The 540,228-nt window shown below is 39.1% G+C and overlaps 2 protein-coding genes and 1 long non-coding RNA gene across 11 annotated transcripts; 2 read left to right on the top strand and 1 right to left on the bottom strand.

The window, feature by feature from the left end:
• Positions 1-137,450: 137,450 nt before the first annotated feature.
• DLK1 (delta like non-canonical Notch ligand 1) lies at positions 137,451-149,953 on the top strand. Its single transcript, XM_071426451.1, has 5 exons — positions 137,451-137,915; positions 138,752-138,815; positions 139,248-139,378; positions 143,775-143,916; positions 148,834-149,953. The coding sequence occupies exons 1-5, from the start codon at positions 137,843-137,845 to the stop codon at positions 149,573-149,575; spliced, it is 1,152 nt and encodes a 383-aa protein (XP_071282552.1). The 5' UTR covers positions 137,451-137,842; the 3' UTR covers positions 149,576-149,953.
• Positions 149,954-232,758: 82,805 nt separating this feature from the next.
• Positions 232,759-416,997, bottom strand: LOC139589767 (uncharacterized). Its single transcript, XR_011679125.1, has 11 exons — positions 416,602-416,997; positions 387,205-387,324; positions 377,229-377,336; positions 345,224-345,367; positions 321,994-322,099; positions 321,722-321,748; positions 321,235-321,338; positions 301,510-301,584; positions 263,547-263,651; positions 246,447-246,512; positions 232,759-237,877 (listed from the first exon to the last, which is right to left on the bottom strand). It is a non-coding gene; the product is annotated as an uncharacterized lncRNA (long non-coding RNA).
• Positions 416,936-531,713, top strand: DIO3 (iodothyronine deiodinase 3). Of its 9 annotated transcripts, XR_011679124.1 has the most exons (6): positions 416,936-417,137; positions 426,362-426,447; positions 511,641-511,749; positions 528,472-528,692; positions 529,488-529,701; positions 530,340-531,713. XR_011679124.1 is itself a non-coding variant. In XM_071426448.1 (3 exons), exon 3 carries the CDS (start codon positions 488,047-488,049, stop codon positions 488,737-488,739), a length of 693 nt encoding a protein of 230 aa, XP_071282549.1. In that variant the 5' UTR covers positions 417,019-417,137; positions 426,362-426,447; positions 488,040-488,046; the 3' UTR covers positions 488,740-489,342. The 9 variants fall into 9 exon arrangements, 4 of the variants coding, with proteins under 4 accessions (XP_071282549.1, XP_071282551.1, XP_071282550.1 ...); XR_011679123.1 differs by lacking the exon at positions 416,936-417,137 and having other exon boundaries at positions 425,666-426,447; XR_011679121.1 differs by lacking the exons at positions 511,641-511,749; positions 528,472-528,692; positions 529,488-529,701; positions 530,340-531,713 and adding an exon at positions 430,854-431,479 and having other exon boundaries at positions 416,941-417,137.
• The last annotated feature ends 8,515 nt before the right edge of the window (positions 531,714-540,228 follow it).

The raw sequence follows: 540,228 nt of genomic DNA, 5'->3' as shown, positions 1-540,228 counted from the left end.
ATCTTTAATTGGTTTTGCTCATCCTCCCTCCATTGAATGATGTAAGCAGGAAGTTTGGAGAAATAAGCTTACCCAGTCCTTTGGTGAGGACCCACTTCCATGGGGAGTATTTTCAAATGCTAGGACACAAAATGACAGAAGGGGCTTGGCAATGGGCTTCAGAATCCTTCCCTGACAGTCCAACAACAGTTCAAAGTTTTCACAGCCCCTGGGAGAGAGAAAGGGGGCATTGATGTCCCTTTGCTAACTCAAAACCTACAGAGGAAAACTGTAGGGTGCAGCCAGGGCCAGAGGCTCCCAGAGGCACCTCTGAGCCCTTGCTGCCAGAGCCTTGTGTTTGCCCTGTGCTGTCTGTCTGTGTCTCTTGGCCAGACTTGGGGAACCTCATATGTGGTTGGTGACTGGAGTGGATCACTGAAAACAGAAGTCCCAGGAAAGATTGGTCCTGCAATGCTTTATATTGGTGCAGCAGGACTTTTGGATCAATATAAAGTCATCCCTTAAAACTGACAATCTGGGTATTTGCTGGGTTTGACCTCAGTCTACAAATAACCTCAGCTGCTTTGAACCTCCATTTCTAAAGAAAAAATAAAAATGCCCAGCTTGTATCCTGGAGACCTAAGTTGTTCCTTGGCTGGGGGATTGTTCTGTCTTTCAAAGTCCTCTGGGATTGTTCAGCAAAATAAGTGTGTCTCATCTGGCTGCAGCATCACTGTCAAGTGTAATCGAATATGGGGAGAGAGGAGATAACCTTGAAAGAGGGGGTGTGCTGCAAAGTCAGGCAGTGGAAAGCAAGTTCCCTTTCACGAGTGCAGTCCTCTTCCCTCCCCCCCACCACGTTTATCATTCTCCACACATAGCCTGCTATCTGCACATCAGTCACGCTCCACTCCCAGCAGCCTGGCTACTGCACACCTACGCACAGATTCCCACAGTCTTCATTCATTTCACATTTGTGTCAGCATCTAAACACCTCTATGGAAACCATAGCATGCACAGAAAATTAATGTTGGTAATGAGAGCGTTGGTGAAGAGTCCACTCTTCTCCTGGGAGATGGTCATTCTGGACATTAATAGGTTGGATTTTGTGTTCCAGTAAACCTCGTCACTTTTATTATTACAAAATAAAAGGTAAAAAAAAGGCAATTGCAAATGTCATATGTAATGACTTCTGAGAAATACAAACTTTACTTTTGTCAAAAGAAACATAATTTGATGGTGTGAAGCTGAGAACATTATTAAAAGTAGGGAATATAGTATTATCCTGTTGAAGGCATTGACAACAATATAGCTTGGAGCATCTTGGACTTAACCTTGGGTCAGCAATGCTAAGAACATGATCTGTTACAATCTCTACAATCTTCAAATTTCAAGTGTATTTTGTTAACTCTGCAGATAAAGCATTCTGCTAAACTAGAATGCTTTTGGATTTTATAAAGTATTTTTATATCTCTTTCTTTTTTTTATGTTGCTCCAAGGCTTTATAGATTTTCAACAGGATAGCATTCTTTATACCATCTGTAACCATCATTTTTCCAATACGTTGCCAATGTTGCTTTTCTAGTTATTTCTCCTACAATTGCCACAAGAAGATCCAGGGAAGGCAAAATAGCAAAATCAGACCCCAGATGCCAAAATGATTTGTGAAAATGCATATATCTGTTAAACTCTATTTAGACAGCTTTTCGCTAAGTATATTTAAATTATGGCCTTATGTCATGCTAGCTAATGTGAGAAAACACATTAGTCTTCCAAGCTATAAACATGTCTGGTTTCTAGAAAAAAGTTACTTTTTAGAACTGACATTGTAGAATTTTTTCTAATTGGTCTTAATCTCGAGAAAAAAAGAATGCAATTTAAATAGTATGCAGTGTTATAAGGCATTAAAGGCAGGAAATATTACTTGTGATTTAGACATAATGTCACTTCTTGGTATGAAGAAGTTGATTGACTACTTCTAAAATAATTATTCTTGCTTGAATGCCTGAGGAAATATTGATTGCTTTAGAGTTGTGTTTCATCCCATGACTTAATACAGCTAGTGTTTTAGGGCCTTGTTTTGAACAGCCTGCTTTATTAGGAATATGAAGAACAAACAGAACTTTCTAACTCACCAAGATCCCCCTGTAACCCTAACCTCAACCATAATCCAATACCCATCAGCTCTGAAAACTGAAAATTATGTTTCAAGGTAGGTGTCATTAACATGCTGCTAAATGGGACGTGACATCCCATTCTACCATGGAGCATGGCAGTTGCAGGTTGGTAATAGTGTGGGCTGTTTTCTTTGCTGAGATGTAGTGTGTCTCTTCCAGGGATTGATGGATTACTTCTGCCAACAAAGAACACCAGAATTCCTCACTGGCTAAATGCTAACAGCACAGGATCAGAATTCTTAAGGTCATTCTCAAAGGGAAAATAAATTTTCAACTTTTTATGCCACCTATCATATTAATCAGCCCATTTTTAAAATTTCTGAGTCTTATAAAATGTATTATCTTTTAAATACCTAACAATTTGTTTAGATTTCTGATCATGGAGTCATGTGATTCCTGGATTTAATTTATAAGAAGAGGAATCTGTGCTTTAGAAAAAACACCTGCTAATGTTGCAACTGCATAGAAATGAAAGTAGGAAACCCCAAAATAAAGATCCAAAATTTATTTTAAACCAATTAATTAATTTGTACCATGCCTGACTCATAAAACAAGTTTTCATTAGTTGCAAATGACGCTTTGTTCACATTGCAATTTGCAGTTTAAAGACATTTCAGCATGTATGCAGATGTAAACAGCATAACCCCTCAAAAAACATGAACCAGCTCCAAATAGAATTAATGTGTTGGAAAGTGCTGATCTAGACTAACCCAAATTGCTCTTGGACCTATTTGATTCTACTGAGGAAAAATAATAGCATCTCCTGCAGTAATGATTAAACTCAAAAATGCAAGTTCTAGGTGATCCTCTGTAGGTGCATAGATACTAGAGATAAATTTAATAAACTTTTAGTAAGTTTCTGGCAATGAGAAGGCTCAAAATGTCACCATCCAAATGGTTATGTATGGATTGATGTTCAATTTTTAATCATCCCAAAAATTCAAGGATCTTCAGATATTTAGACTGAGTTGTCATTAAACTGGCAGAATCCCATTTAACTGACAGATATCCCATTTAGGATTGTTACATAAGACCACTGCTGGATAGCCCCGATGCCTTATTGCAAATCTGCCCATAGTGCTGTGTTTCAAACTTCCATAATGAATTTGGCAAAGTTGTGTTTTACACAATAGTCTGTATTTCATGTCTTAACTGTTGAAGAATTACTCTGTTGCTGCTCTTGTCCTTGATGAATGTCCCTTCAGAAACATATTGTTTAAAGAAGCTTTCTTCTGCTAAAATAGCTTTTATTTCTGTCAGCTTACTCTGTCAGATCATCTCTTCTGTGCTGTCAAGAGGATTATAATGAGGTAGGTGGCATTAAATGATACAGAATAGAAATTCACAATCAGTCTGGCAAAAGTACTCAGGTAGTGATGAAGGGTTGCAGGGGTAGATAGTGGACCAACAAAGCAGAGACTCTCATTATTGTATTTTCTGGTTATTGTTGCTGTATGTGATATTTTCCTCTTACCTTCCCTCTTGCAAATCATAAGGATTGTATTTGAGTATTCATGTTTATTTTGCTCAATAGACTTGTGAATCAAAGTGTTTCTTAGAGGAGAAAGTTTGTTTATGGGGGAGGTCAGATTTTTACTTTGGTACCGTATATTGCTCCAGGATTTTGAGAGCTAATAACCTCTGCCCACATTCCTACTGGGAAAACAAAAATGATTGTCGGTCGTTATTGTCACAAGGTTGGATAAAATTATATTTTACATGGAATTTGCACCTTTGGGGCCTTTTATTCCTGCATAATATTTTGTGATTCTTGAGCTTTAAAAAGAGAAAAGAAAAACACTGAGGAAGGGAAACAAGCTTACAAAGTTCAGAGCAACCACCCAGAGCTCCCAGGACAAGTATGTTATATGACATATAAAAATCTTATGGTAAACAGTAATTAAGAGGACTAATACTGTATCAAACTCTTGAATGAACAGAAATGGCTGCCTGTTGCAAATGAACTATTTTCAAAAGTGTGAAACTTGCCATAAGTAACACAGTAGACCACAGGTTAAGAGGAGAAATCTAGCAGGTAGCAGGAATTTCTTAGAGAGATTATCATGTGTGGGATAAAAGTTTATATGAAAGAAAGCAGGAAGGATGGATTCATGAAACTATTGAATTAAGAAAATAGATAAATCCTCATCCAGTCTAGCATACTTACAATATAGAAATGCTGATGTTTTCAGGCAATTTTGATGAAGATATTTTGCTGATCTGAATGCAAATTTGAGTATTTCAGACAGTTTTATGATATTAGAAGATGATAATTTTCAGAAGTGCTCAATGTTACTGCTATTTAAAATTCAATCAAATCCCTGATGTTTCAGTGTGGTAGTAACCAAGCCTCCAGCACTGTAATTTTTTTGAGACCCACTAATACACATAACTAGATGACTGTTGTCTCCTGATAGTGTTTGCTGACCTGAGGCACCAATGCTTTTCTCAGGGGACAGTAGCACTCCTTGCTTAACAATGTCTTTGGTCTTTTCCTTTCCACCCTTGGAGGAGGAGTTGCTTATCAGCAAGTTCCTGGGTCACAGTGACCATCCCAGATCCCTCTGGGTGCATATCTGATTTGGCCAGCAGTTTCCTGATGTAATCTGCCACCTTATTTTCCAGATGTCAACAATGTTCCTGGTTTGGAGTGTGTTCAGAGAGAAGAAACAAGCAAAATGCTGCTGAATGCCTGGAGCCTGGTAGATCTGAGTTCTGACCTGTAAGACTCTGAGTGACACAGTCAGCTCTAGCGGGTCATCCTATTCAAAGACACAACACTCACAGGAAAATGTTTGGAAAATTATATTTCCCACATGAATGGAATATATATCTCACATAAAATCCTGCATCACATCAAATTAGGCTGTTTCAGAGGAAGGCAAAGGACCTTACTTCCTGAAGCAATTTTCTCCATAGAAGACATATATATTTTCTCCATAGAAGATATTCAGACCCTATATCCTAGTAAGCAATCAGGCTAATAATTTTACAATAAAATACAAGGTACTTTATCAAGTCAATTGCTACAAACAGGGAGGTGAAATATTTTCCCAAATTCTCCATAATATTTGTTGTGATTGGATTGTGGTAATAATGTATTTACAGTTACCTGTCTACTGCAGGATAAATAAATTCAGAGCAAGCAAAGTCAGAATTTGAAAAGAATACAGGCTATCTAGTTAATGCATTTTTATGTAGGTGAAAGTACAGACAGAAATACACTAGTTATAAAAGCTAAAGCACAATTTCTCAGAGCAATGTAGATTTAATGCACGCAATAGATTATGTCAGTAAAACAGGTTCCTGTTTTGCTCTGACCAAAAATTGTTCAGACTAGACCTACTGACAAACTACAGCTGCAGAAATTTCATTTTCTCTTCATAAGGCCTTCTCTTTAATTGCAGGCTAAGAAGAAGCTTACTTTTGTCTGCTCTTTAGCTAGTACTTCTTATGCAGTACTGTGCTTAGCAGCAGTACTTCCAGACTTTCTCGAGGTGTCTACAGTCAATGATGGATGAAATTATCTCTGGGTAAAAGAAGAGGTGTATTACAGTTTATAAAATGGCATGGATTCTCATTAATTGCTTCCATGTCATCACTGTGCTCAGCATGGTTTTAATATGAACCTTGGCTCAAAGAAAGAAGAGGTGTTACTTTATCTATGAGTAACTTTATCTACCTCCATGAATTAGCATGGCTGTGCATCATGCTTTTTGACATTTATGCTTGTTCCACTGCCTGCCTAAGATGGTTTACCCAGTAGCTTCCCAGAAAGAACATTTAACAGTACAGTGCAGTGTACCTCCACCTCTGTGCTCATAACACCTTTTTATGAGGCAAAGTGTTCTGTTCCTCAGTGTTCTGTTCCTTAGGGAGCACTTTTGAGGCCAAACTTTTTCTCTCCCATGTTGGACATGGCTTAATCACTAATACCTCTATTTTGGAATACCCAATTCACTGAACTAATTGCAGAGCTATTTTTCCAGCTCATAGTAAAAGTACATTATACAATATTCTTAGCATAAAATAGCTTACAACCCTCTTACATAGCCAAAACAGATTGTTCTTTTGAAATTTCTTCAGAACCACTCCAGCTCAACAGCTTTTGGGTCCAAGTTCCATGGAAGTGATGAAAAAAACCAGTCTTGGGATCAGGTATGCAGGCTCTACTCTTGAAAGCAGAACTATATCTTTATACCAATAAACTAATATCTCTAGCACTGAGGCTGACTGTCACAAGATAGCTTTGTCCATATTCTCGATCTCTCTTAGTCTTCAAAACAGAAAAGTTATTTTATACATTATAGCTTGGAATTTTTATTTGTCCATATTGATTCTCAGACTGTGTCCAGGATTTAGGCAAGGGCTAAATATCTTGAGTCAAAGCTGGGTCAGGCTATAATGTCATTGAAATGTGTCACCCTGTTTTTTTAAGATTTTCTAAGTCTTCTGATGTTGACATTCTTGTAGTGAACTTTCTCACACACTTTCTGTAAATAACTCATTGTTTTGCATTCCTTTATGGAGGAGGAGAGAGTTGATAGACTGTTAGTTTGACCAGTGTCATTGGAGAGGTGGCACTGTCACCCTCCAATCCACTGTTACTTTTGGAGAACTATAAATGTTGGAGTCAGAAAATAAACTGCCCTTTTTTCTTCACCTTAAGAACAGTGGTGTGTGCTTGTGTTCTTTCGTGTCATATAGTGACAGAAATGGTTTAGATAATTGTGTTTCATTTCCTAGGAATGTTTCTTCATACTGTTCACTAACCTGGCTCTGTCTGCCAGGACAGTTATATTTCTCATAATTGTTTATCAAAAAGCTGCAGGAGCTCGATTCTGTCACATTTCTGTTTCTTCTCCAATTTTCAGCTGTTTAAACTCAGCTAAGATAACAGCCTTGCTATTACTGCTGTTTTATTTCACCAAAATACGCTGTTGCACCTGTTTCCATTATGTCTGCACCTTGAATAATCTCCAGTGATCTGTCCATCCACTCGAGAGTCACAATCACATTGTGTTTTGGGGCTGTTTCCATTTTGATTTTACCTCTCTGGTTTCACTTAATTTCAACGCAATACAATGGTTCAACTAATTTTTTTTCTTGAGTGCAGTGCAGAAAGTATTCCTCAGTAGCTGCTTCTTTTACCTAACCAGCATCCATCAATTCTATGCTGCTGATTTTCCAGAAATAACACCCCTTTCATTTTTTGTGATTTCTATTCCTCTTTCCCCCACCTCCCCACCTGTATTTTTACACTTATCTGTTCTCCTTATTGCTTAGAACAAGTACAGTCTAAAATCAGTATGTTCTTCTTTTATTCCTTAGTCTATGGATTTGGAATTCTAACTTTAGATACCTAAGCTGGAATATTGTGTCACCACTATAAATACAGTCCATGCCTAGGAATAGGCTTGCACTGGGATTTACAAGTTTGTAATTACTGGCGATAAGTAAATCCCACTAAAACCTCGTATGAATACTTTATTTTAAAAATTGCCATAAAATTTATGAAGTATTTTTAATGCAAATTTCAGGAAGGCCATCTCAACTTTTTGAATGGAAAATGCATTACTTTATCTACAATGTATTTTAAGAGTTAGGAAGCTCTGGAATGTATGCTGTGAACTACACAGTACCATGACAGCAACCTTGCAAATCCTTACATGGCCCATAAAATACCATTTTTTGCACAGCAATTTATTAGGGATTAATTAAGATTAGGGACCAAATTTGATGTTCAGTGTGTATTAATAGTCATTGCATTGTTCATTCAAGAATTTTGGCCATCTCAAATACACGGCATCAAGTATTCCAAATAAAAATGGTTTCAGCTGGAAATCTGACTTCATTACAAGCTTTTGGCACCAGTGAACATTGTATTTTGAGTTCTTCTCCACTTCTCATTTTGACTTCAAAAATACAGGTTTGAGGATTAAAATGGAAGGAATGTTTACTGGAGAAGCTTTGCTTTTGAAAGTGAAGAAGGAAGCAGTGAAGAATTGAGCAGCCAATGTTGGAATGGACCTCAAGAGCTTATCTGGTCCAACCTCTCACAGATGGGGAGCCTAGGTGAGATCATCTATCACCCTATCCTATTACATCTTGAAAACCTCCAATATCACTATGCCTAAAGTAATTTTGCACAACTAAGCTAAAAATTTTACTTTTAAAAATGCAGTGGGTACTGGTCTAAGTTTTCTCTATTTAAAAATTTATTTTTAAAGTGGAAAATGAAATTTTATTTGTAACAAAACAAGCAGATTTTTATGAGTCTTGGATAACATTGACAGAAAAGTCATAATCTACTTCAAGCTTCCATTCCAAAAAAAAAAAAAAGGAAAGAAAAATCATTCAACCGATAGGCATAAGCAAAAATACAATTAAATACTCTGAGTGCATTAGACAAAACAGAATGAAACATAATTAATGGTATTTATAATTGAGGTATAGAACCAGTGACTTTTTAATTAAAGAAAGAGAGGACCTAAATGTATTTGTACATGATAAAATGAACAGAAAGGGTAAAGGAAGGGGAAGGGAACAATGGAATTCTGTCTATTGTGCTTCTAAGGCTGCCTTGTTTAGCTCAGATACACTGGCATTTTCTGTTCTGCCTTCCTTCCTAAAAGATCAAAGTCCTGTAAGTGGTATATCCCTATAGGTTTCAGGAATTTTGTAGAGAAGGGGAAATTCTAGATTTTGCCTGCATCCACTATACAGACATGTGAGAGAGCAGTTTCACCTATTGTGGAAACTCCTGGTTGTTTCAATCTCTTTTACTGCTAGTCATCAATAAACCAGAGGAAGCTGAGAAGATATAGAATATTTTTAATATCCAGATCCTGATGTCAAAATAGAGGGTTTGATTTTGGACCATTTTAGAGAATAGTTCTAATCAATTGTTATGGTTAGTTTGTGCATTATACTGAAACTGAATGTGAGGAACCGAGGTGCTGGCAACAAGTCAAAGTTGAATGTACCTATTTGTTATTTGATAAAATGAATGAATGGTTTCCAGCACAGCTTCTGAACTTCTCTTAAGAAAGGTCACTCACTCACTGCAAGGGAAATTGTCTTTCAATCAAGTCCTCTCCCAGCTGTGGCTTGATTTATGTCTTATTGCAAGTATTAACTGAAAATGAAAAAATAACATAATGCCATAAAAGTGCTATTGGAAAATGGAAAATAACATCACTTCTATTATTGCTGACATGAAGCCAAGCTGATCTGTGAATAAAAGTCTTGCAGAGGATCAAAAGCTCACATTGTGCTCTTGCCACCAAAGACAGGTCTCAAGAGAGCATCTCTCTTTGTGGCTACTTTATTTTCAGTGTTCTTGTAGAAAGTCTTTTGTGGCCCTAGGAAAAATGAAGCCTCATTATTGGCCTAAATAAAAGCTCACAGTTGTGAAGATGCTTTTGGCAATAACATAAGCCCCAAACAGATTTGAAATAGGGAAGAGGTGTTTGCCATGTGGTTAAATGAGAAGCCCTTCCAAGGCCTAGAAGGCAGAATGGGAGAGGGAAATGCAGCTGAGATGGAAATAAAGGATTAAATTCTGTAAACCAGAGGTGGCTTGGTAGGTAAGGTGGCCTTTAGAATTTGTATGTCCTTTCCACTGTTTAATGTGTGAGCCTGGGAAAGCCAGTCTTTGGTTATCCATTTCCAAGTGTGTAATTATCTCACAAAGACAAAGCCTTGCCAGATAATAGAATGCCCAGAATCCACACAGGAGTTGTAGGAGCCCATGGAACACGAGCTGGAAGAGTTATGACACACGGAGAGCAGAGAACCAGGAAGGTGCTGAGAGAGGTTGTTCAGTATGAGAAGAATGAAACCCAAACACAAGTATATACTCTGCTGCAGTCCATACACCACTACATTGCAAAAATGACTGCTATGATGTACCCAAACAGATTTTTTTTTAAATAAGAAAACAGGTATATCAGGGGCTTAAAATGCTGAAATATCATCTCAAATGGCTGATTTTCAGAGTTTGCTTTCTTAATTTCTTTTTTAAAGAGGCCGAATTGGAAAGAAACATCCCTATCAGTTTGAAGAAAATGCACTGTTTTGAGCAGTTTGCCATTTTTTCAGCCTTGTACCTGGGCAGTGTGGTACCTGAAAACAACATGTTCTGTAGAAGAGCAAATGTATTATCAGAACAAGCTGCATCAGACAAACCTTTACTATATTGTTACTAAAACATGCTCAGGCTTCCTTCCCCACAGCACCTCTGTCAGACAGCTGGTGTCATCCAGTGACTCTCAAACACATCGACTGAATAAAATGAATATTCTAATCACTATTTGGAGATATATACTCAGCCACTAATTCTTTATTGTACACTCATGAATTTTATTGAATTTTATTAGTCATAGTCCAAGCCATAGGGTTTGACTGAAGTTTCCTACTTGGAACTCAAAGAGTTTTTCATTCTAAAATGTGGGATATTTTAATTATTCATTACTATTAAGGTAGGACAAAAAGCCTTACCTGTCAACTTTCTGTCCATGGGATCTTTACTAATTCTGTTTTACAGGTGACACAAAATCTCTGGCTCATGTTTATAGACTGCCTTGTAATTGTTATTCCAAGATTCTATTCAGCAATAAACATGATTATCAATGTCAGATCTGTCAGCAAACTGCTGTAAGAGAGTTTGAGTATCCCTAGAATTGCATGATCCTCTCTTTTTTCTCTGAAACACAAGGCAGAACAAAGGTGCAGAATGAAAGGCCAACATGTAGCTTCTTGACTGACAATGAAGTACCATCAGTAGAGTAAAATTCCTTTAATTTTTGGATTTGGAAGAAAAGAAAGGAGCTTACCATGATTAAGATCACTGTGAAATACACAACTTATCTTTCTCCCACAATTTATTCAGAGGAAATTTGCAGTGTGTATGGGAATATGATTAAAACGGATGAGGAAGACTGGGTCTATACTGAAAAATAGATTACTAACACTTAGCTTCAAACATGGATAATTCCTACACCCTGCTTGTACAGATGCTGACAGAGAATCTGACATGGGGCTGATGTCTATGCAGCCACACAAGGAGATAAGAGACCAAAGTTGAGTGAATTTGACTTCCAAACTGGAATTCATCAGAAGTAGTAGCAGCATTTGAAAATTCTACCCGACTAAACTTTTGCTTTACCAATCAAAAGTTGAGGGAAGAGTTCCATGTACATGCTATGTACATGAATGACAAAACTGCTTGTTTTTATTCTCAATGTCTTCCTGGCTAGCAGGAGTAGAGGAGGCAAATGTGGAGATGGAAAGAATATATAATTTTCTGTATCATCTGTCCTTACACTTCATGGGATTTTCTTATTTACTAGTACAGAAAGAATTTGAGAGCAAGGTCTTGTTTGCTAAGATATTAATTTAAACATCAGGGTAATCTAAACTGAAATTGTATGTTTGGATTTCATATATTAAATGATAACATGGGAAGAACTAGTGATAGGTTATTTAGATGGGGACTGGTTTTGCTTGTTCATTGTAAAATTTTCCCAAACATAGCCCAACATGTACCCTGTTTGCATCTAGAATTTGTCAGGCTTTACTTTTACAAATTAAATGGATGCGTGGGTACATTAGCTTTGACATAACACCTAAAATCAGAAGGTACAAGTAATACTTTACACAGAATAAAAGTGGATCTAGCTGCTCAGATATCAAATTCTATGTTGAAACGAAGATATTTGCAGTTCTATCTTGTGGGCCACATATTGTTGACTCAGAGATAAAAGAGAAGTTGTGTCAGTCCTGAGCAAAAAAGCTGAGTCTGTACACGAGTGGAACTATTTCTGTTTTGCACAGATTGACACAGAATGACATTTGTAGTTTCTCTTTGCTGTAGAACTTGAGAGGTTTAAGAAGGAATTTTCCCACTAGAACCTATCCTGGCACTGGGAAAATGACCTCACAGAAACCAAAACACTGTGCTGAAGATTCTTTCTGTGCTGGGCTGGGCTTTGTGTCACTGCAGTGACTGGCTTATATTTAATGTTATCCTTAAAGACATTGCTTTGACTTAACTGGGCCTTAGTTGTACTGGACAAAGGTAATGTAGATTTGTGACATTGACCTCCAGTTCTTTGGTATGCAATCATTAAAGATGCTAAAATCACTCTGTAGGGGTAAGTTTCAAATCCTCATTATTACTAATAAAATTTTAAAAGTACTGTCTGGGGATGTTTTATGACGAGATATATCTGCATAAATTTCAAGCTTTAATTTGTGGGAAAGGCCTTCCATGGGTAAAGCCAATGGCTACAGCCTACAGAAAAACAGACTTTTCCCTTCCCTGCTCCAAACCTCTTCCTTCAAAAAGTACAGAGCGGAAAAGGGATATGAATGAAAAGGATCATAACATAAGCCTGAATTCCAGTTTGGGGTTTTTTTTTGTAAGGTTTGGGAGGCCTTCCTGTTCAAAGAGCAAAGAAAGAATTTCAAGTGGGGAAAGCCTTGTAATTCTAATAATGTTGACATTCTAGCCTATCTAATTAATGCCTCTTTATGCCTGGGCTGAATGGTCAACTTTAAGTTAAGCAAAAGATCAGGAGCTACTGAAAAGCAAACATTTAGTCCTTCAGCAGGGAGCAGGAGGGGTAGGAGACATTTACACACCACAGGAGCCTTGCAAAGAGACATCTATTCAGAGCTCTGGGCTGAGGGACTGCATTAGTGTTCTGTTTGCTGTGCATGGCTCAGAGCTCCAGCAGCAGAGCTGGCTGAAGTGAGGAGGATGCTCTCCTGGGAGCAGGCAGGGTGAAGGCAGAGCACTCAGAAGGGGCTGGGCAGGCAGCAGCACGAAGGCAGCACGAAGGCACATCACCACCACATCAGCAGCAGCCTCAGCTAAGCTCTGTGGGCAGGCCAGAGCTGACAGTCCTCAGCGACGAGGGAGAGTTTACCCAAGACTGAAAGCAAGCAGCTGGCCTTCTTACCTTGGGTGAAGAAAAACCGGGCAGGAGACCTTTCTCCTTTTTAATGCCTTTATTAAAAGTGGTCAGTTCTGGTGGGAGAACCGACGGGTCCTCACTCCCGCCGCTGAATTCCCCAGAGTGACTCAGAGGAGGAGGAGGAGGAAGGGTGCAGCTGTGTCCGCTGGCCTGTGGGCAGAGCTGGGGGTCCATCCTCACAAGAGCATTGGGACATCCCTTGTTCCCTTTTCTGGTTTGACTTTCAGGGTCTTGTCTCTAGCCGAGGTCCTCTGGCTAGGGTGAGGGGCAAAAAAGGGTCTCAGCATCTCTGCAGGCTCTGAACTTTGTTGCTCACGTCCAGACATCACTTTGATCTCTTAATTCTGTGTTGGCTCGTTGTCTTTGGGGTCTCTTTGGTAAGTTTGGTGGGGTGGTTTCCCGTGGCATGCTGGCTCCGAGGTCATTTGCACGCTCTCCGATGTCCCCTCCTTTCACTGTCCAGAAGGGTCATCCACCGGCAGCAGGCAGGGGGGCACTGACAAAAGGGGAATTCTCAACAATAGGGAGTTAACGACCGACTCTTAACAGGTGATTCCAACATGAAGTTAACAAAGAACTCTCCTCTGCCAGCAGCCAGCCCAACTTCTAACTCAGCAACCTTTTATAAAAATGGGTAACCTTTTTTTTACTCCTAACATTAGGTGTCCAGACTTCTCTCAGAGAAGTTCCCTAACAACCAGCTTTTTAGAATTTGGTTGCCCTTGATCTTTACTTTTAATGCTGCTCCTGTGTCCTCTAGGTTGAGGATGAATCCCATCTTTTGGGGTATGTAGGGTGGTGGTTAGTGGTATCACAGTTCTGAGGTGGATTGGCAGTTCTACAGCTGCAAAGTGCAGTGCTGAGATAGTCTCAAGAAAATGAAAATGAGTCTCTAGCCTAGGAAATTGCGTTTTCCTCAGGGGAACAAATGATTTTGGTTTTTGTTGCTGATTACAAAAGCAAGAAAATGTTTTTTAGAAATGGAAAAAGACCAGAAAGAAGGATTGCAGCCATACCTCCAAATAACAACTTATTTTCATCCTACTTAGAGAAACATGGTAGTTGGGAGATATGGGTTCATTTCCCTGTATCACCAAGGGGAACTCTGTGTCCTATACCCCACCCAGAGCTGCAATGGAAGGGGAAAATTGTTCCTCCTTTCTCTAGAGATGCCAGCTCTCTTAGTTGTTTTTAATTTAAACTGAATTGGAATATTTCCAGGGTAACTGCATCATTAGTTGAGGATGCTGTTTTCCATAAACAAATACAGCAAGTGCCTCAGACTGAAAACAGTGCTATTCCCAGTGTAACCAGCTGTCCTCAAGAGTGCATGTTTGACACAAAGATTTCAGCTTGTTCATCTAAGCAATGGGAGAGCTGTGCCAGTGAAAGGAAAAGAATATCTGCTCTTTATCCCCTCCTCAGCAAAGAGGTGAGAGGTGTGGCAGGATGGAAGGTGGAGATGCACCCTGTGGATCAGGCTGTAAGGAGAAGCTGCCATGCAAACACTTGTGAGGAGTTCACTGCTCCATCCAGGCATTCTTGGACGTGCAGGTGAGGAGAGGGGCTGCCAGCCCTTCTACCAGATGAAGAGTCTGGATTTCACTGTTTGCAGCTGGAATGCTCCATGCTGGCTAATCCAGTGCTGTTTTCCCTTGGCTCAGAGCTGAGAGGAGGTAGCTGGTGCTGTAACCTGACCAGTTTGGTGGAATTTTCTTTGAATATTAATTCATACACAATCGATTATGAAACGTGTAAGCGCAAAGTATTATTTTCTGGCTAGCAAAGTAAAAGAACTGTTGCTCTGAATTCTTGTGTTTCCAACAGAGTATCTCTTCAGCTACTAAATTAAAACAACATTGCTGGCACATGAGTGTTATTCTAATCAGCTGTTAAAAGGTTTCTGTTATTCACTGCTTCCCAGTAGAGGGGTCATTAAAACCTGGACACTTTAGTGTCTAATTAATTTCTGCTTCCTTTTTCATTTAAGGCCATGTATTTCAACACCAGCAGCAAGTGATAGGTTTGCCTTTACACAATATCATTAGAGAATAAATTGCACCATGTACTTTCCTTAGTCCTAATAGTCTGGAATCTTTGAGCTAAATTAACTTGCCTGTAATTGCAGTGCTGTGGCAGAAACATTACAAAACCAGAAGTTTTATATAGGCATTTATTTTGAAGAAAAAATCTGGGTGTTTATATGTCATTTTAAGGTAAAAAAATGGTGGTGGCAGAGCACAGATTTTAATCTTATGTACTGTAGCCTAAACAACATCTGCTTAAAGAGTGTTTAGAATTCGTTGGCTGGAAATCTTCATGGGCAAAACTGGTTCATTGGCTCTTCTGAAAGTTAATCAAGCTTTCACCTGTTTGTAATGAGAAGATAAGATTAAGCTTTGGCTAAATGTTAGATGCAAGATTATTAGACTCAATTTCAGGAAGCAAAACACTCCTAAAACAAACTGTCATTTAGAAAGAATTCTGATGAACTGGAAAAATATCAACAGTTCTTGAACAATGATTTTAAATTTAGTATCAGCACCTTTTTTGTCAGAATGTATGCTTTTCAGTGCCTGAAACACTGCAGAAATTTAGCCAAGGCAGAATCTTAAAGTAATTTGTTTGTCCATGCTCAAAAGAGTTTGTACATGCTCAAGCAAGACTTCAGTTTTACTGGCTGATATGTTGAATTGTTCCCTCATCATTGAGCTCATGCTGCACCAAAAATGTGACCTTGGTCTGCAATAACTGTTCTGGACCAGGATAAGCATGGGCATTAAAGCATGGATCAGGGAAGCTATCTGTCTTTTTGCCATCTTCTGCAACATCTGTGCCCACATCTGGTGAAAGGGAAGGAGGAAGAATACCTGATGCAAAAGCTGCATTGCAGAATGGAAAGATGGGGAGAAGAATTCCGATGAAAGTCAGATGGTGAAGAAATTAAGTGAAATGGGAGTAAATTGAAGCTGAAAATTTTAAAATGAAGAAGCAGATAGGGAGTGATTGCATAAAGAATTAAGGTCATGTTTATAGCTAAGAATAACTAAGAAAGTGTAGTTTACACATGGAGCCAGTGGGCCAGGGTTTAACTGCTGATGAGAAGGCTGATGTAGGGAAGAGAATCTTGAAGAAAGAATTTGAAAGGTTTTGTAAATCAAAACAGGAAATATTGGTATATTAAAGTAAAATGTGCTGGCTCATTCTACCATGTCCCATTAGAGCTATCAGAACCTGAAGAGCATTTATAATTTTATAGCCCTCTAGGTTCAGCTTTCATTGATTTCAGCCACATCTGCAGCATTCAAATATATCTGTAAATCCAACCCCGTGGTGTCCATCTGGATACACAGAAAATGAGGAATGTAGAGCTCCTCTGTTTCATGTGTTATGACACAGGCTTTAATTACATGAATATATAAATATATTTATTTATACCAGAAAACATAGTTGTGTAACGACAAACAATTTCTGATAATTTCTACTGGACTTGGTGGTTTTGGTGTTCATGTAGGCATGTACAAATATGTTTATTCCTTGCATCAAAACCTTTTAATAACCAGTGTGGTTAAGTTAATCTGCCTTGCAATATAGCTGCACTGTGAATATAAATTATTAAAAGGTGTTTGCTCCTGAGCTGTTCTTGAATTAACCTCCCCTATTTACTTGTCCATTATATGATCTCCACTACAGCACTGTGCTTCTGCTGTACCTATCCACAGCACATAGTCAAAGAAGTAAATTCTGGATCTCTCACAAGCTGCCTGCTGGAGCAGCCTGCCTTTCCTCCATGGTAATACCCACAGAAGGGGCCAGGTTCTTCCTTCAAAACAAGAATTTCCTCCTGGCATGAGCAGGAATCATGGGATGAGGGAGCTCAGATCCCCAGAGAGAAGGGACTTGTTTTCCCTCTGTCTGAGCAAAAGCCAGGCGTACCTGACAGCCTCTCAGTGGCACAGCAGAGAAGATAAGAGACTTTCTCTAATCAAGCCTTGATGCTAGTGTTTCTATTTTTGAGACAGGCTTATTCCCGTTCTTGAGCTTAAATCAAAACAAAGCTGGGGTTCTGTGAAGCTAAATGGATTATATTGTCACAACCTCCTGTTCTAGCAGCATAACTCCTTGAAAAGGTTTTCATTATTTGATCTGAGATAATGACATCGGCTTATTACTCCAGTGTAGCAGTTCTTCATGTCTATAACTTCAATCTTTAACATTTCCAAAGGGCACTTAAACTACTTGGTTTGCAATAATTTTTTTATCTAGATTTTTATAGATAACATTTTTATTTTTCCCTGAAAACAGTACAGAATCATAATTCAAGAACTAATAATCACTGAAGGCTTTAACCACATTTATCCTTTAGAACATTAGTTATTTCTTTCTCTGTATCTCAGATTTCTCATTGACACTTCCAGGCCACATTAAATGGATTTTTTTTAACCTGCACCTTTTTCCCAAGGTTTCATTTATCATTTTGAAAATCCTATAATTAAAGTAAATCCTGATTCTTTGCCCAGTATTTTCTCCAGTATAATCGTTTGGATTTGTAAAATTGCAGTGGGCAAGTTAAACACTATAATTAGGGCAGTGGAGAAAATGACTTGGTATGTGTCAGTTCTTCTTCCCTATGCTTCTCCTAGAAAAAAAATGATGTGACTTCCACAAAACTATACCATGGTCTGAATTATTTGCACTTTTTTTTGCTAGCTATTAGGCTAGCAAATTTCAATTGATTAACTGTTTTTTATCTGAGCTTTATTTCTCTCTATGCTGAATAAGTTCAAAATGGTTCAGACTTTCTCAGTGTGTTTTTGTCAAAGTGTTAGATTGTATTATTTTTAAAAAGAGAGAGAGAGAAGTTTCTATTTCAATGTCTTCCTTTGCATTTTGAACTGTATAATTATTTTTAGTCTCTGGTTTGGAGTGTCTGAGGTCACTTGGTCTGTTCAGCTTGGGAAGAGGAGATGGAGGGGAGACCCCATTGCAGTCACAACTTCTTCATGAAGGGAAGAGAAGGGCCTGGCACTGATCTCTTCTTCTCTGTGGTGACCAGGGACAGGATTGAGGGAGTGGCCTGAAGCTGTGTCAGGGGAGATTTAGGTTGGATACTAGAAAAAGGTTCTTCTCCCAAAGGGTGGTTGGGCACTGGAACAGGGTGCTCAGAGAAGTGGTCACTGCTCCAAGCCTGAGAGAGTTCAAGAAGCATTTGGACAATGCTCTTGGCACATGGTGTGACTCTTGGGGATGGTGCTGTGCAGGGCCAGGAGCTGGACTCAATGGTCCTTTTGCCTCCCATCCCACTCAGCATATTCAGTCATTCTGTGATCAGAGTTCATTTTTGTTGTGGTCTTTGATTGCACTTGTCAGCAAATCAGCCATGTTCCCTGGGTCCTCCTTTTCTGTGTAGTCCGTGAAGTTGAATGGTCTAGAAATCCTTCCATATCCAGACTGCAATTTTTCCCCCACATACTTTTTCACAGAAATTGTTATGCATGATATAAGATAAGAAAGAAATAAGAGTTACTTTATTTTGGGTGAGGTTTTTTTTTCCACCTCTCTCAATAAACTAACCATACTTCTAGTGACTTTTATTTTGTCTTTTCTACACTAATGACGGGAGCAGTGATTCCCACAAGCAAGATACATCACTTATTTTTGTATTAAACCTTACTGACACAGGAAGATACCTGTATTCTGTTGTCACTAGGGAAGCATCCATAACTTTGTTTCCAACTCTTCTCAGATCAAGTTTGAGATTTTTAAAGGCATTGTGTGTATAAATCATGTCTTAGGGATCATCTGTTTTTCTCATATGTAACCGTGATGCTCTTGCATCCTGTCTAGAGCCTTTATTGCCAGACCATCTCCCTGCAGCCTTTCTTTGCGGTTTTCTCGTGAGAGATAAGTCCTGATCTCCAAATTACCTGCCCATGGTTTTGTTCTATTATATAGGTCTCTTCAGCAACTATATGGTTAAAGATATCTGTAAATAAAGAGAAACACTGTCTGACCATCCTTTAAAAATATTTTATTTCTTTGTATTTTTGTGAAGCTGGCAAATATATCATTATACTGGCTGTTGATATCAGAAAACTGCAACACAAATTGAGTGATATTCTCTGGTTGTATAAGACTGTGGAGGAGATGAGAATTGGGCAACAGAGTCCAAATCCTGTAGCATTTGCCACAAGCTGGATTGTGAGAAGAGAAGTGGGAATGGTGCTGGGGTTTTACATTGCACTTGAACTGTGCTGTAATGAGTTGATGGAATATGTGGCAAGCTGAAAGGCTCTATCTTTATCCAAACAGTACCTATTGCATCCATATGACTTAGACTCTTACTGTTTAAAAAGACTCTTCAAATACAAATCCAGTTGCTTCTTCTACTCTTCCTTCCTCATTTCTTTAGAAGAAAATTCTAAACCTTTAAAGTTCCTTGAAGAGTTCATTGATGGCATGTTGCTATGAGCTTAAATGTCTCCAAAACTGTACAACTTTCTCCCACAGGAGTGAATACAAACTGACTCAAACAGCTACCAGTTGGGTTTTATTTTTAAAACTGAGTGTGATTTCTACCAGATTTATGGTAAAACTGTTCACACACAAATCTGTCTCAGATTAGTAGTGTCTTTAGCATTTCAAAACCTATATACTGTCCTTACAAAATCTTTTGAAGGAAAACCTCATTAATCCCCAAAATGGACAAATTGCGTTTGTCTTTTATTAATATTCATGATGATTTCCAGAAGCAACATGAAATTTTTTTCCTCATGGTATTTAAAGGGAATATGATTATCTCAGGAATGATTCATGAACAAATGAAGTTTTTTTCTTTTGCCAAGAAAAGTTAATACTCCTCTGTCAGAATTTTAATCTTCTTACACTCACTGTTCATTGTAATAAATGATGTTGCATCTTGTACACATTTTGCAAAATGATAGAATCACTGAATAGGAAAATTAGCCTCAATTCCTAGTGCCAAATGACATTCAAATGTTGATATCTGTGGGACAATTAAGGAATTTCAAGCTAGTACTCCAAAGCAAGATGTGAGGAACTCTGACTCAGTTTTGGTTGTGAAGAAATATGTGTCCACTGCTCTCTTCTCCGAAGCTGCATGTTGTGATGTGACATCCCTCCCTGTCCCACTCCTCAGGACGCACTATGATCTCAGAAATGCTCAGCCCCTGGGCTAAGTTCCTCTTGAGCTTATCAGAAACACTGTCTGTTCCCAGGAACCTATACTGGCTAAAAACCTCCTTTTTTTTAATGGAAAGCCCCTTGGAAAATTTTCTTTCCCAAGTTACAACCCAAGTGGAACACTGTTTTTGCTATCAAACTTCCAGAGAAAGCTACCATCTCAAATTTCAGCCAGGGTGGAAGATTAGTATGACCAAAGCCAATTGTCTTGTGAGCCTATAAAGAGAGGTTCTAAATGAGACCCTTTGAGCTCTCCTGGGCTGCAGCAGGCCCTCTCCCTCTGAGAGGGATATCTCACAGGATGCTGACCTCCAGCAATGGAGCCTGGGCTGATCCCAGAACTCCCCAAGGCTCCACTCTTCTCCCATTGAGAAGATGCAAAGGAATACTCACTGAATGTTCTTCACTGTATTCAAGGGGAATTTTTCACAGGTGTACACCTTGTATGTTCTCCTTTAGGTCTCTGTGTGTGCAAGTGGGGATATGCTATAACAAATGAACTATGCATGTTGCTATCTTAGACTCTTAAGTATGTTAGATTTGTGAGTAAGGTAGGGCTGTAAGTTACTGTTGTGCTTATTGTAAATTCTGTAGAATCTTTTGTTATATTGTTTATCCATTTAGTGCTGTTAAATTTAGGTGCTGTTTAAACCTTTAGGCCTAAAACACTGGTCAAGTCCAGGGCTAAGTTTAACAAGGAGCACCACTCTGAACCTTGTAACTCAACAGGAAGGTCTTCCTTAAATCTTTTTATCATTACCCTTTCCCATCCTTACCCTTTTTCCAACCTCAGCCTCCATGTAGGTAATTTTAGGCTGATTTTAGATGGATTGATTCTAGATTGTAGTCTGATTTTGCTCTGTGTGCCTTAGCAGTAGAGTGAACCTTGCCAACAAACTTGTCATGGTTTCACTTTAATATTAAACTTGCTTTTGCAAATACCTTGGCCAGTGTCTCATTTGCTGGCCGTTGCTATCCTTTCATCTCATTAGAAGAGGAAGGATGTTGATTAGGGGCAGGAGAGTCTAACCCCTCATGTCAAATTGAATTCTTGTAGTGACACCTGGAAAGCCTCCATTTTGATGAATGCCAGGAAGCAAATTTGGGTTACTTTGGACTAAAGAAATGCAGAATGTTGCCAAAAAAAGGCAGTGTTTTAAGAACACTCTTGCAGCATCCTTTCCTTCTTATACCAATCAGGGTAAATTTTCAAATGATTGGAGCTGTAGCAGAATGACATAAGCAAGGGATCAGCACAAGGAGCTTGGATTCAGGTTTCATAATCCTGAGTTCTGCACATAGGAGAGATGCTAAGGATTTATTTGAGGGGGGCCTTTAAAATCTCAGTGGGAATTTTGTCTGAATGAGAGCTAGGGAAATCTTCAACAGTGGGATGGGATATAGGAACGTAAATAAAGAATGTAAATAAATCCCCAGACTGAGAAGGAAGCCTGTGCCTGTCAGACACTAAAATAACAGTTGCTTAGAGCCAGCTGAACCTCTGTTTATGACACAAAGATTAATAATGTGAGTGGCAACCACAGGTGAAGTGATTCAGAAATCTAGTTTTCAATTTTTAGAAATATGGAACAGTCTGGATTTTACAGCAGCAGATGTAAGAGGGGAGGAGGAAGGGGCAGGGCTGTGAAGGAGCTACAAGATGCTTTTTAGATTGTATGAAAAGCGTTTGGCTGTGAACAAAAGAATGGCATTTAAATTCTTTTTCCCCTTGAAGATAATCAGGGATCTGTAGAATTAAAACTCATGAAAGGGCAGAACATATGGCATGAGGCCAAAAGCAGCTATGTGAATGTGTTAAATAAGCATCCTTTGTAGCCCATCTGTGAGGACATACGGACTCTGCAGCTTCCCAGCAGTCCTGGCAGGTCCTGTGCAGTGTGAAAGGAGGGAATGAGGCAGCAGGAAGATGAAGTGACACTGGTGAGCTGAAGGTTTTGTTACTTTAAGACTATTTTAGGATGGTTACAGCCAGTGTGATGGAGTCAAATCACTGACAGAGATGTACGTTATTCAGAAAAATAAAGTTTCTTGTGGTGCTTGAAGATCCTACTGGAATTTGCAGTTGCTTAAGCTATCAGTAACCTAAATGTGTTCATGACTAGTCAGGGTTTCTTTTTCATCATGAATTTTCCTTTAACCCCCTTCTTTCTCACCTGTAGAAAGGTGATTCCTTATCCCACAGGAGATCTTATTTAGTGAATTGCTTTGGATCTGATCTTCATGAAGTGTCAATGGCTGTGCTGGATGCCTGAGCATTACCAAAATTTGATCATGTTTTTGGAAACACATTGTCTACCATCATCATGACAGATGTGTTCCCTGCTAGACTAAACACAGAGAAACCTTTATAAATGTATTTTAAAGATTTTAACTTTTCAGTCACAATCTTTAGTTTTTTGTACTCATGTTCACACATACACACCTGTTTTCTGGGGTAAAGGATCCTTTCAACAGACATTTAAAACTTCTCCCTTTGTGTATTATTCTGCGAAACCAATCAAATAGTCAAATAGTGCTGGCTCACTCTGGCTAATGACACCTTGGCACTGGCATTTCAACTCTGGATTTCCAACTCAAATGGAAAGTGCTCATGCAGAATTCACCCTTAAAAAGAAATCTGAGTGCAAGCCAAAACCAGAAGACACAAACTAAGTGAGTTTGAAGCTGCAGCTGATAAATATTTTCCTAAGTTGTCTTTGTGATGGCTCTAGGTAAATTTAAAGAAACCATATTTTTAATGTCTGAATTTTTGGTTTTTAAGCAAGAGCTTTGTATATACTCTATGTTGTTTGTCCCAAAACAGAATTTGAGAAATTCAAGGTTTTGATGTCTTCTAGCACCTTATAGAAATACATCACTGCATGTCAGATTTGTTTCTCAAAAGCAGAGTATAGTTCCTGGGGTTATTTTTTGGGTTTTTTGTTTTGCTTTGGTTTTTGGTTGTTTTTTTTTTTTTTTTTAATGTTTTTTGTTTGTTTGTTTGTTTGTTGAGGAGTTTTTTGTTTGTTTGTTTGGTTCATTTTTCTTGTTTTTTGTGGTTTCTTTCAGAATGCATCAGGAGTCTAATCAAATATTAAGTTATCTTCTTCACAGTGCTCAAGGCTGAAAATTCTGAGGTGGGGGTACCATATACAGAAAGTTCATGTCTGTGGTCAAAGCAATTAGACAATTTGTCTGATTTGTTATGCCACTTTCACATAATTGATCCACAAATTATGGATTGTATCTGGACTTCTGAAAAGGTGACAGGAAGTCAAAGAAATTGCAGGATGTGCAGCATGAAAAAGTTCTTCAACAACTTTAGGTTCCCCCTACATGATAAGATCTGCAGACAGCTGTCAAACCTGACTGGTCACAATTCCCTACCTACTCATTTGAACAGTTTTTCCTATCTTTCCTCTTTCTGCCAGATGCTTCAGATGTGGGTAAGAGTGAGGGAAAGATGAACTCTGAAGGTCATCCAATTCAGAGTAGGCTATTCCCAGGCAAGGTTCTAGGCTCCATTCCAGTAAAGCTGGAGCTCCAAAATGGCACAGGTTCAGGTTCTCAGTGCTCAGCACTCAAAGATGGGGCCAGATGTGGCACACTAAGCATCCTCTGGTTTCCTGCTGCAACATTCGTGGCTGCATCTCTCAAAGGCTTTTCTCAAAGGCTTTTTTTTACTCATTTATTTCTTTTCTGAAAATAATGTCTAGATCTTTAAAACCCGGTTTTTTTTTGGGTTTTGGGGTTTTTTTAAGAGACCTAAAAATATGTTTACCTGTCAGATAATCTGAAAATAACCCATGCAGGTAATACTTATCATCTAAATCCAAGAAAAACATGGCAAGAAGATTTTGCTGTGCGGGAGAAGTGAGGATGAGTCTGTGTTTTCCAGTTGATTGATTATTTGATTAATTTCCATTTTAAACACCATATCATTGTGATTTCTTGGGGGCTTTTCCCACTCTGGTCATTTTATTGCTTTTTCAAACAACCAAATATATAATATTTTTTCTAATATGTCAAGCATGAGCAGCTTCTTGCCACCCTTGGTCAGTGCATTGCTATGCTGCTCTGAAGCAATCAATTCAAATCATTACAAAGAAACCAACTTGGAAGAACTTGTGAGCTTTTTTTAAAAAAAATAAATGAGAAATTTAAGTGAGTAAGTGCTATACATAGTCTCTTGTCCCAAGGGGCATTCAAAGAGAGAGTGAGTGCATAAATTCTACTTAGAAGAAGGTTACTCAGAATCAGATAACATGCAGATTAGAGATTTTAAATGGAAAACTTTACCAAGGGTAAAGTGCTGTGTAGTTCTGCCAATAAAAGCCCTAATTCGTCCTCAGGAAATTCTACCTTCATTCGAGAACAGGTGCACAGAAGGGAGAACAGAGGGTTATTTTAATTTCCTCAGCCATTTTCCTCATTTATTTCCTAAGTCTTTGTATCATTTATTTCTTGCAATCGATTTTTTACATGCAAGCAAAAAATTTTGGGGATGGGGGAAATTGTTCCCTTAATTTTTTCCTTGTCCCAGTTTTGCTGAAAGGTTTTGAGGGTTAGTTTTTCCCTGGTTTGTATGTTTGAAGTTGGTTTGCTTATTTTGGTTGGTGGGGTTTTCTGGGGGGGTTTACTTGTTTGCTTTGGGGTTTTTAGAGGGTTTGTTATGTGTGTGTTTTTTGGGGGAGGGGTTTAAATAAGAAATCAAGTTTCTGTTTTATGGCTATTCAGAAACCTTTCTAGGTTACTTATGCAGGCATCAGCAAGATGTTCTTTGAGGGACTAATTCAGAGAAGGAGCTTCGCCTACAAGCCCAAAAAGGGTTGAATCCAGACCACTTTTCTATCTTTCTTGACCAGAAAACAGAGGTTGCCCTCAGTACAGTAAAGTATACATTTCTGAGTATTCACAGACATAGAACTGGTACTGAGAGCTGGTTGCTTTGTTCCTGTCATTGTTCAGAGGTATTGACTTGCAATTGCACCATTAGAGAAACAAAGAAATTTCATAAATTGCACGAATACAAGAGGAAGAGCAGAAGATTCACCATTGGCTATCCACAGCTGTGGCCTTGCAAATGTTGACTGCATGGGAGTGGGAGTGGCAGCCAGTATTGGCCTGACAAAAAGTACCCATCCTCCTTGATTAACACAGGTCTTTCTGGAGTATGTTCCCTCCATGAAAAACTTAAATCTTTTGAGGTTTTAATAGTGCTCACCTTAGGAAATGGCTTTCAGCTCTAAGGATCCAGTGGCCAGAGGAGAAGGCAGGCCAGCTGAGTTTTTCTTTCCCTCCTCTTCATGGATGGCAGGACACACTTTTTCCTCAGTTCACGTCAAGGTTTTCTCCTTGAAACCACGAGAAAAAAAAAAAATCTACAGTTTTGTTTTTTTTTTTTTCCTTAATGGAATTTAAGGTATCCAAGTTTTCAAAAAGAAAAAACCAAAGCTCTGGGAAGACCAGGACACAGATTAATGAAGAAAGTTTGTCAGATCCAACAGCTCTTAATTCTAAAAATGAGAAAGAAAAAAGTGAGAATGCAGATTGTTCACTGGTATAAAAATGTGGGAGAGAAAAGAGGCAGAGAAGGTACCTAACAGTAATGAAGAAGCAACATTCTGGCCTTCTTTTTCCCCCTGAAGAGAGTAAGAACACTGCCTTGGGACACAGAGAGATAAAAAAAGTTTTTAGAAATCATTTTACACAGCAGCTTAAACCACATTCATACTGATTCTACAAACCAGAAAAACTAGTCAGAGGTAACACTTTCCCCCATTTAAGCTCCAAATTTAGAGATTATGAAGTTTAAATATTTTTATGATCAGAAATGTGTAGTTTAAAACCCAAAATATGTATTTTGGATTTTTGCAAAGGCTCAGGGTTTTTGGTGGTGATTTGGTTTTTGTTTGGTTTTGATTGTTTTGTTTTGTTTTTTTTAACATCCTGAGGAAGATGTTGTCTGTCAGTGTGGCTAGATTTGGCAGATCATCTTAATGATGCATCAAGGGATCATTGAGGTGCATTGTACCAAAGATTCACATTCTCCTTGCCTGCTGTGAATTCTCTGCTATCCACCCTTTGGGCATGAGATAAACAGCATTTACTTCAGATAATTCTTTGCATCAGGATGCTGGTGTGTTTCCCATACAGCAACTGGAAAGTTTCACAATCTTTTACTCTCGCTCTCTCTTTTGTTTGAATTGAAAATTGATCTTCCTATGTTAAGCTGCTGCCTTCTGTAGACCTTAAAATCTTCATGGAGAAAAGGAGAGAAAAATTTACGAGCCCAGAGTATGCACAGAATATTTAATTACCAATTTCTTTGTAGAATTGTCTGCAGATCTGCATTCTGGCACTAAAGTTAAAGGAATGTCTTTACAGCTAGGGTGCCTTCTAATTAAATTACTTATTGAGTGGCATTTCAAATATGGCAAAGGTTTGCCATATGGCTCCTTTAAAGTCTTTAAATTTTGGGTGTCTGAGTCCCATAGACTCTAGCATACAATCAAAGTGATGACCTGCTCTGTCCTTAATAGCTATATGACAGAAAAATAATTGTCTAGAATTATTTCCACTAAATTCATAGAAATAAGAGATGCACAAGTGCATAACGTGTCCAGGTTTTAATAAGAGTAGCCAGTGCTACAGTAAATATAGTGAAAAGCCAGGCAAGAGCATGGCTGCAGTAAGAGAGGTCATGCATGTAGCAGGGAGATACCAGACAGGAGACTTGCTGTAAGTGTTGCAAAACAGTCTAAAGCAGTGTAAATACTTTAGGAAGCTTAAATCAATGGGGGAAAAGGAAAAATACATGAAAAAAGTGTCAGGTCAATTTTTTTTATTTTGGTGGTTTTTTAGTGAGCTCTTGACACCTTCTGAATTCAGACAGGTGTGTGAGATTTTGTATGATCAAGGGGTTTTACTGACATGTGAATAAAATGATTAACTAATTCAGTTTTGTATCATTTTTTAAGTTAGGAAGTTTAAAGGCATATATGGCCTAGATAGCACAGCACTCTCCTCTGGAACAAAATCCCCTTCTGTTGCTCCATTAAAACTAAAAGGATGTTTAGGTTCGCTGGCTTTGCTCAAGCAGAGGATCTGACAGGTAATGACTTTCAACCATCCCTTTCATTGTGACTTTCTGCAATAGTATGCAGTTTTTTCCCTCTCTTTTAGCAGGGAAAATTGTGGGGAGGAGTTTGATGGGACCTGAGAGCTTGTGCTTTTTGTTTGCTCCTGCAGGTCAGTCTGAATCTTGCTGAGAAGGAAGCCTGGGAGCAGGAGCAGGAGCAGTGCCAAGGGCAGGGGGCTCAGCTGAGCTGTGCTGGGGTCAGCTCACTGTGCCCTACTCGCCCTCAGGCCAGAGGTGTGTGATGCCTGCTGACATGTGGGGAGGCTCCTGACTGCTCCCAGAGCTGACCCATGAACTCAGCTTCACACTGACATGGTTCTGAGGCACATTGTCCCTCTGTGCTGGTACGAAGCTGTCACCAGCCACCGCTTGACAAATGAGCACATCTGCTCCGGTGCACACAAAGTGCAGGATCAGGTCAAACAATGCAGACCAGCTATTTTTAACTCCCTCCTGACATGATGTTCAGACTGTGCTTCTTGTTCCTGAGGCCACAAGCTGCTCCTCCTAAAAAGTTTCTTGTCTTGTTTTGTCTCTAATTCAAAAGAATAGTAGGCCTTCATAAATAATAGCTAATATATTTGGATGTCTGTGGTAAAATTTTGGAAAAAACCCCTTAAATAAAGTGCTTTAAACAAAAATTTATTCCCTTTTCCCTAAATTGCCTGAAATGACTATCATCATTGAAGACTTCTAGTCTAGATGACCATCTTGACATTGATGTCTCTAACATAAATGACCTTTTGTGAGGAGATCTTCAGCATTTCTGTGAAACCATTCTCACATTCAGTTCCAAAGCCTCAAAATAAAACCACTCACATGCACATGGGTGGTGTTCTTAGCCTTTAATTGAAGCTGGCATTAATCTTCTCCTTGGCATTGTTGCAGCATACAAGCTGATATATTAGAAAATTGGTTATTTACTGTAGCCTGCTCTTTGCAAGGAGAGATTTAGGGTTCTGCACTGGTGGCTTGTGTGGATGCTAATAGGAGTCCTTTTCTTCCACAGCAAAATGAACTCAGTTACATGTTTGACACAGCAGAGCTCTGTCCTTCATCACAGGTGCAATCTTTCACTTGTGTTTTGCCATCGCAGAATATCTGCATTAGGCACCTAAATTTTTAACTATTAGGAATCTATAGCCTCTAATGGTCTGGAAATAAAACTGGAAAAGAAAGCAAGCAACAACATTACTGCCCTTTCATGAACATGGTCTCAACCTTTGCCAAGACAAATTTGAAAAAAATCCAGGGATTAGCAGGAGTTCTGGGCTCTTGCCACTGCTAATCTGACTCAGAAAAGACAGGTATTCAATAAAGCACAATATGTCCTTGATTTTTCACTCAGAGATCATTTTAAAAAAGATTCTGTTTGATCCCTTTCGCTTCTGGTTGTTTTGATTTGGTTTGTTTTTGGTTTGGTTTTTTTTTTTTTTCCTTAACAGCTCACAGTCTGTTAGTCTCGAGACCAAAAGGAAACCACTGTGATGATATAAATCAGACAGTGAGCTTATTGCAGATCAATTGAACATTTAATTTTTTTTCACATAAGCTACAAAATGTGTGGTCAGCTTCAATATCTTGGTTTGGAGCTAACAGTGGGTTTTAGTCTATAATCAAGGAGAGCAGATCAGTTAACTGGTGGGTACTGATATTGCTCTAAAGAAACTACAGTGAGAACAGTGAATGTCAGAAGAACACTAACATTTTCACCAATGGTATAAAGGCTAAATACAATAAGGAAGATCAGCTTAATAATTTCATTCTTCCAGTGGACTGACAATGGATTTGTGATGCCTTCTGCAAAATACACGTGTGTGTTTATCCTTTGATTTTCTGCTATCTTTTGATTTCTCTATTCCACTCTGGTTTTTACCTCACTGTAGTACTGCACCCATCTCTGGATTCCTCAGCATAGGAAAGACATGGAACTGTTGGAGCAGGTTCAGAGGAGGGCCACAAAAATGATCAGAAGTTTCAAGCACCTCTCCTATGAAGAAAGGCTGAGTTTGCTTTGTTCAGCCTAGAAAAGACTCTAAGGAGACCTTAATGTTGCCTTTTGATACTTAAAGAGGCCTTGTAAGAGAGAGAGAAACAAACTTAGTAAGGCTCATAGTGCCAGGACAAGGGGTAATAGTTTTAAACTAAAAGATAGTAGATTTAGGCTAGATACAAGGGGTTTTTTTTTATGAGTGTAGTGAGATACTGGCATGAGTTGCCCAGAGAGGTGGTGGGTGCCCCACCACTGGAAACTTTGGAGGTCAGGTTGGATGGAGCTCTGAGCAAGCAGATCCAGTTGAAGATAGAATCACAGGATTGTTAAGGTTGGAAAAGACCTTTAAGGTAAATGTCCAGCTGCCAGCCCATCACGACCACCATGTTCACCATTAAACCATGTCCTCAAGTGCCACTCCAACACTCTTTTTGAACACTTCCAGTGATGGTGACTCCACCACTTCCCTGGACAGCCTGTTCCAATGCTTAACCACCATTCCTGTGAAGAAAATTTTCCTAATATGTAATCTGAACCTCCCTTGGTGCCACTTGAGGCCTTTTCGTTTTGTCCTGTCACTTGTCACCCAGGTGAAGAGACCAACCCCCAGCTTGTGACAACCTCCTTTTGGTAGTGGTGGAGAGCAATAAAACCAAGCTTCCTCTTCTCCAGGCTAAACACCCCCAGCTCCCTCAGCTGCTCCTCACAGGACTTGTGCTCCAGACCCTTCCCCAGCTCCATTTCCCTTCTCTGGACACACTCCAGCCCCTCAATGTCCTTCTTGTCATGAAGGGCCCAGAAATTAACACAAGATTTGAGGTATGGTCTCATCAGTGCTGAGTACAGGGGGACAATCCCTGCCCTGGTCCTGCTGGCCACACTCTTGCTCATCCAGGCCAGGATGCCAATGGCCTTTTTGGCTGCCTGGGCACAGCTGGCTCATGCTCAACTGCTGAAAACCAGCACCCCAGTCCTTTCAGCCACTCTGTCCCCAGCCTGCAGCACTGCAGGAGTTGTTGCGCCCCAAGGGCAGGACCCAGAGATTTGCCTTGTTTAATTTCATTGGCCTTGGCCCATCAATCCAGCCTGTCCAGATCCCTCTGCAGAGCCTTCCTGCACTCCCACCTATTCTAGTGTGTCTGTGATGTCCCCCTGGCAGGTGGGTCACTCTGGATGGTATTTGGAGACCTAACTCAGACCACTCTGTGATTCTATGATTTTGGTAGACATGCAGATATATATTAGCAAGGCAGCTGATGAAAGTTTGAAAAATAAACATTTCATCAATCACACATAATTTTAACTTCTGAGTCTCTCAGAACAACTTCTGCAATTGCCTTTTCTGGATTCCTGTGTTTCAGCCTGGCTGTGTAGGAAAACACTGACAAGCAGCACACAGAAGGTGAGGCTACCTGGTGTTTTCCCTGCGTCAGTGCTTACTGTGGTGTGGAACAAGCAGCTTGTCACACCAGCCCACGAGCTGTATTTGCTTGAGCCAGGCAAATCCTAAGCTAGGATTCTTGTGCTATTACTCTGTTATACTCAGATGCTAACATGAATTTAAATGAGGTGAGTCTAACTCAGTCATAATGTAATGAGAGGAAAATAATTATTTCAACAAAGTTATGCCTTCTTCATAGTTACCCTGTAGAGTACAAAAAGTGCAAAGCACCCTTTGCTTAAATTTGATAAATTCTAGTAAGTGTAGACCTTTTCTGAAAGCCCAAACTCACTAATTGTATTATTCATAAGTCAACTCCCATAAGTATAAAACAACACATATTACATCAAATAAAGTGAATCCCAAATAGAGAAGGGAATTTAAAAAAAACTAAGTTGCACCTAACTGTGCATGAACTGTGAAATGTATTTTTAGATAAATTTTTTATTTCCCCTTGTCATTTTTGATCTTGAGTGCATTTGTAACCATCTTGTACCCATCACTTCTGTTCCACACAGCAGGTCAGAGATGCAGACATCAACCTTGTAAAATTTATTTCCAATCTATCCTTTCTCCTGCTTCCCCTGCATATTAGTAAAAACATTTAATGAGGACAATAGCATTTCATTGGGAGAAAGCTGTCCAGAGTTTTCCTTATCATTCTTCTCAGATAATAGCACTTTTGGCTGCTTCTGAGCTCCCCATCCTTCCATTTTTGCACACTGTGGGAAGTAATTGTATCATCTCATCTACTTTTGTGCATGGTCTTGTAGTACAACTGAAGGCATTTCCCAGGTAGCTGCTGCCAAGAGGTGTGATCTTGCTCTCACCCACCTCTTTCTGATGCGATTATCAAAACTGTACTTCCTGATGGCACAGGCATCTGATCCTTGAAGAAGCATGTTAAGAAGGCTAAATCAGAAAAAGATAGCCACTTTTTCCTCTTCTCTCTTTTTTTTTACTGTTTAGGGTTAGTTCAGGTCTGGAAATTCAGGAGACTGATGAGACTGTCCCTGTGCACAGCAGCCAGACATTAAGTTGGCTTTGCTAAGTCACAAGCAGCACATTCAAGTGCCTGAATTATCTTCTTCTACTCTCAACGCTAAAGTGGAATTAAAAAAACAAAACAAAGTGCTCTCAACTCCCATTAAGAACCTTTAAATATTCAAATGTTTAAATATTTAGATGACCTGAACTGTTTCTAACAGGTTCAAAGTGAGGAATAGTAGTCCGTTAATTCATGTACCCATTCCTATTGGCCTGAGCATCTTCTCTGGTCCAAGGTAACATTTTGGTTTGGAGCACTTGTACGGTTTTAGAGTCCATTTCCTAGCAGTTCCCACTTCCAATTGTTGATTCAGTTCAGCATGCCTTTACATCCTATGTTAATGATAATTTTTCCTTTAAAAAATTCAGGTTTGATGTCTGAGACAGATCTGCTATAAAGGACTCCATTAATTGCTTGAATGCTATATCAGAGGTAAGTTTGGCCAAGAGATGTAAAATCCATTAGGCGATATTAAAATGAAGAAAAAATGCTCACACTGGAATAAATTCAACTAAAAGACACACAGAATAAAAGGTAGAGAAAAGAATAGCATAAGTCCTTCTATATCCTTTGTATTTGTCTTCAAATGACACTATTCCACTTCTAAATTTCAGCTATTACTGAGGTAATGGTATTCAGATTGTCAGTGTAGTATGACAATTACAGTAAAGAAAATATCTCTAAATCTTCAGAAAAGAAATTATTCAGTCTAACATGTACAATAGCTCCTGCCAGAATAAGGGGAAATCATTGCTTTTATTCAAGTGACCTACTAAGTGCCATCTACCACATCAACCAATAAAACATTATCTCTTTATAACCCAGCCAGAAACTTGCTGTTATTATCACTAGACCAGCTACTTTGATTTGAAATCTCTTTTTTTTGATGGAAAAGCTAACATCTTAGTGAATGCAGGGACGTGAACATGTCAGATGAAACCCACTCAGAGGCACATTTACTGGGGAAGGATGGAAAGAATACAAACCCTACAACTCCTTTCTGACTTGTGCTCCCCTGCATTAGGGCTTGGAGATCCTAAGCTCCCACTGCCTACTCTGAATTTTCTTTGAGCTCCCTATATTTGATGCACGGCATGAGGAAGACTGAGATACCCTGTAGCACTGTGCAGAATCCTAAACTTCTCCCACATTTCTGCCCCACAGTGCTGCCCAGCCCCAGCAGGTAATGACCCAGTGACATGCCCCTGTCTCAATAAAAGGTTTTATTTAAGCAAAGTCCACAATTTGCCTCCTATAGTGCAGATACAATTTCAGGCAATCAATGCTCTGCTTGAGGTACTCCTCCTAATTATGGCAAAAGATCATAAGTTCTTGTTCCCCCTGCAGCTTGGGATGTAATTCATCATATCCTTTCTGTGCCTCCACAAAAACTGAGAAATGAATGGAAATGTTGAGTATTGGGTGAAGTTTTTTCATCTCTGATTTGTTACAGGAACTTTGTAGGAAAATCTATTTCTATTGTTACAGTATTCATCATTAGGGCTTCCTTGGGGTTTCCTTCTCATCCTTTCCATGGCATATCCAAATTAACTTCCTGGGGGACATTGGATAGACTGTGTAAAAAGAAGTGAGGGCAGAATGAAGCTAGGGTAGAATAGAGTACTCAGTATATATCTCTACATATTCTTCATGTAGAAAACTACCTTCCTGAACAATTTCCTGGATTTCTGAGGGATTTGTCAAAATTTACAACTGTCAAAAAGACTGAAGTAGTTCTAGTATGAACAAAAAAATATTTAGAAAAGTGGTCACCTTTAGAATATGTCTTTGCTCAAACTGCTGATTTTAATATACTCTGGGGATTGATGTGGTAAGATAGTCTGTTAGTACGATGAAATTCAGGATGGCTATATTATTTAGTGTTTCCTGGTGTTCCAGTGCCATTTATTTTAATGCAGCCCAGAATCAAAAGCTTGTTCCAGCCTCAGGTCGTGGTAGGCTGTGTTTCTGTCATTCCTCTTACTCTTGATGACTCATGGTTGTGGAGATTTCAGAATTTTCCCTGACAATATATTACATGCCTGCACTATACTTACTGCTAAAAAGTTCTCTTAATAGCAAGCTTGAATATTCCTTGCAGCAATGCCCACTGCTTCTTGTTCTTCCCACTATGGACATCTGACATTCTCTAGACATGTCTCCGTGGGCGTTTGAATAGAAGTCAGGATTTCAGACAGGGTTTGGATGGAAGGATTGCATCACATGTCTGGTGAGCTATTCCTGTTAATAGAGCCTAATGCAGCTCTCTTTTCATTGAAACAGCATGGCATTGTTGACTCATGTTTGTTTGATGGCCCACAGCATCCCTTTGACATGTTTTTTCCCAAAACTTCTCACAACCACTTGCTTCTTGGTCTTTATTTGTGCTGTTGATTATTTCAGCCTAAATGTTGCTGAAAATTACCCAAAAAATTACCTACCCTGATGTAGATTGCCCAGCACACACTGCTGCAGTTTCAGATTAGCAATGCAAGTGCATTTTTCCTTGCTTCCGCACTCCAGTCCCTAGCTTCACATTTATTCCATGGACAAGTGATGTCTATATCCTGACACTCAAAAGTTTGGGAAGATGAGATACGTTTTGCCACTTGTTGAAGGTAAGTTTGGAAACACAAGTCAGCTGTATCCATGGAAACATCACTTAAACATATGAGTCTGCAGGTTCTCCTCTAGTCCTCTGATTAGAATCTGGGTGTTCTGTAGACCAAGTCCTTCTAGTCCAAAAAAATAAATCATCAGGAACAGTCCTTTTGTCCAGAATGGTCTGTGAACATAAAGAACACTTGTAGAGTTCCTTAATGGATTCCATCAGAGTTTAAAACACATCCCCACTAAACAACATTTTGTTAATTCACCTGGTTTAGAGCTCCCAAGTTGACTGACTTTCATATCCTTTATTGAGCTCAGCTGTCACAAGAATTGGGCTTGGAATTAAAAGTGTTTGCACAATTTAAGAAAGTATTTAGCCAACATGTAGGGCACCTTCTTTGTGACAGTGCTTGCAGAGCAATACTGGAATCAGTGTTCATTTTTATGAACCAATACAGATGATGCTCTTAGTTTCTATTTTACTGATTAACAAACCATTCATTATGATTTCATGAATAGAGGTGAGAGAACACCTGATGGGTTGGCCTGAATTTTACTCCCAGTCCAGACACATATTGGCAACCTTATTCAACATTTTGTCTCTGCTACCCAGTTTTGTAGTCAGGCAATGGTTACTGCACTTTGATGGCAACTAGACTGGCTAATTGTTGTAAGTTTTCATTGCTGTGGTTTTCAGTGAACGAAAAAAAGTGATTTTTTGGTTCCCAAAGAGAGGACAATTGCTTTCAGATTTAACTTTCCAAGGCATTATTGTATTATTTCAAATAAGCTTTCTGTCCACTAAATATTCTGCAACATTAATTGTCACTGAATATATTTAGGAAAGTAAATTCAGAAGAAATTTGAAGGCTGACAAAAGTAATTCACTTTAAAATGTGAATGAAGATGTATATATTATGTGTTGAATATTCAGCTATGAAATTTGCCACAGAACTTCAAAAGTGTTGTACTTTCAAGTAAAAATTTCTGGGAAAGAATTAATCTGCAAACTGTTTTCATAATGCCCTTATGCATTTTCCTCCTTAAGAAGCAAAATTTTTTTTAATATGTCTGAAAAATCTGAATAGAATTCAGGTGGTAAAGCAAAGACAATTCTCAGCCATATGTCAATCCTTCTGCTAAATACCAGATTATGGCAGATAGAAGCAGTATGAGAAACTGTCAGAGGTTCAGAAAAATCCTTAATACAAGAAGGTATTTGGGCTCAAGATTAACTCCAAGCATTCTGAAGACCTTTGATTTTTCTTTCTACTGCCATGAAGCCCTGTGGGGGATCAGCAACTTATTTTAGATTTCAGATTTGCATTTTCATTGCTAAATGTCCTTTCAGCAGGAGCATTGCTAACATTTTTTTCTAAGTACAATGTTTAAACAGTCTTTCTTGCTATAAAAAGGAGAATGAATTTAAATTTTAATAAGAAAAACCCACAGTGTGCACCAGCATAAAATTAAAGCTCCCCTGTGCTGCCTTTTGTCCTCTGGGTTTTTTTAGAGTGACTGGTATCACTCTAATATTAATTACCTTCAGTATTTCTTATGAATGTTATGATTAGGATTTACAGACACAATCTTTTTAGTGGACCAACAGTTTAATATAACTCTATAATTTTGTTATGTGCAAAGCTTATGTGAGGAAATGAATTCTGGAACAACTACAGGCAGGTGTTTCTGTATATTCAACTACAAAACCCAGCACATCATAGATTATTTTATTACAACATTTTTTCTAAATTTACAACAATTATATTTAACTGAGTAAAGATGCTGTTGGGTGTTGGCACAACATTGTTGTCTTACCTTTAATTATTGCACAAAACCCAAAAATGACAATTACATTAAAATAGGCAGCCATAATAAAAATATTATTTAATTTTTATCATCACGGAAAAAAATTGAGCAATTACTATTCCCATCAGCAGGAAAAACAACTTTTTGAGGCCTAATTCTGAAATGTAATGAACAGGAAAAAAGACTTCTTGGGTTTATTATTATTGATGTTATTATTGCTATTATCTGTAGATCTGTGAGCACATCTGTGTTACCTTGTGAAACCCAGAGAAGAAAAGATTGCTTAGAAAAGAAATTACAAGATGTGGCAGAAAAGACACAAAGAGAAAATATTTCTGCACTTATATAACTCTTTACAAAAGTTAACCAAGAATTAAATATGCAGCACTGGTTAAAAGGGAATATCTAAATCTTGATTTCTAATAGATACAGGGATAATTTCAGAGGTAATTTTACTACAGAGTTCAGGCTTCAGTCTGTCTTTTTTTCTCTGTCAGAGAAAAGAATCTCACCCTTCTTAGAATACATGAATAAGATCTGAATAAACTTAAGCAATGTGTTGCTCCTTGGTGATTTCTAGCCAGATTTTCAGTTCTGTTTCTCATTGAATTCACATGAATTTTGAAAATCCTTCAAAATAAGTATACCTGTGTATTCAGGTGTCCAACTACTTCCTGTCTGGCAGGAATAAAAAGTTGTACTATTTAATGCATTTTTTTTCCTTTTTATTTTTCCTTTGTGTGCTGGGATGCTAAATTAAGCTTAATTACCCATGGAGGAATTGCATTCATCGCAAATAATCAGAAACATAGAAACTTTTACACTGAAAAAGACCCCTAAGATCATTGAGTCCAACCATAATGAGTACCAGTGAAAATTCTGATTGAAAAATTATGAAAACTTGGGTTTAGTTTATAACTTCATTCTTTGCACATGTCCTTGTGGAGACTCTAACTCTTACAAAAACAGTCACATTCCATCTTAGACTCCATTAATGCTGCCGAAAGTGAAGGAGGTAGGGGAAAAAAATTCTTTTCTCATTTATGTCTGTGGTCATTCACACAGTTTTCTTCATTCAGAATGTTCTGGTTGGAGATCTGTGGAGTTAGGTTATTAAAAGAAGAGTAGTCTGCATCAGCACAGGACTGAGTTTTGACTAAATTTAGGAGGCCAAATGTGGTAGTTGTAAATCAGTTGGCCTGATGTGTAAGTGAAAGTACAATTTCTATGCTCACTCTGGCACTGCAGTTTAGCAAAGATATTTTTTCTTGTTTGTTGTTGTCTAATATTGAGAGGAATATACTGTGTAAATGCCCTAAAAGTTGGATTATATGCAGTAATTGTGGGGTTCACAACAGCCAATCACAATAGTCTTACATTTTTCTCTAGGAGAAAGTGTTTTCTATTTATTTAATTTTTGAATTCATCATTGTGTTTGTCCTTGGTTGCTTCTCATTCAAACTCTGAAAACTTCTGATTTTGGTAATATGTGGTTAAGAAGAAAACTTTGACATCAGAATCAGTTGGCAATAGTAGTATATTTTTATTAAAAATGAACACTGGAAATATCTATTTCTCAACATTTTCAGTTACCCTAATTAATTCTTAAATCTCACCATAAAGAGAGAGACAGAGAGCTCTGAGCTAAAACTAACCTTACTTCTTGACTGACTTGCTAGCAAAATATGTTATGCCAGACTGTCTATGAAACCAGTGGGCATTAATCACTTGTCTAATTCCACCTCTCCTCTTCTACAAAGGCTATCCAGAACTCTGATACAACTGAGATCAAGTTTCAGCTGCATGAAAGGTTGACATTTTTCCCTTTCTAAAACGCTTTCATGTCAGCTGAACAGGTAAGAAGGCAATAAGCTATAAATTCTCATTAAAAGACTTTGATTGTCTCTTTGTTAGGACTTTCTGATTTTCTGAGACCTCAAGGGGAGTAGGTGTCCAGCTGTCCTCTGAAGCTGCAGTGCCTAGGACAGCTAGCTCCCTTAGGAAGCCCTTGCCTTGGTATTTGAAGTGACAGCGATACACATGCGATCTACAAAGCATGTGCTCACTTCAAATACCTTCTGCAAGCTTCTAAAGAAGTCATGGAGCCTTTAAACATATTCCTGAGGCTTGTTTGAATTTAAGGAATGTAAATCAATATAACCTCAAGTTGGCTTTATTTGCACAATGATCTAAGAGATTTCTTTTGGCAAAGAGAAAGAAATGACTTGTATTTCAAGAGACAATGGGCACATTTAATGGCACTTGGCATTTGCATACTTCTATGTCTGCAGTATGTTGGCAGCTTTTACTGTGCTGGAAAGGTCACTGGACTGGAACGAGTGGGTGATGAGGACAGAAGAGCTGGCTGTGAGCATCCCACATGTTTGACAGCAGGGATTTGGGTGCTCTTGAAAAGGCCGATATTGACTGAAGCTTCCAGGATGTGACTTTTACATGAGAGTGCAGTGGTGCCTGGGAAGCTGCTTCCATCCATAATGAAAGAGAAAGAGTAAATGTTACTTTCTACAGGGTGAAAAAGGGGGTGAAAAAGGTGGTGAAGCCAAGCAGAAAAAACTGAATATGTTGTAATACAGGGTGAGAAAAAGAAGTCCTGATGTAACTACTCTTATTAGAGCTATGAATAAAATTAAGTTAATGAGCAGTTCATTTTTTAATTCATCCAATAACTCTACAGAAAATTTGCCTATGCTATACTGTGGCTGCCTGACAGAGATCTGCCACATTTCAATTACATTTCAATTTGTTGCAGAAATTATATTTGCCTGTAAAACTTCCAGCACTGTGCATGAAATAGGCTCCCCAACAAGGCAGTACTGTGGATCCATGACTGGTCCTGTTTGTTATCAGTAAGGTAACCATTCAGACTTGCCAGCTCAGGCTGGCTTTTTTTAGGCATTTAATATTTAGTCTAAAGAAAGTACAGCTTGGGTTCATATTGATGGAGTTCTTCCGGTCATTCTGCATCTAGATAAAGTGCTTGATCTCATACTCCTTGTTTCAGTTCTCATTCACTTCATTTAATATGTGTGTTCTCATGAGCTCCTCCTCATCATTTACACGTGTAGCATATGTGCACAGGTTCTGTGTTTCTTCTTCAACATAGCAGAATGTCCTTATTTATCTAAAAATTAATGTTAACTTGAACAAGGAAGACAGCTTTACTTGGCCAACATGTGGGATCCTTTCAGATGAAATATTCACATCAAAGCATATAGAGATTTGTTTCCATTTGTTTAGACATCAAAAGTCTCACTGGATTTAAAATGCTTGTAAATTGTCTGAGCTTAAGTTAGGAGCTTACCAGTACTGTCTGATTTGGGGCTAGTTTCTAAATGCTGTTTATTCCCAGTCAAGAACTGCAGATATGTAAAAATTCTTGTTTAGAAGAAATTCTTGTTTAGAAGAAATAATGCACTGATTTTTTATATACATAATCAGTATAAAGGCTTGTGTTTAGTTTGGTTTGTAGTTCAAGTGGTAGCATGCATCCACTCTGGTTTTGTCCAAACATATTTGCTGGTCTCTAATAAAGGCAGTAATTTGTGTGCTCCTGAGAGCACTTGCAAAGAAAGCACATGATTACAGCATTCTTTGGAATGCTCAGCCCTATCAAGCCTCTCTTACTTCAAGGTGATTACTCACAGTAGCCTGATACCATGCTTAATGGGGTGCTTTGATTAGAATTAGGGGCAAACAATTGTGTAGAGGGGAGATGGATCTGCACTGCGCTTCCACCTGGGAGTAAGAGAGGTAAGGCCTGAATAAAGAAGGATGCATTTGGCACAAATGTTTATGTAATAAAGTCACAGGGCAAATAACAGCACTGATATTTTTTATTGATGTCTTAGTGTCAAAATAGTAGTGCCTAATTGAATTCAAGTTCCAGATATTAATGTGCCACTCAAATGCTTGCATGTATTACGGGCTGTATATTCAGTGGCTCTTAGGCACTTGCTCATACCTGCCCTTCATGTTTATTTGCAATGGGAGGATTTGTAGCTATAAATTTCCAGTTCTGAACATCCAGCACTTTGCCCTGGACAATGTGCAAAAAGCATTTCAGATGTGCAGCTTAGTTGTTTCAGACTCTGATTTTCAGATTATAACATAAAAAATGTAGAAGAAAGAAGTAATGCTCAGTATTGCAGTGTCAGATCACCAATTCAGGCAGAAAAGGGGAATTCTTGTCTTGGGTCCAGTAAAGCCAGAAGTTCAAATTTATAGCATTTTGGTAAAGGAGGCGTTATTCTGCCTTGCCCCCTTGTTCCCAGGCAATCCTTCTCTTGGCGACTTTAGCTTTATCCATTTCAGTGGTTATTTTCTAGTTTATAAGGTGCCTGTAGCTTAGTGTACTGAAAAGAAGGAAAAAGAATGAAATTTACTCCCTACTACTCTTGAACTGGCATTCGCAGTATAAACCATTTTTCACTGAAAACAAGGAAGATATTCTTTGGAAAATCTTCAAGATTTTGCAAGGAAGCGCTAAGAAGAGCAACTGTGAGAGGAAGGCTTACCTTGTGAGGATGGATTGTAATTGGGAGGAACAGAAAACAGACTCCTAGTATTCAGCTTTAGGGACCCAGGACATCATTACACCCTATTGCATTGAGTTGCATTATAACACGGGTAAATAACATTCACTTTGCCTTTGTCTTCTTTGGCAAAGAATGTTTTATACTGAGGAAACATTTGTGGTTTTTTATTTTAATGGGGAGAACTTAAACGTTGTTAAAGTCACCCATAATGCTTTCTTCTTGCTATTACTTATGTTTTGCAAATATTTCTTCTAGGTAGGTTTGCTAAACTCAGAAGCTGTATTGTGATGGACTTCATTAAAAGTATTTCGATTTCATTCTTCTTTGAGAGCTACATTTTCCAGGCTGCCACTTCCATGGCCTTTGTTCACTTCAGCAATACAGAGGAGAGCTTTTTTTTTCTGTCCAAAGAATGTAGAAAAGCAGCTTCAGAGTCAGGCATATTTTGTAGTTGATTATGTACATCAAAATGTCTTCTAAAAATGAAAAAAAATACTATTTTCTATGGAAAGATGTTGATTTGCATCAGCTATATTCCTGTCCTTCATTAGCTAGATGAATTTTCCATTTTTCAGGCCTGTCTGACATTATACTAGCTAACTTTATCCTTACCAAGCACTCAGAAGTATTCAGATTCTTCTTGTCTGTTGTATTTCCTACTTATTCCACAATTTATTTTCTACAGTAGGAATGTTAGTGTCCAGGACTTACATGGAGAATTTGCAGAGAATTCTTGGGTGTGAATTCTCCAGAACTACTTGCTTTAATAAAAAAACATGAAACACTGGTGTAGTATCTAACAGCGTCTTTATCTGCTAGTGAACTAAGTATTCTCTCTCTGGGTAAGTTTATCACTTGCTTTTTCCCAAGCATAGGTTGTAAATATTTCCAAATAGTGTTGCCTTTTCAGTATAACTTACAATTTTATCATGTCTATCAAGTAATGTGTGTGTTCTAATGCTACCAAATAATGTATCTTAGAAATTTATATGAAAATTTGGAAGCTACATTTTCCATAAATATTCATAACATTCTTGTCATTGCCAGATGTTGATTTTTCCCTGGTATGCTTAGATTTTCTCATCAGTTTTCTATATTTCAGAAGTTCTAATTTATGCTGAAACCTATTTCTCCTGTTTCCCCTATTGTCATTTTCCATCCACAGTAATTGCTGCCTTCATTCATCCACTGATTTGTAGCTTTTTAACAGTCTCTAACGAAATTTTTTTCATTAAAAATCCCAATTAACTTTAATATTCCTCCCACTAACTTTCATTAACTTTCTTGAGCCTTGATGAACTGTGTTTCTGTCTGTTTGTGTGTGATATTATCCTACTTACCTCAATCAACATCAATGAGTTATTAACGTTGCCTCCAATGCATCTTTCAGCATCGGTCCAGTGATTAAGTCATCAGGAGTTATCTTGTGAACTGAAATTACACTTGAGTTAAGAGATGATAGACTGTTCTACAGAACTGCATAATATTTTACTGTTCAGTGGCAGAGTGCCTCCTGTGTCTGCTTCCATAATTGAAGTCCTTCTTAATAAAATTTCATTTCTTTCCAGATATATAAGGATGGGTTTAAGGACTTGCTTGCCCTGTTTTGAGATATGAATCAGTAATCATTTATGTGTACTCAAGTTTCTATAGAACAGGTTTATGAATAACTCAAAACAATTCAGGGGCATTTTAATACAGAATACAGATATCATCCTCTACATTTCCTCTTTCCCTATCTTATTTTGTATCTGTTCTCTTCTTCTTAGCTTAGCCATAAATGCACAGGATTGAACAGAAAAGTGCTTAGATATTTATGACAGTTTCCTGCTGCTCTTGCCAGCTCATATTGAGATTTTATCCCTGATGGGCTGGCACACAAATTTTTTATACTCTGGTTCTCAAGAAATTAAAGCAAAAAGGTAGAAACAATAAGCTGAGTTTACCCACAAATTGCTCAAGGGGATGAACACAAAATTTGTATTTTGGCACACCTCCTTCCAAAGAGAAGAACCACAGGTTTATATGTCCAAGCAGAGCTAAAGAGGAAATAATGCAAGCAAAAGTTGATTTCTGCAAGATAAACATTTCATTTGATATGACATATAGTGTAGAAGAAGAAAATATAATGAATATATCAGGTCTATGAGGTCTCCTGTATACCTGAATTCCCTTTCCAGTGTCTACTGATGCTTTACTGCCTCTGAAAATGCCAGTGAAGGGAGTCCATCAGTGTATTTAGAAATGTAACCTCTGCTATCTGTTCTGAGCCAGTTGATGGCACCATGCTAGACCTAGGTTTGTGCAGAAGAAAAAGATCTTGTTAAATGCTTATCAGGTTTTTAGTAAGTGCTTTCCAATAAGACTATTTATCATCATTTTAACTGCAATCAAACCAAAAGGGCCCTATAAAATGAATATTTGTAAAAGTAAATTATACCTTTGCTTATCTCCAGAAATTACACATTCCAGCCTTTCTACCTGGATTATCTGATTCTTCTCTTAGTTTTCAATAAAATAAGGACTTTTCTTTTTTTTTCCTTTTTTTTAATGTATTTGGAAATTTGTTCTGCTTTTTCCCTTTGTTTGGTGTCTCTGTAACATGGCATACATCATTGGGTGGATGAATTAAAGGACCTTTGCTGTGAGCTTTATTTTTGTTTAATTAGAAAACTTGTATGGCACACCAGCTTTTACTGTACCTTGTTTTAATGAAAAAGGCTGTTTATCTGTCAGCACTCACTGGAGATTGAATTTTCATTTGGCAGTTTTCATGACACTCTCTGTATTCATTTTTCAATTACAGTTTGAGCCCCTGAGTTTGACTGTTGTTGAGATACACAAAAATTCAAGAGTGGACTGAAAATTAATTTTGGAATTAAAACTTGTTAGTATAATTCAGCTGTGAATAGGTTGAGTCCAAATTCTGGTGCTGAGAGTAGAAAAAAAGCATTTAACACACTGGGCAAGCAATTCATGATGGACTCAGAGCATAGAAACTTTGAAAATCTTATAAATGCAAATAATTATTTGGGCTTGATCACAACAGCAACAAATTTGCCCTTGAAATGTCATGCATTTGTGTATACAAAGAGGATACTGATAGCTTTCATCTTCTTACTTCAGTATTATCAGTCCAACAAGCTTCAGTTACAGGGAGAATTCAATTTTGGTGTAACTTGACTTTTTTTTGTATCCTATACTGAATGCACAAATATTCATGATCTAAAACCTTCAGCTGAGAAGAGATCAATGTCCTATGTTGTCTAGAGAGAATTAAATAATCTATCATTGCTACAGGGACAACTTCTGTGTAATTAAGTTGGTGTCTTCTGCAAACCTCCACGTGAGACTCTCACAGCCTTTAGAACTGCAAGAGGAAAGAAGGAAACCAAAGCAGCTGTGGAGTCCCCACAGTGCAGCACCTGCCAGCTCTGGAAGGGCCATTGTGACAGGGATGGATGTGGCCCTGGATGCAGAGATGCAGTTTAATTCAATCAGTTTTGCTTACTGGGACATTTAAGGACTGTCTGAGGTGTAACTCATCCACTATGGGTCAGTCTGCTTAAGGTAACCACCTCCATGTGAGGGACAATGAACTCCATCTTCAAGCTTCATAAACGTGTCTCTAGCAGGGCTGGTGAGGAAAAAGCCTTCTCTGGCTTCAGGGAGGGAAGGGGGTCATAACTTTCAGCAGGAGATATAGTTCTGGTTTGCATCACCTTTATTGAGGACCAGTGTACCTTCTTGCTCATTTACTTTCACAAACTCCTACTGATTTCTACCTAAAATATAACCTACCAATGAGGTTTTCAGGCTGCTAAGAGGAGGGTGAAAAGAGCATTGCCAAGAATAGTCTACCTGTGAAGGCTGACTAATCTTCCCAGCCTTGAAACTAGCTTAGTACCCACACAGAAGTCCAAAAGCCTACCCCATATTTCTGTAAAGCCCCTGGGGTTTGAGGAAGAGGTTAACAATCTTCTCTCTGACTTCACTGGCTTTTTTATGCCAATCTGCTCAGGGTTTCTCTTCTGAAGGATACAGAACCCAGTGCATAGGTTCTCCTTAACAGAACTCTGGCATTTTTTCTCATGTTTCAAATCCAGACCACTTCATTTCTGGGATAACACAAGGAGAGTAGATGGAGAAAAGTAATATCTGTGGACCCATACACACCTGCTTGCCTTTTCTATGAAAATCAGTATGACTGCCAAAGAGAGACATTGAGATCTGAGCAGGTTTGAATGTGCATTTGAACACCAGAGGAGGTTCAAAACAAGGAAGCAGCATAAAAATAGAACAAGGATGTTCTATCTCTCTTTGCTGTAAAGAGGCACCACAAGGCAGAACCATGACAGTAGGTTATATTCAAACTGATGCATACCAATGATGGCATAAAATCCAACAGTTGTCTCAAAATTAAAACCCATTTCCAGAGGAATAATAGATTTTAAGAAACCATTGTCTTTTACATGTGCATTTCAGAAGGTAGGCAGGGAAAATGGAAGTGATCACAAAGTCTCAATTGATATCCAAATAATGTTTGCAAAATGCCATTTGTGTTGCCACAATACATGGTCCTCCATCAGGCATCCCTTAGAATGACAATGAAGGAGTTCTTATGGGAAGCAATATGTTATTTGTGTTCAGACCTGCCCTGTAGCTGCTGTGAAGGGACCTTCTGCCTTGCCTGTTGAAAGCTGAGCCACTCAGAGCTGTGCAAGGAGGCCAGTTGATTGGCAGAGAAATTATGGCTTTTCTCAGCTGTTCTTCAGAGGCCCATCTGCAGCAAGGAATTGTGGAACAGTTTTACAGAACAGGCACTCAGCAATAATTTCTCCAAATACCCCCTACCAGCTAGTTATTTCTCCTAGTCTGGTTCTAATGTGAAGGGCATGGCTACAGGTCTGGTCCTGGACACAGCAGAGGCAGTTCATCATACTGTCATTCAGAAGTGTAATTTACTCCTTTGGGAGTCTTTTATGCCTTTTCATGGGCTCAGCTAGAACATTGTCCTCCAGATGCAAAGCACTGTATTTTGTTATTTGTTTCTCTGTGTGTGAGTAACAGTTTTGCTTGAAAAAAGGAGAGGGGAGAGAGGAAAACAGTGGATATAATGAGGGGAAATATCTGATAAAGTAGTAGAAATACAAAGAGAGAGAAGGTGCTACCACTTAGCTAGCTGTTCTGGAAAACAGGCTAAGGAATAGCTCAAGGCCTAAAAAATTTTCACAACCTGGGTAAGCAGAAAACACAGGAGCTGTTATATGCCTTCAGAAAAATGTCTCTTGACCTGAAACTCCAAACCCATAATTATGCTGCTCTTTTAATGTAATAGCTAATCTAAGATCTTAATGTTCCACTCTTGATGTGAAAGAATAGATAAAAGATCTTCTAGAAAAGTATCAGCAGTGAGAATTAAGGAGGAAAATACCTGAATTCCTGATACTTTAAAAATTTTCTTTCATACAGTAAAATGTTGTTGCTCTCCAGAGCTGATGAGTATTTTCCTCCTTCATCTGTCACTTGCCAAGAGATATGAAACATTTATTTTCCCAACCTTCCCAGAATTGGTAATAAATTGTCAGAGCCAACCATTCATATCTGGTGGCTTTTTAAATAAAGGATTAAACCTTCAATATTTCATTTTTCTCTAGAATGGCTCTATAAGCTTGCTGAGAACAAGGTAATACGCAAAAGACTGTAAGGGAAAAGCTATTTGTCCAGTGTCAGAGAGAGATGGGCAAGAACTTCAAGAAATATTTTATTTTCCCTCCCTCCTGCTCTGTGTGTCTATATAGATGTATACAGGTGTGTGGGAGAACTGAGGGAGACAGACTGGCTGTCAGAACTGCCAGCTTTTGTTGAAGTTGTTATTGTGGACTTTTGCAAGCCAGCAGATTTCTGACAGAGTTACACTGTTGATAAGAAGCTATCCAGGGGAATATATCTTGCTGCTAATAATATGGGCATGCTCTTAGAAAAAAAGCCTAAATGCTAAGTAATGCACATGGACCTCTCTTGCAGGCTCCTTTGGGGGCAAACAGAAGCTGTGTGAGGATTTACAAGAGCAGTCTTTGCTCTTCTGCAGCATTCCTCAGCTTGGACACCATGTTGAGTTCAGTCTGAAAGTATCGAAGTGAACAAAATGATGATATAAGCATGGGGAAGAGGGAAGTGTTTAGCTACCTGCTGAGTCAAACCATGATGAAGAACATTTCTGAAAAACAGCATGTTGCTTTTGAAAGGTCACTGGAAAATGTGTCCTTGGGGAAGATACACAGTTTCTGCTTTCCAGCCTAGTGTCTGTCCTAAGGCACGAACACAAGTGCAGGTTACTTCTGCATGTTTTTGTGTTCAAACAGCTCTTTGGGAGGTGCTCTCTGGTTCTCATTTGCATTTCAACCTTTCTGGTCAAAACAGAAAAGAAAGAAGTTTACCTGTGTTTTATTTACTCGATTCTCCTGTGCTATTCTCCAGTGATGAATGAGATGCCATAAGTATATTATACAGGGCACAAGAAATGCAAGAAAACCATTTGCATCTCTGCTAAAGTCTGTATCCCAGTTCTGTGGGTTTGCAGTGATGACAAACCTCTAAGGATGTGGAAAATGCTATTTCCAGAGATTCTCTGCTTTGTGTGCAGGTCACATCAAAGAGAGTTCCTGCTTTTTAGCATCAAGGGTGGAATTCCTTCTGTCATCATGAAATGCAATACTGCAGTGAAGCCATAATTTGGAGCTGTAAAGGCTAAGTATGGAGATGAAGTTAGAAAGAGCAAGGATTATATAAACAATTGGTGCATGAGCTGCTCACATCTTACTGAGAGAAAATGATGATAGTTTCTTCTTCCAGATGCTGAGTAGGACTCATTTGCACACCTGCTTAATTCCACAGTAACAAGCATTGCACTGGTGTGTACTCAGCAATGAGTCTTTTGATGGAAGTAATGACTTTTTGTGGCTTAACTGTAGAGGCAACTGAAGCGTAAACTTGCAGTAAAAAATGTGTAGCTATGGTCTGGTAAGGACTGCCAAATGCCTTCCAGTCCTGTTTGGAAACCACAGTTCTCAGTCCTCTTCACCAAGCCTTTGCATTTTTCTAGCTATTTAATTGAACTTTAGATACCTGGAGACATCTGAAGAAAGAAGATTATCATTGCAGGAGCTCACAGAAGATGGGGGCCTAATATGGTTTCTATGGAGATATTAAGATGTCTTGGGCAAAAAGAAATGCATTTCCCTACAACTCGTGTAGCAATGAGGTTGTATTGCAGCAGGCTCAGCAAAAGCTGCCACTCTGGCCTAGTCAAATGAGACCAGAAGTTGATCACATGGAAAGGGAGAGGAAGAGTGGTAGTGAAATATTTACCATGACATGATGAAACCATCAGCAAATCCAACCTGATTTTCTGGAATGAGAAACAAGGTGCTGAAAGCTTCTCAGCTGTGTGGTAGTGGCACTTTGGCTCCTGGCAGTGAAATTGCACAATCTCCCTGAAATGCAGAGTAAGAACATGGAAAAAAGAGGTTTTTCAACCTGAGGAAAAGGGGCTGCATTGAGTGAAATTACTGAAGTTCTGCTCACATCCACTCTCAGCCATGACAGTGGCTGGCCAATCATGAAGTGTATACTAATCACCAAAGCACAGAAGCCATTAGGTTGTGAAAGACCTTTGAGACCATTGGGTCCAGCCTGTCACCAAGCACCACCTTGCCAAACTGACCATGGCACAAAGTGCAACATCCATTCTTTTCTTAAACACCTCCCTGGGCAGCCCATTCCAATGCCCAGTCATTTTTTCTGTGAAGAACTATTTCCTAATGTCCAACCTAAACCTCCCCTGGAGCAGCTAAAGACTTTGTCCTCTTGTCCTATTTCTGGTTGTCTGGGAGAAGAGACTGATCATCACCTGACTACACTCTCCTTTCAGAGAGTTATAGAGAGCAATAAGGTCTCCCCTGAGCCTCCTCTTCTCCAGGCTAAACAGCCCCAGCTCCCTTGTGCTTCTGACCCTTCCTCAGCTCCATTGCCCTTCTCTGGGCACACATCAGCCCCTCAATGTCCTTCCTAAATTGGAGGGCCCAGAACTGGGCACAGCACTCAAGGTGGGGTCTCACCAGAGCCAGGTACAGGAGGATGATCTTTGCCTGCTCCTGCTGCCCACACTCTTGCTGACACAGGCCAGAATGGCTTTGGCCTTCTTGGACATCTGGGCTCACACTGGGTCAGGTTCACCCAGTGTCCCAGGTCCTTTTCTGCTGGGCAGCTTTCCAGCCCCTCTGTCCCCAGCCTGTAGCACTGCAGGAGTTGTTGTGACCCAAGGGCAGGACCTGGCACTTGGCCTTGCTGCCCCTCACACCACTGGCTTTGGCCCATCGATCCAGCCTGTCCAGATCCCTCTGCAGAGCCTTCCTGCACTCAGCAGACCAACATTCCACCTCAACTTGGTGTTGTCTGTAAACCTGCTAATGGCAGACTGGATCTGCACATTCAGATAATCAATAAAGATATTCATCAGGACTTGGGCCAACACTCATCCCTGGAGGACACCACGAGTGCCTGGCCACCAACTGGATGCAACGCCATTCATCACCATGCAAAGAAGCAAAGAAGCAACAGCAAAGACTTCTCCTTCAGTCTTCCACCATACTTGTGTCTGAGCAGGATCTGCATATCTGCCTTTCCTTCCTGGAGAAAGCAAGCAAAGCATTGATGGATTTCAGACCTCTAACAGCAGCAAATTAGGTTTTATATCCATTCCCCTTTCCTCCTTCCAAGTCAGTATAATGCACCTAGCAACCAAATGGTCCTGGCTTACTGCTAACACTCAAGATACAAGAAAGGAAAATGAGAATTGTGTAGTAAGGAATGCCTCGCAGTCACAGCACCTCCTGATGTACAATGGCAAATGAAATTGAAACAGTTGGGATTGTAGCAATTGAGACAGCCTCTGCAGGAAAAGAGGGTTACTCACACCTTGCACTATTTTAAAGAAGGCCTTTCAAGACAGCTGCTACAAGAGCAGTGTTTCTAATGTGTACAAATTATTTCAATAAGTCCAACAGTGCATATTAGAGACCTTCCAACATCTAATGGAAAAACTTTTACTTTTAAAGTCTTTCTCTTAAAAAAATTAACTATAAAAACAGTTACTCCCTTATTCTTCATCATTAGGGACACTAGTGAAGTCCCAGGAGTCTTATTGCTCAGAAGAGCTTTGTTCACAAACACTTCACCTAATCTAAGTCATCTTTCTGTTGCATTTGTTTGCTGTAAAGGTGATTGCAAGATGGTGTGCTGTGGCACAAGGAGACACAAACCAACAGCAGGTCTCATCTGCCTCAAATTCCTCCCTGAGCTCCAACATTTCTGGCAGCTGGAGCTCAGGGTTTGGTCTCCAGAGAAGATGTTTGGCTATTCCTGTAAACACATCTGCCTGCTGCCACACAGTGCTGTCTCATATGAAGATAGGTATTTCAGTCAGACATTCTACCTCCAGATCAACCAGAGAAAACCAGGAGGTTTTGTGCAAGATAACCAGGGATGTATATCTGTTGTTTTGCTGCTGTGATCTGCCTGGAAATGAACACCAGTGAGCTGCTTCCCTCTGTACTCTTACAGAAATAGCAGACAATTTAGAAGATTTTAAAAACTGAAATCTGTAACAGCTTTCATAACAATGTAGAGCTTGTGGAACTGGGAGTTAAATCTCTGGATCCCTTTTTTTATTAAGTTCAAATATAGCAAAATTTTACCAGAATTCCTCTGTTCAGTAAGAAAGAAAAAAAATTCCTTAAATAAGTATTTTTAGGTTCTACCACTCACTAAGATTTGTAATGTGCACCTGCCATGTGATGCAGAACCTTGAAAGTCAAGTAACACATCCATGAAGTGCTTCCTGTCAGATAAAATGGAAGTTAAAAAAATCTGATTTATCTGAAGTTAAAATTTCATCACACAATCCTGTTTAAAGGAGTTGGAAATGAAGTAGGCTGAGGATAATGTTTGCTTATCTTTGATATAGGTACATCATGCCTGTGGCTGATACATGTCTTTATGAATACAGTCTCAATAAAAAAAAAGATATTTCATAGAAATCTGGTTATTTTAAGACTTTAAAAACATCCAAAACTACACAAACAAGAACCACATATGGCTGTACTATGAAATATCTTGACAAATACACGTACACAGAAAGAGGGGATGCCTTATGACTCGTCCCAGTGAGAAACAAAGAACTCTGAAAACCAAAAGACTTAATTCTTCTGAACTATTTTTTTTCCCATTTAAAAAGTGGCTCATGTGCCATTTGTTTGGTTCAGCTTTCAAGGAGCTTTATGCAGTTCTTTACTTTAGACTGAAATGCAAAGAGGTGAAAGGATTATGTTATTGATTTGGCTGGGAGCTCCCTTTCCACCCATTTTGTTGCTTTTCTCATCAACATGAGTTATCACGATCCTGTGGAAGGTGCATTGAATTTTAAACTCATCCTGTTAGGTGAAACATAGTTACTTCCAATGATTAATAGTTATTAATGCTGTAATAAATTTCTAACACTAATGTCGCCTCTGCTGCAGGATGAATTTCTCATGCATACATTGGGCTTGCATCAGATAATTTCCTGTAATTTGAGGACTGAAGGAAATATTAATAAGACTTGGGGAGGGTAGGGGGGGTGGCGAATCCTTTGAACATCTGACTAAGTAAATGGGCATGATAATTTTGTAAAAGCTTAATATTTGGCTCAGTATATTTTTTAAAATATTCCTGCAAGGGAAGTAAAAGTATTTGATGACAAAAGCTGTCAGGTCAGTTGATCAACCATTTTTGATCATACATCCTATCCATTAAAATATTTCTCGTGCATCTGAGCATTGCAGCACCTGTGGCACTTGTTTTCTTTCCTGTGCATTCATAGTCAGCATTTTGCTGACAGCCTGGAAGCAGATGTTTTACTGTATCATGCAAACCCACAATGCCTTTGTCAGCCCATGCTAGTTTCCTGGTACACTTGTGGATTTGCTGAAGAAAGATGAAGGAATAAAGAACTCCCCTTGAGCATCTGGTCCTTTTCCTAACTATGTCTCTGACAATTACCAGTAGCTGATGTTTATAAAACCACAGGATGTATAACTCTTAAATACTGGGTTTCTTTCAAAATGAATGTCAAAGTAATTCTGATGAAGTTGAGGACAGGGATATTCATTAATGTCCATGTTCTTCAGGAGCCCAGGCAATTAAAGGGGTCAGAGATAAGGAGATTTCAAGGGCCAGCAAACAGAGTTTGCAGCAAGCAGCTATTGCACTCATTGATCTCATTCCTCCCATTCCCCAGGGATCCAGACAGGCTCAGCACAGTCTCTGGAGAAGCTAACTTAGCTAACAGACTGCAGCAGCTGCCTTTAAATTCCCATGGAAGTACAACTAGAGCTGTTTTCTCCTTCAGCAGAGGCAAAGGTGAGTTTCTTATCCCTCATTCAGAGCATAGGAAGGTTTTCTGACCCAGGTGGGTATGGGGCAGAGCATACCCCATCCTCCTCTGCTCTGCTAAATTTTGCTCCTTGATTGAGAAAATGAAAAAACCCAAACCAGTGCCATAGCAAAAAGAGACATGAAAACTCCCCCCTTTCCTGCCTTGAGTTTCTCGGGAATGACACTACTGAGAACTGAATCAAATCTGTGGCCATTGATATGCAGATGTTACAGTCTTTCACTGCACTGGGACAAAGATGACTGCATTTCCATGTTGGTTTTGCACATAAATATGTAGATTATCTCAGTGCCCCCGCTTCCACCAAAATGATAGCGGCTGATGTTCGAACAGAACACGCAAAGTCCACAAATAAATGACGCCTCGGGAAACGGGCTCTTCCCTTTCCTTGTTTCTGATTTGTTTTTCCCTCTGGTACACACAAAGCTCAGGCCAAACAGGATCCCTCTGGCTGCATGTGTGGGCGGCCAATCTGGTTCTCTCCCAAGGTGCCAGCTGCTGGGTTTTCATTAAGGGATGTGACTGCCATCACCTGGTGAGAGCAGCGCCTGGAGCCGGGCCATGCCCGTGATGGGAGCGTCCCTGCTGCTCGCCAGAGCCGGGGATGCTGCCAAGGGAAGGGTCACCCACTCCAAGGGAGCACAGCTGTGAAAGAAGACCTTTTAAATAGCTCCTGCCGTCTGACTTTAAATGCAAATGTGGTGTATTTTATATTGTTAGATTAAATGAAAGACTATTCTGGCATTTATGCTATTGTTGCGGATTTGAAAGCATTTAATATCCTTATTTTTAATCCTGTTATGAGTTTCTGTGATAATTCACAGAATCAGAGCGAGGTAGGAAATGTTTCTATCTAGATCTACATAATCTATAATACTTGGTAAGGTATTATTTTGGGAAAAAATGCATTCTCTTGGTGTAGTTTAGGTAAGACAACAAAAAGTATTTGAAGAGTGTAAGAAAAATTTATAAATGTTTATTTTTCATTTTACCTTGCATGATACTGCTGCTTTATGTGATTTTACAATGTTAATAATTTATTTTTTTTAAAAAAAGCAACTTCAGTGAAGCATTTACAATCAACTCAAAAGAAAATTACTTCACTTATATATTTTTTTGGAAAATTTTGGAATGGTGGAATTTCCATTTCAAAACAGATTTCATAAATCTTCAGACCTTTAATTGAAACACGAATTTTGCTCTCCATGCAGGGCTAAGAAATGAATCTGGAACAGGAGCAGAGGTTGAAAGAGCTAAGTGGGGGGGGAAGTTAAATTTTTCATATCCAGAGCATTAATTCTGTCAGAGAAAAAATAAGGGTTGTAGTGTAAGAACCAAATTTTGAATTGTCCTTTGGAATGTGTTTGCAGTTGAGGAGCTTTCTGGGAAAGCCGAAATACAGAGCCCCTGGGATCAAGTTGATTCATAAGACACAAAATGGGCATCAGACACCTCAGCTGGATTCAGGAAACTACCTAGGTCCACATTAGTCTATCCACAAATAATAGAATGCTTCAGGAGTAGGTTTAAAAGTTGATCTTAAATATTTATTAAGATGTGACCATTTTGTAAGTCTGAGCCTTTTCCAGTTCACACCTGGATGCTGGGAGGCAGAGCCTGCCACTGAAGGACACGCACTCCTGCAAATACTGAGGTCACAACAACAACCTGAGTTTCTTTCTCCATATGCATTTCTTGAGACCTCACCCATTAATCTAAAAAGTAATGTTGACTTCTCCACATCAAGGTTGGTTGGGAGAGTTTTGGTGATTTATACAAAAAGACTGTGATGCAACTAAGGATCACATGAATCTACATTCACATAACTAGGAACCAGGATTATTTATCCATTATAGAGAAATTAAATTTCTTGCAGTTATAGTGAATCCATATGTGGTTTGGCAGTCATCCTCAATTCAATTCAGTTTATGCATACCTTTTTCCTAAATGGAGGAGATTTCAAACAGGAGAATGTCCCACATCTGCCTCACCATTATCACCACAAGCCTTTTCTAAGGACCATGTTCCTCAATGTTCCCTTGACAACTTGTCTTTCATCAGTCTTTGGGTGTTTCTCATTTAACTCCTTGCACATACCCCTTATTCAATGTTGTCCTTCATCATGCTTCTGAATGTGTATTTTCTGTGTCACTTGCGAGAGCCTGTGATGTGTTCAGCACAAGAGCATTATTATAACATTCAGATTCCTGTTAATTGTTAACTGTTCATATCTCAGAAGCAGCAGTACCCACCCATCAGCTTTAGTAGGAATTACTCAACTCACTGTATCACTGTATGGCTCAATATCCTGATAGAGGTTTAAATATTGTTACTCTGAGCAACACATCCCAAGTAAAATAGTGTAACAAATACAATCAGTGAATTTCAGCTAAGCAGCAGCATCTGTGTTAAAGGATTTTTACACATTACTATCCCAAAATAACACTAGTCAAGTAACATCAAACAAGTTTCAGAAAGTTAATCACTGCCCATTTCATAGCCTATCAATGTAACAATTCCTTCTGGGCAGAAAATTTTTCATCTTTTCTGAAGAACTAAGCCATTGCTGTCCAAAGCTATCACCACCCTCAGGCTTTCCATTCCCTCCAAACCACAAAGCACTAGCCCTAATCCTTAATGTGAATGAGATGAAATTCAGATGCAGAACTTCAGGCTTCTTTTCAGCCCTTAAAGTATTCCATTACTGTGTGATGTGTGTGTGATGTAAAGTATTCCATTACTCCAGTTGGATCTTTTGCCCTTCTTAACCCAAGACTGACAGAGATTTGGAAACAGTGGTTGTTCCATATGAGAGTCAAGACTTCACCACTAGGTTAGTGTAGCCACTTCTGATGTCTCAACTTCATTTGGGGAAAGGAAATTCGCATGGGGGTCATTAGAAATTCTCTCTATCCCAGGTCATGTGCTCAAGGTAAAATTGTCTTTTTTTCTAAGAAAGAAATCACATTTCTTTGGGCAAGGATCGTGAACTTACAATGAGGGCTGCTTGCAGAAAGGAATTAATCTTTACAAGTTTCAATACTTTCTTTAAAAGTATCTGGGTCTCTGCTGGAGACACTCCACCATCTGACCCAACATGCAAGAGCCAGCCAGACTTTGCAGAAACTCAGTAGTGCATTGTGTCCCCTGGAAAGCAGGGCTTCAACTTGTCAGATGCCTTCTCCTGCTTTGAAAGCAACTTTTTACTTTTCCTCTGGGTCATTCTGTTCTGCTAGAGCTCATCAGGAAGATCCAGCATGGGAAAAGAGACTTCATGTCCCTTCATAGCAGAAGTGCTAAGTAGGGCTGTGACTCATTTTAGTGGCTCAATTATGGCTTGTTCTTAAAAGTTCTAGTGTGGTCAGGATTTCCATAGTCTGTTCTACTTCTGAAGAGCTTGTGTTTATTCTGCCAATCTTTTCTGTCCTTCCTAATTCCTTTTCTGACCTGAGTAGTGTCACCATGATATTTTATGAAAAATCCTTTCACCAGGATTTCTTCTCCTGGGAAGCTGGGAAGCTTCAGCTTCTCCCCATTTTGCTGCTTTGGAATGTGATTTGGAGAATTGTTTACCCAGCATGTGAATTGTTTTAATTTTATGACCAATCCCAGTCCAGCTGTGTCGGGACTCTGGTCAGTCATGGGTTTTTATTATCATTCTTGTCTAGCCTTCTGATGTATCCTTTCTCTTTCTTTAGTACAGTTTAAGTAAAGCATTCTTTTTCAATATAATATAAGATCATAAAATAATAAATCAACCTTCTGAGAACATGGATTCAAATTCTCATCTCTCACCTCATCCTGGGGACCTCACAACACCACAGAGTAGTGCCACTCAGAATGTCATACAGTTCCCCAAGCCCTCCATCTGTGTGGACTTCAGGACTGACCTACAGTTGCAAGTCTCAATTTCTTCAGCCTCTTACACAGACATATTGAGTGTATTTGACTTCCATCAGGACACCCATAACTGCAATGTTAGGGCAAGCAAAGACTGTACTTCTCATTGGCCACTTTCACTCCAAACAATGTTATTTAGGTTCTTATCGAAGGTCAGTCAGTTCTGTATAATTTCTAATTCAATTACTAAGATTCTGCAGCATTATTGTCTTGACCAGCTAAGACAGGAGTGACAAACTCACCTTTGAAGTTGCCTTCCCTGTCAATCAGTAAAGTTATGCTACTAAATTGAATCATGTAAACCACATGATTTTTTTTTCTAGAGAAAATACATTACATAAGACAAACCTGTCTCTCTTCCCTGGACCTCTTCACATTGGAAATGGGGTAGAAAATACAAAAAAATCTTGCCACCTTATCCACATTGATGTTTGCACTGTGATGGTACCAAGAGTTAACAGCATGAGGAACTCACCCCTCCAAAGCCATCTCCCCTGTTGGCAGGAATGAGGAGGGAAGGGCCATGGAGGAAAGTTCCTTGAGTCATATATGAGATTGGAGATCATCTAAGTGCAAGCTAAGAAAAATAGCAGCACCAGATTGGTGTAAACTACAGAAAATTAGAGGAATTAATAAGGTCAAGGTAGCTGTAGATATACCTGGTTTCCAGAGGGGAATTAAAAGGGCACATTGTCAGGTGTAAGTAGAGCCAGAGTAAAAAGACTTTTGTCTCATTTACGAAAACTCCCACCGCAATCTAAAATGATGGATTTCAATTTGCACAAATGACTGTCACATTTAAAAGGTTAATGGAAAGGGTATTTTCTGCAGATCTGTGTTGGAATGCTGATTGCACCTAACAGATACACTGGTGCATGTAAAAGCCCTTGAATACAATGTTCACAAATGGCCTGTGAGTACTTTGGTATTGCTGCAAAGAGAGGAAAAAATAGAAGCCTTGTTTCAGAAGAAGTAGGGTCTTTTGCCAGCAAGAAGAAGTAATTTCAAATACAGGCTGTTAACTTTGTTGGGAAAAAAGTCAGAGATCTTCAAACCTATGGAAATCTCACCTGTTTTTTTTTTTTTTTGTTGTAGCCACATGGGCTGGGGTTGGTGTGGAAAGACCCCTCAAGACATTTCTGTAGCAAGTAGGGCAGCTGAGAAAAATTATTGCCTGTGTAAAGCCAGAGAGAAGCTGAACTGAGGAGTGAAACTGGTCTTGTGGTGCAAGCAAGGAACTTTGGGTGTGCTCCAAAAAAACACCAAATACTATTCCGAGTCATGTGTGAAAGGAATATTGTGCTATAGAATATGCTTCTTAGATTTATACAAAGAAATCAAGCTTTGCAAATAATTGCCTTAAAAAAGTCTGGTTTTGTTTGGGTCTTTTCTTCTCTTTTCTTCTCTTTTTTTTTTGCACCCCATCAGTTTCTGCTCATGAGAGCCACCAGAGAGCTCTGCCTCACTGTTCTCATGCAGGTAGAGAAGAGAGCAGGAGAGGACTGCTTCATTTTTTATGAAGTTTAATACACAGAGCTGCATGTTTGGGAATGATAAGCACTTCCCATTTTACTGTGGCTTCTTTCCAGGTGCAGCATTCTGGGGGAAGGTAATACCAGTTCTGCCAGCCCACTTTGAGATGTCTGACATGCAGTTGCTTTAGCATTTCTGCTGCTTTAGCAAAGAGCACTTTCCACTTTGGCAAAAGGAGAGTTCTCTGCTTTCCCAGAGGGCTTGAAAAACTCAATCTACTTCAGCACAGAAGGCAAAGGAAATATTCCCCTTGACTTCAGTTAGAGTTGGGTCTAAGCCCAAACAAGGGCTGATGAATGAGCTGAATCAGCTGCAAGTGTTCTCTGCTGGTGTGATTGCCATCTTTTATGTAGAGCTGAATAGGAAATGGGATTGTGTTTTTGTCCTCCTTACACTCCCTTCTGTATGCCTGCTCGAGAAAGCTCAAGAACAGGACATGTTTCACCCCAAATCTTAATTCTTTGTTTCACTGCCAATCACTGCCACAGAGCACCAGTCACCCCTGCCTCCTTTTCTTCTGCATTGCAGGCCTCTGTACTGCAGATCATTAATTACCTGTTCAGAGAGCAATTGCTGTGCATGTGCACTGTACCCTGCAAATATGTGCTCTGGCTGATAAAGAGTTTAAAACAGATTTCCAGTCACATAGTCCAAGCCTTTTTTTCAGCAAACCCAACTGCATTGTTCATTTTTCCAACTTTTTTTATGTTGGAATAGAATTCTTTATGCTATTGTTCTGAGGGCAAAGGGATTTGTTGTGCAGTCACTTCTCATATATCTGATATGAAAAAAGGAATCATTCAAAGGAATCATTCAGAGGAATGACCAAGACATTTAAAAATACAAGTAAACTTTTTTGCTAAATGAAAAGAAGTATTTAACAACACATACATATTGGTAACAAAAAACCCCAAACCAAATCACAAGGCTTTTAAAATGAAATTCACAATGTTCTCAAAAATGGCTTTTAAAATAAATTGCTATGCCTTGTTGTCCTTTCTCTTTTATTCAACAAAAAAAATTGTAGGTGACTTAAAAAAAGTAGAAGTAAAGAAACTGGCATTTTTTCCACACAGCTCTAAATGCCCATCCACAATTGGTGGGAAGTGGTTCCATCTCCATTTCCAGAGCATAAACTAATTTTGCTTCCTTAAATGCATATTGTACCAACATCTGAATGGAGATGGAGATCATGAACTAGATTCCATGGTTGTAAATCCAAGTCCCTCACCAGTCCAAGTGGTCATTTGGACAATGCATTCTCTGAAATTCTTTTACTTTAGGAAAGTGGTTTGGCAGATAAGATTTGCCTTTGGCTAAAAGACAACAAGTGTTGGTGCAAAACCTGTCACCAGTCTAAAGCTGGCCAGGTAGGGACAATTCTTTGTCTCCATGGGCCTTTCTGCACGTAGAGAAATTTTGACAATTGAGATAGCACTTCACAAACCTTTGGGAAATGAATCAGACAAGAGTTCATTTAACAAACTCTGGGTTGTCTAACAGTCAGCAAAGAGGGAAGTTTTAAATTATCACCAGTCTGCTAGATGTATGTGTGTGTATATTCTGATATTTGATTGCCTTTTGACAATTTGGGTTGCTTTTTTGGTCTTCCAGGGAACCCATTTTATAAATTACTGTTGAAAATGTAGTTGATCTTGTCTTATATTTAATTTTCTTACATAAGATAGTTATTCACTGCTCTTTCTTCTAGAGGTGTTCCCAGGCACTTGGAAATCTTATGAATTTCTAACCTGGAGATGTGTCTCCCTGACTCTGATAGTTCATTGGGAATCAGTGGAGTATTTTCCCCTTTGCTGGAGGTAAAGACACAGTTAGAGTGTATCTTTACTCTGTGTCACTTAGTCTTCCATCTCTTTTCCAACTCTCACCAGACATTTGATGACTGTGTTATGTCAATGTAACAACAAATTGTCACAGGCACTCAGCTGGCCCTGGAATAAGCAGAGTCATTTGATTCTCCTCCCAGCTGCAAGATGACTCCAAGCCAACCAAAGGCAGTAGCAGGTACTGCCCTTTTTGTACTAGGCCAATGTCAAATCCCCATTAGCTCACTGTAAAATCAATTTAATTATCTGTTAGATGATTTGAGAGCAAGCTTGTGAGCAGGAATTAAGGGCTTTGGGATATGTTTCTCTTTTTTGTCATTTTGAAATCCTAAATTATCAAATGTGTCATTTTTCCTTTAGTTTTCCTTGTTCTTCCTTTTCTCCTGAATTTTGTGAAATACCTGTTAGTAAGGGTTGGGGTCTGGGGGATTGTGCTTTTTCTCCTTTCTTCTCATTTCCCAAATCATCAGTTTACATTTCTTGTTCAAGCACACATGGGCATCTGCACTGTATTGGTGGCACAACAGTGTAATTTCTGTGAGAATAGCTATGATTATGAGAAAGTGTAAAGCACATTTAGAAACCTCTAAGCTGTAGTAAAAATTGGAAGTCCAAAATAAAGACATGCCCTCGTACTGTGTGGGCAATGATGGATCCCAGCCCAAAGAGCCATCCAGCAGATTAACTCCTCTTGAAAAAAATTCCTCCGTACTCTGAGTCACTGCTTCTTTCCAAAAAACCTGTGACAGACAAAACACTTATTTTCAAGCAAACAACTGTGAAAAATAAAACAAAGTAAAATAACTGATGACTAGTTTCTAACATGAAAAGCATTCTTTTAAATGCAAGTTTATTCATAGAATGATAGAGTAGCAGATTGGAAGAGACCACAGTGATCATCTGGTCCATCCTTTCTTGGCAAAAGCATGGTCTGGACAAGATGGCCCAGCACCCTGTCCAGCTGAATCTCAGAAGTGTCCAACACTGTAGAATCCACCTGGGGATTAATCCAATGGCTGATTTTTGTCATTGTAGAAAATTTTCCTGTTGTGTCCAATCAGAATCCTTCCCAGGAGTAGCTTTTACCCATTGCACCTCAGCCTTAGCCATGTGGCTCCTGGTAGAAAGAGAGTTTCAATCTTGGTTTTAGCCCCTCTTTAAATGCTGGAACATGGTGATAAGGTCTCCCTTAAGCCTTCTTTTCTCAAGGGTGAACAAACCTGGTTCTCTCAGCCTTTCCTCATATGGCAGCTTCCCAGTCCTTTCCTTTGAACATCTTTGTGAACCTTCTCTAGACCCTCTCCAGCCTGTCCACATTTTTTTTTTGTATAGCAGAGACCAAAACAGTACCCAGTATTTTAGTTTATTCATCTTAGTGGATTAATTAGCTCTGATATTTTCCGTTTGAAAAAAATTGTTTTTTAAAGTATGTTATTGTCATTTTCAAACTTTTAAAGATAGTGAACTGTCAGGCACATTTGAGGAAGAGTATTTATGATCAGAAAAAAACCACAGCAAAGATGGCTGAGGATCATGACCATAGTTGGCTGCCTGGTCAGGGATGCCTTGGAGCAGGAGAGAAAGAGATGCCACCATGGACACAGAAGTACCAAAGTCAGAAGAGGCTCAAATAGGGTAGGAGAGAGATCTTATTCATATCTCTCTGTATGACTAAGTGACAATTTTTATGTGCATAGTCTAAAAGATGTTGTTGTTCAACTTATGTCCTAAACCAGCCTATGTGACTCCATCCAGCACGGCAGCTTCTCTCCCAGGAGCACCGTGTGGAAATGGCTGTAAGTCACTTGTAGGTACATCATCTGTAATTTGGGAAGATTAGAACAGTCACTGCTATTTGTCATGTATTTGCAGATCCCTTGGAAAGGCTGAAGCTTACACTTAAATATTTGGATGTTGATGACCTAGATGATTAAACATAGAAAAGCATTAGAATTAATTAGATACTGTATACATCCCCTCATATTGGCTGGTGTACTGTCTCCTGCTGGGGTTTCACAGCTTGGCAGTTGATCCATTATTGCAGCAGAGTGTATTTAAAGAGACATTTGTTCTAAAGAGACCTCAGAATGAGAACAATTTACACAAATGTGCTACGTTGCATAATTATAATGGAGCAGATTGAAGTCCTCACTGCTCAGTTTTTCACAGGAGTCATGGTGATGGATTTCATGGCACAGCTCATATGAGTAATTGCTCAGCCCTGTGAGTAAGGGATCTGCAATATGTCATTCTATTATTATTTATCTAATTATAACCTTTGTTAACTTAATGTGCAGATTTGCAGTAGAACATGAGCACACTCAGCTGAAAATTGTACAGGTATAACACAAAGACAGATGCTTTCTGTCCAGGAAAGTGTATGACCTAGAAAGAGGTTGTGTGATAACAAGGGAAAAAGAAGAAAAAAGAGAAAAAAAAATAGAGCAAGAGAGAAATGAGATAGGTTCAATCAAAATCAAACAAACAGGTAGGGCTAGGAGGATGCATGCAGTGCATTTTTCTGAATCTTATAATTCATAGGTATAAACTTGGAGAGAATACTTAGAATATCTTTATATAACTTAATTTCTGTATCACATCATATGATTACTAACTTTTGATAAAAATGGCACAAGTACCATTGGCCTGATCAATATAATTTTAATTTCTTTTTGTAAACTGTCCAAATTCCCTTTTATTTCCAGGGCTATTCTAGGACTTGGGTCTTCATGGGTGAAAGGAAATTGATCCTGGCAAATTTTAAAAATATTTACTTAGAAAGCTCCAGAACTTTCTACATAATTATTTTTGTCTTGGTTTTTTGCATTTGCTGTTAACACAGAAATCAGTGGCAAATTTCAAGAAGCAGTGCTAATTATCCTCTGTAGTAAAAACTCTTTTTTCACTTGCCTCAAGCTTAGCTGCCATTCAGCTGTTAGGACTGATAGTTCTAAATGATGTTTAAATGCTTCTGGAAAGTCTAAGTGGCTTAGAAAAAATTAGGCTGAAATAATTGTAAGGTTAAGAAAAATACCAAGCTTGTACTCTGTAGAGTCAAAAAAAAAGAGTTACTTCTTGTCTGCAAATTACATTAAATTAGATAGGTGTTTGTTTTATGCTTTTTCTTCTGAAATTCTGTTCAAATTTGGCTTGCTTTTAGCACTTTTTAAAAGTGCATTTCAGATGTAATCTGTAGCTGATTTGAACTGCAGTTTACTGAGCAAAGATCAGGACTGAGACCTGAGGAGTGTGAAATGAGGTCCATGAAATAGCTAGGCCAAAAGGCTGCAAGAAAAGATAATTTGAGAAGAGAGGGGAGAAAGGGGAATCAGCAGGGAAAATTGAGTCTTCGAAGCGAGCACGCTTCAATCAAGTGCATGGAAATGAGCTGGGAATCATCATTTCTCTGCTGTCACAAATATCTGTGAAAAAGCCAGTAAAGTGTCTGCTCCTCTCTAGCACTGATTCAGACTGAGAATGACAACCTAAGATTGCTATCCATTATTCCATTAGCTGAAATTACTGTCATCTCCCTAGTGGAAGCAAAGGTTCGAAACCTTCTGGCGAGTCACGCCCCTGTCAGCACAGTGCTGGCTGATGGCATCTGGGAGCCTGGCTTTTAAAGGCCAGGGAGTGAACTGAAAAGATGAACTTGAAATGACTTTGCTGAAGGTAGAAAATGTGTGTATGCTCTTGTTAAGAACTGCAGCATGAAAGTTTCTTTCAGTATCTTTCTTTTGGCACCTTCTCCACCTACACGGAACTCCAGAGGCAGAGGTGTGGGCTGGAAGCAGCCAGCAGAATTGACAGTGCTCAGTTTGGGAGCAGCTGTTCAATATTTCTATTATTTCTCTGCTGTTCAGTGCAGGAACAGACTTTTTTTGATAGCCAGGTTTTTCTGTTCACTCACTCCTATCCCTGCTCCAGGACAGATGGATCGGGACAGTGGAGGGTCTGTGCTTGCCCCATTCAGAGAGCAGCTTGTACTCATTTATTGCATGATGTTCATTTTAGCACCACAATTGATTGATTTCTCATGGATTTATTCTTTTTTCTTTGTCAAGTCATGACCATTTTTATAGTTTCAGAGCACATACAAGTACTATTTATTTTTACTGAGTGTGAAATCAAAAATTGCTGTTTATTTGTGTATCCACAGCGTGGATTTCCAGAAAATGAAACCACTGGTATGCTGAAAGAACAGTTCCCACATTCCAGAAGCAGTGAGAACTATTCATAGGTATGTATGTTAAATATCCATGAATAGAAGCACACAGCTAGTGCCCACTTTTGAGACTCTCAGTGTAAAGGACAAACATTCCACCACAGGATGTCATAAGGACAGATACTTCAAGGCAGTATTCCAATCTCAGAATCTTGAAATGACCCTTACTCTGGCTGGAATCCCCTCTCTTCCAGATGTCCAGCTTAAACCTCCTCTCCAGGTGTCAAAACCAAAACCTAAGAACTCCTCTCCAAAAGGGAAAATCCCAATGAGTCACATGTGTCAATTTTAGATTGCATTTCTATAATATACATAATAAATAAGGTGGTTTAGGGATTGCCTTAACTAAGCATATTATTGTGCTTTAACACTAATAATTAATATACCATGCTTCTGGTCCAAACAGTGGAGCACTCCAGTTGCTTCTGTGTTTAATGACAGAGGGCAAAAGGGTACATTATGTACAATTGCTAATCACATGATTTTCATATTAATGTTTGAGTCTCCTAAAAAATAGAACTAGTGTGAAGATGGTGGAAAATGCACCATAAATTAAAATTGCAAAATGTCACAGCTTATTTAATCTTCCATGTTGAATAGCAGAGTGAGTATTTAATTAGTTCCACGTAAGCAGTGTTTGTTTAGAGAAAATCTTTGACCTTGATAAATTATTGAAGAAATTTCATTAACCCTTTGACATGAATCGGGCAGCTGTCACACTTAAAGTTTCATTGAAAATATTTGCATGCAATGGAAGTATTGGCAGACACTTTCTGCAAGTTATACTTAAATAGTTTTTTCTATATTTAAGAAACTTCTAGATTTCTCTGACACACTGCCCCTGAACTCTGATCAGAATGGTTCACTGGACATTGTTATCTTCCTGTACTGTTCTGTGTAGGTACTTTAGAGAATGCCAGATTTGAAGTGTAGCTGTTCAGACAGCTGAGAAACATGATTCTTGATTACAGTGCACATATTTTCAAACTTAAATAGGTTAGCAGTTATGTTTTGAATAATTTATTAGAAGAGAGATTTTCTCTGCACAAACAAGGTGTTGGAAAACACATATCACTTCTTCATTATTCAGCCACATTATTCAGTTCTCCAGAAGAGTTAAAACCCCTTTTTCTTTTGCTAGGCAGTATGGCTATTGTCATCAGCTTTTGCAGTCACACAGCCCAGATACTGAACATGGGACAGCACAGGAAGGACATGGACCTGGTGGAGTGAGGCCAAAGGAGGCCACCAGGATGATTAGAGGGATGGAGTACTTCTCCCATCAGAAATGTCTATAGAATTGGAATTCTTTGGCTTGGAGAAGAAAGGGTTTGGGGTGACTCAGTTGCAGCCTTCCAGTACCTGAAGGGCACCCACAAGAAAGATGGAAAAGCTTTTGGCAATGGCATGTAGGGACAGGGGGGAATGACTTCAAACTGAAAAAGAGTAGGTTTAGATTAGAGATGAGGAAGAAATTCTTTACTGTGAGGTTGGTGAGACACTGGCACAGGTTGCCCAAAAAAGCTGTGGGTGTCCCATCCCTGGAAATGTTCCAGGCCAGGCTGGATGGGGCTTTGAGCAGCCTGGTCTAGTGGAAGTTGTCCCTGCCCCTGGCTGGGGTGTTGGAAATGGAGGCTCTTTAAGGTCCCTTCCAACCCAAGTTATTCTATTATACTTTGATTTCTTTGAATTCCCATTTGGAACTTTTGGACAGAGATTGGTTAATTCTTGTATCTAAGTTTCCTGTCCTTCACTCAGTTTTCCAGTAAGTGATTCATAATTTGGTGGGGGGTTTTTTTCAGATAAAAATTTACATCTGAAGAATTTGTGAAACATATTGACTTCATATCAAAGTACAATTGCATTTGTTCTCTCACTGAGGAAAATTAAATTACACAACTGATGTTCCAGGAAGTCTACTTTTTGTGTCCTAAAATCTTAGGGTCTTAGTGAAACTCAGAGCTGGATATTCATCTGGGGCAAACTTTGCATTCATTTTCAGTACATGACGATTAGGCACACAAGGTTTTTTTAGATTTAATTAATCATGTGGCTGTGGAGTTTTAATCTATATTTCAAGATGATACAAACCAAACAGGCTCATGGTAAAAATGTAAATGTAGCAGCAGACCCTGAAGCACTGCATAATCATGAATCAGGCTAACTTGCAAAGAATCTATAATTCATATTGTAGGTGATCATCATTCATTATAGTTTGTTTTTTTTTAAGAGACTTACTGTATACTTCAGGGTTTGTCAGCACTTATATATTATAAACATAATTTATGAGGCCTTGCTAATTATTTCCAGAGGCATCAGATCAAAAAAACTATCAGCAGACCTCCTTAAAGACAACTCATGTGGTGGTTGATTACCTGGTCCCAATTGCCATCACACATTGAAAGTTGAGATGTATTTGTCTGCATTCTCTCTGTGCCATTTTCACAAAATCACCTGCTCATTTACAATTGTGTAAGCTGAGAGTGATTTCTGTTGAGGCACTGCAATGACATTTTTGTGAAATTATTCTTTGTACAGTCAAGTAAATAGCTCTCTCTTCTTTTTTTTTATGATACCTTTCCTTTTTGAAAGGTAGAATAGAAAATAGAAATACTTTCTATTTTTCGCAAAGAACTTATCTACTTTGTGTTAGACAAGCAAAAGACACAGGACCAATGTTAAGGGTAAGGTTTGAATTTCTGTTATAATAAAATACCCAACAAAGCCATGAAATCTGAATTCTGGTTTTTGGGGTATTCCAAATCTAGGTCAAAGTACTCCATCTCTAGCCTGATTCAAGTGATTTCTGGAGCATCCTCTCATGCTAAAGCTAATGTCAGTCTCCTGTACATGAGTTTTGTGTATTGGCTCTGCAATCACCTGTGGGCAGCTCAAGGAGGTTACCTCTGTTCTTACTCTAACTGCATAGACATAATCCTCCTGAAACAATTGAAGCTTTTCAGTACTGCAAGCACTCAGCACAGCCCCATTGAAATCAAGGTAACAACTTATAGTGTGGCACGTTCTATTTAAAGAATATACACTGGGACAACATCTGTGATTGATTTCAGTCTGAATCTGGGGAAGAAAAAGACCTCTAAAAATAGCAAAAAAGTTCCCAGGGCACAGAAATTATGCTAATAAACTTAACTGGAACAAAGGCTATTAGCTTGAAAGCAATTTGGAAATAGGTGCTCTACTGAGGCACAATAATTAAGGTAATAATGACACATCTGTTCAAAGTAAGTTCAAAATGTTTTACCCACACCAAGTAAAATTGATCCCTGCTTGTTTTTCTTTTGCATATGTGCAAGGTCGGAAATAATTACAGGAGCCTAATCCAAAACTGGTGTTTCTCTATTGATCTGATCCATAATTATTTTCTGTACTTTTGTTTCTTCACTGTTTATTACCTAAATACGATTGTATTTTAAGCTTAATTAAATGTTAGAGCATAATACAGCTGATGGCCTTGAGGCAGACAAAGGTTCTGAGAGCAGTAAGGAAAAGGAAGGGATGAAGGCATTAGGATCTTTTGCAAACTGGTGGTACTGGGAGAACAGGTCTGAGAGAAGGGGGAAAGGGTCAGCTTAAACTCAGTCCTTCAAAGAGAGGTCTCTGGGCTCTGAAGGAGGCCAACACAGGCAGATGGACAGATAAACCGATAGGTGCAGGGTGCCTTCCTCCCATCTGTCCATACTTGTGTATAGTTCTCCCTATAAAGAAAGTGCCTGGCTCTGTTGTACAAATATTACACATATTTTTTGTGTAGTTTCAATTAGTGTGATATATCTGGGGGAATTTTTCCTCCCAGACAAAAGCTGTACCTCATACCCAAGCAGAATTTCAGAGAAATTTTAGTACTACTTCAAGTCACCATTTTTTTGGTATTCCATCTTCTTGCCTTTTCTGGACATTTCAGTGTAGAAAGAAGAAATTAGTGCAAAACACATGTGCATATACATGTATTCATATGAATATGCATACATATTTAAGATAGCAAATAGTGGAGGCAAACTTCATTCTAAATGAAAAAGCTGATAAGACTGCCTAAGGACTGGAGAAAATAATGAAAAAAAAATTGACAATCTGAAAGAGAAGCTCTTGTCTATGTATTACTTTCCTATGGATTGCAGGAAAATTATGCTTTCTGAGAGAAATCTTGGGGACAAGGTAGGAGGGGGAGTTGCCAATGAGCCCCAGTTGTCAGGATTCAGTAATCATCTGTAATGGTGCTCTGAAAATTCATTTATCAAAAATTATCTTAAACAGTCTCAGAAACTCCTTCCTTTCCTATTATACTTCCTTGCTGACAAGGAGAGGAATAGTTTTGTGCAGTGTCCCAATTATTGAACATGTCTAGTGGTAAGATGCAGTTTCCAGTGTCTTATGGCTTTGTTAGATGTTACCCATTGGGAATAAACATTTTGCATGTTTTGCTCCCACAAAAAAGAGGTCCAGCTTAATGGAACTTGCAGCTCTGCCTAATTTTAGGTACTCACCACCAGTGCTTGCAAGGTAATGCAAGGCATAGATGTTGTTTCCTAAAGGAAAATATCTTCTATTAGCAAAGCAGGATCCTCATCTCTACTGGACAAAGGACAGTGGCTGTCAGTTGGTTACTGTTGGTCAATAGCATGTCAATAGCAGAAATAACTTAAACTGTTATCAGGTGTAAAATAGTTTCTTATTGGCCATCACAATCATATTTCCCTCATCACAGAGGCTTTTAGTAAGGTGTAACCCTAAAAGCCAGCCCACACTGATCAGCACTGCGGGGAGCTCTTCACCCTGTGGCAGGGAATTTGCTGTTTGTGGCTGAGCACAAGAAGTAATGACACCATCCAACCCCAGGAAGGGTCACCCATTGCCCCACAGAGAAAGCTGTACAGCTGCTAAATGAAGATTTTCTGAATCATGAAGTAGTGGCCAAAACTTTCAGGTGAGTTGACCTGTGACTTGAGAGGCAGGTGAAGGGCCACTGGAGTCACAAATGCAGTGCAGAGATAAGGTCTGCTCTGACAAGAGGTATCTTATTGCCACCAGGAAACAATCCTAGTCTTGCTTACTGGCTGGTTTCAGTTTCTTTCTTAGGTCTGGGAGTATACTGGTGTGCTGGTTTTGGCTGGGGTAGAGTTACCTTTCTTCCCAATGGCTGTTATGGGGCTTTGTTTTGTATTTGTGCTGAATACAGGGTTGGTAATAGAGATGTTTTGTTATGGCTGAGTAGGGCTGACACAGAGCCAAGGCCTTTTCTCCTTTCTGTACTGCCATGCAGGGAAGCTGGAGGTGCCTGGAAGGCTGGGAGGGGACACAGCCAGGACAGGTGACCCCAAATGACCAAAGGGATATTCCAGACCTTAAGACATCATTTGCAGTATATAAAGTCAGAGGAAGGGGGGGGACATGTAGAGTGGTGTTTGTCTTCCCAAGTCATCATCCCACGTGATGGAGCTCAGCTCTCCTGGAGGTGGCTGAACACCTGCCTGCCCATGGGAAGCAGTGAATTCATTCTTTGTTGTGTTTGCTCAGAGCTGCAGGGTGTCAGCAGATTTGTCTGGGTGCTTTGGCTGTGTATTTTAAGTAGAGCATGCATGGAAAAGGAAGTGATTGAGATGCAGGGTCGTGGACACGTGTGGTAAGGAGCTGCTGCTTTGAGTAAGAAGTGTTGGCTTTGAGCAGGCAGGAGCCCCAGCTGGATTTAGAGCTTGTATGTGTTGTAAAGGCTCTGGAGGCTTTGTGTGGCATTTGGGGTGGGGAAAACCCCCAAGTGAGAGTGCTGTAGGGAGTACCACACAACCCCTGTGTGTGGCCAGGAAAGGTGGTTTTGAGAGTGCCAGGAGAGTTGCAAAAATGTGACTGTGGGAACCTCCCTAAAATGGGGGATCTCCCAACAGTGAGCAGTGCTTAAGAACCTGTGAGTTAAAAAAATTACTCTGTCAGGAGCAGTTTGAATTGTGTAGCCTTGGGGGCTTATCTGTGGCACATTTTGTATTACAGAAGTTGTACAAAGCTTGTTAATTAAATAATGCCCCTCCTATTGACTGAAGGAGACCGGTGATTACAATGTAATTTTTCTGTACGATACCTGAGTAAGGTTATGTCATAAAGCATGTATTTGAACAGCCCAAATGCATTTTTCAGGCCAGCTTTTGGGTTTTGAGTGTCTGAATTAAGCTGCTGAATGCTTACATAGTATTGATTTTAGCACATATATTTATGCATTTAGCCTTTTGAATTGAGCTGAGATTTTGGTCATCCTCATTGCAAAACACAAGTTTCTTGGGAATAGCTGTCAAAAATAGCTATTCTCAATAATCACTTTTAAGAGTTTTATCAGGAATTTGCTCAGTGCCTTACTGCAGAGTGACTTAGACTCTTAAGATCTGACCAGAATATTAATTTGGACTTGAATATCAAAGCACAGAAAGGACAATATATTCAGATTACTTAGGGCTCTTTTTTTTTTAGTATTTCCATAGCTGTAGAAATGTCGTGTGCCAGTTGTAACAGCAGACTCTTGGCTCCTCCATCTGGTTACTAACTACTATAGTGAAGTGTCTTACTAAAGGCAGCTCCAAAGGCAAAATGTGCTGTCAGGCCGTTTGTTGTGTGTTTTCTTTAAATCTTTCCACCCTGATTGTCTTTATACTTGGCACAGAGCTGTGTCTAGTACATTTCATGCATTTTCATAAGGACTATACTTTGAAATAATGTAATGATCTGAATATATATATATATATATATATATATATATTTATTTATATTTATATATATACATATAATCTTGCCAGGCTGACCTATCATTCAGGAAATACTTGGGTTTTATTCAAAACCATATCAAGAGGAGATGCACTAATTTTTGAAGACTTAGTAATGAAAGCAGTGGGAGAAGCTGACACTGTTTATTATCTTGTGAAGATATTCAAAACCATCTTATATAATCATAAAACAGCCCTCCCAAGAGCACTCTTGAGAGATTAATATGGATGTTATGGTGCCTCGGGATAATAATATGCATTTTCAGTAACTGTCTTTGGAAGACTTCCTGTTAACAAGAAAGACAATTTTTTTTTACTTCATGTTTAAATAATATGAGAGGCATGCATACAGACTTGGCATAAATAAAGGATGCTCATATTTAGGCCATTGCTATGTAACTGAATGCCCACGTGGTCCTGGACCCCCTTAAGAAGAAAGCCTGCAGGCTGTTTTCCAATCCACCATCACCCTTTGTCTTTCTCTGTGATTTTTGTAGGTTTATCAAATCTCTTGGGTCTTATTACTCAACATGCAGGTGCAAACATGCAGTAAACATTCCAGCTGCATATACTTAATCATAACTTATAGTGCTAGTCAATTGCCTTGTAAAAAAAAAAAAAGACAAAAACCAAACTGAAAACACTCCCTCACCCCCAAAAAAGAAATGGCTCATAAAATTTTCTACCATTTGTGCAAACAATATAATAAAGACTTGAAGGATGGGTTATTAATATTCTGTGCTTAGCCACTTCATTGTATGAGGCATTGATTCAATAGGCTTCAGTATATAATTAAACTTGCAAGTTCAGAGGTTGTGGTAAAATCTGGTGTCTGCCAAACTACAGTAAAAATCATAATTACATTTAAGTAGTCTGGAATGACAGCTTTTTTGCCCTGGAAATAGGATCTGTGAGAAATGTTTCTATGCCAAAGGTCTTGCTGTAACAGACTCATAATGGTCTTCCACTGCTCCACGAGTGCTAAAGTAGGACACAGTGATCTGGGGTAGAAGCTTTGTTATAAAGCCACTGTTGTCTGAGATATTAGGGGAGCTGATGGCTCCATGGACCCCAAAGTTTGTCTCTGGGCAGCTGGTCTCATCCTCTCATCCTGACAAGGATGACAGAAAATGCTGCTCCAGATCCAAACCGAAATGCCCCTGCTACCAAGGCTGAAAGGATGAAGTGTGTAAGCTTTCATCAGGATCAGAGCTCTGACAAAGTGACACAGGAGTGCCACATGTACCTGACATCAGCAGAGATCTTTGTTCCTTTTTATGGAGCCTGAGTTGGCTACTGAGCTCATTCCCCACAAAACTGGAGATTAACGTGTAAAGTGTGGCAGAACACATACTGTAACTTACTGACCTGACCTGTCACCTTCTCACATTAAAAAATCTTAATAAAAGGTGTTATTCACTTTTATCTGTAAGAATTCAGGCTTTGTTTAAAAAAAATAGTGCTATGGCAGATGGTACCTCTCATATTTTAGGATCACATACTTTATTAATAGTTTGTTAACTATATGGCTGAGAGTCTGCTGTTCCACAGAATAAATTCAAGTGGATTTACTTATACTCTTTGAATTATTTTGTTCTCAAAATTGACTTTCTGGATGCATATAGCTTTAACCTAGACAGTTCAATTTCACAGTGTTTTTTAGGAGGTGGGATGAGTATAAATCAGGCCATTGAACCAAGGATGCTTATGAGGAATGTAGTTCATGAAAGTGTCACTGGACTGGAAATAAACACTTTTTCAGTGTTTAAGAAAACAAAGCTTTTCCACATATGTTTTCCATTTGTCTTTTCTTTTCTTTTCCCTGTGGACAGACTATGACAGAAAGAGCCTGAGCCCAAATACTGAACCTGCTATTTCCAGGGAAGGATTTTCTCAGATGTTGCAGCTGGTTGCTCTTTTTGGCAGGCCAGGTGATGTGTGAGGGTGGGATGCTCTGCAGTAACGCTGCACACACTGAGAAGCTGACAAGGAGCAGGATGCCTGGTGGGCTTTCAGACCCAGCAGCTGTGTGTTGGACATACTTCATGTCCTTTTCTAACAAGCACAACTGCTGTGCTGCTGAAAGCAGCTGTGCCAAGAAGCCTTTTATTTAGCATAGGCAAGCAGCACCCTCATTTTTATTCATGCCCAAATCAAGCTCCTGCTAACAGTAATTTTCTTTAATAGTAACTGCTCACACCCTTCAGGGTTGTGGCAGCCCATGGCCTTTTTTTCTGGTTCCTTGGGCACACTTTTTGAATACACAGTCATTTACCACTGCAAAGTGTCTTTGGATAAACTTTCATAAACCACCTGTCATCCTCATCTCGTAAGTGGTCTTTTCACCTCAGTGACACTCTACTTCACTTTGTGCTTTCAGTCAACCTTTTTTTTTTATTTTTGGAATCTGTTTTCACCTAGAGGAGTTGATTGGAATCAATTCTTCTTTTTTTAATTAATAATCATGTTAATATACAAAAATCATGTAAGAGAATCTGACTCGTGGAAGATACCCCATAATGTTTAAAGAGATTTTTTTTTTAAGAAAGGAAGAGCAATTTATCTTAAAAGTTTTATGTAGGCATCTGGTCAGAGGCACAGTTTTTGGGAGTGCTTTTTTTGGGATCTGCCTGACATTTCATTCAGCTTGTGCCTTTTTTCCTCTTTTCTCCCCTTTAATATTTCTAGAATACACCCACAGCTCCACCTCCCACTGACTGGCCCCAGGATTTGAGTTCACTGGCCTGATCTGTGTTGTATACTGTTCCTCATGTTCCACTTAACCTTATAAATAAATAAGTATATGAATAAATAAGTATATGAGATTGGTTTTTTGGTATCAAGTGCAACATCAACTATGCAAATCATTGAAGAAATATTCACCCTTAGAAAAATGACATATATGAAGAAACAATGTCAAAACACCATAACAGGATTTCTAACAATTGCATTTTATACCTAAATAGCACAATGAAATGGCATGTGAAAGAAACACAAAATCCCTACCCCCTCCCCAGTTCCAAATCCCCTTCCTCTCAACTCTACAAATTCTTTGAGATTTCTTTACCACCCAGCCTGGGAAAATAACATCTTCCATAGCACCTCTTCTTCCTTTTTTCCTGTTCATCTTGCCTTTTCACTTCCTTTGAGAGTACAATCCAGAGGAATTCCTGTCTTTTTAAAACTTTTCCCTGCTCAAGGTTATGTTTTTCCCTATTTGTTTTAAACCCCAGCTGGGAGAATTAATTCTTAAGAATCATCTTACCCAAGTTAGAATTTGTTAGCACCTTACTGGAATAGATTGTGACTAAGCAGAAAAAAAATTATTTAATTTTAATGCATCTTATCATCTTAATATTGAGCTTACAGTAATAAGACATAGACCTAAAATATTTTATAGTCAAAATAAAAAATAACTGTATAGAGAGATCTGAATATATACAAGTGATATGGTATATGACCCATTGCACTGATACTGACATATTTAATGATTGAATCAGTGAAATTACGCTAAGTGTAATTTTGACATTAGTGTCTACTATTTCGCTGTGGTTTATTTTCTGTAATTGGAATATTAAACTACTTAATTTATATTTAATATAAATTATTAAATTTAAACCTCAAAGTCTTTAAATATATAATATTAAAAGTGAACTGGCTTTGGAGAATTTTGCATTATAATCTGAAATTAATTTTGTGAGTTCTTTTTGGAAAATTCATTATTTAGAAATTATATATCCTTGGTGTTTCCATGGAAACACTTTCACCTTATGCTAATGAAATACAAATTATGGGAAAATAAAATCTTTACTAGAAGAGTATTAGAAAATTATTTCTTTTGCAGCTTGGAAAATTTTAATGCAGATAAATCTCCAGTCTCTCAAAACAGCTGCTAGTCTAGATCCAGAAATGGGTCAGCTTCATCCTGTTCAATGCTGAATTCCAGAAGTTGGGTGGGTTACCATGAGGGTAATGGTGTCTCAAAAGGTTGGGATTTTTTAGTCTGTGTCTAGGCATCTGAGCTCAGCAAGCACTCTGTCTATGCATGTTGCCTACTTAAAATAATATGGTCTGGGTTTTTTTGCCCTATATGACACAATGTAGTGTCATTTAGTCATTTATCCACTGTGATAATTTCATTCTCCGCAGCACTGTGGAGTAGTAGGAGGTAAAAGCTGGTAGGACTGCTCTTGTAATAAACAGATGTTGGGTTTATTCCTGGTTTTACCACAGCAATAAAGCTCCAATCCATTTTCTTGCAATAAATAACAAAATTCCTTCTGCTTTGCGGTCTGGACCCACCGAAGGGCGAGTGTGGGGTGGCTGTGAAGTGGGGTGGCTGTGAAGGGGGTGCCTGGTGGGCAGTCAGTGGGGAGCAGGAAAAGCACTGTCCCACTGTTCTTTAGCCCCTGCAGTGAATGAAGCCCACAGTGCCTTCACCTGTGCTTGCAAGCAGAAGCTGCTGCTTGGGGGCTGTGCTGTGGGTCTGATGCTGGGGGACTCTGCACTGAGGGATGGCAGCTGGGATCCATCTGTCTCTGCTGGGCATAGGCTGCCCAGGCAGTCCTGGCTAAGGAGACAGTCCTGTCACAAATATTTGCAGCCCAGTGGCCCAAGTGTCCTAAAAAAACCTTTCCCAAAATATTCTTGGTCCTGATAGCAAGTGAGGGGGAGTGGGGTGATGTTGACGGCACTTTTTGGAATTGGTGATTGACTTTTGTTGTTTGGTTGGTTGCTTTCTTTTTTTTTTTTTTTTTTTTTTTTTTTTTTTTTTTTTAATTAATGAGGTCTTCTGTGGGTAGGACAGAAAGAAAAAGTTTTCTTTAAAAATTGTTTTTCTTTTGGCAAATTCTTCCTTTTATCACAACACAAAAACCCCACACTGATCAGAAAATATCAAAGAATGTTGTTTTCTTAATCCATTTTTGTAGACATGCTGTCTCTGACTCTCTAATTAGAGTAAGAATTTACTCAGACTTTATTAGCCGTTATTTTGTCCATATGAGTGGTTTTGTCAGGCTTGAGCCCTTTGCAGTCACTTAGGTAAGAAGAAAATATGATCTTTAGCTTGTTTAACTATTGCTCAATTATACCTTTCTTTTTGGTTGCAATGGGGACAAGGAAATTTGCCCTGAAAATAAGAAACAGTAATGGGTAGCCTCAGAGAGTTGCTTTTGTTGATAACAGTATTGAGCCAGAAATTTTCTGCCAATTCAGCCTCCTGCTGCCACCCACAGCCAGCTGTGTTTAGGAGCTCTTCAGCTGACAATAGTCAGAAAGGAGGTGAAGGATTTTTTTGTGTTAGGAGCACAAAGTCTGGAGAAAAATCCAAGTGGTAATGGATTCAGAGAAATACCCAAATTTAAAAAAAAATATAAGAACTCACAAAGCATTGGTTTATGGTGTCTGGGGTTTTTTTCCAGATTTATAGTAGCAGCAGCAGTTGTGTTTCTCCTGATCTTCTCTGTGTCCTGTAGTTTGGTAGCAGAGTATTTAGGCTGAGAGTTTAAATCACTGGAAAATAGAGTTTAGTGATTGCTTGGGGTCTTGGATAAAGCAGCTGCTGGGAGCCAAGTGCTCCTGGTACTGTGTGTGTTCATTGACTTTTCTGGGCCACCAGTGAGGCCTTTCAGTCCCATTCCAGGCTGAAATGGAGCTGTGATGAAGTGCTGCACATCCAAGGGCAAGCTGCTGTCCCTGAAGTGCCTTTTGTGGGGTTCTAAATAGATGGATTAAATTGAAATGGATGTATGTATATATTTATATATATTACATATATTTACAGCTGTGGTACATTACAGCAAATGATTGGTGACACACTGTACCCCAAAACAACTTGATGGGTCGCAAGGTTGAAGCCGACTTGTGTGTAGAGCAGGATCCTTTAACACTTGGGGAGGAGGGGAAGCATTCATCTTCACAATTGCCAAAGTTTTTTCTCTCCTTTTGTAGCATAACATTAAATATTTATTCTGAATCCATCAGAATTAAAACTTGCACAGGTAAGTGTGGCTTGACCTCATCTCACAGGGAAGAGCTCCATGTGGGCTGAACTCTGGTCTGTTTGTGACAAAACTGTGGCACTTCATGGGCAGTTCACAGCTGTCTCCATGGCACAGTTTATGTCTGTTATGAAGCCTCCTGTGACTGAGGAATGCAACAAGAAAATGAACATGGAGGAAGAGAGCTTCAGCAGCCTGTCCAAGGTGGACACATTGTGTTAGAACATGGTTCAGCAGCGTGGTTCCCAGCTTTTAGTCCAATGGTCTGTTCAGTTTTCCTCCCTGGCACCCACTTTGATCATAAGCTGAGGTCTCAGTCTCTCATTTCTGCTCTTGTGAGTGCCACTGTTCTTGTCTCCACTCATGGGTATGCATGCTCGGGATGACACAACAAGGTCATAGTGGAAATTTACTCCAAACACTGACTAGATTTGCTCGTGTGTCAAGGGATGGGGGCAAGGATGGCAAGGAATACCTTGGCAGAACATGTCAATATAATTCCAGCAGGAATGGGTCTCACTTGACCACATTAAACTACTCTGGTTCACCCAATATGATATTCTGCTTTGACCTTTGGCTTTCCCCCATTAGAACTTTAATTGATTGGCTGGCTAATTACAGACATTTCAATCTGTGGCAAAGAGGAAGGGTTATAAATATCTACTCTTGGCCTGAAAATGGTTAGTGTGATGAGAATACATGGGCTCTACAATTACCATATTAACTGAACCACATCAATATGCTTGTACAAAGCTGGAATGACAAAATCTTTGACATGGGTGGTTGTTTGACACCTTTGTCTTCCTGCAAAGGCAACGTGGCATCATTCATTGATACAGTGAGGTTTCGTTCAGTAGTTTTGGGGTTTTTATGGAGAGGTGCTTTTTGGTCTGTTTGGGTTTTTTTCTTTCTTTGTGGGTTTCTGTTTTGTTTTGGTACCCAACTTGATTTGTGAGGGATCTGTCAAGATCACCTGATGAAACCTCCTCCATAAAATAATGAGATCTTGCATATTATTTATGGTCAAAAATGTATTCTGAAAATGTAAGTATCTGCATGTGTGGAGTGTTTGTATGTGATTTGGATTTGAATCTGTGATGCTGCCTGGCCTTCATAAGTCCATTTTTTAGAGGATCTGCTCACATGTTTTCTATCAGTGCAATTCACTGTTCCCTCTGTAGGGCACATATGGGTGTGTACTGGTGAGTCAGGTTGTCAGGTTTCAAGGATTTACTCCAGCTGTGCTAGGACAGGTTTATATTGGATCTTAGGAAAACATTTTCACTGAAATGGTTGTCAAGCATTGGAAGAGGCTGCCCATGGAGGTAAGGGATTGAGTCACCATCCCTAGAGGCATTTAAAAGACATGCAGATAAGGCACTCGGGGACGTGGTTTAGTGCTGGACTTGACAGTGCTGGGTTAACAACTGGACTTGATGATGCTAGAGATATTTTCCAAGCTAAATGATTCAATAATTCTATTATACTAATTAGAGAAAACTGAAAATGCAAAAAATCTATTCACCAAAGGGGCATTTGGAAAAGAAGAGCTACAAATTTCTGAAGAAAGTCAGTCATGGGCATGGAGAGGACGACACAACAGGTACCCAAGGGCTGAGTTAAACAGTTGTGCTTTTTGGTGATTATGTGCACCAGCTCCCAGTGTTGATCCTTTAGAAATCTGTATTTCATCTGATCTCTGTGCTTAAATGTCTGGAGGAAGAATCACCAGTGGCTTGTCATTAGGAGATGAGGCCAGAGGGGAGTTTTAGAAGGGTGTCATTAGCTTTCAGAGACCCACATTGGTACATCATTCCAACTCCATATCCTGGCAATACACTGGGCTACAATTTGGTTTCAGGGGACATGGGAATTATACAAACCTTCACTTACACTCTTTCTGCCCATCAGTTTACAAGCTAGTCTTCATGGCATTTGGGATTGTACATTTCCCTCAGCTCCAGCTACTCACCTGTCCAAACAAAGAATTAATGTGACATGAATACAACAGAATTGTGCATGAAAATAAATTAATGTCCCTCAAGCACTTATTTATTGGTGCTACAGAGTTTCTAGTCATGTACAGCGACTAAAGTAATTTATTCTGCCTGCTTTTTTATATCTAGCATTTAATGACAAACACCACACTTTATTGCCAGCATTGTAATACAAGAATTAATAAATATGCAAAGTGATCTGCTATTGCTCAGAGTCATGAGTAATGAACATCTTGTATATCACAATGCAATGGCTGTTCTTGTTTATCAGTCTTTGGCTGCTGTACTACTGAGATTATTTTCTGTTATCCTTGCTTTGTATTTTACATTTTTGCCTTCTTTTAGGATTTCTTTCCTGTAAGAAAACTGCTGTGATTGTCTCTCTATTTAATAAGATTAAATCATATTAAATCTCCTCATTATTTTAAGATGTTTTGCATAGATGCTTGGTAACAAAAGATATCTTAGGCATTAGTGGAGAGCAAGTTTTTCAATATGGAAAAGCGTGTTCAAACCTGGACAGAAATAAAAATCTAAAAAAACCTGAGTAGAGATGGCTGAAGGTTAACTCAAGAAACATCAAGGTTTTTCCCCAACTATTTTTCTAGGTCCTGTCCAGTTGTAATCAGGTTAATTCTTGAGCTGATTCTTACAAAAACTAGTAAATAACAAACACCTCTTCAGAGCACAATTTTGACTGTTCTCCATGGGATCTTTGATTGATTCTGAAAACCTGATTTTCAGAGTAGGAAGTCTCTTCCTAATAAAGATTCTTTTTATACAACACAAAGGTATTTTCTCAGCATGATTTGAATTTCTTTACCACCCTACTTGAACAATTTTTTCAGGATGTATCAGAAGCTGCACAGAGTTCTCAAGTACTTTGCCAGATTTTTTTCCTCTTAACTGACAAAATAATATTTAGAGTGAAGCCTTGAGATCATGCAGACTGTTCAGTCTGTACAGTCTGTGTTGTCCAGGGACTGACTTAAAACAAAAAATTTTCACTTCCAGTTTAATTGTCATGTGTATAATCTGCTTTTTTTCTGGATCTTTTTATATTTTCTTACTCCTTTCCCCTACTGCTATGTATCTGAAAGCAGTCTTTGGTGTGATGGTTCTTTAAATGCTTAGTAAATTTGGTAAATTGAAAATCTGTGCATAATTTATTTGGTTTTTTTAAAGTCTCTAAGGCACTTGAAAAGAGATCTTTTTATTTACCACTACAGCTGTGCAAACTGAAATATAATATTGGCTTTGCAGCAAACAAGAATTGTTCAGGTATATGTAATACCTTCCTTACCTTAGGAAGGGAATTGGGTCAGGAAAAAATTATCTCTGACAGGATTCCCTTATGACTCCAGGCTGCTGGAGCCTTTGGATACTGGGAAATGAATATCTGGACTCCAGCAGGGAAGGCAGGGTTTGGGAGTGACTGGCTGTAAGGGGAGGGAGAACACAAGCAGGTGGCCTGAGGTAGCATTCCTGTATTATTTTTAATTTCCTTTTCTTTAATTTTACATAACAGAACTGGATGCCAGGAACAGGAATTTTGCCTGAAGGTCTAAACAGCTATTTTACCAACCAGTTGTGGTTTATCCAGTTTTCATCTGTATGGATAATGTCATCTTTAATAGTCAGGAATTTAAGCCTTACCTCTAGAGGAGGTTTGATGCCAAAATTCCCGGGGGATGGGATGGGAAGAAGGCAGTGTGAGGATATTTTACAGTGAGTGTTGGCCTCAGTTAGAGGGTGCCCAGCCATGGATGAGCTGTGCTGCTGGCAGGAGTGCTGCAAGTGGAGGTGCCTGCTCATCCAGAGCTGAAGTTGTTGAGCTTTCCCTCTCTGAAACTCTGAGTTAACAGGACCTGCACTGGCAGAACGAGGGGCAGTGGTGCCTCCACAGCCAGGGAGATGGCACACACAGGCAAACGTGGGCTTGTGGGCTCACCAAACAATGACAGGCAAATGTGGGCCTTCCTCTCCCCAGCTGTTCCCTGCCCCTTCCACACTGAAACCTCTTCCACCTCGCCAGAGGCTTTAGGCAAGAAGAGAAATTCTGGTCGGTGTTAGTGGGGGAAAAGTCCCATGTCAAGTGGCCCAGCTGTGGAACAGGAACCTGGAGGCTGTGGAAACTCCATCCTTGGAGAGATTCAAATGCACCTTGATGCAGCCATGAGCAGCCTGGTTTAACCTTGATGGTGGCTCTGCTTTAGCAAATGCTGGATCAGAGAACTGCTGGACACCCCTTCCATCTTATGTTGTTTTGTGGTTCTGTGACTTGGCAATTCCTGACTGCCAATGGTGGGTCTGTCTCTGATTCCCTGCCTAAGGCTTTCTTTCAGAGGAAAGAGGTTTTTGAATCTGCTCCAGTCAGATGTCCAACCCTTCCTAAGAAAAATGCCAGTATTTGGTCACTTGGCAAAGTGCTGCTTTTGTCTGTTTGCATGTTTTTCTCTATGGAGAATCCTTGAAATTCCCTTCTCTGGGTGTTTTACTTTTTTGTCTAGCATACAGGATCTCTAGAGTTCTGCTCAAGATATCTGTTGCTGACTGCTGGATTAAACCACTTTTTCTATTGATCACTTTCCTGGGATAATCCTGCTGAAGGACAGGAAGGATTTTTGACATTGCTGAGTCCTTCATCACCTGCCATGTGGTGAGGGGGGCAGCATGGACCTCCTACACCACATGCATCTGGTTTGAGACCTTCTGTAGGTAGAAGACAAGTGTCTGTGGGAATGCAAGAAGATAAGAGATGGTCCCCAGTTTTTCAAATGTCTTGGAAGCGGAAAATAAAATTAGTTGTGTTTGGTAAAAAGCAATTTCTGAAACAAGATGATGATGAGTCTTCATTAGAAAGAAAATAATACATAGAAACTAAAAATTACATGAAAATGTAAATATAACAGGATTATCAAAACCATGTAGTGTTTGCCATGAAATACCAGCAGAGTTCAGAGGTGAAGCTGCAGAGTTGCTTATTGTGTTATATACCACAGTCTTTTAGTTGGCATCAATGCAAAGGAATAGTAAGGAGCAAAAGCGACACCACTTAAAAAAAACATTCACATGCCATCTAAGGTTGTAAATTTTCTATTCATACCAGTCAAATTATTGTTTGGGGAAAACAACAACAACAACCAAACCAAACCCAAAAAATAAAAGGAAAAAAAACCACCCCCAACCAACCAAGCAAAAAACCCCCACCTAAAATCAAGATCTAACAAAAACAAAAGCCCTCCTAAAATCTGACCCCAGGAAAAAACTGAAAACATATGGATGCATTGTTAGGCATATAGTTAATTAGGCATATTGAACAGCTGGAATGTCAATTGTAAAATAAGCAGTGTGTTGCAAATCTATTAATTTGGTGAAGAATGTTACTAAGATTCAGTTGATTTATATTTGCATACTCAATTTTTATGTCTGTATCTAGGCCTTCAAAAAGCATTTGACTGCTGTTTCTTTTTGAATATTCTTTTAGAACCCAAAATTTAACATGGGATGAAGGAGAAGGTCCTTTTCTGGATTAGTAGTTATTTAATGGATAGAGCATTAGTGGATGGAAGGTATCAAAGACACCAAACAGGGATCATGTGCTGTTCTGCATGTCTGTTGGTGTCCTGGGAAACAGATGAAAAGTGAGGTGGCAAAACCTGATGATGAGAGAAAATTATTCAGCATAGACAGATGGGGATCCAGCTGTGAAAGAAGAGTGTTACACCGTGACTGGGCAATAAAATAACAGAGGAAATTCAGTGTTGATTAAAGCCATTTGAGCTTTCAGGGAAAAATAGCCCTAAATATACATACACAGCAAATATCTCTAAATTAGTGCTCACTATTACAGGAAGAAGTCTGGGAGAGACTTCAGCTTGTGCTCAGAAAACATCACCATAGAACTCAATTGTGATCAAAAAAGCAAAGTCAGGTGGTATAATGTACTAGGAAAAGAGTAAGGAAGTCAGCAGGAAACATGGTTATGCCACCATTCAAATTCACAGTGCACCTGCACCTTGAACAATATGTGCAACTTCACAGTTGCTCCCTTTCAGGTTTCAGAGGAAATGAAATGTAATAAAGATTGACAGCAAGGGTGATGGGGAGCTTCTGTGTAAGGAAAGCCTAAACAGATTAGAACCCTTTCCCTGAAAAATATAACAGAAAGCAGATATTATATAGAGTATGTCATATAGGAGATGGGTAAGGAATACTTTTCACTGTTTCTCAGAACACAGTAACAAAGGAATAGCAAATAAAACACTCAAATATCAAGCTGAAAACAAAGGCAAAGAATAATTTTTTCCACACAACTCCCATTGCATGTCTATACAGGATGCTACGGATGCCAGTAGCTTAGCTGGGTTCAAAGAGCTGTAAAACATGGCAGTGGAAGGAAAATCCTGGTAGGCTGCAGTAAAGAGTAGAGACAGATGCTGGTTTCCATGTTGGGGGGTATGGAGGGTATTTCACTGCACACTGTCCATGCAAAGACTAGGAAAGAGAACTGTTTTTATTCTGCATTGAAAATGGGTTCTGGGCTTATTCAGTCTGTTGGGGATCACACATTGCTACTGCAAGAAGAACTTTTGTACTATCATAGATCCACCATCAAATTGACATTGAGTCAATGCAACCTTTGCACTGATTTCAGTGTTCTGCATTGGAGCATCAGATGAAGTCTCAGTTCTCTTACAGGTATTGTAAAAACTGATGTGTTTCGTGAGGGGTAGGATTTCACATAGGTTCCTAATATTTCTAAAGAATAAGAGGTGTTTCCACTAAAGTAGCTGAGTGTGAACCATGAGATTTTATGGGTTGTGGATAATAGACTGTATACTGGAAAGGAAATGGAAATGTCTTTCAGAAGCTGAGATCACTGCAGTTGCATTCTTCAGGATAGTTTCATTTCTTTCATCCACTGTCAAGAGCACTGTTTGTCAAGAACATCCTCATAAGGTAATGCTCTTTAAAACAACTTAGACCTCTGATGGAGCAAAGGTAGGACAGCAGTTATTGACTCAGAAGTCTGTAAATCCATCTTTTTCAGCTGATTTCAAACAGACAACCTCTAAAAGCTGATGGGAAAAATATTATGGGCCAAAGAGAGGTTTGTCTTCACTTATGGTATGTGTAATGTGCTATAAGAATAGTTGGACTTATTTAGACTTTAGACCTTATTACGGTCTTCGTGTATGGAGGCAAATGACTGGGACTCCTGGGCTACCATCTCTTGGGCACTAGCTGGATGAGATTCAGGAGGATGTAGGATTATAGTTATCTTTCCTAAGGCCTGCAGACAGCTGGGAAAGCACAGCTGTGAATTCTGCTCCCTGCTGGGTCCTGGAACTGCCCTTGCTGTGCTCCTGTTGAGCACTGGGCAGATTTCAGAGTTAGCTTTGTTTTGTTCTCAGCAGTAGGAAGTGTCTTCAATTCATAATCATGCCTCACACCTAAAGAGGGTGAGCCATGTTGTGAAACTGATCTGTTTGGGAAAATTAACAAATCTTAGTTTGTAATTAAGGGTATTAAAGCCACTTTGACTATAAATAGTTTATCTGGGCTAGAAGCCATCTCCTATTATAGACTTGACAGGAACAGTGCAGGATATTAACACAAAAGAAAGATCATTTACCAAGTTTCATTTGCTTAAATAATATCTTAAAATATTTTTTCTTTATAGAGATAAATGTACATGTTTAGTATAATTAACATAGTAACAACAAGCTAAACCATTCATTTATACTATACCAAAATAGATAATGGAACTTCAAGAAAACACAATACCTGTATTTTTTTGGTGGTGTGTGTAGCTTCTACAGTTCTAGATGAATTTGTCATCCAAGTTAGGCAGCTGGAATCAAGAATTTAGTCAAAGTTAGAATGCCACATTGAACTGAATCGTGAAGACCTAACTTCCACTTCTCCCTAATGTAGAAAACCCAAAGGCTTTACACACAGAACTCCTAAAAGATTTGTAAAAATGACTTTGGATGCTTTAGTATTGTTTTCAAGCCTTTTCGTTCCTCCTTTTCCTTTTCTATTATATAAGAAAACTCAAACTACAATTATTACAAGGCATACTTCCTAATGTTAGGTAACTGATTAAACAAACAATATGGATCAAAGGAAATCCAATAATTATGCATCGAAGTCTGCATCTAAGCTTTAAAACCCCCATGTTTTAAAGCTATGAATTATTCACAACTCAAGATGAAATGGGGAATATTCCAACTCATGCTTTTGAAGTGTCATCGTATTAATCTAGGCCACTTTATGCACATCTATAGTCTTTTCATCTCTGGAGATCTCTGCAAGATGGTGGGCATGTCACTAAATTTCTGTTGGCAGAGAGTCAAGAAACAAGTATTTAAAAACTTACAGTTTATTACTATTGTGATTCAATTAATATTCAGGATTCCTAAGGGAGCTGTATGATCTCTTTTCTTTTTTCATGTTTTGTGACTTCCATTGGTTTTTTCTCCCCTCCAGTTATTTTATTTATGCATATTTGTTAGATGATTTTTTAATTACATATACTTATCCTAAGATATTAATTTTAACCTTTGTTTCCCTGCCCCCATTCTCTACCATCCCAGTCAGGCAGCTTCATTGTAATTCTGTTATTTAGAACATGCATAATTCATCAGCTGTGTCCAAGCTAAAAACTGAACACTTAGAAAAAATAATTGTGAGAAATCTGTTCCAGATGCAACTTTTTCAGTTGGTCCCTATTTTTGTACAATTAAAAAAAAATAGAAAGGGAGCAGACTTGATTCCAGTGTTACAATTTGTGTCCACTTTCAAACTTTGATGGTCCTTTTTTTCAAAAATGAGTTATGTTTTCATTCAAAACACTTTTAAGGATACCCTTTGTGGTTTTGCTAGACTTTTCTCTTACCAGGCAAGTGCAATAATACTGGTAGAAAAATGTCCTTTACATGAGAGTGTCTCATTATAACTTTATCATAAGAAAATCCATGATTGACCTGTGGGCTTGCTGAATTTCAAACTGTAAAGAATACAGAAGAGGAGGCTGGTCTTGATGCACACACTGATGCTGGGTGAGAAGGGCAAGATGGAAGTTGGTCTGTATTGTGACTCACCACTCAAACAGAGATGTGATCTGACTTTAGTGCCCATCTCCTCTGGTCTAAGGAGTGTCTGGCTCATTTCAACCCTTTGACAAGCTTCTTCCTTCATGCCATCACAGACTGCTCCTTCCTGCCCTAGAATTAGCTGCATCCCAAAATTCATCCCAGTTTTTCCTCTTTCTCAGAGCTCCTCTCCCCTCAAGGTCAGCCTTTCTCAGATCCTTTTTCTTGGAACATTTACCCCTACTCCTAGAAATACTAGATTTCTTTTTCTTCTTTTTAAAAGGAAGAGATATACTAGCTAATGGGGTACAATGTGCTAGGTTGGAAAAGGAGGCTGCAGGAAGAGTGCAGTAATTGGTGGCTTTCCCATCTGGACACTTTACCACACTGAGATCTTGATTTTTTGTCACCAGCTTCTCCCTTGCTTCTTTCTAGTGCTGTGTTAGAGATAAAACCTTCAGAGTTCCTTGATTTTTGCACGAGATTAGCACATACTTTAATGATAGCATCTCATCCATAAACATTGCAGTGTGATGTTATGATATGCTAATGATCTGCCTGCACAAATTGGTGTGACCATTCAAAGAAAGTGAAGTACACTGAGCTCAGCAGCTCCTTTCAATATGGTAAGGAAAGGAACCTGCTGTGGCAGACAACTACATCAAGAGTAAAATAAGAGCCTCAGATCTGCTTACAATAAATGAGCTCTGTATAAAGGAACACTTTACAATTCAGATGCTTCCTGTGTACTTATACAAATGAAATGAACCTTTAATAAATCTCAGTCAAAATACTTATTAATGTCCTTCCTCCAAATGCTTCATCAAAGTTTCATAGAGTTCAATGATATGATTTAATTTTCTGGGTAATAGAAATAATCTTTACAATTCTGTACATGAAGAAGTGTTCTTGAGTGAACACTCAAGCAATCCTCTTGCTTGCTCTGATTATTTCTGTGCAACCCAGATGTTTTTTTTCCAGATGAAGTATATATCATTTCTTCTTAGGGAGTGGAATAAATTCTGTTTCCATAATGCAGGTCATACTACAAACTGTGACTGGCCCCAGAAGCACATGAAGCTGCTGAAATTGTTCCTTGTAAATCCCTTTCTATAAGTTTGATGAAAAGAACAAGGAAGGATCCTGTGAAGGAGAAACATCTCCTCCCTTGCCAAAGGCATTGTCATATAAAATAACTTTAAGGTGAGAGAATAACTACTAGGTGCTAAATGTGTTCAGTACAGAGGCTCCTTGGTACACAGCACACACTTTGTCAGGAGACACACAACAGAAAACCAGCCCAAAGCACCTTTTGACTGCCTGAGGTTGCCAGCTGCTGATTGAGCTGCAAGGATGACCACAAGGCCCCGTTCTTGCTTACAGGGCCGTGGGTGAAAGCAGTTATCCAGCCACCAAGATCACTAGATCTTCTCTGATTACTTCAATCTCTGTTTCAATTGTATTGTGTTAATTACTTCTACAATAAGCATTTAATTTTTCTGAAGGAATATATTTAATGTCCTAAGAGCATTGCAAAGAACTCATAGTTGGTTGTTCCATAGTTGGAACTCATGGATGGTTCCAAACACCATCACAGCAACTTTGATGAGAGGAGGCAAATTTTCTTCTTAAATGCATCAGAACTGAAATGCCTGTACTGTACACAGTTTGCCTGGACAGAAAGTTTCAAACCTGCATGGCACAGGCCAGACAGTGCTGGAACAGTACAGTCTGTGTGGTCTCTGGGGAAGTGAGCACATAGGTGGGCTACACCGTCATAACAAAACATTTGCTGGAGTTGTTATGCCAGTTTATGTCAGATTACTTGGACAGTCAAGTTAAGAAATTTTGTTTTGTCAAATGTTCTAGTTCCTGTCTATGCAAGTAGAGTTCAGTGTTACCTGAATTTGTTTTGCTACAAATTGGACTCATCTGTATTTCTGTGCCAAATTATCTCATAACACTCAGCTACTTCCTTATGTGGGATGACTCATTTCATGAATTTAACAGTTTGTGACTACATATATCTTTTGACTACTAGCCAGTCAACAGAATAATCCAAATCTATGCAAAACAACTGAAGCCTAAGAGGTCTAGTCATTAGAGATGATCCATGGGTTTCTATATAACAAAAAATAAGGACACAAATCTGTTTTTTTCTCATATGTCTATCCATCTGAAGTTTTGACAGGGACAGATGTTTCTCTTGCTGTATGAAATTCTTAGAGATGACTTTAAAATATTGTGTATACAACTCCTAGGGCCTGGGAGGATCAATGGCTCAAAAGACAGCACCTTTTTGGAAGACAGAAGTCTTTCTCACACTGGAAGACACACAGAGTGTCTTTCTCTGAGCACTGCCTTTCTCTTGGATAGCACATGTTAAGAAATCTCAGCATTATGTGAATCATAGATATTAATAAATTGAATTGGGATTTTCTGCAGGGAAAAAAAAAAAGGAGTGGTCCTCAAACTTTATACCTTCTCTGCTTCTGCCTGACTCTAAGTTAAATTAAATATCTTCCTACTCACCTTTACTTAGGACAGTGTTTTCATTTGAAATCATGCCGGCAATACAAATACATGTATGCAAACTGGTTATACAATTTTCCTTACTTTTTGACTCACTCCTTTTGCTAATAAAATAATCATTAATACTGTGCCACGTGAGGTATCAGGTGCATTTTCCTGTTACTAATTTCTTGTCTTTTTGCATGTCAAGATTCGGTTGAGCAGAACTCAAAAGCCGCTTCAGATTCTAAAAAAATGCTTTGTGTCCTTGTGGATCTTTTCATCTAAAGATAAAGTAATTTAAAAATGTGAATTCTTTCAAGCTCCAAAGCTTCTTCTAAGTGACATCAGAATCAATGTGCTTATACGGGAAACAGAAAATCCACAGCTGTTGAATAACCTTAATGAGGTACAAGAAAATCTGTAACAGAGCTAGGAATAAATATTGATGATAATTCTTGACTCACCTTGTTTGGGGAGTACCTAAAACCTGCCTTTAATTTTCTCTTTTTTCCCCTCCTGTTACCATGTATGAGTTATTTCTAGCACAGAATTTATTTGCATTTTCTGACTCTTATTGCACATATTTTCATTACTTTCAGCTGAGTAGATCTGGGCAATTCTTCTGTACTTTAGGAGAAAACAACACATACACAAATAGTAGAAAAATAACCTTTGCAACATTGGAGATAAATAACTTCTGTAATAGCAATAGATTGTATAAATTTTCATTTTTAACAACAAAACAATGCCATACCAGAAGAATGGTAATATCTTATTAAGCAATTAAGGCTTTGTGTGATACATGCAGATATGCGTGCAACAAAATCTACCTGAATAGTACCTTGTCTAGTTCTGGTCATTCCACCTTCATGCTCTTGTCTAGTTCTGGTCATTCCACCTTCTTGGTGCCTGGTGAATATTTTGACACTTTGGCTGTTTGTATAACTTTTTTCCTTATGGATGTGTCTGTAGATCCATGAGGTGTGCCATGAGCATTCCCAAGTACTTAAGCCAACTGCCATGGAATGCCTTACACCTGGGCTAGTAAATTAACCCATCCCTACAGAAAGGAGCAGCTGTGTGCTGACTGCCTTTGGAAAGGTCTCTGGTGTATGTGAACTCCTCAGCCATTCCCAGGATCAGCTTTGGGGGCATAAAATGTGCCAAAGGGTGTTTGGGACTAGCAGTTCAATGAATGTTTTAGATGTTACTGGGAATGCTTGAATTTCCTGGTATAGAGATAACCCATCAAGGAATGAGGTGAAATGCAACCTGGCCAACCTGAAAGATAGCTCAGTTTTCCTCAAAATGCACCTCATTGTTTTTTTTTTTTTTTAACAAATCAGCAAGAAGCCTGCAGAGCAATATGATGTAGCTTTGGTAGATCTGAGGGGAAAATATGCATGAAGTAGGAGCAGCATATGTGCAGCATTGAACAAACTATAGAACAGTCACAGGATGTTGGTCTTCACAGACTGGGTTTCCCTAAAAGTGCAATGATGACTCTTGCTCCTATTGAACTCCCATAAAACTTTAAATATTCACTAGTGAGATTTTATGCACAATATGGCAGCAAGATCTTTTAGGAAAGATAAAATATCCAAAGCCATTTGGCAGATGTCATTGATCTGAAATGTCACCATCATGCCATGACTACAAAGAAAGATGATCTGATGGTCCATTCTGCCTTTTGGTTATGATTCCATAAATGGTGCAGATTTTCCAAGGCATGTGGTGCTACACAGCAGGCTATTTTGAATGCAAAGCAATCTATTTCAGGTATCTGTGAGCTCTGAAATAGGACTGAGAAGAATGAGACTTGTCAGTGAGGCTGTGATCTTTATCTGGCTATTTGCCACACTGAGTCATGAGATGTGCTGCTGTGAACTCAGAACCACTCTTATGTGCACAAAATCTATTTCAAATGCTCATCAACTAAGAGAGCACTTGGGAAGCGTGTCTTCCTAGCAGATGCTAGATGGCCTCAGAAAGTCAGATTAGTCCCTGTGCACATACAAAGTTATTGAACTGTGTGCTCACAAGTTTTTTCTCTCCCCTCACACAAGATCTACTTCCTCATGCTTTACATAGCTGATCCCTTCAGCAACTACTTTATTATTTCCTTTGTGTCCCTGCTTTGCAGTATCTGCAGCACAAGCCCCTTTATGAAGAAAAAGAAATTGTTTTCCATATGGAAATCTATGTTTCTAGTGACTTCTCTTCTCATGGAAATGTTTATTTCCCTTGAAAGCAATGGAAAGTTGATGAAGAATCTTGATGAAAGTGTCCAGCAGTGCAAGGGAAATTAACTCCATTTCACAGGGAAGTACAGTGCCTGATTGCCCTCCAGTTTGGGCCACCTGCTTCCTGAAAGACAAGAAACTTGGATGCCCTTGAGGAGTCCTTGACCAGGTCTTCCTAGTTTGGCAGCTGAGGTGGCAGACAAGTTATCAGGAAAACAGTGAGTCATGGATCTGTTAGATCTCAAACAAAAACATACTTTGAACACACTTCTTTTTTTTTTCTTTTTTTTTTTTTTTTTTTTTGACAGAGACCCATCATTTGCTGGGAGTTGTCTGGACACCTCTAAGTGCAAAATACTGCACAAGCAAATTCAAGTACTTGATATATGTGGCTTTGAGGTTCATCCATTTTGTGAAAGAAAAGACAGATTTGAACAATGTTGCTCACCATCTTGTATCTTTTGGTGTGGATAATGAATATTCAGCATGTTGTGTTTCCAGGAACTTTGCTAAAAATAGCACTGTATCCTTGTTTGAAAAAGTGATGAGCATAACTGTGAAGAATGACTTGGATGCTTTTCCTTCCTCTTCTTCTGTCTTCTTTGTTAACTCTTTTTATCATAACACTTCTGCTCACCATCAAACTGCCACCTCCTCAGGAGACAAACCAGAGAAGCATGAGGGCACAGATGTGGAAAAGTAAGGCTGGAGGCAAGAGAATTTCAGGTCTTGTTCCCTCTGCTCTCAGCTTAGTGGTGGGACAAGATATATCTGAGGCATCTTTAGCTGTTTTCATCTAACCTGTTCATTAAACCTTCAGAGACATTGCTGCTCTTCAAGTGCTTAACATTACTTAAATTTTTCATCATATATAAGTGCCTGAAAATAAACAAAATCAGTATCATGTCCTTATAACACTTTTTATTCTCACCTCGGTGAGTCCAGGATCAATGAAATCCTCAGCCCTCTTGTTCCCTTGCACTGGATTCTCTCATTTGTCACCTCTTTTGGTAAATCATTGGGTGTGATTCATTTGGTGCCCAACAGCAGCTTCCCCTAGGCAATTTACCTTACCTGAAATGGTTCCCTTGTCTCTTTTGCAGTGAAGGTGTCCTGTGATCCACCACTAAATTGTGTTCAGTTTATCTCTTAAAGAAAACTCTCCCATCCCAGATCCTCCCTCCCGCTCTAATTTCCCTTGTTACATTCTGCTTTTATTTGCTATAAGTTTATATTTGCTATTACAAGGGCAAGGTTTCATTACTATAATTCTTTTTATTTTTATCCTGTTGACACTTTTTACCAATTTATCAGCAATTGCTGTTCTTCTGATTTCTGTTTATTTACTTAAATTTTTATTTTCCAAAGGGATTCTACAAGTCTCCAGAGTCTCTCTAAGCCTACTTTGGGAGCTTATTGCCCATATTAAGTAATTAGCTCTACTTTTGAGTTTGGAACTGTGCACTCTACTATTTCTTTCTCCCTTTCAGTCCAGTTCCATCTTAAGATTCCAGTTCAATTCCTTTTTATTTTTATGACCAAATATAAAATCAGATAACTGTAATATTGTAATTTCCTTTGACTTCTGAAAAGGAGAGGTTTTCTTAGCATCTTCCAATTCATTGGAAGTGGCCAGAGGGCTTTCTGAGATAGGAATGGCCCAAGTTCAAAATTTCCTCTGCCTCATACTTAGCAAAGAATTGATTCTGGTTAAGAGTCATCAGACTACAGTGTCAGCCTCCCAGGCATAATGGATATTCCACCTAAAGAAACTTAGAGGACAAATCAGGCATTCTAGTATGCTCTGAGATACAATCCTGTTGCAGCTGGGTTTTTGGAGATGAGAGTTTCAGGTCTGTGTGGCTTTCAGGATCTGTTTGAGTTTCATCCTGGAAGTTTCATAGAAACAAACACTTTCTCATTAAAGATTTCAGTTTCAAAACAATAGTATTGGCCTCTGTGGGAAGGAGGAGCAGGCCAGGGAATCTGAGTCAAAACATTCCTAACCAGAATGATTTTTATTTAAACAGTATAAATCTACCTTCCAGCTATGTGCGTCAAAGGTTGGCTTCCACACAAAGAAGAGGAAGTGAAGTTGTTGTTATAATTTCAGATGCAATGTTGGAGAGCTCATAAAACAGTTCCAATTATGTAATGCAACAGCTGTCACGAGACTGTGATGGATTTTTGTTGAGTTCTAAAACTTGAGGTGTCTGACTCTTGTTAAGGATGGTGAGCAGACAGGGTAGATAGGCAGGTAGGAAAAAGAAAGTGTACTCTGAGTTGTACTGCTTCTAAATTCACTCAAATTAATGCACTTCTCTAACCTACTGGGATTAATTTTACACTGAGAAAGAAAATAAGGGTGTGCTTTGCTAGCTTTGGGTAGCATTTATTCTGAACCAGAGGTACATTCTTATGATTCATGCAGAGAAGAAATCTGGTAAACAAAGGCTGCATAAAATAAAGTGTTATCTAGGGCTTAGTGAGGCATCTGGCTCTAATTTTAGATAAGCTCCTTCTCTTGATGTCTCCATCTCCTCAAACAGTTGTTTTTTCTGCTTCCTTAGGATTTTTTTTCAATCACCATCTTTTGTGGGGCAGCAGCTACACTGACACCAGGGCACTCTCTCTGAACCTTACCACATGCCCAGAGCAAGGCAGTTTAAGGACTCAGACTTGGCTTCAGAAGACTGCTGCTGAACATCACAGAATTAGCATTTTACAGATGAAAAGAATTATGAAAAGAAGTGCCTTTAACAAAAAATATAAGCAGGGCAAACCTCTTGAGTTACATTTTACCTTGCTCTAAATGACAAGTTCCCATGAAGCAAACATTTCATATCTCAGTCTGTGTCTGATCTGCATGGACTGACATAAAAATACAGAATGTTAGAAGTTTTTTACTCTATTGATATAATCATGGCTGAAAACATTTTTTTTTTCTGTTAGCTAGTCTTCTGCTCAGAGAAAATAAATTTCACTAGGCAAACTGCATAACTCAAAAATTTGCTATTAATATATGTGTCACTTTTATTCAGTTCACTCCTATACGAAGTTAAAGTTGATTTATAAGCTTTAGTCTCTATTGAATATGAATAAATCAATTACCTTACACTTCATTATCTCTGGATTGTGTTTTTATGAATGATCATCTATGCAGAAGTTTGTGTTTGAACACACAACTGAGCTCAGAGAGAAGTGAGCCAGAACAGTAAGGGAATTCATAATGAGGCTTCACCTTGCAGCTCAGCCCTACTCAACTACAGGAATTGTGGCAATTTAGAAAGGCACCAGCGCTGTTATAGGCTGATGAAGTTTTGGAGGGGAGAAAAAAAAGCAACAAAAACCCCTTTTCCCTTAAAGGAATAATGTTGCAGGAGAAGGTTGAATGACCACCAAAAATATTACAAATGGAAACACCTTATGTTTTCCTGTCTGGCTTTATGAACTTTCAAGACAATGCATTTTCTATAAAAGTGATTTATAGCTTTCATATTATAAACAAAATTGAAGAAGACTCAGGAAATATTTTTGAAAGATCTAGTCAAAGAGTCATTGCATGAAGTCATTGCATTGCATCTAATCAAGGAGTCACTGCATGAAAGAGCTGTCACCACTTCTTGACTAAAACCATGAGAGAATAAAAGATTAGATGCTCCCAATAGAGGATTAAAGCTGATCTGAAACATCATTAAATTAAACATGGGCCCAGTGAAATCAATTTCACTAACTTCAACAAAGAGAAATTATTACCTATTCAGCATAAACATTGTAGAAGTGTGATGGATCTTTTCCCTTCAAATTCCATCCTAGGTTTTAGCACTCAAACTAGACATCACTGATAGTTACTTTCAAACAAATGTTTGGCAGAAAGATCTCTCTGCTCCAACAATCTGCATATTTTTGTAATTATTTTATTATTTTTCTCCCCCAGCCTTTCAGATAAACACTGCAACTGGGTATATGAGTCTGAGAAGAGTTTGCCAAATGGTCAGTGAAATTTGGGGTTTTTTCTATTACATGATCAAGGATATTGGTAAGATCTGTCTTATAGATAGAAGAGTGGCAATAGCAGCTTCCTTGATGACAGCTGCCAGTTCACACATCCTGTGGTACACTGCATGTTGTTCCACTGCTGGAGTCCGAAGGAATTTCTTAACCTTTTCCAAAGTAATCAGGTGACCTTTTCACAGTGTTTCTGTGTATTAGGATACAAAGCATCTTCATAACATGCTCTTTTCTTAATCTTAACTACTGGGGGAACAGCCCTTCTCCAGAGGATTGTATTATCCACAACATGACCTATATGTGGGCAAGTAAAGCCCAAAGGTCAGACACAACTCCTTTGTCAAAGCTGAATTCCCTATCACACCCCTCAATCTCTAGTCACGCCTCATCTCCAAATTTGTCTCTGTGAATCATCTTGAAAAGATATTTTTGATGTCTTACAGTATCCTATTAGTATTAGCAATATTAGTACATCCTACTTTCTATCCTTTTTTTTTTTTTTCTGTTAAGAGTCCTTAAGAGGAACATTGCTTGTCAAAGTTTTGAATTTTCAAAGCCAGGTTGTGACTTTTATCTTTTGCAAGGAATAGATCTGGTCCTGGGACCCACGCATGCACTCTCCTCAGTCAAATAGTCAAGGAATGATTAATTCTTCAGTCTTTACTTTTAATTTCTCACTGATATTGTGAACATAATCAGATACATGCGGAAAATGAAAGACTAGATTATATTTAGCCTGTAAATTGAGTATGAGTTCTCCAGATGTTAAGTCCCTTTTTATAGTAACTGAAGCACCTGTTTATTTTCACAACTGGGATTTTGTAATGTCTTATTGGGCAGAATTCTTTTTCATGGAAATCTCATTGTTTAGGGAAGTTATGCTGTTGTGATTCTTTTGCTTCAAATCAAATATATTCAGAAACTATTTCAGTTCCTATTGTTATGATTCCCATTAAAATGTAAAGTGTTAACAATCATATATATATATATATATATATATATATTTAAAAGCAAACAGTTAATATATTTCTGAGCATACTGAACTGGCAGGCTTTTAATGTACCCTGGAATCTTACTGTTCAGTCTCAGAGAGTTGATTTTGATGTCAGTCATCCCAGACAGGTGAATAGCTATTATCATCTCTATAGATAGGGAAGCAAAGACAAATATAGGGTCTGAAGTGGCACAATGCAGAATAATGACAGCTTCCACTGGCTTCTGGAGCTGTTACTGCTCATCAGTTTTAAAGATCAAGTTATTTGTGTTAACTATTATACAAAAATACACTTGTTTTGTAATAAGCTTTGTCCTAAAGGATCACATGAAAATTACTAAAGTTATTCCAGGAAATACTGTATTTCTCTACATCAGAAAATTCATGGTGTAAATATAACAATTTCATTAATATCAGGTGAGCATCAATAAAGCAAATTCTTTAGTAGCCTTTAGTAGATCATAATCCCAATCTCTCTGGCTCACCATGGATGAGGCAAATGACAGATTTTAGAGCTCTCTTCAGGGATAACCTCTTTCTCTTTAATTTAAATGCCTATATCTATGCTTATTTTTGCTATGTCAAATACTCTTATATCTATGACAAAAACTAACACAGGCTTCAGCCAGCACCTTAAAGATCTATTTCCATCTATGTCTCCTTTATTACTCAAAGGTTCAATAGCAAACAACAAATAGCTTGCAGTGCAGCAAAGCAGTTAACCAGTTGCTTAAATCCCAGAGTGTCTTATGCAGTTACACTTGTACTTAAATGCTCTGCTGAGGAGGGATAGAGTGGTGATCTGAGGCCAGAGCACAATGCCTGGGGCCTCCAAAGTTATTAGCTTCAGCACCAGAGCTCAAGTTCCCCATTCCCCAGCATGGATGCAGGTCACTGCAACTGTGCTTTACCTCTTATTGAAGTTGATTCTAATAATAATACTACCATTTCCACTGGGGTAACAAATCAAACAAAAATAATTGGAGGTGGGGGGGAAACAGTTTCATATTTCAATTTAATGCATCAGCTCTTTTTTCTCCATGAGTAATTTATATTTCATATGAAAGCAGACAGAGACTAGATTTTACAGATTTTTTTTTTCTTTTTTTTTCTTTTTTTTCTTTTTTTTTTTTTCTTTTCTGTTAGTTTTATTGCTGGGAAAGTAGAAAGAGGGTGTAATTGCTTTTGTTTCCACATACCTGTGATAATGATCATTTTTAATTTAATAAAATTAAACTAGGAGTTTTTCTTACCATCTAAGACATTACTTCTCACAGAACTTGATGACAAGTGGGTGAAAATTTGTTCATGTACATCATGATGTAAAGATCACACAATGAATTATTTGATTCTTTAAAGTTATAACCAGTTAAAATCAAGACATTCTGAAAGAAATGTCAAAAGAAAAGGTTATTTGTTCCCAGCTGTTATTTAGTGCGTTAGACTCAGTTCATCTCCATAAAATGCAAAATAGAACAATACTCTGTGTCATTAAGGGATGCCTGAGCAATGTCAGAGGCTCCGGCTCAGCTCCGCGCCGACGCGAGCGTGCGCGCACGGGCAGCAAGGCAGAGATCAACCACTCAAAGCTCGTGTGTCTGATGAAGGATGCTTAAACATCCATCTTCTCATCACCCAGATGGAAGCTGTGTGCTTTCTCCTGGGATGGAGGCAGATTAGGCACCCATTCAGTAAAGCACTTGCAGGTGTGGGCTTGACAGGGCAGGGGGACAAGAAAGAAGAGAGAGGATTTTAAAAAAAATCTGCTAAAGATGAAATAAGGTACCTCATATCACATTCGTAAAGAAATGGCTTTTGGATTTTCCATCCAGACTACAGAATTCTTGTTAATAGCTAGTTGCCAAAACAGATGCCCTGATTAATGAGAACAGATGGATTTCTCCAGAGGGTCTGCAGATTTAGGCATTACTTTCACTAAATGAAATGCTAATGATCTGGCAGCGTGCTTCTCCGTGTGGATTAGATGCCAGTAATATTTTATTTGTATTTGGTGGAGTTAGAATGATCCCTTTTAGGCCTTCTTCAATATAAAATTCTAGTATTAAGCATCACCTCCAGATCCCTAAAAGCTATAAATAAGAGACAAATGCTTTTGCAGGATTTTACTGCTTGCAAACTCTTTTGGTAGATTGTACACTTCTTACAGGTTCTTCTCTTGATTTAGAGGAATGTCTGGTTTTGTATTTTTAATTGCATTTTTCCAAGGCAGATTAATCACTTGATTCATTCTGGTAAGAAAATGAGATTACATGAATTTTTTTGCTGTTATATTCAGCACAAGCTTGTTTGCTTGATTTTTTTTTCATCACAATTTCCAAGTAAAATTAATCTGAAAATTTTGTACCAAACACATTTTTTGTGGAACTAGTCAATTTTGTTTCCCAAATCTGCCATAAATTAGTATTGCTGGTGCTAAAAAAAAAAAATACTTAAAAAAAAAAGGTTAATGAATTCTGCTCTGAAGTAGCTGACTCAAATCCCTCTCTTCTTCTGTCATCTAAAAATCATCTTTGGTGGAATGGAAGGTTTTATTCTGTTATGTTGTTATTTTTCTGATTTGCCAATACGGTTATTTCAAGACAAATCTATCTGCACAATTCACACCTGTCTGACTATTATTCTGTCATCTTTTTTTGTTTCTGGAAAGACTGTGAGGAAAATAATGCAGAACTCAATTATTTATAAGGGGGCTTTAGGACTAATCTGTCTTTACAATAAAGAAAAAAAACCTCATTAATCTCATGAGGATCCCTAGCTGCTACTTGCTTTATAGAACCTGCATCTACAGCCTAGCAGGTACATAAGTGTCAACCAGCTGTTTTTCTGTTTTAAATAGATGTTTTTGCTAAATGTGAATTCCTTTCAGAATCATAAAGTAGCAGCAAACTCCTTTAGGAAAAGTACTCACTGGAGGTGGGTGTAAAAATTAGAGACCAGGACTAGAAAGTTGATAGGACTATAAAGCAGTATAAAAGAAATAAAGGGGCTTGAAATTTACAATCATCATAATGACTGACTGGGAAATTGGCCACTGACATTTCTCCTAAAAAAAATAAATTAACATCTCCTCTGATCAGCTACTAAATACTGGCAGGGAGAAAGAAGAGTCAATAATATCCAGAAGTGGCAGTAGATTTGGGCAGCAGGATCTGGAGGTCTCCAACCAGGCTGTATCAGCACTGCAAACTGTGTCCACAGCTCAAAAGTGCCCATGCAGCAGGGACACCAGAGGAGCTGCTGTGTGGTCTCACAGCACAGCCTGGCAAGGGTCACTGTTCTGCCATCCCTGTGCCATCAGGGATTCGCCCACTCTTTACTTTCTATGCTGTTGTTTCAGGAGTATAAAACTTGTGTCAGACTATTTAATCCTTGAAACAACACTGAGGAAGACAGGACAGCTTAAAATAACTTAAATTTGATGCAGAGTATCTTCAGTTTCCTTGATTTAATTAAAGGAGGATAGGACCCCACTCGGAGCAGAGATCTGATGATGACTTCCCTTTCATAATTAATTTTCCATGCCAGCTGTCTTGCCCCTTGTAAATCCATTTCACAGACTCTCCAGTTTCTGTTCTCCTCTCTTATTCAGAGTTCTGTATGCTGTCTTGTCCATGAACTGTACAGAAATCTCAGTTACATTGTCACCATTGCATTCACCAACTATATTTGTTCTCTCAAAAATGCATCAGATTTGACAGGTTCTGGGTGCTATGAATTCATGGTGATTGACATTAATTATATTTCCTGCCTTTAGTTACTTATTAATCACCTAAATTTCTTATTCACTTTTCTCCTTCTATGGAGTTGTGTAGGACTTCAGATCTGATGGGAAAAAACTCAGAATAAGGCAATGTGGGATGATGTGATTCCAACTTAGTAAATAGGCAGAAATACCAAAATCCTACAGTTAAACAAGTAATATGGCCAAATAGCCAGTGGAACTCCTCTGTTCCCACCCCTCATGGTAAATATACCAGTCAAAATTCATCTTCAGCTCTTCATTGGAACTTCCTGGAGTGCATTAATATACAGAATGAAGGCTGGCTTTAAGCTTTCTGATAGTTTATAGTTGCAGTGCAGCAAGCTTGCCCACCAGAAAAAGGGATGTAGTCTGAGTCCTGTTGTATGTTATTCTCTTCATTAATCCATTGAAATTCAAACTCTTTCTTGCAAAAGTGAAATGTGAGCCCCATTTTCATACTGGTGCTTAAGCCTTGCTAAAGGCAAGTGAGCCCTGTGTGTGACAGTGGGGAATGTAAACCATTTCCTTTATCTGCAGCACTCAAAATAAGTTAGGAAGTAGTATTTGTAGCTGAACTGAATGTTGCCATAAATGCAGCCATCCACACTGCTGGCTTTGCTGTCTGCCTGAAAAAGATAACAATAGATGAGCCTTGTCCACATGATATTTATGCTGCATTAGCTTCCTGATAGATTCCACATATGTTTCAGGCCAGCAGGATGAATACTGCATTTTCTTACCCTCTTTTTCCCTCCCAGAAGGGAATCAAACTCTAGACCTCAAGCCTCTCTGGTGCTGGAGTCAGAGAGCACCATCCCACTGAGACAGCCCTGTCTTCCATGAGAGAGCAGGCTTTGTACAGAGGGAGCTCTCCATTGTACCCCTGCTGAATGATGGAGTAGCCTTGGGGCTCTCTCCCATTTCAAATGCTTTGGGAAGGAATTTAACCCTCCCTGATTTTGTAGAATTTTGTAAGAAACTGGTATCTTATTAAATTTTCTATAAAAGTGCCAAGAGAAAAACATTTATGAATGGAGAAATTAATCCCCTGAAAAGGAAATTTCTGGAAAGGAAGAGGAAGATTAATGTTGCCAACACTCTGTGGATTTTGTTTTTCTTTTTTTTTTTTTTTTTTGGCACCGTTCAGCTCAATCTGTCAAATGGCCACCTTGTAGTAAACAGCTTTTTTGGCAAATTACCATAAGAATTAAAGAAAAACCTTTAAATTCCCACATGAAATTAAAAAGCACTCTACCAGATCTGATTTATTCTAACATAATCAGTGTTGGATTAATTTTATATACAGTTTTCATCAGGTTAAGATAGATGTAGCATTGAGGAAATTCTTACAGTACAGATTACTCAGGTCTCACTGTATATCAGATTGAGGAATGACATCTTTGGTTTTGGGACACACTCTTTTGGGACACATTCTGACACTGGTGGAAGGAATGTTGTGGTTTTTGATGTCTACAAACCCAGCTCAGGTCTTGAAAGAAATGTAGTGAAAGAGAAGTGTTTCTTACAGCCAGATAATAATGAAAGAAAAACTAATTTTTAAACATTTCCATGATCACAGTTCTGTGACAACTGCAAACCCAATTTGTACAGTTTACAAGAAAGAAATTTTTTCGTCTCATTTTGTGAACTCATCCTGGGATTGGAGACCCAGGTGGATTTCTCCAGCTAATGCATTAGCTTGGAAAAAAATTACAAATATACAGGAGTTACAGCTTGGTTAACAAGTCTGCAAGTGATGCAAAAAGCAGAATTTGAGCCTAGCTCTCGTTCTCAAAAGTTTAATTGGCTCCCTTGGGCAAACTGTGAAGAAAAGAAACTGACATAACTCTAGAACTGAGGTGGCCTAAAAGCAGCTTCAGATCATAGAAAATGTCATGCTCGGCTCGGAGTTACTTTATTGGTGCACCTTCAAGGCAGGATTTTACACAATTTTTGAGTGCTCAAAAATATTTATTTCTTAGCAGTCATAGTAGAGTGTTGGGAACAACATGCCACCAGTTCAACATGTGCAGGTTTGCCCCTTCCTCATCACCACAGGCATTATAGACAAGTCTTAGATGGACATGTAAACTTTAAGGAAATATTGGGGAAGAACTATGTTACTCAAAATAGGCTGATAATTATTTTTGCCAAGCTCCTATTTTCACTCAGCTTTTTTTTGGTCTTTTCTTTTCTCCTATCCTCAGGTTCTTATAGCTTTTCATGTCAGCATTCATCTCTAAAGACTTCGAATTACAATTCCCAAATCATTCCTCTTCTTCTAGCTTTTTTAATCTTACATGGTCTTGCTTTACAGACTCTTATTCACAGATTGACAATGTTTTTGACAGCAAAACTGAGCCATTGTTATATAACTGATATAGGGTAGGATTCGCTGCTGAGAAAATGTTGCTGAATCTACTTTGTTTTTCTTGCTCTTATTCTTGCCTACCTTCCAGCTTCTGCTTCCGTAAAGAAAAGATTCAATACACACAGTTAGGCATGATTTCTTGAGTGCAGCTTCAGTTTAGAACTCTGCATTTATGGTGAAGCTGGAGAGAACTTAATTCAGTTGTTTCCATGATGGGGCTAAATTGTTTTTGAGAGGGGGAATGAGTTTCACGATGCCTGGCTGGGAGATTATGCCAAACTCTCACTGAAATTGAGATGACTGATGAAGCAGGAGCTGATGCTGAGTGACAGGGCCGTGCTCTAATTGGAGGAAGCACATGGGCACTCGTGAGCACAGTGCTGCTGCAGGGCAGGTTGGCTGGCACCAGCTCTGCCTACCAGCCAAGGGCTGGCTCACAGTCCTGCCCAGGCTTTGTTCCCTTCCCTGATGGATGGCAGACTGCAGGGTCTGTAAGACTTGGAGGGGAAGCCAGCTTCTGCTTGGAAGCTCTGCCCAGAGCCAACTGGCATGACAAAAGAGCTGAATATAAATATCAGTGGTTTGTTACAGATGAACGATCCTTTTCAGGACAAGGCACCAAGTGCTTTTGTTTTTCCAAATGCTGACACTTTCCCCTTTTTTTTTTTTTTTGCTAGCTGGCATCTGTGGTAGTACCCAAAAGATATCCAGATTTGCTGACTGGCTGGAGTTAAGTTGCTGCTTCTTGAATTGCTGCTCTCTTCAGCCAGTCTTTGTGGAGAAGAACTTTGGGTGTGCTGCTCTACTGGTGTTTATGGAGGTCTGTGATGAGTTGATGCTGGCTAGGTGCCAAATGCCCACCAAGGACCTTCTATCACTCCTGAGATGGGCAGGGGAGAGAAAATACAAGGAAAGGTTTGTGAGTTGAGGTAATGACAGGAACAGATCACTCACGAATTATGGACTCAACTTTGGGGAAAAAAATAAAAATATTAATCAAATCAGAATTAGATACAGATAAATAAAAAAACTAAATCCTAAAACACCTTTCCTCTACCGTTCCCTTCTTCCCGGGTTTAACTTCACTCCTGATTCTCCATCTTCTTGACCCCAGGGACACAGGGGATAGGAAGGGGGGCTGCAGTCAGTTCATCTCATTGTCTCTGCTGCCCTTTCCTCCTCATGGAGAGGATTAGGACTCCTCACACTCTTCCCCTGCTCCAGCATGGGGTCCCTCCCATGGGATACAGTCCTCGATGAACTTCTGCAAGCAAGTCCTTCCTATGGCCTGCTGTCCTTCACAAACTGCTCCAGGGTGAGTCACTCTTCCATGGGATGCAGTTCTTCAGGAACAGGCTGCTGCAGCATGGGTCACCCATGGAGGCACCAGTCCTACCAGCAAACCTGCTCCAGCATGCACTCCTCTCCTCATGGGTTCACAGCCTCCTTTGGGGATCCAGCTGCTCCAGCATGGGGTGCTCCATGGGCTGCTGATGCATCTCTGGACCTCCACAGGCAACAGGGACACAGCTGCCTCACCATGGCCTGCAGGGGAATATCAGCTGAAGCAGGGGAATGTCAGCTGGGCACCTTCTCCACTGCCCCTGGTGTCTGCAGAGCTGTTCATCTCCAACTTGGAGCCTGCTGGTATTGGCTCTATAGGACACAGGGGAAGCTTACAGCACATCCTCACAGAAACCACCCCTGTAGCCACCCTCACTACCAAAACCTGGCCACACAAACCCAATACAAAGTCTAGGGGAGGAAGAGAAGAGTTAATAGAGTCCTTTTAATACTGTTTAGTCAAGTAATGTTCTTTAGAGCTTTGTATTCTGAAGATCCATCCAAATCCCAGCCAAAAAAAAAAATCCCTTTTGTTACTTTCTTTTTTCTCTTTCCTTTATGATGTAAATGATATTGTATTTTCAACTGTACCCAGACTACCATTAATGCAGATACAACTGGATGAGAAGAATGGTACCACGTTGCCATTTTTGAGAATAGTAATATTGCATCTTGCAATGCCTGAAATGTGTTGCATTCTAATTTACATTACCAAAATCCAATAATAATAATTGGTCCATTTCTGAACAACAATCGGTAGCATCATGAGAAGGATAGATAACCAATATATTGAAATTTCCTTTTTGTACTGATTCTGATCACACCAGGTTTGTGTTTGCATGAAGCCTTTCTTCAGGACAGAGGGTTTTAAGCATGGGTGTATACGTGTAAAAGATCTAGAAGACCTCTTCTGAACAGAGTCCCATTGACTTCAACAGGTTAAGGCAGCTCTGGACTGCATGACACTAAATTAAAAAGAATTTAGCATAATGCCTTTACTGCTGTGTTTCTTACTCATAATTTTCCTATTATATCGTCATAAACCCTCCAAATCTCCAGTACAAAATCAAATTCTTTGCTTGTCACAATTTAAACTTGAATTCAATTACTTCTGTTCCCATTTTGCCTGGATATTATAGTCCTATATGGACAATAAAATAAGGAAAAGTATGGTAATTACAATGCCCACAGGCAGTATGTCGGCCTGTGAGACAGGCAGTGGCTTAAAAGGTAGTCTGACTTTTCTTTAAGTGGCTTGTCTTTTTATTTGATGGCATAAGAAACGCAGTAGGCTAGATTTTCTGCTAGGGTAATGGGGTGAAACTGTACCCATTTACAGCACCAGAGTTCCCACAGCAGCATATAATTTATAGTTTTTTCTGTAACAATGTTCACTGTTAGTACATCTGAAACCAAACAAATCTTTGTGAGACAGATGGTTCTTATTTTTGGAACAAACAGATTTCCTAAAACAAAAGATCACATTCCTAGTTTTCCAATAAAGGGTCAGTGTTGTTGTTTTGGGTCTTTTTGGCTAAGGTAATAAAAATGGGGACTTGAAGAATGAGGCAGGTTTGGGCCAAGTTCTCACTCTGTACCCTCCCTTGTACAGCCTTAACCTGGGACATGTATAAACTCTGTCTTCATTTAATGTAAATATTGCCTATATAAAGGCCCCCCTTAGACTTTCAAATTCTTTAAAAACATGTATGTTTTTTTAACTGCTTCTTCCTTGCCTTGCTGTGGAGAAAGTAGGTACTGATCAATATCCTACGGCACATAGGAAAATGTGAGTCTACTGTGTGTGCCTCAGGGTTTGCTGGGTTTTATGCCTGTCTCCCAAACTGCTGAGTTATTCAAGATATTTCAAGGCCTGTTTCCTTTGCTGCTAGCATCTCATAATGGTAACACTAAGCTCAAAATTAAAAATCAGTCTCTAGGTTCTCAGAATAACTTTGTTACCTCAGTGAGGGAAACGTGTTTCCTGTTTTGTGGCATCTCAACAGCCTGACTCCCCTGAGGTAAGCATAATTTGCCTCTCATGACTAGTTTATTTCAAACTGTGAGTTCCACAAAAAGGGAAGGAACTGAAGAAACACCAAGAGAGCTAAAGATCTTTTGGAAGTCAGTTTCTTAAAAAGAGTAGGAAAGGGAATTTCTTCTGGGATATGCAGCTTGTAAGTGGTGAGTCACAGTGGAAGGTGTACTTCTCCTTCTGAGTGGTTGATGGTTAGACACTCCCTTTCTTCTGTACTATGTGGTTTCCATTTGAGAGCTAATTACAACTGTAGCAGGATCACATAATGATCAAGACCACAACTTCGTGCACTTGGCTGAGCTCTTGGGGATTGATGATAGCTGATCTATGCGGAAAACAGTACCCACTTTTGGGCATAGTGCCCACAAAAAAGTGGTGTTGTAAACTGGTAGATACCATCCACTTCTGTGAGCTGGGGTGATACCATACCTTGGGGTTTTGGCTACTTGATTTTTGTAAAAGCGAATCTATTAAATTCAATTCTCACTTCCCCCTCTCACACAGAGAAGATTTATTTCAGGATGTCATTTGGAATAAGACTTTTTTTCTTGTGCATGTTGTATTTTTATCTGTTCTTCCTTTGTTCAGTGTGTCAACAATTTATTACTGGCAGGAAAAAAAAGTCTTATTCTGTATGGCAAAACAGCACAATTAAGAAAGATTTTTATTCATTTTTAGATGAAACCAATTTTTTTTCTTGGTTTTGCATATAAAATTGTCTCCTTTGCTTCTAATATATTATAATGGTACAGCTGGCCTCAAAATTAAAAAGCAGTCTCTATGCAAAAGGCACAGTCCATATACTGAGGAAAATCTGTGAGAAGCATTGGTAATAAGGGTCTCTTTGCAAAGTATTTATTGCTTTAGTCGAGTTCATAACTTTGAATGCCTCATATTTCTGTACACAGGAAGAGTTCTGTGACAGAATTATTATCTTTAGAAATTGTTGGTCACCCGCATTGCCATTCATTTGAGAGACAAAATGATTGTTTTTACACTCTTTGTTCCCATATAGAAAATGAAAATAATTCCAAAGCATATAAAGACCAATTCATCACAAAAGGCAGGTTTGTCTATTGCAAACATAATTTCTGCATGCAGAGGTTATCTGAGTATCTTGCAAATGGAGACCACAGAAGTCAACCATGACAGCAAGCCAAAAGCACTGTTAATTATCAGATTGTACATGCAAATCAGGCAGGTAGGCACACGATGATTCGGATTGGCACCTTGAGGACTCAGATGTTGAGGGTATGAACTGTAGCTGGAATAAAGTGAGCTAATGTATCAAACTTATGAAAATGTACTAGTTAATAATTTACTATCCCTAAATAGACCTTCTCCAGGAGGAAAATAATTTGTACTCTGGGAAATGAGAATCCATTTTTAAATGCTTTTCTTTTACTGAATTATGCAGTCAGGGCAATAACAAAAGCTCAGCTGCAACTAGGCAACTGGGTGTGGATCTTTTCTTTTGAACACCTCTGCAGAATGATGATGGATTCTAGCTGCAGGCCACACTTTCTGTGTCTCCAGAACCTTGTCTGAAAGGGATCAGCTCCAGCTGCTCAGGCAGGTTTCAGGTCACCATTGTGACTTGGTGTTAAGATGATGAGCTTTGTCCCAGAGAGATGATAATCTAATGGAAGGAAAAATGGATGTAAAAATTATCATTTCCTATATCTGTAGGATACCCCACCCAGAGAAATATACTTTTTTTTTTCTTTTCTGTAGTGCCATTTAAGTACTTAAAATTATACTTTAAAGTGGATGAAAAGTAGTTTTTCTGATGTCTAAGTGATTCAGGACTGCAAGTCCAACTGGAGAGTAATTTCATAAGGATATTTCTCATCTCTTTAAGATAATAAACAAAGCTTGATGATGAAAGCTAATACTAGTAGAGCCAGGACATTTAGTAGGACAGATATTCCTAGAGGGTGCAACTTAACAGACAAATTAAAGTTTTTTAAAACCTGTGACTTCTAATCAACACGATGTCTCCTGAAAGCATCATGTGCTTCAAATGCAACTGTAACTACAGAGCTTTCAGAATTTAATATGCAGACATTTGGCCAGGGCAAGAAGGCTTACTTTACTGCTCTTTAGAGAACTGATGCAGTTTCCTGACATGTTCAAGGCTTTGCTTTTATACATGACCTACCTCTGTGATAAAGGATGCAAGAAAGGAGTTGTGCTTCTCCTTCCAAGTGGCAGAACCTCAGGTTGTTTTTAGATTTCTGTGTTTAGAATTCTGGCTTGATTCACTCTATTTTTCCCTCCTTCCACTAAGCCACTTATGTCCTAACAGGCAATCTCAGCTTCCATATCTTGAAATCCCCTAAGACTGTTTTAATTTGGGCATTTGAGTCAGGCTGATTTCATTTATGTCCCTTATGGATGGCAGAGCACTTTAATACAGGCTATTGCTTTAGAACAGTGTGGTGAATAATATAAATAGCTGTTCAGAGAATATACAATAAACACTGTATCATTACTGGATTATTTACTTCAACCAAACATTAGTGCCAGGATACAAGTCAAATCAACGGTGTTCAACAGTGCATAGTGTTCACATAATATCTTAACCATGTAAGCTTAAAAACTGCTCTTGTCTGAGAGAAATACTCCAAGTGAACACCTTTTTATATGCTATAAAACCCACTCTATCTGATTTGTGAAAACCAGACTGTTTCTAATTACCACAAGCATTTTCTGACTCTTTCTTCACATTTCATAAATGAACTGCAGAAGGGCTTCCAACTGAAGACTCAATCAAGCATCTTGATGAGATGAATGAAGAAAAAGTATCCATCAACTCAAAGCTCATATCTATAACTGAACCAACTGAATTTCAAGCACAGCAGACCTCTGCCCATGTTCAGCCAGGGTTTGCAGCTATATTTGGTCCTTTAGGAACTATTCATTCATCACTTTGGTTCTTCTATTCATTACCAAAACACTGTTGAAGAAAAGAAACTCTATAAATAAAGATGTCTGTCTAAAGGATATTTTTCTAGTCTCTAAAATGCTGATTTCTTATTTTGCCACAACAATGAGGTGTTCTGTTTTCCCCAAAAGGGGCAGTTTGCTTTTTGTACCTGCTAATAAATTCCTATGTACCTTGGTAAAGTTGACCTTAGTCTAAGCAGCTGGTTTTGAAAATAGCTTGACCGGGTGGCTACTGCATTTACAAATATACTTCCTATTTATATTCAATTACAAATTTGTAACTAGTCAGTGTAACAAACCAAGTTGTTTCCATGTGACCAGAATTCCCAACACTTTTTGTGCTCTTTTAGGGACAGCAGCCCAAGCCTGAGGAAGGATTCACTGGGGTAGTCTGTGAATAAACAGAGGACACAAAAGAGTCACTCTTTCAAAGACAAAGTATTCATACATATATCTCAGCACACCAACTGTCTCACCTTTCCATCTTGGTAATTATTGCGGTGTTACAGAGCAGAATTGTTTCCTTTAAGAGCACTCACTGACAAATGTGCCTGTCTCATAGTTCTTGCCTTTCATGCTGCCTTTTCTGCTGGACATAGAGAACTCCCACTGCTTGGTGTGATAGTCATGCATCCTCTCCAGAAAAGGCTCAAGCATCAGCTAAACCCTTACTTAATCATACACAAGTTTTCAGCCTGGACAGGTAGCCTTTTGGCATCTCTCTTGGTCTGCTATCAGCCTGCTGAGGTTGGGGTGTGGTTCTACTCACAAAGTCCAGTCTAAAGGTTAGTGCAAGGTTTGGGCACAGCTTAGCCCAGGCCTGGTGATCCATACTGCAAGGTCATCTTGCATTGTCACCAGTCTTGCTCTCAGTGCATCTCTGCTTGGATGTTTCATTGGAATTTCTTTGGTCATGTTCCACAGCTCTTACCCGCTGTACCCATTCTGTAATGTTCTGTAGCAAATGATTGGCAAATTGTGAGGGAAAAATGTATTTTTTCTGAGCACTGTGGGAAAATGAGATTAATCCTTTTCAGGCAATTAAACTTCTCATTGAAGTGTGAATGATCTAAATCCAAGAGAAATGGTGAGACCTGTCTTTTCTCTGTAGGACAGGTGGAAAATGTCACTATAACTGTGTGAGAAAGTTTTGTGATTGGCTGGAAAGGTTCTGCTGACATGGCAATGCCTCCATTCTCAGACATTGCTCCTTTTGTTAGCTTTCACTGCCAAGTAATCAATCCTATGAGCTGCACTTACTATTTAGGATTTGTGAGCTTCCATGTAGATTATCACTTCATGCTGTGGTCTGAACCTGCCTCCAGCAAGGCCCTGCCTTGGCATGACAATAATACTCCATATTTCTTTTGTGGTTGTCTGGCAGAAGAGAATCTTGTTCCACTGCAGTTTTGCAAGCCTATCTGTTGCCAGTGCTGTTCACCAGTGGACAGAGGTGGGCAGTGGCAAACGGGGCATCAGCAGCACAGCAAGCTCAGTTTCCCTGTTTGAACCTGGGTTCCTGCCAGAGTGAAACCTGCAGCTGCAACCACTCACTGTCTCTTACATCTCCTTTCTTGGCTGGAGGAGGGCTCAGTGTTCCCTCATGGGCACTTTCAGCCACACCCAAGCATTAATTGTTAGGTAAATTGTTTTAGTAAAGCTAGAATTATCAGCTTATTACAATTTTAATGACTAGGAGACTGACAGAGGCTGAAGTCATACTACCGGTGATGTATTATTTTTATAATTGTGGATCTGCTTTCTGTTCATCCAGGAAGAAATCTGTATACAAGCATGATATTTGTAAAGTTTTATTCCTGTTCTGGGCAAGATTTATGTGAAGAATCACAAGCTGCTTCTAACATTTACTATGCAGCCAACTTGGATTAAACCTCGCATGAAAGATTTTATCTCTTGGTTTCCAAATTTGCAGAAGGTCTTATCCAAACTTGTTTTTAGTGTATAAATGCTCAGGCAAATCACTGCCTGTAACAGAAAGATAGAAAGGCTTAGAAAATATGACCTTAGAATGGAGAAACCTTTACATGGAATACATTGGTGCAAAGAGAATCAATTTTTGCTTGCATCTTCAATGAACAGGAGAAGTAGTAATGAGGCTAAATTCCATCAACGGAGATTTGGGACAGACATTAGGGAAAACTCTCTAATGGTGGTGATAATTAACCACGAAATAGCTTACCTTGAGGGAACATGGGTTCTTCCCCATGGTTACAGCTTTTTAATATTGAAAAACCATCTATGAGAAGCAGATTAGGTTTCCCTGTTTCTCCCTTGTTGCAGGGTAATGCACTAGATACCTCCCTGCAATCCTGCCTGTAACTTTATCAGCATTAGTTGGTGAGTCAGAATGAGACTATAGATTTATTGATCATTGTGATTTTGTAATCAATTCTATGCAGAATTAGTGATTTAGATGCATTTACATATGACAAACATTTTCACAGAATGGTGTTCAGGCAAAGCAGATACTGCAATTCTGAAATACATACTAGGATCAGAACTGCTGGCTTCTCTTGTTTTCTCCCTGGAAAACAATTTTAATATTTGTTTTATACACATTTAGATATGAGTTTGTAAGTTATTTTGCTGTGAATTGCAGACTTACTTTTTTTTTTTCCCCTCTGTAAACTCTGAGAAATTTTGTGGACTGCTCAGGGCAGTCTGCTAGCAAATAAATGTACATACTGCTCTTTCATAGAGACAGAACTTTTACCCTTTGGAGGTGTTGCACTAAAAAATCTAAAATAAATATAGCGGAGATGGATCCAAGTGTTTGGACAAAAGTTTTGAGTGTGGTCTAATCAGTTACATCAAGAAATGTTCAGATTAGTCAGATCTCAACAGATTATTTTGACTGCTTTTTTATCTGTGAATTGGCTAAATTAGATTCACTCTTGTATAGCTAAAAGGACAAATTTTTCTGTTTTTATTTATAGCTCTGGGGTAGAAACTATTGCACCTGCTCATACTCACAGACAAAATCTTTCACATTTCACAGATAAAATTATGTAGTTTTTTAATGGAAGAAAAAGAGTATTTGCTACATAAAAATGTTGCTCACTTCAGAGGACACTCTGCCAGCAGGGCCTTATGATTTTGCTAAAGCTGTTTGTAGAATCAGCAGTTATTTTACAAGTTGTGCACAAGTGTTCTTCTGTGTCTAAATAATTTACTTGCAGAAAGATTGTGGTAAAGGACAATATGTTTCATGTAAGGGATCTGTGTGAAGTTAAAAATCCCACTGAAGTACAAGGGAGAGAATCCTCAGGGATATGTAAAACTTCAAAAGAAAAGCAAAGACAAGCAGGCAGGCAGAAGAGAGGATTGTTGGCAGAAGGAAAGGGAGTAGATGGACATGAAAGTAGAAATCTAACTGAAATACAAATTCAAAAAACTTTTCAAAAGAGGACCAGATGCTCAATTTTTTTGCCAAGAGTCAGAAAAAAAAAGTCAAGTAAGAATCATGTGATTGAAAATTATAAAATACAATGCTTAATGGCTTCAATAGTCAAGGCTGGAAAATGCAGTTCCTTCTGGATATTTTTAGAGTGTCTCTAGAAATACTCTCTCACCAACAAATATGAGAAACTCAGAGGAATGTGGAATCAGTTAGAAGTGATGTAGGAGCTGAAGTTGCCTGTTGAAAGAGACTGTAGTGATCAGGAGTGGTTGCAACTTTGGCAACTCTTCTTCACAGGACAGGAATGAGAAAATCATCACTGCTGGAAACTGCTGAGGACACAATCAGGCCTGGGCTAGGAATTGCTATTATCAAATAGAATGTTGTTTGTAATTATGAGTTTGTTAAAAAAATAACCAACCAAATAAAAAAAAATTAACCAAGTTAAAACAAAAAAGGCAACCAGACACAAACCACAACAGGTGAAAAAGTCCTACATAGCTCCAGGATTTGTCAATATCCAGGCTTTTTGCAGTAGGTTTTTGCACCCTAAGTATATTAGCAGCCACATTTTACTCCATAACAACCACAGCTCAGGCTATTTGCAAGGGCATAAAGAGAATTACTTACAGTCATGAGAATGGCTCTATTATGGTGATCTGAACCCAAGGGAATCTCTTGTAACAGCAATTTTTTTTTTTTTGTAGCAAGCCTTGAGGAATCTGATTTATTTTTAGGCATCCAAAGAGTTCAATATTGAAATCTAGGAGCTGTTCATTGACTCTACATACATCGTTTCTATCCAGAGGCTGCATAAAATGTTAATGAGCATGTCTCTTATTTTCTCAGTAGAACAGGAACCAGGGATTTAGGCAGCTAATTTATTATCACTTTCACCAGCATGCAAATGAATCTATCACTTATACCAGCATGCAGATGAATCTGCCCTTCTCTAAAAGTAAAGTAAGAAACATCCTTATAAAAAAAATGTGAATTAAAAAAAAAAAAAAAAAAAAAAAAAACAAAACCTAAATCAAAATTCCTGTTACCTCTATGATTCTCCTCCAGAGAGCCTCTTACCTGAGAAGGAGCATGTTTCCTGCCATAGTTTCAGGCACACTTACATGCCTCTTTCTGGCCTTTGGTGCAGATGATAACTGAAAAAGGGAGGAACTGCTGTAGGAACTGAGAAGAAGACATGGAAAGGGCTGGTGAAGAAGGGAATATGAAAGCAAAGGAGACTGGTAATGGAGAAGGGGTAAAGGAAGTGGGAAAGAAGGTTTCATTCACCTAGTTATCATTCAGCCCAAAGGCATGAAACAGAACTGCTGTAAAGTGTTCACAGTAGCAAAGAGTGTAGTAGCACACCAGAAAGTATTATGATTTGGCAGCATGTAATATAGATCATGTGTTAATAATGCTGAGAAGGCATTTGTTAGGAAGGACAGGCTGTGATACCTGCCAGAGCTTCATATACCTATGGAGAAATCTATCCCACAAGTGGTGACCAAGACAGTGATTGCTGAATATTAACAATTTTGCCAGGAATTTGAGACCAAATAAGACATTTCAAGTGATGAAAATATGAGTTCTCCTCTAGACATATTACTCATCTCTACTACAGTGGAAATCTGTTGCTAAAAGTACAGTTTTGCAAGTGAGCATCAAACCCAGTAAACCTCCAGCACTCCCCTTGTATTCTTCTGCACTGTTTCCCACTGCTCCTCTTGCCTACCACAGCCTAGACTTGGTGGCTCCCACGACACACTGGACTCTCAAATCCTGTTTCCAGCCCAGGTTAACAGGAGAGAGAAGGAAGGAGATACTCATAGCACTGGCTTTCTATAGAAGCCCTAAAAGCATCTTGAACTACAGCTAAAACATTATTTTGTCACATCTGTCTCACAGATGGTCTTTATCTATCCAAGCTGTGGGAGTTGACTCTGGGGAAGCTTTGTGTGAATGTTCAAGGTCAGCCAGGCCCTGTATAAACCATGGCCCAGATTTCTCTCAATTCATAACCCAGCTGAGGAATTACGGATGTTCTTTCTTCTCTTAACTGTATGTTAGGTCATAGGCTAAAGGAGGAATGAAATGTGTCCATCAGGTATTCCATTCCCTCCCTTCCTGCCATTAGTTGTCCCCACTAGGACTCTTTTCCTCCCTTAGTCCTTGTATAGCTCAAAGTAGCTCCAGGTCATAGGAGAGGGCAGCAGGAAATCCTGAAATAAGCTGCATACATGCAAAATCCTATGTCTGCATTAAACACAAGACTTTATACACAGAGATATAATAGAAAGTCTGCTAACTCTGTGTGGAACCAATTTCAGCACATCTGGTTTTCTGCAAAGCTAAAAAAATTGTTAAGTATGAGAGAGTAATTCAATTTCACCCTCCTCAGTATCTCCCACTAAGGATATGTGCAAATAATATTTCATTTGTTAATTATCAAAGGTATTTCCAAAGCTTTCTATTTTAAGAACATCACAAAGACGTAATATGAAGCTATGTGACTTCTCTGTCCTAATATACAGTTAATTTAATTTGTCTGTTCAAAAAGTCTTCTAGGAGACAAATTAATATGTACTGACAAAAACATTTCCTAAATTATATAATGAAAAATACAATAAGGCTGTTCATAATTCCTATTTTATATCTACTTTTATTCCTATTTGGGTAGTTCAAAGTGAAATAATTGAGGTATATATTTCAGAAAAGGAATGGCGATAGAGTCATTTGTTTCTTTGATGCCTGCCCACTACTTTAGTAAGCATGTGAAAAGTGATGTTTCTACACCCAGGGGGACCTAAGGGAAAAAATGTTTGCCTTTAATAACTTTTTGACACCTTTCAGTCAGCACTAAGCCTGACATGTGACATTTTTAGTGTCCTGCTCCTGGCCAATCTCAAAGGAAAGGATTAGACTAAAATGTAGATCTTGTAGCAGCCTTCTCTCTGGCTTGGCTGCTCTGGGGTGTTCACATCCTCCAGCCAATGACAGCAAAAATCCTTATGAGTTTTCATGGCAGCCCAAGCAGCTTTGGAGCTGCAGTGCCTTGGCATGGAGCAGCTCTTCCTGCTGTGGTAGTTGGCTTGTCAAGCCTGGCTCTGTGCCTCCCTGTGTGCCATGCCTGGGTCACTGGTGCAGCAAGAGGCACACATTTGTGTGGAAGAAGGTCTTGTGGTTATAGCAGCCTGCACTTTTCAGTGAGATTTCATGAAAAGCTGTAATATTACTTTATATTACCTTAAGGGCTTGGTGTTTTTGCATAAGTGTTCTAGGGAATAGGGTTGAATAAATCCTTGAATAAACCATAACAGGAAATGTAACTAAAGGTATTCTCCCAGCAGCAGGCCAAGCAAGTTGCCTTTTAAAACAACAGGGAATTCCACATGGATCATGTGCATATGGTAAGAAGTCTAAAAATGACTGTTTATAGTAAGGGGTTATAATTTTGTCCTCTCCTAAACTGTTACTTGTTGCAGATGTGAGATGATGATATCCTCTCATACTTGGATGAAACAAACTATTTGTTGGAATATTGAATCAAAATAATTTATTTCTATAGAATGACTGAAATTGTCTTATCACTTTATAAAAAAGTCTTTAGTAAACATGTTGCAGTGTTAGCAAAAGGCAGAAGAATTATCACAGAGCATTCAGATCTTCTGTACACATTTACAAACATGGAAGCAATAAAAAATTTTCAAAACTTGGCAAGAATTTTCTCTAGTTGCGGTCCCTTTTCAGATTTATAATAAAAATAAGACATTTCTGAGAGCAGATATTTCTGCTTGGTAGAAACCCATCTTTTTCACCAAAAACAATTAATTTGAAAATTTCAGCCGTCTTTAAATTATCTGATCTCAAAGGGTTACTTATTTGTACCATCTGCATATATGGAAAGAAGGATATTACTTTTTTAGCCATGTAATTTTGAGGTCTGCCTGGCAAAGTACAGGAATTGTTAAGAGCATGCTGGATTTCCTCAGGAAAGAGAGCCAATATCCTCACTAGCATTGTGTATTTATTAAAGGACAGAAGCAAGAATTAGCTTTCTGCATCTTCCAACCTTTTAGTGTTGCAGAAGGTCCCTCCTTTTCCCTTCTTTTTTTTTTCTTAAGAGTAAGCCATAAGCTATTTGTGGTTTTTGTGGTTTTATTCTTCTTTTCTGGAGTTTCTTGGCAGAAGACAATCTAGTTTTTTTACATGCCCAGTAGGGACATTTATTTCACTGAGGACAATCTTGTTGCAGTACCCCACAAGTCAACTCAGAATATAGGAATGCATTACCAGTACTTGGCAATAAGCCTCCACTTGCCCTAAACCAGTATGCTGAAATTCTCCATAGGTGGAAGAAAATCACGGGAAGCAAAAAAACCCAACACTACTCTGAATCTCACCCTTCCTTGACCACCTCCCTGGATGTGAGGTTTGCTGTTTTGTCCTGTTTCCAACCCAGATAAACTGCCAGAGTCACTTTGGTAAGACTTCTCTCAGGCAGTCTTTAGTCCCTCCTGAGAAAGAAAGGAACAAAGCAACTGGGAACACTAAATGAGAAAATCATGCAGTGCATTTAGCATTTAGAAATGCATGAAGTGCAAAATTGCAGTGTCAATGCCCTTCCAGGAGCTGCTCTCATGAGGCAGGAGCCTTCTTCCTTTTAAAAAACATGCTGCCACATAAAGAAACCCGCCCCTACCCACCCAGCATCTTCAGGGAGGTATCCCCAAAGCAGCCCTGAGCTTCCTTTCCTCTTTCTCCTGTCTGGCTGCACAGACAGGTCTCACAGCAGAGCTCCAGTGGCTCTCTTGAGCCTTCAAAGATCCACCTTGGGGTGATGCTGCTGAGCCTGGATGATGACACTGAGTGAATATGCAGGGTTGGGGCTGAAAAGAACAGGGGTACCATACTGGTCCTGAGGTGAGAAAATGGTGCCTAACCAGGTTTAGGAGCAGACATTTAGTGTGGCATTGTCCTTAGCTTGCATCCTGCTACAGCAGAGCTGAGGCAGAGCCTGCTGCCATCCAGCCTGCAGAGCATTGCAATTACAGCTTTTCCCTTCCTTTGTCCACTTTATCTGTGTGCTCCTCTGTGGGTACCTGGAGAAAGCTGACTGGAATCAAAAGTTCACTATTCCTTCCTCCAGCCCCAGTGCATCAGCTACCCAAATTAAAAGACAGACCTGCTGTGAAATAGAAAGTGTTCCCCAACTTGCAGTGAGTTCTCATAAAGAAACTGTACCAATCAGTTCAATACCTGTGGCTTCCTACTAAAAGAAAATTATATTTCACAGCAGATAGCCAAGCACACAAGGATGTTTAAATTTAGCAAAATGCTCTTTATTAGCCTTCTGCCTTTACGTGACCACATTGTGAGCATGGAAATACAAAGGGATTCCTTCCCTTTTAAAGGCAGCCAATGAAAGTACCTAGGTTTTGGAACATGAATGCTTCCAGTAATAAACCAGAGTTAACTTTCTACTTAAAAGCCAATTTTCTATTTGAATTGAAAATTTTATTTGAACCAGAATATCTTCTTGGTAATTAGCAAAGAAATGTACCCAATATTTAAATTATTAGCCCACTGACATGAACACCAAGACATATCTTTTGGTAAAAGTTGTTTTAATTTTTGCATTAAAGTTGAGTTTTGTATCATTTGTTCTTCAAGAACTCTGTGTGCCCCTAGAAGAATATCAATCCAGGTTTTAAGTTTAGCTCATAATCAGTAATTCTGTGTTCTTTCAAGGATGCCTATTATAACCACAGCTGAAGAAATGTCTTTTCTATGGGGCAGGAACTGTAAGTAGATTGGACTCATCCAGAAACTCCATCCACTAGAAATCCCAGACATATCCACGCCCTTGTCTTCTCTGAAATAGAAGTAGAGCTGGTAAATGACTTGAAAAACTCAGATGGATGACATGAACTGTCCTCATCAACAGAGAAGGCCAACCCCAACGTTACAGACACCAGTCCTGCTGTGCAGTTTGTGGCTAAAACGCCCTGACATTCTGGGACATAAGGCTGGGAGGCTGTTCAGTCCTTCTGCAAACCTTTTGTAAGATACATACGAACCTTTCTCCTGAAATATCACTTCCCACTAGAGTGAGCACACACATCTTTTGCGTATTTCTATTTATAAATCTTACACATTTATCCTTTAATTATGCCTGCTGGAACACATTTCACTCTGATTTCTTATGGCATCTTTCATTAGGACAGAAGGATAATAATATCTTTGATGAGTTCCTATGCTGCAATAGCATAAGTGTTTATTTCTCCTGAACTTTCTCCAAGATTTTAATAAATCACACCTTTGCATTCACCAAGCTCCGTTTCCTTTAGTTTTTCCTGAATGTTTTTCAGATTATTCCTTTTTCAGTGCTGAAGGTTAAGGTTTTCTTTTTTATATTTGATGCTTTCCTGCGGAGCTATCTGTCACTGAATTCCAAAGAGCATGAGCCCATTCCAAAATTTGAAGGAGATCATTTACACAAGCTTAAAACCTATGGTCTCTGTGTCTTAAAAAAAATAATAGAAAGTAGCAGGGTTTTTTTTACATACATATTAAAAAACCCAACCCAAAATCCAATCCTAAAGGTCATAGCACACATTTAAAGACACCTATAGCTAGATTTTTTAGCTCTGGCCAAAATATTCCCAGCACAATGATGAGAACATAGTTATCTTTTATTCCACCAATTTACACCATCTATACTTTTTAGCCATTTTTATCTCTTGTATATCTTAACCCACATCTCTGGCCTTCACACAGCAGACAGGAGATGAAACAGGAGCAACATGGTCCTCTGGCATGTGGGGAGATCTGTACAACTGCATCTCTGGTTGATGATCTCTTTGCCCATATTCTGTTCTGCACAGCTATACCCCTGATGAAATCTGAGGCACACACTGCTGCAAGATGAGGAGGATATGTGTCACCACATGGTAATGCCTACTCTGCTGCTTATACTAACAGATACTATGAATCTCCAGGCTGATTCAGCTGTTTTTAATGGATTGGAACTTTGATCACTGTTCAGCTTAAAACATCTAAATAATATCAACAACTTGTAGACAAAACTAAAACTGTAAAATAAATTTGCAGAACAATGACAGGCACTTGTATTGTCCACCCCATAAAAGTAAGAGCAAAAACTGGTGTGAATTGGAGGGGTAAATGATGAAAATTACTTTTGTGTCTTAGTGTTCCAATGATACTCAGTGGATAGCAAGAGAATAGCTGAAGTAAAGATGACAAAAATTACAGTGCTGAGAAATGACTGTAATACTCATCAATCCAGCTCCTTTCATCTGAAACTGACTACTTTTCAGTTGTCAGAAAGTCATAAATGGGACATAAAATCAGATAGATTTCTGCTAAGGACATAGAGGGATAGATCCCTTGCTACCACAATACCTGCTACACAGAGGGCACCCTGCTGTAGCTGTCAAATTCTCAAGCTGCCAGTCCTTGAATGTAGGTTAGAAAGAATAACAACTTTTTATTTGACCATGGTTACTACAGGACATTCATCTGTCATTGTCCAGTGCTGCATAATCTCCCTCTCTGATCTCCCTGACCAATTGACATTGTCACTTTGCCTGTTTTCTTAAACAACATCTGTTGTGCCAGGATGAAGTTGAGTCCATATCTCAACAGCCTGCCTGACTGAGCCCACTGAGGTTGCTTCCACTGGTGACTTGGTGGCAGGTGTTTCCAAAGCTTTCCTGCTCATCAGGTTGCTTGTCAGCAGAAATGCTCACATTTGCCCATAGCTGTGATGGACAAGCTCTCAGTGGCTGCTTTTTCTTGTTTTAAATCATGTTCCATGAAGGCACTAACTGGATGAGGTTGGCCCCTTTAGAAAGCAGAAGATTCCTGCTTGGCAGGGGATAGGTTTCCTACTGGAAGTGGAGCTTCTGTGACACAAGAGGGAGAGACCTCAGAGCAGTGAGCCCTCAGTTCATGGATAGACTGAGAAACTATTCAGAGTGGAAATCTGAGACTCTCAGATGGTAGTAATAAATACCCCAGGACCAGAAGGGATTGCTTTGTGTTTGTTGCAACTCAGAAATATTCTGTTTTGTTGGAAACCAGCTATAGGAGCAATCATGTACTTGCAAGGATAGACTGGGCAAGAGTCATGCTGGTCACATCAGAAGAACATTATCACAGCCATGGTAAGGCAATGGTTCATTTTGCTCCCTGCTCTGTCTCCTACATCACACATGCACAGTTGTAAGAAAATTGAAAGACTTTCAAAAGCATTCTGAAACTCTAAGGATTTACCAATCACATAATCCTTATTCGTATTTCTATTGAATTCTGGAAAGAACTGTAAAAGATTTGCAATAAGGAGCTTCACTTCACAAAAAAAAAAACCCACAGTGACTTCTTCACAAAAAGAAGCAAGGTTGACTCTTGCCAATTAAATCCAATGTATCACATATCCATTAATTTCACTCTTTATTATAGTTTCTACTAATTTTCTCTTCATTTATCTTCTTTAAAAACAAATGTCATGTCACCCCTGAGTCCTCAGATACAGATGCAATTTAAGTAAAAGGGCATACACCATGATTAGTAATTCAGCTATTTCATCCTTGATTTCTTTTGGATCCCATGAGTGAATACACCCTGATCCCAGGGATGTGTGGCTGTTAATTTTTTCAGTCAGTTCCAGCATCCCTTCAGAATCACCTCACTTGATGAGTCCCCCATAAAGAATGATTTTTCAATAGGAATATCCCTCATTTCTTATGCCATGAACAGTGATGCAGAAAAAGCTTCTACCACCTCTGAAAGTGCTTTGTGTTCTCTGAACATGTTTTTAATATCCTGTTCAGGAGTGGACCTGACAAATTTTCTGGCAGACCCTTTGCTTCTCATGAGTATTAATAAATACTTATCAATAGTTTTGATTACTTTTGCTGGTTGATTACTTCAGTGTCCTTGCTGTTTCTTCTTTGTTTCTAGACATACAAAGGGTGTAAATACCTACATTCTATCCTACCCAGTCATTTCCAGGTTCCTCTATTTTAAATGTGGTTTAGTCCACGTTTCATTAAAATCTCATTTATTTGAGTTTTGAAACATTTCAGTCTTTGAGACATCATTCCAGGATGTAGCCCAGGCAAAGCCTTCTTGGAGAACTGGCCAATGTAAGGTGTCTTCATAATGCTGTTCTTCTACATCCTGTTAAAGAATCTAATTTGATTTTCCACTTCTCCCAGGCAGGAGTCATTGGGGGTCTACCATCTGCACAGATCAGAAGGAAAAAAAAATTTCCTAAGGCACTTCAGGAATGCATTTATTTTCAGCAGTTCCTAGTAAATAAAGAATGCTTCCAGAATGACTCTGACAAAACAATTTATGTTTAATTAATAATCTGATTTTGTTTTCAAATTTGCAAGTAAACATTTATTTGATGCTCTGGAGTACCTGTTCTTTTTCAGATATTGTACCTTTTTTGTCATTGATTCTTACACCCACCAGCCTAAATCTCAAGAGAGAACATCTGTTACTGAGCTGTTTGTGTATAAGCCTGGACTTTCATCTGAAGAAACCACACAGGAAATCAAACTCTACTGTCCAGTTTGTTCTTGATATCCATGCAACATGTAACAGTTTAAGGTCTCACTGTTTTTAAAGAATAAACCAAAAGTACTTCACATCTATGGGAGTGAAAGCCTACTGCATGAAGGAGGCAAATACCAAAGGATGAATTCCATGACTAACAGGAGACAAGTTCCAGACCGCATTCACCTCAGAGACAGTATCTCTGATCTGGATTCCAAGGGGCAAAGGGGGACAAACCCTTTGCAAGAAAAAACTGGAAATCCCATGGTTCATCTCTGTTCTGCAGCGACCTCTCAAGACTGCTGTCCTGTAGAGAGTTTTTTAGATAATTAGTTAGCTGAGAAAAAACATTTTGATGTGATACTGATAGATAAGAGTAAGAGAAACAAGCTGAGAACTGAACAACCAGTGCTTAATTACTAACGAAGGTCACAGTGACTTTCTCTAAAACGGGAAGACGGGGGAGAAAATTGCTTGCCAGTAAATGTAGCTATCCCAAAGTAGAGAAATTAGAAGAATGTACACATAGAAGCAAAATAATTGTTAAGAGATAGAAGTAAGTGTGTTTAATCTAAGTGTGCTTTAACCAATAATGAGCTCAGCTTTTGCAATATGTATAAGCTTCATTAACACTAATATAAATATGTGTAGAGTTTCAATAAACTTCAAGATTTACTATTCATCGCATATAGTGTGTCGCATCTCTCCCGCCGTTACAACACTGTCCCAGGAAACTGTTAAGATGTGGAGGCTTGTGAATGTGTGAGCTCAAATGAGATGACATTTTAGAAGCAGTTCTTGGAAACAAAATTAACCACAAGTCTCAAAATATGTCCAAATGTAGCATTCATTTAAAATTATTTAGTTTCCCTTCAGTCATTTGTTTATACATAAACAAGCCATCCTCACTCATCCTATACATGTAGATATAAACAAATTAATTAATTGTTTTCTACAACAGCCTTAAAAAGGAAAGAGTGAGAGAGATTTTCTACTTCTAAATACTTGGAAACTGCTAGTATAGGCACTTGGTAATTGCCAGAGTAACAAGAAAGAAGCAAGTCTTAAAATGGAACCACATAACATTTCCTTGAATTACAGGATATGCATTAGGAGTCAATCATCCTTCACTTGACAAGGCTAACAGGAGAAAGTGTTATATCTGTAAGACAAATCATATGGTAGCTATAGAGGCCAAAGAGTAACAATTTCAAAACAGTGGTTTTACCCCATTCATGGTATGTATTTTAGTTGCCCTTGATATTCCTTCTAAAAGGCTATTCAATGCTCTTTTGTAAACATTCTTCAAATTTCCAGCCAAATTAAATTAATGACCAGTTCAAACCAATCTGATTTGGTGCTAGCTTTGTCCTCTGTACAGATAACTGCTCTGTCCTCAGTGATACATTAATAGACAGCAGCTGCTCTCAGTCTGAGTTCAGCAGTCTCCTGATCACACTGGTTATTCCCCAGGTGTCGCCATTTCCTTCCCTCTGAACCACACATCAGTCACTTCTCTGGGTCACCATCTGCAAATAAGTGATTGTGTTCAGACTAAGAAGATTTTGCAGTGCCCATTCGTGAATTGCTTTGCTCAGCAACTGTGTGTCTCTGGCAGCAGCAACCAGTGATGGAGCCAGTGATAGAGTGTGGTCTGGTCTTTCCCCCCAGCCACTTCCCATGGATGAGCTCCTGACTTTTAAAATCCAAGTACCCAATTGAACAAACTTACATGCCATTTAATCTAACTCCATCTCATTTCACCTCCTATTAATCTACTAGCTTCCTCTTATGTTATTTTAATGGGATCTGATCTTGTCCAATTGCAACATGAGGGGTTTCCTCATCACATTTCTAATTTTTGTGCCAAGATCATTACTAAAAATATTACACAAGATAACCTGGAAAAATACCCAAGAAGAACTCCAGTAATCTCCCTCTGCCCAGCCAGATACTTTCCCTTTCTACTTTTTCCTATTGCCATCCCTCCTCTAACTGACTTCTCACTAAGGATACCGTTCCTGCACTTTAATTTCCAACTTTTGCACTTTACTAAATCCTCATGTGCCACTGTTCTGGTTTCAGACAGGGACAGGGTTTATTTCTTGCATTGCCATGAGGGTCCAGGCCAGGACCCTGGTGTTATTTGATATCACCTCATAGCACTGCCAGGGGCAGCAGGGAAAGGGACTTTTTCTCCCTTCTGAGGAGCAGGGCTCTCCTTCCAGTGCCATGGAAGAGCTGATTGGAACTACTGGGGGCTTTCTGTGTGAGTTGTTTATTTGACTTATACCTTTTTTTATTACTATTGTTGCTGTTGCTGCTCCTTTTCTTATCTCCTTGCTGTTTCCAGTAAATTGTTCTTACCTCAACCTATGATCTTTGCCTTTTGTGTTTTCAATTGGAGTGAGAGGGGAGGAGCAGCATGGTTTTAATAGGACAATTAAATTGTAGAATACCATTCCTAAGCCAGGACACGCTGCTTGTTTGACATCCAGGTATGTCATTTCATTCCCCTTTCTGTTGGCTAGAAAACAAATTATCATATTAAAGAAAGTAATTCTTTTTTTTTAATTTATTTTTTCACAACATCTATGTTTGGTAAACTGCAGAAATGGGTGAACCCCATTTAAAGGGATATACAAATTAAAAAATTCCTTCTGAACAAATTCCATTAAAAGGGAGAGAAGCTCTTCATTCTTGAAAAATAAGTCAAATTGGTGAGTAAAAACATTCATGTAGACTAAGGAGAAACCCAAATGCAATTCCTCAATGTTTCATCTCCTACGTGTATGTCTATGCAATGCTTTGCTTTGACATTGTTTTTGAGCCAATTTGAACCAAAATTCCAAGCAGAGCCAAACTTGTTAACAGCAAATAAACAGAGGAAGGAGAGATCCAGGAGTGTTTCACAGGGAAATCACCTGTTGCTAAGAGCTGCTTTTGTCAAGGGAATAGAGATTTGCAAAGCATGTCCCTCCCTATGACAGGAATGGATCTATATTCCCAAATCTCCAAATAATAGCAATAAATTACATCTGATCTAAAGGGATACATTTTCTGCTTGCTCACTGACATACATTTTGAAAATAATTACTATAGTTGTTTAAGTAAAAATGTACAGAGCCTGGTACAAGACTCTTGTTTTGAATACCTAAGTTCTACAGCAATAGCAAGAATATTATGCTAATAATTATAGTAATAATAATAATATCATAAGCCCTTCTATAAAAAAGTAGAAAATTAAATGTAAAAGTCATCTTTGTCTTGTAGCAAGCTGCAACATTCAGTAAGGCATATGGAAATGCCTCAAAGGCTCAGTAAAACCCTCAAAGGCATATATCTTATGTGATTTGTGTTTGAGAGACCAGTATTTCTTTAAAGAAAGTTGTCTCTGGGTGATAATAAGCTGGTGGTGAAGTATTTTTCCTTTCTACACCAGATGAGGCAGTTGCTCATGGTAGGGAGAGCAAGAGCTGCTTTTTTCATCTGTGTTAAACACAGAACAGTCTCTATCCACCATTCTAAACCAGATCTCAGGCATATCTATACATGTTTCCAATGTATATCCACTTATAGATCTCAGCAACTTCCACTCCAGAGAAAGTATTCTTTCTGCTGTAGTGTGAATACAGTTCTGTACCTACATCTACAAGAAACTGTTGGTTTCCTTAGGTATTTTATTTGCAGTATTAGAAATTAAATGACCCCCCCTTGGAATTAAAAAAAAAAAATCCCATCTCATTCATACAATCCTCTTCAGAAAAAACCCCATAACCTTCTTTTCAAACAAATGCTGAATTCTGAGAGCAGACCCCTGTCACTTCAGATGAGCTGCACCTTTCATCTTGCAGAGGTCAATGCAGTGCAGTGAAATGATAATGGGCAACTCTCTTATGTTATTTTTTTAGAGTATCATCATCCCACAGCAGCCAAGCAGGAAGGCTGCTCAGAGCAGCACTCTGTACTGGGTAACACATTGTCATGGCAACCAAACAAATGGGTCATCCCACTCCTGCTCACTGCCATTGTTCCACGGTGAGAGAAATCACAGCACGAGCGGGGATGTGACTCTGAGTTTCTGTGAGACTGAGCCAAGTCTCCTTCCCAATCTGCTCTTGGGGAAGCACTGGGCCTTTGTGCCTGCTCAGGAACATGCAAAGCACAGGTCCATGACTTCAGCAGGTAGGCAAGGGCTCAGGAGCAAAAGCAACTTCCAGGAAACAGTAATGATTTCCTCCAAAAATTACTAGATAATAGCAATAAACACAGTACTAAAACAATGGCAGTAAAGTGGGGATGGCCAAGCCAATTTCATGATGGAATTGCCTGGGACAAGTGGATGAGGGAGCTCTATGAGGATTGTGAAGTGGTATGTCTGTTGAACACTGCTTTCTTCCAGCTCTGTCTGTCCTGTGCTTTCCTCACTGCTCCAGTCTTCTTCTTCTTCTTCTTCTTCTTCTTCTTCTTCTTCTTCTTCTTCTTCTTCTTCTTCTTCTTCTTCTTCTTCTTCTTCTTCTTCCTCACAGTTCTCTTCTCATTCCCATTCTTTTCTGTGTTCTGTAATAACTCTTTGCTGAAACTTCATCTTCTGCTCCTGTGGTCCTATAGGCTCACACCCACCCTGCCACTCTCCATAGCAGTTCTGATAGGACTGTGTCTGCATCACCCATATTTCACACTGCAAGATACATTCTCTCACAGGGCTTTGCTTTCAGACAGATGAGAACTTAATCAAGTTTACAGCTATTCCACCTGGAATTGTGTGTGCCAGACATCTGGATGAAGAAATTATTTTCTTGAAGTTTACATAATCACTGTCAGCCAAAATTCATGTTTTGGAAATGTTTCCAAGATTCAGGATAGGGTTGACATGGACATGGGCCAAAATTATTGTAATTATTAAAAAATCTAAACAAATTTCCCACACTTTGCCCTATCCCCATAGTACAGAGCAGAATATGCAGTTTATCAGGACATGCTGCAGTTTTCTTCAGAGCATGATTCCTTTTTACTTATGAATACCTATTCTTTTCCAAATAAGATATAAACCCTGAAAAATTGTCATTTGCACATCTCAACAGAAAATTCTTAGTGTTTGCAACATAAGGCCTCAACAGGTATTGTTTATTCTGTGCATGTTCAGGCCAGAGACTCAAGTGCAGGGTTCCCCAAGGAGGGGATGAGTCTGAGACAGTCTGAAAAGGTAAGCAGAGTCTAGAGATGGGAGCTGGATCAAGAGGAAACCCAGGACCACTAGATGAGAAGAAGAGTTTAAGATGATGAGCAGAATCACCATAAAATGATAAAGGGTTGGGAGAGACCTTAAGTATCATGCAGCTCCAACACCCCTGCCATGGACAGGGACAATTTCCACTAGACTAAGCTGCTCAAAACCCCATCCAATTGACCTTGAACACTCCTAGGGATGCAGCATCCACTTCTCTGGGCAACCTGTGCCAGTGCTTTATCACCCTCACAGTAAAGAATTCTTCCTTATGTCTAATCTGAGTCTACCCTCCTTCATTTTAAGACATTACCCCTATCCCCACACACCCTGATAATGAGTCTCCCATCATCTTTCCTGTAGAAGAAAAAAATGGCTCAAAGCCAGTGAGTAGATATTTTCAGAGGACTGAAGGAGAAGAAGAGCACAAAGTTTAGGAGAGGAGAAAGTGGGGGGTGTTTCTAAAGGAACACTGATGTGAGAAATCCAGGAAAGCATAATGGAGACTGGGCTATAAAATACTCTAATGAAGAAATGCTGGAACCATGGAGCAGAAAGGATTGATCTTAAGGAGAAACAGCAAGAACTATGCCTGGAATGGAATTAAAAATTCATGTCTCACCATTCACATGCTCTCAGTGAATATGTGTAAAACTCCTCAGCAAAGGCTCTCACTGCTTCATCAAGAATGAGGACATGCCATGACTGGGAGTTCCCTCACCAGCTTCAAGCTGCAGAGTTCTGAGAAGTAACTGTAATTGTTGCCAACATGAAGGCAAACCATGAAGACACTAGCCTGATATCACATTATGGGATATTCTGCTCCTGTTTCTGATTTAAAAACAAATAAGCCATCAAAAAAGGCAAAAGTCATAATATTAGCTTCAAGCTACTTTTACAGCATCACGAAGTTCACATAACACTGGCAATGCACTTCTTGCACTTCCCCCTGCAATCTTTTTTCAACCCACTTGTATGGCTTTTTATGGTGGAAGGTTTACATAGATGTCATGCACTTAAACTGCACCAGGAATCAGGGCTCAGTGTCATGGAACAGCATGTTGTGAAAATGAGCCAAGGCTGGGCTGGGAAAGGTGCCCAGTCCACAGGCCCACAGGTCAGAAGAGGGGAGCAGGAGGAGAAAGACTGACCTCACTTTAAAGCTTCTGCAGAATTATGTTCTACCCTGCCTCTCTCCATGATATCGCCAGCAATGCCAGGCAAGTGGCTCGAGCCAAACTGTTCATGTGTGGCAATTACATCTACTCATGTTCTGGTCTCTCACTTGAGCCTGAACTGATAAGGTGTTGTGCACCATGGCCTTTCATGTCTTTGAGAGCTGTGATCTGAGTGTCTAATGTGCTAAATGCACTGAAAAAAGTCTTCCATTGGCAACACAGGACAAGCGGGAGCTGGGCTTTTTTATTTCTTTTGTTTCTCCAGATATAAATTGGATGTACTAGTACTGCCTTATGTTACAGACATGCTCTGAAAATATGTTCATTTATATTTTTGTAGCAGCTGGACTCTAATACAAACAACATGAGAAGTCTCAGAAAAAGTTAAACAACTTTTTAGAACAGGTTTTGAAAAATGCAAGAGGTAAAGGCACAGGAGCCACATGAGTAAACAAAGTACTGAAAAGCTATTTAAAAAGTGAGCACTCAATCAGGCAGATGTGCCAAGAAAAAAAACACAGTATGTAATGATGAGATTGCAGATGGAATTAGAAAGCATAATCATAAAAAGCCAAATTAAGCTTGCCTCATTTCCCATCCGTTGAGGGCTTGACTTTTCAGCCTCAAAAGCAATATAATAATATAACATTATACAGGTTTTGTATGTACTTTGACTTTCTCCAACAGACACAAACAAATGCTGAAGCAATAAGAAAGCCCCATCCCTCAGAGTCATGGGAATAGTGAACTCTTTCCTGGATCATCCTGGTCATGTAATTTTGTTGTGGTCGTGACCTAGTTTGTTGTCCTGCTTTCATTATTGTGTTCTTTCACATTTTTTTCTAAGTAAAAAGTACCTCTCTATCTTCTTATTTAGTCCCCTTTGCAGTCAGATTACAGTCCTGATGGCAGTAGCAAGATCTTTATTGCAACACAAATGTTACATCATCTTAGTATTGTCAAAATTCCTAGGAGCCTATCACAGGCACTGTTATTTTAGAAATGCAATGTAAAAAGACAGCCCTTGAACAAAGACATTTATAATCTCAAAATAAGGCACAGCTATAAAAGCAAGACACAAACGCATACCAAAGACACAAGCAGATGAAAAAGTAATAAAATACATTGCTCATATCAGAAAAAAAAAATCAGTAGTTCTCTGCATTTATGAAAACATAATTAAAAGCACTGTTGTGCCTTTCATATCAGACCTGCTTTACACTGCTTTCCAAAGCTGCAGTTAAAGGAAGAGCTATTTATTCTCTTCCTTGTCACTGGAGGCTTTTACCTATAGTAAGCAAAATGCAAGCCAGCAATCATGTAATGTATTACAGGTTCTTTGTTCTGTTTCCAGTTCCCAAAGCCCTGTTGTGTTCACTGTTTCTCCACCATCTACAAATTAATTTCATGAAGTATAACAGGGAGACTAGAGCAAAATCTATATGGTAGTAATGGTGAACATTACTAAATCAAAACCTAAATGATTCCATGTTATTGTATTATGCAAGAAAACAGGATTCAAAAGATTTATGACACATTTCTGTTTGAAGATTCAAAAGGAATAGCTGGAAAAAATTCACATTTGAACAAAATGCCTAAGGATTATTGCACTTGGAAGAGAAATATCATAATTGTGCATACATTCAAATTCACAAGCAATATGCAGATGAAACATTTAACTAGTTTAGAGAAACAAGAGTGAGCAGTGTATATCTACCATAGTTCATGCTAGCAGTAATAAAGAAGACAAACATAAAAATATCACTGTTCCAAGAACATGAGCACAGAAGATCCATAGTTTATATTAGTTCAGGAAACTGAAACTGTGCCCACTTCTGACAAAAAGGACCAGTATTTCCCTTGCCAACAGCCATCATTGGAAATTCAGAATGTGAGGGAATTCTGCATTTAGTTCCAATTTTTATCATGGCCTGTACCAGAGAGCTCCTTTTCTTTTTATGCCAAATTTCTTTCTTCCTCTTTCCCTGTCTGGAGTTCACTCCAAAGGTGAGCCTTATTATTAAGGTTCTTATTATTAAATATAATAATGAAAAGAAGAAAGAGGGATGCAGAAGATCTGATCATGCCTGACTTAGCCACAAGTGTGAGTTTGAACTAGTTACTTTTTTTCCCTGTGCCTCAGCTTTTCTCTCTGTGAAATGGAACCAACAACAAACCAGTTCAAAAGCACGACCTCAGCAAACTCGTTCTTGCTTACCAAGGTATTTACTTCTATATGATTTGCAAAAAATCCTATTAGTCAGATAAAAAATCCTATTAGTCAGTTTGTTTTGGGAAAAAACAAACTACAGTTAATTCACTCTTGCTTTGGCCACCTCACTTAATTTTCACCACCGAGGACTGGAGGTGTTTCCAGCCCAGCAACAACAACAATTACATTCTTGCTTAATTAATTTCTAACATTAATTTCAAACCATGCTTTATAAATAAATCCTATTACTCAGCATTCTACATTAATATGTACTAAGTACTGGATAAACTTGCTAAAGTAGTGAATTTGTTTCGTCGAAAATTTTTCAGTGAAACTTGCATTCCCAAAGTTATAGATTATCTTAGATCTGACACTGGAATTACAGGGCAAAGTCATTCTTTTTATTATGCAAAAATTTTCAGGCTTCCTGACTGCAAGTGTTTACCACCATTAACAATTTAAAATATATTATTGTGGCACCATTAACAAACATTTGTCCTTCACTTGAAAATTCTTTCAACATAAGGCTAGAAAGAAAAAAATTCCTGGGAAGTGCAGAGCTGACACGTGAACTTAACTAAAGGAAACAGGTTGTATATCTTTGTGAAAATTACTTTCTTGATATTACTTGTGTATAAAGGGTTGACAATTTGCCAGTCTCTATTTTCCATGGCCTTGATGCTAGACTGAGGGAAAGAGCTTCTGGCTATGGCAAAAATGACTGTTTCTGGCCTATTCTGCTTTATTATTCCCCTCAGATATTCCTTCTGGTTTGGGTTCTTTTTAATTCTCAAATAATTATTTTTATGGCACCAATTATTATAAAGTCTTATCCTCACATTTACAAGTGGAATGATACTCTTGAGGCAGTTTCTTCCTGTGTCTCTCATCCAGGAGGAAAAAAATGCATTGATAAAAAACAGTAGAAATTTCATCAAAATTGATCATTTTCAAGCAATGGTTATATAATATCCTGTAACAAATTAAAGACTAAATAGACCTAGAAAAAATGCAAGGTACCCATAATAATGCAAATATAATGTAGTTTAGGTTCCATTTTATAGCTTAATGGTATCATTAGAGAGAGCAATGAAAACCATAATGATAAGACACCACATTAAAAAAAGTAGCAGAAGAAAAACTAATTAGAAACAGTATGGAAAAGGAAAGAACTGTACAGCCTAGAGACATTTATATTATAAGAAGGGAGAACGATGAAAACCCCATGAAATAGGACTACTCCAGAGTTAAGCTCACCTGATTTTTAGAATTAGTGTATGTGTACTAAAAAAACCCCAGAAATTTGAGAAAATAAGCACATATTTTGAAGAAAGCTGAACAAAAACCAACTATCCAAACAACACAGGGTAGAGGAATGATCTGGTCTCTTTGTCAGAAGAAAAACAAAGCAAAAACACCAGAAACATTTTTGTCATGTGACAGAATCAGCAGAACAAACCCATATGTGAGGGTGTATAAATAACAGCAATGGATCTGTTACAACTTGTATATAATGGAAGAAAATGCAGCATCTTTCCCTTAAAATGGCTTAAAATCAGAGAAAGCACTAAGACTGAAAATAACAGCTTGCTTCTGTAGTTTGCAAAAAATCCAGCTGAGATCAAGACAAAATTGAAAACTGAATAGCAACCAGAGTTCTGACAGCAGTAATGAGTCTAGAAAGGCATGTGGATTATTTTTCATTTATTTTTTGTCACCTAAAGCCTCCATCAGGGACAGTTCAAAGCTTTAAAAACAGCAGGCTCCTCTAAGTATTAGAGTTCAGGTTGAAACTGTTAGTATCAGAGCACACTGGAATTTTCAGAGTGTAAAAGTTGTACATTGTCAGAGTACCTCCACTCTGTTTTGATAAATGATGATTTTATAAGGTATTTCTTCCTGCATTTATTTTTCTGTCTTATACTTCCTCTAGATCTGTGTGTTTTCCTGTTCATTCTCCATATATAGTTAGCACAGAGAGAGAGAAAGCTCTTATAAAGACTTCATTTAAATAAATTTTACACACACTCAGATATATATGGCAATGCTTCTTCTTTCTGTATTATTCATATGTGGACAATTTTCCAAAAGACCTGAATAGTGATTCAATGTTGAATTTCATCCTCCCTCAAAAATTTAGTCCTGAATGGCTCTCTATCATTTCAAACTCCATGAAGATAAAACTAAGCTATTTATTTTGATATACATCTGTCTCACAGTGAATTGTCCATTTTTCTTTATAAATGTCCCTTCCAGCCAGAAGACAAAATAATTTATTCTGTCAGTTCAGAAAACCATAAGAACATTGTGCTTTAATAGAGAGATTGTTTTTCCCTCTCTTGCTTTCTCCCCTTTGGAGAAAACACAGTCAGCCCCTGTCCAGAAATGCAGTCTCAGATCTAGTTATGTTTTATGTAGGAAGTAAAATTATTTTTCTAGCCTCAGGCAAATACTTAAAAATATATTTTAAGATGCAATTCAACTAACAAGGCCAGAAAAATTGTTCTGTTTACTGGCTGACCAGTAAGAATCAACACTTGTATTCAGTGCACCAAATCTTTCACAGTGCAGGAAAGTCAAATATAACAAGGTGATGTGATTTACAAATTGAACATTATCTGCATCTCCAGGTTGGTATAGCAGGCTGGATGTATCAGACATGCTATGATAAAAACTTCCTAATTACCATTGACATCTGTCAGGCTGTCAACTACCTTTTAAAAATCCTTAGGATTCAGGCTTTTTTAAATAACAGTTTGCAAGGGAATGTTTGCCTGACCAAAAGATATCACAGGATCATAAATGATGGCTTTGAAAGGGACATCTTGGATAATCTAATCCAAACACCTGCTTCAAGCAATTATGGTTTTATATTACTCTCCTCATAAGTGTACTTTACCTTCCCTTAAAGACAGCTAATTAATTATTTTGCCTCTACTCTGGTGGTAAATTGTTATACTGTCTGATCAACCTCAGTGTTAGAAAAGAATGTCTATATACCCAGGCTAAATTAATTATTCTTCCAAGTACAGTACTGGCCATTCCTTCTGTCTGCTATAAGTTCTTGCATTTTTGTCTTTCCTGGTTTCACACATCATGATGGATCTATCTTTTATAATTTCTCTGGTTTTATACTAAAAAATCTAGTCATGATTCTGACAGTGTCATTTAATGAACACGTTATTCTATAACTCTCCATGTTATTCTATACTTCAAGAACAGGCACCCCACTACTCCTATATAAAATGACAGTGATACTCTTCCAGATCTTTGAAAAATGCCTTTGCTTAGATTTCTTTAAATGCACATGTATTCTTTTTTGTAACAGCTTAAGATAAGATTTCATTTTTGTTTGCATTAGTGACAGAGTCATGTCTTCCTTTAATGTATTTTATTTTATGCTTATGGTCCTCCAGTTTCTCAGCTTTTTATGCTGTGAAATAATAGGATGGAAAAAACTACTAGAAAAAAAAAGTTTTTTGCTGTTGTCTTGCTTTGCTTTTTATGTATTATTTCTTGACCCTGTATTTTAATTGCTAAGTTCATGCATCTGACAGAAGACTCTGAATGTAGAATCTTACTGAAAATTTCTACATTTAGGTCTACTTCCTTAAAATATCAAAGAAGAGCTAGACTATGATCTCAGGGATGGCAACATCTCTGACATTCCTCACACAGAGTAAGGGGAAAATCACATCTATTTTTTGATCAAGTTTGCTACAGACAGTAGAAAGCTGCTCTAGTGATAGAAGTTTTGCCTCAGTCTTCAGAGCAGCCAAGATTTCATATAATATACTTTCCAAAACAGCTGGCAGAATTCTCTGTGCTATAGTAATTGGGTGATAGATAGCACTGAGTTACTGCTTTGACAATAGTTAGAGAGGGAGGCTGTGAGGATTTTGTGTACCAGGCAAGGGAATGAGCTTGGCTTTAGGTCCTGTAAATTATTGCTGTATATTTGAGCTCTACACATTTTGGCTACCAATCCAATGGGGAAAATTTACCATGCTAAAAATAATATATTTTGGCAATCTCTAGCTCACTAGTGATAGCTGCAACTTCTGTGTGCAGTGAAATCTATTCTGTGAAGAAAAACTTTCTGGTTTATACAGCCAGAACTGGACAAGGTGCCTATCTCCCCACTGACGTCTGCAGGCATTCACCTGTTGTCTTCTGTGAGTGCACAAACATCTTTTTGAAAAGGGTATGGTGACAGCAGGAATAATTTCATGTTTTTCTTGTCAGTCACCTGCCAGCACAGTGCTCTGAGTCAGCTCACTGAGGAGCCAGAGGCAGCACAGGTCAAGCTGGCATGGGGGCACAAATGCCACTGTGCATCTGGGACATGGCAGAGGTTACAGGGAAAGGAAAGAGAGGATGTTCTGCTCAAACCCAGCAAGTTTGTAGGCTGGGTCAGCCCATCTGGTCCCAGCACACCTAAGGATAGGACAACCTTACAGAAAGACTGAAAAATAGTTCCTTAGGGCTTCAGCTGCATCTGATGAGCTTTCTTCTAATGGACAGCACTAGTCATTGAGTACAATCTTGTAAAACCAGGTGACAGAGCCTAAAACTTTATAGCTGTGTATATTCATGGCTGATGAGGTCACTTCCAGGGATGAAAGAAAGAACATCTCCACTGACAGTTTCTGATACAGTAATTCACAAAGTGCCAGGCAGGTGGCACTGCCCTGTAATTGATATTTTCGTTTTCCCTTTGCAATATGTATAAGGGTAGTCCAAATTAATCAAACTTATTTCACCCCATCATGTGAGATCTCATTTGGTTTATGCTTTCTTTGTGACACTGCTGATAGCCTCAGATTCAGCTACCAGAGTTTTCAGGGACCCTGAGGAGCTGTAAAACCAATTAATTGCTTTGTGTTTCTTGTCACTGATGCAGATTCTCCATCCTCAGATTCTTGCAACAATGAAATAAAACTGTGATTGTACTTCTCTTCAGTCAAAATATATTAGAGTAGCAGGCAATCAGGATCTTAGGAGTACAAGAGATCCTAGCCAGGACATAGCTTCAAGTATTTCTTGCTGTTTCTGCATTTTCAGACTTTGCAAAGTTCCTTGCACATTGCTGACCACAAGGATGAAGAACTCTGTTTCTATGTTCAGTGTGCAAGAGGAAGTTCTTGCCAAGTTTAATTCTCAATCTCAATCTGCCTTTTCCATTATTTCAGTCCATGAACATGCTTCTTATTCCTGTCTAAGAATGAAGGATAATTGTGTGCCATTTTCTTGGAACAAATGAAGTATTTTATTAGTTTCTGGACAAGGATCCTTAAAGACTTTTTTCTTGATTCAGTTGTTGCTGTCAATTTCTTGGATGATTGATGCCCCTGATTCCTATAATCAGTTCCAAAGGAAATCTCACAGGATTTTCATGAAACTATCTGTTTCCCAATAATCACACTTAGGAGATCACTAGACCAGTGCTTCTCAATCTTACTCACCACTCAAGTATATTTAGGTGAAGAAATAAGTGCAGTCTTTATACCTTGAATGATCTCCCCACCCAGACATCTATTACATGAGATTCTTTCCAATTTCTAATGGAAAGACCCAAAAATGTAAAAAAAAATTAAGGTTATCCTGAGTAGAAATCACTAAGATCTGAAACATAGAACACAGTTACTGTAATTTTCAAGAAGTATTATGGAGACAATGGAGGTTTGGATCAGAGTGCTTTTGGCAGTAAACAAGCCAAGTAAAAATGATTTTCAGCTTGGTTTACTCAGGTGGAAGGAGGGGAGAGAAGAGAATTAGCCTGGATTTACAGAATGCTGGGTTTCTGTCTGAAATTATTTTTGGATTAGTATCTGGGCAGATTCTGTTCCAACAGAGAGACTATACTCTAAAAGAAAAGGATTATGGCCTCTTAGAAATAAAATTAGCAAGTTTTGCTTAGATAACTGTTGAAGAAAGTAGAAGACATGGGAAAATTAAAATTTTTCATATTTTCAGTAATCTGAGGCATCCCTAAGACACAGGAGAGTAAGAAGTAGAGTTGTTCTAAAAATTAGGTAGTTTTTGCTTAACAGTGTATCAATTTAAAAAAGCCTGAAAAGTGAGAAAAATACATAAATTGAAGTTTGCAATGTCTATTACAACATTGTACATAGCATTGTGAGAAACAGATTTTCCTAGTGATCTTTTGTAAGATGTCAATTTTGAACAATACAGCAGGTATTCAGTAGTTATCTCAGAAAATAGAAGATGTGTCATATGTCAGAGCCCCTATTTACAATGCAAATTAGAGAAGATAATTTGACATTGATGAGTATATGAATAAAACCTATGAATTCTACAGATTCTTTACTCTTAAGGTCTGAAGAAAGAATACAAGGAGAAATTTCTAGGATAGAAGGCAGAAGGATTAAAGCCTTCCTTTACCAGTTGGTCATGGTAATACTGGAGTATCACAGAAATGACAGAATCCTTGGAACCCTTTCAAATACCCAGGTTATCTCTTGGTCCAAAATGCAAAAAAAAGGTCTAACCTGGCAGGGCTTCTACATCAGTAAGCAGAGAACTTACCAATTCAGGGAAGAATAAGCAACCTTGGACCTATCACAACCTGAGTGTGAACAAATAGGTAAGAAAAAAAGCAAAGTGAACAGACAAAGAGCTGCTACTATTTACCCTACAGAAGCACAGGCTCACAGAAGGGCAGGGTGAAGGATTAAGCAGTCATCGTTAGCACTCCACATTCTCTAGGGTGCCATTGACAATACCCCAGCAAAGCTTGCTCTGGTGAGCTACAGCAAAAGCTGTGAGGCAAAGTAATCTTTTCAAAACAGTAAATGTTTCAGTAAAAGGAAAGCAAGACAAGCAGAAAAGGCAGGGATGCAATCTGTGCCTATGGAGTCAGACAGGCATAGCTCATCTCACATACCAAAGCTTCTGGAGGACCTAGAAGAAGCAGTGTCTGCCTCTCACACCTCACTCCCTGAGTGGTCTCTTTTAACCCAACCCTCATTTTCTACTCTTCCTTTTTCTGTCCTTCACTTCCTCCACTCTTGGTTAAAACTAAAAGGCAGCATTGCTAGCAGCAAACTTTTTCAACCTACATGACATCACTGTCTTGAAATGCTGCTACATGGACAATCTGAAGCTAATGAGCATTTTCCAGTGTGCATTTTCAAGCAGGTAATCTTGAATTAGCCCATTGTAGTTTTTTCACCATGGTATAAGGATCTCTAGTTGCTTCCCATAAAGGTAGGCAAATTAGTAAATGAGGTCTCAGGGAAGAAAGCACTGCATCAGCAGGCAAAAAACAGGCCCCTCAGGAATCCTAAAAACAAGGCAGAACTTCTTTAAAAGAAAACAATGAACTAGAAGGAACACGAAGAATAAGAAATAGCCAATCTATTTCCTTAAGGGACAGCACAAAGGAGGAATGAAGAGATACGAAAGAGAAATGTACAGTCACAGAATAAAATGCCAAATTTAAAGTGCCTTGTGGTAAAACTAATGCTTTTTCTTGATTTGTTCTGTGACTGCTAAACGTACACTTAGGGGTGTTTTGGTGGGGTCTTTTTTGAATTCTCAAGCCTCAGAACCAGAACAGTACTATACTTTCCCTGCCTTCACTGAGTCTTTCCTGAAAGTATTGGAGCTCTGATGGGAATGACTGAGAATTCTTTAGACTACTGAAGACAAGCCCCAAATTAGGTCTTCGCGGACAGCCAGTCTAAGTTTCAAGGAGACCAGAGGCGTGCTCAACACTCCCCCTCGCCCCAGACCTCCCTTCTCCCGCGCCCCTACAGGATTCCTCCCCTCGCCCGCTGCAGGGGCTGAGCTGCTGGAGCAGCTGGAGCAGCTGGAGCTGCTGGAGGTGCTGGAGCAGCTGAGCTGCTGAAGCTGCTGGAGGTGCTGGAGCAGCTGGAGCAGCTGGAGGTGCTGGAGCAGCTGGAGGTGCTGGAGGTGCTGTTGCTGCTGGAGGTGCTGTTGCCGCTGGAGGTGCCCGGCTCCCCTTCGGCGGCGTTGGCCGGGGTCTGCCGGGCCCGGTGCGCCGCTCCCCGCCCGCGGGTGGAGGCGCGCAGCCCTCCCCGCCCTCCGTCCCTCCCTGCTCCCGCCCCGTCCGCCCGAGCCCGGCGGCGCTGCGGGCGGGGGCTGCCGCCGGCCCGGCCCCGCGTCCGCCGAGCGCCGCGGGGAGCGGAGCGGCCCCGGCCCGGCCATGGGGCTGCGCGCCGCCGGCATCCTCGGCTGCTGCTGCTGCCTGCTGCCCCTCGTGCTCCCCGCAGCCCCAGGTAAGGACGCCGGCACCCCCTGCCCGCCCGGCTCGGGAAGGGAGGCGACTTGGGAAAGTTTCGGGAGTTTGCCGGGGCCGCGGGGCAGCGGCGAGGACGGGAGCCCTCCCGGAGCCCTCCCGGAGTCCCCGGGCGGCGGAGGCGTCGCCAGCCCTCGCTCCAGCCAGAGATGCTCGTGCGGTCGGGAAGATTTTCCTTGGCAGCGGACGGAGCGCGTTTCTCTGGCGCTGGCGGAGGGTGTCAGTGGCTAGAGGGGATCTTTTAGAGGGATGCTTGGTGCAAATGCTTAAGCAAGCAAACAAACAAACAGAACAAAAACTGCGACCGAGGTCTCTTCTCCTTAACTTGCGTTATTTATGCATGATTTAATGAAAATGGTTATTTTCATCCGATGTAGGATTGAAATCAGCACTTTTATTGTAAGTAGTTTTAAATGGATTTTTTTATTCTGACTAAAAGTACTTCTGTGTTTCAAGTAGTTGTGAAACAATGCATTTGGAGTGGCATGTCGTGAAACAACATCCGTGAATCTGCTCTGGCATTATCCCTTTAAAATGGTGTGTAGGAATATTACATACACTTTTGGTGTGCTAAAGTAACTTTGTATTCTTTTGCCATTAATTCTCTATGTCATTTCACTTCCTCTATAGGAACATTCCAGATTAGGTTAATTTAAAATTTTATGATGCAAAAATGTGTCTGAAGAAAAAAGAAAAGGAACATTTTACAGATTGGGATTTTTCAAACCATTGTAATGTGTATAGGATATGATACATGTGTAAAGGGTTTTTTTGTGCTGATTTTTCTGTTTTGATGTTATAAATCTCTTCTTCCAGGCGTGACCTGCAAAGCTGGCTGCCATCCAGAGAATGGATTCTGTGAATTTCCCAGTGAATGCAGGTAAAAAGATCTGTCAGAATGGGGTATTAGCACAGGAGTGGTCAGCTTCAATAATTCGTAGTCCTGGTAAGAGAGATAGAAACTGAAATGGTTTGGTCTCTGAAAATATGGAACTGTAATGAAACAGAACTCTATTAGGATACAGTAACTGGAAAGCATGGATATTTAGATACCTGTTTCGTTTACTTCTTCCAGTATGAAGTATTTACACTGATTAGTTGGGATTTTTTTCTTGCTGAATGAAATTATTTTCTTCACATAAACGGCTTCTAGTATTCCAGAAGCACCGATGGTATGCTTTTGTTCAAATAGTAAAATTTGGTATGCAAAAGTTTATTTGTTGCGCATTTGTGAACCAAAAAGGGAGGTGTCCTTGTAATTATAGTTATTAAAAATAAACTCTGTTTCTGTCTTGTCTTTTATCTCTTTCAGGTGTCAACCTGGCTGGCAGGGTGCACTCTGTAATCAGTGTGTTCCTTTCCCTGGGTGCTTGCACGGCAGCTGTGCCAAGCCCTGGCAGTGCATCTGTGAGGAGGGCTGGGTTGGCAGCCTCTGTGACATAGGTTTGCACATCCTTTTCTCTCCTTGAATAAGTGAGGGGAAGCAGCCCCATCTGGTGTTGGAGACACGCAAAGTCCTTCTGGAGAACTAATTTTAAAATACTGAATGTTAGGTCCAGATAATGAGGAGATTCTGGGCAGCAGCACATAAACCTCGAACTTCCATAATAATATAGGCAGAAGCAATGCAGTATCTTTTGTAATTGGGCATATATGTGAGCCAAGTGTAAATTCATTATATTTTAAACAGTAATTATCAGGGACAAGGCCAACAAACAACTGCTCCCTTCTTGTCATGTAAGCCCTTCTAATCAAAATACAAGTTATCTTGTATATATTAAATAAATTTAAATATTTATGTAGCACATTTTATATATATATATATATATATATATATATATATATATATATATATATATATATATATATAGTTATATATAGTTATATTACTATGACTGAGAAAAAGCTCTTCCTGAACAGGCTGAGGGGAACAGGCTTCCCCTCAGGTCTGAGGGAAAAGCACAGCTCTGGCTGCACTCTCTCACCCTTTGCAGGTCAGAATCAGCCAGCTTAGCATGAGCAAGCTGAAGAATTGGCCTTTGTTGAGATGGTTTATTTTGGCTGACACAGGCAAACGTTCAGTCAGAGAGATCTGACAGGATGGAAACCTCATGAGCATCCAGGAGCATGCACTGCTCAGCCCACACAGCTGCAGCTGGGAGAGGACAAGTGTCCAGGGCCTCATTTCCTCTTCGTGCCTTTAGGCTTTTGTTGTTATATGGGTCATAATTTATAGAGCATGCATGAGATCTCCAGTACACAGCCAAAGGGGTGATTGATGACAGATTGAACAGCATAAGATTTTCAAGATGACTAAAAGAATCAGAAGGTTTTAGGTAGGTCACATCCTTGCAGTGACATGGAATTTAGTGCAAGGTTCTCAGGTATCTATTTACTCATTTACTCACCAGGTTTTGCAGCCTGAACTCACTGACTGCACGCATGAGCAGAGAGAGGCTTCCTAAAGTCACTCCTGGTATGTTTGCAGGAGCTGTGGTAGCAGATATCTCTGGTGCAGATGTGACTCTAAACTCTCAGATGTTGTTCTGGATGCATCTCACAAATGCACTTGTACCTGAGACAGACACCTAGATTCTCTTTACAGTTAATGAGGAGGAATGAGTCCTTCTCTGATCTACAATCAGAGATTTCTAAAGCTGCCCAGAACAATCCCCCCTCTGCCACCTTAGGAGGCTCAGTTCTGTTGCTTATCAGTGAATAAAAGGTAGCATCTTCACATTTTTAAAGGTAGCATCTTCACAGATACTTCTAAAAGCTTTAATTGCATAGCTGAATTTCTTAGTACTAATATATCTTTGCAATTCTGAGCCTTGCAATGTTTCCTTCTTGCAATTGCTACTTAGAATGCAAAAGAATGCATTGAAAATTGAACCCACATCTTTATGAAAAAACATTATTTTAACATACTCATTAAGGTAGTCCTATAATACCAAAAAACTATCCCTTGCTTAAGTGCAGGAACTATTTTTTCTCTCAACACTCAGAGTGATCTCAGAGTCTTCTTTGCAGATCCCCATGAAGAGCTGCTGAGAATTTTCAGCCAAAAGGATAACTATTTTTTCATCTGCAGCAATGTTATGTTGATAGTCTTTCATCTCAGTGGTTTTATCTACTCTAAATGCATTATTTGCCATAAGAGATCAAGAGAAGGGTGTTCCTCCTCATCTTCTTCCTACTGGAAAGTTAATAGAAATTGTTATCCCAACCCAATAAAGCACTGAAACCTCAAATGGGTTATTGCTCAGCCCCTGATCTCATCATCCTCTGCCAAAAGTTGGTGTCAGTTTCCTGCCTGTATAAAATCATTACAGGTAGGTACAGTTAATTTACAGGTATCATTAAATGAAACTTGATCAGGTTAGGAAACAGTAAGGAAAAGCCTAGAGTGGAAAACTGTGGAAGGATCTGAGATCCATTGACCACTACAAAAAACTGAAATACTTCTAAAACAGAGATACAGTCTTAGAACTTTATTTGCTTGCTAAGCATGGGAGGAAAAAAGATGATTTGGACTGGTGATGATACCTCTTCTGTTTTGTAGAAGAGTTAGAATATGTATATGATCTCCTTGGCTTTGATCATGGAACTTTCTGGAGTAGTTGTAGATCACCAATTGGTTTGCTAATGACTCTGATTGTGTAGCTCTTTTTAATACAGGTAGCCTGGTTCTAAGTTTAATCCAAGAATGACCTTCCTAGTAATTTAGAGGCATGCAGGTTATGGGTTGGGCTTGATCCACTGTAAACACATAGAGCAGAATAAGTGGTAGCATTTGTGGCTGTTATTGCAGTCACATGGACAGACAAGTCACTTGAAGGAAAACATCTGTGAGTTGGTCTTGGTGTTAACACTGCTGGTTAACCAGTTTGCAATGGAGCTTGTCCAACTGGCTCCATGATGCCATGGCATCCTCTCATCTTGTGGAAACACAGCCTTGAAATCCGGCGCGTGCACCCCTGGAGCCAGCCTGCACAGCACAGAGTTTCCCTCTGCAGCTGATATACACTGCACAGTACAGGAACCACATCAAACACTGCCCATAACAAAGGGAAAATCAATTGAGTCAATTTGTTTCCAGGAGAAAAATGAGAGCCCAGTCAGAGTGTTTGATCCAGCTTGCTAAATCAGATCTGTCAGCCTGTCACCCCCGGCTGTGCCTACACGGTCCTGTTAGCGGGTCCGTGACCTCCTACTGGAATCCTGGCCTCAACTGGCCTAAAAAGCCAACACACAGTGTGAGCTGGGAGTAAATTGTACTACTTGTCACCAGAGTGCTTGGCCAAGGCCACATGTTGGCAAACTCATCAGAGAGCACAGGTGGAGTCTCTAATGCCTGCATGAGACAGGGGCTAAAAATTGTCCTGTGACAAACTACAACCGAGCATATCTTCCTCATAAAAACACTCAGTGATTGCTTCATGCACTGCAGCATGACAACTTTGTTTGATGGAACTATTAATTATGGGTAATATGATTGAGGCCACTCATAATATATGTATTAGTGTAACATCCTGGTTTTGCATTTTCATCTGTTACCACTTGGTGGTTGTCCTTTTGAGAGGTAAAATAAAATAGAGAAAATGGGCTAATTGAGGATATTTATGTATTATATTTTAAAAGAACCTGGTACAAAAAGCTAAATACCTGACGTTAATTATTGACAGTAATGTGTGTGTGTATATATATATATATATATATATATATACACACACATACCTATTCATATATGTATTTCAGAGAGTTTCCATGCTCCTGCATCAAAGTTCATGTTTTCTTCTCCATCAAAGTACATGCTTTATTGCTGCCTTTAGAGTCTTTGAAAATAGCTGGCAAACAATACTGCTTCAAAAAGATTATTTTGGTCCTTGTGAAAATTGGAGTTTATACTCAAAGTGCATGCTGAGTTGTCTTGCAATGAGAACAGGCTAATGCATTAGGAAATAGAACCTTTTATCCAGGGAAGATTGTATTTGAAAGCTAAGGCTGTTGTTTTCTGTGGTTAAAATTTTGCAATACCTCATGATAGCATCTAAATTTCATGTTATGCTATGGGAAGTAAAATATAAATGCCCTTAAATCCCTTTTCATCTCCTTAGAAAGTGTGCATATGTGTGTGTGAGGCATCAAATACCTTCCAGTCAGCACCTCTCTGCAGCTGCTGCAGTAGCTTGCTAAAATATCCACTTGTTTGTTTATTTAGTTTTAATTATTCTAAAAATTCAGTAATCATTTGAGTGGGAAGTGGCCCAGCAGGGCAGTTGCAAAGAAAATGTGTGACTTTGGGTCCAGACATCATACAGCTCTGTGTTCTGGTGCAGTTATATAAGGGTTGAATGTAGCCCAGCCAGAAAATGAAATTTTAACAGATTTTTGTGTAAATTGATGATTTCTGTTTTTATGAAACATTTGGTCATAAGCACATAATGATATGGGCAGGGAGCAGGGAGAATTCCCCATTCCTGATTGTTTTATCAGAATTCTGCTCATGGAGAAGCCAAGATTGTGAAAGTATGGCTAGGCTATCTAGAAGTTCTTTGTCCCACACTAATATTTTATTTCTGATACTACTTATTTATAGAATGGAGCAATTCAAACACATTTTGCAAGCAGGAGCTAGAAAGAGCTAGAAATAAGCTGAAATTGCTTGCAATAGTTGAACAATCTGAATTCCATTTTAACAAAGGGGGGGGAATAGATCACAATTTATAAAATGCAGGGTGAAGTATTGCTAAAGCTATATTTTATTTGAAGTATTGTATACCATTTACTAACTCTTTCTCATTAGATTAATCAAGGCCTGTTGGGTATTTTTAAACAGATATTCACCCATGTTCAGCAAAGCCCTGCACCAATAATTCAACGTGTATAGAGACTGGTGATGGAGGATATATTTGTCTGTGTGCCCAGGGATTTACAGGAAAAAACTGCCATCTCAAGAAAGGACCCTGCATTATTAATGGGTAAATATTGATTTCTAACATGCATTTAAAATCTACACTTCTATTATTCAGAATTCTTTGCTACGTGGAAGTATATCTGTGTTAAAATACACAATGCTTCTGATAGTTGCTGGTATTATCAAACTTTACAAATCGGATCTATTAATATTTTAAAGATTTAAGAGATTATCAGTGTGGCTTTCTGTGCACAGTCTGAGTACTAAAAGTGCTAATTTGCACATTTTATTGTGGTGAATTTATGCCTGCTCATGATTTTTGTAAAAAACTTGAAGTGACTCCCATCCTGTGCTCTCATCTCTAGTGAGGGATAATTTATACACAGCCCAATAAGAACAGCAGTTAGCACAGAAGCTGTCTGGGTGAAAACACCTAGCCCACCAGTTTGCGTTTTTTCTTAACCAACATATGATAATGTGCCCACAGTTAACTGAAGGAGACAATCTCACTTCCATCAGAGCAGGGAGACCACTGCTCTCTATTCTTTAAAAGAAATGGGACATTAAGGACAGTAGGTTGTAGTAGTGCCAGTAGGTTGAGGGAGGTGATCCCTCCCCCCTGCTCAGTCTTGCTGAGGCACATCTGGAGTGCTCAGTCCAGTTCTGGGCTACCCAATTGTCTTGGTTTGGAAAGCCAGGCATCTACTAAGGAAGGCAGGAGCCTCCCCTGAAATGGAAAAATGTAAATCCCATCCCTCAGAATTGTTATAAATTTGAAATTAAGGGGGACTCTCAGGCAAACATATGGGAGCAGGAATAACAGTTCTTTATTAGGGAAGAAAATAAAAAAATAAAATAAACAATGCAGTAAACTAAAACAACACTGACAGAGCCTGACAGCCTCTTTGTCAGGGTGTTGGTAGCAGTCCAATTGGAATTGTGGCTGCAGCCCTCCTGGAGTGTCAGGTGTGGTTCTGTTGGAGCAGGGATCCTGTAGAAAGGTGTAGTTTTCTGAAGATCCACTGGAGAGGCAGCTGTTTATCTGAGAAATCCAGTGGAGAAAGCCATGCTGGTTTTCCAGAACTCAGGATTATATCTGGGTAAAATGCTTGGCTCCTCCTTCTGGATGGAGCATCTCACAATGGGATGCTATAGATCTTATCAGTCAGGCAGTGACATTCAACAGCCTGTTATCAGCAGATGTCTCCCCAGAGAGAGGAGTGGTTGTGGAAGAGATAAGGAAAACTGCCCACTTAACAGAACACAACTGCCATGCAGATGGCAAATAGAATACAGTTTGCTTGGCAATCCAGGGCACCAATATAAAAAGGACACAGCCATACTGGAGTGAGTCCAGTGAAGGGCCATGGATATGATTAAAGAAAGGGAACATCTCTCCTATAAAGAGATACTGAGAGCTGGGTCATTTAGCCTGGAGAAGAGCAGGCTCTCAGGAACTTGTCCATTGTGTATGAGTACCTGATGGGGGGAAGCAAAGATGACAGAGCCAGACTTGTCATTGAGGTGCCCAATTAAAGCTCAAGAAGCAATGGACACAGGCTAAAGAAATTCCAGCAAAGTCACTAGTAGAACTGCTTGAAAAAAAAGGAAGACCTTTCAGTGCTAGAGAAAATGTGAATTTGGGTTTCTGTTCAAATCTAGAAGCATTTGCTGTCTTCTAGCTCATCAAAGTTCTGATCCCATAAACATACAGAATGCCTTTTTTGGTGGATACAAACTTGGTAAAACTATCACTCTAAAATCAGTTTTCTTTTAGGAGATTGCCTTCTGATCTCTAGCTCTATATGGATACCCTCTGGTTCTCTTTTTGCTCAGTGACAGATAATTATGAGTATTCAGATTTACCTTATGACTGAATCTTCCTGAAGACTTGTAGACTCTTATTTAAGGAACATTAACATCTCTCACTCTCTCTGGCAAGAATTGCCATTCTTTCACAACTTCATGTCAGTAGATTTTTTTTGTCATCACCTTTATTTGGGGGATACTCTCACAGTTTTTTCTGGGTTTACTCTAAGATAGCTACTCTGATTTGCCTATTTTTCTTCATTGACAGCAGGGAAATTTAAGTTCCTTGAAAGAGCCATGACTCAAATCCAAGCTACTTGCCTAGTATAGGAGATGTGAATAAGTTTTTCTGATTTTCACCTGTAGACCAAATATTTCAGTAATTCAGTGTGGACATAGATGCTAGTTATCCCAAAAAACAAGTGAGTTCCAAAAATACAGCATCAACAAAATAATAAAGATTAGTTCCATGTACTTCCTTAAACACCTTAAGGTTTTAAATTGCAGAAACTCCTTTTTTTGTGTTGGCACTCTGTTTTTGGACTGAATGCTGATGAACTAGCCTGGAAATTGTGAAAATTTTTTCTGAAGAAAGCAACATACTTGAAGCAGTGATTCTTTTTCTCTAGGAAGCTGTCTTTTTCAGGAAAATGAGCAGCAGGCTCTAAAAATCTACATTTAGTTCAAAAAGACAACTGTTGTCAGCATAAGCACTCCGTGTCTGCTAATAATTCACAGTCCACCAAAGGGTGCATCCCACATTGTAGAAAGAGACCTCATCAGATGGTGCCATTTCATTCACATCCCACTTCCTCTCAATTCCTCTCTACCTCAGTGGTAATGTTAAAAATGTTGATATTACTGAGCATTACTGCTGGCTTCTTTGTTCATATTCACAGATGGAACCAGGATAATTCACAAATCAAAGTGTTTATTCTAGTCTGTTTACATGTATCTGCAGCAGTGATCTCTGTGTGGTGTTTGGAGGTTTCTGCTTTGAAGCAGAGCAATGAGTGGTACTTTCTAAAAGAAACCAGGCTATCTGGGAAGCAAAGAAGAATGGTATGGAATGCTTCCTACAACTAACCCTTAATGTACAACACCTTGCTGTGTTAAATGCCAAAAATTCAGAGTAGAAGAATTTATTCAAGGGAATTAATATTAAGGCTTTATTTATTGAAACATATTTGACATAGGCAAATGCAACTCTGTTATTAAAAAATAAAGAAAATTTTCATAATTCTGCATTTTTCCCCTCAACTGTTTTTTATTTCAATATTTTACATTTCTGAAAATTTCAGAAAAAGGAAAAAATTCAGAACTTATGTTCTCCAACAATTTCTTCCCATTTCCCTAGAAAGTACTGAGATTCAACCCAGTGATGAAACTTCAAACTACTACACATTTTCCTTGGACAAACCAGCTTGTCCAATTTTCCATGGGACCTGTAAAGCTAAGGGAGGGTGCTAGGTTCTCCAAGACAGCCATAACCACTGAAGGACTGTATAACTCCAATTTCCATATTTTCCTTAAAAAGACATAGTGCCTGGTTAATATGTTGGAATTACTTACCTCAAGTTATCACTAACCATGTCTACGTCAAAGCCCAGTTTTGCTTTCCTAATACTGCTCCCAGACTTCCAATATGTTCTTTTAGTGCATTTTTACCCAGAACAGTACTAGAGAACAGAGTAGTTAATGTGGAAGCTGCAGAAAACAGACAGGTGATTCCTCTGCCAGAAGGTTCAGTCTCTCCTGATGGGTGGCTGCTGAGTGTTTCAGTCCCCAGTGAAGCCAGAGGTGCTTGGAGCAATCTCTACCAAAGGTAGTCCCAGAGCAATGGTGACAAGCCCAGCCTTGTTCTGACCAGTGATCAGGGGCCATTTGCAGTCAGGAGCTTACACCTCTTTCACAGTCATCTCAGCCAGACATCAACAGATCTTCTGAATCTCTGTGTCCCACCATGGAATTCCATAACAGCCTCTTGCTACTGTCTGCTGCATATGTGAAATGTTTCTATCTGAAGCTGTGATCTTCTTTACCCCTGGGACTTTGCCCTGTAAGTGGAAGGCCCTAAATAACAGCTTGGACTTTTCAACTATCAGACAGTACTCTGCTGTATGTCTTCAGGGATGCATAAGTACTCAGAAAAGTTTTGTTGTCAAAGAGGTTTGTCCTAAACTTTTCCAAGTATTTTTCATATTTTACAAAGCGAGTTTTAAAAGCTTTGATGATGTGTGATGAACTGCCATGAAAGTTTGAGGATTTGAGGTTTATTTGTAAACCTGGGACTCAGGGACTCTTGTCAGCCAGCAGGGACAGGTAAAGGAGCAAGAGCACTTTGCATAGATCCCCTGAACTGACACATCTGTGCCAGTCAGTGGTGGCCTCATCTCTTGGCATTACACTCAGTAAGGCACAGTTGCATTGTAAAGATAGAAAAGAGCTCTCAGTTAATTTATGGCACCTAAAACGTATTATCAGGCTCTTAGTTGGGAAGTACTGAAAGAGTTTGTAGAAATACTTGGTTTCCTATTGTCCTACTCTCATTATGCTGTCTTTTCCCAGGCTGAAATTCTCTCACTGATATTTTTTGTTACAATTGTATCTATCAAAATCTTTGGCGAAACAGCAGTTTATAGGAAAGTATCTGTTTGCTTCTAAAGTGTTTATGTCATGGAACACAGACAGGCAGAATAAAAACAATCAGCTTTACGCCTAGCTGCTATGGCACTGTTTTGCTCTGCCAATACAATATATAGATTATTTTAGGAATAATCACGTAGAAAGGAAGCAGCCATGGCTGCTCATATCTTTGTTCTCTCTTGTCTGAATAGTTGCTCAGCTAATTAGATCCAAGCATATGAAAATAGTGAGAAGCTTAATTTGAATAAATGTTTGAAATAATTTTAAATCCCTTCACAGCTCATTGGGTTGAATTTATATACTGGTGTACTAATCCTGCCCAAAGGGTCAGCAGAAGATATTATTATCTGTATTGACAATGCTGTTGAACAAACTCATTTTTTATTCAGCTTCACTGACTTCAGTGGATTTGCATTTGGAATTGGCTCTTCTAAAGAAAAACAGCTCTTTTTATTATATAAAGTGTTTCCTAATAGTTTCTTCCTTTGGACTTCAATTTTGTCTCTGTGTGTGTCATGTATCCTAGTTCTCCCTGCCAGAATGGAGGAACATGCATTGATGACAATGGTTTTGCACCCCATGCTTCCTGTCTGTGCCCTTCTGGTTTTGCTGGCAACTTCTGTGAAATAGATAGAGACGACTGCGAATCCAGCCCGTGTGAGAATGGAGGAACATGCACAGATGTTGGAGTGGGTTTCAGCTGTTCTTGTCCCCATGGCTATACAGGAAAGCTCTGCAGCAGCCATGTCACCTTCTGTGCAAGTGGCCCATGTGAGAATGGAGGCACTTGCAGTGAGCATCCCCAGGGAGGGTTCGAGTGCATCTGCAAACCAGAATTTGTTGGTGTGACCTGCAAACATCCCAGCAAAAACACAAGCCTCTCTGGAACGAATATGGAGACAAAGCATATGCAGAATTACAAGCTACTCTCAAAAGCTCACCATAGATCAGTGCATCAACAACAAGAAATCCTGAAAATAACAGTGAAAGAAACAATTCAGAATGCAGATCCCTTACTGAGTAGAAGCCAGGTGATATGTTTTGTTGTGCTGGGCTTGCTTACGTGTCTTGTTGTCTTGGGTACAACTGGGATTGTCTTCTTTTCAAAATGTGAAATGTGGCTTGCTAATGCCAAATATAGTCATCTCCTGCGCAAGAAAAAGAACTTTTTTCTGAAATCTAACAATGGGGAAAACCTGTCAGTTAATATTATCTTCCCAGAGAAGATCAAATTGACTAATTACACTAAGAACTACACTGCCATCTAGGCCCTTGAAAGCCAAGCAGCATCTTGCAACTTTTCATAGCAATATGTAAAATTTATTGCCTGTGTTTGGCCTCAGTATTTGTGTGTATATTTGCTGTAAATTGTTCTGAGTGACCATGAAGAAATATAATGTATCTGTCTTGCTAAGGATTTTTTCATTCCCCAAAATAAAAGGTTAAAAAAAAAAGGATTAAAAAGCAAGGAATGTTATTTTAATTTCTCTTCAAGGCAGCTACTTTTTGTAAAATAAAAAATAACTTATCACTGCAACTGTATTGCAGCTTTCTTGTCTTGTGCATAGTTCATTTGGCAAGTACAGTACTTGCAAATTACTCAGTAATGCTCTTTTTTCTTTTTAATAAACAGCAGTTAAGGGCTATACTGGTTTATTTATTCATTTCTAAACCTTACTCTACAGCAAGGTCTGCAACAAGTGTCCATGCTGAACTCGTTTGATATCTGATAAAGTCTTTAGAAGTTGCAACCAGCAGGAGCAAATTCACACTGATATCTCACCTATTCAGTCAGTGTTGCTATTTTTACATGCTTATAAGAGAGATTCTGTAGAATCTTAGAGGTCTTTGGGATATTAACTTCAGGTTAAAGGTCTCTCACTTGAAAACCTGCATCTATAAATTGTTCTATTTATCTATTTTAAAATGTTAAAAAGGTGTTCAATGTCTTTCTTTTTAGAGACCTAGTAGAGATTAAAGGATCAGATTCTGATTTTTCTATAAATACTCCTTAAAGACCTCTGCTGAGTGAAGTATCCTTCATGACTGTGTCATGTGGAGAAAGGAAAAGATGTCACGTGTCACCTGAAATAGGACAGCTGCTTTTAATTCTTCACTTCTGCTTTTTCTGCCACATTTCAAGGACAGGACAAGGTTTTCAAGAATCAAAAGCAAGGGGCCATGAAAGCCATAAAATTGTAAGGGGCCTGAGGGCAATGAGAACTCTTGACCTCCCTGAGGAGCCTCCCCTGGGGCTTTCACCCACCTCCTGCCCACGGGACCATTTTGGGTCAGCCCAGTACTGCTGGTTCTGGTCTGAGCTGTGCTGTAACCATGCTGGACTCCACCTCTGCCTGCACTTGGCCCTTGGACTACCCACAGTAGGCAGTCCATCTGCTGAAAGGACCCTTTGGACCTGTGCTCCAGCCCTGTTGGCTTTTGCTGCTGCCAGGAGCCCACGGGAGGCCCCTGGAGCTGGTTCATCACCTGCCGTGTCTGGAGCTGCCCATGGGCCCGGGTACCAGCACCAGCTCCAGCCATGTGTTCAGCTCCTGTGAGCCTCTGGGGCTGCTGAGGCCATGGCTCTGTCTGTCCCACCCTGGGCATGACCCTCCTGGCCCTCCCAGCTTTTTTCCTAAATGGCCAGCCTGACACTGACTGCTCCCTGTAAGAAAAACAATCAAAAGGAAAAAAAAACCACCAAAACAATGAAACCAATCACTGCCAACAGCAGTGCCTAAAGGTGGCTTTAACTGCAGTTTTGTAACAATTTATTTCCCCAGCCACCCGAGATAGGAATGATTAGCAGCTTCTTCTCAGCTCTCATAACTATGCTATTCCCAAATCCATTAACAACTGCTCAATTTAAAAAGAGCCTTAAAGCACATAGATGGCATTAGAGTAGGATTTTTTTTTGTTCATATCTCTCTGAATTGCTGCAGGTATATAGCAAGTTTGCTGTATTGCTGGTAATATTTGCACATATCATAGTATTGTGATGTAGTGCTAAGAGGAAAAATGGTACTCAGATACTACTGTGGAAAGTGTTGAATTCCAGATAACTGGGTGAAAACTTTAAATGAAAAAGATGCTCCTTCTCAAAGCTCTTGTTGGAAAGACAAACATTTATCAAACCTAGCAACTTTTCAGTCAGCTGTAGGGAAATTTGAAGAAGACTTAGAAACCAGATGAATGTCAAACCAGGTAAGCAGAGTTGAATTTCAAGCCATGAAATGAGTCTTAGGAGTTGACACACTTCTTTTAAAACAATATGTTTTAAATATGTAATTCAGTATTGTGCATTTTAGCATTATTAGAAATATATTAGGGTTAATTTTGAGATAACCAGAAACATGCATAACTGGATTGAGTACCTTGCAGCTTTGATTTAAAACCAGTTACAACTTTAGGTATCTGCTAGGAATCAGTGGTTGAATTCTTGAGCTGCCTGTACACCTTCCCCACACCTTTGAGCAGAGGCTTCCTTAACCCTTACAGCTTGGTCTGCTCCAGAACAGAACAAGGCTTTAAGTAACAAAGCTTTGTATTTTAAAAATACAAAGCTTAGGACGTTATAATTCATATTTATAAACTGTCACCATTTTTATTTGACTATGGTGACCCAGTGGGCAGTTCCTCCATCACAGTGCATTTCTTCATATGTAGACAGAAGAGCATTTTTGAGAAAAGATCATTTGCACAGCATGGAAGAAGAATTGATTTCAACTCCTAGTATCCTTCCTATCGTTGGTGGTCTATTGTCCTGCTACCTTCTCCAAAGGGAAAATGTGTTACCTTAAGCATGAAAGTCTGGAGAAAATAGTATCTGTCTTTAGCTTCTTCATTCCAGGAAATAATTAAACATGTATGTTTGTTTCTTATATTTGTGCTGCTCGTGTAGTGAATAGCTCCAAAGCTTTATCACCACACAAGTGACAGACAACTGGGATGATAAAAAAGATTATGGATCAATAGCCTGCAACTGGTCTCCAAAGCAAGAAGTTTCAAATAAGCATTGTGCATAAACACTGACATAAGAGCAAAAAGATAGAACATTGATACCAGTTCAATTATATGTTAACTCCATGTATTTTTTATCAGTGGACAGAGAACAACATATCTGTGATACCCATTGCCATAGGTATCAACCTATGCTGGCATGTTTCGCATTTTGATTTCTGAATGTTCTTCTTTAATCAAGCAACTATGCCTCTGAGATTCAAACTCACCTCCCTGCCTTTTTGCCTGTGTAAACAAAAAAATAAATAAGGGCAACTAGGCTGAGGGATGGGTTAGGACAGTGGGACACTTTGTTAAGGGCATTAGCTCCTTCTTGTCCCCAATGCATGGGGGAATTTTTTTTTTTTTAATTTTAACCACCTCCCTTTGAGCCATCTTAGCCTCTGTGTTAACAATGAAAAAAAAAAAAAACCAAAAAAAAACCCACAAAAAAAAAAAAAAAAAAACAAAAAAAAAACCAAAACAAAACAAAAAAAACCAAAAACAAAAACAAACCCGATATTCCACAAATATCTGGTTTTTTGAGATAGGTCGTGGATGCTTTTTGCTTTTCCAGTTTGGTTTGATTGTTTTGAGCTTGTTTGAGAGAGTTTTGGTTTTGGGGTTTTTTGAGGGGAGGATGTTGGCTTGGTTTTTTACCAGGGAGGGGAAAAAACACCATGGTGGGGGGGAGGTCTGTCTGATACAAAAGTAGAACATATGAAGGGGCAATCACTGAATTCTGGAGAAGAATATCTGAATGGTGAATACATACATGGTTTTTCCTTTTATCACCATTCTTGATGTTGGCCCATAAACCAACAATGCATGCATTGCTTTGGATCAATGAGGATTACATCTGTAAGTGCTAAACCATCTGCTGGTGATACATCCACAGCAGCCCAGCTTAGTTTGCTCTTCTAGGTTGATAGCATGAGGTTCTGTTTTCAAAGAAGTATTTAGATTCAAGTGGACCACAGTACTCCTATTTAAAACAGACCTTCAGCTTTTGAGAGTGAAGCAGTGTTAAGGATCTGGCTGCAGGAATATGTACATCCCTGAAAATAACAGGGCAGTTTGCACTGGCCCAGTACAATACTTTTCACAGCTATGTCATTCCCTCTCCAAGTTCTCAAATTTGCCTTGGCAAATTTATTTACTATCACAGCCTGAAGGGCAAAACAATTTGCTATAGATATGGAATGCTTTTTGTTTTTATAAATACAGAGCCTTCCTGGCAGAACTACACGTGTATGCATCCAGAGAACATGAAATCATTGCACATGTACTATACATACATTGTGAATTTTCCAAAACACATCTCCTTTACTATGCATTTCTTGTGAATGAGGCATGGACAAATCCTGTGTTCCTGGAAGTCACACAGCCTAGGAAAATATCCAGTTATGCCTGGCTTAGGTGGAAGAAATGTCTTGAGAGAAGACTTTTGTAGTTTCTCAACCCATGTTAGAGCCAGCACTTGAGGTCCACACAGACAGGGCAGCTTTGTTGCATCTCCGTGGCCATTAAATGAGAGAAACCCAGAAAAATTTACTGGGATTTTGTCCTTTTTAACATCAAGTAATATTTTGAAGTCTCTCTAAGTTTTCTTGAAGGAGATGAAGGTACATTTTAAAATTATTATGGTGAAGGTTGTCTTAAAACTTTGCAAGAGGAGGAATAAGACTTCATGTAAAGGGGAATATTTCAGTTTCAAATATAAACTGAACTGTTGATCTGGGATTTGAAGAACCATTGAATTAATTAATTTTTGGTTATTAGCTCTAAGACTCAAAATGATCATTTTTCTTGCATTTCAGTCCCCTGTAGGTCCTTGAGATGGGGTGTGCTGAAGTTCCTATCTGAGGGTCTCAGAGAAGTCCATGGGTACACAGTGAAGAATGTGACTGTTGTCCCTAGCAATCGAGACAAATTCTGCAGGCAAAGAGCAGCCTTCTCATATTTTCATGGTCTCTCAAAGTCAACCCTGAGCCACTTCAAAGAGGCTAAAATATGAAAGTGATATAATGTAGAAGAGGGAATTAGCCAGGCTCAGTGAGAAATTTTTATTAGACCAAAAATGGTTTTATAACATGAAGTTTGGAGCAAAAATATTGTTTTATGCTCTGTCTCTCCATCTGCTTTCCTCTTTCAAAACGTCCTTACTATTAGTTCCAGTCTTCTACTGTGTCTGCCCGCTTGATGGCAGCATTTGAACACAGAACCGGTTGAATATCCTCAAACCGCTCCCTTCGCATTTCACATTGGAAAGTTTGTAACCCACTCCGGGTGCTTGGTTATGGGAAAATGGCAAAAACAGAGAACCAGAACATGCCAGTAGTCCTTCACCTCTAGGTGACCACTGCTTCTGACATGGTGAGCCACAGCAAAGCCACATCTGCATCAGCAGAGAAAGACAGCAGTGTTTCCCCAGAGAGAATTAGTGTTCTCTTTTGGAATTAAACTGAAAGTAGAATTTGGCCATCCTTCCAACTTGTCCGTGGCTTTTGGTAGCCCAAACACAGACACTGTGTACTTTTAAAGGGTTCAAGGGCAGTGTTGGCAAGTGCTGGAGGGGGCTTTGAGCAATCTATTTGTGTCCCTGACCACAGTACAGGAGGTAGAACTAGATGATCTTTAACGTCCTCCTCAATCCAAACCATTCTAGGATTCTGTATCTAGGATTCTGATTTATAAAGAACACTACATTAATGAGAGTAGCTTAAATTAAAAGTCACTGAGAGGAAATTAGGAATAATGAAAGAATAACCAAAAAAATATTTTATTTAAATTCAGCTAAATGAAAAGATTTTGATATAGTGGTATGCTCCTAGGCTCTCTCATTTTGCTTGAATATTTTTTTTAACCCAGAAAAGGCATGCACAGCAACTTTGTCAATAATCTAATATCCATTTTTATGCTTCTCACACTGTATGGTGAGATTTTTATTTGCCTGTCTCTGCCTTTTTGGCTTTCTAAGGTGCTCAAATTGGAAAAAGGAAAATATTAAAAAGATTTTTAATTTTTAAAAATATTTTTGTACCAAATTGAAGGACAGAACTTCACTCAGATTTCCAGAGCAGATGCAGGCACATCACAACTTGCTGGGAGCTGTGCATCTACAATATTTCCAGCAAGAAATAGTTAATATTTCAAAAGGCTAAATAAACCTGGAGTTATTCCATTCTACTTTCCAGTGTTTAAATTACTGGAAGAATTACATGAGTCCTGCATTTTATCATGGGCAAATGTAAGCTTTGAAGGGATTAAGGCCTCTACTCTCACCTGTGCCTGTTTTTCTTCCTTAATGGGACTTGGAGGACTAAGGAGATCTGACTGATCTGGTGGCTGGGAGCCTGGATTGCTGGGAGATATGAAAGGCACCCTGTTTTCAGGGAGTGTTGGAGTAGTCCCTGTAGTTTTGAGCCCAAGAAAGTTTTTGATGCCTCCTTGCTGAGAGAGAACAAAGATTGCCTGGAAGCCAGAGATGAAAGCGAAAGGATCACGTGTGGGCTTACTGTTGGGAAAGAGCCATAAAGGGACCAAGTCTGATGTGGAGCCCTGTCTGAGGCAGTTTTTCTTTAGACAACTGCAGGGCTGTTATATTCTAAGAGATTAGCTCAGCAGGGGAGATCTCAGTTTGTGCTTTATAGAGCACGTGTGAGGCTGAGGGAGCTAAGGGGGAGAAGCTGCAGCTTTATCAGGTTTGCTCTGCACAGATGCCTGCAGGCCCAGTCCTGTTCTCCCCTTCAGAAAGATGGAATTGTCCAATAGTTTCAATGAAACTGCTGCTGTTACCTTGGGGTGTCGTCTTCCTTTTGAATATCAGTCCTTTTGATATTTTGCTCATTACTGCACAGATTCTGCATTGATCTTGGCTGGAGATTTTCATTTTTCTATCCTACGGTTATGATCTTCATTAAAAAAAAATAGTACTGATGAGTGAAAAAGGGTGCAAAAAATTCAGGCTGTCCCCCAGCCTCAAGACTTTTCCTCTCCCGAGAAAAGGTTAGAGATTGTTAGCCCTGTTGGCCAAGTTACAAAATTGTGATGTGCAAATGGCTTTCCAGTAGCTCCTTCCAGTTCCTAAGTAGGTAGATCCAGGGTGATCATATCCATTGACATAATTTCCAGAAGTATGGATTTGGGGGAAAGGGAGCTTCTTTAACACTATGCACAGTAGTGTCTCAAATCCATCTGTCTTTGAGAGCAATTACAGTGGCGTGGATAAAAGCAAACAAAACAGAATGGTGGTAGAGCATTTAGAGTGGAAGGTCATGCCCAAATTGATGCAGCCATAATCCACTAACAACTTTAGCAAAGGGCTTCATGTTCTACTTAGCAGAGGCACACAAAAAAGGAGAAGAAAATGGAGAAATAGCCCAGTTTAAAGAGACAATGGAATGGTGAGTCCAAGCATTTGCTTTGAGGATGTGAAGTAAAACAGTGGGATGGTCTCCACAGAATCCCAAGACAGAAGAGGAATGAAGGCCACCCAGTTAACCTGGAAACAATGAAAGTCCTCAAAGTCCTTGTCGTTCTAGCAGGCGCAACTAGCTTCAGGCAGGGGAGGAAATCTAAGTAGGTGGCATAGCTAGAAGAAGCAGGGAATTTAGGCTTTGTTCTTTTCTTTTGTTCCCCCTGAGATGTGCTGTTTAGATTTGCCATACTCTACCCAATTGCTTACAGGCAGCAGGGCATGTGTGACCACTACAAGATGGTGAGGAATAGGACATCCTGGTATGGAGGAGTGTCCACCGTCCCTTGCACAGTTTAAAGAGAGGCAAGTGAGGAGGCTGAAATGGGATTGATGATATTCAGCAAATGGGTTTGATGATATTCAGCCTGCCTGAGGTCCTTGCACAAGAAAAGGGCAAGTTGGAAGGAAATACATTTGCAGTTTAATTCAATGTATATTCAGCAAAGACTATCCTAAATAGCTGAAGAGCTTTCTGTTTGTATCCTGATGGTGCCTGTAGTTGGGCAAAAATAGTGTCATTCCTTTGGGCAGGACCATGATGTAAGTCTTCCAAAAAAGCAATTGTAGCTGAAAAGGACTCCTTGCTGTTCTTTCTTCTCTTTGGTCTTTGGAAGAACTTGATGTAGAGGAGACAAAATGTTATTGAAGCCTGTGGTACAAATGCTGGAGCATTAAACTATCAGCTTAAATAGGTCTTCAGATGTATTCACATAATAAACACTTACATATGTTCTGTCTCTTGTGGGCAATGCTGAGTTTGCAAATGAGTGAGTTTCCACTGAAAAGTTCCAGCTAAGGCTGCCCACAAGCTTCTGCCCAATCAATACTCGTGTTTTTTCTACAGAAATACATTTGTCATAAAGTTCCAGTGAACACAACTGATTGTATATTAAAAAAAAAAAAGGAACACTTTGAACATGGACAGTGTTTGCTTGAATGTTTGCAAGGTGCTTTAGCAGACTATGGCTGTGGCAGTGAGCAATGCTGTGACTAGATGGTGCACTTGCCATATTATACATAGAAACTATGATTAGAGTGGAGATAGCTGCTTCTTGCACAGGTATTTGTGAAAGCTCTGGTAGTGATTACTGTGTGCATATCTGTCTTTGGGGGAGGATAATTACAGCTATGGGAAAAGGGGGAACTCTGGATTTTGAGAACATATATTAATTATATACTGAGTATATATTCAGTATAATAAGTGCAAACAACCTGCAGAAAAAAAAAAAAAAAGAAAAAAAAGAAACAACACAATGACTAACAATGCATTCACACCACACTATCGTATTTCCATCCAGTCATCCAGCAAATCTTATTCACTGCTGTTTATGTTGTCTTGTTGACATTTATACTGTAAATCCTGCCTGCACTGGAACACGTCTGATAATCCTTTCAATGAGCCTGGGCTGGGGCTGAAATAGCAATGCCTGATGAATATCATCAGCATTCAGTTTTCCCATGCTTAGTCTCTGGCTCAGACTAATGTTGTTTTAAGTCTCAGCAAAAAAACAGCTTGGTTTCCAAGGATGAGAAGATATAGTCTCTTCTACTTGTTATTTAAAAATAATAATCTGACAGTCATGTTGAAGCATAACAGCACTGTTCTGAGGGCTGCTCATACAGACTTGATGTCCTTTTGACATGAGTATTGGGCTGTCACAAATTTCTAGTTACTGATACAATAGTTAAAACAACAAGCATGAGGGAAGAAAATACCATCTTTATTGGAAACAACTATTCCATGTAAATGTCAAGCTTTTTAAAAGCGGAAGAACACCTCCTGCAGGTCAGAGATCAACCTTTGCAACATCTTAAGAGTTCTAGCTGAAATACATTCCCTCACAGATAACTTGTTGTGCCTCAATTGCCCTGGTTACAGGCTGCATGAAGATACCCAACCTGGAGCAAATAAAAAAGTAATTGGAGTTGTTTTGTCTTCCACTTTCAGTGAACTCAGAATGCCTTGTGTTGGTTGTGAGCTGCCAGTTTCACATGATTACAGGATGCAGCTGGCTGTAGTGTCCTGTCATCCTGCAGGAGCATGTGGTTCCCTGAGTCTGAGGTGTGATGGACCTTAGAACCTTACTCTGAATTAGTTCCAGTGTCAGAAATGGGGATTGTAAGATTGTTAAAGTGAAAATCTTCATAATGTATATTCAAAGCCTGCCTGGGATCCTTGCTCGTGAAAAGGGCAAGTGGTGAGAAAATACATTTGCAGTTTGATTCAATTTTTGCATGTGTGTGTGTGTGTCTGAATAAAGATTTCAAGATAAAGCTATTCTGAAATTAGAACAGAAACAGGAGCCACAGAGGGCCTAGGGTTGCATTCTCATTTCACTGGCTGCATTCTTCTCAAAGTACAGTGAGGATGTCTTATGGTTGCTGGGATATGAAAGTTTAGTTCTTCCACAAAGCATTGTGCATTACCCATATGGCAAACTTGTTTTGCCTTGGCACACCACTGCTGGTGCAGCTCCAAAGGTTCAGCTGGAGAAGGGTTCCAGAAATTCTTTCATTCTACCCATTCTAATCCAATGGTCAAGGATTTTTCACAGGTCCATTCTGCAGAATCACACTGCACTTTGTGATAGTATTTTGACATGAGGCAATGCCAAAGGAGCTGTGAATTACACTCTTTTATACATGCTAAAAAGTGGGAAAGAAAGAAAGAAAGAAAGAAAGAAAGAAAGAAAGAAAGAAAGAAAGAAAGAAAGAAAGAAAGAAAGAAAGAAAGAAAGAAAGAAAGAAAGAAAGAAAGAAAGAAAGAAAGAAAGAAAGAGAAAGAAAGAAAGAAAGAGAAAGAAAGAAAGAAAGAGAGAGAGAAAGAAAAGAAAGAAAGAAAAAGAAAGAAAGAAAGAAAGAAAGAAAGAAAGAAAGAAAGAAAGAAAGAAAGAAAGAAAAAGAAAGAGAAAGAAAGAAAGAAAGAAAGAAAGAAAGAAAGAAAGAAAGAAAGAAAGAAAGAAAGAAAGAAAGAAAGAAAGAAAGAAGAAAATAAATAAGTACCAACTTTTCTTTGTTGCAGCTTTATGAAAGGTAGGTTGTTCTTGCTGTGTTTCTCTTTTGCACCCTCTTTGGGCCCAGAAGAAGCCAGAGAGGGATTCTTCATCAGGATCTGCAGTGAAAGGACAAGGAGTAATGAGTTCAAACCGAAAGAGAGGAAATTTAGTTTAGATACAAGGAAAAAATTCTTCCCTGTGAGGATAGAGAGGCACTGGAGCAGGTAGCCCAGAGAAGTTGTGGATTCCCCACCCCTGGGAGTGCTCAAGGCCAGGTTGGATGGGACACTGAGCAACCTGGTGTTTGCTCTCGTGGGAGATGTCCCTGCCCATGGCAAACCATTCTATGGATCTTTCCAGAACAACTAAGTTGCTTGACTGGAAGAAGGCTGCAGGTTTGTCACCAGTCACAACAAAGGCTGGATTGTAGCACAGGTTTAGGTTTTGATCTCTTCCTATGAAAAACACAGATATTGTTTTCAGTTGTAGCAATTAGAAACATATATAGTCTAGGCAAAGATTGACATGTAAACCACATTTTAGTGTGCACTCCATTTTGATTCTCATTCTGAATTCAGATCTGAGTTCCTTCTTTCATTAATATCACTGAAATATTTTTAGAATAAAAGCTTCAATTAACAAATTTCACCTCATTCTTTTGGAAGTTCTGTGAGAGGTAATTGTTTTTATTTTCCTCAAAATTAAAAAAAAATATGCCTTGCCAAGGCCCTGACTTCTGGCTCTAATTTCTGCCATCAGGTTCCAGACTTACAGGTCCTTAGCCTTGAGACACATCTTTTCCATGGGCTTGGTTGTGTCCATGAATGATACAGCACTTGCAAGGCAGCTATTAGCTGTCCTCAGTGGAAAAAATGTCATTTTTGACCTCTCTGTGTACTATCTTAAAACTGTTCTTCTCCTTAGTGCTTCCTGACCTATTGAAAGACATTTGTTCCAGAGTGAAGATTTTAAATTTCTAAAGTTTAATTCCTGTTTTTCTCTTTTGTGTACTACTTTGGTGTCTGTGGTCAGATGGTAAAGCACACTGCACAACAAGCAGTGGTATTGCTTACAGCTGAGCAAACCCTCTGAAAGCTTACTAAACCAAATGAAATTTTGCTATGTTTTCCAGCAAAGACATATACTCTGTTAGCATAAAATAGTCAAAGGGTAGTTGATGATATGTATTTACCAGTGCAGGAGTGAGTTTGAGTTGGTAAAGCATATGTGCTGAGGAGGCTGAAGAAACAGAAGGTTTCACAGGAGCAGGGAGGTGACTTTAACTGTCATGTTATGACAGCATGTGTTCATTACTTTTCTGGGCATGGCCCTTTGTTCTAGTGCCTTGCTGGATGTGTTAAATCCTACATAGCACTGAAGCTCTGGAGACTTAGAGTAAAGAAATGAAAAATAAAATAACAAAATAACATAAAATAACATAAAATAAAATAAAATAAAATAAAATAAAATAAAATAAAATAAAATAAAATAAAATAATAAAATATGTAGTGCAGGCTGGATGTTACGCTGTGTCTTCAGAAGAGCATGAGCAGGGAGAGCAGGGTAGCTGTGTCAGCTCAGCACTGCCCCTGTGGCTGTGAACTCATTCCCTAGCTGGGTTTTTAGGTCAGGACAGCAGTGCTTTGATGGAGCTGTGCTATTTCTGCTGCCACAGCCTGTGCAGTCAGCACTGGTGCTGCTCCACTCCTCCAGGTACTGCAGCCTGCCCAGACTGGCTGACTGAGGGCTCCAGTATCATTCAGCTTCCTTGAAAACTTCCTTCCTAAAACTGCCCTACAGAACCCAAAGGACAGGCAGCAAAAGACCAGTGAAATAACTCCGTTCTTTCTCATATTCACATTCAGTTATCCTTTTCTCTTTTCCCACAACTTATCATTTAAAGTAAACTAAGCCAGTAGTAGTTAAATCTGAAAATCTGTGAAGTTTCTGTTCACAGGTATTGGTGTCATGAAAAATGCAAAGTAAGACATGTCTGTTTTGACTGCCAATAGACTGCTTCTACCTACGTGATAAGACTTAAATTGTGCAAGCTGGGAGGAAAGTGTATTTCTCACTGTGTGGAAGCAGAAAATGTTGATGGAACAGAGCACTACTGAAGAAAAAGCACTCTTCATTGCTTAACAGCTCTGTAGAAGGTCAGTGAAAGAACAAAAGAGGTGAGCTCAAGTACAGCATCTATATGAAAACATGTCATGGTACTGAATAGTAAATGGATGAAAATACAGTAGAAATACTTCTGCATCTCTGGCTGTGCACATGAACACTGCACAATCAGAACTCAGTTCTGCACCTGTCTTTTGTCCACTCATTAATTTCAGTTCCTTAAATAGGATCAAGCCCAGATAGTGCTTTCTTTCTTCTAGAATAAGTCTATAAAATTACACAAAATAATAAATTTCTTTTACTAATAGGTAAAGTTTTTAACAATGCTAACAAGAAAGGGAGGTCAGTAACGAGACTGCATTCATTCAGATGAGAGTAGAATATCAACTACCCTCCTTCTCTTGGGACCATGTCTTGCAAACCTTTGTGCTGATGTTATTTATAGAAAAGATTATGAGAGACATCAGTTGCATTTACCACCTGTAGGGAGAGGATGCCAGTTTGGATATCCACAAACTGAACTGAAACTTTCCTTTGAACTCAGACTGATTTTGGTTCTCTTGAATTATTATGTTTTCTTTCAGTGCCAAATGCGAGATATTGCAGGAGAAAATTAAAAACATAACCTGATTTTTTTAGATCTCCATCCTGTTCTTGTGGACCAGAGATTTGGCTGACTATCCAAACATCTGGAAGCTCCATAAAAGTATCTTCAGAGGTTTTAAAGTCAGCTTTTTTACAAGATGGTTTCTAATGGGCTGTGAACCCTTCTATAAATAATAGCATCATCTGTGTGTACATCTGCACACATAACAGTAGCATTGAATCTACCTAGAAACAGGTGTCATTGATCCAAATACAGTGATAATTGTGTAATTTTATTTTCATTTGCAATAAGTCTCTGATTGGCAGTGTTCCCAAAGAATGATTTATTTTGCCTTCTAAAGAGATAAAAATTTTCTTTTGCTATAACTTTGGGCTTGAGTGCCTGATGGTTTTTTAGAAAGGGGCAATAGTACTGGGAATTTTATTTAGAAAATGTACATATGCAATGAACAAAAATACTCTGTGCTAATGACAACCACTCTTATAAGAAGAATTTGAAGTACATGTGGCTGTTTCAGCACTCCCCATCTTTCATTCTATTTAAAAGTCCCTGGCAATATGTTCGTCCCCTGGACAGAGGGAGAGGACAGACATTATTTAGCGAAGGGGCGGTTATCTGATTTCACTGACATTTAGAGAACATCAGAATCACAACAAAGCTGGGGTGAGAAATCTTTTGGCAATTACTGCAGACATACAAATTCAGTGCCTAATACTGATGACACAGAACAGATTTCCCTGTTTGTGTTGTTGAAACTTCAAAACCAACTCAGAGCTGAGATTCTTTTCATATGTGCACATACCTGGAGAAGGAGTGGGACAAATTTAGCCAGAGCAAAAGGGGCATCTTGCACAAGTGTCCAGACTACAGACTTTGTTTAAGGATATCTTGATTTTATATTTGAAGGGAAATTTTCCTGTTCCATCTTATCCGATCTTACTACTAACCAGCATGTAGGGTCTTTTACTTCTGTCCTGTTCTACAAGAAAAGAAATATGACTTACAGCAATAAAATTTTCTCCTCTAGCTAGTTCAGATAAGCAGAATTACATGCAGAAACCCCCAGAAAGGAGGATGCATGCAGATAAACTACATTCCCTGGTTACATTTGTGGATCTTCACTCATAGCTGGTCACAGAAGTCTTCAGCCTTGACTCTCATCTTTTACTTAAGATTAGCTCAGTGTCCCTTGTAAAGGGCCCAGTTTAAATATTCCTCTGGAATCTGCATGAAGTTAGAAATCCCATGAACTGATAGCAAGATTAAAAAACAATATCCTGCGTCTTTTCCTGTGACCCTATCCATTTTACAGGATCTGCAGTTCAGCATTTTTCTTTTCAATGAAAATGCTGGTTTGCCCTGGGTGGTATCAGGAATTCACACATGGCAGTAAAGGATACAAGGAGAAACAGCCACCAAGGTAAGCCCTAAGCAGTTCCAACACCTCCTGAAGAGATGTTGTGAGGACTGCAGGAGCTGGGAGAGGAGACTGAAGGGTAGTAATGTGGCATTCAGAATTCACTGAAGCAAGGGATTGAAGATGATGGCCAGAAATTCCAGAGATAAAGAGAATTCCAGAGGAAGCTGAAAACCTTGTTCAGTCACCCTGATTTATACAATATATGGACTTTTAGGTGTACTTTCTGAAGGCTGAGCTCTTGCAAAACTGCAAGTCTTCTGTCATAAACTTATGTACTTGGTAATGTGGAGCTATTTGTGCCATCTGGCAGCTGTCAGCTTTCTCTATTCACTTCCCCCCTACTAATGCAAAACACAGAAACTGGACCTTTTACATCTTGCTATGTGAAAAAGTTTGGTGTCTAGAGGCTTTTTGAGGCCAAACCATTGCACTGTTCTGGTGCCTGCTATTTGGGCATCCATTGCAAACATTAATAATAATTTATCCTGGCTGGCAACAACCATATATATTCCTTCTTCCTCTAATATTCCTTTACAGCAGTGTGTTTTCCAAGAACTTTGCATATGTCCTCTTAAACACCTGAAATTCACCTCGTACTTTGCTTCAGAAGGATTTAAAAAACAGCTGGTGTTTATCTCATTGCTATCTCCATTTTTAGCTGCAGTTTGCTGACCTCCATCATTTTATCAAGGATTACATTCTTTTTTTTTTTCCTTTTTGCCAGAACACTTACAGCTATTCTCAAATCTTTTTTAGTCAGCACTGACACTTTGCTATAAGACACCTGTGAAATGATTAATTTGCTTGTTTTCCTTTTGTGTTGTGTCCTGTGAGGAGAGGCACTGGGTCAGGGAGGCCCTTCAGGTGAAAGTGGAGAGGTTGTGCCTGGAGGGGACAAGAGGGCAAGGCAAGGCAGCAGACAGGAGTAGCTGCAGCAAGCAGCCAGGAGCTTGCCCTGCAAACAGACTGCTGAGAAGATAGTGAGAGATAGCAGCCAGGCCTCCGTGGGGAAAGAAAGACACAATCAACTGGAGTGGGCACTTTGGATTTGGAGTGGATTGGAACAGCCTGGAAAAAGGGTTGTGCCCCAAAGGAGATGGTGAGCATAGGCCGTTTGGTTTAAAAATGTAGTTAGTCTGTTCTGCAAGTAGATTTCTGTTTGTCAGAGTAATGGAACGTTATAAACCTACATTTTGCAGATTGAAGGTAATATTTTTTCCTTTTATTTGTTTGTTTTGTCATCGTGGAGATGCAGATTATAAGGAAAGAAAATCTAAACACCCTTGTCATAAAAATGTGGTAATTGTGGGGATGGCTGTGCTCTGCAGTGATTTCTCTGGTGACATTGACAACTGCAGGTTGGATGTCAGCTACATAAAATGTTCAAGCACTTTCTTGAGAGTGGTGAGGCACTGGAACAGATTGCCCAGAGGAGCCCAGAATGTTCCACCCCTGGATGTGTCATGGCCAGGTTGAATGGGACTTTGAGCAACCTGGTCTAGCAGAAGGTGTCTGTGCCCCTGGCAAAGGGTTTGGAACACGATGACCTTTAAGGGTAATTCCAACCCAACCAATTCTACCATTCTATTTTTTTCACAATATCAATAAAATAATAAAACAGTATGAGGAGTTGTGCAGAACAGCATGCTCTGAATTGACATTTCAATTGATATTGCTGGGATCATCCCTGCCTAGAAAAGATGCTCTGGCTTTGCTCTCTAGAGGCTGCTGTAAAGTCAAAGGCTTATGATGTTCATAATGTAAATTAAAATCTCATGTATTTCACAGGCTGGCCTTACAGCACCTCTCTTTGCCCTGAGGTGCTCAGCTACCTGGAGAGACCAGCTAAATGCACAACTGAGCTCACTCTAATACCTGGCAGAAAGAAAAGGAATCTCACTGTAATTCTTCTTTGCAGCTACACATTTCAGATGAGAATAGTGTAGGGCAAACAATAGTGAACAAATCCCTGCTGCTTATCAGCAGAAAGGTAAGATAGTGCATGAACCTTACTTTTGGGGAGTTTTGTGCCTTAGATTGGAAGTTGTATTACTGGAGCACTCCAGAGTGGTGAGATTTTCTGTGTCAGGATGTCACAGTGCTGTGAGCATGCATCGTAGGCAATTGGTTGCCAATCCCCAAAACAGTGCCAACTTCAGAAATGAAAGATGTTGGTGGGGGTGCTGCTAACCACACATCTTAGGTTCCAAAAAAATAACATATTACCTGGGTGAAGTCCATCTGCTGAAGCTGTAAAATTCTGAGCTCTCAAAGGCCATAACAAACCTCACTGTGGAAACTTGATTCTCCGCTATTCAAAGAAATTTTCCCTGTTCAGCACCTTGCCAAACGTCTACAAAGTTCTGGCTTTACAAATTTATCCTAAGTTCTTTCTTGGTTCCATTTCACTTTTATCCTACTCCTCCAAGGTCACCTCTGCTTGTAGCATATCCCATTTTTCCATTTTTTAATTGATTTTTGAATAGCTGTTCTGTGACTGTTGCTTTTTAGTTGTAATGTAGCATCATCTGTATTTCTGGACCAAGATCAGGGTCCCATTGTGGCACAATGTAAGCAAACAGGGCAGGAGACAAATCACTGTCCCAAAATCATATCAACAAACCATAGCAGGGTAAAGGATAAGAAGAGGGGAAGATGAACCATGATGAACCATGATAAGGTGGATGAGATTTGGTTAACAGTTATTGTGACTCACAAGTCTGAGCTGGATAATTGGAGCTGCTGTCCTGCACCCTGAGCCTGGTGGCACAACCCCAGCCCTGTCTGCTGACATGGTGTGGCAGGTTTGTAAGCATCCCCAGGGCTGGCTGCAGGCAGCATTATTTGAACCAAGATTGCAAATATGTCAGCTCTGGTTCCAGGGCTCCTCTACAACACTCCTCTGTGATTGTTTCCTCAAAAGCAGAGCTAAGAGAATTGAGCTCGATAGAAACTATTTTATTCCGTTTCATATGTTTGCAGCTCCTACCTCCCAAGAATCTGTTCAGCTTGCTAAAAAATGAAATTACTACAGATGGATATTTCTTTCAATTACTGTAGAAACATGTAACAAAGCCTCTGGCATGCCAAGAACCAAGCATCAAAGCTCAAGAGCTTACATATTCTATTAAGTAGTTTCATATTGTAGAAAAGAACAGAAAAAATACAGTGTTTTGTCCCTCATGGCCTTCTTTAGGAGACCTCAGGGAACCAAAAGGTTGCAGTTTTTCTAGTCTCCCTGCTCTAATATTAAAACACTTAATAGAATATGTAAGCACTTGAGCTTTGATGCCTGGCTCTTGGCATGGCAAGTACAGCTCATACTGGTTTGATGATTTGGGGTGGTCTGTGGGAGATTATTCCCCCCTCTTGTTGAGATTCCACAGGAAACACAAGACTGGTGCACAGACTCTTCCTTGTTGTCCTGGGTGTAGCTGCTACTTGCACTACTACCCATAACCTCAAAAAACTTTTCATACAAAGGGAATAGTTGCAGCAAAGGTGAGTGGATGAGCTCACAGCTCCCATGCTACAACAGAGACTATTGTTGCATAGACCCATTTGGGGCTGCAGACTGAGACACACACAGCACCAGGAATAGGGAAGAAGCTGAGCATTGCCATAGACCTGAGGTGTCCTGCAGCTCAGTAAACACAGATCATCTTATTTGTCTGACCAAGAGGCTGTTTCATCCTGTTCCCATCTACCAGCACTACACTCCTGTGCTAGCTGTGCATGCACTAGAACTGAAACAGCAAAAAAGTCACCCCAAAACCTTATTTTCACTTATTTTTCCAGGCACACATGATCCAAATTAGAAGTGAGTAAGAGTAGGAAGTCCTGTTCCATGGGAAGTTGTTCCAGACTTCTTGGAAAAGATGAGATGCAAAAAAATTAGATTCGTTTAAACAGTAAACTGTGTAAACTGTGTTTTGCAAATGACTTTGTTGGCTTGAAGGTCTGGTACACAGTGCTCAGTGTGCTCAGGACAGATCTCCAGCCATGCACCAGCCATGTGTATCCGGGTTGTGCCACAAGGTTCAGAAGTAACCTGGATATTTCCAACAGAAAAAAAACCTCTAACCTGAAATGGAGAATGAGGAGAAGTCTGTAAAGTAGGGCCAAACTGCACTTCAGCAGAGATAATGATGTTGTGGTAAAGCACTGTTGATTATTACAGCAAAAAGATAAATAGACCTGCAGCCCTTATGGGGGAATTGGCCTGGAGGAAAATGAAATAAAACACCTTATTGGAATTAAGTATTGTGGAGCAGATTGAAGGTACCCAGGATAGGGGTGAGAAACAGGTTAATTTGGGTAAAAGAAATATTTAATTATCAGAATTTTGAAACAGCTTCAAAAATTCCTCTTCAGGTAACTTGAACTATTCTCACAGAAACATCTGTCTTACTGAAATTTCAGATAATTTTGACTGAAAATTGTTTTGCCTGTCTCTTATTTTTTCAACATGGTTTAAGAAGTTTTGATATTATTTCAATAGTGTATCTTTGATCCATCTCTCTTTTTAAAGTTGGACCCTTCTCTTACTGCTTTTGTGTTAGTACAATTTCATGCATTTGGACACCTAACAAAGATACAAATTGGTCTGTGACCTGAAAATATGCCAAGATTTTCTAATTTTAGCAGCAGGAAAAAGGAACAAGTATTTTCTAAATTCTGCACTCCACCTCCATCAGCTCAACACTGGCCCAAATCACTCTCTCTTCAAATGTTTTGTGATTGCTATAATGAAATACTCTGGCTGTGTATTAGATGTGGAAACATGTTCTTAAGCCTTGTTTCTAATTTTAGAATGAGTATTATGAGGGATTTCTATTCCTTGCTCATTTAAAATCTGGTTTAATAGCCACAGAAGAGGCTATTGAAGGAGATCACCAAAATACTCAGCTGAGCTTTGGTACACCTGCATTTCTCCCTTTAACATGAAGGGAATTCATTGTTTCCAAAGTTTCTTTCCTTCTTTCTCCCATCTGCAGTTTAAGCAAGTTCTTAGGTTGAGGTTTCATTGGTTTGAAGGTTTTATTGGTTTAAAGGTTTCAGCTACATTATTGAGTATATCCAACAACAAACATTTAGAACTTCACACACCATCTCTAGAGCTCTTCAAAAACTTATTGACAAATTCTTGTCTGTGCCAGAAAATCTTTATTAAAATCACAGATCAGAGATCACAGAATGGCTGAGGTTTGAAGGACCCTCTGGAGTTCATCTGGCTCAACCTCCCTGCCCAAGAAGAGCTCCTATTAAACTATGTTCAAAGAGACTTTTAATGCCTCCAAGATGGGAGAATCCTTAACTTCCCTGAATCAGTGTTCAGCCATCCCACTGTAAAAAGTGTTTCCTTTTTTCTTATCTTGTCCCTGGGCATCACAGAGAAGAGCCTAGCACTGTCTTCTCTGTACCATCCTTCAAGCATTTATATAGATTGATAAGATCCCCCTCAAACCTCCTCTTCTTCAGCCTGAACAGCCTTTCCTCATAATAGAGATGCTCTAAACCTTTAATCATCTTTGTGAGCCTTTCTTGACCTCTTTCCAGCATGTCCATGTCCTTCTTGTCCTGAGGAACCCAGAACTGGCCACAGCACTCCAAGTGGGGCCACACCAGTACTGAGTAGAGGGAAAGGGTCACCTCCCTCAACCTGCACTGTAATGCAGCTCAGGATATTGTCAGCCTTTTCTGTGGCAAAGGCATGTTCAGTTTAGTGTCCAGCAGGATGCCTGGGTCCTTTTCACCTTATCTGTGGGCGAGAGCTGTAGAAGTAGAGCTTGTATACCCAGGACAGGGAAGCTTTTTGTCCTCTACCTCTAGAGAGGTAGAGGTTGGTTCCACCTGCTGCTGGATAACCAAGTTAGTAGTGGGCTGAATCCATGTGACTTTATCCTGCTCTCTGCAGGGGCTTGTTTTCTCAGGCCTACCAACAGCTGCCATGGCTACAAGGCTGCAGAAACAGGCTTACATGATATGGCAGAGAGGACACAGGGTGAGCTTCTGGGAACATAGGGGTATCTCAGAAGATGTCGTGGCACAGTGGTGCTCAGTACTTGCATGAGGTGGTGGGCAGAAAAAGTCATAATTGTTCAGAAATTGGAAGATGAAGTCAGATGAACGCACAGGAATCTATTTTCATTTTTCTTGTAAATGAAGCAAGTAACCTCTGAAGCAAAGTTCCTAGTGTGGCAATGGATTTTTTTATCCCTGTAATTCTTCACACAAAGGTTAGCTACACAGTTAAAAGGACACTATAGCTTGTTTGCTTGCCACAATATATGTTTATATAAAGAGTCAAAGAAGGGAGTTTTGCAAAACGTGTCAGTTTGGTTTTTCAGCAAACTAGCTAACACACAGCTGATAGGCATAATATACAAGGAATCTGCAATAAGAATTATCTATGCTATAAAAGAGGAACACAAAATAATAAGCTGATATACTTACCCTTTTTTGTAAGTTTTAAATGTTATAAAGTAAATTATATTAATTTTTAAGACACTTCGGTTTTTGTATCTTTCAAGATAACTTAAAGTTCATCAGTGCTAAGTATGATGATACTGTGGTAGAAAAATACTGGAAATGAGACATTAAACAGAAAAGATACTCATTTTACACTGCTGAGTGCATTGTATTTTAATAAACTTTCTAATTACATATTGAATTTCTAAGTTCATATTTTAAAAAAGCAGAAAGTCTAGTATGGTAAAGTCCTACAGACATCCATGTATACTAGTTCATTATAACTACTGCTTCAGAATACTTTCAGCATACTAATGAGCCCTCATAAATGTTTTAAATCATAATTTTGCAGCTTTTATGTTTGCTTTACTTGCTTCTTAGACACGCTAAAACATTTTCATAAAGCCTTTCAATTCCAGATTATAGGACTTTCATGGAGAAGCCCTCAAAGCACTTCACAAATTCCATTCACAAAACCCTGTGGATAAAGATTATCCTCATTGTACAAGATCAGTAAATTAAGAAACAGAGTTTCTGTAATCTGCTTAAAGTAACTGTGGAGTACAACTCTCAGTTCTTAATTTTATCCCTTGTTCTAATAATTTCCTTTTGTATCCTCATGTATTATTCCTAAAAATATGTTTCAAATGTCAAGTAACGTTAATTCATAAATTCTATAGAAGTGGGTTTGAAAGAAGAGCCCTGTGTAATGATATCTCTGTGTTCAGACCTGGCTTTCTACAACTGCAGTTTAGGCTAAGAACAGCAATTCCTTCAGCAGTGCATCTCCCTGGGTACCTGCTCTCCCTGTCTGTGAGGAGGGTCTACATTGGTCAGGCTGTGCTGAGGGAATAAGGTTTTTATTCCAACCTAAATATATATATATTTTGGTTATAAGTCCCTGTCCCTCTTTGTTCTTTACTTGCTGTTCAGGTACAGATCTCAAACTTTTTACCTGCCAGCTGTTGCCAATTTCTCCTGTCTCTCCTCTAAGACTGTTGTTCTTAGTATGGTTTTATTCCATTCACTAGCTTGTGTCCCATTCTTTTCCATATCTCAATAAGATCAAAGCCCAGCAGAGTTTTACTGTCATTAGAAGGGGATTAGAGGATGGAATATCACCTTTTCTTCCCACAGTAGATCTCAGCCTATCATGTCTTTAAACTGACCAGAGCACAGTTATCATTCAGTAATTGCCAGAGTAAAACTTTATGCCTGTGGCTGAATGAGCCATAACATGTTGATCATAACATATTCAAAAGAGGTGCAGTAGTCATGCCTTGTATCAGCTAATATTACACAGATCCCAGGCATAACATTAGAGCTGTGGCCACTGTATCCATCTCTTGGAGCACTGTAACTTTAAGGTGTCCTTAAATAACTTGCAAAATCAGCCTAGAAAGAATAAAGATCAGATAGAGAAAAAATTCTATTATGTAAGACATCAGTATTCTTTTAGTCTAGCCTTTTTTGTGGTTGAGCTGAAACAAAAGAATACATATTTCCAGAGAAAGGAATTAAAAGAGCAGATTTTAATGTAGAAATCCAGCAAGACTAAATAGTACTTTTTTTAATTGCTGAAGTGAAGACTTGTATGTGAGTTTTTGTAGCTAATAATCCACATCCAGGAACTATCATGGGCTAAAATTCTTTAAGACTGTATACTTAAATACTGATGGATTGTTAAACATAGGATGTTACTGAGTAGTCTAAATCTTTATGAAAACCTGATCCTATTATTGTTGTTGTTATTAGACAAGATGCTGGTATTGGAGTTCAAGACATATCTTCTAAGGAATTCTGTTACCTGTGCTCCTGTGTAGTACTCTGGTCTTCAAGTACTCCTCCTAAATCAATTCAGAAGTCATATGGCCCTGCCTTAACAAAATATAAAAGCATTTTGAGAAACCTATTTTGGTTAAGAAACCATCTCCTAGGAAGGAATTTTGGTCACATGATCAGAAGAACAATTCTGTTTGATCTTAAAACACTCATTCATGCAAATTACCTCTGTGCTTGACTTCTCATACCATAACTCCCCCTCTGATAACTCTGGGATTATCACAATCTGCACCAGTCTCATAACTGGATTTTTCCTGGCTTGTTTTTTTTTTTTGGACATAAACCTGTTTAGGGCTGTGATTTGGAAAAAGTGTCTTGTTGATGATTAAAAGTAAAGAACAATGCTTTGTTCTCCATGTACTGTAATTCATTAATTTGCTAATCTGATCTCCTTGACCTTGTACAAACATGTGCAAGGCTGTCCTGAGTAAGGATTCTGACATGCTGAACTGTACAGAATACCAGGCATTTAAATGCTATAAACAAAATTCAGCTTTTTGGTGGTGGTACCATACATGGCAGAAAGATGACATTAGTATTTAGAAGATCTGGGGAGACTGCTTCTCTAGCAGGTGATGAAATTGTTTGCCAGAAAGCAAATAAAGACAGAAAATACCTTCTTTAATATAAGAAAAACTTGAGAGTTGGAAAGGAGCTGAATAAAGAGACTCCCTAAACTACACCAAACTTCTCTATTGTAATTCTTCCATCCTCTAAGATTAGCTGTTTGAAAATCCAATTAGTCCCTCAATAATCATGACTGTTATCTAATGATGAACAAACCATCTGCAGAAAATATTGCAATCACAGGCACAGCTGTTACCATATGCTGAAATTTTCTTCCATGACCTTGGTTGCTACAGTACCTACCAGCTGAAATAAGACATGGAAATATTGCCAGCTTCAATTAGACAAGCAAGCTGTTCCCTTCCCAAGGCTGTTGAGGCACTTCAGCCATTAACATGAAACACAAACCAAAGCATTATTACAAATTTTGATTACTCGTTCCTAAGCTGAAGAGGTGAAATTCTGGAAAGAATTTCAGTTCATCCTTATTAGTGTGGCTAAAAATAGAAAACTCAATACTTGATTTCAAAAGATCCCCAATTATCTGTTGCTTCTAGAAATGGAATCTTAAGCCTGAAGTGGGAGGGGGTGCAGGAAGCAGAGAGGCTCTGGCAATGAGCTGCCTTGGGTTTATTCAGAACAAAGGCACAAAAGGGGATTTTTGGCAAAGAAATCTGGCATGCTTTTCCCTATTCAACAGGTAGGAAGTATGTGACCTTGTTTACTGTTTGTCTACCATGAGGTCTATTTCTAGCAACCTGAGATATTTTAATAAAAGTAATCCTTTAAAACCTATCCAAACCTAAACTTTCAAGCATGCATTTGTAGTAAGGAGTGCCAGCTTGATTATGTATGCCTTTGTCAAGTAGTAAACATTTTAATCTTTTGGAGATTTCATGTTTGCCCTTCTAATCCATGTAACCCCTTCTTTATTTACACTAATACTAAAAAACTGAATTTTTATATAAAACTTAACAAGCCTAATGAAACCAATGTAATTTCTTAGGCCAGGAAAATTATTTTGCCTTTTAATTACTTAAATTATCCATTCAGTTTAATATATGCAATAAAAGAATAAAAGAGATGGAGTGAATGAAGAGTGTGGGTTGCATTACAGTGCCTGCAAGCATTCCCAGACCTATTTTGTTTTATAGATTGCTCATTAATGGTTTAGTGTGTGATATCAGTATTTAAAATCCAGTTTCTCCAGTAATTTTGGTAGGATGACTAAGTCACATGGCCTTTTTTTTCTTTCAGAAAGCTGAAACTAATTCTGTAAGGGGGTCTGTGGTGAAGATAATGACTCTTCTGACTCATTTTCCATGGACATTTTTAATACCTACTAAAAAGAAATGTTTCTGCAAACAGTCCAGTTGCTGAAATTATTCATTGCAATAGGGATACTAAAATTGCTCATGAGATACTTGCTCATTATTTGTAACTTTTAATTCCTTCTTCTATCTGCAAATAGTATCACCTGAAGTTAAAAATACATTAAATGTACAGCTACAATAATTTACATGACACAAATGATTTTTACACAGCTTTGAAGGACAGAAAAGTTGATCTATATTGAGATATGGGCCAGCTTCTCAGTAGGTAGGGAAGAGACAGAAAAACAGAAGTAGCCAGTCATATACATTGCCTGGCTTCTACCTACACCACAGTCTCCTTTCTCATTCACTACATTTGTAATTCTCTGCTTTTTCTCACCTACACAATGAACTCCCATTTTCTATTTCAGTATCCTTTTAAAGCACGCTCCAAGTGTCACATTAAAGAAGCAGAAAATGTCTGTCCTGTTGCCAGACTAAGAGCTCATTCACACAATGTGGTATCTGACCTATACTTTCCAGGTCTGTGCTCCAGGAATACACCAAAAGCATTGAAGGAGCTTTAGTTGTGTTTCCTGTTAAACTAAACAGTCCCACTTAATAGATAGAAAACAATTACTAGCTCGTTGCTAATAATTTTTGTAGTAAGGCAAACTCTAGCTTAGAGATGGCATTGGGAATTTTGCTACTGCCTTTGCAAAAGATGAGACTTTCCTCTCTAAGATTACAATGGAATTATGCTAGCATATGCTTTAGAATGCTTGCAATTATCACTGGTTCTGATGATTAAAAAGCTCAATGCATGAATCAATTCTTTATGGTTAGAAGAGTGCGTGTGTTTGCACATAAATCCATGTATAACCATGTGTACTCACATTGGAGTATTAACTAAACCATATATTAAACTTAAAGCTTTAAGAACTGGTTGCAATCTCTTAGTTATGCAACAAACCCAAACTGCAGCTACTTTGTGATTACAGTTTAAGAATTCTGTATCCCTTTTGCCAAGTCCACTTATACTGCTTGTTAGGCTACTGCAGAAATCAGCCTACATCTTCCTCAATAGATACAAAAAACTTTTGAATCAATTATCACCTGAGGCAACCATGATTTTTAATTAAAAGGGAATATTATTTTGTGTAATTCATACATTTGTCCTAATGCTGTCAAAAAGCAGAAAAAAAGTCCCAAACTATTTTCTAGATGTAGGTAGACCAGATTTTGGCACCATTTAAGATATGGCTCTTGGATTAGCACAGGGACAATATCTAAGACCAGGAAGGCTTTCTCAGTCTTCCATTTCTAAGTGTAATTAGTGAATTTGTGTTTACAGTTGACAAAAATTGTGTTTGCAGTAGTTTTACAGATGAGCACCTTATCATATTTCTTTCACCAGTCTTATGATAGAGGAAGAAAGCAGGATTGATCTATTTAAAATATAGTTTAAAGAGTTAGGAGCCTTCCCATGTCTGGGTATCACTTATTTCAATAGACATAATTGTAACCCTTCAAACAGTCTGTAGTTTTTCAGGGACCATACATATTTTAGGGTGATAAGTGATTTATGTTCTCTCTGTCCTGCTTATGAGAGTATGGTATGCTCACCCCCAGCATTTGTTTGAAACATAACTAGAAATTGAATGCAAGGTTATGCTGAGTGAAGAAAGTAGAGATATGAGCTACAAAACTTCTTTTTATGATATGTTTCTTTAAAACACTTTCATTATCTTTCTTAATAGTGTGCTGCCATCATGATGTCACCCAATTGTTTACTGCCTGAACCTGGCCTCTGTGCTGCTGCCTCAGCAAAGTTTTTGTATTTGGCTGCTTCACAAAATTATTTCTATTTGGGTGAAAAATTGGTTTCAAAGTATGTTCAGGATCTATCTTTTCTTTCTGCATATTCCCTCCAATTCAACCATCTGTGCAAATTAGCAATGCTGAAATGCTTATTAGAGCTTTTTCCCCCTCCTTGATTAACACTTCTTGCATTTAATGAAGTCTCTTATAAATTGTGGATCAAATGTTCAGACTGCTTCTGTCACCTGACACAAGTCTAAGAAGAAACAAGATGATGCATCCCTTCAAATCTGGAGCTCTGAAGCCCCCAAAAGAGTGAGCAAATGGCAGAGGTGCAATGCCAGTTTATGACCTGGCAGAGAGGATAAACCAGCCTTTCTAGAAAAGGTGAAACATCTGCAGCTGTGTCAAATCCTGTCTGTCTCATGGGCTTAGGCTTTTAAATGTAAGCACAGGTTGGATGACTCCATGAAACGTGGATTCACAAACCTGAGGGTTTTAGGAATGCAGGCAGGCATGCAGAGATTTAGCCTCAGGAGAGCTGCAAAGGTACAGAAGCCCCTTTATGTGGTTCCACCTTCATCAGAAGCACCAGCCATCAGGGCTGAGTGTGGAGGGGGACCAGCACTCATAGCACCTGGAAGAGAGCTACAGGATGAAGGTGTCCATCAGGAATGTGCTCTGGAGAAGGAGGACTGAGAGCTCAGAATCAGGGATGCGGGAGCAAGGGTCAGGGTCCAGTACTGTTTGATAGAACAGCCCCCAATATTTTTTCAATCAAGACTGGGACACCTGTTCAGATATGTTCTCACACTTTGAGAAGATTCATTTACCTCCTAAAATTATCTAGTGAAATCAAACTTCTATCAGGTCAAATTGTGAAAATTAAAGTTGAAGGAAAATGTGATCAAATCTCAAGTTACCAGATGCTTGAAATAGCCCTGAATTTTTCTTCCCCTCCTCTCTCTTTGCCAATATTGTGAAGAGAGAAGGAAGGAATGGATTCAGAATTGGGTTTACCTATGAGCTTAGAACATAACCCCAACAAAAAGTTTGGGGGGGAGCCACTGTGAGAAGACAGGAAAGACATGTTTCATGCTTTATATAAAATCTCTTTATCCTCATTTTTCATCTGTGAATTCAACACTGCAGACAGTCTGACCTAGAAACATATATCTTTTATTTCCAGGTGTTGTAATTCCTGCTGACAGTTTGATTTTAAAGATCCACTCTGTAGGCCAGTGTTTCTTAACTTCATTTAATTGAATGACTGTAAGGACGTTTTCAGGAAAAGAAAAACACAGACCATGACTACAGTGTTCCCACAATTGTCTTCATTTACAAGCAACTTAAAATTAGGCTAAAGTTTGAATGTTCATTTATTACGAAATGAAAGTCTGTTTTCTTAGAAGTACAGGGAATATGTGTGGTTTCTTTCAAATTTCACAGACTGATGTATTAAACTCTACCAGTGATGCATAAAGCACAGTTTGAGAAACACAACCCCCAGGAGCTTTGGAGATACTGCAGACTGAGCAATATCTTGGTTCCTAGCATGGTTGTCTAATGTATTAATGTGTTGATGACCACATTTAATCCTTTGATTGCTCTCCCTGATGCATCTGCTAAGAAAGTAACTCAAGTGAATTGTATCAGGTAAGCAGCTTGTTGCTGTTGCATGCATGAAATTTGGCTATCAGCTCTCTTATATCAACAAGCAACTGCAACAAATAGTGGTGCCACTGCCACCTTAGCAGACAGAGGGAGACAGTTTTGCAGCAACCATGTGAGGAATTTCACAGATTAATTTCTCTTTTGCCACACTGCACAATTCTTTGAGGGGAAAAAAAAGGCTCTTCACAGAAAAATGAAATTAAAAAGTGGTGATCCAGTACCAGCATAGACCAAAAATCCAACAGAAAATCTAGAGCTTTCTGAATCCAGAGACCTTTAAAATTTAGTCAGATACACTAGGAAAAGCATTTGACAGATGAAGAAACTCCCATGTTGAGCCTGGCAAAGCTATTGCATTGACATAATTCCTCCTTAAACTTCTACGGTTCAAATGCTTCCCTCTTGGAAGAAAATACCAACCCAGTTCTATCTTCCTTTGCTCCCTTGTTTTACTGGTTTTCTTTTATACTGCTCATTCAGAAACTGATTAGCTTTGCAATTTTCCTTCCCTTGCTCAGGAAATACATAGCCAGAATTGTAACCCTCCACTTTCTGTTTCAGTCTTGTCAATGAATCTCAATCAATTTTATTTTTTAGAAATACTGGTAAGGCACTAAATGTGCATATTATTAGAACCTATTTAAAATCATTGGGACAGCTGTTTTAGAATACATTTCCTTGAAAATAATTTTCAGCCTGAAAAGCAGGATTAATTAGCTTTGCAATGACCTACATAGATTGTTCAAAGTGCCTGATTGCTATCAGCCATCCAAGGAAAAAGCTAAGCAAATTGCACTATGAATTGATCTCATACAGGGGGCATTGAAAGAGAGAGAACATTATTTACAAGGTACAAAAAATAACTTGGTAACAACATCAAACAATATACTATCTGGCAATTCATTTGAATTTATATTCAAAGAAGATCTATGAGAACCTGAGGGACAAGGTAATTGAATAAAATAAGATCACTGCCATTATTATGAACAATTAACTGTCGACAGTCTCTGATGATTTTTCTGTTGTCTGTCTGTCTGCCAAAAGAGGTAAATATGTGCTTAGTACATCTCTTTCTTGCAATACAGCATCTCTTATTTTTTTGTCTGACATTTTGTAACCCTCTAAGTAGTCTAAAATTCAGTCTTTTTTGGTGTGCTTTTATGTTATGTTGTACTCTGCATAGACACTTGACTGGGTTTGGGGCTCTACAATAATATTTCTAAGGGAAGATGAATCAACCCAGTATGTGCAACACCTGTCCATTCTCCTGCAAAAAGAAATGATAATGGTAAAACTGCACAGTGTGGACATGGCAGGGAAATGTGAGAAGATACATTTTTGTGTGGACTGGACTTCAATCTCTTATGCTACAGCATCCCTAGGAGGAAAGCCTAGATGGGGTCCCACTAGAACACTGACTGTCAGGGCAGCCCTGAGAGCAGCTCTCAGTGTTATAGGGCCAGGAGAACTCACCCTCCCATCACTCAGATCAGCAAGGCTGGTAGAGCAGCAGCAGGGAGCAAGGGTTCCATGTGCCTGCTCAAAGCTCAGCATAACGTGGATATGGACTAGACTGCTGTTCCTTTGATGCCTAACCCTATGTTTGCAGCACTGCTGAGTTGAAAACCACCTCCTCCTACCTCCCCTTTCTCTCTGTTTGGTGAGGTCTTTCTGATCTTTCTCACTACCAATGGGGTATCAGATGATCCAAAAAAAAGTTTAACATCAGGTGCAAACATGCAAATTTCCCTGGGCGTGTCCTTGCTCAGATCACTGATAAAGATGTTGTACAAAACTAATATCACTCTTTTAAGGACCCTGTGCTTTTCAAAAACATACATAAAAGTAAGGCCTATGAAGTGGCACATAAGGGGGAAAATTCTAATGCAGCTAAATAATAAACTGGGCATTTTATCTCATTCTTATTGAATCTAGAATGCACACTCCATGTGCAGCACTGAAAAGTGGTACAGTGCAGAAGACCTTTGGGAGCACTGCAAAGAAGTCAAAGGTTCATCTATCCAGACCACAGAGATTTTACAGCACACCTCTCCTCCTCCCTCCTGCAGTCTGCATGACATGCTAGAAGATTTTTCGATGGCTGGAAGGTACTTACAGGGTGAAAGAGATGGGCTTTGTCTAGTGATTAAATCAGCAGAGAGAGTCCAGGTTAAGATGGACTTTGTCAATAAATTCTTTTCACTACTTTATTCTTTACCTTCAATGTTCATAAAATTATGCTGCACCTCTCGGGGAAATAGGAAATATTTGCTCCTTAACATTTGCAGAGTTCAGAGCTGAATATAAAAATGGTATTGAGTTACAAAGTAAAATCATAACAGTAACATTTCCCTGAGAAGCCAAGTCTAAACCAGATCCAAAATATGTCATCTCCCTTGAGCCCTGTGTTACATCTGTAAGACCAGACACAAAAACCTTGGTAAAGTCTCTCTGAGTAACTAAGAGGCTGCAAAAGACAAGGCCAAAGGAGATATAAAAATTATCCAGCCAAATACATAGTCTGCTTTCAATAGCACAGAGACTAGAAGTACTAAGGCTTTTTTTCTGAAACTGTCATAGACATGCAGCTTGGGCAAAATAATTAGGTGTTGGACCCATCTGGGACTTCTGTCCCAGCTGTATCTGTTCCCTTTATGACTAAAGACAACTTCACCTTCCTGAAATAAGGGAGGGGAGTTGCCAAGAGAAAGACATTCTGTAGCACCAGGCTCAGAGCTGTGTCTGAAAGGTGCCGGAACTGGGATTCTGCAGCAAACACCAAGAACCAGTTGGGGCTCAGTGCAGCAAGCTTGTTTTGTAAGGTAAGCAAAAGGAGCACCCAGGGGCTGCACACCAGCTCAGCTGTAGGAGGAAGTAGGTTCTGGACTGCAGACGCTTGATTCAATTACAAAATCGGTGTGGGAGGGGGAAGTAGTAATCGTAACAGCAATTTTTGTTTTTCAGGAAGACTGAACACAGACAATGAATCAAATAAGGGCTGGCAGCAATTTATGCAAGCTGGGATGTCCCTGTTCTTGTAGACAAGATCTGCAGATAAAGAAAAACTTTTAATAAATGGCAATATAAAACTTCCTCCTACTCAGTTTGTTACAATCTTAGGAAAACAACAGCTCAGTCAGGTAGAACTCCTCTTGTCTTAGTGCAGAAGGATGATCCAGGACAAGATTTATTCCAGTTCCATTTTCCACGGTAATAATTTAGAAGAGTTACACAAGATCTTAAAAGTTCGCTCATGAAACCTAAGTGTTTCTGTAGAATGTGATAAATTTCATAATAATTTGAGACACAAGAGGAAACAGCAGCTCTGTGTGGTAGAAGGAAGGCTCACTGAATGTTGTTCATTTGCAAATGTCCTAGAGGGAATGTTATTATGGTATTAATAAGGAGAGAATTCAAAGGATGATTGTTGGCAGAGGAGAATTTAACCTGGCCCAAAACTTTGAAATTACCAAAAGTAATAGGAGCAGTACTGAAAAATTGCAAGATATGTGAGTATAACTCAGAGACAATCAAACTGCTTTAGTAAACAAAATTTGAAGCCAGTTGGAAGGAACTTGTTCTCCTGAGAGTTGTTTCCATGTGGAGGAGCTCATTTTACATCAGGTTGTCAGCATAAAATGGCCCAATATTGTAAGTGCCTGAATTTACAACGCAGACCAGAAAATGCAATGGTGACTGTCAAGCAGCATTTCAAACTCAGGGTACAAACCCCACCAAAGGATGAGGGGTAAGACGAGCAGGGGGGAAAGGTTTAGTGCTGATGGGAAGGTGGACATTCCATCTCCTAGGAGGAGGACTCTCTGCTTCCTCTGTGATTACAGAAGTTTTGGTAGTCTGAGGTCCAAGGCAAAGTCTGTTAGGCAGTGAGCACTCCGAAGAGCTAAAAGATAATCTCTCTCATTTTATGAGCACAAAGCCATGTTTCTTCAGATGCAGAACTGATCCAGCTACATGTGGGTTAACAGTGGAAAACAGGTCTCTGTAAAAGGTCTGTGCTGAGGCAGCAACAGATCAATCAGTATTGGGGATGGCCCTGTGCTCCTGGCTACCTCAGCTAGATTCAAGAGCAAGCCTTCTATGCAGGGAAGCAAACTGAATGAGGTGGGAAACAAACTGAATGATGTAGGAAAAGAAGCTTAAGAGAAAACACACATTTAGATCAAAAACTAAAGAAAAAAAGCAAAGAACAAGTCAAAATCAAGAGGTTAAATGAACAAGAGGGTAAATGAAGGATCATTTTTATTCAAGAAATGAAATCTCTCTTTTTGGCAAAACATGGTTGAAGACAAGTAGAAAGGAAGGGGCAAAAGACAGGAAAGCCATCAGTGTCTAATTCACCATCCAACATTCCAAGCTTGGCAACATCCACAAAAATTCTGCTCAGACACCAAAATTATTACTGATGTGTGTATTGAACAACAAATATACAAGAGAACATAAGTGTTGATCACTAAATGTTCTGCTGTTGTTAAGGATAAAGAAATGGACAATTTGGTAAGAAACATAAAATGTGGTTTTAGAGACTGTTTCAGCTATTAACATACTCTGGTTTTTGTATTTCCCCTGCTATACTTCCCTACTTCTTTAAGTTCATGGGCTTCCTGAACTGATGTTTAATTTGTGGAGATTCTACCCTGTGAATCTGTTTACTTCTTGGCCAATTTTGCTTGCTTGTTTTTAAACTTACATGGAATTGTTGTCTCCTCAGTATGATCTACCAATGAATTCAGTAATGTAAATATTTAAATTTCGGAAAGGTACTTTTAAAACTATTTCTTTTTATTGCTTTGAAACTTCCACCTCTCCACACTTGTATATAGAGAGAAAAGCTCAACAGTTTTCCTTTTTATTTCTTCATTGTTCATACTTTTATAGATCTTTCCTTTCCAAGTTGAAAAGTCCTTTGTTGTTGCTTTACATGGAACAATTGTTTCAAATTTCTGGTTGTCCTTGTTCTTCTCTATACCTTTCCTAGATCTACTTTACCTCCTTTAGTTCCAGTTCTACTGTATAGAAAGACCAGATCTAGACACTGTTCAAAATATATATCATTCAAAGCAGCATGTTGATGTCTTGTCTGCTCTCATCAATTATCCAAAACTTCCTCTATCATGGAAGATAATGCCAAGATTTCAGATTACTTTCCTTCAAGCTGCTTAAATATTCCTTAAGAATTCCTGTTGCATCTTGATAGTTTGTGAACAAAATAAATTCTCTGACAGTTGCCTCTTCACAGCTTCCCAAAAGTCTACAACTTTTTTCCGTCTTTAGTATTCTTTGCTCTTCCTTTGGTAGCTTTTATGCCCTTTTCTCTTTTCCCCAACTATATATGACTTCCATCTATTTGGGAAGATGTATTTTTAAGAGCTACTTTCGTCTCTAATTTGACTGTTTCATGAAGCTGAATCCTTTTCATTTTGTGGTTGGATTTTCATTGAATGGTTCTGTTTTCATTGAATGGTTCTGTTTAATTAGCACTGTTCATTAGCTGCAATCCTCAGATGTGGTGGTTTTAAACTTTCTCCATGTGAGCTATAAAAATTTGTCTTCTAGTTGCTCTTTTTTAACTTCCTGTTAACTAGTTTTCTCATGATAATATGTAGCTCTATTCAAAAAAGAAATGCTATTGTACTTCATCTGCCTTTCCTTCAATTCAGTTCAACATTCTTATATGAAACTCTATCACAGTCAAATTGCAGTGTTCCTTACATAAAATGTATTTGGTAGGGGATTATGTTTGTTTGTGGGTTTTGTTAGGTTTGGGTTGTATTTTTTTTAAATGTAGATAAAAATCAGTTTGCTATAAAAAGAAAAATTTCAAGACCTATTTAGAAGCAAAATCCTTTCTGGATAAAGACAAGGCCTGCCTTTTTATAGAGAAGATGTAGATTTTTCTCCATAGTAAAGATTCAGTTGCTTCTCTGTGCTCTCATTATTTACATTGGGTTGACCTTAAAGGACAAGAAGGTCTACAGATGCCTTTAAAAAGTATAAAGATGTAGAAAAGGTTGAAAGGCAGATGGTGGTTGCAGAGAATCACTGCTGCCCCTAGGCAGTAGCCAGTGAGCAGGAAAAGGCATGGTACCCCAGTGGCTCTGACTGTTAGTCAGGAACCCTGGTGGAATGACCAATGTAAACTGTCTTAGTCAAATGTAACACTTTTGAATTGGAATAGAGGAGTTAGCTATGTTTACAGAAAAGAAGAAAAAAAAAGAATCCCAATTATTTACTATGTGATTGCTATAAAGGGGAAAAAACTGGCTATCTCACACCCCTGAAATCTTTTCTGGATTTTCTGAATCTTTTAGTCTTCCACCATTACCTTTAAATTACATTTAATTGGTACAAAGTAAAATTATGTGGCACACTCCCTGTCCTGGTTTGAGATTTGTCACATAATATTATGTACTTAAATTTTGCTGAAGTGTCCCTGTTTTACAGCCCAAAATAAACCCTCAGGCTGCTCTGAGTACATGCTGTCCCTCACTCATATTTTCTTCTTGAGTTCTGATTTTGCCATTTTGGAAAACACTGGCAGCAAAGACCATAATAAGTGGAAATAATGTCTGAGTCAAAACTGCAGGAGCACAACTTTTCCACAAGTTATATCATATATGCATTGTTCATTGTTTCTCCATATAAAATGTTTCCTGACAACCTATAACATCAGGGCCAAAACTAACTTGTTTTATGGCAGCAACTGATGCATATAATTTAAATTAAAATCAGAACACTTGCAGGGATTGTCTGTTTGGAAGGAGAAATAGACCAGGAGGTATTTGAAGATCTCTTCAAAATCCTACAATGCACATCTGTGATGAAGTAAACACAGCAAGGAGCTTTTGCTAGTGACATAAATAGGATCAGATACGAAAGCTCTGGATTGTAATGTTCTTGGTACTTGAAAACATAAGCCAAGGAAAGACTTACACCATAGCTTGTAATATTTGAATTTAAAACATAGAATTGAAGTAAATTAAAGAATGCACAATTTAAAAAAAAAATCCCACATATACTTTATTTAATAATTACACTGAAAATTTGGTTTATCTATAATCATCTAACAAATTTTTAGCATAAATGTCAGGTATTCATTTCATAAAGTCAACACATGATACATACATTAAAATGAGTTAAGATATGTATTCTAGGTAAGTGGGATGAAAATAACTTAAAGGTGATATCTCTCAGAGCTGGTACTTCTTAGAGCAGAATCAGCAAAACTGGCAAGATTACCAGGGTAAACACCATGCTGATCAGTGTGAACAGCATGCACACTTCTTGACATATTTTGATTTTTTTCACTTGTTCTCTTGTGCACCTGTTATGATAGAGAGTCAAAGATAATCACTCTTTGCTCTGTGCCACAGAATGATTTGCATGGTCTCATTACCTCATCTTCTCTCCAGGCTCCTCACCTGTGTATAAGAAAACAAGATATCAACAACTTGGTCAGCAGGGATTGAAGTTAACTTAGATGCCCAAGTGCAAACCAAAATCCTTCTTTGCTACTAAAAGACCTGATATTTGCCTAGGCTTTGCAGTTCACCCAGCATATAGGATTGTATCTGCAACCATGGTGAATAACTTTTGCACTGTACTTGAGAATTCTAGATCTCAGTCAGGTATTGGTAGAAAAAACAGAAACAAAATCCTCCTAAAGTTTCAGTCCAAGTGGTAAAATCAAAGTATACCTAATACGCTGACTAGCTCCTATTCTTCAGAAAATGTAGTTTGGGCTGCTACTTTTTTGTAAGGATAAGAGAAACATCCTTAAATATTGCTCTTCAGAATATTTGTTCAGGAAATGGGAAATCTAGGAGGAAGAGGAAATAGAAAAGAACATGAAGAACGATCAAATGCAAAAATACAAGATGGGTTAATGAGGACCCATGCAGAAATCCTGTAGAATAAGAACTAAGTCTCTAAGGCTGTTTTTTAATAACATCTGGCAGAGAGAAGAGTGAATGTGATCAAAGTGATTTGTTGTTGCATGTACTTCCTGGATTCTCACAAAATCACTCTGCTTGGATAGCAGCTGGTGGAATGGGACCTGAAATCCTACCTCTGAGAACAATTCAATGGGCAGTTTTCACATTAAGAAACATGTAGTTCACAAGACTAACCAGCAGAGAGCAACACTATTTAAATTTGAACTGAGCATGATATCTTGACAACCTAATTATTACATTACTGTGCATAAAACTGTATAATGCAGCACGTTAAATGTAATGCTCTGTTACATTAGTCACAGCCACTCACTGCCAATGCATTCCAATGGAATGTCTAACCCAGAAAAACATGTATGCAAATCATCTGCATACTTGCTTTTAATTTGCATGATCTTGAGGGGTTCTTCTGAGGTTATGATGTATGGCAAACTTGCAAAATTAAACACAGATGTACTTTTATTTCACACACAAAATTTAACTGCAAAGCTTTAACAAGGAATTTGCACAATGAAATTATTCCCTCTAGCCACCAAAAGGGGTCAGATGGTTCAGAATGAATTCAGTTTGTGCAGGGTATATTGGCCAAATAAAAACCTTCTGGTTTATCTGCAAGTTTTTCTGTACATGTTGGTGGAAAAATTTTACCATCTGCTTTACATGGCAGTCCTTGAAAATTCCTAGTCTGGATATACTCCAATCACTCACTTGTTGCTGCCACTGGACAACAGCTATAAAACTGTCTGCATAGTTCAGGTTGGGGCATTGGTGAGGTGATCTGCTGAGCTCAGTCACCCTGAGAGATGCCCTTCAGTCTAGGCAATAATTTTTTTTTTTTTGCCCTTGTTTCTGTTTCTTTCAACTTCCTAAAGATGTAGGGACCAGCTTAAAATCCAGCTGTCAAGAATGGCAGAGTAACAGGCTTTCCCAGATGGTGGGAAAGCCTCATGTCTATCCCAGTCCACAGATTTATACTGGAAGATGATGTGTCTGCCAAAAAACATAGTTCCTTAATGCTGCCAGTGAGCAGAGCATCTCCACTGTTCTCAGCCTGGGAGATGTCTTGGAACAGTTCTCCAGTTGATAGTAAGAGAAACTGTAAGATGGCAGTGGATTCCTTGGCAAATGTGAAATAGGTTCTGAAGGGAGAAATCCTGAACTGTCTCAGCCATATAGTATCTTTAATGTTCTTTTCCCACCTGCATAATTCTCCACTGAGGCTGAACCAAAAGGTTATCAAAAGTCACAGAATATCCCTTTCAATTATTTTAAGAAGAAATTAAATCTTTTGTCCTTAAACACATTCCTAAAAAGAACAAAAACTAAGGGGAAAGTGTTTAACTGACAGTGTAACATTAAACTTGTTAAGTTGCTTACTGAGCAACTTACAGCAACATAGTGCATACAGTATATTGAAGCAGAGGCAGGCAACCAACTTTCTATGAAAATCTTTCTGTTTTGCCAAATTAAATGATTCGGTCTGTTTTCAGGCAGGTTCACCCACAAAGCATTCTTGTAGACTGTCTTGCAAAAAGGGATATTCAGAGTAAATTTTAATTAAATATTGCTAAATATTTCCAGAAGGTGAATGCAAAATTAACATAGAGATTTCACAGCAGCAGTCTGATCCAAGAAATTGTACTCAGCTAGTTAGGAAAAAGGAATTGTACCCCATGTCAAGGCAAAATACTGGACATGTTACAAATTATGATATTTCAAAACAAATAGTGGACAGAAGATGTAGAGGTCAATCAGAGAAGTCATTTTGATTTTTTAGTAGGATTTACTTCCTAGAGTTTCTGGAAAAGTATGGAGATCTTTACAACACACAACCATGGAAATACCACTGAGTAAATAACCTGCTTCAAAAGATCCTCCAAGCTTGCCTGTACTGCTGAAATCACAGTGGAGATGATGTAACATACAGATTTAAAACAAGAATATGGGACTTTCAATATCAAGAAGTGTAACAGCACTGAGAGGAGGTAAAGAGGTACTTTTTCATTAGTTGGTTCTGTTCCTTTTTGGTTGTTTCCTAGTCTGCTTGTCCTGGCATGGTTGAACAGCGGGAGCCAACTGAATTCTGTTTCCACTCTCAACTAAAGTGTAGCAGACAATGCTTTCAGTACAAAGGGTGAGTGATGTCTCAAACATTTGCATTTATCAAATTTTTTCAAATGTAGCAATTAATTGAAGTTTCATATAATGCCCGGAACCATCCTATCTTGTGTAAGCAAGGTATAGAAGACTATAAAAGCAGCTTTCTCTTAGAGCCCTTAATGTGACATATCTTAAGTCATTCACTTCACTTGGACAGTAGTCAGTATATTGTCAGTATTCTTCCCCTATTACTACATACCACAGGAATTTATGTCACTGATGTCTATGGGGCTGGATACTTATGGGAAAGATGACAAGGCTCCAACTGGAAACTCAAGTCAAAAGGAATACTCCTCCGGGAGAACAGATGCAAGGGGACCCTCAGAAAGGATGGTCTTCTTGCAAGAGAAATTATGAATCCCATCTGAATTGGAAGGATTAGGGCAAAGAGCTAAAAGAATATGAGTTCATGAATAGAGGGACTGCATAAGAGGCAAAATACCCCTTTGTCTTCTGGAAAGGTTGCTCAATTCCATCATAAACTTTCTGGCACTATGACCAGCTAGAGGAAAATGCAAACTGAAGAGCATCTTTGCCATCTTTTGTAATATCTCCTCTTATGTTTTATCTTCTAATTTTTCTCAAGAGCATTATTTAAAGTAAAGAAGCAGAGACAAGGCAGGCCAGAAATTCATTTTTTGCCACATGGTGTGGTGTGCTTAGCACTACCTCCTACTTGTGCCTGAGCACAGCCCTGTCCTGCTTGATAGCTGTGATGTGTTGGCTTAGAAGGTACAAATTGCTACAAGATCCAGTGGACTCAGTCTAGAGTGTATTTATTCCAACACCTTTGGGGCTGTCAAACATTAGGCTTGCATAACCACAAACAGGACAAAGGCATAGCCTCTCCAGCAGCCTACCTGTCTGTGCAGAAACAGCCTGCAAGATACAGGAATTGTGAGCTCTATTCCTCACATATTAACCTGATACTGATACTGATTGGTCCTTTACATGGTTTTTAACACCATCAAGATCTCCAGAACCATTCTGGGGGAAGATATTCTGGTCCCAACAGAGACATATAAGGAAATAATAGATCATGTCTCCCTAGACAATTTGGAAAAACTTCCACTGCATCTGTCATTGTCTTCTTGCAGCCAAGGTCAGCTGTGTCTGGAGTGCTGGCCTGGTGGCTGAGGGTGACAGTGTCTCATGGTATCCTTTTTGCATGCTTTACAATTCAGCCTGCTCTATTTTCTATGTAATTATCTTTTTTTGCCACTGATGCCTCTCTCAGTTGCTAGCTGGGATGAACTGGAGGTCAGCTGAGATAAACAAGGATATCCAGATGCAGAGGGAAGGACTGCTGTAGTACTTTTCTTTCCAGGGGAAGGCATGAACATATCTTCAGTGAATACCTCACTACCTGTCAATCCTGACCAGTCTACAGAAGTTCTGGGTTTTTCTTTCTATTTCTAGGATCTTGCTCCTCCCTTTCAAAGACAGTCACACATTAAACAGAAGGGCCATGACATGAAAATTAGATATGTAAAGAGGACTACAATAGTAAGACAAGCATACAGCAACACTTCCCAGCTTCTAGAAAGCCAGAACCCAAAGGTTTCCTGATCCTGATGCAGTATTGTTGTGTAGCAATAAATGAATTATTCTTCCATGAACCTGTCTGGAAAGATTGCAAATGGATTTTCATGACTTGGAGGAGGCTCAGCTGTGTTTTGTTTTAGCACCACTGATGAGCATGAGAAGAAGACATTCTGTAGTCTAATCTTATCTTCCTTATCATAACGTTTCAAATTTCTGAGTTATAGATGAGTAAATTCTTTGGGAAAATATTCCCGGTTGCACATTAAAGACAATTCTTTAGCTGTGAGCTTTGGTTTGGGAAAATCAATATCTAAGTGTCCATCATATGAACACATGCCCAGCAAGTTGCATGCAGAAGAGATACTAGGCACCACATGAATCCGTAGAAGGGTTAGAGGGCTGGTCTTCTGGAATTATGACTTTCAAGTTAAAAACAAAGGCATCAATTTAAAAAGTGTACTTTTAACTAACTCTTTCAGAGATTGGCTTTAGAAAATATGGGAGTTCTGAAAGCTTTCCTTGGAAGATGGCATAATCTTCAGAATCATCCCAGTGAGCACATTGCCAACAAGTTATTTCAACACAGCTGCTAATCCATCATGTGTATTTTATGGGAAGAGTTTCCTCATATATCAGATCTGTTTGGCTGCAAGCTAGTTATAGTATGTTGTGTCTTCACCTGAATTTTTTGACTGGAATAAAGGATAAAAGCTATCAACCCTGTGTGTGCCAGGTTCTTGAATGACAGAGATAAAAATACAGTTTGGAAGCTGTTTATTGCTACATTATGCAGTCACTTTTGAAATAGTTAAAACTCCAAAACCCCAAATAAATAAGTTGGAATATCATTTGCTGAATAAAAGTTTCTAGATGTCTGCCCACAAGGGCAAGAGAAGCCACTTTTTGTATTTGTTAAACAGAAAATGTGGCATTGCAAAGTCTATGAATTACATAGTGTTCCCCCTGAAAAATAGAATTGCATAATATGTTGTTTTACTACTGCACGTAGTAAAAAATCATTCTTAGGTCCCAAAGCCAGAAAAAACAACACATGAAAGGACAAACTGACTACAAGTTCACTGCTTTGGATATAAAAAGGTATCTGGCATGATGAAGTCTTTTTTAGTCCATGTGGTTTTCATTTGAATTGGTTCATGTAAGGTTCTTTCAAGAGGAGGAAAAAAATGCGATAAATCTCCTAAGGAATAGAGCTGTGCAAGCTTGGGAAACTCGCTGGGCAAGGCAGCTTCTTTTGTTCGCCAAATTCTAGGGGCACAAGAGCCTAATGAGAGCTTAATTAAAATTGATGTGAAAAAATTAAACACTTTAAAGTATTGTTTGGGGGCTTGCAGAACTCATGCCAGTGAAAGTTGATAATTTTGTGGGTTTGGAATTTAATTAAATTATTTTTTTTTCCATCTACAGAGCTCTGTTGCTATCTCTTTCCTTTCCATCTAAGAAACAAACCAGAAAAACATTGGTAGGAAAGATCCCATTTTTCTCTTTTCCTCAGTTTCCCTGGGTCCAGGAGAATGAGTATTTTAGTGTTCACGTCAGAGTTGAGACCTTCTTCTCCTTTCAAGACATTTTTCTACGTGGTCTTTTGCAGGCAAGCATGAAATCATTCTGTTTGAGCTCTGAGCATATGTGCATTCAAGCTACGCATCCTTGGACAGAGCACTCTGCTGAGCACAAATTGCTATTTTCTGTCTTTCAGCAGGGGCTTTAGCTTGGGCTCGGCACTGTAAATGCAGTAACATGGCTTCCAGTTCAAGGCTGTCATACATCCAACTGGCTCAAGTCTTGGGCAGAAAAACTTGTATTCTGCCTGCAAAAGGCTATGTAGACATTCTCTGATACTCATTCACACTGAGCTTGATCTGATGCCTGCTGGAATCAGTGATGGTCTTTATACTTCAATAGGTTTTGCAATAAACTTCCTTCAATGCCTTGCAAGAAGTATTTATCACTCAGAACTTCTAGGGACTTCACTGGGCTCAGGATGCTCAATATCTAGGTGTGTTAGATTTTGCCATTTCGGTTCAGACATCCCTTTCACACAAAAATTGACACTTTTGTTCCAAGCAAATTTCCAGCTTGGTGACAGATTTAATGAGCATGAGCAACATTCACCATTCCTCATCTCCAAGCTCTGCTTGGAGAACTTTGAACTCTGGCAAGTTCGTGGACAAGACTGGAGCTCACTTTGCTTGTAGCATTGCCTGATTAGAGCCTATTGTGCACCAGTGCAAAAAAGGGCTGGGAATCTGTGGTGTTACATCAACCCCATGAACTTGAATAGTAAGACTTTAAAGTTATGGTTTTAAAGGCAATATATAAGTGTATAACACTTTATAAGGTTGCTTGAAAGAGGAGTGGCACCAGAAATGAATGTATTTTTTAATGGAACAGTTTTCTCTAGGCCCTTAGAAGTGACATTCTCCATAGGTATTTTAACAAAGTTTCAATGTCAGGTAATTAATTCTCTGCTTATTTTTGCATCAAAAATATTTACTCAAACCAGAACAGAAAATTTTAGTCTATTGGCAAATATTCTTTGGGGGTTGTTGATTTTTTTTTTTTTTTAATATGGCAAAAGAAGCTAAAATAAACAGGTTCTTTTGGGTTTTTTTTTAAATGTCATCTGGTTTTGGGAGGAAAACACTCACTTCCTGAAGTGGTTAATCTTGAAAACAGAATTTTGGGACCCCTCTCTTATAACTTTGTATTACAAACCAAGTAGAAAAACAACTATCTGAGTGGTGGAGCAACATGGTCAGCTGTTTTTTTTGCTAAATTAAGCCTTTCTGTGAGCTAGGCCAGTGGATATCAGCTATCTCTGGATATGAATGCATTTGTGTCTCAAGGGAATATCATGGGTATTTTGATGAATAATCAAGCCTCTAGACAGCACAACAGAGACTATCTCTTACATATCGTTCCCAGGGAAACCAAACTGAAAGCAGAACTTTCCAAAGAGGAAGCAGGCATCACAAAACACTGACCAGCTGTAGGTGGATGTGCTCCACAGAAATACTTCTGGATTTTTATCTCCTTTTATCTATTTCTTAACAGTAAATAGATCTTTTAATGCCATTTCTCCTGCAGGTTAATTCAATTCACTAATAAAGAGCATCCTTTTCCAGCCACATCAATTTTACATTTGTATAAAGTCCAATGCAGTCTGTTCAGTAAACACAAAATTCTTTCCCTGGGCCTGAGAGGTATCAGGATAATGAACAGAAAACCCAGTAGGAAGAATTTGCCCAACTTAACTTTTGCAATGAAAAATGTCTTCAAATCACCTGTAACTAAGCAATAAACCTCAAGCACTGTAAATTCATGTATAAATTTGTTCTGTAGTACCATCCCTACCTCTATACCAAAGCTAGCTTCTTATATTATATGCACTCTTATCTGTGATATTTTCTTTTAGTAGTCTCATCAATACAGAAAACTTTTAAAGCCAAGTTATGGCACTATCAGAGTCAACCCAGAATCTTTTGATCAAATAATCAAATTAAATATCAAAAGGCAATTAAAATTAAAAATATTTCAGTCTACCTCCAGTTTTCAGTCAAGCATGATGAAAGCATTATTATTATTTTATTACCTTCCATTTTCTTGAATCCTGCCATATGGCTTGGGTGATGTGGATCCACAATTATTGAAGAAGGTTTAAATTAGATCAAAGCATCATTGAATTCAAAATGTTACTACTTTCTTTGAATTTCAGCAATACTATTCCATGGGTTTCTTTCTGACCCACTGCCTTATAGTACAGCAAAGTCTCAGTTTGCACAACAGTTTTTACATCTACAAAGACATCAAGTACATCACAAAGAAATACTATTGCACTTAGATTTTTTCATATGCACTTATTTTTTTTTTTTCATATCCTATCAATTCTTTCCTTCATCTTCAATTAAATGTTCTTATTAGGAAGAGAACAGATCTTCCTTTTTTTGTAACCACAGTACTTGGTATCCTGGGATATAATGTGAACAGTATGCTGCTCTGGCTATAATTATTAATGATAGTTTTTTATTATGTAATTTATACCTTACACAACATTAAAAATCAGCATATTCCTGTGCCCAGAATATTTCTGATTTAGGAGGACATGTGGCACCAGTTGCACCTGGATGAAGTACAATAAAAAATAACAGAAGAGGGGCCTTAGGAGCTCAGTTACTGGTGGGTTGAATATGCCCTCCTCTTTCAGCCAGCCAGCTCAGCTGCCTGCAAAGCAAGCCAGATCCATGAGCTCCCAGAATTGTTAGGATGACAAGAAGATTTCCATCCACTGACCTGAAGCTCATATTGTACATTTAGATCAGCATTAGGAGGCTGAACTCCCCAACCTGTCCCCCACATATGGAGCAAATGGAAAAAAACTGATTCCTTAAGAGGAATTCAAAGCAGGATGTGTCCTGAAACACTGCTTGAAAAGGTATTTTTGTGTCTCCAGTGATTTTAAGAGGAGTGAATGAAGCCTCCTAACTTGGACTTAATAGTTAGATATTTTATGATGTGAGTACTGCAGTGGTACAGGGACAGGGTAGCTCCATTGTTTCTTTGAGGGCTCAGCCCATTTTTCTTCCATTAAACTTCCAAAATTTTTATAGCAAAAGCTGTGGTCTTTCTGCACCCTTTACATTTCCCAAAGCCCAGACATCCATCTGTAGAGCAGTAGAGAGATCAGACACCAAGAGAATACAGAAAAAGAAACCAAAGAGAAGCATGGAGAGACAAGTTGTGATGTTTGTGTGTGTGCCTCTGCCATGATGGTTTAAGTATGTTTTGGTGTTGGCATGTCTGTAGGAAGGAAAGGACAAAATAATTGCAAAAAAGTATAACACCAAGATGATTGTGAGGGAATGTAATTAAAGGGATATGAGGCTGTGAGTGCTGATACAACACAGTGGAAAGGGAAAGGAAATCGGGGCATGGGAACATAATGGCTAATGAAGGATCTTAGAAGCTGAAGCCAAGAATTTAACTTCATAAAAAGTACATCAGGAGCCCAAGGATGTGCTCTCTTCAAGCAGACAAAAGCCAGACACAGTGGGGCTTGCTAGGCAGCTTTGGGTCATTATTACATGTTGGTTCCATTATTTCTGTCTTCATCAAGTGTTATTAACTCATCATCACCACAGGCTGCCTTTTTGTCATGTAAAGCTTTGTACTCTGAGCAAAATGTCATTCATTGCTCATAGCTTCCTCCAAGCAGAGGAGCAATACCTTTGTGACTGGAGGGGTAGTCCTGATATCTGAATTGCTGGAGCATGCTACAAAAGTGTGCCAGATCCTGCCAGGGAGCTGGTGCCTTTGTGGAGGAAAATAGAGCAACAACTCCGTATGTTAAACCTCTAAGATGCCTAAGTGTGTATGGCCAAAATTTTCTTCATTGACAAAAACTGCTAGGGTTTGGGATCCAAATAAAATACAGCTCATCTGAGCCTTAGTTTGGTTTAAAGTAAAAAGCCTATTTCAGCCTTTATTTTTGAACAAAGTTATTACCAGGATTTTTTCAACACTAAAAGGAGGTTTCAGTGTCAGCTATATAGCTATCTAAATATTTAAAAAGTGTTACCAGACTCCATGGGTTGTCCTTCACAACTGATTCTTCAACATTTACAAGAGCTCTAACAGTTATTTTGACTGAGTTTCCATTCAGATGCACATTAGGAATGGTTTTAATCAAATTAACTAGGTGCCACTCATCAAATAAATATTTACAAATAGGTATTTTTTACCTGTGATTGGGGAGAAACATAGCAGACATTCCTAGAAAAATTTCCTGGCTAACTCTTTCTAATGCTTTTGTTTCTGGCCTTCATGATTAAGCAACTATTCAATGCTCGATAAGTCTCTGATGTCAATTCAACCCTTTTATACTTCAAATGGCTCTGGGCTTTGGTTTAGCTTGCAGCAGATTATTCTGTCTCTTGTATTGAGTTTAGCTCTCTGTGACTTCCTTGTAAAAGCAGGTATTTTCTTTGTGAATAAATTTTTCTTCTCTGAGATTCAGCTTTGTGCAAACAGGCACCGCTAAGAGGGGATGGTCTCTGGGTTTCTTCTCTCATCAACCCTGTACCAAACAGAGGCACCTTCTAGGACACTCATTTGTGCCCTGGGAAAGATGTGCAGTCCCTATTTGCTCAGTTTCTTCTCACTTTAACCAAAAGGCAAGGCAAGTTGCCTACTGCTCGTTGTAGTTTCTCTTTTCTTGACTTGTTGCCACACAAGTTTATCAGTAGACTGAGCAGAGCCTACTCTGAGACTCTGAGATGGTGACTTGTGTTCTCTGTCACAGAGGTGTACACCAGTTCACCCTCAGAAGATGTATGGCAGGAGTGTGATGTCCCTGTTCCAATGAGCCAGAGACAAAAATCCGCACAGCACATGACCAGAATCAGCCATTCTGCTCTGTTGTGCACTGCAAGATCTCTCACACTAGCTGGATGGGTGTCACAGCTGCAAACTGAGTGAGAAGTACCTGGGTTTGCCTCTGTCGTGGAGCCATTTACAGAATCTGACACAATCCCACAATCATGCCCAGCTCCCAAATGCATGGCTCCTATTAAAAATCTCCATCCCTTTCCTGAAACCCATTTATTTTAGGGAACATCTGTTATGCTGGTGTAACTGGAGGGCACGTTGTGCTGGTGTAAACAAGCCCAAGGGAAGTTTCATGCTGTCTTCCCACCATGTCCTCTTTGTTCTTCTCCCTTCCCATCCCAGTGACAGCTGTGTCCTGGGCAAAGCTTACCATTTCTGTGGAAAAGTGTGGTATTTTTAGCCTGATTTCCTAATAATATGAGAATTGTGAGATCATATCCTTCATGTGTTTGTGGAAAGGGCAGTTGTAGAAGTACCCTACAGCCCTTGCCTTTCCTGGTAAAATTTTACCCTGTTTATCAGTCTCAAACATGCCAGAAGGTTGATGGTATATCTCCTGAGAAAAAAGAGCCATGAAAAGGAAAGCATGGTAGTAGCAGCACACCAAAGATTAGGCCTCAGGGTTTCTTTTCTCTCTTTGCATCCATTATACAAAAGTATAAGAAACCTAACTCCTTCAATCCTGCTGCTAGTTGAATTACTTTTTTCTTTAAGGCACAGTATAAAAAGGGGCTATCTCACTGGACACTCTTTCCACTGGACACTTTTCCTCCATACTGTGAAGGCCCAAGGCTCACACCCTTGCTTATATTTGGGGTTTGCTTTTTATTGTGTTTGCCTTGCTGTTACCACATCCACTGATGTTTGTGGTAGCAGAGGTGACCTGAGAGCAGTTTCATCTGTAGGTCTCTATGTACAGCAGAACATCTGGCCATACACAGGAAACCCAACTTCCACTGATAGGTTTTGCAGTTTCTATCTAGAAAATATTAGTAAGAAAGAGCATCTAACAGGCCAAACAGTTTTCACTGATACATGCTAAATAAATAATATGTCAAAAAAATATGTCAAATATGTTAATAATGAGTAATGGGCAATTCAGATATAATTAGGACTCCCAGCTCATTGGGTCTGACATCTTAATCTGACACTACCTCTTCAGCCTGTGAAGTTGTGCCCTATTAAGTGCCTAAATTTCAGTAAACTAAGCGTGGCCTGGAAGTTAAATTAAATATTCAATTGTCATGAAAGAAATGGCCTTGCTGCACACTGTAAATTCTGAGAAATTCCATTAATGTGTGTAAACAAAATGCTTAGGCTTCACACTATGAAAAACCCCAAAACCAGACAAGGGCAATGGGCAACTTGATCCCTTTGTAAAACTTTGTAATTTTGTAACCAATGCTTTTGCTTGTTGCAAAACTAAATTGACACAGAATTTAAATTTTAAAAGCATTGTAAAGACAATTTCCTGGGTTTTTTTTCTTTTTGTCCTTAGTCTGAAGTTAACTTTAGGTTTGATCAACTCAGAGACATATTTGCTAGAAGCTACTGGCAAGAGTGATGAAACATTGTCATGAATTTTCATCTTGTTCCATTACATTCCATCAAAAATACTGAAAAGGTTATCCCTTTGTATTATGCTAGGATTCCTCAGACAGGCTATAGCATCTGCAAAAGGTTCTCAGTAAATATTGGTTTTATTTCCAAGTACAGTTTTGGAAGATAACAGTTACACAACTTTCCAAAGAGCAACAGCATCCCAGCAGCACAAATTTACAGCTTTTGGACCAGAGCTATGGCATATGGATCAGAACTGTTTGTGACTCAAACCACAGAGTAAGCTGATGCTTTCCTTAAAAAAAACAAAACAAAGGAGAGTTTTGCTCAGCACTGCTGGTAGAAAGGGGAAAAGCTGGCTATAAAAATGATATTACCTTACTGCCTGACAGTAATGTAGACTCTGGGAATTCAGGTAAGTAGGGAAAAATGCATTTAATAGAACATGAGTAGATCTGTTTTTGAAGCATCAGTTTCAGTTGGGGAGATAAGGGGCTATTGAAAAGCCTCCCTGTGCTGGGCAGTTTAGACCTGCTAGGGAAGACATGATTATACCATCCCTCTCTTAGACATCTGAACATTCTTCCTGAAGCCTTTTCTATTTGTTTCTGACATGAAATTTTACTTTGTTTGCCACAATAGGGTAGTCTATAGTCTACCTCCCATTAAGGTCCATAGGGAGACTTAATAGAAGTGGGGTTGGCAAACATCCCTTGTCCATACGGCATTGTTTGAAATGGTTGCTCAACTTCCCATCTTTGACATTGTTTTTAAACATACAAGCTTTTTTAATGAAAGAAGTAAAGTCAAATGTCAGAACCATTAGATTTTCTTTCATCTTTCACGAGCACAAGTGAAACAGGATATAGCTCTAAAAAGTTGCAAAGACCTGTTAAATAGGAAGACTTCTTTATAAGGAAAGCTACAGAAAGTAGAGAATTGCAAAAAACCGAAGAGTGACAGTACCATATTTGTAGATAAGATGAGCACATGAAAGAAGGAATGCTAAGGAGAAAAGACCAAAAATGTGTGGAGGTTTTATTAGTGAACAATCTCATTAGAATGATTCATAGTTGAGAAATTTTGCCTTAGAGGAGTTCCTTTGATTCATGGCAAGAAACTGGGAGGCTCTGGAACTGAAGAAAACCAAGAATTAGTCATGGAAAACACCAAAAGTTTAGAATTTCAAACGTAGGTGATTATTCCAAATGTTTTGAATCTTTTAGCATTGTAGTGTTTGATGTCAGATTTCAAATTAATAGTAGATGGGGACACTCTGTCCCAAGACCATCAAGATAATTTCTACAGTACTGGACCAGGATGAGTTTTAACTGATTGGTTTCTCAGGGATATTTTGTCTAACTTGTTCTCAAAAATTTGCAAGGAAAAAAATGAAGTGTTATTCCTAATCTGCTCCTGTATTTTATTATTTGTTCCAATCACTGATAAACTGGAGGGATTCTGTTAACCAGCTGTACATCCACCTTAGAAGAAAAGATGCTGGACTAGATTTTCGTAACTTCCTTATGTGTCATTTTCCAAGTTTGCAGTTCTTTACAATCACCCTTTCTGTCCAAAGGTCTTCCTGTTGTCTTTGGGGTAAGATAAGACTAACAAATGACCAATGAAAACTATTATTGCTACTTTAATGGCATTGGCATTACTATTGCTATAATTAATGGCATTACTATTTTACTTTGTTTATATGAGGGATTGCTGACAAAAGGAAATGAAGAATGAATCAAAACTTTGGTAGACTAATATGTATACCTTTGGGAAGTGGGATTCTGTCTGAAATGCAGGCAAACATGAAGAATAAAATGGGAAGTGTAGTCAAAGCCATTTTCCTGCTCCTGAGGGAAATCAGACATCAAAGTACAGCAGGACTGGGCCACATGTCAAGGGAATATTGTGGGACAAAATGAGCATCTACCAGTCCAAAACATCTGCCTCTTCCCAACACATTTCTCATCAATATTCCAGATTCTGCAAAGACCTACCTCCAAGATGCCCTGACAGGTATAGTTAGTGACAAAGTGGAGATTTAGCACTGTGCTGCCACAAATGTGGGCCATGAGAAAATCCCTGCTGAATCGGCGTGGCATGCCCACCAACACCCAGGCCTGCAGATCCGTTTGTCATCTTTCCAGGAAAATGTTTCCAACACTTTAAAGTTTCCTGCACATATTGGAGATTTTGTTTTTTGTGGCATTTATGTCCATTTACGTAACTTCTGTAAATCTGTTGCTAATTGTTGTATTTGCTTCTTTATTTCATTTGTCTGATGCCCTTTGAGTGGTTTTAATAAAATCACATATTATGACTAATGGTCTCTGCCCCCCATCAGAGAGCACTTTTATGTCTCAAATAAAGAAGGTTTGACAACCAGACCCCACGCCTTTACTCTTTACACATTTAAGTCTCCAATCCCACTCTTTGACATAATGGGAGTCCTTCAGGATGGGACAAGGTGACACTCACACTGTGCAGGCTGGGAGGGCATTGAATCCACATGGTAGGCAAGTTTCTCACTCAGCTCAGACAATAATGAAGCACTGAGATGTAGCCTTCAAGATTTGCAAAGGAAATTATAAGGGTGTGCTTCTCCTCTCCATTCCCATAGATATCCATATATATCCCATTTTATATCCCATCATCTGCTCAGGTGGTAATCACCAGCGCTGGTTGCAATGGTTTATTTTGTCATTAGGGTTCTGTCTAACTCAAACTGGCTTTGAGGGAGACAGATAAGAACACAATAGCCAAAGGCAAATTTGAGCAATGCATCCACCTAACCACAGTGCTGGTCATTGTCTCAGTCAAGCCAACTTTGGAAAAAACATTTGCAGTTGATATGCAGATACAACTATGAGTCCATTATCTTACTCCTTAAACTGTGGGATGCCCAGGACCCATTGAGGTCTACTGCACACCAGTGGGTTGCATGGCAGGATCTCCCCTGGAGTAGACAAAATTTGCACTCCTCAAGTCAAAGAGAATCTTAATTGCATCTGTTACTCTGAAAGTGGTTTGGGAAGAAACATGTTGAAAATTTGAAATCTTAGCCAGGTGATATAAAAGGCTGAATGTGCACATATAATCCTTTAGATGTGAACTGTTGACCAAGTCTAGAAGTAAGTTGGATTCAGCTGCACCTATACTTCTTTCTGAGAAGGAGTTTAGAAAGCAAGAGGATAATTTCTAAACTTCCAAAATCAGAGGGAGGGTCTCTCTGAAAGTTTTGTCTGACCCTATCAACTGTACCTTCCCATCAAATCTGTTAAACTACTGTCCTATTTACAATGAAAGTTTGTGAAGTCATGCTGCTTTATATCAGCTGACATAATGCTACTTCTCTTTTATGGAGTGCAACCCTCCACCTGTGACAGAAATGCACTTAGAGCACACTCAGCAGTTACAGTGTATTTGGTATATTCTATATAAATACCCCTGTGGAGAGATTACTGTATAACTCAACTAGGTCCAAAGATCTAACTCTCAAAAAAATTGAATATAAGGACCTATAGTGCTAATTGTTACAAAACCAAAGTTTATGTGCAAGATAACTCTACAGATTCATCTTCAGTGGCCCGTATCCATCTCACTTAACTAATTTTTTAAAAATATCTCCATTCACAAAAGGCATTTATATATAGATATAAAATATTAAAATGTTGAACAAAACCTTACAGTTCATAATATATTGGTGGTTTCTTCCCAAAGTAACACAAATTATAATGTCAAAACACTCATTTTGATAATGTAGAAAAAGCAGGGATTTTCATTTTAGTCTCTCAGTAAAATAATATCTGCTTATCCTGGAATTTGTTTGAAAGTTGGAGGTCTGAAATCCTAATCCTGACGTTTTAAAAATCTAATTTAAAAATAAATGTCTATGCTTCTCCTTTGCAGAGATACAAATTTCAAAACATGAATCAAATAGGGTCAAAAATCAAATAGGAAATTTTTTCTTTTTAAAATGAAAAAAAAAAATGATGATAACCATTTTTTTGGGGCCTGAATCTTTATCTGAATATCTGTCAACTCGGAAGAAGGAGATTCCTTTCAGAAGTAAGTTTGCATGCAGGTGTGTGTCTTTCTTTGAGTTCCTAGGCTCAATTTCATTATAAATTACAGAATGTTTTACTTTAAAACAATGCTTGGAGGCACCGTTTGAAGTAGTTTGAAGTTGATCAAAGGTCTGTGCTTGAGATATTTCAGTTTCAGTATTTACTATAGTATATTCAGAAAAATATAACAGTAAAAATCAGACCAAACTCAGAATGAGATAACTAGGATATAAGAAGAAATGTTAGTGAAAATAATATCATGAGAAAAGACAAAAGACATAGTTTATTCCGCAGAAAAATACCAGTGAGATTTCTCAACACTCTGATAAATGAAGTTTGCTTTGTGCAAATAAGAAAGGAGGAAAAACAGCTTGTGTTGCTGGGATGGATAAGAACAGGTCACCCAGCACAGGCATTCTGCACCAGGGGGAAGAGTTTCTCTTGGTCTTGGCCTGAGGTGAACTGCAGAGGCCATTCAGTTAACCTAAAAACTCATTTAGAAATTAGAGCAGCTACAAAGCATCTGTAGTATGATCCTATTGCTGTATTTTTTTTCATAACTTTATTGCAAATTCTGTATTTTCATTTTTCAAGTAAACCTATTTAAATTCTGTCTTGTATGAAACCAATTTTGCATCATGTGACAGACACAGGTGAAGCTGTCTTTGATATCAAATTGTGCCACTTTCACTCTTGCAGTGTCCTTGAATAGGTGGTGTCCTGCTAAGAGAGCAGGAGCGTGCCTCTGGCAGTGCTGTAAGGGCAGCAGAGACATTTGCAATGTGGGTGTCTTGTGCTGAGGGTGTCAGGGCCACCAGTGAGTGCATGGTGCCCATGAGTGCTCTTCACATCTGTTACCCACTGGCTCTTCAAGGGCTCCTTGTGAACAGGAAATAGAAAAAATAGAGCAGTCACCCCACAAGAAGAAATGAAGGAATGGTGAAGAGATAGGGTCTGTAGTTAACAAAAACTTTACAAGATATCATGAGATGGCAGAGACAAAGAAGAGGAAGGGCAGAAGGAAGGACCAGCCTGCACCCAGGCAGGCTTGCATGAAGACAAAGTGGAGGAAATTTCAGAGGGCAAGGGAAGGGGTCTTGTAGGGCCAAGATGTGAGATGGGAATATGAGGCTCATTGTCATACCATGAAACTGAGCAAGGTATGGAGAGAAATGAAGATCAGTTTATATGCAATGGAACTTTTTTTTTTGCAGAGCAAGATGTCAGCTCTTAGCAACCTCAGGCAGTTTGAGAAGTGACCAAAAGAAAGGTGTCAGTGATGAACTGTGGGATACCTTCTTGGAGAGAACTCTTATCTTACAGGGTAATGCCTATGCAACAAGGTACACAGTTTTCTGTGGTACAGCATTGTAGCTCAGAGGAACTTGTAACAAAAATCAAAAGGAGATAAATTGGACAAGCTCATGTAATTTCTTCACTTGATTTCAATGTACAGGGAAATTATGTAGAGAATACAATGAAATTTTTTTTAAAAAAACTATGAGGCAACAGAATATTTCCAGCAGAAATAAATCACCAATGAGAATTACTGTGCAAGCATGTAGTCTGCCACAGGAGCCATACAATACAAATTAATTTTAAAAAGCCCAACTGAAGCATTCACATGGTAAATGCAACCAGTTTGAACAACAAAATAGAAGAGTTTTAGTAGTACCATGGGTTGAGAAACTGGGTATTATAATAAAAACCGGTGGCCTACACTCATGACTAGAATGCAGGTGGTGGAGAATATACGCAGTTCAGTCACCATATAATCAAATTGGTTAAAACAGTTGTGACCATCTTAAGTTAATTATGTGGTATTCTGCAGAATAAATGGTGAAACAGAATCCTTTTGGGTCTAAATCATCCAAGGGAAGAAGAATGAGCAAAATAATGTTGTTGCAGTCCTGGGAATCAGCCATGGGCCAGTACAGTGAGACTGGGGAACAGAGCTCTTGTTAACATTATTAAAGACACAAATCTGACAGGGAACAGTCTCATTTGAGAAGAACTTAATTTCCAGATAGAGGTTGGAAAGCAACTACAGCTTTCTGCCAGGTGCAGTGAAAAGGTCTGGAGTCAATTTCATGAGGCTGTAAAGAAATAAAACAAAAGAAAACACAACCCAAGCTTTAAATGACCTCAGCTGAGCTCCCTCTCAGAAATTTGTGAAGCTAAATTAGCCACTTGGGCACTTGAAAATGAGCAAGATTTCTTCATTCACATGCCCTGACCTCTGGAAAAAAAATTAAAGAAAATATATATAAAGGGAATAATTTTCTACAGGCAAAGAGCAGGTAAGAGCAGTAATGTTGACCACCAGGGTGAAACTGGGATGTGTGAGAATGGAAGAAGAAGCAAAATTCCGAGTTTAAAATAGTCTAGTTCAATATCACATGTTCTGTACTAAGGAGAGGAGAGGAGAGGAGAGGAGAGGAGAGGAGAGGAGAGGAGAGGAGAGGAGAGGAGAGGAGAGGAGAGGAGAGGAGAGGAGAGGAGAGGAGAGGAGAGGAGAGGAGAGGAGAGGAGAGGAGAGGAGAGGAGAGGAGAGGAGAGGAGAGGAGAGGAGAGGAGAGGAGAGGAGAGGAGAGGAGAGGAGAGGAGAGGAGAGGAGAGGAGAGGAGAGGAGAGGAGAGGAGAGGAGAGGAGAGACCAGTGCCAGGCAATTCAGATATGCCCCTGTTCTTTGATCACTCTCAGTGTTATGATGAGTGTGCAAAAACCTCTGCAGGACACTGCATTACTACAACACAGAAGCTACAAGATCTCCTTAAAGGAGATCACAAAGACCCTTCAGGCATCCTGACATAAAATTATATTTAATTCTTACCATTCACAACAAATACTTCAACACAGTGAAAACATTAAAGAATTAAACTACTCAGTTACTTCCAGTATACTCTTAATGTACCAGGATGGAGGGTTATATTTTAAAATTAAACTCCTAACTTATCATTAAGGGACATCAACCCCTTGAGGTAAAGTTGAAGATAAAAAAAGAATAAATGAGAAGAACTAGAATTAAACCTAAAACAATTCTGGAAGATCATATTTCTTAAGAAAATCTTCACTTCATCACTGTGACTGCCCTTACAAACAATGTCTCCTCTATGGCCAAGAAGCTCAAATTCATGGGTCTCATCTGCAGTGTTCGGTCATTCACAAATTATTTTCAGGTGATTATCCAATTGCATCCATAGATTTTTATCTAGTAGACCTTCCCACACTATTTGTTGAAGTGTTTCTTGATCCTCATCACACGGCAAGTAACCATCCAAAGAAAATACTTTATGTTGTCTTTTGTGCCCACCACATTCTAAAGCTGAAAAATAAGTTTATATAAGCCCAGAGTACGATCAATCATTGCAGAGCCTCAAAGTATCTATGAAACAATTTATCTCAATTTGGGCATTGTTTTTGTTTTTCTAAGAGTCTGTTCTCATAACAAATTAATTTCTAAAGAGTCTCAGGGACCCACAGACTTCTGAGACTGATGTTTAATTGCTATGTAATGAAGTTTGGAAGTAATATTGATATAGACACTAAAAAAAAGTTCTTAAAAAATTTCAGTTTAACTGGATATTTTTCCCACCAGAAAATTTGATCACTGTGCTAATGTATTTGCTAGTCATGCAAAATCAGAATCTATTTTCTTATATGTTTACTGAGATTCTCTCAAGAATTTATCCTTTGGAATTTTCTTGCCTATGACTGAGTGTTTAAACCAGTAAGAGAAGGAAGAAATAGCAGGTTTAATATTTGATATGTGCCAAAAGACATTACCAAAATACAGAACTAAATGAGATTCAGGTAGTGCAATGTGAATATCCAATGGAATTAAAGGCCGAGGACAGCAACTGTACTTGAGCAAATATTGTGGGCAACCCTGTTTTCAGTCCCTGAAGAAAACTGAGATGGGAATTTGTTCTTTTGTTTGAGGAAATTATTGGAAAGTTCCCTACATAGATGTTTCTTTCTGGTTTTAAAATAAGCCTAAAACTTGAACACAAACTGTTTGTATGGAACCAGATCCCTCTTCACACATGCTGAGACATTTCTTAGGGCCAGGGTCTTCACCTCATCCTCATCCTTTAATTAAGATCTTGATTTATTAAGTGTTGCTTTTAAGAAATTCCACTTGATAAATCTGTATGATCTGGACAGGAACTGATGGACACATCTGTGAAATGCAGCTTGTCAGAAAATACACAATTAATACAAAGTCCTTCAGTAGGAGTGCCCTGTTTTCAGTAAATAAAATTTCAAGGTCATGATAGCATTCAGCTTTTCTTTCTACTTTTTGACCTGGTTTCTGTTGACAATGAAAAAACAATAATATGAGAGTTTTCATAAAATTAGGAAATGTGGATGATTGCCAAACTGTAATGAACAAATTTCTATGTTGTCATTGACAAAATTTACAACTTCCTTAATTAGGAAAGCTATTGTGTTACTTACTATTGTGAGGTTCAGGCATGACTACTACAACCAGAGGAAAATCTTGTGTTCTTATCAAAGTTCACATTTCAGAAAGAGATCATCCTCCAATGTACCATCAATTAAGCTTCTCCACAATTATGCTGTTGCAGAACTTTAAGTTAATTCACTTCTCTTGTAATTTCAAATTAAAGTTTATAATGCAAAATTTCTCAACTTTTTTTTTGGTATTCCAAAATAGTTTTTAAATTGTTGTTTACCACTCCATATTCCTTCAGTTCCTTCACTAATAATTTTCGTCATTGTTCCTCTTCATCAGTCTTGAAAAAATTCTCCAGATTAAATAGAGCACTCAAACTAATATTTCCCACAGATGTTCTGTCAATGACTTTGATACTTGTCTAACTTTTTGCAAATTCCCAATACACCACTGTACATTTGTATTTTAGTAACTGTTTTGCATTGACAGCACGTAGTCCTAGTGCACTGGACAAGTGTTTCTAGACTTTTCTCACAAACATTTAACTGCTAAGCCCCTAGTTGCTACCAGATGTTATTATTACTGCTTCTTTAGGTTACATAATGGCATCTAATCTCTACAAGACCTGAAGGTTCTCTTGTGCTTTAACATGATATCATGTTGTGTTAGTGATGCCTCAACTTCGGATAACTGGACTTTTATTTTAGCACAAACTTATTGGGTTTTTTTCCAAATAGGAAGACTGAACTGACATCTTTATATAGGATAAATCCCTAAACAAACATAAGAAAAGTGCAAACTATTGTCAGTAGTAACACTTTGTAACTCTTGCCACTTTTAATGGCCAACCTTTTACAAGTATTTGTTGTTGATCCTCTGCAAACCAACTTCTTGTCTTCCTCACAGTTCCTGCAAAGATGCCTAATCCCAAGGCAAGATAGAAGAGATACAGTTTAGAAAAATATCTGGTAGAAAATGCATGTAAGTATTTGGCTGCTTTAGCATATCTTCCTTGGGTAAATTTTTGCTGTGTTTTATAATTTTTTTCTCTTTTTTCTGTGTTTTTCAGGTAAAAATCCAAATCAAAATACTGAATCTACTTAGGCTGAGAAACAGCAGCTCTGTTACTTTTAAAAACTAGAGAAATTCCTCCAAACTGTGCTGCACTGCACTTGGCACATGGATGCAGTGGTCCATTCAGAACTTTAGGCTCTTTACACATTCAGAGAGGACATAAATATTTAGGCACTCACAGGAGAAAAAGGTGGCAACTGGGCATTTAAGAAAAGAAATGGAGATCGAAAAAGCTTTACTTGGCTGATATATAACCCTGGAATTATATAACTTAAGTTAAACAACAGTTCAATAATATGCCAGAGAGGTTTTGCAGCTGCACCTCTTAACTCAGAACATCCTTTTTCCAAGGGGCTGGGGGAGCTGTCATTGCAATGCAAAGACTAACTGTATCTTGTATCCATTCTCTGATGGAATGAACCAGAACTTGTACTCTGATACCTTCTGTTCTGTGTATTTTGAACAGAAAATTTTCCTAGGTAGCATAATGATATAATTTGCCTTTTCAAAATATGTCTTACAAGGAGCTTTTGTTTGTTTGGAGAGGTAGGGTATGGCTGACGTGAGTTTTCCTCCACTCTGCACATTATGTTGCTAAGTGACATTTGGCAATGAATATTGCATGTTGCTCCTGTTTCTCTGAGCCAGCAGCATTTTGTTGCTATGTTCCAGATGTCAGTGTAGTGAGATGTCATCCCTACAAAGATCTACATTTGAACTGGAGGAGAATGAAGGATTGGCAGTGTCTTCAACAGCTTTATTCGTATCAAAACTGATATTAGTTATGAAACTCATTTTATTGGCAGCTTTCTAAACAGAATTTCTCAAAGCTTTTGAGGTCTTTTATGTTTTGAATAATGGGATAAATATAAATCTACTTTTAAAGATATATATTTCCTGAAATTAAAAAAAAAGGGAAACTTCTCTGTCATTTTTAAAAGTCATGTTTCCAGTATGAGAAAATAGGTTAGAAATTCATAAAAGACATGCACACACTGCAACACAAAAAAGATAGTGAAGACAGCTTACATTTCATAACCATGCTCTGAAAATAAGCATGTGGGTAGATATTTTGATCTCTCTGAAATTTTATATATGATAACTATCTCATACTGTGAATTTGGCTTCTTATCCAGATGCAAAATATTCTACTTTTCCAACTCTTAAGCAGCTTGGAGCATGTATGATAACTTATGCAATGAATATCTCTTTATTTGAAGACATATTCATAAACATGCTCCCAGTCCTGTTGGCCCAATGTGTATGATGGGATTTCTAAAATACTCCCATGCCACCATCATGACATAAACAGTGAATCAAATAGGTGTTTCTCCAACATCAATCTTTGCACTACAGATATGGGGCTATCAGAAAAAAAGACAAGTAAAAGAGTTACCTGAATGTAGAGCAAGGGTTCTTATTTGACTTATTTGACTTATTTGAAGTCTTGACTGAGTCCCTAGTTCCTATCCTTCTAAAGAAAGGGAAAAGAATGTTAAAAAGTGCCATTTTGCTTCATCTTCCTACATACTGGCTACATACTGGCAATTCACTCTCCTTGCTTTCTAAGCCTGTCCTTTCACACCTTCTCAGGAGGCAGTGCAATTTCCCTTAGGCTTTCTCACACCATACTCCCAGTGCATACACTCCATTATTTGACCTGTCATCTCCAGGTCTGTCACAGGTGGCAAAATTTCCACTGAACTTTATATTCAATAATATAAAGAGTCAGGACACTCAGTTAAGTCTCAGTGAAGTTTTCAGGACTTGGAGTATAAAATGTATGCTTAGCTTGGCACCTGGAGAGCAGACCTTTTCATTTCATCTTATTGTTGTTTGTGGTCATGAAGTTGAGTACATGAAAGTGTCACTTCTGCCAGACCAGGGCCCCTTAGCTGTAACCTAGCCAAGAATACATAACTGGGCAGAAATGTCTTCATGTGATTTGGGGAGTCTTCCTTCTATTGCCTCTAGATCTGTAACAGATGACAAATGTATCCGTATCTCTTTGATCACTACAAAAATAAACGTGTTTGTCTAAATTCTACCATAGAGCAATAAAAAAGTATTTTAAATGTGCTCAATGCAAAATCTTATCAGGCAGGAAAGTGGAATGAACCATTTGCTTTGTGCTCTTTTACTATAAAAAGTCTTGTTTCTGGGAAGAAAGTGTGTCTAAGAGAGCAAAAGAGGTACATAAATTGACCAATTTAGCAGCACTGGTCAGATTAGGGATACAGTAACAAATTCCTATTCTCCTGATTTAGAAAGAGATAAAATGTTCTGTTTTCCTGGAAAATAACATAATTTAAGCAAAGATAATCCATATTAATGGTTTTAGAAGAGAAAGAGGGAAAAGGGGATTGCTGAAACTCGACTGTGCTTGCAGACCAAAATACCTCTCTTTAAATAGACGTGGGTGAGAGATTGACATTGTGTGGCTCATGGTAAGGAGTGCTTCCTAATTTGCACAGGTGTTGCAATGCAAAGGGCCAGTCTGTGTGGAGTGAGTTGTTGCTAGACCTGCTATTAGGTGGATGCCCAACACAGTCTTTAAACACACCAGTGAAAGTCATTGGTCAATGTAGACTTGTTCTTACAAGCAGAGGTGTGTAGAGTCTCTCATGAAAAGCCTGTTTCACACCTTCTGCTAAGGGCTTTGTCTGATTAGTTACTGGCACCAACCAAAAGATGATTTAATTCTGAAAGCTGACCTTTCCAAAGGAAATCTGAAATAACTTTTTATCCATTATGGGCAAGAATTGTCAATAATTCACCCTGTCGGAAAATGAGCTTTGTTTCCTTTGATTTTTCTGGTTTAGGGTCTACTTTATTTTTGCTATTTTGTCAAAATTTCTTCTTTCTAACTCCATAATTGCAAGCCACAGTGCAACTGAAGAACAACTCTTGGCCAACCTCTTTGGAAGATTTTGTTCTGCTGTATGAATTACCTTCACCCAGCAGTGAAGCATACCATTAAATGTATGTAAATGCCTTTAGGCAATGAACAAAGTGGTAACTTTAGGCTATAATTGTATTGTACTGCTGTTTTCTCTCCACATTGCTATTTAACAAAGGAAATGTTGAGATCCAAAACCTGACTCTGCTGTACAGTGTCCCCTGGCACCATGGAGCTAATACAGTTCTTAGTGCAGGGATTGGATGGGATAAGCAACCAATGGATGTCCTATTAAATCAAAACATCAAATATTTTGAGAAACATCAAATCTCATGTATATTGAGGTTTAATTCTGTTAAGGCCTCAAAGAGGAAATGGCAGTCAAGAACTGTCTTTTTAAAATAGTCCATGGGTATATTAAAGTGACCTACATATTCAGAAAACTTAATTTATTCACGTTTTGCACCCAGCTAAAGATCACACAAGTGAATGAGTGATTTTGCATCAGTGTTTAAGAACTGCAGTAAACTAAACTCTGGCTAATGGATTTTCTAGGTATAACAATATATTATATTTGAATTTTAATAATTTTATTTAAATAGCTACTGGAATAAAGCACTTATAAATTTTAACTGCTATAAATATTGTTGCATTGTAAATAAATTCCCTGTTCCTAAACAGACAACTAAATCAAGCAAGGCCCATATGAGTCAATGCAATAATAATACCTCCACTAAACTTTAGATGCTCATTATTTTTAGAATTCAAGTTTTCCATCCCTTGAGAACCTTATTCCTACACCCTAAATCAAAATCACCAAACACATCCCAAGTTTATTCTTTAAATATACCCTTCATTCCTTCAATACTGACAAAAAGAACATTGCTTCAAAGCCGAGCCAAAAACCAAAACAGTACTTATTCCAAAAGTGAAGTGAGGGAAATAGATTCTTGTTCAGGAATTTGTCCAAGTAGAATTGAGTGCAGTACAGCTGCAACATAATAAAAAGCAATGCCGGAATCCATGGCTAGCCTTTCCTCTGAGCTGCAGACAACGCCAGAGCTCTTAACTCTTCAGAGACTCCTTGGGAAATGTAACACAAAGGTCACCTGGCCGTTAAAACCTAAAATATTACGTATGTGGCTATATAAGTTCTATGTAAAGTAGCTCTACAATCTACAAGAAATCCAGATTAGATAAAAAAGACTGAAAAATCTGAAATAACTCAAAGAAATTCAAAGATAAGGGGAACAGTCAAAGAGACGGGAGATACTCGGATAGAGTCATAGACATCAGTTCTGTTTGAGTTTAATATTCTGAGAGGTAACTGTTTGACATGTTTGGCCATAGTGCATGTCACCACACAGGATGAAATAACATAGGCACTCTCACTGTGGGTCTTCATAATTTATTCCTTGTTTGGTGAAAATTTCTCTGAATCATTTTAGTGTGTAATGATGGTTATGTTCCAAGGCATTTTGGAGGAGTAAAAGAGCAGAGGGAAGCAAGAGCATTTGAGGTGGAACAGCATGTTACGTTGTTTGTTCTGTCCTTTGATTGTGCCTATTCACTTAGGGCATCAGATGCTTTGGTTTACTTTTCTCTAACATGCAATTATTGTGGGAAAGCAACGTCAAATAAGTGAGTGTTTTCCTTTGATCGAAAAGGCGATGAAATATGTGGTCATTCTGATGTGTTCTGGGGCTAAGCTCCCCAGCACAGCTGCTGATCAAACTCTCATGAGTCCCACAGATAATTCAGATCTCTGGTACAAGGTTGTTTTAAGAAAAATTGATTGATTCAATTGATAGAATTGTCTTAGAATTCATTTCTTCTGAAGGCATGCCATATCCTTAATTTCATTTAGCAGACATTTGCTGGCACCTGTAACAAATTTTAACTGCAATTTCAAGTTCCTGCTTTTGACAGGCTTTGGGAAGTTTTGTAAAGATTTACCACAAAGGGACTTGAATGAAAGAATTTCATCTTTAAGACTAAATGACAGAAAGTGCATATTTCAGCAATATGCACTGAATAAAAGCAAATGAGAGATGTTTTTACTGCAGGTATTTACTACTTAGGTATTCAATATAGACAAGATGGTGTCAAAACACATAGAATTCTTTCAAGTTTAGCATATACATAATCCACATTTCAGTGGCTGGCATCAAGTAGTCTTTAACTGGGAAGTAGCACAACTTTTTGAGAACAGCTTTCAGAAATGAAATGGAAATGAAGGAATATGGGAAAAAATCTTGACTGGAGTTAACGTTTATCTGTTCATGATAAAGACAAGAAAAATCTTTGTCATCTGCTGGTAGAATAGAAGTGTTGATGGTAGGCCAAAGGGATTCCAGGCTTCCTGAGGATATGAACAGATTTCTTTTGGAAACATTATTTGTTTCTTAGTCTTGAACTGGGTTTTGGCACAGAACTCAGACCATCAGGGATGTAACTCTGACATGCAGTGATCCTATAGCTTTGGGCTTCAGAACTGTCCTTGAGTGTTGAACCTCCTACTGCTTAGACTGTAGATTGTTCCACAGAGAAGCCTGGAACCATTGATACTTGACTGGAGATAAAGTACATAGTTCTTGGAATAATGGTGGAAAAAGTACTTGAGGATGAAAAATATTAAAATTAACTTCAACAGAAAATAAAGGAAGGTCCCATGTCTGCCCACAGTAATTACCTATCAGATACACCTCTATTCATGTTGTTCCTGTTATTACCACTATTAATTTTATAACTATGGTTCAAAGGGATCAAAATCACATTATGTTTGAAATAGTACCAATGAGAAACCAAGGCCATCCTTATCCAAGAGAACCTCTAACCTGGACAAAGAATTCAGTAATACATGGACAAATAGACAAAGGTGCCTGTCAGGTGCAATGAAGTCATCAGTCTAGCTGAGGGCAAGGCTGTGCCTGAGTGCACTGTAATTGAATGGTCAGGAGTCCAGGTGATCTGAAGATGCCTACAGACAGAACTCTGGTTCAGGAGTATCATTCCAACAGGTCAAGACTTCTGTCATACACGATTTGATGATACACCAGAGTTTGATACAAGCTATAGGGATGGCAGGCAAAGAAGGAAAGAAAGGGAGAAAAAATAGAACCTTCTTTCTATTCAACTATGCTTCGCCAAAACCTATCTTGCTGTAGTACTTTGAAAGCTGTTTTAAATTAACTGTAACTATTTATGCAGCTACAGTCTACAAAATTTTTAACATATTTAAGACTTTCTGTAAAAGGTGCTATATCATTTATCATTTCCCTTCAGAACACTTGAAACTGATTAAACATTTCACTTGAAAGCTACTTCATTTTATTTTGTATTTTAATTTATTTCACTGCATAATTAATTTGTAATCAAGACTTGTTTTGATTTTCCTAACTGTATTTTAAAACCAACCATGAAGCAATAACTTGCGAATGGCTTGCAAAATAGTAAAAATGTGTTCCATTAAGAAAAAAATGAAGTTAGTATTGTGCAAATTTCATGCACCACAGAATTAACCATTCATTAGTAAGACTTCTGAAAGTATGATCAAAGCATGCCAAAGGTCAGATGTTGTGAGATGGTGGTAAAATTTTAAGGTCTACAAAGTCAAGAAAACATGAATGACTGCATAGGCACAAATGACCATTTTATCTTAGATAATTGCCTTTTTAAAAATTTGACTGGACATTTAATGTAGTTGTGCTCGCCAACTATTTGAATATTTGACAAATTAATCTCCTGCAAGCATGCATGCTCCTTGCATTGTTTTTAACAAAAATATATGTAAATCTCCTTCAATTTAAATTATGCAACAAAATATCATCCTGTTTCTCACAACCCTTGTCCTTATTGAGACTGTGCATATGCAGTGTCTAAAGTTAAAATCCCTTTTGGTTAAAAATAATGTTTAATTCCTTCTCATGTTAAAAAAACCCAAAAACAAAAACAAAACAAAAAAAAATCACAACAACAAAAACAAAATACAGACCAACTTTGCCTCTTAAGATTTATACAGAGCTGATTCTTGCCAGAGATCTTGGCAAGTGCATATCTTCCAAGATCACGTGCTCAGTGCCATTCATCCATTAGGCTTGCTGGAAATGAGCAAATATTGTGGCACTGAGTCAATCGGCCAACAGAACATTTCAAACTGCTCCAAAGAGATAATTGACCAGCTGAAAGTGTAAGGTAACACCAGAACCAACATCACCGAGTAATGTGATCTCATACTGAAAGTGGGTGTTTTATTTGTTTGATTTTGGGGGGTGAGTTGGAATGAGTATAAGCCAAGTTTTGATTACCAAGGGCTAGGAGTGGGGAAAGGGAGTAGGTACAGAGGCCCAAAGGAGAGGGAAAGAGGCCCAAAGTTTAAATAGAGATGAACCAAGCTCAGCCATTTATATGACTTTCCTGTAGAGAAATCAAGAGGTTGGAAGACGAAGAGGGAGTACAGAAAAAGGTCAAGTCCCCCAGTGGATTGTTTAAAACTTGCTCATTTTCTTCCATAGTGCTTGGGAAGCAGAGTGAGTGCTAAGTCTTCACTGCCTTTATTTAGGTTCTCTCTGGCTTCAAAGATTGGCAAGTTCTTACTATATTTCTACAAAGCAGACTGCTTTTCAGGCAGGTTTTCTCAAGTTCTTGCTTTATGAGTTTTGGAGAAAGATTCTGGCTAGAGATGCTCAGAAGAAAAAGTGTTTGCAGTCTTTGGAGGTTGTTAATTCCTGGAAAAACTTCTGGCAAACTCCACCTCACCAAAATTTCACAGAAAATGTTTGTTAGAATTTGACCAGTTTAAATGAGTTTCTTGTGTCAGTGTCTTTACCTAGTGGAAGTTCGAATCGTGCTCGGTTTTACACACAAAGTCATGAAATACTGCCAACATATACAACCCTCTTCTCTCTGAAATATTTTATTTATTTACTCTGGAGTCTGAAGACAGCTTAGAGACGTGTCTCTTGCCAGTGGCATTTGCAGTGGTATTCAGAGAGTTGTCTTCTAATTTTTAGAGTCAGTTTGCACTTATTTCTTAGACTCATGTAGAGATTCAATTTTTAGTAATAACTCTCCTAACCTTGTCTGAGGTTTCCACCATTGTTCTGCTTGGTCATTGAGCTGTCCATCAGCCTCTAATGTTAGAAGGTTTACTAAACTCCCAAGTAAAACTGCCTTAGAAAGTAAAGAGGACATGAACACTCTGAAACCTTTATTTAAAAATAAAGATAAATAAAGTACATCTTCATATGTTGCAACTTATTATAAGGATGGAGGATGGGAAGGGGCACTTTGGGACAGCAAATCCACATGACTGTTACAGAAGCAAGTTGAACATACCTTTTCAGGACTGTAATAGGCCCCGTAATGAAACTAATAGGGCTTGGACATGGGTCGTGATCTTTAGGCTACTAGGACTGTCATCTGAAAGCTCTGACCACTAGCATTTTCTTGTTGATCACAGCAGAAATATCATCAGAACTGGCATGTACTCATCTCCCCATTCATTGAAATAGCCTGAAATGCCCTCTTCCCCGCAAGCACTGAGGGAGAGGTTTTAAATCTCTCATCCTCTGTATCACTAAGATAAACATACCAATCTCATTTTTCCCATAGAAGAGGCTCTCCAGTACTCTTAACAACCTTATAGCCCATTTTCTGTGTTTCTTTCAATTTGGATGGAACTTTCATAACTGTGGCATTTTCCAGCGATGACAGATTTAATTTCTGCTCTTGAAAAGGAAACCGTTGGTGAATTATATCTTGTAACCATTAACTCCATTTAGGATGTGAGGAAAGAGCCTTCCAATTTGTCCATCTGTGCGCAACTTGAGACAGTGCTTTTGGACATAACAGGCAAACAAAAAATGTCATTCAGGTGTGGCAATCTGGAATGACCCTCTATAGCTAAGGTCCCACCCTTGAGTTTAGACCAGACCTTTATATTTTAAAATAGGATTTTCATCGATTTTCATCTGCAAAAAGACAATACAGATGCATTTGTGTATATTTTTTTGTGGGCAGCCTAATATATGTAATATTCTGAAAAGCTTCCTTTAAGGTGTAATTTGATTATAACTGGAATGAGAACTATGTTAATTTCTGCTGGGCATTTGTGAAAATTATTTTTAAAAAATCCTGGTTTTGAAAGCAAAATTATTATTCTCCAAATATTATTTAACAATTTAAATAATAAATTATTCTTGGCTTTTAATTTATATGAAATACATAAGTATCATGAAAAATATCTTCAAATAAGACTCATATTCAAAATAGCTTTGCCAGTTGCTAACATCTGAGGATCTGTCTCTTTCCTGCTCAAACACATATTACTTCTAAAAACTTAAAATCCACAAGACAACAGCTCCCTACCAGGAAAATGAACTATCCACCAAAACGGAAAAAAAGAAAGAAAGAAGGAAAGAAAAACAAATCTGCTTCACAAGAAGAAAACTAGACATTTCTAAGGCATTTCAGGATGACCACACACCAAGTGAAAAAAAAAAAAGGTTCAGAATGCCTGCCCCACACAAAGGATAACTTCACTTGGCAGAATAAAAACACTATCTCCTTTTACTAAGAGCTACTCACTCATCAGTCAACACCACTTTAACTACTTTACATATTTTTTTCCACCTTTCATAGAGTACATCAAAAGTTCAACACATACTACCAGCCAAGTAGAATATTCAGTAGGCTATATATATCCATTTATATATATATATATATTTCTCCACATATGTGTGTATATATATGCATATAGCATCAGGTATTCAATTTTGAGATAAAAACAAAATCTAGACATTGACAGCAGGTATATGAAAATGTCCATTTTATTATTTATTTAAATTTCCCCCTATTTTAAAGCTTTACATAGCAAGATGTGGAATATTTGCCTTTCCCATCTCATGCTGCCAGTGACATATATATACATATACGTACACAAAAAACTTCATGCAGTCATAGAATCTTCAAAATTAACTACTGTACAATTGTGACTTATTTTTTCTGCTTTTTATAGATGTTATAATTAGAATGTAGTGAATATAGATAGAATAAAAAAGATGAAAGTATCTGAAAAAAATTTCACTGGTTGTCTAGGGTAAGCAATGGAATAAAACAAAGGCAAAGAGAGAAAACCTGAGACTTTAGTATCATCACTTTAAGCTGCCTAACTGGGCTTCCCAAAGGAAAGGGATTTAGAGAGGGATTTGAGGCAAAGCAATGAGACAGCTTTACAGATATTTTACAGGAAATTTGGCCATCAAAACCACAAGGATCCTTGTCTGGGAAGTTAACAAGGGGGAGCAGGAGTTCATAATTTATGGCAAATGGAAGTAGGTATAAAGAGCTTTGACTCTGACAGTAGGTAGTGCTCTCATTGATGGAATAAAGAAGAATATAACTGAAGGCTATGAAGCCAGAGATACATGAGAGATACACAAAACACCCCTAAACTTTGAAGTAGGGATATTGCTTTTCTCCTGCTTCCTGAATGAACATTAGGGGACCAATAGGGGTTGAGAAAAATATACCACATAGCTTGTCAGGAAAAAAGAAGAGTAGAAGGAAAAGGCAAACTTTTTAATAGAGGTCACAGTGATAGGACAAGGGGTGATGTCTTCAAACTGAAAGAGCATAGATCAGATATTGGAAAGAAATTCTTAACTGTGAGGGTAGTGAGGCACTGGAGCAGACTTCCCAGAAAGGTGTTGGGTGCCCTATCCCTAGAAATATTCAAAGCCAGGTTGGAGGGTGTTCTGATCAACCTGATCTAATTGGTGTCCCTGGTCATAGTGGGACCATTAAAGATGCCTTCCAACCCAAACTATTCTGTGATTCTCTGATTCTGTGACAGGAGCTACAGCAACCTGCATGGCTAGGAAGCATAATGTCTTGGAGATTACATTTTTGTTAATTGTATACATTGCTTGGCTGTGAGGACCTAGATAACAATCAGAGTAGGAATGTCAACCACACTAAAGTCCATAGTTAGTGAGAAGAACATAGGGAAAAGGTCTGTGGTAGAAAAATCTGTCATTCAGCCAAATTAAGTTTAAATAGTGAATCATTTATAAAGGTGTCAGATTAAAAGTTTATTTAGGACAGAAGGAGACAGGGGAGGAATATATTGGTAGATCTGTGAATCTTCAACAAAGAGATGACAAGGAAGTTTTTGGTTGTGGGTAAAATTACACAAGGCTAAAAACCCTCAATTTCTTTACCAAGAACTGGACGATCCTCCAGAGGATGTATTAAAGAAATTATTAGAGAAGCAGCCAAGGAAAGCCAGACCTGATGAATCCCAGAGAGATTTCAAGGACAGCAGAAGCAGAGAGGCCAAGAGAAGTTACGGTTATAGCAGTGAGTCTGAGATCTGGCAAAGTAGATGCCATTAGATGTTGTGGAAAGAATGGTTTCATTTAAGGGCAGAGGATGGAAGCCAGATTGGAAAAGCTCTAGGAAGAAAAAGTGTAAACAGCATATTCAGAAAGCTTAGAGATGAAAGAACAACTGCAGATGGGCCAGTAGCTAGAGATGGAAGGAGTCAAAAGTGTTTTATTTATGATGTGAGATATTTAACATATGGTATAGCAAGTAGAACAGACTAGAAACCGTGAAAACAACAAATGAGAGGAGACCAAGAGGTCGAGGAAAGGAAGAGAGGGAAGAGAATGGGCACATGGGAGATGAAGAACTGGGAAGAAGGAGGGCAAGAGGATGTAAACAGAAAAGAACACATGAAGTGTGTTTGTGTTCGTGACCACGAAGGATAAATCTGCAAAGCAGGGAAAGGGTACCAAGCTAATAGCAAGAGGAGAAACTGTGTCATATGTTAAAAAAAAAACAGAAAGAGAGTGAAAGAGTGAGTAGACAGAAAGAGGGAAAGAAAGAAAGAAAGAAAGAAAGAAAGAAAGAAAGAAAGAAAGAAAGAAAGAAAGAAAGAAAGAAAGAAAGAAAGAAAGAAAGAAAAAGAAAATATCAAAGGCAGAAATTGCTAAGACCTGTCAAGAGAAAAGGAGAGTTTAAGCAGAGACTTAAAGGTGGTGAGGAGATGGGCAGAACTGCAGGATTGGAGTACCATTAAATTTGAGACAGCACAGCTGTGCAGCAAGACTGATAGCAGAAATGAAAAAGTAAAGTCCAGTGGTGATGAGTATAAAATGGTTTTTTAAATGCAGTAAAAACTATGGTTTTTGTATTCACTATTTTCAGACCTCTCTTCTGAGAATTAGAAAGGGCCACTCTTCAGGACAGGAAGAATGCTTCACAATAGTTTCTGAACAAAATTATAAAGCTTCTTAATTGGCAATGCTATATGAGAATAAGAACATTTATAGTAGTCATGAAATCACAGAAAAGTCTGAAATTAGCACAGGTAGTTTTATGGCATGCATATTTCAGTCACTGAGTTATTTTGTGTAAGCTTAGCCTGAATGATGGCAATAGACACATTTCCAGTAAAACATTTCCAGTTGAATACAGTGTTATTTCCCCACATGGAAGACCCAGCCCTTTCTTTCCATAGCACAGTGTTCCTTAGTGTGGTCTGAGAGTCCTACAGAGCACACGTGCAGCAGCTGCAAGGCTAATGCAAATCACAGAAGGCAGAGAGTGTGGCCGTAAAGCGAGATACAGACACTGTTAGCCATGTTGGCTGCACTATGAACCAGATCAGGAAACCAATTCAGGTTAAAACTAACTCAGCACAAGGTTTATTTTTAAACTGATTCATTTTCCAATCATCTTCACTGACTAGCTGCACAAAGACTTGCAATTGTAGAGGAAAGGCAATGGATGGGATAGTGGCAGAAGGTAAGGGAATGAAGGATGCAGTCTTCTTTCAGGGTTGTCTGGGCATTTTTTGTCTCTCCTCAAGGACTAAACTACCTTGCAGACAGGGGCTGAATAACTACCTGATTTTAGACTGTCCTAAATGAATAAAATAACGTCTTACATAAGTTTTCCAACTTCTCCAAACTACACCAGGTTTTCATCTTGTGACATCTTAGACTTATTCCCTGAAGCAGATGAAACAGTTTGTACCTGGCACAAGCAAAAGTGAACCCAAGTTTCTTAAATAGCCAGCTCATGCTCATAGTCAGCCAATTATTTTTTTTAAATTGCCCTTCATTTCCTTAGCTTGCTTACAGCGTTCTTTCTCATAAGTCCCTAGTTCCTCTCCTTCCTCAAAGTACCGTCCGCCCCTCCCAAACTTGGATTGCAACCATGCCCTCTTGCTCCTAATCTTGTTTAAGTGCCAGTATTGTTTCCCTCCACCAAAGAGTTGACCTTACAACACAAAGGCACTCAGGAGCAAACATAATTTTATCTGGTTTGCTGTACAAAAGCTCTTCTATATCCCATCTCATCTATCATTTCTTCTTTCCAAGTATCTGCTCCCTGCTGAATTATCTGAATTTGTAAGCTATAGGTTAGCCCTTGTTTGTCAGGAAATTGTAGGAATCAAAATGATCATTTAACTCATGCCTTACAGCATTTTTGGGGTCAAAAGTTGTTCTAACTCCTTTCCAGTGAGAACAGGCAGTGGGGGCTGTTAGCACGCACATACTCAGCACCACTGGAGAACATAATCTGAAATGTCCCTTCAAAAGACTCCTTTGGAGAAGCAGTGAATCTGCTAGAGGCAGCAAATTCTGCATAGTCCACAGAAACACGCTGTTTTGAAATCATCTCAGAGCCAGGGTGCAACTGAAGAGGGAGAAAGAACACTTGCCATGTGGTATGCAGGACCTGGTGATGTGAACTTTTTGAACAATGTATCTTCCCAGATGTATCTAGATTAAATGTCTCTCCTTTTTTGTCTTCTTCAATCAGCACTGGATTGTTTACATGAACACTGAGGGCTGAAGAGGAGAGACTGCAGAAAGACCTGTTTGGCAATTCTATGGGCAGGGAAGGTGCTTACCAAGAGCTTCTAGGTCCAAGATCCAACCATTTGTCTGGTGCACCTTCTTAGATAGCACCTTCTCTCTAAATTGTTTCCTCAGAAAACAAAAATGGGATTATGTTATTTTTGCTCTGATTTCAGACTACATAACTGTTGGAACCCCTAAACCTTTAACAAAAAAAAAAAAAAAAAAAAAAAAAAAAAAACCACCAAAAAAACAGGGCACTAATTGTATTTTAGCAAGTTCTCCCTGGACCCTTAGTTTGGAATCTTTGAAAATGCTGACCTGTGCAACTGTGTTTGTTTCATGAACAGGACAATGTCCAATAGATGAACTCTATAGATGTTAATTATTGCTGATCTGAGTTTTTGTCCAAACTGTCCTATAGAGCTTTAAAAATGAGACAAATTTGCAGTTTCAGAAATTTGAAGTGAAATAACTTTCACACGAGAAATGGCTTTAACACTTTCTGCTTCTTCCAGATCTGGTCTCCCTTTTCAGCTGGCTGGTCCATAACGCCCAATGAATCCTCTGTCTTTGCATATACATTGACAAGGGAGGTATAACTCTTTACAGACTATGGAGAGCAGACATGTAGGTCTGGATAGCCCTTTTCTTAAAAAAGACTTCAGGGAAATGTCCCTCTGGTTCATTAAATTAATGAGCAAGGCAGAATGATTTGTGAAAAACAACTGTTTTATAGGACCACCACCTGCAGTATGGGCTGGATCCCACAACGTGGAAGAAATCCAGAACGTTTCAGATTAATTTCTTGACATTTCAACCTTGTCCTGCACCCCATCCACCAACACAGAACATATTCAAAATTAACAGATACTTCTGGCGACACACTGCAGCCATGGGAAATTGGAAAGAAAGTCATGCCATATCTACTGACAGCTAATAAAGTACTCCACAGACTGCAAAAGATGTATTTTCTATGTCTGAAGATCAAGTAGCTTGGTCTGGGTTTTACTAAATAGTGCTGAACTTTTGGCTGTTTATTCCCAACTCTGTGATGTAAGCTGCCCTCCCTGGGAGCCAGACTCCAAGTGCGGCAACCATTCTGTACACACACACTGCATGGAAAGAGTTACCTAGTAATAAAAAACATATGAAGCTGTGAGATCAGTTCCTCTTTCTCCCTCCCCAGGTGTTCCTTCGTGGTTGTGATTTGTGCACAAGTCTATAGAAAATGTTGCATATACAAGCCAAGACATACAAAGATTTCAGGCTCCCAACCCCTACTTAAGCATCTTTGGGATTCTGCAAAAGAAGGGGGAACCTAAATTCCTTTGTAGGTCTGGCCTGCAGGATCCAGTTTGAATGTCAAGAGAGTGAGGTTTCATATGGCTGCTCACTGGCCAACAGGCACCCTTGAACTTTCAGCCCACTGAATTCCATTCTGGAATCTAGGCATTCAACTAGTTCTGGTTTTATTACATAAATGCATTAATGTGTTTCATATATAAGAAATATTTTAACATTGAACATGTATAATTAACACTCACTCACAAACTGACCATTGCTTTGGATCCACTGTGTTTCAGAACTTCACTATCCCAAGACACTTTTTCAAAACTTTCATCCAGTAAGCTTATCAGAGAGTGTCTTTTATTAAACTTTCTGTTATGATTTACATTTTTTCTTTGTAAAACAAAACAAACACAAGCACCAGATCTTTAACTGGTGGTGGACTTTGGCATTATTCCACTGACAACAGTGAAGTTACACTTCAGTTCAGAATTAAAACCACTCAACCTGCAATTACACGTACCTCTCTGAGGTAAGCAGCTTGCTGCATCAGAAACTGATCTGAGAATTAAGACTATTTGCAATATCTTTGAAATTCTGTCCTGAAGTGCTCATACAGAACTCTATTTCCCTAGGAGATTTCTGGAAAGATTTTTCATATTTTTTTCCTTCTGATACCAATTCACTCACTGACACTTGCAACTCCTTCTCCTTTCATGTCACAAGCAACTTTTTCAAGAGTATTATTCAACCCTCCAGAAGGGGTAGCATCATTCATCTTAATACGATTATCATCAAAACCTTTCAGGCTTCTGTGAGAACCACCTCCCTCTTTGTTTGCAAGCAACACATAGTTCCTTTTCTCAGCTCTGTGTACACATAACTTATTTTCTTTCTTTGTGTATGAAAACTCACGAGGCAAAATCCATCACTTCCCAAAATCACAGTTTATCATGTCATCCACTTTTCTTTAATCACTGGAAGAGTTCTGTCATGCAAATAGAACTGCCTTTCTGACATTCTTTTCCTATCAGTCCTGCAAGCCATTTTAATTGTTTTTTTCCCTTATATGGTTCCTTACAGCACCTGTGCATCAGATGCCGAACTCCTTGCTGCGTGATTGTGCTCATGATAAAAGGTTACAGGTGTCCAAGAGGAAACCAGACACAATAAGAAGCTATAAATCCACTGTAGACCACTAAACATGAAAGAATACTTGAGCCACTGGTCACTGAAGATTGGAAGAGTATGCTGGAAAAAAGTTTTTTGGAGTATTTTCCATTTTTATTCTCTTACTGAGTACACATTATTGGCCACTGCAGGGGAAAAGAGAGAAGTCAATGGAGCTTTGGACTAACTCTAAAAAGATCATTCCTCTAATATGCATCGATAATTTAGTACTTTGTGCTGATAATTTCTAGGAGGTAAATTTAAGCAACACAGCCAGTAAGACAGACAATGCCTGTTCCAGTTTCTATACCCCATAAATTCTCAGAACAATCCTGATATTTTGCAGATTGCTTTAGCTAGACATTTGAATGCTTGATATGAAACTTACAGGTCTCTGCTGATTTGAACACAAAAATCATGTATATTATCCTTTGCCTGATCTTTATTTTGGTCTATTTTCTTATGCATTAATAAAAATGTTTTTATCGTCTTTTTAAAATATTCTTATCTACATTTTCGTGATACTATCCAGGTTCTCATTTTTAAAATTATTTTTTCACCTCAGTTATTGTTACTTTTATTCTCAGATAGCATTTTTTACATTCACCCTATTTTGTATTCCTTTCTGAATTTCTGGTCCTCAAACTCCCATTAATTAATTCAGTTTTGTATCATCGTGTATTTCTTATCTCAGTTTTGGAAATAATTTCCTATTTTTTTTTTCTTCAAAACCACAGAAGAAACCATCTTTACTGACTTTTAGGTTAATCAGATTTTTTTCTCATTGTTTTCAGAGAGAAAGAACAGAGATTTGTCCTTCATATTTACACAGGTATGAAGTGTGCCTACCTACAGGGCCTGAGCTCACTTTAAGGGAAGTAAGAGTAGACCTGTGTGTTTTAGGCTGTCACCCATCCTTGGCTAACCCAGGCCAGCAAAGTCACTGACACAACCATCTATCTGCCAGTAACCTCAAAAAATTTTTTCACATGTTGCCTCACAGAAGCCATATGATTCAGCAATGCTGTTTTAGGTGACCAGCAAATAGTTGGGTTCTGTGTTTATTTTAAAACCTTTCTCTCTAGACCCCCATGTTTCAGTACAAATTGTACCTGGCAGATACAAGAGTTAATCAGAAAGGACAAAAGAATTCACAAACTGATTTAAATTCATGACATAGTAGTTTGAGCATCAGCAGATGTTAGCCATTATGTGGCTGCATAAAAGTTTACAAGACAATTGTTCATAAGTACTTTAAAAAGTGTGTCCCTCTTTACCACTTCACTGGCATGCTATGGAAAGATTAGTCTTGAAAAATTGGATTAAATCAGTATCAGTTCTGTGTACTGTGCTCGTATGTATGTATGAGGGATGCAAGATACTTGAAAGAAGTCATTTAGATTCCTCATGAAACTACTGCCTCTAACATGCTTGGCAGATCAAGGCCATCATGAAACAAAAATTTAATTAATTCCTGAGACATCTAAAGAACTTAGGGAAAAAAATGTAACACAGAATTCTGTCATTTTAAATTGCCATATATTACCTCCTATATTTCTTTCTATTTCAATGTAATTAGATGCCATTCATAAAGGAAAGAAATTACTATGGAAAACTATTCAATTGTTTCTTTGGATTATGGTAAGCAGCCCCACTGTTGGCTGATTGGCATCCCATTGTGTTTGGCTCTACACAGAGAAGGAGCCCCCGCCTCAGAAAAATTCCCATATTTAAGCAGGGTTTCTTTATGACTTCATATATACTAGTGCAATGAAATGGATACAAATATCAGGTACCTTAGAGAGAGGTATCATCTGGTCTGATAAGGTAAAGTCAGAGAAAAGATTTGTCTCCTAGAACAGGAAGTTCTGCACTCAGTCACAACAGGAATATTTTAGCAAGTGCCCTGCAACAACTACCAAGGGAGTCAAAATTCCTGCAATTCTGAGTAAAAGGACAGTTATCTTCCTACTGACTACAGCCACTGTTTGCCTCACTTTCTCTCATTGACAGCATGAAAAACTAGCTGAAGAAAGGATGAGAGGCACAACTGCCTTCAACAGCATCTAAAAGAGCTAACTCAAGACTTAGGCAAATTTTCTAGGCTGGTCTTTAAGCTGATGGAAGCTTGGTGCGGTGTCTGGAGTGGATCAGCCAAAGCAAGCATCTTTTCCCTCCTGTGCATGGGTGAGGGGAACCTGGGAAAATCCTCCCCTAGGCTGCCCTGGGCCGGGGCTGAGCAGTGTTGAGAAGCCTGGGTGCTCCTGGTGCCTATCCAGAACAAATCCTGCATTTAGCCAAGATCTGCTGTGCTATTTTCAGGGTAGAAACTCAAGCCAAAAGTTTGAATCAGACATATTCAATTTTCTGTGTTTCTAATTAAAGTTTGCAGTTTTTATGTTTTGTTTCCAGTGTTTATTTTTAGGCAGATGATGGGTCCTTTTATTATTAGAGGAGATAATTTTGATTAATGTTTTTTTAATTCTGAGAACACAAAAGGAGGTTTCTGTAGAGCTTTGTGTTCTTGGTGAGCGTGGGAGACTGTTGGGGCATGCCACTCTTCTTCACAAATAATTTTCAGTGTCACCAAATGTTGGCCGACATGCAGTGAAGAGAGACATTTACAGCAACTAGTGTGAGTTGTCCAAGGTTAAATTGAAGGGTCTATCCCTGGTATTTTAAAGTCAAAAATCTCACATACAGAGAAGTTCAAAGCCTCAACCTGAGGATATTTTTATCTCATGATTCATGAAGCCTGTCAAAGATTTTGTTTGTTTCAGATAAAGCTGGTCAAACCTGTTGAAGTAAATCAGAGTTTTTCCATTGACTTCAGTGAGAGATGAGTCAGTGTACTGTTCCCCACAACTAGTTATTGTATCCTCATGGTTTCCCAAAGCATATTTTCAAATATTGCAGTTAATGAAATTAACAGAATCAAAAAATTCCTTGCTACAAGTAATGTGTCAATTAAAGGTGATTCATAGCTACTACTGCCTTGGAGCTACCTCAATTGCTTTTGCATTCTGCAAATCCCCTTGGTCCATTTTTGTGTTGCTTGACAGTTCAGAAGTTGTTTCTGAATTAACTTACTGGAAGACACATTGGTGATATTTATACCAGCTCATGGTGTCCTGCCGAAGAGCTGATCTCATATTTCTAATGCCCATAGTGCCCTGTTACCCATTGTTCTGCATTAAATATCTTTGCTTTCTGAGCTATTTTTCAATCTCTAAATGCATTAGAGGATGCTAATCACTTCTGTGTACTCTCAATGTTGTTGATTCACTAACAGTGCCTGTTTCAAGTCTTTACTCTTTTGTTAAAATTCTGAAATAAAGGCCCAGTGTTGGAAAGCGTCTTCTGATTATGGAGTGTCTCTGAAACAGCATGGCAGTCCTCCTAGAATGGGAGTATGGAACAATGTGAAAAATGAAAGGCAGTGCTTTAGAGGATGCACCACTTTTGTTAGCACTTAACATTTTTTTCTATCATTTGTTTAAAACACCCTGAAGCATGCAATTAAACCCTCAAGCATGCAATTAAATTATTTGACACTTGAATTTACTTTTTAAATTATGCTTGTCTGTATAATTTCCATACATAATTGTTTTAAATTAATTCATTAAACTCTTTGTTGCACATGGTTTTAATTAATTCTAATCTGTAGCTCAGGCACATCAGAATCAATATCAAATAGCTTCTGCTTGCACGTCTATCTACAGAAGGAGAACATTTTCTTGATTACAGCATTGAGGTAAGAAGAGAGATGAAGATCCCCAGAAGGTTTTAATAATCGAAAGCACTACAACTGTAAGGTAGAGTGTTTAAAAATTTCTGGTATACTCTAGAAGCATCCAAATGTACTATGTAATCTTTCTATGCACAGTCCTTTATGCAAAGAAATGGTGTTCAACCTTTTTTGAGGTGTCAGTGTCTCAGTGGTACTTATGATTTCCAGAATGGATTTTTTTTCCTCACTGGCAGTGGTGAGAACCAAAACACGAAGTCAGATACTTGTGAAGCTGAATATGTTACTGAGTGAAACCCTTTTTAGTTTAACATGATGTATATGTACTTTATATTTCTATTTCTCAGCAAACAATTTGTCATTGACTTAACCTGCAATTATTACACTGTCTTACACTTCATCAGATGCAAGACCATTATCGTGCATTTTTTCAAAAGCTGGTGCATTGTCAAAGTTCTAACTACTGACTGCATCACTCATCCTGTATTGTCATATTACTGCTGCTATTTCTTTCCTATCTTCAAAAATATTGTCCAGAAGACTGATTCTTCCTCTTTCAACTGTGGAATAACAATCACTTGATATTTATTTTTATATATTTTTTGCAGGTTAGGCATTAGTGATCACAAAGAAAAAGCCTTTTTTTGATTAATTATTTATTTAATTAATTAATAATTTCAATTAACTGTCTTTACAGTTGAAAACTATTATAGTGTTGACTATAGAAAGATTTTCTCTTACGAAGATTTATTATTAATACTCTGTGAGAGAACTTCAGAAAACTGAACTGGTTTAAATTGTCATAATGTTCATAATAACATGGACATACATTTTTTTACTTTTAAAACTGCCATAACATATTTTTCTATAATTTTACCTTTGTTTCATAAAAAATTCTCTGTTTATTTCTTAGCTACTATGCTGGAACTACTATTATAATTTCATCATGAAGGATTAAAATATTTTTTGCTTTATCTACAGCAAATCTTGATACAGTTATTGTGCTCTTTCCTGGTACTTAAGAAATAATTTTTGAGCAAATAAAATACAAAAATTCATATTAATTAGTAAATTTTTACTTATTTTAAATAATTTTTCTGCTCTATATTACATGTGTTCTGAGTCTATTCTCCTAGATATTTGCCCATACACACAGGTTGTCTATTCAGTTAAAAAAAAAAAAAAAAAACCAACTAAAAAAATCACAGTCTTTGAAAAATTGAAGCTTGGGCATTTTTACAATTTCCTTCACAATGTCTGCAGCTGTTTTCAAAATGCATTTACCACCTTTTGCATTTTAAAAGTCTTTGAAATCTTTGCTATGCATATTACTAAAAAGTATTGGGAGCTTTTTATTTTGAACGTGCTGCATAAATGCGAATTGGTATTGCTTGAGCTCAGTTACACATGCCTCTCTTTTCAGACAGGGGAAATGAAGACACTTTTGGAAAAGAGGCTTTAGATTCAGCACTCATCAAATCTCCCCCTGAGAAGCAAATCCTGTCAAATTTGCATAAATCACTATCAGTCCTTGGTTCTTTTCTTTTCCTTTACCAAATACAAAAGAAAAAGTGTTCCAGCAGTGATCTCAATGTAGGAGCTGATTGGTGTCCACTTCAATTTTTTGAGGCAGAACTTTCATTTCCCTTCAAAAGACTTCAAAGCTTCGACCTGTCCTGCCTAAAGCCCAAAGAAAACCTCTTTGCAGTACCGCCCGCTTAGCTGGGAAGCTTCCTTTTCTACAGCCCCAAGAGCAGCTCAGAAAATGTTTCCATGTTCCAATCCTGCATGCTGCCCATCAAAACTCAGCAATACACCTAGCAGCATTCATAGGCACCAAGCATTTCCTGTATACAGAAGAGATAATGAAATTTGTCCAGAAATGTTCCTGGGTCACATGTAAAACTAAAGATCTCTGTAAATAAAATTCTGTCCTTTTTTTGCCTTTAAGAGAAAAGATTTAAAATAAACCTAAATGGATTTTTTCTTATTTCAGGTTTGCAAGGCAGTGAGATCTTCAGAAAATCCAAAAGACACTTGTAGGAAGATTTGTGGATAGGTTTACATCAAGAAGGGATTTATTTTGACTGAATTCTACAGTGAAAACAAAGATCAATTAAAAGTTTCATTATTTTGTGTTTTAGTAAAGGACTGGTTTGTTGACTGAGCCTTTCTTTCATTCTGGCAATGAAAGAATGAATTTTGTAATATTACTTTGAAATAAGGAATGGATGGTCTCCCTGTCTGGATGTACCAATATTTTGGCCTTGACACAGCCAACAGTAGCCATAAGAAAGAAAAAGGTCGAGTAAGATATTGCTGTCAACCTATCCAGCTGATTTCAGACACACATCTAAACCCACTAAACACCCCTGCAGCACAATTTTCTGGGCTAAAATGCAGCTACAAATTATCTACAGACCCAGACTCACTCAGATTTCTACAACAGAAGCTTTGTACCTTCACTCAGCTGTAGCTCTTTAATCATGTCTTTTTTTGCAAGCTAAATTTAAAAGCAATAAAACACAAATTAAATAAAACTAAATTTTATACTATGCTGTTTGCCTGGCAAATCTTCTGAAAGAAATATTTGAAAGTTTACCAAATAGATCAAGTAATGATATTTTCCAGACTCTGGTTTTATCATCATGTAGTTTAAGCAATGATAGATGGCTTTCAGCCATTATTGGTCAGATAAGTACCAGTTAAAGGACGGGAGGATTGTGGTGGTGATATTTCTGACATTGGTTTAGTTCTAGTCTAAGCTGATCTGTGTCTCTTGTGATGGTTTTCAGTTGTTGAAACACTGCTTCATTTGTTCTCCTTCTGCTGGTAAAAACAGATGGGTTCAGATCTTCTACACACAAAGGAAAGACTGTGTCTGAGGGCAAAGTGAAGCCCATGTGACCTCACAAATGAGTTTATATGGTCCTTGACATATAAGAATACACATTTTATATTTTCTCATAAAAAACATTTCAAAAACTGCATGAGACATATTAAAGTTGCAGATGTGCCAAAGAAAAGAGACTTGGACTTTGTGTGTGTCCTTTGCACACACAATGTAAGATTTCTTTGAATTTTTCCAAGTCCCACATTAAAAAATAGATTAATCTGTGATGATACCTAATAATTTTAACAGACAACACCAGTATTTGACAGTCTTCCATAGAATACATAGATGCAGCTTTTTTTTTTTTTTTCAGAAATTTTGGTATTTATGCTACAGTTTTTTGAGTTAATATTAAGAACAGGATGATACTAGTACATAAGTTCTCATCCCACTCCAAAAAGAATGAGTGCTCTGGGTGTGATTCCAAATATACCTCTCTCTTGGGTTTCTTTTGTATTTACTTAAATTACAATGAGCCATAATAGTGCATATTTTCCCTAGAACTTGGCTGTGTCTCAGGTCTCTCTGATGGCTCCTTCTCTATTCTGCTTCCCTACCCACTGGCACTACTGAAGTCCCTTAACTCAGACACTGAAATCAAGTGTCAGTGAAAAGTTAATTTCACAAACATGTTGAGATAAGGGTTTTCTTTATCAAGTAAGATCCTCCCAGCAAATAAATGAAGGTATTGTTGAAGTTCTGGCTCCTTCTACAATACATTAAAGCAAGACACAAAAAAAGACTATTGCCTTTTAGGCAAAAGGTGTTACTTATACCTGGTCACAGAGAAAGTTTTCTGCCAGTTGGCTGTTTAAATTCTGGAATTATAACATTATGCTAAATTTTTTAATTCTGAATTCAGATGCAAATTCTAATCCTGATTTGGTTTTATATGAGTCTGAATGTATTCCAGAGTTTGCACACCCATATTCTATGGCTATAAAGAGTGAATATCTATATTAAAAGAAGAAGAAATTATCCTTCCAGGAAGCAACAATGGCATGTATAGGAGTAATTTGTTTTGTTCTAGCATCTTCTGTTATTGTCAGGAACAAGGCTCCAGATCTATGTTTACAACCAACTATTACAGTGTATGTCATAGTATTTCCAAGAACCTCATCCACTTAGAGATTGTTTTGAAGGAGAGATTATTTGGTGCCTTTTGGAGCCAACTATATTAACTGCCTTATTATTCAAACTTTGTTTTCAACCATCTGAGATCATATTTATAAGAGGGAGACATATTAACTAGTATTGAGATGCCACTCCCTGGAAATATTAACTCATCCCTGGAGATTAAATCTTCTAAAATATAAAATCTATTGTAGCAGATCCTGACCTGCACCATCATTCTTTCTTGGGGTGGGAAAAGGCAAAAGTATTAATAGTTTATCTTCTTTAATGAGTGAATTAGGAATGCGTTTTAGAAATTTCTTTATTTTTGTTCAGAAAACAATTCCTTAAAAAAAGAAAAAGAAAATTGAAAAGAGGAAAAAGTAACTAAAAAAAATAAAAAAGCAAAAGAGGAAAAAGGAAAAGTAGAAAGAGACTTTCTTACATTAGAGATTAATAAATTTTCCTGCATTAAATAGACAATGATTAAATATATGGACAAAATTTAGGTTATCTCTAAAAAAATTTTGAAAATCCAGGCAGAAATTTTCTCTAGACTTGTAACACTTCAAAAATTAGATTCTTGCTGAAATTTACTGGTTTATTTCTGTTCTTCATTTGTTGCCACTTAGTGACCTAAGAAAACTGATTTAATATTATATGCAGATCCAAGTCATCCACAATATGGGGCAAATGCAAGTTTTCACTTTTCAAAAGTAAAAAAAAGTTGAATTAAGATTTGGATCCTAATATTGCTCACATTGTAACCCAGATATGATCTGCTCATCTATTTGAAAGTAGTGTTAAATATTAGAATAGGTGGAAACGCTCTCTTCATGGTAGTGAAATTGTCAACAATACTCACAAAGTGTGCTCTTCTATTACAGTTTTAGACATTTTTACATATTCACAGTATCATGAACAGTTACTTCACTGGGGTTCATTTAACTTATGAAACACTCAGGAAGAGCTCAGTGAAGCCATGGCTTCAGCAGTGTGGGAATCCATAAAATCCGAGAGTTTTGGGAAAGCTGAAAAAGGCAGGCCTCAGAGACAGCAGAACTGTGATTAGAGCTAAGCAGTAGCCATGAGATAGGTCAGCAGAAAAATTATGTAAAATGTAGAAAAGCAAGGACAAATAGAACAATGGTCTGCGTATTAACACTTGTCTAGAATAACTCCCTAAGCAAAAAAAAAAATTATCTAGCAATATATTAGGAAGTTTTAAGCTTAATAATGGAGCTCTGTGCATTGTGTTTTAAGGCTTATAAACAGGTATTGTATTTGAAATAAGCAAACATTGTTTTAATCAAAGGTACGTGTGCTTACAGTGGTTGGATGGAACTACTGTCAATAAGCTTTTGCTTTGTGTGATTGGTCAAAGAACTTATAAAGTAAGTTGTAACATTAAGTCCTTGGTCTGCTACCTGGGATGTGAGCTGATGGCATCTTCCCATTGTCATAACCATGTAATGAGACTGATGCTGAAAAATAAAACAGCTCAAGGCACGTTCCTAGCAGTCCTGTCCTGTTCATGACGTGTACACAGCCCCTGGCCAGCAGTAGAGCAGGAGGGCTCCCAGAGTGAATCCTGCCCATCCTGCCTGGGACCCAGCTGGCACAGCCAGCCCGGCTGGGCTGCCAGCGCTCTGCCCAGTACCCAGCTGCAGGATCAAAGCGCGCTGCTCATGCATTCCACCCTCACAAGTCTCGTTCTTCCAGCGCTGGAGATGAGCTCTGCCATCCTTCAGAGCAAGGAAAACCAAGGTTGATTCGTTTATTTGCCCAGGGCCACACAGCAAGCTGGCGATGGAGTGGCGCGGCCGGAGCGCGGCGGCGAGCACGCCGTGCTGCTGCAGTGGTCAGGCCACGCGCCAGTACAAGCCGAGACATTCTAGGATAAATTGGCAGTACGCGCTCTGAGAAGTTTTCCTCCATTTATTTTATTATGTAGTGAGTGATACAGCAAAATCCCCTGTCTTAAAAGGATATAAAATAACCATACGCATTCGCTGAAAATTTATATCGTTGAATGCCAGCCCGAAGAAATTGAAGCTGGAACAAAAAAAAATTAATAAAGTAACAAGATAAATCAACATTCTGACACATTTTTAAGCATTTTAAATGTACACATAAACTTTATAAAAACGGTCAACAAACCATTTAGCTGATAGGTGGCATAGCAAAGAAATTTTATTTTTAAAACTCCTCAATAGAGAAGGAAGAGACTGAAGGAATTTTGACATGGTGATTAGCTTGTAGGATGAAAACAATCCATTGATATCTATTCCACGTGTTAGCCTCTGGCCCTTAGGGAGGCAATATGACTTTTCAACTTGAAGAAAACATTATTTAAAAAAAAACAAAAAAAAGTACTTGAAAATTTTCCCCAGAAAATCTGCTTAATGCTGGCAGTATTAAGTCATGGGCATAGCTCTGTGACTTGGGACTCTTGGAGCATTGAGCAAAAACTTGAAACCAGGCCGCTGTGTCCCTGGTGACAGAATCAGTGTAATGTTACAGGAATGCTCATGTTTTTTGACACAGGGAACACTTCAGCAGTTGATCCCTGCTCATTTTCTCTCCCCATTCTTCTTTCCTTTGGAGAAATATAATTTATTTAATTAGAATAAATGGGCTATGCTAAGTATTTGAACCAAATCTGGGATGTAGCAATATTTGGATGTGCCCTCAACCACAAACTCAGCATGCCCATGCCTCTACAATGTTGACTTTGGACTCTTGAGAGCCCAAGCACAACTGGGGCACTTGGGGCTGGACAACTGGATAAGAAGAAGAAATCTGTAGGCCAAGGAACTTGACCAAATATTGTGTTCCAAAAGGCAGCTCTGTACACAAAGAACAAGGGGAGCAGTAGCTTATTCAAGAGGCTCAACACAAAACAGATGGTTAGATTTCAACAGAGCAAATGACTGATGGGTAGTTACAGCAGACAGACACCCTCAGAAGACTGAGACCCCAAAACTGATATATTTAATACCGTAATATCTTACAAGACTTAACCTTCTGCAGCCAATTTGAGTGTTTCACTATGTTAATTGACAAGCAATGTTTCCTCATGGAAATATGACCTGTTTCTAAAAACAGCTTCTGGGGTTTTTAAACACAGTGTCACAGGTCAGATTTTGCCACTTGTGGTTTAGTTTGTGAGGTTTTGGTTTCCTTTTTATTTTCAAATAAATATAAAAGAATAGAATTAACCTAAAAGTTTTCAGACTCTTCTATGAGATCTTTCCTACTTCCAGGCAAGTTTCCTGCCCTAGGAGGAATCTTTTCCTCTAAAATTTAGACAATTAATGTCTCTTGACTGGATGCACTGTTCTTATTTTCCCATTCCTGAGAATCACCTCACTATGTCCCTTTGGTACAGAGGAAGAAAAGTAAACAAGTGAGCTGTAAAGAATAAAAATTAGAGGTACAACTTTGGCTTCTGATGACAGGAGTGATGAGATTTTTCATTTTGTCAAATTTATAACAAATTCTAGAATCGTGCTTTTTGGAGACAGAATAGAACTCTAAACTATTGAGTCTAAATTTCCTTTTGCTTCCGGTAAAGTGCAAATTCTAGGCTGTAGCAGGTTTTTCTGTTTTGTTTTGCTATAATTTTATTCCCCTGGTAATCCCAGAAGCAGGACAAGAATTAATTTCAAACAAGGATCTTTATTGTTTGCATAGCTCAATACTCTGTTTAATTACAAAAACATGTCAGTTGGTTTTTAAATTTAATTTTCTTTGAGAAAATTATGGTTCAAATTAAGGGGAAAAATGTTTTTTCAAAACTCAACAGTTTGGTAAAACCTTAAACTGCTTTTCTTTATGTTGTCTAAAGTTTTGAAGAAAATGCAAATGACACCAGCTGGGGAGTTTTGGGGCTTTTTTACAGAATCAAAGACCTAAATCAGTCATTGATTATGGTCAATTGAGCCCAGACAAGTAGCAGAGGATGAATTTTCTAATCACATGTTAATATATGTATTTATTTAATCCACTATGTATGAAATTTTTCTGGACATGAAGGTCAACAGTTATTAGTCACCAAAATTTCATTGACAGCTCAGGCTTCCATATTGCAATGAGAAGTGTGTAGATTCTCACCAAAGAAGAGAAACAAATGTAGAGCAAGGAAGAAGGGGTTAGTCAGCTTTCTTTAAGAAATAATAATGAAAATTAAAGTGGAAATAATCTGCAAATTTAGTTCACAGACCTAAAAGTGAGGATGTGTTAAAAAAATACCAAAGATTCAGCCAAACCTTTGGTCTCACAAGAAACAACATTCACTGGAAGAAGGATTTTGCAAGATGGATTTCCACGTGATCTATGTTGCCACTTGTTGCAGATCACTGGAAGGTCTCCTACTGGGAGGAAAAAAAGCTCTGAAACCTCAGAATAATCTTGAACTTTAACAGAAATTATCTGATTTGAAAATTCAGCCTAGAATACTTTATATCTTAGTGGTCTTTCTAAACGTTGTTGTCTTCCAATCCTGAAGAAATAACTTCAATTTGTTACCAGCATTTTAACAGAAGAACCAATGAGATTTTTCATCAGTGCCTATGCTAATTGCAGCTTTTCCAACTGTGATGCACTGACAACAAAGGGAGAGATATCCATAGGCTTAAACTGTCTTTTGCTTTTTGATGATCATAGAAAATATTCTCTTATGATTCAGGAAGAAACAAAAACATTTGAAAATAACTGTTATCTGGGCACACAAAATCTCTGTATTTTTACAAGTCCAATAAAACTCAGCTACATACTGACCTAATATACAGAACTCCATCAAAGCAAAAAATTATCAAATAAGGCAGAAAATAATGTAGCTCTAAGTGTTGCCCTCAGAAAACATCTCTCATTTCATCCAATCACCTCATTTTAGTATTTGATTTTCATATTTTCCAAAATATTTTATATCCCAGAAATAAATTGTCTACAGTGGATGTAATCTACCACAATCCAAAGTCTAAAGTTTCCATTTGACATATTAGAAGGAACAAAAACTTCTGTAAACCATGATGTGTATAATCCATTCATCTGAATATTTTATGGTGTTTTTCAGAAATATAACATTTAATAAATGGAACAAAAATAAATTAAAGCAAATCTTGAAAGATATACAGCACAATTAATTTCATGTAGATTTTGAAAACATGAAATTTACCATATCCAGTGATTCACTAGGCATAAATCTTTTGTACTTGAAAGTCAAGTATTCTAGATTTGAAATCTCAAATCTGCTGGAGAGTGGGAGTTTCCTCTTTGATCTCTAAGGGGCCTGAATTTTACTCTAGGCACATTTTCTCTTTTAAAAGCACAATTCACATGGAATTATTTGAGTGGAAAATTGTATTGAAGCTCATTCATTGTCTGTTTCTGTCTTTAGACACATACCACATATTGTAAACCTGAAATGGTACCAAAGAGACGCTCATTTGAATGAAAGGATTTCTTGACTTCCGAGGGTCTGTGACACAAAATCAAATCTTCTATTCACACATGTTTATGATATTCAGGAAATGAATCACTTAGATATCTTCACCAAATAATGTACTTGAAAATATATAGTTTATTTCAGAAATGAAAATAAGCTGCCTTCTATGAGAGTATTTTATCATAAGGAATACTTAGGGACTTTATTTGAAAAATATCCTAATAGAAATAGAAAATAGAAATCATGGAATAACTACTTTGGTCATATCTGACAATTATTCTCACTGAAATATTTCTGAATTCTGCATTCTAGCTTCTTCAACTAGGGAAATAAATGTGAAGGTGATAATCTTTAAATAATTTACTCATTGTATGTATCCACATTTACTTGATAAGTGTTTAACCAAATAGGCTGGAGGCACAATTTCTGAAGAACCAATATTAGGCCCTGGCTCAGCTGTGGGGCTTAAATACATGCTTTCTGCAAAAAATGTGAGATATGCATGCCTGAAAAATAAGAGTATTGCTGTCAGCATCCTTTCTTGCATCTCAAATTAGATGTATTCCCAAACCTTTGTTAAAACCTGTGTTTTATGGTTAACTGTTCAAAACCCAATTTTTAAAGGATGAAGCCTGACATGAAGAACATCACTTTGTTTCTTTCAACTTCTCTGAGCAATCTGAGAATTCCTTCATGAGCTTTGCTTTCCTTGGTGACCTGAGATGACTTGAATTAACTATGATGCACTATGTGGAAAACATTGTCTCAAATCTGTCCTTCCCCACTTCTCACTTTTAATTTATTGGCCACCCACCCCTCTCTTTTCTTTTTGTTCTTGTCCAAATTTTCCTATTTCCAGCATATGTTTTAAGATTAAAAAACTCTTGTTTGGCAGACAGTATAAGCGCTGTACCTCAACAGATGTTTTTAGTGTCAGTGCAAGAAGCGGCCACACGCTGATGCGGTTCTGCTTGGCACCATTTCTTGTCTGGAGAGACTGACACTGCATGAATATATTCATTTTACTGCTGAGTTCTTTTTTGTCATTTTTTTTCCTCCTTTCCACTCTCATGACACTGTGGTAAATTTGGTGTTTCTGTGACTTGTTCCCTCTTTGCATATGACTTTGTTTTATAAGTCATCCAAGTCTTGTTTTTGAAGATGCCAATGACCTGAATTTACCTTTGAGCACCTCTCCCTTTCCTTTAACTGTGTTACCAGGAATATGCTTTCAGGTTAACTTGTAGCCTTTACCAACTGTTTTCATGTGTCTCAATATCACAATTTCTCTCCAAAGTATTGCTATGCAGGCACATGTATCAAAATAGTTAGGACCTCAGTAAGTACAATCCACAAGTTCAACAGGTTTTTTTATTTACTCAGCTGGTCATGTTCTTGTACGAATGAGGTTTTTTTCAAGCAGTATTTGAAACAGGGGACAGGTTATGTAAGGGCATAATAAAAATATGGCTTTTGTGAAGGCAAAAGCATGATCCAAGAGAGACTCTTTCTAAATCTCCTTCCGTCTCCTAATCCGAATGGATTTTTCTGGCTTTCAGATGACAGGGGAGGTTCTTCTGTGCAAATTCATGCCAGGTAACAGCTGAAAATGAGAACTGGAAAAGTGGACAAGAAAAAAAAAGTGAAGCTAAACATTATGAATTTAGAGTGCTTGCTGGCCATAAAAATCTCTTCTGGCTAAGTGTTAGCAAATGGTGCCATATGAGACACCACAACATTTCCCTCAGCTTGCGAAAGGCCATAATTGTGGTGCTCTAGATAATCTCATGTGGTAACTGCTTTTAAAAATTGACCCTTTAATGGCAAATCTCTGTCCCATATATTTTCTTTATTTCACCTTTATACAAAAAGTGAAGCATAAGATACAAGAAAAACAAAGAAAAACCAAGTTATGGGGCACTCAGTTTTCAAAGTACAAGAATATCTGTCACATGCACGGCCTCCCTATGAGGATGCTTGATGAACAGCTCTCCAGAGTTCAGAAATGGCTTTTCCAGCTGAGTCCATCAGCTAGCAACAGCGCTCTGCTATGTCCTCTACTAGTAATCTGTTGCCTTTCCTACCACTCACAGAAGGAATATATTCTTTTGGGCCACCTTTGAGAAAATGGAGAACTGGTGTGTAAACCCACTCAAACCATGAGGGGAAGGGTGTTGTGACCAGTGCTGTCCACTTTCTAGTTTAAGCTTCTAACTGCTAAGCTGCTGCTCAAAGCACAGATCTGTAGTACTGGGCTTGTTTAAAGAGTGAGCCCTGCTAAGAGATGCATGGATCCTTTCAAAGGCAGCATCCAGAAGTGAATACACTCCTTGTACTCCCAAGAACTCACCTTCATTTTTTGCTCTTCTTTTTTTTGCTAACCATCTCCTGGAGCTGCTTATCCAGAAAATGGCTGTGAGCTGCCTGCTGGGCTTGGGCCCCTATACAGAACTTTTGTACCAATCTCATCTCTTTGGAGCTCATTCCAGAAGCCAGCACATGAGGCTGCTGGACAATGGCTGTGGAGGAAATGATGCTGCTGTTTGGAAGGAGCATTGTAGGGAGCAACTCCAAGAGGCAGCCTCACTGCTCATTTTGCTTTTCACTTGCTATAGATTCCTGCTGGACTCCCTAGGCCTTCTTCTCTCGGTTTAGTACAAGTAGCTGAAGATGTTAATTCACAAGCTGAGGGAGATGGAGCTCAGCCTGACCTTAGGTAGCACTTAGTGGAGGATCATACCTCTACTGCAGCTGGCACAAACACACAAGCTTTTAGTGTCAAAGGTACAAGTCTCATTCTTCCGGCTGCTTTTGTTGCAAACAAATATTTATTTTGGAGAAAGCAGGGGAAATCCAATTCTCTAGTTGTGGTTTCGATTCCTTTTGTCTGCAGCATGTTCTGCTAGGGAAGTGATGCACAGCAGTTTCTTTTTCAAATTTGCTTCTGGCTCAGAAAGAAGGTGGGTGCCAGGGCAGTTTAGTAACCTTTTGTATAACTCAGCCCTTCAACCACTGCAGTGGCTTCCTTTTTCTCTGTTCTTGCTGGGGGACAGACCCTGGGAGGTCCTGACTAACTTTGGATTTGTCCGAGAAATCCAGGTCTTGAATTTAAGATTCTAAACATAGCACAGAAAAGCATCACAAAATCTTTCTTATCTATGATGCAAAAAAGGAGACAGCCATAAAACTGGGGTTAAGGTGAAGCAAGTTTCCTAAGGGCACTGGAAGAAGGCAAGCAACAGGAAAATTAACACAAGCAGTCGACAAGGGCTCCCTCATGCTAAGAGTCAAACCCTGAACTACCAGGTATCACTTGAAAATATAGGATCTTTATGAAATATTTATACCCATGATGCAGCAGGTGTCAGAGTTTTTCACCCCAGTAGCAAGCATAGCTGCCTTATTGCTACTAATTAAGCAAATGTCAGCATGAAAAGCAAGTTCAGAAAAAAAATTGCCTCTAGATCCCAGTAGTTGCAAGTGGTTACTTGCTAATGACTAACAGTGATGATTAGTGATATTCATTCATGTGGTAGACTTTGAAAGCAAGAAGTGAGATTTAGCATCCCTGGCTAATGCTTTCCCAAAAGCAGTATGATGGCCCATTCAATGTGCTAATAGTTCTGTTAGCATTTCTGACAAGCAGATTTTGAAAAGGAAGAGAGGCAACTTACCATCAAATGGATGTACTACACAAATACAGTCATGCCATGGAAGAAGGTAGGGAAAATATCCCCTTCTCTACCATGTAATTTTTCTTTCTATATTATTTTCCCTTCCACTCTTTTGTCTGGAGGAAAAGGTTATTCTTTGTCTTTCTTTATGTCCTCTGCAAGCAGAAAATCTCTACACATACTTAGAAGAAAATGTCTTACTTTTAAATAAGCTGGTTTTCTATTTCATAGTGGTTGCACACATGTATATTGACACAACATGAGCCCAGAGGAAGGCTGCATATTTACCCCAGAGAGGTAATGGAAGTTCTTCATACCAATAAAAATTGTAAGAACACTGCCAAGTGCAGCACCATTCCCAGCTGCTCCCGGATGGCCAAGGATCTCATGAAATTGAAAAGAGCACCACAGGCATGCTCATCAGATGACAGGGAAGGTGAAATTTCTCAGCATTACCACCCACTTAGCTGAAGAGCTAGTGGCATTCTCTCCAATCATGGGTGCAGTCCTGACTGCAGTCTCAAAACAGGCTATGACAACCTCTCATCTGTATGAATAGTCTGCACACAAAGATGATAACATCTCCAGATCGTTAAGCTGCTGACAGAAAGAGCCTCAGAAAACACCTGGAATTTCTTATCCTGTCAGAAATCAGAAATAAGAAGAGAAACAAGAAATAAGGTAGAGCTTTACTAGCACTCAATGTGTGGAGGAAAGACATGAATAATTGACAAAATTTAAGTTTCTGACTGAGATGGAATTCTGACCCAGAAATGAGGATAGCTCTTGAAAGAAACTTCCCATGAAGAATGGATATGATAGAAAAACATTGTCTTATCCTTCCAAAGGAAGCACTGTTCAATAATAAACACATCTTTGACAGATATGTCAGTGAGGAAGTTGCTGCAGGTTCACAGAAAGGATGTAAGTGAAGGTCATTAGCACCACCTTCAAGTTTTACTCAATTAATCAATTATGAAAAGGCACACTAGTCTTTTCAATAATATCCAGGGCTTGACTTGTTCCTGGAGAAAGATAAAAGATAACAAAACAGCCACAGAAGCAGAACATGTCAAGCTGGTGTCTGAAAGAATTGTAAGTATTCATCCTGATACACTCCACATATTTCTAGGAATGAAATTTAGGCAGTTATCACTAAGGGCCAAGGACTCCTTTTCTTCTGCTCTTTCTGAAGCCTATCAAAAGACCCAGCAGCAATGCAGAAAGGCATTGTCTCTGCTGAAGAATGAGCTTCCAACAGACATTCTGCCCACCCATGGTTGTTTGCATCCATTGCCTCTCATAAAATGCACTTTTTATTCAGAGGAGAAACAAAGGAACTTCTGCTGGTACTGAAATCTTGGTTTGGATCTTGGGGCTAATGAGGGAAATGTGGTCTTAACACATCAATTCAGACAGTTGGTGCAGGAGACAGATGCCCAAAGGGTTGAGGACACTCACCATGTCAGTGGTGAAGGGCCTGGGTTTGTGTCATGTCCCAGCAATCGTGACAACGCAGAGATTGCTTCCAACCACTTGGCACTATCCCAAAAGATTGTGTACTCACACTGTCTATAAAGACTGCATTACTCACAGTGGACTTGGTACTGTGACAACAGTGACACAGTCAACCTGCTAGGACCCAGACATCTCCTGGAATAAAGACATAGAATATGGTAAGTACCTTTTTTCTTGGAATTACTTTCCTGGCAAATTTAACTGGTGCCTTGATTCTGGGGTTAACAGCCAAAAAAAACAAGGATGAGTGCAACAAAGTTTTTCAGGGTGAAGGAATCTTCTCAAGCCCTACCAAATTTTGCTGGACAAAATCTTCTGTTGAAGTAGGATGACACAACCTGACCAAGCATATGTGGGTTTCAAAGACCCAAACAAGGTCAAAGCAAGAACACTGGCAGAGATAATTCTGAAGATTAGGATCTCCCATCCTGTAAGATTGAGGCTTGAAAGGTGGACACTAGAAAAGTCTGGAATATGCATTTGTCCTAAACAAAAAGGACTGGTGTACATCTTGTACACCAGTAAGTAGAAGCCAGAAGTAATTCTGTCACTTTCTTGAGAAGATCCAAATAAAAAATGGAGAACGGATATAAATATGCAGAAGCTGTACATAGCTCCCCAGGGGAAATGAAGAATAGTTCAGGGTTTACCAAAAGAAGTCTAACCCATAATCACACACTGAAAGCTGTCAAAAAGTAAAGAACTCCAGCACAATTGTGTCACTGAGAAGGGAAACATTATGAGACTTTTCTCGTTATATATATGTGCATAAATCACAAAGCTCACACGCCAAAGTGCTAAAGGAATAAAATATGGTGTCTCAAGAGACAGGCGTATGCATATGCTCTGTGTGATGCATATGTTGGTTAACACTTAAAGCCAGGAGATACTTATACATCTATTCTTATAAAGACCATACTTTCTCAATAGATACAGTTTTTTAAAACTAGTGGAACTTGCAATTTTTCTTTACAAAGGTGTAACAAAAAATCAGATTTGGCCTTAATCCTCAAACAGACAAGAGAAATTTTAATATTCATCCTATGAAAAGAGCAAACAATGGCTTTGTAAATTCTAAGAGTCTTAGTTTATATTACTGTGACTTGGAAACCTAATTTTTAAAAATTAGGTGATGTTGGAGGTCATGATCTCCCAAATATTGAAGCACTTGTTTATAGTTTGGTGTTTAATAACCAAGACCATTGAACTCTTTTTGCTCTAAATTAAGCACTTGGATCTTCACCAAATTGCAGAATGCTGCTCCAGACAAGCTCTATCCCAGCTCTGATGACAGTTTAAATTGCTTTATACTTTTAAGACATTCATTATTTGAAATACTAGAAATTAACTGAAAAAGGTGATTAATTACTAACATGAAACAAAGCCTCAGACAGGTATTAATTTAGTTTTGTCAAGCAAATCACAGATTTTTGTTTCATATTTACTTCTCTCTTTTGCTATCTGCTTTTACTTTAGATTTATGGGATATACACAACACAAGTGTTTTTGAAGCACTCTTTATTAAGCCGTTCCCAGTGTGACTGATGAATGCCAACCCATATAAATGATGTTATGGTACTGGACTGTGGTTACCATATTCAACTGTGGACGTACTAAAAATAGGCACTTGTCTTCCCCTTTAGTTACTTGAGTCATTCACATCAATAAAAAAGAAGGCCACTTGTTTGGGTGCCTTTAGTTAAGTGACTAAATTGAGACCCCATGTGGCATACATATTACAAAATAACATTAGCCAGTTCCTTAATAGGTTCCCATGAAAGCCAATGGGAATTTAGCCATGGAATTCAAAGGGGACAGACTGCACCCAACTATTGGATTGTGTAATAGCTTTTATTTTGATGTTCAGTTTTTGGTACTTTTTCTCAGTAAAAAGATTAAAAACACAAGTTAATAAATCTTCTAATTAAACCACTTACCAATATTACAACATTAGTGTTGGGATAAGAACAAGCAAAAAGAAAGGCAATTATAAAATAGGAAAGGAAACAAGGGGAGAAAATGCGACAAGTAGGTGGACTCTGGATTTGTCTGTCACTTTGGCTCCCTGTCTCTCTCCAAGGTGTCTTTTGAGGGACCAGGCTAGGCAGCACATTTCAAAGGTGTTGACAAGCCTGGCAGATCAGCCATTTGAATTTGTCCCTCAGCAACAATGCCAGGCAGCTGTAAATGCCTCAAACATGCTCTGCTTCATGATGATTCCAGGATTATGGATAGGTTTTCACCTGAAGTCCAGCATGAACTCCCTGCTAAGAGGCTCAAACTTCTTAAACAGTGAACACTTTCAGTCTACAGGACACAAGCCTAGCCTCTTTTCTAAGGTTAAAAGGGGCAGAAATCTTTTAAAAGTTGGAAAAGCACTTCAGAAAGTAAAAAAGAGAAATGTGAAAGAGATACCACTCATGCACTTTTCTTTCAAGAGGATGTATGCTCAGAAATCCCTTCAATAGTTTGGAAGACTTCCATCATTAATTTGGAGGCATGTTACAAGTTTTGTCCTAGTGCAGATGATAGACAGTTCCATACAATATAGAGCAATAATAATAATAAATTACATCTATTTTTAACAATGTTTTGGGAACATTTCCCAAAATGCCCTTTTGGTGCTTGAACAGCCCTCTCCCCACAAAGTAAATGGTCTCTCCTTTTACTACCTGAGCTCAGGGTCAGATTATGAATGGAATCTGCAGTGGAATGGTATATCTGGCAATGCCATGGACACTGATGGACAGCACCTGCCCCTCCAACCCCCTGAGAGGCTATGAGGGCTCACACAGGCGTGCTGCTCTCTGTATCACTTGAGGTGTGACCAGAAACACTTGACACTTCAGTTCCTTTTCCTTATAGCCTGACTTCCCTGAGTTACTTGGTTTGCAGTGAAAAAACAGAAGGGACTAAAATGACTGAAAAACAGACTAGATTTTTTAATATCTTCATACACTAAAAAAGGTGGGAGGGGGTTTGCCTATATTTTCAGCATTACAAACCTGCAGAAGGAAAAATGAGACTGGCTCAATACCAAAAACTTTTAATTTGTAGTTGTGAATATTGCACAGTTCACTCTGAACCATCGAAATAAATGAAGTTTTGTCATTGGTTTCACTGGAAACTGGCACCAAGCCTTCATTTGGTAATTTCAAGTCAGTTTTACAGCTGTGAGCCAATGCACAAAGCATATGGTTTCTGATGCGTTACAAGTTAGAACTGCCTAATGAACATCGTCTTAGAAGATCACTTTCTTTTTATGTATAATTTATTGTGTCTTCATCAGTGAAACCAATTCAAAGCACAAATGCAAAGGAAATATATTGGTGTTGAAGTTAGAACTACAACAGAATATACAGTAGTAAATGTGCAAAACATTTTATCTTTCTACAGTGGTTCCAATGGAAACCTTCAAAAAACTGAAGAGTCTGGTATAAACAAATACTGTCTCCTTTCAGCAGGCTTTGGAAAGCTAAGAAACCTGGGAAAATTAGTGTTTCAACTCATTTTTAGTTAAAAAAGAAAAAAAAGCCTGAAGCGTCATCCCCTTCAGGATTAAATAAAATCAAAATGGATGTTTAGGTCAATAACTCAGGGGAAAAAATATTGCTACTCTGGACAGTATCAAAAGAATTTAAATTTTATACTACTCTTTTTCACTGTCACTTTGCTGCATTCCCAGCAAGTGCCAAAACAGAAACCTCATCCAAATAATCAAAACCACTAATTGTTCTGGAATACACATGGCTGACTGATAATAAGAAATACTTTTATCTTATTATTTATTTCATGGCCAAATTATTAACTTGCAGTTTGCTACATATAATTCAGTTTGGGAATAAAATTCTCTCTGGATATAATATTTCCAAACTGCTGCCAAACTGGTCATTTAAAGTCATCTCACTGTTCAATCTGAGTAGAATTTAAAATAAACAACGGGGGTTTTGTGTACATACAAATATGGGTGGGGAGAGTAATATTAACAGAGTATCTCTTATCCTTCCTAGTTACGCTTCTTGTGTTTGTCTAAGCAGCTTCTTGCCAACCTTAAAATTCATTAATATGGGAAATACTGAGCTCATTGGCTGCAACACCTCCATTTTAGAAATCAGACTACTACTATCCACCACATGTTCTGGCACAAACCCAGGTTCCTCTCTCCCTGTTCATTCTGCTTCTCCCTCAGCCTCATTAAAGCCTCACAAAACAACCTATGGAAATAAGAGTTTCAGAAAAGTCATTTCAAGGATCGTGTCAAACTGCTTCATGGCCAGAGCCATAGCAGGGAAGGACAGAACTCCATGGAGGCCATGGGGGCTCTGAATGAGTGCAGGCATGTTCCCACATGGAAGAGATTACAGAATTGGAGAAGGAAGCCAAGCAATTTGTTCATCTTTCACATGATCATGTATTTTGCATATGTTGTGGAGCAATGTACCTTTCAGTTGGGACCGGTTATGTTATGCTGAAGTTCATCTTATGTAACGCTGATCAGTTGGACCACAGATGCTGATTTAAGTGGGCCTTTAGGAGCTGACCTTCTTGCCCTGAGTGATTACAGAACCAAGAGCAAAGCGTGCACCAGGGGTAAAATAAATCAAGAACTGAAGGACAGCAGTTTATACAGGGCTCTATATGGACTCTTCATCCCAAACGTCTCCGTTTTTCTTTGCCCTCTGAGCAGATTTTTGATTACTGCAGCCAGACTCCAGGTTTTCTTAGAGTTCTGCCAGAAACAAGGGCTGGGGCATGTTTATTTCTGAGGGCTAATCCAAGAAAGGGGAGACGTTCAGCCAGCTAGAAGGCGCTAGAATCCAAGGGAATGAAAGAAGACATGGGGAAGGTTCATAAATCCATAGTTTTAAAAACATAAATGGACCTGTCAGTAATTGTTCCTACAGACATAGAGACTTGGAATGGGGAGGGAGGTTAATGGGGTGAATGCCCAGGTGGAAAAGGATTTGAATGTAGACAGAAATAGGGAACTTACAGATGAGTATCCAGGCCACAGTGGAGGAGAAAGCTTCAAGACATAATCTCAGGAGTCTGGGGTGACCTGGCAAAGAAAAAGCAACAATAGTACTGGAGTAAACTGATCATGAATGGAAAGGCCTTGGTACATAGAGATCAGGGAAGATGAGATTGCTGGCTGGGTGATATCTGCTGGGATACAGGTTTGGGGGATTTAAGGATTTGGAAACTTGGATTGAGCTAGCAGAGGACCCTTGTGCAGTTTCCCAATTTGGCATCAAGGATATAACAACAGCATGATGCTTTCACCACAGTAAAACACTGTCACACCTACTGATACCCAGTATTTCCCTCTTCCTTCCCCTCCCAATGAGGAGCTCTGCAAGCACATTTTCTCAAGACCTTTTTTCACTGATGGAAATACTAAATTACAGTAATAAGTAGAGTTTAAAACATCCAGAAATATGGAAAACCACTGAATATTTCCACAGAGTTGCACTGTGCCTGAGGAGGGTTATGAACCACTAAAAGAAAAATGGTCAACATTGCAGTCATGCTCTTTACTTTCAGTGGAGTTGAAGCATTTGACATTCTAGCAGAAAAAAATGGAAGACCCACAAAATCCTGAAACAATTTTGAAATGCACATTTAAACATTAGGAAAAGAATGAACGGTTCAATGAGTGAGAGTTAGTCTGGGGAATCATCTTTGTCATCAGGAGCTACCCAAATTTCCAGTGCCAGACAATACATGGTATAAAAACTGCACAATACTGTTACTACATGAGAGCTATAATTTATCCTGGATAAGTGTTAAACCACGAACCTGGTAGGTGGTAGGGGGAAAATAGCACCTTAGGCAAGAAGAAGGCAGTTTGCTCTACAGGAAAGTTTGAGGCAGCTCCTTGACTTGAGGGAGCTCCTCCCAGAGGAAGAGCTTCTCCTTGAGCAAAGGAAGGAAGTGGACAGCTTCTCTGGGGGTAGGTGGTCACACATGGCACAGGTTTGTAAGAGATTACCTGGAGCAGGAGGGAACGTGGCTGCTGCAGGGGGAACAGAGCACCTGCTTGCTCTGGAAGGATGAGAGGTTGTGAGGCTGCTTGGCCTGTGGAGCAAAGGTACAGGGCCATAGGTTTCCAGAGGGGACAGGACAGGTGAGTTGTGCTGATCTGCAGGAGTTTGGGTGTTGGAAACTCCCAGCTCTACAGAGATGGGGCAACAGAGAGGTGTTTTACAAGATTTTATTCCATTATCAGTCTCGTAGCAGGGTGAGACACAAGAGATATAAAACTCAATGCTATTCTATCAGAAGCCAACCTATTTCCTGGTCATAAATGTTTTTCTGCCTATTAGCTTTTGCCACACAATGCTGCTAACACTTCTAACACCAATCATCTATTATTTAACCCCACGTGGTCTTGCTTCAATGCATCTTTCACAGTTCTAATTCTCCAAAATATCTGGTTTTTATGTAAGGCCATAGTTTGAAACTTGTTTCTAGTTCAATCTCTCTCTCACAGCATCATCTCTATTCCATAGCCTTTCTAAGTCAGCACACCTTATCTCAGAGTTTACATACAGAGGTACAAGACTGTGTGGGCTTTCAGTCAGGTTTTGAGAACCCTTTACAAATTTATTTCTCACATTTGGTGACACATCTGTTTGGTTCACACCAAATTCTAGTTCTATTTGTGTAACTGGGCCACCTGACTTTTGATATCAGCTCTAGCCTTTGAGTAACCTTTGAGCCCTGGCTGCTAAACATGACAGTGAGTGCTTGGTGCAATCCTAAAAAGTAACGGTGCACACTTGCCATAAGCATCTTGTTCTGCCAACTTCTTGTACACTAGTGTCATTTCAGCATGGTGGGTGGTGGGAACTCAGTGAAACTTTTGGAATTAGAGATGTTTGAATTCAGAAATAAATCTGTTTCTCTTCTTTTTGTTCTCATCATTTTCAGCTAGATATAGATCTGTCTAGACAGAGTGAAGCTATATTAATAACTCCATTATTATTGCTATAGCTAACAAAACATTCTAAGTGCTTTAAAAATAGTTCTCATTAGTGGGAAGAAATTTCATGTCCAAGATCTGGCTGAGATGTCCTTCTCATGCTGCCTAAGTAAAGGAAGGCAATGACTGTCCTCCCACTCCTCTCTGGATGTATCCTAGGAAAGCCCTTTAGAGTTTGTGATTTATCCCTACACCAGTAAGAATTAACAGCTTCTTCTTACAGCAGCTGGGCTTTTATTGTCAGTGTTCATTTTGAGGACAATTTTGCATTGTTTATTTTGTTTTGCTTCAGCTGAAAAAGCAACTGGCTATCTAATTCCAGAACAAAACTAACTGTGGTGAGGAATTCTGAAAATACTACATAGGAATCCATTTAAATCAAATGGAGTTAGGAAAGCAGCATTTTTGTAGCCTACTTTTAGGATCTTGTAGAACATGCTCAATTCACATTCAGACAGCCTGGATGAAGGTATTAATTCAAGTTTAAATTTTGGTGGTGAAAGTTTAGCTGTTGTACAGCTAAATGACACGATCCTTGAAATAGCCTAAGTATTCAGGCTGAACATCAGATTTTTAAAAACTGCATCACTTTTATCAAAACACAAAAATCAAAGAACAATAATTTTTCTCCATAATTGCGTTAGTTTGTGTTTAAACTAGTTCATTTTAATCCAAAATAAGAACAGAAAACTTGGAAGCAATATGAAGCAAGCTGATTTATGCTCAGATGTAATGGCAAAATCCACATTTGCCTGCATTCTCTATTCTTTCTCTAGTACAGCTTCATGAAGCTTATCTTGCAATATAAAAACTGCAAATGTATCAATCTTTGAGAAGCTGCAGGTGACAGAAATGGCAGCCATTTATGCTATATGAACTGAAATTTTCTGACTTTAGCTATTTTTTCTAGTGGAAAATATCACATTTATTTATTAATACCAGCTAGAAGACTGCTATAACCTTTCAAAGAATAGAAATCTGGCCAAGGAATCCAGAATTTAAACTCTGAGTAGTGATATTGCTTGATTCAAGAGAACTACATAGGCTTATAGAAACTTCTTATGCAAAAAAAAATATGCAAAAAGGGTATTCAGCATTAGCAGTGTTGCATGTTTGAGCATTAAGTCAGAGATTTCAAAAGGAGCTTGGTGTAGTTTCTTCTGGTAGTATGTCCTGTGAAATGGACAAAAATGACACCATTCAAAATGTCTTTGAAACACTGCTCTGGGTATTTTACACATATCCCCAAGCCACATGTCAGAGTTAGGTACCTAAACTAGCTGCTTGTGACACCTTCTGTAACTGGTTAAGAGAGACACATTCCTCCAGCAGAAGAGAGAGTCAACACATGTGAGTTAGATTTTTGGATTGAATTCCTCCAGGAGAAATTTTTCCCATTTGACTCTTCAAGGAGAGTTTGGTACATACTTTCAACCTCCCAAAGTAAAGGATGTCCTTAAGAGGTTTTGAGCTGAAACAAGTATTATCACTCCTCTAAAATATTGCCATTCCAAAGAACTTGAGGTTTTCTGCCCCATGCTGCCACAGTTTCTGCCAGCCAACTCTGCAGGGGCATGTCTCTAATCGTACCGAGTCCCCAGCAAGCATTGTAACACTTATCTCAGGCCAATATCATGCTGATATCAAAAGCAAGTCTCTAAATTTCAGTTCATGTCATTGGTTAGCTATGGAAGTCAACAGAGATTTGTGATGTCTATTTGAACACTTAGCTAAATCCTGAGTATGAACGAGACAAAGCTGACAGAAAGTGAATTTAGAAGCATAGCCCGTTATGAAAAGTCATGCTCAGCAATGACACAACTACTTCAAGACAAAGAGAAAAATCCATGCTTTTGCAACTGTTCTGGATTCTTGCCCCAAGTTGTTGTTTGTTTCAAAGTTGTGTGGTTGCTTACACAAAGTCCTACTGAGCTGAGAAGCACCAAACCCAGAATCTGTTGGATTCTGAGCAATTACTGACACAGTTAACAATCCAACTGCACCTGGGAAGTTGGAAGTGTCATTTCCAAAGACCATACTTTAAGACAGACTAGTTTCAGTGTTTTTGTTACACTTTTCCTGCTTATTTTCTGAAAACTCCCATGGCACTGAAGAATTGCTACTGTGATGGAAATAAGGCTCAGGTTCATTTTTCAGATACTATTAACCTGCTTTACCCTAAGTAAAAATGCATCAAATATAAAGTTTTCAATTAAAAATTTGTATATAGTGGCACAGGTTATATTTTTAAAACAAAATGTTCATATTTTCAAAATTAAAAGTTTTAAAAAAGAGAAATACAATTTATCAAAAAATACACTTTTAATTAATAAAGCTTATCACCTTCAGTTCAATTTCATGATTTTTTATTTTTCAATTACAGGAAGCTTATTAATAACCTCTAAATCATCAAAAATTCCACCCAATGCAGGCTAGACCCTTTCCCAAAAAGATTCTGTCCAAATGCATTTTACATATGGTAAATTTACACATAGTCACTGTAGGAAAAATAATGTGCTGTCTTTTTCAATATATCAAAGCAACTTGCAAACTAACAACCTAGTTTTTAAAATTAAAGGTAAAAGCACAGGAAAGGTGCTCTAAAGAACACCTGTCACTTTAGAAAACCTATAATAAAAATGCAATTTTTCTACCATAGCAACATTCAAGGAAACTACCAGGGGAGTGTTTTCAATCAAGGCATTTATTTCTGTCCACAGCTGTTCTGCATTTAATTTTTTAGTTCATATTACTCCTATCTGTTTTTCCAGGGCTAATTCAAACTGAGAAAGAGCTATATGTCACTCACTAAGCAAGAGTATAATTAAAAGTCCTACTACTACAGCTGGTTTGAAACATTTGAGAGCTTGGGAATTGCAGGGAACTCATATTAAAAATAAAAAGGATGTAATCACAGCCTCCTGTGAAGTTTAATGGGAAAAAGTAATTTCATGATTGCAGTTGGTTTGAATGAAGCACATTTCTCTAATTATGTATATCATGTATATACACATAAAGACTATAATCTATCTATGTAATCAGGGTGATTTAAAATATTCCTGAATTTCAGGATTATAGTTAATCTGGAAAAACTATTTACACATCATGAGATCATTTCATACTATGGTGTAGGGTAGATCTTTCTTAAACATGCATCCCAGTTACACACTTAAATTATCCATTTCTGCACGCTGTCCAGCCTTCTGGGTGGATATAGGGAAATACAGTCAAGTTGTAGCAGTTTCTTTTTTTAAAAACTGCACAAGTAAACCACATGGTTCATTGTTTGGCATGCCACTGCTGAGGATGCCTACACATTATTCTGTTCTTCACCATACTACTCTTTCTGGAAAAGTCATTCCAGACTGATGTCAGTTTGGATATATGAAGGCTGCAGACTCGTTCTAATTGTAGTACTAAAACAAGCTGTGCTGGTGCCAATACTTAACAAATTTCATTCCAATTCACAGCAATTTTTTGCTTACTTTTGCTTACAGCAAAATCAGTTCTGTCAGTTTTTGTCTTATTAGTAGAACTGTACTTTTCCCGTACAATTCTCACACTGAAATGCTTCAGATAAAGCTGAAACCAGAACTATCAAATGGCAGCTATTTTGTAGATCACAGCAGTGACTCAAGAAGCAACTTGAGATTGAACCTCACCAACTTTATGTTCCTAAACTAGACCTATTCTATATTAGCATGTTTAGACTACTAGCTCTTAGAGTGTTGCTTTTTATAGGACTTTAACAGATTAGGACAAACTTGATATTTCTTTAAAAAAGTTTCAATTAATAATGTTGCCATCATGCAAATACACTTTAAAATGGATTTGTTAAAAAGCCATCAAGTTTTCTGTCTCTCTTCATCTCTCAATTAGAAGAACTTTGGAAACTTAAGAAAAAACTCTGATTTTTCAAAGTTCTTATTGCCTCCTGCAAAAGCAAAACCAACGGAAGGTAATCGTGGTCAGTGCCTCCGTAAACAGACTGACCTGCCAAATCAAGAGAAATACTGAGAAATATTGAGAAATCTAAAATATAAAAGAGCTAGTGGAAAACCTGGTTTATATTTAGCAGAAGCACTTTTAACACTTTGAGTTAAACTGTGGAACTGAGAGAGTAAGTGAAAATGTTTCTTTTATGCCAGCATGCAGGGTATGCAATTAAAATAATTTCTGCTGTCCAGAAGAGGGGACATAGAGTTCCTAATAGAAGCCAGGAGTATTCATAGTGCGTTAATTTGAATCATGGAAGTTATCCTGAATGATACATTAAAAACAGGAATGTTACATACCTCACCATTTTGGTTTACTTTGGATAAGGGTACAAAGGACACTGAGTCAGGCCTGTCTTTACTATATACTTGATCAGAACTTATGAATATTTCTCTGATCACAAGGTTTCACAAGGTTTCCAATCTGGTGCTTTATTCAGTGTTGTTTCAAAGTGCACAATGTCATTTTAATCAGTTGGGAACTGCTTAATTCACCCTCTAGTAATGCAATTAAAATTTATTTCATTATTCATATTGGAATTATATGGTTGATTCACAGAATATGTTTTGCAGTCATTTTTTTTCTATATCTTTGAAAATGTAGTCCTAGATGTTTTCTTACTCTAAGGACCTAATTTCAGTTCACACTAGCATTTCACATTTCAGTGAGAAAAATATTTCTCAGAACAAGTGAAAGCACAAGATACTAAATCTGAGTATATTTCATCTGCTTTCTCTGCATCAGTTCAGGTAGCTGCTTAGCCAAATACTATATAAATGTAGTGTGCTAAATTTACAAAGAGCTCTATTCAATGAAACAGCAGAATACCCTTTTGGCTTGCCCAACTGGATACATCTGTACAGAGACATCTGGAAAAATGGCTGAATTTCACATTGTAAAAAAATCAGAAAAGTGAGCCCTTCCCCTGTTTTCCTTTACTTACTGAGAATTATATCGTGTAGACAACTACAGCCCAAAAGAATATCATTCCACACACTGTTGGTGTTATTTTAAATACTTTTCTGAATAATATTTAAGAATTTAATTCTTTTTTCAACTACACCTGACTTATGCCTGTTGTTATTCTGACTTTAACAATGAATTATCTCCTCCAAAATCAAGGAGAGCCTCTTAGGTCAATTTTCAGTGTTTAATTTTGTATTTATTTACAGATACAGAAAATAGACCTGCTATGTGTTTGTTTCCTCTCAAGCTGTTTTAGGCTAATTCTTTTCCCACCATGGGGCCACTCTGTCTTTATTTAACTTGGTTTTATTTAAATTTTGTCCTGTAACCTTTGCTATTTTTTTTTTCTTAATAGAAAAAAGATGATGCACTATTAATGTGGCTAAATTTTCCATTTAAACAATTCTAACTTGGTGTGCTTCACTACTTAATATATTTGAGATTGCCTAAGATTTTCCCTCCATCAAGACCAAAGAGAAACATATTGGTAAAATGAGCAACTTAAAGATGACAAGCTTATTGTCAGTATTCTGCTCAGCATGTAAAGTTGGCAGCTGCTTAACACATATTCCAGTTTCATAATGATGGACGCTGGAAAATGCAGTATTTTTCTCTCTCAGCCTTTCCTAATTCACTCCATATGTAAGAAGGACTTACCTCATGCACCCAGATTTCTAGCACCCCCTTCCCAAGTAGGGGCAGGGTCTCCAAAGCAAATAAATAAATAAATAAAAATGACCTTGGTGGTTTGTGGTTTTTATACATACTCTCAGTCACATATACTCAGAACCACTAAAAATCACAAACTCCCCAGAGAGCCAAGATTTAATTTGGATCACACGTTACAGGCCAGACTAGAGACTATCTTTACAATAACAATATTTACTTATATTCATCACCAGATGGTAAAACAGCATAGGGAGAAATGTTTGAAGAAAACTGAGCAGTTTTTCACAGAAATAATGGCCACACCATCTATAGATCATCAATAAAAAGCAAATCAGATATGGACAGAATATTTAATTCTTGTCTAAGTATAAGACAAATTCTACATCAAATTACATTTAAGATCAGAAATTTCTTCTTTATGTGTCTAACTCAAAACTGAAAATCAGGTTTACATTATTGCTCTCTGGATTTTTGCCAATGCCCATCACAAGAGAGAAATCAGAAACAGCACTAGGATGATATTTGACATTTGCAGCTGAAAGCAGAACTTTTTAGAATTGTTTCCAAAAAGTTGACTTCACCTGCCTTAGTTACATGTGGCCATACATAGAATTAAGAGAGAAGAACACAAATGTCAAAGCATAACTTCCACAATTATTTAGCTGCTTTTTTAAATACATCACTCTTCTTTGCAAGACTGCAAAGACTAATATAATTTCTACTTTGGCTCATTTCCTTCTCCCTAAAATAAGTATTATCACAAATTAATGTATTTTTTATCCCTTTTCAAGAAGGCTGGTTCACACTGGGTTTTCCTCCTATATTATACTAATGTCGTTTCTTCAAATCCTAATGTATAATATGTCTATTATATAATAGGTCAGACAGGATTTGATTATGGGCTTCCACTGAACTTTATAAACTTTATACACTATCTGCCTCGAGTTCAAAAAATAAAAGTAACTCTCCTGCCACACATACATACTTTGCAAAATAGTACTATGAAGAAAAGCATTCTTTTGTAACACAGATTATTTCTAAGAGTGTAACACAGCTCTCCCTCACTCCCAGGAAGATAGATGAAATCTAATACCCCTCCAAAAAAAAGGTAAAGGAATAACTCAGAAAAGACAATTATTTATGTTTCTTGGAGAGAAAGCCTGCAGGAACTGGTGGTACAGGTACCACTGTTCAGATAAAGGACAATTTGCTCATCCAATTACATCAGATGCCATTCAACTTAAATGCAGTCTGCAAAAGTCACCTGGAATTATTATGTATGATGCAGAAACCTTAACCATCAATCACATGCTGGAAAATTGTCTAGTGGCAATAACACTGGCAGAAAAACTTCTAACTTTTTTTTAATATTCTAGCATTTCATCCCTCAGACATAGAAGGTAGACTGCTCAAAGGGTGACACAAGACTTAGTGAAACCAGATGATCTTGCTAAAGAGACCAAATTTTTATGTATTTTACTTGCTGAAATATAATACATAAAACTGGGGGTTTTTTTCCTGACATCAACTATAACAGCAATCTTCTTCATGACTCATCTGCCTATCCCTACCATGCTACTAAAAGACAATCTAGTTCTTTTGAATCAATGTTCCTTAGGACAATTTAGTACAGATGTGGAAGGAAACCTCAGCCCAGCATGAAAACAAAGACTTGTTTAATAATTATTTTAAGCATTCATGTGAAACTATAGAGTGAATTTGTTTTTACAACATGCAAAACTTCACTTGCAAGATATGCAAATGTTTCAATGTCCTCTTTCTGATAACTGCTCATTCAAATTATCAAGTAGTGAAAATTACATTTGAAAAAGGAGTAGCAAATGAAGACTCCTGTGGTCACTTTTGGAAGTTAAGGTGTATGTTTACTTGGCAGTTTACCACAGTGGAAAGGAAACACTGCTGCTGGCAGTAAACTAGGAGTCCAGTTGCACAGTTTAGCTGCAGCAGCATGATGTTCTGGGTAGGTCAATTTAAATAATTTTTGTAACTATGTTGTAGACATACCATATCTAAAAGTGAATTGTAAAAGGAGATGGAGAGTAAAAACCTTGTGTGATGTAATTCCTGAACCACTATATGTAAAAAATCCAGTGATGCATAAACAAAAGACACGTTTGTCTGTCTTTTCTTCCAAGGCTGTGAACAAGACTATCTGGTTATGTACACAGGGTCTTCTAGGCAGAACAATTGTTTAGAGGCTCTTTCTTGTTGGTTTTTTTGGGTTTTTTCCCATCACTAGTGACTTTTCCTGACATTATATTGGTTAGCTAGCACCTATAGAAGCTTTTAGTTATTAAAATACAATTTTTTTAAAGCATTGGTACAGTATCATAATATTCATCATTTTTTTCTGTAAAAAAAAGTGTGCATTTGGTTACTCTGGGGCCACCCCTAGAAAGTACTGCTTGTCCTAACAAGCACTGCTTTCCTACCCTGGAAACTTTGCAGGTACCAGCCTCTAAACCAGCAAAACAAGTCACATTCAGAACAATATGCAATTTTGGACCAGAACACTCTGCCCCAAGTGTAGATGACATGGGTTCAATAGAAAACTAGACAAGTTCCTGGAAGAGAAATCCCCTGAGGCAAAGACACCTCAAACCCACATGGTTATTTCTGGTTCAAGAAGTCCCTGACTTTCTAAGTTTTGCAGAGCTGGGAAGCTGTTCTCAGGAAGTACCACAGCCTGCTTCCCTGCCCTTCCCTGCCTCTGCAAACAGCTTTTATGGCACTGGCAGGAACAGGATGGACTGTGAGCACCAGAGCCACTCCAGTGGAAACACTTGGGAGCAGGTGCAGGTCAGCGCTGCCCGAGCTCGGCACTTGCTTCAGTGAAAACTCTAATGCACTATTAAGAGAAAGCAACTTTTTGAGATTTATTGTGGACAGTAGCTGCTCAAAGAAGATGTAAATTAGAAAATAAGCTTTTCTGGGCAGAAGACAGCTTTTCTGCTATGTGTTTGTCTGGTGCCCACAAAGAGTTCATATAATGAGGACAATAGGTTTACTGGGACAGTAAGTCCTGAACATTTCCAGTCACAGCTTCACTTAAAGGGCATTATGACCTCTCTTTCTGTAACACTTGTGGGATTATGTCACTATTCCTAGTTCCTGTGCCTTTTATATTTCTGTGACTATAACCCGATGCAGGAATTACAAGCCCATATTTGGGAATTAGTGTCCATGACTGCTACTATAAGAAATACAAACCCCCAAAAGACTAGTTTGTTAGCAAACAGAAATAAACTTCTTAGAGATTGAACCATAATTCGCTCCCATAAAATGTCTGCCATTGTCTTTTCAAAGAAACTGAAACAATAAGCTAAACAAAGACAAGAGTTAACCAGAGTGTTTTTCATAGTTAAAAAGAACAAGTGTAGCCATAGATTCTTGCCAGCTTCTGTTGCCACTTAAATAGTACCAAAGATACAAGTATTTGGAAAAGGAAGGTTGACTATGAACCTGCCAAGCTGTAACAACAATGCTCTTATCTGTGGTACAATAATATGAACAAATTAGTACAATAAAAGTAGTTTATAAGGGCAAAAATGTCAACTTGCCATAACAGTTAAGCTTTTTCTCCCTTTAAAAATTCCTAGTAAACAAAATATAAAGATGTTAAGAGTTATTCTTTCCCTATTTTCTTTTGTACATCTGTTATCTTCTTGCAGCCAATTTTTTACTGAAAAGTTGATGTTTTGTTGAAGCAAATCCAGTAGCTGTACAGCTGTGCTGCTGTGCAGAACAGCAACCCATTACTCACCATCCTGAGAACCATGCAAAACTTGGGAAGAACAATTTGCTCTGAATTTCAAGGTTCCCCATATTTTTTTCCCTCTTACAGTATTCTAGAGATCAAGGGGTAAAATACAGCAGCCTTTTATAGTACATCATCTAGTCCTGCCATGAATGCAATGTAGGTTCTTCCCCTTACACCATGGAGAAGTGGCTCTTCATTTAGTTTGCATTTTCAAATTGGCAACAGCCTGGATATGAACAGCCCACATGCCATAACTGACATATTGCTAGTTGACATTCTAACTTATCTCTTTCATATACACTCACCTTCAGGAAAAGAAATATGAAGGTCACCCATTTTCAACAGCAAAATGGTGCAGTTTTGGACTTTTTTTAACCTTACACACAACCCAGAAAAACAGGGTGACCAGCTATTTTTAATTTTACTAATAATGGTTCATATATTAAGTACTATTTTTTATCATATGGTAAAGTGTTTATATGTGTCTCCAATATCTAAATCTGAATTTTTACCAGCTCCTATGCAACTAAATCTAAAATAATAACATTTTCTAGCATCCCCTCACATGGAAGATGAGAATTTTTGATAATTCATGCTTCAAAATTTGTATTCCTGCTTGGTAATTTTTTCCTTTTCTTGACCAGCTTTTCTTCTGTGTATTTCACAGCTGTACTGGTCCAAGCAATGTCCACTGGTGGAAAAATATGTGTGTGTCAAGTGGATATTGAAAAGGCTGCACTCTTTATGTCAAATGTATTTCTACTCCTCTAGAGGAAGATGTTCCCCATAAACGTTTAGATATGCAAATAAGGACACTTCATTGATACTGGTCAGGGATTCCAGGAATGCAGTATCAAAGGACACATTCATATCTGCTAGACTGTGGACTGAGTTTTAGTTGGTTACTGGTTCAGTTGGTTAACAGTTAAGGATTTCTACTTTCTTACTTCCCCACAATCTCTGAGCATTGCAAACTTTGCTGACATGAAGTTTCAATGTACTGCTGTGCAAAAGCTCTCTGGGTTATCTCATGCTTCTGCTTATTAAAGAGGCCCACAGATGGGTTTTAATGATCATCCTTTTGTTCTGTATATGAAACCAATGTTCTTTTCTAAAGAAAATAACACTGTGGAGATGAGGTATGTTCCAGTTAGTGCTAAATTAGAACCAAAGTATTCAAAAATGTCTGAGTTCCTGCCCTCAAGTGTTGGCAAACTCTGTAGAATACTTTTATGACTTGCTCATGTCGAGTGTTTCTTTAGGAGGAGATGTATAAACCAGCATTACATCAAGTTTAAAGGGCAGTAGGAAGAAGACATGGTTAATGACAAGAAATAGCACACAAAACAGGTATATGAAATCCCATAAGCAAATCTTTCCTTTGTGGAACAAAATATTCTGACATCCAATCATCAGAAAGCTATCAGTTCTGAAAGGCAATAAGCAGTGAAACACACTGGAGACAATACACCAATCTGTGAAAATAATTTCCTCAGTGACATATCACACTAACACAACCTTTCTTTTATCTGCTGCCTCCTTGACATTTCCTTCATTTTTCCTTTCATGCTATTCAGTTCCACAGTAACGGAATTACATTCAGCTTTCTCATTTGACTCCCATCATTCTCATATATAATTTCGACAGAAGTATTATTTTCATTTTGTTAACACCATTTCCACATCTCAATCCACCTCATTAGCTCCTCTTCATCACTTTGCATTTTTTGCACTAATTTCTTCTCTTTTATTTTGTATCTTCCTTTGCTTTCTATTTAAGCTCTTTTAACTACACCGAAGAAAGGATGTGGGACCATTTTTCACAACAAAGAACAGCTATTTCATTCTGCATCTGTGATTACATCATGTCTTGCACTGCTGCAGATATCTGCCCAAGCACTCACACCCCTGATGTGTATTTGGGTGGTTGGAACCTGTCCTGCTCGGCATGTCTTCATCTCCTTCTCACAGTCATTTTCCAGAAAATGGTATGCTTTCTTTTCCACCCCAAAGCACAGTCTTTGCCAGCATCTTCATCACAATTAACCTGCCTCTTTAGCTAGAGTCACAGATTTCCTGCACAGGTTTCTTTCCTTCATGTGATTGTATCAGTACCGGGCTTTTTTCTCCATGTTACAAGACATGGCTCCATACTTTGCTTTTAAGCTAACAAGCTAGCATTCCGTCAAAAATTTCATGAGGTGTCTGACAAACCTTTACAGATATTTTTCCATGTACCACCATGTGTATGGAAAGCCAATCTTCTTCTATGGATGTTTCATCAAATAATATGAGACATGGAGTATTTTAAAGGAACAGATTATCTGCAAAGCAAGATCTAGAGGGTGACATTAGTGTGAATACCTAAATATTTCTTGTGTTTTCTGTACTAAAACATACAGGTGTAGCCACACAGACTCCCTGGTACAGGTTCTGCTCCAAGTTATTAAAAAATTAATGATTAGAGAAATGAGAAATTATGGAGAAACCTACTTGTATAGTTGGACATGCACAAGTGGATGTTAATTGGGAGTGAGTTTGATGGAAATAATAACCAGTTAATATGTCTCATATCTTAAATTCTAGGCCCTCATTAAAGACAAGCCTTCCAAAGGGCCACGTAAAATTTTATTCAGATTTTAACAAAATGAAGCAGGCAAAGACCAATCAGCTTGGAACTGAATGAAAACCCACAACAGCTAATGCAATGTAGATACTTTTGTGAAAAAAACTGTGTGTATGTATGTATGCACAGTATTATACCACATGAAAAAATACACATGAATTTACTAACTTCAGGCCAACAATTATGTTGCTATTTTTAAAGAAGGTGATAATGATAGGATTGCACCAGCAATCAAACAGTTGTTAAACTGGTGGAAGAAATGTTGGGAAACTCCTAGCTCCCCTTCAGAATATTCATGCTTAGTATCCAGTACTTTGGACTCAAATGTCTACTTAGAGAAAAGTAGGTTTTAATCAAATCTAGCTGAGGACTATGTCTCTATTAAATATAGACATGTAAATATGTGTAAACTTATATAGATATGCATACCTACATAAATGCCACAGCAGTAGAGAAAGCAAAAGCATAGGAGATAAATCTTTTGCTTCTCTCTGTGACTTAACAAGAGTAAGACATTTCAAAAGAATTTCATCCACGTTATCCTTTAGTCATCCCTCTTTAAAATAAGAAAGAGCTTGCTTCTATCTCAAATGGAAGAACTTGGTGATAATTGCATTAATAGGACTGTTTGTTAAAGCTGACCTGCACTAGGAAATTGCCTCCTATTTCCAGTGGAAAGGAAAACTTCCAGCAATACTGTTAAGCTACAAAGAAGTAGCTTAACAGTATTGCTACACTAAGTAGAGCAGTATTCTGAATGTTTATAGGATCTGGAGTGAGGGAGATCTAGGGACACTTTACAGATAATTTATTTTCATTCACTTTATGTTTTTTTCTATTCAAATATTAATCACAATAAATGTAATACACTGCACAAAGAATTGCATATAGACTTGTAGTACTGCTAGTTTTGACCTGACTACAATGTAAACACCTCACTTCTCCAAAAACAGATGATGAAATAAAGCCACTTCAGATTGTATCTGCCTTCCTGACCTAATTCATTGGAGAAAGACCTCTTCTAAGCATTTTTTAAAGACTTTCTCTTTAACCTGCAACATAAGTTGCACACACATGCATCTCCTTTCAATGATATAATTTATTATTTGTGATGTTACAAGAGCGTTCCTACACTTTTTCAATTTTAAAGTACCAATAATGGGAGAAAAAAAACCTGTGCATCTTTTATATATGTCTTACCTTACAAAAATATAAAGAGGGTGTAGTTCCCAATATGTGATGCTCCATGTTTTTGAAATTACAGCACTTAGCAATTTTTTTGGCATTAAATTAAAACCACTAACAAATTGCTAGTGGTAAAACATTGCATGAACATTGTTTCTTGCAAAATATTGGAAATAACTATTGTAGCATTACTCAACAGTTAGGCAACCTCTGTTTACTGTAAGTATTAGCTCCTTGAACAACGTGTCCTGCATACGTAAATTCATTCCCTTTGGAACCGAACTCCCAACTCCTAAGACTTGGACCAAAAAGGTAAAAATATATGAACAAGTCCTCTTGCTAACTGGTCTAATACCCATAGCTGGAGGAAACTGCTTACTTCAAACAAATAACTAAATAGAACATGGCTAAAGAAAACCATGATTATTTTTCAAACATTTCCCCGCAAACATTTCATTTAATGAAAGGAAGGATAAAGGATACATTTCATTTAATGAAAAGCATTATTTTGTTTTTCTTCTTGTATATATACCTGAGAATCAAATTGTGTAGCAAATTCTCTTTGGAAAAATAACTAGAGCACTGTCCATCCTACAGCCCAGAATCCCTTATTGGTCAATAAAGTTCCTTTTTCAGCAAAAGAGGATTAACATGTTCTCTTATCTGTCTCTATGAAGGTAATAGGAAAAGAAGTGAAAAATTTTAAGAATTTACTCAATCATTGATAAGTTCAGCAACGTGATGGAAAAGTATAAACTCATTAAGTTTATCTCCTTTTCCTCCACAGAGAGCTTGATCCAGAAAACTAAATATTGGCTTTTCTTGGAGGGCAGGATCAGAACTGATTGGTTTCATACTCTCTCTAGCATACTTCTGAAGTATTGTACTGTAAATGAAGACAGCCTTGATGTGTAACCTTAAGTCCAATTTCCTAGTTTTCCTCACCCAGATTTTTTAGACTGTCCTCCTTGGATTTTGTAAACATGGAATGGAAGAAGCCTTTTGGATTGAAATGTTTCCAGTTCTAATCCATCCTTACATTGAAGCTAATATTGACTCTTGTCAGAGTTCCAAGAACATTTCTAATTATCCTTTCACACTTTATTCCAAATATATATTGTAACAAATAAAGAAGAAGTGGTGCCTTTTTATCCATGTCTTTTAGCTTTATCTTTTTTTTCCCTTTTAAGTCATCATTACATATAACTTACTGATTCTAAAAACATCAGTCTTAGAGGAGAGCTTGTTATTTAATCACTTCTACTGTGGTTGACAAGAAACATACAGAAAATTAATTTAGATCCTGCATTAATCCCAGAAGCTTAACAAAACTGGAATTTGGGAAGGAGCACAACCATCTTCACTCTACACTGAGAGGAAAGAATGTCACAACACATTTAGCACATACTATGCCAGCAGTAGTAAAGCAGAGATGGGAGTTAGCACCTGCTTAAGAGGAGAACAAGCATGCTAACACTGGGAGTCAGGGGAATTTCCCACTAAACTACAACATATAGAAAGTAGGTCACTTTTACTCTTTTGAGAATGATAAAAAGCAACAAAATTCTGAATTATATATGAACCATTACATTTAATTTTCTTCTTCTCCAGCAGTTCCCAGGAGTCTTGAAGACAGAAAAATCTGGATTTTACGACTTTGGCAATTATCTAAGTTAATGCCATAGAATTCTCCACAACCATTTTTATTACAGTTACAGATCTGTCAGCCTTTCTATTTCACTCCCCTTTACAATTCTTTCTGTACTGCTTGCTTCTGATTTAGTGCTTGCTATAAAAGTTTACTCCAGACATAACTTGGCACACAAACATCTTACAAACAGCCTTTACCTAAAATAAATCTTTACTATATCTGCAATTTAACTTACGTAGCTCTCTTGCCAGGTGCTGTTGGCAGGAAATAGGGCCAAGTTGAAATGTCTGAGAGATCTTCTTCAAGAAATGTGATTGGCTGAAGTGCCCCGCCCAGAAACCTGGGAAAACAAAATATCTTCCCTGAGTGACCCTAAAAGTCCATTATTTTCTATTCTGAAACATGGGGTCTATGCAAAACAAGTAAAATTTGATGTGGGGAAAAGGAGAACTGCAGTTTGACAGCACACAGAGAAAACCTCAGTGACATTTATAAATAGGAATAGCTAATCTCTCTGATAGTAGAGTTGAATTTGGGGGTCACATTTTATTGAATATAACGTAGTAGGCTAAATGTAAAAAGCTGGTTACAACACTTACATGGAAGAGAAAAAACACTGAAGGTCAGCACCCAACACAGAGGCCTAGTAAAAGAACCAACCACTGCAATTTTCCTTAGGGACTAAGTTCAAACTCGGGGCAATGAATGTTGTTCAGTTGAGTTCACCAAGGATGAGAAAGGGCAAAAATACAGGCACAGATAGAGCAGGCAGCAGGAAAGCCCCAGAGACAACTAGAGAGCATGTAGGATGATTTTGATAAAGAAATGAAGCAAGAAAGAGGGGCTTAGGGTAGACAATTATCTGAGGAGACTGTTAAAGCAATGAGCCTCTCATGTTTACTTCTGACATTCAGGGAACTGGAAGTTTGTAAATATAGACAGAATTGCAACAAAGAATGATTACATTTCATCATAAATTTGTAAAAAATATTGCCCTCAGATATCAGCTAATCAGAATGGGCTAAAAAGAGTGAAAAACACTCAAAATAGCTCAACAACCTTGCACCTGAATCTTACCTCTCCCAGTGCAAATATCTCTGTAACAGCCCCTCCACCTGCTGAGCACCACATCACTGCCAGCACAGCACTGAAGTATAAAGGCATATTTTGGCAAGTCTATTCCCACTGGAAATGCCTCCCTGACCTCATGTTGAAACTGTTCCAAAATGAAGCCAGGGGAGAAGTCAGGGGCACTGGTGTAGCACGGTTAGCTCAGGCCCCTCCATCCCTGTCAGCCATCAGGCCTCACTCACACTTTATTCATTCTTTGAAGCCTTTAAAAATTAATAACACCAAAGGCCTTAAATGTAGTCTTTCCCATCTGGGAACACTGGCTTGCCACAAGGCTTCAGTTCTGTTACAGTTCTCGCAATTTAAAGCCTTAAGAAATGTGTTGTTTTCTTATGTTACTACTCAGCATGTGGCATATGGAAGATGACAGCAGAGATCGATCTTGTGAGTTCCACAACAATATAGAAAACACAATTTACAAAGAGACAAAATAAGAGTGAGAAACAAAGGAAATCATCAGCATGGAGTGATGCCAGGTATGGTGGATTTCCAAACAAAATCTGTGTCCAAGCAGTAAAACTGAACACCAGAACTAAGTCTCCCTGCAGAATTTATAATGGAAGGAGAAAAAAAAAAATCATTGGTATAACACTGAGGGGCTATAGTGGGGGGAAGATGATCAGGACAATCCTGCTGGAATAATGCCCCCAAATGCTGGAACAGATTATCAACATATTCAAGAAGCCCAGTAGAAAAAACAGCAGATACAAAAGTGTTTTGTTTTGCCTTTACCTGAATAAGTAATTGCAAAAAAAAAATGTTTATACTTCAGAGTTCTCATTCTTGGCACCCACAATTAATCTCAGAAAGAATGGAAGCAAATAAATCCTACATTTTTAAAGCAACAGACCCAGTCTAAACATGCCACTCATTGAAAGAGCAACTGAAGTGATCAGTGAAAGAAATATAATGATAATGTATTGATACAGAACTAAGCAAACAGTATGGAGCATGCAGGTGCCATGTATTGTAGATGCCATCTAACACATATGCTCCACACTGCAATTTGACAGAAAAATTAATGGCTAACCTATAAACTGCAGTGACAGAAACAGAGGAAGCAGAAACGAGGTATCTCCATACACCACTGACATGCCAGGAAAAACAACCACAAGCATCTATTCTTGCTGCTTCTGAGACTATTTGGAAAGACTTCCACTGAAGGGAAAGCAATCTGCAACATCAGTTAGCAGATGCAGAGATTCTTTATGTACATTTATTACAGAAAAAGGCAGACAGACGCTCAGCTGCCATTTTTGCTCATATTATTAAGTCAGCAATAGATCTAAGTCAAACTAGATGGCACAGCCACCTTCACTTCAACTTCAGCCACATCATGAATTAGCAAAATCAGGTGCTGATGAGGTGTTAGGAAAATGTTTCAAGACCAATAGGCCAAAATAAGCTGTTGATAAGAAGCCCATGAAACAAGTGATAATAATTCTTGGATTCAGTAGCAGATGACAAGATTGGATTTTATTTAAAAGGGACCATAATCCCTTTGGATTCAGCAGCTGACACCAGGAAATGGATAAATACTTCACAACTGAGAACAGGCATGCCAAACATAATTCAGGAAGCACAGCTCTTGCCAGAGATAAATTCTGGTTCTGAGTATATACAATACAGCATGAGGTGTGCAGAAATGACTGTGATCTTTGTAACAGAAGGAGACTGTTACAAGAAGGAGAACATTTCATCAACCCCAGGCTTCAAGTGGGAACAGATCAGAACAGACCTACACAATTTCACTGAGGAAACCGCATGGTCCAACTACGCCACTGCAATTTCTCCAAGAAAGACCACCAGAAGGACACAGACAAAAAGTTTGATTTGGAAACTGAAAGCTGGCACAACTAGCAGACTGTTATCAAACTGCTAGTATGTCAAATCTTTTCCTGCTGTAGTCCTTAAACACCACATTTTAAAATTTTATTTGCAGCTATCATAGTCAGAAAGGTAACATTAAAAACTTTATGCATGTCCCCAAAAGAATGGACTTTCAGGCATCAACATGTACCACACAACTCACAATGAAGATACCTCTGAAATCTTAAACTTGTTCTGCCTTATTTAATTTGGTAATCTTTTAACACCTACTGTTTATTAATATGATGTTTATATTAAAAAATCCTTTCTTATACAAACACTTTATTCTTCTCTTTGATCAGTACCTGTATAAGACAGGAAGCAGGAGCAACATAACTTTACTAAAGGTAGAAGAATATAGGAAAGGATCAGAATATGAAGCTCTGGTCCATTTTCCTCACATAACAGTCTGTGGCTGATGACCACCATATGAAATCATCCCATAATTCACTTACAGTTTAACTCCTACTCAAATATTACTTAAGTAGCACCCAATTATTATACCGGTCAAGCTCCACAAGTGATATTGTATATTACAAGCAGACCAAATTGGCCAGATCACAAGCTGTGAAAGAAATTCCAGTTTTATCCCAATAGCCACAGTGGTTTTGCAGATTAGCAATAAATGCATATTATACAGAATATTTTCTTCTGAAGAATCTCAGTAGATCTTCAACTTAAACCATAATTTTGAATACCAAATGTGATGTTTGAAACCAAAAGTGATCTTTTTTTTTTTTTTTGCTTCTCAATGCAACTCTAGCTAATATGCCAAAAGGAAGATAGGAGTTGTCCTTCCCTCAAGCCAACAAATACACTACCCAGGACAGTGCAAAATGAGGTGCAACACTTCTCTCCAAGCACATTCCACTGCCATTTTGCTTGTGAGTTCTTGGGTTCAAATGAGACTTCCTTTAAAGTAATATGGTGTGTACTTCAGGTGATAGAGTTTCATTAGCTTCATGGATTGAAGAAGCCAAATATATATTAGCAGTTTAAAATTAGTAATAACAGTTCTGCTTTCCTTCAATCTGTTGAAAACTGTATAAAGGTCACATCACTGCTGATGCCCACATTTTTTCTGTTTTACACAACTGAGTAGATGAAGTGACTCATGACAGCCAAATTCTGAGATCAGGCCCTAAGCAATGATGACATCGGATGCTGCCAAAAGACATTTGATTCCTCTATTGTGAAATGCCAGCTTGGTACTGGGACATGGTGAGAAGCCAACTCTAGTTTAGAAAATTCTATAGTGAGCTATTGTTTGATACTAAATACAAGATCATCACTCCTGCTGCTGCTGCAAGTCACAGGGCATCCAAGGACATGTCTAACAATATTGCCACTTTCTACTGTGTTTGCAAAATACAGCAACAAAGCTTCCTGCACCCAGACTATAGAGAGTGTCTGTGAGAGAATGGAGACAAGGACTTGATGGCGGGAGTACAAATTAAGAAGCTGAAGCTAATAAAGCTAATGAAATGAAGCTAATAAAGCTAATGAAAGCCTATAACCAGCAGTATACAGCATATTGCTTCAAAGGGATCTCATCTCCCACAAAATTCTCTGCACCTGACATTTTGCAAACTCTTTTGATTTATTTATAAGCAACACAGTATTTCTATTAGGTTTTTTATGCAACTAAAAGGACCAGATATTCCTTCATGACTCTCTGATACTATTTTAAATGCCTAAACAGAACTATTGCTGATTTCCGCCAGGGAGGGTCCTGTCCTAAAGCTTGAGTGATAGTACTGTGGTAAATTTACTATAATCACAGCAAAAGCAGAAAAAGAAATCTGAGAGAGCAGCTCCTTAAACCTGAGTAGTCTTGCTTGTGGGCTTGCTTGATTGGCAACTGTGAAATTTATTTTGCAAGACAGCTCATGATATGTAACATATATTATGCTTTTAATTAACTAATTTTCTATTTTTAGTTTTGACTTTGGAACAGAGGACAGTTACCCAAAAGGAAAAAAATACACCATTTATTTGATTCCAAATAAAGTGATATGAAAAGGTTCTCAGAGTGCAGAGTGCCAAATTAATCTTACTAAAACAATTGTATTGTCCTTTTAAACATATAGAAATATGACAAGCATAGCAAGTGTTATGCACTGATAATGGCACTATTTGGAAAATTCAAATAACACCTATGCATAATCAGATACAGTGAATATTTGGTTCTTTTTTACAAGATTAATTCATAAAGACCCTCCCTTATTTTATTTTACCAGATCAAGCTTCCAATTTACCCAGCAGCCATTTCTGATGGTGTCTAAGACAGATCCCAGGAAAGAGTGTGAGAACAGTGTAATATACAGCACTAATTCCCCAGAATATTTTTCAGCCTCCTGGGATTTGTGGCTGATGCAGCAACTAACCAGATGTAGCAATTCTATCTTTAATAGTCCTTAATGGTTTCTTCTTGGACTTTTCAAGTCTGAGAGTTTTTTCACTGTCCACAGCATCTTGTTGCAAGAATCTTGACAGCTTAAAAATGCAATTTGAGGCAAAAGTACGTCTTTTTCCTATTAAAAAAATTGACACTTCCTGGTTTCACTTTACATATACTACTCCTTTCTATAACTCTTCACAGTAAAATTATGTTAAATATTCACTTCTGTGTCTACAAAGCTAATGGAACAGATCCTCGTAGAAGCTGTGCTAAGGCAGATGGAGAACAAGTGTTGGTGGCCTTCTACAATGGCATGACCACTTCAGTGGACAAGGGAAGGGCTACAGATTCCATCTATTTCTGTAAGGCCCTGGACATGGTCCCCCAAAAAGAAACTTATCTCAAAACTGGGAGGGATGGATTTGATGGATGTCCTGTTTGGTAGATGAGGAATTGGTTGGGAAGTCACATCCAGAGGGTGGTGGTTGACAGCTCAAGTGGTATAATGGACGTTCAATGCCCAAATGGAGATCAGTGACACACAATGTCCCTCAGAGGTTTGTACTGGGAAAAGAACTGTTTGATATCTTCACCAAAGACAGAAACAGTGGAACTGAGTTCACCCTAAGAAAATTTACAGACACCACCAAGCTGTATAATGCAGTTGACATGCCTGAGGGATGGAATGCCATGCAGAGGGGCCTGGACAAACTTGAAAAGGGGGCCTTTGCCAAGCTCATAAACCTCAAAAAGGCCAAGTGCTGGTGCTGCACCAGGGTCCAGGCAACTCTGGTGACAGAGTTGGGGATGAACGGATGGAGAGTAGCCCTGCTGAGAAGGCTTTGGGGTGCTGGTGGATGAGAGGCTGGACATGACCCAGCCAGGGGCACTGGCAGCCCAGAAACCACCTGTGTGTGGGGCTGCATCCACAGCACCGTGGGCAGCAGGGCAGGGAGGGAGGGGATCCTGTCCCTCTGCTCAGGTGAGACCCCACCTGAGCACCACATCCAGCTGTGTGGTACTCAGCACAGGAAGGACATGGAGCTGTTGGAGCAAGTCCAGAGGAGGCTCACAAAGAGGATTAGAGGGATGGAGAACCTCTGCTATGAAAGGCTGAAAGACTGGAGTTTTTCAGCCTGTAAAAGAGAAGGCTTTGGAGGACTTATTGCAGTCTTTCAGTACTTAAAGATGATTTACAAGAAAGATGGAGACAAACATTTTAGTAGGGCTTGTTGAACTTAGGACAAAGGTGATTGTTTTTTAACTTAAAGAGGGTAGATTTACAGAAGATACAAGGAAGAAATTTTTTACAATGAGGATGGTGAAACTGGAACGACTTTCCCATTCAAGGTCAGGTTGGATGTGTCTCTGAGCAATCTGACCTAGTTAAAGGCCCCTGCCCATTGCAGGGAGTTTGAACAGGATGATCTTTAATGGTCACTTTCAATCAAAACTATTCTATGATTCTATCATTCCATTCAGAATAACTTAGTATTGTCAGCAAACTAAGATACCTCAAAAATTTCTCCTACTCATTTCTAGACCATTTATTAATATTGGGAACAATGCAGGCCCCAGGACAAATCCCATGGATACTTCACTGGTAACCTCCTTTTGCTGTGAAAACTGACCATTTATTGCTGACTTCTGTCTCTTTCCTTTATCCTCTGACTTAGGTTCTTTAAAAGATATAACCTAATAGGTTAAATAAACCATTACCTCTTTATCTACAAACTTATTGACTTCTCTGAAGAATGCTACTACATTAGTGAGGCATAACCTAAAAAATCCATATTGACTTTCTGCCAATACACAATATTAATTCCTGTTCACTGGTCCTTCAAAACAGTTATTTACAGTAATCCACCTTCCAAGCTTCTCTAGAACCCTTGGGTGAACATCATCTATTGCTGTTCATTATTAACAATTTCTTCTGTAAGCACTTCTACAGAAATATGGAGTTTAATAACTTCTTGGAAACAATGTGCATTTGAGTCTCCCACTCCTTACACATTCACGAGGTTATGGTTATAGCCAGGTAACCAACAGCTAGAGTGAAACCCAGCAGAAATTAATGGCATGTGGAGAAATGGATATTATCACTTGAGAACATAAAGGATCCAACAGGATCGTGACTTCTTCAAGACTTATTTTCTACACTCAAAACTTAAATTAATTCTAACCTAACCTGAAAAGCAACTGTAGAACTAATCCCTGCAAGAATCTCTAAACATGAAACATCAGCTATTGATATAAGTTGTCATCCTAACTTTCCAGGTCAAACCTTTTCCTTCCCAGATATGATATAAACCCCAAACATAATCCCACTTATTATATGGACAGGAAACTAGTTCTTGCAGCTAAAGAGCATTACAGAGAGTAACTGTATAGTCACCAATAGTCTCCCCAAATAACCCTTCCCACTCCAGTGAACAGGGCATTCTGTAAGGAATAACAGCATTCCCCCTTCATGATGCTAACCTGCATTCCTACCACTGAAGCCATTCCAGACCCAGTGACAAGCTAGGGTCAATGGCAATTTCTTCTTAAATCCTGCTTTTAAGACAAAAAAAAAAAAATGAAATAAAACTGAGTGAACATTTCATTAAAAAAATTGAGATTCATTAGAAAACAACATTCTTTATAATCTCTGTTGATCCTAAACAGTGAGCTTGGCAGAAGAGGAAGATTCCCTCTTTTGGGTCATAATGCCACCCTAAACCTAAGCCTAATTTTCTTTTTATTTTCTTTTTTGTTATTATTATTTTATTTAAAGTGACCAATTTGTATTGTAAATCCAATTGTAAGGCATTTGTTCCCGATTATGCACACTTTCATCCTATCTCTGCCAGCCTTGCAAAATGCAAGAATAAAAAGGCTTTCTACCTTTTTTTCTGGAAACCTGATTCCAGTCCTAGCCCTAAAATTATCATGTACTGTAGAGAGAGGAAGAATCTGTACTGGAATACCTAATATGAAGCATATGCTCCTGCCTACGCCATAGTACTCTCTCTGACATGTTTTTTTCCAGTTCCCCAGCCTTATCCCAAGCCTTCCTTAAATGGAAGATGTGTCCAGGAATACTGAAAATAAAATATTTGCTTATGACTACACTAGCTTCCTTCTGAACTCTTCCAAATCCAGCAGAAATCAGACTTGGTACAACCTTCCTTTCTGATACCTTATCTTTCCCCAGTTCCTAACCAAAAAATTAAAGATATTCACCCCCAGTGATATCAACACTCTTATTCCTGCCAGTCATGTGGATCTGACACAAAAATAGGTTCTCAAGCCTTCTCCCTTTTTGTTTTTCAATTTCAAATCTAACTATAGGTTACCTATATCTATACCAGGAGCCTTCTGGAAGAACTGAACATATCCATTTCCTTTTTCATTCTTGATGGCTACACAAGTATCTCATTATAAGATGACCTTTTGAAAATTTATTTTAAATTTAAATCCAAACGAAAATTATTAATCCGGAATAAAGTTCAAGAACTGGTGAATTAAACCACAGTGGTATTAAAAGGACTCCTTCAAAAGATCAAAAAAACAGTTACAGAACAATAATAAGGCAGTGGGTCAGGTAAAACTCTTATTATAAGTACATTTTTGGAAGTTTATAGCTGAACTTAAAACAGTGAAAGAGTGCTTAGCACTGAACAAGCAATAAATAATGCTTGCCCCATGAAACTCAGCATCTAAAAGAGAGCCTTGAAGAGGACAGGATACTATAGAAGGCTTAGAAAGGGACACTAAGAATGTGATTTCATTGCAGGTATGCCTGAGTCATCCAATTAAATAAATTTTAAGAGTAAAGAGATTATCTAACTGATATTGCTAAGTATTTATATGTTTTAAAAAGACACAAGTTTAAATGAGATAGCAGCATCTGGTATATCAAATTCAGAGGTTAGTTTGCACTTGGAGCACTTGGTAGGCAATCCAAAGATGGGAATGAGAGATAGAGTGGGATGTGAGAACCCCTGTGTATCATCTGTGCTTTTGCTCATTAGATGGAAAAAAGGTACATTATATTCAGCAACATATTTGTGGTTCTGGCACACATTCAACCAGATTCAGCTGTTGCCACATCACTCTGCATTATACAACCCACAGGGATGACAGAAACCACTGACAAGGTGGATGCAAAAGACTGGACAGTTTTTTACTTTGGCGGGTTAATACCAGCTAACTATCTCCAATGCATCTGTCATTCCAGAAATATCTGTTTTTAAAGGGATCTAAAAGAGCATTAAAGACTGCACTACAAATTGTCTGCAGGCAAAACTGCAAGAGAAATTTTGGACATTTTATGTAAAACCATGGCTACCAAGATTCCATTGCTCCAAGATAACCTCGGTGATAATTTAAAGTGTGGATTAATTACAGACAAATACATCTACAGCTAATGTTATCTTTGAATCAACCTCTTTCTCTGTAGAATTGACATTTTTCTCAGGAGGTGCACATGTTTTATTACACATACAATAATTTATAATACTAGAAAGAAAGTAAAGCCAGATTCAACTGGAAAGACAAAAATCCATCCAAACCGCTTTCACTGGATTACTAAGCATTCCCTGCAAGGAAAGCTTCCATGGTCTTGTCAGGAGTGGAAGCAATTTACCACTGAATCCAGCCCTTAGGTATCTGCACAGAACTTCAGATTTCAGAAGTGAGCTCTATGACTTTCTTTTACAGGTTAAAAATACTTGTTAAAGTCATCTAAACTGTTGCTAAGAGAAATGACACATTTGGCAAGGATATGTGAGTGATAGCTGGAGATTCTTGAAAATAAAGTAGATTTGGCTTCCAGGTTGTTTTTTTTAACTTACTTCAGAATCGTTAGTAATAGTTACCAATAAAATTCAAATCATTATATAACCCAAGTTCAGTACACATTCACCAAAGGACTTCTGTGTCTTCCTCAGAATCTTCCTATGAAGCCACATCAGCTGAGACAAAAATACAGACAAAAATTTAGATGGAAATTTAAAAACCTTTGCACAAATGTAAAATAAACACATCCCATGTCATACATGGGTTTAAGTACAGATTTCCTCTTGCAATAGGGAACACTGAGCCAAACTCAGCTCTTCACAGCTCTCTACACCAGTGTACCTTGGGTGTTTGCCATTCAGATTGCTCTTAACATACACTGGAATAGGTGTGCTGGGATTTAGACCTTATCAGGCTAAATTGGTGTAAGAACGTGACTAGGAACCAATTTCACAGGTTATGCATATCTATGAAATCCTTAAGGAAATGAGAAGTTTGATTTTTTTTTTTTTCTGCATTGTTTGGAAGAGAAATGTGATGTTACTCTGTGTACTAAATGGTAAATGGTAGTAAAGAAATATGGAGGCAATGACTTAATAGAAATTAAATTGTTACTTCAAAACTGTAAGTGAAGTTCTAAACCACTCCTTTTCTAGAAGTACATAACTATTCCCACTGGCTTCCCTTGGGTTTCCTTGATGGTTTATGAGCTCCCTGTTGGACTATATAATGATCATGTACAATATTCTGAAGCTCAAGAACAGTCCTGTAACTGGGTTTCTAGCACTAACATCTCAGACTTTCCTTTGCATTCTTAAGTGTTATATATTTCTTAATATAAGGAAAAAAAAAAAGCCTTGATCTTGTTCTGTAAACACTGTTGTCAGTCCAAAACAGCTCCAAAATCTTTAATAGAAAGAGAGGAGTATTGCTTGGGATTTTCATGCAATCAGATGCCAAACTTCTTTAAGAACCTTTGCATTAGTTGTAGCCATGACCTCAGCTAACCCAAAGAAAGCCACAGGCATGTCTCCTTTCCCTGTTGGCAGCTACTTTAATTGGCAGGTTCACAATGAGGACTTTTGTTTGCATCCTAAACATGCACAGCACGATTAAAATGTTTAATACTTTCATCCTCAAAGTGCAGCAATCAATATGTTGGGTTTTTAACAGGCCAAGTCATTACACATTTAAATAGCATCATTCAAGCCCTTAAGGAACTTGTTTTACAAGGACTCAAAAGGTTCCCTATTGAAAATTATATGGATTTAGCTCAGTTTAAAAATAGACATTTTGTTTGTTTTCCATTCAGTTGCTCTACTATTTGATGCTCTTTTCTTGCACATGTAGTCTCTGAGTATTTTACTACCCCCTGCTGTATGGAAAGAAAACTGTATGATAGATGTGGCCTGTGCTAATAATGCCTCTTGAGGGCTCCCCATCAGCTGGAACACCAAGTGGATGCATTCAGAGTGGCTGGAGATACAGGGCTCTGTGTGGGTCATCACATGAAGTTCCTAGTGGCTGTGGTGTGGGTAACAGAGAACAAAGTTTTCTTGACAGCTCCAAGGTTGTAGACTGCTAGAGGAGCACCGCAGTTTCTGGGTTTGTGTAGTGCATATCCTCATGTTTCCCAAGCAACTAAAAGTGCTTTGCGAAGCAATGAGTCAGATGCTGGTTGTACAGTAACCACACACAGGGATTTATGTTTTCAGGAACTATGTGTCCAAGAGCAGGATATTCTTATATAGGTCTCTGGCACTAAACCTGTTGGGCAGCCACTGAATTAGATGGAACACCTCTAAAGCTGTGTGAGCAACATTTGGTGTACTACTGTGTACCAGCACAACCCACATAATATTCACTCACTTCAGGTGCTATATTACATCAAGAAACTCTCCACTTTCAACCCAGATGAACTGCCTCCCTTGGTAAAGGGCATAACATTAGATTGCCTTCCACACTTTCACAAGAAAATACACATTCCACATGCAGTTTGTAGGTAAAAAAAAGTGCACACTCAAATTTTGCTCACCCATCATGAGAAGCCAAGGAACATTTCTCCTCCATTTTCTTCAAGAAGCAATTTGCCAGAAAATCTCCTTGTTTTTCTAACATCAGTTCCCCGTGCAGAAGAAATGGGGTTTTTGCTCATTGGCATTTCCTCTCCCACTACAGTTCACACTGGGTTAACCTCAAGTTAACAGAGGGTAAATTTGTTTCAGATTGAGAATCCCCTGATATCAAGGCTGGTTGGTGGCTGGTTCACAATTTCCCTGTCCCATCTGCCTTGCTAAGCAGCAAGGTGGTCTGTTCCTGGACTCCTCAGCTCTTTGTCCTAGCCATGCTGCCTGGGAGGTAGGCCTGGCTTTTTCAGTGTTTCCAAATCCACTGAGACTTTCCAAGATCAGATTTAGGGATTTTTAACACGTGCCTTACTGAAAACATCACATACTTGTATTCTTTTCTGATTTTGGATGCACATTACCATTATTAGAAATTACAAAATTGCCTATGAAAGAGGAAGCACATTTCTCACACTACTATTTGTCATTGACTGCAAGGGTGGTTTGCACAACTTGGCTGGTAGCCTTGAGAATAATACATTAGGAATATTTTTTCCATATTAAACTGCAGCACCCTAAAAAACTGGCTTTTTAAAGGTAATAGAGGTTGGACTGTAACCTAGCATCAGGCTGGAATCATGGTAATTTAATATATGTATTCCCCAGCAGCGGAACAAGTCCCAAATGGGAACTCCCAGAGTTTCAATTCAATGAAACGAGGAAATTACCCGTTCCAAAACTTTTGCTCCACCAGTCCTTTCCTGGTCTGTGTCAAAACTGATGCAAATCTTGTGATAGTCAAAAAGTCTGCCAGGCTTTCAGTGCTGTTTACAGTCAAACATTGCCTGCACAGGAGACAGAGAGCAGCTTGGCACTGCCTGTTTATCCCCACCACCTCTGACAACAGGCTTAGGCAGAAACAGAAAGCAGCCCCTTACAATCACTGGTTCCTTTGGGTGAGCTGGGACCTCAGTCCACAAATCCTTTCTGTTGCCTTGGCACAGTGACACTGTCTCTGTGTAAGCCACCACTGTACCACCCTCCCTTCAGGGCAAGCCATTTGCAAAGGGCATGCAGCAATTCATGCACAGCTTCCACCACTGCAGCAAAATGAGCTCAGCAGGGAGACACAGACACCAGCCCAAATCTCCTTCCCTAAAACAGAACTGATAATCCTTGTACCTTGGGTCCCCTGATGACATTCAGCACCGAATGATGCCAGTGGATGATACATGTGCAACAGGCAGGGGCTATATAACATATGCTGTGGAAGAGATGGATTAGCCAGACAGTTTCACACAGCCAACTCTTTGCAAATCCAGTCATGTCCAGCACAACTGATTTCTCTAAATTCCTATTAACAATTCTTTTAAGAAATAATTCATTTAACTGTATTTTGCTGTGATGTCAAATACTTTATTTGATGATTTTTTTTTAATTTAATATTTTTCAGGCTGTTCAGCTAGCTCAAATAATAAAAATGCCTTATTCTCTCTTCATTTAATTCACTTCCCATTTCAGGAAAAAAAAATCAAGACTAAACATCTACCAAATGTTATTCCTCTTCAACTGAATGTGACGGATGGTCTGATGATCACATAAAAATTAAACAAAAAGTGCATTGTTCCCTTCCAGATTTTTCAGCTGGTGTAAATCAACATAGCTTCACTGATGCCAAGTTGCAGAGATGTACATCAGTTGAGAATCTTGCCCTTCATCTTCAGAGAGAGAGATTTCACCTACAGTTTAGTTTCTCTGTCTTTCTAGGCTTAGGAAAACCACAACCTATTTCCTTTCATGCTCTGCATATCACCATAAATAATCAGTTTTGGTTTAAGTTCATTACTTCTCTTAACATCAGAAGAGGTATTGTGGAGAAGGCACAGAACAGATGTGACTGGTCAGCCACTCTGTCCAAGACTGTCTGGCTAAGATCCATGTATTGTAATTACTCAGTGTTGCAGTTCCAACCTGTGAAATACATCTTTAGCAAAGATAAATATGGACAGGCTTTGCTCACCCCTGGCTGTCCATTGATCAGGTCTATAAAAAACTTAGTATCAAAATGAAATAATTCTTATTTAATCTGAAATGAAGTCTTGAAGGTACTATTATTTCCCATTCAGTTTGATCCTTCTAGCTCCCTTGTTCCCTCTCCCTGAAAAACAGAGGAGCCCAGCTACAGCAGGGACCAGGTATCCTCTTCTGACCACTGGGAAGTTGCAAGCATGAGAGGATAGGAGCCTTTAAAAAGTACAGCTCTAGGATTCTCAGGCTTCCAAAGCCCCTTGCTCAGGGTGCCTCATGCCCAGGCAGAAATGTAACTGCAGCCCAGACTCAGAAAAACATCTGCAGCACCATTCCACTTCTCCAAAGGAGCTGGAGAGACCCAGCCCTTGAACAATCCCTGAAATGCTGCTCCAGACTTTTTCTCCTCACTGGCTGTAGCACCATTGGTTGTTTGTCTTCCCTCAACCTTCCCTGCCTCCATCCCCATGATCCTTTTCTCTTTCCCATTTTCAACCGCAGTCCCTCCCAAACCAGACTAATGAAAGTTTTGTTTTCATTATATAAGCCCAGTTCATAATCAAATACATTTTAAAAAATAACAAAAACTGGGGAACTGACAAGACGTGTCTACCATCACCCCATATCCAAACACTGAGGTTTGAGCTTGGCTCAGACATCTCTGAAAATGCCAAATGTGGATTTCCACAAACACAGGGAAATGGATCCACAGCTGATGTAAACAGAATAAAGGTGCTTTGCCTAAAGTTGCCTAGCAAACACACAGAGTAAACCATAGAGGAGAAGGAAGTTGCAGACTTCAGCCTGACAAACTCTTACATACCTGTTTAACATTAAGCAAGAGTTCCACCTTCAAATGGGACACTCACAAGGTTAAAGGTAAGTAGTTGCCTAAGAACTTGAAGAACAGAAGTCTCAGTCCTGTAGGGTTTTTCATGCTGAAAACTAACCCACATGTAGACCTTAGATATTCCTGTAATAATTCAAATCAGGCAACACCAGACAAACTTCTTTTTTTTGTTTTAATTGGTTTTGAGGGTAACATTAAAAACACATTAGCTCCCCTGTAATAGAATTCAACTAATTTGCTTAAGTTTACCAGTGCAAGTGAAAACAGAACAGAACTCAAGGGATCATTCAGGATAAATTACCGAGGGAAAAAATGCAAAATTTAGGATTTCTCACAGAGTTTTAATGGAGGATCAGATTTACATGGCAAGCACTCAATCTGGCTGCAGGGTGTCTGGCCACATACAAAACAAATGCCAAGTCACCTCTTGTCCCAAGGATCTGACAAATTTGGACAACAAAGCACACTGGCAGCCCCCTGGAAGCTTTCAGATGTTTTAATGCCATTGGGATGTAGCATCCAGTGTAGACATTATTAGAAGCACAGCAGTTGCACTCCCATCTCCAGGGTGTCCAGCATATGCTGGGTTCTGGCATTGCTCCTGGCAAGTAAGTTGGTGAGTTCGCAACTAGCCAGGTCATGTCGTCACTGCAGCAGAAAACTCAACTATGGGCATGTCAGAATGAGAAAAGTCAATACAAAGGAAATGTGGGGATGGGATGGGATGGGATGGGATGGGATGGGATGGGATGGGATGGGATGGGATGGGATGGGATGGGGGGGAAAAATGAATGGAGAAATAAGGAACGTAATTTATGGAGAATAAAAGATGTTTAAAACATCAGCTTTCCCTGATGTTTTTCCCTTTCCCTGAAGACTACAATTCTCTTTGTGTTTGGGGTGTTACTCTTGGTTTTCTGTTTGCACTGTTTATGGTTTTTTTATATTGTTACATCTAACTTTGCTTCCAGTACACTCTTCTATATGGTAATAAAATGCTTCGGCATTGTCCATTGCTGAAAATTATTTTATGGAAGAAGGAGACAGCAAGTACAATTCCTATCACACAATAAGGAAAATTTTCCCAAAGGGTCTCTGTTCATGATAATATACTATCGGAAAGAAAAGACTACAAACAAGCAGTATAATAAATAGCATGTGCAAAATGTACAGTATTGTAAATACACTACAGGGACTACTTACAGAGTATCTTCCACTCCATAAGCATCATCAACCATCTTCTGTGGTTTGGCACATCAAATAGTTGCTATGTACTGTACCATTTTAAAAGCATTGCAAATCCTTGGCTGGACACCAAGCAAATGCTGTCCATTACATTGTCAATTGTTGCCTTGCATATTCAATGTCTGAGCTCACCTCCCTCCACAGTTAAATGTGTAGGAACACCAATAAAATACATTATGTTTATTTCCAGTGACATATGTTGTTAAATGGGTCTGTCATGCTGACAAAGGATTTCTCTTTAAGGGGAAGTCTCAAAGCAAATCCACCCCATTAGGAGACAATGACTTCAAAATTATATTTCAGAATCAATTCTGTTATTTTGTTAAAGAGCTGGTTTACAAGTTGGGTAAGGTCCATTATCTGAGGAGCAACATAGGACTTTCTGTACTGCTGTGGATGGACAGACATACAAGTGAATCTTATGCATTCCTTACACACTACACACTAATTAATAAATGTGTCACTAATGTAGATACATACTCCAGATAGAGCCATCTGCACACATAAGGTAAGGGAAGAGAGAGAAGAAATTGCAAGCAGGCAAACTGGGACATTTACCCTTGCAAGAGGCTTGACTGGGCCAGAAGATCATATTCTGGAGCAGCTCCCAATAATAAAGATGCGTCAGTCCATCCTCTCCTATCAGGCTGGACAACCTCCAAGGGTTTTCTCACTCCTGCCTGCCTTGGGCACATCAAAAAAATCATCACAGTAACACACGTTGCAGATTGTAATATCATGCAGATTCCAGCAGAGAGAAGAGGGAGTGCCAGCTTATTGAATACAACCTAGATATCAGGCGGTATCCATCATAAGTAGGAACCAAATTCTGGGATGTTGTCAAGTGACCCTAGCTCAGATCAGTAAAAGGAGATTAGAAAAGGTCACTCTCATTGCAGGGTGATCAGGGTTCCATGATCCAATGTGTCCAATTTCTTATCAGCACATCTGATATTGTCTTATCAACTCTGAAAGATATTTTCTTACCAGCTCTAAAAGACTTTCACTAGTGGTCTGGCCTGGATTAAAGCTGGAACCTGCAGCAAGAAGATTTCCAAGCATTAATCCTTTGGGATTAATTCCAAATCAATCCCAAATTTTTTAGTCTGTACTTCTTTTTAAATAAATTTTCTGTGAATAAGAATGAATTTGCAGAAATTCAAGGAGGTGTATACAAAGAGTACTTCTTCATTTCTGAAATGAAGAAATACATTCCAGATTTCATTCTGGAAAACAGTATCAGGAAATCAAAACATGTACAGAATGCATAAGGATGACACAGGAACTAATATTATTGCTATTATATGTCAGTCATAATGTCACTAAAAACTTGTGAGTTCTCATGGATTTGAGTTTGTATGGAAACTGCACTTATTATGTACTGCTTTTAAAACACAATTGTTTAGCATATTACAGTTTCTCTTAGGTCACTGAGTTTTTTTCTGAAATACATTAAAATGTAATAATAACAGCCCCCACAGTTCAGTACAAAAGTTTAGGATTTTCCTCTATTATGACAGAGGACACATCTAAGCATTACATTAGCAAAGTGTTTACCTCACTATGCTGAAATTATATCAGTGAAGAATACCTGCTCTAGGGCATCTAGCTGTCTCTGTTTGTACTCCATGACAATCTTTCATCAGAAAGTACATCCCCAGCAAGTGCATTTCTGGAGCATTAAGTTATCTGTATCCTGTGTGATATAAATTCTTTCCTTAAGGTCAGCTGAAATGTAAATTCTGCCCTTCCCCTCAGACTCTATTTAGATCTGCAGACAACACTGTATTTGTCAAAATATCTCCTCGTAGAAATGTGGCCAACTCTATTTACAGATTGATACTTATGCACCAAGGACTGATACCAAATCTTGGTTTGAGTTATTTAACCCAAGGAAAGGAGCCAGTCTATCCCTGTTTCATCAGAAGATTGATTACCAATGGCCACTTGCCAAGGCTAAACTGATCCAATTTGAGAATAGATTTCAAGTCCAGACAGTTTTTTCAGGAGATTGTTTTCTTCTATGCCAGCTTTCCGCTCCAAAAAATATAGGAATGTCCAAAGTTCAGAGTTGTAACGATAAGTTATAAATTCAGAAACAAATATTACCTGACTCTGCAATGCGTGACTGAAGCTGCAAATAAAAAAAAAATTTAAAAAATTTAAAAGTGCAAATAGCTTTTGAGAAGTAGAACCTGAAAGTCACCTCAAATCAAGTCAGCACTGAACCCTAATAACAGCCCATATCGAGTGAACGTCTGCTATTCCACATATGTTTTATTTATATATTTATATATATTTATTTCACATATGTTTTATGTATATATTTCACATATGTTTTATGTATATATTTCACATGTCTTAAGCATGTTAGAGTGATTTCCCTATTCTTTTGAGAATGACTTCTTATTTCAGTCACTCAATATGTCAATAACTATTCAGAATTACTGAGAATGGGACAGTAGCCCTCAACCACATACTAGCTTCTCTACAATCCTTCTGTAGGCAATTTTCCAGAAAGGCTTTGGCTCCCCAAAAGCTGACAGTCTTTGCTGAAAAGCAGGAAATATAACCAACAACGTGGGACTGCTACAAGTAAGACAAAGAAAACTTTGAAGATCACTAAATCTGAGATCCAAAAAGACATCTGATTGTATAACAGAGGCCACAGAGTTTCATCCAGGTACTTTTGCAGTGAGCCATATAATTTCTGTTTGAACAAAATATATCCTCCATAAAGGCATTTTGTCTTATTTAGAAATGTCAAGAGAGAAAGAATTCACTTCTGGGTAGTTTGTTCCAGTGGTTTACGCCAACAGTATTTCCAGAGCCTACAGAATGAAGAGATATTTTTTGCACTTATATAATTCCAGCCCTCATCTCTGCAGACAGAAATTCATTAAAATCAACAGACTTCAGCCATCACTGATTTAAGCCAAAAACTTTAAGTTTCATTGACTGTCTTTACTTTTAATATAATCAAACTTTTTTTTCACACCAAGAATCCCCAAGATGTTTACTTGTTTGACAGGGAGTAGGAAGAGGTGGACCAATTTCCTATACTGAACTGTTTCAATTGGAAAAGCACTGAGGATGCTTTGGTGTGTGGAGAGCAGGAAAAATATGGATCTTCAAAAAATTACCCAAAAAGGCATGGTCATTCATTGTTGGCAAAAAAAACTCATGATGGGGCAAGTACAGCCTGGAAAGAAAGTCAAGCATTTGCTAAAGGACTGAATTATCTAGATGATGAGTTTAGCATGGACCAAGGAACACAGAGGGTGGTTGTTCTCAGCTCAAGATCATCCTTTTCCTCTGCTTTGGAAGTGCCTTCCCACCAACCCACTTAGGTGAACAGATTTTGTATTGCCTTCAATTAATTCTTGCAACCACTGTCTTCATTCATCACACGCTAAACGTGGTCAGAGTCTCCTCAGATGTTTGCAATAAAGCTGTGCAGTGAATGGCTCTGTGGGGTGGGTTCATCATCATTGCAGTCAGCAGTTACTGCAAGCACTCCTAACTCCAAAACTGCCACAGATGCAGCCAGCTTCTGCTTGTCTCTGACAGCCAGCCTTCTAGCAAACAAATGGAAATGGCTCTGCTTTCCTGCAAAGAAGCACAGAGTAACAGCCCTTCACATCAGCCAAAAGCTCCAGTTCAGCTGAGAAGGGAAAGAGTTAAAGTTTGGATGGGACTTGCAGTTAAAGTTTGGATGGGATATGGAAAAGGGAACTCAGGGCAGCAAAGGTTCATGAACAAGAATAGTTGGAATGAAGAAAAAACCATGAGAGGAATTAATAAAAAATTATGTAACAGGCAATGTCATCTTCATCAAAGATTTGTGGATACTCCTGAAAAGCACCCTATTGTAGGCTACAATGTTGTTCTTTTAGATTTTATATATAACAGGGTAACAGCCCTTTGGGGTCTTTCTGGAGCACAACAAGCATGCTGCTAGAAGGTATCCCATGTATGGGTTCAAGAAGAAAATTTATAGGGATACCAATATTGCAAACATGGGCTCCACCCTGTCTATCATGGTAGGATTATTAGTTATTTCTCCCGGTGTCTCATAATTCTGTTCTGCTGGGAATACATTTGGGGAAAGCAACCTTCAACACCTGAACTGCCACTCTACTAAGTATTTCTCACAAAAAATTCACAAAATCTCTTACATAAGCTAAATTTCATTTTCCCATTCTTCATAAGAGTAAACCTTGAAAACTTTCATTTTAGGACTAGCCTCTGTCTATGCTTTGGCATTAAGAGAAATACGAGGAACAACCTGATGTTGAATGTAAAATCAGTACTTGGAACTCCAGAAATTTCCTTGCCATTTAGCCTTTAGACACAAGATGGCAGCAAGAAATTCATTTCAAGCATTTGCTCCCAGTAGCTCAGCATTACCTGGCAGTAACTGTTTAAGATATGGGTTCGTGGGCTTGGTTATTGTGAGTACCTGATGGCACACACAAACACTCGTGCCCTCACACTCTTCTCCTAACACCCATGGCCCTGAACTCTGCTGTTGGCTCTTGTCACAATGACCAAATATTTATTATACTGCATACACAACTGTGCACAAAAATACTTCTATGGCAAACAATGTTGTTAAGGTGTGTTAAGCACAGCCATTCTAGTGGACATAAATCAGTGGCAAACTCATTCATTAAGTATTACTTTATTAAATGGCCTTTTGTTCCTATTCTTTCCTACTGTGATATTTTTCCTTTCTCATAATTTTAGCTTTTAGGACCTAGAGTCTTTAGCAGTCCTGAATATTTCCATCTTTCTTTTTTTTTCTTTAGATTTCTCCAACTTGTGGTGTTTTAGAACGCATCTGATCCAAAGTACCAGCTTTAGAGCTGTTCAAGAAAGATTTTGCATATTTCTAAATATTCTGTGTCAGAAGGAATTTCTACCCTTTAAATTCAAAAATGAATTTAAATGAAAAATGGGATTTTCCATTACACAGAAAAATTATCTAATTTTACTCCATTGAGGAATGAACAGTTGAAAAACTCAGATTAGTCTACAACTCAAAAATTTCCTTAGCATTTGTGAAGCATTCACAACTTTTGTTGATAAGATAAACTGCTCCAAGGACTCCTATGACCCATGGAGTGATCTAAAATTAAAGGTTTTGAACCAAACTTGCCACCTACAACCTGTAACAGATTCAGATATTCTGTGTATCAAAGGAACTTACATATAATACAGACACACCATAATACCTCATATGAATTAAATAATAAAGGAAGTTAAAGAGAATCCAGGGCATTCCCTCAAATAAGGCAACAAACAAGCCAGAGCGACACTGACATTTCTTCACCTAATGCTGAAATAACATGACTAAAACACATTAAATGAAATGTTTTAAAATGTAGGAAACTCTAATAAAGGTAACCATATATACATCTGGTTTTATCCATCCACCTCCTAAACTGATCAAACTTCCTTGTAGAGAAGCCACTGATTTTAATTACACAGCCCATCAATGATGTATGTCTGTCTACTTTACTACATATTTGCATTGTCTTCCTTTAAATCATTTTCCTCAGACTGTTAGCAATTGCTTTTTTCAAGTGTCTTGTTAAAACAGGACTGTCTGATAATACATATTTAATCCTTTAATATCTCAAAATAAATATTCTGGTTCATAGTAGCCAGACATTGCACTTGACATTACAAGGACACACAGCTATTATATCATCTTGTTTGGGAAACATGTGATACACAAGTATACAGAAAATTTGGCCCTTTGTTTAAACCTTGTAAGTGTTCCTTTCCCCTCAGAAATACATATTTGTCTTCCAAAAAAAACATCTCACAAGATTAATGAATATTCCCTTTGTTAAAAACTTTCATATTCTCTGGTCAAGAGGAACTATGTCCAGCCAGTAATTAATCTGCACTCTGGTTCAAGGACAGAATTATTTACTTACAAACTTGGAATGCCAGAGATCGAAAACACATTTTTATCAGGATACTGACAATACTAAGAGTTGAGGTGAGGTCTGAAGAACTCAGATGAAATTCTTAAAATATTTACCACAAAATATCTTCAATTATTTACCATTTTTAGCACTGAGGTTTTCACTGAGGATCAGTATGTCTGTCTCAAACTAAATAAACCTAAAATGAGACACAAAACTACATTAACTTTTTTTTGCTGGAAGTAGTCCTGATGTTCCCACAAATACTAAAAATATGTGCAGCATGTATTGTCTGTTTAGATGGAAATCAATTCTTCTTTTCTTCAGGAATATTATTTCTAGCATAACATTTTAGAGACCCTGCACTTATTCTTTTCTATTCACAAAGTTCAGAATATGTTCTGATTTGACCTGCATTTGAATAGCTGAAGACTGAATTGCATTTTTAACTTTTCCAGATAGGAATTCCTATTTTAAAAACATTTGTTTTTATCTTTTATATAGAGAGTTCCCTTCAGAAAACAAGTAAAAATCTCTCCCACCAATCTAATTGCAACAAACAGACTCCCAGGGCCAAAACTTCACACCCCATTGTCTTCCTGAAAGATTTTGTCATGACCTGAAATCTTCACACCTTCTTCTGGTAAACTACAGGCAAAAGATGGAAGCAGAGATATAATTTTTATTTGTCATCCTGGGAGAAAAAAATCCTGGCACTTCCAGTAAATTGCTGCCCAAGTTCAAGGTGAGTGAGATTTTTGATGAATCTCCTTAAGCTGCAAATCATGCAGGGAGAAGCACAGACCTGTCACAGGGATGCCTCACATGGAGTAACTCTGGGACAGTTTTCCACTGACTCAGCACAAAGCAGGCAGACTCAGGAGAAGAACCAGAGCCAAAAGGTTCAGCTGGAAGGGTAGAAAGCTGTGCCTGATCTTTCCTCATTGTCACCTGTCAAGGGTAAAAATCTCAGCATCCAGGGTTCCAGCAGCCCCCCAGTTCTGCACTTGGTGCAAAGCCTTCCTCCACTGAAGCTGGCAGATCTGAATTGCAACAGAGTGCAGCTACCAATTACATAATTTATAAAGTCAGCCAAAATAATGTAAAATTAATAGTTTGTTTCCCTTCCCATGTATTTATAAACAAATACAACTTGAAAATGTTCAAATATTGTTTATATGTGCTTTCCACAAATGCTCAAGCAATCATATGGTACAAATACTATATATATATATATATATATATCAGTGAGCTCCTCAACTGATGCACAAGTATTCATAGAAACCATATTTTAAAGCTTCATGATGAACAATGGTGCCAGGCACTCAAAAATTTATCCAATGTTTTAGCAAAAGCCATCTTTTACATGCACCAGAAATTAAACACTTAGAATTACACTTGAGTTTCAAATTTATCTGAATCAATACTCCCAGTGAAATTATCAATAACAATCTTTTTTTAATTATAAAATCCGTTAAATCTGAATCATGAATAATTCAAAATATCTGCTTTGTTCTTAAAATGTAGTGAAGTAAAGTGAGAATCTACATTTATCAAATAAATTATTCATTGCAAGATTAGTCATTCTGTTCTGCCAATACACATCACACAAACAGATTCAATTACTAGAATTATGGCTTGAGAAGAAACCTTGTCTGATCTTATCTTACAGTTTCAGCAAAATCACTTAGTCAAACATAGGACTTCAACATGAAGGCTATCATTAGGATAATGTCACATATCAGAGAAAATAAATGTAGGCTGAAGAAACCACTTAACCTAACAAATCTTCAAATAAAAACAAATAATGTAGCTTAAAAAATAAGTTATTTGACACCAGTGAAATAATAGGCTGTTCTGGAAAGAAAAGGGTATTATAAATTTTTGAAGAAAAAGATAGTTATTAGAGAGTATAAATATTATAGGCACAACATTTTTGAATACTGATATGAAATTTTGCAAGAAAGTAGGAGTCTTTAATGTGGATTGCAGCCGGAGACTCAGTTACTTTAGAAACCATGACACAAAGAAACTTTTAATATTAGCTATTTAAATGCTTTTGTCCCATTCTAGTATATCTAGTGAATCAGGTTCCTCACTGCAGATAACCTGCAACAGAGCTACATAAAACTATTTTGCTGGAAAACAGAGATTTCAATCAACTCAATACATATTAAATATGGAAACAAGAATAATTTTTTTAACTATGTGACATTAGAGATATATGATATTTTAAACTGAAGTGAGCCCTTATCCCTTGTTATTTGTGCAATATTTGTTATAACTCATAAATGTAATTTGTTTCATTTTGCCTAGACTTTTTTATACTCAAGAAACATAATGACTGTTCAGAATCAAACAGAAACTAAGTAGCACACACAGAAGTAAAACACAGAGACCAAACAGGTATTAATTTTAGAAAATACAAGTATTTCCTACCAAGAGGTTAAAAATAAGATAATATTGGAAGAAATTATTGAATAGTTTACAACAATTTTGTTTTTTCCTTCAATCTCCAGGTCTTAAAAATCCTAAAGAACAGAAAATATAATTTCAAATGAAATAACTAAATCTCAAGTTGTCACAACTGAAAAACAAGCTTCACAAAATTAAGAAAATGGTTTTTAAAAATTACAAACCAGAATGCAATTAAATCCAAATAATAATAATTTGTTTGTTGGGACAAACAGATTGATACTGAGATTAATCTGATTCATGATTTTTAATGTCTGCTGCAACAGATTACTTTCAACTAACTGACTTACTTTTATTTCATATCATACAGTACCATAGAATCACAGAATGGTTTGGCTTAGAAGGGACCTTAAAGATGACCCCATTCCAACACCTTCCACTTGACCAGGTTGCTCCAAGCCCCATCCAGCCTGGGCTTCAACACTGCCAGGCATGGGGCAGCCACAGCTTCTCTGGGTGACCTGTGCCAGTGCCTCACCACCCTCACAGAAGAGAATTTCTTCCTCATACCTAACCTAAACATCTCCTGTCTACTCTCTTTAGCATGTTTGATGTCATTCCCTGTTTTCTTATCACTCCACTATAAATAGCCCCTCTCCTGTTCTCTTATAGCCCCCTTAGGTACTGGAAGGTACAAAAAGCTCTCCCTGGAGTCTTCTCTTCTCCAGGCTGAACATCCCCAGCTCTCTCAGCCTGGAGAGATGAAATCCTTTCCTCCAACCTGTCAACTGCACCACACAGCTTCATGCCGTCCTCAGACTTGCTGAGGGTGCCCTCAATCCCAGTGTCCATGTCACCAACAAAGATGTCAGGCAGCACTGGTAACATTTTGACCCCTGAGGAAGGCTATTATAATTTATATCATTAATAAAAGGCAGCAGTTCTTAAAAGCCAGTGTTCAACAAAAAAAATAGAACACATTCTAGACATTGGCTTTGGTCTCATTGTAGTGCAAAAGTTCTTCTCATTAAATCTTATTTGAAGACATAATATTGAAAAAGAAATCACCCAAGAGAGAGCATTGTCTAATGTCCAAGTGTATTTGCACTGAGTTCGCAAGTGGAAATATTTTTCAATGCCTCAGAAAAGCTTCATTAAAATTAGGACCTGAAAAAAGTACTATGCATTATGTTATCTGTGCATTATTGTATTTATATTAACAGTCTTATCCCATTGTTCAAACTTTTACACAGTAAAGCCTTGCTCTACAAAATTACCACAAAAATTACTAGATGTATCTATCTACATAACTAGAAAATACTCCAGCACTATTGAAGTCAATGGTTCTTTATAGGGAAGATTTAGTGGAGCCAGGGAAAATAATATTTATGAAAATTAGCAATATATATAGTCCTTTATATTGAACATATTTTAATATTGCACTTTACTTGTGGAACTTTACTAAAATCTGAAACTTTACTGATGCTAGGGGAGAAATACAATATGGGCTCCATATTATCCAAGGTGACTAAACTAAATAAAAAGTAGATAGACAAATAAAATGGAAAATTTTAAAAAACTGAAACATTTTAAACCCACCCATATTCAAGGGAAATCCAGAGTCTATTTTGATAAATATGAAAATCTAAACATTTAAATCTACAGTGGCCATTTTAAAAATAAGTAGTTCAAATGCTAGGCTTGAATGAAAAGAAAGTAAGCAGCCAAAAACATCACATGAAAGAAAGGCAATTAGAAAAATATTGTAAACCATTGAAAATTGTGTAGTCCAAACTGAGAGAGAACAGGAAAGAGAATGTGATAGGAAGGCATGTACTTTTAGAAGCAACACACTTCATTTTGTACAAAGTGTTCCCTTGGCTCATCAAAGTGTAAAGAACAAACAGCAACCAGGAATCTTATTCACCCAAAAAGGATTTGTGTTATAGATGAACTTAATTAACCACCAGATGAAGAATTTCATCCAAGATGATTAGAAACCAAATTAGTGAAATGCAAAGAACAATTTTTAAATATTTTAGAATATTTATATTCCAGGAAAAAAAAAATAGAAAAGATAAATTTAGGGAAATAAATATAAATATATATATATATATATATATATTCTCTCAAAAACAATTTCTTCACTAAGCGAGCTAGTGGAACATTCTCTAGATATTATTGCTATAGTTTAAGTATACAACTCTATGGAAAAAAGCAAAGGCCAATGTCTCATTTTCAAACTAGATTATGCTTGAGAAGGCCTCAGAACAGTTGGAGTCATTAATAGCTTGGTGGAACAGGAAATAGTCCTAAAACTTGGGCAAAGAGAAGTGGAGGAGACTGAAAGCAATTTGAAAGAGAAGATACAAAGTAAGCGTGATAAATTAGTGGGGAGAGGGGAATGAAATCACTTAGATGAAATTTTATGAAGTTCAAAGTTCTGCAATAAAAGAAAAACTCAAATATACAGTACTGAAAAGGGAAGGCTGGAAAAGAAACAACTGGGTAAGTTGGATCACAGACTGAATATGAGTCAACTGTAGATGAACGTTTCAAAACAGAATAATATAATTCTGTGTTTATTAAAAATAAAGCTCTACATAAAACATGGAAGGAAATTATCCGCTGTACTAATGACTGGTAAAGCCACTGCTACATCTATTTTGGTCTCTCAATTTTAAGAAAGATGTGGTAAACTGGAAAGAGTCCTGAGGAGAACAAAGAACAAGGGGAAAATTATAAAATGTGACCTATCAGGAAAAAACAGAAGACTGAAGACAGAATTATAAACATCAGGCAATGTTGACTTTAAAAATTCTAAATTCATCACATATCCTGTTTCCATCAAAGGATGGCAAGAAATAATTAGCTTCATGTGTGAGAGAAGACTTAGATTAGATGCTAGAAAAAGTCTTTAGAGCAAGGAGACAGGCCTTCCTAGTGTGGGTGCAAGAAGGCTGATAGGGAAAGTAACCACAGCATTACTTTGCTCCAAATAAAAATTTTCAGCTGAAAATGAATACATAAAATGACTGCAATGAGAATAGGAGGAGGGAGACTCTGTCTCTCCAGCAAATAGCCTCTTTCACTCACAGCCTCTGTCTGCCACATCAAATACTCATGACCAGCTCTGTCCTGGTAAGAACTGGTACAGCTGCAATGGCTTGACATTTTTCTTGGTCTGTATTATCAGGTGGCATCAGACCCTGGCCTTTGTCTATGAAGTGAAAAGTGGGAAATGCTTTTATCAAAAGACAGCTGTGGAGAACTTTGGACAGTAGCCTTGCACCAGTGGTCAATTCCCTGACATCTTAACAGAGAGAGCTCCACACAAAGCCGTGCTTGTACTTCAGGGAGGTACCACACTAACTTTTCAACTATATTTCCCTCTCTGATACAGCTATGGTTACATCTAGCATTTCCCTCCTGCCCTTCCATTACACAGGCCATCCAAATTTATGGTCAAGTCCCTAACAAGCAAATGCATTGGACAAGAAGATAACAGCAGCAGCAAAAGAAACCACAAAATTCACCAAATGAGGCATAAGGATATTAAATCTAAAACCCTGCAGTTGCAGGAGAAATATTTATTTGCCTCCATCTTGGTATTTTGGCCAAGCATATTTGTTTGGATTTGTAAATAGTCTGGTTCAAATAAGCTGTTTTTCTGAGTAGCTGATTTTAAAGTTTCCTCTTGTGAGGAAATTTTCTTGTTGTTTTGCAGATAAAAATTGAATATATTTTGAAAAGACTGCCTACATCCATGGGGGAAGAATAATATTTTGACAGACGAAATGCCAATGTTTCTCTGCTTCATTCCTGGCCAAAGTCACTCACCAAGGTATGGGAGGTGCTGGGCAAAGGTCAGGCCTTTGGGTGCACTTTGGCTAAGTTTCTTCCTGGCTTAAGAAGGTTATTTGGGAACTATTGGCTCCAATGAATGCAGATAGTATCTGTGATTCTTTTTTTGGGTAATTCATTTGTTTATTGCCCTTACCAACATGGAAGACCTTGTTTTCAAAGAGTCAGTGACTGACAATTTGACTTATGCTCATCTCTTTTTAATCTGCTCTGGGCTACAGTTGCTGCTGAAGTGTGTTATAAGGAGCACACTGCAGTGTAGAATGCTGTTCAGGTGACAGCAGCTGACTGCTTCCCTTTAGGATCTCCTTGGCAGTAAAGGCTTATCCAATCTATACACAGAAAGTGGTATCATTCTAAGGTGACTGACCTTCCACACAAGAGGTATTGATAAGTTTAATTGTCATGTTTCTGCTCTATGCTTAGGCTGCAGAGTTATAGCAGCGGTCAGCTGCTTCTCCTCCTCAAATCTGGGGTGCCCCAGGGTGGCATCTGGCTCTTCCTCCCTTCTGCCACAGTGCAGGATCTGAGGGCCCAAACTGCTGAACTATAACAGCCTCAGTCAAGAGCTGAGCTGCCTGGTGTGCAGTCCCACCCTGACCCAACCAAAACCTCCCTCTGTTCATGTGTGATAGAGGGGATGAGAGGGGTTTTGTCAGATGCATCACCAGATGCTGCCAGATGTTGTTGGACGCCTTGCCAGAGTTTCCCCTGCAGCTGTTGGCTGTCACTGCTCCTTCTCTTACCTATTCCCAACACAGTACAGCTACATCCCACCCTTCTTGGAGCAGCTTCTCCAGCTCCAGTCAAGGCAGAAGCTTTGTGAAACACGCAGTAAAACTTTAGGCACTGAAGTGCAGCACAGGCACGACAGCAACAGACAGAACAGACTGACAACTTCTTCAAGCATTCCACCTAAGCAGGAACTGACTATAAAAAAGCACTGGAGAACTGCATCAGCAAAAGGTTCAGAGATAAAATAAACACTGTAAACATAATACAGCCTTTCATAGTAGGAGAAAGACTGAGGGAGGAGGAACAGTACAGCCTTTGCTGTTTTGACTGGCATCACTGCTTGTCTCACTCTGACAGGTTGCCAGGTTAAGGTTTTGTTTTGAATAAGTCGTTTCTCTTTGAACAGTGGCAACTGTTACCATTGTTACCCTGTTACACTGAATATAAAACAAAATTTCCACCAGCAGCTTTCCTGCCATATGTTTATTCTAGGAGGCAGCAGGCAGCTAGGATTTGGTAGCAATCACAGTGAGGAAACATTTGCAGGACCTGTCTCAACAATATGATTGCCTCAATCACAGTAATATCATACAGAAGGAGATCTGAATTCACAACTGCTGTCCATGAGACCTAACCTGAGAAATTTAATAATGTATTTTTTTTCTCTTTAATTGAAAGATTACTATTTCAAGAATCATCCCTCTAAAGTGCAAAGCATACACTTGAAGAATTAGTCCTGAAACTGTGTCAATCGTGTTTTAACTGCAAAGTTATTTGACAGATTTTTTTTAAACACTTTCACTTTTTCTCCACAATAAATCTAGACACATCCTGGTAAAAGCAGTTTCCCATAGAAAAGTGATACGAGGGGTGTAAAATAGGATTTCATAATGGTTTCATATTAGCACATCTCATATTAGCACATTACCATTAGGAAGATGTCTTTGAATATCTCCAAAAGCTATCATGATTTCCCAGTTACTCATGGAAAATATTATTATAAAATTTACTCCAATTTACTTATGATGTAGGTCTTTTCTTTCAAATCATTTAGATATGAAGAAATAGATAAATTAAAGCAAATGTAATCTCTCTTTATAAAAACACCTTCACAGTTAAATCAAATTATCATTACAGTGCTCAGTAGTTCATTAAAGCAGTTCTGTAAATAATGAGTGTTCCCTCTTTGCCTGAATTCCTCAAATGGACAACAAATTACCAGTGATCTCTCACTCCTAAACAAATTTTCTTAAATATTTGGTAAGATAGCTAGAAGTTCCTAGAAGTGGTTGAGAATAAACTACCCATATGGTCTCCTGGACTTAAAAAAAACCTAAAGTCTGATGTAATGTTACAGGCATTGGATGATAGTTTATTAATAACAGCTTACGTTTTTGAAAGAACCTAGAAGAGTTCGACTTTCAAATCCAAGTGCCCTTTAAAGGGAAATTGTTGCTAAATCCCATAGGTTCTTTTGAAATTCCAGACATCATTAAAAACTAGGAGATGAGAAAGATACATTGTTCTGACCTTAAAAGAGATCTACTGTCAACAATTTCAGCTGCTTGATACTGAATGAAAGGTATTAATTTTTTATGAATGAGTGGTCTTCAGCAATCCTAGAATTTAGCTAACATTCACATTGCCCTTCTTGTAGGTAAAATAAACTTCCTATACCAAAGTAGTGTAGTTTATTCATTACTCTGCAAGTAGCTAGATAGCCACCTTTGACTTGTCTAACTGCATTTCATTTTTTGAACATTAACAGGAACACTTTATACGTGTGAGATTTATGTCATGCTGAGACACTTCTTACAAGATTTATAGACCAAAATGTGAAGAAAGCAGATCTTTTGGAAGGTAAGAGAAACAAGACAAGGATGAGAGTGTTGAGCTTTTAACGAAATATAGATGCAGATATGGTTGCAAAAATATACATACAAGGAAAAAAACCCAAAAGTCTAATCAGTCAAAATTCATTGTTATGGCAATGGATTTGCCCCAGTACAGTCTGCCTGCCCTTGTTTTAACAAGTAATTGGTCATTTCTCAGTGCCAAGTGATTTCTCTGAGCATTGAAGTTGTTGCCTTCAGTGCTTCAGCTGGAGGGAATAAGCTATTAAGAAAAATTACTATGAAAGCAGATTAAAAAATAAATTAAACACTGTATCAGAAAGGGGCCAGTCTCCACTTTTGCAAGTGGTAAATACGAGACAGGAACTCTTTTTTCCCAGTTTACCTCCTCTCCCCTTTACCTATTTATTTCCAAGCTCACAGAGTACAGGAAAAGCAGCACTAAAAAAAAACAGGAGTAGGCAAGAGAGGAATACGCAGTAGATGTTAAGATATGCAAAGCAAAACATGCAAGTAAAAAACACAAATTAAATTCAAGGTTTTTGAATTTCTTTCTTTTATTTACTTGTGCTGAAGACTAACAAGCTTTTCATTACATCACATTATGATCCCATTATGTGTCATTAAAGTGTGTTACATTTACAGATTCTGAAAAACTGATGTGGTGAAGCAAGTTATTGGAAAAAATGTATAAAGATGTTTGGACTGAAGTATTTGTATCCTTTCACTTAATAATGCTCAGTAAATAAAATCTGACATCTTCCTTATTAAAACTATGAAGTGATGTAGAACATCCTCCCTCAAGGACACCTCAAATGTAAAATAAACAGAATGTAAAGAGGGCACACTTTTCTCTCTCCACAAAACGTTCCCATCTTTTGGCTGAAACAAAGAAGCTGCATAAAGTTAGCTGCATGTCCCAGTAATGAAGAGAAGGAATTGGAAAATAACCCTGCCAATTGAAACTGCAGGAGGTTTTTTGGCCAATGTAGTGTCAACACAGTGTCCCTTTGGCCAACCAAGAGGTTATTGAAACAACAGGAAAAAAAAAATACATAGAGTTGTCAAAAATGTCCATGAATAGATAGGGCCAAATTTTCCAAAGACAAAAGTCTGTTTCAAGCAGACAAAAGAATCAGCATGAATTATACACCTGTATATGCCAAAGTGCCACATGAAAACATCTGAGTGTAAGTAGATGGGAGCAAAGACAGAAAATAAACCAGTGGAAAATGTTCCGTCCACACTTTTTTTTTCTTTTTTTTTTTTCTTTTTCTTCTTTTTTCTTTTTTCTTCCCACAGAAAGAAGTACAAGAGGAATTTTTTGTTCTCCAGTGTTCTGGATGTCAAAGCTTTCAAATTTATAAGAAGTGAAAATCTGTGCAAATTTCATCCACAGTATAAACTCTCAGCTTACATCTGCTCTGGCAATTTGCACATAAGGAAATATAATCTCTGAGTTTTGTGATAATAGTTGCACTTTCAAAACACAAGTTCTTGTATGAATGAACCAGTCATTAAAGACAGAGCGTAAAAAGTGATCATGAAGTGCCAGAATCTTCTATTGCAGAATTCTTCTAAAAGATGATGACCCACTGCTAAACACTGGGAGAGATGTAGCATCTACTGGAGCCAGTAACACTCCCTGCAACTAATTAATTAGAAGGCTGACGACCAAATAGTTGTGATTTTAGAATTGTCTGGAGACTGGACTGGATTTAGGGGATGAAACTAAACATGACTTTATTTCTTTTCAAATGTATTCTTACATTGGTGGATCCCCTATACCCTCCCAAGCCCCTTAAATGAAACAGAAAATTATTGACTAAGTCAGAGGTATCTGGCAGACCTAATGGAATGCACTGATTGTGTTCAATGACATCTGCTCCACAAAGAAGCATTACCTGGCTCTGTTCAGAATAAGCCAGCTGTCCAGTCAGCTGGAATGAGCAGTGAGAGGCATCTGAAGAAATCAGAAATAGGATAAATGCAAACTGCCTTCAGATTAATCAAGAAATGGTCTTTCCTAGCAAAAAGCCAGGCATCCAAGGGGGAAAAAAAAGGATTGCCAATTGAAGATCATGTGTCTCTCTAGAGGTATTTCCATAGGGACATTTCTTTGGATCAGGATGACAGGAAGGAGATTTGTCAGTGTATACACTACATCCAAAAGCAGCTTTCCTTGGCTTACATGAGATTTACATTAAATAAATCTGCTGTCAAATCAAGATTCTGGACTTTGTACACTCTCTTCAGGGACTGTGTCTTGAACAGGGGAATAAATTGTTTACATCCCTTTACAGTAAATGACAATATTTCTACAAATATTCTAACCTCTTGCCACAGGGAAAAAAAGAACCAAACCATGTTATGATTCAGGTCTGACATATACCTTAAATAAAATAATAAAATAAAATAAATATACCAGGTAGCATTTGGAGAAAATGCCCACATGAAACAGCCTCTACCAGAGTTCTTAAGGGACTGATTTTGTAATATTCAAACTAGCATCACCATTCAGAAGCTAAGAGACCCAAGGAAGAAAACTGGAAAAAAGTCATGTTCAACTCTCCAAATCCCACTTTGCTACACAGGCAAAAGAAAAACAGTTGAAAGGGTTCAGTAAAAAGAAAAAAATATCAGCAGAAGCAGAAAAGAGAAAAACATAAGCAGAGAATATAGGAGTAGTCATGGAGACAGTTCAGTTACTGAAAGGATTATAAAGAATTGAGTTGAAATGGGTGAGGTAACACAGAGACAACTTTGCCATTTGGAAACCAATGAAAGGTGGCAAAGTTACAAACCAGAGGAAGTGAAACCAACAGGGGAGGACCTGAAATTATACAGTACAGCCATAACAAGACTTGGTGGACTAACATTCATTACTGGAAAGTGGATCTTGAAATATATGATAATCTTCTGAAAGCTAGAAACAAAATCAGGAGTAGAATACTGCCATAGTTTAATAAAGAACATTTCTGCAAATAAAAATCTGTAGTAACGTGGACAAAACCATAGCTTTTAAGGTCAAAATCAATTTGAATGAAGGACTTTTAAATGAATTAGGGTCAGAAGTTTGCCATTGCCTCACATGGATCAAATCTGAACCAGGATGAGGGCCTCATTAATATTTTGTTGGAAGGAAAATGGCTATCAGCAATTGTATCATTGTGTGGACACATAAATTTCTGAGACATATTGGAAAAAACATGCTACCAAATATGGTAGGACCTACTTATTTCTGAATATGATAGCCAACATATTTCTTCACTAAATGTACCGTGACTAATAAGTACCATTACAAAAAATGTTCTGGTCAGCTGGAAATGAAAGATCCAGCAGAAGACCTGGGCATAGAATTTAATCACAAGATTACAGTGAGTCACCAGAGTGATAATAAAGTACAATGTGATACTAGCCCATGGCAAAAGCAAAGTATTTCCAATAGAAATTGGGATGTATTAATGTCATTATAAAAGATAACAGCAAACTGAAGACAGTGCTCTGTGTTATGTTGTGTGCAAAGATGAACTCATACCAGAAGAGGTGGAAGGAAGGTCCAGTCATCCTTGTTAGGGAACTGAGAGTCTACTTTGGGAGGACAGAAAAAAATGGGAGCACAGATGAAATGTGGCTGCTCTCTATGAATTGTGTTAGCATGAGGTAAGAACTGGAGAACTGCAGGGTTATGTTAGGAGGGAAATAAAGTGTCCTGAATTAATTTAGGAAAGAAAAAAAGAACAAGTTTCCTTACAATCAGCTGCACAAAGCCTTGAAAGAGCTTCTTGAAAGAAGTGCAGGAGCAAAAAGTAATCATTGGCTAATGATGAAAGATAATGAGGTTAGGGATGGGAGTACATGATGCAGTTCATCCCCAGTGCAGAAGACTGCAAATAATGGTCCACTAAAACCCTTCCCCTGTTCAATGTCCACATAAAATTATTAAATGTATCTAAGATGCAGATTTTCATCAATACATACCAAGATACTCACACACAAAAATTTATACCTGTGTAATATAGCACACAAAATCAGAGAATCATAGAATGGTTTGGGTTGGAAGGGACCTTAGAGATCCTATTCCAACCCCCCAATATACTTAGTTCCCCTACGCAGAGTACAAAGCTGTAGTGATTTATATAAATGCAAGACACTGTTTAATATGTTAGGGGTTTTTTTGCACTATATACAACAAGATTCATAAGACCTACACTAAAGAAAATGTGGAAATATGAGCTAAATCTGTGTAGCACCAGCTAGTATCAAACACCATTCTCTTTTTATAATGGAAATTACATTTTTTCAGTCCATTGTTTCCTTCTTTCTTCCTCCCACCTTCTGTTTAAAACATGAACATTAAATAAAACAAAAGGGTCACATTTAGAAAGCATAGATGAAAATAGGTGTTAACTTAGACACACATAATTTAGGCTGTGTTTCAAAAGGAATAATACACTACACAATGTACATTTTTCTCCTCTGTCTCAAAGTCCCACACCACACAAAATGCTGTGTAAAATTTTTTCAGATATTGTTGTCACAAATGTTTCAAAGTTTAAAAATGCTGAAGACTTTTTTGTGTTATCTGTGGTGGACCTAAGGAACAAACTGCTCCTAGCTGTCACTGAGTCAGTGGACTTTTAAAAGGAATGAATCATTTATGACTACTAATAATTCCTGTAGCTATGCAAGATAGAACAATGAATTCAGCATCAAAATTGCATTTTTCAGGAAATAAGTGTCTGTGAGTATGGTGTCAGAAAATAATTTCTTCTTAATTTCTGCTATTCATTTTGACAGGTATGGGGATATTTCAGCTTTCCTTTACTGTAGGGGTAGTAGCTCTTGTATGAAGACAAGACATGAGATATGGATTGAGGCTCCAGTGCAATGTAGTTTTCTTCCCTTTCACACAGAATATGACTCTTTCTTTATACTCTACATATGAGGACCAAATTCAGCAAAGAAAGCTATGTAAAATTGACATAACTGTAAGAAATTTCAGGGTTGAGCTGAGAAAGAAACAGGGAAGATTTTCTCTAAAATTCAAGAAGCTGTTTGTATGAACTTTTCAACAGTAATATACAAAATTATACAAGCTGTTGAAATTTCATGACTAGTATCAGAATCTCAGTGCTTGAGCCTCTGCCCTTCAGACCTCAGTTAAACTCAAAATTGTCATCTTGATGTAAACTTCCTCTCTAGTCCACACAAAAAATAGCTTGACCATTCCAGGTAATGAGCAGAGTTACAGAGCTTGTATGGCTCACTCAGAAAGAGCTAATATGGAACTTACACATTATAAGTGCATTTCTGCATCTCTGCCTGGTAGGCACACATGACATACAAAGTTGGATAGGAACGAAGGAGGGAGGAAAAAAGATTCCAAAATAATTTGCACTTGCCACTTCCAGGTATCTACACTTTTAAGGTCCACACATGAGATTTTAAATATCTGCAAACCACATCTCTCAAACGACATACAGAACAACAACATTACTTAATTTCTTAACTTGAAGTATGTAAAATCTCAAAGACTACTAGAGGGCACATATATGAAAAATCAAGCTTTGGGCCTTCAGTCTGCTTCTTAATGTACTCATCACAGAAATGTATAAGAAGTCTACAAGATAAGTCACAGGAAATACATTCAACAGCATTCTTCAAAATTTCACCAGAACAGGAATAGAGCAGACCTCCACTGCCAAGGACAGTTTTGATCTATCTGCCTGTGTTGGGCTCATTGGGGAATATTTTCCACTGCTTTCCTATGGCAGGACATCTAAGAAAATGTGGAGAATTACATAAAATCAGATCCACCAAAATCAAAACACATAACCTATTTGAGTAGAAACTAAGATTTTTTTCACTATTACAGCAAGTCTTCCGTGATAAAAGTCCTAATATTTTGAGACATGTGCTTGCATTGCAACAAGTGATTCAAATCATTCTCAAACTCGAATCATGAGTAGATTGCTTGCAGTACATCTGTCCATCTGGAAATTTCAGATTTTGTTTATCTATTTTCACAGGAGTTTTGACACATCAAATACTTGGGGTAGCAAAAAATGACAATTCATTTTGACCACACACTGTCTAGGTAAACACATGTCAAATGAGGAATGCTGAAATCAAAACAGGCTTTAGTATTTGTCTCTCCATCAGTTGCAGACTTCCTGGCTACTGGTCCAATTTTTAGTTACTGCTTCAATACTGTTCAAGAAGAAAAGCAGCACTCAGATAATTGTCAACTCTGTAGCATGAAGAGTTGAATGGCATTATATGTGTCTAACAATAATAATATTTCTACACTGTCCAAAAATACACAGAGCAACTGTTGAGGCCTCTTCACTGCAAGCCATCACACTGGGGCTGAGAGCAGACCAGCCCCACAGTGAAATGATGGAAGCAAAGCTTTTGAAAATTCATGTACTTTGTATGCTGGAAATTTAGTAGAACTGAACTAGTCCTACCTGGAGCTGGGAGCTAGTCAGCAAACTTTTAGGCATCAATGGACACTGAGCTCAGGAATCAGGGCTCCCCTTGAGAAAAAGTGAAATCTCATTACATACCCACCCAAACAATTGTAAATCCCCTGTAACCAGATGTTCCCACCATCTTAGATTTACACAAGACATAAAAAAGAACCTAAGAGGAATTTAAAAGCAACCAAAAGCCAGAGCAGTAGGAGAAGGTTTGGATTCCAACCTGCCTGAGCTTGGAAAGGCTTCACACACTCTACTTTTCAGCTTGAGCCCATCTGCAGTTTTCAGTGTGTTTGTCAATATAAATTAGACCTTTAAAAAATTATCTTACCACTAACTCTTTAGGTGTTATCTTAACAGCTGGGTAAATCATTTGCACTGAAATTCTGACTCCTTCCAATGGGCCCTGCCTCCCAGGCTACACGAGTTTATGAACCCCAGAGCATTCAAATGAACTCTGCAATGTAGTTGTCCATAAACACAACAAGCTCCAAAATCTCCCTCCACAGTCAACATCCCTTTACTCAATACATACTCTGAATTCCTCTTCTTCTGCTGTCTCTAATCCTCTCAAACACTTCATGCTTTCCAAAATCAACTAAATGGAGACCTGAAATTTAGAGGAGATGAAGAATTAGATAATGCAGTGTTAGTCTGATTCCCTTCCAAGCACAGAAACAAAGCCTGAAGGTTCACTTACCCCGTGGAAATTAAAGATGTTTAAGACTAAGACAAGCCTAATCTGCAGCCTGCACCAACCATAGATAAGGAAGGGCCTTCACATGTATTTATCCATATTTATTTTTCAAGTGCACAAACTGTATGCACCACAATTCTCTGAAAACTTTGCGAAACACATCACACCATGGCAAGCAGCCATCAGAAAATGACCAGGACAGCTAAAGGAATCATTTAGAAATCAACATTTAAAAAACCCACTTAGTAGATTATTTGCTATAAAATGTAGCTAGGATGATAGCAGAGAGCTACATAAAAGCCTTGAAAATATTTGTTTGTTTTTAATGGTTTGACTTTTCAAAATAATTGTTTTATTTAAAAATGTACTTAAAATTAAGGAGAATTAAAAATCCCACAAGTATATGAAATAAAGTATTTTGGTGTAGAAAATGTTTAATGTAAGCAGAAACAATGTCTTATCTGCATTACATTTGGATTTTTCATTACAGTGAGATAAACAATTTTTTTCACTATGAGTCAATCTGAAATACTTTCTAATTTTTTTTTTAGTTCAGAAAGTAAAGGGAAAAATTAATTATGCATTAAGACCTAATGGCAAAGTTTTCTCTGAAAAGAGGCTGGAACTTTCTACCAAGTTCAAATTAAGTCTTATTTGTTTATTTAAGTTCAGTTCAGTAAGTGACTACGTCCATGTACATATATAGAAGAAAATAATTGGGGTTAGCTTCTCATTTTGTCATGTTTTAGGAAGTGTGCTTCTCCCTAAATGTGGCATTCACATATATAATTCTAGCTCACATATATCACACATCACATTACATGTGGATATCAGGTTGCCAATGTGTCCTATAATCAGTGCATCATGTCCCCTGCCTGAACCCAACCTGGTCCCAGTAGGATGAGGTCACAAAGTAATTAAAGTGTTAATAAAGTTATGAATTTGATGTTAGGTTTTTACTGCTGAAAGACCAGCCAGAAATTATGCTGTGCATTTTACCCTGTACAAGTGTCTGTCAAACAGGCTGAAAGTAGCCATTGGAACAGATACTTTAAACTTCATCTTCAAGCACACCATGCAACCTGGCTTAATGGAAAATGCCTATGAGCTACTATGCAAGGGGCCTGACATACTAAATTTATAGAATAGAAAACATGAAGACATTGGTTTTCCACCTCAAGATATTAGACAGCTGTGTTTATTCTGAGAATTTTTTTACAGATAGGAAATCAGACATAATGTTTTTTTTCTAATAGGAGTAAGAATTCTTTTTAATTCCTTTTCTGAAGCCATTAGTTTCTGTCTTAGCCACTGTCTTAGCACTGTTCATGCTCTCATCAAAATGACTCAGCCGTAACTATTTTCACTGGAATCAAGCACAGGCTTCATAGTTTCCAATTCAGTGCTATTCTTTGTCATCTTTCTTATTCCTAACTCTGAAATTAAGGCCTTATGTTTTAATAAGCTGTCTTAGAAGAACTGCTGAAAGAATTTATCTGTGACAATACTTGGCAAACTCAGATTTCTGGGTTTAACCCACTGAATCACTTCTAAGGACTTTGCCATCCAGGTACTGCAGCATTTGAAACCCCACCTGCAACACAGGAGTCCAGCATGTCTGACAGCTTTTTTTTACAGGCCAAAATTACCTTAGTGCAGATAGAGAGCTGCCCATACAACACACTCTGGTTGCCCCAGACAACTCACAAGAATCCAGCCAGTCATGGATGTATCCTAACAAATCCTCTGAGGATTTCCCACATGCAGATATCATCAGCAAATAACATAGCTTCCTTTGTGACTAATGCTCCAAATGACACAATGGCTAAGGGATGGCATTCCTCATTCACTGCAAGAGCCAAGCATAAATTAAACTGTTTTCATCTTTTTTAAAATATTATATGGCCACCCACCAAAACCGATTTTTAGCCTTCTTTTAGTCCTCAAGATTCTGTATGTTTTCTTGTTTGTTCACTGGAGCCTGATGGCAGGCAAAATTACTAAAAAATAACAGAATAACCTCTTTCCTGTCTAATGATTTGTACTGAGAGGAACTTTTAAGTTCTGGAAAGTCTGAAGGTCTTCTTCATAAATCTGATTAGCTTCTCAGCATTCTACAGGCATTTCTGTAAAATTACCTAGGCAAGAGTGATCATAGACAAAACCAAGATTTATTAAAAACAGAGAAAAGGGAATTCAAAGAAACAGTTTCCTGAATAGCAGTGAACTTTACACTTCAGTAAACTGAATTTCTATGATGGCACATGGTAGTGATGGGGCGAGACACATAACTTCAGGTAGTTTGCAAAATAAGGGTAACCTGACACAAACATCACACTGTTAATATGTTTCATCCTCAGCCAAATATACATTTGAGTACACATATTCCTAATAAAATATCACAGTTCCAAATTTTTGATGTTCAGTCTAAATACTTTTTATGATAGATACACAAATTAAAACACAGTATCAGTTTACAGAAGAGTATATTCCTCAGGATCACTTCACATTGCAACATCCACACAAAGCAGATGGTTATATTGTTTTGTCTTCTGTCTTTAAACTTAATTAATAACTAATGGTAACAAAAACCAGTGACTCTACCTGACTGCAGACATCACTGGAGCAACTAAAGTAAAAGTTGGGGAAAAGTGACAAGCTTTGATCAAGTGAGAGTTGCTGTTTCTTTCCAGTTCTATCATTTCACCTAGTAAAAGGCATTACCTCTCTATACAAAATTTTGACCTTACTTTACCTAAATATCTCAGAAATATTGAAAGGTCAAAATATCTGCTGTTCATCTGCTCATTAGCTTTTCCCACTGTTAGTTACATCTATAACTGAAGGAGAAGGGCAAAGATTAAACTGTCACTATCCTTGCTAACCAAGTCAAAGACTGTATGCAGTGGGAATGCTCAGAGATCCTGGCTTGCCAGCACAATAAGATTTTCAATGCCACATTTTTTAGGGTCACTGTTGTGCTAAGCCAGAGCTGTGTCACTTCTCTGATATCTCCTGAACTGAATGACGTCTTCCCATAGCAGGAAAGAAAAGGTGAATGTCCCCTACTGGCAGATGTGCACAAGAATGGCTGGATTTTGAAGACATACCATGTTCAGTCTTCAAGCTGTTTCTGGCCTCCACTTTTCCTAGAGTGTGCAAAAGAGAAAGGAAATCTATACAATAGTAGACATCTTCATGGCAAATGAAAAAACTTTACACACTTTAAAATATTGTTCGCAAGTTTCGTCATGTAATCATTGCCTCCATGGGTTTACATATATCTATTCATTGAATTTATTGGCCACACATGCTTCCATCAAAATGACTTGGCCATAACTGTTTTCACTGGAGTTAGGCACAGGCTTCATAGTTTCCAATCTAGTGCTAATCTTTGTCATCTTTCTTATTCCTAACTCTGAAATTAAGGCCTTATGTTTTAATAAGTGAAGAAGATACAAGATACACTACTTCCACAATCCAATAAAATTTCTCTTTTTTTAGGCATATTCACACTGGGCTGAGTCTTTGTTTACAAAATGGTTAAGGTTTCTAGTTATTGAAAGAGATCAAATATATACTGAACTCCACTTTATCCATTACAGAAATCAGCTTCAGTGTTTTGTTATGAAACTGTAAAACACAGCACCAAGGAGAACCACAGATTCCAAAACTCTGTCAGAGAACCCCTTGGGCACTTCAAGAGAGATTAAATCTACAGATTGTTCAGGACAAAATAACTTGGCTTGCTTTTTGGCACCAGAAAAAAAAATACCACCATTTCTAAGACCTCAGTTTCAGTTTGCTCCTGATTTCCCAAACATCTCAAATTCTCACTGCTGGAATTCCTCATGGCCGAATTCCTTCCAGTTTTTGTTGAAGAGCCTTCTTCACAGAAATATCACAAAATTATCTCGTGGCATAAATGGGTATTTTCTAAACCCTCATCTTAACTATCTAATCCCTGCACTTAAGCCTTCATCTTCATTTCAATCATAACTGAAGGCTCCAAGCCTGATTTAGGGAAGTCAGAAGGTACAATCCCTTGGTTTAAAATAAGAAAGACAGAACAGCAACAATACTGTACTCCTGCATTCTGAAAAGCAGTTTCAGACTCTGTAAATGTATCCTCACAGTCTACAGAGACAAGGATAGGAAAAAACCCACCACCTGAGAACCCTTTCCATGTGTCTAGGAAAGGCAACACAGACCAGCACAGACTCTTTCACTCACAAGGGAAAAAGATTCATGACCAGGGCTGTCCCTTCCTGCTGTCCTGCTGACACAGCCCATAAAGCACACCACCCAGCAGGTATAGCATGCAAGCCTGGTTTTAAACAGAACTGCCTCATAAAACTGAACACCTGTAATTCCCTGAGGCACCCACACTGCCTAATCTCAAGCATGTAACATGACTGCACTGCAATTTCAAAGCAATATCAATTCAGACTTCAACCAAATTACATTATCTCAGTTTATGCCACTCTCTTCTGTCCACATTAACTTTCTTTTTTTTCATATTATTAGCTTTCAGTTGGCAAAGTTTTCTTATCTAACACATTTTTCACAAACATGAACACTGCAGCAATCACTGCAGCAGAGGGGTATGAAAAGGGCAGCTGATCCCTTTAAGTAATAGTACAGATTGTTTAGGCAACTGCAGCCTCTGTTCCTCACTGACTGGTGTCAATGGCAATTAGCCATAATGGTATTTGCAATGTTGCAGAGGAAGAAACACTAATCTGTGTTTGTATTTATGTCAAATTGTGAGCCTGATGTATTGGCACTGACTGGTGCTGCAGCAGGCAAAAACCCAGAGACTGTAAATCTTATTTTCTCTTTGAAATTTCATGACATAAGAACTGTACTTCCAGGCACTTTTGTGCTCTTTTGCTTGTCAGAAATGTGGAAAGAAAAAAAAAAAAAGGCAATGCTAAAAAAAAATGGGACTTTTCTATATGGAAAGTATTGCCTTTCCTTCAGAAAAGCCAACTATTCAACCTTTTTGAAATTTGGTAAGAGAAAACCAAATAATTTTGGCCAAAGCCACATAGAAATAGTTTGGGGGTTTCCCACAAAAAGCCCTGCAAGTTTCTAAGAAATGTAGATACTATCTGGAAGTACATTCAAAAAAGTCTTTTTTCCTTTCAAATAAGGATTCAGAGACATAGGTCATTTGGGGTAATCTCCTCCTCCTTATTTCATCCATTATGATACTGAATTTAATTTCATTAGAAGGAAGCCTCTCATCAAGCACTATATTTTTTTTTTAAATTAACAACTTTCATGGGAAAACAACACGAGCCATTTTTATCTGTGTCTGTTGTTGTCTGCTGTAGTGGGAAGCTCTAAAAAATAAAACAGCCCAGCATCACTGGTAAGTATTATCACACATAAATCCAACTGTCAATTATAAATTCTGACAATGCTTAACTGTTCAATTCAATCTCAGATGAAGCTAAAACCAGGAAGTGCTACTGAAGAGAAAGATGATGACAAATTCCAAGTATCAAAATATCTAATGCTGACCCAGAGGATTTATGATCCTGAAAGCATCTGACCTCAATTTGAAGAACTTTGGAAAATTCTACTGTTGATTTGTCCAGCAGTATTTGAGGAAACAAGAATAAAATGCATAATAAACCATGATATATGCATAAGGACATATCTAAACAGCTAAATATATAAAGAAGAGTTTTTCTATAATCCAAGAAAAACAGCAGCAAAAGAAAAGACAAAAAAAAATTTAAAAAGCAGACCAAGAAAAGATAAAAGCTTTCACTTAATTTTTCTCCATATCCTTAACAGGTTCAAAAGTCACATAGAGGTATAAAACTTATATTAAGAGAAATATGGAGAAGAACAAAGAGAAATATGGAGGGAAAAAATAAAACCAGAGAGAAAAAAACTGAGACTTCACATATACTCCTATAAAAATGTCCATGCAGAGAAAAAAAAGAAAAGTGAACTAAAATTTCAGGAACGGAGCACTTAGAATTTATTATTGCATTTCCCAATACCACAGATACAGGCAAAATCAGAGCATGTAAATGAGTTCATTTAAGTCTCATATTCCTGACACTTTTCCAATGAACATTTCAGGCTCATTTTGAAAAACACACCCAAGACAGATTTTCTTCTGGTGTTTGCCTGAGTGGTAGTCTTGCCTCTGCATAAGAATGCTGCCCTTTTTACAGATCCATTCCAACACTTTTCCTAATGTTTCACTTTGAACTGAAGAAAATGAGAATTCTCAAGATGCACCCTTTTAGAAAACTGAGTCACATCAGGTCACAGTGATTTGGCTTCAATGACTACATAAAACATTGCAGTTGGCACAGATGTATCATAAACAGCTTGGTAGTGTTTTTGAACGAAATGTGCATGCTTGGAAGCCTGCTGAAAGATGAACATGGAGATGTAGATTTTCACTTCTCATTTCTGTTCTTCATGCTGGCAAAGCACCTGCATGTTACAGGCAAATGCTAAACTCTGTTTGGATGCAAGAGTTTACTCCCTCCCTCATTTATATCCACTTTCATGGCATTCTCATGTAGGCTTTCTTCTCTGTTTACTCTCAGCTTAGTGGTGTGACAGCCTCTGGAGTTCCACCTCAACAGTAAATCCCATTTTCAAAGTGCCTTCTCAAGAACCACACTGTAAGATTCATGTGTCTGTCTTCACCAGAAAGCATTTTTAAGGATTACTTGGCAAATCTGGGGTTCAGAAATTTCTGCCAGTACCAGGAATATATCCCAGCTCCTCTGTGCAATAATAAGAAGCTTCCAGCTCCCACCTTGTCACAGCTGGGTATGAAGAAGACAGAACTGAAAGTATTGATGTGGCTCTGTGGAAGAAATTCATGCAAAAAGCAAGAGGAATGAGGCACTATTTTCTCCCAGCTTTACCCTATGATAAATTCAGTCACTTGAATGGAGTCACCATGGAGTAGAATTAATATAATACAGTGATAAATCAGGCCTATTGATGCACTGACAGTGCCCCTGTAGGACCTTCTCAGGCCGCCAGCCTACTGAACATTGCTCACAGCATTGTCTTCCCAAGCAGTGTGCCATGCCATTTCCACAGACAAATTGTTTCCTGACACAGCAGAGACAGATCTCCATGCTTCCTGCTTAGCTAATGCATTATAACCACATTGTTTTGCACTGGTTGCCCTCTAATTTGTGTGCAAAAGGATTTCTGAGTCAAACACACAGCCCTCAGCTGTGGCAAATCCATGTGGAGTTTTGACTCCTAAAGCATCCAAAGATCACAGAAGTTACAGATGCAAAATGTACTTCCCTACTTTTATGATTTGATTATTTGAAAAGCCAGGAGAAAAAAGATGGATCACGATATTTGAGCCAAGAATGCTTTCTAAGGAGGCAGTGATAGCCAAACTCCTGGCCTTGAAGTCCAAGGTAGCAAAGGATGCCCTGAGGAAATATTTATACATTTCTTGGCCCTTTTTGGACTCCTCAGAAATTTTCTGCTTTTTGTTTTCTGACAGATATTAAACCCAAGAGGCAGTTTTAGACAGTGAAATATTATGTCTGTGTCATAATTGCTTAGTAATTAGCAGCTCTCAGCAGCAGCAAGCCAAATAATAAACGTTTCTTCCAAGTATATCTAGTCATTGTTTTGATGACACCTTTCCAACTCAAGGTTTCTCATTTCTGGCCAATGTCAAAAATGCCACAGGGGTGGGGCAATGTAAAATGAAAATCAGACTCCTCTTTGGAAATCAGATAGGAGTAAAAATACCTTAAGAAAAGAAAGTCCAAAAACCAAGACTGTTCCAGCCTTCTTTCAACAACTCTAAGAGACCTTTGATGGTGGAAACATTCTGGCTTTCTCCTGCAGATCCAAAATGCCAGTAGATTATGTGCTGTTCCAGGCAAAGCTACAATGACAAAAATCAAAATTTATGTTCAACAGACTTACTTCATGCCTACCCTGAAAAGTTATGTCAATGTTTAGAGGTGAGAAGGAAGGCAACATGAGCAGGCAGATAAAATACAGATCACCATCTCTGCAAACTGTTCCACCACTGTAAGCAGAATACAAAAAATCTCTTATGTTGTTCTTGCCTCACTCCCCCTCTAATAAATAGAGACACTGCTGTGGACAGAGTCCATTTGCTATTTTACACGTTTGCTCTAGGGTAAGTAGAGCCAGCACCTACAGTCCCTTGACTACATTGGCTTCATATCTACAGATCATAACAGAATACTCAAGGACTACTATAATAGCTTACGTTTGCATTTCAGATGTCTTTACTTTTAATTAAATAAAGTCCACCCTCTTTCTCTAATCACAGAGGCCAACTGCCCTTGTAGGCCTAAATGAAGAAGCCTCCTTCAAAAACGAATGACTGCCACCAAAGAAAAATATGGCTGTTCATCCACAATCTTCAGGAAACATTCAGGGATGCTGGAGACAGAGAATTATTAGTCAAAAGCTTGCAAGTTCCTCTGTCCCAAAAGGCAGAAAAATAGATGCAGGTCAAATACTAAAGGGGTAGTTCCAACACATCTATAGCTGTTATCTTCCAGACATTGGTCCCACCTTTTCTAAGAGGAGTCTCTCTTGGGTATGCCCACACTCCAGAAGGCCAACTGCATCCTGAGCTGCACCCAAGCAGTGTGGCCAGCAGGTCAAGGGAGGTGGTCCTGCTCCTCTACTCTGCTCTCATGAGACCCCACCTGGAGTTCTGCAGCTCTGGGATCTGCAGGATGAGAAAGACATAACCTGTTGGAGTGAGTCCAGAGGAGCGCCATGAGAGTTATCAGTGTTGGAGCACCTGTCCTGCAAAGAAAGGCTGAGAGAGTTGAGTTGTTCAACCTGGAGAAGGGAAGGCTCTGGAAATACCTCATTGCTGTCTTCCAGTACTTAAAGGGGGCTTATTTAAGGAGAGGAAGAATGACATTTTAAATGACATATAGTGACAAGGGGGAACAAGCCATTTCAATGAAAAGAGGAGAGATTTAGGTTAGTTGTTAGAAAAAAGATCTTTACTCTGAGGGAGGTGAGACACACAACAGTTTTCCCACGGAAGTTTTGGATGCCCGACAAGTGTTCAATCCCATGCTGGATGGGACCCTGAGCCTTTCTATGATTCTATGATCTTCCTTCCTTCTCTACTCTTTCTATGGAAAGACATTTTGTCTAATTGTGAATTGGCTGACAAATAACCAGAGCTCAGCCCAGATGTCCCTCACTCCTCAGGGCTAGGAAATTCCATCAAGAGGATGGGAAATATACTTCAGAAATGGGGGGAGGTACCATTAGTGTGGCATTTTCAGACTCCAGAGACACTCTCCTAGAGCCCTCACGCACTGAACAGGGTGCTTTGAAGGTTCCACCCATCTTGTATGCACTTCCATTTGTTTGTAAAACAAAGCAACCTCCACAAACCAATAAAGAGAGAAGGCCTGCAGAAAAAAAAACCCACAGATTAACTAGATATCCCATGTATTTACTTTAGACTTCAGTGCTAGTGACGGTCTCTATGTGAATAAAATAAACTAGCACATTGACAAATTATCCAAGTTTGAAGGAATAACAAGAGTTGAAATTATTGCAATTACACAATGTTCACAGGAATGCCAAACTGAAATTCTCTGAACTGTAAATGAGACCTGAGGGTCAGGTTCTGGTCCAGGAAACACATGAGAAATCTCAACGAAATAAGTGAAGTAGCACTAACAGTAATCCAGTGCAGGACTGTGTGGGCCTCTTCCCTGGGGAAATTTTCCCACCATTTAGACTCTGAGTCTTTGACTTCAGCATTAAAAGTACTGTCTTCTTGTAAGCTTAGTCATTAAGCCTTTCTTGCTCCTCTACTATTTACTTTCTTGAAGGAGAAGCTGACCCTCAGGCATGAGAACACAGCATCCTGGGCAGCCTGACCTGCACCTATTGAACTCTGTGACTTCTCCACTGAGACAGATGCCTGAAACATGAAGGGATACCCTGCTTTAAATAACCACAGTCCTTCTGAGAACACTTCAAAGGGATACCCCTCAAACATCATTCTGGAGCCTTAGGTCCACAATTTAAATTGAGTTCTACTTTAACAGCAGATAGTGTGGGGAGGAGGACAAGTAAAGTAGGATCTCCCTAAATCAAAGTAACACTACATTTGCCCATCCTAAGTGAACAACAGATCCCTTTAGACATAATTTCCTATGGTTGCCACAACTTCCAATGCCATGGGGAGGCTTTCTTGGATAGCCTTCAGTCCAAGATAATCAACAGACACTTCACATATTCCTCCTCTGCCTGCCCAGCCTGCTTGCTACACTTTGACCACTGGACTATTTTGACTTTACACACCTTCTGCACGTCACCAGCATGACAGAGACAGAATTGTTTCATCTACTTCCCATTCCCGTCTGATACAAACCTGGTAGAAATTATAACTACTTTCATGTGTTATAAGTTGGCAGAGAACTTACCTTGTGATCTTCCAAAAAGGCTTTTATTACTGAGCTTCACATTAGGTGCTAAATTCTTATTCTTTAACACTTTTTATATAACTTTACTTCATTAGTTAAATCAATGCCGATGATGTCCCATAGATTTGCAGGGGGTTGCACCTACTTATGCATGACCCTGGAAGCCTTTTTAATGGGATGTTGTGGAATATATTTTGGCAGGACACTGAAAACAAGTTTATTTTACTTGCAAGATCACATAATCAGCTCAGCAGTGCTGAAATGTGGCAATGAAATCCTCTCATCGCGTAGAGATGATGATCAGCAATACTACCAATAGATAGGAAAAACTAACCGAGTCCTCCTAGTCAGTGGATCTTACTTGCATTTAAGGCTGACACATACATAGCAATTTGCCTCTGTTCTACAGCAGCTGCAAACTATTAACTATGACAATGAAGTTGATTTTTAAACCAACAAATATGACGGCTATTATGAAAGTTTTACCACTGTCACATGGTGTGCAGTCTTTAAATTCATCCCTTGCTGTGTGGCTGAACTTTTATTGAATTTTTTTTTAAATTAAAAGAAGGTCATGCGAGGACAGAAAACCTCTTTGTCAATCAGACTGTGCAGTGCACAAAACTCTTCCAGAACTCTCATAAAAGCCAAGACCAGCACACTGCACTTAAAGCGCAGTGTTGCAGAGATACCACAACTGCATTTGACAGATAAAAAGATACTCCCCCTCATTCCCTATTGCTTCTTTCCGCCTCCAAAATGCCATCATCTTTGCTGGGTTCCAGAAAACATAGCACTGAATGATCTATTTGCCAACTGAGAGAGTTTTCAACATAAGAAGCCTTCAAAATTATACCCATGGTCCAAAGCACACACCTTTGCTCTAATGCACTGGTAGAAACAAATCAAATGAAAACAGCTTCCAGTCCAAGACTTAGAGAGAAGAAAAAGAAGAATTTTAGCTTCTTTTGACAGCATGTGGTGCACTGAGGGAATGCTTACAGTCAGATATCATAAAAAATGTCTCTCATCACATACAAATAAATTGTGGCCAAATAAATTTGTAAAAATCAAGATGTAACCTTTAGATCATTTTCTATTTTTCCCCGTATATGCCCAGTGAAACAGGACAAAAATTTTTGATTTCTAGAAGCACTTATAACTATTCAGCTGAAGAAGTGATTCCTCCTGGTTTCTATTTCCATTCATCTTCTTTCTCACCTCATCATATGAGCTACCCTTCTCCTTCAAAAGAACTGTGCAGAAACCCACAGGCAGAGCAGGGGGTGAGCCTCACTATTTTACATAACAAAATCATATGCATCAAAACACACACACACACACAACTTCCCAAATGTCTGAGGTTAGTTATCCTTCATGTCCTGACAAGTTACACCCACCTTTCCCAGAGGAACTAACTCACTCCATAACAAATCCCAGATTTTTGTTAAAACAGCAAATAAATTAGGACCACCTACCACCCAATCCTGCAAGCACTTACTGGTAGACAGCCCTGCATGCCTACTGCCATGCACAACCTCAGAGTTTCAGCTGGCCTGTCCGTGACACAAAGTGCCGTATCTCCGGCAAATGTTTCCAGAGTTATGCTCCATTGCTAGGTCAAAATCAGCTCAATTCTCTAACCCCTGTTTACAGTCAGCCTCCAGCACTGGCTTATGTTGGAATAATTCATAAGAATGAAACACAAGTCTGGATTTCAGGATAAGGCCCCCAGTCAACATGTGAGAGCATTTATGACTCTGTGAGACTTACACTAAAAAATAACTTAAAAACAGACAGCATTTTCTTACGAGTGTCCAGTTTTCCCATGTTCCAGTTTGCTCTTTCAAGAAGAGTGGTAGGCTGAGATATTGGTCACTATGTGAAAATGACAACATTCAATTAAAACAATAGCAATTTTCAAGAGACACTTTTTTTCAATAGATGTATGACATTCCTAGACATTCTATTAATTAGCAGGCCCCAGGCAACACATTTTGAAAAACAGAACAATCTGGCCTTTGATTTTTATCCAGGCCTTACCCAAGATCACACAGAGGTAGCCAGACTGCTGATAGATCCCCCACACAGAGCACACACCCCCAGCAAACAGCTGTGCTAAGAACTGCATGTAAATCACTTTGAAGAATTTTCAATCTGCAGAGAAAGAAAGAATGATTTATTCATAAATGAAAAACTGCTGGTGTTGGACTGGGCAATCAGAATTTGCTGTCTACTCTACTAACAAGTCCCAAATTTGTTTCTGCGTCCTTTTTTCCAGTTACCTGCTTTAACTTCACTTTACAAGCCATTCAGAATGAAAAACATATCCTAGATATCGTCTATATTTCAGGACCAGGAATTCAAACAAGCCCATTACTTTCAAAGTATGGAGGTTATTAATATCCTGATGAGCATCTGAAATTAGCAGCATCTCATGTTCTACACCTACATGATGGTTATCTAGGAAACTGGCATCCTTGTTACACCTTTTCTGGGCGGCTATAGCTATAATCCATCAGTACACTGGATGAAAAACACCATCTCAACAGATGTTGTAAGATGCCAGCTGAAACACTCCAGCTTTTGATACTCCCACCTGCATTAATAATTTGTGGTTGCATTGGATAAAGATCTGTGAGTTCCTTCACTTTTAGGAATTTATTAAGGTAATCAAAACTTTGGAATCTTTCTTACTGGTTGTATTATTCATTTCATCTGTAGACAATAATGGCCCTCTTACATTAAGGATAATTAGGGCCTTAGATGGGTTTTCCACATTTTCAGTGATGTAGCTGTAATTAAAACAAAATCCAAAGGGAAAAGGGGAGGAGTATTTGATCTTGAAAGAAGTCAGACTGTCTGGAGGATATGTATTTTGAAGGTTTTATTGGTAGCCCTCAGAGAAAGGCAGCTATGACCTAAGCTTGAAGGCTAGCAAGGGCTATGTGGGTTTGTGTGGGAGGGGGTTAAGTCTAATTTGTAAATGGTGAGTTATTAGCCCTGACATTTGAGAATAGACACTGCATTGTGTTGATGATGAGAGTAACACTAGTCTTCTTGTTAATGGCAGTGATTCATTCTTTCCCACTCAACTATTGTTCCCATTTACCTGGCAAAGAGAATTACTTTTTATGTGTTTCCAGTTGCTGATTTCTGGAGAGACTGCTCAGATGAGCAAAAGCACAGGAGAAGAAATGCACAAAACAGGCAGAGTTCTGGGAACAGCACTAGTGGATTTCTGAAAGGCTCTGTAGCCTTTCCCCCCTCCTCTACTCCCCTTTGCACCTGAGAAAACCCTACTTCTTTTCTGCCTTACTCAGTTTTCAGACTCCCCTTCAATTCAGCATCATTCCTTTAAATTCATGCTTTCAAAAATATTTAAAATATCTGAAGATTTGTAAAATATTTGGAAGCTTTAAATTACCTTAAACCTATGTGTAGTCATACATTTGGTAACACAGAGCAACCAGCCTTGGATTTTCCACTACAGCCTTACCCAGCTGCACAAAAGCAGCTATGCCAACAACTGGCCTCCTATACCACATGAAACCACCCAGAAATCCCACAAGGGGTCTCAGCCAATTATCCTCACAGAAGGCCATACACTGAGTTTTTTTTTTAAATGGTCTGAAAGCATGGAATATCAGGACAACAACCAGGAGTAAGTAAATCAAGGCTGAAGCCTCCAGAGAGAGCTGTCTCTCCAACAGTGTGTTTTGTAACATGCCTGGCTACCGCACTCAGATTCTCTGTTTGTCACTTGGCGAACTGCAAACCCAACACTTCTGAGGCTGCCTCCCCTCCTCCCCAGCAGACCGTGACACTGGTAGATGGGCCTGATCCCTTGCTAAAGTGGAAGAGCTGCATTGACGTCAGTGATGAGACTTCTCTTTCTTGCAACTACCAATCTGGCCCTCCCACTTCTACAAATGACCCCGAGGGGACGATATGAAACACAAAGCTTGGAAAAGTACAGAACTATGACTTGGGAACGGCCCATGGCACAGATTAGGGAACAGTAGCCATAAAGAGTTTGAATCCAGATGTGAAATTCCCCAAAGCCAGGACTATTCAATCCCTGCCTCATATGTGAGGCAAACAAGCAAAATTAACTATTGGGTCAACCTTGCCCATAAGACACAGCTTACTGTGAGCAATTCCACAAGAAGATCTTTGGGAGCTCTTTATTTTCAGGACATGCAAACAGCTCCATTCTGTGAAAAGGCTGAAGCATGTTCCACCCTTGGTGCAGCCAGCCAGGACCACTGCAGCAGGCAGGGCAGGGCAGCTGACACACTGGGGTTTGCTGTGTGCAAATACTTCTAGTGCCCAGGGAGCACAGAAACCACAGCTGCAGCTCTGCCAGTGGGGTGGAAGGTGTCACGTCCAGAGGCAGCAGTGGGCACTCAGCTGACCTCAAGCAAACAAAGCCTAAGTGGAATGTGGTATCCTCAATTCCGTCTTGGGTTTCAAGTGACTAAGTGAAGAGATGCATGAAATTCATATTGAGTCCCCAGGCTACTGCATGCATAGAGCTACAGCTCTCTCTAAGCTGCCTCAGCCAGCCATAAAGGTAGCTGGGCTTTGGCCATGCAGAATTCCCACAGATTTCAATGGGAATTTCAGTGTTCCAGTCTGGACTCCAAGAATGCGGTGCTGGACCCAGAGCTCTGATGGCTGGAGCCTTATTCAATATCAGTGTCTGGCAACACCCATTTGTAAAACAGTGACTCATTCACAGGCAGAACTTTAGAGGGACAGACAGGATGACTTTAATCATTTCCATTTCTTTAACAAAGCTCAGTAAAACCAGATGAGCATCCTGGATGATAATAGTTGGTATTAACCTAATGATTGCAGTGATCCACTGGCACAGTTAGGAATAGTTTTATATCCTACAGAATGCATTGTTTTCATTTGCTTCCAGAACACAGCAACTAATGGACTCCTGAGGCTAAGGACAAAATAATTTTTAAGCACTCCTGGATTTATTTAGGAACAGGGCTTTTTTCTGAAAGTCAGAGGCATGGAAATAAATTACAGAAATTAATTTGAAAGAGAACATCTTCAAAAGTACCTAAGTGACTCAGGAGCCTGAGACATCAGATAAATCAGCTGCCACTAGCACTTTCCATTCATTGTAAACACGGGAACAAGTGTTTTGCATAATAGACTGTATAGGGAGGGACATTTAATTCAGGCAGCTATTACTGCAAGGTGCTCATTTGTGCACAGTCCTTTCCATGGACCAGTTGGGTTTAGATTCAAATGCACAGTTTTAAGTCTTTCCCTCTAACACTAGCATACATCAATCCTTAGACCTGAGAGAAAGCATCTGAAAACAAATTGCTAAAGTTGGAATTTGGCACTGGATTTTTACTCAAGATTTCTTTTAAAAGAATATCCTATCTTTAGGGCACCATTTTTCCAAATCACATCTGGCTAACCCTTTCAACATATTAAGGATGGAATTCCATGGCAGATTTGCAAAAAGATGCAATTCCATCTGCAAATGCTCCAAGATGCCCTGGTAGAAGCTACCTCTGATCCTAAAGTCTGGTAACTGCAACCCTCTAATTCTGATCCCAAACTAATATACTCTGCTTCCCAGCACAATTTACCAATTCAGGCTCAGCCACATACTAATGATGGCTACACAGATTCCCATTCCCAGGCAGCTTTCATCCAGTCAGCTTGGAGCATGGACAGAGTGAGTTCATACATGCCTGCCAAACCCTGAGTTGACATACCTTTAGTGATTCAAGCAGTCAGGAGTAGAAATGCAGGATGATCTTGAGCAATATTCTCACAGTTCAGTAAAGGCTGGCTTTGCTCACTAATTTGGAAAGCCTGCCAGAGCATGGTAGTTTCCTTTGCTTCTGGATTGATATGATTATTCTTTATTTTGAGTATCAAAACTCTTCTTGGTTGACACTTTCCCTACTTCACAGTAAGTCTTGCTTCACTAAGAGGACAGAGTGATCTCCTGCTCAAAAGCATGTGTTCCTTCAGGATTCGCCTCCTCGAGAAAACATAAAATCAGCTCTACCAAACTCATTTCATTAATTTAATTTCCCATATTCTGTAGGGTGACAGGTCCTAAGGAATACCAGCACCTCACAAAGTATTACTGAATGGACAAGATAGACATATTTAAATTCAGCACTCTGAAAACCCTCTGGTTAAGATCATGTCAATTAAGCAACACAAGATTTCCTACAACAGCGTCCAGCTTTGAAATGAGATAAACATCAGATGCTTCAATAGAATTAAACTTTCTACATTGCAGAAATATCATATTGCTTTATCTTTCTATAGTAAAAATCATAAATGGGAGATAACAACTGGATTGCTTCTGAATGTTGTCCACTTTCAGCTACAGTCCCAGCCTACTGTGCAGTTCCATCATGTCTGTTCCAGCCCTTTCTAGGTCTCAGGCTACTTTTCACTCACCATTTTTATAGCAAAACACATAACAGTAGGTTTTTCTTCCACCTCTACCCACTGCATATCTAGGTTAATGCAATAAATCAAGTGGAAACTACGTGCTTGGAGATCTGCAGCACTTCTGATCTCAGATAGCATCAGGAGTTAAATGTAAGACAGAGAATTCATACAAGCCATTTCTCCCTACCCTTCCAAACATTTCCTGCTTTCTTCTCAGTTTTCTCCTCCACCATCATAACAGAAATTCATCACAGTTACATTCTATGACCAAAACCAAAAAACCTATTTAACCTTTCAACCACAATTCATTTAATTTTGGTTTTGATGACCCCAGTATGATTCATTTTCCAAGTAATCTTATTAATCATTATTTTTTTAGTAGTAGATTTGTCCAGACTCATTCTTCTCCATACAAGTATCTGTAGTTCATTTATTATTTATATTTTTAAATCATAGGGATAATTTCTCCAGGCTTATACAACACTTCTAGTTGGGCAACACCAGCCTGTCAACACCTTCTTTTCCTTTTTGCAGAAATTCTTCCATCATGACTGCAGCATCCATACATATTCCAACTTTTGCATAACCTTGTCCACTGTCTCTAGTATTCACTTAAATTTGAGTTTGTCCTTTTCAATTTGCTTTAAACAGAGTCAGTAGCAGTCCAGCCAATTCAGCAAAATCTTTCTTTAGGACTAGCAATGGTGTTAAGACATTGGGATTTTCATGCTTTGCTTAGTGCATTTTCTCCTGCATCTCTTGATTTCAGCTACTTTCTGCTAATACTTTCCTTTCAGCCTGGGTAGCAAGGTAGTGGCAGATCTTATTGCAGCAGCATAAAAAAAGGCAGTCTTGTGACAATATACTAACAGGTTTGAAAAATTAAGGTGTGTGAATTCTTTGAATACATTTTATACCTACAAATTCTTCATATTCTCTGACAAAGCCATCTAGAAACCCTAATCTGAAAACATGCAAGAGCTATAATGACAAAACCCCCCAAACTTTTAATATCCTACAAATATGTGTTTACAGGTTGAAAAAAAATAATACTGCCTTCTTCTTTTACTGTCCTATTTAGCTCTTTGCTTTTTTCTTGCCTCAGTTAATACTTAAAGACCTGTGGAGATGAAAGCATGATGTCTGTGACACTCTGATGTATGGTCCAGGTGCAATACACACTGATCTCCTGCATGTAAGCATGTCTTCCTCTATTGCACAGGCTGAGAAACCATCTAGATTATGTTCAGCAACAGAGGAACTTTCTTTTTACTCAGCCCCTGGCTTAATAACAATGTCACTTAGCATTTGTGATCACAGTTTGTTGTTTGCAGTGCCTTGTTTATGTGCAGCACTATAAGGTGGGTAGCACACACTGCTTCTCACTTATTTTCATAAGCTGAAACTAATTAATGTTTTGCATGCCAGGGATAAGAGGACAGCTGGAAATCATCAAGGGGAAATGCAAGCAGTACATGAGCTGTTTCTTCAGTCAGCTGTTTCACTGCCCAAGGCACACACAGGCAACTCACAGCTTCGTTTCTCAGGTCCAGTCCTGCTTTGCTCTGTCACTCAGCAGTCAATACAAGTATCCCAAATTTGCAGTGGTATAACAGAGAACAGGCTTGGGCCCAAATATCCTATTGGTAGTTCAAACATTCTTGTTCTATCAGAACTTGATACTTAAAGCCTTCTGGTGACATGGACAATCAGGATAAATTAGCAATTAATACTACATAATTGCCTTAGACTATGCTCAGAAATCTCTTCCAACTCACAAAAAAAAGTTCACGCACTCAAGCCACAAGTCTCAGACTACATACTCCATCAATAGACACATCTTGTCATACCTCCTGGAGGCCAAACACAGGGTTTGTCCTAACCATGAGGAATAGAAGCAGAGAGCTGAGGTTCACTGCAAATACCATCTTACTGGTCTTCATTACTCAGGCCTGGGAACAGTTATCCAGAATGCTTCTGCTGATCTCAGTTTCTGGTTAGCTCTCCCTCACTTAACCCTGAACCTTTCACATACACATGAAGACAAACACCCAAAGTTCTACATGCTAAGACTTAAACAAACACATTTTGTGCCAGGTGGCATAGGCCAATAACCTGCAAAGGTCCACACCCACACAGAATTACACAATGGACCACACGTAATTTGGAGTATGCCATTTGCCTATCACTAAAATTATCAAGCACCAGTCATTTCCAGAAACTGTTTGCTGGTCTCAACAGATCAGTTACACTGCATTTATTTTTGCTCTAAGCAATACCTCCTATGCCTGTCATTCATACCAATTTGAGAGTTCACCCAGATACATCACTAACCCTTTTCCAGGTCCTGAAGCTCAACAACATTTAATTCACCAAGTGGAATTTCTCTGGCTCTTCTCTGCAATCCTAATTTCAACTTTTATCCTGATGAGCTGCCGAGACAGTCTACTCCACAGGGATCCCAAATGCTACAGCCCACTGCAGCCCAACACTACATGACAGCAAATATTTTGAAAGAAAGAAAAGACTCCATAAAACATCACTGGAGCTCTAACACTCCAAAATGTGAATTCATATGTCAGCTGTAACACATTCAAGCCCTGACACTGGGCCAATGCACAGACCTCCCCAAAGGCTGAGCATGAGGTACCTTGCTGGTGGCTTGGGTCTCAGCTTTAATCCACTGGATGGCAAGAGGGTTGAGTCCAGCAGGGCCAGCACTCCGGCCAAGACCAACTCAAGAACTTTTTCTCCCTGCACAGTAAACAATACACCATTTAACTGATAGCCTCAGTGATTCTTTCAGAACAAATACGAAGAATATAAGTTAATTTCCAGGAAGTAGCTCCTGATCTCATCCAGAATAATAACTTGCAAGGTATTTTGTAGATCTTCAGCTGACATCGGAAAGGCCCAGCTAACAATCCAATTAATCTCAAAACAATAACAGCCCTTAATCTAACATATATCAGCAAATTCCTGTTTCTCTCTTTTCTAACAAAAATAACAACACTGTAGTTGCCAGTGCATTAATAAGATCCTATTTCTGCTCCAGAGACTGAATCGAACCTTTGTTCTTCACAGCAAAGGATTAAGAAGGTTGCTATTTTGGTAATGAGATGTGGAGAGGTACTTACTTTGCAGCTGAGATCCAGGCTGGATGCCTGAGAAAGGAATAAACTGTGTTACCTCAGATGAACTTTATTTGTATAACCAGTATATCAAACTCTGCTAGTGTGATGCATATCATTAGCAATAAAGAGAGACTATTCATGAATAATTACAACTTGATAGAGTGCTTAAGCTCATTTACAAAATATGCCTTATGTTGTAGATAAAGTCATGAATGTAGATTTTAAGATAAGAACATACACACACATAAGAAATTAGAAAAAGTAAAACTACTTACTTTCTAGGTAGCCTATTGGTCAGTTGCCTTTTTTTTTTTTTCACAAACAAGTCTAATTTTTTTCCAGATATCTCACTTCTTTTAGCAAGCACATCATGGAGAAACACTGTCATAAAATGACACATGAAGGAAAAAAAAGTGTCAGAAAAAACAGCACATGGACAGGGACAAATAGGAGAACACTGAAAAGAAGATCAAATCATATGACACAAATCCAAGTGCTGAGGTACCAACTCAGTTCCCAAAATGATTGAGAAAACTGTTTGTGAGGCTGGAAAAGGAAGCAGTGACCTGTGAAAATGAAACCAACTTCATGAAAACATTAGTCATATAAAAAATATGTTGTTTATAGTTATCATAACAACATTTTCATTAAACAAACATGTTTGGTATATAAAGTTGTTGCAAGTAAAACATTTCCAAAGGACTAGGGTAGGTAAGGTAGTGTGGTTAGGACCTGGCATCACTTCATAATTACATAGGGATCAGCTTCTTGCACTTAGAAATGGAAATGTTTGGGGCTTACATCAGAGGAGGTCTGAATTTCTAAATGAAAAGTATTTTTGTAACAAGATATAGGAGCATCTTCAGATATAGCAAATACAAACAGAAGTCAAGGCAAACAGAGTCTCAGCATTTCACTTGCATCCTGCCTATTGACTGTTGACATAAGGAAGTAGTTTGAAAACATGACAAACAATTAAACTATTTACTAACTCTCATTTCCAGTCTATCAGGCCAGTGTATTTCAAACACATATATCAAAGAGCCACCATGACGCAATACAACCCCAGAAAGAGCCAGAATGTCAGAAAGAAATTGCTCCATCGGTCATTGCTGATATCCTCTGGGAATGATGATTTGCATCTGATGAAACTTTATCTCTCCTCCTCTAATGAATAGTAAGAATAGAATACCAAAAATCCACAGAATTTCAGATATGTCTAACAGGTGCCAGATTTCCTAGGGAAACGAATCTTATGCAGTCAAGCTTGGTCTGCATGAATGGTCCCATGCATATTACCCTTTCAATAATCCTTTGGACACAATCACCAATTCCAACTACTCTGATAAAAGCAGACACCTCAGAAACAATTAAATTCTTAAAAACAGGCAGGAAAATCAGTGGATGGGTGAACAGAATGGTGTTAATAAGAATTTTAACCCTAATAAATTAAAGGTTTAGTATGAACATAACCTATTAAGCTTCAGAGAATCTACTGGAATTGAGCTGTTAGGAATTTCCTAGACACTGCCTTGTTAGAAAACCAGAGAATCCAGTGCCATAGGATACAGTATTTTATTCATTTCAAGCTCAGAGCAACTGTTTTTCAAAATCAGCATCAGTAAAAAAGAAATTGTGTTCACAAGTTTACATTTACAGGTAACACTTTAATCAAACAGGGAAGGAATTGGCCTCAGTGCAGATGTGACAGAGAAATATTTTTTGGCCTGTAATATGCAGGGAGTCAGAATGTACAAATAAACAGTCCTCACTTTCTGAGTCTACAGAACATGTTGATTTCCTTTTAAATCCTCCAGCAGGTTAACTAAACAAAATATTTATTTACAGCATAAAAGAGGATGAAGCTCTTCAAAGACTGACATCTGAGTATCAGTGTGAAGTCATGACAGGAGGATCTACCCATTAAAGTTTTCCACTTTTACTCTGCCCAGAAATACCAGTATTGAGCAGAATTGCAGATTATAAAATAACTCCCTCTTTGAACACTTTAAGAATTTTTAGCATGGCTTCAGTTTCATATCATACTGGAAATGCTTTGTAACTCTAGTGTTAACTCCCAATAAAAAGTGTTAAGGGCCTGGACACTGAAGGTTGATCCACAACAGTGCAACTCTGATAGGTTTCAAAGACAGCTATTCTTACAGAAAAGAAAAAGAATCCCGTTGATGCAAGACTGGACATTCAGATTTAATATGCAGATTTTGCACAGACATCCCTAACATTTAGATATTCAGCCAACTAATGAAAATTCTTTGGACTCCTCCCTAGGAGGAAGAAGAGGCATTGTGGTTGAACAAGATGATTGAACATGAAATTCTGGAAGTGGCAGTTTCATTAGGGGAGAAAAAGCATATTTGAAAATTAAATTTGGCTGCCATATGGTGTGGGGAACTCAAATGGAAAAAAGTGTCTTCCATGCTGCAGCTGAGTTCTCTGATAGCTGACTGTGCCTGCCCCAAGCAGCCTGGGGGGTTGAATGGACACCCCAGGAGGAGGCAGATACACAGCTGGCTGACAGCTGTAACAGCTGGCTTCCATTTCTAATGTACAGTCTGAGTTCTGAGTGGATGAATGGATACACAGATGCAGGGGTACACATACACACATTTTTAAAATGATCATCATAAAATCACCTAAAATGCTCTCTCACTCTGTGCATAATATGTCTGCAGACTCAGTCATTTCTATGACAATGGCCTTCTTTGTTCAAATTTTGTATTACCTCAGACTTCAAGACTTCATAGAAGCGTAAAAAATAAAGCCTCTGCATTTAAATGAAATGGTTTGGTGATCAGCAGTCTCTGCAGCAGAGTGAGCAGACAATTCCTCAAACTGTCTCAAATCTCTCTTACCCAAATATATAAGACAATGCCAAAGTCAAAATTAAAAATTACACTTGGTGCATCATTCTAGGTAGCACGCAGAGGCCCAGGGTTGCAGACACCAGTTACAGGTTATACCAATTTAAGAGCAGAGAAAATACAAGTTATATTCAAGTTATATTTACATGCATAAATAGAATAGCCATGGCCTTTCTCTGGCTTTGTGACCTTTTATAGAAGCTGCAAAGGCAATGCCTCAGTGCATCAGGGACACAGAGGGAGAGGGACAGACCTGACACTGGGTACCCTGCACTTGCAGAAGCTTGGAAGCACTGGCAGGAGGCAGCCTAGGTCTACCTTCACTTGAGTCAACAGGTGTTAGAGTGCCCAGACTTGCTGAAAATGAAGCCATGGTTGTCTCCACTTGGGCAACCACACTTAGAAGCACTTTTTGAAAACGTAGCCTGCAGGGAAATGAGGGTTAGCATGAAGCTTTCCTTGCTCCCAGGCCTCACACAGAGGCAGCTCTTTGACTGTAGGACTCCTTTTTCCCTCACATACCCTAGTCCTTTGCAGTGAGGTGGGGCCAGAGGGAGGCATTTTCAGCCTTCAGAGGACCTTTATACTGTATTAAAAATATGGGTTCTTTAATGTTTCCTTTCTCAAAAGTAGTAATATAAACTAACTGAGTGTGCTCTTAGGAGAGCTTTTGGCAAGGGTATGGGACAATCCTGTGCCAAACCTCATCTTTGGCATGAAGAAATAAACAGACTGTGGTTCTGCATAAAGACAAAACTTTTGGAAAGCCTTTAGAATATTTCTCATAATGAAACAGTGGGGGGGTAGTTTTCTTGAAATTCTGAATACTCTCCAGAATACAAATCCAACCTTTAAATGTTTTGGTCTCTTCAGTTATGAACTCAGTTTCTTCACTGAAAAATTGAAACAATTAAATTATGAATGATGGGTATGATCTGATTTTAAACAATCCTCATTAAGGCTATTTCCATACCATTTAATCTGTCTATAGTAAATAGAAATACTGTGTCAGATAAGAAGTGAATTATTCTCATCACTCTACATTACAGAAAGGGAAACTGAGATTGAAAGATCATGTGCTCTGTCTGTCTAAAGCCACAAATGATCCACTGCCCAGAATAGCAGTGCCAGATTATTTTGCTCCAGACTCTGGCTACTGAACCCTATGCTTCTTGATGGATGATGTTCCCATTCACGGTACCTGAACAAGAATATTGTCCAAAAAAAAATATAATGGAAAGAAAGGCCTGGTCTTGGATTTTATTTCTGCTTGCTCCCAATAGTGTTCCAAAATAAAATGAATGGCAATGCAGATTGTATAGGGGATCCAGAAGAAAAGCAATCACATTATTTCAGAAATATCTTCGTAAAAGGTTCCTGACAATGAGATTTCTCATTACATCATACACAATTTTTGTGCAATAGAATAGATCAACCTCCCATATTTAGCAAATGAGGTTTATCACACATGGATCTGAAACACACTTAGATGAAGACTGAGCATCCAAAGGGCTACTGTGGTTTGCCAATACACACACAATCCTTTTGGACCACCCAACATATCATGAGTGTTATTAAAAGAAACTAAATACTTTAAGAACAAGTTTAAGAACATTTTAATAGTGTTCCTTTTTGATTTTGGGTAGAAAGGGATGCTGTTCTCTTCTTTTTGAGGATTATTTTTTCTAAGTACATTTCTAAATCCTACTTAGTTCTGTTTAACTCCAGCCTAGTAAACCCTTTATGTGTTTCTTTCACTCTCAAGCCTCTTTAAGCACTTTTGGATCTCTTGTTCCAACAAGGGTTTTGCTGTATTTTTCCTTTTTGGTCTTTCAGAAATCAAGTCTCTGCCTACAATTTGAAGAAGTTCTCCCATACACATCCAAGTCTACTGCTGTAGGCAACAGAAAAGTTTCAGAATTAATAACCTATGAAAAATGAATGATGCAATTCACAACTCATAAAGCTTTAAAGTTCTCTGCTTACTCCAGCAGATATGTCTGTAGTGGATTCATTCATGCCAGATCATCAGCTCTTCTCTGAAATAATGGCAATAACAGAAAAAATGCTTTAACATAGATGCCAAAGTTCTGATGTCACCATGGGACTGTTCAAGCTGGAGCCAGGACCCTGCTGGAGGTCAATCCAGACCTTGACACCACTTCCAGAAAATGGACATACTTCAACTCCACAGCCCTCCATTACAGATACATAGTTGACATTTTTTCAAACATATCACTGCAAGAAGCAGTGGTTAAGCCCAAAGCTTTAAGAATTTCACTAAAAAAATGTACCAGTATCTGGTTATGCAAAGGTCTTTGGTTAAAGAATACATAAACTCCAAATACCACTGAGGCTTGCGGGTTGAATTTTTGGGGGTTTTGAGTTTAGGAATTTAAGTTGCATCTTACTGTGAGAAAAGAGAAAGCAAAAACAACTGAGACATGGTACCAGTCCACTAAAAACTCAGATTCATAAGCTGTGATGCCACAATAATAAAGAAAAGGTTCATGTAGGACAGAAAGACAGGCTGTGACCTCATTTCCACTAATTATGACAAAGCTGTTTGCTGCATTTTTATGAATGCTTTCCTATCTTCACACTTAGTACACTTTGTTGCAGTGTGGCTCCCCTTCATTATTTAGACCCCTGTTTGATAGGTGACCAGTCCAAGCTGTTATGCATGTCCAAGTGCTTCCCATCAGAATTTAGCACTTCTTATGCAAGAAGGTGAGAAGTTTTCCTTTAAAATTTCCTCCTTTTTTTCACTATAACTCACTGCAGTGTCTGTAGGCATGGTGTTAGCATATAGAATAGGGCAGTATAGGAGGACTTAAGTTTAAGAAGCATATGGCAACATTTTAGGCTGTAAGAGATTTAGAGGCATTACTGTAGAGGTATTTCCTGTTAAGCAGCACAATAACAAAAGTGGTTATTTAAAAGAGATTAACAAAGCAACAGGGTGGAAGTGGCTCACCTGCTGGGAGGTGTAACACGAGGGTGGCATGAAGTCAAGAGCAGAAGACAGCTGTGTAGTACCTTAAGAAGCAGGACACTGAGGATCAAATGGGATTTATACAATAAAACCAGAGAAGAGGTTCCATGGAGAAGAACTTTTCCTGAATGAGTGAGAAAGCTCAAGGCAGTATTCTCAACTGAGTAAGCTGATGCAGGGGGATTCCAAGGCCTGATCCAAGTCATTGAAAAAGGCTTTACTGACCAGAATGGCCATCAGGTGATAAAGAGCCCAAACCCTCCAGTGAATTCAGATCTTCACAGTCAAGTACACCCTGTCAGCTGAAGTACTCCTAGTGTTCAACTAAAATACAAATGTGCAAAGAATATTTCTTTCACAAGTGCTTTTTAGGCAAAGCTTCAAGGCCTATCATGCACAGGCACTGAAACACACAGGCAAGTACAGACTTCCACTGGGTAAACATCTTTAAGGCCATGTGCATGCACAGTAGCTCTGAGGAGTACAGCCTGTGTTCACTCCACTGACCTCATTCTCATCCATCTATGTTTAATGTAGTCCACCACAGCAACTGAGTTCTTTACTTGCTAAATACACAATGTGCATAAATTTTGGCTTTTTCTAAATTGCCACAGAAGGTAAATTCACAATTTTTTTCAGGATAAAAGCGTGGGTTTTATGCAAACTTATTTTCTTAGCAGACAACTGAAAACACATTTTAAATATATTTGTCTACTATTTAACAAAGAAAATATGAGCAGATGTTTTTTGGATGAGCTACATTGTTTATTATTTTCCTAAGATGTCCAAAACATGATACTTATTTAACCCCTAGAGTAGTGACACAGAAATGACATGATGTGCATCATACATCAAATAATGGTCACTCCTGCTGTTCTTTAGACATTTGGGGCTTAATTTGCAATTATTTGCATTTATAGAGCAAAGCTATACAATAGAAATGGGAACACATCTCCTAAGTTGATACAGAATTGATTTTCAAAGGGTGACATGCACCAAAAATCCTCTTGCGTGATTAGTATAAACATGTAAACAAAAGAATGAGGAACATCATTGTCTGCTAATGGATTTTCAGTTATGAATTTCCATTGTTACAACATGTGATTAATTTACATGTTCAAATTAAGTCTCTATTTTTGCATATTTAATTACGAGGTATTTAAGAGCATGGTTGGGCGTGTTTGATTATAAGCAACATCTAGGAAAAAGCTTGCAATTTTCAATTTGCTTGTCCTCATTTAAAATGTTCACATCATGGAATGAACAAGTTAAAAAAAGGAATGTCTCTGTTCCCAGCTAACAATGCACACAAGTCAAGAACTTTCCTCCTAATATTTCCCATAAGGATCAAAGGTATCTTTTTGACAAGGGAGTGACAGAGGGAATCTCTGAAAACAACAGTGTGTCCTTGGAGAGTCCAGTAATGCACATACTGTGGATGCTATCATTTAATCTCACTTCAGAGTTCCCCTAGTACCAAAAAACTCAGACAACCCTAAATTTTAGTGGGATTTCCATTTCATGCCTCTGTGCCATGCATGAACAGCTCCAGGGACTAATGCTACAATTTTCCTAGTAAAACACAAGGGTTCAACTGCAAAAGAGGGCTTAGGGCTGTCAAATAACTGGTTTTTCAGTTCAGCTGCCAAGCCAAACATTTGAAAAAGAATGTTGTTCAAACTGAACCAAATTCACAATTTTTCCAGGTTTCCACACCAAAACCACTACCATCCCCACCCAGCCCACTGTACTTCGTTTGACATGAAATGTTCCATGTGTCTCAAGAGGAAGCATTTTTTGAAAATACAAATATTTGGAAAATGCAAACATAAAAGACAAGGAAATACAATCCAAGATTTACAAAATTGTTGCAAAGGGATTGTTCTCTCTGAGTTTTTATATACAGTTCACTCTTTGTTATACTAAGAATGCTTCCTACTGTATTGAAGCCACAGCTTCCAAAGTGAGTACCATTAACATAAGGCTGAAGAATCATTCTTACTCTATTGCTCTTTCACTCCCAACTATCACTGAAGTGGTTTACATGAAGTGGCTTATTGAACTGGTTCCATTTTGGAATTATACAAAAAATAATTGCTGAGATACTCCTATGGGGAGTTAGGAACACAAATTCAAATTTCTGTCTTGATTGGACAGAGCAGGGGTTTGAGCTATGATCTGATTTCGCTTGTGTGACTCATTACTGAAGGATTGTGAGGCAGGTTCTCACCCCTTGTATTGAAAATGGTTCACTTTGCATGCAGCACTTAAGTGGCCACCACCAAAAGTGGCCCCCATCTTTAAAGCCAGCTGACTAGTACAAGCCCCTGGCAGAGAGGCCATCAGACCTGCAGAGAGCTCCTCTGAAGCAAAAATGTGTAAAGAGGAGCAAATGAGAACATATTAAAGCAGACCTCACTGCTGCTCATTGCTCATGTCCTGTCCCAAGAGACAGGACAGCAGGATCCAAATCTCCAGAGCAGAAGGCAGAATTAAACCACAGCATCCATCCTTGCAGATGAACAGCTTAACCACCAAGAGAGGAGGTAGAAGGCCTACTTCCTTCTCACCTCTGCCAGTATTCTCAGATGAAATTTTCTGGTAGATAAGAATCAAATTATCCTAAATAATTCACTCTATGCCAGAAGTGACCTTTTTTGACACTAAATTTTTTCCTAGAAGGTATATTTCCTTATTTTCCTAGAACGTATACACACACTTTGAGAAAGAACAGTCCTTCAACCAGGAATATCCTGACTCTAGTAAAGCAAAAAGTCTGGTAAATATAATACCAAACTATTCTAGATAAGGGTTGTTATATATTATAAATTGTGTTGATCACACATATACTCATGGTAGTAGCATATTTGGAAATGCTTGTATACATGAAGCATCAAGGCACTGCATCTCAGATCAACTGCCTGATTTACAGAAAAGTTCTGGAGAAAATCCAGCCTTTGCACCATTCCTACTCATTTCTACAATCTATGCTCTTTTCTGCATCTTGGCACTATTTCCACAAGGCATTGGTTGGACAAGCAGCAAAACTAGTATCAAATATCTGAATTCATGAAGGCTTGTGAAGAAATGGCCCTTCTGTTTGGTAAGTTCTGTACACCTATAGAGATGCCAACATCACAGAACCACAGAATGTTGAGGGGTTGGAATGGGCCTTAGACACCATCTAGTCCCAATCCACCCTGCCACGTGCCGGGACATCTCCCACCAGATCAATTTTCTCAGAGCTTCCCTGCAGACCCTCTCAGACACTGGAAGGTTCCTGAGGTGCCCACACCACCTTCTCTTCTCCAGGCTGAACAGCCCCAACTTTCTTCATCTTTTTACAGGAAATGCTCCAGTCCTCTCAACAACTTCAAGGTTCCCTCTGGACTTACTCCAACAGTTCCATGTCCTCCTTGTATTGGGGACACCAGAACTGCATGCAGTGCTCCAGGTGGGGTCTCAAAGAGCAGAGGGGAACAATCACTACCTTCAGCCTGCTGGCCACACTCCTTTTGATTCAGCCCAGGATTCTTGGCAGTGATAGCAGTAGAAAAATATCTTTTAAATACATTTATCAGAAGCAATGATTTCTAATATGACAGAGAATCAATATCGAATATTTTCACCTCATACTAGTCACTCACACTTGCTGAATAATGGCATGAATCAAAGCAGACCCTATCCCAGAAGACAGATCCTAAGAAAAGATGCTGTAACTATGTACCTGAGCTTGCTGAAATTTAATTCCAAGTATGCTTTTTCCAGGAAGAGACAGTTAAAACCTGTTAAAAGCCAACACCAACCACCATATATTTTGGCAACATTTTCTTTGAATGTACCAAATAACTAGGAGGTGGCACCTTTCTTTCAGCATCAGAGTTTGAGAATAAGACAAATAGAAATTTTATGAAGTAGAAAAGTTTACTTCACAAAATGCCTTTTAAGAAATTATGAGCAGGATTAAATCAAGAAATGACACTTTTACTCAAGTAGTGGAGATGAGAAGAAAATATATTTAAAAGGGGGGAAAAAAGAAAACTGAAAGTAGTGCTATTTTTTGTTTGACATTATTAACACATGGAAACATAGCTTTTGAAATTGCATGGAATTAAAATTATTTTGTAAATGTTACTCAATACACTTTAATTTCCTTTGTTCTCTTTTTCATGGAGGCTTAACTTCTAATCTCCGGCAGTTATCATTATAGCTGAATCCTGCATTTATTGCTCAGGGGCAAAAAGCCATTTGCAGAAGGTTATTAGGTTTATTACTAAACAGTAGCTATGTGGAAAAAACATCATGTCTTTGAAAGAAGACCTGGCATGCAGAGAACACTTATGACTGAGTAAATTCCATAATACTTCTCTAAGTAATTGTTTTTGCTTTCTGCCATGTTTTTGTGACTTTCTGTGTCCTTTTCACTCCACTTTAGGCATTCAAAGTGTACTGGTTAGCTTCTTGGCTAATGATGAATTTTAGCTTCTAAATGTTGCACACAGAGCTGGTGTTCTCACCAGTGCTTTGCTTTACCTGCCACAGGAACCCAGCTATGGCTGAGGGCATAGTTGGAGGGCACAGAACTCCAGCCACTGCCCAGGAGCCACAAACATCTTCAGTCGTGGAGCTGCATTCAGAACACACTGCTTAAAGACAGACAAGACATTCAGAAACCAGCAACAGCGAGTTGAATTACCACACTGGCACAGCCAAAATATTTCTTCTTCTGTGCTACCTTGTTCAGCAACATCTGAAGAAACTGCCTCTCACTGAACTGTGGCACACTGACCTCCCCAAAAACCCAAACAGATGAGAATGCCTTAAAACACAGCTGGATTGCTCACAGGCAGAGTAATACATTCAGAAAGCATTGCAAGACCTCTAGCTTACATAGCTTTACTGTGGGAGGGCTTTAGTTGGAGCTTTTAAATATTAGCTAAGGAAAAGAGCTGTTTGTATCATTTCAGCACAACTCTTTATTCATTCCATTTGGATTTCTAATTGTTGCTTTGCTCTTGCTCCGTTAGGGGATCATCAGAAATTTGCAGTATTCTGGACATTTTCAAACATTTCACATATTTTTGTGTTACAACTGCTGTGGATCACATGACATGCAGCTGTGTTAACATATTTAGGGTTTGGATACTTACAAACTCCTGCACTCTGGAGTATTATTTTTCTACTTGTTTACATTTGAGAATTACTGGATTTTGTTGGGTTTTCTAACCACAAGGTTAGAATTTATGGAGAAAAATTAAGTAATAAATAGGTACAGTGTCTTATGTTCGTTTTTCATGTCCTGCCTGCCAGCAGAAGGATTAGAGAGATAAAGCTGGTTTTCTTCTGTGAAACTGCAGCTAGTCCAGTTATAAGCTCACAAACACCCCTTTCCATTTCAGCTATACTTTGACCACACAAGTATGGTTTACAGATCATGGAAGTTACAGAAATATATAGCAAAGAGCTCCCAACAGCCTGAATTATGTATCAGCAGGAAGAGCTTCCAAGGGACCTCTCCATCCCTGCAGTGCTGAAAACCTTCCAGGGAAAATCTTCCTGGATACTGACAATCTCATCTAACTCAGGGAAAACTGTACTTTCAGCCAGCTGCTTCATTGTGGGAAAGTACCAGTTCATGGAAAAATTATTCATGAACACAAAATTTTACCACTAAAACACAGAGCTTTTACCTGCTCAAATTCTGTTAACAAAATAAGTCCAAGACTTGCCTCATCACTTAGTTTCATAGAGAGAAGAACAGACCCCATAACTCTTTCTAAAGGTGCATGACTGCACCATAAACTAAATGTACATTATCCTGTTTGAGGATATTTTTTTTTCTTTCTTAACTCTGCAAGTTTTTTGGTTGTTGTTCTGTTGTTTTTTTTATAGTGCAAACAGCATTTATGGTGGAATCCGAGGCATGCCAGATACAGATACTGGACACTAGTAATAAAGTTCTTATCACAGATAAATCTGTAATTGCACATATAAAGAAGAAACTAATTGCACTATCTCTGAGGCAAATATCTGAAATTACATAGACAACACTTCCTAAATAGAAAATTTACAACAGAATTTGTTCATAGGGATTGTTGAAAGTGATTTAATTAAAACATGATGGATCAGTCAGTTGACTGCAGATGATTTAATGGTCAGTTCTCCAAAATCAGCATTGTGAAGTTTGGAGAAACAATAGCAAATTGAATGTCTGAAGACCTTGACAGAGTATGTCACCTTCTGAGGCAAGAGTGCCTCAGAAGAGACTCAGTAAAGGAATAGAGTCCTGTCCTTTAGCTGCTGCTACAGGTGTGTGTCATAGGTGTTAGTTTACACCTGCCACTCTCAGCCTCAGACACACTTCAGCATAAAAAGTTTGCATTCAAATACCGTCCTTAATCCAATTTCAAAGAATAAAAAAATAAGATTTTTTTTTAAATGCCCAAACAAAATTTCTTATAACAACCTCGAGACTTCTTCAAGAGTAAGGGGAATGATACAAATGATTAAATTTTTCCTATCTGAGAATAAGAAGCACACTTTTGCAGAATGAATGACTCCCATTAGTTAATCTGAACTACTGTTCAACACTTAGTTCTAAATTAGAGAGCAATACAATTTAGGGCACAGTTCTAACTTGACCTTGCAGATCTGGTATAAGGTCTCCATTTCCAGAGAGTGCCACTGTTCTGCTACAGCTGATAAAAACTTGGACATTCTGCTCTGTAGGGAGACATTTCCAAACAAGTCTTCATTCTAAACAGAAGTCAAAATATGGCACCTCCAAGTTTCCTGCAAGAAGTAAATGTCAACAACATTCTGTCTTAGAAAAATAAATGCATTTCATTGCCCCAAGACCTAGAATTGCTTGAGGAACACCCCTGGGGAGTAGGTTGCACTCAGACAGGGCAGATTTTCGACATCCTCAGAAATAGAACTGTTTCAGCTACAAACCCATCTGGTTTCACACACAGCCAGCTTTGATGCACTACACATTCCTGACAGCCTTTGAGTTTTGCTCATATATATGAAACAGAATCTGCATTTGGGCTCTATTTTATCCAATATACATTCTTGCTTTCCCTTTTCTTTCCCCTTTGCCGCACTGTCTGCCTGCACAAAGAACTGGATGTTACCATATATGATCAATAGAATTATTTTTTTTCTGAGACAATACAGAGGTTTATCAAGTCTTCCCTTCAGTCTCAGTGACAATTGAGGATTTCATTGAAAAGAAAACTAAAACAGTCTGGTACATCCACATGAACCTAGAAAGAACTGGTTTCTTGCCAAATACAATGTCACCATCAGGGTCAAAGCTTTGCCATCAGACACCATCTGTCTCCTTCTACTCCAGGTCAAACCTCTATTTAAATGTAATAAAAATAAAAAATAATAATAAGTTTTTTTCAAAAGCCTATCCAATCCAAGCTATAATGCCTCAAGACTTAACAGAAAATTGTAGTGTCACACTCATGCACCCTTCTTACCCTGATCCAAGAAGATGACAAGCAAGGCAACACCAAGATAAACCCATTAATTTCATATTTTCTGATCCTTTACCTTGTACTATATCCTTATTACTACAGCTACCACTCACTAAGGATCAGTTCTGACAGAATTCCCATTACACTTCAGCTATCCAGTTACACTGATTTTGCTTCTGCTTTGCACTTCTGCTTAATTGCCTGATAAAGCTCCAGATGCCTCTTCCGATTCTGGATGGACAAGGAAAAAACACCTTATCCTAATACCAGAACCATAATGAAAAGTATAAATAAGATTTGCCACAGGAGCTCAAATCACAAGTGGGTGCAAGGAGCCAAGATACACAGGAGGAAAGGAGCATAGAAGAATGAGCAGGAGTAGCATGATGAACTTTTTAAGTTCATCAGTTTGGCCAAATCAATTGTAGCATTATCCAGAATGACTAGCCTCTATTCAGAAAGAACATTTGTCACAGTAAAGACTGTTGGAAGATACATTAAATATTTCTGCTTTCCTTAGTAGTCCTATCCTGCATTCCCCATTGGACAGGGAAACAATGTGATTGTAAATGGACAACAGGATCACAGATGGGAAGCAATGATGTAAGCAGCTGTGAACAGAAGGGATGTGTCCAACAGGAAGCTTTTCTGCTCAGAAATGGGTCATTCTCTGAAAGTATTTGAAAACCTTGCAGCACACTGAAATGATTTAACCCATCTCAGAAATGTTTAATGGTCTGTACAAAAGAGTGTCATGTAATATCAGTACTAACCACTTTGAATGAGGCAAGTTACTGAGAAAAAAAAAGCCTGGACAGTACAGGTGCCAGAAATGTACCACTTGATCCCAAGTGCCAAAAGAAGTGACAGGTTAAATATCCAAACTCATCCTTTTCTATCCTCTGTTAAATCAGCATTCCACATTCTTTTTTATACATTGGAAGTAACCCAGTGTCGACACAGGTGAAAATGTTCCTAACCAGCATCTATCTAGAGATTGTGACAACAGCCATGGCTTGCATAGTCAGTGTACAGTTCTCTTTGTTTTCAGGAGTACAGCCTACTGGAATCAGTTATCTGAAACAAATTTGTCTGGGTTTTGCAAGCAATTAATTTGGCTGAAGATTAAAAGTGTTTACAATGCAGTCAAGTCTGCCAATCAACATGCTGCTCTGTGATTGTCCTTCACAGAATTGCATACTTCTCACCTAGACTTGCCATCTCCTGGAAAACAAGGATTCCTTTATTTCACCTGGAAGGTGTAGCTATCCACAGTGAGGGAATAAAGGGAAGGCAGAAACCATAGAGCACTATCTCATTTTGACAGACACGCTACAGTGGCTAAGAGGCCAAGAACGGAGCATTTCTATCGCATTAAACGAATCAAATATTCACAAGTCACAACAGCTGCGGAGGAAATCAGCCAACACGCTGGTAAACACACAACTGGCACTGCGAGCTGCCCCAGCACATCAGCGATAGTGCAGCTCCTGCCTCCCTGCCTAGAGCCAGTGCCTCTAGGAGGCACTATGGAACTGCAGTGCAGGGCACCTACGGCAGTCAGAAAAGCAGCCACAGCCATAAATCCTCTTTTCACATGTTGTTGTTCATCTGCTCTCTATGAGGAGATGATTTATTTCTGTGGTAGGGAGCTACTCAAAGGAAAGCCTCAAAACATCCTAACAAGGATAAGTGTGACATATGTGTTATGTCAGCCACTACCCATTAGAAGGCCTATTTCCTAGAACTGACATAGTTGCAAGTATTTTCTGTAAAACAGTCAAAGTGCTGACACCTTCTCTGATATTATGAAGGTCATTGTGAACTAGAAAATGCAACTTCTACTGATCTTTTTGTTTAGTCTAATTGTTCAGAACATTCTTCATAAAACAGCCATGTCAGGATACATCATGCTGTAAATGCGATATACATACCACATGATATATATCCTCCACCTCAGTATTCTGGGCCAAGCTTTTCTTCACACTCTAGATCCTCATGGATAATAATTCTCTCTCCATGAAGAATGAGCAGTGTTCATCCTCTACAAATCAGCATTCTGGTCAGGGGCAGAATGAGACTCCTTTGCTTCAGATAGTATGGGTGGTAAAGTTCCATCTTTGTTCAGTTGAACTGATCTGGTACAGATCTGGAGTAACATAGTGATGAGTCAAGCTCACTATGTTTGCCCGTGGAGTATTTTATTGTGTTCTTTTTGTCTGTGGTTCATGTACATAATCAAAAAGGTCACTCTACACTGAAAGCAGTTGTTTTGCCTTTGCTAATGGAAAAACAATTCCCCATCTCACAATCCATAACAATAAAAATAAGAACAACAAAACTCCACCCACATGAAAGAAACAGCCAGCAAGAAGATCCTATTGCACAACATCTCCCCATCTCATAGAGGCCAACCCATCCCAATTCTCCCCAGATATCTGTTCAAGAAGCTGGGCTATAAAGCATGCCCTGAAGGTGAACAGCTCCAAGAGCTTTTGGTCCTTTGCTTGATCCAAGCAATTTCTGTGACTCATTGTTCTTATTTCATGACTGAATTTAGTTTAAGGTCAATGTGACAATGAGGGTGTCATGCTTGGACAGTAAATGATATACAGAAAAACAGATGTTAACAGGTGTCTGCATATTATTCCCAGTTGCCACTGGACATATATGCTTGCTGCATGTTATGGTACAGAAAAATTTGGATTCTGAGCTAATTAATTTGTCTTTAAAATTCTTCATAATTGTTTTATTGGAACTCTACTTTTATTGCAACTCGTGGCAGTCATTAAAACTTTATGGCTTTTTTTGTTCAAAGGTCAAATATGCATATGATTTAATTGAAAAATAGACATTTTCCAACTGAAAGAAACAACATGTCTCAGTAGCTTTTAACAGACATTTGGGGTTGACGGTTTGCTTCTGATTTTTCTTCTATTTTGCTGTGGTTTCAACCAGAAGTTAATCCACAATCTTTCAAAACGTAAAACACATTACCTGGAGAGAAGAAAGTAAGTTTAAAAATTCCATTTTTATATCAGCTTGGAAAAAAAATTCCAGGATGTTTTCACTTCTTCCCCCAAAATTTTCCATTTATGATACTAACAGAGTTGACATACATCAGTAGCAGTAAAAGCTTTAATTTCTTTGTTGAAACACTTCAAGTCTTTGAAAACACTGTCAAAATCAGCATTACCTCCTGTGAAGGAGAGTCCAGGGTAAAGTCCAAACACAGCATGGAGATTATTCTGTAATCAGAATCAGAGATCTGATTCACTGCTTGGTCACACAGAATTCTCCACCCCTCCATGCCATGTCTCCCCCTTTCCTCCATCAGGAAATGTTTTGCAATGGCACAAATCAAGCTCCTGAAACCTTCATTGCAAATCAAAAATCAAGACAGCTCAAGGCATATAATTTGGGTTATGATTTGCAATATTCATTAAGAGAACAGCCAATTCAGGCAAAGAAAAAAATACCCTAAGCAAAAATAATGAATACAGAGTTTGTTACAGCAACAAGACTGATGGTCTCATCTGTAATGATCCAACAGTGGCTGCCTTTATATGGTACCTTGTTTTGATTTTCATATCAATAATTACATTATGTGCCTCAAAACATCTGGCTGGCTGGTTGGCTTGATTCATGTTAAAACCATCCTGTCTGTGGATATGCATTGGCATAGGAGCTATTACAGAGTTACATAACAGATTGCAGAAGCAGAAATGATTCTTCAAAATTTTGTGCGACACCAGGTCCGGGGAGCGCTCACCGTGCTCACTTCTGCCCTTAGAAGCTACGACTTGAATACACAAACTGAGCTTCCCAATGCCAAATGAATGCAGTGGCACAAAAATTCCTCCTTGTTCTCTTCTCCAACAGCTTCCCCCAGGCACAAAGTCAACACCAGAACTAGCACACACTGCATGATGTCACCTTGTCACCGAATGAAACATAGAATGAGAATTTCTGCTGCACATTGTCCTGACAATTCCTGGTCAGTATGGTCATGCTGGGTTATAACTTTCAAATAAATTGCACTTTTCTTTTGGCTGTAAGGGTCCATATGGCTGCCCATTCACAGGGTTTTGCATTTACTACCTCATGTGTGGCCTTAAGCACCTATGAGGCAGCCTTCAACTAGGTCAGCTAGTCTAAAACACTGCCATGGATTTGTCTGGCTTCTTCACTTCTTGGTATTGAATGGATTCAAACAGTTTAAGGGACTGTTGGATATTTCTCTAATTTGTTTTGAAATTACTATATACTTTTTCCTCATATGCAGGGCTACAGAACCTCATTGTGAGCTAACATGTAAAATAACTTTAAAGCAATCACTAAAAAGCCTGTATTTCCTTCCCCGTTTTCCTGACTTCCTAGACTCCAACCTAAACTCTCAAAACAGCTTTTTCTGTTTGGGGTTTCAGTATTTACCATGTGTTTATCTGCTAGTTCTAGGACCAAAGCACAGGTTTATGTAGCACCAGCTTTCAAATATCTTCTGACCTAAGGGCAAAATGTAAATTCAAAAAATAGAGCCACAAGTAAATCATTACATTATTTGCAATAACCATTTCTTACAACTGTCAAAGTTGCCAGACCACCAGTTCTAATTTTATTTACATTGAAGAGAGAAGCTATAAAGTGAGTGGGGAAGAAGAAGAAATTGTCTCTACCTATTATATAAGTGGTCTTTTAAGACATTTTTAATATTATCTTTCATATTTACAACCAAAGTACTTTGAAGCCACAAGATGCCTGTTCTGACATCTCCATTTAAACAAATACAAGTAATTACACTGCTCAGCATAGTGTATACAGTCATTTGTGTTTGCCCAAGGTTGTTATCAGGAAGACTAATGAGTGTTTGACATTCTACAGCATCTGAGTTTCCTTGTACAGGTCAATCCCTTCAGAGCAGGTAGTGGCTGACAGATGTCCATGTGCATGGGCCACTTCAGAGCACATGGTCCAGGGAGAACACTTAAGCTTAAAATTGGTTGAGCAGTGGCTGGTTTTGTGCTGGAACCATGAAGACCTGCAGCACTGAGTTGATATTCTGGGAGAAGAGATGGTTTGACTCTTCTAGAATTTCCTTCATTCCTCTCTAAAGCAAGAGCAGAAGCCAGGGAGAAAAGCACAAGTCAGGATCTCCACGAGGTCCCTATTCTGGCACCAGTGGTGCTAGATACTTGGGGCACAATTCAAAGACACACATTAGTTCTAAAGGGAAGGATTTAATTTTTTGCATGACTTGTCTGGATACATGATTCATTCAACGGATCAACAACAAGGTCCACTGATAAAATATAAAATATCTTTTAATAAAAACTCATTTCTTGCACCAAAGTTAAATCTTTGCCTGAGCTCTGATTTCCACAGTGATTTTACAATGTGAGGTTTGAAGAGTCTGTATTTTCTAAAAGGACAGATTGTAGGTCACGGATTAAGAAATGGTTATAGACATCTGAGTGAAGATTCTTTCCACTTAATTTTTTTAAGACATACAGCTCTGTGCAAATTCACAAGCTTCTGACAGTCTCTCTGATCCAAATCTCTATTACTCCTCCAGTACATTTTCCTCTGCCTATTCCCCACTCCTCCCTGTATCCTAAGGCCAAATTATGCAAATAAATGTCTTGGGTTTTATGACATAGACACTCTTGAGAAATATTAATCCAATGTCACATTAAGTTTTTCTTGCTTCAATTTCCCTGACAAACTTGACAGACAGAGTAATTTTTCAAAAACCTCACTAAGATACAAGTTATCTTCCAAATAAGTGCTAATGCCTAATAAGGCAAAGCCAAAACAATTCTATGATTTTGTACAGAGAATTGTGCAAGTCATGCCTTTTAATGATCATTAAGGTTTTTTTTAATTATCTTTAATTCTGAAAGGGTCTGGTTGAGCATGTAGAGGCAATAAAACTTTTCATTTAAACTCCCTAATAGATGAAAATTGTAAATTACAATGTATAAAGTCAGGGGTGCCTGATTCACTAGACCTCAATGTTCAAAGGAAAAGGCATGTCCTAAGTCCAGACAGATTAAAAGCAGAGAAAATCCTAAGCCAGCACCCTACTGTGAAACTACAAAAGACCAAAGGACTTGTCAATATTTGCTGGGCTATATAGACCCACCTGACTTTGTTGAGCAAATCACTGATATAAATTCACAACCCTTATCCAACATACACATGAAAATATGTGTTTGCACACACACCTACATATACATGAATATGTACACAAATACAGCTACTTGGGGAAAAATCAGGCTAGCAGAGCTACAAGGGATTTGGGTAAGAAGTTAGAAAGCAACTAAATGTCATAGAACATATATAACTTTGACTTCTTTAGAGATACAATGCTGCTGAATCGAACATTTGTGTTACCTACTGTAGCCCTCATATTGCTGTGGTTGCAAAATTGGTTTTCTTGTAAAGGTAGTTTGTCTTCCTGAAAGGACTTTCCATCTCAGCCTTTACTCAGTCAGTAGCCCTATTGAAATCAGTTCTAATCTGTATTTGCACAACAGAGCAAGACCATGTTTCAGTACTGAAACTAAGACATACCTGCCCAGAGAACCTGATCCTGTTTGCCTCCTGCATGAAAACAGCTTAGTTAGGAACAATGAAGCCACTAACACAGCCAAGGCAAGAAGTTCTCACCTGAGAAGGATTAGTAGGAAATCACAGGAAAAAAGTTTTGAAAATCCATTCCTAATGCCCAAGGTATGAAACTATTGTATAATGTAATCAAGACCTTTAAGAGTGGCAACCAAAGACCCGTGATATGTTCTGATTCAATTGCAATCAGCAATTGAATCTGTTATATAAGTCAGAGCAGAATGCCCTGAAAGTTACCTTTGACCTTAAATGTAGTTGAACCCTAGTGACCTATTATGGGCATTTGTTTTTCTCTCTATTTCTATTAGGAAGAGGAAATACATTTCAGGTTACCTGTATTTCTCCTGAGCAATTTTTTTCAATTCCAACCTGTCTACCTCATCAAAACTGCGTCTGCCTTCCACTCATCAGAGCACACAAGATACTTTCCAGGACACAGAAGGACTGCCACAGTACTGCTGTGAAAACAATACTGAAGTAAATTCAAATTGCATGTATCACTCCTGGTCATTATTATTTTATTATTTAATTCTGGAGTTAATATTCTGGATGATCACTGTCAGCTGGGGATGTATATTTACCATACCAGCAGTGTTGTTAGAGTAAAGAGAAAAGATTTAAAATTCTTTCAGGATGAAGGTCATGAGGTTTTGGGTTGGGGCATTTTGTTGGGGGTTTTAATTTTTTGAGACAAACAAATTTGTCTCATCATATAAAAAAAATAAGTCAATAACATCAATCCTTTTTCCTCATTAGTTCTTCACTAACAACATCACTGTGATGTTTTCTCAGATACTTCACTTGCATTAGAGCAATTTTGTTGTTTTTCCAGTTCCAAAGCAGAACAATAATGACAGTAGCATCCAAAAGAGTTTCTTGTAATTGCCTAAATTGTACAGCACCTTACCAGGATGTTAGTAAAACAGCCAAAGAATTTCACATTATAACACTGGGCATATCATCTGATATAGCAATTTTGAGCACATTTTCAGACTAGTCAGAGTTTATAAGCTTTCCCAACTCTAGTTTAGCCAAAAGTCTTTCATGGACCATCTGGTTCTAATGAAACAAAACTAGAATATTTGGTGTCTTTTTCACTATGTTACATTAAATTAAAGCTTAAAACATCAGTAAAGTAAAATCCATTCTTTTTCTATTATGTTTTTTAAATTAAACATTAGGTATTTTGGCTAAGTAAATGTGTTTATTTTAGTAAAACTGTACAGCATATACTGTATGATACAGTCAGCAGAATCCTCAGTTCACTTACTCTTGCACATATTCCTGGTCCATATCCCACTGAGGCAAAGGGAAGTGTTTCCATTGACATCAATGGGCTCTAAATGAGGTTCCTGCTGTGAGTGACACCACATCCTTACTCATCCTAAAACGTGAATGAGGTTTCAGTACTTCTCCTGAGAGAAAAGGTGCAAATTACGCTTACAGTAGCTCTTCCTAAATTATGTAATAAAAGGACCCAACTGTTCATCCCATACACACTTGGTAACCCAGCTGAAATTCAGTGAAATCAAAAGATAAATATCATAAGAGGTTTTATAGTGAGAAGGCATTGTGAACTATATAATCTTTGTACATACTCTATCTGGCTCTAAATTGGCACTTTGGGTGCAACTTTCACAGGTACCTGCAAGATATCTTCCATCAGTTGTTGAACAGCAATGGAGTTTTGAGAATCCCACCCTAAATGTGGCTTATCACTTCTGATCTCAGCCACAATAGGCTACAATTCCCTGCACTCCACCATCAGTCTTAAAAATTTGTTCTGCAAATGGAAATACAGAACAAGATTTCAGAAGATGGGTCAGAGAAAACTCCATTTTTAACATCAAAAGTGCCTAGTTCTGTAGACTCAAAAAGGCCACATCAAGCAAGCAAGAAGGTCAACCAGCCACTGCCTGAAGAAGCTGCCATCTTCCACAACTCAGCTAAGGTCAACTGACAGCAAACATGATTTCTTACTTATGAAACCAGTTTGTGTTACTGCAGCAAGTGGCCATCATCTTTTTTCTGTCTATTTTTCCTTGCAGTTCCTATCACTAGGAACCTTCACTGCAGAGATTTATCCCTCTTGTAGAAAACCCAATAGTAAATATCCCACACACAAATATCACAGAGGCTGACAAAGATGCAGATACTATTCAAAGGGGCTATCACAGCCTGTTCTGCTCTGTTCTATTCACTCCGTCAAATTTTCCTGGTAAGGTACCCTTCGTTTTGTTTCTTCTTTCTGTTTTTTTCTCCTTTCTCCTCCATAGTTTCCAGGTTATAATTACAAAATAGCTAGAAGAGATAGTTCCAGCCCTGAATTCCTTACAAAGTCCCCTAAACAGGAGTTTTTCTGCAGGAAGAAAGGGCTGAGAGAGGATTGCATGAATTGGCCCATACGGAGTTACATGCTAACTGTTGTTATTGTTCTCAGAGAGTGCATTTAAGGTTTTGGGAACAAACAATAAAACGAACAGCTGAACAATTTTAATCATGGCCCAGTTCCTAGTTACAATTATTTTTAAGCTGTCTCACCATTAGCTAGACTCTGATTTTTTTTTTCCCCAATGAAAAAGTACATTATGTAAAACTTAAAGAAATACTGACTTTAAATGACAGGAAAAGTAAAAAACAGATTAAAATAGATTCTGAAATCTAGCATGTTATGACTTGTGCTATTAGCCCTGCATTTTTGTATGAGTTACACATGATTTTTAAAATATTCCATTCTCTATATACCTCATGTACTAGCCAGTTCTCTAGGAAAATATGCTTTCCTAGATAAGTTGAAAGAGTGGCCTCTGAACTATAAGACTAGACAGAGAATATCAGATTTTGACCACAGACATGTCTGAACAAAACTAGAATTCATGCTCATATGAAAGGCATATTTCATGCAATCTGTATTTCAAAATGCTACAGCAGGGACACATCAAATCAGAGAAAGATGACAGCTCACACAAGGAAATGGAACGGGAGAATAGGATGGCACAAGGACGTGAAGACATTTGGAGAGACTACTGACCAAGAATATGCTTTTAAGATCCCCTTTTCATTCATTTAAGGCCTGATTCAATTACTTCCACTGGAGTCAACAGGAAGACTTGTGGTCTTCAGTGTCTGTTATTGTGGCTTATTATTTGTGTTACAGTAGCACACTGAATATTGAATTAAGTTCAAGCACTGTAATACCAGGTGCTACACAAACACCCACAGTGCCATAATCCCTTTTTACCAGTGCTTGCATCAAGCAAGACCTTGAATCATGTTGGGGAAAAAAATACAGAAAAAAAAAAAAAAAAAAAAAAACAAAAAACAAAAAACAACCATGGGAAAGAATCCAAAGGGAGCCCAAGGGATTTAAACTGGATTACAAAAAGAGTCAGCGGCAAAGCAAGACTGGTTGCCTGCCCTTTCTATTAACCCATTCTGCCTGTTGATGAATTTTGGGCCAAACCCACACCACACAATATGAATGGTAATTGAGTGAATTTAGTAAACTGCTTACCTGCTAAATAAAGTGAACTGCCACTGTCTTTCTACACAAGGAGATTCCTTGAATACTGCAGATACACTGCTGTAAAAATACTCAGTGTGTAGAAGGCAGGAATCACAAGTGCTCCACTTGCAACTCTTGTTTTTAATAAGATTTCTGCAGGAAAATGTCATAAACAGAAATACAGAGTCACTCCAGAGGTTACCCATTTCCCCCCAGCCCACAGTACAGAAGGATCAGTTGCAACCATGTCATTCCTAACAGCTGTTTGTCTCATCTGTTTATGGGTGCTCCAAGCTAACAGTAAGCAATCTGTTCCAGCACTTCACCTCCCTTGCCATTAGAACTGTTTTCCTTATTTCTAATCAGAACCTTTCTTGTCACAGGTGATGTTACTAGTTCTTCTCCCACTATGTCCTCTCTTAGGTCTTCTCTTCTTTAGGTTAATCAAGCCAAACTCATTCAGATCTCTCCTTAAAATCATCTTGTCAACTGGCATTCAGCTTCAGACCCACTGTTACCTTAAAGATTTTCTACAATTTCTACTTGGGTTGTCCATTCTGCATTTACACAGTTGATTACTCCTGGCTAAGTGCAATAACTTCTACTTGTCTGTCAAACAATCTCTGAACTTCATTTCTAAATGTATTTTTGAATTCTAATTATTTTCTTTAGTGCATATAGAGTTAGTATCAACTGCAAACTTTGTAAGCCTATTCAATATCATCATAAAGGACGCTACTTAAAACCTTGAATACTGCGAGTCCTCAACAGATACTCGTTCAATACATTAAAAAACTAATAAAAAGTAGTATTTAGATGCACTTAGTAAGCCTCTTTTGCACCCACTCAGAATATTTGCCTTTATTCTCATTAGAATGTTATATAAAGCAATATCAAAGATCTTACTAAAATCTGTATAGACTTGCTAATTCTGCAGTATCCAGGATCTGCTGCTCTGTTGTAGATTGGCTTGACACAGAGGACTGATGCAATTAGTTACTGACTGTTCTTCATACATTGGGTGCTGTTGTCTGTGTATGCTATGTGTTTGAATTTAGGTTGTTTGTAATTTCTCCAGAATTTGGAGGGAAATTGTATTTATATTGATCAGCCTGTTCTTTCTAACATTTCATTCTCCTCCTTTCCAAAGCTAGTCACTACCTTTTTCCTTTTTCTCACCTATCTTCAGTGAGTTATCAGTTATAATTATTCTGAACCTCACTTTCTTTAAAAATCTCTAAAGGTGTTACATAAATTCCAGACAATCTGAAACCATTAAGTTAGTTAAATACCATGCAGTTAAAACCTGCAACTTCGTGAAAATACACAGAGAACCATGAAGGTTCATTTTGCAATTTCCTGAGTTTTTAAGCGTTTTATTTCGGAATTTTAATTGCCCCTTCAATAAAACCTTTCTCCCCTTTTTAAACAATTGGTGGAAATGGCTGGTTATTTTTAGCAGCATGTGTTATTTATTGCCTAGGAACAAAGCTGGATCATTCACATACAGATTTAGTCTTATGGCTATGAGGAATAAATGCCCCGTTTGGATTCTCTGATGACTAAAAAGAAATTATTTCATATCTTTCCTTCCCAAAAACTATTGCACTGTGCAGAAATATCAGTGAAATGTGGCATCTGAACTAGTTAAACCTATTCCACGGAGCAATTTATCCCAGACACAAAATAATGCCACAGAATCACAGAATCAATTCATTTGGAAAAAACCTTGGGGTTCATCAAGTCCAACCTCCAATCTATTAACACCTTATCAACTAAACCATGGCACTAACTAACCATGTCACATCCAGTCTTTAAGCATCAATGCTTTTAGATGGCAAATAAAAATCTTCAAACACAGTCCAGAGGGGTTTTTTGCACAGTGAGGCATCATTGACTTCAGCCAGAGCCAGGTCACATTCAAAAATGGCAATGCCCTCCATCTACTGTCTTTCCTCTCAATCAAACACAAAGCCAAGATTAATCTAAGCAATACTCTTAAGCAAATGAAAGGGTTGCTTACATGTTTGCATACAGTCTTGACACCAGCTTACTACTAAATTCCATGAATGTGCAATTATGAGAGTCCAAAAATTCCTACCTACCTTGGCAACATAATACACACATTGAAAGTGGAAAAAGAATCAGCAGAAATAGTCATAATAATCATCAACCTCATCTCATAGTTAGCTCCCTTTCCATCCTACATTCAATGTGGAGAGAGTAATTAACAAGCCATTTATTTCTTTGTAACTCTATATTTCCAAGAATTTTAAAAAACAAAAAAGAGTTAATTGTGAAAGCTTAAATCATTTTCATATTGCACAATTAGAATAGTACATGAGAATATTTAGGTGAAATTGCCTCATTTATTTTATTCTTTTTCAACTGTTGATAAACATGTGTCTAATGATTCCAACTTCTAAGAATCTCCTGCCCACTAACCACAGCTTTTCAATGCAACATCCAAACTACTTAATAGCATCCTGTAAGTACAGTTGTTTTCAAAATAAGAGATTATGGAATAAACTCTAGACAGAAGGACAAACTTATAAACAATTCAGATTATTTTTTATACAAATATTGGCTGGAATATCAAACAAACTGCCAAAAGTTATGCAGCCAGCAGTTAAAGTGACTTGTGTACATTAATTCAAGAAAAAGTTGGATTATGCTTTGGAAAAGAAGGAAATACTACAGTACAGCAGCCACTAGCCTTTTTTTTTCCCCTTTTTTTTTTTTTGGTACAGCTGGGATTATGCTTAGACTGTTCCACATAGTTAACAAATATACTACAATTAGCAAACTTTCTTCTTTCATTTTCTGTAATCTGCAAGAAAGTTTCCCATGGTTTTACAAGGCTGACCAGTTGGTTCCTTTTGCACGACTGCATTTATATCTCTACTTGCTGAAGTAAACATGTCTCTTTTTTTTGGCTTAAGAATGCCTAGCAGCACTTTAAAAAGGAATTTGAGCCTGAAAAAACAGATGAGAAAGACCAGATAAAGTAGAACATCTTAATGAGTAGATAATTCAAGAGATACCTGGAGAACAGAAAAATTGAAACAAAGTGCATCTTCATTTGTTACATGTTCTGTCATGTCCCACCCTTTTGTGGTCATCAGGACTTATCACACAGCCGGAAAAACAATTAGATACAGGATAAATAGTTCAGGGAAAAGAACAACAATATGAAAAGTCAAATGCAAATTCATTCTTCATCAAACTTTTATGTCATAATAAAACTGATAAAAATTGTTTTTGTTGGCGATGTGATCACTAACTTTGCCAGAAAATTAAAACACTAAGATAATCACCAACCCAGGAAAGAAGAAAATGAAAAAGCAGAAAAAAAAACCAAGATTTCATGGAGCTTCAAATTTTTGTTGGGAAAGAGAAGGCTCAAAGATTCCTGGGATCAGTAAAGTCCTGTCATTCATTCAAGCTGTCCTCTGGTGCCACAAACAGAAGGAGTAAATACAGAAGAAGTGTTCAGGGCCCTGAAGGTTGGGTAACTTGATTGCAGTGACCATGAGATGGTGGAATTCAGGATCCTGAGGAGAGAGAATCAGGCAAGAAGCAGAATCACAACATTAGACTTCAGAAGAGCAGATTTGGCCTGATTAAGTAGTTTAGGAAGAATCCTGTGGGAGAGTCCTGGAGCAAAGAGGGGTCTGGGATAGAGGGTTAATTTTCAAAGACCACCTCCTCTATGCTCCAAAACTGTCTGTTCCCACATTCAGGAACTCAAGCAAAGGTGGCAGGAAGCCTGAATGGATGAAAAGAGTGGTCCTGAAAAAACTCATCCACAAAGAGAAAGTATACAGGATGTAGAAAGAGAGGCAGGTGAACCTAGGAAGAATACAAAGGCAGTGTTTAATCACACAGAGATTGGATTAGGAAAGCCAAAGCCCACCAGCAGCTGAAGGATGGGAAAGGGAACAAGAAAAGCCTCTACAAGTACAGTGGCAGCAAAAGGAAAACCAGGGGAAAAGTGGGCCAGCTGCTGAAAGATACAGGGTACATCAAAAAGGCCAACTCGCTCATTGTGATATAGGAAAGACCTTTTTCATTTTTCATTTTCATAAGAACAATCAGTCACTGGAACAACCTCCTAAAGGGTGCAGTGCAGTCCCCATCACTGGAACTTTTCAAGATACAAGAGAACAGGGTGCTAGATAATCTCCTCTAGACTCCCTTTTCTGCAAAAGGTTGGACCATATATATGTTCTTACAACATCTCCTTCAACATGTGTTGTTCTACGGTTCTCTGATTCTGTGATTCTATGATTTTATATTCAATGCCCTCTTTACCTCAGTCTTTAATAGAAGAAAAAGGTTTACCTTGATGTATCCTAGTCCCTAGACACCAGTGGGAAAGTCTAGACCAGGGATTACTCTTCCACCAAGGGTAACTAATATCAGGAAACAGTTAACCAAATTGGACACCTATGAGTCCATGGGACTTTATAAAATGCACACAATTGTGTTTGCCAATGCCATTGTGAGACAGTTCTTAGTTATCTATGAACACTTAGGGTGCTCAGAACAGGTTTCTTTGTGGGAAAAATTCTGATTCCTGTATTCAAGAAGAATAAGAATGAGATTTTTGAGAACTACAGGCCAGTCAGCCTCACCTTGGTCCATGGGAAGGTGTTGAAGCCAATCTTGAAAGCCATTTCCAAACATACTCAGCACAAAAAAGTGACAGCCCCTCGTCAGTATGGATTTAGAAAGAGGAAATCACCTCTTCTATGATAAGATTAGTCTGGTGGACAAACAGACTGGATGTAATTTATTTTAACTTTGGGAGGGCTTTTGACACTATCTCTGATACCATTCTTACAGAAAATGAATATGAGTTAAGTAAGTGGAGAGGAAGGTGGGCTGACAATCAGCTGAATGGCTCAAAGGGCTGCAGTCAGTGCTAGGAAGTACAGATGAAAACAGAATCCTTGTTACTACACCCACACTAATTAGTAAATAAGCCAGAATGAGAATAGAATGTCTGTCAGGTAGCTGCAATGTGACATCATCAGATGACGTGTTACATGCTGGAGGGAAAATCTATCAGGTTTAAATTAAGACAGAGAGTAGATTTACTAGAAAGCTTTTGTTTTGTTGATTCAAACATTTATCATAATTTTAGACCAACAGCTAGAGTTCATCTTTTGTAATTATAAATTATGGCTGGATGAAACTTGTCTGGGCCTGCCCTTTATTTCATTCTTAGTTGCATTCCCTTAGTCTTTGAGGAACAAGTAGTCAAATTAGGAAGTCCTCTTACAAAATGGTTTACAAGAAAGCATGGTTATTTCTGCAAACAATGAAAAAGTCCATTTGTTGAATAGCTATTCACAAGAGAGGAAAATAAAATGAGGTTATTTGGGAAAAAAATATCATGTCAAAAGGTCTTCACAGTGATGGAGATGCCACAGTGATGTTGTGATTTACCTTGGCATGAGGTAAAAAATTATACACTGAAGCCCCAGAGAGTAAAAGATTCACAGTTGCACACTCAGAATGTTACCAGAAACAAAACTGTAGAAGAAAATAAAGATCAAATACTAAATTATGGACAAAGGTCATGGAGAAAGGCAACATTTCTAAAAGCGAAAGCCTGAGATAGTATCTGTAAGCAATGTTAGTGACAAGGGAGAAAGGGAGAAGAATTGTGCCTGCACATTTATTATTGCCAAATAGGCTGAAAAAAAATCAACATCACTGTTATGGTATTTTCTTTCACTGGACCTAAAGGACAGCAGCAGTGGAATCTGCTGTTTGTGTTAAAGTGTCAGGAGGAGAAAGATCAAAGACATGGGAACATCTGCTTTTAGAAGCCACTTGAAAAATAATTATGCAATAGCCTGTGAAAAACATCTGTTAGAAATGCTGCTGTCCACCCATCAAATAGAAGAAAGACACTTCAAGAAAATATAAGAGAGACCTGAAGAGGATCAGGGCTCATTTTTCTCTTGAAACATCCATTACTTCAAACCTAAACTGAAACCCAAAGGTAAGTTAGCAATAGAAATATACAACAGAAGCAAGCAGCATGATAGACCACTGCCAAACAGATGGTACAACCTGCTATTACATAATCAATACAAATAGTGCCAGAAGCCATGCTTAGCATGTACTCTTTCTGAAGACAAACAAATTGCTTCCTGGGAATTTTCAGCCCTCCCATTCACACAATCTAAGGCCTTCCATTTAGTCAAGGAGTTCTCTGTTCCACAAGAGCAAGACTATTCCAGCTCAGAGCCTCCCTGCCAATCACTCAGAGGAGCTGAAGTTCACACCAGATCTCCACTCATTATATGTCATTGGTTCAACATCCAAATCTTTCAGGAGGACTACTGAGCCCAAAACAGAGCTGTGTTGACATCATTCTACCTGGATTTTAAAACACGCTATCTCCTTACCCCTTTGATGTGCTGTACACACTCATTCAGTACTGGAATACGTGTCCTGATAAGGGATTTTATCTAAACCATTTTAGTCAGCAATTAAGATACAGAGTGAATATGTGCTCTTCCCAGGTTCCTGCTGATTAACAGAAACTGGCTGAACTATGAGGTTTAACACTCTTCTACCCTGTGCCTACTTTAGCAGAAGTAAAGGAAGAGTTCTCATTTTAGTTCTTAAAAAGCCAAAAAAAAAGCAATACCTTCAATCTTCTGCAACAAATAATCAACATAGCTACATCTACATATCAAATGGCATATTGGTGAGATTCTTCATTGCATGTGACAGAAAGAGGATGGGGATGAGACCTTGCCTCTCTTGTTCCTCAAGTTCATGCTCAAATTCAGTTGCATAAGAAATTCTGCCTTTCCTACCAAAAGAAATTCCCCTTGGGCCTCAGAATAGACCCCTCAAATGAACTTTGATGTGTTGCTGCACTTGCCTCACAAGTGGATATTTTTCAGTAGGAAGCAAACCACTTGCTACAGATACAATATGGTATCTAATATGCTTTGAGATCCTCGAGGGTAAGGAACAAGACAGAGTAATGAAAAATATTATTTTCATAACAGTAAAAGAATGACTTTAAAATATAGTCACTTTGCTGCTTATCTGCCAGAAGAAAATAGAACAGAGGGAAGAGGTGTGGTTTTAAACATTCCCAAAATAACTTTAAAGTAGATTTTTAATCCATAGTAATTTACAGGAATTATATTCTCAAAACAGTGGTTTGTAAAAACCATCATTGCAATGTTTTCTGTGGTTATTTTTATAAATAAAGAATTTATATGAAAATTTTTAAGCTATGTTACTCCCAGTTCTTTTCTGACCTATCAACAGTGCTTAATGCAGATGGTTTAATGATTATTTTGTTTTCTGTAAATTTTTTAAAGGAACATTTAGTGAACCCAAAATTCAACCCCAGTCTTCAGGGTTTGGTAAGAAACATCCATGGTTTTCTGCCTAAAAGCATTTACAGATGAGGAGTAAAATGCAGTGAGTATGACAGATTTAGGTATTTGTCAAGGAGTGGGAGGGCAGGTGGGAGAAAGCTATGAGTATGTGCTGCTGTCCTCAAGTGTTTCCTTGAAACCCATAGACTCCCAGCAGTGTTCCAAAACAAGATCAGTGTCAATCTTAAACATTCTTTTGCACATAGATCTCTCTTCTAAGTCCCATGGAAGAATACATGTTTTGGAGATCTGGGAAGGAAATTTATGAAAGTAAATTCTCCAGGTTAATATGACAGCGGAAGAGCTCTGCCTATCATGTCACTTTAAATTAACTGCAAAGGAGAAAAGATATTGAACTATATTGCCCTTTGAATATTTTGCTCAATTAAACAATGCAAAATTTGGCTCAAGTAAGCCATCTTCAAATTCCTGTCTCCTGCAGCTGGAATGCAGTGAAGACATCAACTGAAGAACAACTATTTTAACAGAGCACGATACATTCTGGTTTTGTGCTACAAAGTACATGGAAGTTTATATCATGGAATGAGATTCCCAGATTAGAGCAGGTTTGCCTGTGGCATTTGGGAAGTGTAGCAATTGGCTTCAGTCTAGAATTTCCACAGCTAACACAGGTCAAGTGTGTCAGACCAATTTCCATGTCAGTAGACCAGCATATGCACGTAAATGCTATAAGGTTGCTCCCTGACTGTAAATGATCTAGTAACAGTTCATTACAATGCTGCCACTGACTTCTAGTGCCAGTTAATTTAACAGCCAGTGTAATTTATTCAAAACCTTGGGTACCATGTCATCTGTATTAAAAGCAGAAATTGCCATTCAGTGACAATTTCAAGTTGCCTCGGATGGCAGGGGGAACAAATAACTATGCTTACTAATACATTTTTGGGGTTTTTTAAGAATAACTAGAAAAGGAAGTTCCAGTATCTTGACAGATGTGAAGACTGACTTACACAGAGAAGCTAGTTTGGGTTACAGCAGAGCATGAATTTAAATGCAAATCTTTCAGATTAACCCCTGAGATAGCAACTTCTGGTATGATTTGTCTTGCACAGACTTGTCTGAGAATTTGTGCAGAAAATTAATCTGAGGCAATTTATCAGAAGAAGTCACTCTGTAATAATTTCCTATAACAAAATCCCTGGGACTTCTGGTTCAAATGATGTTAGTTTGTACCTTCAAGTCCTTTTCTACACCTGACTGGGCTGTCACCTATACCAGACTGGTCAGTTCCACCAGACTCTGCTCCCCAGCTCTACTAGGGAAGAAGCAAAAGTGTGATGGAGGCTCCCCTGTGCAGAGGGTCACACTCATATTTCCACCTAGCAGTGCTCTCTTTACAGTTCATGCACATGGGTTAATTCCTAGGAGACACCAGAGTAAAAGAATTAACCACTTTCTCACATATGAATGAGATGCAATCAACACATCAGTGAGACAAACCGTGTAGTTCCGAACATATTGAGCAGGGATTGCCCCTGTCCAGCAAATGGACTTTGGCCCATGCTATAAATCACCACAAGCAGTGAAAGCCCTGGAAAATCTTGGCCTCTCTGGAAGAAACAGATTTAATCTGGTCTTCAGACATTTGGGTGAGGAAAATACAATGTATAAAGCTGCTCACAGAAGGTCATGAACCGCTTCTGTTGTGTCATATTCTGAAAGCAACACGTGAAGGTCAGTTAAATGTACTTAGAACACATGAAATCAGACAGGTTTGATTTCTGTCAGCTGCTTTATGAATCCTCTAGTCTTACCACTTGCTCATCTTATGGGTCTCAAAAAATTATTTTAACTTAATCAGCCATCAATTAATATTATGCCTATTTCCACTTAGAAATCTTGTAGGATTTTCCAGCTTATTCAGGTATCCTCCAAACTATCCACTTTACAGCAGAAGGAAATAGCTTATCAGCTAAAGAACAATGATGTCACCAATTTTTCTTACATTTTTGCTACTAGCCAACATATAGATTAATTTAGATTTTTTTTTAACTATAAATCAATCTACGATAAACAAAAATATGTAGTTCCTTGTCTGGGACACTAAAGATGTGAACATAAAGTTCCATGGCACTTAGAATTTTGTGGAAACTGTTACAGAGTAGAATGAAACTCTATATATGAGTGGAGCCTTGCCAAGACAGTTTAGCTCCCCAAGTAGACAGGTAAAATTTAAACTAGCAGCATTTCAAATTCAAAGACAAAACATGAATCTCAGCACAGTTTTTGAAACCCTTTTGCTATTGTTTCTTAGCTCCATGTACCATTTTTAAGTATCTTTTCACTGCTAATGCATAAAAACATTATGTCTCTAGAAATTGTAAGTAACATAATTAATGAATTTTAGTTTATTTGTGGAAGGTAGAAAATGAAAAATTTACTGATTTCTTCCTTCAATATTCTTCTTCTATCACTTTTCCATTTTCAATAAGGCTGAAATAGATCTTGCATCAATGAAAGAAAGCACAAGCCTCTGCAATTTGAATTCAAGCAGTAACTGCATTCAGGCACAGCAGCACCAAATTCTTGCTCTCTGTGGACTGCACACGTTCTCTAGCATGCCAGGTCTGTAAGAGCAAAACTGTAACAAGCTGGTTGTATCAGGTTTTCCATGCCTCATTGGCTGCAGCAGCTCATTTTCTAATGCCCATTGTATTGGCACACCTGCATGACACTGCATCCTCTGTGCTACAGACACAGCTCTGGGGCACTGCAGCAGCAGAACCTTGGGCTCTCAGCAACATGAGAAGCCTTGCAGTGCAGTCTCTGGGTCTCTGCACAGAGCATTTGGATCACTCCCTTGGATTTGGGTATCTAGATTCTGCCTAAGTTTTTCTTTATGCACCTAAGTGCTTTTTTGGATCTCACTCTAAATTCTTACATATCATAAAACCTTTTCCAAAAACTCCATTAATTTCTCCAGCAATTATCAAAAGAATATGAGATTATTTCACTAAACAACAAAATAAAGAATGTATTAAATTGTTTTTCTGGTCTGAAATGAATTATGAAAGAAAACACATCTGCAAAATAAACCTAAAACAGTGGTTCTAGTGCTTAAACTACTTTATAATAAAAAATATATGTAGTGACTTCTGAGACCCTACTGTTGCTAGATCATAAAATCTAATGCTTAACTGCTATCAACAAATGTATAAAGACACCTAATTAACCAGGTATATGCACACACTTTGCTTTTCCACACCAAGAAATACAAACACTGCACAAAACTCTTTGCAATGTCCTCCACACTACTGAGAGATTACACAGCATCTGCATGAAAACACACTCCTTCTGCAAGGGAACACAGAATTAAATAAATACTGCATGATCTAGAAACAGCAGGACATCTAGTCCAGGCAAGTATAATGACTTTGCTGTGTTTTCTTGGGAAACAAAAATACTCTCCTTCATCCTTTCAGAGCCCCAAGATGGAGATAGCCAGCATCATTTTTCAGGGCTGGTGTCATAAAATGAATTAAAATAGTAGGAATCGGTTGCTAATATTAAATAAACCTGTTGGAATGAGAAAGTATCCATATACATAGGGATTAATAAGGACATTCTCCCCTTCTCTTTACCATGTAAAATAAGAAAAATCTAAAGGCTTTCAACTCATCACCCTTACAGGAAGTATCTTTTATTCCTCCTGGCAGACTTTTAGTATTCAAGCTGGAAGATGTGGATTCTACTTTCATCTTCTTTTGATTTATATAATGATCCAGTTTGTTTTTATGAGCTCAGTATACTGTCAACAACAACGGGACTCTCAGCTGGGCTTTGTGGAGGCCTGAGCTGAAATTGAATTTAAATGGCTCTGAAGTTTGTCTGAACCACAACCTTCAGATTCATGACCAAACTTAGGATGGAATGAGACCCATGTTCTGTCCCAGGGCCATTCTTCTTCTACATGGTTGTTTCATTCCCTTGACACTCCAAGGATAACATCCCCCAGGAGGGATGGAGGTTTTGCCTCTCTCAACAGCAGAAAAGATGTAATACTAAGAAAGCCCTTGGAGCTGAAAAAGGATGGCCATGTAAACATTACCAGCCCATGTTTCTGACCTTTTCAAGAAAGTAATGGAAGAAGGTGAGCATGCAAATTCTCTAATCACAAAATTGAATTTCAGTGTTAGTATTTTGGATCGGTGTTTTAACTAAAAGGATCCATAAAAGGTAAACTTGGAAGAGGAAAAAAAAATCAAGGTAACATACAAGATCTGTAAAAAGTGTCCTCTTAGGGGGAAATATCCATTAAGTCTTTATCTGCCATGGCTCAGGCTCACTTTCCACGAAAATTCCTACAAATGAAGACAATATCTGGGAAAAAAAAAACCCAAAAACATAAGTCAGGGAAGTGCATGAAGCAGCTCTTGAAAATACTGAGTATTTGGTACAGACCTCCAGCACCAACTAACTGCTAACACAGCTAAACCGCTGCTTGTACTAAATATAACAGAAGCCTTTCAAAGACCCTGCAGAACATCTATAGTCCCATAAGGAGACAGTACCAACATTCTAAATAAATCAGTCTTGTAATTTAACCTGTTGATAAAGTCATTGCAAACTTCACCAATGTGATATTAATTGCTGTGGCTACATTTTTTAAAGAAGGATCCAAAGCCTTCTTTACCTTCTTTACCTTTTACCTTTCAATAGCAGGAGCAGTATCAAGAAAGAGCATTCTGTGCTCTTCCAGGTTGTGACACGTGAATACAAAAAAGTTCTTGTTTTGTTCTGCTAAAGAACATTTCAAGCACAAGTTCAAACTACCTATGTCTAAGTCAGGGGTTACCTCCCACTAAATTCAATAGCACCAAGGGATGGACCTTCAAAAAGCTTCAGTTATGAGAGGATGTTCATGTCCATATGAAACCAAAGGTTTTATTTTTCATTCCACATCCAGTTCTGCCATATCTCTAACATGCTGTACTTACTCTCAGCTTCTAAAATATATTATTTTTTAAGATGAAGGGTTTGGGGGAAGCAGAGAAACAGGGAAGGACAGACTAAATAAGATCACAAAACCACACCACATTTTCAGCAACTAGCTGATATCCTATGTCACAGGATTTCAAACCATCAATTGGATTCCCTACTAACAAATTCCCAAGAGCTTTCTGTGTATGATGATAACAAATTTTCTTTTTTTTTTTTTTTAATGATTCTTCAGAAAGGGCACAAACTGATCCTTTGGAGAGATAGTGCTTTTTATCTGCAGGGACTTTGTAAACAAATTGATCCAGATGTTTTGCTTTAGAACTCTCCAGACACAGTAAATTATTCCTTACTACATCAACACTTCATTTCCTCTATTTGCAACTAATATCTCAAAACAGAACCCTTTTCAAAAGACAAATAATTGAAATGTTGTATCAGCATTAGCAAGATCATTTGGACACTTTCTTTTAAAAAAATCTGTCTTCTATATATGGATGCATTTGGTTACATATAATCATTTCCAGAAAGGATCAAGATCAAATGTATTAAGAATGTATTTGGATCCTTTTCCTAAGCCACTGAAAATTTATCAAAGAAATACTGAGCATTTTGTTTTTCCTTTCCTTTGTTACACGATTTGTCGCATTTATCTTTAAAAAACCCCTAGACATGTGGAATGGTAATGGTCTCCAAAGTCTGAGTAAAAACTCAGACAACAACTAGTCTATGCAATTAGAATGAAACTAAAGTGAGAAAAAGGACAAAGAGACAAAATAGGCATATGGACTAGGTAAAATATATTCAAGAATATTTGACAATATAGGCACTTATACATTAAAAAATTAATGGAGAAGAAAGAAACCTGCTCTCTGTGTTTCTTGGTGTCATGCCAAATAGACTGGTTCTCATAAATGCATATAAAGATTTTTTTTAATTAAATTCTTTTAAAATCAGTAACAAAAAGAGTTAATTTACGTTAAAGATATATGGGGCTTCCAGAAATATGAAGATAAATATATTACCTGTAAAAGGAGCCCTATTAAATATATCCCAGATGAATATACTGTATCAACACATTTTGCTAACTTCCCTAATTACCTTTGGATGTTTCTCTTTCATTTTAAAATGCAAATGTTTCTTCATAACATGAAAATAATCTCTCCTATTTACATGCTTTCTGAAGATCTCATACTGTCAAATACAGCAACCAGGTTTCCATCCTATGCCTCCAGAATTAGAATATTTGCTTTAAAATGAAATCATTGGTAGCTTTCCAGTTACTGTAAGGACAGCAGGATCAACTGAGTGCACAGCAACAGATTAGGAAGCAGGTGGCTTCAGGCTAAATCTAAACAGTTTCCTCACATAGCTTTGTAAAGTGGGGTGCAGATAACTCCTAATGAGTGTTAAGGGCTGTCTAGTCACTTACTTGTATACAAGGTCTAGACAGGTCAAGGTCTAAGGATCAGAGCTTCTAATTACATTCTATTAAATGCTCATTAGTTGTAAAAGATGTCACCAAAAGAACCATCAGAGATATAGTGCCTAATTATTAAATATTAGTGCCCTCTTAAGACCCTCAGGACTTGAAAAACTATGATAACTTGAAAAAGAAAAAGAGACAGCCAAAAAGGAGGTGAATCTGAGGACACAGCTGAAAATTGAGGTCCTTGTTCTATATCACATTCCCCATGTAAAAGAGGAATTTGAAAGTCATCATCTATTGAATCAGTCAGTATTTGGCAGCATCATTTCTAATGTTGAGTTAAACCATTTAGGAGACAAATTTGGAGAGTCTTTCATTGCAAAATGAGCAAATAATGAAATACATTTATTTCATAACCTGTATTGCTACAAACACAACTCACTGAACTGTTGCTCATTCCCTAAAAGCTAATAAAAAAGAGAAATAATTATGACTAAAACCAGCATGCTTTTTTACTTCCTTTAAACAAAAGCCTCATATGAAAGCTCTTGTGGTTTGCTGATAGTGTGCTGGATTCAGCCATGCAGCCCCCCAAAGGCTCTTGTTGGGCTGTTTTTCTCCCAGCACTCACACTAGGACAATACATCAAGTTGTACAGATAAAAGGGAAGAGCACCTGTTAGGCATGAATTCTGCAATGACATATTTTAAAACAGCAACAACCAAAGTGAGTAGTAAATAAATAACAGGCCCAGGCTTTGGCTGGAGGGGAAAGGCACATACAGCCAGGAACACCAGCACCCAGCTGGGTCAGAAGCAAAGGTAACTCCTGTGTCTCAGGTCAGGGAGTGCAGAATGCAGTGCCAAGGACTCATCTTGTCCAGCTGGCATGATCCCAGGAGACAGAAATATGGTCCCCAGGGTTAGGAGGCAATTTCCTGAGGTTCCCTTTAAGGGCAGCATAGCAGCGCTGGAATAACTCCAAAGTACTCTGACATTTCCTTATCTCTCCTTCCTTCCTTCCTTCCTTCCTTCCTTCCTTCCTTCCTTCCTTCCTTCCTTCCTTCCTTCCTTCCTTCCTTCCTTCCTTCCTTCCTTCCCTCCCTCCCTCCCTCCCTCCCTCCTTTCTATTTGAGCACCCAAAAACATGAAAACATGACTGTTCAGACTTCTTGGACCTATGAAACATTTTGGAAAATGAAAGACTCCAGGTTTTACCATGACCTCTGGTGCTTCTCAGTCTCCTGACAGCCCTCAAATTACCTGGACTGCAGCCTTGCTTGCAATATCTTGGCTCTACTGTTCCCTGTCTGCCTGGAACCAATTAATGCACTAGCACAGAAAAAGAAAAAAAAGAAAAAAAAAATTAATCATCCTTTTCTGAACCTCAAAAGACCCAAGTTTTGGACCTCTATGGAGATGGGGCAAGATCTGAACTGTTACCCCTTCCTAGCTGAGAAAAAGTTTTGCTATTTATTTCCCTTCTTACCAACTGCTATCTAAGTTGTGGAACTGCATTTATCAGGCTTGCTTCCCTTCCCTTTGTCCTTTATAGCACCCTGGTAGAAGCTATAAAAGGACACCACCTTCTACTCACAGTCTCCCCTTTTTCCTCCCAGGATTCAAACTGCCCAGTACAAAGTGGCAAGAACCTCCTCTTTGTCATCTTGTCTTTTGTAGAGAATCTTTTTTAGCCTCAAACTGCAATGTACCAATGGCAACAGGAACACACAACCTTTTTTACCTCGCTCATAATGGAATAACTTCCCTCTTCCTTCTTCTGAATCTCAGAACCTCATAAACCTCTTCTGTTTCCTGTAATCCTATCTATCCAGAAAAGCACCTTTTAGTACCATTCCCTTCTCCTGACATAGTGCTTCATCCTCCCTGAGACTCACAACCACTCCTCCTGCCCTGACAACCCTCCACCAACCCCTCCCACGGGCTCAGGGCATCCCTAAGCACATATTAAGGCTGAAAGAATCCTTAGACTCAAAATCTGAGGATACCCTCACTCCTGACAAGCCTCTGCCTCCTCCTCCTACTCCATTCTATCTCTGGTCCTCGATAAGGAGAAAAGGAGGCTGCAAGGAAAGCCTGTAAGAGCAACTCACATCAGCAGTGCACCACACCCTGCCTTTGCTCTACCAAATCATTTTCTAGATGCTCCTCAGGGCCAGCACCATTTAATAAAAAATCACTCCATGCCCACAGCAAGCAGAGAGCAGCACGGGCACAGCAGGATGGGGTTCACTCACCCCTAGTGCCAGAAAGATGAAGCTGAACCTCAAGCAGCTTAGCCACTTTGCAGGTCTCCATGTCCTGCAATCCCAGAGCTACCAGAAGGCCCTGATCCCAACTTCAACTTCTTTTAATTTTTTGTCCCTTTACCATATTTTCATTTCTGTCCCAAAATACTCCTGTATTTCCTTTTTTACCCTTAAAAACACAAGAGTTGGCTTTTTAAAATGCCAATTAACCAAAAACAGAGGGGAAATGACACATCAGGAGTAAAATGGAGCACTCAATTCTCTGGCTTGCTAATTAGGATTTATGTACTGGAAAAATCCAATTCCTGGCATGGGTGAGTTAATAAAGAAATGAAAAAATGTCTGGAAAATTGGAAAAACTAGTATAATTGTCTAAAAAAACTAGCACATCTGGTCATTTCCCCACACATTGTTATTAGCACCACAATTATTTCAGCAGGAGGCAAGCTGGGAAGAAGTAATACATGACCAATGAAGAAAAGCAGTAGCAAGAAAACCTATCATTCAGGCACTAACTCCTGAGAGAAAGCAGACTTGGCCCTAAACAGAAAAGTCTATTTTAACATGCACCTCCTTAAACACTGATTTATAGTGTTTAAACTGGAGATAATTATTTCCACTAGGGGTATCACAACTGCAAAATTACCCTGGTCTTTCTGTGAAGTCATTTACATTGGTACATGAGTTACTAATGTTTGCTACTTACCTGCTTTTTCTAGGGGTAGGGAGGAAAATATGAGGTGCAAAACAAGATAAAACAGATCTCCAGATAGCACTTCATACAGCATGTATGTGTGTGTGAAGAGGATTCACTTACATGCTCCTGAGATTATAATGCTTAACATAAAGATTTCCCAGACCATACCACTGAATGTGGTAAGTTACTTGTCCTTCTTTCATAATTGTTTTTATGCAGAAGGCAAGAAAAAAATTCCAGGAATAATGCAAATTACAGCTTTGCTTTGTTGATTCTCCTTTAAGATTTTTGCTTTTATGTATTTGCATATAAAATGTAATGTTTCATGATATGATAATTTGGACAGTGTAAGTTCTAATTTTGGACAGTGTAGGGTTCTTTTATTTATTCTGCAGCATAATCCTTCAGGAATCTTATGCAGAATAAGCTTCTTGCTAACATATTGATTCCTAAGACCTTTTTCTTTTAAAAAATGTCCATATAATTATCAGCCATGCTTCATAAGGATGATAATTTACACTGTAGCTAAATTGGGCAAGATCCAGTAAGGGAGTAAGGGAATTCAGTGCTAGGCACTTTCAGTACATCAGATCCCACTGGAAAATTCAAAAAGGAAAGTCTTGGCTCTCTATTCAATTCAGAGGATAAATCCATGCCTCAGAATTTAATCCAAAGCAGCCAACATACCATGCAGGCAGCTGATGGCAACATACTCAGGAGGCAACCCCCTAGAAGTGGCCCAGATGAGTGCTATGCTTTAAATCCTGATCATTCAGGGCAGCAGTTTCATTTCCAGAGTCTTTGGAGCCCAGAAGTCTTGACTCATGCTACGTATTTATCTCTGGGGGGAAAAAAAATAACTCAACAACAACAAACAAACAAAAAATCCATGGTTAATGCTTTCCTATTAAAAGCAGGTTAGGAAAGCAGATGGGCTCCTGTCTTCATATAATCACCCAGTAATTGCCCAGGCAGTAAAGGATCTCATTTCTTCTCTTAGCTCAAGGGAGCTCAAAATCACCTCTCCAAAGAAATGTTCCTACTTGCAAGTATGCTCAATCCCTGAAGCACAGTCAAGAAGCTCTGGGCCCAAGACAGACAGCAAAAATTGAAGCCCAACAGGTCAGTAGCTTTACTTGTAAGGAGTACTTTTCCGCTTCTACCGGGACTTTTTCTTTACTTTATCAAGCAGCAGCTCCATGGAAAATGCACAGTATATGCAGGGAGCAAGGAGAAGGAACACATCTCTTTGTGTAATTTGAGCCCTTCTTCACTTGCATGCTCAGTGAAACAATGCAGAGTGAGCAGTTGACTACTGCCTACCCAGTGGCAAAGCTTCATGGAGTAAGATGGAGAATCTCATGGAGAATCTTCATGGAGAATCTCTGCCACACAAACCAAGATTAAATGACAACCTAAAGACTAGGCATAATTCATTTGGTGGAAGATATAGGATTTCATATTATTAGTTAAAAGGGGACTGGGGCATTCTCATTCTGCTCAAGTATCTCAGTCTTCAGGCTGGGTGAAACCCCTGTAAGTCAGCAGCTGCTACTCTTTTTTTTTTTTTTCTCTTTTGTGAAATGACTGAATATCCCAGCATGTGAATACCCCTTACAGATTAAGCCCATCTGAAATTCACAAACCTACCAACTTTGCCTTTCCCACACTGATATATCATCTACCTCTTTAATTTAAACTTCTTCTTACATGTCTTCTGACATTATTCAAACACCAACTAATTTATTCCAAAATATGTTGCTTCAACATGTTTGGGTTTATCTCTTGAAACTAGCAAAACATTCTTCCCTGTCCCAAAAAAGTGGTCAACAAAACCCAACCATATTTATCTCAACCATGTCAAGATTTCACTGTTAAGTATACCAAAGAAACACAGGGAAAGGGGAGAAAAGCATGAATTTGGACTAATGGGCTTGCTGTGTTTCAACTTGAAATGAAAAAGAGCATCTCAGCAAGTCCATACAAAACACATCCATTTGCTGTTTACAGTTACCTGATATTATGTTCCCATCCACATACAGAACCGATCTACTTTTTTATATTCTATACTAACATGTGAAGACCTGAGCAAGGAGTACTCTATTGCTAGATCCCTTTAGGTTAGTATGTGATTTAGATACTGAGATGCTTTGTCTTGTCCATGTTAAGGTGTGTGTACAAAAGACAACACTCAGGCTCCTGGGGAATGTAGACAAGACAGTCAGTGGCTGTCCTGGATGATGGTCCTGGATGGCAGCAATCCTCTTTTATTACTGCTCATTTCTACCCACCTTGTTTTTAAATCAATGACTGCCCATAGTGGCAGAGATGCTCAAACTGTCAATGAAGGAGCCCCTCAGCTGTAGTTATCTACACTTGGAAATTTCTGACCCCATGCTCCTCAACAGAAACAACCTGCACACTTTAGCCATTTCTAATGTCCAGATAGACAACAAATTCCATGAGAAAAATAGAGCACAGGGATCAGCTGGAATGTCTATCATATTAAACTGAATGGTGATTCAGTTTAACCCATCTCTATTCATAAATCAGTGCCCATGAAATGTAGAACATTCCAGTTTCAGATGAGGGCACAAGAGAAGAAAGAGTTCAAGATCTCTTTTGACATTTTTAATTAAAATAGATTTTATTTTTTTAATCTTAATAAAGATCATAAAACCATATAGCAGCAGTTGCCTTAATGTCTACTGTGCTTATAATTAACCTTTGGTCTCAGACATTAGACAGTGAATTCTGGATTCCTGAGGCATTAATTACATGGTAGTTATCCTATAATTGGTTTGAAATCAGTCTCTTTGAGACACTTGTACTAAAGACCCATGTCATTAGAGAGTATCCATGCAGTTGAATCATCTCATTTTATGAGGGATCATTTTGTTGTTTGGCCTCCCATGGTGATTGTTGCCCCATTCAATGTTTGCAGATTCTCATCAGCTCACACTGAAAAACCAGTATTGTCAATAGTCATAAATGCACTTTTCCCTGCATTTCCCTACCATGCCCACTCTCACCCACAACTGATTATCAGCCAAGATTTCCAAAACTGATCATTGATGTCCTCTTCCCCAAAGGTGCAACTGAAAAAGCAATTTTTTTATTTTCCACCCCTTAGATAACATGCAAGAATCAGATGCTTCAAAGGGACTAGATACAAGGAATCCAATTTTTCTTTTATTTTAATCACTATCATCAAACCAGATTATCTATTAAATGATCAGATTTATTTTTTCCCATTAATATATGCAATATATTAGAAATAATGACTTGTTTAATATGTATACTTCAAGTGCCAACAAGGGCTAGCTAATAAGGTTGTGTCACCCAAAATCAGAATCAAATACCACTTCTCCAACACAAAGAAAAACTTGTGAATAATTTTACATCTTTGTATCTTGGTGCACTTCGACAAAAAAATAGCATAAGTGTTCCCAGCCATACTTCACCTGACAAGGAACTGAAGTGCAAAAGGGTCACCAGGTGTGTTCCATGCAGGGCTGGAAGCACAAAGAGCAGCTCCTCTAAATATTAGTCCGCTGCACACATTTTTCTTTCCCTTTATTTTTCTCTCTTTGTATTAGAAATTCTGCTGTCAATGACTCTCATGATTGACCACATCATATTACAAACTCAAGAGTGAAAACTAAACAACTGCCGAAAAGAAATTATTCGTTTCTTTCGAAAGCGAGACTATTCTTAAGTCTTTGTTTCTTCTTTTTTAAATTCTTCTGTTTTAAATTGCTTTTTATTTTTTCAGCAACTAACACAGGCTTTGATTAAGATTTTCTTCCACATTTTCACTCCTGCTGTTCCTTTGAGAAAGAAATGAATACCTATCCTCTGAGATACGCAGGAAATCACCGGGAAAACCATAACAGAGCAGACTTGGCATTTCTTAAATTTCTAAGTAAAAATCAAACAGCAAAAAACCAACATGGTTTACAGAACAGAAAGCAGCAAAGAAGACTTGTGCCAAGGCTTTAAATAAATTCTTTCAAATCTTCCTAAAAGAAAGTGGGGGGGCGGGCGGGGGGAGAAGCATCATTAAGCTGGATTCCATGGAAAGACAGTTGTTGTGCTTTGGGGTTTTTTTGGTTTGGACTATTTTTTTTAAGAGCTAAAAGAAATTCCAAGGCTTACACTTGCCTTGGAGCCTCAATGCCAATTTTTGTGGTTTTACAACCACAGTTTCTTATTTTTCTTTGTTTTTTCTTTCTTTTTTTTTTTTTTTTTGAGAGAGAGGGGGAGGAGTTGTTTGTTTATTTTTCTAAAGTATTTCTCTCTTTCCCATTGTCATGTATGATACCCACACACTAAACAAGGGAAACTAACACCAAAGGGCATTCAGACTGCCTATTTAAACCAAATGGCATTTTCCCTTCATCACCAAAGTGTAAAGGCTCTAACCAGCAGGACAGTTAAAGTGAGAATGACATTTCACCTCTCTTCCCAAGCTGTTACTGAAGTCCTACAGGACCTCAACTCCACCACCAGTTTCTTTTCTAGCCTTTTACAAGAGGCGTCATTTCCAAGATGGAATTCTACCCAAAATGCATATGAATGTACAAGACAAGCAGGATGAGGGTACAAAATAGAGTATTTTTTCATTCCTCCTTTCCTTACACTTGCAATTAGGTTACTGCTACAGGCTCTATGTCTGCTATGAAGGAGAATGTGTAAATTATCATTGTCTAGTATAAGTACTTTGTCCTCTATTGGCTGGCACCAAATAAAACGAAAGAATCTTCTGCATGCACAAGTCTTCTCTGCATCCAACTTAAAAAGATTTATGGGGGTAGTCAAGGGAAAACCAGGTTCTGACAGTGGCATTGTGAGCTCCTTCATCTACTGTCCTGTGTAGCTTCAATATTTATGTGTTTTATCTTGAAAACCTCTGTGAAGAAAGAGCAAAGGTTTGGGTTTTTCTGATTGCTGCAGGCTTCTCCTAATTTGTCATACTGTGGTTTATGTTATGGTAGAGAAAGGAGAACATCCTTTGCTGATTATGATTGCATAATTTTGCAATCTTGTTTGAAGTTTTAAATAAATAACATCTTCTTAACAGTAGTTTGAAATAAACAGTGACATTGTCCCTGGTCCGTGTACAGTATTTCTTGGTTTAGGTGGTGGGCTTTGGCAAGGGGAGGAAAACGAGAGCAAGATGTTTCCCTCTGCCCTTTTTCCTCTTACACTCTGCTAGAAAATCTAGTCTTACCTGTCAGCATCCCCAAGCTTACAGAGATTACTCCTTGTATTTCCAGATTATCTCAATGAGCCCAAAGTTCTCCCCAAATTAAAGGGGAGACAAAAACATAGCTTTAGAGGTACTCTGCTTCAGTTATGGGACTTACCAGGCTCATTGCCTGCAATATCTTTGGAGACAAAGGACCTTTTAGATATCCGTCCCTCCCAAAGGCCAGTAGAGGCACAGTCAATTCCATTTCATGTTGTGTGATTGCCTGTGATTCAGATTTGCTTGAGAAAGTCTGCACTGTTCTCACAAGCAGCATACCACAAGGCAAAAGCTGAGTTGTTGATGGTTCCTAGTGACTAAGTTTTGACAACATTAATAAAGCATTTTACAGTTTCTTAGAGTTTCTTTCCAAAGTATTTGACTATTTTCTGTTTAAATTATAACGCCACCATAGAAGTCATTCAGGCCAATTCAGCTGATGCTCACTACATCACAAACTGATAATACACAGGAGTGTTAGTTTCCCTCTGCATTCTAAGGACTGCTCATGCTAAGTCAAGGCAGGACTCTCAGAAATACAGTTTAGAAAGAATTAGCTGGTTTAAGATTTGTTGTTTACTTCCTAAGCCCATGAAAAATTTATTGCTCTAATAAAAACTGAGTAAAATAAATAAAAGGAGCATTAAATTAAAGAAAATTGACAAGTTTGACTAACCTGATCTTTTCTATGACGAGGTGACCTAGCTGTAGATGAGGGAAGGCTGTGCTTGTTGTCTACCCAGACTTTAGCAAAGCTTTGACATTGTTTCCCACAGGACTGTCCTAGAGAAACTGCCCACTTATGGCTTGGACTGGTATGCTCTTTAGTGAGTAATAAACTGACTGTATGGCTGAGCCCAAAGATTTGTGGTGAGTGGATTTACATCCAGGGCAGCCAGTCCCCAGTGGTGCTCCTCAGGGATTGGTCTTGCTGCCAGTACTCTTTAATAACCTTACCAATGAGGGGACCAAGAGCACCCTCAGTTTGCAGATGACACCAAGCAGGAGTGTGATCTGATGCAGGGCAGGATTTTGCACAGGGATCTGGACAGGCTGGATTGATGGCCCAAGGTCAATGGTATGAGGATCAACAAGGCCAAGTTCTGGGTCCTGCACTGGGGTCACAACAACCCTGGGCAGTGCTGCAGGCTGGAGACAGGGTGGCTGGAAAATGGCCCAACAGAAAAGGACCTGAGGGCCTGGTTGACAGAAGCTGAACATAAGCCAGCTGTGCCCAGGTGTCCAAGAAGGCCAGTGGCATCCAGGCCTGTGTGAGGAACAGTGTGGCCAGCACTGCAGTAGCCATCCCCCCCATACTCATCACGGTGAGGCCGCACCTCAAATTCCATGCTCAGTTTTGGATCCCTCATTGCAAGAACGACATGGAGGAGCTGGAGCAAGTCCAGAGAAGGGCAATGGAGTTGGAGAAGGGTCTGGAGTACAAGTGATAGGAGCACATACTGACAAGGAGTAGCTGAGGGATGTGAGGTTGTTAAGTGTGGAGAAAAGGAGGTTCAGGAGGGACCTTTTTGCTGTCTACAACTACCTGAAAGGAGAGTGTAGCCAGTGGGGGATTGGTCTCTTCTCCCAGGTAACAAAATACAGGACAATAAGAAATAGCCCCAAGTTGTACCAGTGGGGGATTAGATTGGATATTAGGAAAAATCTTTTTACAGAAAGGGTTGTCAAGCAGGCAGCTCAGGGAAGTAACAGAGTCACCATCCCTGGAGGTATTTAAAAGACATTTAGGTGTGCTACTTAGGGACAACCAGCTTGGCAGTGCAAGGTTAACAGCTGGGCTCAATGATCTTAAACTTTTTTCCAACCTAAACAATTTTATGATTCTTTTATAAACCAGAACAAATGCAAAGGCGTTGCAAGACCTGAGGAAAGGGTGGTTTTCTTTTGTATTTTACAGTATTTTTAAAGTTTCTTGAACATAAGCAATGTGTTTTACTCAGCAACATCATACCATTTGTTCCACAGTTTGAAAAACAAATGCTCCTTTTAGCCATTGCTTTTTCCAGACCATGGGAAAATACCAGCAGTGAATTTAAGATTCATGTTCCTGAAGATGTATACATGTTGTTATGATCTCAAGTATGCTACTGCTTGAGAACTTGATTACACACTTTATGACTGTTTGTGGAAACAGTGACATTTTCCTCTAAAGATGAGGATTTACTATGAGTGAAAAGGGTTGCCTTGCAGCAGCTTAACCAAAACAGAAGTTCATTATCATGGCTATTGAAAGGCTAGAAAGAGACATTTTAAAAAGCAAAAATAAGAATCATACTCTTCCCCATTTCTCTCTCCCATTACTACTCATTCCCATCTTCTGTAACATCTTGCCATCTGTATTCAAGTTCCTGTTTAGACCCCTATTTCTCATCTTATCAGTGTTTCTGACTTATATCCTCTATATTTTCTTTCTTCCTCTCAGCATCCTTTGCTCATTGCTTCTCTTCTTAGTATTTCACTTCTACATTTCTTGTGGTATTGCCTTTGGATTTCAGGCTCCTGAATCAGTTTGGTCGTAGCATTAGAGAGGTTTTATCCCCAGGTGAGCATTTGAGTAGCAAAAAACCACTAAACCTGGGCATAAAATCATCTATTATTTACAAAAACACAAAGTTCATCTGCAGGTAACATTCCCATAATAAGACCTGGAGTTCAGTTTCACAGCAAGGAATGAGAAAACATGAAGTGAAATTTGTCATCTCATATCTTTAAAATGGGGACATTTTTCTGTGTTCCCTGCAGCATAGCCTGATCTTCAGTTTAGCTTTGTTATTTTTAGAGCACATATTTTTCATCAGCTGAACATTAGTTATCCCCAGTCATGCTAAGAATTATCTAATCCTAATTTTACTCCATTTTTCTTATATTTTGAATACTTACCTACATTTTTGCAGGATTTTTCCTCCTGAAGTTGTGAACAATCCCACTACCATTCTTTCCCAGATGTTCAGATGCTTGTCTCTCAGAGAACCCACAATTCTATTGTCAGAGATTTTGTCAATGTGCTTCCACAGTCCTTTTGAGCTTTTTTTTATATATGACCTAAAACCCTAGTGCTGAAGATAGCCAGCATAAGACAAGTGCTCTGTGACATACTTATTTATCATCCCTCCAATACAAGCTGAGGCAGCAGATGCTCTCTAGAGTTTTCTCTAGGCTGATGTCTCCTGCAGGACACATGCCCAGAATCAGTGAGGACTGGAACTTTCAAAGTTCCTAAAATGCCGTGGCTTATCTAAACTTGCTTCATGATTAGCAACACTATTTAGGGATGAAGTTTCCTTTGTACTGGGTGCTGTGGTAACATAAGTAAAACATACGTACTCAATCCCAATGAAATTACATTATGGGCATAGAACAGTTGAGAAACAAATACCAAAGGCAACAACACAGCACCAGGTAGTCCAACGTGTAAGGAACAATCACTACAGACCTAGTTTTTGCCAAGGTTTCCTTTAGCCACCCCAAAAATAAAAAAGAAAAGTTTTAGAGTGTAGAGTAAGACTACATATTTGTTTAGTGGCTGGTTTCAGGAAATTCTTTTCAAGCATTGGGAGCAGTAGAAAGAAAAGCCCAAAGGTAATTGCTTGAAATAAAAAACTAGAAATGAAGATTGGAATCACTTGCAAAATAGAAGGCCAGTTTGGAGATAACATCTGAAGGTGAAGCTGAAAATACAAAAGACCAAAAAAACCAAAGCAAAATAGTTCATATTTGTTAGGAGACATGTGGATGATTGCAGGTAAAGGAGAATAGCTGATCTTAGATAATTCTATAAAGAAAGGCATGAAGATCTGAAAGTGATGACTTAGAACAAAACTTCTGTTTGATATGAATTTCCAGGTCAAAAGCCTGAACATTAGGAAACATGTTGATCAAGTAAGGATGTATAAGAAAGGGTTTGGGTGAAAAATTAAAAAGCCCAAGTTAGGCCATGGTAGACTTATGCTGGTGGCAAATACACTCAGGAATTTCTAGATGCAGGCTAACGTGTTTGTTATCAGCTATGGCAGAGGAAAATAAGTATGTTAATTGTCTGGGAAAAAAAAATCAGAAGTTAAATTCAACACTGCATAAAGGAATAGGTCCTTCTAATTTCAGTCTGTTAGTTTATATGATTCTTTTGCCTTCATTGTAAAGTATATAACTTCTAGTCTATGACTCTGACCACTGCTACATTCAATTCATGAAAATACCAAAAAGAAATAAAAAAGATGATATCTGCTGAAAAGGATCATCAGCAGATTCAGTGAGAGGGATTTTGCAAATGAGAAGCATGGCATATATTGGCAGAGATCCATTGATTCTAAGGGAAACCTGTCATTCTGTGTCAAAGCATCAGCTTCTTCCTGTTTCCAAATAAATGAAGTGTTTCTGACCCACAGGTTAACTCTGAGATTCACAGCATTCATAAAAATGTTCAGTATTCTGGCTTTCTCTGTGCCTAGATATGTATAGCAACTCACAGAAATATCTACAGATGATAAATGGACACATGGAGGGTATCTGGAAAAACTGGACAGCTCCAAAGGCTTTCAGTTGTTCCTGTTCTTTTTCTCTCTTCAAAATACCTGTCAGGATGTATGGTAGAAAACAGAAGATGCTCCTGGTAATGGGCAAATATAGTGAACCATCTGGAAAAATCTGGCCTGGCTTTTTTTTTTTCCTCTTTAACATGTACAGATTTAGAGATCAAAAAGTGTTCCATGTAAACAGAAGAGAACCATTTATAGCATACATGGTTCTGCTGTAGTATCTCTCCAAACAGCTGTAAAGCTAGTTTTTCTTGCAGTACTGGCATTTTAAAGATATTGCCTTATGAATTATCGATAAAACAATGGGGAGCAAAATTGAGATTTTTTTTTAACCCGTGGTATATTGAAAAGAGAATATTTCCCTTCAACTTAAATAATGAAGGCCCCCTACTAAAATAATCCAACTGAAAAATAAGTTAGCTGAAGATTGAATTTCATTTGTCTCTCAAAATTAATGGCCTAGTCCCAAGCATATCCAACAGTGGCCTGGAAGAAACAGAGTTGTACCACACATTTTGAAGCAAACAGGAAAACTGTCAAAAGTATCTACCTAATCAAAAGCATCTACTAAACAATAAGTATTATGACAGGGTATTTAGCAAGAATTTATGAACCAAATGAATCTGCTACTCCACAATCCTGAATGTTTTACAGTTGTCTACATCTGTGCAAAAAGATTGCAAAATGTGCAGATAAGATCACTTTGCACTGATGCTGATTACTATACAATACATAAAGCAGCAAAAAATCAACCCTTGTGTCTCCCAGTTACCCAACATGGATAACCAGTGATGTTTACTCTGTGACTGTTCTCCCTAAAACTTTAATATATTTGTAAGACTGCTATATGAAAAACACATTCCCCAATGGCATAATACTTTAAAAGATTCAACAAATAAATTAATTTAGCATGTTATGAAAGAATTAAACAATGCCAACATATTTTTACTGTTCCCATGAGAACTACTATTTTCTTATAGTCTTGCTCTTTGCCTCTCGCCAGAAGTCAAGATGGCCCCAGAGAAAGCCAGGATAAACCTGCTAGTCATTTAGTGAATGGCAATTGCCATTTCTGAGCTTACATCTGGTAGAGGCCACCTTCCTAAAAAGGACAAGACAGGGTGACATTTCTTCTGACACCAAGGGTCAGTGAGTTAACTACAAACACATTTACACCTTGTTTTAATACTGTTTTAACAAGCAGAAGCAAAATATTCATATTTTTAAATATATATTTCCTTAGTAAGGTTAAAATCCTTCTGTGATTGTTCTAGCATTTAAAATAATAATAGCAAAAAATTTTAATGGCATTTAGCTCATCCTACAAGTTTTTAAAGTGTTTTGTTCCACAGAATCATGCAAGATAATAAAATGTCTCTGTACTGCTACAAACCAATGTCACTTAGCTAAAAGAATTGGCATATTTAGGGATAAATTCTTAAATACTTTATCAGAAGTTCTAAGATATACCAGATAACATGATTCATCTTCTTACTGGTATTTTCAGAAATGCCTGTTGGTTTCTCTAGTCCAGAAAGGAAGTTTTCAATGAGCTGCTCTTGGCCCTTTGCAAACTCCCTCATCCTGAGTCCCAGGTCACAGTGCCACTGCAGAAGAGACCCATTTGCACATATGTTCTGAGAAAACAGATCTTTGGACATACTGAAATAATTTTTACAAATTCTGAGGCCAACAGAGTCAGCAGCAAAACCATCACTGACTTTAACAGGGCCTAGATTTGTCTCTGAAGTCTCTTCACTGCACAGCAACTTTGCTGGTTGACCAGAGGTGACTTCTGTGAGATGGCCACCTTGACTATCATGGTCAGAATGGCCAACACACTAGGCAGTTCACTCACAGGTAAGTGAAATTCCAACATTTTTAATTGAATGCACTGCTTAAAATAGGTAGAAATTAGCTGGGTTTGGATTTTGCAACATGTGAGGAAAGGGTCATGAGTCCATGAGGGAAGTATGCAACAACATGATTCCCCCTCCCTTACCTACTCAGCATGTATACATCAGCCAAGTGACACAGTGACATCCCATAAGTACACAGTGAAATGTGAATTAACTCATGGAAATGCTGGTTGCAAACGCATTTGTACTTTGTTCTCTAATTCACTTCAGTTTGCCTGTTGTGTTGTTGAGAAGATAGCCTTGACACAATAGTTAAACTTTTACTCAGTGTGATTCTGGCAAATAAAGGGCCTGATACATTTTCCTAAATTTTTTGAAAACTGGAGACAATGTTAAAGCTACATTTGTAATGCACTTTAGTAAAAACTAATCACAGAACCACAGGAAGTGGTGGTTCATTGCTCATGGCATCCCGAAATGATGAATACTACATTTTCTTACTTTGATTAGAGACACCAGTTGTTTTTGTAGCCCAATACACAATGGTAGGAGGAAGGTAGGAAATGAAAGCATACTGAAAACATATTACTAATATACTGTGATTTGACACACATGTCCTGGAGCTGTTGTGAACAGCCTGGTAACAAATTCTAATGTGATTCATGTCTTTTTAAAGTGATTTTGCCTTCCATTGACCGAATATACAATAATGATCAGAACTAAGTGCATGAATAGGAAGAATATCATCACAGAAAGACACGAAAATCTACAATTTCAGTTTGAAATATCACTACAAGACAATGTCAGTAATAGCAGTATGTGTATTTCCTATGCAAGAAGATGTATATGTTGCAGCTAGATGCAAAACAAGAATATTTACATTTAGAACAAAAATTACATACTTTGAGCTACACAATCACTGAAGGACTTTTCTTTGCAAAAGTAACTTCACTGCAGGAACAATAACAGAAGAATAGAGAAAGTGCTTTGAGTGCAGTCAGAGAAAAGGCAGAAAATTGATTATGTTTCAAAAACATGAACATTTTTCACTGGACACAATGTAATTAACATATGCCATATACTTGACTGCACATTTTTGAGGCACTGTAGGTTATTTCTTCCTCAGAGGAAAAAGAAATCATAATCAATGCAACAGTACATTAATCCATAAATTAGTAAAATCGGAGCACAAAAAACTTGATAAACACCACGGTGTCTTACAGAGCCAGTAAAACCTATGCATGTGAAAAAACCATGTAAGACATGATACTGCCCTTTAAAATAACTTGGGAAAGATTTTCTAAGCTATGTGATACACCAAAGCTCTAATAATTTCTTAGAAATTAACCTTCTGACTGTTTTGTACTCAGAAGCACTAGCAGCTATACATGTGGCTAGATACACAAACACCTAACTTATGGATAGGTTCTCTACTGTTGCAAAAAATAGTGCAAAGCATAGCACAAATCTCTCTGAGATAATAGTTAATAAATTTTAATAATATGAGCAATTATTTATATCTGAATATTTTGGAAATCAGGATAGCTTTGGCATTTCTGAACCACAAAAAATAATTTCCTTTGCACAGGCCTAATCAGATAGACTTCAAGTAGGCAAAATATAAACTGATAAAATCACAAATTAAAAAACAAGGACATTATGTTGTTGAATTTAGTGACCTGAGCAAGTAAAATCCCCATTAAAAGAAAATTTGTCACCAGATTTGACAAGATGGTGGTTACTAAGCACAGAATTAAATATTTTAGGCATTCATTGGAAGATTATTCTTTTCAACAGTGGCTGCATTTTTGTTATTAATTCAACAATCCAACCACAGAAAAAGTAAACAATTTAAAGTATTCCTTTGAAAAAAGGCATCAGAGAAGAAAGATGTACTAATTACTGAACATTTCTGCCTCATCCATATATGTGGCTCCTTGATTGAATCCAGCCCAGCATAAGGAAAAATAAAGAGCACAAATTAAATACACTCAGGAGAGCTGGGCTTGGCTTCATGCCCACCATCATCATAGTTAAACTCCATTTCCAAGATCCACCATAACACTTTCCTCTTAAGCTTCCTCTGGGTCACAGTGACCTTTGTTAAACGTTACAACAAGTGATAAAATGAAGACTGGGAGTACATTTGTTGTACAGTTAAAATTGAAAGGAACCAGGGGATCTGAACCAGATTGCAGATAAATATAAAATATTGCTCAGCTACATTCCTCTTTGTTCCAGATGTGTGATTTGTTACTAGTTATAACAGAAGGCAAGCTGTGTTTTGTAAAGACTAAAACCAACACATTACAGAATGCAGAAGCACCATCTATCAATTTTCTAAAAGGAAATTGCACCTGCCTGCAATCTTGTCCTCATTTGACTGAGCCCTCTGAGAAGCACAATGATTTAATGCAACAGCTCTTCACATTTGAAGGGTGTGGTTCAGCTCTGGCTTTGCAGAAATGAGTCTAAGAGTCTAAATTTAGCAGGTAGTAAAAGTTTATCCATGAAAAATAAATACAGAAAAACTCTCTTCAGGTTAACTGTGTACATCAGTGCAATTCACAGATTGTGTCCTGCCACTTCCCTGGGACTGACCCACACCAGCTGTATTTTCAGTCCTGCAGTTCTCTCAGGCAAAGTGGGCAGCAGAGCCACTGCTTTGTACCAATGCCATCCTTCTCACACTTTCAAAGACGTTGACCCCCAAGTTCTTATTAAAAAATATGGGAGTTTAGCCACGTAGCTGTAGCCCTAACAACTGGCTGTGATCAATGTAAAAGTAAACAGTTATTCAAAGTTACTCTGTTAAAATGTCCCAGTTTATCTTCAAGCAAAAATGTGAAGCTTTGTTTCTATTTGCTCTTTCCAAAAGACAAAGATAAAGGATGTAGTAAAAATAATCATACTGCAAAAGGAAACAAGGTCTGCCATTCACAACATCTCAATTCCAGAAAAAGGGAGACAGGTGACAGGGAAAAACTCATTTCATTTGTTATTACTATGGACACTGTTACAATTTTCATTCTCATCTACTCTCAGCTACTGACATTTTTTGATGATTTAACACAGTCATTACCAAAGCAAAATTTACATGGGGTTCAGTAACATTCTTGTGAGAGCAAAATTAAGTAAAACAAGGAAGAGCTGCGCATGCCGATGATGATGGTCTGGCAGCTGGGTTACACTCAGAGCCATGTACTGCAATGAATGGGGCTATTTGTGCCCCAGGGAGCTGTTCAAAAACCTGTGTTGGCACATTACCCTGCATCCCCAAGCAAACTTCAAACATACACATGCTGTCTCCAAAGCACAGCAGGAACTACCCTCAACACCAATACAGCTCAGTTCCTATCCATCACAGCTGCCCTCCCGTTCTGTGCAGGGCTCACACCAGGACAGGACCTTCTATTTTGTGTACCAGCATGTTGCCACTCTGCAGGGAGAAGTGCTGCACGCAAAATACTTGCAGGAACTCAGCAGGAGTCACTGCCTCATGCAGAGTCAAGAGACTGGCTAACAGTGGGGCTCACTGAGGAGCTGCTTCCCAAGCCCTTTGCAGCAACCCACCTGTCTCCCTCTGCAGATGCAGAGGAGCAGACTGGTTCATGGGGAAATTTGGAGCCAGATTTTGAATTCCCATTATTCTTCAGACTGTGTCATTTTCCAAATGATTTTCTGTGGAAAGAAACACACCGCTGATCACTTATTAGGGCAAGCATTGTGCTGGAAGTCTTGTGCAGAGCTACTTATTGGGGAGGCCACAAAGAGGCCTGCCAGAGGAAAAGACATGGGGCTGCTTTCAGCCTACACGAAGCAGATCCTTGAACAGGAACCAGAGAATGAGACAGTAACTCTGAGGGAATGCAGAAGTCAACCTCAAAAGATCAGGTGACTGGTGGCATCATGTACTGGTATGAAGCAAAGTCAGCCAGCTCTCACCAAACAAAAATCTCAGCAGGAACACCCAGGCAGGAACCCCTACGCTGAAGAACAAGACACCATATCCCAGTAAGATACCACATGGGCAGAAATTGCTGCATTATATAATGGTGAGCTTGGCTCCTACCTCTCTGCATGGTAGGGATTCTCAGCTCCCAAGGAGTTCACAACTTGGAGGAGCTGTGAGATGTTGCCTCTGGCCATGGGTGTGGCTTTAGCACTACCATAATTTCCTGGCTCTTCTGTCTCTGTTGTCCATGTCAAGCGTTTTGAAGTGGCACTGTTACTTATTTCTAAGCGCAGTTGCCACTGATGCTGAACAGTGATCCATTGTTCTTATTGTTGCTTCTTCACTCAGTGGTTCATAAAAACAATGCTTAAGATGCAGCTTCAGCACAGGGAGTCCTAAAACTGCCGAGTGTCAGAAGCTGGAAGAATCACTCTGTACTTGCCCTGCTTCTTGTGTTCTTGTGTTTCTCCCTGAGCACCTTCTGCTGGCTGCTATCAGGAAAAATGTGCTGAGACCTTTGGTACAAGCATGTACTGTTCCTCTTATACCCTCTCTCTGATATTTCCCCAATCAACACTAATAGCTAAGGTGCAGTTCTTTTGACTGACCACATTAATGTTCTTCTCCTGTTGTTTAAAAACTGCTTTCACAGTGTAACACCTTGATTTTCCATGTCAGCATCCTTCCCAGATTGTACTGCATTGACTGAAGTAACCACATCATGGGAGTGAAGCAATCTTTGCTTCACAAAGAAAAGCCTGAAATAAATATTGGAACATATTGATATACTCTGGTTTGGACATAACTACCTAAAAAAAATCAAACATATCCCCCCCCTCCCCCCCACCAATGGAAAAAAAAAAAAAAAGAAGACAATCCAATCTGCATTCTGTCACCAGGTTCTCACGAGGATTTACAAATTCAACAATAACAAGAGGGATTTTTGAGGAAGGGGAAAATTAGCAAAGATAAATTTTACCAGCATTTTCCAGCTTTTGACAAAATGTCAAATGGGTGTTTATTTAATTTTTTTTCCCATTTTGAAATCCTAATTTCACCAGCTGTTTTCTTTCTCCCCATGGGAAAATGAGATAAACATTTCAAAAACATAAGCAAGTGGCACTGTTTTCTACCAACAGAATTCCCCATTTCATTAAGAAATTCTGAATCAGAGGGTTTCTAATTTTTAAAAATAAAATTTAAAAAATCAGAAACTTTATTTTCAAGAAACAAGTAAACAAGAATTTTTCTTTGCTCATAAAAAAGTAAGAGTATAATGTACTATATGTGGAATAGAAAAACTAATGATCAGAGCTGAACAGCAACTCTGAATTTTAAACATATGGCAGAAGAATACATAGATTTCAAAGCAAAATAAAGCTTACTAAAATGACCTGATAATTTTGAAGGCAGAGACTTAAGATGAGAGAAATCAATACCCACAGGACCCAAATGGGCACACCAGAAAATGTGAGGACTCTGGGGAATATCTTCTATGGTTTCTGAAGGGAACTTTTCTTTAAGCTATTTAATAAAACAATTGTTCAATAGATGCTTGCCTTTCTCTTGAGTAAGAGTTATTCCCAAAGGAAACAAACCTCAATATGATTGAAAATATTTGTAAACTTATATACTTTGAACAAACAGAGGAATGTATTTACTAAGGAATAGGTAGCTTATCTATAAGGAACAACTAATGAAATATGCTGTATCATTTGTTATCACAATAAATGGCAATACTTGAATATAAAGCATATTCAATGCTTTGACACAGTATTTTTAACAGTATAACTGTAAACTGCATATGCCACACCAAATTGACTGAAAAAGGAAGATACTGTGTTATTCCTGAACTAGAAAACAAAGCTAGTTTTTAAAAAATACATGAAATTAATGACAAATTAAATCTTAAATCTTGAAAAAGGAATTCATAAATATTTCACATCCATTTAAGATTTTTTTAAACAACTAGATTTGTAAGAAAGATACTTGCAAACAGATATTACATTTGAGATTAAATTAACCAAAACTATCTCTGCATATTTAAATGCTTGCAGAGGTTTGTTTCTGGCTAACAATTCAAATCATACGTCATACCACAGTTTTGGATAAACAGTGATCAAAACATACTAGAAGAGCAATCATGAAAGGACTAAACAGAGAGAAACAATAATGATGAAATGTTGATTTGCCCCTGTATGGGAGATTAAGGAACCTGCACAGAGCGGATGTCACATTTTTTTAGCAATGCATGTACCCAAATTTGCTTTTGGCAAACATTGCTTAACTGCTGCTGTTTTTCATGAAGCCAATGAAGACTGGGTTAGATAATGAGCTGGCATGCACTTTTGAAATGTTTACTGTGTTCCTTAAAGTAAGGGGAACATGCTGGTTCTTAAACTAATTTGTTTTTTGTTGTTGGCTTCCCCCATCTCTCCCCTAGTATTCTGTTCTCCCTGTCTTTGGAATAAACAGAAAATGACTGAATCTTTTTATACTTTTTTTTTCCCCTCTTACAATTATACAACCAAAAAATCTGTAGTTTCCAAATGGCAAACAACTGAGCCATGTCAAGAGCCATGGTAATCTCATGTGTTCACTCCATTGTTAACAATGAAGGAAGGGGGATGGGGAGGACAGAATAAAATCTGTCTATTCTGGCCTAAATGCAGGACATGAACGAGGAGACATTCCACAAACAATGTAGTCTTTTTCTTCTGGCAGGGGGAGGTGATGGGGAAGATGATGGTAGCTGGACTTTTGTGGAAGGAGAAGCCGTACCCATCTTGACAGTCAATACAGCATTCAGAAAGCTTACATGGTGGGAAGAATTTCCCACCCTTTGTTAAGTAGGAACTTGATTTGAAAATGCAGTTTTTAATTAAAATTGGCACTTCCAAGCTTCATGCTGGCATCCACCATCTTGCTAAACACTGAGCTCATTTGTGGTTCCAGCAGTTTGCAAACGCAGTCTCGGAGGTGACAAATCATTTCCCATCCTGCCACCCTTACTCAATCCTACATCCCCATCTTATCACGAGTACATGGGAAATTTACTCCACTAAGACAAAGCAAGGACTGTAGGATGTGGCCTCATTTGGCTAGAATCCACAGATCCTAGTCTTTATTACTTTTAAGGCCTTATTAACAGAACAGAATTCTTCAGAAATGTTTGGAGAAAAACAGGGTCAGTTATTTTTGAGGCTTCTACATGCTTCATTTCACTCAGACATCCACAACCATCATAATGGATAGAGATTTGTTGCTTAGCTCACATTTCATTCTCTTCCCACCTATGCTCCAGACAGAATTCAAAGACAGAAATTCCAGACTATTACCACCAACAACAAAAATTTCTCGGTAGATAAGATGCAGAATTTATCTATCTGTTTCACATGGATGGACAAAATGGCTTGTTTGTTTTATTGATTTAATGAATAGATTTGCATATGTAATGCCTTCTGACTTGAGGGATCTCAAATGAAAATTCAATTTACAGGACTACTGAAGAAACCAGCAAAGCATCTTCATAGTATCTTCATCAGGAGATCACATATCATTATTTAGGACCTTTTTCTAAATAGTCCTCTGGGGGAAAAATACTAATTTTTTAAAAAGTCTATTTTTTCTAGCCATGCATATTCTGAGATGATGAATAACAGGCTGGGAGGGTAATTTTTCTGCTTTTTAAATTTTATTTGGATAGATGTCTTTACAATGGCTAACATTGTTAGGTTCACTACAAAGGATTTCACTTCATCTTACAGTAAAAGAAAAATATTATGCAAATTGCATAAAGGACTTCACAAGACTATCCAGTTCATGTGAATACTAGCTAGCAAAGCAAGCTGTTGTTGGCTTTTGAAAAATCTGTCAACAATTAAGCTCATCAAAAGGAAATTCATAAGCCGATTTAGCAGAAATGTCTCACAAAGCCTGAGCCCTGTAAGGTATATTCACGTATTTATTTCAGTTAAAGTTATATTCAAGAATTAAAGTAATTACCAAAGATCCATATATTTGTACTAAAAGCTTGCAGAATGTACAAATCCAAATATAGAAAGAACCTCAAGATTTCTAAATTACTGCAATTTGGAGTCATTTGCAGAATGATTTTCCAACAGGAATAAATCAGTGTTCCAAGCCTTCTCACATTATTCTGAGAAATATCATCTTTCAAAAAGTAGACCAAAAAATGAAATATCTAACACCTACACTCAGTGTCCACTTACCAACATACATCCTATGTACCTCTGTACAACAAAACCCAGATCTTCATTGCTGCATTTAGAACATTCTAAAGTTTTTATTTAAGCCAGAGGACAAGGTTTTAAGAGGGTTCCACAGAAAATGAGAGTTCCTCAATCTGAAACCAAAGGAAGTAATCCAACAAAAGAATATGTCTGCACTGCAAACTGTCTCTCCATCTCCCAAAATCCTATTACAGAGCACACAGAGCCTTGCAAAAAAACAGGAGTTCTTTTGTCTTGTGACTTGTCCAAACCATGCTTAGCAATCTAGAGAAGTCTCTTCAGGAAACTACAGACTTCATTATGGAAATTCTCTTTTCACTGCATGTTAATTTGATTATTTTTATTCAGAATTTTGCACGTATACACCACTTGACCAGATCTGACTCATCACACTTGCCCTGTGCTTAAGATTTTATCCTAGCTTCTTCCAGTAATGAATTTGTGTTGATTTTGTAAGATCCTGTTCATGACCTTAAAGCTAGTTCATAGGGTCAGACCTTTCATTTTTCTGTGTTCAGCTATTACTTTCTGCCACTGCTCTTCCATTATTCAACCTCCAGTCTTACAGGAATAGGACTTGGCTGATACTTATTTTTGCGAAATTCTTTGCCTTCCGATCTCAGGAATTTTGTAACTCTGTGCTTCAGAGTGTCTGATTAAATCTGCATTAGGATTCTGTCCTTAATCTAGAGTTCAGCAAATGCTTTAGCTTCGGTCTGAGGAAACTTGCAAGAACAAAAACTAAAAACATTTATGTTTTATTTGGAGAAATCTATTGAGGAGCATCTGCTACACTATCTTTCTACATTTGTAGATGACACTTACTCATTGGCTACTGTTTGTTTCCTTTTACATATGAGCACAGTGCAGATATTGCCAGAAAAAAATCAATGTTGAAGTGAATTCAAGGTTGCATGACTGTACTAGAAGTTTTAAAACTCAGTAGTAATTGTGCCATTTCTCCCCAGATAAGCAGCCCAACACTTAACTTTCTTTGACTGAGTCCAAATACTAAGATAGAAATCATATAGGTGTGAAACAAGCAATTTCCATCCCATCCTGTAAAAATACTACACATGAGCTGTACAGTTCTGATTAATCACAATACTGTTCATCGTTCCAAATCAGACTCAGTGATTTTTATAGACATCTGTTTTCTTTCACATTTACCACATACATGGATGTAGTGTCACTATTACAGAGATTTGACTCATTGAAAAACATCACAAGTCAACCACTAAATCAGTGAGGAATATGCAGCCCATCAGAAGCCATGAATAATATAAGATCCATATGGGCTTGGATAAAATTACCAAATTTGCGAGGCCATCAGGCTTTTTGCACCCTGCCTTGCTGGAGATGAGGTGGTGCTCAGCAAGCAAGCTTTCTGAGCAGCCAGCAGCCACAAAGCTCCTGGAAGCTGGTGGACATAACTATCTTCTACTCAGTCTAACTGAGGGAGCAAGAAAATACTCCTTTTGTTTAGCAATAAATATAACAATAGAAGCTACAGGCTAAAGCACGAATCAGCATGACAAGGTTGGAGGAGGAACTGGGCGGTTCAGCCTGAGGGATCTCCTCCAGAGTCAAAGACAGAAGCAGGAGTTGGACTTTGCTTGTTATAACTACTTCTTGTCAGAAGAAAGTAACACGCAGGAGAATGAGAAGACAGTCCAGAAAGGGGTTTGCAGAGGCTGGTCAACACAGCAATAGAACCCTCAAAGAAAAGCAGAAGGCTTTTGGGGAAAAGTGATAGCTGCTGGAGGACTGATCATGGCTGGGACCAGGGACAGTACAGCCATTGTGCTGGTCACAACAGGGACATGCTGTGTTAGGGCCAGCAGTACTACAGCACTACAGTACCACAGTGGAGCTGCTGCTCCTGCCTCCACAGTGCCAAACGTTCTCTTCTGCCATGACAGAGGGCCTGGGCTGCAAAAGTGGGACACCAAAGACCCAGGAAATTCACAGCTGGCTGTTCCTGCCACACTTTTTCTCCCATGATACTGCCCTGTACTATACAAGAGGATGAAGGCAGGCTCAGCTCAGCAATGCCAAGCAATAGGACAAGAGGCAATGAGCAGAAACTGAAGCACAAGGGGTTCCACTCAAACATAAGGCTGAACTTCTTTATTGTGTTGGACAGATTACCCAGAGAGGCTGTAGAGTTAGTTTCCTTCTCTGGAGATATTCAAAAGCTGTCTGGACACAGTCCTGAATAATGTGCAGCAGGGCACCCTGCTTGAGCAGGGAGGTTGGACTAGATGACCTTCAGTGGTCTTTTCCCACCTTACTGATTCTGTGTTTTACTTCGTTGCCCAGAAATGTTCTCATACCAGGAGGAGGAGTGGGCACCAAGCATATGCTTCCATTGGAACTGCTCATCAGGGTTCAAATCTGAATTCAAAGTGGGAATTCCACCTTTGGAGCACTCTCCTCTCAAGAGAGACAGCATGGTTATTACCAGCTCCAAGGCAACCAGCTGGCACATAGCAGCAGGGGACACCTGTGTACATCCTTCTCTGGAGCACTATATCCCCCATGTCCCTCCGTGGATCCAGCTGATATTTTGCAATTTGTGCTTAAAGCAACTGAAAGACTCTCACTGACTTCACTAGGTTTAGATCAGATATTTAATAGAAATTCATGATGGAGAATGGCTGACTAAAGGCTGCTGGATTTAGCAAGTATTTTTATGAAGGAATGCACAATTGCTACTTGCTGCGTACCAAAATGCATACCTGAGAAGCATAAAAGTAACAAAAAAACTTCAGGCTCCAAACCCCTATTTTATCTCTGAATTCAGGTATTTTAACCAAAGGGACAGAAAACAACCTTGAATTTCTTTTCTTTAGCTTTTCCTACTGACTTTTCTCTGAATTTTTCTGCTGTGCATCCCAAGCTGAGGTTCATCTCTCTGCCCCCAGTCAGAGTATAGTGTTGGCTACATAATTTTAAGTTATTACCTTTGTGATTATTTACTGCCATAATTTTATTTCAAAATTAGTTATTTTAATGTACTTATACTAGTACAACAGTATTCAATTTTTACAGGACACCTATTCGATATTTAAGCTGTGTGCAACTCTTGGCAGCCTACTGACATAGCAGAGAGGCCAGGTTTGCAGAAAACTGTCTCCTCCTGCAGACCTTCTAAGTATCTCATATTGAGCATACTAAAAAAAAAAATGTTAACATCTTCTGAAAACTAAGCAGTTATGAAGGAAAGAAAAAACAGATTGGAGTTACTAAAGAACAGAGAGAAGGCAAGTAATTTGTGCTAAGGCAGTCAGGAAATCACAAGCCTAGAAAGACCATGCAGAAAACTGTCTGTGTTTTGCCAGTGCTACTGAACAATACCCTACTGCCTGGCTTTTTAAATAGTTTTTAACATTTAGCCCTTTTTAAATGTGTAATTGTGTTATGGATACTAATTTCCTCAGAACTAAGTATAATTATTCTTCTAAATATTTGGTCCATCTCTATTGTAAACTCTTCTTACGACAGCTACAAAATATTGCTAATATTTTTGAGTTAATAGTGTATTTAGAAGGTCGTGTCAGGTTATTGCTGGGAGGATTAAAAGATTTTCTTTCCTCCAGAGCCCTTTGTTATAAGAAACCAAGGAAATTTAAAACAGGATTTATTCCTTAGAACCACGACAAACCAACAGAGTACCGTGGCAAGAGCATGAAGTAAGAGCACTCTGGGCCAGGAAATTTACAAAGAGAGCTTTCTTCAAACTCAAAAGTTGAGTTGAAATTTTAAAGCTCTTAATGGTTCTACATTAAGAGCAGCAAAAGACAACTGGTTTCACAGTCATTCCCACTTACAAATTCTCTTTCAAAAGACTCTGGTACAATAACTGGTAAGCTAGTGGCTGTCACTAACACAGGCAGACATTCCTGGCACATATAAGCTTCATTTGGTGCTTGTCAAGCGAAGCCCAGCTGGCTGCTCCCACTGCCACTGGCAGGAAGAAAGGATAGAGCATCCCTTCAGTGGAGAAACAGGAAAGATAGGCAGGAAGGAAGAAAATAAAAAGGAGAACCTGGGAAAGTTTGGTCTCAGATGTCAAAACAAATCCACTGACAGATATAATGGATTTTCCCAACAGATGTTACTCAGAAACAAACAAGTCTCCCAAGCCTTAGGATCATGCCTGTAGGAGGTTTTAAGTCAGGTCTGCATCTTTATAGGAGTGCTGTCATTACATTAGTCAACTGCTTAGACAGAGTAATGATGATATCAGGATGAATGGTAGGTCAATTGAAGTGGATGTGCCCTCTGACAGTTTCAGATTAGAATGCATCAGCCCTATGAAGTAATTGTGGATGTCCCAAAATCAGAAGGAATTTATTTGGACCATGCCAAAACCCCCCAAATCCTACCAAAACCAAGGCATTAGGTATTGTGGTGGCTTCCTCTTAATCTTTTAGAATGATCTCTCAAATAGAGATAGCTTAGACCTTGCTTTCTACATTACCTTATTCTGTTTACATTACCTTCTACAGTACTTTATTCTGAAAAAAATTCTATGTAGATATTTTTTTCTCTCTGTCATTAAAGTTACTTTAGCATGAGAGTGACTTCTAAACATTGCATCAAACTGGTTTTTTGAGCAACTGAAAGTAAGAGCATTGGTCACATGCTCATGTTCTACTGGAACTGGGCCTATAAATATTCTGACCATTTCCAAATGTATGTGACATGCCATAATGGATATCCTGAAAAAGAACTGATGCAACAGCACCAACAGAAATATTTACATATCGTTTTTAAAGATTTCATCAACAGGTGGCTTTCATCTACCACACAGTATTCCTAGCTTAGCTACTGCAACACTGTGAACAGATGTTTTTAGGCATCATCAATGGGATTACTCTAGAATTTGCTCATCATAAATCAGCACACTGCAATGTCCTTTGTGGTGGGCAGTTAATATATCCTGCTTCCATCGGTTCATCTATATGATAGTTCACGGGAGGATGAATGAGCTCACTCCTATTTGAGATGACAGCTTGATGCAGCATTTCAAGGCTTAGCCTAACATGCCCTTACTTGAGGTCAGCCAGCAACCAGTCCCAGAAAACATGTTTGTTAGATGTAACTGAAAACAGTTTAGCACTCGCATTAAAGTAATAATTAAACATGAACAGTGTGCCTTGATGTTGTTTAAATGAATGACACATTCCATGCCCAGAGCAGTTTTCAACCCAGTTTTGTGACAGACAAAACACAATAACTGATCCAAGAAAGAATTAATGAAAAGAGTACCAAGAGGTTAAGCAGCTATCATTCTGACTGAACCATATATTATGGTGTCTCACATATAATGTACCTCAAAAAAGAAGGTGGAGCTCAGTCACATCCAGCATGCCTCCACTAAAACAGCTGGCACAAACAAGCAGATGGGCTTGTTAGCAGCTTCCTCTTGAGAGCTGTTATATAAGCATTGAGACTGTAACAAGAAAAAGAGAAAGAAATGGAAAATAACTAGATAAAAATTTCAAGGAAAAACATTATTTATATGCATCTACCTTTGTAATTCTAACTTGGACAGAAAAAGGAAACAGAAGTTTTTTCCTCAACTGTGTAAACTCTAATTTAAAATACCTTTTCATAGAGATTTGTTTGCACAGTTTGTATCAGCTAGACATTTCCCAGAAACCCAGAGCAATTGATACTATTGACATCTGTATCCAGAAGTTTCTTTTCTCTCTCTAAACCATACTGCTAAGATGAGAACCCTAAGTCAAGTGACTCTAGACAAACTGCAAAAATCCACTAAGCAGTAGGTGAGCACTTAGAGAAATTAACTTTTATGTGGGCTGGAGGCAGCTGCAAAAATGGGGCAGGAACAAACAGGCTAGAATGCCCCATTACTTGGCCTATTTGAGTCATTAGAAATGCTCTATACTGTAAAAGAGTATCCATTTCTCCACTTAGAGTTATTAAAATAGTCTAAAAACAGGTCCAGAAGCAGAGACATATTTAAGTGACTGAATCCCAGTCTCTGGTGTGCTCCTTTCCCAGTGACATTCCCGAGGTGCCCATTTCCAGGTACACTCCAAATGGGCTGTCCTCATGTTAACAATGCTCCCCAATTTAGCATCTGCAAATGAGGCTTCTCCTTTTACACAGAGTTTAGGCATTTTCATTCAGATGAACTATACTAGAATGGCTACCTTCAGCACTGTAACATTTACTTCTTGTGTATCTAAGCTATATTCAAAAGGGCACCTGGCCACAGAACTGCTTTGTGCCTGGTCTGTGCCATGTGAGGGGACACTGGCTCACATGAACAAGAAGAGATGGCTCAGCCTCAGGCAGCTGGTGAGGTTACTGTGCCCAAGTGTCCCCCTCACTCTCCCTGAGCTGATATTTGAGCTGTTCACAAACCAGCTGCTGAACCACTGGAGTTATTTAGCTCTTTAAGAGTGGGGTAAACAGCTAGAGGTGATAACCACATTAGCTGTCTCAAGCTGGCAGTAACACATAAATCAATCAGAGGCCTCTAGGCACATTGAAATGGAATACACAGACACCAGCAAACTAAGCAGGAAGCTGCTTAAACCAGCCCTTAGGAAACACAAAGACAAGTGCAGTATAAGATTGCACACACACTCACACACACATACCACTCACAAATGGCCCCATCTCAGCCTTGGTTTTCTGCTCTTCCTCTGCTGAGAGACTTTTAACCTACCTCTCCCAGCAAAAATTCAACCACCAAGATGCCAGAGCAGGTTCCCACTGTCCTGCCCACCATCTGTACACACACACACACACCCTTTTATTTTCTTCCTTTTTAAAAAATACTATTTCATTTTCTAGATGCCTATTAGTCTCAATAAATACATCTACCTCTCCTTCCTCTGTAGTAAATATACTAAGATAGATTTTCTAGAAATCATTATTTTTCTTATCCCTCCAGAAACTGCATAGGGAAAATTCAGCAGGAACATAAGTAGGAGGGCATCAAGTACAAAACCCCAGCCCTGGATAGTGTTACATCATTCTCCTGGTGAAATGTTTTAATTCACCAAAACAGGCAAAAAATCTCAACATCTACTGACTGAAAGGTAAGAACCCTAAGGAATGCTTGATTCAACACCACAAAACAGGCCTTTTTCTGATGAAATTATACATATTCTCTACACACTTTTTTTTTCTGTAACCACAAGCAAGACAGAAAAGAAAGAGGATGAGAACACATTTCCCTCAGTTTTAAGATGTGGGCTGAACCCCACAGGGATTGATGTGGTCAGGACACAGGCAGGTGGCACAAACTCAGAAACAGACTGATAGGTTCTGTGGGTATTTCACTAGCAGAAACTAGCCCAGAAAGGATTGGCATAGAGAGAGAAAAGGTAGGTGGGAAGGCAGGCTAATGCCAGTGACACTAGAGATATCCTAAGCACTAAAGAGATATTTAAATATAATTCCTCACATTAATAGATATAATTCCCCACATTAATCTAGCCCACTAGTTCTGGTGATTCAGTTGCCTGCACAAAGAATTGTGCTATTCTGCCAAAAAGCTGCATATCTATGGAAACATATGGAGAATTTCAGCCATCACCTTATCTGCACTGATCATTTTTTTTCTTGAGATAAAAGCAGCAGCTGTAATGGCAAGAAAGTAAAAATATTATGCTTGTTCATACCTTCTTTTCATACAGTTTAGACAGCACTTCCCCTCTTCTTTATGCTCAGCACTGGCAGATAGTGTGACTTCCCTTCTAGAACCACACACACCGTGTGTACAGTTGTGTCCAACACTAACCTACAGAACCATTCTAAGGAAAAACACATAAAAGAGAAGTGTACTTAAAAATAGAGTCACAGCCACGTGCTGTACTCAGCGTGCTTAAACAGGGCACGTAATGCAGGTCAGTGTAATAACCACTCACTACTCAGGTTTCTAACATGAAGGAAGATACAGAATGGAACCATAATTCAGCCTGGAACTAATTCTGGAGTACAGCCAGACTCATGCAATCCATAAAAATTCCTGTGTCAAAATGATGTGTCCCATTGTCTTGATGCCTTGATCAAGGTTTCAAAGTTTCTCATTTTTCTCACATCTCCCACACTAACAAACTTACGGTGAACATATGTTAAACTAACTGCACCACCACTGAAGTTCTGCTCAAGAATCCACTCCTTTGAAATTTTTTAACCAGCAAATGTAGCAGTGAATGCTGTCCTTCTCTTCTGTACAAATTAAAGAGTGCCTTGAAAAGGTAGTGAAAACGCAAACATTATTGCAAAAATTCCCTTTGCCTGCAACACCTTACCAAGTTACATTCTTTACTTATCAGCCACTGATGAACTGACTACAAGAAAATAACAGTAACACCTAGCCCTCCTGTAAATAATCCTAAACACAGAGTTCTCAATGATCACGGAGGTCTTCAAAAAACAAATCACCATCCCCTTGTTATATACTTAATACTTCCACATTTTTATTCAGGTTTCCCATTGGAACAGAAACAAGGAAATCAACTTTATTAAAAGGATTTTTTTAAAGTTAATTTTCCCACCTCTTTCAGTTATTTGCATGAGAGAATCAGAATGACAATTTACCAGAGCATACGGAATATAGGTAGAATGCACAAGTACCCTGTATTTTCATGAAGTCTTTCCTAATCTCCTAAAAAAGACCCTGAAATAATAAGAAAAAACAATTCATATTGTAACACAGTAAACCTTCTTAAGATTGTTAAGTACCCTCTGCCCTCCTGGTGGGACATGGGTTCCCTCTTCCCCCAGCCATCAGATGGCAGATGCTCTCAAGCAGAGCAGCAGCAGTGCCCCTGGCAAGGGAGGAGTCTTGCTGGGAGATGTGTGCAGTGCCACACCTGCCTGCCCCGCTGGTGCACCAGCCAGGGGGGATTGGATTCCACAAGACAGGAATGCGTGGTTAGAGACCTCCAGTTCTCAGAGACTGAATACATATGAGGGCTATGATTTCTGAAGCCAAATTCTTATTAAAAACAATAGAAATTTGGGTGTACAAATCCCTCAGTCTCTGTCCAGCCAAAGCAATTCCTCTCCCCCCAGCCTCTAGCTGCTACCCATTGGTTAGCACTGCTGGTACCATTTTTTAGAAGGATTTGTTGCACAAAGAGAGAGACTTATTAAAAACAGAAAAGAATGTGTTGTGCCTCTGTAGCCAGAATCATAGTTTAAAATCTGTGTGCCGTATTTTCCTGAATGCTCAAATGATACAAAAGAGTTATAAAGCCATAGGAACCACCTAAGCTCAAGTATATGGCTGGTTTTCATCTCCAGTGATTCAAAGGAGGTATGTTTACTACTGCATCTGGCACAGCACGCTTCCAGAAGAAACATTTTAAAAAGTCATGTTTTCGTTAGTATTTTTTTTTCTTTTTAAACACTCCATTATTTATTGGTTCAAATTGGTCGTGATTTGTTTCAGTATAACAGTCTAAAACAAAAATATTTTCATCTTATTTTGTGATTATTCTCTTTTGCTATAAATAACCACTGAGTTATCAGGCTCTTTAGAGTCCTCTTTTGTCTTTCCACTTCACTCTATAGCTGGACTGACTAAAATACAAGAAGGATGGTTACTTTTTTTGAGCTAACAAGGTGTAATTGTTTTCTCTGTTCAAGGTGAAATTCACCCAGGAGAACCAGCAGCTTAGTGCATATTTGTGACCAGACCCTGAACTACTTGTACGACCATTTCTTCTATTACTTTCTATTTAAGTAATGTGAGTTCAGTTAGATATTTGTGATTTTGCCAGGAATGAAGGAGAGGAAATAAAGCAGCCCTTTAAAAACTCTCAAAGCCGCTGGAGGACAAGTCAGCTGATGAGTATGTTTATTGCTCTTAAATAATTTGGGAAGAAAAGAGGAACCATTTCAGTGTTGAGAAACCTGTTAGTGAATAGACCAGACACTAGGTAAATTCCTATGTTTTCTTTTAATTTTTTTTTTCTTCTTTGTAGATGACTATCACAGCAAGATTTTTTTTTTTCTGTTACAATTATTTCTGAGATGAACAGAGACGTCCATTGTCAAAGCAGTGTCCCAGGGTGTCAGCTGCCTGCCTGCCAGAAGCCCAAATCCGTGATATTGCAGACATCCTGCCAAGTTTCAGCCAGTGATCCAGCCATTGCCCAATGCTGTTCATGAGCACTAATAAAACTGTCAGGTGTGACTCAGACCAGACCAACCAGAAGTGACTACTGGCTCTAGGGAAGGGCTGGGGAAACAGGGACACAGGAAGTATTCTGGACAATCTTCCTAATGGAGATGAAAAATAAATCATCTCAGACCATCCTATTTTGTTCCATGTTTATGGCCCACAGGTTAAGGGAGAAAAAGAAAATAGGATCTTAAGTTTAGAAAGATTGTGACACAAGCTGCACAACATGCCCTCAGCAATTTCATCGGGAAACCAGTAGAAGAAAGTTCTTCAAAATACATTACCATATGATTCCTGGATGAAAACTGTATTATTATCACTTTGTTTTGAAAAGATTGACTTAAGCCCAGCAGAATGGTGGAATATAGACTTCAAATTTGCAGAGCATCTGGCTGTGAAAAGTAGAAAAACCTTCACAGGACAGGTTGAAAGGGTTGTCAATTAACCCATTGCCTGTGAAACTGGTGGGATGAAATAAGAAGACCAAGCTCTGCCCTTCAAGAAAATCAAATGAACAGCTACAAAGTAGAAAAAAGCAAGTTAGCTAGAGAGCTGTAGATGTTAGAAGTATAATTCTCTTGAAATATGGTGTTCTATGAGAGGTAACTAATCCACACCTTCTGGCACTTGTGATACCTCAAACCAAAAATAAAGCCCAGTTTTGAAATACATCTTTCCAGATTCATGCAGATTTAGTCCAGAAAAGAAAAAAAGAAAAAAGGTTGGAATATATAATCTAGGAAGAAAAGCTGAAAGATTTGGGTTTGTTTAGTCTAGAAAAGAGACTGAGGGAAGACATAAGTCTTCAAATATGCAAGATTCTGTAATAAATATGACAGTGATCAACTGTTCTTCAGGTTCAGCAAGGTTAGAAGAAGAGTTCTGCTTGCCGTGTGGTAAAAGAAGATTTGTTGGCTATTAGGACAAACTAACTAACAAAAACAGCTCACCAAGGCTGGTCATGGAATCCTCATCACTGGAGTCCATTATGGAAAAGTTAGACACATCACTGTCAAAAATAGTCTTGGCTCAGCCACAAAACAGAGAGATGAACTGGTTGCTTGAGCTCCCTCCCATTCCTACACTTCTATGATTTACTAGGGAATATGCAGTTTCTTGCACAAGTCACTCTTTTTAGGGGTTTAGTAAGTCACATTGACTAATATATTGCATGCAAAAACCTCTATCCCGATGCCAAGTATTTCAAACTCTATTTAAAACTTTACCACTGTAAAAACTGTTCTGTTCTAGCAGGAAAATACAGGAAGTAGTACTCTGCAATATTATCGTACCAAGGGAGAAGCCAAGTAATTTCAAAAGACCTTTCAAAATCTCATGTGTGACAACAAGGCAAGGTCAGAAAAGGCCAATGACATTTGTCTCAGAAGGTAAGAAAACCCCAACACAGTTGGGGTTGTCACAGTCTGACAAAAGCCAACACACAGCAGTGGCTGAAGGCTACATGGAAATTGATTCAACAGCAGAAACTCTCTGGTGTCCAGGACATCTTGAGTATAAAAGCTAACATCTAACTAGCCAACACATTTCAGAAGCTTTCATCCTAAAGGTACCTGGGGATAACCCTGGTGAATTTATTAAGCATGTCAGACACTTAATAAGGAATCCCTGAATATTTAGAGCATTGCATTAGAAAAGTAATACTATTTTCTGCATCAAACTAGAACCAGCTCTTTGCAGAAAAGCAGAGGAAGCACTCACAGATTTTAAGACCCAGCAATGAGTCCATTACAGACCCACTGACAAAGGCATTGCTTCATACCATGTGTGACACATCTACTACAAAGAACCAAATTCCTGTCTCAGACCTTACACATCACTGAGTAAACCAAGAAAAAGAAAAGGAAGTCTTCTCCTTTGCCAAGAATGAGAAGAAATGTTAAAGACAGCCATACTACTGACTCTGGCAGAAAATACTCTTTGAAGAAGCGTGGTGACTCCACTCCACTCTAACTAATGAAAACATTAGCAAAGGCCAGTGAGGCACAATATCATACTGGTAAATTCTAGGACAAAAATCAATTAAAGCTAAAATCTTCAACACTTGAGAGATGTTATCAGCTCCACAAAAGATCCACTGAAATATCCATGATTATCTGGCGAGGCATAATTCATAAAAGTACTTCAAAATCTTGCAAACTTCAGTGGCAGCCAGGCAATTGGTGTATGCTGCCTTGGTCAGAAACAGTCTCCGGAGTTATTTGCCTTCAAAAGCATTTCACAAAAGTGTCTGATGACAGTACGGAAAAATGCAAGCTACCTACAAGGATAATTCATAAAAACAATAGCCAAGGGCCTGAAGGAGCCCAGTTTTCTTGCTAAAATGTTTCAGACAAGCTTCTGCAAAACATCTTTCAGTTTTAGAACATTTCTACCATACAGATTCTGTTTTTCAGAGATCCCATTCCTGCATTCCTTGCAAAACCAAAAACACCCGCTGACATCAGTGGGCAATGCATTGGCATCAGGAATACAGGACAAAGCCAACAGAGGTTGTGGGTAGCCAAAACTGTGCTGGAAACAGTTCATCCTGGTTTGGTAAAACCAACTTTTGAAATCACAGCTGGTTCAAAAATTCCTGGGGTGACCTTCCTGGGGTCCTAGCAGACCCCACTCCCTTCCGTGCTCAGTGCAGATGACAGCTCTTCTCACCTCCTCAACCCTCACAAGCTTGGACCCAGAAATCCCTTTACCTACACTTAGGGAAGCAGTTATTCCTGCTTCCTGGCCCAGCCCCATTCCCTTACGCCCTGGCCCCACTCCCGGAACCAATTCATATGCAATGGGCTACGCATCCTGCTGGTGAAGAAGGACTAGGAGGGACTGTCTCAAAAAGACTTAAAATCTTATTAATGAATACAATATGAACTTCAAAGTCCTACTGGGGAGCACTATTTGTGTAATGGCAAGAAAGAAAAACAAATGTATCTTGAATCCTGACACTACTAAAGGCAGTGGAGAGAAACACCCAGGGAACCAAGATTTCAATCAACAATTGATTTGAGACTTATTCTTGTAGTGGATGGAAGGAATCTGCCTGAGAGAAGCATAGAAAAGGAAACTCTGGATGGAAAGAAAACAGAGATCACAAAGGCAAAGTGCAAGGGTTGAGAAAAAGCCAGAGTGAATTATAACAAAAGCAGCTAAAACAAACTAACAAAACCATGTTAGTTAAAATGGAAAAAATAGCTTTGTTGGTATTAGCTTAATAGGCTTCCTGTAAAGAGTCAATGGGCCCTTAATTTTCTGTTATTAGTGCTGTGCTTAAAGAACCTTAATCATCTTTTTACAACCCAGACATAGGACCACCATACAACCCTGGGCATATAAAGAGCAGGGACACGGCAGATTCCGGACTAACTCTGCTCTCAAACTGGCAAACTAGTTTTGGCCACTAGCTTGCAGGGGAGGGAGCAAATCCAGCCCTTGGCATGAAAATGTCTTATTCAGGTAATCAGGGTTAGTTGCTCCCATGCAGCTGTCAGAATCTTTGGGAGGTTAACCACCTCTCTTGTCCTGAGCATGTTATGATCAACTACATTTCTGAAAAAACCCAATTCTTGGATTTAACAGGTCTCATCCAGCTAATTACTGCTGAAGGTTGTTGATGTGTGACTTGTGATGAAACCTGAGGAAAACACAGAATCTCAAACACAAAACTCTGTTGAGAAAATCCCTTTAATGTAGGGAGATCACTCTAAAGCAAAAGTCCTTTTCCTTTTGTATATTAGAAAAGAGTTGGCAGATCAGTATTATATTGTAAACTTGGTTTCTCCCTACCCTGCACAGCACTGCACCAGTCTTTCAACTATAGCACACTCTTACCCCGTGAAGCAGGAAGAAACATGATTATTATTTTCTTTACTTTTCAGGCAATGATAGTATACAGGGAGAAAGAAGAAGAAGACAGGTCAATGTCAGTATCACTAAGAGCTTTAAAAAGATCAGTTACAGTTCTGAGTATTTTTTCAGCAAAACCTCCACCGAAATACAAGGACCAATTCTTGGTAATACAAGCTGTTTTCCCAGACAGCATATCACTGGTACAAACTCTGTCAGACTTCCTGCCAGTCTCCTCAGATTTTGGATGATGTTCAGAGATTGAACCCTCTGGATTACAAATATTCATAGGAAGAAATCCCATTTTGCAGTTTTCCTCCTATTTGCCTTCTCTGCAATTAAATGTCCTCTGCTACTTAGTCTCTTCTCTACCTCCAGCAGAACATTCGTTTTCGTGCTTCAGTAGAACCAGTGTTCAGAGGTTCCAAAGAAAGAAGTTAAGACTCTAAAACCTCTCAAAATTTCTCTATTGTACTGTTTGATGGACAAGGAAAACAAGTTTTGACACTACGGGTGTTTTTCATTATGATGGGAAGAAAAGACCTGAAACTATATTTCCCAACAGGCATGACAAATTGATTTTGATGGTGCAGAAGACTGTCATTAGCTGGCCATGACATTATTGTACTCATGTCATAATAATCATTATTACAAGTGAATCAAAAATAAATCACCTGAAAATTAACTAAATAAAAAAACCTTCACATTTCAAAAGCCAAATCAAAATCAGCAGAGGTAATACCATATTCCAGCAGCCTTGCTTTCTATGAATACATTTTATCCTTAATATTCTATTTCCATATTTATTTTTACTTAGTTGCTATATTCACTCGCAACTGAAGAACAGGAAATAATCCTTCAAGCCTTCTTAAAGTCTAAAACCAATTGTGCAGCTTTGCTTTTAACCGCATATTTGGCTTTGGAGAAAGAAAAAAATCAAAATACCAGAGTGTTTTCTTCAATTTTTTCATTAATTTCACAGAATTTCTAAAGAAATGCAAGGCACATACTAAAACTTTAAATAACAAAGTTCCATCTTGGGATCTGGAAGAGTCTGCAGTTAGTATTCACTGCAATTAGAATTCTTCATTGTGCAGTGGAATCTGTGTTCAATGGCTCAGTTAGAAAGCATTTTTTACATGGACTCAGGCAAAATTTTCATTAAGTATTTGATAGTCAGAGGAGAATGTTTTTTGAATTAAGCAATAGATATAAAATTTCACAACCTTCTTTGACAGCAGATGAAATTCACCTTGTGCATCCTTGACCAAATCTGAAGTAAATGGGTTGATACCAACGGAATTAAACTGATGTCAAAACACTTGGGGCAGTCCTACCTCTTTTGAAATTAGTTGCAAAACTCCCAGTGACTTCAGATCCATCCCATACATGTAGCTCACAGGCACAGTGCTGCTCTTGGTTGGCCTACTAACCTTTGTGACTTTACACATGCTACGCTTCCCCTTCCAGTCTCTGAGGAAAACCCTCTGTCTGTTGAAGGTTCCTGGCCTAAGGTATCTTTTTCTTTGTTTACTGTCTGGCTGCATAGATGTCTGGCACAGATTTCAAAGTACAGTAGCTCAAAAATATGCTCTGTGCATATGTGCATAAAGCCTGTAGTGGATTGCATCACACATCCTGCATCTGAAACTAAAAACCTTTACCTGGTTCTCCCTGCTATTTGTGGTTTACGAAGCAGGTAATAATATGCAGCTGTATCAGTAACACACCTCAGTAGTTTAACATCATTGATTAAAGTGGATTTATTACAGAATTACCTCAAGTAAATGAGTTCATTATATTTTTCTTCATGTGTGCAAGAAAAAAATCCAAAATACTCTGAGTTCAGCACTGTTCACCTAATCCAGTTTCAATCTGTGCCAACATTCACAGTACATACAAGAAATTCTATACTGTACAGTTACTGAATTACATTTCTTACAGTTTTGCAAAGCTTGGCACAGTCAAATGCTCCAAAAAAATTCAAAAGCACATTAAAAAAGTATACCAACTTAGTATCAACAAGTCCCTCAGATCAATAAGAAAACTGTTCTCTGAGCTTCCAAGGAGGTTGCTTAACGTGGATTGCACTGAACTTGCTGAAGTCAAGAATTTAAGCAGTATTTATTTTACATAACCTAGTGATACAGAATCAGAATTAAACTGCCCAAATGAATGAAGGCAGCAATGGGAAAACAGCAAGTTAGATTCTAGCCCACCCTTTATATATCCTTTTATTTATATGGCATAAATACATAATTTTATATCTATGTCCAGCTTCAGCAAAGCATTGTAATCACTCCTGCCACTACTGTCCTGAATTCCTGGGACAGAGTTAATTTTCTTCCTGGTAGCTGGTGCAGTGATGTTTAGGTTCAGTATGAGAATTATGCTGGTAATACAGATGGTTTAGCTGTTGCTGATCAGTGCCCACCTGAAGTCAAGGACTTTTCAGTTTCCCATGCTCTGCCAGTGAGGAGATGCACAAGAAGCTGGGAAGGGCATGGCCAGGACAGATGAAGCAAACTGGTCAAAGGGACATTCTATAGCATAAAAGGCTATGCCCAGTATATAAAGCAGGAGAGCTGGCCAGGAAGGGCTGGGCACTGGTCAGCAGGTGGTGAGCAACTGTATTGTGCATCACTTGTTTCTTTTGGATTTTATTCCCCCTCCCTCTCGATTTCATCACCATCATCATCATTATTATTATTATATTATTTTACTCTTTTTTTCAGTTATTAAAGTGTTCTCTCCAATTTCTCCATCCCACCAGAGTGAGGGGGTAATTAATGAGGGGGAAGGTTATGAGGGGAAAGTCAGGTCCATGATACTTACTTGCCAGCTGGGATTAAACCACAAAACAACCCCAACAGCCACAACAACCACAAATTTATTTTTCATTAAATATGAAAAAAACCCTATTCATATTTAATTGTTGATTTTTTTACTGCCGTCTACTATTGCTTACCTACCAGCCTTTCTAAAAAGGCTGATGCAGCCATGGCACAACAGCAGTACTGGAGTCACAGCAAATCCTAAATTGTGATAGACTGTTGGTACAGGTGTCTCTTCTCAGACCTTGAACTTCTCACACATCATGGATCTTGTCAATTTAGACACAGGGAGAGGCGAGTTCCAGCCTTTTTATTCCAGGAAAAACAGGACAAACAGAGAAAGTACATGGTCCTGGGAGGATTAACCAACTCCTCCTTTACTCTGGACAGTATGTGCTGGCCCAACAAGAAAAATCTGACCAACAAGACTGAAATCTGGCTTTTACCCACTCCTAGTGAAAGCAAAACTATTATGCAGTCTAAATAGATGAATAAATTTCTTTCAAGTCAATTAACATCCTTGATTTTAAAGCATTACCACATCATAAGTTGTTATTACTGTTACTCAAAGAAAGGCAAAAATCTGGTAACTTTTAGAGAATAGCTGGGGTTGGGAGAGACCTCTAGAGACCATCTAGTCCATCCCTGCTGCTAAAGGACCTATGACAGGTCCAGGCAAATTTTCCATACCTCCAGAGAAGGAGACTCCACAGCTGCTCTGGGCAGCCTATTTCAGTGGTCTGTCACCCACACAGCAAAGAATCTTTCCTCATATTTAGATGGAACTCCCCTGGTTTCAGTTTTTGTCAGTTGTGTCTTGTCCTGCCACTGGGCATCAGTGAAAAGTCTGGCCCCATCCTCTTGGCATCCACACTTAGATATTTGTATGCACTCAGATCCCCTCATCTCTTGTCAAGGCTGAACAGGCCCAGCTCCCTCAGCCTTTCCTCAGAGATGCTCCAGAGTCCACTCATCATCATTATTGCCCTCTGCTGGACCCATGCCAGTAGTTCCTTGTATTTTGTGAATAGAGGAGCCCAGAACTGGGCACAGCATTCCAGATGTGCCTCACCAGGACTGAGCAGAGGGGCAGGATCACCTCCCTTGACATGCTTGCAATGCTCTCCCTAACGCACCCCAGGAGACCATTGGCCTTGTTGGCCCACAGGGCACTGCTGGCTCATGGCCCTTGTGGTCCACCAGGACCCCCAGGTCCTTCCCCTCAGAGCTGCTTTCCAGCTGGACTCTGTGCTGCTGATCACAAAACTCTGAGCTCTGACATGCATTCAGTTCTCAGTCTACCCAACTGCCCACTCATTCAAACCACACTTCCTGATCTTGTCCATGAGGATGTCAGGCAAAACAGTGTTAAAAACTTTGCTGAAGTCAAGGTAGACAACATCCACCACTTTCATCTTATCTACCCAGCCACGTAGTCCATCCTAGAAGCCTATCAGATTGGTCAAGCATGATTTCCCCTAGGTGAATCCATGCTGACTACACCTGACAACTTTCTTCACTCCCACATGCTTAGAGATGACATTTAGAATGAGTTGTTCCATCCCCCCTCCAGAGATGGAGGTGAGGCTGACTGACCTTTAGTTTCCTGGATCCTCTTTCTTGCCATTTTTGAAGACTGGAGTGATATTGGCTTTCTTCCAGTCCTCGCATGTTTCTCCTGTGCTCCATGACCTTGGAGAGTGGCCTGATCTCAGGCACCTCTTCTATTCTCCATCACCATCGAGAGTGCCTTAGCAATAACATCTGGCAGCTCCCTCAGCACTGGTGGGTGCGTCCTATTTGGTCCCTGGATTTGCAGGTGTCACTTTGCCTAAATGATCTCTAACCTAATCCTGCTCAACCAGGGAAAGCTTTCCTTGCTCCAGACTTTTCTCTTGCCTCCATGGTCTGGGATTCCTGAGAGCTGGCCTCAGCAGAAAAGACTGAAGCAAACATGACATTCAGTAACTCCACATACTCTGTATCCTTCATCAGCACAGCACCCACTCCATTCAGCAGCAGGTCCACATTTTCCCTAGTATTCCTTTTGCTACTGATGCACTTGAAGAACTTCTTGTTGTCCTTGACATCCCTTGCCAAATTTGATTCCAAATGGACCTTTCCATAATCCCTACTACACATCCGAAGTTGGAGAGAAACACAGTACATGTTTGTGAGTGGACAAGCATGGATTTCCACAGGTAAAATTGTTAAGGATGCTATGTTTCCCATATTTCTTGATCAGCTGATCCTAGAGAGGAGCTCTAAAGCCTGCAGTCCAATTCTGGCTTCAAAACATTGCCAGTTTGCCCTCGCTGCTTGGCAAGAAACAGCAAAATTGTGTTAACAGTTTCTTTCAAGAATACGTTAGTAAGTGCCAAATGACAGTTGTAATGACCCTGATGCATTTCTCTCCTTAGGGCTTTTTTGTTTAGAAGCTGGTTGCCGCCCACGAAGAAAAAGATCATTCTTTGTCATGAACTCTCCCATCACCCTGAGCTTTCTCCACTGCCACCAGCACTCTACCTAGTAAAGAGAGTAAAGTAAGAAACCACCTCCTATTTAACAAAGAGCTACTCCCACCTGGGATTATAAACACCAGAGCATGCATTAAAGACCTGCTAAAATTCAAGGAGTCTTTCCATCAATTTTAACAGGCTCTTGGTCAGGTCTTGAGAGTTTATTTTTATGAAATCACTCATTTCTTCCCTTGTTTATATAAAGAACCTTTTTTAAAATCCATGTAGAAAGACTCTACTTGGACCTGTATCAGGGCAATGGTTTAATCATAAGTTAAATTAAGAAGTGTCACTGTCTGCAGCCAAAAGAAAGAAGCTAAGTCTGACACGGCACCTGTGCACTGCTTCTCTGGCTCAGCATTGACCTTGGTTGACAGGAACATGTGCCTGAAAAATGCACCCAAGGGGAAACTCATCACAACATGAACAATCACAGTAGAATGATAAACACCCACACTGCACAAGAAAGCTGCCAAACCCTCACAGCAGCCAGGACTCCAAGTGCATCTGGAAGGAGGTGTACCAAAAGAATATGTGTGTAGGCACACATATGTGTTTGCACACAATCTCTTGCCCCACTTTGTGCCTAGAGCACGATGTTTCATTATGTAATAAAATACAGGCATAAAAATACCTTTCTGCTCCCTTATGACAGGGACAACTAAAATTACCGAGTTCCCCACATGCAATCACAACAGAAGGTTATGATGTCCTGCAGTGATTTAATCATACCGATCCATTCACATACATTTTTCTCCTTAACAAGATAACTGATGTATTTAGCTTTGAGCAGCTTAGCTTTCCTTTTAATAATTTATGATTACATGCTCCCACAAGATCATCAAAGCTGTGAGAAAGCCATAAAAACACATTCAGTAAGAAATTAGTCTGTGTTTCCTCTTAACTAATGGAAGAAACAATGGTTTTAAATGTTGCATGGATGATTTTCTTGCACATGTGGTCTTACGCAAGATCCCTGCTGTAAAAGTCTAAGGTTGGCAGGCATCAAGGATGAGCTGAAGAGCCAAAAGAGTCTCTATGGGCTCAAATCTGTTCACCCACACAGGTAATTGCACAAGCAGAACTCAATGCATTCATGCAAAGATCACTTAAACCATGAAAGATCAGGTGCATTCAGTGTTCACATTGTCAGAATAAGCCTTTCTTAAAGTGAAATGCAGAAATGACCTGCTGTGCCAATGAGGACTGAAAACAATTCTTGCTTTCTTCTATCATCTTTCATCTAAAATATTTGCTGTCTCCTGCCACATGCAGCTATCCACAGACCAAGAGTAATGAGGGAAATAGAAGAAGTTGAAGGTGCTTAGTTTTTCAGCATGAGAAGTATATTTGTAGCAACACAAGCAAGAACACAAGAAAACTATTTTTTCTGATCTGTATGTCAATCACAGGAGATCTGTATCACTCTTGTAAGATGGAGGATTGGAAAAGAGTTGCACCTCTGGTGAAATGTATGGATATTCAGGGCTAAAGCATAGGTGTAATTGCAATCTGCCTGTAAGAATGTCTGATAAACTTCAATTTGGAATGCCAAATCTGACACCTTTTAGGTAGCTTTCACATTGCAAATGCCAACTCTGCTTAAGATGTGTGAAATCCTTGATGTGGCTAGAAAAAGCTGTAGATCAGCTCAAGCAGCAGATCCTGCAGGGTGCTGAGCCACTAAAGTCCCTTCACAAATCACTGGTGGAGTGCATTCTTCCTGCTCCTGCCCACATGTGTGCACTGCAGCATTTAGTCATGTAAATATGGGGAGAAACAGTGCATGATCTTGTTTTTGTTTCAAAGACTGACTGTGCCTGCAGCCTTGCCAGAGCCAGATGCTGTAACTCTGCATAGTTGCTATTCTGCAAGATGGGCCAGAATCTTCCAGTCGCTGGGTGTGGTGGGTGCGAGGTCGCCTCATTAGCATTGTTTGAAGCTGCGTGGGTAGTTTCCATTGTGGTCTAGCAGCCATGCAGGACACACCCAAAGGAGCTGGGTATACTGCATGCAGGAATTAGCCCACGCTGAATTCCAACTTCCACAGCTGGATTGCTACCCCCACTCCAGCAAGTTAGTTGAAAGCCCAGTAGGTACATCTCCAGAGAGAAGAGATGGGTGAAGTATTGAAACAGGAGGCCCTTCTTTTTGCATCCTACAGCACTTGAAATAAAGGTAGGTTTAGTAGAAGGAGACAGATCTGTTCAAGAGAATGTCCCAAAGAGAAAAAACATCAAGCTTTCATGGTTTCAGTCACCTAAGCTGGAAATTCTGGAAACCCTGAGTGTAAAAGGGTACAGCGTAAAAGAAGTACTTCCTACTAAGGGTACAGAAAACATGGAAATCCCAGTATTTTCCAGACTTTCTGATTGCTGAACAGATTGCCAGCTGGGAGCTTGGAAGCCCTGCAACAGACTTCCAGTCAGCCCACAGAGCAGGGCTGCCAGAGCACCACTGATAGTGTGTACTCTGCAACTACTCTGCAGAGCTGATAGTCAGAGTCACCTGTCAAATGCCATTTTAACTGAGAAACTGCAGGAACCAGAGAGCATATTGATTTCAGAAATAAAATGTTTGTTCTTTCCAGCAGGAAATTATCACAAAATTTCTGGTTGGCAGAAAAATTTCTTTTCACTTCCCAGATCAATTTTGATTGATTTGGGAAGTGAAAAGAAACCCAAAACCCCAAAATCAATTTTGATTGATCTGGGAAGTGAAAAGAAACCCAAAAACTTCTCCTCCTCCCCCCCTCAAAAAAAAAAGAAAACAAGATTTCCCATGAACCAGAATTTCTCTTCTTCTTCAGCCAATTTAAATATTTAAATCATTAAGAAGTAAAAGGGAGAAAAGGAGAGAGGAGTACTCTTAACCAGCATAAAACTTCTCAAGACCTTTAAATTACCAGACTGTTTTCCTGTAGTCAGAGATGTTAATACCAGAAGGAACAACAGCAATTTCTTATCTCCACCTTTACATGAGCTGAAGGCTTTACAAGTTACCACATGCCAGCTGAATCAAGCAGTCTTTGTACATCCTCAGCCCTTAAGTAGCACAAGACAATGTGGTTTAACATAACCATTTTTGTTACTGGCTAAACCAAGTTTCATTGCCTTAAATATGCCCAGTCTAAATATATAAACACCTCTATTTTACCTATAGAATATCTCAAGTTAGGGACTGACCTCTCATTTACCTGCAGCAATTAAAAAAAAAAAAATATATATATATATGAAAAGAAGCATAATTGATTTGCAGCACCATTACTTGGCTGTGGTACTAGAGTAGCATTAGGAGCACCACATGAGAGCAAGGCTCCCAACTCCCTTATTTAAGGTCTCTTCCCAGGCCATTTTGTGATTCTACAATTCCCTTACACAATAAGCAGGAGCAACAGATGTTACTCTATCAGTTACTGATTAACTGAGCTAATTAACTAATAATTAATTAATTACAGGTTCTATTTACCCAACTGTTTCAGATCAAACTTATGTCTGAGTCTTACGAGAAATCTCTCCCAATCACAAAATGTACTACAGATCACTATTTGAGCACATCACTCTTTTTTATATAAGGATGTGCTTTTATGCCCAGTTTATAGATTCAAAGGGGAACCATATTAAGTTCTCTAAAAGTCATGCAGGAAATCTGTGGTGTAGCAAAGCCTCAAATCCAACAGAATTCTACATCCCTTTTACACACTGATATCTCCTCAATGATCTCTCCTTTGAGACTGCAGTCTGTCTCAGTTTACCAAGTTAGTTGTCAGGAGTCCTAGCTTATGATCATTGAAAATAATAAGATTGCTCCTATTGCTATCAACTGGAGCTTTGCAACTAATTTTAACAGGAAGAGGCTCATTGAATTCAGAAATCTAGAACTACCACAATGCTTCCCTTATATTGCAAACAGAGCATCAGATTTGTTAACAGTTAGAGGGAATATGTATATACATATGTATGTAATAATGGAAATATGTAAATTTAGAATATGTATGCTGTTGTAACAACATCCCACTTAAGTTTTACTTCAGTAGCTAGAAACAACCTGCAGACCCATGAAACATCCTGCATCTGACTTTTCCCTTATTTACTTTCTCAAAGGCCTCTGTTAACTTATCTCTCAGTCCCTAACATTCCTAGTCTACAGAGATTTCAAACTGCTACCATTAAAAGGTAACTGCAATGATTTAAAAGGAAAAAAATAGCCTACATCTACGGAAATTATTCCATTATTTTACCTTAAAATAGAAATGGGGGGAAAAGGCACATTTCAACACTGAGGTCAATATACAAGAGTCCTAGCTCACCCTCACCATTTTACAGGACTGTCAAATGTAAGGATCAAATATCCCATGGTTTGCTGTGATTAAGGACATGCTCACTTCCCAGCATTTGCTGCAGTTCTGGCAAGTCGTGAGACAGCAGACTTTAAATCTGTAACATGACTGATAGAAGTGTTGTTTTTAAAGGTTGAAAATGTTTTAGCACTAAATATTAAGTCACTCAGAGATTAGAATATGTATGGGATCAATTTTTCACCACATTTCATCAGACTTTTATGCTGTGAAAAATAGTGGGGTTACTCTGGCATAAAACCAATGCAATGGAATGGAGATTCATACCTGTGGTCACTAACATGGCCCAGTTGTAGATACAAAAGGATATGGGGGAAAAATATTAAGAAAAGGTGTCAGAGCCCAAACATGTTCTAAAATGACTTTCCAGTGCAACACAAAGTAAAATCAACATTGTTTTTTGATAAACACTTTGGTAGCATTTGTTGGAGAGTCTACAAGTCTCACTTTCCACTCATCATTGGGACTGCAGAATTTGTGTCCCTGTCAATTACAGAAAGTTGCCCCATCTTGCCACCAAGATGCAGGTGAGCCTGCAGTAGGACAAACTGTGTGACACAGAGGTCACATGCCGTGCAAAGTGGCAGATGGAAGCAGATTCCAGCAAAAAGCCTGACAGCATTCTAGCTGTTAGGCTATGCTGTCTCCATTTCAATTCTCTCTCAGACTATTTCTTACTGAATCCAAGACTACCTTTTGAGTTTTGCCCTTGGTTTATGCTCTCATAATAATTACACTCATTTAATGTCAGAGAAGATTCATGAAGGCCACGAGAAGATCAGCCAAGCAGTACAGAAGAAATTTCTGCATTAGACAAAGCTGTGAGACACAAATCATGGAAGATGGTAGTCTGGAGAAAAATGGCTTGGCAAGTTGAAATGAAGGCCCTAAAGTCATAGAATTATAGAATCATTTGGGTCGGGATGACCTTAAAGCTCACAGCCTTCAGTTAGAAAATTCATTTAAATCAACCAAAAACGAGAAGGTCCACATTGCTCTTTGCTCCTATGGGTTTGTTTTCTCCAGTTTAGATCAGCTCTGCCTTTGAGCTCTTTCTGCCAAACTCTTGACAAGTTTAATTTTGAAAACTGACAACAACAAGGAAGCTTTTAACCGTTTTTATATTAATCTACTTCAACTCATTTTTATCTAGCTAGAGGCAGGGTTTAATCAATTACAGGTTCTTTCTCTAAGGAAGGCCTCAGCTCAACTTAACCACAGTTTACACTGTGGCCTACATTACTAAATTCCAATGGCATTTAACTTTTCAAGGTCTTTCTTTACAGTGGTAACACTGAGTTTTACATGATACACAGTCAAGGGTTTAGGAAATGCCAGATGGTTACTCCTGAAAGGATTTACTGATGGACTACGCCACCACTAATGGAAAACTGAAGAGCACACTTAGCCAGAACATTGTCAGACATCAGGATTTCTCACTACTCATCACACACACACAAACAAAAAAAAAACCCTTTCATGCTTACTGGGAAGCTCCTGGAAGAGCCCAGTTCTGCATTCCCTGCAAACCCCCAAATTCCCTTGGATTTCACTAACAACTTTGAGTTGCACAAGCATAATTCCCTCTCCAACAAGTAACTTCTGCCAGAGCCACAAAAGGCATGACTCTACTACAACTGTTAGCCAGAAGATTTAGCCTTTTTGAACTCAAATTGTCAAGCTATTCTCTAGCTCTGGTAGTTCCAGGTTCAATTCCTGGTAATGATTAGGCCAACAGTTACTTCACAGGGAACCCAGAAACCATCTCTAAGTACTTCAAAAATTCTTAATATAGAGGAACACCTTTAGTTTTATTTTAGTAGGCATAAATGTATACCAACATGCTCTCTCAATATATGATTGGGGGAAAAAAAGCATTGAAAACTGATTTGTAAGAGGAGATGGAGATGAATAATAAATGCTTATATAACACAAAATGGCACATAATATTATAAATCATTAACTGCAATACAAACCAGATGTTGCTGTGTCTGTAACAACCCCACAAATTTCTACTTGTCTGTTACCTCTGGGGTTTTTCTTTTACATATACACTTGCATGTTAAAACTTGCAATTTCCATGGCAAAGACGAATCAAGGAGCTTTTATGTCTGAACTTATGAGGTTTAATAATTTTCTAAATTTGCCTAGCATAAAACACATAACAGCTTCAAGCAGATGACTCAAAAAATCATATAACATTATCTGTGTATGTATTTACAGTTTGTGTTTAGGAGGAAAAACACATTCAGCAAGAGAATGACATCTTTTCAGGGATTTAAACAAAACACACCAAAAAACCAGAGTGGAATTTAGGCTTACAAGCAGGAAGATATACAGCAATAATTGCATAACAGCCTTCCTGATTTTTTGCAGTGGCTCAAGGAAGCTCACTGTATAAGCACACACTCTTTGGTACACTGTAGCTAAACACAGAAACTGCTTAAAATCCCAACTCTGGAAAAACTTCTGAAAAAACTTAATTTGAAATTCTGCTGCAGTCAGTGGGACATGCTTATCCATATTTATATGCTTGGCAGCTGAAGACCCAAAAGATCTACAGCAGGTTCCTCTTTCCCCTTGCACATTGAGGTCCTTTCAAACCCCACCAACCATTTACAGAGCTCCAGCTCTCAGCTGAATAAAACACTTACCATAATCTGGAGAGCACAGTCTAGACAACTCTCATCCTGAGAACATATTTGCTACCATAGGGTACCAAAGTTCTTCAAAAAATTGTAAAGAAGTAGAGAATTTCCTTCCCTTTGGAAAGAGTGAAGTCCGCTGCATGTTTTAACTCAGACTCACCCTAACAATTGCTTTTTCCTTCACAAAATGCATTAAAGGCCTAATATCATACTCCATTCCTATAGTGATCAAATTCTACAGACACATAAATTATCAAATATCAGCATGCAAATTCTTACAATCCTTGTTGTCGGGAGCAGTAAAAGCCTATATGTTTACATGTTTAATCAAGATAAAAATTATTATCCAAAGCAATAGGATGACTTGACTTCTGTCTTCATAGAGAAGAAAATGCAAGTTCCTTTTCTCTTTTGCAGAAAAAATAACACTTACTGATGATATACAAATGTTAAGAAAGAAAAGTATGAACAAACAAAAGCTGTTTCATGAAATTCTCTGACAGACACAAAAAGGAAATGCCAAGATGCTTTACATTTATAAGATGCACTTTATGACAAGTAGTTAACCCTTTTAAAATCACAGAATCATAGAATGGGTTAGGTTGAAATAAGCCCTAAAAAATATCCAGTTCCAACCCCCAGCCATGGGCAGGGACACCTACCACTAGACCAGGGTGCTCAGGACCCTATCCAACCTGGCCTTGAACGCTTCCAGGGATGAGGCACCCACAGCTTCCTTGAGCAACCAGTGTGTCACTATCCTCACAGTGAAGAAATTGTTCCCAATATCTAATCTAAACCTGCCCCCTATCAGTTTAAAGCTGTTAGCCCTTGTCCTATCACTCCATGCCCTTGTAAAAATTCCCTCTTTTCAATCTCTTTAGGTACTGAAGGTACCTAAAAGTACCTAAAGATCTTTCTTTTTTCAAGGCATGAGTGATGCTGAAAACCATGAGACTGACTTAACTCATTTCCCTGCATAGTACAATTTGCTTATTCTACAATGGGAAGTTCCCCTTTTTTTTTTAGTCAACTTTAAAGTTTATTTTAGTGCAAGATTCTCCTCAGATACAGCAATGTGACCACCTGACCTAAGCTGGAGTGTGGTAATACACATCCATACTGCCCTTCCTCCTGCAGCATCTTTTACAATGTGTGCTGTTCACATGCCAAACACTCTTTCACCGATAAATTCTTTATTGGGAAATTAGGTAAACTGACTAACTATGTGTACCAATTAAGGGTAAAACTGATAAAAACTGGCTAGAGGAACACACAAGCAGGGGTTTATAATAAGAGAGAGGAAGCCTGCTGGAGAGGAAAGAGCAGGGGTAAAGATAAAAATGGTCTCTGAAAATTAGAGCAATTTAATTTCTGTCTGTATATACCATGTATTTGCATTTCACCATGATAATAACAGGATCCACCAAGAAACAGTATCATTGTATGAGGAGAGATCCAAACAGTTTTGTACAGGACTCTGCAGGGAAAACTTGTTCAGGAAAGGTCTTCCCCAAGAATCCTACCAGAACCTGCAAGCAGTTTGTAGCTTGCTCCCTGGCAGAGCTCAGACACTCACAAATTGAGATGACAGCTGGGCATGGTTTTATGGAGCCTAGCAAGGCCCACACAGCGCAGTTGGGTGCCTGCATCCCTCTGCAGACCTATCTGCTAGAATTTTACTCAAGTTTACACAGGCCATCTGTGTAACAGCCCAAGTGACAATGCCGGTGCACCGCCACCCACCGCGCCAGTGACTGAGCAGCAACGCCGTCTCGCTCTCTCCAACCACCTCCTGCCACAGATCTCCCCACTACAGCCACTGATTGGGAAACAAAAATCCATGCAGGGCCATTCCTCATGGAAAGCAGAGTTAAACACCGTGGGCACCAATCTGTAAGGCACTGAGGGTCTGAGAGGCAGATGCCCCAGCAGGGACAGATCTGGTACTGGTTAGAGAGCCATAGCCTGGAGTACATTTTGAACAGCTTACATCTTGCACAGCTCCTTAGCTACTCCACACTGTGCTTCTGTACACTGCACTATAAAATCTCCCAGTGCAGTAGGTGGGCTGGCTATTTTTAAAGTGCTTTGGATGAGTTTAGGCTGATTATTATGCCTCTTTGATTCTCCTCCTTTTTGCAAAACAGACTGAGTTTTGACTCAGAAATAAATACGTCTGGCAAAAGAAAACAAAGTCAGGCTTTATGTAAAATTTACACTGAACATAAACCTAAGTCTAAGTACAAGGCAAATCATTTTGATAAGTGGTTAATAAGTTAATAAAGATACTATTCATCAACCTACTGGAGTTGAACATTATAGTGATTTATAATTCTCTGGAATGTTTTTTACTGGTGTATTTATAACTGCTTACACCACATGGTCCTCACATGGCTAACCAGCTCTGCAGGATCTGTTTGTTATTTAAGAAAAGCATATTAATGAAATCTTAACATAAAGTGAGTGACCAGAAAATATAGTGACAGATATTATACTTTATAATCCATACATGAACTAAAAAATTTACCAGATCATTCTTTAAATAACTGTTAACATATTGAGCCAACAACAGTAATTCATACATATTAAATAAACAAGAAAGTAAAGGTTACAATGGAATACTGTTCTATTGCCGTAAAAGTGGAACCTAGTGAGCTCCAAAGCTCACAAGATGCTGCTGAATCCATTCTCAGGTTGAAGAGTTTGAAGCTCAGCCTCAGGAAGTGCTTTAATTCAAATTTAATTTAATAACAAAATGTCTTATTAATTCTTCCTGGCAGGTTAGAGGAGGCTGTTGTATGCACTATCTGTGTCCTTTGCCATGCAGCTGGCAGCAATGCTGGACTTTCCTAGGGCTCTGCAGGAGCACCTCAGGAAGACCTCACCACCTCTCACTACAGCAGGCACTCAGGGTTCAGACTGCACTCCCAGTTGCTGCAACAGAAGGGTTATGAACTCTTGCACTTCCACAAGTCCATTTCAAACAGACATTCAGTGCCAGTAGTCTTGCACAAAAGCTTGTTTGCAGATTCAGAAAATGAACAGAAAAATAATGCAGTTGCTCTCATGTCAAAATTTAACTGGACTCTAAATATTTTAGGATCCAAGGTCCTAAAATTCACATCCAAATATAGATGTAGACACATAAGGAATAAGGTAATTTCAATACAAAGATAATTCCTAGAACATTGCTTGAGCTTTATTGACTGGTTAGAAAGACAAACTAAACAGCCAGCTTATCCTGGAAAGAATGGGACCCTTTTTCACAAATGTCTGTGATCTGTTTATTGGGACACAAGACTGGACCCAGCATATCTAAACTGCATGCACCCTCTGGGTCTGAACTTTGGTTACCTTCCTCCTTGTCTCTATTCTTTTGAGATCTAGCACTAGCTGTATTAATACTTTTCCCTAGTTTCATCTAGGTGGCTTAACTTTGAACTGGAGCAGAGCAGAGGAGACTTGTTTGCACAGCAGCCCCCAACCTTCAACCATACGGCAACAATTAACAGCAATTTCTGTCACCACCTCTTTGCACTGAATAGATATCTCTGAGCAAACAGACCCTTGCACAGTAGCCCCAGGAGCCTGAGAGGCTGCAGAATCATCAGTAAGAAAACCCACAGTCCAGAGTCTGACATGAGCTGGGTAGACTAACTAAAGTTACATCACAAGCTCAAATGAAGTTGAACAAAGTGCAGCTACAGGCAACACCTCTGTTCCGTTTCCAGATCAAATAATAAGTTGTTTGTGTGTTTGAACACTTCAGTTTGTTTGTTTGCTTGTTTGTTTTGCATCTCTTTCTGAGACCCTCTTTGTCTGACCTGAGTGTACTCCCAAGAGTTCTATCTGGACCAGTATATTTCTCACTGCAAGTGCTATATCAGCAGCTTAGCACATTGGAGAGCTTCTTTCTAAATTCAAAATTGCCCTTGTACTTGGAGGCGTATAGAATGTACTTGAGAGCATCACAGGCATATCAGTTTTCTCTCCGTGTAGCCAAGGATGACGTTGCAGGGTACCATCTAAACCATCCCACTTGCAATGTAAATAGTCCAGCACTGCTTGCCTTCTATGCACATTGTGGACATCCCTAAGACATGCAGTGACTGCAAACCTTTCTGCTGGTAAAGATGAAATGCTCACCCACAATCCTATGGCTATATGGGATCACACCCAGTCAAAACCTGGTATTTCTGCAGCACAAACAGACCCTCCGTGCTTATAAAGCTTGGAGCATTTTGATATAGTTCTGCATCATTTTGCAAAGTCCTCCAGGACCACATAAAGCCTCTGGAGAAATGGGAGAAAAGGCAGGAATGGGAGGTAAAAAAATTAAGAAATTACTAGCAGTAGTCTGTGAACTTCATGAACCTATGACAGAAACCCCAGACACAAAACGCAGTTTAGGGCTAAATTCCAGCACCCATTACTCACCCTACTTTTGAAACATGAGTAAGTCATGTGTGGAATAAGATACTGCTCTGTATGAGACATCCGTGGTTCAGTATAACCTGGACCACACTGCATGAGGGATTCTCTGTCCCAAAAGCAAAGAAGCAAATTGAGTGAAAAAGAAAGTAAAAAATATGACAGTGTGAAAGTTCCAGGTAAACAATATCAGAAGAAAAAAATATGAGTTATATATATATATATACCCTGAACTCTGATTTCAGAGTAGATACAGATGTTGTTGTCAAGCATTTGCCATGGGGTAGATGATTTTGTTGGACCTTCTGGAGGGAGAAGGGAGAAAGAGTGGTCAGATATTTTTTATCATCTTTAAAATTACTGGAATTTATTTCCAACTTTGTTCCAGCCGCAGCTTACTTTTTTTCCAAGATTCTAAGCATACCCTACCCGATGTGTGGGCTCGGCAGGCTTTAGAAATGCAAAAGAAACAAATTAGGGAATTGTCTCTTGCTTTTTCATTCTGTCTTTACTTTCTCAATCTTTCACCATTTCACACAGATTCCAAGCTGTATCCCCACTGAGAAATGCAGGGCATGTTAAATAAGGAGTAGTTTGGTCAAATAACAAACTCTGAACACAGCTGTCTCCACAGTCAGTGGTCCGGTCTCCTCCTCTCCCATCCCATCACCAGTCATTCCACTGCAAGCCCCACATTTCCTATCTTCCTTCTGTGCCCTCCAAACTCCCTCTTCTTCCCTTTTCCTCTTTCACTTGCTTCTCTGCCTCCTGTATACACGAGGACCCACCTCCACACTTTCATGCTCAGTCTCTCAATTAAAAAGGTGACATTTTGCATAAAAATAAAAAACTCAGAAATTGTGAACAATGACAAAGGAGGTAAGACTTCAAGAATAATGCACCAAGGAAGCAAAAATGTCTCTATTGGGCCAGTGTAATCTCTCTGTCATGGCCTAATGACAAAAAAAAAAAAAAAAACTGAAAATGCTGTTTGGAGCCTAACCTGATAAGTTCCCATAATTTCCAGTTAGTTGTTTGGGAATTTCCTGTGTGGCACCCAAACTACCATGTTTCATATCCATACATAAATTTCCTCAATTAATTTTTCAATGCCCTCTCATTTTGTATTTGAGAGTAACAGTAATTAATTGTTGCTTGAATCTTTTCACAGAACTAATTCACAGTGCTTCCATTAGCACCCTGTATGACTGCTGAAATACCACATCCAATCCATACAACCATAAAGTTTTGTTTCACATCCAGTCAGTACTCACAAGCTGGTATTATCTTCCACAATAAAGCCAAAACAGCTATCATTATATCAGGTCTATTTTCTAGCTTCAAGCAAGTGTATAAGGGCAGCTTTGGAAAATATTCTCAAAGTACCTTTTGCAGTTCATTACTCTGTAGTGCCAATGGTCATGTAGTGCAAATTAACTTGTATGTTTTTGGATGTAAGCCTGACAGTGAACGTCAGCCACAGCCCAGACTATACACATTCACAAATCATTGTAATACATATAATAATGCTTTGTTAAATGCAAGTCTTAAAAGAGGGCTAATGTTGCCTTAAGTAGATCAGATGAACAAGGTAGTCACTGTAGCAGTTTTAGCTGACTTCTTAAGAGTTACTGGACAGCATGTGATGTATCTATATGCAGAACAGTGCTTGTATTTGGAAACGTGATTTTCAAGAAATTTCAAGTTTTGTTTTTCAAGAATTTGTGTCATTTCTGCAGCTGCATATCATAGGGTTTTCAAAATGGGTTGACTCAGACACACCCAAGTATTCTTGTAGGGCTCTGTTATTTACAAGCCATTCTGTTAAAATGGCAGTTATGATTTGGCTATACTCATTACTTTGTTTTCATTGTCTTCACATACTTTCATGTGTCTTTGTCTTGATACTGCTAGGCTTCCTAGCAACATGGAGAAACTTAAGATTTGCTCCTTCAAAGAACTCATGGCCCCAACCCAAAGAGTCCCACTGACCACAGTGAATTTTAAGGTTAAACAGACAGAACACCTTCAAGAGCAACAGCAAATTCTAAATCTGAATTAGAGGGATAATACAGTCTATCCTTGCAATTTTCTGCAACAACAAACCTTCACAGTGGCTGAAATCATGACCTCACTAACACTGACTAACCCTCTCTGGAAGAATTCACTAATATGGTTCCACTGGTACATGCACCTTACAAGTTAATTCACTTCTGCTTTTATTTGTAATTTGAGAGCCAGATGCCTAGAAAATTACCAGAATGTTTACTCCTTAAAAACAAGTATTAAAGACAGATATGAGGGATGGAGAATCCTGAATATATAAACTCAAAAGCTTAAGCAGTCAATTCCAATTTTTCATATATCTGACACAATTTTCTTAATTGTTGCATCACAATTTACTAACAAGGCATTTGTCTTCTTCATTTATTTTCTTTCCCTTTTTTTCCTTTAAATTCACAGCTGCAAATCAATGCAAACTCATTCAGTGATTACCCAGGAGAAAACTTCTATTTTGTAAAGTGAACATTGTGCTTTCAGGACCTCTCATTTTTAACAATGTTACACCCTTGGGCCTTTCTGTCTTCCAATTCCTAGCTTGAAAGCTTGCATTCTCACTAGCTGTCCCTTTTTAAGTATGCTTTTGTAAAACTGCACTGAAGTGAAAAAATGTTCATGAAGAACTTTGGTTTATTATTTTAAATAGCAAAGCCTGCTATTTAAAATACCTGCCTCAATGCCTCAATCCAGGTATCTTATCGATTTTTTTTTTTTTTTTTTTTACATTTTGGCCAAAAATATCAATCAAATAAAGTAATTCTCAGTTTCCTATGTTACAGCCAACAAACTGATTACATTATTACTGGATAACATCACCTCTCTGGAATTAGGCTGCTAGCTGAGGTTTTATTATAGTAGTGAATTCACACTGCCATGGTTAGCAATGTCAGCATTTCAATTAAAATAGTCTCTTCCTCCTCCTCCTCCTCCTCCTCCTCCTCCTCCGCCTATCTTTTCTCAAAGGGCTGAAATTTGGACTTAAAAATGAACTTAAGGTAGAAGGACTGACAGCATAATCCATGTCACTAAATCCATGGCTTATCATTTTAGCACATTTCTGACAAGTAGCTTTAGAGTATTTTTAAGTAAAGGCCCGACTTCATGCCTTCATCCTCTATCCAAAACTTGAGCGTGTACGCAGAGTATGTAACACTCATTACCATTACCTTTGTGGCTTGAGCTTCTTAATAAATGAGCTTTTAATAATCCCCTCATTTCAGGGAGCCACTGCTTTTAAAACTGTGCATCTAGCAGACAGCTTGGACTGAAAGACTTGTGTTTCTACAGCTTCGCTTCAAAATTCTGTTTCAAAACAGGGATGTCATGCACGAAGCATGTTTCTCAAAAGCACTGCTGGTGCTGCGGCACGCAGTGCAAAGGATCTGAAAGCACTCCACCTGAGAGCTCTGAGAAAAGGTGCGAGACCCGCTGCAGGCTCGCCATGAGGACATCCTCCATACGCTTTTGCTGGGACGTGCCAGGAGGGCTCCATGGAAACCGCAGGCAGCTAAAACCCAGCTGCGTGTTTGCCGAACAGGGCAGAGCACAGCGGTGATGACACCGACGCTGCCCGTCACTCGGACTCCGAGTCCCTGTCCCGGTGTGCGCCCCGGATCCCCTCCCCGCCCCGCGTCAAGGTTCTTCTGTGTTTGCCTTTGTCCGTGTGCGGGCGGGCGGCTGTCCCCTGGGCACACGCCGGGCACACCTCGGGGACAGCGCGGGGCCACGGCCGGGGCTGCGCTCGGAGCCACGGCCGGGGGTCGGCCCGGGCCCGGCCCGCCCGCCCGCTCAAGCCCTGGCGCCGAGGGACCGGCCACCCCCTCCCGGCCCCGACGGTCACTTACGGTGGGGGCGGGTGCCGCCGGGAGCGCTGCCGGCCGCGGGGACGGACCCCGGCCCGCCTCCGACAGGGGTGCCGGCCGGGAGGGGGGCGGCCTCCCGTTCGGTGTCGGAAGGGTGAATATTTGCCGGAAACCCGGGCGTTTATTCCACTTGGCAGAAGCGCAGGGGGTCGGGGAGGGGGCAGGGGTGCGGCGGGTGGCACGCGGTGCCCGGGGAAGGGGGCGAAGAGCGGGGCCCGAAGTGCCCGCTCGCCGCTCCACTGTCGGATCCGCTACCCGGCGGCTGCCGCCGTGAGTCACCCCCGGCCGAGGCAGCGTCAGCCTCGCCGCGGCGTTGGCAGCCAGACGAGCCGCGGCGCGGAGCCGCCGCTGTCCTCGGATGAACCCGGCGGGGCTGCCAGCGCCAGCCGAGTGCGCGCAAGGCGAGAGCCGAGGCTGTGCCGGCGCGGCGGCGTGCGACACCCCTGCGGCGGGGATGGCGGAGACGGGGCGGGGGGCGGGAGCGGGGGGGGCAGCCCCTCGGCGGCCGGGCCGGAAAGGTAAGCGTGGGACAGGGAAGGTGCGGCGGGGGCACGGTCACGCAAAGGGCACGGTGCGGGGGGGAGGCGCTGCCCCCAGAGCCGGGCGTCCCCGAGGATGCGGCTGTGGCGGCCCAGGGCGAGAGGAGGAGGCGGAGGGGGGCGTGGGGGGCGAAAGCCCCTCCGCTCTAGGCACGGGTCAGATGGCTTCCGACAGCGGGGATGCTCGTCGGTGCGAACGGCAAACCGCACACGGGCCCTGTCCTGTTGAAAAAAAGAAAAAAAAACAGCATCCTCTGCCCCGCGGCGCAAAGATCCGGCTCCTCTTGGGCGAAAGGTGCCTCGTTGCCCAACAGCCTTATCTCCCTTCTCCTGGCCGCGGGGAGCGGCAGGAAATCGGGGCAGCTGCCAGCAGCTGCTGGCGATGTCTCGAAAGCCGCAAGCAGGGTCACGGCCGCTGCCGCGCTCCCACCGCCGTGTCCCGAGGTGGCGTAACCCGGGGAGGGGGGTTCATGGGCTTATCCATAGCCTCTTCCTTTGCTCCCACCTGTCATCTTTAGTTTTTCTTCATTTCTTTGCTGTCCGCCCACCCCATTCCCCTACAGCTGGAGTGACCGAGTCCCTAAGGACAAGGCAGGTTGCCCACGCGAAAGCACGGAGAGTTTGAACCCCGGGAGGACATCTTCTGCCCTCTGCCCCTGCCCCGGGCGTTCCCAGCGCCGCTTTCCGCGGGGCTTTCGACGAGCCCTGGGCACCGGACTGGGCTCTGCCGGGGGCGGTGAGGCACCGCGTTACCCCCGAGGAGCCGCGCTGGGAGGTAGGATGAGCCGGGGAAAAGCTCGACATCAGGGAGACGATGAGCCGGGAAAAAGGCTTTTAAGGAAATTCTCCCTCGGTGATGTGAGGTCGGGTGGGAGGGACGGAGCCCCTCTTGGCTCCGGGAGGGAGAGACCTATCCGCACACGCAGATCAGGTCATCGCAGTGCAGCAGGTGCTTCCGAACCCCTTCGCTTCTTCCCCCCGCTCCGTCTCTGAGAACAGCGCGGGAGGGAGCCCAGAGACACCACCTTAATAGCCGTAATAATTAAAAACAACAACAACAACAACAAAAACCCCCTTCTGCCTGGCCTTAATGATCCTTTACACACATTCCCCAGCCGCTCCCTCCCCCGTCCCCCCAGTGAAGGGCACTGATTATTCGCACTCCTCTGTTTGCCGAGAGCGCAGCCTGATGAAAGGACTTTATCCTCGAGTGACTCCATCGCTTGCTCCTCCTCCTCTCCCCAGCCTCGCTTCCCTCTCAGCCCTAATTGGGCTCTTGCTAATATGATTAAAGCCCAGTTAAATGTTTCTTGATAAATCTTGTCAAGAGAGGATCCCCCTCCGTCCCCTCCCCTCTCTGTCGGTTGTCAGAAGCCCGGTTATAGACAGGACATGCCCGGCTCCTGCTGTTCATACGCTGGTGGGAAGTTGGCATTTCACAATTGTTCCTTTAACAGGGTTGTTTTGGAGCCGGTCCTGGGGATTGTTCCTCTTTAGTCCGGGCTTGCTGATAAGAACCGCCCGTGGCTTTTATGTAACACGTTAGGATTTGGTCCTGGTCCCAAAATCGCACTGTTTCTTTAGCCTTTTATTTCATACCCACCCTCCCCCTCCTGCTCTCGCTGCTCTTAGTAGCCTGTTCCCGGAAAGGCTCTTGCTCGATGTGAGCCGGCCAGGCGCGATCGCCCGTGTAAAAGCCGCGCAGGTCCCAGCGGAGCTGCGCGGGGGCGGAAGGTGCGCACTGGGGGCTGGTCCCGTACAGCCGGCCGTTCCCACCCCCGCTTCCCGGGAAAACCCCGTTTTCTTCAGCTCCTCTGTCCGCGCTCGGAGCCCTCGGGCGAGGCTCTCCCTTTGCTGCCCTTCGTTGTGTGGGGCGCCCCGATCCCCCGCAGGTTTTGCGGCAGCACCACGGCAGCGGGCGCGCTCTGCCCTTCACCTGCGTCTGTTTCCTTGTGGTTTCACTACAATTGTACTCGGGGGTTAAACCCCATCCCGCCCCCGTTATCCCTAGGGGAATGTGGTTGAATTCGTAGGAATTAGGAACCAGCAGTCGGCGTTGGAGGGTGAGGGTGGTCCCCCGGGCGCCGGGCCCCCTGCGGCCAGCCGCGGGCTGGCAGCGCTGCGCCTGTGCTGGCGGTGCCGACCGGCTCCCCCACAGTTCGGGGGGGCTCCTTGGTGGGCCTGTTGGCTCGTTTCCACTTTGGTGTTCGGTTTTCTTTGGGGTTTCAGAGGTCCGGCAGGGTCTTTTCGAGGGTGTTTGGTGGCTGCTTCTTCAGCTTTACTGGGTTTGGAGGCTGCGGGGGCTGTAGCTGTCGAAGGGGGATGGGGACGGGCTGTTTGCTCCCCTGTCGAGCCGTGCAGCCACGGCCTGGAAGCTCTTCGATCCGCGGCTGGAGGTGGCATTTCCCGATGGCTCACCTGGCCCTGGCTCCAGCAGCAGCCCGTGCCCCCGTGCCGGCAGAGCCGCTGCCTCACCGCGTTTCCACGGGGGGCACACACTGCCTTCACCAGTGGCAAGCAGGGACAGGGGTGGCCGAGGGACACGGACCGCTGCCTCTGTTCCACACCCGGCGAAGTGCTCCCGAATCCCTCCCGCTCGCCACCGTTCCAGCCCCACAGGCTGCTCCTCTTCGTGCCCGAGGCTCTTCCCGGGGACAGGCGGCGGCGCTGCCCCGTCCGCCCTCGGGGCCGCCGCTGCGGGGACGGGCCTGCGGGAGGCAGCGGAGGAGAAAGGTCAAAACCAAAAAACGAAAAATCACCCCCAGCCCTGGGGAGCGCAGCTCCAACAAAGGCGCTTGTTCCCTGGGCAGGGGAAAACCCGAGCCAAGGGGCAGAACAGCGATGTCCGTCCCCGCCGAGCCCCGCTGCCTCCTGCGGGCGGCGGAGCCCGGGGCCGCGGGGCCGAGCCCGGCGGGGCGGGCGGGGGGCGCGGGGCCGAACCCGGGCGGGGACCTGCGTCCCGCCGAGGCTTCTCCTCCTTGCTTCGACCCCGCGGAGCGTCGGCCCGCCTCAGGCGAGGTTTCAGCCGCGGTTTGAGGATGGTTCCCTCTCCCTGCTCGTTCCTTCCCTTCTCCCCTGTGTGTTCCCCCACCGGGGGGGTCTGGGCTAGTGCGAGACCACAAGAGCTGCGGCCCCTTTGGCCCGGGACTGTGGATTTACCCGAGAAGAGTCCTAAATAAGCAGCTGTTTGTGCTCTAGCTGGAACGCTGGAGGCTTTCTAAGAATGGCGCTTTTCTTACACGAGGGTTGGGGTTTTTTAATTTAATTTTATTTTTATTGGTACATCGAACCAGCCTACAGCATTGCTGGCATCTTTCCACCAGGTGTCTGGGGCTTAGAGAAAAATTCAAATGAATCTGAAAATTGTGAGACAGTTTCCCTCCCCTTCTCCCAAATAAAATATAAGAATTGGTACAAACTGTCCAGGAAGGGATTCAAGATGGAAAAAGAAAAGCACCTTCACTCCACCAGAGTGGTGAGGACCCAGAAAGGCCTTCCGCAGTCAGGAAGGAATCAAAGCACCTGGAAGATGGAATTTGACTGGTTTGAGAGCCAGCTTCTGAGATGTGGTTACCACCCACAGCAAGGAACTTGACCCCATGATCCAAAATATCCCTTTTAATACTCTTCCTAAAAAATAATAATTTGCCTTTCTATACACCAAAAAAAAAAAAAATTCAAGTACATTGCACACATAAAACTACTCTGCTCCACAGCATTCTTGTAGGTACGAGTCCCTATTCCCATTCTACAGAGGATTTGCTGGTTTGCTCCAGGGGTCACACTTGGAGCTGGGGGCACTTGCTGGGTCCTGAGAGCCCGAGCTCCCACCACCACCCAGCACTGCTCTGCTCACTGAATCCCCCCTGACACTGATGCTGTTATATCTGCAAATATAGGGGGCTGCTTTGCAAGACCCAGTAAACATCAATTCTGGATGTTGTTTTAAATCAAGTATACGGTATGAGGAAACAGACATGCAGCTGGGGGGGTTAGGTTTTAAACTCTCAGTGTTTGACTGTTATCATTATTTACTTAAACACCACTTAGTCTTAATAAGTAGTCCTTGTTACTTTTAGAAGAACCTAGCTGAACTGACTGAAAGATTTTCTACTCACCTGACTTACAAAACAATCGTTTTCTGTCTGAATAAATTGAGAGGACTGACTGATGCTCATGCTTTCGATGTAGACAGCAAAAGCTAGACTCAAATCTACTTGCTTTTCTTATGCAAATCTTCTCACTGGATTAGAAGGGAAAGTAAACAGCAGTCCAAACTTAAGATCTTTTTTCTTTTTAGAGGCAGCCTGTTGTATAAATCTGAAATAGAAACTGTTTTCATTTCAAGATCAAATAGAAGCTATCTAGTGAAGCTGACAAACAGGGCAGTATAATCTGTTTGCATTTTTGTGAAAAGGATAGCTCTGGTTTGGTTTCAAGGCAAGGAACTTTTAAATAATATTTAACGAAATAATTGACCTTGATGTTTAAACTACAACTTCCTTCATGTCATTAAGCTCACTGGTTTTTAAAAAAAATGTTTAGTATCTGAACTCTGGCGTTCATTCTGCTAATCTCATAATAACATTTGTTTCTTGTGGAATTTTGTTTGATGAACTCATGGTGAAAGAGGAGAGAAAGAGTTCAGAACAACACGAGCTTTACAGCTCATTTATACTTTTTCTCTCTGAAAAAAATAGCAAAAACACCCTTATGCAGAATGACTTTTCAGGAACAATTTCTCAGATGGATGGATCAAGAAGAAACTTTCTACAGCTGAACCATAAGCCTTGGGACAAACTGTTCTTTTAACATGTATTCTGACTTTTAAAAAGTATTGCAGTCCTTGACTACAAAAAAATGATTTTGTGGAGTTTGTCCTTGTGATAACTAGGCTCTGAGTCTGCTTTTGAAATGTGAGAGAAATGGAACTAACTCCATAAAGTGTGTCTATCACATAAAGCTTTAAGGACAGCCTAATTCACACTATATCCTGCTCTTTGTTCAACTGACAGATTTCCAACTGCAGAAAGAGGCATATATCTGGGGACTGCTATTATCTAAGCTAAATATGTACATTTTGGATCAGTTCTATTTTATTTGAATACTCACAGTTTCTGTTTGGGGATCTTAAGCATGAAAGGATTGCAGTGATGTGCATTTTATTAACTATCCATCATTCTTTGTAGATGCACAAAGGTGCATAAACATACACATTTACTAGTCTCTCTGCTCTGCAAGAGTTCAGAAAATTACATGCAAAATTATTTCAAATAAAAGCAAACAAGGAACCAAACAACATACACATTACCATACAAGAAAACAGGGAAACAAACAAGGTGGGGAGAAATTACAGCAATAAATGAACAGAGTTTAACTTAATTTTTATTTGTTTGTAAATGAAAAATACCATGACAGAAGTGGATTTTTTTTCCAGTCATGTGATCCTTGAATTGCAAAACACTGATATCTACCAAAACACTGTTTTGTACCCTGCACATTGTGTACTCACTCATAGATGAAAGCTCTTCCTTTTTCCCTGTTGGCACACATTTTTTCTCTCCAATGAGTACCTACTTCCAGAAGAAGTATGACAAATCAGGTTGCTTTACTCCCGACAAAGGACACGTAGTTAACATTTCCACTGATAAACAATATTTGAATTCCCACCCCAGGGTACAAACAGTCAGCTCAATAATGTTTTAAGACCTGGTATCTACAGAGTATGGTGGTGTTACACAACTGGAGATGTGATGTTATCTGGCAATCTGAGCAGGGTCACACTGGTCATGGGACAATACAAATTCTGTGTCAGTCATCGTGTTGATGCAGGTTTTCTCAACTTCACACAAGTGTTATTCAGTACAAGCAAGAGTAAATGGTCAGAGCCATCTCCCATCTCATCACTGTCCTCTATCTCTGCCTCCCCTATGGCATACTTGGCATAGGACATCCCTCAGAGCATGCCATGGCAGTCCCTCAGGTTCCTGTCCCCAAGTGACTAACTGGTGTGTGGGACACAGGGCAGCACCCACGTCACACCAATGATGTGTTTGCAGGAGGTACAGCCAAGGGGCACTTTCTGTTACCCCCTTAATACAATCCCCCATTGTGACTCAACACCAGCAAGGGAAGGGAGGAGGCACCTCCTGTCCTGTGGGGTTATCATGCTGTTCCCCTCCACAGGTTGCCTCTGTGCCTGCCAAGTTATATTTCTACTTATTTCTACTTATGCAGCTGCTGCTCTTCACTTTTACATAGAATGAGAATGTGGCACCTGGGCATGGCAGTTCTTGACCTGATAGACTCCAGATGCTGCAACAGAGTAGTAGCTGTCATTAAGCTGTAGTTACTTGCAGAAGCTACTGACTCTACTTTTTTTTTTTTTTTTAATATTATGAGCTTCAAAGAAAATAGTACAGTAGCTCTTCCCAGTGAATTGGGTGCTGTGCCAGCCACAAGTCACATCAGACCTATAGCCTGTGTGTTTTGGGGTATGCAGTCAGCATCTAAGCTGATACATCTTTTCCCAACAACCAAACTTAGCTTGCAACACACAGGCAGAGACAGAAGATGGCATTTCTGTCATACAGGGCATACATGCTCTTTCCATCTTCTGCTCCTCTGTTGATGATTTGTGAGGAACCAACCTGGCATACTGCCTCAGCCCAGGGAGTGAACTTCATCTCCTCAGCACAGGTGCTAAGCAGGCAGCTGTGCAAAACCAAACTTCTCTGTGAGACTGAATGCACTGTTCTTCCATATTCTCCTGAGAATGATTTACCTTGAGATTGTGATAGACTGTGTGAATTCTCAGCCCAATATTTATATCAACATATTTATATCCCACTCTTGATTAGGAAACCAGAAACAGTGACTGTGTCCTAAATTTCATCAGTCTCTGGTTATCTTGCTTTAGTCTTCTATCCTAAAAATGTTTATCAGGCATGGTTGTTCTTTGTATCCTCTGCTGAACTGGTATAGAACATTTCTGCACACTGCAAAAGAAGCAATGAATATTTCCCCCTGTGCTAAATTCAGTGGTTCTTATGGAAATCATGTCAGTCAACTTGCAAAGAGCTTCAGGGTCTGTAGGTAACACGAGCTTAAACAACACCTGCCTGGATACATCTCCTTACCTTTTCCTCCAAACATACCTGTGGGTCTGTCAGAGAACCCTGGGGAAGCTGTAGCCACGATGAAGGTGCTAAGGGTGTGAATCCAGAGAGGATTAAGGCTGCTAGCCACTGCAGCATGTCCCTGCTGCCTGCGCCTTACTAAAGCACTAAAGTCTTGTGACTGGCATGTCCTCCACTTCACTGGGTTACATGACACATGCCAGAAAATGTGTCAACCCACTCCCCATCTCTTCAGCATTATTAGCCTGGGGAGGGAAACACAGCCAAAGAACACGCACACAACTTTGACAGGTTCTGCCTAATCCACCCACATAATGACATTTCTTATGCTAAGTGCCAGAGCGGTGTAGGGAGGCCACTGTCTGTACCAGCTGCTGGCAAGTCAAAGTTAGTTTCATGGTTATGTTTAAGATATAGCCTGATGTTACGTTAAGAAGTCTTTGTCTCCTGTGGTGCAGTGCTCAGAGAATGACATCAAAAGCCTTCCTAATTCACCCCCTGGGTCATCTGATTATAGGCATGGCACAGAGCCACGCTGCCCCAGGAGCCCGTGAGTCAGGGTGACATCCATGACTATCCTCTTAGTCCGTGGAAGGAAGTAACGTGCCCTGAGCATGAAACAACCAGGAGTAGATTACATCCTTCCTCGTGTCAGCTTAGCCCTGCTGGCTGTTGGGGCAGGCACTGGGGAGGCAAGAGCAGCCTCTGATTCCCCAGCCTTGCTCCTCCCCACCCTTACCTCAGGGAAGCTGTTTCTCCCCGTGCTGGGACACGCCATGCAGGCAAACCACACGAGAGGGTTTTGCTCAGCCAGGCAAGGAAGAGGACGCTCAGACTCTCTTCTCCATGTGGTGCAGGGTTACATCACACAGTGAAACATCCATCCCTCCTCCAACAGGCCAGGCATATCTGATCATGAGGGTGCTGTGTGTTCTCCATCCCCTGGCATTTATTCTTGTAATTAGTCTATCTGTTTCTGATTTATTTATTTTCAGGCAGTCTTCTGCACCCTTGCTCCCTCACTTGGGCATATGGGGCAAACCACAGACTTGCCCTTAAACTACACAGAAAAATAAAATCAGAAACAGACTAACCACAAGAATCAATAGCAAGGGGCAGAAAGCACATGATTGAATAGTGGAGCTTCCTTCAGAGATCCATCTGCCTTGAAATGTGATGTAACTAGGCTCACATACCACATCTGCAAAAGGGGGTAACAGATTCGTCTTCATAACCTGACTGGCAGGGTGAAACTATGCTGGCTCAGAGAAGCCAAGGCATGTTTAAAAATCAGTTCTAAGGAAGAAAAAGAAGTCCATTTTGTGTTCACAGAGCTAAAGCAATCACTTTCAAGTCTGACGTGATTCCTGTTAGTGTTATTGTTGCTTCCTAGAATTTAGGCTTGAATTTGGCAGAAGTCAAGAAGCCAAGGCATACACAGAACCATTTGTGAGAATCAGTGTGTCTGTGTGCATGGGCCAATTCTTTTCTGAATAAACACCAGTGCCTGGGCTGCTGGGTGAAGTGTCGATATAAGATGGCAGTCAGACAGGTAGGCTCATACCCATGAGGTAAGGCTATTTAGGGATGCAAGTCACCTTTTTTCCCTACAAATAAACACAAATAGACAATGAACCACACCTCCCAATGCTAAAAAAATATTTTTGTTACCTTCCATACTGTTCCTTGCTTGTCTCCCAAAAGTAGCATCATTGCCTGGGAGAGGGTATCAAGACATTAATCAAAAATAGATGAGCAGTACAAAAAATGAAGGACAAGCAGACAAGTATAAATATCTTCCTGCATATCCAGAATACAGAAGCTGTCTGAAAACCTTGTGATTAGAGCAAATACACTCAATCCAGCCACACAGATAGTGTGCCCTGCTGTCATTCCTATACTGAGCATCTCATTGGATACCCTGTGATTCTGCAGCCCTCCATCAGGTGAATGATGTGAAGTCATTGTTCATGAGATAGATCAGACAGTACAGAAACCCTCCAGACAGAAACCTCTGCTTGTTTCTAGCTAGGAAGAATAAATCTTTTCTTTTGGGATCCGCAGAAATACAGATGCAAAAGCAGGACGTGGGTAAATGAGAGAAGATAAGGTATTGCTCCTGCAAGCAGAACATCCTGTCTTCAAAATGGGTGAGTACTTCCAAACTTTCCAAATATTTCATTGCCCTCCAAGTAGATCATAGATCTGACCCTCTTTCCTTTCTAGATACTTTCCAGCATTCTAAGCCATAATAGAGGCAGGTAGAAAGCTGAATTTTGAAAAAAAAAAAAAAAAGAGATAAAAAAATAAATGGGGGGAAAAAAACTTGGGGATGCCCTGATTTCCATAGCCAACCTTCTGGACACTGCCACAGAATTTTGTACATCTCCATGAAGATGTGGCTGATTCTGGTTGATCATTAGCAGAACTTGAGGCAGCTGTATAAACAGCAGATTTCTACACCTACAGGTCTTCATTCATTTCCTCCAGTGAGGTTTTTAATTTGACTGGCAGCTAGCCTATCTGTGCAGCTGATAAGAGAAGGAAAAAATCACCCTCCAGTGCTTGCATCGCCACTGCCTTTCCTCTGGTTCTCATCACAGAAGTGTACAAAGAATTAAAGAGCTCTCAATACATTTGTAACCAAATATTTACCCTAAGTGAGGTAGATTATATTTGCTTATTGTACCCATTGCCATGCTGGCACGTGTTCAAGACTGCCTAATTCCTTGGAGTGCTATGGAATGGTTTTAAAACGCTTTGTTTATAGTAAACTGTTTGGCAATGAGTGCACATTCAGTGTTGTCCAGGGTATAGTAGCTCCAGAGCTCACACGCATGGTGTTTGGGCACTTGGCGTTGTCTCACTTCACAAACAGAGCACTGGGGACAGTTCTGGGATGCAGCCAATTTACCTTAGTCTCTTGCAGGGTTATTAAAAGTATTCTGAAATTCTCTCAGGCATTTCATGAAGAGAAAAGATAATTAAACCATGTTCAGGGGAAACGTTCTTCAAGGAAATACAACTTCATCTTAATCAGCTTGCTTTTTTGAGAGCATACTCATTTTGACAACATTTTTAATGGAGACAAATTAAAATATTATTTACAGTAAATTATATTTAAATTATTGCTTTCCATAAAGTGAAAACATATAAGTAGTTCCTTGTTTTGTTTAATCTTGTTTTGAACTTTATATAGCATTGATATATTTAACATTCTCCTACTAAATTGAATATTTTAATGTCATTATAACTTTCGGGTTTTCTGGTGTGAGAATGATTTGACACTTACAGAACACTTCCACCATGCCAAATATATTCTCTTGGAATTCTCAGTCCCTGAAAACTTCACCACCTTCACTTTTTCCCCAAGTGTTGGAATTTCCCATAGGATGGAAATTCTGTTTACTGACCAGCTCTGCTAAAATGTCTTTCTCTATCAAAAAAAAAGGGGGGGAGGGTGTCACAAATACACAACCGTAAACTTGTCAGGATGCATTTCTTATTGTTGGCTCATATGTTGCCCTCTTTTGGTAGCTTTTGTATTGTACTGCACATAAAATATTTAACAACTGCTGCAGCAACTCAATATCCAAAGGGGACTGAGTGCTGAATGTTAAAAATAAGCAAATGTATGAAGAGAGCAGCAGGTTGTGAGTTTGGCACATAAAGATCTTATAGAGACATCCTGTTGGGAGAGGCAAAGCACTAAGGTATTAATAAAGCAGTACAGCATGAAACTGGACTGTAAAGGTTAGTGAGAAAGAGGAAAAAGGAGAAAGATATGTAGATACTCACTCATGTGAATAATTTAACCATATATCCTGACTTCAATCCTCTGATGAGAAACCTGACTTTGAAAAATTTGTTCGATCAAGACTTCTAAAAGGAAGCTCTGCCCTAATCATCACTCATTGGGTCTTTCCCTGTTACTTATTTCATAATCTATGCAAGGGTTTTATTAAATTCTTGTGGCTATTGACTAGTAAAGCCCAGAAAAGTGCCTGCTAATTTTCCAGGACTAAATCCCTACCAAAGTCAACACTTTCTTCACTAATTTATTTCTGAATGATGAAATTAAATCTGCAGTGATTTGCTAATACTAGCTATAAAATCATGAGATAGTTACGGTATTATAAGCCTAGAATCATTATTTAAGCAAAACACTGAAGTGTTAATTTTTTCCAGAAGAGAGTTTTTTCCCCTACTATTTCTGACTAAATTTTATAAAAAGCCCCTTCTCAGTCTGTGCTAATGATTAAGAGTCTAAAGAGATGGGTATTCACCTCCTCTTGACTTTGCAAAAGAGCTGAGTGCTAACTCCCCCAAAATACCATTCTTAGAGAACAAACTGCTCTCTACTTCAGATAATTCTCAGTTATAAGCACAATAAATGGTTACACATGAGAGATATTCCCACCGTATCTGTGATTCCAGTTCAGCATTCCACAGCCCTATTCTTTAAAGATTAATTTTCTTTGGTTTGAAAACCAGCATCAGGAATTCAGCCTCACAGTAACTGTTTTATGAACAGTCATAGAGATCATTTCAGAGTTCAGAAGGGAACTCTTCCTCCCACCTTGAATTGTGAAGGCTCTGTGGTAACTAGAGGAATTCTTGGGATAGGGAAGAACACTGAGCCTTCCAATGTAAAGACATACATTCTCTAGTACTTTACTCAAACCTAACCTAAACCCCCAACAATATGAACTCCTCTTGAGAGACCATTTGACAGCCTTCCAATTTTCACCTTAAAAAAATACACACGAAAGGCATGATTTAGGTGCCATCCTCTCTCTCTTGTATAATGTTGGCTGGTTTTAAGATTTCACAGACCTTTGTTCCATATCTTGTGGTAATAAATGACTGCTTGGTGATTTTGATGCAGCCAGTATTCACCTTTTGGTGGCCAAGGGCTCACAGATTTTGATCAAGTTTCCTCCCAGATCTAACCAAGCTCCTTCCTGCTCCAGGCTGATGAAGTGCTTTAACATGTGCACTGTTTAACCTGATATGTAGTTCCTTTGTTAAAGCCACCTAGCAGGGCTGTAAAGGGAGTTGTAAATCTGCAGCACGGCTCATACACTTTAAGTTAAGTTTATGCTTAATGAGATGTTTGGTTTGAGCCTGAGTCTTTCCCCCAAGTGTTTTTTCCAGCCTTTGAATCGTTGTGGGATTTCTTCCAAGTCCTTCCAGTCAGTCAGTGGCTGGTAATATTGAACACAGAGTTGAATGTAATAGCACAGATCTTTTACACAGGCACTCTTACCTCCCTGCTTCATGGTACATATCTGTATGTGCACAGCTTTTATAACTGTGCAAATACATACCTCTCTCCCATCTGGTCTTCTCCTCACTGTACCTTGAAACTCTGTCAGAAATACTGATGGCCAGGACACGTACATTCCAATAAATAGTGGTGTTTGTTTTCTTCTTTTTTTTTTCTTTTAAATTCTGAATTGTTTGGGTGATTTTGTGCTTAGCTTTCTAGTATCTCCCATTCCTTTGATATCATTATCTGCTTTCTTCTGTTTACATTCTTTCCTGGTTTAGTATCATCACCACATTTCACTATTTTGCTGTTTACCTCTACTTTGAGATTATCATACAGTTACTAAATAGAACAATGTCTGTCAAAAGTCCCTGACATGACCTATAGGACATTTCCACAAGCTACAACAATTGATCATTGCTCTTTGTTTACATTCTTTCTCCCATTTCAGTCTACACAGCAGTGTTCTCCGCCAAAACAACTGAAGTTCTTTCTCTCAACAGGAATACCTGAAACTGTGTCAAATGACACATTCAGTGCTCCACACAGCACTCACCCCCATTCCCAGCAGGCTGTGTATCTCTCAGTTCACTCACTGAGCATACTGCCTTGCTTGCTGAGTGCCAACTTGGAGCATCCTGGCCACAGCCTACAGCCTTGGTCCCCAGATCTGTACTATATAGAATTTATATGTTGCATACTAACATGAAAGGCATATTTGTTTTACTTTTTGCCATACTACTTGCTGTTCCTATTTGCCTCAGTGTTTCCTTGGGATTAGTTGAACAACTTAGCTGTAAGAAACAAAAAGAAATTGGTCTAAAATATTAAAGTTATTAAATATCTAAAATATTAAAGACATTGTCCTTGATTTATGGCCTTTGAGGTCAGAAATGTCCATTAACTGTCCTGTCTAACATTTTCTGTCGCAGACATTACCCGATTCCCTATATATGGAGCCCAAAATTTCTGCTTGGCTGACATGTGTTTTCCAGAAAGGGATTCAATTTTGACATGTACACAATTGCTTTCTTGGGCTGTTTGTTTCAGCAGCTCATCACACTTACTGCTACAAATCCAAGCCTCAACGCTCGCTTAAATTTACTTGGCTTATATTTCCACCCACTGATTCTTGTAATATATTCATCTGATGCAAGACACTTTTTTTCTTGTTGTGAAGGTAATTATACACTGTAATCCAGTCATCTCATTTTGGTAAGGGAAACAAAACGTACTTTCCAATCTGCAAGCAGTTCTTGTACTTTTTCTCCCACCCTTTTTCAGATTTCTAGCACCCACTGTGCTGCAACGCACCCCAGCCACATAAGTCAACTCATACATCCCTGCTAACTTGTTCAAAGAGGATGTTATTCCTCTTGCACACCATCAGATCGAGCCCTGTGTCCAGTTGCTTCCCTGCAGTGATACCATGGACTCTTCAAGCACCACCCTTTGGATATGATTTCTATTGCATCAATACAGACACTATTTGTGCATGATATAAGATTCTTTTCTGCAGAGGTCCTGCTTACTGAATTTGGGCTGCTCCATCTTCACAATTTATTTATCATTCCACCAATTTTAATTTCCTCCCTAATTTTCTAAGCATTATTTAAATAAGGATGTACTTGTCTCTCAACCATTAAGGGCACTACTGGGGCCCACCAAGAGTAACACCCATTTCTGCAAAGTGACTCCAGAGCTTTCCTTCAGAGCTGACAGCTGCTTTTTGACACCTATCAGTTAGTCAGTTCTTAATCCCCTCAGCAGTCACTCAATACCTGTTGTACAGTACTCATTTGTATTAAATGCTTAGACAGAGAAGGCAAACAAGTGTATTTGAATGCTGAAAAAATGGACTAAGAACTTAAATCCTGGAAAGTGTTAAAAAGCCTAATCCCGGCTGGTGCCTAAACCAGTTGTACAGTACTCATTTGTATTAAATGCTTAGACAGAGAAGGCAAACAAGTGTATTTGAATGCTGAAAAAATGGACTAAGAACTTAAATCCTGGAAAGTGTTAAAAAGCCTAATCCCGGCTGGTGCCTAAACACTTACAAGCACACAGACTTATGTGACTCATTGTAGGTCCACAGTTATGAAACCTCATGCTTTGTATATTTTTCTGTTGATATTAATTTCTCTTATCTGTGAAAGAAAAACTTAGACTGTCGGATAGATCACACATTGCCTTTTGTAGTCACACACACGGAGCTTCCCTTTTGTTTCTCTGCATCTTCACAGGTAACTATTCTTTTTCAAAAATAATTGGCAATGTCAGTGTAAATCTTTCAGATAGTATTTCTAATATTATTGAGTTCAGATCATGCAGCTTTGGTGACTTTCATCCATATATTCAAGTATTCCCTCATCTGTTTCTATCAATAGGATTTATTTATTTGTGTCACAGTGTTTCTTTCTTGTTAATTGCTTCAAGTTATTTTATGTAATTAAAGACAGATGGTAAAGCAAAGTTCAGTATCTCATCCATTTGTTAATCGGTGGCTTATGCAGCTCTATAAATGTAGCAGGGATGTTATGATTTTGGTGTTTTGTGTGCTGTGCTTTAAATTAAATACTGGGACCAATTCCGAGTTACACTGAAGCCAATGACAAAAGCTGCCATTGACCAGGATCTCACAGTGGGAGACCATGGATGAGGAAAGCTGTGAGCCAGCTCAGTGTGGTGTTTACGCTTTACAGAGGCACACAGCTCACTCCCTCCTACACCCAGGTCTCACCAAGGACCTTTGCATCAACAGCTTCCACAATGTGTCAGGGGCAAAGGGAGCAGCAAGTCAGGACATTGATGAAGAGGTTTATGGAAATCCATCACTGGTTTCAGCGTTCTTTCAGTTTATTCTATTTTGGGGAAATTATATTTTTTTCATATGCAAGGGAGCAAAACATCTGTTTTCATTAAGGACATCTTGTTCTTCAGATCAGAGGAAATAACCAGAAAAGGAATAACAAACAAAAGTCTCCAGAGGAAAAGAAGCCTGCCACGTGCTCCCTTGGGCAGCCATCTTGAACTGATCCAGAGTGTTGGCAGCCTGGGAGCAGCCCATCAGATCCCAGAGCCCAGCACAGATCCCTCACTCCCACACAGTCCATGCATCACTCACTGCACACCCAGCATGTTCATGGGCTTATTTTACCCCAGCTATCTCCTATCTGCAGATCAATCTGGAGAGTACTCTCCTCGCCCTGCAGGCTCTAGCAGACTGTGTTATTTTGATGCCCTTATCCTTCCTCTGTCATAAAGAAAAGGTTCATGGCATTCTTTCTGGCTTGCCTGTCTGTCCCCCATGCTCCCACACTGAGCAAGTACCCTCTGTACAGGCACCAGCAATGGCTTTCTAACCAACTTACTTGCTCCCATCTTTCAGTCCAACAAGCAATTTGGCTTTATCTGTTTTGACTCAGTACGAGCCTGCTCCTATTGTTTCCCACATTCTTGCATTTCCACCACAGTATGTGACTGACAGAAAAGCAATTCCTCAATTAGACTACAAGGGGTGTGCTGGAAATCACAAGTCAGCCTAAGGATTTATGTGCTAGACCAAATTATCGTAACTGACACAACACTTCCAGCAAGTGAGTGTGGAAATACCAGAATCTCCCCCATCCCCTCACCACCACCACCACCACCCACTCCCCCCCACCCCCACTCCCCCTTTCTTCTTTGGGAAAGGCAAATTAGAGAGAATAAGGATTCCTCATCGCTACTGTGAGTCATGCTCACATTGAGCACATGGCTGGTGAGGTCAGTGGCAAGGGTTATTGGGCTTCAACTACAGAAAAAAATGGATTTTTCTAAAAGGCATCACAGTCAGAGCAACATGAAAGAAGAGGAATGCAGAAGCCACCAAGGCCCCTAAACCACAGGTGAAAGGGAAGCACAGTTGGACTCACATTTCTCAAAAGAATGAGCAGAGACAGGTGGCATAGGATACTGTGCCCTTTTATTCACCTAATCTTTTGGCCCTTAACATAGACTTTTATTTCCTCACCATGGATGTTCACCAAAGTAAAAAATTAACCTATTTTACTCAGCCTAAGATAGGATTTTAAAAAATGTTAGCACCACTTATTCTGGGGAACAAGCAGTGAGGCATATTTGAAAATAACTGAGTAATTTCTGCCAAGCAGGTGTCATGCCTAAACCCTATTTAAAATTCAGACATTGAACTTTAAGCACATGCTTAGGTCCTGATAAGAGACAATGCAATTTAAGCAAAGTGGAATTCAGCGTGTGCTTGGCTAAGTGCTTGAGTCAGGTCCCAACCACTGAAGGATTACTGGCACCAGCAGTCCAGCCATGGATTGTAGGGTGGCACTTAAACTGCTGAATCTGCTATAACAAGTGGGTTTTTTTTTTCCTTTTACTCATTTTTACTTCTTCTTTTTTTGTGTGTGTTCCTGTAAAACAGGTTTCACCCTTCAGGAAACCATCTGTATTTGGCACCTATTTGGCACATTTTTACCTATTGTAAAAGAATGACAGTTGAAAATTCCAAGCTACTTTAACTATAGAGAAAAAAATCTTCTAATGTTGATGCTGAAACAGAACTTAAAGTATTATAGGTTGATAGTTCTTTTTTTTCTTTCATTTTTTATTGTTAAATGCTAAAGCATCAGGCAAATACACTTTACAGTCTATTGCATCGGGCTCTTTTTCAGTAGGTTGTCTCCTGCCAACAGCAGGTTCAGAACTGCCAGTTCTAATTAAAAACTTTATTTTAAAGATACATTTCACAGTTTATTCATGGCATCCTGAGAAATTTAAATTGCTGGATTGAGCAAATGGATACAGTTTCTTTTCTATTGATTCCCAAGTAATGGCTTTAATTAATAGTTTCAGCAATTCACAATTGATGTACTGTGGCTGTTGAAATCAATTTCTTCTTTTATACGAGTCACCTAGAGTGAATTCCCCTAGTTTTGCCTATTTCTTTGCACAGGATTTATCTAAATTTTATTTACTTTTTAATTTTGCATTGCATCAGTCTAAAAATGGCCAAAGATTATTCTGGCCTCAAGAATTTCAGTGACAAATCCTTTTAGTAGTCCCAGTTGTAACAAACAGATAATTGCCATCATGAACTCTGTATAAGCATTGTGTATAGCATTGTGAAATCTCTGATTTGTAAGCATATTGCATAGCAAAAGCTATTTTGATAACCCATGCTTTTCCCTGCTATGTCCAGCTCTCTAGTTGCAGAAAAATATCAGTGAAACAGTTTCTGCCTTCTAGATTTGGTGGGAAAATAGCGCCTTCAAGAGCTGAACACCAGATCTAGAAATGCCACACCTATGGGTGGCTAAATTTTACTGTGCCTTATTTCTCTGCCTTAGGTGGCAGAGAAATAACTTGAACAGCATAGGATGGAGTTAAAAAGGAGAAAAATATAGCCTAGGCTTTTGATTCACTATGTTTTTATAATTGTTAACCAAATGCACAGCATATATTCTACTTCAATGACTGCCACTTTTAATCTTGTATCCTTTATGAGCTTTTCAGATTAAATACATGGATTGCAGTGTTCTATTAGGTGATTAAATAATATATCATACCTTTATTTTATTATTTGGTGATCATTAGCTGCTGTAGAGCATATTACCAGCAGCAAGTCCTCCAAATACCTTGTACTAACAGTATCACATCAGAAAAAATCATTACAATTCATGAGCACCCTGTCTGCATTCTCACAATGATATAAATACACCTCAGTTGCTTAGTGAAGTCAGATGTTTGCATTTACCAACAGGTTTTATCAGGACATAGGCCAGAGATTCCTTAAGAGTTTCAGACTACAGGCAGCATCTTCCTAAGTTTTCTCATTAAGACTCACCCCTGCTTTCTGATCATACAGAAACCTTCTGGTTTTGGTGGCTGAATAACAGCCCTGAGGCAAGCACAACTGTTAGCATTTGAAAGTGCTAGCTAGGAAATATTTAATGCGTTTTTAGCTACTTTTAGCACCATTAAACTGTTGGAGGAAAAAAAACAAATCACAAACAAACAAACAAAAAAAACCAGTCAATGCTATCTGATGAGCCAGCTCTTCTACAGACACTCCTCAGGCCTTTGGTGGTCTGCAGACCACAGTTTCAAATCCACTGCAGTGTTTGAAATCTCACCCTTAGAGCAGCTGAAAGCTCTTAGCACCTGTGTGTTTCTTTTTACAGTAAGAGCTGGATCTGGCTTCAAATGCAGGATAAACAAAGACGTATAATTTTGACTTAAGAGACATTTAACTAAACCACCAATATATTCTCTTAATTCAAAGCAGGAATAGGATGAACATCTCCAAATCCAAAGAATGTATTATATCATCAACTCCTTATTTTTAAGTGGTTCCAAATCACCAAAAAGATTGTGTAAGAGCAGCTGATTCCCAATATAGATATCCTTTTCTTGGGCACCAAGTCATGCCAAGATGCTGGCTGAAATTTTACAAGCGTCTCAGATTGTACTTTAAATAATAGTTATTAGTCATAAGGATTGGCTACCTTTCTTTTCTTTGAAAAGAAGCTATAAATGTATCATCATTTATTCATTTCTGAAATCATCATATTGTTCTCCAAAAGAGTTGGGTTAAATTTACAAAATTTAGAAACATATGTTGTGGGACGTGTTTAGGATGTTTCTACTCCTAAACTCAAGTTCAAAACTATGCGTCCCATCCCAGTTGTGAATTCTATGAGAAGTATGTTCAGTCAGAAGTACAAACATTTCTGCAAATTTCTAAAGGTGGGATTTCCTCCTTATCTAAGTAAAACATTTTCTTCTTGAATAAAAATAATCTGATAATTACTTTTATTCTTGCATTGGTGTACCAGTTCCAAGGCCCAGTCATTAACTAGGACTCCAAGTTAATAAGTGCTGTATGAACAGGGAGAAAGCAAATTTTCCCTGCCCCAAAGCGTTTGTAATGTAAACTCCTAATTTAAAATTCATTAATTTTACACATCACCTTACATAACAATCACAATGCCATAAAGGAGTGAACACATGCTTGTAATTAAAGCCATGGCAGTCTCATCCCATTGTATGAAAAATAGCTCTATCATAATGGTCCTGAGTTTGTGCCAGACTAGCAGCTAATCATGGGAGAAAGATGATCTAACACTTACAGAACATGAAAATAGAAATGAAACGTTCTGGTTCCAGCCTATTTTCTCTAGACTTGCTGGGTGATCTTGTGCGTGCTACTTGAGCTTTCCGCCCCTCAATTTACCCATGTGCAGAACAGCAATAACAGTATTTATCTGACTCAGAAATGTTTTGTAAGAATAAATTCATAAATCATTAAGTCTCTTACGCACTCTCAACATGCTTTCTACACAGCACCCATTATAGACACTCGAGAAGAACACATGAACTACTGGTTTTAGTCGCAAAATGCCTCTAAAAAGTAGAGTTCAGGGGATGCATGGCAGGAGAATATAGATCCATCACGGTCAAAACCTTTCTACTCCTGTGCTATTTACATTTCACCTGTAATATGCAATAAGGATAAAGTCAATCAAATTCATTTTGTCACTTCTTGATTTACAACATGTTAACAAATATATGTTCAGAAACTCAGATCAAGATTTTCTACATAAAACTTCTGGAGAAACTTCTTTGATTCTTAATCTGTATACTGTTTTCATATCAAACGCTTTAGAAATTGAAAAGGTCACAGTAATACCTTACAGGGAGAAAAATTATGGTTAATGCTACTTTGGATAACTCTTCATCTTAAAAGAATGCAGGGATATTGCTCAGTAGTCATAGCATCACTGTGCTTGTACCTAGCAGGAAATGCCAATACTAGATCATCAAGGTCAGTAGTCCCATTCATTGACAAAACCATTCATTATATGAGAATGAATGAAGTGTCTTGAAAGTTAGCAGTCTCAGACTCTCTGTGCAGATTTCACAGTTCAGGACAGAGCCACTCTATCAGTGGAATACTTTCAGCATGTAATCGTCTGTAAAGTCACGTCCCAATAGAGATAATGAGGTCCCATTCATTATTTGCCAAAGAAGTGCAGCAATTCAAGCCTGACTCTCTTCTGCTGTAAAATTAAGTGTTTGAAATTTGGACCTGATCCTACCTTCACTGAAGTCAATGATAAGGCACCACCTGATTTCAAGGGAGCAGCAGCAGATTTTTTGTAATGCAGAGATCACATTAAATTCACTCTACCCTTCTCTCACAGAGTGAAAAGCAGGTCATGGGTATGATGTTTGCAGCAATAATGAGGAGGCTTTAGAAACTAAATGGGATGTAGCTGATTATTTTAGCACAAATTGAACTGAAGTACTAATGACTTACCAAGCATTATTCTTATCTGTTGCACAATCAGCACATGATGATGTCCAGAAATAGTGTAACATCATACTTTGTTCAGCAAAAGGCTCAAGGGCTGATTCACTCTCTATGACATAAATCGGGAGGCAACCTCACTAAAGTAATTGAATTACATAAGACTAAAATTAGTGACAGGAGAGTTAGACCTGAAAAGGACCTCTCCAAGCAGTGAAAGGGAAGGTGCCACCTGCCCCCAGCACTGTCCATCTGAGCCAAGGACCACCCCAGCCTGCTGTGCTTGTGAAGGGCTGAACCCCAGCAGGGACTGCAGCAGCCCTTCTGCCACAGTCTGTGGTACCTTTGCTTGGGGAAAAAAAGGGTTTGAGACCAGAGAAAAAGTGACTTGATGGGACCACCCCAAAGGAAGCCACAGGGAAGATCAGATACTTGGATTTTACTGTGACACCAACTTGTTTCAGTCAGACCCAGACCAAAGAACAGGGCTGCTCTGAGCCAGTTTGCCTGGCCAAAGAGCTGGCACACAGATTGCAGTGAATATCCTGGAAATGTGCTCTCTTTTTGACACTTGTCCGAGCTCCCTGACAAGCATAGCTGCCCCCAGCAGAGAGGCATTAGCTGCTTCTGACATTGGCTCCTAATTTCCATATTCAGTGCAAGATATTCATTTTTCTCCAGTTTTAATGCAGTTTACTCACATAAGTTATTCAACTCTCAGTGCAGATGCAAATTTCTTGGTCCAAGTATTCACCTCTGCTCCTTCTTAGCCATGTCACATTCTCCACTACAGCACAGTGATGTGCTCTGAGCACTGCCCTGCCATGTCCCCTTTATTGCTCACCAAGATCCTGCCCCCAGCTGCAGGGTGCTACCACAAGTACCTGAATTGTCCAGTGGAGATTATAGCCACTCATAACATCCTGCTGTGAGTAGCAGCAGGACACACAGTAAGGCTACAGGTGGCCATACAAGATCCCATTTGCCAGTAAGTCAGAGAGCATTTTTCTAACACCAAGAACAAAAAACCAACCTTTGAGCAGAACTTTGAGGCTGACAGAGCCATGCCCTTCCCTATTGAATGAATGTTTCTACATTCTGAAGTCAGAGAGACACTGAGAGTATCACCAAGCAGCCCCTTACATCTTTTTACACAAGCCCAGCATCATGTTCTAGCAAGAGAGCCACAGTATTTCCAAAGCAGTAGCATGTTCATCAGGAGACCCTTAACTTATTCTTCCCCTTATGCACAGCAAACATTTGTACTTCTACAGCTGTGAGCATCCTCTTTTATGTACAAAAAAGCTAAAATTAAGATTAGTAGTTCCTGTGCAGAAAATCAGCATCCATTATAATGAACAATTCTGGCTTGTAAAGTTAAGGGGTCTTTTATATAATGAATAAACTGTTCACCAGCATTATGCCTTTAAACAGTATTTGAGCTATTGTAGAACTATCTGCAAGTCAGCATCTTACATGGCTCAGAGAAATTAACTAAATTGAGGCTTAAACTAAATCAATGCTCAGCAGAACTGTAGCCTTATTTTTGGATGCCAAGCCACACTACAGAAAACTTTGTTAGAAAGCAAAGAGAATGTTACAGAACATGTGTGTGTGTAAAGGAAAACATTATTCACAGCTAAAGTTACCCATGAAATACAAATGCAGAAGATTAGGAAATCTGAAAATCTTATGTGTACTTTAGGAACAATAAACTTTCTATAATGCCTTACACTTGAGAAGTTTTAATTAGATCACAATAATTAAGTCTGTCTGATAACATCACTGTGATATACGTCTTCATTTACAAATGGGTAAACTGAGACTGAAAGTGGTCTTTGTGCCAATTTGTGCCTTACCCAATCAATCAAAGAACAAAACAGCACAGAACTACTGATGTCCTGGCTTCCACTTCACTGGTCAAACTTTTACCAGATCACATCTCATGCCAACAGGACCTCATGCTAACAACCTCTTTGTATTTGAGAGTGGGACCCAGAGTTTTCAACTCCATTATTGCAGTAACACTTCATCACTTGTATTCCTGTCTATTAGTTTAGCATATACAACTGTTTTTACAGCCAAACAAAACAAGTTTACGAATTCACATATTTTTATTTTAATTATTAATTACATTGTTTTCCAAGAACCTCATTTAAAATACCATTGAAAGTCTTTTTCTCATTTGTCAAAAGCCCAGTAAATTTATTCCCCTTTTATGTGGTACTGGATTATTTACTCTTCATTTTCTACATGAAACAAGCCCTGACTAGTTACTAGATGGCAGACATGTCATGTCCAAATCCCAGAAACCTGCTTACTTTACTTCATAGGTCTTTTGAGGGTTTGGCTGTTTTCCTGATCTTGCATATGTGAGCTCCATCTTTCTGAGAATGCATCAGCCAGCCTGCCTGAGCTAGTCACAGGCAGGATTAGTAAAACCAGGCATCTGCAGATCTTAAGCTACCAAAAATGAATACCAGTGTTGTATTCTAGGGGCTTTCATTTGGTGTAGGACTGTGGGCCTTGGCAGGGTGAGTTGGGATACTCCCTCCCGATAACTTATCTGCAGGAAAAGGAGTGCCAGGTTTTATAGGATTCAGCAGCAGCGCGGCTAATGAGGACAGAGCAGCCTGACCTGTGGAAGTGTTGAGCAACCACAACTCCCATTTACTTAAGCACTTTTGTAGATCAGATCCTCAAGGTTATTTGCTTTTTGGAATAAGCCACTTGTGGTCTGCATCAGCCTTTTCTCTTGGCAATGGTGGCCCACGCCATTTGTTGCTGGCTTTGGTCAGCCGTGACCAGCATGGCTCCTGATCACAGACCATGTGACATAGCTATTTTTAGCATATCAAATTCGCAGAGAGACTAAATGCCCAGTTTTTGCAAAGTTGTTGAAAAGACAGTTTCGTCTTGTTCAAAGCATTTCTGTCTCCAGGTCCAGCAAACTGCTGCTTTTGACAAACTACAAGTCACCATCTTGCTACTGAGCAGACTGTGCCTGGGAGAAAAGAATCAATTAGATAATAAAAGTGTTAGAGGATTTGCTTATTTTATCACTTCGTTTATCCTTTCAGTGTTATTGTTCTGTCAAGAAACCAAAACATGAAGAACTACATCACAATTACTCTTTGCTTTGACTCACACAAACCAAGAAAGATGGGTCAGTGAGGGCTGTCATGAGCTGCACCCATTACCACTGCTGTCCTTTGGAAGGAGCCTTTGTTCATTTTTCCTCACTTCTGGCTACTCATCAGGAAGGGCCAGTAAGGAGGGAATCTTCTTTAGTGAGCTTCTGCATTGTTTTCTCTTCTGTATTAGTAAGAAAGAAAAGAAACTAAGCAACAATATAGAATTTTGACTTACAGAATGCTATGTGTTTTTTTTCCCACAGATTTTACTACCTCCCTCCATCACTGCCATTGATTTATCTGTTTCACTGTGTGAAAAGCTCATCCTCTACTAGGCTGAATAGCTGAGTACTGCACAATTCATACCCTCTCCCATAGAGCTTATTTTCAGGGTTTTCATAAGGAGAGGAAAATAACCTGACAACCTGACTAACACAGCTGTAAATTGATTGATTAAAAAAAAAAAAAAAGAGAGTTTTCCAAAAAAATTTCCTGAAACTTATTGCAATGAATTCAAGCTTTTCTACAACGAACGAGACACAAAGGGGTCTATGCAACCAAATTCAATTGTATTGCAAATTACCTACCTACCTGAGTAGAGATCCCTCCTTTGTCTGATTGAGAATATAGATATAGGCATGGGACTGCCACATGACTACTTTATTGCAGAGTTCATCTGCCTCTTTCCATCCCCCTTTCCCCATATTCTGCCAATCTGTACTTCCTCCCTACTGTCAAATGCTCCCCTGGTCTACCTCTAAAAATGTAGCCCTTAAAATATCCTAACAAGCTTTATGGACCTGTACAGCAACAAGGAAGATTTGGCTATCAGAGGGCTATTTGTCACACACACTGAACTTAGCTCAGAGCCTCATTAGATACACATATGGAGCTTCAAGGGTATTTGTTTGGGATGGGCTGTGAACTTAACCAAAGGTAACTCCCATTCACTGGCAGATGGAGGAGGTGGTGCCAGTAACATTACTGGGTTCAGAAATACAACACAGCTTGTCATAACATGTTGCTCTGGCAACATCTGTTAACAGCCCACAGAGCTATGTAGCACTTAAGCCAGATATAGCCATAATGTAGTCTTTTGCACTGAGCTGCAGCTATTTGTACCTTTCCCAGACAGCAACATGTATTATTTGCTCCTGGCCTCAGAAAACCCCACCATCTCTTTCAGGGTTTATTTTTATTTTTCTGGGATTAGGCTACAATGCTGTGGCAAGTACATCTCAGTAACAGCCTTTTTGGAGATGTGAAACTCAGAATTACACCAAATTCCTTCAGGCACTCCTGACAACACCCAGCTAGAAGCAGAGTTTGGTCCAGACAGCATTGCTCCTCAATCAATGGAGCTAATTTCTTACAGGAACTCCTCCCAGCTTCACCAGCATCACTCCAGATCCTTTACAACATAACATCCACTCCCATGTACTCTATTCAGCAATGGGGAAGCTAGTCTGGCACCACCAGGAAAGATTATAGAAACAAACATTTTTGCTTTTGAGTTTATATTTATGACCATTTTGATGTGTTAAAGCTGCAAATGGACCAATGTAGTCTCCTACAAGCCATGAGGTCATATCAACACAAATTCTCTATGACAAATGTAGTCTATAAAGAAGGATAGGTGATAGGGAAGGAGACAAGGACTTCTGCTTTCTTGTGCACCATCAGGATTTTATCACAAATCACAATTTTTTTATACTTTTAGAATTTTGCATGTTCAATGCATGAAAAGGATGACAATTTCCAGAGTGATAATTACTTGATATTTCTGTTGTGATAAGGGAGCCCTTCAGGGTGGCTACAGAGACAAAAGTCAAAAGAGGTTAATGCATGCCACAGCTGTGCTATACCCTTCCTCTGGGTCTAGTAAGTCTGGTGGGTTTTTCCACTGAAACAGCAAGGGATTTTCCTATCAGAAGGCAGCTGGTATCAGCAGATCTCCCAGCTTATCTAGATGTCGCATCTCTTCCAATTTAAATGCTACATCAATGGTTATTAAGCCTGCGTTGCAAAGAAATAAAACTAAGGAAAACATTCTGGAGGGTGCTCTGGATTCCATTAAAGGATTGAATTTCTCACTATGTTACACTTTTTCCATATGGCTGAAACATGGAGCTGAATACATTCATATACTGCTAGTGGTATAATCCCAGATGGTGACAAATGACCTCATTTCAACAGCAACGTATAGATCTTTATGACACCAATGCTCAGCCATGCTCTTGGGATATTCTCTCCAAACAATGAATGACTGGCAGATAGCATAATGTTTAACTTCTGCCTTCACTTTTGCACACACTTTATGGCTAACGCTGCAGAGCTACTCGTTCATTAAGTACTCAGCCTTGTAACAGCGTTCAGATGACACGAGATATTCCCTGAGCTGCCAGCCAAGGACCTCCTTTGGCCCACGAAGGTCAACTGTGGTGCAGGCAGTGTGTCACTGTGTGTGTGTAAAGATATGCTCTGGCAGGGTAGAAGTGAGCTGATAACGTCTTACCCCTGCTTGGGCCCTTCAGCTGCCTCTTGGGGAAGCGTGAAAGGCTGCCAAGCTCAAGATGTGCTGCATCCTGCAATTTGGCTTTCCAGAGAAGAACAACCCCTCCCCCCAAACTCACCCACGCAGTTCTTTACCCCAAGAAGAGGTCATCACACAAAAAGTAGATAGGAGAGAAAAAGACTGCACACTTGACTGTAACTGCAAAAGAGAGAAGTCTGGAGTCCTCTTGAGATGTTGTGTAAATGGAAAGCAATCTGGGCTGTCTCCATTTTTTACAGAAAGACCTCTGTGCTTTTGTGGACTTCATGGCCTGCCAGATGGAGACGGCTCCAAGTAACACTGAGATCTTATTGCTGCAGAAAACCAAGGAGAGCTATAACCCCAAGTACTGCAGGTGTAGGAGGGAGTACTTGCTCGGATGATGATTCATGTCAGCATCTGAATAAATAAGGTCAGACAGCCAGAGATTATCCCAGTGAAGGGGAGTTGATTTGTTTGGGGGGCAGAAAGGAGGGGCTGTTTGTTTGTTTCGTATCATTATACTGTAACCCTGGCCTACTCTGACTTGTTTTTGGTTTTTTTTTCCCAAGATTTAGTACTCATTTATTTTAATTAAGACCTCCATTCAGCAGAATATATAACTGGGTGCAGCCTACCTGAACTGGAATAGCTGTATCAAAAGCATAAATCCTAATGTTAGCATCCACTATGTAGTCAGCATAACGTAGCATTTATAAACATATCTGCAATCTGTTTTAAGGAAGATGTCTCCACTACAGACCATAAAAAATAAAAAATCACTTGCCTCAAAGGGGTGAAAAAGGATTAATTAGTTAGTGCTCGTGTAGCACTGTGGAGATACAAATCATGGGACTGTGTTATTGGTAAGCAAAAGATGCCAACAGGAAGCAGCATTGTTAAAGGCACGAGGACTAACAATGGTTTTGTTCTCGCATTTGTAAATGATTCGTCGGCTATTGAAAGGTGTTGGCCTTTCAGCCTAGGAGACTGAAATCCTCTTTCTTCAACCAAAAGAGCCTTCATGGGCTGTGCATAGTTTCTCACACTCCCTCACTAGTGTTCCTCACTCTTAGCTTATAGATGCTAGACAGTAGCCCATTCTCCATAGTCCTTTTATTGCTTGGCCTCTGCCTCAGCTGCCAAGAGGGGTGCCATTTAGACTCATTGTTATGGTAGCTTTTATGATCTAGACATGGTGTCTAGGATCAGAGACTTCCTAGCAATTTTGCATATGCTGCTGCACTGCCGTCAGAAGAGAAGAACTCCTAGTAGCCAAAAATGTGGGCAGAATTCAAAGCAATGACCTACAGATGAAAGGCACCCCATCTGGGCCGGTTAAGCCATCCAGCCCCTGAATGCCAGCTCTTCACTGAATGAAACTGTATTGTGATGTGATGCTCAGAAGGGAAAAAAAAAAAAAAGAAAAAAGAAGCAGTTTTAAAATATCTGTGGATAACGGCTGTCTAGAGCTAGGGCTACAGACATTCAAACCTTGCTTACATAATATTTCTATCATGCACCATCCTCCCACCCAACTCTCCACATCATGCCAAGGTGCTGGAGGGAGGTCTTGTTCTTATTTATGCGGCATGAATACAAAATCAGAGAGGGTGGCAGAAACTTTCCACAGAAAGGTATGGTGCCTTGGCATGCTGAGTAAAATAGTAGAGCAGGAACAGCTTGTAAATGAGGGGGGAGGAGAAGGATTAAAGAAATTGAAATAACGGTATTCAAGTATTTCCTCTAAAAAACAGGATGACTGCAGTCCCTTAAACCCAAAAACTCAGGGAGAAAAATACAGAGCAAAGCATCTTTTCTCCCTATGTTTGTTAAATTGCTCACTTAGACAAGGAAAATCTTTTTTTATCCCGTTGTCCTCAGCTTCTTTTTCACCCCGTTGTCCTCAGCTCCTTTTTCACCCCGTTGTCCTCAGCTCCTGACACACATATGACCTCTGTCCCCCTTCCTTGCAAACATAGGCCAGATGAGGAAGGTGGTTTTGTCACCTGGAGTTAATTTATTCCAGTCTCCGCTGTGCTGTGCTGCTGTGCTGGGGTGGAACCTTTTCAGATGTCGGGATGACAGGAGAAAGAAAAACGAAGCAGCAGAGTATGTGTGGCGGGTGGCCGAGTCATCCTATCACCACGTATTTGTGTAGTTTCTTTTAGTGCCATCCAATCTTTCCTTCTGTCCCTAAATGGCCTGTGTTGAAAATGTCCCTGCTTACAGTTGCTCAACTGGAATGAGGACAAATTGTTTGCAGTGGCCCCCTTCCAAATGCTTGTGCTGTAACTTTTGTCTTGACTAGTCTCTGGAGATATCTCTAGAGTGAATTTCCTATGACTCGTTTGTGCTACCCCTAAGTCATGTCAGATTTTCTTCCTCTAGTCTTTCAACTTTGCAGCAGAAATCTTATTTAAAACACCCCCTTCACAGAAAAAGCCAGAGCAGGCAGAGGCTTAATGCTGTTATGTCACAAGTTCCCCAGTGAATTAAAAGCAAGGGGGTTGGGTCCCAATGGTGCCTGAGGTTACAGAGGGGTTCTACAGGGCAAGGAGACCCACAGGCACAAAGGAGATGACCACACCAAGCAGCTCTGAGTTATTAAGTCACAGTGGTGTTAGGACTGCATTGCCTTCCACACTAAGATATTGGCCACTTTTGTAAGTAGGAATGCCTGGCCCCTTGGCCCTCCAGACCACTTCAGCTCAGCACTGAAGGGGTGGTGAAGGTACTCTTCCCCCTCACACTCACATGTGAATTAGTCCAGGATGACACAGCATCAAAAAAAAAGTGGGTTAGCAAAGCCTGAAGAACTAAGCCAAGAAAGGAAGGGTTTATAGTTCCAAAAACCATTTGATGGAGTTTTGCACGTAGACTCATTAATAGATGTTACAGAGTTACAGAAGAAAAAGTTCATTCCTCCCCTGTTAGATGCATGACCTGTTAGACATGTATGTGTATATATCTATAATATTTTCCAAGGATAACTGATTTCAAAGGCTATTGTCTACTTAAATATTAGTTTTTCATCAAATGTGCAGTCTGCTTTTAGAAAATAAATACAGAATTAATGGTATGAAGTGGTCTCTTTCAACACTACTAGGAGAGAAAACCAGGCTGGCATAAGGCATCTTCCCTGTCTCTTTACACGCTTTGCAGAAAATTATCTGAGCATCCTCAGACTGAGGGAGAGTGAAGCCAGGAGATGACACTGCCATGGTTCCTCACAGAGCCCCTGGGCATACAAGGGCCATGATGGGGAGCAAATTGCAGGACCATCAACCCTTCCTGCCTCTTGGCTGGAAGTAACCAGCCATCACACAGACCCGTGGCTGGTTCCCCAGGGGGGCTTTTGCCTGCTTAGATTTCCCAGGGTCCCCAAGTCACCAGACAGCCCCTATCAAAGCACCTCAGCACCTTTTGCTTTGTGTCACAGGAAATAGGAGTGTGGGAAAAAAAAGAACAATGGAGTTTAGTGAGGGCATCCCATGGTTCCAGTCATGGGATTGTTCATGTTGCATCTTGGGTGGTGCATCACATTGCAATCACATCTCCTGCTCTTTGACCATTTTCTGGTCTCGTGACTCAGCAGAGAGATTATCTCTTCTGCAGACATATCCCTGTATCTCTGAGATAATATTACCAGCTAGAAGTGGACAGAGCACAGCCAGCCAAGGCATTCCAGACACTAGAGGTTGCTCAGTGTTATGAGGCTTAGCAAACACAAGGATTTTGTACGACTTTGCCATTATTCTTGGGATTTAAAATCTTTGTCACTGGCTATCTTTTATTCATTTTTTTTCTTTTTCTTTTTTTTTTTTTTTTCCTTTTTTCTTTTTTAACACAACCAATGTCATACTGGGCCTCTGCCTCCCAGTTAGCCAGCCAAACGATTGCTTGCATTGCACCAGGATCTCACAAACACTATGACTACTTTGTTTTTCATTAGCACTAGAAAGGAAAAATAAACAAGCTGGGCTCATGGTTTATAATTGCATATGTAATTACCGTTTTAAGACCACTCTTTGCAATACAAATTAGCTCACTGCCCTTTGTATCATCTCTGCAGTGCCTCTCAGAGCAAATGTAAGCCATCCCTGTTTTTGTCCATCATGCAGCCAGATTCCAGTCTTGGATGTGGTGAAAACAGCGTGATGTACCTCTAAAAATTATCTGCTCTGCTTGCAAACACAGTGACCAGTATTTGGATCCATGCCTTGACATTCGCTATGTAGTTGGAAGAAGAACCTGTCCAGGCCAATCTTTGGGTCCAATCCAGCTGGCAAACATTTTATAGCACAGCAAATTTTTGTAGAGTTACTCCTGGTTTGCTTTGTTTTCAACATCTCAACAGATCCATGGGAAGAGATCTACTGATACCACAAAGGCAGTCTCCACTTGGCTTGATTGGTTTCTTCCATATAAGTTGTAGGGAAGATGAGGAGCATATTGTCAATAAAACACAGACATTATTTACAGTTCAACTTCTAAAAGATGCCATAAAGTAGTGAATAGCAATGAATAACTCCAAAGCCATTCTACTCTGTTTTGGTTACTACTTTATGCTCCCAGAGCTCATATGTTCAAAGGGACAAAGCAGAGACGCCCAGAGGAGAGGAAGTCTCATTCTAAAAAAACATAAAAAGAAATGCATGGCCACAGATCAGGGGATAATTTTATGTCTCACATGTTTTCTGACCCTATAAAGAGCAGCTTTAAATTGTTGCTCTCCTTCTTGATTTTAGAAGAGGTTGAAGCAGACACCGTAGTTTACAAAATAACAGGTGGGCATGAGTCCTGAAAAAGTAGATCCATAACAAAATCTTGGTCACTGAGGCCAGAAGGACCCTACCCTTCTGTCTGTGGCAGGATTGATCTAATTATTCTATAACTGTTCCTGCAGATGGGTGTCTGGCCTCGAATAACTCCAACGACAGTGATTGTCCAACGGCTCTTGGCAGCTTGTCCAACTGCCGAACAGTTCTTCTTCAGTTTTGCCTAATATTTAACCTAAAACTTCCCTTCTGCTTCAGCCAATTATTATTTGTCCCATCTTTGTTGACTAATGAGAATAATTGATCCTTGTCCTCTTTATAACATTCCTTTATGTCTCCCGTTATTATGTTCCCCACACTCTACTTTTGCCTTTTGGCTAAAGGTGCCAAGTTATCTTAACCTTTCCTCTTAGATCTGAATGCCAGACTTCTTACCATCTTTCTTCCACTCTAAATTCTTCAATTTGTCCACATTTTTTCATACAGAATTGAATGCAGTTTCTCTAGTTATGCTTTAACCAGTGCCAAGCAGAGCGCAATAATTACTTCAGTAACCTTACTGACCCCATCTAATAACAAAGGCAAAATGCAGCATGTAATTAAAATCTAAAAAAATAACTATTTTTAAAAGCTAATTGCCTTAACAATCAGAACATTCTACAGCTCAGAGAACACACACTAAAGAATTTAAAGGTTATTGTTCATTCAAAAAACATCTTTTTCAATTATATTCCCAATATTATATTTTGAGCTACGTTCAGTTTTACTCCTATTAGGAATGGTCTGCACTGCATCTCCCACACTCCCTTACCATCTTTTTATTTCCTGCAGATTTAACTCCTAGAAGCTCCATGGTGTCCTGTCTATAGTAGGGATGTTCACTAAGGATTTCCCACTGTTATTAGACCTTCTCCAGCTCCACCAGTATGGCACAGCAGAGAACTCCCACTCATGCTTTTGATCTTTTAGGCTATTACCATGTCTTCCAGCTTCACTAATGTCAGTGGAGCAGAGCCAACAGTGAGGCATTTTTAGAAAGCTTCCTTTACAAGGACAAAATATTCATCTCCTTTGCCAAGTCCATGGTGCCCTACCTTGAATCCCCTTCTCTCTGTGGTCTGGCTGCTGTTCTTTTAAAGGGCCTTCTGTCCTCTTTACATCATCAGCACCATACATGTCCATCACAGTCTGTAACTGCATGTACTCCTGCCTTTCAATGGGCACCTCTTCAGGAACAGAAATCCTTGTTACAACCAACACAAATGATTCAACATTACTATCAGTCTGCTGACAACAGTCATTCTTGGAAAATGGTTACATGGATTTCTAGAATCCCTGAAAATAAACAAATTTGGCTCCATTAACAGGAATGGCAAATTCAGACTGCAAACTCACTTGACTCAGCCAATGCATTTAATTAAATTGTTTTGCTATTATACTGATAAGCAGAGATATGACTGTTGTTAGTAGACGTAATAGTTTCTATTCTTGTTGCCTCATAGCACCTTAATTAAATTACAATTGTTCTGTTGGAAAACATGTCTGTGAACACCTCCAGAGAGACAACATGGGAAAATATTGCTAACAGTATAAAAATCAGGAGTGCAATACTGCATGGTAGATAGGACAAAAAGGGCTAAGATTGCAATAGGGAAGATTCAGATTTGACTTAAGAAAAACCTGACTATTAATCATTGGAACATATCACCTTGGCATTGGAATAGATCATCTTGATTTTCCTGTCCTGTGTTGTCTTCTAGCACAAGTTAAATAAACAGCTGACAGGAATGACCTAGGCATAATTGGTCCTACATTTTACACACAGATGATTGAGGTTCTTTTGAGGATCTTTTCGTCTCTGTTTTTCTATGGTTGTATTTCACTTTAAATTTCTAAAAAATGAAGTAAACTCCTGATCTCATTTACACACATCCGAGCCTCTCATATTCTATAAAATCTGTACATTTACAAATGAGGTCAGAATTTGGCTTCCAATAATAACACATTGTAATATGCCAGCAATTCCCCCATAACATGGAAAAGAGCAAAGTACCTTGTTGTATAGGTCCCTAAACCAGTACATACAAGGCAAAATAATCACTGCTTTTTATGGCCAGACCTCATCCAAGCACTTGTGTAAGACCCTCTCATATAGCTATGTAAAGTAACACATGCACACATTTCCACCTGGAGAAGGGATAGCTTTGGAGGTCTGAATAAAATCAAACAGAAATACCACCTGCAAATGTATAGTGTACAACCAGGCATTGGTTGGAGTCCAGGCAAACAAGAGCCTAAAAGACTTATGTTTGCAAACTTATGTTTGCATGGTTCTTTGGTATTTAGGTATTTTCTTCCTTCTTTGTTTATAACAGTGTTCTGGATAGAGATTAAATTTAGCAGCTCAGTATTTGGTTTTTTTCCACTTACCTTGAAATAAGATTTATACACATTTTTGTAGCTAGATTAAAAACTGCCAGGTGGTCTTTTAAACAATCCTCAGTGCTTTCAAAGGAGTTGTTCATGGCCTCTTACACACAAGTATGTCCCTGGACCCACATCAGGAACTGATCCCATCCCATACAAATAAAGCTTTACCCTCTTTGTCCAGCAGAAAAAGCACTCCTTAAAACATGCCAGGACACAAAATCCCCATTGTATTCCACTAGCAAATTCTACAATAAGACTCCATTTAAAGCCTATTTAGGTTGGTTAAAGGCTTGCCATCAACTCAGTGAGGTTTGGGCCAGGCTCTTAGCACAGGGGTCTTAAGGACAGGAAAGCCTCCCTATACACTATAGGTCTTAGGGAAATCACTGAGGTCAGCAGAGGCTGATGGACTTCAGCAGGTCACTGAGGTCAGCAGATGCTCAGTGGCAAAAGAATTTTGTGCTGATCCAAAGCTACCAGAGATATAAGAAGGTGGGAAGACTGAAGAGAGTGAGTCCTCCCCACATGTCATTCACCTGCAGGCTGCTAGGTCTGCAGCGGCTGGAAAAGCCAACCAGAAATGTTCTTTGGAAGTGATTAAAGAAGTCAGCACTCCCACATTGTGTAGAAATGACTGCATGATGTGGTTTTTATTTTTAAAATAAATTTAAGATTCCATCCCCTAATTCACACAAAAGCCAACAAAATAAGGTGGTTTTTTAATGATGTACAAATCAATATTATAAAAATAAGTAAATATTTTCCTTGGCAAGAAAATATCAAATACCTCATCCTCATAACATGCTAGTTTTGTATTTACACAGGGTAAAGTGTCCCACATTACCATAATATGTTGGTAGCATGAATATTTTTTATCTGCCATATCTTAAACAAAGCTTGAGTTACTGTCTGCAGTGCCCTTAAGCTAAATGTCATAGTCTTCACAGGATTGAAGCAAAACACAGAGAGCAGTGAGCAGTAACCACATTAAGGTTTAATGCTTATAAACACAGAAGGTTTAACACTTGGCAAGCCAAAATTCCCCTATGACCTGAAGACATGCAGATCATGACCTGAGAATTAAGTGCTGCGTTAAGCAGTCAAGCTGTCTCCCTAAAGAAAAGACAAAAATAGCCAAAGACTAGCTGAGCCATTGGGTTGGCATATGTCAGGTGAGACCAGGCCCAAATCAGAGCTGACCTGTAGCCATGTGGGCCAAGCCTGACCTAGCCCAGCCTTTCTAGCCAGGGCTTCCTAAGAAGAAGGATTTTCAGAGGTGTTCAACATCCATTGTCCCCACTGACCATAGGGAAGAGGAGCACTTAAACTGTCATGCAACCAGTCTCAACAAAAAGCTTCTGGTATTAGCTGGAGGGAGAGAGACAAAGTGAAATTACTTTCCCCTGTGTTTTCCTAACCATGAAGATGCCCCCTTGCTTGCTCTGTCTCCCTTCAAGGGCTTCTCCTAAAAGCAAGTGCCACAGTCTTGGAAAGCTTGGGGATAGAGGGGGAAAGAGAAGGAAGCAGGGAAAGTAAAATGTGAAACAAAGGTTTTGAACTTCATGCTTAAAGATACATAGGTCAACCTTTGTTTTAAAAAAAAAGAAAAAAAGGAAGAAAAGGTCTGCAAGGCAGAGAAGTTGATTTAGAAAGATGAAGGTCAGCAGAGCAACAAATATCAGAGATGAGGAGGAGGAATGCAGCAACAATAGGGGAGTGTTAAACAGCTGCCATGGGGGGCTTAAAAGGGATGTTCAGCATGCTGAAAACACTCTAATTTTGCCATAGTAGATCTGCTTGTGCCAAATTCCCACACAGAAAAAAATCAGGGACATAAGACTGACCTTGGTATCATGGTTTTACTTCTCTTACTTTCTTCACCACAAGCTGTGTTTAGCTTGTAAATACATGAGTGTTCTATTCTCAAGTATTTATTGCATTCCTTACAAAATATTTTTGAGGGCTGATCAATATGAAGCTTATCCATGAAGTTACTATATAATTCCTACAGGACTAGAATTGGACATTTCTCTGCTTGTTGGTAAATTGCCAAATGCTGTTACAAGTAACACTCAATTGTAATAAACTTTTATGTAGGGTCCTAAGGTGCTCATTACAGAGAGATGCATATATATATGTGTATGTGTGTGTGTGTGTGTGTGTGTGTGTATGTTAAATTAGGCAATAAAAGAATCCCATGCTGCATAAGACCTAATCAGAAGACAGAATTTCCAATCTGGAGGGAATCTTGCTATTTCGACTTTCATTTCCATCCCTAAACAGGTCAAGAAATCAAAACATCAATTAAATTAATTGGTGGAGCACAGATAGTAGAATAATTTAGGTTTGAAAATGTCTGTAGACAAAATGCTGTTTCTTCCAATTGAAAATATAATTGTCCCAGGCTGAAAAGTCCTGGAAAATGATTCTCTTCTCACATGGCTAAAAATCAAGGCTATTCTGCTAGAAATCCATGAAGTTACGTTGGTGGAAACCTTCACATGGGTAATAAAAAATACACAGAATTACAAGCATTTGATAAAGCCAAGTGCTTTGGAAAGCTTTACGCTTTCAAGCTTCAGGGCATAAAGTAACCTAGGAATCAGGAGGAAATTTAATGGCTTATCCCCATGGCTGTGATAGTGGAGGCCAGGCAGTCACACTGCCTCACCAGGACTGTGGGGAGCACATCTGCTCAGCAGAAATACAGGAGCATCCATATTCTCTTCTGTTTAGCAAATGCTGGGATTGTGTCACACACTGGACACGGGCTAGTGTGAATAGGACTTGTGAATGGCAGAGTCCAAACTGTCTGCTGGGCTTCACAGGCAGCTGAGAGACAACAGGAGGAGGCAGCAGCTGGCCGTGCAGTGGGAAATACTGGCTGTCAGAAGCAGCCAGGCAAGATCTGGCAATGCACTCCCAAAGAAAGTGGAGACAAGCTGTCTGCCCAGCTCTCTGAATGCAGAAGTTTTGGACCCGTGAGCAAAGAAACTCTCTTCAGACATTTGACTCCTCTCCAGAGTTCAGGAAATTAGAATTTAGATATATTCATTGTGAGGGATACAAGGTGTCACGCCATTCTGCTCCCAAGTGCTCCTTTTACTGAAGACAGCTCAAAACTACTCTTCTTGTTTGGGCCTTTCCTGTTGTTTATTTTTGGGGTTTTTTTAATGAGATTCTTTCAAAACACCATAGCCCTCAGGCCACAAGGTAATCCTTAGCCATCCGCTTAATTTTTTCTGAAAAGTCTGGTACCAATCCTTGTTGAAAAGTGCCCCTTTGGGGGAAAAATACATGGATATTCCCACACAAAGCTCCTTCTGCAGGGGACCAGGAGACAGTTCAAGCTCTGGACAAGGCAGACATCTTATCTATATCACCACAGAGTCAATACCAGCAAAATTGCCAGCTTCTGATGTAAAAAGCAGAAATTGAAGAGGGCTACTGCCATGTCTTCTAAGAGTGAGGACCAGAGTGTAACATTTGCACCACCAGCTCTGAAGATGGTCCCTGTGTCTGGAGCAGCAAAATTACAGTGATGGGAAGCTGTGGTTCCAAGTCTAGCGTACAATAAATATATTAAATGCCATAAAGTTCAGAGCTGAGCATTCAAATTCAGGATGTTCATTTGTCCCAAATCTAGTCACTTGAACATCTGAACATGACTACAGCTGCTTCTTGTAGAGGATTGTTAGAAAAGAGAGAAGAGCCTCTCTTTGATGGAGTACCTCATCTGCAGGCACTCATTGGTTGTTCATCATTTTTTAAAAGTTGAAATCACCATCTGGTTGTGTGTAATATGGTAGTGCTCTAAGGATCATACTACAAGGTAAAAGAAAAGACTTAAGGAAATTAATTTCCCAGTTTTAAATTTGAGACTTTTAGAGGCATTCAAAGGAGTTAAAACCCAATTGCAAAAGAAGAAAAATTGGCTTTTCCAGAGAAACTATTATCACAGCCCAAAAAAGAATGCAGAATGCACTGAACCAAGAGTTTTATACATAACTTCAGAACTAAGCTGAAAAAACAGGTTGATTTGTCCCCAGCTATTTATATTTAGTTGGGGGTAAATCACTTCTAAGACAAATTCAGTTACCACCTGAGTGAGAGAATGCAAAGGAAGGGTCAGTCAAAAATCTTTCTGTATATAGACCTGCATTGTTCATTCCTGACTCCAACCTCCCAACCCTACTCCATTCTACAGTCCTGTCTAGCCTCCACAGTTATTTCGTAAAGTCAAGCACAATGGAAGTGCAACAAAACCGAACTTCAAGTCATTGAACCCTCACACAAAATATTTTTCCACATAATTTTACCAAAATTTTTCAAATCTCAGGCTGGGGCGTTGGCCATAAGATCATTTCTGTTGCCCAGAATAGGAAAGAGCATCCATTTCAGAATTACTGAGAATGCTGGAAAATCTGAAATTTATGAAATAACTTGTGATCAGAGCAAAAAGGAAAAAAAAAATGTCTAACTTCAGAAATCAGCTGGATGGATCCAAAACTCAAGGCAAAATTCAAGACAACTTTATTTACTGGAGAAAAAAAGGAAAGCCTGATCTAATCTCTCACCCAAAATCCAACCACAGTGTCTGGACTCAACAGGGTCAGGTTATTTTCCCATAGTATCAAAACCACAACTAGAAATAGTCAAAAGAAGCAACTGTCAAAAGAAGCCACTCGTTTCATTAAGTTTCCAGTACTGCTCTGATCAAAGTGACAGTTACACTTCAACAAAGTCTTTTGATCTTGTTGATGCTCAGATGAATGGAATCATCACGTCTTCAGAGCCGTGCCCAATGAGAACATAAATTCTGACTGCTCATTGCTGAAAAGATGGCTTGCTATTTTTATCCTGGTTGTTTTTTACTTTAAGAAAAAAGTTGAATTTTCTCTGTCAAAATCAACAGAAGAGTTATTTAAAGGTATGGCAAGGTACACATTCACTTAATGGAGTACATACAAGAGTCTTTACAATAACTTGATGAATTCCAGAAGTGGACTCAATACTACACAGCAAAGTCAATCATGCTGGTAGATACATTAAGCTAAAAATGCAAAACTGATTCAGAGGAGGATTTCAAGAAATAAAAAAATTCCACCAAAAACACAAGGGAAGAGAAAATACAAGGTGTGCATGGAGCAAATGGAGATAACATCAGAGAAAGAATACAACACAAACCAGCTAATGGGTTAGGAAAAATCACAATTAGTCTTGCAGTTTTGCATGCTGAAGTCTCTCAGCCTGCAGTTCCTGAGCCATGATGTACAAACCACCACTGGTGAACACATCTTTGGTGGCAGCCTGCTGTCAACTTAGCATTATCTTTCTTGTCCCAGATGTTACCTCACACTGAAAATGCTGTTAATGTGTGTCAGACGGAACCAAGCCTGTGCTATCATTGCTACAGAGGCATTTACAGAACTGCACATGAGAAATTAATCAGATCAAAGGGCCGAAAGTAAAAATTTATCTCTCCCCTCTCTCCATATGGAGATACAGAGTATTCCATGTTAAAAAAATTAAGATTCTTGTGTCCATTCAAAAATTTGCACCAGAAAGTTTGAGAGATCAGCTGTAGACCAAACAATGGCTGATACATCAGTCAATACAGCATTTAAAAAGAGTTCACAAAGGAAAAAAGTAATTTTGATTCCTGACTTAGAGAAATTCCTGGCAAAGGAAGTAACTATGCTCAACCCCCAAATAACCGAACACCCATCCACTGCATGTGGAAATTATTCTGCCATCATTTTACTACTCCAGCAGAGGTGGTGCATGGCCTTTCAAAGTTTTGGCTCTTTTCAAAGGCTGTTATTTTAAACATTTTAGTACTGGGAACTGCATGGAGATGGCAATTATGGAATTAGAGTGCAGTGTGGAGAATGTCACTTTGAAATCATTAAGCTCAGTTAATTTCCTTTTCAAGCGCAATAGAAAGCAGATGGAGCAGGGAGGGCCAACATGCCACAGAACTCCCCAGGCCTTGGCCAGCACTCTCTTCCTCAGGTCTTACAGAGGGGTCACCAAATCCTCATGGAGTTATTATTCTTTAGGAGCACCACATGCTAGAACTCTGCCAGGATCCTGGTCTTTGGAGCAAGTTGCCTCAATCCTAGGTTTGTGTTCAGCATCAAATATTAGACCTAAATTGCTAACAAGGTCAACAGGGACACAAGGCTCACACCAGAAGAGCAGTGCAGGGGAGCCAGAGAGAGGCCAGGGGAGCAGGAAGATTAAGTGCTATGGAAAAGAGAGGCCTTGCTAGAGGGAAAGAGGCCTCCAAAGAGTTGTCCAATATGAAGGAAAGGCTGTTACCAAAAGAAAGCATTGCCATATGCGGCAAGAGTTGGACAAGAAATTTTAATCTTGACTTGCAGCAAAGATACACTGAGGTCAGGAGAGCAATAATAAATGAAGTGCAAGGTGCAAGGGGAGTGAAGCTTTGAAGCCTCAGTGTGTAATTGATGCTGCATCACTGGAGGTGGCAGGGAGGAGTTAGAGGAATTTCTCTCAGGGACAATCTAGTTAAGTGTGATCTTTCCTCAGAGCAAGGGGATGACTTCCAGGGATACTGTCCTGCACAACATCTCTTGGATAACTTAATAAAGTCTGTTATGGCTTATTCTTGTGTTTCTTATGCAGAGAAAGAGGGATTCCCCAGAGGAGAATAATGTACAATAAGAGAAACAGATTCAAGTGCTGGAGTTGCAGTAGAGTCTAACAGAGACTTAGGAAGTCCAAATCCATTCCCTGTTAATGTAACAGCACAGATATTCCTCTCTCAGAGTCAATAATGCAGAGAGCTCAAGCCTCACTGGTCAGGGTTACTTCCACCAAGCAGAAACCAGAGTGAGCCCCAGCCTCTGAACCACCTCATGCACAGCTCCAGTTTGAGCCACGCACCACACTCATCCACTGTGCTGGGTGTTCCACAGCACAGCAAGCACATTAAAGGTGGGTTGTGCTCCAAGCTTTCTATTATCCCTTGTCCTACATGCAGGCAGCAGCAGCATCACCACTGCTTCCCCTTGCTTCACCTCTACCAAATAAGTTGCTTGTGCTCATCCATACAGCTCTTGCTACTATTTCCCACCTATCACAAGATCTGCCTTCTTAAAAACAGTGCATGGTGTCAGTTGGGCAGACTTGGTCAGGTGGACCTCCAAGGCATAGACAAGACTGATGCCAAAGATAAGGGCAGCTACTCCAGAGTGATGGCAGACATGGGACACAGTGATATCCTCTCTTCATGCTCACAGGAGGTGTCCATTCTCCCTGGAAGGGTTTGTGCTGTGCATCTAGAATTACCCTTGAGGGAGGCAACACTTCTATATTCATCAGAACAACTTCCTGCAGTTCCCCTTCTAGAAACCTGTAGTGAAAGAAAAAACTTTTGCAGTTGCCTTAGAGGGTTTTGCCATTCTAAGTTCTCACCAATATTACGAGTCATGGGTGCAATTGTGGTAGAGGTCTGTGAGATTAGCTTGTTGGTCTGCTTGTGCAATGTGTCCACTGAAAATACAGAAGGCTGGTACAGGTTCTTACCCTATGTGCAGTCTCCAGATACCCAAACAAACTAATAAAACTCCTTAGTATCCTCCAGAAATACCTCAGCAAAGAGATTTCCTCTCTTCCCCTTTCTGAGTCTTAAACAGAAGGCTCAGAGATAACTGGCAACTTCACCAGACACCTGCAAAAGAGAAGCTATTTGGAACACTGCTCTGTGCCATGGGAGCTAAGGTTTTCATCCTACCTCAGATATTGGCAAGAGAACACTTTTCAGCACCTAGGCAAACTCTACTGACAATCTCCTACAGAGATTCAGGCCCTGTATCAATACAAGTATGGGTCTGGCTGCCTGCGAGCTCCCAGCAGAGCATGTGATCAGCTACTTGACCTCAACATGACAAATCTGGGGCGACAGGCTGGACAGGTCATTGCAGCCTCTTGCATAACCCATTCCAGGCCACCAGTAAGCCACCCATAAGCCAGGTCACCAAGAAATCATTCTGGCAGTGTCTGTCTTTTGCTCCTCTGTCTTTCCTCCCCACATGCCCTTCAGAGGCAGTGTCCCTTTCCCTGTCCTGTAGCACAGCATGTACAGAGGTTTCTTTCTTCTGTTCCAGCCACCAGGAGCTTCAGTCTCTGTCCAGACCAGAGAGGTAACCCTAAGGCTACCAAAAACTCCTATGTCTCAAGATTCCTAAGCCAACACTATGGCTATTGCTCCCTCATTTCTTTTCTGCCTACTCTCTCCTCCTTTGAAGTGTGTCTCATGTTCTCCCTCTCCTTTTTTAACTGTCACTATAAAGAGACCTGATGACCCACCACTCTGCAGAGAGGTCCAACTCACAGCAGGCTCTGGGTGTCTCTCCAGCTTGAGGCTGTTGCACACCAGCTACAGCAAAACCATAGAATCATAGAACTGCTTAGGTTGGAAAAGAGCTTTTAGATCGAGTCCCACCATTCATGCAGCACTGCCAAGTCCATGGTTAAACCACGTCCCTGAGTGCTACATCTACATGTCTTCTAAATACCTCCAAATGTGGCGACTCAACCACACCCCTGGGCACCCCCTCCAAATGCCTAACAAGGTTTTTGTTGAACAAAGCTTCCTAATATCCATTCTAAATCTCCCCTGGCATAACTTGAGGCCATTTCCTCTCATCCTGTTGCTTACTTAAGACGAAGAGACTGACTGATCTCACCACATCTCCTTTCAGGCAGTTAGCTGTAAAGAGCAATAAGGTCTCTCCAAGCCTCCTTTTCTCCAGGCTAAATACCCCCAGCTCCCTCAAATGTTCCTCACAGGACTTGTGCTCCAGACCCTTCATCAGATCCCTTGCCTTTCTCTGGACATGCTCCAGCCCCTCAATGTCCTTCTTGAAGTGAGGGGCCCAGAACTGGACACAGGACACAAGGTGTGGTCTCACCAGTGCCAGTGCAGATGATCACTTACCTGGTCCTGCTGGCCACACTATTCCTGATGCAAGCCAGGATGCCTCTGACCTTCTTGGCCACCTGGGCACACTCTGGCTCATGTTCAGCTGTTGTCAACAAGCACCATCAGGTCCTTTATCACTGGGCAGCATGCTGCCTGGAGTGGTGGGGATGCTGGTAACAGCATGGCAGTATCACCATGGTGTCAGTGAGAGCTGTCAGCCTTCCTTCTAGGAGCACACTTCCAGCGCTGTGTCTTCCTTCTCATCTGGCATTAAGAGGTCTCCACCTGCATGTCTCCTTGCCTCAGGCCCACATCTTTACTGGTCTTAGGTATTTTTTCTACAGGCAAAAATCCTGGTGAGAAGTCTCCTTACTTGTGGGCACACACCTGTTTACTTTAAGTCATTGTTAAAGGTTTCAGGGTGGCCAGGGCAGCAACCCTTCCACAGAGGGAAGGTGCCTCATTGCTCTGGGACTGCTAACCACAGCCCCAAGATCCCAGACATGCTCCATGCAATGCCAGAGCACAAAACTCTGCAGAAACCTGACCATGGAGTAAGAAGGTCGCCAGGGTGTGACTGGATGGGAATGGCTGGCAGAGGGAGAGGGGGGAAGGTGTCTCTCAGAAAGCTGGGGCTGCAAAGGTGTGAGCTGAGGGACAAGACTGCTGGGCAGGGAGTAGATGCATTGGGGTAAAATCATCTCAGTCAAATAAGCTCCTCTCTGCCTGTGATGGTAGCTTATTCCCATCTCTCCTGCCTCTCCAAGGGCTGGAGCACATGGGAGAACATGTACTGTCTCACACATCACTTTGAGCAGCCACTGGGAATAATCTGTGTTGGGTGCAAGAAGACAAACTAGGTATTTCCTTCCTCACTGTGCTTCTGAAGAGGTTTCAAGAGACAATGCTCCTTCTGGATTTTGTTTTAAGGGAATCAGTTCATTCAACAGGGAGTCCAAAAGCAATTTAACTAAAGAACATATGGCATAAGCTGTCAGTATAGTTTCACCCTCCCTCTACTGCCTCATCAAAATTAACATAACCTTCTTGATGAGGAGGAATGGCTAAATCTTTAAAAAGAGGCAGGAAGGTGTTTGAACTCAAAGGGAAATATTAAAAATCTTTATTCAAGCACATTAATATGTATTAAGAGACACGGACAATAATTGCATGCTGTTTACACCAAGTTATTTAAACAGGAACAGAGTGCTTGGCACATTAACATATAGAACAATACTGCTCTGGTAGTTCAAATGATAATAAGACCTAATAGGATTTCCCTATTCCTAATTCTGCTGAATCCGAGTAAGACTGATTTAAAAATTGTAAATGTGCAGGAGGTGGCTTCCAAGACAACAAAAGGCATTTCTGTGCTCTGAAAAACAAGCTTTGAGGATGTGACAACACATGAAAAATTCCTTCACCTGCACCTCTATCAGGAGAAGCTGGGTGAGCTGAGGCTGCCCTAGCGGCAGGTCTGTCACACCTTGCTTCATTTCCATATGCATTGCGCTCCTGCGGCTTTCTTGGCGGCTTGCTCCCGGCTGGTACCGCAGCCCAGCGCCGCAGCGCACCCAGAGCGAGCTCCTGGGCTGAAGAACGGGCGGAGAAGGGGCAGCGCTGCCGGGAGGCGCCGGAGCCGCGTCCCTGCCCGGGCTGCGCTCAGCAGGCTGCGGAGCTTGAGGCGGGCATGCGGGCAGGACAGAGGGGAACGGGCACGTGAAAAGGAAGGAAGAAGTAAGGAAATAACTCAGCCAGCACAGACACAGCTCAGCTAAGTCTCCTGAAAGTTCCTCAGAAAATTAGAAAACCGGCAAGACGAGCGCATGTGCTGTGCGTGTGTGAAGGGCGCGCACGCACAGGTGCACCTGCGGGGAGGGCTCAAGTGTGTGAGCGCTTGTCTGAACAGCAACAACCTCCTGGTTCCATTTGGCTACCACATCAAAAATAAAAGAGGTGCTGGAATATATACAGGGACCAGCATAACAGAATGGATCTGCACAGGCAGCAGCCACTCTGTGTTTAAAGAAGATGGAGAGGGATGCAAGTTTAGAAACATAACAGACAGCAGCACTGAACAGTTTTCAGTGAAATCCACGCTCATGTAAAATTCCAGCATCTTGGACTAAACACCTTTGTTAGAAGTGATTGAATCCCCAACAGCTGCGGCAAAATGCCTTCATTTGCAAGTGTTACTGGTGGATAAGCAAAATTATCTTGTTATTACTGCTATTTTTAGCAGCACCCATAACACTAGCTGCTTTCCAAACAGATTTCTCTCCAGTGAGCTTGCTACAACTGTTGTGTGCACGTGGAAGTTAAATTATTTTCTTCTGTAGTAAAAGTTGCTCACCGTAGGTTTCAAAGTTCAAAAAGCACCATGGTGGGTAAAACTGAAGTTAAACAACCCAAAGACTATAATTTCATGAGGGATATAAGAGCAATTCTCTCTCTGCAATCACCATTTATCCTCTGGACAATAAGATTTTTAGTGTTGAAAAGCATGTTTGATTTTAAATTCATACTTAAATTTGTAAGAAAACACTGTGGTACTCTATGTTTGAACTAACAATTTTATTTTCTTTATCACTGCTACAATTTTTGTGGACAATATAATCATGAAATACTTCTGTGAATAAAAAGTAATAAGTGAAAGCTTAGAGATTTAGAGAGTAATATTTCAGGAATTTTGCCTCAAATAACCAGGTCTTTTTTTTTTTTTTTAATGCACTTGTATGCATGAGTAAAAACAGTGGTGTTCTGTCAAATAAAAAAAAACATCTTTCTCATTAGGACTGTGTTTATCACGCTTTCAAATGCTCTGCAAACCAATGCCCCTATTTGTCACTGTAATTCAATATAATAAAAGCTGTCAAAACTGCTCACTTTGCTCGCTAGAGACAAATTTGCTGAAGTTTTGCAGTATGAGCCAAATAACACAGCACCAGATCCTCCAGCTTTTATTTCACTTTGCTCTAGGCACTATTCATACTGGTTTCTGTGCAATTTTTGCTCAAGTAAGGGCTGAAAGTTTCAGGGAACATGAGACTTTTTTAGAAATAAACAGCACAGAAATCCCATTTACAAAGAACTTTGAGTGACTGGAATGGTGCTGCTTGTGAGCTTTATCTCTGAAATGGCAAGCTTATTTCCTTCAGATTGTTGCAAAATACAGACTAAATACATCCTTGATGAAATTCTCTCAAGGTCCATGAGGTCACTCTCAGGATTAAACACTGCCTGACCTTTTTTATACAGAGTCCAGAAGTACTGTATTTTCGTGCCTACTAGCCTTCCAGAGATGTTAGTCTGTTCCACTAAAAACAAAGATTATAGATCTCTTCTCTCGTGGGAAGAGGTTTGATGAAGCAACTCTCAGTTATTACCTTGTCCAGAGTCTCAAGGAACCACACTGTGTCCTTCTGGCAATAGACAAAACAGACAAAGTTATCACTCAAGGACAGCCTTGAGTAATGGCTACATTTCCCATGGTTTTAAAAAACATGTTTTGATGCATTAAATAAAGAAAACACATGAAGAGCTATGTGTTGGGAATAGGTAGATTGGCAGGTCATGAGAAAAGCAGCCAGGACAGTGGTTAGGGCAGAAGATTAGAGTCAGCTGCTCTTTTTAGTCCTCACCACATTACTGACTTGTCCTGAGATTTGGAGAAGACTTTTATGGTAAAATCTCTATACTAGAGTCCTTCGTCTCACTCTTTTGAACTGCCTTTCTGCATCTGTGCAGACCACAGCAGTTTAACATGTCAAAACACTTTCACAGGCTCAGATAAAAGCTGCGAAATATTAACAGCTGTACTGGCCAGTCAATGCATTTTTATCTCTTTTTGAACATGTGCCCAAAGACCATTTGATGAAGATGTGTTCTACACCTGTAAAGAAATAGATTTCCACTTAGACACGGGGGGCCTAGTAAGACCAGAGAACATGAAAAGCAAGATGAAATCTACTGATGACTACAGCTCCTCTGACAGAATCCTTTATTGCAGCTGCATGGACAGACCCCTCCCTGAGTTTTTACTCCAGCCATTATTCCTAACTTGGCATCCAGAAGTCAGCCTTGGCTTCCAACCTAAAAAAAAAAAAAAAAAGGGAGATAGGCTAACACACACTAGCCTCAGTTAAGCATTCAGGGTATTGTGCATGTGATAAAGGATTGGATAAAACAGTGGCAAAAGTCTGCTATCTTCCAAGGCTCAGGAAAATAAACCACAAAGACAATTCAACAAAGTCCTCTTTGTTCCTGAATAGCACCAACAAAATCAAAGGAATCTGGTGGAAGGGAGAAGGCAAGAAAGAGGTCTGCTGCAGGGAGCAAGTACAGACAGAATCGCTCTTTGCCGGCTCCTCTGACAGAGCAAGTGCATGATTATCACATGAGCCTCACAAAGACTGGAATTAAAGGGGCTGACTCGGCTGTCACATCGCTTAAGCTGCACTGAGGTCAAAGGAGTCTGGACTAACCGGGGTCAGCAACACACAGCCTGGGAAGTAGGGGTCTCTTTTTCAAAGCAACAATTGCTTAGGTTGATAAAAATAGATACCTAGAGCCCATGGTGGCTTACAAAGCTGTCCCTTTATATCAGATTCCCACAAAGTGCTGCATATAATCAATAGCGCTCTGAAAAGAACAGAACCACAATGAAGGCAGTCAGGTGGTCACTAGAAACAAGTGTAAAGGGCAATACACACAAGGGAAGTCACCATCTGTGCTAACCCCTTAAAACCAAGGGAAAAAATAATAAGTCTGAACTACTGGCACACAAGTATGATAGAATCCAAATGCAAACAGGTGTCAATGGCATGACAGTAGGGGAGTCTGTTATTTGCAGGTCGCCACATGTCTTCTGTATATTATTTCATGAATCATGTCCCCAACAGAGACTTCTCTTTGCTGATTTCCAGTGATGCCAGGACTACTGATAAATGTCTCTGTGCTAAAAATAGTATCTATTCTCTCCCATGCCCTCTGTCCCCTTTCAGCCTCCACTTCATATGAATCAGCTCCAAGAGAGGGGCACTGACCTCATCTCACCAGGAATATCAAACATCTCCACAGCTTTGATGAACCTTTTGATGAGAGTGGAAAAAGGAGAAATGTACACATCAGCTGTGTAATCATGTGCTGGATGAGTCTGTATGCATCCTAAGGTTTGTGTTTAAAAGCAAAACCGATACACATCTCCTTTGGTATGCAAGCACAGAAAAGCACCCTTTGTTTTTGTGTGGTTTTGCGGGGGGGTTTTCTGGAGCCTTCAATAGTACTTGGATGGGGTCCACAGAAAAATCTGCTAATTTTGTCATAGACGTAGAATATATCATCTTTGCCATTATCATCACTTTCCAGATAAAATCAAGATCAGGATATTAGGCTTGTTGCTCCACAACATGGATTAAATAATTGTTTCTGCCCAACAAACTCATATTGACCTTTGAATCCTGATTTTTGAATCAGGATTTTCTATTGTGACACTATTTGTGGCAACATACCAGGTTTTTATTATAATTTTTACAAATACAATCTGTGTCCCCCTCATTCCTCAAGCCATAGCACTGGGGCATGCTGGTAAAAAACTAGATCTGCTGTGACAGTGATAGAGTGAACAGAGACAGGTTTTCAAGCATCATTCTTTCTGGACAGGGAGCTTGCAAAAAAAAATCCTGAGGGCAAGACAAAGCAAAGAGGGCAACCTGCATGACTGCTGGGGCATCTTCACATATGTGCTCAGGCTGATTGTGCAGATGAACCTGAGAAACCAAGTCCTTGGGTAAGCTCAGTTATCCTTTACAACCTGACTGTTAATGGCTATGTGTTTACCTGTCCTTGAGGAAAGAGCCTCTATTGTGGCTTATCAAACACAGAGGAATTCCTGGTGTCCTCAGGAAAGTCTGGGACAAAAGTTAAGCTGATAATTCCAATACACTATTTGTGCCTAATCACTTGACTGAGTTTAAACTGGAAATCCTGTTCTATGTCCAGTGCTGTAACAGCAGAAAACTGCAGGTCTTTTTCATGTCTGTTCTTTTAATCCAATTGTACTGCATATTTTCTGTTCTGTTGCAAAGCTTTAGGCACTGCTGGTGCTGTGCCCCCTAGGTCAGAATCACCTTGCAGAAGGAGATGCCAATGCCTGTTGTTAAGGGGTTTGTGTGTGTGTTGAGGCCAGGTGAAGGACAATTCTCTCCACTGATGCCACCTCAGAGGATCCTGGACAAAACAACACAGAAAGATTCCACAGAAGGAAAGCCAGCACCTACAATGCTTGTGAAGGGAGTGGGTAAAACCACAAACCATGGAATTTGGGCTTTCTGATACAGATGGAATCCAGATTGATGAGAAGATGAGAAGCAGGCACTCACAATCATGTATAGCCTGGGTGAGGTGAGGGGCTTGTTCTTAGGGACCTGGAAGTGTTTACTCCTGATCTGCTGGACACTGAGAAGGGTGCAATCCACCAAACAGTAGCACTCTCTGTTGAGCATTCTCCACTGAAAATGTTTTGCTTTTCTCTGTAAGCAAGCTTATTCTTGTATCTCCAAAGTGATGGGAAGTAATGCCAATTTCTCTTTCTGCGTATTGTCACCAGCTCCTCAACTCAGCATGTCTTGCTGGTAACTTATCCTTCCACTGCAATAAAGCAGCCTTGGTCTTTCACACCATGTTAAAGAAAATAACCAGCAGAGTACTTAAACCAGGCTTGGCTTGACTGCAGATTTCAATTGAGTTCAGCAGTAAAAGGAAACCCTATTAGTACTACTTCCCCACAGCTAGCTTTGCTCAATGCCTAGTGTTAAGATAAATTATGTTCTTCAGTGTGTAGGATGAAATAAGAGTTGCTATCACAGCAGGATGAGTTTTTCAAATACTCCTTACATTAGGCAGCAATCTTTTGTTCCTACAGAAGGAAAAATTTTGAAAATAGATAACCAAGCTTATCTGGGAGATCTATCACTTGGGGCCATAATCCATGATCTATGTAGCCTCACTTAGTGCAAAGTATATCATTTTGTCTAACAGCCTTTAAAAGGGACTTTGAAAGAACTATTATTTTGTTCTGAATGATATACAAACAAATCCAGTTCTACAATTTAATCTCCAGTCATCTCTCTTCATTGTTCTTTTATTGCAAGTATTCCTTGGCATGGATTAAGAACTACTGAAGTATTTAATAGCTGTTTACAAGTAGCAGCTATTACTACTTAGACTAGAGGACATAATAAGAGGACAACTAAACAGGTCATTACCTTTGCAAGTAAGGTGTGTATGGAGAAGGATTTAAGAGAAATGAAATTATAAATCCAGTTACTTCATTATTCTTTGTCTTTTAAGTGAGAAAGCAAAATGAGTTTGCAACGTTAAGTACAGGGTAAGACTGAGTCTAATACAAATATGAAAGTACTGTTAGAGAGAATTTGCCAGTGGCTTAGCCCTTAGAGAGCCACTTCTGGGACTGCTTAGGTAGGGATTCTTGGCTCTACATCTCAAATGTGTGCTTGTAATTCTTGGTCACTAAAGGGTATGCCAGTTGTGAACAAGAATGTATTTTCCATTTAGATGGAGAAAGTAGGGGGAAAGATATAAGATGGAGTGTCTCATTTCTCTTGAGATCTATCCAAGACCTTAAAAAACCAATGGAAATCTTTTCTGTTGAGTTCACCATGCTCTGGATCATATCCTTACAAAACTCATTTTATTGTCAAGTCCATTCTTTCTTCCCCATTCTGTTGCTCAATTTGCTCTCTGCTGTTGGGTACTTTTTTGCAAATATTAATAAATCTGTATAATCTTTGGCCTTTAGCCGAGTCTCGATTCCATGGCACACTGTTGCACTGTGTGCGTGACTGCATGGTTGAGGGTTGCTCTGGAAATTACTCATAAAAATTAATTGTCTGGTAATACCACAATTGTCAATATGTGTAGGTTGCAGCATTCCCCCTGTGGGCTGTTGTAGCAGATCATAAAACTTCATTTCCAGGAAAGTTTCAAAACTTTTATTTTCTAGGGAACATTAATTATCAGAGTCCAGATGACCTGTCCCATTTCTCCATTAACTTCATCTCTTTTTTCTCTCATCAGACATGGTAATTTGAAGGCAACTGGCAACAGATCACATGTCAGCCTCCTGGTTTTATATCAATGTCAGCTAAAGTGTTTAAAAGCAGCCAGACTCATAAGCCTAATCCCCAAACGAATGTTTATATGTGACCATTTCCCCATTGTTAAACTTTTGTGCCAACAGCTGATTTACAAGTCTGACACTTATGCAGACATATGCTTTGGCATTCTGCAGGCTTCCTGAGACTCATGCCCTCCAGCACTGCTTGTTGACCTCCCCTTCAAACTCAGGGCCTTGATGGATCATCACAATGGACAAACCACTCTGGACCTACATGGTCGTAAGAACTCCAGTCATGTTCCTGTTGGAGTTTACAGCGATGCATTCTTTCACAGAGAAATTATATTCCCTTGAGACCAAACCTTTTGCAGGTTTTTACCAGTTCTTATGAAGTTCTTACCTGGGGAAGATTCTCATGCCTAGGATGAAATACATCAAAGAGCAAGAAAACTTCCACCCCTCCTAGATAATCATCCTATGATCAAGACACTGACTGGTGGCACAGGAGTCCAGAATTCAAGTTTCTGTTTGGCAAGATGTCAGAATCCTGTATTCCAGGCAAGCTTCCTGGCCACCAAAATATCAAGCTCTTCTTGTATTCTGTCTCTCCTGTTGGACCTGTTTCACTTTGTAGAAATAACCATTAATTGAACAAGGGCTTGAATTTAGGCTGCCCATTGAACTATTGCATTGGTCAGTCCCCAGGTCAGTGAACAGATAACTGCTTGTGTGAAGTGAGCAAGTTGCAGAGCAACAGAGGTAGCTGAGGTGTCCCAAAAATGCAAGGAAAGCAAAGAAAACCACTTGGTAAAGTCATCTAGTAGAGTATGAATCACCTGTTTTTCAGTCCTTGACCTGAATGAGGAAGAAGAAGGATTTCTAGTTGTTCTAGGAGAGGCTTTGTCCAATCCTCTGAAAGGTCATAATTCCACCACACTTTAAAAAGAACTAATATTTAAAAGTCATACTTTCTTCCTTTCTGAAGTAAAAAAAAGAAAAAAAAAAACTTCAGTTAAATGATCCTCTGAAAACCTCCTTGCACTAGAGTGAAGGTGCATCACAATACCTTGAGTCTTAAAGGTGCTGGAAACTCTGTCCCAGACATGAAAAAGGACCTCACTGTTCCAGTTCTGAGTGATTTCTTCACGTAACACTCTTCCCAGCTTTGCTGGCATTTTTCAAATGAAGGATTAAGTCTTTACTTACACACTATTTTCACGTGATAAATATGAGTTTTAGTCATATTTAGTCATGCAGAAAGATTACTGAAAGCAATAGGGAGAATTCAGTGATTTAGTGTAACATTGCTATAAAAGATCATATAAAAGGTAAGACAAGGACTGGAGAGGTTGAGTCCCAATCTTTTTACTTGCTGCTAGATAATATATTGCAATAACTTTAATATTTACATTTGATGGTCAAAAATATTTATTTTCAAGCATTTCTTTGATAAGAACTTGGGTTAGTCTTTGATTAGGAACGAAAATCCATGTTTTAGTCAGATTCACCTCTCCATAAGTATATCAACAAATTGGTATTTCTGTAGACATAAGTCTGCTTTTTTTTTTAATGTTATATAATCTTTCTCATAAGCACTTGCATAAAATCAGTTAAGAGTTAACCAACTAAAATATACAAATATGCGGGAGGTTTTATGAAGAGCTACAACTTCAAAAGGACTTGGTTTAGGGGTCATGACCCCATTTTTTGCAATAACTTATGCATCACGAACTTACGTAATTGGCAGCAGATAACATATCACACTCTCAGTTTTATGTCCTTGGTTTGACAACAGTGTCAATTGAAGTATTTGCTAACTGCAGAACAAATGGAGCCTCATAGATGAAAATGTTTTCATTCCAAAACTGATGTTTGTAACAAAACATTCCCCCTTTATTGTTCTTCCTTAACATTACAAAATTCATTATCAGAAATGAGTAGGGATAGACACATAATTTTGGACATCAAAAAATATTTCTGAATATTACTTATCCTTGCAAAATGGAAAAACCTGAAAAAGTATGTATTTTTCTAAATAAAATATCATCAGTACAAAAGAACACATATGAAGTGGCCTTGGATCTCTAAATCTTTGTTATCTTTAGAGCATGAATCAGCTTTAAGATAAATTACTGGAAAATAAGTAACCTGGATTTTAAAATATTTTAGTAGGGTAGGTTTAAGTCTACGTTTTCCCAGAGACTGAATTAAACAGCAGCCAAGAGGCAAGTCTAGACTGCTTCTCTATGTCAAAACTGGACACTTATACCATCCTCTTGGGACACTGGAATCTTCACAAGGTGTAGCAGAAAATGCATAAAGCAAAAAAATTATTATACAGAAGGGATGCATTTAAAAGGAACCTTAGTGACCTAAGGTCTTAATATCTATTAAAATTCAATCGTACAGAGGCCAAAATTCATTGAGTCTCTTTTTGAGTGATCTGAGGCTTGGGAGTAGGATTTGTTTGGGGTTTGGCTCTAACATGTGTATTTTGTGGGGTGCAGTCCTCTTTCAAGACACTTCTTTCTCAACAGTGAGCGTATTGACACACACTATATTGACCATAATTCCCAAAACTGTACAATAAAGAAGAAGAGAATGGTGGCAGTTTTATTAATGTGAAGTTTTCTGCTTGACCTAATTACAAATTAACATTGGGAAACAATTATATGCCATCAGTTTAGTGAAACATTTGTGATTATTTCTCATCTGAACCTGAATTTAAACTGACCTAAAGAAAACATGATATGTGTTTTGAAATCTAGCTCACAGTAGATTATCACTTCTGATGTATATTATTTGTTAGACAAGATTTTTGAGTCAACTTTGTTTAAAACCTTTGGTGTCTGGGAGAGTAAATTGCCTGCAGTGAGACTCCATGATGTAGCTAAACTAGCGCAAGTTATAAGTTATAGACAAGGAAAAAAAAATTATGGCAGGAAAAATGGACAAAAAATTTTAAAAATGGAAAAAATTAAACTGATATGCATAAGGAAAAGCAATGCCCATTATACAATCATAGAACTGTTTATGTTGGAAAAGGCCTTAAAACTCACTGGGTCTACCACTAAACCGTGTCCCCAAGTGCCAAATCTACAAGCCTTTTAAACGCTCCTAGGGAAGGTGATTTCACCACTTCCCTGGACAGTCTCTTCCTAGGCTTGGCAACCATCTCCATGAAAAAAATTTCCAAATACCCAGTCTAAACTTTGCCTGGCACAAATTGAGTCCCTTTCCTTTTGTCCTACTGCCTGTTACTTGGGAGAAGAGCCTGGCTCCCATCTCGCTACAACCTTCTTTTGGGTAGTTGTAGAGAACAATAAAGACCCCCCCACAAGCCTCCTTTTCTCCAGGGTAAATTTGGCCTGAAGGGATGCCATAAACTGACCAAAATCCATTTCTGTTTTTCTATGTAGGAACAACTGTATCTTTCTTCTTAGCAAATTATTTTTTATTTATTCTGTTCCTAGAAACATTTCAGCATGGATTTTATTCAACTTCCATAGTGCTTTATTGCCCTTATCATTACAAACATTTTCCTGATGTCTGAGTCAAATATCTCTTGTTGGTATATAATGTTGCATTCAGCTCTGAACAGCACACACTCAAAAATATCTGGATTGTATCTGCCACCAGTATTTTAGTTCATCTGTACATATTACACTTAGATTCACATAACAAAACAAACTCATACTCACAGACTTACAGGCAAAACTAAACCAGAAAATGCATTCCAGAAGTCCATATAATAATCTCCAAACAGTACATACATGCAGTTTGAGGGACCAGCCCAGAACAACTGCAAAACCTTAAAGCATGCATGACTGTGAATGTTAAACCATTAGCACCAACTATTTTATTCTATATAGTTTTGTTTCCACCCCACACTCTTACAAGACCACACTACTTACTAAAGTAGATACAGCTGCTGGCAAACAGTCACAGAAGAACAGCAATAGCTGTGATGGGATGGAGAAAGCTGTTAATTAGGAAAGAGGAGGCCAAATACAAAAAGGCAGCAAAAGACATTTTACAGCCATTGCTTGCTCTGGCCCTTGTAATATAGAATAATTATGGTCATGCAGCTGTGCAGCCCTTTGCTATGGGGTGATCAGCATCCTGGGTTTGAGGACACAAAGGTAGACTGTAAGAGCCAAGAACTATATTGCCTTTAATAATGTCAGATTTTGATTTGGTATCTTAGAACATAACCAAGGATAAGATGTAAGTAAGATAAGAAAAAAAACAAATACTTAATTTCAGAAAACAATGAACTGGCATGATATTTCTTAAACAATGGAACAGTCTCCCAGACTCTTCCCAGTAATGGAGCCTATTTGTTTGGTGCTTTTATAGCCAGATTGGCAAATGCTAGGAAACAGCCTGCAGGATATAATCTTGCTTTGGCAAGAGATTGGACTGATGATCATTTCCATCTAAGTTTCCTCCCAGTTCAGGCTCAAGTTTTGGAAACAGAATCTTACTGTCTTACTTTGTATTTACCATTTGAAACCATATTTCAACTGGAGCTCCTAGATATGACACTTAGTCTCAATAAATTCTGGTTAGAGTTCTTGGGATATGATACAAACCTCCTTAGAGATGACTGGACTGCTTCCACTGCTATGGGGACCCTCAGAACAGGCCTTTGATACTCACAGAAATGGATGCATGTCTGTGAATGTGTGAGAAGTCAGAGACACTCACCCCTTTAGGCTGGCAAGAAGCAACCCAGCATTAGCAGAAACATTGTGCAGCACTGTGAGCAGGTGACTTTGCCTGAGCTACTATCTCCTGCAAAGCAGTGGAGCACTGACACAGTGACACAGCTTCTGGATTCAAGCTGACTTGTACCTTGTCAGTCTGCTACGTGCTCAGAGGAAGCTTTCACCTGATCTCATAGAAATGTCTTCAATTAATTGTTAATAAGCAAAAGTAAAATCCCAAAATCTGAAAACAGCTTCTCCCTTTTGACTCATAACATGGTGCCTTAACTTAAATGCCTGCCATCAGAATGTCAGGACACTGAGGCATGGTGCAGTATTATTTAATGTCTAATAAGAAACAAGCAATCAAGCATCTTGACCCAACAAAAGCAACAGAAACCAAGGGAGGTGCACTGCACTCACAGACAGCAGCTGACAGTGTTACTGGTTCTTTGGGGCCAGCTTGTCCTGTCAAAATTTCCATAGTGTTGAACATCCTTCTCTAAAAATTTATTTCTTAAAAATATCCCAGTTTAGCCAGCTATAAATGGGTCATCTAAGCCTTACAAGTAAATTTGAAAAACTAAAGCCACATTCTTGAATGGAGAGGCCACATTTTTATTTCAGCAATATGGATATAAATTAGAACCCTTCCTTCTCTCTTTCTCAAAATAAAGAACAATGCTATTTACTGGGCTATATATTGTAGCCCTTCAACACAAATACATGCACACTAAGACCAAGACCACCAGTACTAAATGCAGAATAATTTATTGCCATGTGAAAGATAAGTACACACAACACAGCAAACAGAAAAAAAAAACTGAAAACAAGTTTTAAAATTAAGATTACAGAGCAGAAATAACAGGAGAAGAACTTAAACACATTGCTGCCCCAAGAGGATATGAATTTCAATGGAAAATAACTACCAAATGTTTCCAAAGCCAACCACAAAAAATCAAATAAGATTCAACTTAAATGTAATTTATTCTGAAGATTTTGTTGCTATAGAGTCACACATGCATGTTGGATTCATGGTTATTTCTCAAAAATTAAACTCTTCTGGGCTCAGATTTGTGTAACACCAAAAAAGGGTTTTAAAAAGAGAAATCCCTCTATTCTGTGAAACAGTTTCTGGGAACCTTCCTGGAAATCCCAGAAAGACCAGCCAAAGAAAATTATCTATGGGGAATTGTGATTGTTGCAGCAAATGTGAGCTTATACTCTCTGATTCATTTAATTAAGCTCTTTGAGTGAATACTGGGATGCAAAACAAGGGATATACTGAAGAAGAATAATCAAGCTATAACAGGATCTCTCCAGTTATTAACTGCAAATTACACAAATGTAAATCTAGATCAGCAAAAAAGCCCTACCACACTCACATATTATGATTTTTTAATAGAAGCTTTAAAGCAGCATTTGTCAATGGTGTTAATTTTAAATTATATGGCTAGTGACAATGCTGTATACCACCCAAGATTTCAGCATGCTGGGAAAATCACATTTCTCTTTTGAAGTTATATTTCAAAAAGACCCAATCATTTTTGAACTATATTAATGGATACAGAGAGAGAGAAGAAAACATACACGGCGAATAAGCTAAAACAAAAAATAGATGTATATGAGACATATTAAATGTCCATATTCCAAAGCCTGAGTGACTTTTCATTTCTATTTCAATTGAAATGAATAGTAATGTTCAATAATTGTGGTAGGAAAATAGAAACTGCTCTCTCATAAGCAATACTGCTGCTTCCAAACAACAACAGCACTGTTAACACATTCATTTGTATTGTACTATATTAGTAATATTCAAAAATTGTTATGAACTTGTGGTTATTGAGTGAAGTGCATTGGTAGGTCCATGAATTCCTCTTGGACAAGCACATGAGACACTCAGCAACTATGGATCTGTGGCTATTATTAGCACAGTCTTTGAGTAGGTCAGCAGCTACATTTGGGGGAAGACTGGTCTCCAGTGGTCCACAAGTAGATGTACATCTACCCATGCTTATTGTGGGACAGCTTGGAGAGGAGCCACTTTAGAGAGATAACACTACATGCTGGGGAGAAAGTGTAACAGCAAGAAATGCAGTACTCAGAGATGGAGACTGAGATGATGCTAAGTTAGAACTGAGGTTGATAACCTTTTAATGAAGCATAGCAACAGAGATGAAAAGAGGGACAATGCTTTATACTCATCCCTGCAGTTTCTGATGTACCATTCAAAACACCATAACTAAGGCATGCCAGCTTGGACCAGGACTTCCAACTGTTTTTTTTCAAAGTATATGTCATGCCTCAGTATGGCCTTGAAATTTTGCCTTAGTCACACCTTGTGTTTCAGATTACTCACAGGTTCCTTTGACATTTTTATGTTCAAGCCGGGAAAGATCAAACTGGCCAGCTGAAAAAACTTAATGCACTTCATTTTTCTTTCTGAAGAAATTTTTTAAAAATTAAAAAAAAAAAAAAGGCAAACCAAAACTTCAGCAAACAAAAGAAAAACCTACAAGATATAATTTGAACAGAAGAGTTGTATTTTGGGCATTTATAACTATCCAGTTAAAAATACACCAAATTCTGGAGTGATTTTATATAGCTCAATTACAGCAGAAAAGGAAGGGAAAATTTACACCCCACACTTCAAATGCGTATGGGGAGAGGAATTCTGAATTTGAACAGCTGTCTTATGTGGAAAGGAGTGACTTCATCCCCAACACACAAGATATCTGAGCTGTCAGAAAGCTGCTAACAACCTCTTTAGTACTGCCATCCTCATGTACCTCAGGATACAAAGACCTGGGCTGAACTCCAAAATTACATTGTTTAGCAGCTGAATGACAAAAATCCATCTAGAATTAAAAAATTATACATCAAATTAGCATGCAGTAAATAATTAATTTTGTGGTCCTTACTTAATTAAACAATTTCCTCACATCACCTTTCCCAGAAAGTAAAGCCTGAGACATTACAGTGCTAAATTAAATCTCATACAAACATTACTTACATGTGCAGAAGTACCCTGCTTCAAGTGCTTACTCATTGAATGCCATTCAAACAAATGGCAAGTTATTGGGGGTCAGGGGCAAGCATTGCATGAGGACTTTTCAGCTATTCAGAGCTGTGAATCTAAGGTGATGTATTGTTAAATTGAATATCTATACAAGAGGGCTGTGGTTACAGAGTTTGATGGCAGTGAGCACTGTACTGAATCTAAATGTCACCTTATTTATCATCCTGTATTATTTTTAGAATGTTTAGTGCTAGGAAATATACTTATGCAACTTTAATTCTATACTAAAAACCTCTCTATAAGAGAAAAAGGTTGATGCCAGAACTTTCTAGAAAAAATATTTTCTGTTTCTACAATTCCCACAGCTGTGAAAATAAGCACCTCTTCACCTATAGTCTATAACCATATTCACCATATCAGGCCATTTTGGGAAACTTCCATGCAGGTGTTTCACAGATTATGGCTTGATGTCCTAATGGAAAAAAAAATGCATCAAACACTAAATAAAGTAAATCATTTTTACACACAGAATGGAGAATAAATGTTTTATAAAATCCTTCTATGATTGATTAGAACCTAGAAATGAGCACCAGTACCAAACCCCTTTAAAAGTGATCCATTAAATGCTGGAGGCAGCATCACTGCCTCCTATTGCCACATGTTTAAATTTCATCATCTTCTGTCAGACCAACTGGCCAAAGTGATGGTGGCACCCACTAACTAAGCAGCTCCTGTCCTGATTACCCAGATGAGCTGATTCTCTCAAAAAACAGGGCTGCTCAGCACAGGACCCCCTCCTGTTTCCCCAGTACACACAATTTTCCAGCTTTGTTCCCCCTAAAAAGGGTTCATATTCATGGAGCCTGCTAGGACTAAATTTGGGTGGTTCTTAGTAATAGACAGATATTAGAACCAAAATACTCCCATTAAATCAGCCAGATCTAGGATCCTGCCCTTCTTGCTTCTTAATTGTCACCATGACAATGTCAACACTTCAATCATCAGTGCTGAACATATGTGAGATGTGGCCCAGCTTGTCTCTTGGAGTCGTTACCTAGACTGCTTTCAGATTTACCACTGCATTCAGTTTATATTGCTGCAGTTTTCTTCACAGTCAGAAAGCTGGAGAAAGGAGATAGGAACCAGACAGCCCTTGTGGCATAGAGAAAATAGCAACATAATGCCCAGCTCTTAGGTTAACAGAACAAAACTGCTTTAAAGGCCAACTTCAACACCACTGTTGGAAGGGACTGATGGCAGGACTGATTGTTGCAATATCTCTTTGGCGTCTGACTCAAAAAGAGGTGTGTGCTTTGTCACAATAGCTGGGGTCATTGTAAGTCATATGAGGAGCAGCTGAGGGAGCTGGGTTGTGTAGCCTGGAGAAAGAGAGGCTCAGGGGAAACCTTATTGCTCTCTACAACTACTTGAAAGGAGCCAGCTGGGAATCAGCCTCTTCTCATAGCAACCAGTGACAAGAAGAGAAAATGGCCTCAAGCTGCACTAGGGGATGTTCAGGTTGGACATCAGGAAGAATTTCTTCTCTGAAGGGGTTGTCAAGCATTGAATAAAAGGGTTGTCAAACATTGAAATGGACTTCCCAGAGAAGTGGTGGAGTCGTCATCCGTGGAGATGTTCAAGAAACAACTGGACATGGCACTTACTGTTATGGTTTATTTGACAAGGTGGTAGTCAGTCAAAGGTTGGACTCCATGATCTTGCAGTTCTTTTCCAACCTAAATGATTCTGTATATAGGAAAAAGTTGAGGCTGAGTTAAACAAGGGCAAATATTTCTCATAATGGAAATCTAAACCTTTAATATTGTAGTTCCTTTAATATTATGTTACATCCTGAGTGTTAATTTGGTATAAGAGTAAGTGTTTCATAAGCACAGTTTTATTTTTAAGCAAAGCTTTTGGAATTCTTTTAAAAGATGTTTACAGTAGTTAAAGAAAGATCACATTTTAAAGGTACATTTCTAATTACATTCTGGCAGAACCTTAGCTGGGAACACTACCAGCACTATTTTGATAGCAAAAGCTGTGACAGTTACATCAGCTAAGGTTATCTGCTGTCTGCTTATTATCATGATCAAATTAAAATACAAGAATATGGTCAGCAGACCAAATATATGACATAGAACACTGGGGCACAAAGATTGGGAACAACCTTAGGAAATCTGTAAGTGTACAGAACAGGACTGGAGTATGTCACTGGAAGAACTAAACAACTTCAAGAACTGAAGCAGTATGAACAGGATGAAATCCAGAGCTGCCTAGCTCAAATTCATGAAGCTGGCAGCAAAAAATATCACAATAAACTGGGCACTTGCCAGCTGCACGTGGAGGAGAAAACTCTAGATGGTTCAATCAAAGTCAGGGTTAGTATAAGCCCCTAAAGAGAGGCAGCAATGGTAAACAAGTACAATTCAAAAACACATGGGGCATCCAGCAGTGAGGGATGTGCTGGTCATATGTCACTGGAATACTGCGTAGAATTTAGGTCACTCCTTTCAAGGACAGACACAGCTGTGCTCCATATGGGGAAGTTCCACAGCCACAGCCCTGTCACACGGCCCCCGAGCATGTGCCTGGGCTCCCATGTTTGTGCCTGGGAAATCCCATGCCATGAGCAGGAAATCCAGCCTGTGGAAACGTGAACCCAGATGGCCAGCGAGCGCACAATCCGCCCAGGCCTCTTTGGTCACACCAGGCTCACCAGGATGGGTTGACTCTGTGGTGTGCTGACTGATACAACAAGAGAGGCTTCAGAACAAAATGTACCCAAACTTTTAATTTGTCCTTTGAGTTTCCAGTAGATCCAAGCCATATGCAAAGCAGTGCTCAAATAACACAGCACATGTAGGGTACACCCAGCATGTCCCCAACACGCCGCACTCCTTGCCCAGGTGTTCAGCTGTCAAGCTGCATCTGTGTTTGTCTGTGACTTCCAGATGCCAACCTGACTGATGAGAATGATTGTGCTGAACCAGTGACCATATGGTCTGCCAAGCATGCACATGCAAGGAAAAGGAGGAGAGGGTAGAGCCATCTTTTGTTCTCCAATTAATTCCTTCCTATATTGATGCAGCAAAATAGACTTGTCATGAAACAGGTGCAGAAAATTGCTTCTAGAAGGATCAGGGAAATGGAAAATCCATCTCATGAGAATAGACTGTGCTCACATCTGAACAAACAGGTGCAGACCAATGTGAGCCTCAGTTGGCCTCATACTGTCCCAAAATCTACATGGCCTGAATTAAATCATTGCTAATGAAGTCTCCAACAGAACTCACAAGCCCAGGCTTAGCATTCCGCTGCCATAGCCCTACAGGCAGCAGGAGAGGCTCAATTCATATCCCAGCCCACTGAGATCATTAGCAGAGAGCCTGGGTCTGCCTGTCCCCATCAGTGCCAGCACACCCCACAAGAGTTTGGCTTGACAGTCCCAGGGGAGTGGTGCCCCAGGGGGTAGGACTCTCAGGAATTTTAAAGATCTTTTCCAATCTAATGATTCTACGATTCTTTAATTCACAGAGATATGGGAGGCAGGAAAACTGCCTCAGCAAAGAGACAATGTTGGCACACCAATAAGCAGTGTAAATATGCCATAGATAGAGTTAAGCTGAAAATATGAATAATTCTATCCATTATAGCAGCAAGATCCTGGAAGAGCTCTCACAAGTAATGGAGAAAAACTGTAACAAATTTTAAGGTGATGCTTGATTTTTCTGAACACATCTCTGTGCCACAGAGGTGTCTGAAACACCCGCAGATGCCCCATAAGACCCCATCCTGAAAATCTTGTTAGCTGTGAACTGCAAACCAAGATCCAATTGAAATCAGAAATTTAATTAAAAGCAGCACTTCTGAGCCAGCTGCTGGCAGGCACTGTGCTGGTAAAAAGTGACAGCTGCTTCATTGGCAGTGCAATGTCAACAACTGTAGAAGAGGCCAAGGAATAGACATGGGCCACAACTGCTCAAAGATCACCCCACTTTGAAGAAGGTACTTGTAAAAAGGCTTCAGAGGCTTTTGTCTATGATTTCATCAGCTAAGACACTTTACTCCTAGTTTATATTTATATTTTGCTGCTGTCTTCCTTGTTTGTGTGGGTTTTTTTGGCTCAGTGGGATCACAATGCCAATTAAAATTAGTTAAGAGAGAAAATGTCAAGTTTTCCAAATACAACATAATTGTTCTTAAAAAACTATTCCCTCACTACCTAACAAATCCAGGGTTTGTTTGCAATAAATGTGCACTTCAGAGATCTTTCCCTTTTATACAAGTGGACTTAGATCCCTTTGATCCATTTTATTTGCATATGTAAGCATATGATTCCCATTTTTTAAAAGGAGTTATTAATACTTTCCTTAAAAGACAGCATTTTCTTGTTTTAAGAAATACATTCTTGGTTTCAAGTAAGACAGAGTAGCAAGGGAGTGGTAGTGTGGCCATTAAATTAATGGTCCACATGGAAGGGTAGACCATTCCAGGCATGCAGAATAATTCACACATTAAAGACAGTGAATTGGAACCCAAAGTTTCATATCTAAGTTTAAAAGTAACCATTTAGTATTAGGTTGGGGGTTTTTTTCCTGCTGGAGCTTCAGGTAGATGTGATGTGCCCTCAGAAATGATGAGCTGTATCACATAGATCAGCTTGTCACAGTTTCTCCCTGTGAAGAGACTATACTGCTTAGTCTAAGAATAACTTTAAAATTCACAGAAAGTGAGAACTGTTGAGCAGTTAAAAATAAGAAGTCATAGGAGGACACACTGTTAGGCATAAACATTAAGACCCTTCAAATCAACTTGAGCTGTTGAGCTAACCTAAACATTTCAGGTCAGATCCTGATCCCAGTGAATTCAAAATGATTGGCAGTGATAACTAATGTTTCTCCTTTTATTTCTGTTTTCCTGCTAATGAGTATCAGATATAACATTGCAAGACTACACTGTAAACAAAGTGCAAAGTTAATCATTTTCAAAGGAACACTTTATTCACAGTAGGCTGTGTAGGGAAGGAATTAAGCGTGAGTAAATAAACCATAAAGGTAGATGAGAATATAAAGAGAAATCAAAAAATAAGAAGATGCAAGTTAAAAAATTAGTGGGTATATGGTGAAAGCAAAATATACTGCTTACGAGGAAAATTCAACAACTGAGTAAAATGCTGAGTAATTTCATTTGTGCGTTAAATTATTTGCAATTTCCTGAATAAAAGTAAAAAATAGAACAGAAATTCAGGATTGCCATGCCAAAGATCTTTTCTTCATCCAAGAGCAGAGGAGCTAGAAGGTTTACACAATTTTATGTCAATTAAAATATTCCATATAAACAATGCATACTTGTCCAAACTAACTGACTTCCAATTCTTTCTGGGCAAAGTCTGAGAAAGAAATACTGCATCACAATATAAAATAAGCAAATTTCATCTATTTTGGAACAAGTGAAGAATTACATGTAGTTCAGATACATCAAAATCTTTCTATCTGGCTGCAGATGCCTATTATTAGGATGTGTTAAACCTGTCCAGAAACTTCTTTCTACTATTGATAAACAATCCACACATTAAATTAGAGATTAAGACATGTATTCCTTCCAGTCCTTATGTATGTTTGTCATTAATCCAAAACAACATTGCCAAACCTCAGCCACAGAAATAGTAAAAATAAATACCAAAGGTCTGGGAAGAGAAATCCTGAGGTCACAAAGAGAAGGTAACTTCAAGGGAGTATCCTGGAAATTAAGTCCTATAAATCATCATGGTCTGAAAGAAACAAATTCAGCAATTGCATAATGCCATTTTACATGGCTAAAAATAATAAGAGTCGTGGGGTGAATGCCAGGAAAAAAATCACTGGAAAACTTCACAAACATTTATGTTCAAATAAAAGGCTTGAAGCAAGAAAGTTGTTTGATGAGAGCCTCAGTGCACAGCACTGGTGCCTTCCTGCCTCCTTGCTTCGAACGAGTCAGTCATGCTCACAGCAATCATTTACACAAAACCAGACCCCATTATGTTCATAATATACATTTTAGTGATGGTGGGGATAAAAGGTCAGCAGAATAATCATCTCCATTCTATATTCAAAGTAGGCTGATACTCCTGTCTTTCTTGGTAAACTCCTCCATTCTTGCTAAAATGTTTGTTCCTCTGCTCTACAGCTTATTCAAAACCATTAAACCACTGCTGGGTAAAACCATTATATTGTAGAAAATGAGGGTCACCCTGAAGAAAATTATCCTATACATGATCCGTAAAGATTTTCCTTGAATAAATGTTTTTTTAAATGCTATTTTTTCCTGCCTTCCCCTCTGAGTCTGTTAGAGATTGAAAATTCAAACGTGTGTATCATTTCAGGCAGGGCACATGCAATTGCCTTAAAACCTGAGAATTATTAAACTATATTATATTGAAATTCTTTATATTCTACTGAACTTGCTAAGGAAAGTGAGATGATGAATATTAGACCCTGGGTTTCCAGAGCCCCTTTTTTCTGTTATCATACTACATGGCTTGGGCAAAGTCACAATCACAAGGGAAGCACCAGGAGTTTTGCTGCTGATCACTCACAGCTTTCATCACACAAACCCTGGGGCTCTGAGGACCAGCCTGTGACAAAGACTGACGGACAGCAGTGAGAGCCCCCCTTGGCAAAGGATCTCAAAGGAATGGTATTCCCTTTACCCTGACATAATAGCGCTCCCTTTACCCTGACAGACCAAGTCTTTCAACTCCAAACCATCCCAGTAACATTTTGAGAAAACACTCTTGCTAGGCTGCCTTTTGAAAGATAAAAAACTAATCTGAGTTATCAGCCTGCTGTCCCCATCTCTCTAGTGTTAGCATATTGAATTTTTACATCATGCACTGAAACATATCCTGTTGTAAAACACTGCACATGGTGAATTTTGTTACAATCTTCTTAGAGGAGATTTAGATTCAAGCAAATTTCATCTCCTTATCCTCATCTACAGCACACCTGAAACAAAGACAATGATAGAAGTATTTTCTGTTTTCTGACAAGGACTTCATCTGTATTCACTGTGTATAAAGTCACTGCTTAAGTATAACTCCACAGGGCTCCACTTCTGGACTAGACTGTTGTCTTTGCTGCAGAGCAAACCATTCAGATGGTTGTAATTGTACTGTACTACCAGGGGGTCCAGCCTGAGGTCTTGAGCCACAGAAGCTTTTGAGCTGTTTGCTTGACGGGTAGCAGGGATGTGCTTGGCACAGGGGGTTCTGGATAATCTGATTTCCTGCTGATGGAGGTGTTAGCAGTTAGCAGCTGCTCTTGAAGTTGATATTGCTGGCTCCCCCCAGAAGCCATCTCTGCACCCTATCCAGCTACATGGCCCAGCAGGACCCTGTGACAGCCACTGTCACCTCCTGTACATCTCCTATGCTCTTCCACTACACAAAAGGGTAAGACTATCCACATCTGCAGTGAAACGTGAAAGAAATGTCTTACACATTCTCACTATGCAATTCCACCAAGGGGTGGATGGATAATATTGCTAAGTCAGTCTGATGGGATGGTCCTGTTAGCCCTGCCTTGGCCACAAGCTGTGGCCATTTCTCTTGTGCTTCCCTGGCACCACAGATGATCATTTCCTTTCATAATTAGCAATTTTAGGGAACTAACCTGTCAGGAAATAACTTTTTTTCTAAAGCCAAGCTCTTCTGCCTCCTTAGTCCCCAAAGCAGATCGCTGCAGATAATTTCAGGATCACACAAGACGCAGTGCAAGCAGAAGTGAGGGAGAATTAATGGGATAGAAAGTTGCACCTTTTGTCATTCAAGTTGCACTGAAAGTTATGCCATTAGACACTCTTTTAGGGGTTCTAAAGTAAACCCACTCACCAAAACCATCTGGGTTTAAAACCAGAATTCTCTAATCCAGAACCTTTTAGTTATCTAGTTTCTACCCCAGCCTGACAGGTTGCTGGCACAACAGGGGCACTAGGGAGCAGCCATGGAGAGGCAGGTGCAGAAATCCACTAACACATCAGGGGAACTGTACACTTGCTCAGGCGGCAAAGCATTGGTAGATGGCTCACAGGCTCAAGAAAATGTGTGTTTCCACTTACTCAGGGTGAACATTGCACTTACAGATCTCCCAAATTAAACAACTCTTTCCCAGTTCAACACAGAGTCAGCAAAAAGTGAGGGGAAAAAAATTTGAAAGGTTCAGTGCAGGGAACCTCTTTGTCATATATGACATGCTTGTCATGTATTTGAAGGTAAGAGTGACAGGGTGGGTAGGAGATTCAAAGGCCATGGCTCCACTAGTGATTTTATAGACAAATCTGCAGCACAGCACTTTTTTTCTTTCCATACTCAAACCTACTTCAGGCATTGCCTAGGTGCTTGGATTTCTAAGTTTTTTTCTGAGTCATATATATTTTATTAAAAAAAAAAAGACAGAAGGGAGGAAAATAAGAACAGGTGTCATCTAAAAGTGGTGAAAGATTAAGCGAGAAGGAGCTCCAGAGACAGCCAGACCCATGCACAGTCTCCAGCATATGGTAACTTTTCCAGAGGTGTTGCTCCAAGCAAACAACTGCAAATGGAGATTATCCACCACCAATTTCAGCAATATAACATTTACCCACTTCTTACAGATACCAAACAGGTGAGTAATTTACCACTTCATCTCTCTTCAGTCACCTGGTAGCCACTTAGAGGAGTAGAACTTGCCCAGCTCTTATTTCAGGAAAGTCTTTTTCATTTCCTTCACATAGAGTTCTACCACATTAATGACATGGAGCTTAGATGACATGAGAAGTGGAACTCTTCCAAAATACATTTCAGTTCCTGTCAGAAAGTATTGCGTGCCTTTGTGCAGGAAATTATAAAATAGAAAATAAACATGTAAATATACCATTTCAACACATCCTCTACATCAAAGCAGACCTGATGGTTTTAATTTCAGCTTTTTGAGGTTTTGCTTTTATAAGTTGCTGAATTTATTTTGTAGCTCCTGTTTATGAAAAGAGCTTTAAAAGAGTTATAAATTACATTTATCAAATGAAGAAAAACTACAGCCATAAAGTTCCCAGAAAAAAGGAAATAATGTGAACCATGTATGTGCACTTGTGCGAGGACACACACACACAAACTTATGTATTTTTAAGTTAGTGACTGCTGAACCACAGACCACATGCAGAAGAGTAGAAACCACCCATAACCAGATGTGCCACTGTAAAACCCATATTTTAGGATATATTCTATGAAATCCTCAGTATACAGGAAGACATAAGTTCCCACACTATTAATATCAGTGATATGGATTCCTAGAAAGACTGACTACCTTCACACACCTAAAAATAATCCAAGTTCCAACTGGGAGGTACAGCCTTGGGGAAGTAGAGAGGGGGTTTAACGGAGTTAAAACACAGGATTTTGAAAACCATCCAGCTTAACACAGACGTGAGAACAGCAGCAAGACATCACTTCAAACCTTCTGAGAACCAAGGGGCTGCAGAAGGAATTCCACCCTTTCCCACGGAGTTAATACATGAGCACTGCACCTCAGCTGAGCCCATCAGAGCGTGGCTTGTAGGGCCATGCAGAGCCCCCTTTGTTCCACCTGAAAACAGTGGCCTCGGGACATGCTTGAATTTTCCTGTGGCAGCAAAGTGTAGCACTGGGCTAGTGAAGCAAAATGCTTCAGTTCTCTGCTCTATCCACAGCTGAATAGGAAACCCCAATTCAAAGATTTCCTTCTAGCTATAAAAACAAAGCAAAGCTGTTTACAGGGAATGGAGAAATAGTCATTTCCAAAGTCCCTATCCAGCTGCAAATAGAGCATATAAGACTAGATAGCATTTTTACCTCAGAATATCTCTCACTGATCTAGCAGAGCAAAGTTTGTTGATATTCAGGGTTGCAAAGCCATCTGTTTACTCAGGCTTTTGTCTGTCAGCATAGTTTGAAGAGGTCACTTTGAGAGATCAATTTTTTTTCCTGGGGGTTTCTTCAGAGCTACCACAATTTGTTATTGCGTCTCTTTAGAGGCTTTAATTTGTGGTTTTCAAGATTGCATAACTGCACAGAGAGGTGGTGAGAGGCCCACATGAATAGTTCAAAATAAGTTTGACAATATAGTAAATATCTACTCAGTAATTTTCCCTGGACTGAGCACCGTGGAATGCCAAAGAAGTTATTAATCATGCTAGTGGATGAACGTGGCTTTATGAGGGCTGGAGCATACGTTTCCCCTCAGATGTTAAAATGCTGAATTACCTTGCTGCTGACCCCAAACAAAGATGACCTACCAAGGCACTACCAACCAGCCATCTGATTAGATTGCTCTAAACCAGCCTATTCAGAACCAGATAAAGAAAAAAATAAAATGGGATTTTAATTTTGCCTTTTATTTAGGGTTTTTGTAATAAGTTACATAAAAATTAAGCAAGCTGCCTAGCCTCCCATGAGGAGGCTCAGCATTCATTTTTCCATTTCACAGATGATAGATGGAAGGTACAGACATGCAAAGTCACTTTTGGAGCACAAACTGCGCCTGGGGGAATTGCAGGTCCTCAGGGTCTTTGGGAATCTGCAGCCAGAGACCTGGCACTGGCCACAGGCAGAAACAGAGCACTCAGGAGCCACAGGCACATTGGGTTGCATGTCCCAAAGTCAGTGTGACAGGCACCTGGATGAGTGGCAGCTGCAGCAGTAGCTCAGGGTTGCATGAGCCACATTTGCATAGCAGAGGGCAGTGTTCAGCATTTTGGACAAGTAATATCCCTTTCTGAGGAAGCTGGTGGGAAAATGAAGTGCATGCTGCAAGCTGGGAACCCTTCAGCAATGGAGTGGCAAAGTTCTGAGCAGAGACACCAAATTACATTTAAGCTCTGTACTTCTGGGACAGGTCTCCATCTAGTTCAGCAGGAAGGAATTTGCAGGCCATAAATTCCTTCTGATGGGTGAAGACTGAAGGTGGCCAGTCAGTGTTCAGCCCTGCATAGTGAGCACTTTGCTGCTGATACACAACGATACACAACGACTCGCGTGTCCACTCTGGGGACAGCACACAGGTCTGCCTGGCCATGCCCGTGAGGTGACGCTTCAGTCCTCAGTTTAAGGATTTTGCCAGACCCAGTCCCGTGAGAAGCTTGTGTTTGTCACTTGACAGGTGCAGAGAAGTACTGCCGGCTCCTCCTGGGGCGCCGTAAAGGAGCGTCTGCCCTGACTCGCTGCTCTCGGGGATGCAGCAGGACCCCAGAGAGCAGCGGGACATCGCAGACGCAGCGCTCTCCTCCTGTCGCCTCCGCCGTCCCCTCTGCCCACCCATTGTAGTGCTTCCCGCCGCACCGGCCCCGCAGCGGCCGCGATGCAGCCCCGTACTCCCGAGTGCCGTGTGGGGCAGGTGGCGCGGCGCGGGCAGGTGGCGGGGCCGGGGCAGGTGGCGGGGCCGGGGCCGGGCGCGGACGCCCCGGCCGGGGCTGAGGGGCCCCGCGCTCCCGCCGCCGCCGCGGCTTCTCGGCCAACAGCTCCCTCTGGCGGCCGCCCGCGCCCCTCCTCCGCCCGGGGCAGCGCCCACCGGCCCGCGCCCACCTGGTGCCCCCCGCGCCGGGGCCGCCGCCGCCGCCGGGGCCCGGCCCGCCCAGCGCGGGCCCGGGGGAAAAGGGGGGCCGGGGCAGCGCCCGCCGCCCGTCCCGCCGCCGCCGCCGCCGGAGGATGTGGCGGCGGGTTCGAGAGCCGGGTGCTCCGCGGCGCCGGGGCGTGCGGTGGGGCGGAGGCTGCGCTCAGGGGGCGACCGGGCTGCCGGGGCAGGGAGGGGAGGAAGGCGCGGGAAGGGACGCGGCGATGGCCGCCTGTCCCTGTCACCTGCAGGCGCTGCCGGGACGGCCCCGGCCCCCGCTCCCGCCCCGGCCCGAGCCCGCACAGCCCGTGGGGAGCCGGGCCGGGGGCGGGCTGTGCCTGTTGCATTGTCCTTGGCGGGGCTGCCCGTGAGCGCCCGCCGCTATCTGAGGCCGGGGACCCCGGCGGTGCCTTGTGTCGGACTCTCTGCCCCGCCTGATAGCGGCTGCACCCTGCTCCGTTGCACGTCCCTTGCGGCTCCCGCCGGGGCTCTCTCCCCTTTTGTCTGTGTATTTTTAGGTCATTAGAGTGGAGGGGTAGGTAATCCCCAGGCTCAAGTTCCAGAGGGGCGGGTTCTGGACGGAGGTGGAGTCACTTTTCATTTAAATCCCTGACTATAAAATGGGCTTAAAGAGAAGCGGGATCTCAGCTGTGCTGCACAGACCCCGGCACGCAGGGTGCGTGGGGGCCCCCCGGCAGCCAGCGCCCTGCAGCACAAGCCGCTGCGATGCTCCACTCCGTCGGCGTTCACACCTTGCAGCTGCTCACCCAGGCGGCCGCCTGCATCCTCCTATTTCCCCGCTTCCTGCTCACCGCCGTGATGCTCTGGCTCCTGGATTTTCTGTGCATTAGGAAGAAGATGCTGACGATGCCCACGGCGGAGGAGGCGGCCAGCGCCAGCGAGGAGCCGCCCCCCGACGACCCCCCGGTCTGCGTGTCCGACTCCAACCGCATGTTCACGCTGGAGTCGCTGAAAGCCGTGTGGCACGGGCAGAAGCTGGACTTCTTCAAGTCGGCGCACGTGGGTTCCTTGGCCCCTAACCCCGAGGTGATCCAGCTGGACGGGCAGAAGAGGCTCCGCATCCTGGACTTCGCCCGCGGCAAGAGACCCCTCATCCTCAACTTCGGCAGCTGCACCTGACCCCCGTTCATGGCCCGCCTGAGGTCCTTCCAGCGCCTGGCCGCGCACTTCGTGGACATTGCCGACTTCCTGCTGGTGTACATTGAAGAAGCACACCCCTCCGACGGCTGGGTCAGCTCGGATGCAGCCTACAACATCCCCAAGCACCAGTGCCTCCAGGACAGGCTGCGGGCAGCTCAGCTGATGAGGGAAGGGGCGCCCGATTGCCCCCTGGCCGTGGACACCATGGACAATGCTTCCAGCGCCGCCTACGGTGCCTACTTCGAGAGGCTCTACATCATCCAGGAGGAGAAGGTGATGTACCAGGGAGGCAGAGGACCAGAGGGCTACAAGATCTCGGAGCTGAGGAGATGGCTAGACCAGTACAAAACCCGGCTCCAGAGCCCCAGCACGGTGGTCATCCAAGTGTAAAAAGGACCTGGCAAGAAGCGCAGGGGTGGAGAGGCGAGGGAGGGCGGGAGGAGAGGTGGGGAGGGAGAAGGCACTGCGTCGCGAATGGCAGGAGCTGTCTTCCCGCGGGGACACTCGAAGGAGGCTGCTGTGCGAGCTTTCGAGCAAAACGTGCCATAGTCCTTTCTCTATTCAAATCATGTTGATTTGCCAGCCACGCTCTGTCAATACTGTATTTCCATGTGCGTTTTGTAAATAACTCTCTTTTTTCCTTTTTTTTTTTTTTTTTCCCTAGCGTTTACTATTTTTTAAGGAGGCTCTCTTCCTACGGGATCTGTTCCCGGCTGCGTGTGTGCGCGGGTGTGTGTCTGAAAAGTTGTGTACAAGTGCTCCGTGCTGCCTAGCAAGTGCTAACTGGGATTTCTAGTATTTCTTTGTGATGACCGATTTTGAAATGGGTTTCTCTAATGCCAGGAAATCGCGTCTGATGTTGTCAAATACTAGAACTGCCAATAGCCAGAGCTGGACGGAATGTCCTATTTATGTGGGGGGGTTTTGTAAGACGTTCGTTCACCTTCCTTTTTTTTATGAATTTTTTTAAATAATAAAGGTTGAGTAACTACACGTCTAAGGTTGACTGCCTTTCTCTGTCTTCAGACCGCTACGCTCACTTTCCCTTTTGCCTACCTCGCAGCACCCCCCCGCAGCCGAGGAGGGGCAGGCGGAGCGGCAGGCGGGAGAGGATGCGCTGCCGGGGGCTCGGGGGCGGCGAGCTCAGCCTCGGCGGCGGCAGGAGCGCGCACCGCCCGCGACCCGGCGGAAAGGGAGAGGACTGGGTGTCCCCATGGGGAAATCCAAACCTCCGGGGCTCCTGGGGGGAGACCGGTCAGGAGGACCCCGTGCTCCCTCAGTAACCCCGGCGAGCCGGCCCCGGATTGAGCCCTGAGCCCTGGAGGGCGAAGGTGCAGGTCTGACCGGCGCCGAGCAGGCAAGTGAGTCCTGACCGAGAACAGGCTGGGGAAAGCCGTCCTGGGCGGGAGAGCCGCCCCGCCAAGGACACCTCGTCTCGGGCGGGCTGTGCCGGACCGGAGCCCGGCCGGGGCAGCGCGAACCGCACCTGCGGTGAAGCGCGGCTGAGGGGCTCGGGCAGGAGGGCAGCGCCCAGCCCGGCCGTGCGGGGCTCAGCCCCACCCCCGGCAGATACGCTGGAAATGGTGCGGGGTGCCGAACCTTGCTCCCTTGGACCCCGACAGGTGAGACAGGGGGTGGAGAGCATCCCGCAACCTCCGCAGGAGCCATACAAAGCTGCCCAAAGACAGTGGGTCTTTAAGGACCACCCGTGGCGCCTCTGAACGCCTACACGTCCTTGAGAGCAGCGGGACGAGGCGCCCGAGCTTTTAAGCCCCTAAGTTTTGGAGAGGGGTGCACGGCCCGAAGGCAGGGCGAGCCGCGGACGCCGCTCTCCGCAGCTGGGCACCGAGTCGCGCCCGCAGTGCTGAACCGAACCCGCGGGAAGCTGTTTGTAAGGGCGTTAGAGCCCCTGCCTTGACAACGCTCCTCTGGACCCGCAGTGTTCCAGTCTTTCAACATTCACGGTTTAGACTAGCACGCGTAACTGCTCCCGCCTTTCCCCGCAACAAAAGCAGCACCGAGTGGTCCCTCACAGAGAAATCAGATGCTCCGACCCTGCTCGTCCGTCCCCTTCGCCCCCGCAGCCCCCCTGAAAATAGGGCCGCTCTGCTGAGGTGTCAAAGGATCCGGCTCAGGTGCCCGCTTCGGGCTTCCCGACCCGCCCGGCCACTGCGCCTGCTCTGGCGGGGTCGAAACCCTTTCAGCCCTTCTTCACCTCTCCTCCGCCCCCAAGAGCGGACCCCCCAGCACCGGCCTCAAGGCACCGCTTCCGCCCGGCTCAGGTGCCTCCGGTTGATGCTGGGGCGGCGGGGCGAGAGCCCGCCCTGAGGTGGTCTTGCTTCCCTGGCCGGGCGCCGGGCGCAAGCACAGAGCCCTCTGCGAAGTCCCGGAGCGGAGGGGAGCCTCGGCGGCAGAGCCAGCAGGACAGGCTGCGGCAGGGCATCATCCCGCTGCCCCCGGCATCGCCCCGCTCCCCCCGGCATCGCCCCGCTCCCCCCGGTATCGCCCCGCTTCCCCCGGTATCGCCCCGCTGCCCCCGGCATCGCCCCGCTCCCCCCGGCATCGCCCCGCTGCCCCCGGTATCGCCCCGCTGCCCCCGGCACGGGCAGCGCCCGCCGAGGCACGGCAAAGGTGTGTGCGTGCCTGAGCCGCGGCCAGCGCCCGTCAGTGCCTCCCGCCTGCATGGGCACATCAGCCTCGGCTCCCTCCCGGCACCCCAGGAGGGAGAATGAGCGCTTCTCCCTGGTACGAGGCTCCCGAGCCCCGCAGAACTCGCCCTGCCCCGCTGCGGGACAGCAGAGCCCCCGCTCCGCCCTGCTGCCCGCGGATCTCAGCGCGGCACCAGCCCTGGCCCTGCCCTGCTGCGCCTTTCCCAGCCCCACGCACGTCGTGCCGTATAAAACAAAGGCAGAGGAGCAGCGGGTCTCCTCTCTCGGCTACAAGGGCAGACTGTGTACGCGATTGCTTTTTTCATTTTTTTTTTCTTTCTTTTTTTTTTTCTTTCTTTTTTTTTTTTTTTTTTTTTTACAGCTTAGTTTTCCTGACTTTACAATAAAGCCATTCTTTGCTTTCTCACCTCGTTATCTCTTTCCTTTATCCGCTTTTGGCAAGCTTTAGTTGTAATTCCGAAGTTACGGCAAGAGCCGGGCACATCCCCACCCCGGCCTGGCCCCCAGGACATTTTCCGGTCATACAGACAGAAATGGTCACTGTGGGCTTTAATAATAACAGAAACAGCCTCATCTTTACTCTCTACTACTAGCAGATCTTGGTCAAAGGCTATATGAGGTCAGGATTTTTTTTTTCCCTAAATAAGTCAGCTTTCTAAAGCTACATTCCTCCTTTAAAGCGAACACAGAGATCTTATTTATCACTTTCTCTTTAATCAGCAACAGAAGAAAAAATTGCTATGAATTCCTGGAATCCCTGAAAGAGATCACACTTTTCCTTTGCACAAATCAAAGTTATCTGCTTCTATTATATCCTCCACTTAAAATGAATCATAAGCCTCCATCCCACTGAGCTTTCTCGGGGATACTTGTTTAGCACAGACGAGAACAATACGCTGTACATCTAAAGAGCCCCGGGCGGCAGAAGCCTCCCCCACTGATACAAAGGATTGAGAAACGTCCTATCTTTAAAACGCATTTTTAGTGCCTTTCCACCTCCCTAGTGCACTACAAACAGAAGTCAGAGAGTGCAGAGAGATTTATCAGAGAGAATTCTGAGTGGCAATTACATGTTCTGTCAATAATTAATTGAATTATGTCCTCATCATAATTACATACAGTCCTCTAGCCAGGAGGAGAAAGGAAAGAAGGAAGTTGTGGTGTGATCAGAGGGGGATCTCAGGTCATGGTTCCAGTCATTAAAAATGTGATGTAACATTGCAATCTGGTGTATTCTGAGACACAAATGGGGAAACACAAACGAAACCAACTACTAAAATCTTATTTGATTTACAGCAGGGAGATAGAAAAAGCACTTGCCTTCATTAGTTGTTTTCATTACTACTTTCTGCTGGGGATTTAAAGGTACTTTGCCATGCAAAGACCAAAGGTCTTGCTCATTTGAACTGTGACCTATAGGTTGTAGTCTTTCTGTTGTTCACCACATACTATCTGACTACATTGGGTGTTTCTGACGTTTGAAATAAAAATTTAAATTGGTCCAGAAATTAAAATTAGTCCAGCAAAGCATCCTATACTCAATACAAATGACATATTCAAATAGTCTTGCGAGAAAATTCTTACTCTGACACTTATTTCTCTGTACTTCTTCCAGTCATAAGGGAGATCATCATATCATTATTAATTTATTATTTACTAAGAGCTGTTAGAGTACTCTTTTGGTACACAAATGCAGGAAAACAAAGAGCTTGATTCAGTTCTCACACAAGTTTTGCACTGGTGTAACTTCAATGACACGGGTGTAGTCACTTCAGAACCACCTGGGTGTAATTATGATCAAAATCTGGGCTATTGCACTTCCTTTGCTTTTCTAATGGTTCAAAACCTCTATTTTTCTACAGCATGCTGTGGAAGACAGACAGCTGTTTGCATATAGAGCTCAAAAATCATTCTCAAGTTCCTCCTCACTGCCAGTGCCAGGGTCCTATATCCTGCCACAATTTAGGCATGTCAGCACATTTCCTCACCATTCTGCATCCTCCCTACAGCATGAGAGCTGTAAACCCCATCAATATGTGTTTTCTTCCACTTGTTAAGGCAGATCCTCCTGGTGTCTTGAGCTTTAGATCAGGTAGCTTTTCGTTCTAATTGCTTTTAAGACCCAGCTGCCAAAAGGGAATTTGACACCTGCTTCCCTCTTTGCAAATTTCTCTTTTCAGACAAAAGTTTGATGATGCCTCTTGAAAAGGGGTTCATTTATGACCTCCACTTAATTGACTAACTCATGAATTTCTCATCTTCTTGGCCTTCCACCTGCTTCTTCAGAGATTTTGGAAATGGTTTACACTGGTAAATGTACTAACACTTAATGGCCAAAAACATCTTAACTAGAATTACAAACAGTATTCAGTACTTCCTAAGTGAAAATGCATCACAGGACAAGGTTAAAATCCTTCAGCCAGTATGTTTTGCATGAGAATCCTTCTCAGGGCTTGTGCCCTCAAAAGTAAGGCTCCCTCATTCTGGTCCATGGAGTTCCTGTGCCAATCAATCTTATATCAGGTCTGTATGTTGTTTCATCCCTCTTTGGCAAATTAATAGCTCCGTCCTTACTTTGCTTATGGAAGCATTTGCTTCCATTTCCTTTCAAGTAATAAATGTCCTCCATCTTAAAAGGACTTTTAGGACATGGCCATATGGGGTAAGGTAGCTCAACCCCCTACACAAACCCCAGTGGCCAGAATTACCCAACATGAAGGTGATCCCTGAAAGTCTGATAAAGGTATCCAAGAGCTGCATTTCTTACTGGAGTCTCCAAGAATGAACTGGCACATAGTTCCCAGCAGAAGAGCATTCCATGATCCATTATAAAGCAACGGGCACCATGGAAAATTATAAACGGATTTGGATTTTACTGAAACCCCTAGCAATGAGGGTAAGAACCATGACTAAGCTTTCATTCATTTATGAATCTTCTCACCATCTTAGGTTTATAAAGCATCTAGTGCTTCAGTGGTGTGCATTTGATGAGATTTTCACATTCCGTTCCAAGTCATCCCAGGCTGGAATTTCAGGTCATATTTCTATTTTTCTTGCATCTTGATTTTCTTGCCTGAAGAGTCAGTCAGGATATATATTCAGAATCACAGCATATTCTGAGCTGGAAGGGACTCACAAGGATTATCAAGTTCAACTCTTATACGAATGGCCCACATGGGGATGAAACCCACAACTGTGGCATTATCAGTACCATGCTCTAACCAGTTGAGTGAATCCCTTGCAGTGACAAAAATTCAGTATAGTTATTTAATCACTACAGGTTGTCAGGCACAATTTCTCAAATTATGTACCACCTTACAGAAATAAAATGAGGTGTCATTGCATAGAACCTCACTTCAAGTATCATAAATTTTAAAAACTTTGTGTTTAAACATCTTCCAGAGCTTTATCTAAGTTCATATAATTTCGCAAGCATAATTATACCAAAGATATCATTAGTGCCAAAGACCTGATAGTGAGAATAATTCCTAAGAATAAAAATAATCAAAACATCTGGATAATGTTTTTAATATATGCTTATTAAAAATACATGTTATTAAGTTATAGATAATGTTTTAATGTATATATTATGACTTTTAAGAATTGTTCTAATGGAAGTGACCCTTAAAAATCTATGTGACTGAGTTGAAGAAATTCTGGAAGTTGCACAATTCCATGCAAGAAAAAAAAATATTGTTTATTTGATCATTTTCCATTTGTGATGAAGGACAATCAGGAAAGAATAGGGTGCAAGGCTGCTGTCAACCAGATTTGCAGCACATGGACATAAAGAACATACTGTGCCACCAACACACAGACACATACAATTGCAGAGATCAAAATTAGCCCAAAGTGTATCTGGAACATTGGAAAGGGAGAGGCAGGGAGTTGGGCATTTTATAGAATAAAATAGCTATTTCAAGAAGTGATAAATATACAAAATATTTTTTAAATTACTAAGTTAATTTCTGTGTATTCTCACTCAGAAGTGGAACACATCCATTGCATGGTGAATAATGAACAGCTTTGGGGAAATGGAAGACATTACACAAAACTCAGTTGTTTAGTTCCCTCTATTTCATTTAATCATGGTTTTTTTCCTTTTAACTTTATATTGCCTTCTCTAGAAGGCATACCACTGGAATTATTATGTTGGGTTCTAGTTTATTTGATGCTCATGCAGATCGGTGTGCATTTCTGTCAGTGTTTAGTTGACTGAAGTATTTTTGATACTAAATAATCTACCATGACATCAAACTGAGTCAATTGTTCTATCTACCTGATAAGAGCAAAAGTATGGTAAGCAAATGCAACAGAAGAATTTGGAACTGTTCCCCAGAACTGACCGTCCAGACCTCTCCTATTCCCGTGAGATGTTTTCAGTTGATTCATTCAGCCACAATAAATTCCAGAAGTTATCTATTGGGAGGAACAAAATGGAAGAAAAAAGAGCAGACTGAGGAAGAAATGTCATGGATCTTGCATTTCAGGTTTTTTACAAACTGAGTAAAAGTCTCCTGCTGCCTTTTCATGAACACAAAGACAGGTTTGGAGGAGCTCTATAGTGATTTACCAGTAGAATTGAAACAAATTGGTACATACCTTAGAAGTACATCTGTTTTCTAAAGCTGGGGAGGAAGCTACCCAGAAAGATGTATATTAGCACTTCCTGCAGCTACTGCTGGGAGCTGGATAGATATTTTTTCTTTTGCCACATATTCTGTGTCACTATGAAATCACTTTGAAATCTTCTGGTTTGGTAATAAATCTAATCCCAAGAAAAGAGATTTGACAAAAAGGAAAATCAGAGTTTATTCTGTCTTTCCAGTTATTGAGTGTGCCCACTGACTCACAGTTCATGCCTAGATCTGTCAAGCCCCTCTTGCTCAATGCAGCAGGGCAGTGGTTCAGGGGCTGGACAATGGGGAAGAAGCCACTGAGGGCTCTGAGAGGGACCACAGCACTGCACTACAAATTCCTGAGATAAGGGCCAAACTGTGGGACAATGAGAAGAGGGAGAAGATTATCCATTCCCATGCACAGCACTGACAGCTGACAGACATGCACAGATAAATACTGTCTCTGAAACCTGGGGCTATTTTTGCTACCAGGTGAGAAATCAGGGTGGTCTTTGCAATTCCCATGTCATTTGTTTTTAGAGGATGGATGTGTCATCATTGCAAAATGGAATTTGGGGTTTTTTGGAGAAGAAATCAACACTTAAGTCATACTTTTGAGCAAGTCAAAAGACACCCAAGGGTATGATTGCCTTGTGTGCTGTTCTTCTTAATAAGACCAAGGAAAAGCATCACTGGATGGGATCATAATCATCTGCTGCTTTAATGCAGACAATCGAAGAATTCTCCTTACTGATGGCTGTAAATTCATCATTATGGATACCACTCAGAGTCATTTGGCATGACATTTTTTATGCATAGAACAGAAAAGTGCAGTATTAGTTCCTGAGTGATTGGATGAGTTGTACATCCATTAATGTGCATAACAGAAAATGTTTCCAAGCTCTGACTTATCTCTCCTACACAAACTGAAAGATGCAGATTGACTTGCTGCTGTTTACTCAAATTTTTGGTGCATTTTTTCATTCTATCCAAAGTCCTGTATATTTGAGAGCCTACTATCACCATCCATTGTAGATTTTACTGCTGACTCTGAGATTGTAGCAGTCTGGATATGTTCACATATTATGAAATTTACTGGATGACAGGGAATAGTTGCACTAACCCTAAAATGAATAAACATTTCTCAGTTGACAGCTTTGGGAAATGATGGAATTGGTAGACTATAAGCCCAGGAAATTTGGAAAAAATTTAATCAAATTTTTTATCCACCCAATTGGTAGTTCAACCTGGTTAAAATCCATGTGTCATTCATCTGAAAACTGCAATGTAAGTCCACTAAGAATCCATTGTAGCATAAAAACATTAAAATTAAAACGAAACACCTTATGCTGATTTTCATAATAGACCACCTTTTTCATTTAAGATGTTTCATTTCTAAATGTAGCTAGATTAAATTTTCCAGGAAAAAAAATTCATTTTCCATTTTGGCCAACTCAAAAATATACATTTTCCAGTTTTTCAAGTGAAATAACATATACATTATTCAAATTCCCTGGTCTGTAGTGTGTCTTCCTGTTCATGAATTGTTCAGGAACTGGTTATAAATTAACTGATCAGTTAATTTATGCAAACACTTCCTCAATCAAATTACATGAAGAAATCTCAGCCAAGAATGTATCAACTAATTGTTCACTTAGGATATTTATTTGACTGTGATATAGAACTGTCACTTATATGAATGGTGTCATATTTGCTCCCCTGCTGATTACAAGGCTTTTTTTTTTTTTTCAGAGAGGAAATACCAAATATCAAAGTAAATATCAAATATCAAGTAATGGCATTTTTTAGATGTGAATTATCAGACAAATAATCATTAAATGTTTATGAGATATACAAATTTTCTCTCTAGACAGCAGCATTATCTATGTTTAAGCCATTGACACATTTTCAGAACTCTGAACCAACATCTTTTATTTAATGATATGCACAAACTAGAGTTTATAGGAGAGACCTAGATTATAAGAATGCTCATAAAAATAATAAATAAAAAGCCTACATTTCAGCATTTAGGTTTCCAATATAAGCAATAAGGAGAACTCAACCCTACCTCAGCTGCCAGACAGTGAAGACACTCACTTAAAGGAGGATATTCTGGTACAAGCCCAGCCCATGTCCATGGATCTGAACCTGGAAATTCCATAACCTGGACAATGTCATGGCCTGTGAAATACAGAAACCATTTTCTTGGAACTTTAAGGGAAGAGGTACTGGTGAGCACTTGTGGCAAATGGTTGGAGAAAGACTGTTCATTTTCCTAACAAAGCTGCTTACTGAGGATATAAAACAGCTGTGTTACAGTATTAAGCAAAATATCAGGTACATGCCATAACTGTGAGGCTACTATTTAATTCCAGATGACCAACATTCTTCTTTGTTTTATTCTGACCAGAAAGGCTCTTCTGACTTGAGAAAGCTTCCCAACATTTAACCAATGCATTCCCTCATAAAAGTATTTAACTCACCAGAAATTTACACACACTCCAAACAAAACAAAACAAAACAAAACATAGAAAAAAGGGAAAAAAAAAGAAAAAAAAGGAAAAAAAAGAAAAAGAAAAAAAGAAAAAGAAAAAGAAAAAAAAAATAAAGGGTTTATCTGAAACTTTAAGGTCAGCTCTAGGATAGACTTTTGGACTCACTTGGAATTGCTTTCATTGTCTGACTGGTCAACATGGTTACTTATCTTCCCCTGCTGTGCATATGACCAAGTGTTGTGTAGGCAGGCGTGCTGGCCAATAAAACCTCAAAAAGCAGTGAAACATTCCCATCAGTGCAAGCAACAGCTCTCAGTATAAGTAATTGTCTTGTCATATCTCCCCAGGCCCATTCTTTTCCTTTCTCTCCCTCTTTCACTTGAATTTCCTCAGAAATGTTCTTTCTCCATCAACATAGCCTCATGTTACTTCTCTGCAGCTCTGCTGCCCTCCATTCTAAAATCTGGCATTACATTGAAACTTCCAAGAATTCCATTCTCTGAAGCATTATGAGTCACACTGTAGTCCTCAGCAATATTTTTAAAACACCAATGTTTTTTTAATCACTCTTGAGACCCACAGAAGAAAGTAAGGATATTATCTTGCTAACTTACAGTCGTGGTTGTTTTTTCTATTGCCACCCACACTCTCTCATCTTTCTCCAGATACTCTGCTCCAGTCTCTCAATAGTGCAGGCATATGGTATTCAAGCATGCCAGAGTCTGACTTCAAGTTTTAGTCATTTTTCTTCCTGTAAAAAGGATGGAGGGACGTTGAGCCTTGACCATTTGAGAGCTTTCTTTACGGGACAGTTTTATTCAGGTTTATACTTCAAAAAAATTATATGCTGTACTGCAAAGCTAAAAAAGAAACATCAGGACTAGGCCATATTTCATCTTATCTGAATCCCAGCAATGCCATGTGTCTGGTATGTCAGAGGCAACACAGAAATCACTGGTCCAACTGTGAACATAGGAAGGGGAGAATTTATGCCTGCTTCTGGGAGTGATTGCAAAAAAAGGCATTTTGGCAGAGGAGATGGTTATCTTCATGAGCTGCAGTTGTAAATACTATCCCTGATAAGAAAAACATAAATCTTTTTTCTACTGTTTGAAGAACTTTCCATTTTAGTTAGAAAAAAGAATCCAAGTTACTAAGCTATTGTAAAGTTATCTGTTCATTTTCATTGTGTTTCAATGCTTGTTTTTTTTTTTTTTTTTGAGCACAAGGATGAGGCAGCTTCTATTATGAAAGAGTTATTTGCATCTTAGGACTGAAGTTCCACAAATTGCTGTTATCTGCTGTGCAGGTGCTCATGTGACATACTGAATAAATATACCTTAAGGTGAGCACATAACACAAGGTGAGACTGGACAATGGGTGTTCGATAAAGAGGATCCCTAAAGACAACAGTTATCTGAGTTCTGTAGAGATCAGCTTTTGCATGAAGCACTTGAGGATGGCTGGCTGTCCCATGATAGTTTTTAGACAAAGCTGCCAGGAAATAAGAGGATGAAGAGACCTAGATTCTAAATTACCAGCTGATCATGTGAAGAAAGTACATACTTAGGTCTCAAAAGTTACTGAAAAATGGTCAGTGAGCTTGCCTGTGCAAGAGATGGTTGAGAGAACTGTGAAAATAAACACATCATTGAGAAATGGAGGTAGGATGAGTGAGATTTACTTAAGAAAAGGTGAGAACAGTGTTAAACAAGATAGAAAAGAATCCATATTAAATAGTAGCATTAATGCAGTAAGCCAGGAAGCTATGAGTGATCAAGACTCCTCAAGAGTCACAGTTAGACACGTTTACTCATATATTTATTTGTCTACATAAAATAAAACACAATCATACTGAAACTGCTCATTTTACATCCTACTCATACAGGGCTTTTCTGTCTCACTGCCTCATACCAAAAGGTGTGGAAAAGCAATAAAGTTGTTTTTCATTTTGGTAGGATTTTGCTTCTACTCTGTGTGTCTCTAAGAAATCTTGACCACTTTTTTATTTGATTGTACCAATACTAAAATTTGGAGTAAGTTTTAACTCCTGGGCTGCACCCAAAGCAGTGTGGCCAGCAGGTCAATGGAGGTGGTTCTGTCCCTCTACTCTGCCTTCATGAGACCCCACCTGGAGTTCTACATCCAGCTCTGGGGTCCTCAACACAAGAAAGACATGGACCTGTTAGAGTGAGTCCAGAGGAGGGCCACGAGAGGGATCAGAGTATTGGAGCATCTCTCCTGCAAAGAAAGGCTGAGAGAGTTGGGGCTGTTCAGCCTGGAGAAGAGAGGGCTCCAGGAAGAATTCATTGTGGCCTTCCAGCACCTAAAGGGTGGTTGTAAAAAAGAGGGAGTGCAACTTTTACACAAACAGGACCAGGGGGAATGGTTTTAAACTAAAAGAGGAGAGATTAGATATAAGGAAGATAATCTTTACCCAGAGGGTACTGAAACACAGGAACAGGCTGCCCAGAGAAGTTGTGGATGCCTCATTCCTGGAAGTGTTCAAGACCAGGTTGGATGGCTTTTGGAGCAATGTGGTTTAGTGGAAAGTGGCAAGGAGATTGGAACTTGATGATCTCTAAAGTCCCTTCCAACCCAAACAATTCTATGATTCTAAGATGCTGTAACTACCAGGCCAAGACATTTAAAAATTGCTTTACTCACTGTGGGCGTTTTTAAGATAACAAAAGAAAAATTTCTAGGAAATAGGTCAAAATATTGACACATTTCTTAGCCTAATGTTAAACTTTTAAATCCATATTTAGTCTCCCTCATGTCATTCTCAGTGACAGATATCCACAAATCTCAGTGAATGACTACGAGCTACAACTTGGCCAAACATCGCACTATCTAAAAAATTAATTATCATTATAGATTCAGGAGCCTATTTAAATACAGGCATCCAATTTTGAATGTTTGTCATAAGAGTGTTGCAGTGATGAGCTCAAGCATTTGGTAACTGCTGATGTCATTGATGAGCTGCAGAGATTTCAATTTTCCGCAGAAGATGCTGTTACCAATAGAGCACCTCCTTAATCCACTTGTTTCTTTATTTTTATTATTTCTAAGAAAAATAATATCTTCACCATCTCTGAACCCCTATCAGTGTGATTTTGTGCCTTGGGCAGAAGAGACTCTAAGGACAACCTGTGGGCTGGGCAGCACACTTCAGGCTTAGCAAGGAGAACGTCATCAGTCAGAGAACAAGAGCCGAGGAAAAATACTCAGAGGTTACTCTGAATCATTCTCCTGAATGATACTTCATACTACCTCTTACTGGCTTTTCAGGAATAATTAGAAACAGGCAGCAGTTACACCATTTCTGTAAGTTTAAGGCAAGCTGAAAATCAGAATTGAATTGTGTGTTGCTATGTTTTCAACAGCAGAAAATGTCAAGAGCACAGGCAATTTCCAACTGAATTTACCGATGCTTTATTCAGTACTTCACAGGCAGAAATGCCAAGTGACACAATAGGGAAATCCAGCACAAAGTATGAAGTATAAAGGCCTGAAAATGAAGATTGTTGTGAAATTTAGAAATGTGATACTGATGTGAATGTGCATGTCTCTAAAGCAGCCTCTTCTATTACAGATCTCAGATGTGTATATGCCAGACGTAGCTGAGTGAGAGCCAAAGCCTAGATTAATTTTCTTTCTGTAAAAGTTGGATACATATGTATCTGAAAATCAAAACACAGAAAATAAGATCAGAAAGCCCATAAAGACTAATGTTTAATTAGTTACAGGTTAGTAACTAATTAGTAGAGATGCAGGACCTTACCTTAAATGATTTTTTGTTTCATTTTGTTTTCTTTGCATAAAATAAACTTCTGGAATTTGGTTTTCATTATAAGCATTCTTTAATGAACTCTCTGGTGCTAATTATTTAGTCAGAAAAATAAGTGGTATTTTTTCACTTTTACCTTCTTTTTCTATGACAAAAACAAAGAAGCAAAATAGGGGGAATACTAGGGGGAATCAAAGGGTAAGTATCCAAATAATTTAGAAGATAAAGACTGCATATTTTAACAAGTCTACCCTAGTATGGCAATATGATGGGAGTTACAGCTGTGACAGAGATTTTAACTGGAGAAGAATCAATGCAGATCTGCAGATGGAAGTCATGTCTCAAAAATGTATTAGGCTTGCCCAAAGGAGAATGTGGATAGGGCGATCTGGTAACTGCAGTGCTGCAATTCTATACTTGGATACTCTGCTGCATATGTCACGGATTTCCATGGGGCTTGGGGAAAATTCACAGACCTTCTAGAGAACAAAGTTACCATGGCACAAGAGGAATGGTCCTCTTGAATATTATTAGCTTTTTTCAAGTTAGGAGGGAGAGGAAGGGATGAGCAGCCAGTTGTCAGAAGGGAAGAAGCTGCTCACAGGGTGTTACAAGGTCTCTGCTGGAATCTCTGCTGCTCCCACTCCTGAGTAACCTCAGACACAGAGTAAATAGAAACTTTATATGTTCTGCTGGTGATCCAAAATTACTCAGGATAGTCAAAACCAAAGTTGTGTGAGGCAGAGTACAGAAGCACCTCGCAGTCCCAAATCACTTGATGGTCAAGTGACAGATGAATTCAAATGCCATTTCTAAGTAGGGAAGAAAAAGTTGTGTAGACATTTTGCACATAATGCCTGCCTGATATAACTCTGAACAACAAAGTCTACAGAGATTTTAATGACTTAATTAAATGAAATATTAATTTATGTCCATGATTCAGGGTATTCCTGTCAGTGTCTTTTAATTTCATTGGTGCCTTTTGGACTACCACAATAGTTTTTATAATTCCATTCAGAGATTAATCTTCTCTTTCTTTAAGTGCTTCATAAATATAAACTAATTTTCTATATAACTATCATAGAATGAAAACTGAGATATTTCAGTTAAAGGAATTACACAAAATGCTAAAAATATGTCAGATAGTTCTCTACCAGAAAACTTTCATTTCCATTGAACCCCTTCTTCAAAGAAATTAAATTAAATGTATGCATTTCTTGGGAAAGTGGAAAAAACTTTTAAAATGTAGATATATTTCAATCAGACATTTCTGGAAAAGAAAGGTTCAAATTTTCACAGTATAAAAAAATGCAAGTGTTTGAACTGATTGTCTTTATTTTAACCAAACAGTACATTTCAAATAACCCAAAGTAGTTTTAAATTGCATCTTTCCCCCCCTTCAGGAGGTGTAAAAGAATTTCTCTTTCTTGTTTCCACTTGGGGTGACTTTATTTTACAAAGTATAAATTTATTTTTTGAAAAACAAACACATTCATTCACTGACCAAATCAGGATCTGTTTGTTCATTACATGTTTTGAGTAGACACCACAAAAGCTGCCTTTGAGAAATTCCTAATATCTCCTGTGTATAAACATTATCTGTCTAGAATTACCTCTTCATAGATTAACTTTCCTGGGTAGAGTATGTCCTTGTTGGTTATTGATCCCTGAAATATCTTTCAAGAGGTTTGTGCACTTGTAGTAGATACTGAAACAAAAAACTGAAGTGTCCTGCCCCAGACAAACCTAGGCTGAAACTAAAACCTTTACTGACAGATGAGGAAAAATACTGAAAAATCCCCACCTAATTTTAATAGAGGATTTTATATTAATCTTCAAGTTTTTGGTAGTAAAGCGCTGAACCATGGTCTGAAAAATTGCCTTCACCAGCTCAGTCAATCTGTAATTTTACATACAGCCCAACTAAAGCTCTAGGCATATGAATAGTTTATATTAACTACCTGTTTTTAGATTTCTTCAGCTGCTATTCTTTACCCTTGCAGGCCCTCTGTTATGTATGAAATTAAAATGTCTTAAAATAACCCCATGCACTAAAAAATGCCCAGAGAAAACTGTATAACCTGGGGAAAAGAAGGTTCCTAGTGTAAATAAACACCTGAAGGTGTGCAGGTTTTCAGTGATGGCCAGTGAATAGGACAAGAGGCAATGGGTATCAACTGGAACCTGGGAGTTTCCATCTGAACATCAGGAAACTGTTTTTCCTGTGAGGGTCCCTGAGTGATGGCACAGATTTGCCAGAGAAGTTGTGGAGTCTCTATTCATGAACATATTCAAAAGTCATTTGGACAGGGGCAAGTTTCTCCATTTGGTCCTGCTGGAGAAAAGGGATGGTACCAGATGCCCTCCAGAGGTTCCTTCCAACCCCAACCATTCCATGATCCATGATTCTGTGAAATATCACTCAAATTGACAAAATATTAAAGAGGAAAAATGGAAGAATAAAGGAATAATTAAAACAATCATATTAAACAAGAAAAGTAAGGAAAAAGAAAATATGCCTGAGCAACTAGAGCGGCAGAATCTTACTGCTACATTTATTTATAATAAGTACTTAATAAACAGCTAGGAAAAAATATAAACTGAAAGGAGGGCATATGCATCCACAGATCACAGAAGAATTACTAAGATGATTTATGAACCACTGACAATTAAACTGGTATGGCAAGAGGAACAGGTACTGAGAAATGAAATAAATTCCAAAGAGAGAAATACGGTTAATACTTTTCACAAGGAAGTCCAAGGAATTCCAGTACTTGCTTTCCACTATCTCTTCTCCTTCCAGAAAAGCAATTGGATCCATGCTATTAGGAAAAAAAAATTTATGGACCCAGTGAGAGATCAAGAGCAGACTAGGACCATAAGCAACAGTAGAAAATGAATAGGATCAAAAGATCACAGGATAATTCAGGTTGGAAGGTACCTCTGAAGTTTATCCAGTCCAGCCTACAGCTGAAAGCAGGGTCAGCTGTGAGATCTGTCCAACTTATTCATATAGAGCTTGGTCTTGAAAACCTTCAAGGACTGCACAATTTCTCTTAGCAATCTCTTCTGATTCCTGAGATCCTGATCTGTTCTTGACTGCCAAACTGCAAAAAAGCTTTTCCTTAAATCCAGCCTGACCTTTTCTTTTTTTCAACTCCTGCCCATTATCTCTAATCATCCCACTATGCAGCACAGGCTCCATCTTCCAAGACCCCCTGAAAGCCATATCTTCTCCACGTTGAACAAGCCTCAGCTTCTCCTCCTGAGGCAAATCCTTCAATCCCTGACTGTCTTGGTGGCCCTTTGCTAAGCTTGCTCCAGTTTTAAATTGAACTCACAGATCCTGGCAAGATCTATAGTACTCTCACTTCAGAGATAACCATAATGCAGTGATGAATAGTCTATCTGGATCAGTTTGGAATTTTTCATCGAAAAGAACTGATAATATATAAAAGACACTATTTGAAAAGATCTCCCTATTCAGGAATGAAGATAAAGTATTCCTTAAGTTTTAATGAGATTGAAGTCCCACTTACACAATTGCATTTAAGAATCTAGTTGCATTTATTAACGGGGATAGACTTAAGCACATGTTGAAGCACTTTCCTGAATCTGGGCAAGAGATGTTATACGTAAAATACAACCTGTAACTGGACTCTATATCTGATTACAATGCCTTTCAAAACTTTACCCACAAATTATTCATATTTTCCCAAACCCTTACAAAGCCTTATGAACTGCAAAGTAATTAAAAGACCAAAGCAAAAGGTAATGGAAGAACATATATCAAGTTTGGAAAGAGGTGGTACCAAATGCAACAGAGTTCACTCACTTAAGTATTACTTAAGATTTCCGTTAGCTATCCATGGTGACAGATAAACAGCACTTATATTTTTAAATTATGTTGTGCCATTATAAATGTTAGTGAAAAGAGTGAAATACTTTGCAAAGGAGTCTGAAAATACCAGACTATGGAAGCCAACACTGCTTGCCTTGCTGATACAAAATTCCTATTAAACAATAAGGTGTGCAGAATTTGGCTTCTGGAAATAGGAAATAAAGGAACAAATCCAAAGCTCACTGAAGTAAAGAGGAGACATTCTTCTGACCTCAATGGGCTTTGGAAATCACCCAAAATGAGATTCATTCTGGAAAAATGCAAGCTGAAGGAAATAATAATTCAAAAATATCTGGGAGAGAGATGTTTGGAAAACCTGGAAATCAAGGAATACCTAGGAGAGTTGTGTAATATATGATACGTGACAAGAGCTTATGAACACTGTTACAAGACTTTTCTAAAACCTTATTAGTCTGGAAATGAAGAAAGAATAGATGATAGAAGAAAACCCATTCCATCCAATGAGGGAGCAGAAGTTGGAGGGATATCACATCACAGTGCAGGCAGGTTGTTTTGTATGGAATCTAAAATGTGACAAGCATCAAACCAAAACACATCACCAAAGCTAGTTGTCCCATTTAAGAAAACACTAATTTCTCAGCTGTTTTCCCAGATTAGAGTCTGCCAGTATCTACAAAGATCAAATGCACACAGTGTTTGCATACAGGAATCTATGGTCAGCCTTCAAAATGACATAAGTGTCACATTTGTGATGTGGTCCTCTTCTCATTTCAGTGATGGAGGTTGACAGAGATTTTTAAGATTTCATTTTTCCCATTATACAAACATCCTGTGCTAATCCAAGGATGACCCCCTTTAGTGGAAGGATGCCCACTTTCAACCTCCTGTACACCTTGCTGCTGTCAGATGGAGAAAAGGTTTCAAGGATATGCATAGACCTCAGTGGAATGAAGGTCTGACCTTATTGTCAGGATCAAATAGACTCAACATGCATGTTAGAAATTCTCAGGATTCCTGTCCTCAACAATTATTTCCTACAATTTCATTGATGAGAAGTGGATAAGGACATCTGCAAGCACGTGCTATATAGCAGAAGGTGATAAAGGTAGTTTCCCCCCAGCTGGTCTGCTGAAAGAAGCACCTCTTCTGTCTCCACTTATTCAGTGAAAGAACCTAAGAATGGTTTGTATAAAGAGTAAACTGGTTATATTGAAAGACTGGCAGGCTGACTAATGCACCTACTGAAATTCAGAGTGGTTTGATCCTTCCTCTCTGTCTCTACTGTTGCTGTTGAGGAGAGGACTTGATTTCTCACCAAAATAACCAAACAAATCACTCAAACCCAAACTGCAACACAAACCATGTGTAGCTCAACAAGTAAGATTAATGTGGATTGCAATTTACTTCTTCATTGGTCCTATTGTTTCTATATCATTTTTCTTTTAAGACTTAGATAAGTGAAGACAAGCAGAAATTTCTGAATAAATATATTGGAATAAATAATTATAAGATGATTGTGATAACGATTACAAAGCTCCAAGTTAATCCAGAATAAGGGTCATACACTGTAGATTATATGCTATTTAGTACCATCATTTCTGGTTTAAAATCCTTCTATTCTTAGATTTTAAAACAAGAATCTTTTTTTTTTTTTTGGAATTGTATAACTGACTCTTCAGAGAAAATGTTGGAAAACATATTATTTTGAAATATTCATCCTTATGCTTCATATATTCTTGGACCACTTCACACTTAAAGCTCAAAGGCTTTTGCTAGAAAATTATGCCTCAACATGACTGCAATTCTATCAGTGATCTCAATCCTGTGAAATTCTGAGCACTAATTTTGATTAATCCTCAGGTTTTCTCTGTATCTAATCTTTTGTGACATCATAAAAAGTTTGATGGAATGAAATCACAGAGAAAGAACTAATTCTCATGGGCAGGAAGAAAAAGGAGCACATGGATTTTAAAACACAAAGATTGTAAAGTTCTACAGTAAAAATGGGAAAAGAGAAATTGTGGATAACATGACATACAAGAGAACCCTTCTGATTAAACTGCTTTGGAAAATCTTTTTATAAATCTTCAGTATGTTTTTTAGAAAGTAGAGTCCTATGCTCTTACTCTAAATCCTCCCTGATTTTATAACATTAATACTGGAAAAAATCAAATCTCTTGCCTGAAAGCTATAGTTTCAATTAACAAGGATGTTAAGCATTTTTTTCAGATACATGAAAAGAGTGACAGGATTATAGACCACCAAATTGGTGGTATTTTAAGAATCTGACAGGCTCAGCACCATGTGCCATTCTAGCCTCTCTGTGTATCCTTTGTGGTTAAAACTCTTAAGCACTTTAAATTCTTTTGGTCAGTATTTTTTTCCTTTTAGGGGAGACAACTAGAAGCACATTCCAAGTAACTATTTATGGTGTACAGAAAATTATAAGATACTAAAATCACCTCTTTGAAGGTGTTTCCAGGCGTTGTATAGTAAAACAAATATTTTATTTGTACAAAAAAAAAAAAAGTTGTTGTTTTAAATCTAGAATATAATTATCTATGTTCCAAATCAAATGAAAGACAGAAACAGCACAAACACACAGCAAAATAATACATGTCAAATCCTAAAGCCTTTACTTGGACAAATCTCCCATCAAGCTTTGGTGGCAGCTTTGCCTGATGAAATATGGCTGAGCCAGACCTGAAATAAGCAAAAATTTAAGAAACCACATGAGTGGAATAAGTTATGGAACAACAAATGAAATATTTATTTTTGTTGTCTGGGAAATAATGACAATTTAGTGCATTATTAGTATGAAAGTAGAACTGCACTAAACCAGCAGTCCTCAGATACATTTATCCAGATACAACAGAGGACCAAAAAGATGTTGGAAGAAGCAGATGACTTTCCAGAATATTTGATACAGGCTGGAAGAAATATGGGAACAAATTTTTCAAATCATCAAGCTCTGGCAAAAAAAAAATCTGACTGTAGCTTTGCATAGCTTCACTTAAAAATGGCTCCATCCTCTCATGTTTCTTCTTTTCCAATGAACAAGACAAAACTGTGGACTGGTCCTGTGCAGATGACATATCTGCATGTTGGGGTTCGTGGTGGGAAAGAGGCCAAAGCTGCTGTGCTGCAGCCAGGAAAGAAACACCCCTGGGAGGAGGTTCCCTGGAGCCTGGCAGCTGGGCAGGAGCTGGGGGCCATGCAGACTGTCCCACTGGGCAGAGCAGCACTTGGGAGACAGGGATGAGAGGAGCTGCCAAGCACCTGCAGCTGGTAGATCAGGTCATGCAGCAGGAGACAGATTCTGGCACTGTGCTAGGAAAGTCTGTAAGACATACCCCTATCTGTGGGGGTGAGTGCATTCTGGAGCCAAATCTATGAGTCTCACACTCGGTGCACAAAAACTTAGCAGCTCAGATGGATGGGTAAAATCTGTATCTGTGTAGAAACTGCATGGCATGAAAGCTTTACAGTTCTGCAGAGGAATCTGGTTCTGCTCTGTACCATCTGTGCACCAATTGTGTGGATTGTTTGTTGAGCTTTGTTTGGTTGGGTTTTTTTCATTCGAGAAAGATACATAAGTCAGTAAAAAGAATGCATTTCAGGTCAGTTTAGTTCCTGAGCTACTCTTTTTGGACCTTGCCACTTCTGATTATAGGCTCAAATTTTGTACAAGAGTTAAAAAATTGATTTGTGCCTAATTAGTGTTTTCTGCAATTTATTTAATTTCAAAGACAACAATTTAATTTCAAACTTTGCTCAAATTAGAGGGAAAAGTAGAAAAAAATCTGGAAATGCAGAAAATGTAAGATTAGAGATCTGATTTTCAATTTTAGATCCTTACAGCTGACAGTATATTTCTATGTGCATATAATACACTCACAGTCTGTTGAAATACAGTGACCATGTGAGAGTAAATATTTGCCAGAGCCAGACCATGAAGTGGATGCTTCCATTAGGTTTGTGCTTATACCAATACTGATATAATGTGTTTGTTTGCATGTATTCTTACAATATGCCCACAAATTAGACTGAACCATTTTTAGCAACAAGGAAATGCAACAAGAAAAAAAATAATAAAGCTTATACATACATTAAACATTTATATAACAATGCATGTTCTATGCACATAACAATAAACACATTTCAGTCTAGGAGCATGCAGTAAACACATTTCAGATGACAATTTAAAATGAATGTCCACAGGTACTCCAAACATAGTGTGGTATTTTTGGAGTGAAATCCAAAGCTATTAAAACAAATAGGAGACCTTGCTTAATCAGGATTTTGCAGACTGCAGAAGTCCAGAGGAGGATCCAAGGGAATCCTTGAGGAAATTTAAGATCATATGACATGAAGGTGAAAAAAGGCATCACTCCTATCTGCTTCTCCAGAGGCTTCTCTTGACTCACAGGAAACACAGCACCTTATGCTCTCAATCAACTGAAAGCATGATGGACTAAGACTTGCATAAACACTGGTAAATGTCTTACAGGAATGTTTTTTAAAATCATGATGTTCTTTTCTGGCTTCTGGGGTTTTGGCAGGAACTCCAGTCTCTAGGCCCATTTCTGCACACACAGTTTAATGATGGGCTTGATTAAGAGACAGTAATTCCCAAGAGGTTTTGCTATCTTACTTATTGACATGAACACGAGTACAATGCCAAAATCAAATGGTTACGTCACAAACCAATGAAAATTCACAGATGCAAAAGCATGATGGATTCTCTATTTTTCAGGTTTCATGTATTTCTATTGGTCCTACTGCATATAATCTATAATGCTTCATAATATGGGCAACAACCAATCTGGCCTCACAAGACCTTTTGCCAAACAACAAGTAGCAAAAATGTCAGCCTACATCTGCCCATGAGGGAATTACATTGAGGTCCAGTTATATTTGTCCCAGTAACTCTGTCTGCCAAGTGAGCCAGCTTCCCTCAAATGAGAATTTAAAGGAAGAACACAGATGTTGGTTCTGGGATAAGCTAAGACTAGACTGCAAAGGCAAATTCTAGACAGTGAACTCTGTTGCTGGGTAGTTCAGGAGTCAACCTCAAAGGAAAACAAGGCAATGAGTTCATAAAAATGAACTGGTTGACCTCCTACACAGGATTACAAATTTACAGCGAGGTCAGTAGGATTTTTAAGCATATAATATATCTCAGGACAGGACTTAATATCCTTTCAAAACTGGCTTTTCATAATTGAAAGGCAATATAAAGAAAACATCCTTGACATCCCCTGTATTTAACTAATGACACTGAACTTCTGACCAGTTCACCATTTTCTTTTTCCTCTCCCTGGCAGACTCAAGGAGAAGAACCCTCTCCTATGGCTCTACATTCCATAAAAACTCAGTTTCCTGAAGTCTTCTCTCTTGCAGGAGAAAGTGGAGATGATCCACAGCCTGCAACTCTACCATATATTCCTTTGCTGGAATAAGAAATGTTTTTAGATCAACAGCTTAAGAAGCCAATGGAGCATCTGTGTGCCAACATTTAAGTCTCTTTTCAGCTGTGAGAATTCCATGCTTTCTAAAAGTCTTGCCTTCTCATAGGAAGATGGCCAAAATCTCCCAGATAGGAGTTTGTGGCAGAAATCTACAAATTTGGATCACTAATCACTGCTTTTGAATATATATCAGCATACATGAATACATTATTCTGTACTTCTTGATTTCTCTTTTATTATTTCCTTCAGTTTGACCTCCATCTGAATTCCAGTTTGTTATGAAATTTTGAATGTTTTATTTTTCTTTCTTTTTCAGTCTTGTGGTTGTTCTCATTCTGGCATTTAGTGACTTTTCCCTTCACTTGTTCCTTTGTATTTCTTTAAGGCAACGAGCCATTCCTGTGGTGCTGGATGGGGATGGGGAAAATTGCCAGCAAAATTTTTGGTGCACGTGCAGTAAAAATCCTCTCCCCACAAATTCAGGTCTGTAAAAGGTAAGTCTAGGTGGAGTTTCCACAAACAGTGGCACATTCTTTCAGGAGGTAAGTCATCATTTGTCTCAATTACTCACACATATTATATGCTTATGTATTTATCACTTACTATGATAATTAACAAGTATTTATTAGACATATGAGGCATATTAGACATGTGAATATGAGTGCAAGCATAATATTTTTCAATATTCCAAGTATTCCACAATATTAAATATTCCAAGTAGCACAATGAATTCTCAAACAGCTTAGTGCTGCAAATACCATTTCACTAACAGAACAAAAAGTATCTGTCAACCAACTAAAAACATTCACATACAATAAAACACAAATATGTTCCTTGTATCTTATAACATTTGTAGAAAATTTTTAGACAATTCTATTTCTCACAAAAAATATTTTCATCTAAGTTATCTATATGAAATTTTATATTCCATTTGCTGTACTAGAAACTCAACAGTATTATAATCTCCAAGAAAAAAAATAGTGAAATGAACTAGATAGATAAAATCCTTGCTTTCTTTTTCATTATTATGACAAACTGCAAAACTCAAATATTGAATCTGAGAAATATACATTACATTGTAGTTAACATAAGTGTGATGCAAAACCCACTGATATATTTGGAAAACAAATTAGTTTTACAACTCACACAGAAAGTCGTCAAACTGAGAATCAAATACAGCAGAGAAAAAAGCTGGAAAGCAATATAAACTGTGTAAAGGTTAGTGATGGTGCAATGAAACTTTGACTATTGTGTTCCATGCCACTTCAAGAGATGTTTAGCTGAAAGAGAAAGGTGTCAAAGACAAGTAATGAAAATGTGGTTACAGGCACAATATGACCCTATTATAAGAAGAGACTGAAATGAATAAGTGATAATATGACACAGACATCAGATAATTAAATTTCGGCAGTAAATGCCAAGAGCAGTTATGTCCACAATGTTATTTCACAGGAATTCTCAGCAAAGAACTACATAAAGGAAACTTCATGGTTTTGATCACTACTGTAAATGTAACAAAGAAAGAAAATGGAGGGGCTCAGTCATAACCTTCAACTGCCTGCCAAAGTAAACAAGAAGGCGTTTGGTTTTCAGCCAATAAAGATGAAGTGAAAAATGAAAGTGGGAAAGCTCTGCATAGAGCTTTTTCTGGTAGAGAAAGACAGGCAGATGTGCATGATGCTTTATTTATGGCTTTGGTAGAATACAAATGATTTAAAACGAATCTAAGCCCTTTTTTAAAAAAATATTAAAAATTAGAAAGTATTAGTCCTTCAGATGTCTGCTGAAGATGTTAAACAAGGTACAGAAACTTGGCAAAAGTGGAAAATCAATTGGGAAAGTGAACTTTTCTTTATCAATGTTGTTTCCCATAGAAGTTAAACTCAACTATGGCATTAAGCTTCCAGCTGCATTATCAGGTTATCTAACATACATTTTTCAAGACAAGACTGCCAGAGAACACTGATAGATGATAGATGAGAAAGAGTTAGCAAGACAGAGGCACAAACTATTTCCGGAGTTAACACCTTGTACAACAGGACATAAATCAGCAAAGTAATAAATTCTGCAAAACATTTTTTAACACATTTCATGATAACATAATTCATATTTCCACAGATGTTTGACAAAAAGTAATTGCATTTTCCATTTTGGCCATTACACAACTTCCTCAAATCAGTTTTGAAGTTAGCCCTCACACTGCTTCTGCAGATGGATAAATGATCAGTGTTTCCTCCAATTCAGGAAGTGTAGGCACACCACACCACTGCATGCAAATTAAACTTCTTTTGAAATCGAAACCAGCAATAGTTTGATATTGGAAAGATTTTTTTTCTAAAATAATTCACAATTTAAGGGTCATTCAGAGGCTGAGATCAACAACCCCTAGCCCAATAAGAGTGTACTAGATTGTATAGAGAGAGAGACACACTGACCTTTTAGATTCAGCCTGCTGCTATCCATTTGTGTGGCCATCTCTTTCTCGATTTCCTACTTGCTTTTTCCCCTTTAAGGAGATATTTAATGATTTCTTTGATAACGCTTCCTGGTAGAAAGGTAAGAGATGATTGTTCATTGTTAAAAGTGATAAAGTGCTCATTTCCCATTGTTAAAGAAAAAGAATGTGGTTCATTGGTAATTGTCTTATTAAATACTTGATGTACTCTTTGACACTATGACAGATCATTGACTGCAAATACTCCCAGAAATTCTGTCTTCCAGCCCAGGATGAAACTTAAAACATTACTTTATGTCAAAATTGAAAGGGAGGAAACTGAAAGATGTAGAGTGAATGGAGAACTATTGCAATACTGTCTTACATTCTCTGCTGTGTTCAGTATCATGTCGATTAAAATATGCTTATCAAGACATTTTCAATATCTTTCCACTAAGTATACCATTATGTTCTATGACATGACTTAAGAAAGCATGAGATCCTAAATTATAAGGAAAGCAAGCTGAAGGAATTATGGAACAAAAAATACTTCAACAAGCAATATTCACCACTAGAGAATCTAGAGAAAGAAACAGAAATTATGACTATCAGAAGTTCTACCTATTCAGGAGGAAGCATTTTAAAATAATTTTAAAACATTTTACATTGACATGTATTTATCCTCTATATACTGAACACAGTGACAAACAAGTGTAACACAAGGAACAAAGCCAATTTTAAGGGAAAAAAAAATGTTTGCTATTCAAGCCATGGATCTAGTAACAGATGGAAATTGAACCTTTTCGACTGTTCTTACCATAATGACTACTAGGAGAACTTACTAAGTCCAATTATAGCCACAATTAGCACTTTTTAAGGACATAGATGTATAAAGAACCGAGACAGATCTAACACCAATAAAAAAGTACCCTGCTTTCTGTTATGTTGGCTTATCAGACTCTGCAACTGGAAAAGGATTCATCTTTTTCACCACTTCCCCAGATTTTCCCTCTTCTGGCTTCCAGGGAACAGATTTGTCTTCATGATTTTTAGTGACACCTTCAGTTCTCTAAGAAAAATGCACTACGCAGTTTTTTCCCCGTGGTGCAACCCCAGCACAGTGCCCTCTATCCCATTTCTCCACCAATAACAAGTCACTGGGCAGAGCCAGAGGGCACAAAGTGAAGTTTTCCTGTGGTTTTTGGATCATCCCAGTGGGGCCATTGGCAGTCAGCATACGTGGGACAGACCAACTCAGAGCACTCTTCTAATAACAGAGAACTTAAACAGAACTTTCTTCCCTTTCTCTTAGGCAGCTCCATGGTACATCCCACTTGCAGCTCAAGGTCCAGCAATGTCTCCTAAGCTATGACAGAACAGACAAACAGAATCCTAGTACTGTTTAACTCTCACTTTCCAACACACTCTGTCTTCCTATAGCTCCTTCTTGTAGAATTTCATCTCATGTCATTTATAGACATATTCTAAACATTATCTGGAGAAGAAATATTAACCCACAAAGCAGGCTGAATGCCTCTTAAAAAGAACTTCTGACATCAGGAGGTTGTTGATACACAATTATTGTTTATTTAAAGAGCTTCTGAGAAACTGTGAGAAGGCTCATTGCTATTTATCCCAAAGCATGGATGTTAGCCTGCAGTTGGAATGGAAACAGATTAATGTTTCCAATGAAAAAAACCCCTTCTAGCCAAATTTTAATTGAAGCTAGATAGCAATTGAAACATTTTTTTTCGCCTGGGGAATTGAAGACTCTGAAAACAAAATTGTATCAATGAATTTGGGATTATTTTAATACTAAAAGTCTAAACAATATAAATTATATAAAGAAAACTATTTAGAAATTCTTTTGTGAACAGAGAAAAGCCAAAACTTTTTTCCAGAAAATACTGAGGTGGATACTGATGTGTTTTTCCAATGTGAAAATACTTATCTGTTGGCAATCTGATATCCCCAGCTCTGTCTGCTCATGATCATAGACTAATTCTCAAAATTAATTCTTAAGATCTTCATTCCACAGTTTTAAAAGAAGTATTAATGTGTTCTGAAGGCTTTGTTCTCTCCTAGAATTTCACATTCGTCATTAAACAATCACTTTTCATTGTATACGCTGCTTACAACTTGCAGCAATGTTTATCTGTAATTAACAGTGATCCAACAAATATTCTGGAACAGATTAATTGTTTGTCACTACAACTCACAGTCTTGTCTAAAAAAGAAGAGATGCTGATATTCTGTAATTCAGATAAATAAAAATATAAGGCATCCAAATATGCAATTGTTTGCGCTTTTTTTTGTTACCAAGACACATATACTAAAATCTGTTCAGCAAAGCAGTTTGGAATCCTTAATTTTTTCTAGGAAAGTTTTGTACAGAAGCTTCCTCTGTAATTCATACTTACCTTCACACATACACCTTACTAGATCCTAACTAAATACTCTGGATCAAGTCCATAGCTGCAGTGTTCTATAAACGAGGAGTGTCTGGAAAAATTAATCTTAAAATGTTTGGACCTCTGAAAAGATCAAAACTAGTTCAAGTCTGCATAAAACATGAGATCATTGTGAAATCAAAATGGAGTCAATAGCTATGCAGAAAAGTTGTGGAGGCTCAGATGGGGAACTTACAGGTGTGTCTTAGCAGTGCCTAGACTAGAGATATTATACAGAGATTCCATTGTGTTTAAAAGACAAGAACATCATGAGTCCTGAAGAACTGTTTTCTAAGGATTAACAGTAATTCCATCATATAGAATATTACTGTTATGCAGTACTATCTATTCCCTTTAGTAATTAATTACCTCTGGTAAAAGACAGTTTATTCACTTTGAAATACTGGTTGACTTCTGCTCTCAAGTGTTTTGGTTGCTAGACATGCTGAAGCCAGGATGCCTAGCTTGCCAGTTATTTCAATAATCTCTTTCAGTAGCCAGAGTCTCCATCCAAAATCTGAGTACAGAATGTAGAAAATAGGGGCATCCTGTGTCTATTGCAAGTTCTCTGTCTCGGAGGAAACATAAATCAAAAATCTAAAACGAATAATGCATGGCCAAGGCTTACAATCTTCAAAGCCTGTCAAGGCACAGATCATCTCATATCAGTAATTAGTAAAACATTGTTCCCTTTGCAAGAGAACACTCCTAGCCAACAGAACTGGTCTGAGAATTCTAAAGACTGTAGAGTGGAGCTTAATTCTGGAAATGAAAATGGAGGAATGACTAGACAGCAAATTCTCTATGAGTATTGTATGTCCCAAGGTGGCCAGTGTTCTGTGACTATGTAAATCACCACTGCTGAACAGGTAGGACAATAGAATGGGAACTATGTCTGCCATATCAAGAACAGTCAGGAGTGATGTCATGGCTGAGAGACCATCTGGCCTTCATTAAAACAGAGAAGGAAGTATTAGGAGAAAAAAAACACCGAGAAGAAACCATTTGAATCTGTGTCTAGAAAACAAAGCCAAATACTTCAGCAGCCAACACTGCAATGGTGTTGAGAAATAAGCAAGCCCACTTAGACTGAGGAGAGAGGAAGTTGATCCACATAAGCCAATTCAAGAAGCAGACAGCCTTGGAGTAAAACACACACATACACTATGTGTGATGGGTAGTGATACGGAGAATTTAGACTCTCTGGAATAAGCTCTTTTAGTGATCAGAGAGAAGATAAACATAATACAAAAGCTTTCTTAACTCCTGAGAAGAAAACCTCAAAGTCTAGCTGCCTTTTGCACAGTATTTGCATCTTGAACAATTAGCAAAGAGAAAACCCCTGAGAAATATGGCTCTAATTGAGAAAACAAAGGTAATCCCACATGTAGGCTTGGCCAGGTGACTTAACCGTTGCATGTTCTGCACAACCAAAATGAGGTTTTGGACTAAATCCTCAGTTCAGGAGAAGCAAATCTATTAATTGCAAAAAATCCACAAATCATTCCCTTTCAACAAGAGAAGTTCCTTATCTGAAGACCAACAGCACACCTCTACTTATACCACAAGGACAAAATTTTGGATCTTGCGTGCCTGTGATGTAGCAAAGCCATTGTAATAGCTAACATGGACCCATTTCAAGAACTTGTGGTTTGAGAACAGACACCATTTAAGACCAGAGGGCATATCTAGGACTTGACTTTTTTCCCCAGCAACAATAACCTTTGAAGAAAGAATATAGTCTCTGAAAAGGTTGATCAGGCAGTAAATGGAAACAGCAGTGCTAAATATGCAAGGCATTTTGGGGGCCTGTTTCTTCAAATAAATACAGATTTGGGGCAGGTGCCAGACTTAGAGGGAGAACAGAAATTTGGGGACTGTTCCTCATCAAAGAGATTATCCAATAATAGGGAAATACCAGAAGAATCCCCTTCCCACAAGGTAAACTGCACGTCTGTTCTTTCCTTAAGCCACAACTAACATACCATGCCTAAAATATGAAGTTGTTCAAAGGAGTAACGACACACATTCTTGGTGCACACAATATCACCCTTAAAACTACAGTAGCAATAGCCCTGAAAATGTAAATAGTGTTACAGTGTTTACCTCTCTACTTGATCACACAAAAAACCACCCCAGAAAATCTTTTATCCTTCAATGTGTCCAACTGCACATCGGTGCCCAAGGTCCTACTTCTTAAAACAAGGTCAAAACAGAAAGCTATTAATTCCAACAATGCAGGATCCAATTCTATATGTAGCACTGGAGGAGAGACTCATATTTTCAGGTACATCATTAGTCAAAGACCAATTTCTTAAGTATTGCAGTATTTATTGCAAAAATTCTATGTGAACATAATAAAGGGTTAAACTTAAATATTTGAAATCAAAACACTTATCAATTCTCTCCACTTTTATCCCTATTCATATCATAACTCCTCAAAAAATAGTGAATTACTTAAACAGTTGCAGCTGGTACAGAATGCATTTTGAATACCCATTAATTTCCACAGCTTAAGCAGCAGTATGCTTTGGCTTGAACAGTCAAAGGATGCCTCAAATTTGATTAATCTCTTCCTCAAATAAGTGTTTTCTACTTTGTGTGAAAAAAAACTAGTAGTCAAACTAACAAAAGCAGGAAATTAAACAGTTTCAGAGTCAAGAAAGGGCTGAAAAAAAAAACCCATAAACTACATTAGATGTGACCAAAAAAAAAAGAGTGGAATGACCAATTAATTGAGAACCTAAACAAATGTAGAAGTTTGATGAACACTAATTGGCTTTATTGCTTCAATTAAGTCTAAAAGTATAGGGATAGAATAGGAGGCAGCATTATTGATGACAACAATTAGTCAGGACTGTCAAATGTAAAACTTACTGCTAGCATTTGCAGAATTATGCCATACTGAGACCAGGAAGTAAAATTCATTAACTACAAAGACAGTATCTCTGACTTTGGAATTTCCTGAACTGCAAACTGCTGGAGCTGGGGAGAATATTGTGACTAAGTAACAATGCATTATTGCCCTGTTTGAACACTTTTTTTTCCACCAGCATTTTATTTTAGCCAGTGGCAGAGGTAGGAAACTGACCTAGGCTAACCTCTATTTCAACCTAGGACAATCATTCTCAAGTTCTTAAAATGGATCATAGATGCATAAAATCAATAAAGGCAGCATAATTCAAAAGGTCAAATAATATAAAAATATAATCCCTTTATATTATCATAATGAGGGGTGGTCTGAAGAAGACTCATTCTGGATAATTCTTTGAAAATAGCAGTTAAATTTGCACCAGGATTCAAAAAGGCACACAATACAAACTACTAGGAAAGAAACAGAAATAATTCTAAAACAACAAAAACTTACCATGTTCCCAACATGTATAAAGTATGCAGTTTTGACATTCCATCTCGGAAAAAAAGATCCTATAAAGCAATAGTTTTAACTTCTACAATCCTATAGTGTCTATAAAACTATGGAAAGAGTATCAAGGACAAATAAAAGTATGGAACACCTTCATCTGGCTGCTCAGGGCCTGGATAGGTGCTCTTTTCACTGGGTAATGAACTGGCTGGATGGCTGGGCCCAGAGAATGGTGGTGCCTGGATTTGCATTCAGGGATCAGTCTCGGGGCCAGTCCTGTTTAATGTCTCCATCAATGATCTGATGAGGGGACTGGGGACACCCTCAGTTGGTTTGTTGGTGCACATGATCTGCTGAGGGCAGGAAGGCTCTGCAGAGGGATCTGGACAGGCTGGATCGATGGGCCAAAGCCAGTGGTGGGAGGGACAACAAGGCCAAGTGCCAGGTCCTGCCCTTGGGTCACAACAACTCCTGCAGTGCTACAGGCTGGGGACAGAGGGGATGCCCACCAGAAAAGGACCTGGGGTGCTGGTGAATAGCAGCTGAAGTTGAGCCATTGTGAGCCCAGGTGGCCAAGAAGGCCAAGAAGGCCGAAGCCATCCTGGCCTGTGCCAGCAATGGTGTGGCCAGCAGGAGCAGGGCAGGGATTGTCCCCCTGCACTCGGCACTGCTGAGGTCACACCTCGAGTGCTGTGTCCAGGTCTGGGCCCCTCAGCTCAGGAAGGCCAGGCGGGGGCTGGAGTGTGTCCAGAGAAGGGCAATGAAGGGTGAAGGGTCGGGAGCACAAGTCCTGTGAGGAGCAGCTGAGGGAGCAGCTGCAGAGGCTCAGGGGGAGACCTTATTGCTCTCTACAGCCACCCAAAATGAGGTTGCAGTGAAGTGCAGGTGACTCTCTTTTCCCAGGCAACATATACTAGGACAAGGGGGAATGGCTTCAAGTTGTGCCAGGGGATGTTTACATTGGATATTAGGAAAAGTTTCTTCACAGAAAGATGGCCAAGCATGGGAACAAACTGTGCAGGGAAGTGGTGAAATCATCATCCCTGGAAGTGTACTAAATCCATGTAGATGTGGTGCTCAGGGACATGGCTTAGTGGTAGACCTGGCACTGTTATGTTAATGTTTGGACTTGGTGACCTCAGTAGTGTTTTCCAACCCTAATGATTTTCTTTTTCTATGAAAAGAAAAACAAAACACCGCAAGAGGCTTCTCTTTAAAAAATCCTGAAGATTGGAAGCAAAAGATGACTAATTTTAATGTTGGGATAACTAAAGTCATTAATGTAATTAAAGAGGCTAACAGAGAAGAATAATCTGATTTTTGTTGCTCTGCAAATAGTAAGGCTCACCAATAGAACCATCACATAGCAAGTGAGAAGCAATATTAAGCTATACTGACCTTTAGTCTCATTTCATGTGACTGATCTGATATTCTAAATTACATTTAATAAATGGGGTCAAGAACTTATATGTAAATATTCATATAAAAATAATATAAATAGAGCAGATGCTTACAATTATTATTATTTTATATACATTTATTTTTATGGAAAGAGCTACTTAAAGTGAATCAGATTAGCAATTAGAGTTCAGGAAAATGCCAGCCACAGTAGTTTCCTGTACATTTTTACACCTTCTTTTGAAAGCACAAATGTATCAGCAATTTTCAGAGACAGGATACAGGACCAGATGGAATTCTTATATTCAGATGAACATAAAGTACAAGCCTTTGAAGTTCTGATTTTTCACAATTCCTGAATAATTTTCATCTCATAGAGCTACATATTATTCCAGGCAATATAATTATAAGGTCTTGTTTATTGTTCTGTATTGCTGATATTTCTCAAACCTGTACCCCAGGACTACTTCTTTTAAAATATACTTCTTGTCATGTCCCACAGCCCAAGCATATCCATATTTACTTTTTCTTTTAAATTCCAATATGACTTGGCACACTGAGTAAACAGACTTAATAAGCTGAACTCAATCGTGACTTCTCCACTTACATTTTTTGGCAGAAAATGCCTTTCTGAGTTTCTATTTCAGTAAAATTCACTTAATACGTCCAAAGCTGTGTAGGCTTTGATCCACAATTACAAAGTTAATATATATGGAGAAAGAATAATGCTGGGAAAATGCTCTTTTGGCAAATAGAAGCTAGAGCAAATTAATCCCACAAATTTCCCACCTTTAATGAGTTCAAATCTTGCCATCATTAATAATACTGAAATAGTTATTAACATTTATATAAATATAATGAGAAAAGGTCTTTGGACCTGCCAGCAGGATCGAAAGCTATTGGAACTTTTATCACATGAGCAAGATCAAAACCAAAGCAGCTATACACATTGTTTTTCTCTTGCTTTAAGTAACTCCGTAGCCCAGGCATCTGATTATGGTCTTGACTTAAAGTCCTTGGCTATAACCCAAAGACAGGTTCAAATAAGGTTCTTTGATTCCACAACCATGCACATACACACGTTCTTTGAATCCACTCTCCCTGCAACAGGAGTCAACAGGACTTAAGGGCAGAATTTCAAAGTATGCCCAGCACATTGCAGGATGTGGCCCTCTATCCTTATTTGACCCTTCTTCTGGTTTACTTCTGTTTTTACCAGTTCTACTAATAATGTCCAAACCTCACTGATGCCTACTGCCATCTTTCCTTGAAGTCCTATACAGCACCTATCCCCAAGTTACTATAGTTGTTTCTATATTCTATATCATTAATTTTAGAAACTAAGATAATTCTGAAAACCGAGAATTAAAATTCTCACTTGAATTTGAAAGGTTGGGAAATTCTTTAGTAAATACATAATTTTTCTGTGACATATTGTTCTATTATAGTCTGCAAGGAGATGCCTATTTATCTTTAAAATTATCAGGACTGAATTCTCATTGCTCGTGATCCTAAAATGTGGATTAGAGTTTATCTTATCATCCAGTTACTCTAATTTATTCAGACTGGTAATCTGTCTAAACTGAAAACTTTCTGCCTGTGTCTTTAGGTTCTCATTCAACACAAATGACAGCGTTAGATTAGTGGGGAAGAGGAATGATGTACCTCTAGAGCTTGTTCTGACAGTCACTTAAGATGCATGTCTGTATCCAGGACCTCACAGACACCACAGCAGAATTCAGTAGTTTATGCACAGCAGTTTTACAAACTTAGTGGTGATGAGTGCATTAAAAATTAATGAGTCTTCTGGACTTCGTTTATTGATCGTCAGATTATTAAAATTTCCTACAAATCAGTCACCAGTGCCCAAAGGTTGCATTTTTAAATGCATGTTTATATAGTGAAACAAAAGTGACTTGAGCTTCTGGGAAGTCAGTCAGCAATTTGACTGTTTGTGAGTCTACAAATCTGTGAAGGAATTACATTTTAGCACCTAAGCTTGCAAAAATGAGTTCAAATGTTTTGGACTTTATTCTTAGAGGTCATACTGCATTTAACTATGTAGACATTGAGCTTATCAATTCCCTAAAATTTCTGTTAATAAAGTAATCGATACATTTCCCACAAACTTTTAGAAGAGACAGGACAGAAGTTTATCTGATTAGAATCTAAATTATGGAAACAGAAGTGCAGAAGGATTTTTCATTACTGGCTTTTTAACAAGAATGTTCCTAATTTCAAGAAGCTAGGTAAAAGGAAGAAAAAGTTGTCCTCCATTTGAGAGACATAAATTGTTTAAAATTTTTGAAATTGTTGCTGTTAACATAAGTATAATCACTTTGTGTTTTGTTTCCAAGTAAATTAAAAATTGATTTGAGTTTTCATCTTTCCACAAGTCCATTAGTAGCTGTGGAAAGAAAGCAGCCAGCAAGACAAGGGAAAAGCACCCCTACTGTAGTATTTGACACTCAAGTTAATACATCCCAACTTCTTCAACAAATCTTTTTAGTGTTTAACCATCACAGCTCCTTTCCAGGCCTCTTTCTGTTCATCTGCAAGAGATAAAATACTATCAGAGTAATCAGATGTTCACTATATCAATATTTTTAAGTGCTTTCACATTCTTAGATTATTGTCACAAAATAAATTTAAATTGCTACATACAACTAGCAGAGTCTTTATTTAACAAGTCTCATGAGATAGTTTATTAGCAAATAAATTCTCAGTGAGAAAATTAGCACATTGCCCACACAATAATGTATAAATTCAATATTTTAAGAACTCCATTCATAGAATCATCTCTTTTTTGGAAAAATTGGCACTAGAAATTGCTTAGCAGAAGTCCCTACTATTGTTATTTGCACTATAACCCATATCTACTGCATTATTAGTGCTAGTACATTAATCATAATTATTAATAGATTATTATTAATAGATACAGTAGGTGACTCCTGCACGCTTGTCAGAAAAAGTTATGGTGTGCACACCAAGTCATACATTACAGATGTTGGATGATGTTACAATATAACATTATATCACATTAAATACAGTCCAGAAAATGAACTAAAATAAAAAGATGGATGGCAATACCCTGTAGAAACACTACTTTCCCAAAGTTTGTCTTATACACTACAATGATTTTCTACTTTTAAGTACAATTTAAGAGACAGAATTCTACAATCTGTTTTAAAATACTTAAAAGACAGATATGAACGATGCTCACTACAGAGTTTTGGAGCCACCAGCACCTTTGGAGGCAAATAGTAAAGCTGAATGGTGTAATGGTTGTTTTCAATCAAAATTTATTGTTCTTATCCCATGTAGGAACTGCAATTTAACATATGTCACAGCTCACTCCTTCCAATGAATCAGTGGTAGAAATCCTAAAAAATGCTGACAACTGTCTTCTCAAATTTGATATTGCTGCACTATTGCTGATCTCAAAGCAGGCAATTGATTCACCTTGATTCAAACACACTTTTTAATCTATATTATCTAAAATAATTATTGATATCTGTCCCTAGTTTTGGAGCATTTAAATGTAATCAGTTTCCAAACTAAAGAGCATTTTCTTACTCAAACACACACAAAAAAATAAGGCCAAAACAACTACAAGAAAATAAAAAAACTTCAATCTGAAGCACACTCCATAGTGTTACATAAGCCATAGGCACACATGTCCAGAATGTATAAGGATATTAGGTCTCTAAATTTTAATAGTAAATATTCTTTCATGCATAGTTTACCTCATTCTTGACTTCACTCAGTTTTCAGAATCCTACTTTTGATATGAAATCAATTTTTGTTTTTCACTGAAATCAGTGAGGAATTCAAGGAAGAAAGAGGCAAGTCAGAGAAAAAAACCCAACTCCGTGGATGTACCACTATATTAAATGGACTAAAACAAATTAAGAAAAATTTTAAGCAGTCAAATAAATGCTAAGTGAATTTAAATATGAACATTCTAGAAAAACAGAAGTTGTAACATACTCTAAAAAGCACCTGATTCTTTGATTGCAGACTATTTCTATGTACTCAAAATTCTCAATAACAAAAAAAAAAAGGAATGAAAGGGTAAAGAGAGCACAGTAAGGACAACATCTTGGGTTCCTCATCCGGGTGTTTTTCTTCTGCTGATAAAACTGAAAGGAATGCACATTCCATTAAACACTTCCCTGTACAAGTCAGTTACTCTAAAACACCTTTGGGGGCACATTTTGTGATCCATTCAATATAATCAACTCTTACAGTCTAAGCTAGTGGCTAGACAACTTTGAAGGTCCCTTCCCTACAAAACCATTCTATGATTCTATGAATTGAGAAGCAAGCACAGAACATGAGCAAAACAATTCCAGCCTCATGTGGATCATAACTAAGGTGAAGAATTTGACTGGTCCTCTATCTGTAATGCTGCAAGAGCTGATGTAAAACTGAATTTAGAATCTGAAAGTTCTAAGGTTCTCCCTGCTGGTCCTTTGCCAAAAAACTCAGCCCATTATCATTAACATATTTTGAATCATCCTTCAGCAGGCAGTGCTTACATATAAATCTGGTTATTTGCTGTAGTGAAGCTCAGAAACATAAAATCCTGCCCTTGGTCCCCACCCAGGTATCCCCTACTATAAAATATCATCTATTCAAAATTCTGAAGTTTTTTGTGCCACTTGCATAATTAGAAAGGAAGAAGAAAATATGCAGTTCCTTTTAGCAACAGGAGTACTCTTCTACAAATCTCAATTCTTTTTTAGAATGATTTGATAAATCTGTTAATGCCAGTGAGAATTCTGGTTGTGAAAGAACAGCCACATCAGGGACTAGTCCAGAATACAGAAAAAGCAGAGAACTGTGACTAATATTGTTAATGCCTCTTTACACAAGATTACAGAGTCACATTCTCAAATCCTGAGGGGAATTTGGCTTAGTAGTTCACCCTCTCTGATACTTTTAAAGAACAGAATGTAAGGTGCTAAAAATATATTTTTTTGGCAAGAAAATAATCTGAGACACTCCTAGGGGTAAAATAATTTCACAGTAGGGGGGTGCAGGCACAGGAAACAGTTTGGAAGGTAATAAAGAAACTGCAGTTTGTTGTGATTAACAGACAAAATAAAATTATGGAGTCATGTTCTCCATTCCTCAAAAGAAATGTGATTGATAACAAACTTTTTGTAGAAAGTATCTACTTAACGTTTTTCCTTTGAGTAGTAAATTACTTTAAATAGCAGTATTATAAACAACAGGCATGTAATGAAAAAATGGTTAGAATGCAGACTCCCATGGGATTTTTTTAACTGTCTTACAATATATCAGAAGCCATGAGTTTCTTTTATTAGCTAAACAAGCAAAAAAAAGCACACAGCATATAAGATTAGTATTTAGTTAAACATCTTTAAAAGTACTATTTGACTTATATTGTTAATTCCTCTATTCATAAGTTTGTGTTCTCAGACTGTAAAGGAGCATGTGGAATTTAATGATTGATTTTTAAAGGCAATACCAATGAAGAATGGGTATCCTGTACTGAAGAGAACAGGAAGTGACATAATTACTGAGAAAAAATTAAGAATTCATATTAGATTATTATATCAACACTACGGCACTACTTGGTTTAGGCAAAATGCTTCTTATTCTTAAAGCACTTAGTCCTCTCACACTCTGTTACCAGCAATTTTTGTAGCACTGTTTCCCAGGAGAGACCTGCTGAAACACAGAAATAGGCACTCCCTGGAAAAGCTGTGTGACTCCTCTGTCTGGTAGCACTTTTGTTACACAATATTTTGACCAAAACATTTAGAACTCTTGCTTAATTTAGAAAGTTGTTTTTATTTCATATCAGTTTCACTTGTTAACTTATTCAAATATAGAAATATTATCTCCCATCCCAAACCAATATGTCAGTGACCATATTCTTCATTCATTCCTGCACTCAGCAACTTCTCTTTCAGAGAAGGGCAGTAAAAAACATGCAACCAGAAATGGTTCCATTTTCAAGCTGAAAAACCAACTCCCCCATCACATCAAAAGATTCTTTAATAGCAAAGGGCTCCCAGAGCCAGATGAATGATTTTCACAATGGTGAGTACTTATTCTCTTATTCTTATAGTCCCAGCTCAATAAACAGGACAACTAATTTTTTAAGTGCCCTTATTCTGGCCTTCTGTTCTACTTGGTAATAAATTAGTAGGGTTTTTTTGTTTCATACTACTGACAGTATGTAATATTAAAAAATGAGAAGGACATAGCTTCTTTTTCAACATCCCCAGTCAACTTCTCTTTCCCTCATATAAGATTTAAAATCTCTATGAACATGAACCTGTCTGTAGCCTAGGTCTCCACTGAATCTCAGGAGGAGCTATGACTTTCACAACCCAGATTCTGATTTATACCCTATTTAGAGATATTTGTTTGAAAGTCAACAATGTGAAAAAATATTGCAGTATTTTTTCCTCACAAATTCCACAAAGCTGTACATTGAAAACAATTTAATTTTCAAAAAGTATAGCTCACAAATTGTTACCAAAAAATACACCACCATATAAAGTAAAGTATTCAGTAGTAAAATAGATTTTTTTTTAGTAAACACTTTTTTTTCCTGACTTCATATTATGGAAAATCACAAAGCTTTTTTATTCTAGAAAGATGAAGCAGCTGGTGCAGAACCTGACTGGAAAAAGGATTCTGCTCTCTGTAGTTCTATAGTATAAAAACTACTTTACAGCTACACTTCATTGTACTTTAGGCTCTTATGCAGCCTATTCAAATCAAATAAATTCTCAGCACATGCTTATATGATCTGTCTATTCAATTTATATTAAAAAGTAATTCTTAATACTTTCCAGATATTTAGCTTGGGCAGCAATACACATAAGAGTGAGCTGATACTTAATAAGTTTTGCATCAAATCTAAATTACAGCAACTGAAATCAATGAAGACAGATTTTCAGATTTGTTGTCATAGCCCTGCCACATGCAGTTGGTCTGCTTTCTCTCACTGGAGATCTCAGGGTCCTTTGTTGAAGACTGATTGCTTCCAGATGCATGGGATAGTGTCAGTGGAGAGAAAGAGAAGGTATACTTCACACTGGTGCAATTGAAAAACACACTCTGCAAATCAAAGTCAGTTCCTTCAATGTATTTATTTATCCTCTCCTCTGTTACATGCTGAAATATTCTTTCTTATGTTTTTTAGTCAAACTCCAGAAAAACTGAGACTTTTCACCTGCACAATTTCTTAGCCAAGGGACTCTGTGCTGCCCTATTCAGGGCAAGACAATAATCCTATATCCACTGGAGAACACTGGAGAACACTGCCCTGGATTGCATTCTGGAAGCCTTCTGAAAAGTGACACATTTCCCATATGAAAGATCTAATATTCTAAGCACTGCACACATCATTACACCATGGCAGGGGCTGTGGTTATTAGTGGGAACAGAGCAAAACTGTGCCAGACTGCAAGTTCACATTCTCCAGATCATTGGTGTGCAACTGCTACCTGCACATGACATTGTAGCTCTGCATTGACCTGTGAGAAATACATCTGATGATTTTATTTCCTGTATTTCTTTACAGATTTCTAACAGAAGTGAGCCCTCTGCCATTATTGAACTCTCTTTTTGTGCAAATCAGCAAGCAGCAGGAATTTCAAAGGAGCAGATAAAATGAACCATGTTATAGGTCAACAGAGAAGGATATTATCCAAGGAGCTTTCACTATTCTTCCTGAGTTGTCTGCCCTGCTAATCCATTTCTGCAGAGCTAGCAGTCAAGCTCCACTGGCAAACAGGATATTGGGTAAGAAAGTCTGTGTTTATTACAGAGCTCTTCTACTGTCCATTCTATACTTCAATGAAACACTGAGAAAACTCTGCACTGGAATACAAAGCAATAAACCGTGAGACTACACAGCCAAATATAATGTTTCCAAATGTTTCAGAATAATTCTTAAATTCCTACATTTGTATTTAAAGTGAGATTCTTGCAATTATAAACATGTGACACTGCAAATTATAATTATACATTTGGTTTTATTGTACTTTTTATTACATGAACTTTTTTCAGAAGAAAACTTTAAAAGGGTAAAAACGTACATAGAAGACAACATTTCAAAAAACACGGTCATCAAGGGTATGCAATTTTCAGTAACATAATATCAAATTAATTTGGTTTTAGCCAACAGGAACACTAAAACACATAATAACCCATATAATACTAAAACTATTTTCTTATGCCATTAAATTATTAGTTCTGGATACACAGAATCAAGAAACACAGAATTCAAGATAGTCAGGGAAGTGGAAATAGAAATAGGAGACAGATTCACCTGGTAGTACAGACCTATTGAAGAGAATGTGGAACTTAAGTAATTTTTTTTATTCTTTCTACATCACAGGCTTATTTTTACACAGCTCAAGAGATAAAGAGAATTATTTTGGTCCCCTAAGATGTAGGACCTGTCTTCATATAAACAGATCACAGCCTGTCACAAACACAGAGTTCCCTTTTACAGATCCTCTAAAGCCTTTCCCCCAGGATATCTGGATATTATTTCTTCCTGACATAACTCTTTATTTCTTCATTTATCTGCAGAATACACATAGCAGAGGCAGAAATTCTGGGACTGCTCTGCATTTCACATGGACAATGTGAAAGCATTTGGAGAAGAACTAGAGGAAAAAAGAACAAGTCAATCTTCACTGGCAATTCAAACATTGCCAAAAAAAAATCACTGGATGGTGCTTTCTGTCATTGGCCAATCTGAAATGTAACTTCTAACTGAATTTTTGGGGACTGGAGACATACAGTTAAGTCATGAAACACAGTGTTATGCTCTGACATACAATTTTTTGTCACTAGCAATGTGAACTGGAATTAAACTCATGAGTCAGAAGTAAGAGGATCCATAACTCAGTGTAAGCCCCTGAGTAAGACCTTTCAAGTGTTGTAACATCTGAACTCTTGGCATGGTGTTTCTAAAATAACAGCCTTCACTCATAGTTACATCTGACCCTCAGTGGTGCACTAATTACAGTACTACTAGTTCTTACTGACACCTTGAAAATAGTTGTTGCTTCTTTCAAGAGAATTGTTTCTGTTCTATAGCTACAGTTATGTTGTCACAAATTTGCTGTTTTCCTATTGCAATTTACCACTGCAGTTTACATTACTATAGCAAACACTGCTCAAGTGGATTGTGGAACAAAGGCAAGAAGACATTGACTTCTCTCTGTGCACATGACCTGTCCAAATCAAGTATTTCCTTTGGTCCAAGTACAGACCTCAGAGCGAAAAAAAAAGGCACTGCAAAATTTTTGCAATATAAATTGAATGCTGGAGAAAAGAATACTGCATTTTTATGTTCTTTTTTTTTTTTTGCTTTTGTTTTTTAAGAACAACTCACATGGAAATTAACAAAGTATTTACTTTGAATTCTTTGTACAGAACTGAAAAGCAACTTGGCACAGTAGGAACAAATACACTTGTGAATTTAAAAATTACCTTATAAAAACAGGTAAGTTATATGAATGATATCATATATATCAATGCTAGTAGAAGCCCTTTAGTATCCAGTGCTTACATTTCATGGAGCATTAAATGGTAACATTTAAAAGGAATAATGCCACCTCCTAAAACATGTCTGCTAAATCTGGGTATGGAGAAGAAAAATGGAAGCATTGTTAAGCCAGGTATGTGGTCCTCTCACTGGACCTGATACACAAGTGACCTGGCTGTGTGTCAAATGGTAAAAGTAAAAGTAAAAAGTAAAATCAGAGCAGTGGGAACATCAACATGTTCATTCCAAACTGTTCTGCTTCTCACTTGCTTCTCTGTTTCCTGCTTCCACTTGGCCTTGGATCTATGTGGGGCATGTATGAATCATGAAGCATCAAAACCTCATTATTCCCAAAATACATGATGAAATATTTAGATAAGATTTCTGCAAAATGTGTCAGAATTGCTAAAAAAAAACAAACTAAAAAGACCCCCTAACAACACAAACACACACAGAAAAAAACCCACACCAACCAAAAACCCACAAAAAAGGTGACATAGGATTTTTAGCATAGAAAAATTTCCAAACTTCCAGAGCAGGAATATTTTTAGAGAATGAGTGAGAAATAATTTAATTTTTTGTACTATCTATACTCACAGTAAGCAAATACACTTTCAGTCTAGACCAGCCCTTTTAGTGAGTAAGTTTAAAAAACTAATGCATTGAAATCTCAGAGTTTGCTCTCTTACACAAAATTTTTCCTTTCTGTATTTTTCCTTAACCCATATGCTGGATTTTTGAAATTTCAAACCGAAAAAAAAAAAAGAAATTAAGAATATTTTATATGCTTGTGGATAACAATATCTAGAGACACTCTCACCATGAGAGTTAGACTTTAACAGCAGTGTTGAAAAGGAGACTAAAAACCAGCTGGTGGTCAACCATGTTAAACACAGCACCTATGAAAAAGTGACCACAGCAGAATACAATTACATAAGTTCAATAGTCTGGAAAATCACAGGAAATCATATAAATATACATATATATATATATATTCTGCTAAAATATATGTAGTGCTGCTGATGCTGGTGGTTGAGTACATGTCATCACTTTGTATGCAGCATTCAGTTAATTGCTCCTTGTTGTGTTATGCAAATCAAAACTCTGAATTTATGAATAATAACGATGACACCCCATCTTTTCAACACACGGAAACCAGTCCCCAGTGCTGGAGCTGGAGCCTTGTGTTAATGCAATCTGCCACTAGAGGATAGTGTTGCCTTATGGCTATGCACACACGTTAGGTTCAATGAGTACATGAAATTACTGTAAAGTTCAAGTTGCTTGTTTTCTAAAGCCAGTGGGGAAAAATTATATTTCAATAAAGAATTTTTTTTCCCCTGAAAAGCCCTGAAGACTATTTTTTAATAAAAATTAGAGAGTAAAATCACATGGCATAATTGTTTATTAGTTTATTCTTAGTAAATTTAATATGCAGCCTCAGTAATCTTTAATATGTTCTTTGTTTTCAAGGAAATGAGATTAATGCACCTCAGGCCGAGTGTACTACCTGGGAATCTCTTGGAAGGACAAAGCCTTGGTGCAGGGGTCTGACACAAAGCAGGTAACTGAATTTTTTTGTAGTAGTATTGATATGTGCGAGAGTTACAGGTATCAGACTTGAAAAGTGACTGAGTGTTCTGAGCAGTAGGAGCCGGGTCAGGCCAAGCTCAGGAATACTCACTTATGGCAGTAGCAGGGAATCAGAAAATCACTCCTAATACATTACTTACACCTTCACTTCAGCAAAGCAGAGATAGATCAGTGGCAGATTTTAATTACAATGTGCAGATCACACTTAGGAGAAAAACCTGTGCAAGTTTCAGGAATATGCTATATTAAATAAAAAGCCATAGTGAATTGCTGCCATCAGGAATAGGAAAGGAAAGGAGGAGATACTGTCTCAGTCATCCCCCACAGTTCTACCTGATGCACTACAAATTTCTCCATGTTCAAAATAAGAATTCTAATTTCTGTGAGAAAAAAATCAAAATCTAACTTCAGTCTGGTGATGATATGGAGAGATATTCTTCCATTAAGAGGGCCAGGATACATTTTACATACACGTTTTCAGCAGTGGGAATCCACAGCAGAATACAGCCAATGCATTTGGACCTATGATGACTTTATGATGTTATTTCACACACTGAACACCACACCCTTCAGAACCAGAGAGCATTTCTTCTTCATGTTTCTTAAGTGCTCATAATTTGCATTACTAACACGACAATACCTACAGTAAGGTGCCTATTTACTGAGTTATTTTGTATTACTTTAATTTTTAAAGTCCGTAGGCTATATTTGCTAATATTTGGAGAAGGAAAACAACAGTACACGTGGCTTAGAAAATGCAACCTATGAGAAAGACAAAGAATCTGAGAGTGCAGAACTTTAATTCTCTTTATACATGAAAAAGGCAGTTATAAAAAGATGATCATTTATTGCTCAATGTATTCACCAGAAGGAGGACTGGAAGAAGCACAGGAAATATTAGTTGAATAGTACATTGAAAAGAATTAAAGTATACATAGTGATAATTCTGCCAAGCAGTAGAATTAGACCCACTATGAAGGCTGTTAAACCTCTACCAAAGGTTTTCAGTAAATTTAAGGGTGCTTGTCATATATTATTCAGGAGAAGAAAACTGACAAAGAGTCGTAAGTTATCATGGATCATCTCTTCAGGCATATTCTATCTTTCCTACATATTTTTAATTCTTGTAAGATCCTAAACTGTTGCAAAACAAAAATCTCTAATCATTTGCAATCTTAGCAAAATCAATACAAACTGGGAAAAAGGTATTGTGTCTGATAGGTCCACTTGTGTTAGTAGCAATAGTAATATGGCATTTTTAGGAAAAGAGATCTGAACTAGGTACATACAAAAGCTATTAATAATTGAGAAAAATCCATCCCCATTGTTGATGAGGTTCTTTCAGTTGTGAACACATACTTAGCACATTCTCTCTATGCCCTTGTACAAAACTGACCATGTAAATAATTCCCTCCTCTTTTCTTAGCTATCAGTTCATCAATAATATTGAGAAACATCCAATCTTGGAAACTCTACTAACAATTTCTGAAAGTTTTTTCACAGTACTGAAACCAGTCACTAGAAAAAGTAAATAGTAGCTACTAAAAACAAAAGAACCCAAATGCTTCAGCTTTGTAACACTGCAACTGAAGCATTCTTCTTTCAAATTGAGTTATTTAAATTCACTTAGGAATACAATTTTTTAGGTCATCTTAATTTGAAATGAAGTAAATTTGAGTAATTTCGAACCCAGCAAACTCCACAAACATTTAACAGGGATTTTTCCTGTGAACTGCTTCATTATGCCTTATATTTCTACAGCTATAATCTCCTTGCTGTGGTTGTTTTCATAAACATATTTTACTCCCATTTTAGCAAACTTTTGAATAACATCTTAATAATCAAGCTTTACACTTTATTGTTTGAGAGGATATTTAAGCATAAAATTCTGTGTGTGATCTCTGCATTCTAAAGAAATCCACCAAATCTATCAGATCTTCTATACTATGAACTGCTTCATTCAGATAAGAGTTTGGGGTTTTTGGCTATGACTGCTGAAACTAGTTTTAAGTTGCAGTTCTCATTTTCTTACAAATAATTTCATTTTCCTTGAAACATTTGCAACAGCTATTCAATTGCATACAATGTCAGAACATGTGTCCTGGGTTACTCAATTAAATCATTGTTATTACTATTACATAATGTTATTATATCTGCACTAACAAGGTATTTGGCTGTAGGTATAAGTGTTCAGGCACATTCAGTTTTGCTTTTAAATGTGCATGATTAAGCAACTGTGAGTAGATAACTGCTGGCAAATGATCTTTACAGAAATGGCCAAGAGCTTTCATAAGAAAGAAGTCCAAATACATGGTCAACAGAGATAGTAAATCTGATCTAGAAAGTATTTTAATCAGCATTAAGTGGGTTTTTTGGGCAAGGAGACCTGAATTTCAGATTCTAGACCATGACCACTCACACATTACCCAGGGACATCAGTATAATTATTCTTTAAATTTAATCAGCAAGTCACAGAGATATTAAGAAATTATTTTCTCTCATATCTCCCCTTTCAATCTCTTGGCTTTTGTGATATGGCTATGAAATATTCTCCAATTGCCAGTAACTGTGGAGGACCTGGATTTTTAATGTCAGAGTTGCAGCTGGCTTTTGTAATTCAGGCACTTTTTGCATAACCTAAATAATAAAAACAAGAATGTTTCATATTCCACCATAACACCCATCTCATTGTTAATATAAGGGCTGTATCTGAAGCTGAGTTTGACCTCAGAAATTGTCTCATACCACTGAGTCAAGCAAGGCTATGACCAATGAGTTACAGTGCTCAAAGCAGTGCAGTAGATGTAGCAATACTGATACTAGCAAAAAATGAGACACAATTTCTCCCACTTGAAGAATAACAATAAATAAGACTGCAAGAAAATCCCCATCTAAACCAGTTTAAGACTGCACCTGTTTATCTACATAACCTCTTTAGAGTTTCTTACAGAAAGATGAATACCAGGAACAGACAAGGCCTTGATGCTGGTCCTTGTCCTGAAGGTTAAAACCAAAATGAGCCATCAGACCAGCAAGGAGAGCAGTCTGCAGTGAATCCTTAGAGATGCTGTAATTCATGCTGTCAGTAACCTACCAGGCACCGGTTGCCATAGCTATAGCTCCTCTGTCCCTGTGTACTGCAGTAACACAATCTCAAAGCCACAAAGGCATAAAACCTACAGAGATCTGTAGCAGAGGTAAACAGCCAAGCCTTTGGTGGTTTTGGCAGGTCATAATATCTAATATTAAAATTAATTTTTAAAAAATAATAGGCTAAAAAGAACTTTTATTTTGCAAATGTCTTGGATCAAGGATGAAACCTGCATGCCATTTTCTCCCAGGCACATAATTATTTTCCAAGTGTATACAAATCACCCTTTGTAAGGAAAAAAAAAGATCAATACTTAGAAAAAAACAACACTTCCAGAGACATTAAAAACTTAACAGCTAATACAATCTTGTTTTGGCTGGAGGCTTTAATCTGACAAGTTTTCAGATGATATTGTTCATCAATTTAAAAACTAAACAGCTCCTCCAAATTATAAGACTGTAAATTATGGGTTTGAATGGCCTAAGTTCTAATGCAATAATTGTATTGTGCCTGGTGAAACTGTCAATTTAAAATGTTAAAACAGTGCTCAAAACAAACAAAATTCTCTAGATATTTCTGGCTATTTTTCTAGCACTGACTTTTCAACAGAGCTGCATCAATCTATGTCAGCATTCATCTTAAGTCTAAAGCATTGCATTACTTGTTTCATAGCATTAAGTGATTTATATTATCAAGCACAAGATTAGTTGTTATAGTTATAATAAACTATTATACAAGTTACTCTTCTTTGTTCACACTCTTGTCTTTTGGAAAACTGTTTTGAAAAAGTAATAAAATATATTAATGTAGTATAGATTCTTATGAAAATACTAAACAAACTCATACTCGTGGATCAATTCTAATTTCAAGTCATATGCTTTAATTCCTTTTATCCCCTAAAACAGAAAATACAAAAAATCTTGCCATGGCTACTAAGGAGATGCTGGAGCTCAGAAGCTAAATAATGCTGCTATAGCTCATGCTGGAAGAACTAATAGCAACATAAAAGCTAGACCACATTCTACAAATACATTATTAATGATGTTTTCTTCTCCAATCAGCAGATGGCCACTGAACAGCTCAAGTGACTGGTAATAGGATACTCAGCTTTTCATCTCCAAGTATCTGTGTCAGGTCTGTCTCGAGTGGGTTGTAACTGAAAGGTACAATTTGACAGGCATTCAACAGCAAAAATGTGATAGCCAGCTCAGTCTAGAGACTCTGCTTTTCCTGTGCAATCTGGTTAACAAAGCTGCCATGTTATTTTCAAACTCAGGGTTGAGTAGGCCAGGAGACTTGATTATCCTTTTACATCTAAAAGGTCAGCCCATCAAAACAGTTTTGAAACCCAGGTGCAAGTGGGACAATGGACTCAGTGGTCAGTTTCCATTAATGTCCATCAGGTGTTTTTTTTAATTACTAGATTAACTCTTAAACACACAAACAAACAAATAAAAAGACAACTAGAACAAAAAAAAAATAACCTGAGATGAATGGGAAAAAAATTAGTGTAGTGAGACAGACTACTGCTTTCACAAAGCTTTCAATGAAGGATGTGATGTGTTCTGCACACTCAAGGCACAAAATTTTTCATATGGATACAAATATACAGTATGGATGCAAAACAGCTGTACTGTCAAAAAAAGTACAGCTTTTGACAAAAAATTGACAAATCAAGTGATTGTAACTCCCTTCTGAAGGAAACCTGGCATCTGCTGTTCTCAACAAAACCCATTATGTTCAGCAGTCTCCACGAGCTTTGAATTTATTAGAAGTTTTTTTATAACCACGCACTTAGGTTTTCAGGGAATCCAACTGAAATTCAAGGGATTTCAATACAGACTCAAAGGCTGCCTTCATTACCTCAAATCTGATAGAAAAATTAGTCATAATTTAGAAGCCTTCTTCTTGTGAAAAGAAAATTACCATCCAGGTATATTTGGAGTAAGCCTAGAAATAGACATCTCAAACATAATTAATCAGTCAATTTCAAACATAAGGTCAGTATCATGAAATGTTTTTTTATGATAATATTTTTGAAAATGTATCAGGAATTAAAGGGAATTCTACATGTAAAAGTGCTGCAGACATCTAGCAGCAGGTGATAAGAGTTGTTGAGTCAGAATTCTTAAAAATACAACTTTGTTACCTCCTTGACATCCATGGACATTATGGTTTCTTTCATGTCAGTATAGAACATAAAGACAGATGCTAAAGACTGCTCTCTGACAGGATTGAATACCTTAGGTTAAAGGTGGCTGAACACATAATTTAAATTATGTGTGTAATTTCTTATTAATTAACTCTGTATGTGTATAAAAACTGATTACAATCATACCTCAAAAGAACAATTGAAATTCAGTTTGTATTTAAAGCTACTTGTTATCACTCTTGTTAGAATCACAGTCCAGTTTGCCTTCTTCCTTATTCTAGGCACTGTAAAGACAAATTGCCATAAAGATAGACAAGAGAGATAAAAAAAAAGATGTGAAAAAGAAACACAGAGATTACCTTGCCAAAATCACACTGCAAATTAAGAATAGAATTCAGATCATTCAAACCCCAGTCGGTTGCTGAGCTCACAGAGTATTCCCTCAGGCTTTTTCTAAGACATTTTTATTAGCCATCAGTGTTTACTGTTGCTAATTAATATTAGACCATAAAAAGACCTTTTAAACACAAAGCATCTGAATTTACCATCTATCAAAATTCCACTTCCTTTGTAACATTTACAAAATAATCAAGTTGACTAGGAGGCTCCTGAACGTTCTTACTGCACCAAATGTATTTAAGGTTCACTCACTACAAGAGCCTCTCGGGCCAGCTGATGCCTTACCCTCTTCTGCAGCCAAGAGCATGCACAGGAATGCAAGGGGCAGCATCAGGTGATGAACTTTATCCTTCAGGCCAAGCAACACTGACCTAGACACAGCTGAGAAGCCTGGAAAGGCACCACCAGAGCTTGAGCCCTCATGGCAGTGACTAGCGAGCCTTTGCATCCCTTAACTTATGCATACTTAATAAAATTTACTATTTATTTGCTCAGTTTTTGGTCACTTTCCCCTCATTCTGGTTTCTAGGCTACAATTCTTACCTATGCATGTAGGTAATTTAGCATTTAATTCAGTAATACTATATATGGAGCATACTGTTTGGGAAAGACAGAGCAAAAGATCTTTCTGTGAAAAGAACATTTCCCCTCTAGTATTTCAATTACAGTTCTATAATTCTTCAGCCTTGAATTAAAACCCCTGGTTGGGTCCATAACGCAACTAAATAAAGAAATCTTTAAAGATTAGGCATTAGTTCATCTAGTTTCTGACATTCTAGACAAATATTAAAACACCTGGACATATTTAGCAGAACGAAAATTCAAATCCAAGTTGGTGCAGTCAGAAAAACTTGGGGTGATGAGTAGGATTTCTATATAAATGTGTGTAAAGAAACCTTTATTTATATATCTTATGTACCTTATCTCGTTTCTGTACACATTTTATTTACCTTATTACCATTATCCTCTTTACATGTATGAAAGGAGCTTTAAATGTAAAATGCCCTGGGAATTATGAACAGGCACTTACCAATCTGTTTCTTTTCTCTGCTAACAACAGGGATTTTTCATTTCAATTTATATTAAAAAGGAGATAACTTTATTTCAAATGCCTGTTAATTCTTCCTTAAAAAAAAAAAAAAAGATTACATAAGGAAATCTGGGCATTTAGTCTATAAATTAGAAAACACAAGACAGGCAAAGGGCTGCCCATAAAACTGTCTTGATAGCCTGAGTGAAAGGAAGATAAGAACAGCTTTCACAATTGGTCCTTGAATCATGTTACATGTGTTCTCTGAACAGCCAAGAAATGTATGAACCAAGAGTCTTCAGATAAAATTGAAAAGAAATACGTGAGAGTAGCAATAAAAGCAAAAGCAGACAACATACAGCATGCTGGAGAGACAAGAGCTGGTTTGGGTATTAAACTGTAGAGAAAAGTTGTGATTAATCAGCTGTGCTGACATTGATATATGCCATTTTCACAGCAAAAAACTGTGGACAGCAAAAGAGGAGCATAAAGTTAAAAAAACCCATGAACCTCTGTGAAGGAAATGCATGAAGTATAAAGATTATGTGTCATGATTCTGTGGAATGCATGCAGGAGAAAAATCCGTGTCAAAGGCCTTGTTTTATGACTTCTTAGTAATTGTCTACCCAATACTTCTAATCAACTTCCTGATGTTCAAAAGAATTTCTAACATACCTAAGAACTGATGATAAAATGTAAATACAGCTCATATCTATGTCAAATTTCTGAAATAAATACCAAACATAAGATGCAAACGAATTGAATGTTGGGGCAAAGTTTGTACAGGCATACCAGATAGTCAGTACACAGCATGATATAAATACAGATGGAAGAGAAATCTGCAGTTAAGTTGGTCTTACACTTCCTATTGTAAGATTCTGGTTTGAAATGCTTATAAGCTTTGCCAATGTTTAATTGCTCTGTCTAAATTCTTTCAGAATATCTGATTTTTTTTAAACCTTCAGTAAAAATGGAGCTGACACCTAAAATGTGACTGAGCAAAAACATTCTGGTTTGATGAAGGTGATTTATTCTTAATAATTCTTATATTGAAAAGCTGAATTTAGAATTATGAATTCCTCAGTACAAACAGACTGGACTGGAGCTTCTGGACTGGGCCCAGCTGGAGGGCTACAAAGGTGACTAAGGGACTGGAGTGTCTCTTTTATGAGGAAATGGGTTGAGGTAGCTGGGCCTATTTAGCCTCAGGAAAAGACAGCTGAGAGGGGACCCCACCAATGTCTACAAGTATCTGAAAGGAAAGTGTCAAGAGGATGGAACCAGGCTCTTCTCGGTGGTGCCAAGCACAGGACAAGAAGCAATGAGTGGAAACTGATGCACAGCAAGTTCCACCTGAACACGAGGAAGAAATTCTTTACTGTGCACTGACCATGCATTGGAGCAGATTGTCCAGAGAAGCTGTGGATTTTCTCTCACTGGAGCTACCCAAGAACCATCTGGATGCAGCTCTGTGCAATGTGCTCTAGGACGACCCTGCTTGAGCAGGGAGGT

The sequence above is a fragment of the Agelaius tricolor genome, unplaced genomic scaffold, assembly GCF_023055355.1.
Source record: "Agelaius tricolor isolate 1412-34295 unplaced genomic scaffold, bAgeTri1.0.p SCAF_5, whole genome shotgun sequence".
NCBI lineage: Eukaryota > Metazoa > Chordata > Aves > Passeriformes > Icteridae > Agelaius > Agelaius tricolor.
The sequence above is the reverse complement of the archived record's forward strand: the minus strand, read 5'-3'. Positions and strand labels throughout refer to the sequence as shown.

Coding starts and splice junctions, on each gene's coding strand:
- DLK1 (XM_071426451.1), top strand. CDS start 137,843: ATGGGGCTGCGCGCCGCCGGCATCCTCGGCTGCTGCTGCTGCCTGCTG. Junction 137,916..138,751: donor CGTGCTCCCCGCAGCCCCAG/GTAAGGACGCCG, acceptor CTCTTCTTCCAG/GCGTGACCTGCAAAGCTGGC. Junction 139,379..143,774: donor TGGCAGCCTCTGTGACATAG/GTTTGCACATCC, acceptor ATTTTTAAACAG/ATATTCACCCATGTTCAGCA.